At 38.1% G+C, this 576716-nt stretch overlaps 3 protein-coding genes, 2 non-coding genes and 1 pseudogene across 9 annotated transcripts; 3 read left to right on the forward strand and 3 right to left on the reverse strand.

The window, feature by feature from the left end:
* Positions 1-3001: 3001 nt before the first annotated feature.
* Positions 3002-56374, forward strand: SMPX (small muscle protein X-linked). The gene is made up of 5 exons (XM_005897736.2): positions 3002-3201; positions 6793-6849; positions 18156-18242; positions 24812-24960; positions 55946-56374. The coding sequence occupies exons 2-4, from the start codon at positions 6811-6813 to the stop codon at positions 24944-24946; spliced, it is 261 nt and encodes an 86-aa protein (XP_005897798.1). The 5' UTR covers positions 3002-3201; positions 6793-6810; the 3' UTR covers positions 24947-24960; positions 55946-56374.
* A 58120-nt stretch (positions 56375-114494) lies between these two features.
* Positions 114495-118644, forward strand: KLHL34 (kelch like family member 34). The gene has a single exon (XM_070365344.1). It carries the CDS (start codon positions 115087-115089, stop codon positions 117052-117054), a length of 1968 nt encoding a protein of 655 aa, XP_070221445.1. The 5' UTR covers positions 114495-115086; the 3' UTR covers positions 117055-118644.
* Positions 118645-119937: 1293 nt separating this feature from the next.
* CNKSR2 (connector enhancer of kinase suppressor of Ras 2) lies at positions 119938-404710 on the reverse strand. 5 transcript variants are annotated; one of them, XM_005897733.3, is made up of 22 exons: positions 403865-404710; positions 343299-343462; positions 331894-332096; positions 315393-315480; positions 290420-290461; positions 275273-275392; positions 266198-266257; positions 261549-261617; positions 244476-244622; positions 234350-234483; positions 228968-229179; positions 212231-212320; positions 210423-210637; positions 185249-185297; positions 184665-184837; positions 181719-181792; positions 181350-181421; positions 174898-174965; positions 168655-168755; positions 165641-166193; positions 123993-124189; positions 119938-120975 (listed from the first exon to the last, which is right to left on the reverse strand). In XM_005897733.3, exons 1-22 carry the CDS (start codon positions 403926-403928, stop codon positions 120760-120762), a joined length of 3111 nt encoding a protein of 1036 aa, XP_005897795.1. In that variant the 5' UTR covers positions 403929-404710; the 3' UTR covers positions 119938-120759. The 5 variants fall into 5 exon arrangements, with proteins under 5 accessions (XP_005897795.1, XP_070221443.1, XP_005897796.1 ...); XM_070365342.1 differs by lacking the exon at positions 244476-244622 and having other exon boundaries at positions 403865-404709; XM_005897734.3 differs by lacking the exon at positions 212231-212320 and having other exon boundaries at positions 403865-404709.
* Positions 151961-152032, reverse strand: TRNAC-GCA (transfer RNA cysteine (anticodon GCA)). Its single transcript has one exon. It is a non-coding gene; the product is annotated as a tRNA-Cys (tRNA).
* Positions 298279-298385, forward strand: LOC138986599 (U6 spliceosomal RNA). Its single transcript, XR_011463403.1, has one exon. It is a non-coding gene; the product is annotated as a U6 spliceosomal RNA (small nuclear RNA).
* Positions 404711-539900: 135190 nt separating the features above from the next.
* On the reverse strand, positions 539901-543803 carry LOC102282923 (large ribosomal subunit protein eL27-like; annotated as a pseudogene).
* Between the last annotated feature and the right edge of the window lie 32913 nt (positions 543804-576716).

Raw genomic sequence — 576716 nt, forward strand, 5'->3', positions numbered from 1 at the left:
AAACCAGCATACTGCAATGAAGACCCAGTGCAGCCAAAACAAAAACAAAAAGCCTTCCAAGGATTCCTACTACACTAAGAAAACCAGCACCTGTTGCCAAAATGGCCTACAAAGGCCCTGCTGGCCTCTGCCTCTTTCTCACCTCATGTCATGCCACCTTCTCCATGTTTAGGCGGCACTGTTTTACTGAGAGTTCTGGAAACATACTTTCCCACCTCAGGGCCTTTGCACCTTCAGCTTCCTCTGCCTAAAGTGTTCTTTTCTCACCCTATCAATCTCAGTTCTTATTACAGAGATGCCACTCACCCTCTGCCCCAGTTTCTCTTCTTCAGTCTTTTGTTTTCATATTACTTAACAGGGGTTATCTTGTTTACTCAGCTTTGTCCACCACCGACTCCCTCTTGTAAGCTCTGCAGGCAGGAACATATGCTTACTCAGTTTTCTCCCCAGGGATGGTGGGGATAGGACAGTGCTGGTGCTTAGTAGAAGCACAGGACATTCAACACAAACATTCCTTCTCCGTTATTTCTGAGGCCCACCTGCACCTCATGTGTTTCCCACATGTCACGGGGCAACTAAGCGTGAGCACCAAAGAGGCACTTTGCGCTTCCTGTCACAATATGAAGCTTTCCCAGTGACCCCCTTGTGGTGGTTTGGGTTGCCTCAAATCTAGACGTGGAGACAAAGACCTGGACTTGTCTATTTGGTGGTCTGTTTGGGTGGTGATCCCAGAGAACATAAGTGAGGGATTGAAGTGAGACAGGGAAAGGAAAAAACCAGTAAGGGTGTAATAATGAGCGAGTCACTTGCTGCTGTGGACAACGGGGGCTCAGTCCTGCTGGGGACCTCTGGAAACTAGACCACATTTCACCATCATTCCACCAGAGGATGGGGAGGTGGGGCATTTATCACCAACTGGCGTCTCCATTGGCTGAGGTTAGTCCCTAGGGGTGTCTGCTCCCCAGCAATTCTGGGTCATGGCTGTAGCACACCCAGGCAACCTGCCGTGGAGATGGAGAGAGCTCCAATGTAGAGAAGCAGAGAGATTCCGGCTTTTGAGGTGTGAAGCTGACAGTGTACTGAGGAATGTCTACAGCTGCAGAGCTCAGTGGGTACAGCAATATTGAGAAAGACATCAACGGTGTCTGCCACGCCTCCTCATGGCTTAAACTAGCTTACTTTGCGTTTCTGTCATTTCTGAATAAAGAAGCCCCGATTATGCAGCTTACCTCAGTTCTTTCCACAGAGGCAGCCACGTCCATGTTGGGTCAGCCTTGTGTACAAGGCACTGCTGCCAGGAGCACTTTCCTTCACATAAACAACAGGAGGAGCTACTGAGGGGTCACTGGGGGCAAAATTTATGGGATGACTGCAGGGCAAGGTGTCAAAAATGGCTCATTGTTGTTCATTCATGGAGTGACGCCACCTAGTGTCTGGGGAAGAGCTCTGAATGCAGAGGAACATCCAAACATCTGGGGAAATATTAAGGTGCCTACCCTAATCTCAGGAAGTATGGGCTTTCCTTGTGGCTCAGCTGGTAAAGAATCAGCCTGCAATGTGGGAGACCTGGGTTCGATCCCTGGGATGGGAAGAACCTCTGGAGAAGGGAAAGGCTACCCACTCCAGTATTCTGGCCTGGAGAATTCCATGGACTATTATAGTCCATGGGGTCACAAAGAGTTGGACATGACTGACTGACTTTCACCCTAATCTCTTTCCCAGTGTATAAAGAATTCACTTTTGGTGCCACAAAACCTCAAAGTATGATGTCTAAACTGACTTTTGAAGACACAGTTCTTTTAAACAGCACATGAACAGAAGTTAATTGGTGAGCCCCAAACTGAGATGATCCACAATGATCTGCTGACTTCCTTAGCTACTGGAAAGTTGATTTTCTCTTTACTGACCTGAAATCAAGTATTGGGAATACATTCAGCTGCAGAGAACAGACATGCTACTTTAGGGGCTCATACAGACTGGAGCTTCTTCATCTTATGTAATAAGAGGACAGGTAGTAGATGGTTGCAGCTTGACTGTGCTGCCATGGACTCAGACATCCCTCACTTATAACTGGATGAATGATGAGTGAGTCCACTGCTTAATCCTTCTACTGAAGGGGAGTTCTGTGTAAAGGTAATTTTATTTTGTATTACTATGTTTAAAATTTTTTGGCTGCACCCTGTGGCCTGTGGGACCTTAGTTTTCCAACCAGGGATTGAACTCACTCCCCCTTCACTGGAAGGTGGAGTCTTAACCACTGGACTGCCAGAGAAGTTCCAAGGTAATTTTAGAGACTAGAGAAGTAAAAAAAGAAAAGAAAAGTAGTGCTAAAACTAATGAGCATATTTTTTAGGATTTGGCAGTGTTCTCTTTAAAAAGTGTTTTGTCTGATACCTGGTCCTGGCCTTTGTCATACATAAAATAGATATTCTCTCTTTTGTTTTGTTCTCTTGCCTCACATATTGTAAGGCTATAGTCATTGCCATGAGTAGAGGCAATTGAGCAGAGAGAGACTCTGGGCCTTGGAAGCACACGAGTTTGTCAATCTGTGACCAGTTTTGACCTACAAAAAGGACGGTGTTTTATAGTTCATTGTAGTCAGACTGAGTGCTGATTCTGAAGTAACTTTCTCAGCTCCTCGGTGACCAAGCGAGGACTCAAACACTGCTTGGCGCTTGTGCTGCCTCTCTCCAATTTTTTATTCAACACTCCCGGTCTTCTGGCCTCTGGGTAATAAAGCTAAAGATAGAAGCTTTTCCTACTTTTCAAACTTGCCTGTGCCCCCTCAGAATTTGTGAGAAAACGCAGCCAGCATCTTCTGGAAGATGAGGAGGGCAGTAAGATTCCAGAGCCACCTTCCGGCTGACATTTGAGCCCTGCTTTCAGCACGGTCAAGCCTTTTGGAGGCAGCGTATGGCTTGTATCAAACTCTATATTTAGGAAGAACAACTGTGAACTATGACAGGAATTCTCTTTAACACTTATCCTTAAACCGAGTTCCCCTCCAGCCCCGAGCCGGGAGCAGCTCTCAGTACCGGGTGAAGCACAGATCGCTTGAGCTATTTCAGCCACATGAAAAGCATCGGAACCGAGATCACAGCTCAGAGGACACCCGGCGTCCCTTCCACTCACTGAGGAGCCTTGTTCTTGTACCTGGCTGCCTGGGACTTTCCTCAGGCAGGAAACAAGTGCATAAAGCAGGTAAGCAGGAGGACTCACCTTGGGCAACCGGGTTTTCTGAAAGAAATTCCCTGGCTACCTAACTTGAAGTGGCTACTTCTAACTTTGTAGGCTTGTAACTAGAGGGTGTAACTTCCTTGTAAATTCACTCTCCATTGGTTATGTTGCTGCTTCTGTTTTCTAAATTGTTCGGAGGGTGGGGAGGTTGAAAGAATATTGAACTAAAAGTAGTTTTCATTGATAGTGACTTGAAGAAAATTTTCACGGTCCAGCTAAGATGACTCTGACCCTGAACACTGTCATTTTGATTCTTATGGCCAGGGTTCCAGTTGATCAGCTGCAGACCCGACTCAAGCTGTAAGCCTAGAAATAATTAGGAGAACTAAGGGCAGAGAAAAGCTATGATGCTAGCTCTTTGGTTTACCTGAACACAAATCATTGCCAGAGCTGTTAACACATTACAAGTTTAAAACGCTTTTCTCTTCTCCCTAAGTGCCAGGCTTGACCTCAGTGATAAAGTTGTATCAACTTATAGAACTGTTAATACTGTCTTTTCGAAAGCCACCCTTCGATCACAGGGTTCTCCAGACCCAGCAGAGAGGGCAGCAACCCTGTCTCTCTGTGTGGGCACCAGAGGCTGATGCGTGGCACGCGGACTGCCTCTTCCTCTCGGCACATCTCATGCACAGTTGAATAAAGAGTTAGTTTGGACAGCTGAACATCTTTCTGCACCCTTCTTGGGAATTATTTTTAGCTGCAGGACAGAAGATAATTCCCTGTGAGACTGAGCTGTAGCCACTTAATTGACCTTTAAAAAGAACAAAGCCCCCTCTCTCCGTATATTGATTTATTTTCCTCTGACTCCCTTCTTCTTAAATTAGTGCTATTAATGTTGACAAATGTTTAGTACATGAAAGAGTCTTATTTAGAAGTCAGATATAGATGCTGTCCAATCAAATACCAGCTGAGGAATACTGTTCATGACTCAGCGTATAGACCATTAAAGATCCCCACAGACTTGCACAAGCGCCAGGAAAATTCAACAGTGCTAAACTGGCAAGCATTTCCATTATGATACAGGCTTTGTAAAAGTCCATACACTCCTGGTCAAACTGTCTGTGTTTTCCAACTGAAGCCAGAACTAGGAGACGCAGTAATAGAGGTACTCTAAAGAGTGTTTCCTTGGATGCAAAGCTGTGGTCCCGATGTGAGTGGAGTTGTACATCTAAGGCACAGCTCTCTTTTTGGGGGCCCGGGATGCAGCATGCAGAAACAGAAGGAAGGTGCATTCTACACCCTGCATCCCTAATGGAGGTGAATGCAGGGCCATGAAAGAGCCAGGGAACACTGTCTATTTTTATTCACCAGTGTGCTTTGCCCTGATTTCTCTGAGAATAATGAGGACAGCAGGATGGGCTGCAGAACTGATGAACACGAACGTTATCTGCCTGTTTGCAAGGAATTAGAGCTGGATCTGACCAACTTTCTAGAGGTGTCTCTCTCTCAGACTGACATATATGTTGAGAAGGAATCTGTATGCAAATAAGGTTATACCAAAGCTATATTGGAGACAAGGCCCGAGGAATAGCCATCCGTTAGGCTGAGGGGTCCACAACACACAACGAATCCAGTTTAGCAAAAAACAAAATCAGTCTAATTAAAAAAAAACCCATCCAGTACAAATGCAATCATTCATTGCCTTATTTTTGTCACATTTTAACTTGTTATTTTAACAACATAAATAAATTCCTAATCCCCACATTTCAAACTGACATACATTTTTTAAAGTTCTCAAGTGTTAATAGTTAAACTTTAATTGTACACCTATAGAGAATGCTATAGGATGAGATATTTAAAGTCCTGTGAGAATTATTGCTTTGCCTGACTTCTAATAGCTTTTGAGGAATAGAAACATTAAATATTAAACTACGAAGCTTTTCTTTTTGAAATTGAGCTTTGTGTCCTAGATCCAAAAATTTAAAATCCTTCATTGACTTTTTTACACTGCAGAAAAGATAGCAATCTATCTGAAACATATTACAGAGCAAAATGCATTCCTGATTGTTCGATTTGTGATAGCTCTTTAATTTTTTTAACCATATTGAAAATAATTCTACCTAGACCCTTATGCATGGTGGCTATATCTGTATATTACCAAAACATTCAGGTAGAACTTTAAAAAAAAAAAAAAACCCATTGTTTTCAGGTATGTGATTCCAAAGACCATATAGTTGCATGTACTATTTACGAGAGTTTAAAAAATAATGTAATGATTTAACTTCATATAATAGAGCCTAACACTTTGAAGATTTTTTTCAGAGTTCTCAGATCCTTTATTTCTAAAGTGTTGTGGGGCATCACTATCGCAATTCTTACTCTGTATTAAAACTGTATAGCAGTAAAGAACTAAAGGTCTCCAGCTAAAAGCAATGGCAATAAAACAATAAATACTTGCATCATGCCTTTATATACTTCACAAGGCATTTTCAGGGCCCTTATGTCATTTTGATTCTTACCACAACCTGTGAAGCAGGTAAAATTTAAAGAAGAGGAAATGGGCCCCAGGATGCTGACTGACATAGTTCAGGTGACATTGGACTTGTGGCAAATGCAGGCACTGCTGTGTTCAATTACTCACCAGTAACCCACACTCTTACATCAGTCAATTGAGGAAATGCTAATCAACCCAGTTTACAGTTTGGGGTTTAAAAAGCAGCATGTTTTTAATTCACTGAATTTCAAACTTTACCACTTTTCCCTGTCATATTTAATAGACCAAGCTAAGACAACACATGTACAGAGCTGGGCTGTTCCCTGCTCCCTGAACCCAGTAGACCACGACCACTAGTCACTGGGCTCAAAGTCAGGTCTTCAACTGAAAGAAAGCAAAGGTCCTTTCAGAAGGAAGCACTGCTTCACCTTGGGGATCTGACACCATCATGTAAGTCCTATGTGCTTCCAGAGAGTGTTTCATTAAAAGCAAAGAAGACAGAGGTGAAGCTTGCTTGCGAGCTGCTGGGTTTACAGAGCCCAGGCTCTGGACACACAGAGCAGGGAGATGCGGCCCCCAGGTCTCTGGTTGGAACAGATACGTGCCCAGCGAGCAGAGAGCATCTCAGTAATAGGAATGAAGTATGGGCCATTTCTCCTTGGGTGTTTGACGCAGGGGAGGCGCTCCCCATGGACTGGCTGCACAGCCCTGGCAACAACTCAGTTCAGATCAAAAGTTCAGTTTCAACCAGAAAGCTTCCGAGGCCCCAAACAAAGGTGTTTTATTCCCACAACCTCTTTGCTTTGCCGTTCTGGGCAGGAGGGCAGGAGGGCAGGGAAGGAGATGATAGCGCCTTTCAAGTTTCTGATTGCCTATCAGGAGCATCAGGGGCAAGGCATCTCAGCATTTCTCCTCCTGAATGATTTATCCAGTGCTCTAGTGTTCCCTGTCCCTGAGGCCTGAGGAAGGAGAGTCTCTAAGTAACCGGAAACTGAGACTGAAAGAATATATGGCCAGTGAAAGGGGTGACTGCCCAGCTGAATCATGAGTCAAATTCAAATTTATCACTCCTGAGAATCTGAACGCCACCACCTCTAACAGTTTCTTACTTGTTTTTTTAGGGATAAGACCGCGTCAGTATGTCGAAACAGCCAGTTTCCAATGTCAGAGCCATCCAGGTGAGTAGACACATTTGCGTGTTCGCATCAGCAACTTCCAGCCTGTTTGCTTAATAAATCAGACTTTCTGTGATCGTTCACCCACCTGATGATTAACTTCACAGAGAGAAGAAAGACTTGTATAAGGTACAATTCAGGAAGAAAAAAGGCTGGTAATATACAGCTGAGAAGGGAGAAGCTGTTTCTGTGTAAATATGCATAATTGTAAGGGACTCAAAGTTTATGAATGAGAATTAAACGGCCTTCTACAAAAATGTAGTGCACATGTTTTTGATATGTTTTTTGATGTGTAAGTTTTTGATATGCTCATTGATAGAAATTTTAAAATTCCATTTTCATTTTTAGATCCATTGTCAACCCATCTGTTTAGAATACATGGTTCTTGAAAAACATCCTTTTCTTGTCAAGTGTTCTTCCCAAGGCTTGGGCGTTTATCTTTTAAAGTCTGTATTCTATTATGTCTCCTCATGCCCTCCCAGCAAACAAATTCTTTGATTGCTTCAACAGACTTAAGTGTTACCTACAATAAGGGGAGGGGGAAGCAGGCATTTTGGAGCCCAAACACAATTACAGAGAAAGCTTTTAGTATTTGTTTTGACTCAATACTAAATTTGTTATTTGTCTTAAGAGCTCAGTGTTTAACTCTCAAATGGCTCCCACCCTGAGATGCTGGGCACAATGCTTTATTGTGCAAAATTCCATCTTTCCTTTCCATCAAAATGGAGTTATCTGTACTTTCTCTAATGGAACTTTTAAACTTTTTTTTTTTCCTGGACTTTCATGAATACTGCAGAGCATATGGCAGCTCCTGAATACTTGGGGTCTGATGCACAATCACACATACACCTGTTCATAAGCAACTTACTGTATGTTGAAGGGACATGTATGTGGTCAGGTTGTGAGGTGAAGGATCCTAGCACACACAGGTGGTGGAAGTGGGTGAAGGGATGTATCTTTACCTGTCATGATAATGCATAGCCTTACGTGGAGGGGGTCCTTAAGTGGTAAGATGTATAATAACCTCAGAAAAACTGTCACAGAACAAACCACCCAGGAAGGGCCTATCGGCCAGGAATCAACTTTGCATTGCCATGCTTGCCCTCCGGTGTACACCTGATGAGTCTCTGATGTACCCCACACTGGTAGTAGACTTCATTTTGCCTCCCAGGCACATAGGCATCCTTGAGCCTTTGAACTGTCAGTGTTACCCAGTGTGTGTAGCTGTTACTGGTACAAGCTGTGAAGCCAGAGATTACTGGAGCTTCAACCCTTAATCCATTTTGTACTGTTTCCACATCTGTAAACAGGTAACAGCACTCACCTGCTGCACCTGGTGATGCTTAAAACACCTTCTGGGCTGCACACAGAAGATGCTTAAAACAGTATAGTAAGCCCTCCTTAAGGGTCAAACTGTTATTATAATAATCATTCAGGAATGCTCTATGCTCTACATTAAAGTGACAAAAAAATAATACCATTTAATCACTGCACTTGAAGCTCTTGAAGTACTAAACAAAATTTCCTTTTTATTTTGCAGAACATAAAAACATAGTCTCTCAGTCTGCCTTTTCTTCTTTTCCTTTTACAGCTGAAAATGTGTTGATTTTTCTTCCTTAGTGCTTCCTAGCCTCCCTCAAATCTACAATGAAAACTCATCAGTATTCTATTAATTTTGACCTTGATATATTTTTAGGTCTGTAATATTTAAAAAAACTCTCATTGACTGTTCATAATAGCTGTTGTTATACTGCATTTTTAAAAAATCCATCTAGGATACGTGTATATGTATGGCTGAGTCCCTTCACTGTTCACCTGAAACTATCACAACACTGCTAATCAGCTATACTCCAATACAAAATGTTTTATGTGTTAAAAAATAAAAATAAAAATTAAAAAAATCCATCTACTCTACCAACAAAGGCAATACAGTACTTCCTTATGGATGTGGTATCACCTCTTTCAATGTATTTTATGCCAGACAGAAAGCCTAATTTAATGCCCCTTCAAATGAAATTTTATTTCTTGTGGTTAAATAGGATCTGCACTATCTGATATTTTCCTATCATCTCACATTAACCTAAAGTAGGGTCTATTAAATAAAATATGAAAATGTTTACACAGTACAAAATGCTTTATTGTAGGAACATTATCTAGGGTATGGTCTTATGCAGAACAAATAGAAACCTCAACTGATGAGGGAGTGCCCTCGTTGTATAAATACTAAAGATCTTAAATATTCTATTCAACACACTCTAGCCACTTCTTTTTATTAGGCTCTTATCTCTAATCCAGTTCAGCTGTCATATTCTGGGCGCATGCTTTGTTCCAGTCACTATACGAAGTGTCAGCTATGCAAAGATGAATTGAAACCTGATCCTGGAGTTTGAGGGGCTCATGGTCTCCAGGACTATGTGACTGGGCAACTTATTTCATCCTTTTTGTGCCTCGGTTTCCTCATCTGTCAAGTGGGGAATTCATCACATGTGAGCTCATAGGGTTGTTGTGAGGGTTAAATGAATCCATATGTGTAAATGCCTAGGTCAATCCATGGCTTATTGCAACTGCTCAATAAATATTAGCCATTATTATCAATCATCATCATTGTAATCATGTGGTTCCCAAAGTGTGTCTCTTGGAAGAGTTGTTTTGTGAGATGCTGTTAATTAAAAAGTTTCATGAAAAAGTGTTTGGAAACACTGCACTAAGCAAAGTTGAATAGGATCCTTACTGCAGGATTTCTCAGAGTCCATAACTTGCTAATAACTTTGCAATTTCCAAGAAGGCAGTGATACATGCAATACTTTTTAAACATATTGGACCTTTGAAATGAATATCTTGTAGGATAGTATTTTTCAGTGTAAACTTCTAGAAGTAATGGCTAGATCTCTATTTTGTCTGGATTGAGCAAGTTGAAGCCACTGTCAACCATACTTCTAGCAGTCAGGCATAGGTAATTGAATTACTGTACCTATGTGCTTTAGACAACATGAGGCCAAATGGTTACAGATCTCTACCTGGCCATTCACTCACTCTGTGAACTTAGTTATCCTTAGTTTATCCTTCTGTAAAATAAGGACAATCATACTACTGAATGGGATTGTTATAATGAATACACAAAATAATGTACGGCAAGTGCCTGGTTTACAGCGCACAAAGTCCTTAAGAGATGGTTCTTCCAATTATCCAAGTAATGCATGGAATGGCCTTGCTTTCTCCTCAGCTGCTTCCATCTCCTCCCATGAGACCCACCCTTAGAGGACATGGATAGTTGTCTTTCACATTCACATTGAAGAAGAGACTGTGTTTGAATTATAAGAAGATTCTATCTAAGTCTACATTTCTTTCAACTGTGTTAATGAAATCTCATTTATGCCAGGGGCATAAAAATATCCTGAATAAATCAGTTAATCCTTCCATAGCCTGGAGAGGGCCTTAGTCTTCCAAGCAGCTGATAAGGTTCTGGACTGGATGGTGGCCCACCTCTTCTGTAAAGAACCAAATAGTGAATACTTCAAGATTTACAGATCACTGGGTCTCTGTAGCACTACTCAACTCTACTGTGACAGCACAAAGGCAGCCATAGGCAATATACAAGTGAATGGGGGTGGCTATGTGTCAGTGAAAATTTCTTTGCAAAAACAGGTGGCAGGATGGATTTGGCCCATGGGCTGTCGTTGGCTGACCCTGGTTTTGTACTCTGTAGTCTGCTTCTTAAACCCCATTGTTGATGGGAATGGAGTTGCAACCAAGGTAACCTCAGCACACTAGGCACGGTGGATCTGACACTTTCAGATGAAAGAATGTGACGTGACAGGTGGTGGGGCAAGCTAGAGCTGCCGGGAAATCTAACCCCATCAGCGATCTGTTCACTAAGTCTAATGAGACCAAGTGACAATGACCACTGGCAGCACATGCCTGTCTTTCCCCTGCCTCCTGAACACACCCCCTTTGGAAGGTATCATGGGGCCTCCCTGGAGCCTCAGCCCACTGAGAGCCAATGTTCTCTGGGTCATCAATGGCCCTTTTTCTCCATTGATGATCAAAGTGAATAGAGTATTATTGTCCTTTCCCACGAGATCTGAGAGTTTCATGGTTGAACGGAAAAGAGTCCTGTATCCTAGTCATAGCTGGGCTCTGTGACTTCACGCCCCCATGGTCCTTGTGAGCTGCCAAGGGCATGGGAGCTGGGTGGGAGTGATGCTGCATTAAATGACCTGTAAGCCTCTGTCCAGCCTCTAACAGTCTACAAACTTTTTACTTTGGTCGAATTTACTTATATCCCTTTGTTGTATGCCAGTCTGCCTTAAATCTCTTTGGAAGTCACACTTACAGGTTAATCATTACTACACAAAAACACTGAAAAACCTATTAGCTTAAAATAGTAATAGCTATTACCTTTCACAATTTGATCTTGACCATTACAGACACCATAAAGGACAACATTACAGATATTTCAGATATTTCAACATTACAGATAGTTATTAAAAGGACAGTATGGAGGTTCCTCAAAAAACTAAAAATAGAACTACCATATGATCTATGAACTTCTTGAGACTAATTTCTAAGGTTTATTATTAGGATGATTATAATAGTCACAGTTTCTTCCGGGTTTACTATGTACTTGGCACAATGCAATGGGATTTCCATGGATTGTAATGAAAGGTTTGGAGAAGCAAAAGCACTCACTCAGGATCACACAGTACGTGAGTTGAAGAGTCAGGAGCTGAACCCAACTTGCTTAATCCCAAAGCCCATGTCAGGAACCACCCTGCAAAACTGTCCAGTCTCATTGCTTACCATCTCCACCTTGGCACACAGAATAAGGATGGAGGGGTGGGAGCAGACTATCTGAAAGGTAATCATACTGACCAAGGCTACTGGAGAGAGAATTACCGTTTTATAGATGCTGAATCCTCCCTTTTAAAGCCCTCAAACTGACATGCAGAACGCCTATCAGCATTTCAGCATAAGCAGCTAACAGTTTACACTGATTAAAGTCACCTTACATGTAAGTCGGCTAGGAGTGAAAAGTACAAAGTACAGTAACTCAGTGACAAACGTGGTCTGGAAATACAAATGACCATGGCCACTGAATCCTACCACTCTGCTTAATTGATTTAATCAAGCTGCTTGTGAAACTAGACCTAACTTCTTTATCATACATTTTAGAGGAATGATTGTATGAGCCTTGCATCATTAGTTGGTGTGTGGCCTCTTACCATGGGAAGTTTCCATTATCACCCAATCCATGTGTAGAACAGAATATCTTGATGCCCCTAGTTTTAGTACGTCTTTTCTTTCCCCATCCATTACCATTGCTCTTCCACGCTCCATTGCCCAGGGCATAAGGGCTCCATGGAAGAAGAAAACAGCCCGACAAAAAGAATTACAGACAGGTGTTAGGGACTCTAATCCCATTTACAATTTTCAGTTTAAAAAAAGATTTCAGGTATATGACAGTCCTTGGTACAAAGGAAGAGACTATCACCACCCATGGTTTGTCAGTTAATCAAATATATTTATGAAAGCTAAAAATAATAATGATGATACATACCTTTCTTTACTATTTTATTTAAATTTGTAAAAGAGAAAAAAACGAATTTTCATCTACCACGTTTTTCTTTTGACCTTGGATCTACTGTTCCTTTCTTAAGTAAACCACTGTAATCCATTGTTTATGATTTCCAATGCTGGTTTCTTTGAAGTGCAGCCAGAACTTAAAATGGAGCAATTTGACTCTAGAGCTACTTCCAGCTGGTGATCTTTGCTGCTCTGCCCAGGGCTCCATATTGGTGACATGAGGCAAACAGCCATATACTGACGAAAAGATGTCATTTTTTGAGGCTGACATTCACAAGTACATCAGAAACATAACCTACCTCCAACCAATTGTACACATTATCTTAATAGCTGTACAGTACATTCTTGATATCTGCTTTTCCCTGGATGACAAGACTATGGTTGAGTCACTCAGGAAATTATTGAAGAGAACAAAAAGTGTTGAGAACAGAGCGGGGAAAAAACCTTTCAATTTGAAACATCATGAGTGAAGAACTGGGGCTGAGTGGGAGTTTCTCAAAATGGTGTTGAGTGGGAAAGTTTTGTGTATTCTGAATCCATTTCACATTTCAAGAATCTCTACAGACAAAGAAGTTATGTATTCCAGTGATATAGAATTTTATTTTAAAATGGGTTGAATATATTTTAGATGGTGTATGTATGTGTGTGTGTGTGTGTGTGTCTGTCTGACTTCCTAATTTGGGCTAATACATTAAATAAGAAATCTTAGTTTTTAGTTAGATATAGGTAAAACACATCTCTTTCTGAAATTCTGTGAAGATGCTAGAAATCTCAAAATGCCATACCCTGCTCCATTCAGAGAAGGACTAGGATGTAAGAATAGGAAAGCTCAGGAAGAAATACTGCAAAATGCAACCCTGTAGGGGTTCTTCTACACGCGGGATGGGAGAAAGGCATGGGGGATGCTATAGATTCTGGCAGGAGCTGCTGGAAACTTCTGAAAATGAAAGCTAGAACCCACAGGGAGTCATCTGAAACAAATATGCAATGGGAGGAAACTCCCAAAGACTGAACACTAAAAAGAGAGATGGAGTGGGGACCAAAAGGAGGGGGAGATCAGAGGACAATGGCTCTGGAAAGCAAAGTGGAGTGGGATTGTCAGTACTCAGTGGCTGGCAGCGATCAGAACCCAGCCCACTGGGTAAAGATGTCACTGCATTGTAAGTCACACAGGAGTGGCTTTGGAGGGAATACTGTTTCCAGAATTCTCGGGCTCAAAGCCCGGAGCCAAGCAGGAGAACAATACAAATAATTAAGGGACTGGTGGAATTAACTTACAGGGAATTCTTTCAGCTTTACTTTACCTGGTGAGATCAAGTGTAGTATTCATTTCACATCAGATAGGTCTATTATCAGGGAACTGTATCCTGTTCTGGCAAAAGATGATCTAGTAGATTTTTTCCATTCCCGACTTTGAGGATGTAACAAATTATGTATAGCTTGGGAAAGTGATGCAGTGGGTCTGCTGTGTCAGAGGCATATTTAAAAATATCTAAGATGAATGCATCTCAAGGACGGAAAAAATGCTAGAGAATGTGTTACAAAAGAAAAATAAAAGCCCACTTCCTTTACATTTATGCAGAATCTATATAAAGAAGGAAGTCCAACCTTATATCAACCCAAGGTCATTGATTTCTATGTTTATTTACTCTTTCATAAAAATGTAGCTCATATTCCAAACCCATTTTGAGTAGTGAATATGATGCTCAATTTGCAGATGGAAAAATCAAGTCATTGAGAAGGTATTCTGTTTGTGTTCAAACAGAGCAGGACACGGAAAGAAACAAGAACATGACAATTCTCCCACTGATGGAATAAAAACAGAGCGCTATAGCTCTATACATTTCTGTGAGATTCAAATTATAAGGAATTTTCCTATGGCTCTAATTTAGTCTATAATTTGTCACTCAGATATCACCACCCTACAATTATATTAACGAATCATCTCTAATTATTTACAAAGTGCTCTGCCGGCATTCCCTTGGTGTGTATATTAACGACTGGATACTTGACATGTTCATAGGCTGCTGTAGATCCTGTCAAAAAACCCATTTAGGTTCCTGGTTTTTTGAGTGATGCCTTAAAGATGAAAAAGCATCAAGCCAGTTAATTAATGGCTCATTTTTCAGTGTTCCTTTGACACCTATTCTAGAATTATCCATTTTTGTGCCCCTTTTCCAAGGCCATTCTCAAGGTGTGAGTTTGCAATTTTAGAGCTGGTTTAGAGAATGTGAGAGTGGTTAGAGTTAACTTTGGTCAAGTGAAAAGAGCTCTTTGGAGAGGAGTTTGATAGAGTGAAAAAGTCTGTCCCTAAGGTCAGGGAATGTGGATCTGGAATCCTGGCTTTTTCTTGAACTGTTTGTGTGACATTGAGTATGTCATCTAACCTCTGTGAGGCTCAATTTCTTTGTGAATAAAATGAAGCTGACAGTCTGAACCTCAGAAGTTTGTGGTAAGGATGAAAGTGTGACAACAACCTAGGCTGAATCTTGGGGTCTGGGGTGAATATGGCAGTGGGTGGGGGTGGGGAAGAGGCAGTCACTGTTCCACAGTATCACCGCCAGGTTAAGGTGAAAGCTAGTCCCAACCCAACTCTGCCACTTTGTCAGCACACATTTGTTAGCGAACAAGCAGAAACCATCTGCACAGTCTGTCTGTGAGCTGGGTGAAGCCTCGCCTCTCGTCCCTTTAAGCGCTCTGAGTGACTGCCAGTTTGCAGAAAAGATTCCTGTGGGGATTCTGTTGCCCCAGGCTGGCAGCTGTAAGCTGGAATTCCTCATTATCAATGGCTGGAGACAGGCCCATCTAGGGATCACTCTTCTGAGCTCTGAATCTAAAGATGCAAACTATAGGCATCAGATCCTTACACTCTGTTCAGCAGTATGGGAAAGTTCTCTCAAATATTTTAACCACTCTACATATTTTAACCTCCTCCACCTTCACCAAGAGAAGCCATTTCTAACACTCATTTCATTATCTCACCTATTTTTGACATTTCTGCAAACATTAAAGTCTCAGGCATTGGTGGAGACGAGGCTAACAGAAAACACTTGAAGCACCATCTGGAGAATGCGGTCTTAGTAATATTTTATTACCTAACCACCCCAGGAAGATGAACTCCCAGTTAGAGCAATGGTGTTTCCTACAACTGCAGTTTAAACCAATCTGTGTATATAAAATATCACACTGTCTATGCTAAAGTGGCTAAAAGTAAATTACAGACATCTTAACCATGGGCAGAGTGAACATTTTAAATGTACATCAATACTCATCCACTTAGGGATGATCCCTTCCAATGGTTATCAGATTGGGCCCCGAGTTCCTTGGAACTGCTCATGGCCCAGGGCTTGGGGGAAGGAGGTGGGATCTGGGCACCCCATCACCTTGGCCAGAGCAGGTCCATCTCCACTGGGTCTGCATTTTAGATAGTCTCACCATGCTTTACTTAAAAGAAGGGTTCCATGGACAAGAGGTTTGAAAACCACTCATGAAGCCTAATATTCTTATTAAACAAATGGGGAAGATATGACTCAGAGCAGTTGTCACTTTTCCAAGCAGAGAGTAGCTGTAGCCACTCCTAGCAGTGGGCTCTTTTTTTCTACCATAGGCCACCCATGGACCATGGAGAGGCCACATGCATTGCTAAAATCAATCTTTGAGCAAGAAAAGGTGGTATTTCCTGACCATGTGCTTTACTAAATACATTATCCTGGATGATTTTTACATGTTCCATTACTGAAAACCACAACCTACCGTAAGGCATACACACTTGATTAAATGGGTTAGCTTACTAATCTTATATTTCAGAAACAATTATGCTAACTTGAACTTCCTATTAGGAAGATGCCCTCTGTAAATGCTTAATAAATGGGTAAGGATGGTGGTGATCTAATTAAACTTTTAGCCAGTTAACTTTTTTCCAAATAATCCCTATATCAACTTTTCCCCTCTTTCACCCAAACTGTAGTAATGGAAAGTTATTGGTTCAATATATATCATCCTCAGTGAGTCTTGTTTACATTGTTTTGATCTTATTTCAGGACCCTAATGATATTTCAACCAATCTAAGACACTGTCTATTGTAAAACACCAGTATTTTATGTCTAAGAAATAAAACCAACGCACCTATTAAAAATTAAGATACCATTGTCTGTAAGGCACTCTGATTTCAGAGATATTAAAAGAGGTGCATTTTGGAATTCATGAAGTATGCTACAGTATTTGCCACCATATAAGACATACTTTCCCCCTTGTCTTATGCTCCCCCTCCTCCCTTCTTAAGGTCACCTGACGCTTCCAGTAAGCAGAGAAATAGCATAGAAGGTTCAGCCTTAGTATTTGCAAAATGCTTCCCTCTAAAATTGTGTTGTGATTATATTTGAACATATATGATACATACTGACCCCAAAAACTTCTTGGCATGTTTTTGCCCTAGGAAAGGTGATGGACCTCCCTGGATATGTACTACAAACACTTTTTAATCTGTTTCTTTTCTGTGGGATCAGCCTTATTCTAGTAGGGAAAAAAGTTTTAAAGCCTCTGTGTGGAAAAAGTCACACAGAACAGGACATAGATCCTCCATGTTGCATGAACATGGACACTGGATACTTTCTGTGTCTTGAGTTAAACATTCCCCTGGCAACAGAACTCATATCAGGCAGTTTCAAATACACTTCCTAATGATTCCGTTTGCTGTGGTACCAAAATTGTCTAAATTGAGTCATAAGGTAACAAAATATTTTGCTCCCTTTGCTCAGGCATCATTTTCATTCATAACATCAAAGTGCAACTTCAATTTTTCAAGCCCACATATCCAATTACTCATAAGGCAACACTTTTATCTCAAGTGAGAAAGAATACATTCTGCCTTAAAGAAAAGTCTTAATGCTTGTTTTATATGAGTGATACTCCTGGGTGAAAATGTTTTTGGTCTGCATTAAACATTCTTGCCTTTTGATAACAGATGAAATATGCACAAAATTCAAATTTACATATTCTTTCCCAAGTCTGAATTACTGTGTCATTTATTTTCCTTACATAATTTAATGTTTAGCATATTTAGTGTGTTCTAGAAAGTTTTTTATTTTTACTAATGGATGGAAATTAGTATGTCATCTTGAAGGAGAAGAATCTATGAACTGTGGTACCAATGAACTTGACTTTCCAGCACTTTCCTCATGCACTGATCCACACAGTGGTGCGTCAGGGAGAAGGTAAAAGAGTGTCAATTACAGAGACCTAAGGAAGTGTGAGAATAGCCATAGGACGTTACGGGAAGGAAGAGGCGGTTTAGGAGGTATCATTGCCCTCCTCCTGTGGTAAATCTGAAGGAAGCTGAAGGAGGACTAAGGTGTGGGATGGTTTGTGCAAATGCCATTGCCTCCTCTCCTAGAATTATGTGTTCCTTCCTCATCCCAGAGAGCAGAAAATATTAAGCACCCCAGGAGGGCAACAGCCAGAACAAACTGTCTTCCAATTCTTTCAGCCAGTAGGGAGCTGTGAAATCACTGCACAGACCTAAGGATGAGTACCACAAATGTGGAATAAATGGAAGTCAAATTATCCTTTGCATAGTTTTGTACTGTCATTATAGCAATTTTCTTGAGGTGAAAAGCTTTAAAGATGTACTTTTCAGATTTGTTTTGCCTGACAATGATTACTGTCTCAGAATGTTATTGCCTTTTTTTACTTCTCTTAAGCTAAATCTTCCCTGCTTTCTCTTTTAGGCAAATATCAATATCCCAATGGGAGCCTTTCGGCCAGGAGCTGGGCAACCCCCTAGAAGAAAAGAATGTACTCCGGAGATAGAGGAGGTGAGGAAAACTGAGCTGGTAGAACTCGGCACCATCTTCCTCCTCCAATATCCTGACTAGACAGGGCCCAGAGGCAAGGCGAGGGCCAGCTTTCCAGGACGAGGAGGGCACAAGTGGATGTGGGTCAAGGAGTCATCACATAGAACACACATTTCTTTGGCTTTCTTGCTCAGTCAGCCATTGAAACATACTGCCTCTCACTTCCCTTCAGCTGACTCTAAGTGCCTGGCCCAGGTACTTGGAAGATGCTGAGTTTGGCATCTAGTTTATTTATTCATTGTCTATGTCAGCTTGTGTGTCTGCTATGTGTGTGTGTTTGTGTCTGTGTACGTGTATATGTAGGGGGAAGTGGAACCTCTCAGATGCTCTTGATTCAGTAGTAGTCACGAGCTTGGTAAGTTTTCACTCCAAGCTTTTATTGAATCGAGCAGGATACACTTAGTACAGCTTCTGATGAGCAATGAACCCCAGTGGGAACACAGGTAATAAGCACATTAAATTACTTGCAGATTCAAACAGAAAGCCCCAATCCCTGGATATTTCCTTTGAAAAGAGAAACTTGCAAGGGAGTCTATCAATTTCTGAATTTTCCCCCTCCCTCTAATTCTTTATGTTTCCTCCAAATTCAAATACCCAGTCTTCTAAAATGGGGGCTAAAATTCATCATGGGTACAAAAAATAGAGAATAGTTCCCCATCCAAATGTTTATATTTTTCCTCAATTGTGACTTTACTGATGAAACTTGGAAGGTCTGAGTCTGAAAAAAAAAAAGTTAAGGTCTTGGAGCAATAAATAAAGTCACAGGGCACTGCAAACTGTATTTTGTTTTTTAAAAGGTGAAGAGTTCTTTAAAGTTTTAGGTGACCTTTTTGGTATTTGGTCCAAAAGAATCAGCATTTCAAAATTTCATAATAAAACTTTGGTTGTCCTGCATCTAACCTTTTGCTTTCTCATAAATAATTACTGATGTGGTCCTAAGTTAGTGGTTCCAGCCCCCTATAAAGAGAAAGATAATTTTTGAAAGGAGATAGAATCTTTGAGTGACATCACCAAGTTCTGGAATTTCAGTCACCCTTGATGAGTAACATTTTAAACATAAAAGCTGAAAAGATCCAGCCCTACTCTGATTTAATGGTAGATAATTTCAAGTTCTGCTGCTGCTAATCTGGCCACCAGTTAGCTCATGATCATGAACTCTCCTTTTGAACCTCTGTTTGCAAAATACGATCCCCCCCCATTTCTCCAAGGGTCTCTGTAAGGAAAGAGTCAGTGATATAATGTACATGGCATAACCTAGCAGGTATTCAGTAAATTACTGTTCACTGACTGACTGAATTATCCAATTTTTATGAAGGACTCCTGGACCTATTATTTTGCATGTTGTAAGAAAATAGCCCAGGGAGGTGGAAGGGAAGGCAGAAAGGCATTCTTCCCACATCTCCATTCATCTGTTTTTCTTAATTTCTTAATTAGTTCGGTTTTCTTCCTGTGCTTCCTCCTAATCTGTGTCTGTCACTGTGTCTAGCAAACAGTTGCAAGGTAGCTTGACTCTCTTTTCTCACTAAACTGACTGATATGACAGTTGTTTTGGAGGCTTGCCCCTCATCTTCCTCTGTGGTAGACATGGCCCTCACTTCTTTACAGCTGGTACTCTCTCCACACGAGTGTCCCAGTTAGGAAATCTGCTTTTACTCTTGCCTTGTTTCCAGTCTGATGGTTCCAGCACATTCCAAAATAGCTAAAGCCTGATAACAGCCTGGGTTGTGAAAACCTATTTTATGACCAACCACATAAACAAATGGCCAACCGACATGCTTTGTGGGATAGAGGAAGCGAGGTATCCACAGAGATCTGGAGACCCCAGGAATGTTTCCTGAGTTGAGGTACATCTTTTTCGTGGGGCTCATGGATCAGGAGGCTGGCGAAGGGTGGTATCCCTTATTGTAAGAGCTCCTGGGATCTTCGGGAGGGGCGGTATCTGGGCTGAATGTTGGAGTAAGGTTCTCATGAAAACAGTATTGCAGGGGGAAAGTTAGGTGCTTGGCTTGGCTGCAAGGCCTGAGCCACCTCTTGTCACATAGTTTGAATGGGACAATGGAATCTGAATTCAACTAACCTGTACTGCCCCGCTTTTCTATTACTATCCAGTTTAAAACCTTGGAATTGCTCACTTTCTTAGATTTGGGATTCATTGCCTAGCTTTGCATTAAGATAACTACTGTCTAGAGTCGAGGACATAATATACTATCCCTGAACAGAACAGCCCATCTCTGTCACAGCCAGGAATTCCCCCATCTCAATCCTGCCACTACCTCAGATGTGAAGAAGAGGAGGGACCCTAGCAGGAAGCCAGGATGGCTCATGTGACAAGGCCTGTGAGCACTGGCTGGGCCTCCCATTCACCTAAGGTCTCTGTGAGCCCTTGCTCTGCTTGCAGAGCTGGAGCGTGCTCTCCATCTGCTCGGCCCAGCCAGAACTTGGCGTGTGCCCGACACAGAAGCCTTACAACCAGATCTTAAGAAGCTGGGCTGGTCTTTTGCCCAAAACAATGCAGTTGCTTGATTAAAGTGATTTGAAGGATACTGACAAGCCCCTACTCTGTCTCCCAAATCTTACTTTTGACTCAAATTCCATCATTATCAAGCCACAAAATAGCACATTGGGATTTTCTGTTCATTATTTCCCAATGCAAACACACTATTGAATTCTGGTCTCACTACTTTCTAGCTGTGAGGCCATGGGCAAGTTTCTTGCCCCTCCCCCTAGTTTTGTTCCTCAGTTTCCTCAACTGCAGAGCAGGGATAATAATGGTTGTGGATTGAAGATTGATGTGAGGATTGAATGTGTTAGTAGTGTGCTTGCTGTTATTTTTCAGTCTTCAGTGGTTGAGCATAATGAGCATATCAGGCTGTACTGTTGTACAAAAGAGAATTTAGGGGAAAACTCAGGGCACTTGGCAGTAAAAAGGAAGAGGAAGGTGAGATAGCTGGAAAATGGTTAATCATTTTGCTCAATTTTACAAATACTCTGTCACCCCCAAAAGGGACATTTCTGTTTGACAATAGCCATTCCTGAAACTGGGACTGGCCTGGGGGTTGATAAGCTGTCTCTTAAGTTTTATCTAAAACCAAAGAGTGTCCTCCATGTTCTTTCTCAATTCAAATATCTACTTAAAAAAGAAAAGAGAGCATACTCAGCCAAATGGCACCATCTGGACCCTGCTTGTTCATGCCTTAATGTATTATAATTCTTATGATAACAAATTCATAGAAAAAAATGGAATCTGATTCGCATTATTTTTTAAAAGATGAGAGAAGATTCAACTAAGAGTATGTACCACCACTAACCCCTTCCTGAGTCAATGTCTTAAAACCTACTTCTTAAATATATCCACTTATAACTTTCCATTATTTGTGACCCTACCAAATCAAGAGCTAAAAGTTTTACCTTGATAAATAAAAATCACAGTGCACTGAGGTTTTAATAAATTTCCAGGAAAATGCCTAATGTCCAATATTTTCATCCTTTAACTGTGTATGTTCACACAATAAATCTTTGCACACAGACACATAACTGCACACATCGGCTTTAGGTGTTAATTGTGGTAATATAGCACATTTTGAAATTATAAAGTGACTGTGACTTATCTGGGAACTTAACAGAAGGAATTAGAAATATTTTTTCTCCTTCATGTTTCTGTATTAAGCTCTATCCACCTAACAACCATGGGAATGTTTATAAGTGAGGAAACATTTTTCATCTCACCACTACACATATATTTTCTAAAAAGAACACCTTACAGCCTTGCTAAAAATTTCTTTTCAAAAGCCTAATGAACACAGTTTCAGAATACCTTGTCCTCTAGGTGGAGCTTTAACAGTTTTACCTACTGCTTCTAAATCTGCATTTATAAATGATGAATGTGTGCAAAGGATGCAAAGAAGCTGAGCCTATGGCTCTGTACAATGACTCAGGGAAACAACATTCTGTGGGTATTTACAAAGGTAGAGTTGACATTGCATGACTCTCATTTCGTGTGGGTGACATGTTAGCTATTTCATTAGCACTGTGCCAGAATCTAAGAAAATGACCAGAGGAAAAACCACTAGCCTATAGGAGAAGACAAGCACCTCACTATTTTATATTTCTATTCAGCCCTTTAAATAAACAATTTAAAAGCGTTTCTGTACATGCACCACGTAAGTGGTTGAAGTCTGGGAAACTTTCTTCCCTTTCCCTTTAGGGTTCAGACAACTCGAGAACTAGATGTAGGAGCCCGATGGGGGCTAAAGCACAGCCTGGGCTTTACTACCCGAGTTACAGGACTGGCTGGCACACGTACAGGACTGGCTGGCACACGTACGGCACAGGGCTTGAACCTGAGACAAGCGTGCTCTTTCTTATTCTTTTTCCCATAACTGAACCGGTTCACTCAGTTGCTGGCCCAGCAGGTGGAGCTCTGCCAGTCTCAGAGAGCCTATGTTAGTCTGGGCCTCCAAGAAGCAGACCCAAAGAGGAGATTCGACGGGCAAAGTATTTACTGGGGAAAACACCTGTCAGGAAACATGAGACCGTGATGCAGATGAAGGATCATGGAGCGGAGAGTGGGGCTGAAGTGACCTAGACAACAGTACTGTTCTCAGGAAAATTCTCGAGTCCTTCCCAGAGGAGGCCCAGGTCTCCCAGAAGCAAGCCCGCCTTCAGATCCTATGACGCTCAGCCATTGGCCACGAGCAGCCGTGGGAAGTGTGACCTCAGCATGGTGATGGGCGGATCTCAGGGCAAAGCAGCTGGGGCTGTCATTCAATTATCCTCCCTGCAGGAAACTGATCCGAGAGGCGTGCTCTTGTGGCTGCCACAGAGATCAAATGTTCCTCCAGCACCTCCAGTCCAGGGCCCCGGAGACTAGGCACCTCACCGCTAGCAAATAGGAGGAAGGAGCTATCCAGCAACCATCTGCAATACTTCGTTGGGGTCCTAGGAGTCACGAACAGCAATGGATCTTACTGTTTTACAGCCCCTGTAAATCTGTGTGTTTGGTGTATGTACACAGAGGCATAGATTTGTCACTATGGGAAATTTTCAGGATTAATCAGCAAAACAGCTATCCACAAGTGTGCTTGTGCGCTTCTGTACCAGTAACTGGTGAAAGTCGCTCTGTAGTGTCCGACTCTTCACGATCCCATGGACTATACAGTCCATGGAATTCTCTAGGCCAGAATACTGGAGTGGGTAGCTTTTCCCTTCTCCAGGGGATCTTCCCAATCGAGGAATCGAACCCAGGTCTCCCACATTGCAGGCTGATTCTTTACCAGCTGAGCCACAAGGGAAGCCCAAGAATACTGGAGTGGGTAGCCTATCCCTTCGCCAGCGGATCTTCCCGACCCAGGAATCGAACCGGGGTCTCCTGCATTGCTGGCGGATTCTTTACTAACTGAGCTATCAGGGAAGCCCCTACCAGTAGTTGGAGGAGCCACCAAAACAAGTATAGAATGTGCTCCTGCTCTAAAGCCACAACAGAAAAACAGAAAACGTAAAATACTTTCCAAAGTAGGAGGGGCAAGCCCTCCTCTGCCGCTGCATCCTCTCCCATCCAGATATAAAGAGGCTTTGTTTATGTCAGTTTGTTTCTGTACCCCAGAAACATCATTGGAACAAAGGCTGGCAGCCAATATGCCCCAAACGAAAAAACAGAAAACTCCTGGACCAAGTCATTGTTAGAGGTGGCTGTGTACTAATGGTCTACAAACTCTGCCTTTAAGGCATCTTATGATATTATGATGTGTGTGTGTGTATGTGTGTGTGTGTGTGTGTGTGGGCGTGCGTGCCTGCATGCTCAGTGGCTCGGTTGTATCTGACTCTTTGCGACCCTATGGATTGTAGCCCACCAGGCTCCTCTATCCATGAGATTCTCCAGGCAAGAATTCCAGAGTGGGTTGCCATTTCCTCCTCCAGGGGATCTTCCTGACCCAGTGATTGAACCTGAGTCTATTGTGTCTCCTGCACTGGCAGGTGGATTCTTTGTTGTTGTACAGTTGCTCAGTCATGTCTGACTCTTCGTGACCCCATGGACTGCAGCACACCAGGCTTCCCTGTCCCTCAGCATCTCCCAGAGTTTGCCCAAGTTCATGTACATTGAATTGGTGATGCCATCCAACCATCTCATCCTCTGTCACCCTCTTCTCCCTCTGCCTTCAATTTTCCCCAGCAAGGTGGTTTCTTTCCCACTAGATTAAATTTGGTTTTGTAAGACACTTCTCTTGAAAACATAAATCCTTTTCACTAGTGCTAATTTTTATGAATTATCAGACACTGTATCAGACACAGTACTCTTGTGTTTTCTAAGTCATGGGGAAATTACTTGTGTTTTTCTTCCAGCTTTATTCCTCCATAAATTGCACGAGATCTTCCTGAAACTCTGAGGGGATCACAACAGCACAAGAAGAAGTCAGTCTGCTAGAATTACACTGATGTTATTTTTGCTTTTTTTCGGCTTCATGTCCATGACCCAAAGAGACCATATGTCTTTTTCAGTGAGCTAAATTTTTCTCTTTTTATTTTTTCTTTAGGGTGCTCCTCCCACTTTGGACGAGGAGAAGAAGCCAATTCCAGGAGCTAAGAAACTTCCAGGACCTGCAGTCAACCTATCGGAGATCCAGAACATTAAAAGTGAACTGAAGTATGTCCCCAAAGCTGAACAGTAGTTGGAAGAAAAAAGGTGAGTGAAAAACTATTTCCTTTGTCTCAAAAAGACCACTATAAAAATGGTTTATGAAACCCTTCCACAGAAGAAGCCTGGAATTCCAGAAGTGTTTACTAAGTATTGGCGCTCTCACGTTAGACCAGAGCTTCTGGCACAAAGGTTTTCCAGTATGTAAACAAAGCTTTGGGGCCTGTCTTATTCCCAGACCAGTCAGATGGCCACTGAGGATGTTGGCCTGCCTTCCCCTTCCTAGTCACCTTCTTAGTGAGACAGTCCCACACATGACAATGGCCACGCTACTTGTGTCACACTGATGCAGACTTACCAGGGGATTTACAAGTAACTTCTGCTGATAAGGTTCCTTTATAGTGGAGAGAGAGGAGCTGTTTCAAGTCAAAAGAACAGAACAGTATCCAGTGTTTTGAGCATAGTTATATGAAAGAATAAAGAAGTGAGAACAAAACACAATAGATTCTATGACCATAGAGTGAATCCAGGAACCTGGATGAGGAGAAAGTGACAGAAGCAGGAACTGATCTGAAGCCATACACACTCGGTATCCGTTACGCCAGGATGAGATGAACTGATGACTGTGTGTCATTGTACTCAGTACTGCTTGCGTTGCCAAGCTGAGATGAAATATTCCAGTATGTCTGGGATGAGGCAGCAGAAGTTTCTTGTGAGAAAGCCCCCAGAAGTGAAATGAACTTTCGGTAATATTTATTATCATCACCCAACTAAGGCTGTTCAGTTAGACACATGAATTTTTAATGCAAACTTTAAAGGGTTTTTGCTTTTATGAAATTCTTATTGACCTAAATTTAACCCCAGTTCCAGTTGCAGAAGAATTTGGTTTTGAAGATTCAAAGGAATGTGTTTTAAAATTAGTTCAGAGAGGATCCTGTGGTGTTATTCAGCAGTGAGATTGATTCTGTAGACTTGAATCTGTGGTTATGGTAATGGAGAACAATAGCAACTCAATAAAATACCAAAATGGTACCACAATAGCCAGAATACATTTTTTGTTACTTCATTATCTCAGAGAAGACTTTAATGATTCTTCCCTCCTGAAAAAATTCTAATAATGCAAAATCACTCAGAGAAGCCCATTTGTCTTTACTCTACAGGGATATAAAAACTTAAATTGTCCAGGTAGTTGATCTGAACTCCTGATGAAGACAGTCACTGTTTTGAGCCAAGGAGTGATCTTTATTTTTGTAGGAGAGGTAGTAAGCTGTTTTGATTTTGATGCATCAATTCTTCTGCAAATCTGTCAGATTTTGAGACTTCCATGGCCATGGTTTATGGTCACGGTTTACGGTCACAGAGGGAGAGGATTTCTTAACATTGATTGATTAGCTGGAATCATAAACAGTAAATACCCTGGACCAGCCATCATCTAGCTCCTCACTGGTTGGATTTGATTTCCTCCTTTTTGGGCCACCCATTCATCACCTACCCTGTGTATTATTGTTCAGTGATTTAATCAAACAGGTCATTGTCTTAAAACTGAGTAACTCCACAGTACCAAACTATGAGGGCTTCCTAGGTGGCTCAGTGGTAAAGAATCTGCCTACCACTGCAGGAGATAAGCGTTTGATCATTGGGTCTGGAAGATTCCCTGGAGAAGGAAATGGCAACCCACACTAGTATTCTTGCCTGGGAAATCCCATGGACAGACGAGCCTGGTATGCTACAGTCCATGGGGTCGCAAAGAGTTGGACACGACTGAGTGACTAAAACAACAACAGCCAAGCTATGAAAACCACAAGGCTCAAAGTCTAGGGTATAACTATTATAATACTCTAGACATAAGATAGAGGAGCACCTCCTTCTAGCTAAGATCAGCACTTCTTTTAGTGAGATTTCAGACTCGTTCCATGTCCTGTGTCATGGCTAGAATTATTCATGAATATAGATAAAAAACACTTTGGATAAGAATCATAAAGGCCAGTGACTAGCCATTTAGAGATCAACACAAAGAAATAGAGGAAAACAACAGAATGGGAAAGACTAGAGATCTCTTCAAGAAAATCAGAGATACCAAGGGAACATTTCATGCAAAGATGGGCTCAATAAAGGACAGGAATGGTATGGACCTAACAGAAGCAGAAGATATTAAGAAGAGGTGGCAAGAATACACAGAAGAACTGCACTAAAAAGAGCTTCATGACCCAGATAATCACGATGGTGTGATCACTCACCTAGAGCCAGACATCCTGGAATGTGAAGTCAGGTGGGCCTTAGAAAGCATCACTACGAACAAAGCTAGTGGAGGTGATGGAATTCCAGTTGAGCTATTTCAAATCCTGAAAGATGATGCTGTGAAAGTGCTGCACTCAATATGCCAGCAAATTTGGAAAACTCAGCAGTGGCCACAGGACTGGAAAAGGTCAGTTTTCATTCCCATCCCAAAGAAAGGCAATGCCAAAGAATGCTCAAACTACCACACAGTTGCACTCATCTCACACGCTAGCAAAGTAATGCTCAAAATTCTCAAGCCAGGCTTCAGCAATACATGAACCGTGAACTTCCTGATGTTCAAGCTGGTTTTAGAAAAGGCAGAGGAACCAGAGATCAAATTGCCAACATCCGCTGGATCAAGGAAAAAGCAAGAGAGTTACAGAAAAACATCTATTTCTGCTTTATTGACTATGCCAAAGCCTTTGACTGTGTGGACCACAATAAACTGTGGAAAATTCTTCGAGAGATGGGAATACCAGACCACCTGACCTGCCTCCTGAGAAACCTGTGTGCAGGTCAGGAAGCAACAGTTAGAACTGGACTTGGAACAACAGACTGGTTCCAAATAGGAAAAGGAGTACGTCAAGGCTGTATATTGTCACCCTGCTTATTTAACTTATATGCAGAATACATCATGAGAAACGCTGGGCTGGAAGAAGCACAAGCTGGAGTCAAGATTGTTGGGAGAAATATCAATAACCTCAGATATGCAGATGACACCACCCTTATTGCAGAAAGTGAAGAGGAACTAAAAAGCCTCTTGATGAAAGTGAAAGTGGAGAGTGAAAGAGTTGGCTTAAAGCTCAACATTCAGAAAACGAAGATCATGGCATCTGGTCCCATCACTTCATGGGAAATAGATGGGGAAACAGTAAAAACAGTGTCAGACTTTATTTTTCTGGGCTCCAAAATCACTGCAGATGTTGACTGCAGCCATGAAATTAAAAGACGCTTACTCCTTGGAAGGAAAGTTATGTCCAACCTAGACAGCATATTCAAAAGCAGAGACATTACTTTGCCAACAAAGGTTCGTCTAGTCAAGGCTATGGTTTTTCCTGTGGTTATGTATGGATTTGAGAGTTGGACTGTGAAGAAAACTGAGCGCCAAAGAATTGATGCTTTTGAACTGTGGTGTTGGAGAAGACTCTTGAGAGTCCCTTGGACTGCAAGGAGATCCAACCAGTCCATTCTGAAGGAGATCAGCCCTGGGATTTCTTTGGAAGGAATGATGCTAAAGCTGAAACTTCAGTCCTTTGGCCACCTCATGTGAAGAGCTGACTCATTGGAAAAGACTCTGATACTGGGAGGGATTGTGGGCAGGAGGAAAAGGGGACAACAGAGGATGAGATGGCTGGATGGCATCACTGACTCGATGGACGTGAGTCTGAGTGAACTCCGGGAGTTGGTGACAGGCAGGGAGGCCTGGCGTGCTGCAATTCATGGGGTCGCAAAGAGTTGGACACAACTGAGTGACTGAACTGAACTGAACTGAACTGAATCACAGCTTATGGCAAAGGACTTAGCCTTTAACCTCCTCAGAAACCAGAACCAGGCAACAAAGGGACAGCACATACTGAGTCAAGACCACGAAAGACAGGAGAATCCCAAATGGGGCCCTAAGCCACGCTGGGGCAGGGGAAGGCAGGTATTCATTCCTGTATCTCTCAGGAGTCTCCTGGCTGCTATTCAAAGTGGCCAGAGGGTGATTTAAGCAAGCCTAGGAGTTAGATGAAGAGAAAGGAGCAGCAGCAATGCCTGAAAACCAAGGGCCCTCTTATGCTCACATACCTACTTGTTTGTTGCATGATCAGGAATCTCCAACCCCACGTCCCCTGTCAAAAGCCACTGTTAGCCTGTCTGTTTGTAGCTGAAGCAGATGCCACTTCAGAGTTCACGAATAGGGGTCTGGAAACCTGGAGGATTGCTAAGGGCTGTTGTCCAATAGACTCTGTGTCCACTTCTGCTCCCTCCCAACCCTCAGATCAGACCACAGGAGCCCAGTAAAGAACCTCTGTAACTAGCTTCTGTACTGTGGGCACTTCATTCTGCTCTACAAGATGAATAAATGTCAAACTTGGTCAGTGCTCTCAGGATACTTTTATTTTAATGGAAACATAAATACAAAACACTTCAAAAGATAGGTAACATTCAAGAATTAGATAGCCTCTCAGTGATTCAAGATATCCTGTGGCTTTATGACCCCCTATGACTAGTAGTCAGTAGAATAAAGTGAGGTTATGACTCACGAGAGGGGGAGACTCACAATGATTTGGCATCAGGGACAACTTCAAGGAGGTGGTAGGAATGGAATGATTTAAACAGAGGCTCAGAGATAATTTCTGAGTGTAGGGGTTGTCCAGAGCATCATTAGCGGACCAGCCTGCTGAGACCAAAGAGTTCTTCTAGGGCAATACTTCTTAGACTTTCAGGGCAGAGCAAAACAAGATCCTACAGCCCACCCACATCATCTCTTCTCTTTTTCCAGCAGTTAAAGAACTCAGTGATAATAAAGAATTAGAGAGGAACAAAATAAGTATCAAAGTAGTGGCAATGTAGCAATTAGGAGAAGAATGATTAACAAAGATAAACCCTAAGAAGAGTTCTACAATTATGTTAATGAACACAAAGATAGCAGCAATTGAAAGCCCTGGGAGCCATGAAGCACTAGAAAGAAATTGTCCTTCTGAAGTGGCAGGAACTCCTCCTCTCTGTGTTGGACATTGCAGCGTGGCCATGTGGTGTGTGACAGCCAGATCTGATGACAGCAGACAAAACCAGGGATTTAGAAAAATGCAAAATTTTAGTGATTCTTAATAACCCACTTAGCTTTTGGCCATGCATTTTCCTGACCCAGGGATAGAACCCCAGTCTCCCGCACTGCAGGCAGACTCTTTACCATCTGAGCCACCATGGAAGTTGGCCTGAACTGAGGGAAGCACTTGCATTTGGGAATCAGAGAGTCTTTTAAAGTCACCCAGCGGGCATTGGACCATACTTTAAGCAACATTGCTGTAGGGCAGTAAGTGAGAGTGAATTGGAATGATCCAGCCCCATGGTGTCAAGTTAGTCTCTATCCTGTACCCAATATTGACCAACCAGCCTTGATTCTAGAGTTTGTAGTTTTGAAAAGAGCCATTATCATGTGCCCTATTGGGGAGGCATGCCTTCTCCATCAAGTACTTTGTGGCAACTCTGGCATCACCTGTTTATGCTGTCACAATGCTTATCAGACTATTCATTTTATTTTTTTAATCTTCTTATTATGCTAGGATATAGCTTTTCAAAGGCCGGGGCACACTGGATACATCTTGAGCATACATGCCTCATTACTGGTGCCCTGACCACAGCAAGTCTGTAGAAATGTGTTCTTACAGACTTTCCAGGTCCATGCACTCTCTGGGAGATTACTACTTAAAAGCAAGACTAGCTTTTCTGTCAAGGACTGAAGGTAACATTGTTGGCCACAATCAGTAAAGGTATCAGAAATTTGACTTTAATTTATTGATTATAATTTTATTCCTCTGGGAAACTGGAAACAATTAGGAAAAATGTCAAGATTGGCTCATTTTCCTCAAAGGGGGAGAAAAATATGTAAATCCAGAAGAAAATCATTTAATTTTCAAGAGTTCTTTGGATTTATTTTTCAAAGAACATCTATGTCCAGATAAGACATATTCACCAACCAGTCATCCGGAAAGATGCCATCTCTGCTCGAGGAGAACATAAGGCGTTCATTACTCCTAAATGTTAAGCACTACATACCACAGTTATTCTTGCTGATTCAAAGGCCCATTCTGAGAATGCTGGCAGAAGGGCAAATTGATGTACTCAGACACTTGATGAAGTGTGTTTATCACTTAACAACAGACCCACAAAATACGTGAAACAAAAACTAACAGAATTGAAGGGAGAAACAGACAACAGAACAATAACAGCAGGCAACTTCAGTACTCCACTTTCAACAATGGATAGAACAACTAGACAGAAGATCAACAAGGAAATTGTCTCAGGAAATTTGTTTGGGCTGGTATATAAGAAGACCATAGACTGGGTGCTTTATAAACAAGAGAAATTCATTTCTCACAGTTCTAGAGAGTGGGAAGTCCAAGATCAAGGCACTAGCAGATTTGGTATCTGGTGAGAACCTGCTTTCTGTTTCATAGATGGCCACCTCCCTGCGTTCTCACACAGCTGAAGGGGCAAGGAAGCTTTCTGTGGTTTCTTTCATAAGGGTGCTAATTCCATTCATGAGGGCTCCACCCTCATGACTTTTTCACCTCCCAAAGTTCCCACCTCCTAATATCATACAGTGGATTACTCTTCAAAATATGAATTTGGGGCAAGAGGACACAGACATTCAGTCTATAGCAGAAACAGAAAATGTGAGTAATGCTGTAAACTAACTAGGGAAACACTCCCCTCAACAACATCAGAGTACATATTCTTCTTAGGCACACATGTGACATAATGTCCAAGACTTGTTTCATGTTAGGCCTTAAAACAACTCTTAATAAATTTGAAAGGACTGAGATCATGGCAAATATGTTCTCAGACTACAGTGGAATGAAATTAGAAGTCAATAACAGAAGGAAATTTGGGACATTCACAAGGTGTACAACTTAAACAACACACTCTTAAATAACCAATGAGTCAAAGAAGAAATCACAAGAGAAATTAGAAAACACTTTGAGACAATTGAAAATGAAAATAACAGACACCAAACTGTGGCATGCAGCAAAAGCAGTGTTTAGAGGAAATTAATAGCTGTTCAGATCAGTTCAGTCACTCAGTCGTGTCCGACTCTTTGCAACCGCATGAACCGCAGCACGCCAGGCCTCCCTGTCCATCACCAACTCCCGGAGTTTACCCAAACTCATGTCCATTGAGTCGGTGATGCCATCTAACCATCTTATCCTCTGTCATCCCCTTCTCCTCTTGCCTTCAATCTTTCCCAACATCAGGGTCTTTTCAAATGAGTCAGCTCTTCGCATCAGAGCTATTACATTTAATAGCTGTAAAGATCTATATTAAGAAAAGAGTAAAGATCTGAAATTAATGACCAGCCAGTCAAATCAATACTAGCAGCTCCATATTTGGGAACCATGCCCTTTATCATCTTAGAGTAAGCTTACCCCATTTCTACATAAATGGCAGATGATTCAACTGATGTCTGAATGGATATATCAGCCATTTCAAATGATAAAATGTAATACGTTTAAAAAATCTATTTGTATAAACACTGTCACAACATAATAGATGCTTGGAAATAAAAGTACTCACCGATAAAATTATCATTCAGTATAGTACTCACGTTGATATCTTCCCTTCCAGTTTTCCCCCTGGGTTTACATAGGAGAAGCAATATAACTAAAGCTGCTAACAATATGGGATTTGCAGTAACTACCTTCTACCTTTGCAACTTTGAGCTCTGTGTCTCTATTTTCCTGGTTTCATAAAAAGCAGAAAATGGCATCTTCCTCATAGGGTTTAGGATTAGGGAGACATGAAGGATTAGGAAGATGTATTTTAAAAAGCATATCTAGGCACAGCAACTGGGATGGGGTAATTATACACAAATGGGAACTACTTTTCCTTCTTTTTTTTTTCTCAAATAGCATCATTCATAGCACATGTATGGTTTTGAATCTTTTTCCACTTCACATTTTCTCATAAGAATGTTTTTCCAGTTTTACTGAGAAAAAATTGACATACATCACTGGCCAAGTTTAAGGCATACAGCTTGATGGTTTGATTTACATATATTGCAAAATGACTATAGAAATAGGCTCAGCTCACATTATCTCATACAGATATAATGAAAAGAAAGAAGACAAGAACAAAAGATAAACATTTTTTTCTCGTGATGAGACCTCACAATTTACTCTCTTAACAACTTTCCTAAATACCATACAGCACTGTTAATTATCGTTATCATGTTGTACGTTATATCTCTAGTATTTACTGGGTTTGCCAAAAAGGTTGTCTGGGTATTTTCATAAGATGTTACAGAAAAATCCGAATGAAAATTTTGGCCAGCCCAATATTTATCTTATAGCTGATAATTTGTACCTTTGGCCACCTTCCTCTAATTATTCTTCCCACCTTCTGCCTCTGGTAACAACATGTCTGACCTCTTTTTCTATGAGAGTGTATGTTTTAGGTTCTACATATAAGTGAGATTGTATAATATCTATCTTTCTCTATCATAAAAATGTTTTATGCTGCTTGTAGCTTTTGGAATTAAGAGGATTTATTTTTCATAGTCTGACTTAATCATGTTTTCATAACCTTTTCCCTCTGCCAGAAGACAGAGGACTGATTTATTGTTTTACATAGAATGAAACTTAAAACAAAAACAAAAAACAAACCTAACAACTTCTCCAAATGTCTTCTCTGTGGTTTGCTTGAAATTTTTTGTCCTCAATTTTGACATGTCCCCTGCTTTGACCCAATTACAGATGCTCTATTCACTTTGTTTGAAGAAAATGGTTTTATGCTGAGATTTTTCACTCTCTAGTGGAGCCACATTTCTTTTGATTTGTGATGCTCTTTTTTTTTTCCTGCTCCCCAATTGCTGAGGATAAAGATGAGTTTGCAATGGTTTCGAACTGCAAGGTTTTATTCATTTGTTAACCTCCCTGGTAAAGCTTTTGTTCTAGGCCCTGGTTACAGCCTGTGTGGGTGTAAAGTACTCTTGAAGGTGAATGTGAGGAGCCTTTGAGCTGATGGTGACAGTTGCTTTAAGAGCCTCTCTACAGCAAACACACAGAAGCTATCTGGATGGTTTCTATTAAAACAGAGATCTGGAAGGCCTAATGTGTGGATTCTCTGGAGGGATTTGGAACTGGTGAAAGCAGATCTGAGCCCTGAGAAGGGCATATCTGCTCTGGCCAGCTCACTAGAAGGCAGAGGTGACTCAGGATGTAGACGCTTGTAATCTGGGATGTAGATTTCCTTGGGCTAAAGGATGGTTACCACTGGCACTTGCCCTACTCCCAGTGCAACGGAACTCATTACTCTATCTCCAGTGGTTCTGAGGATAGAGGGCAGTGTCTAGAGATAGTAATCGGTCACAACTTCAGAGAGGTATGGGCTGCCACTGGGGGACACGCCAGGGATGTTGGTCAATGTCCCACAATGCTCAGGACAGTCCCGCTCCCCAACAAAGAATTATCCAATCTTAAACGTTAGTTGTGCTGAGTGTAAGTAACCCTGATTGATCTACCTCAAAGACTGACATCAGGACCATCTTGCAAACATTCTTTTCCAAGCAGTCAATGCAATGCATTTTACAGAAATGAAAACATTAATAAAAAGAGAATAGTAATTAATGGCCCAATATTTATAATCAATTCATATTGATCAGAGACTTAGGAATCAAGCACTCTTAAATATTCTTTTGTTAATTGATAAACTAAGTATATTTATGGTATACATGGCATATTCCTGAATTACAGTATTTGGCCTTAAACATGACCAGTTTGGGTAGGTTACTTTTTCCTCTCAGATGTATCAGAAAGCAGTAGGTTATCTCAGTAGCTCATCAAGTCTTTTAAAATATGAATGTTAGGCATTAAGCATTAGTAATCATCAGCACTAATATCAATGTCATCATTTTTGTCATCATTACATTTATTATATACTTGTGATATGCCTGACACTGTGTCCTGTACTTCACATAATTTCATTTACTCCTTGTGCTGACTATACAGAGTATATGCTGTGATGCCCGTTTCATTTATGTGGGGGGAAGAAGGCTGTGATAGTTTGCCTAACTTGACCAAAGTCATACAGCTTGTAAGTCACAGAGGTCAGATATTACACTCCATAGCCAGTTCTTTTAATCACTAGCACCCACTGCATTCTTTAAAAATGTTCTTTTAGTTATAGTCTTCTGGGTTTTGCCAATATTTCACTGTGTTAGCTTGCAGGAAAAACAAGCAAAGGCTTAAAAAGGCTGCAGAAACTGTCATCTACACAAAGAGGTGACATCACAACTTTGACATGTTGGTTTATTTATTCATTCGTTTGCTTGTTCATCCATCCATTCATGTATGAATTCAGTCAGTCAACAAGCATTTATTGAGCATAAAGCCTGCACCAGGCTCTGAGGATACCAGCTCTGGGGATTCAAATACGGATCAGGGAGTCTAGCCGGGGTCAGGTGAATGGGCAGAATACCGCCTAGAAGCATGAATCATTTGCTCTCTTTAAGGGTCATGGAAAACAGGAAGGGTTCCTTAATGTCTGTAAATATCAGAGCAAGCATGAGAGAAAGGCCAAGGAGGTGAAAGGCAAGGAAGGAAGGAGGGGAGGAAGAAGGAGAGGGGCAGTAGGGGCCGAGCCTGGGAGGCTGTGGCCCTGGCCTGGTGCTGACAAAGCTGCGGCTGGTCCGAGGAAGGCCAGGCCTCTGCAGAGCCCGCCTTTGCTCCTGGGCTGAGCAAGGGCTTGGCAGGATCTGTGTGTCATCAAGAGGCAGTCTCCTACCCATGAGGCCTTTTCTCTTTCATTCCTTCTCATGCTGTGTGCAGCCCACGCAGAAAACTGGGGAAGTGAATTCTGGGCTGTCTCAGCAGGCTCGGCTGCATCGTGACAACGCTGCTCGCTCTAACTCCCCCGACACATTGTGGCATTTGAGGAGGAGAAGGAGTCACACGAGACCTGCACATTTAACTTGTACTTCGCTCCACCTCTCCCTGCCCGGGGACTGATCAGTCCACACCCTCTGGTTTAGGGCTTTATGTGTAGGGTGAGGTGGTGGCTGCTTTAATCCCAGGCAGGTCAGGCAATTGGCTTCTCACCGAGGGACATTTTTATTAAGCTGCAGACAGATTGGAGTCGCTTTTGACCAGGCAGGTGGCACAAAGGCAGCTCAGAACAATTTTATCTTGACTGCTGGGAAAACAGGAGAAAGCAAGCCTGTCTTATCACCCAGAAGTCACTGGAAGCCTCTAGAAAGGACAGTGGCACTTCTTTCCACCCCAGAAGACCTGCCGTGAGTGTCAGAGGCACAACTGAATCCTGAACACATAATATACATTTTTCTGCCTTGCTTTTGCCTGACCCCTGATTTTAGATACAAGTGATAGGAATCATGGCTGCCCTTTTGTTCCAGAGGCAACAGATCCTGAAACCTTACCAAACAGGGTTATTCAATTCTGCATGTTCAAACATCCATTTATTCAGAATAGATTGAAGTTGATTTTCATTTCTGAATCATCTATATATGGGTTACCTGGAATTTACTTTAGCCAAATTAACCTTTTTCTTCATAAAGCAAGTTAATACCATGAGCTGGATTTGAATGGGAGGGAAGGATTAAAGGACTGGAATGAATTCACTCCTTTAGTAAGTGAACATCTGAGCATCTACTATATGCCAGGCACTGTGACACTAATGGTAGGTGATGCAAGACAGTGTCCCCTGAGAGACTCCCAGTCTAGTTGGGGACGAATGTAAAAGTGGACTTTAGCACATAATGGCTGCAGCAGGAAGAAAGAAACAAGTCGTGGCCTTTGAATACAAGTGACAGAGATTCCAGACAGGATGTTAGAAAACAGATATTCTATTGAAAGGAGGTTGAAGAGCAGATGCTTTAGAGGTGCTGCAGGCACAGGTTCATGCCCTGGCTTTGCTATTCTCTTGGTCTGTGATTTGGCTCATCATGGTTTCTTTTTCTGAAAAATGAGAGTAATACCTATCTCATGGGGGCAAGTTTTTTCACCATCCTAAAGGTCACTGAGCAATGTTTGGAGACTTTTTTGGATGTCACAATACAGGGTGGGTGCCATTGCTATCTAGTCGGTAGGGACCAGGGATGCCACCAAACATCCCCCCACAAGAAACTTCAGGAGTGTCGAGGCTGAAAGACACCAAGCTGCATACATAGTGTGTACACAGTAACAGCTATTATTATGATAGTATGCTACCATGAGAGGGAACTTAAGACACTGAGCACTGGACGTGCTGGATAGAGTGGGACACATTTGCGCTTCACTTCCGGCTGTGTCACGTAGTAAGTCTGTGACCTTGGGCAAGTTCCCGACCATTCCGAGCCACGTCTATAAATAGGAATGATTATCTCGATCATGAGAGGCAAACATAAAGAGAGTGAGTTGACTCAGATGGGGCACCGGGCACAAATCAGCATCCAGAAAACGTCATTCCCTTTTTTGTCCCCTCAAATTGCCCATGCCCTTTGCTCCCCATCCCTTTCTTCCAAGGCCAAGTGTCAGTTGGTTGGTTTTTACATGAAATTATCTCTAAAGAGGAGTTCTGCATATTTCCCCAGGGAATATGAAAAAGCTCACTGAAAAAGAAACCCCATTAATTGTTTGTGACTAATCTGAGCTCACCGAGGCCCTTGTAAGCCCCTGGGAGGACTTGTGTCTCAGTGACCTCCTGAAATGATCTCTAATCTGCAAGTACCATCTTTCTCCAGAAGGAGGCACTGCAGTCCCATTTTTCAAAACCAGCAGCAGCTACTGTTTCCAAAGCCAGTAAAATTACCCACATTTTACTTGAGCACTTTCATTTGATTTTTGGAGACCTCAAGGGATTTCCACACCCTCCTTGGCCACTTTTTTTTTTTAATTTTATTTTATTTTTAAACTTTACAATATTGTATTAGTTTTGCCAAATATCGAAATGAATCCGCCACAGGTATACCCGCGTTCCCCATCCTGAACCCTCCTCCCTCCTCCCTCCTCCCTCCCCTACCCTCCCTCTGGGTCGTCCCAGTGCACCAGCCCCAAGCATCCAGTACCGTGCATCGAACCTGGACTGGCGACTCGTTTCGGTACATGATATTATACATGTTTCAATGCTATTCTCCCAAATCTCCCACCCTCTCCCTCTCCCACAGAGTCCATAAGACTGATCTATACATCGGTGTCTCTTTTGCTGTCTCGTACACAGGGTTATTGTTACCATCTTTCTAAATTCCATATATATGCGTTAGTATACTGTATTGGTGTTTTTCTTTCTGGCTTACTTCACTCTGTATAATAGGTTCCAGTTTCATCCATCTCATTAGAACTGATTCAAACCAAATATGTCCAGTTTGCATTTCTGATCTTTCTCTGAAGAAAATCAGTTTAAGAAATATTTAGAGTCAACCTGCCATTCTCTTACTATCAAGGGAAAGGGAAACAATGCATTTCAGACACCATTTTACTGAGCATTTTGAATGGGCTTAATGGCCAAAAACAGGCATCTCATCTTTTTAGTAATCTTTTGTACACAGACTGTATACTATTGAAGTCTGGTCCAGAAACTAAAACAAGATCCATGTTGATCTAAACATCCAGAAGCAGCCCTGTGTCTTCTCTAGGACGTCCTCTCCTGGCTTATGCCCCATTCACATCCAGTCTCCTCCTCTTAGTATTCTCCAGGGGCGTTTTCTCCCTCTTTCTGATGATACTAAATTTGACAACTGAATCATTTCTGCTTTGCAACAAGAGTGAAACAGGTAGGCAGTCAGTACTAAATATAACTGCCACATAACATGGCAGTTTGGAGACTATGAAATGGCTACTTTAGGGGGTGTCAAGAACCAGGCAATGAGGAAATAAAGGCTCATTTGGAGTTTTATGGCAAGTTTTAAATCCCATGTTTTAACTGGAACCTACTTGCAGTAATAATATTAACAAGTTCTTGCACTTGATTTTTAAAAGTCCAGCCTACTTCTGTGTTTATTTTCTTCTGAGGCTCACAACAGTTCCATGAGACAGGCAGGACAGGAATTGAATTTGCAGTTCACTCTTATGTGACTTTCAGCTTCACTCAGGGTAGAAGACTGTGGGATGTATCATCAAGAGAGTTTGTTTTAAGACTAATTTTTGATTAAGTGTAGTTAAGTCCATCTGTATCAATAGATATAAGTGGGTAACTTAATCCTAGCTCTCTTTCTCTGCCAGTGAGAAAAGCTCTGGGTATAGGCAGAACCAACATCTGTCCTGTTCTGGTCCATTGCATGGGTTGAGATAGTACTTTTCATTTCAAATATATCAAAAAGGTAGGACCACCGTTCAGGGTGCAGCAGGTGCCGGGGGTGGGTGGGGTTAGTTACAACCCATGCAATGGGCCAGAACAGGACAGATGATGGTTTTGCCTATACCCAGAGGGACTTTTCTCACAGAGAAAAAGAGCTAGGATTAAGTTACCCACTTATATCTATAGATATATTTCAAAGGAAAAGTACTATCTCAATTTCCATCTCTGTTTACTGTTTTATTGCTGCCTAATTAAAAAAATACTGTATCATTTCTATATGTGTATATATATACACACACACACACACACACACAATGCACACACACATATTTGATTCTGGAATTTGAAAATCAGGTTGGGATGTCTTAATTTAAGAAAGACCAGGTGGCAAATAAATGGACCTGGGGAAAACTTCTCTTTAAGATACTCCCAGATCATCATCCTGAAGGTCAACTCTTCTGGAAAGCTCTCCATTGTCAGCAACAGCCAAGAAATGGCATCCGAGATCCCTTACAGGATTATATACAACATTCACTGCTGGTTATCTGTCAGGGGACAGACAGCCTGGGAGTCATTCTGAGCCAAATCCAATCCAATTAAGGGCCAATTATAGACCTGCTTCCATCGCCAGGACTAGGCTATACCACCAACTGAGCTGGTCTTAGAGCCCCTGGTTGGCAGGGAATCCCAGTGCACGGGAAGAGCACATGGCCTGGATAAGACAAAACAGCTGATAATGCCCAGAGACCAAAACAGATGGCATATGAAGCTGCATCAGAATGACCCCTGAGTCACCTCACCATCTCACTGCAACTCCATAACTAACTGCAGACTCTGTTTTCTCCTGGGTGGTACCCTTCCTCACTAGGTGATGAAATCATAAAATGCCAAGAGGTGATGGGCAAGGCTTCAGTCCTGTACTCAGGGGCAACCTGCTGCAATCGTGCAATCTTGGCCACAGTGCTAACTAGAAATACAGTGCCTGGATACCCACATCACTGCTGACAACCTCACTGAACATGTAGGAGTTCAAATGCCAAGAAACTTGAGTTAGAAATTTGTGTTAGGTAAAAATAAAACTCTGTTAAAAATCAAAACAACTGCAAATTTTGGCTGGCACTTCCAACCGACTGAGACAATTTCAGGTCCACATTCCAGCATCCACTAGTGTAGTTGTTTCTCCAGGCTGACTTTGTGTGTCTGATCTGCCAATCTGAGAAGCAAGCTCGTCTCTATATTTAACTGAGATCTTGAGGAGAGTGGGGACAAGGCAGCACCAAGGACAGCATCCTGTGGGCTATGGCTACAGAAACTCTTCAGTCTGGCCTAAAGCAGTGGTTCTCAAACTTTCTCAAACATCCGCACCATCTGGAGGGCTTCCTGAAACTTAGAATGCTGGGCCCCACCTCCAGACTTTCTGATTCTATAGGTCTGGGGTGGGCCTGAGAATTTGTATTTCTAACACGCTGGTGGTCTGGGGGCCACACTTTGAGAACCACTGACCTAGAGCCCTCAGTCTAGATTGTTTAGGTCTGGACATTCCAAATCCCCTAACTATTCCAGTATCTGGTCCACAGTTTTATAGCTAGTATCCAAAGGTATAGAAAGCAACTTGGCCACATTTCATTGCTGAAATTCAGATAACATGATGCGTTGATGAAGCAACAGTCATTAGTCCTTACAATAGTGCTTCCAAGGGTCAGGCACTGTCCCAAGTACTCTACCTCATAATTCTTAAATAAGTTACTATACATAAGAGCTGCATTTTACAGGTGAGAAAACCGAGGCACAGAGAAGCTACATAACTTGCTCAAGGTTGCACAGGATGCACTGTGTAAATTATGAGAGATAATCATAATATAATGCATGAGGAATAAGGCATCAACTTACCTACCAGTCACTTAATCTCACTGATACAATACTCATTTCTGTAACTGTTAAGTTTTAACCCTGATATAGTCCAAGGGTTGGCAAACCAGGGTCCAGGGAACAAATATAGCCCATTATCTGATTTTCAATTAAAACTTTTAATTAATTTTGAGATAATTTTATTTTTTTAAATTTTATTTTATTTTTAAACTTTACATAATTGTATTAGTTAATTTTGAGATAATTTTAGACTCGCATGCAGTTGTAACAAATAATACAGAGATCTCTGGATGCAGTGATTGGCAAGAAATAAGAGCAGTCACTTTTCCAATCTCTATAGAAATATTTCTAAGGAAGGCCTTGCCAAATTTCAGGTATATGCAGAGACCAAAAAGCCAGGTATGATCATCTTCATTCAAGCATACTGTTATGGATGTCCAGGCAGTGGGAATAAAACACAGAAGATGTTCTAAATTTGAACATCTTTCAAGTCCAATACAAAACAGGGCCAGGATCCCAGCTACCTGGCTGATTGATGGGCAGTTGTATAGCTTTTCTCAAATATTATGACATAAGAACTGAAGCCAGTTTCTGAACAACTGACTTATTTTTATTCTAGTTCCTTTAGTTTTGGGGTCAGGCAGCAGCAGGTTGCTGGGTACAGTTAGACCATCCTCAGTGCTGACTACACACTAGGATCACCTGGACTTGCCTGAGCCCCTCCCAAAAAATAAGGGAGGGTATGCTTCACAAGACCCCCAGCTGAGTCCAATGTGCAACTTGTGTCAGAGGGACTGGGTTAGAGAATGTTTCTCAGATCCTCCATGGACAAATCAAACTGAAATATTTCTTGTTTGGAAAAGTATCTCTTTCATTGAATGTGAAGATGGTTGCAATGAAAGTCTCTTAAATGTGGAAAACAGCCACACATTCTTTGAACGCCAGGCAGCATCTATATCCATTTATTCAGAGGGTGATCCCTGGTGAGCCACAACCTCTGTTTGGGATAGGACATGGGGAAGAGATACTGAAGTATCCAGACTACCACATGAGTTCAGAACAATAGCCATGTTGGGTTTAGAAGGGGCTGAAGATATGGTGGTTCCCACTAGTGAGTGTGCTATATGCCTTGTTAGTGCTGTGTGTCTATTCCAAGATACACAGAGTCATATCATCACAGGTAAGGGTGCCATCAATGTCTCTCAGTCTAACCAAGGTCCAGGCCGATGCAAAGGGCCTGCTTTCCAGATATCTCCCACGCCCTGGAGAGTCACTTGAGTTTAACCATTAACTCAGCAACTTTGAACCCCTCTCCCAATTCATCTCAGACTAAAAACTGCTAGGGGTGCTGTTTCCTCCAGTTGCACCCTTTGGAATGACTCATTAAGAGCAGAGCCCAAGTAAGTCCCCATTCCACTGAAGTTTGCTTTAACAAGTTGAGTGTCTAGATGTAAACACAATGTAAGTGGGGTTTGTATGATATGCTAAGGACTAATTGCTGCTTGCTGAACTATGGCACTGTAAGCTTTGGTTCAAGGCCAGCCAGCTGTGTCGGTCTGCTTCCACAAAGGGGAATCCATGAGTTCTTAGGATGGCAAGTCTCTAGAGACTGGCTACTTGCCTTTTTAGAAATGCCCAAAGCAATATGGTCTTATCCTGCAGCTAGGATCTGGTTTTTGAGATAAACAAAATGCCAACTTTGAGATTCCCATTAATAACCTCTACTCACTGACATATAAAATATAAGAGCTGGACTTGGCCCAAGGCAACTGTATTAGTTATATATTGCTGTATAACATGGAGAAGGAAATTTCAGCCTACTCCAATATTCTTGCCTGGAGAATCCCAGGGACAGAGGAGCCTGGTGGGCTGCCATCTATGGGGTCGCAGAGTCGGACACGACTGAAGCGACTTAGCAGCAGCAGCTGTATAACAAAATTACCCCAAACCTAGCAGCTTAAAGCAAGAATACTATCTCAGAGTTTCTGTGGGTCAGGAGTTCACAAGTAGCTGAGCTGTGTGGTTCTGGCATCCCTGATGATGTTGCAGTCAAGATATTGGCTGGGACTGTAGTCATCTGAACCCTTGAGTAAGATTAGAAGATCCTCTTTTAAGATGGTGTACTCTCACCACTGGCTGATTGATGATGACAGTTATCAGGAGGTCTTGGTACCACTGGGCTGCTTGAGTGCCCTTACAACATGGCAGCTGGCTTCCCTCAGACCCAATGATCTAAAAGAGAGCAAGGTGGAAGCTGCAATGATTTTTAAGACCCAGTCTTGGAAGTCACACCCTGTCATTTCTGTAATATGCTACTGATTACACAAGTCAGCCCTACTCAATGTTGAATACTCAATATGAATAGCAGGTGGCAAGACTCACTGGGGTTCACCTGGGAGGATGCCTACCTCAGAAACCTAACCCCTACCCCTCTTTTCTTTTTTTTTTACATTTGACAGAACTGAGGTCTGGAGAAGTGAGGTTTTGCCCAGCGTCACATAGCGTTAACATCTCAGTGTTTGCTTTTCTTTCAACCCTACTGATCCCCATCATTCACAATTTCTTATATTTATTTAAAACACCAAATGTTGTTTATCTTTGGGGAGATTAGAAAGATTACTTCCAAATGTGAAGCCAGTTTCCCTGATGTTTTTAACAGCAGACGCTTTCATAAACCAGACAACATACAAGCAAAGCACAAACTCTGAGCACTAGGGAAAGGTCTCTCTTCACTTCCCTGAGTCATTAGGCAGCAGGCGCTCCAAAGGGAGGGAGGAGAAAGCAGAAACTCTTAGGTAGGGCAAATTCAGAAGTAAGCTAAAAAGTCAAGGTTGAAGGGATAAATCAGCTTGTGTACTGCTCCCTCTCCTCGGTTTGTTCTCATATTGTGATCGTGTTCCTATTCTCTTTCGATTTGGGAGGGTGAAAACAAAAACAGGAAAAAAGCAGAGAGTAACACCAGAAATCAGACTGATGGAAGGGTGATCCTCCTTAGAAGTTACTGTCTCATTAGTCCAAGAAGAAAGGCAGTGATCAACCAGAGAAGACTCCCTAGAAGAAACACAGAATTTTTCTTCTATAAAAATTTGTTTCTGAAAACACACACACACACATTTTTAAGCACAAAACTCGAAACTGCGATAAATACCATCAGCTCCTTTGTTTTCAGGGTCCTCTTTGAAACAGCCATCTTCTAAAAAGGACAGCAACCAGAAAGAAACCACTTCTATAATCTCTCTCCCTTTTCTAACAGTTAAAAAACAACAAGACCTGTCATCTCTGATCAACATAACTAGTCAGGAGACAGGACGACTTTCTCTCTGCCTGACCTATTTTGTCTAATGGGGTCCACTCTTTCACCCTCTGACAAGCCACCTTTTCTTCTGAGTTCCATTTATAGCAGGGCTGTATTAATGGTTAAATCATTAGGAACAAGTCCGTTTCCCTCCCAAGGCTTATTTCCTGTTCAATAAATTAAGCCATGAGATCGGAAGACTGTCCATTTCTGCTTTATTGAAGCTCAGATTCTTCCTAGCCCACAAACTACTGGGCACTGACAGGTGAGAGCCTGGCCGGCAGTCTGTGGTCATTTGTGATTTGTCTCATACTTTGTTCTCTGAGTAAAGTGGGAGGCCCTTGGGAACCTTCCTAAGCCCCTGCTGGAGTCTGAGACTGGAGTGGAGATGTTTCAGCACTTGGACAAGTGCTGTGAGTTTCTTAGATGTCTGACCCTTGTTGTTACCTTGAAAGAAGGTTTGTGAACTCCATTCACCCACCATGCTTGTTGCTGCCATGCACGTGACCTCTCTGAGCAATCAGAGCATTAGTGGCCCACAGCTCTCAGAGTGACCTGTGCCTTTCATTCCCTAAAGCCTTTTCTCCCTGGTTTTTCATCACCAGAGCCCTGCAGCAAACAGGATTTTTTTTAAAAAGTAAAAACACAAAGCGATAAACAGGCCGTCCTGACAAACAGCCCTTAGTGGCTCCTCACTGCTCCCAGGGCCTGCACTAACTGACTCAGGCTCACCAGGTTCTCCCAACAGGCATTTCTGCCCACCCAGGGCATCCCTTGCTCCAAGCCAGCTCATGGAGGTGCCAAGCTGAATCTAGGCTTTTATACATGCTCAGAGTATTATTTTCCAATTTCTCTCTCTTTCCCTTCCCATGAGCAGGCTAACTCTTACCCATCATTCAGGTCTCAGTTTAAATACGATTTGGGAAAAGCCTTTCCATAGCCCCTCAAACTGATAAAGCATCCACAGTTTTCTGTGTTGGTCCCCTCATGGCTGCACCCGTCACCATGGAGGAATGGATTGCCATCACTTACTTTATTGTCTGATTTTCCTTCTAGATGATCAGTGCCATGAAGGGGTATAACCTACCCATTGGTGTGTCCACAGTGCCAACCTAAAACATTTTCTGGCATACAATATAACCAAAATAAAACCAGGCATCTGGTTTCCACCTTTAAGACTGTTTAAGTACAGTCTCCTCCAAAAGAAACATCAATTGATCACTGAAAGTGGTCTCAAAAAGGAATGCAAACCTTCACCTAAGATTAACATTGTAAAGTGACCTAAAAATTCTTGACCCATTATTAGTCTATGATTTCTTCTCATTCATTCTTTCCCCAGAGTCCAGTTATCCACTGATTGCCCCGGTCCTTCTTTTTTCTGTAATTTCAACTCAGTTCATTGCTTCCAATACTCCTCTCCACCCATTTAGTCCCCCAGGGGCAAAATGCCATCCCTTTCACTGAGAACTACTTCCTAAGACCCTTGATTCTCAAAGTGTGCTCCATGGACCAACAGCAACAGCATCCCCTGTGAGGTTTGCTAGAAATGGACAGCCCTTGGCCCCCACCCCAGGTTTCCTGAGTCAGAATCTGCAGCTTAACAGGATCCTCAAGTGCTTCCTCTGGACATTAAAGTCTGAGAAGTGCTTCTAGGCCAGCGGTTCTCAACCTTGGCTGCACATCAGAGGCCCAGGAGATCCCACCCCCAGAGATGCTGGTGTCATAGTTGTGGGGCAGCCTGGACCTTGGAATTTTTAATAATTCCCCAGGTGATTCCGATGTGCAGCCAAATTTGAGCTCCTGTTCTGGGGGATTTAAAGAAACTCACCCCTCCGCAACTTAGGGAGTGATTTTCCAAAACTTCTAAATAAAACCCCATATCTCCAAAGCAATGCTTTTCTTTTCATGAACATCTGTTTTTGACCTCTTGTCACTTTTAAGGTGATAAAATTAAGGACCTTTGATAATGGCTTCAAAAGGTAGGATTTGGCAAGGTCTGATGCTGTAAAGAGCAATATTGCATAGGAACCTGGAATGTCAAGTCCACGAATCAAGGCAAATTGGAAGTGGTCAAACAAGAGATGGTAAGAGTGAATGTCGACATTCTAGGAATCAGTGAACTAAAATGGACTGGAATGGTTGAATTTAACTCAGATGACCATTATATCTACTACTGCGGGCAGGAATCCCTCAGAAGAATTGGAGTAGCCATCATGGTCAACAAAAGAGTCCAAAATGCAGTACTTGGATGCAATCTCAAAAATGACAGAATGATCTCTGTTTGTTTCCAAGGCAAACCATTCAATATCACAGTAATCCAAGTCTATGCCCCAACCAGTAACGCTGAAGAAGCTGAAGTTGAATGGTTCTACAAAGACCTACAAGACCTTTTAGAACTAACACCCGAAAAGGATGTCCTTTTCATTATAGGGGACTGGAATGCAAAAGTAGGAAGTCAAGAAACACCTGGAGTAACAGGTAAATTTGGCCTTGGAATACAGAATGAAGCAGGGCAAAGACTAATAAAGTTTTGCCAAGAAAATGCACTGGTTATAACAAACACCCTCTTCCAACAACACAAGAGAAGACTCTATACATGGACATCACCAGATGGTCAACACTGAAATCAGATTGATTATATTCTTTGCAGCCAAAGATGGAGAAGCTCTATACAGTCAGCAAAAACAAGACCAGGAGCTGACTGTGGCTCAGATCAGAAGCTCTATACAGTCAGCAAAAACAAGACCAGGAGCTGACTGTGGCTCAGATCATGAACTCCTTATTGCCAAATTCAGACTTAAATTGAAGAAAGTAGGGAAAACCACTAGACCATTCAGGTATGACCTAAATCAAATCCTTTATGATTATACAGTGGAAGTGAGAAATAGATTTAAGAGCCTAGATCTGACAGATAGAGTGCCTGATGAACTATGAAATGAGGTTCGTGACATTGTACAGGAGACAGGGATCAAGACCATCCCCATGGAAAAGAAATGCAAAAAGGCAAAATGGCTGCCTGGGGAGGCCTTACAAATAGCTGTGAAAAGAAGAGAAGTGAAAAGCAAAGGAGAAAAGGAAAGATATAAACATCTGAATGCAGAGTTCCAAAGAATAGCAAGAAGAGATAAGAAAGCCTTCCTCAGCGATCAGTGCAAAGAAATAGAGGAAAACAACAGAATGGGAAAGACTAGAGATCTCTTCAAGAAAATTAGAGATACCAAGGGAACATTTCATGCAAAGATGGGCTCGATAAAGGACAGAAATGGTATGGACCTAACAGAAGCAGAAGACATTAAGAAGAGGTGGCAAGAATACACAGAAGAGCTGTACAAGAAAGATCTTCACGACCCAGATAATCACGATGGTGTGATCACTGACCTAGAGCCAGACGTCCTGGAATGTGAAGTCAAATGGGCCTTAGAAAGCATCATTATGAACAAAGCTAGTGGAGGTGATGGAATTCCAGTTGAGCTGTTTCAAATCCTGAAAGATGATGCTGTGAAAGTGCTGCACTCAATATGCCAGCAAATTTGGAAAACTCAGCAGTGGCCACAGGACTGGAAAAGGTCAGTTTTCATTCCCATCCCAAAGAAAGGCAATGCCAAAGAATGCTCAAACTACCGCACAATTGCACTCATCTCACATGCTAGTAAAGTAATGCTCAAAATTCTGCAAGCCAGGCTTCAGCAATATGTGAACCGTGAACTTCCTGATGTTCAAGCAGGTTTTAGAAAAGGCAGAGGAACCAGAGATCAAATTGCCAACATCCGCTGGATCATGGAAAAAGCAAGAGAGTTCCAGAAAAACATCTATTTCTGCCTTATTGACTATGCCAAAGCCTTTGACTGTGTGGATCACAATAAACTGTGGAAAATTCTGAAAGAGATGGGAATACCAGACCACCTGACCTGCCTCTTGAGAAATTGGTATGCAGGTCAGGAAGCAACAGTTAGAACTGGACATGGAACAACAGACTGGTTCCAAATAGAAAAAGGAGTATGTCAAGGCTGTATATTGTCACCCTGCTTATTTAACTTATATGCAGAGTACATCATGAGAAACACTGGCTGGAAGAAACACAAGCTGGAATCAAGATTGCCGGGAGAAATATCAATAACCTCAGATATGCAGATGACACCACCCTTATGGCAGAAAGTGAAGAGGAATTCAAAAGCCTCTTGATGATAGTGAAAGTGGAGAGTGAAAAAGTTGGCTTAAAGCTCAGCACTCAGAAAACGAAGATCATGGCATCCAGTCCCATCATTTCATGGGAAATAGATGGGGAAACAGTGGAAACAGTGTCAGACTTTATTTTTTGGGGCTCCAAAATCACTGCAGATGTTGACTTCAGCCATGAAATTAAAAGACACTTACTCCTTGGAAGGAAAGTTATGACCAACCTAGATAGCATATTCAAAAGCAGAGACATGACTTTGCCAACAAAGGTTCGTCTAGTCAAGGCTATGGTTTTTCCTGTGGTCATGTATGGATGTGAGAGTTGGACTGTGAAGAAGGCTGAGCACTAAAGAATTGATGCTTTTGAACTGTGGTGTTGGAGAAGACTCTTGAGAGTCCCTTGGACTGCAAGGAGATCCAACCAGTCCATTCTGAAGGCGACCAGCCCTGGGATTTCTTTGGAAGGAATGATGCTAAAGCTGAAACTCCAGTCCTTTGGCCACCTCATGCAAAGAGTTGACTCATTGGAAAAGACTCTGATGCTGGAAGGGATTGGGGGCAAGAGGAGAAGGGGACGACAGAGGATGAGATGGCTGGATGGCATCACTGACTCAATGGACCTGAATCTCAGTGAACTCCGGGAGTTGGTGATGGACAGGGAGGCCTGGCGTGCTGCGATTCATGGGGTCGCAAAGAGTCGGGCATGATTGAGCGACTGATCTGATCTGATCTCATTAAAAATAATGATTGGAATGATTTGGGGTGGGGGGGGGAGGGAATGAAGGCATTAATTTAAGCTTGCTCGGAGAGCTTTTTAAAGAAGAGTCACCAAAACATCCCTCAAAATCTTGCTAATTATAAAACAATTCTGTACTTGAAAAAGAAAACCCAAATAAATGGCAAACACTATTAAGAAAACTGTTTCCCATGAAACAGTACAATTGTATAAAGAGCCCATGCAAATTGGGAAGCAAAATATTAATACCTTAATAAATAAATAAAGGAACTGAACTCACAATTCACAAAAGCAGATGCAGAATTAATAGAGAAGCCATGAGAAAATGAGAACCTCATTAGTAATTAAACGGATATTCAATGAAAAAAGTTACTTGTAATATTCACAATAAGTAATGGGAAAATGATCATGAAACAGGGGCTTGTTCATATCCTCGACAGATAGTCTTCCGTAGAGCAAGTGCTATGCCAGCCTAAGTGACGAGGGTGTGGGCCTTAGTAAATGAAGAAAGTTCCAGCCATTGTGGATTATTATGTCCTCCAACCCAATTAGACCTTGATGGAAGCCATCCTAAAGAGAATATGTGGCAAAAGTTTTGCTTACTTAAGATAGCAAAATTCATTAAGAACCTAAGTGTCCAATAATAGGATTATGGTTAAGTCAGCTCTTGTATACCCACCTGATGGAATAGTACACATACTATCTGTGATGTGAAAGTGAAAGTGTCAGTTGCTCAGTTGTGTCAGACTCTTTGTAACCCCATGGACTGTATCCCGCCAGGCTCCTCTGTTCATGGGATTCTCCAGGCAAGAATATTGGAGTGGGTTGCCATTCCCTTCTCCAGGGGATCTTCCCAATCCAGTGATCAAACCTGCATTGCAGGCAGATTCTTTATTGTCTAAGCCACAGGGAAGCCACCAGCTGTGACATAATGAATGATAAATAAAAAAAGAATACAAACAGTAGAAAACTGGACAAATGATTCAGTAATCAAATTCTGAAATGCTACACGATATCATCTTCATACCGAATAATATGCAATATATATTTGTACATTTAAAGCTCCAAGGTGCCCTAACACTAAGAAAATGGTTTATCTGTGTTTGATCCAGTAATCTCAATTTTTCTGACCATGGGAAGTTTTTTTCCCCCTTCCTTCCCTTTCTTTCAAAGGTGAAACTTGCTTTATTGTCTCTTGGAACTAATATTTCTCAAACAAATGAACAAAACCTTAATGATATACAAGCATATATGGTAGTACTTAAGAGCTACGCAAAAATAACAGCCATACATGGGTATATACATATGGAAAAAATTCATTAAGTTGTTCACTTATGATTTGTGCATTTTACTCAATGAAAATATTAACACTACTAAATTCAGAGAAGGCAAAAATATTTTTTAAAATGAAAATTAGGTATTCATTAGGACAAGTACTAGAATGTTAAGTCAAATTATTTTTACACTACAGGTACACTTATACATATCAGCTATTCATTTGAGGTGCCTCTAATACCATCAACATGTACAGACTGATTGTAGGGGCTAGGAGCTCCGGACAAGCATTTAATCTTGGACCAGCCATTAACTAGCTACATGACCTTGGACAAGTGATTCAAGCCCTCTGGAGTTCAATTTCCTAATTTCTAAAATGAGGAGGAATAAGAAAACTCAAGTTTCATCCATCTTTGAAAATAGGTTTACTATTTTGGAAGATTGCAAAGCTTTATAGCTATACTTTTGCTTGATGGTATACCAATATCCAGGTTTTCAAATTTAATACTGAGACTATGGACCACTCACTACCATCGTTACTATGAAAACAAACAAAACAAAATGTCAGTGAGCTTTAAGGGGATCTCTACCCTCTTCCCAGGATACTTTACTGGAGAGAGGGAGGGAGGCCTACATTTATTTCATATGTTCTGTTAACTTTATGTTAAGAAATTGCTTTTCCATTTGGATGTCCCAGGACCTCTGCCTGCCAGAGACCATGCCAGACAGTTCAAAGAGGATACTGGGCATTTCTGATGGAAGTGCCATTGTCCCTAAGTCTCAAATGCTCAGGCCTAAACAACATAGAAGGTTTGCCATCTTTGGAAACTTGAGAACCTCTTAAGACAGCAGTCTACTCGACTTTTTCACCACTTGGTCTGCCTCTGTGCGTTACTGATCCCTGCTTTACTCAGAAGTCTTGGGCCAGTATTTTTCCAGTAAAATCTGTGGCCCCTTTAGAAACAGGGGGGTCTGTGCTCTGACAGATGGAGACACTGACTGCAAAGCCAAGAGCCACCAATGGTAACTAGTCCTGGATTATGCCCCTGATTCCACAAAGATCTCTACCAACAAGTTCAATATCATCTCAGCTGCCAGTTCCTGACTTGATATCGAAGCCAACAAACTCTCAGTATAATAGGATTAAAAAAAAAAACACACCTTTTTGAACTTATTTTTAATGAATTTCACCTGGACATGTACTTTGCCTTCTTAGCATCACTCAAATTCTTCACACCCAGCATGTACACTGCTTGACTGGATTTTAGGTGTAGAATCACACCCCCCAAATCCCCAAATGTCCTGCTCTTTGTGTCTTTCTCATCTCCCTTGTTTTTTTTTTTTTTTTAACTAGTAATTAGTAGAAACATTTCAGTTTTTACTTTAGCCACCAAAGGCTTCGTGATGTACCAAAGCCAATTGGCGTGGCTATTTTGCAGTTTAAGGAAAAAGTTTTTACCGAGAGTTTTGTTTCTTTTACTTTATGAGTGGCTGGTGGAGATAAAGTTCTGGGTTTGGAGTGGCCTTGGTGCAGTTTCACACAGTGTGCTTCCTTTGTCCTTGACCTTGGTGTGGAGGGGCACTAAGAGTCGTGCTTGTAGCCGGCACCGCCTTCATCTCTGTGTGGTCACGATGGTCACGTGGGGCAACGCACATGAATGTGCTTTGTAAACTCGAGAGGACTCCACCAATGCCCTCTAACAAACTCCAAAGCTTCAACCAGTGTGCTCCGGGAGCCTGGTCGGCCACTCCATATGGAACTGGGTGGAACATGAGGCACGGCCTTTCTCTTGACGACATTTGAGTGTCACTGTGTTTATGGCTCTATGATTTAGCACCACGCAGGAGGAAGTTATCATTGCACCGCCCCCAGGTGTCTGGGTAAAGGACCAAATGCAGAGTGGTGTTGAGTGGACTCCATTTCCTAAATGATGTATGTGGGGCCGTGGCAAGTATGAGTAACACAGCTATAAATGGGTCATGGCAAGGCGTAAACATCACATGCCCTCAGCCTGGACTTAAGAGTGACACATGGGAGCTGTCTGGGGTATCACCCCTGCCACAGCCAAGGTGTGCTTTTCTCAGTGTGAACTTTTTTGCTTAGGGTAGAAAAGGGATGCCGGGTATCTGGAGAGTGACGTTTCCCACAGGGGGCCTTGCATTCCCCATCGTTCTCACCCATGTCCCCGGCAGGAGAACAGGACACAGGAGAATAGCTGACAGCTGTGGTCTAGGCAGCAAAGCAGTGTGGCCCGGGATACCGCCCAACACCCTTGCATTCCAGCACCCCGACAAACAAGTGTGCTTTACAGAAGGGGCAATTTTAGCTCTGGATCCCTTCCCATTGTTCTCAATTTTAAATGTGAGCCCTGACCCAGGTCTCTGAATTCTTGGATTCTGGTCACATAAAGGCATTCTGAGAACACTCGGAGTCCCACCAGGCCAAGGATGGAGACACTGGTCCTCTGGGGGCCCTGCACTCCTGGAAGGACCATTGTGACCTTGGCCATCAGCAATGTCCTGTGTCCAGGGCCGCTGGGCCCTCTCAGATTCTACTGGGGCCGGGGAAGGAGAGGAGAAGCTGAGGGAGGGCAGGGTGGTCTGTAGAATGACAACTCCAGTGACTCTTCTGCTCTGTCTGCTGCCTCCTGCCAGCTCCTTCTACAAGGAAGACCCAGGCTCACTTTGTAGATGAGACGAGGTGACTATGTCAAGTCATTGATTCCTGCATCCCCTTATGAAGCACAGTTAGCTTTTCTTAAATCTCAGTGGCCATGGTAGTCTGGGCAAACTACGTCAAGGTTTCCTTATGTTTCCAAAACTGTCTTAAAGTCAGAGATGTCCACAAGCTGAACCCAGTCATGAGGGGCATCTTAGGGCTTTTAAGAAAACAGTTGCTGAAGGGTTGCTGCAAAAGGCTCATCCTCTATTTCTCAGGATAGCTATAATTCTAGCCCCATGAGACAGATATGTGAGGGTCAAAGTCCATCTTAAGCCTGTCTCAGAAACGGCTGCAGATGAGGCTTTATAGTCTGGACACTTGTTGGAGAGAAATGTCTCCTCATAGAACAAGCTTTGGTGACAATTTGCTATGAACCACCACCCTTTCCATGCTGTTCAGAGAAGCTCAAGGAATGAATGCCTCGGTTTCAAGGGCAGCTTGTGACGGGCCTCTCCCTTGGCCAGAGAGACTGGCCATATGTCACCGAGCACAGAGACCACAGCAGTAAAATGGCTTGGGCACACACTGGCCCTGATGGAACTATGACTGGGGCCCAGGACAGGTGTGACAGCACAGTGGGGATGCAATGCTGTGTCCTGCCTCTGTGGCCCCTCGCCCACTCCTGCGGCCTCACAAGTATTCCAGTGCCACTTCTTCTCCTGCTCTCAGCCCTCCAGTGCTCCAACTTGCTGGTCCCTAGGCTTCTGCTTTGTGTCAGGTGCCAGGATAGGCAAGGGTGTGGAAAGACATGTCCTTCAGAAGGTCACAGCCTACAGGACGGCTATGGTGGGAATGAGATGAGGGGAGAGAGAGGATGTATAGGCAGCTCACTACAATGCAACCGATGATGTGGAGAGCCATGCGGGAGTGGGGGGACTTCAGTTAAGAGTTATCAGCCACTTAACTTCAGTTAAGAGGGAGAGGCCTGAAGGCTTGAATCATGTTATGTGAGCAGTAAGTGGCAACAAACTCAGTGCAGGGTGTGCAAGGGAGACCCAGACTGGCATGGGGGACCCCAGGTGACCCTGGGAAGCTGCTGGTCAACAAAGTGCATTTCAGCCAGGAAATCATGGACTGGGAAAGAGGAAGCATTTTGCTTTTTTCTGGTGAATGACCTACACTGAAAACTGAGTTGCTATGAAAAGGAAATAAATGCTATAAAAATACAGGAGCCAGTGGGGGTACCGTTTTCAGTTCTGTAGTCAATGACACATTCCTACCTTCCCCTCCAGTTCTAGAACCATCCAAACCTTCCCTTTAAGGGAGTGCAAGGGGCCCAGAGCGAGGACACTGGAATTCAAATCCCTTTAACAGCTTTGAGACTTTGAGCTACTTGGTGCTTTGAACTTCTAGGTGTTTCATCCCAACAATGAGTATAATACAACCTGCATCATGGCTACACTACATAAATGTTAAAGTGATGCCACGGGCTCTGTCATCTCTATAGAAATACACAGGAAAGCAAAGCTTTCTAAAAGACCTCTGCTGCAGAATTCTCCTTGGGGTTCACTGGCCACAGCTGGGTCCCACAGCTGCCCCAGGCTATAAGAGAGACCGAGAAAGGGAGTATTTGGCCACAAGTCTTCGTAGCAGAGAAAAGCAAAGGAGAAGGGGATTGTGAATGGACACAGAGAGAGCCAAGCCATAGTGACTGCCACAGCAGGTGTAGTAGGGGCGGGGTGACCCTCCTACAGCTACTGGCAAAAAAAAAAACACAGAACAAAACTATAAAGATTCTATTTCTTAGAAAAGATTCAGCCTATCCACGTAAGTGAAACATGCAAGAAATGGCAGCAAAGAATAATGGAAAACAAAGCGGTGAATAATGTTCAACCATCCTGGCACTGCAACTGCCTTTAAGAGAAAGGGCATTGTATCAGTTAGCTATGGCTGCATCACCAACCATCTCTGAATCTAATGGCCTAAACCAGAGGTCCCCCACCTTTCTGGCACCATGGACCAGTTTCGTGGAAGAGAATTTTTCCACAGATCAGGGGTGCGGGGGAAGGTTTGGGGATGATTCAAGTGCATTACATTGATTGTGCACTTTATTTCAATTATTATTACATCAGCTCCACCTCAGGCTCATCAGGCATTAAATCCTGGGGGCTGGGGACCCCTGGCCTAAAACAAAAGCATTTATTACTCTGGCTCATCTGTTTGTGGCTCAACTGACCTAGGCTGGGTATCGGTGTGAGCTGGGGGCTGTGCTCATGTTGCCCATCCTTCACTGGGGACCAGTAGGGGGCCTGGGCACACCCTCCTGGTGGCAATGGCAGATGTGCAAGAGAGCAAATCAAAACATGTGATCCCTCTCAAGGCGCAGGCTCAGAACCAGCGCACTTTTGTGTCATTCTCTTGACTGAAGCAAGTCACATGGCCAAGCTCAGGCATGAGGAATCCCATCCTCCTCACGGTGATATGAGGATGGATCTAATGTCGACTTTATACTCTAGAGCTTCAGAAGGAAGTCATCCTCATTTAGTTTGGAATCACTCAGATCCCTAGAGCCAGAACTGATGGTCACAGCTTCTATTCATAGTTCACTTTACCTTCACGGACTCAAGAGGTAAAGTTTTCAAGTGAAAATGAGGTTTTCAATTTCGACCTGTCCCTATCATATTGATTTACAAGCTGTCCCTAAAATATCTCACGGGCACTAACAGGTCCTTTGCTTTTTCCTTTGCAGGCTTGATGTGAAGAATTGAAGAGTAAGAGAATGGATTCAAACAAAAATGGCTCAATAAAAAGTTTTATATATTTGTATGAAGATTATGTACCTCCTGAATGCCTAAGACTCTAGCAGAAATGTCCTGTTTGTACATTTATATCTCTTCCTTCTAGTTGGCTGCACTACTTACTTTATTTTCACATTTGGCAACTTGCAGAGCAAATCGGTTCCAGAATTTACCACTTGGAAGGTGTGGTTTTGAGAAGGGATATGATTTTATAGAGAAGGATACAATGATATGCATAACAATGATTTTGATGGAAAGTTCTCTAAGCTACTTCCCACACTATTTTGGTCAATATTTGCAATGTATTTGAGTTCTTCACCTTCTAAATTATGTCAATAAACTTTTTATGAGTTCAAATAAATATTTGAGTAAATGTAAAATGTGACTCTAGACTACATTAATTTTCCTATGTTCAGATAGCTACATATTCCCCCACATGGAGAGAAACCAGATGTGAGCACCAACTGAATCCCACACCACCTAAATGGGAGCTTCTTATTCTGAATTATTGGGTACCACAGGTAAAGCTATGGCTGACTGATCATTGCAAAAGAAGTTAAATATTGCCCGAGGAACTGGGCATCGCTGACATTCCTCCTTCAAGGACAACTTTTATGGTGAGTATATTTTACCTCCATAGAAGCTAAGAAACTCTCTTGGCCCAGATGGAGTAGAGTCCATTATAAGGCACAATAAAGTAAAGCTGAGAGATGAGAATGAAAGCAAGAGACTGCTCATAACTTAGCTGTCCAAAGAACATGAAATGAGTCTCCTACTGCTAAGATGGAGTCTCTATGAAACAATCACAAACCAAGAAGAATTGGTCATGCCCTGCTAGCATCTGCTGAGCTCCTCAGCTATCCCTGTAACTTCACAGTACAAATGAGGACCACAGGGACCACGTCCTTGAGCTCACACTGTTTCAGAGATAAGTGTGTCATTTACTTGGTATGCAGACACCCCAACACCATGACTTTTTTCATCGCTTCACTTCCTGCCATTTAAAAAATGTTGGATGTCCTTTTAAACATTCCAACTGTAAACTGGTCCTTAGCTTTTCTGTCTCATCAAGATTGGTTTCCAAAAGCAGGACTACCATTGCACCTATGTGACTGGCTGTAGATTAAGGCAGTGCATGATGAGTTTAGGTTTTCCTGAAGGGGCGCCCATCTATCTGGTCGTGGGTCCCAGATATCTCACTGGCCTGTGGGTTAGGCTGATGATCTAAATCTACTGTAGTCATACAGGGCGGGGAATATCAAGCAGAACAAAATACACCAGTTCATCATCTGCAGAACATTCCGCCCCTTCCTAATCAGGATAGTTGGGTAGAGTGACAAACTGTATCTCAGTTTTTCCTTTGTTTATCAGTTAGTTCAGTTGCTCAGTCATGTCCGACTTTTTGCAACCCCATGGACTGCAGCACACTAGGCTTCCCTGTCCATCACCAACTCCCCGAGTTGGTGATGCCATCCAACCATCTCATCCTCTGTTGTCCCCTCCTCCTCCTGCCTTCAATCTTTCCCAGCCTCAGGGTCTTTTCCAGTGAGTCAGTTCTTCTCATCAGGTGGCTAAAGTATTAAAGTTTCAGCTTCAGCATCAGCCCTTCCAATGAATATTCAGGACTGATTTCCTTTAGGATGGACTGGTTGGATCTCCTTGCAGTCCAAGGGACTCTCAAGAGTCTTCTTCAATACCACAGTTCAAAAGCATCAATTCTTCAGTGCTCAGCTTACTTTATAGTCCAACTCTCACATCCATACATGACTACTGGAAAACCATAGCTTTAACTAGACAGACATTTGTTGGCAAAATAATATCTCTGCTTTTTAATATGCTTTCTAGGTTGGTCATAACTCTTCTTCCAAGGAGCAAGCGTCTTTTAATTTCATGGCTGCAGTCACCGTCTGCAGTGATTTTGGAGCCCAAGGAAATAAAGTCTGTCACTGTTTCCATTGTTATCCCATCTATTTGCCATGAAGTGATGGGACCAGATGCCATGATCTTAATTTTTTGAATGTTGAGCTTTAAGCCAACTTTTTCACTCTCCTCTTTCACTTTCATTAAGAGGCTCTTCAGTTCTTCTTTGCTTTCTGCCATAAGGGTGGTGTCATCTGCATATCAGGTTATTGATATTTCTCCCAGCAATCTTGATTCCAGCTTGTGCTTCATCCAGCCCAGCATTTCTCATGATGTACTCTGCATAGAAGTTAAATAAGCAGGGTGACAATATACAGCCTTGACATACTCCTTTCCCAATTTGGAACCAGTTTGCTGTTCCATGTCCAGTTCTAACTGTTGCTTCTTGCCCTGCATACAGATTTCTCAGGAGGCAGGTAAGGTGGTCTGGTATTTCCATCTCTATAAGAACTTTCCACAGTTTGTTGTGATCCACGTAGTCAAAGGCTTTGGCGTAGTCAATAAAGCAGAAATAGATGTTTTTATGGAACTCTCTCGCTTTTTCTATGATCCAACAGATGTTGGCAATTTGGTCTCTGGTTCCTCTGCCTTTTCTAAATCCAGCTTAAACATCTGGAAATTCATGGTTCACATACTGTTGAAGCCTGGCTTGGAGAATTTTGCGCATTACTTTACTAGCGTGTGAGATGAGTGCAACTGTGTGGTAGTTTGCACATTCTTTGGCATTGCCTTTCTTTAGAATTGGAATGATAACTGACCTTTTCCAGTCCTGTGGCCACTGATGAGTTTTCCAAATTTGCTGGCATATTGAGTGCAGCATTTTCACAGCATCATCTTTTAGGATTTGAAATAGTTTGTTTATATATATTAATAAATGATCCATGTTCAGTTTCAAAATTAAATTCAGGTTTAATGTGATAAAAGCCATCTTCATTATTTTAATGAGGTTTCCCAACTCAAATCTGCAGCATAACACAGATCTGAGTCATTAGGCATATTCAATGTATTTGTTTAATTTTTCACTTAATGGGTATTTTATTTTGTTAAGACTCAAATTCACTCTATGGGATCTAGCAAGTTCCATAGTCTATCAGTCATTGGACAGTACATATAATCTAGGGAAAGACAGATTTTATTTTCAGTGAAGTTATAATTTAAAAAAACTCACATGTATCATGCTAAATGGCTCTTTAAAAACTCATACATCACATTGAAACAGTATGATTATTTATCTTACAGGTTTGTAAACAACTGCTTATTATGCAACTTATCCACGGGGGTGGAACAAGGTATTGATACAAGCAGTTGAAGATTTATTAGAAGAGAGAGAAACAATGCTGTTTTGAGGAATTAAGAGCAAGCATAGGGGCTTCCCTGGTGGCTCAGAAGCTAAAAAATCTGCCTGCCATGCAGGAGACCCAGGTTCAATTCCTGGGTTAGGAAGATCCCCATGAGAAGGAAATGGCAACACACTCCACTGTTCTTGCCTGGAAAATTCCATGGACACAGGAGCCTGGCGGGTTACAGTCCACGGGGTTGCACACAGTTGGACATGACTGAGGAACTGACACGTTCACTTTCTTTCATAGGGACAGTGGTGATTTTAGTGCCCGTGCTCTAAATGGTCCAACAGTGAGCGATTCTGTTGACAGGTGAGGATATCTGAGGGGAAAATACAGTCCCTTCATCCATCTCAGCTGACTGCCCACTGTGGGTGAGGCGGGGGGACACACATCTTCATCTAGAACATCCCCTTGCGTCTCGCCCCATGGCCCCTCCACTCCCCAATGGGATATTTGTGTTCTGTCCTCAAGACTGAGTGAGAGGAGAAGGCCCCTGCAGGGTCTGGGACCACGTGGGACACCTGAAAAGCTCCTCTGTCTGGAGCAGAAGGCATCTGGAACAAGTGAGGCTCTCTGGAATCATCTCAAGCCCTCACTTCTTATGATTTCTACATTTTGAGAGCACAGATTGGAGGATAAATAGCTTAGCTTCCAAGGTTACTTCCTGAGTAGCTGAACGACACACCAGAATTTTTGAAGTGAGGTCCAGGGCATGGAGAAGGAAATGGCAACCCACTCCAGTGTTCTTGCCTGGAGAATCCCAGGGATGGGGGAGCCTGGTGGGCTGCCGTCTATGGGGTCGCACAGAGTCAGACACAACTGACGCGACTTAGCAGCAGCAGCAGCAGCAGCCAGAGCATGGGGCATGATAATTACCCAAACAAATCCCTCATTTTGAACTAGAGTAGTTAGAGGATTTACACGAAGCCTCTTGTTAGCATTAGGTCCCTAGAAGGAGTGCCACTGATGTGGCCATGCCATTCTATGACATGCCCTCTCTTACATTCTTGGGCTCATGTAGAATTAGGTTCCCCGCTGCAAGATAAGATGTGGAAAAGTTCAGGCAGAATGAGAACAGAGCTTATTTGGTTTCAAGGACCACAGGTTGATCAATTAACACCAGTTTCCTTCGAAGGCGTGTGGCATTATCCCACTGCTTTGCAATCTTCAGCTTTGAAAAGAAACTTCATTTAACTTGGTAATTGATGCTCCCTTGGGATTTTAACCTGCTGCTGAATATATGCATCAATGGGGCCCACTGCTAGTTCCTTGCCTCACACAACATTACTGAAATTGCTGTGCTCCTCCAAAGGAGATGATATATTGCCCCAACGTTTGGATGCAATTGTGTATTCAGTCAACAAGCTACGCACGGTGCGACCTACTCAGGGTAACACCAGTTGCCAGCAGGTTGCTGGGCAAAGAAAACCCTTTGAGGTCATATACTGAGTTCATTTATTTCTCTAAGCGAATGACCAAACTTGTCAAAAAAAAATGTATGTGCTGATTATAAAAGATGGGATTCAGTTGCAAAATAAGATCACAGCCATAACAACACCTTCACCTTTTTTTCAAAAAAAGAAAAACAACCTTGATTAACTAATCGTTTTCAGATTCTGGGCTGCACTTGGCCTCATATCCCTCAACCCTATGCCTGTTTATTGCAGGAGAAAAGAACTCCCATAACATCTGACTTCGGTGCAAAATAATTCAGTGCCACACCAGACTAAGAGTGTGCACACTAGGAGATAACAGGGCTCTTTTTCTTATGACCTGCTTTTCCCCTCGTTCAGTGAGAATACTGTCAAGAAGCAGATTCCAGGGGGAATGAGGACTCTCCCCTTGGGCTTCAGATGCCTGCAGCTGAGCTGCAAAGCAAAAGGTGGTCTGCGCTCTAAAAATGTCATTTTGAACCTGATCATGAGTTGGGCAGAGTGATGGGGAGAGGAGGCACAAGTGGAATTTCACCCCGGTGGGCAGGCTGCTCTCAACAAACAGAAGAAGCTCTAGGCTTCTCTGCAAACCTTTCCTGCTCCCTAATATTGCTTAGGACTCTATGGTGCACTAGATGAGGGAGGGTCCTGGAGGAATTTCACATATGACATTCAATCCACCAGCCCACACAAGTCCTGCTGCCTCACAGCTGATGGCAGGCTTTAGGCAAAAACGAAACAAAACCCCACAAAAACAACCAAAAAAACAAAAACAGGGAAGGTTTTGAGGTTTATTTATAGCTTTGTTTTGCTCTGCTTTCTACTGTGTCTTCTGGCTCCAGCCACACACACACACACAAAGATCTTGGGGCTCAGCAGTTCTCACCCTCCTCGACCCACTTCTATGGGGCTGGACACCCACCAGGTCCTGGACATTTCTGCTCGGTATTGGCAATTAGGCCTTTGCCTAGTGTTCTAAAATCATCTGGGGGAACCCAACTTTATTATAATTTCTTGAAAATGGTATGTTGCATTTATTTAAACTTGCAGGCAAGGAAACAGGCATAGCCGTCTCTAGTGATTAATAACAACTGTGCATAGACCACGATTCTTTAAATCTCAAAACACTCCCCAAACACTCCATCCCCAACCTAGTATTTTCCAAATCTCAAAGTCATTGCCAGGCAGGCATCATGGTTGATGATAATGGTTGAGGAGGGAGAGGCAAGGTGCTCCACTTGGAATCCAGGCAAACCACACACACACCCACACCCACAGTGGGGAATTCACAAGGAGGAAATAAGAGATGTCCCTAAATGGCAGACCCAGTTCGTACGTGGGTACTTAGTCTCAGTCATGTCTGATTCTTTGCAACCCCATAGACTGTAGCCCACCAGGCTTCTCTGTCCATGGGGTTTCCAAGACAAGGATACTGGAGTGGGTTATTTCATTTTCTAGGGGATCTTCGTGACCCAAGGATCAAACCTGCATCTCCTGCATTAGTAGGCGGATTCTTTACCTCTGAGCCACCTGGGAAGCCTGACAGGCCCAGTGGTAGACTCCAGACTCCGTAGTTAGATCCAGGTGAACTTCCGGGACCACTGACCTATAGATTCAACATTGTGACTCTACTTCACTCCTTGCTTATTTCCCTAGACTTCTCCCAACATATTTTCTTCACCAGTTTGGGAAAGGAACTCTCCCCTTTCTGTGGCTCTGGAATCTTCCCATCTGGATAACTGGACTCCAGCTGCAGATTCTAAACCAAAATGACTGTGGCATTAATTTCCTTGGAGAGCATGCTTCCACCAGAAGCTTTACAGTATCTGCCACCCTGGAGTCTTTCATTTCATTTAGCTCTGGATCTAAACAATAATGCCTATTGCTGGCTGGAAAATAAACCGTGGGAACTGGCATGTTTGTTTATGAGAGGTCACTGGGCACAGCACTGGCAGTGGCCTGGTATCCCCCAGACATTCCGTTTAGGGGCCGAGTGGAGGCAATGGTCTCTAATAGATGCACCATTAGGCCAGACCTACATCTGAAAGCTTTGTTGATTCAGATATTCAGTAATTAAGTTGTGGGCCAGCGAGCACATTATCTGCAATCAAACATGTCCCTGATCAGTGATTAGATGGGCAAACATGTGACCTCATTGTCTCCGCCAAAGGATGGTTATGTAACAGTCTCTCATCCTCGGAACCATGGTTATGTGCCAACTTTTCATCCCAGTCAATAAGCAGAAATCACTAGCTGTGGTTCTGGGATTCAGATTTTCAAAAGGACTGCCTTCTCCTTTGGAAGCTTGATTGCCTTCGACCTGATTGTTGATGTACTAGGAACTCAACAGAGACCCAGACCCAAGGTCAGTGGGTCCAAGAAAGGTGGGAGCTGGGAAGAATGACTGGGAGGCCGGGGGGCATGGCCCTAGTATCATATGACCTCACTCAAACAAAGACAGAGCACGTCTGCTTTTAAACTTCAGACTTCTCTTGCTGCATAAGAGGCAGTAAAGAGAAAGGTGTGTAGGAGGTAAAGGGCGAGAGAGAAAGAGAGCAAACATGAGAAAGGGAGAGAGGGGAAAGGAGGGGAGATTGAGTGTACTTGCTTTAGAGCCAAGGTCATGGAATAAGATTCCATGGCTTCTCTGTGGTCTGGCTGAGCAGCAGAAGCCGATCTCTTTCATGCACAATCGAACACTCATCATCTATTTTCTTCTGAAGGGTATTAAGGAGGATGTGTGAGACCTTCCAAGTGTATGTGGCAAAGCCAAGCAAGGACTAAAAGATAATCTGGCTTGAGGTGACCTGAGACATCTAAATGTCACATAGTCTCAAATGCACATGTGATCTGGAACTGCCCTGAGGTGACTCAGGCCTCAGTCCTTTCTTAATCCCTTATTTGCTCTCCTTACTCTAGCAAGATTAACTCAGCCCTAGCCCGCTGAGTGGCTCCCAAGCAGGCTTTTCTCCTGCTTTTAGCTTTCAGGGGCAAGTATCGAGGCTTTTGCACTGTTAAGAGCTTAGTCTCTGAACTCAGGCTGATTGGCATTTCAATCCTGGATGCTCTATCAGAAAGAGAAACAGTCACTTAAAATGCTGCATATGTTTTCAAAATAAAACCTACAACCCAATTAATAGGCAACGAGCCTCCATCCAGTACAGGGCTGGGCCCTGTGGGAGGAAACAGTACTGCAGTGTGGAGTCCCTTCCTTCACTCAGACACTTCCACAGTTTTGATGAGTATGGTTTAAGGATGACATTGACAAGGGCCATATTTGATGAGTATACGGAGAGAGAAAGTATAGGGAAAAAATTACCAACAATGACTTAAAATGAATCTACCTATCTAGTGATTTAAGTCATGCTTCAAGTCATTTTGATTTAATTTAAATCCCCCACAATCCAGATTCCTCAAGGGCAATAAGCACAGCAAGAAACATTTTTTTGTTTGCTTCTGTGTTTTTTTTTTTTTTTCCCCAGAAGCAGACTCTGAGGCAAGGATTTAAGTAAAGGTAGCTTTTTTTGGTGGGCTTCCCTGGAAGCTCAGTGGTAAAGAATCCACCTGCCAACACAAGAGACGCAGGTTTGATCCCTGAGTGGGGAAGATCCCCTGGAAAAGGAAATGGCAGTCCACTCCAGTATTCTTGTCTGGGAAATCCCATAGACAGAGGAGCCTGAGGGGTTATGGTCCCTGGGGTGACAAAAGAGTTGCATGTGACTAAACAACAACAAGCTCATTTGGGTAGGGAAGGAAATATCAGCAGGGGCTGGGAAGATGAAATAAATAAGGCAGGAGAGGCAGCTGAAGAGACGTGGTGAAGCTAGTTCTAACAATGGGTAACTGGAGCTTACCCAGTGATGGGGAAGCTCTGGGAGTCTGAATAGAACACATGCTCCAGAGTGGTCTGAGCTCAAGGGAGAGAGCTGGGGTATTTATACACCACTTCCCATCCATCACTGATTGAGAGCTGCCTATTGGTGGCTGGATGGCATCATAGACACAATGGATGTGAGTTAGAGCAAACTCCAGGTGATAGTGAAAGACAGAGAAGCCTGGTGTACTGCAGCCCATGGGGTCACAAAGAGTTGGACATGACTTATGACTGATCAACAAAGAACAACTAACCACCAGCTGGCAAAGTACTGTTTGCAGATGGGGAAAGCACCCTCCCCACTACCAAGGAGCGTGGTGATTGGCAGCCTGGAAGCTGAGTCATGTAATGAGATGTGGGAGCCAGTAGGATATGGGTGAGGCACAGGTCCTGTTAGAGCTTCTATGTACAAAAGGACAAAAATGAAATCCTTACTGTAGACCACAAACATTTTCTATTGAAGATGTGACCAGCTAAATATACAAAATTGATTCAGGAAATGAATTATTCCTGGTATTTTCTCGTAACAAATGAAGGGGAAAATATCTTCTGGATAGCTAAGTCGCATCCTTGTTTCTTTTCCTACAAGGGTAACCATTTTGAAACAATATTGATGATGAAAATAAATTAACAACTAGAAATTCTACAGGGCATCCTATATAAATTTCACAAATACCCCCACTCCCCTATATTTTTCAAACTACATTTTCATCATAATGTTATAGCCATAAAGCCAGGGAAGTATCTATCTATAGTAATATCAGTTCAGTTGCTAAGTTGTGTCCGACTCTTTGCGACCCCATGAATCGCAGCACGCCAGGCCTCCCTGTCCATCACCAACTTCTGGAGTTCACTCAAACTCAGTCCATCGAGTCAGTGATGCCATCCAGCCATCTCATCCTCTGTCATCCCCTTCTCCTCCTGCCTCCAATCCCTCCCAGCATCAGAGTCTTTTCTAATGAGTCAACTCTTCACATGAGGTGGTCAAAGTATTGGAGTTTCAGCTTTAGCATCAGTCCTTCCAAAGAACACCCAGGACTGATCTCCTTTAGAATGGACTGGGACCTCCTTGCAGTCCAAGGGACTCTCAAGAATCTTCTCCAACACCACAGTTCAAAAGCATCAATTCTTCAGCACTCAGCTTTCTTCACAGTCCAACTCTCACATCCATACATGACCACTGGAAAAACCATAACCTTGACTAGATGGACGTTTGTTGGCAAAGTAATGCCTCTGCTTTTTAGTATGCTATCTAGGTTCATCATAACTTTCTGTCCAAGGAGTGAGTGTCTTTTAATTTCATGGCTGCAATCACCATCTGCAGTGATTTTGGAGCCCCAAAAATACAGTCTGACAGCATTTCCACTGTTTACCCATCTATTACCCATGAAATGATGGGACCAGATGCCATGATCTTAGTTTTTTGAATGTTGAGCTTTAAGCCAACATTTTCACTCTCCTCTTTCACTTTTATCAAGAGGCTGGCTTGGAGAATTTTGAATATTACTTTCATCCAAGCATGGCTTGGAGAATTTTGAGCATTACTTTACTAGTGTGTGAGATGAGTGCAATTGTGCAGTAGTTTGAGCATTCTTTGGCATTGTCTTTATTTGGGATTGGAATGAAAACTGACCTTTTCCAGTCCTGTGGCCACTGCTGAGTTGTCCAAATTTGCTGACATATTGACTGCAGCACTTTCATAGCATCAACTTCCAGGATTTGAAATAGCTCAACTGGAATTCCATCACCTTCACTAACTTTGTTCATAATGATGTTTTCTAAGGCCCACTTGACTTCACATTCCAGGATGTCTGGCTCTAGGTCAGTGATCACACCATCGTGATTATCTGGGTCGTGAAGATCTTTTTTGTACAGTTCTTCTGTGTATTTTTGCCATCTCTTCTTAATATCTTCTGCTTCTGTTAGGTCCACATCATTTCTGTCCTTTATCGAACCCATCTTTGTATGAAATGTTCCCTTGGTATCTCTAATTTTCTTGAAGAGACCTCTAGTCTTTCCCATTCTGTTGTTTTCCTCTATTTCTTTGCATTGATCGTTGAGGAAGGCTTTGTTATCTCTCCTTGGTATTCTTTGGAACTCTGCATTCAGATGCTTATATCTTTCCTTTTCTCCTTTGCTTTTCGCTTCTCTTCTTTTCACAGCTATTTGTAAGGCCTCCCCAGACAGCCATTTTGCCTTTTTGCATTTCTTTTCCATGGGGATGGTCTTGATCCCTGTCTCCTGTACAATGTCACGAACCTCCGTCCATAGTTCATCAGGTACTCTGTCTATCAGATCTAGTCCCTTAAATCTATTTCTCACTTCCACTGTATAATCATAAGGGATTTGATTTAGGTTATACCTGAATGGTCTAGTGGTTTTCCCTATTTTCTTCAATTTAAGTCTGAATTTGGCAATAAGGAGTTCATGATCTGAGCCACAGTCACCTCCCGGTCTTGTTTTTGTTGACTATATAAGCTTCTCCATCTTTGGCTGCAAAGAATATAATCAATCTGATTTCGGTGTTGACCATCTGGTGATGTCCATGTGTAGAGTCTTCTCTTGTGTTGTTGGAAGAGGGTGTTTGCTATGACCAGTGCATTTTCTTGGCAAAACACTATTAGCCTTTGCCCTGCTTCATTCCTTTCCAAGGCCAAATTTGCCTGTTACTCCAGGTGTTTCCTGACTTCCTACTTTTGCATTCCAGTCCCCTATAATGAAAAGGCCATCTTTTTTGGGTGTTAGTTCTAAAAGGTCTTGGAGGTCTTCATAGAACTGTTCAATTTCAGCTTCTTCAGTGTTACTGGTTGGGGCATAGACTTGGATTACTGTGATATTGAATGGTTTGCCCTGGAAACAAACAGAGATCAGTCGTTTTTGAGATTGCATCCAAGTACTGCATTTCGCACTCCTGTTGACCATGATGGCTACTCCATTTCTTCTAAGGGATTCCTGCCCACAGTAGTAGATATAATGGTAATCTGAGTTAAATTCACCCATTCCAGTCCATTTTAGTTCGCTGATTCCTAGAATGTCGACGTTCACTCTTGCCATCTCCTATTTGACCACTTCCAATTTGCCTTGATTCATGGACCTGACATTCCAGGTTCCTATGCAATATTGCTCTTTACAGCATTGGACCTTGCTTCTATCACCAGTCACATCCACAACTGGGTATTCTTTTTGCATTGGCTCCATCCCTTCATTCTTTCTGGAGTTATTTCTCCACTGATCTCCAGTAGCATATTGGGCATCTACCGACCTGGGGAATTCCTCTTTCAGTATCCTATCATTTTGCCTTTTCATACTGTTCATGGGGTTCTCAAGGCAAGAATACTAAAGTGGTTTGCCATTCCCTTCTCCAGTGGACCACATTCTGTTAGACTTCTCCACCATGACCCGCCTATCTTGGGTGGCCCCACAGGTATGGCTTAGTTTCACCGAGTTAGACAAGGCTGTGGTCCGTGTGATTAGATTGACTAGTTTTCTGTGATTATGGTTTGTGTGTCTGTCTCTGATGCCTCTCGAAAGACCTACTGTCTTACTTGGGTTTCTCTTACCTTGGACGTGGGGTATCTCTTCAGGACTGCTCCAGCAACGTGTAGCCGCTGCTCCTTACCTTGGAGGAGGGGTATCTCCTCACAGCTACCCCTCCTGACCTTGAACTTGGAGTAGCTCCTCTTGGCCCTCCTGCGCCCGCACAGCCGCCGCTCCTCGGGCGTGGGGTAGCTCCTCCCGGCCGCTGCCCCTGACCTCGGACGAGGGGTAGTTCCTCCTGGCCGCCGCCCCTGGCCTCGGGCGTGGGGTAGCTCCTCCCGGCAGCCGCCCCTGGCCTCGGGCGTGGGGTAGCTCCTCCCGGCCGCCGCCCCTGGCCTCGAGCGTGGGGTAGCTCCTCCCGGCCACCGCCCCTGGCCTCGGGGTTGCAGTAGCTCCTCCCGGCCGCTGCCCCTGGCCCTCGGGCATGGGGTAGCTCCTCCCGGCTGCCGCCCCTGACCTCGGACGTGGGGTAGCTCCTCCTGGCCGATGCCCCTAGTCTCGGGGTTGCAGTAGCTCCTCCCGGCCACCGCCCCTGGCCTCGCAATTGGGGTAGCTCCTCCCGGCCGCCGCCCCTGACCTCGGACGTGGGGTAGCTCCTCCCGGCCGCCGCCCCTGGCCTCGGGCATGGGGTAGCTCCTCCTGGCCGCCGCCCCTGACCTCGGACGTGGGGTAGCTCCTCCTGGCAGCCGCCCCTGGTCTCGGGGTTGCAGTAGCTCCTCCCGGCAACCGCCCCTGGCCTCGGGCGTGGGGTAGCTCCTCCCGGCCGCTGCCCCTGACCACGGACGTGGGGTAGCTCCTCCTGGCAGCCGCCCCTGGTCTCGGGGTTGCAGTAGCTCCTCCCAGCAACCGCCCCTGACCTCGGATGTGGGGTAGCTCCTCCTGGCCTCCGCCCCTGGTCTCGGGGTTTCAGTAGCTCCTCCTGGCCACCGCCCCGACCTCGGACGTGGGGTAGCTCCTCTCGGCCACGCTTATGCATGGTCTGTTGCAAGCCAGCTTATACAGTTATATATAAATAAATATACCTATACAAATATAAATATTACACGATTAATGAATCTTGTGCTCCATATACAATTAATATACAAGATTACTATCACTATGAGGGCTTGTTTTTTATTTCTAAAATAGATATGTTCCTAGAAAAAACTGTTGATCAGACCCAGATTTCCCTTTTCTATAAAAGCAGCATGTTTTCATCTATTAGGAGTTTTTGAAAGCTCCAATAAAATATCCTCATGGTTAAACCCCACGTCTCCAGAGCACCCGAGACTGTCAGTCTTGTTTATGTAAGCCATTGCAAACTGAACACAACTTGGGGCTTAAGTATCAGTTCAATAAGAAAGTACTCTTGAATGAATTGATAAAAAGAGCAAAAGAGAAAGAGAACTTGAACTTAAGGTGTAATCGATACCAATGATTTGGTAGCCTGCTAGGCTCTGCAGTGAAAATGGCAAATAGGGTAACAGCATCAAGAAGGAAGAGGAAATGAAAGCACCAGCAACAGAAATGCGGCTGAGTAAGTCACTATATGATGTCCTGAGATGCCCTGAGGTTGAAGGGTGGCAAACAAGTCTCTCCCATTGGGTGGATTCCCTGCCACGGTGAGTTGGGGGTGATTGCTGCTACTGCTAAGTCGCTTCAGTCATGTCCGACTCTGTGCAACCCCATAGACAGCAGCCCACCAGGCTTCCCCGTCCCTGGGATTCTCCAGGCAAGAACACTGGAGAGGGTTGCCATTTCCTTCTGCAATGCATGAAAGTGAAAAGTGAAAGTGAAGTCGCTCAGTCGTGTCCGACTGTAGCGATCCCATGGACTGCAGCCTACCAGGCTCCTCCATCCATGGGATTTTCTAGGCAAAAGTACTGGAGTGGGGTGCCGATTGGAGCATAGAAAAGGGCAAAAGTAGTTTCACCACTATAAATGTAAAAATGTCTTGAAAGTGGCAGAGAGATCTAGGTGTCCACTGATATTCACTTTCCCTCCGCTTCCTCAGTAATAAAACCTCTGAATTATAACTAGCTGCACAACTACTCCTCTTTCAGCTCACAGTAGCCCTGTGACTAAATTCTGGCTAAAGGTCATTAAGCAAAACAGTGTATATAATTTGTGATGAGCGACCCTGAAGGTAGAGGTCAGCTACTTCTTTCTTTCCCTTTTCCTCTTTCTTCTAGCTGCAATGCAGATGTAATAGTTGGAGCGGGAGTGGCCACCTTGGACCATGAGGTGGAAGCTGTGTGTTATTAGGAAACTAGGTCCACAGAGCCACCACAGTAGACTTGGTTTGCTGACATTTCTGAGGGGAGAAAACAAAACCACTTCTTGTCCTTTGGGGGTTTTGTTACCCATCAGTACAGTTCAGTTCAGTCGCTCAGTCATGTCCCACTCTTTGCGACCCCATGAATTGCAGCACGCCAGGCCTCCCTGTCCATCACCAACTCCTGGAGTCCACCCAAACCAATGTCCATTGAGTCGGTGATGCCATCCAGCCATCTCATCCTCTGTCATCCCCTTCTCCTACTGCCCTCAATCTTTCCCAGCATCAGGGTCTTTTCAAATGAATCAGCTCTTTGCATCAGGTGGCCAAAGTATTGGAGTTTCAGCTTCAACATCAGTCCTTCCAAAGAACACCCAGGACTGATTTCCTTTAGGATGGACTGGTTGGATCTCCTTGCAGTTCAAGAGACTCTCAGGAGTCTTCTCCAACACCACAGTTCAAAAGCATCAATCCTTCAGCGCTCAGCTCTCTTTATAGTCCAATTCTCACATCCATACATGACTACTGGAAAAAAAAACATAACCTTGACTAGACAGACCTTTGTTGGCAAAGTACTGTCTCTGCTTTTTAGTATGCTGTCTAGGTTGGTCATAACTTGCCTTCCAAGGAGTAAGCATCTTTTAATTTCATGGCTGCAATCACCATCTGCAGTTATTTTGGAGCTCCAAAAAATAAAGTCTGACACTGTTTCCACTGTTTCCCCATCTATTTGCCATGAAGTGATGGGACCATATGCCATGATCTTAGTTTTTTGAATGTTGAGTTTTTTTCACTCTCCTCTTTCACTTTCATCAAGAGGCTCTTTAGTTCTTCACTTTCTGCCATAAGGGTGGTGTCATATGCATATCTGAGGTTATTGATATTTCTCCTGGCAATCTTGATTCTAGCTTGTGCTTTCTCTAGCTCAGCATTTCTCATGATGTACTCTGCATATAAGTTAAATAAGCACAGTGACAATATACAACCTTGACGTACTCCTTTCCCAATTTGGAACCAGTCTGTTGTTCCATGTCCAGTTCTAACTATTGCTTCCTGACCTGCATACAGATTTCTCAAGAGGCAGGTCAGGTGGTCTGGTATTCCCATCTCTTTCAGCATGTTCCACAGTTTATTGTGATCCACATAGTCAAAGGCTTTGGCATAGTCAATACAGCAGAAAGAGATGTTTTTCTGGAACTCTCTTGCTTTTTCGATGATCCAGCGGATGTTGGCAATTTGAATTGGTTCCTCTGCCTTTCCTAAAACCAGCTTGAACATCTGGAAGTTCATGATTCATGTATTGCTGAATCCTGGCTTGGAGAATTTTAAGCATTACTTTACTAGCGTGTGAGATGAGTGCAATTGTGCAGTAGTTTGAGCATTCTTTGGCATTGCCTTTCTTTGGGATTGGAATGAAAATTGACCTTTTCCAGTCCTGTGGCCACTGCTGAGTTTTCCAAATCTGCTGGCATATTGAGTGCAGCACTTTCACAGCATCATGTTTTAGGATTTAAAATCGCTCAACTGGAATTCCACCACCTCCACTAGCTTTGTTCGTAGTGATGCTTCCCAAACCCTCAACCTTTGACAATCAATTGGCTATGTGGAATTTATAATAAAGAACACTGTAGATTTTATTATTAAAGTATGTGCTAAACATCCTTTACATCAGTAAAATTTGTAATGAATATCTTTCTTTTTATAGATCTAGTTAAACCTTACCAGCACACCACTGCAGTCAGCCCAGGTGGGGCAGAAGATAATGGGACCATGAAGGAGGAATGGCCAGGGGTAGTCATAAATACCGCCTCATCAGGTGCACAAACAAGGACCATACATTCTCTACAAAGATTCTCTTCCTCACTGTGCCACATGCTTATTTACACATCTTATTTTATTATTATTTTTTTACTTTTTGGCCGAACCCCATGGCATGTGGGATCTTAGTTCCCCAACCAGGGATAGAACCTGTACCCCCCGACCCTGCCATCTCCACCCACAGTGGAAGGTGGAGTCCCTATTTACATATTTTAAACTGATTGCCTTTTGTTTCCTTTTCCTTTACTTCACCATTGCACTGAGTGTGATGGTGGTTGAGAAGGAATTATGAGAGAAACAGATATCCCTCAGATGCCCTGGGTGAGGGCTAGAAGAAGTGACTGATGAAATAGCTAGGATATTTTCTTTGGGAATAGAATATGTTGGATTATTTGAAGTGGCAACACTTAAAAAAACAGATGTATGAGAAGATGAGTCTTCTGAGATATTAGACAGCCAGAGGGGTAGACAGCTCCATCTACTTGGCACCCTTTTCTGTGTCAAGGAAACTACCCACAGTGTAAGTCTTGGAGGGAAGAACAGTCCTGCCTCCTACTGAGGAAACTCTATTATGTGCTTTTTCTGACCCTTGGTGGCTGGAATTTTTTGCATGTTATCTGAGCTGAGAAAAATGAAATTCCTCTACTTGGGATTTTGGATCTGGAGATACTAGGGAATAGTTCAGAAGTCTTGACATCTGCAACCATAGTAACTGGCCTCCACAGGTGAAAGTCAGGGGGTGGGTGGGCAACATCAGTGGTTCAGAGGTGACTTCTTTAATCAACTCTTCCTATGATGTAATCTTAGCAGTGGATCCAACTGCTTGGCTTCCCTAGTTAAGTACCCATTGTCAGAGCTGATTCTCCAATCATTGTTGTTGTTTAGTTGCCAAGTTGTGTCTGACTCTTTTGTGATCCCATGGACTATAGCCTGCCAGGCTCCTCTGTCCATGGGATTTCCCAGGCAAGAATACTGGAGCGGGTTGCCATTTCTTTCTCCAGGGGATATGCCCAACCCAGGGATCGAACCTGGATACCCTGCATTGGCAGGTGGATCTGAGCCATCAGAGAAGATCCAATTCTCCAAACCTTCCTGTTAATTCTGTGAGCTATTCAATAAATAACTGCAATAAGTGTTTAAGGTGAACACAGTTGGTTTCTGTTGTTGGAGTTAATAAAATATGCCCAGAGGGGAGCCTTTTAAAGGATGTTGCCATGATTCTAAAATGCAGGCATTTCCTAATGAGACTCCTGGCTAGAAGTCTGTTGCTGGGAAATTGGAAGAGCATTAAGACTGTGGATATGCCTGGCTGTTTAGCATAACATACACGGGAAATGACTGAGATAAATTGCTCAAAAGTCCCAACTGCCCTCACATCTATGACAGGAAAAAATGTCTTGATGATTGTCTTGATGATAGTTAAACTTCTCTTTTTCCAAGTATGCATTTCATTTTGAACATTTTTGGCAATAGTCATAGCTCTGTGTCATTTTTTTACAACAGGGCTGGCCAGGCATAATAATTTCTGATGCCCATTGGGATTCCCTTTATTATGTTTAGGAACTTTGTAGAAAGGAACATCATCTAAGTTGCCACCATCACAACTCATCTTTGGCAACTCAACAGTCAGGCTAAATCTTCCACAAGTAAATTGACCACCTAACTTGATAGGTTTCTCATCTTTCAACTTGTGGTTTGTGTTAAGCAATTTTAGTAACATTGACTTTGATTGTTGCCCTGCCTGAGTTCTCTTCCAGAGGTTCTGGAGGAGAAACCACTTCTAGTCGTATTTAAGTCATTGGCAGAAGCCAGTTTATTACAGTTATAGGGTTGAGGTCTCCATGTCCTCGCTGACTGTCAACCAGCAACCTCTCTCAGCTTCTTGAGGCCATTTGCTTCCCTCACCATGCTGCTTTCTCCATCTTCATTCTGGTGATGGTGCAGCGTCTTTCTGCCTCAAGTCTAAGAAGCTTCTTTGTTTTTAAGGATTCATGTGTTTAGATTGGACCCATCAAGAAAAGGGAAAGCTCCTACACTGTTGGTGTGAATGTAAGTTGGTACAGTCACTACGGAAAAAAAATATACAAGTTTCTTAAAAAACTAAAAATAGAGCTATGATATGACCCTATAATCCCATTCCCAAGCATATATCTGGAGAAAAACATGATCTGAAAGGATACATGCACCCCAAGTTTCTTTGCAGCACTGTTTATCATAGTGAAAACATGGAAGCAACCTAAATGTCCATCATCAGAGAAATGGATAAGGAAGATATGATACTGATACACACACACACACACACACACACACAGTGGAATACTACTAAGTCATTGAAAAGAATGAAATAATGTCATTTGCAGCAACATGGATGGACCTATAGACTGTCATACTGAATGAACTAAGTTAGACTGAAAAGGAGCGATATCATATGACATCCCTTATATGCAGAATCTAAAAAGAAATGATACAAATGAACTTACAAAACAGGGACTCATAGATTTAGAGAAGGAATTTTTGATTGCCAGGGGGAAGGATCAGGGGAAGGGATAGTTAGGGAGTTTGGGATGGAAATATACAAACTGCTATATTAAATGGATAACCAACAAGGACCTACAGTATAGCACATGGAACTCTGCTCAATGTTATATGCAGCCTGGATGGGAGGGGAGTTTGGTGGAGAATGGATACATGTATATGTATGGTTGAGTCCCTTTGCTGTTCACCTAAAACTATCACAACACTGTTAAATGGCTATACCTCAATACAAAATATAAAGTTTTAAAAAATATTAAAAAATAAATAAATGGGTCCTAATCAAAGTCAGAGTCTTTTGCAGAGGAAAGAAAACCATCAATGAAAGGAAAAGACAGCATATGGAATGGGAGAAAATATTTGCAAATGACACAGCTGACAAGAAGTTAATATCCGAAATACATAAACAGCTCATACAACTCAACATCAGAAAATCAAACAACCAAATCAGAAAATAGGCAGAAACAGACACCCAAATAGACACTTCTTCAAAGAATACATACAGATGGCCAACAGGCATGTGAAAAAAAATGCTCCCTGTCACTTATTAGAGAAACGCAGTTCAAAATCATGATGAGGTATTATCTCACACCAGTCAAAATGGATATCATCACAAAGTCTACATATACTAAATGCTGGAGAGGATGTGGAGGAAAGGGAACCCTCCTACACTGTTGGTAGGAATGTAAATTGGTACAGCCACTATGGAAAAAAGTGTGCTCAGTTAAGTTCAGTCACTCAGTCATATCTGACTCTTTGTGACCCCATGGACTGCAGCATGTCAGGCTTCCCTGTCCATCACCAACTCCTGGAGTTTACTCAAACTCATGTCTATTGAGTCGGTGATGCCATCCAACCATCTCATTCTCTGTTGTCCCCTTCTCCTCCCACCTTCAATCTTTCCCATCATCAGGGTCTTTTCCAATGAGTCAATTCTTTGCATCAGGTGGCCAAAGTATTGGAGCTTCAGCATCAAAAAAGTGTGCAGGTTTCTTAAAAACTAAAAATAGAGCTACCATATGATCCAGCAATTCCACTTCTGGGTATCCCATTTCAGAAAAAGTGAAAACTCTATTTCGAAAATGTACATGCATCCCAATGTTCATAGTAGGACTATTCACAATAGCCAAGACATGGAAACAACCCAAGTACCCATCAACAAACAACTGGCTTAAGAAGATGTAGTGTATATATACACAATGAAATATTACTGAGGTACAAAAAGGATGACATATTGTCATTTGTAACAACATGGCTGGACCCAGAGAATATTATACCTAATGAAGTCAGTCAGAGAAAGACAAACAAAATATGATATCGCTTATATGTGGAATCCAAGAAATACAAAAGAATCTGTGTACAGAACAGAAGCAGACTCAAAAACATAGAAAATAAACTTATGGCTACCAAAGGGGAGAGGGAAGGTGACACAGACCTATTAGAAGGATGGAATTAACAGATGCAAATTACTTATACAAAAATAGATAAGCAACAAGGATTTACTGTATAGCAAAGGGAATTATACTCAGTATCTTGTAATAACTGAATCACTTTGCTGTATACCCGAAACTAACACAATATTGTAAATCAACTATACTTCAATAAAAAAAATCTTTAGTTATTTGGGCTCCACGGGGTATTCGTAGGACAATGATCAACTTACAGAGTCCAAGAAAGTTGTATGGTGCTATGGACTAAATGTGTTCCTCCACAGTTCACGTGTTGAAGTCCCTACTCCCCAGTGTGATGGTATTTGGAGGTGATTAGGTTAAGATGTCATGAGGGTAGAGCCCCATGATGAGATTAGTGCCCCCAAAAGAAGAGACCTCAGAGCTTCCTTTCTTCAGTTCAGTTCAGTTCAGTCACTCAGTCATGTCCGACTCTGCGACCCCATGAATTGCAGCACGCCAGACCTCCCTGTCCATCACTAACTCCCAGAGTTCAATCAAATTCACGTCCATCGAGTCAGTGATGCCATCCAGCCATCTCATCCTCTGTTGTCCCCTTCTCCTCCTGCCGCCAATCCCTCCCAGCATGAGTCTTTTCCAATGAGTCAACTCTTTGCATGAGGTGGCCAAAGTACTGGTGTTTCAGCTTTAGCATCATTCCTTCCAAAGAACACCCAGGGCTGATCTCCTTTAGAATTGACTGGTTGGTTATCCTTGCAGTCCAAGGGACTCTCAAGAGTCTTCTTCAACACCACAGTTCAAAAGCCTCAGTTCTTCGGCACTCAGCTTTCTTCACAGTCCAACTCTCGCATCCATACATGACCACTGGAAAAACCATAGCCTTGACTAGATGGACCTTTGTTGGCAAAGTACTGTCTCTGCTTTTGAATATGCTATCTAGGTTGGACATAACTTTCCTTCCAAGGAGTAAGCATCTATTAATTTCATGGCTGCAATCACCATCTGCAGTGATTTTGGAGCTCCAAAAAATAAAGTCTGACACTGTTTCCACTGTTTCCCCATCTATTTGCCATGAAGTGAAGGGACCAGATGCCATGATCTTCATTTTCTGAATGTTGAGCTTTAAGCCAACTTTTTCACTCTCCTCTTTCACTTTCATCAAGAGGCTTTTTAGTTCCTCTTCACTTTCTGCCATAAGGGTGGTGTCATCTGCATATCTGAGGTGATTGATATTTCTCCCAGCAATCTTGATTCCAGCTTGTGCTTCATCCAGCTCAGCATTTCTCATGATGTACTCTGCATATAAGTTAAATAAGCAGGGTGACAATATACAGCCTTAAAGTACTCCTTTTCCTATTTGAAATCAGTTTGTTGTTCCATGTCCAGTTCTAACTGTTGCTTCCTGACCTGGATATAGGTTTCTCAAGAGGCAGGTCAGGTGGTCTGGTATTCCCATCTCTTTCAGCATGTTCCACAGTTTATTGTGATCCACATAGTCAAAGGCTTTGGCATAGTCAATACAGCAGAAAGAGATGTTTTTCTGGAACTCTCTGGAACTCTGGAACTCTCTCTGGAGCATTACTTTACTAGCATGTGAGATGAGTGCAACTGTGCAGTAGTTTGAGCATTCTTTGGCATTGCCTTTCTTTGGGATGGGAATGAAAACTGACCTTTTCCAGTCCTGTGGCCACTGCTGAGTTTTCCAAATTTGCTGGCATATTGAGTGCAGCACTTTCACAGCATCATCTTTCAGGATTTGAAACAGCTCAACTGGAATTCCATCACCTCCACTAGCTTTGTTCGTAATGATGCTTTCTAAGGCCCATTTGACTTCACATTCCAGGACGTCTGGCTCTAGGTCAGTGATCACACCATCGTGATTATCTGGGTCATGAAGATCTTTCTTGTACAGCTCTTCTGTGTATTCTTGCCACCTCTTCTTAATGTCTTCTGCTTCTGTTAGGTCCATACCATTTCTGTCCTTTATCGAGCCCATCTTTGCATGAAATGTTCCCTTGGTATCTCTAATTTTCTTGAAGAGATCTCTAGTCTTTCCCATTCTGTTGTTTTCCTCTATTTCTTTGCACTGATCGCTGAGGAAGGCTTTCTTATCTCTTCTTGCTATTCTTTGGAAGTCTGCATTCAGATGCTTATATCTTTCCTTTTCTCCTTGCTTTTTGCTTCTCTTCTTTTCACAGCTATTTGTAAGGCCTCCCCAGGCAGCCATTTTGCCTTTTTGCATTTCTTTTCCATGGGGATGGTCTTGATCCCTGTGTCCTGTACAATGTCACGAACCTCCGTCCATAGTTCATCAGGCACTCTGTCTATCAGATCTAGTCCCTTAAATCTATTTCTCACTTCCACTGTATAATCATAAGGGATTTGATTTAGGTCATACCTGAATGGTCTAGTGGTTTTCCCTACTTTCTTCAATTTAAGTCTGAATTTGGCAATAAGGAGTTCATGATCTGAGCTTGTTTTTGCTGACTGTATAAGTTTCTCCATCTTTGGCTGCAAGGAATATAATCAATCTGATTTCGGTGTTGACCATCTGGTGATATCCATGTGTAGAGTCTTCTCTTGTGTTGTTGGAAGAGGGTGTTTGCTATTACCAGTGTGTTCTCTTGGCAAAACTCTATTCGCCTTTGCCCTGCTTCATTCTGTATTCCAAGGCCAAATTTGCCTGTTACCCCAGGTGCTTCTTGACTTCCTACTTTTGCATTCCAGTCCCCTATAATGAAAAGGACATATTTTTCGGGTGTTAGTTCTAAAAGGTCTTGGAGGTCTTCATAGAACCATTCAACTTCAGCTTCTTCAGCACTACTGGTTGGGGCATAGACTTGGATTACTGTGATATTGAATGGTTTGCCTTGGAAACGAACAGAGATCGTTCTGTCGTTTTTGAGATTGCATCCAAGTACTGCATTTCGGACTCTTTTGTTGACCATGATGGCCACTCCATTTCTTCTAAGGGATTCCTGCCTGCAGTAGTAGATACAATGGTCATCTGAGTTAAATTCACCCATTCCAGTCCATTTTAGTTCGCTGATTCCTAGAATGTCGACATTCACTCTTGTCATCTCCTGTTTGACCACTTCCAGTTTGTGTTGATTCATGGACCTAACATTCCAGGTTCCTATGCAGTATTGCTCTTTACAGCATTGGACCTAGCTTCTACCACCAGTCACATCCACAACTGGGAATTGTTTTTGCTTTGGCTCCATCCCTTCATTCTTTCTGGAGTTATTTCTCCACTGATCTCCAGTAGCATATTGGGCATCTACCGACCTGGGGAATTCCTCTTTCAGTATCCTATCATTTTGCCTTTTCATACTGTTTGTGGGGTTCTCAAGGCAAGAATACTGAAGTGGTTTGCCATTCCCTTCTCCAGTGGACCACATTCTGTCAGACCTCTCAACCATGACCCGCCTATCTTGGGTGGCCCCACATGGCATGGGTTAGTTTCACTGAGTTAGACAAGGCCGTGGTCCGTGTGATTAGATTGACTAGTTTTCTGTGATTATGGTTTCAGTGTGTCTGTCCTCTGATGCCCTGTCGCAACACCTACCATCTTACTTCCTTTCTTAGCCACCTGAAAATTCAGCAAGACAGCCGTCTGTAAGCTAGGAAGAGAGTTCTCATCAGGAACCACGTTGGCTGGCACCTGATCTTGGACCTTCCACTCTCCTGAACTGTAAAAAATAAATGTCTGTAGTTTAAGCTACCCGGTCCACATTATTTTGTTACAGCAACTCCAGCTGACTAAGATAGCTGGGTAGCATTCTGCGTGCCACATTGTGAGGAGACAGTCAATGGTGTTTTCTTGCTTAGGTAAAACAATGAGCATCCTGAATAAAGCTTACGAAAGAATAAAATGTCTTTGCCTTACCAACTCTAGCCCCTTCCTGTCTCTCAGATGACCCAGAGCACAGAATCACCACTGAAGGTGGCTGCAGGGAAGACCGTCCCCACTTAGAGATGTTTGGATGTCTCTTCCCACATGTCTATGGCAGTGCTTTGCACTGTGGACGCTCTGTCCATTAGCTCTGCAAGGCTCAGACTTAAATAAACGTCCCTCTGGGTACAAAAGGGGGCCTCCCCCACCCTCAGCCATGAAAGGCAAAGTGCCCCAAGGCAGTGTTTCTCCAGCATCACTTCATTTTGGAATCACCCAGAGCACCTTTGAAAAGTGTCCATGCCCAAGCCCCATACTCAGAAGTCCAGGTTCAAATGATCAGAAGGGGACCTGACTATCAGTAGCTTTATAAAAATCTTCCCAGCTGCTTTTAATGTGCAGCCAGGTTTATGAAGCCCTGCTGTGAGGCAAAGGGCTGCAGGTTATCCCTGGGTGGCTCCGTCTAACAGATGAGTGAATCCCAGCTGTCAGGAATGATGACATTACCCATGTGGGGAGAACAGTGAGAAAGCAATAGTTGTCAAAGCCTGACATTTAGGCAGGGAGCACAAAATGTCTCAACATTTCCATTACTCTGCATGCAGCTCCTCTCTGAAGAGGAGGCATTAGCTGGAGATAGGAACTCTCGCGATGGTGTAAGGATGGCTTAGACATGAGTGATGTAATGAGACAGCAGCACACCATCACGCAGAGGGCATCCCTGAGCCATCAGCTGGGAACTGGGTCACCTGATTAATTAAAACAAGCTGACGTCATGGAAGAGACATTGACCACTGCCTCTGACACAGTCTGCTATGGGTAATTTGGTTAACTTTGTAAGGATTCACCCCAGTTACAAATAAGGACACCTACTGAAAGGGAATCATCACCTTCATGTCTCAAAAAAGGATAGCAATAATACCTGATATTCCTTAGGACTAACTGCCGTAACAATTTACTATAAACCATGAGGCTTAAAACAAGAAATTGTGTTCACTTACAGTTTTGTAGGTCAGGAGTCTACTACAGGTCTCAGCAGTCTAAAAAATCAAGGTGCTAGCAGGGCTCAGTTCCTTTCCAGAAGCTTTCAGGAAAAATCTGCTTGGAGCTCATTGAAGCCAGAGGCAGAATTCAGTTCCTGATGCTAGTAGGACTGAGGGTTCCATTTTCTCACTGGCTGTCAGTGGAGGGCTGTTGCCAGCGACTAGAGGCTGCCTGCATTCCTTGGCTGATGGGTCTCTTCCTCTGTCTTCAAAGCCAGTCATGTTGAATCAAGTCCTTCGACATGAGGGGTCCCCAACCTTCAGGATCTAATGCCTGATGATCTGAGGTGGAGCTGATGTAATAATAATAAAAGTAAAGGGCACAATCAATGTAATGTGCTTGAATCATCCCCAAACCATCCTCTCACCCCCAGTCAGTGTAAAAAACTGTCTTCCATGAAGCCGGTCTCTGGTGCCAAAAAGGTTGGGGACTGCTGCCCTACACTCTCTCTCTCCTGCCTTTTTTTCCATCAGTGTCTCTCTTTGACCTTCACTTCTGCCCCCCGTTCCACTTTTAAGGACCCATGTGACTACATCAGGCCCACCTGGGAATCTTTAATTCCATCTGCAAAGTTCCTTTGGCCACTTTAGGTAATGGAGTTGGGCAGGTTGCAGGGACTACGTTAAGATAGTCTGGGGCCACTGTTCTGCCCACCACACACCTCACTAGGCTCTTCTCCTACCCCTGTGGTAAGTTCAGTTCAGTTCAGTTGCTCAGTCATGTCCAACTCTTTGTGACCCCATGGACTGCAGCACACCAGGCCTCCCTATCCATCACCAACTCCCAGAGTTTACCTAAACTCATGTCCATTGAGTCGACGAAGCCATCCAACCATCTTATCCTCTGTCGTCCCCTTCTCCTCCTGCCTTCGATCTTTCCCAGCATCAGGGTCTTTTCAAATGAGTCAGCTCTTCACATCAGGTGGCCAAAGTATTAGAGTTTCAGCTTCAACATCAGTCCTTCCAATGAACACCCAGGACTGATCCCCTTTGCGATGGACTGGTTGGATCTCCTTGCAGTCCAAGGGACTCTCAAGAGTCTTCTCCAACACCACAGTTCAAAAGCATCAATCCTTTGGCGCTCAGCTTTCTTTATAGTCGAACTCTCACATCCATACATGACTACTGGAAAAACCATAGCCTTGGCTAGATGCACCTTTGTAGGCAAATTAATGTCTCTGCTTTTTAATATGCTGTCTAGGTTGGTCATGACCTTCCTTCCAAGGAGCGAGCGTCTTTTAATTTCATGGCTGCAGTCACCATCTGCAGTGATTTTGGAGCCCAAAAAAGTGGACCACTGTTTCCACTATTTCCCTATCTATTTGCCATGAAGTGATGGGACTGGATGCCATGATCTTAGTTTTCTGTGTGTTGAGCTTTAAGCCAACTTTTTCACTCTCCTCTTTCACTTTCATCAAGAGGCTCTTTAGTTCCTCTTCACTTTCTGCCATAAGGGTGGTGTCATCTGCATATCTGAGGTTATTGATATTTCTCCTGGCAATCTTGATTCCAGCTTGTGCTTCATCCAGTCCAGCGTTTCTCATGATGTATTCTGCATATAAATTAAATAAGCAGGGTGACAACATACAGCCTTGACGTACTCCTTTTCCTATTTGGAACCAGTCTGTTGTTCCATGTCCAGTTCTAACTGTTGCTTCCTGACCTGGACATAGGTTTCTCAAGAGGCAGGTCAGGTGGTCTGATACTCCCATCTTTTGAAGAATTTTCCAGTTTATTGTGATCAACACAGTCAAAAGCTTTGGCATAGTCAATATAGCAGAAATAGACGTTTTTCTGGAACTCTCTTGCCTTTTCGATGATCCAGCGGATGTGGGCAATTTGATCTGTGGTAAGAGGTAATTTTTACTCATTCAGCCCAGTTGCTCTTCCTTTAATTCATTTTCATGTTAACTGTACTTGGGTCTTAGCCCTGGCCCCCTTTCTTCTCTCTCTAAACGTCCTCTGCAGGTGATCTCTTCCAGGTCCCTGGTTTTAAATAGTATCTGTATGCAACATTTCAAATTAATATCCTCTATCTTCTGTGCCCCAGGATCTTTTCTCCAATGGTCTACTTGATAGCTAGGTGTTGCACATGAATCTTCAGAATTACCAAATTTTTGTTCTCCTGTCCCCACCTCCAACCTGTTTCACACACCTCTTCCTGTCTTCCTTATGACATTATCGCCTATTTGATCATGCCAAACACTTGGGATTCATCCTGTTTTCTTCCTTCTCCTTCGGCCACTTGCTCAATCATCCCCAAACCCTGTTGTATACCAGATCCTTTCTGTCACTTCCCCTTTACTCCACAGCACAGTAACTACTGAGCCAGGCAACCCTGATTTCACCATTAAACCTGCAGCTCCCTGCAGCAGCAAAATAGATCTTTTATAAGCTTTAATTGGAAGTAACAAAGCCAAAATACTAAGAGTTTATTTCTGGAGGGTGGAAATATGGGTGGATGTTATTTTCTTCCTGGTACTTTTTTGCACTTTAAACATTTCCATAGAAAACTCAAAACAAAATGTTCCGTAAAAACAAAAATAAGACATTACCTTCTCAGAAGGGTTCCCCTCCCCTTTCCCATCCCTACATTATTATCTCTAATAGCATCCTGTTATTTCCTCTCTTGGTCTTTATCACATTTTGCAGTGGTTTACATTTTGTTTTCTAGTTTTATTGTGTCTCTCTCTCACTAGCTGTAAGGCCATGAGGGCAGTACCATATTTATTGTGTTGATTACTCTAAACCTAGCGCCCAGGCCTGTGCCTGCCACATAGTAAAGGTTTAGTTCACCCAGGTGTCCTTCGTTATCTAAATTCTCACTATCCAGTTATCCACTAAAATGACTTGCAAAAATTCCAGATTTATTACAAACCAGCCAACAAACACCAGAAAGCCTGTTTAAGGTGTATGTGAGCCCAGGTAAGAGAATGTAGATTGTGTTGCAGTCCTATTTCAATGGCTGCATGATACAGATTATTGTTAAGCTGCAAAGTTGTGTCCAACTCTTTGTGACCCCATGGACTGTAGCCTGCCAGGCTCCTCTGTCCATGGGATTCTCCAGGCAAGAATACTGAAGTGGGTTGCCATTTCCTTCTCCAGGGGCTCTTCCTGACCCAGGGATCGAACCCTCATCTCCTGCGTCTCCTGCACTGCAGGCGGATTCTTTACCAGTAAGCCATCTGGGAAGCCCCCTGATATGGATACTTGTTTAAGTGTATACCAATGTCCAGATGTCTAGATGATCAGCATTCCTAGTTATTTAGTGAAAATGTCTTCTCAGAAAGTAGTACTCATTCAGCTTCATGTTCATCATCATTTGGAGGAAAGGAAAGAGGATCCGTGTACTGAATCTTTACAAGAAATCCCAGATCACATGCAGAAAACCATTGCTGCAGCCAAGGGAATGTGATTGTGACATCAAAGAAAGCACTGCACCCCAGAAATGCAGTGACACACCCTGTCTCATGCCATTGGGAGCTGTATAACCTTCAACAAAAACAATACAAACATGTTCATTTGTGAGCTTTCCCCACTACATGTTATCATCTATAGCTCCAAATGACGGCTCAGAGTCACAACCACTTCCAGAGTCTTACATGCCAATCAGACAGCCACCCCCCCATTTCCTTGTTTGGATGTGTAGGATGTGATGCATCTACCATCCCACTCAGTCTTTCCCTCAACCCCAACCCTCAAAGGAGACTGAAGTTCCACCTCCTTCCTCTGGCCCAGCAGACTCTGCTTGGGCAACTCTTACGTTGATCACTAACCAGAACCTGAAAACTGCTCTATTATTTCATTTTATTTTTCTAAGCATAACTTTCATTCCCTATTTAAAGTATTTTGAACATATTATTTCCATTACAGTTATTTATTACATTATTTGAAAAGACCCAGATGCTGAAAAAGATTGATGGCAGAAGGAGATGACAGAGGGTGAGATGGTAGGATGGTGTCACTGATTCAATGGACATGAGTTTGAGCAAATTCTGGGAGACAGAGAAGCCTGGTGTGCTGCAGTTCATGGGGTCACAAAGAATTAGACATGACTTAGCCAATGAACAACAATAGTTATTTATGTTTCAGTTATACTCACTGAGTGTGGGAAAGATGAACTTCGTCTACTCCATAGTGTTCCTCCTGTCAGTGTTGTCCTGGACCAGCTATGTCAGTATCACCAGGAAGCTTGTTAGAAATGCTAGTTCTGGGATCTCTCTGGTGGTTCCATGGCTAAGACTCCACGCTCCCAATGCAGGGGGCTTGGGTTCAATCCCTGGTCATATAACTAGATCCCCCATGCCACAAAGAAGGCTGAAGATCCTATGTGCTGCAGGTAAGATATGGCACAGTCAAATAAATAAATAAAAATAAATATTGAGAAAGAAATGCTAGCTCTTGGGTCCTAACCCAGACCTACTGAATCTGAAACTCTAGGTCCGAGGATCCCAGAGTCCTCAGATGATTCTGATGAGTGCCAAAGTTTGAAAAGCCCTGCTATACACTGGAGTATTATACACACAAAAAATCAGATAGTCGGTGTTTTGATGTTTTTACATTATGTAGGAATCCCTGGTGGATGCTTATAGAGGGCTTTAGGAGTATTTTAGTGATATTTAGGAAAATTGGTTGTAGATTTTGGATGGGCTGGGGATACATTTTTTTTTTTCATTTAAAATAACAGACTATCAGCTTCCTTTATCTGAAAAATTTGCTATCCAACATGCTTTCAGGGATGGATTAGATACAGATAGCAAGGGAGGTCTGCATTCAGAAAAGGAATATTGAGAGTTTGAGAGGCATATGCCAAGAATTCCTTCACAGCTTTTAGAGCCTGTCTGGGTGAAAGGCTGCCCCCTTCTTGCCTCCGCTAGTAAGTGCCTCGGGATAGAACATACACATGGGCCAAAATAGAGAACGCATAAGGCAGTGGTAATAAATACTTGTGGAAATACGTGACAATTGTTTTAGGATTTTAGGGAAAAAAGGAGTTCAAGGAAACACTGAGGGAAAACTCAAGGCTATATGGAATGTCAGCTTGAATTCTCACCCCAAAAAGTAATGATGGAGAGAGAAAGGCAGTTTGCAACCAGAAACGATGCGAACCAGATTCTTCAAATAACTCATTTCTGCCAGTCACTGTCAACCATAGCTAGTCAAGGTCAGGTCTAAGAGAAAACTCTCTTCCTAGTGGAGCACCACTTGTCAATTTTCCAATGGCAGATGACCTTAACCAAATCTACACTCAAGCCTTGCTATTTCTCCCAACAGACACACAGCCATTTACTGGTTATGTAAAGTTCAAAAGGAGCCAAACAGCAGAGTCTGATCCAAGAAGAGAGTTTTTTGTGGAGACAGGTGATCCGGAAAATCAGCTTTACCCTTCTGTTGCAAAGATACATAGTTCAACACATACAAATATTTCTCTTAACTCTGGGAAAATCTCTGTCAGAAAAACTTAAAAATGCCTATCCAGTCTAGGTAAACTACATCTGGTCTGAATACTCATGAAAGGACCCAGGAAATGAAACACCGAATGGAGGTATACAGAGAATTTCAGCAAGAATAATGCTTTTAATTGGGCATTTATAAACCATGGTCAGGGCATTTATTTCATGACCAAATGTGTGGCCTTAAATGGTTTTAGAATTCACTCAGCATAGACTGAGTTATTGGAGGAAATCAACAGGAACTTTAAAGCAAAGATTGTACTATTCAGCAAAGCTTGACTGCATCAATGCCTGTGAAGAATGAAGTGCAACACTCTTTGTGTATCTCTACCTGAAAAGTCTATCTGTTCTAGGGATTTTGGAAGTGGGTCGAGGTTAGTCCTGCCATAACAACAGAGATCATATGTCTTGATATTGACACCTTGCGATATTTCCACCAGATATTTACAATGGAGGCAACTGATTCTACAAAATTAATATGAAACTATATATTCTATAAAGCAGGCTTCCTTCGTGGTTTAATGGTAAAGAATCCTCCTGCCCATGCAGAAGACCCAGGTTTGATCCCTGGGTTGGGAAGACCCCCTGGAGAAGGAAATGGCAACCCACTCCAATATTCTTGCCTGGAGAATCCCATGGACAGAGGAGCCTGGCAGGCTACAGTTCATGGGGTTGCAAAAGATTCAGACACAACTTAGCAACTAAACAACAACAATTCTATAAAGCAACTTGTCCTTTCTTGACATAGTATACAATCATCATTTTGTTGTATTTAAACAAACATAACTCTATTCATAGGCACAGGATTTTTCTATCAGCACATTTACCCCTCAAATTATCACCCTTATTTGGATTATCTTCCATTTTCTTTCTGAAAACAAGTACATCTTCTCTTTCAAATTCCTTTAAAACTTTTTCTTAAAACCTTCCCACACTAAAGTTATCTGGCCTGGTCTTATCAGAAAATACTTATTGAATACAAGGGGAAGTTAGTCTCCGCAGCATGGAGGAAGGGAATGTGTATAAAGAGACTGTACTACTTTCTACTCCAAACCTGACTTGGGAGTAGAGGAATCAGATGAATTTTAAATTGACCTTGAGATGGAAATTTGAGAGTGAAGAGCACTGAGTATTTAAGCTGAATGAACACTGTTTTGATAAAAAAAAAAAAATGACTGGTCAAGATGTTTTAAAGGATCTGCTACCTAGTAGAGAAGGGGGAGGTAGTCATTGAACAAAACAAACAAACAGACTCCTCAACAAACCAGTGCCATCTATTTAGAGGGTAAGGGAAGGCTTCTTGTGGGAAGCGGTACCTTAGTGCAGCTGACTGATAATTATGGTGGGGTTGGGTGGTTTAGTGTCATTGCTGAGGCACCAGAAACCATAAATGACTTTGTCAGCCATATTTAAGAGTATGGGCAATTTTTAGATCATGATTTCTGTAAGAGCTAGGCTACAATTTATCCTCCTCAATGAACCCATTGTGGAGTTAAGTGCAGAACAAGCAGGTAGCAAATGTTAGAGATGTCTTTGCTCCCAAATTGAATCCTAACATTTAGTTTTTTCATGGGTGAAATTTTACTCCCCTTACTAATTTTTTTTAGGGTTCAAGGAAGGCTATCTGAGATCTTTGCAAACTGGACATTAATTTGAAAAATAAAGTGGATGGCTTACTAACAGAGACTTCATAAACATTTGTCATATGAATGAAAGCATGAATAAATAGAAGGCTGTTTTAATAGTGCCACTAAGCCAAATCCATCTCTTGGTTTTACAAACATGAGTGGAGAAATCTCCATTATTTTGATTTTGATTTATGCCTGCAACACTGTGCTTATCGAAGCATGGCTCACATGCTCCAATAATTCATGCAGTTCATAAGAGATTAATAAACTATAACATATCAATGTCACTATAAGTTTGCATAATTGTATTGAATTTCTTCTTCTCACTAGGCTTGATATTCATAATTTCATCAGATTTGATACACTATTGATCTTCACAGCCTGGTTTGTGAAATTACCTCATCCTCTAAACAAATATTAATGAGCAATCTTTATACCTTGAATCTGGAAGCATTGCTCAAACCCACAAAAACTAAAAATAGAGATCTGGCCTTTTAAGTACCATGAGCACCAGATGCAAGAAGGGAAGAAAACATTAGGCCCACGGCTGAGAAATTTTATATACATTTAAAAATAAAAACTGGAAAGGAGAAAATGTCAGAAGAGTGATTATTACACAAAGTTCCATTATGCGAGTTATTTATGGTGCTACCTCTAAAACTCCTGACCCTGGAATCAATTTCTAAATCAATTGGATACGAATCTCATCCCAGAGTGCAGTCCATACATTCTCATTCAGAACCAGCTGGTATCTTTCCATTGTTCTCCCATCATCCTCCTGTAGATTATATTTCTGGATGTGGAAAAAGGAAGAAGGGAATTGTCCTTTCTCATTTGCCTTCTGCTCAGGACAGTTTTTAAGAGACACTTATCAACCCCATGGTTCAAACCAGTTACCCATATAAATTATTTGTGATTTTTCTTTTTTAAAAACTGTCTACTATGGAGACACTTAAATTATGTACCAAGCAGAACACTATAATAAACTCCCATGTACCCAGCCACTTAGTGTACCACTCCCAACTTGTGGCTGATCTTATTTTATGTATATATCTATCAGATCTCCCCTCCCATAAGAATTTGAAGTAAATGCCACTTCATTTATAAATATTTCAGAATGTAAAGGGCTCTTATCCTTGGATACAAAATTCACCACCCTTCTTTTCAATTCTCTCAGATGGTGATAACAGAAAGTTACCTGGTGGTGCTATTTAGGGAGTCTTCTCTTTGCAAGCTGCTTTGAAGGCACATATCTTGTCGCGCTCCCCATGTATCCCATTTCAGGAACTCTACTCTGACTTGCAGGCAGGAAAAATGATGACCCACATGCATCATTCAACCAGCTTCCCCTCTTCTGGTGTGTGACACAAGCATAAAGGACCCAAATGTCTTTCATTAACTGTAAGTTTTTGCTTATTTTTTCCCCTAGGTATATTATTTCTATTATTGATTTCTGGTTTAAGTCACTGTAGTCAGAGAGTTTACTCTGTATGATTTCCACCCTTGATTTATTAAGACTTGTTTATGCCCTAGAATATAGATATATTTTGGTTAACATTCCATGAGATTTCCACAGATGTTCTGCAAATGTCAATTGGGTCATATTGGTTAATGGTGTGTTTAAATTATTTATATCTCTATTATTTTTTTCCTACTTGTTCTAGCAACTAATGTGAGAGAATTTTAAATTTATGCAACTAAGATTGTCCATCTATCTCTACTTTTAGTTCTGTTAAGTTTTCCTTTATATATTTTGGAACTATGTTATTAGAAGTTCATTCAGTTTTAAGGCCATTATGCTTTTCTGCTGAGTTGATTCTTACTAATATCATTATGGACCATCCTCTTTACTTCTGTTTATACTTTTTCCTTAGAGTCTACTTTGTCTGGAATTCATGTAGCCAGAGATTTTTCTTTTCAGTTATCTCTCATCCTTTTATTTTCAATTTTGCTGTGCCCTGATATTTAAAGTTTATCTTTTATAGAGCATATAATTGGGTGTTGGATTTTTCATCTGGGCTGTCCTTGTCTTTCATTCTAGTGTTTAGTCCATTTACATTTAATGTAATTACAATACAGTTGGGTTTATGTCTACCAAGTTGATTCTATTCCCCAGCCTCCTTCACTGCCCCTAAACTCAGCAAAAGGCCTGTTGGAGAAAACTGGATATATGTTTTGGGCTCCCTTTGATTCCAGTCAGTTGTGTGAGCCCACACAACTGTTAAAAGCTTCCCTCGTTGATTTTTATCCCTACACTGTCTCTCTGCATACAGTAGGCCTGATTCTCAGTCCTTGTCCATACTTGGCGAATGCCCCCTGGGAAGAAAGCAGGTGCTGATTTCTGCTCATTTAGGAATGGTTCTTCCCTCTTTGGAATTTTATTAAATGAAAAAAAGAAGGAACAGAAAATAAATGAAATGTGGGGCAATTTAAACTAGTCTAAATTTCCATATATTCTATACCTATATTCACTAATTGTTTGACATCCTGCCACATGTGCTTAATCTTTACCCCATCCCTTCTCAACACACAGAAGTTTTACTTTGTTTTCTTTTTGCAAACAATGAAATAATGTGCATATATCATGGCATGTTACCTGTAAATGCTTCAGAATGTATCTGCTAAAAACAGACATTCTCTTACATATCCACAAGACCACTGCCACACCCAAGAAATGCAATGTTGCTCCAGTAATATTATCTAATATACATTTCATATTCAAACTTCTCCAATTGTCCTTGAAACATAGTTGTATCTTTTTAAGAAAATCTAGGAACAAGTCTGCTGCTGCTGCTGCTGCTGCTGCTACTGAATCACTTCAGTCATGTCTGACTCTTTTGCAACCCTATGGACCACAGCCCGCCAGGCCTCTCTGTCCATGGGATTCTCCAGGCAAGAATACTGGAGTGGGTAGCCATTCCCTTCTCCAGGGAAACTTCCAAACCCAGAGATCAAACCTGTGTCTCTTAGGTCTCCTGCATTGTCAGGTAGGTTCTTTACCACTAGTGCCATGTGGGAAGCCCCAGGATCAAGTCTAGAATCACAAGTTACATGTGGCTATCATATTTTTTTTAGTCTCCTTTAATCAAGAACAATCTCTCCATCTTTATTTTTCATGACTATTGAAATTTTGGATTTGTCTAAATATTTCCTCACTATTAGATATTGGTTAAACATTTTTGACAAGAATTCTACATATTTCTACTGTGTCCTTCCACTGAATCATATCAGGAGGAAGATGGTATCAGTTTGTCCCATTACTGGAGATGCTAAGTTTGATCATTTGTTTAAGGGGTGGGGGTCCACCATATCTCTCTAGGGCAAATATATCTTTTTCCCCTTTGAAATTAATAAGTAATCTGGGAGGTGATACTTTGAGATTATATGAATATTCAGTTACCCACTAACCTTTCACCCATTGGTTTTAGTATTCATTGGTATTTTTTTTTTTTTTTTTTTGCCTGAACCAGTCATTATGTTGTTGGTTGTGAAATGGTGATTTTCAAATTCTATCATTCCTTCTATATGTCTAAACTGACATTATTTTGTAAAGAAGTTTTCCTCATCCCACCTTTATCCTTGACTGTGGACTCACTGATTTCCTTTTGTTGTAATTCATTACTATCATTACTCATTGTGATCCTCAAGTTATCCCAAATTCAGCCAGTGGGAGTCCCTTCCAGCCAGCCCCATTGTCCTTTGGATGTGTCTCCATTGCTTGATCACTTCCCTGCTTTCTGAACGAGAAGATGCTCCAGGCTCACTTTATACCTGCCCCATGCCTGGAATCAGTCATTTCTCCAAAGAGAGCAGTAGTCTTCATAGTGGTGTCCAGCAGTCAGCAGTACACAGGGTATCAAAGCCCAGGGGAAGCACTAATGGTGTCTCTGTGGTTCCAGCTCTGAGGTGTGATATGAAGCATTTTCCTGGCTGCACAGCCTCCCAAACCTTATTTTCTGGCCCTACGGAGGATTTTATGAGCCACATGACACCAGTTAATCATTCCTTGTGCATTTAAGTAAGCCAGAGTGTCTGCTGCTTGCAGCCAAAAACTTTGATTGATATAAGCACCAAATGATTCACATAATAAGCCTGAACTCCCTGTTCTCTGGGTGGCAGTAGATAATCCAGAGCCTGTGTAAAAGTGTGATGTGATAATGGCTCATAAGAGCAGACTCGATAAAAATGAATTTAATAGCACTTTTCAGTTCCATGGTACTTTAAGCATCATCTTTAATACCCTTGACATGTTTGAGAGATGTATTATTTTACTCACTTGAAAGATGGGAATTTGAAATAAATGTTATAAGAATACATATTATAACTGAACCATGTGAAGACAAAGATGTACTGAAAACAAGTTTAAAAAATATACCCAAATAAATTTTTTGGAAATCACTTCAAAAAGTCAAATCAATGAGAGCATCCAAACGTTAGTATCTAAAGCTAGAAGTATCTTAAATTCAAGACAAACATTCTATCTCAGTAATTTACAGTCATTTATCTCTGGAGTTTTACACTGAATTCATGAGGAAACTCCAATAATAATTATAAATGTTGTACTGAAAGAGGGATGGTATGGGGAGGGAGGTGGGAGGGGGGTTCAGGATGGGGAACATGTGTATACCCATGGCAGATTCATGTTGATGTATGGCAAAACCAATACAATATTGTAAAGTAATTAGCCTCCAATTAAAATAAATACATTTAAATTAAAAAAAGAAAATATAGTAAGAAGAGTCAGTAGTAAAAAGCAACTGTGTAAATTACTGAGACAGAATGTTAATTTTAAATAGCAGCGGTTTGTCATAGCCAATTGAACTAAAAATGTGATCCACATTAACTTCACTCTTGTTTTGTAAACTCCCCGTAACTACTCTTGACATTCTCACATGTTTGTCTTGGCTCAGTAATTCTCCATCAGGCTGAACTGCCCAGAGGTGGTATATATTAGTATATGTGAATTTAAGTGTATTAGTTATACTTGTGCTGTGTTATGTTGCTTCAGTCATGTCTGAATCTGTGACCCTATGGACTGTAGCTGTCCAGGCTCCTTTGTCCACAGGATTCTCCAGGAAAGAATACTGGAGTGGGTTGCCATGTCCTCCTCCAGGGGATCTTCCCAACCCAGGGATCAAACCTGCATCTCTCTCATGTCTCCTGCATTGGCAGGTGGATTCTTTACCTCTAGCGCCACCTGGGAAGCCCCATACTTGTTGGGGCTAACAAATTACTCCATGTCTTAGTGGCTTAAAACAACACATACTTCAGAGTGTGTGACCCCATTTCTGTGAGTCAGGAGCCCAGGATCTCTGCTTCAGGGATTTTCATGAGACTAATCAAGGTGCTGGTAGTCCGGGGTCTCAGTCTCATCTGAATGTTCAGCAGGGGAAGAACCTGGTTACAAGCTCACTCTGTGGTCATCAGAAGCATTCTGTTCCCTGCTGGCTGTTGGTTGGGACCTTTCTCAGCTTCTCCCACATGGTCACTTGCTACTTCAAAACATCCAAACTGAGATGTCAACAGAGTCTGTTAATAAGACAGAAGTCATAATCACTTGTCACCTAACCATCAAAGTGACATCCCATCACTTTTGTCATATTTTTCCAGTTGGAAACAATTTAGAGGCCCCACCCACATTCCAAGGGAGAGGACTGCACAAAGATATAAACACTAGGAGGTGGGGATCACTGAGAGCCATCTCAGAAAGCAGCCTAACAAACCAAAGACACAGTTCTGAACAGAGTGTCATAGTCCTTCAAAAGAGGCTATTCTTAGTTAGATGGGCTTGATGGTTTAGTTGCTAAGTCATGTCCAACTCTTGTGACCCCATTGATTGTAGCCTACCAGGCTCCTCTGTCCATGGAATTTTCCAGGCAAGAATACTGGAATGGGTTGCCATTTCCTTCTCCAGGAGATCTTCCCGACCCAGGGATTGAAGCTGCATCCGTGGCGTCTCCTGCATTGCAGGTGGATTCTTTACCAACTGAGCCACCAGGGCTTACTGTGATCCAAAGTTTCTCTGAGTCATTCTTTCTTGACTTTCTAAAAAGTGTGTGTTGTTGGACTGTGATTGATGGACATTTCTATTGTTTATTTTTGAGGGCAAATATTCTTAAAACACATTTTAATAAGGCAATCATCATCATTAGTTCAGGGACTAAATTTTATTCATCCCGGGACCATGTGTGCAGGGAGGCAGGGGGAAAAGATGTCCTCTATTTAGCTTGTGCTGCATGGTAAATATAAAATGTTCCTCAGTATTGTCACTGATGCCTCTGAGATTCCTTTCACCAACTCACCACCCCTGCTGTGCTTTTTATTTCCATATTTTTCTGTTACCTAGCACTTACTATAATTTATCCTGATGAAGGGCTTCGAACCTCATCAGAAACCTCCTTTATTAGGTAAACTGCTTGTGTTTACCCTTTGAAATATTCCACATACTTTCCCTAAGGTATGTTTTTTCTTATGATCCTATTTTTCTTTAAAGAGACAAGCCCCACAGCAGTGAGTTATGGAAAGTACCAGAAGGAAAAGGAGGCTTTGGCCGCCAAAATCTTGAATGATTCCTTATTCAGTTGGTTGAGAAACATTAAGAGATAGGGGGAAATGGTAGAGAAACAAGTTCCCATCACCTTAAGGGAGCTGTCCCCCCTCTACCGCTAGCATGTGAGGGGCTAGTGGGAGAGGTGCTGAGGCGGCTGGAGGCAGGGACTTCAGTGACACACTGGATGGAGCACGTGGAAAGCCTAGGACTCAGCACAGGACAAATGGAACATCAGAAACCCCTCCTAAGAGAAGTTCAGGGAGGAAAAGTCATTTGTAAGACTTTGCCCCTATTCAGCCATCAAAGAGTAGGATAAGGCTCTAAATTGCCAAGGAGAAAAGAATATACAACCATCAAACACTGGAAAGTGGGGAGAGGTGAGGGGTGGTGGGAAAGTATGAATTTCCTCATTGTTTGTAGCAAAGAGTCAGTACTGTCTAAACTGGGAGTTTCAACATTCCAACTCCAACCCCTTAACAACAGTTTAGAATCTTTTTTCCCCCTTAAACTCAAGAATGTCTTAGAAAATACTAGCCTGTGATGAAGAAAAATCATTAGGAGTTCTTCAGTTTCACATCAATTTCTTATTTTATGTGATATTCACATGAAATTAAAAACATTTAAAAGAAAATAGCACTTAGCTATTTTATTCTTACTTTAATTAAGAAATAGCATTTCTAAAAAGCTTCCCTCTCTGTATCTGTCATTATCTACTTATCTATCTTTTTGTATGAGCCCAGGTAGTTGGCTGGAACTCCCCTAATGTCAGCGATAAATGCTTCTGGATGGTGTTTGGTGGGTGACTGTTCACTTCTTTAACTTTGTACTTTTTTTTAAACTATTGGAATTCTTCAAAATAAGCATGCATTATGTTCACAGAAAGACTAATTTTTAAAATTAATTAATTTATTTTAATTGGGGGCTAATTACTCTAGCCCCAGCAAGACAGTAGGCACTGGAGTGGCGACTACACAGCACTGGAGTTAATTTGAGGAGATACCCCATGTCCAAGGGCAAAGAAGAAGCCCCAGCAAGATGGTAGGAGGGGCAAAATTGCATTTAGAATCAAACCCCATACCCACCAGGGATGCTCAGAGGGCTCAAACATACCTTGTGCACACCAGGACCCAGAGACCCCCCCAGAGACTGAAATAGAACTGTCTTTCAGTGTCTCCTGAGGAGGTATGGGTCAGCAATGGTCTGCTAAAGGGGCAAGGGCTCTGGGTGCAGCAGACCTGGGTACGGTATAAGCCCTCTTGAAGGAGGTTGCTATTAACCCCAACATAGAGCCACCAGAACTTACACAGGACTGGGGAAATAGAAACTTGGAGGGCACAAACAGAACCTTGAGTGCACCAGGACCCAGGAGAAAGGGGCAGTGACCCCACAAGAAACTGACCCAGACTTGCCCATGAGTGTCCAGGAGTCTCCCGTGGAGGTGTGGGTCGGTGGTGGCCTGCTGCAGGGTTGGGGGCACTGAGTATAGCAGTGTGTACATGGGACATTTTGAAGGAGGTCACCATTACCCTCATTACCTCCACCATAGTTTGGCCTCAGATCAAATAACAGGGAGGGAACACAGCCCTGCCCATCAACAGAAAATTGGATTAAAGATTTACTGAGCATGGCCCCGCCAATCAGAACAAGACCCAGTTTCTTCCTCAGTCTCTCCTGTCAGGAAGCTTCCATAAGCCCCTTGTCCTTATCCATCAGAGGGCAGACAGACTGAAAACCACAACCACAGAAAACCAACCAAAATGATCACATGGACCACAGCCTTGTCTACCTCAATGAAACTATGAGCCATGCCATGTAAGGCCACCCAAAACAGACGGGTCATGGTGGAGAGTTCTGACAAAACGTGGTCCACTGGAGAAGGGAATGGCAAACCACTTCAGTATTCTTGCCTTGATAACCCCATGAACAGTATGAAAAGGCAAAAAGATAGGACACTGAAAGATGAACTCCCCAGGTCCGCAGGTGCCCAATAAGCTACTGGAGATCAGGGGAGAAATAACTCCAGAAAGAATGAAGAGATGGAACCAAAGCAAAAACAAAACCAAGGTGTGGATGTGACTGGTGATGGAAATAAAGTCTTATGCTGTAAAGAGCAATACTGCATAGGAACCCGGAATGTTAGGTCCATGAATCAAGGCAAATTGGAAGTAGTCAAACAGGAGATGGCAAGAGTGAATATCAACATTTTAGGAATCAGTGAACTAAAATGGACTGGAATGGGGGAATTTAACTCAGATGACCATTATATCTACTACTGCGGGCAAGAATCACTTAGAAGAAATGGAGTAGCCATCATAGTCAACGAAAGAGTTTGAAATGCAGTACTTGGATGCAATCTCAAGAACAACAGAATGATCTCTGTTCATTTCCAAGGCAAACCATTCAATATCACAGTAATCCAAGTCTATGCCCCAACCAGTAATGCTGAAGAAGCTGAAGTTGAATGGTTCTATTAAGACCTACAAGACATTCTAGAACTAACACCCCAAAAAGATGTCCTTTTCATTATAGGGGACTGGAATGCAAAAGTAGGAAGTCAAGAGATACCTTGAGAAACAGGCAAATTTGGCTTTGGAGTACAGGATGAAACAGGGCAAAGGCTAATAGAGTTTTGCCAAGAAAACACACTGGTAATAGCAAACACCCTCTTCCAACAACACAAGACTCTACACATGGACATTACTAGGTGGTCAATACCAAAATCAAACTGATTATATTCCTTGCAACCAAAGATGGAGAAGCCCTATACAGTCAGCAAAAACAAGACTGGGAGCTGATTGTGGCTCAGATCATGAACTTCTTATTGTCAAATTCAGACTTAAATTGAAGAAAGTAGGGAAAACTACTAGACCATTCAGGTATGACCTAAATCAAATGCCTTACGATTATACAGTGGAAGTGAGAAATAGATTCAAGGGATTAGATCTGATAGACAGAGTGCCTGATGAACTATGGATGGAGGTTTGTGACATGTACAGGACGCACTGATCAAGACCATCCCAAAGAAAAAGAAATGCAACAAGGCAAAATGGTTGTCTGAGGAGGCCTTACAAATAGCTGAGAAAAGAAGAGACGTGAAAGGAAAAAGAGAAAAGGAAAGATATACCCATTTGAATGCAGAGTTCCAAAGAATAGCAAGGGGGGATAAGAAAGACTTCCTCAGTGATCAGTGCAAAGAAATAGAGGAAAAAATAGAATGGGAAAGACTAGAGATCTCTTCAAGAAAATTAGAGATACCAAGGGAACATTTCATGCAAAATGGGCACAATAAAGGACAGAAATGGTATGGACCTAACAGAAGCAGAAGATTTTAAGAAGAGGTGGCAAGAATACACAGAAGAACTATACAAAAAAGATCTTCACAACCCAGATAATCATGATGGTGTGATCACTCACCTAGAGCCAGGTATCCTGGAATGCAAACTCAAGGGGGCCTTAGGAAGCATCACTACAAACAAAGCTAGTTAAGGTGATGGAATTCTAGTTGAGCTATTTCACTTCCTAAAAGATGATGCTGTGAAAGTGCTGCATTCAATATGCCAGCAAATTTGGAAAACTCAGCAGTGGCCACAGGACTGGAAAAGGTCAGTTTTTGTTCCAATCCCAAAGAAAGGCAATGCCAAAGAATGCTCAAACTACCACACAATTGCACTCATCTCACACGCTAGCAAAGTGATGCTTAAACTTCTCCAAGCCAGGATTCAAAATTACGTGAACCATGAACTTCCAGATGTTCAAGCTGGATTTAGGAATGGCAGAGGAACCAGAGACTCAAATTGCCAACATTCATTGGATCATCAAAAAAGCAAGAGCATTCCAGAACATTTATTTCTGCTTTATTGACTACGCCAAAGCCTTTGACTCTGTAGATCACAACACTGTGGAAAATTCTTAAAAAGATGGGAATACCAGACTACCTGACCTGCCTCTTGAGAAATCTGTATACAGGTCAAGAAGCAACAGTAGAACTGGACATGGAACAAAAGACTGGTTCCAAATTGGGAAAGGAGTATGTCAAGGCCGTATAATGTCACTGTGCTTATTTACCTTATATGCAGAGTACATCATGAGAAATGCCAGGCTGGATGAAACATGCTGGAATCAAGACTGCCGGGAGAAATATCAATAACCTCAGATATGCAGGTAACACCACGCTTATGGCAGAAAGTGAAGAAGAACTAAAGAGCCTCTTGATGAAAGTGAAAGAGGACAGTGAAAAGGTTGGCTTAAAGCTCAAGATTCAGAAAACTAGATTATGGCATCTGGTCCCATCACTTCATGGCAAATAGAGGGGAAAAAGTGACAGACTTTATTTTTTTCTTATCCATTCGTCTGCTGATGGACATCTAGGTTGCTTCCATGTCCTGGTTATTATAAACAGTGCTGCAATGAACATTGGGGTACCCGTGTCTCTTTCGATTCTGGTTTCCTCAGTGTGTATGCCCAGCAGTGGGATTGCTGGGTCATATGGCAGTTCTATTTCCAGTTTTTTAAGGAATCTCCACACTGTTCTCCATAGTGGCTGTACTAGTTTGCATTCCCACCAACAGTGTAAGATGGTTCCCTTTTCTCCACACCCTCTCCAGCATGTATTGCTTGTAGACTTTTGGATCGCAGTCATTCTGATTGGCATGAAATGGTACCTCATTGTGGTTTTGATTTGCATTTCTCTGATAATGAGTGATGTTGAGCATCTTTTCATGTGTTTTTTAGCCTTCTGTATGTATTCTTTGGAGAAATGTCTGTTTAGTTCTTTGGCCCCTTTCTTGATTGACTGGGTTGTTTATTTTTCTAGTATTGAGCTGCATGAGCTGCTTGTATATTTTTGAGATTAATTCTTTGTCATTTGCTTCATTTGCTATTATTTTCTCCCATTCTGAAGGCTGTCTTTTCACACTGCTTATAGTTTCCTTCGTTGTGCAAGAGTTTTTAAGTTTAATTAGGTCCCATTTGTTTATTTTTGCTTTTATTTCCATTACTCTGGGAGGTGGGTCATAGAGGATCTTGCTGTGCTTTATGTCAGACAGTGTTTTGCCTATGTTTTCCTCTAGGAGTTTTATAGTTTCTGGTCTTACATTTAGATCTTTAATCCATTTTGAATTTATTTTTGTGTATGGTGTTAGAAAGTGTTCTAGTTTCATTCTTTTACAAGTGGTTGACCAGTTTTCTCAGCATCACTTATTAAAGAGATTGTCTTTTCTCCATTGTATATTCTTGCCTCCTTTGTCAAAGATAAGGTGTCCATAGGTGCATGGATTTATCTCTGGGCTTCCTATTTTGTTCCATTGATCTATATTTCTTTGTGCCAGTACCATACTGTCTTGATGACTGTGGCTTTGTAGTGGAGCCTGAAGTCAGGCAGGTTGATTCCTCCAATTCCATTCTTCTTTCTCAAAATGGCTTTGGGTATTCGAGGGTTTTTTTGGTATTTGCATAGTTCAGTTCAGTTCAGTCGCTCAGTCGTGTCCGACTCTTTGCAACCCCACGAACCACAGCATGCCAGGCCTCCCTGTCCATCACCAACTCCCAGAGTTCACCCAAACTCATGTCCATTGTGTTGGTGATGCCATCCAACTATCTCATCCTCTGTCATCCCCTTCTCCTCCTGCCCTCAATCTTTTCCAGAATCAGGGACTTTTCAAATGAATCAGCTCTCTGCATCAGGTGGCCAAAGTACTGGAGTTTCAGCTTCAATATCAGTCCCTCCAATGAACACCCAGGACTGATCTCCTTTAGTATGGACTGGTTGGATCTCCTTGCAGTCCAAGGGACTCTCAAGAGTCTTCTCCAACACCACAGTTCAAAAGCATCAATTCTTTGGTGCTCAGCTTTCTTTAGAGTCCAACTCTCACATCCATACATAGCAACTGGAAAAACCATAGCCTTGACTAGACGAACCTTCGTTGGCAAAGTAATAATGTCTCTGCTTTTTAATATGCTGTCTAGGTTGGTCATAACTTTCCTTCCAAGGAGTAAGCACCTTTTAATTTCATGGCTGCAATCAACATCTGCCGTGATTTTGGAGCCCAGAAAAATAAAGTCAGCCACCGTTTCTCAGTCTATTTGCCATGAAGTGATGGGACCGGATGCCATGATCTTAGTTTTCTGAATGTTGAGCTTTAAGCCAACTTTTTCACTCTCTTCTTTCACTTTCATCAAGAGGCTCTTTAGTTCTTCTTCACTTTCTGCTATAAGCGTGGTGTCATCTGCTTATCTGAGGTTATTGATATTTCTCCCGGCAATGTTGATTCCAGCTTGTGCTTCCTCCAGCCCAGCGTTTCTCATGATGTACTCTACATCATACAGACTGTGAAATTATTTGTTCTAGTTCTGTGAAAAATACCATTGGTAGCTTGATAGGGATTGCATTGAATCTATAGATTGCTTTGGGTAGTTTACTCATTTTTACTCTATTGATTCTTCCAATACATGAACATGGTATATTTCTCCATTTATTTGTGTCATCTTTGATTTCATTCATCAGTGTTTTATAATTTTCTACATATAGGTCTTTTGTTTCTTTAGGTAGATTTATTCCTAAGTATTTTATTCTTTTTATCTCAGTGGTGAATGGGATTGTTTCCTTAATTTCTTTCTGTTTTCTCATTGTTAGTGTATAGGAATGCAAGGGATTTCTGTGTGTTAATTTTATAGCCTGCAACTTTACTATATTCATTGATTAGCTCTAGTAATTTTCTGATGGTGGATTTAGGGTTTGAAAGACTATTTGAAAAAATATATATATAAAAAATCAGAAAGAAAGGAAGAAAACATACTGGTCAGAATGGCCATTATCAAAAAGCCTACAAACAATAAATGCTGGAGAGGGTATGGAGAAAAGGGGACTCTCCTACACTGTTGGTGGGAATGTAAATTGGTACAGCCACTATGGAAAACAGTATGGAGATCCCTTAAAAAGCTAAAAATAGAGCTGCCATATGATCCTATAATCCCACTCCTGGGCATATCCAATGAAAACCATACTTTGAAAGGATACATGCACCCCAATGTTCATAGCAGCACTATTTAGAATACCCAAGACATGAAAGCAAACATAAATGTCCATCAACAGAGGAATGGATAAAGAAGAAGTGGTACATATATACAATGGAATACTACCCAGCCATAAAAAATGAAATAATGCCATTTGCAGCAAAAAGGGTGTACCTAGAGATTATCATACTATGTGAAGTAATTCAGACAAATACAAATATATATGATATCACTTACATGTGCATCTGAAAAATGATACATATGAACTTATTTACAAAAACAGAAACAGACTCACAGACATAGAGAACAAACTTGTTGGTTACCAAAGGGGAAACGTGCAGGGGAGGGATAAATTAGTAGGTTGGGATTAACATACACATACTACTATGTATAAAAGAGATAACCAACAAGGACCTACTGTACAGCATAGGGAACTCTAGTCAATAATCTGTGATAACCTATATGAGAAAAGAATCTGAAAATGAATGAATATATATATAAATCACATTTTTGTATACCTGAAACTAACACAACATTGTAAATCAACCATACTCCAATAAAATTACAAAAAGCACCCCTCCTACACAAAACAAAAGAAAAAAGAAAGGAAGAGAGAGAAATAAGAAAAAGGAGAGAAGGAGGGAAGAAGGGGGAGACAGAAAGAAAAACCATGTAAATAAACAGGCCAAGATATCAATGGGAGTCTATTGTGGATGTGTAAACATGGACAATTTTTATTTTCTCCTTTATGAAACTTTGTTTTTTTTTTAGTGTTTCAAAAACAGCTTTTTGTGCTGCAGAGGGTATGGGAGCTTTGGTTTATTTTCTCCCAAAGGAGAAGAGTAGGATCACTGTTAATTGAGGGGTTGTAAAGGGCTTTATTTTACAAAACAAGCCTCATAATGAAAGGCTGGTAGTGAGTCCATGGCACAGCTGCCTTTACTGAGAGAATCTCTGGGTAAGTTTGAGGGGATAAGGAGGTAGATAATTCACTGCTCCCATGGGTTGCTTCACACAACCCATGTGTCGGTGAATCACACATTGGGAACATGGCTGGCCCAGTGCACTTCCCTGGCAAGCAGCTGGCCACCTGGGGTGAGAACCCAGTGAAGCTCCAAGGATTTAAGTGTATTGACTTAGAACTAGTCACATGGACGTGCTTCTATTTACCTGTGAAAATGTGGTAGCCTTAAGTTTTGTTTTTAGAGTTACCCTTTGAGGTACCTGCAAAACCTCAAGATGTTCAGATGTAAGCCATGTGTAAATTTTAAATATCCCTCTTGTAAAAACTAAGTAAATGCCAACTTAGAAGTTTGTGGTATTGTAACATTTTCTTTGGAGAAATGTTAAACTTATCATAAAAGGAATTCTTATGAGAAGAAAAAGCACAACTCCGTACTGTCTTTGGAAGGCCACTGAGAGCTGTGAGGGGGCTTTTGTCTTCAATAGATTTCAGGGCATAACAGTCTTGAGACAGGGCCCCTTCTGCATAGTTCCTGTTTCAACATGGAAGACATCACTTCACTATGGAAAAATACATCAGTTTAAAAAGTGACTGAAGTGCGTTACACAAATAGAAAATCCCAAGACTCACATCAAAGAAACAGCAGATTCATGACAGGAGATGAAGGACTGCATGTATGACTGAAATGGTTTGGGAGTTCAAAATGTCACCAGAAGAGAGACCACTGAGGAGCTAGAGTGAGTCTTGGAAGCCATCATTGGTGTCACCCCATCAGAATATTGGAGCTGGAAGAGCCTCCAGCAGAATGACAGAGGATAAGTCACTCCCAGTTGTACATGGAAGACCTTGAACAAAGGCAATGGCTATACTTTGGGCAAGGCCTTGTGGGAAATCTTGAGTTTCCATATAATGGATGACAAGTTTCCAAGTAGAAGAATAGCTCTCATTTCCTATTCTGTGGAAGAAACCTGTTGTGGTGATCCAGGTATCTGGCAGTTGTGAGAAACTCGGTCTCAGTTCTAAATGCACAAAAACCAGTGAAGCAAGACTTATTGGAATGGCTCTGAAGGCTGATGTCCTCTCTACTTTGAGGAGCTTAGGGACAGTCTGTCTCAAAAGGTCTAGTTAGCTCAAGAAAAGGACAGGCTGGTAGCAGCTACTGGGTCTGGAGGCTTCCCTTTTTAATAAAGCCACTCGTCCATCTAGGAGGTCTCCACTATGTTACACAGTTGCATCGATGTCTCCTGGCCTCCTGAACCTAGAACTACAGTATGTGGGGCATCTTGGTGGTGGGTCATTTGGTGGAACACTGGCCACGGTAAGCAGTGGGACAATGTGAGTTCTGGAGGATTGCACATTCTTTCCTTCTCCTCTTTTATACATTTTCCTTCAATAAATGCTATTTTTTTTTAACTTGCACCATGTGTCACTAATGGTGTGTGTCCTGACAGTCAGAAACTTGATTTTTATAATGAAGCTCATCTTATAGATACATGTATTCATATTATGAAGCAAATGGGGCTTGCTTATCTCAGTGTATAGTGATGTTCCATGTTGCCATCTAACAGCTTGCTTAAATTTACAACCAGACTGAAGTTTCATCTGATGAATAATCCAAGTAAAGCTGGTATATGATGACCTGGAGCAGGCACATAACTTGAAGCTTTCAAAGCTTTCTTTCTTTTATCAGAACATCTCCAGGCTGCTGCTGCTGCTACGTCGCTTCAGTGGTGTCCAACTCTGTGTGACCCCAAAGACGGCAGCCCATCAGGCTTCCCCATCCCTGGGATTCTCCAGGCAAGAATACTGGAGTGGGTTGCCATTTCCTTCTCCAATGCATGAAAGTGAAAAGTGAAAATGAAGTCGCTCAGTCGTGTCCAACTCTTAGCGACCCCATGGACTGCAGCCCACCAGGCTCCTCTGCCCATGGGATTTTCCAGGCAAGAGTACTGGAGTGGGTTGCCATTGCCTTCTCCAGGCTAGTTGCTCACAAATATGATCAACTGAGTTTTCCCAAAGCTTAGTGAAAGAAACTGTCCCCAAATCTCATAACTCCACACTTTCTGATCTGTTACACCAATATCAAGGCCAAAGCTTTTGTTATTATTGATAATATTTTTAACAAAATTGATCATTTTCTCCCCAATGTAAAAGTAATAGTTGTCATGGTAGAGAATTTGGAATATGCAGAAAGCTACAAAGAGAAAAAAAAATATCCCCTGTAATACTCCCCTGGATATAACTACTCTTCATTTGTTTTTTTTTTTTTAATCTTCATTTTAATGTATATCCTTACAGGGTTTTTTTTCGCTCTATATACATGTACAGATTTAGTTAGAATAATACTGCAGTTACTCTTTTGTAACCTTATTCTTTCACTTGATAATAATATATTCTGGGCATATTCCCATGTCATTAAATATTCTTCTAAAAATAATCTTAAAGGTGACCTAGTACTCTACCATTTGGATCTTTCTTGAATTTCAAATATTTGAAAAAACTAAATATAGAAGTGCCATATGATTCAGCAATCCCACGATTGGAAATATATCTGGAGAAAACTATAATTTGAAAAGATACCTGTACCTCAATATTCACAGCAGCACTATTTACAATATTACAAGACATGGAAGCAACCTAAATGTCTATTGACAGGAGTGGGTAAAGAATACGTGGTACATATATACAATGGAATAGTACTCAGCCTTAAAAAAGAACAAAATAATTCCATTTGCAGCAACATGGATGGATCTTGAGATTGTCATACTGAGTGAAGTCAGACAGAGAAAGATAAATATCATATATTTTTTATATGTGGAATCTAGAAAAATAGTACAAATAAACTTATTTATAAAACAGAAATAGAGTCACAGATGTAGAAAACAAACTCATGGTTCAGTTCAGTTCAGTCGCTCAGTCGTGTCCGACTCTTTGCGACCCCATGAATCGCAGCATGCCAGGCCTCCCTGTCCATCACCAACTCCCGGAGTTCACTGAGACTCACGTCCATCGAGTCAGTGATGCCATCCAGCCATCTCATCCTCTGTCGTCCCCTTCTCCTCCTGCCCCCAATTCCTCCCAGCATCAGAGTCTTTTCCAATGAGTCAACTCTTCGCATGAGGTGGCCAAAGTACTGGAGTTTCCAATGGGGAAAGAAGGGGATAAACTGGGAGACTGGGATTGACAATATATACACTACTATATGCAAAACAGATAGCTAATAAGGACGTACTTATAGCACAGGTAACTCTACTCAGTACTCTGTAATGACCTATAGGGAAAAAGAATCTAAAAAACAGTAACAGTGGCCATATGTATATACATTGCTGATTCACCTTGCTGTACACCTGAAACTAAAGCAACATTGTAAATCAACTACACTCCAATAAGAATAAAAAAATTTTAAAAAGAGTGAAAAGTTATCTGAATATCCATAGAACAAGACTTCTTAAACTTTGCTATATTCATCTAAATACTGTAAAATACTATATAAACATTATAAAGGATATTTATAGCCATATACATTTACTTGGGAATATCCTCAAAACATATAGTTAAGAAAAATTTTGACTTTAAAACAGCATTTGTGGCATGATCCCATCAGTGTTAGTGGTTACTTAATGGAAAGATTTTTGGCATTTTTGCTTTGTTTATTATTCTTTTCTGTTCTGGTCAAGATTTTAAAATTTCCGTCTTTGAAAAAAGGTGAGAAAAGTTAACAACATAGTTTATTTAAGGGGAAAAATGTATGTTATGTTAGAAAAATGCAAACAGTATTTATTATATATTATTATGCAAGGAGGCAATTGTAAGAAACGTGGTGACCTGGGTTCGATCCCTGGGTTGGGAAAATCCCCTGGAGAAGGGAAAGGCTACCCATGCCAGTATTCTGGCCTGGAGAATTCCATGGACTGTATAGTCCATGGGATCACAAAGAGTCAGACACAATTGACTGACTTTCACTTTTCATACCCATAAGGACAGGAAGATGGCTGATCTCCTGCATAACCCTTAGTCTGAACACCAACACAGAGCATCATTATCAGGCCACCATGGTATCAGGTACACCCTCCAATTAACAGTCACAGGCTTTTATGATGTGCTCTGCTTACAAGGCCAATTTGTAAAACTATTCAACATTTACTATTAAACATCTATACTACACAAACTTATTCATCATGGATTTTTGGCTGAAAGAATTGCTTTGCAAAAATCCCTTTCTGCTGTTTTCTTAAAATCCTAGAACACTACTGCAAGGATACCCTCGCTTGCCGCTATTTTTCAGAGTCCTATGATAGGGGCACTGGAAACCTGAATTCAGAGCCCTACTCTGCCCCTAAGTAAACATGAGTGCCTTTGAGCAAGTGTTATGGGAGGATCCAGAGTAAAATCCCATCATAGGTCATGAACCTACTGATTGATCTCCCATGTAATGATTTTTCCTTTCTATCAGAGTATAAATTACTAAAGAAAGGTGGCTTAAAAAGCCAATATATTGTACCAATCAATGCTTGCTATTAAATACCATAGTTCAAGGATTATTCTATGTTTTTCTGTAAAGTTCTTGAATATTTTCACAGAGGGAGAATTAACAATATATGTAAATTCTTCACTGAAAGTCATTTTCTCATGGTAGAGATGAACCTATTTGCAGGGCAGGAGTAGAAATGCAGACTTAAAAAGAATGGACTTGTGGACACAGGGGAGGAGGGGGACAAATTGGGAGAGCAGCACTGACATGTGTGACTACCATGTGTGAAATAGCTGGTGGGAAGCTGCGGTATAACTCAGGGAGCTCAGTTTGGTGCTCTGTGATGACCTAGATGGCACGCCACTCCAGTACTCTTGCCTGGAAAATCCCATGGACGGAGGAGCCTGGTGGGCTGCAGTCCATGGGGTCGCTACGAGTCGGACACGACTGAGCAACTTCACTTTCACTTTTCACTTTCACACAATGGAGAGGGCAATGGTAACCCACTCCAGTGTTCTTGCCTGGAGAATCCCAGGGATGGCGGAGCCTGGTGGGCTGCCGTCTATGGGGTCGCACAGAGTCGGACACGACTGAAGCGACTTAGCAGCAGCAGATGACCTAGAAGGGTGGGAAGGAGGCTCAAGAGGGAGTGGATATGATATGCATATTTACAGCTGGTTCACAGGTGCACAGCAGAAACTAACAAACACTGTAAAGCAATTATACTCCAATAATTTTTTTAATTAAAAAATAAAATAATTTTTCCAGGACTATGTATATTTCCCCAATGTATTTAGGGAGAATATCTATCTATGCTTATTATCTACAATGTAGTCAGTGCTATTAACACAGCCCTCAGTCCTGTCCTGTGTATTCCTACAATGAGAAAGCTGAAACCGGGAGCCACACAAATTGTTCCAAGTCAAACGGTTTGAGGATGGTAGAGCCAGGATTTGAACCTGGGCACGCTGGCCCCAGAGCCCACTCTTTTAACTGTGTACAAAACGTATTTCTTTCTGTAGGTAAAAGCACAAACAGATGAGATCCTGACAAAGTCACAACTGGTCACAAGGCTCAGAGGAATAAGAAGCCTCAATGAGAGGATAGGGACAGACTGGGATGAGAAACAAAGAGCAGGGCAAGGACCACACCCTCAGGAGTCTTACTGGGATAGGAATTGCCATCCTTCAGTTGGTCCACAGGGTCTACCTGGAGGGTGAGGGTTGGCAGATGCTAGATGACTGCTGGACTGCTGTCCTAGTGGACTGCACAGGAATGAAAGTGTGTTCCAACCTCCTTCAGCAGCAGTTAATTTGGTCCTCTGACCTGTCTGTTTATGGATCTTTGGGCACTGAGCAGCATGTTTGGGGTCACCAGTCTGTAGTTATGCAGCCCTGAGGACAAATCTATTCACTGCCTACTGGGCAATAGGCCTAGTCAGCATTTCGTGTCAAGCACTACTTGGGTAAGAGGTGTCTGATCCTCACAATACCATCGATAGCTGATGCTCCTGGGACCACGGATATACCCATCCAGTCTTCTGTTGAAGTGGGAATGCTGGGGCTTCAGGACCTCCCTAGATGTACACAGATGTTGCTGACTTTCTGTTAGTTCAATGTAGGCAGGGTAGATGTGGTTAGTACCCACCCCCTCCCTTGGCCCCCTTTATCATCCTTGTGCCTACTTTTTCTGGTAGAGGTGCCTTTTTTGAATTTTGAGTTTTAAGCCAGCCTTTTCACTCTTCTCTTTCACCTTCATCAAGAGGCTCTTTAGTTCCTCTTCATTTTCTGCCATAAGGGTGGTGTCACCTGCATTTCTGAGGTTATTGATATTTCTCCTGGTAGTCTTGATTCTGCCTGTGCTTCATCCAGCCCAGCATTTTGCATGATGTACTCTGTATATAAGTTAAATAATCAGGGTGACAATATACAGCCCTGACATATTCCTTTTCCACTTTCTGATTTGAGTATTCAATCAAGTGTTGTTTGGGAAAATGCATTGATTACTGAATCATCTCATGCCACAGAGATCACTGTTAATATTGTCATCTTCTCTGGGATAGGGAAGGGCAAACAATTTATTTTAGAGTCATATGATGTATGGCAGAGCTACTAATTTTTCTTGTCTAAGTCTCCAACCTCTGACCTTTTGGAGCCAGTGGGCTTTCTCTTGTTTGGGGGGAAAATACTGACATTGTGTTTAGAACAAGTTGTTACCAAGAATAGTGAATTTGGGATGTATGATTCCCAAAATCGAGAATAGAGAATTATCATCAATTCTCTATTACAGTGTTCTCACACTTTCTTGTGCATCAGAATCACTGGGAGGGCTTGCTGTGAAGCAGATTACTGGGCCCATTTCTAGGGTTTCTGATGTATTAGGCTTGAGGCGAGGCCAAGAATTTACACTTCTTAACAGGTTGCCAGGTGATGCTGCAGGAGGACCACTGAAAACCACTGCTATTACATTTCCTGGCTGCTTGGCCTCTGGTATTATGAATTTTCAGAAGGTTTTAAGTTAAGGGAGAGAGAAGGAAGAGAAACTCAGATATATTTTGTATACTCAGGCTAGGAATTGTCATAGATACATAACCTAATTTTATTTTGACAGTGCTATGAAAGTAGAAGCAGTATCTTAAAAATAATAAAATGAGGGAGTTCCCTGGTGGTCCAGCGTATAAGGTTCGATGCTTTCACTGCCGTAGCCCTGAGTTCAATCCCTGGTTGAGGAACTAAAAAGACATTCACAGAATTTAAGTCACTTGTTTAAAGTCTAATGGGGCAAATCTGGAATTGGAGCACAGATCTGTCTGACCCCAAAGCCCAGTTCTTTTCTACCCACCACATTGCTTCTTTAGCTGTCAGTTGGCCCAGAATGCCAAAATCACTCATGATTAAAACACACACACACACACACACACACACACACACACACACACACACACCCTTGAAATTCTTTCATTCAAGCTACACAAAGATAAAATATGTTTTACGTCCACAAAAAATGGTCTTGCTAATCTGAGTGACATTAATATGGGATTTTTTTCTCTACTGAATGTCTGTTATTTTTTTTTGTAATCATGTTTTCACAATTAGCTAAGTTAACGTGTCAATTTCTAATAATAGGCTCTCCATGGAAGTTTCCAGAAATCATGTGTTGGAAGGAAGCATATTGGGATTGAAAAGAGTCAGTAGTGATAGATGATAAAGAATTAACCTGCCAAGGGACTTCCCTGGCAGGTCAGTGGCTAAGACTCTATGCTCTCAATGCAGTGGGCAGAGGTTCCCTGATCAGGGAACTAGATCCCACATGCAGTAACTAAGACCCGTGTAGCCAAAAAAAAAAAAAAAAAAAAAACATAATAAAAAATTCTTGAAGAGAAGAGTTAACCTGACAAAACTATATCCTAAATATCAAACAGCACAGTTTAGAATGTTGTGGTTTTGAGAAAAAGTTCCCAATGTTATTACCACATAAATCCTTTTATTTTTTTCCCTCAAAAGTGCATTACAATGGATGGACCTTGAAAACATTATGCTAAGTCAAAGAAGTCAATCACCAGGAGACCATGTATTACATGATTCCATTTACATGAAATATCCAGAATCTATAGAGACACAAAATAGAGCAGTGGTTGCTTAGGGCTTGGGGGACAGGTGGTACAAGGAAGTGAGAATTAAAGAGCATGGGGTTTCTTTTCAAGGTTATGAAAATGTTCCAAAATGAGATTTTGGAGAATTTTGTACAACTCTGGAAATATGCTAAGAACCACTGAATTGTACATTCTGATCAGGTTAATTGTGTATTATATGGATAATATCTCAACAAAGCTGTTACCATTGCAGATTACATTTGCAAAAAAAGTGTAAGTGCCCATTATACATGGATGTTTTGTGGAATTTTTTCAACAAATACAATTAGTTTAGAGGTGGGAACTACGGAATTTACATTTAGCTAGGTAGGGCCCATTCAGGGAATAGTGCCATGGTTGACTAGCACTGCTACCTTGATGTGGGAAATGAGAAGGGTGCTAGGAGAACTTTAGTTGTAGGCTCTGTCACAGGAGGTGCAGATGTATGAAAGGGATGGTTGACAGCAGGTCACAGTCCTGACATGGGGTGAGGGGCTCAGAGAAAGGGCAGGGTCCCAACAGGCACACTGGAATGTGTAGCTGGGCCTTTAGTAGAAGCCTGGCCATACAAAGTGGGGTGTGGAGGAGCTGCTGGAGTACCTGGGGCCCTGTGTCCCAGGAGGAGGAGGAAGATTAGTGTGTCCAACTAGATGCCAAGAGCCATGTGGGGCTGGTCTTGGTAAAGGAATAGGGATATAGGACAGAGAGTTGGATGATATGGTCCAACCTTCTCTCAGTTGTGGGCCACCCATGGTGAGCCACTTGATTCCTAGGGATGTTAGTTCATGGCTGTATCAGGAGGTGTCTGCAACTGCAGCTGTGTGAAGGGAAGAAAGAGAAGCAGAAAGAAAGAAGTAATTGTCTTAAGTCAAGTCCCTCTTAACAACCCTTTACTCCTCCCACTGACAATGCCATTCCCTATATTTGTTCAACTCAACATTACTCATGCCAAAGACTATGACACGGAATGGACATAAAAAGATTAAGAAACAGTTCCCGGCCTCAAGAAGTCCATAGTCTAAAGGGGGAGGAAAACTTATAAGCTGATCATTTTCAACAGACCAATCACATCCTACTTAATATTGCCAAGAAATTAAAATATTGATACTTTCCATAAATGCTACTCAAAGGACAATAATGTTCTTGGATGGATTGACAGTTTTAATATATGTTCTAAAGAAGACCTTGTAGACACATCTAATAGGTAAATTTTCTCACTTAACACAGTTCATCATATCCTCAATGGCAAAATATGTTAAAGTGGCATGTTGGGCTGGCAATGAACAGGTACTTGTGTAAAACTGGATTTTTGATGTCAAGAGTTTAAAATCTTCCACACCATCTCTGTTCTCAAGTAAGTGTGACATTTTGCATTCAAACTGAATGCATGCTGATGGACAGAGCTGATGGGATGTGTGGTTCAATTTGGGGGTTGGAAATATGCTGTTTTAAAAACTGTGCTTAAACTTCATCACTCTGAAATTTGGTTTAAATCAACTGACTGTGCACTGCACTACTTTATTTTTATCATACACGAGGTCACATAATATAGGTCCAGACTCTGTAACTCAATATCCAAGTCACCCAGACAAACCGTACTCCCTCTGGGGCTCATCAGCCACATTTTTAAAAAGAAAAACAAGAAATTGGGGGAGGAAAGGGAAAGGGTTTGGCTAAATGATGTCAAATATCCCTTCTAGCAAAATTCTATCAGGTTGAGTAAAGCCCATTTAACTTCACCATACAGATCTGTGCATAGTGAACCAAGCTGGTATTTTATTTTTGAGCTAAGAATTTTAGTACTGAAGAAAAGAAAAGAAAAACCCAAACCAACCAGCATCCTCTCCTCCCCCAACCCATCTGTAGCTCTACATTAGGAATTCAAATTGCAGTATTTTTAGCCTCTGGAGTTTAAGCAAGCCCTTAACCTGAGCCCCTGCCTGCATTTTATAATTTGTCTAATTTAAGTCATACAACAGTTCCATCTTTGACAACAAAGCAAAATCATTTTACTTATTTTTATGTACTTCAAGAACTACTTCTAAGTGGAGACCTTGTAATACCAATGGCATACCAGGCAGAAAATGATAGAATTTTATCCTTCCTTGGCTTTTATTTTTTAATGAAATACAACCTCAACTGTAAGAAATGCAAGTCACTTCAAACGCATTCAAAAGGTTTGCTTAAAATAGATGACCAGAGAGGTTGTATTAGAAAACAGAAAAATCAATTCTAGATGAAAGCAAAACACACAGAATTTTCCAAATTGGCAAGAAAGGGCAGTTATATTAATCGTTTTAGTTCTTTAACAGCAGGGTGCTGGAGATGGAGAAAGGCTTTCCTAATGTTTCAAGATTAGGGTGGTTTTAGCCATCATTTCTGGAGAAGGAAATGGCAACCCACTCCAGTGTTCTTGCCTGGAGAATCCTAGGGACAGTGGAGCCTGGTGGGCTGCCGTCTATGGGGTCGCACAGAGTTGGACACGACTGAAGCGACTTAGCAGCAGCAGCAGCCATCATTTCTGTGCTTGGTGCACCTTATAAAAATAACTTCCTGAGGAGGGGCGCTTTGAAACTGCAGCCTCTGCCAGCTTTTCAACCTTACTGCCCATTATCACATCACTGAGGACGGGGTGGACCTTAATTAGATCATAGCCTGGAAAGCCTGGAGCTTCCCTGGCGGCTCAGATGGTAAAGAATCTGCCCGCAGTGAGGGAGACCTGGGTTCGATCCCTGAGTCAGGAAGATCCCCTGGAGAAAGGAATGGATACCCACTCCAGTATTCTTGCCTGGAGATTTCCATGGACGGAGGAACCCGGCGGGCTACAGTCCATGGGGTCACAAAGAGTCGGACACGACTGAGCGACTAATACACTGGAAAGTCGGGGAGAGAAACTGCAAAGCCTTATTTTCTTAAAGGAAGTGGTCATTCAAAAGCAGAAAACCCAAGTCACCTACAGTTTCTTCGTCCACTTTGCCAAGGGATGGGTGAGGCAGGGTTTAAGAACAGGAAGGGAGAACTCAGCCGGGGTCGGGGAGCGAGGTGGGCGCAAACTCCTGAAAGCGGAGTGTGAGACAAGCCAGGGAGACCTCGGGAAGGGCGCAGAGTAAGGCCCAGCATCACGCAAGGGTGAGTCCAGGTGAGGGGCGTGCTTCGGAGCGCCGCTGGCTGGGAGCCTGGATTCGCCCGGGCAAGATTCCGGCCAGCGGCTCCTCTGCGCGTAGCGGGCTCCTGGGTGTCAGCGCGCAAAATCGCCGCTTAATCCCCGCTCCCGAAGGATTAATTAGGGCCTCCTTAAGCAGAAAGCTGCGAGCCAGGGGCTTTTTTCCTAGCCACAGGAGCCCCGGGAAGGGGGTCGTCACTCCTCCAGCCCAGCCGGGCGCCCCTCCCCAGACACCACCAAGCACAGCGTCCCCGCGACTCGCGCCTCTCCGGTGAGCGCTCTTCGCACCCCCAGCCGGGTTACCGGGACCCCCTGGTGACCGGCGGCTTGACGGGTCACGAGAGTCATGTCCCAGGCCGGGCCGCTTCCTCCCGCGCCCTCGGTTCTCAGCCAGCAGCCGGGGAGCGGGGCGGGGCGCGCCAGGGAGGCCGAGGCCGCGCGCTATTCCTGTCACTGTGAGCTACTGGCATGTTATGTGTGGCGCCCAATCACGCCTGCGACCCGTCGCGCTGACCCGCGCCCCTCCTCCCTAATCCCCCAGGCTTTGATTTGATCCTCCGCGCGGAACAAGTTCACCCCCCCCCCCCCGCCCCTTAGTTAGTTGTCCCCAGCCCTCGCCGGTGCCCGCAGAACCCTCCTTGTCCACCCCCGGGAGGTCAGAGCCCTCGCCCCGCACTTCCCGGACAGCCCTCGTCCGGCCCCATCTGTGCATCTGGGCCGTCGGAGATCCAGCACGCCTCGGGAGTCAGTACATCCGCAGCTCCGCCCTTCCAGGTGATGGTGCGCGGCCACTGCGGCCCCAGGCGCGCAGGTGTGGGTTCCCCAAACAGGGCCGGGGAGGGGGTTTTGGGCAACGCGCTGGCAGTCTCGGCAGCCGCCGAAACCGAACCCTGCACCTCCCGGAAAACTCCAAACCCCGCGCTCTCCGCTACTAGGTGCTTCTGGAAATCGTTTCCCTACCACATTTGCCCTGAGAAGGGTACGGGCAGATCTGCGGACCTGTATGAAGGAGGCCTGGGCTTTAAGCTGAGCAGGCAAAAATGGACCCTTGCTAGGGGCTCTTCGGCTAGCGCGGGGGGCCCGGGGGCTCCGTGTCCCGGGATGCCTCCGGCCGCGCCTGGCTGGCCCCAGCCCCGGCCCGGCAGCTTCCCGCCCTGGGCATCATGAGTTACTTCCTGTCTTACTGCAAAGCTCATGGCGGCTCGCTGCTCACCGGCTACCAGGCGCTGCGCGCCGAGGGCTTCCTGTGCGACGTGACGCTGGAGGCGGAGGGCAGCGAGTTCCCGGCGCACAGGTCGCTCCTCGCGTGTTCCAGCGACTACTTCAGGGCTCTGTTCAAGAGTCACACCCGGGAATCCCAGGCGAGCGTGATCCACCTGCACGTGCCGTCGGCGGCGGGCCTGCAGCGCCTGCTGGACTTCATCTACACCGCCTGGCTGCCGCTCTCCATGGACACAGTGGAGGACACGCTGGAGGCCGCCAGCTACCTGCAGGTCACCGAGGCCCTGGGGCTTTGCGGCCGCTACCTGGAGCGCCAGCTGGCCCTGGAGAACTGCTGCTTCGCCGCCAACGTGGCGGCTCGCTTTGGCCTGGCGCACACGCTGAGCGCGGCCGAACGCTGCATCGTGACCCACCTGAGGGAGCTGCTGGCGCGGGGCGCAGGCCCGGCCGGCCTTCTGGAGCTCAACCCCGCGTCGCTGAGGGCCGTGCTGGGTGCCCCTGACGTGGCGCGGGTGCCTGAGGCCCGGCTGCTGGGCCTGGCGCTGGCCTGGCTGCGGCAGGAGCCTGAGGCCGAACGCCTGGCCCACTGCACCCAGCTACTCGAGCGGGTCCGCTTCGGCCTCGTGCCCGCCGACGTGCTGCGGCGCGTGTACTCGGGCTCCGGCCTCACCCTGCCCGCCCGGGTCAAGGGCCTCATCATCCAGGCCCTCAACTACCACACGTCGCCCTCCCGCCAGCCGCTCATGCAGGGCGAGCAGACCAGCGTCCGGAGCCCTCAAACACGCATCTTGTTGGTCGGGGGGCGCCGGGGGCGGGAGGTGGTGACTGAGGAAGTCGTGGTCCCCCCGCGGGCAGCCCGGGGCAGGGGCGCCGCGCCGGAGCCGGAGCCGGAGCCGGAGGAAGAGGAGGGAGAGGAGGAGGAGGAGGAAGAGGGGCAGGTGGAGGAGGAGGAGTGGGAGCTCACCCAGGACGTGGTGGCCTTTGACGTGTACAACCACCGCTGGCGCAGCCTCACGCGGCTGCCTGCTCAGCTGCTGGGGCACAGCGTGTGTGTCGCGGGCAACTTCCTGTTCGTCCTGGGCGGGGAGAGCCCGTCTGGCGGCGCCTGCTCGCCCCCAGCGGACGGCCCTATGGCTGTCGTGGCGCAAGTGCACCGTTACGACCCGCGCTTCCACGTGTGGACGACGGTGCCCCCTATGCGGGAAGCACGGGCCCATTTCTGGTGCGGCGCCGTGGGAGAGGGGCTCCTGGCCGTCGGGGGCCTGGGCGCGGGCGGCCAAGCGCTGGCTTCGGTGGAAATGTATGACCTGCGCCGGGACCGCTGGACGGCGGCCGGGGCGCTGCCGCGGGCTCTGCACGGCCACGCGGGCGCCGTCGGGGATCGCGGCGTCGTTTACATCTCCGGGGGCAAGGCGGGGAGAGGCGACGGCGGCGCGAGCAGCCTCCGGGACGTGTTCTCCCTGGCCCCCGGGGAGCAGACGTGGAGCAAGAGAGCGCCCATGGGCACAGCCCGCTTCGGGCACCACATGGCCGCCCTGCGCGGCGCGGTGTTCGCCTTTCTGGGGCGCTACGAGCCCTTCTCCGAGATCGAGCGCTACGACCCCGGCACCGACCAGTGGACTCGGCTGCGGCCGCTACCCTACGACCGCTTTTGCTATGGGCTGGCCTTGGTGGAGGAGACGGTGCTGCTACTGGGCGGCCTCAAGTGGCGAGACTCACGTCAGGTGCCCACCCGCAACGTGGTGGGCTATGACCTCGACCTGGACCGCTGGGAGGACATTGGCTGCGCGCTCCCCTGGGCCTGGAGCGGCCTGCAGTGCGCAGTGCTGCAGCTGGCAGAGGGTGGGGACGAGCAGAGGGAGGGAGAGCCGGGAGAGACACCGGATTTTGTTCTGGGCTTAATGGGTTAAGCAGCCTCGGGGCTAGGGAGGAGCAAGTCGTGGGCTTTTCCTAGACTTGGCCAAAGAGAAACATTTGCCCTTATTCTGAGAATGGGAGACAGGAGGGATCAAATTTAGGATATATGAATCATCTCCAGTGAGCTGGGCATTTCTAGAAATTCTCATGTTGGGCTAGAGATGGACTTTCAAAAATAAAATATGACCCCGTTTTCCCTCTTGTAGTTAAAAGTGTTTCCCAGGTTCTAAACAGTGATTATTTTTGTGCCAAACAGCCAAAAAACGTACAATAATAAGTTATATGCCAGACCAGAAAATTGTTAGGTATAATGACTGTAATGAATGGTTCTAGAAGATGGCATTATCTGAATAAATAGTGATGGGAAAGTGCCTTGGTTAAAAAACATGCAATCATTGTAAGGAGAACTATGATTTTATGATACAGAATCATGGTTATAGTTCTGCTTTGACGGTTTAATATACATACGGAACTGAGAAAAAAAAATCTACTAGAAAGCACTTTATTTTTGGAGAAAATAACCTAGGTTAAGTTTTTCTGTACTTCATCCTTACTTACCCTAGTCTGCTTTTGCTCTGACTTTTGGCAGCTTATTGGTTTTATTTGTGCAGCCCTTAACCACAATAACTTCCCTGGTGGCTCAGATGGTAAAGTGTCTGTTTACAATGCGGGAGACCCGCGTTCGATCCCTGGGTTGGGAAGATCCCCTGGAGAAGGAAATGGCAATCCACTCCAGGACTATTGCCTGGAAAATCCCATGGACAGAGGAGCCTAGTAGGCTACAGTCCATGGGTCGCAAAGAGTCAAACACGACTCAGCAACTTCACTTTCACTTCACTTTAGCCATAATAATCCGGCTTCTCTGATTTAGTGGAACATTTAACGGGGCTTCCCAGGTGGCTCTAGTGCCTGCCAATGCTGGAGACATAAGAGAAGTGGTTCTATCCCTTGGTCCGGAAGATCCTTTGGAGGAGGAAATGGCAATCCACTCCAGTATTCTTGCCTGGAGAATCCCATGGACAGAGGAGCCTGGTGGGTTCCAGTCCATAGGGTCGCACAGAGTTGGACATGACTTTAGTGACTTAGCAGCAGCAGCAGCAGCTAACAAAACCCCTATTTCTTTTATCCTCTTTAAACGTTCATTCGGCAGATACGCTGTAGGTAATACTTGTAAAAAAAATTTTTTTTAAGTTTATTTTTGATGGTACCCGGCCTCCTAGACCTTCTACCCCACCTTCCCAAAAGAATCACAGAGAAAGGAAAGAGCAGCAGGTGAAATTTTAAAGTTTGTGTCAGGTAAATGGGAAACCAACTTGATTTTGCAGGATTTCAGAGAAGATTCTTGTATATACTGGACATTGCCTCTTCTGGCTTATACCACAGTGGAGTGACAAAGTTAAAACTTGTAACTGGGGGTGGTGGGGTGGCGTGTGATTCGGTCACAAAGAAATGTGATGTGGATTGCATGAATAAAATAGGTGCTTTATAAGGATTCATTAAGAGCTGAATTTATTTGACTTCAGTTTACAGTGCCGCCTCTCTCCTAGATTTGAAACTAATGCAATAAAATGTACAGATATATAGCGTTAAAGGTCTCTTTCATGCTAAGCTAGCCACGAGTCTTTTAAAATTCATTAGTTTACTTTTTACCATTTAAAACAACAGAGCCAACTTCACCAAAGTAAAAGCCGCTTAGTAGCAACACAGCTAGTCTTTCCATCAACTGCTCGCTGTTGACAGGGGCACAATCTGGCCACTGTATCCACGACACATCCATCAGGTACAGATATTTTTAAGTAAATGTACACATTTGGCCTAGTAAACATCAACAAGTCTAAACACCTGTAACAAGCACAATTCATTTTAGGACAAGAGGTTTCTTTTTTTTTTTTTTTTTTTTTTTTTTTTTTTTTTTACATATACAAAATCCCACAAATTTAATGTGCGTCAATATCCATGCAGTAAATAAATGTTTTTACAAATAGGTTTTTTTAAATGATAAAAATATTACACTGGACCCCAAATTCCATACAAACATTAATACATGATTTCTCATCCACTTTGACTAAATATAGGATTACTGAAAATGTGCTGTAGAAAGGCCACTCTCCTGTACAGTTGTGCAAAGTCTGCAAAACGATAGTGATTCAATGGTGGTTTCAAAAGCAAAGAAAAAGATCCTCGCTGTGGAGTTTTTACTTTCTTCTCTACAGCAAAAATAGTCACTGGCAGATATCTGAACGCTTAGAGATGAAAGTACATTCACTGAGCTGTACAGGCAACAGTATAAAGCTGATTAGAAGTAGATTTCAGGATATAGAATAGTAAAGGAGGGTCTCTTCCTCCTTCTAAAGAAAAAAAACAAAACCAAACCAAAACCCAGCAAATTGTGACTTGTACGTTATGCAGCCAGACACTAAAAAGCAGCACAGTCATTATCATGCTGTGATCACTTTTCAAAAATGAGATGCTTATAAATGGAAATATATGAAGAGAATTTTTTTCATAGACTTTATCCACTCTATAGAACAAATCATGAAACTAGGAAAAACCTCTAAAAATTGTTTCTATCGTATAGTTCAATGTAATATCTCTCTGAATGACCATCATCTTCTTGCTCCTCAGGAGAGAGGTACATTTTTCGTATTCAACATTGTTTTCTATATTAGAACACACATCAGCCTGAAACCAAACATATTTTACTTCCCTGCCTGAAGTATAATTACATAAGTTTCACTAACGGACTAGGGGGAAAATTGGACACTAACTGGGAAGTTGATTCATTTCCGTTTATACCTTGTAGGTTTTTAGGAGTTGGAGTTTAAAAACATGAGTTTGGGCTGAAATTATATATATATATGTTAGCTGCCTTTCTGGGTGAGTTAAGTGTGTTTTAAAAAATTCACTCTCAAATTCCTCTGTACACAATCAGCATTTCATCACTACAAAAATAAAGGAAGATTTAAACCAAGAAAATAAAGCAGCTCTATCTTCAATTTTGGTCTCAGTTACAAAAACATCTTACAAAGCTTTGCCCTGATACACCATTGAGTGTCCCCATGGATATGGAATAGTATTTCCATTAACCAGCTTTCACAAGTTAATAGACTATTAAGACGAATATTTGATACCTGAACTTTTCTTATGTTGATGCTCTTCTATTTTGCTTAACTCTTGTATGTATGCGCATCTACATTTCACAAAAATAAAACTACAGCATTAAACTTTGTGCAATGTTTAAGAAAATCCTTAGAACATTTTAATAAATATAAAAAAGGTTTAAATTCTTTCCCACCCACAAGGATGTCTGCACCTGAAAAAATGTGATTTAGTTTTGAAGTCTTGTTTATATAAAATTAAAGGGAGAAAAGATGACCTTAGATAGAAAACCGCCTTTTTGTGTTTTTTTTTTTCTACTTGAAGACCACCTGTCTTCAGGGTTGTTTGCAAAAGTTAATTTTAAATCATTGAAGACAGTTGATTTTGCACATGGTAAACATAAGCTGAGCACTAACTGCATATAAAATATACAAATGCTCATTAAAGACAGTGGTATTATGACCATATAGGGTTTGTTTCATATAATGGTAACATTAAAGTATAGCTTGTCAACGTGTCCCACACGTTGATATAAAAACTACCTTATATACTTGTTCAAAGTACCAGAAGGTACCAAATGGCCAGACGGCACAATACACTTACACATGCGTTTCAATGTATGAATGAGTGTGTGTGAGAGAGGAAGTGATTACATCTACTTCAGAAGAAATGCTTAATGGGTCATTTGAGGTGGTATTTTGACAGATATCCAAGAAAAGATCGAGGTACATCTGCTTCCACTGCTGGAATTCTTTCGATGTCAAGTCTGGATTGTCTAGTACTTTATCGATAATGGCTACTTCCCCTTCTCTGGCCTGAAAAATAAAAGGATTCAAGAGTTACAAAAGGGACAATTTTCTTCAGATTTTAACTAAAGAGTTAACAGGCAAAAGCCCAGAAGAAACAGCTCTGTTATACTCAAACTCAGGCTTCCCTGGTAGCTCAGATGGTAAAGTGTCTGCCTGCAATGTGGGAGACCTGGGTTCGATCCCTGGGTCGGGAAGATCCCCTGGAGAAGGAAATGGCAACCCACTCCAGTACTCTTACCTGGAAAATTCCATGGATGGAGGAGACTGGTAGGCTACAGTCCATGGGATTGCAGAGTCGGACATGACTGAACAACTTCACTGGTTCACTGGATACTCAAACTCACTATTTAGACTCAAATCCTCAGGTACTTTTTTCTACATGTAGGCACCCTGGTTTATTTTTCCTTTGGACCCTATCCTGTTTCCCATCTCTGCCTATGGAAACTTTTCCTCATCCTTTAATGTCCAGTTCATACGCCTCTCATTTCTTCAAGCCTTCCTTAAACAACTGAAAAAATGTTTTCTCCTTCATTTCTATAAGTCCCCATAACATTTGATCACTGCTGTTGAGTGGGCTTACCCCATTGTGTCTTGGGTTACTTTTGCATTGTCCTATTTCCTCCTGCTAGATGCTCAGTTGGTAGTTTGGACCTGAATGAGAATGGGGGCTCGGTGAAGTGGGAGGTAGTAAGGATATCTCTGGACCTTAGCTGGGCACCAGAATTATTCTTATGTATATTAAAGCTCTTTAAAAATTCTGGTCTTAGTTATCAAAAGGTCATTACGTTGTCCCATGGATTTGCAACAGCATTCACATGAATATCAACTGAGAGCTAACTGACTATGAGAACTTGGCTGCTGGCTACCAGAAGTTTTTTCAAATCATGCATTTCCTATTTTGTTATCTCTTTGGTTGTTGTTTAGTTGCTAAGTCATATTCAACTCTTTTGTGACCCCATGAACTGTAGCCCACCAGGCTCTTTTTTCCATGGAATCTCCCAGGCAAGAATACTGGAGTGGTAGCCATTTCCTTTTCCAGGGTATCTTCTCGACCCAGGGATCGAACCTGTCTCCTGCACTGGAAGGTGGATTGTTTACCACTATGCCAAAGCCTTTGGCTGTGTGGATCACAATAAACTATGGAAAATTCTTCAAGAGATGGGAATACCAGACCACCTGATCTGTCTCTTGAGAAATCTGTATGCAGGTCAGGAGGCAACAGTTAGAACTGGACATAGAACAACAGACTGGTTCCAAATAGGAAAAGGAGTTCGTCAAGGCTGTATATTGTCACCCTGTTTATTTAACTTATATGCAGAGTACATCATGAGAAACGCTGGACTGGAAGAAACACAAGCTGGAATCAAGATTGCCGGGAGAAATATCAATAACCTCAGATATGCAGATGACACCACCCTTATGGCAGAAAGTGAAGAGGAACTAAAAAGCCTCTTGATGAAAGTGAAACTGGAGAGTGAAAAGGTTGGCTTAAAGCTCAACATTCAGAAAACGAAGATCATGGCATCCGGTCCCATCACTTCATGGGAAATAGAAGGGGAAACAGTGGAAACAGTGTCAGACTTTATTTTTCTGGGCTCCAAAATCACGGCAGATGGTGACTGCAGCCATGAAATTAAAAGACGCTTACTCCTTGGAAGGAAAGTTATGACCAACCTAGATAGCATATTCAAAAGCAGAGACATTACTTTGCCAACAAAGGTCCGTCTAGTCAAGGCTATGGTTTTTCCTGTGGTCATGTATGGATGTGAGAGTTGGACTGTGAAGAAGGCTGAGCGCCAAAGAATTGATGCTTCTGAACTGTGGTGTTGGAGAAGACTCTTGAGAGTCCCTTGGACTGCAAGGAGGTCCAACCCGTCCATTCTGAAGGAGATCAGCCCTGGGTGTTCTTTGGAAGGAATGATGCTAAAACTGAAACTCCAGTACTTTGGCCACCTCATGCGAAGAGTTGACTCATTGGAAAAGACTCTGATGCTGGGAGGGATTAGGGGCAAGAGAAAGGGGACGACAGAGGATGAGATGGCTGGATGGCATCACTGACTCGATGGACGTGAGTCTCAGTGAACTCCGGGAGTTGGTGATGGACAGGGAGGCCTGGCGTGCTGTGATTCATGGGGTCGCAAAGAGTCGGACACGACTGAGCGACTGATCTGATCTGAACCACTAGAGAAGTCCAGGATCTCTTTGGTACTCTGTCTCAAAATTATGAAACCTCAGCAGTAGACTATGGATCTGAAATATTTTCCAAACGAACTCTCTGACCTTTTATTTCTCGAAATGACTGCATCACAAACTTGGTATGACAGTTCTTTTCTGGTTTTGAGTTTTTCAGGGTGCATGGTCTGATTAGGGAGAGTATGTATGGCAGGCCCTCTCTACTGAGACACACAGTGAGGGGGCTGACTTTTCTGGCTCCTTCTTCAACTTCCTGCCTGTTTCCCTTTCCTCACCACCTCCTCCCCAATCTGGGGGTGGCATAAGAAGACTGGAGACAATGTAAGTGCTTATGGAAATGTGTAAGAAAAAAGTAACACGTGAGTTGGGAACTGCTAATGTATACAGCACAATTATAAAATTTCCACACGGGATATGAAACAATGTGGCTTCACTCCAAATGTGCTACAAGAGATATTCATAAAATATCTCAAACCCTTTTAGCACCCACCCCTGCATGAATGCTGTGCTCTTTTAATAACTGTATCAATTCTACAACATGGCATATTTATCTTAGGAAAACAAAAGACTGAGGAATAACACTAGCCCTACATTTTTGGGAAAAAAAAAATTACATCCTGTTTTCTGCTAGAACTAAGTCACATAATGTGTAGTCTGTGCATGCTCTGAGATGTTAATATAAAGCTAAGATTATTTCCTTTTGGCCAAATACACTTATTACATTTGTTCTATTTATCCCCCTCCCATTTTGTCCCTTAGAGTATCTGATAATCGATTTTTTCAGGAATGAATCTCTTAAAACGAATGTCTCCTTCCATTTCATATCTTACCTTTAAAGTGCTTTTGAGAATTCTCAGCCTGTGTAGTTTTTCATTCATCACAGGATCATTACATCTCTTTATAAAGGATAGTTTGTATTCCATCTTGGTTGAAATGCGATGTTCTCCCAGAGGCGACAGACTGGCTTGTTCCAATGCCCTGTATAAATCTTGCAAAGAGTCTCCTAACTTTTCTTCCCTACTTTCACCTGCAATGTCCAAAAAAAAAAAAAAAACCAGAGAAATATGAATCCAGTGTAATACAGTGATTTGACACTCCAAAAATCTACTAAACAAACAAACAAAAAAAATCTGAGAAACGGAATAATGAATGATAGGGAAAACACTATTACATTAAAAAAAAGAAAAACAACCCATCAAACCCACAGTTGCTAGTTATACTGGGTAAGACTAGCTACAGGCAGCCAATTGTTTTAGAATAATAGGATGCTTTAATAAAATACTCTTAATAAATAGCAAATCACTGTACATATCTTGAGTCCATTAAATTCAAAGAATTACAGTACAAAAGGTACACAACACAGAAACAATTCTGAACATAATTTAACATTTTAAAACAGTAATGAATATCCCTTATCATTATACTGATAAGCATAGATGTGCTAAGTAACAGAGCTCTCCTGGTTTAACAACACTGAATGAACTGATGTTTACATTTTTCTAGAATTCATAAGATGGAATGGCATTCGCTGGAGTATATATGATTGTAAAAATCTTCCAAAAGTATGCTGTAGAGGATTATTAGGTTTCATGTGACTGCCATAGTAATGCCTGCCACACTGTAAATACAGTAAATGATCATCAATAATAATGCTTTAATTAGAATGACATGTGGGAATGTTTATATGCAAATATAAGTAAAAATATGGCATGTATTGAAGGAAGCTACTTAACATTTGAAAGACCAAGGAAGAAAACACTCCAATTAAATATTTTTGAGGAAAAAAAAAAAGGTCTGGTTCAGGAAAGCATCTTGAATCTATTTGAGCAAATCAAACTACCATATTATTCTTGAATTGTCTGACTACTGATGTATTTTTCTCAATGATAAACAAAGATTAACTTGGATTTTGCTTGGATTGGCAGATAGGATTAGGGTTATATTACATTTCCTTTAATAGAGAGCCAAAGAGTCCTATTTGAGGAATGCTAATTACATTGGCCCAAAAAGCAAATATGGAATATCATTCATTCCACCATGGTCCATGTGAATATTTTAGGCTTTCTGACACATTTTTTTTTTTAAAGACACCCTAATTGGTAATAATGTAAACATTTATATGTGTCAGGAACTAGGGTAAATGCTTAACATGCATGATCTCATTTAATCCTCATAGCAGTACTAGGAGTAGATCTATTTGATTTTCATTTTCTAGCAGGGAAGTACCTTGCTCAAGGTCACATTTACTAAGTGGTGGAGTTGGAACTCCAACTGAGCAGTGTGGCTCCAGAATTCATGATTTTAGTAAGAATTCTAGACTGCCAGTTTTGTCAGGAATCATTTGAACTGTGTATTAAACAGGAGGTGTTAATGAATTTGTGAGATGCTTGAAATACAGCATTGAAAAAAACTTTTTTAGAGTGTACCTAAAACTTCCCCCAAAGCCCACAAACACAGTACCTTAACTTGAAGGGATCACCTTTAGGATGAAAAAGTGACTTCATTTAAGTTTCATATTCAATTTTTACTTTCCTGCTAAGGTTAGCAACTATTGGTAAGTGTGATTATTGAGTTCTCTCATTAGAAAGTCCTTTGTTATCAGCACCTGCTACCACTATTCCTCTACAACAAACTTTAACTTTCTAATCATATATCTAAGTTAGAGCTATAATCTAAAAGTACAAAAAAAGAAAACAGCTTTTTAATTTTCTGTTGCCTCATCCTTCAATGTTTGCAGCACCTAGAGGATTCTGAGGGGTGGGTGGGGGTACAGAGGACTGTAAAAAGAGCAACTAGCTGCCTTGTAGGCTAAGGTTGAAATGAGATAAGGAATTTTAAACAGAATGGTTTGGAGCCAGGAAGGCAAAAAATCATAAGGTTATTCAGTGTAAAACTAAATGGAGTTGTAAAAACAAGGATACATTTGAACAGCATAATTCCATTTCATAAAATCATAGGCCAGGAAAGAACCCTGAGGAATTATTTAGTAGTTATCATTATTTTTGCTTCAAGGCAAGACTGCATCTTAAACCAGAAAAATTTCATAAAGCAGAGGGTGGGGGAGAAATCGGAGCCCTAACAGATGTGAATTATAGTAGTCTAGGTATCATGAAGCCTAATGTATTATTTGCTTTTCAGTTCTTAAAGGAAGGTAAAGAAAAAAGGAATTCAAATAATAGTTTTAGGATTCAAGGGAGGCAGAAACATTTCCACATAGTAAATTTTTAAGATAACCTTCTTCCATATTACCTAACACTGTAAGGAGTATATATTTTGTTGAAAAAACATTCTTACCCAGTTTTCTTTCTCCTCAATTCTTACAGTTTGTGGAATACTGAGTCACATGCTGGATTATAAAATAAAATTTCAATGTAGTTTTATTTCAAGAATGGTAAAGATTTAATATAAAAAATGACAAACATGACTTAACACTGAAAGCTTTTTTTTTCTTCTTCTTGCCATTAAGGGAGGGGGGAGGTGGAACACGTTCAACCAAAGTACAACATATAATTCTACAAAGAATCTGGTTTGACAGCTGTAAGGAGAATCAAGCATGGATTTATCTTTGGGCAGCACATATGAACAGGGAATCACAAGGAGACAGAACACAGAAACATTTCCAAGCTATGAATGGAATAGAGATATTAAAGATAAGTCAGGCCTCCTTCCCCCACCCCTACACACCACACACATATGTGACACAAGACACAGTCGTGGGGTGCGGAGGATGAAGGATTGAGATGCCAGGCTCCTACAAAATGCCACCAAGTACTAAACATTTTAAGACTAGACAAAGAGTCCCTTTATTTTCAGAGGAAGGGGGTGAGGGCCGGAGTCACATTTGAAATCTGATTCACTGTGCTCAACAGTCAAAACAACACAGAACTCAACATTCAAGACAAAAACAGACCTTTATTTTCTTTTATAATTTTCAAACTGGTTTCCTTGATTTTTTTTTTTTCTTAGATGAATACCAATTAACTCAATCGGGGCTACCGCTGCAACTGAAAATGTGAAAGCACCTTTACTTCTTCTTTTTGCCCTCTTCTTCTTTGTCTCCTTCTCTTCTGGTTTCTCTTTTAAACCCTTGCTTTTCTTCTCCTAGAAGAGGCTTGCTTTGGAAGAGGAGGCAAGCACTTGGTGAGGTCTGCTTCCTGATTGACTTTCTTTCAATGTGCCAATTCAGTCATGGGAACACTGGCCCCAAGCCCAGCTCTTTCGGAATTTGAATGGATGGTTTCTGAAAGTTGGTAAAGTGTAGAAAACCACATGCAAACCACAGGACATATAGAGGAACCTTCTGTGATTCCTCAAGAGGAAGTGTATCCCTGGTACAATGAAATTTAAATTTGTATCAAATTGATTCGGAAATTCTGGGCCTATGCAGGAATAAATTTGCCATCAAATCACATTTACATTTACAACATGTAAATCAGTCCTGTGTCAGATGACACACTTTTCTATTTCAATTTTATTAAAGTGAAGAGAACATATAAAGTTCTCTTTCCTATATAAAATTTCATTGATAGATTTGAGGATCCCAATGAAGTTATGGATAACTTGTATTCTGAGCCAAGGGAGGACTCGTTTCTGGCTGTGTCATAGTGGCAGGGCTAGAAGAAGATCCTCTTTATCGTTTCATTTATACTCTAGCTACACCATGAAACACTGTGACTCTAAGAAATGCACTGAGCATCAATATAGTTGTGTCTGGCTCCTTCAGGTTGAATATGACCTCCAGGCAGTAATAAAAGCTCAAAGAAAAGATTAGCCAATAGAAAATAATAGTTGGTTGGAACTTTCTTGAAAAGGCTTATTAGCAGATGATAACGCATTCCTCAAACACCGCAGGATGTTTGGTTGACCTATTTCCTTACATTCATGCCCAGTGTTTTTAAACCTGTTCGATTGTATACCCTTTTCAGTTAAAACACTTTTGTTGATAAATATTCAATATATGTATTACTCTATATTAATAGATAGATAGAAGAGATATTCGAGAAAATGAGATGTGAAACCTGAGGAGAAATCCCAATGTTTTTTCGTTCTGTACCTCACTCCATGTGCACCTCTAGAGACCTAGACTGCGACTTTCCCTGAGTGCTTATGCCTTGCTCTCTTTGCATTTCCCAATCTTCTACAGGACATGGTGTCTGATGAACCCAATGTTTAAACTGAGTGATGATTTTCTTCACTTTAGACACCAAGTACTCCAAAGAGGACTCTGTATCAGTCTGAGTAATTTTTTTATACCAGTCTCTTGTGTAATGTCGTTCATGTTTCTTCGGTGAAAATTAAGAGCAGAGTTTACAAGTGTGGCGACCTAAAATGTTATTCTGGTGTCCTCGCTGTTTCCCTGCCTCTGCAATGACAATGTGGAAGGAGAGTAAAAAATGAAAACAAAACAAAACAAAACGAGTATACGAACTAGGCTCTTAAAGAATCAAGTCAGCAATGAATAATCAGTTCTTGTACATGTTTTGGAAGGGAACTGTGCTCTTTTAAAATAGGATAATGATGTCCTCATGGAAACAGTTGTTCCTTCCACAACACAACTGGGTAATGAGCATAGAAAGCTGGAAAAGACTAAGTCACAAGTGGGGGAGAAGGCTGGACATAGTAGCATTAGTCACCAGTCAAATGTGAGAGGTATTCGTTCTTGTACGGTCGCGGAGTGCTCTAAGGCTTCCAGGCGAATGGCATCAAGTATGTGGAGCACTATTCTCACCATGAAAGGCAATTAGCATTTGCATTTAGACACAGGACTGTTTTCTGTGAATACTAATTTACCAGTGCACCATAATGAACAACTTATTTCTATGTAAGGTGCCAAAGTTTTAATGGGTTTAATGGAGATAGGTTCAATATCTGTAGGTTTTTTTGCTAAAGATGATTATGCATTCAGGAGTTTACACTATAATCTGAATTGTTTTATAATGAAAGATTAGTTCTTTTAATTCATGTTTTTATATAAGTCAACTAGCTATGCCTTGTAAAACTGGGGGGAGGACAGTTTGTTATAAAGCATACGATTTTACAACTTGGCTTTTACTTGTTACTCTGTAATCAACTACCCTTCTTAGAATTAATTGGTTTGTTTTATTTTAGGCAAAATAACAATAATTTGTCTGATGAAAAAAATTGAGGGGAAAAAAAAGTCCTTTTTTTGAAAGGACAGCTTGAGTGAGTCCACCAATATTGCTAAGTGAATTTTTAAGGAATATGTGAAACCCATCCCTGTACGAATGACCTTGTGCTTCACCAAAATTAAGTACAGCCGTATCAGTGTTTGTAAATCCCTTCTGCACAAAAGTAAAGCTGACTTCCACAAAGAGGTGACACCACAGACAGAGCTGAAGCTTATTCTACATTTCATTCTCGAAGCAGGTAATTTCTGCCGAATTATGTGGTTTAATGCCACAACTATGAAAGTGGTTGTATTTTCAGGGTATTACGGTTGTTTTTATGACAAATAGTTCAGATGGCAAAATCTTGGTGTCCTTGGCATTGATTTATTGACCCAAAGGGAAGGTTCTTTGAAGGAGAATTGCAAACATAAATAACAGATTCTATATTTACCCAGCGAATTTAGAAAATTTATATAAAGATATGGAGGTCAAGGTACCTGGTTCTTAGGAAAGAATTCATAAAGGATACAGTTTAAAAACAAAGCTAAAAGATGATTATTAAAAAATTAATGTGGAGTCATCATATTCCTTAATGAGAAAAAACTAAAATTCTTCATATCATAAAATTTTACTATGACTTAAACAGGGAGAATGACTCAAGACAATCCCACGAATATTTAAAACCAACATAATGCTTTTTGATGCATTTCTATATACCAGAACCATCATTTTTATATATACTTAAAAAAACACATTAAAATGGTTAGAGCACAGAGGCAACTGTAAGGCATATCAATGTGATTTTATTCACAACACAAATTCCATTTGTGAGAAAGAAGCATAGATTACTCCTCTTTAGAAAGATATTTACTATCAAGCATACTTAGCAAATTATTTAGCTATCTAAAAAGATCTGATACCAATTGGTCATATTTTTATTTTTATGTAATTTATATTTTTTACAAGTATTCACATTATGCAATACCACACACTGCAAGCGAGAGGAAGAAAAAAAAACATTTCCAAATACAATGTTAAATTATCTGTTCATTGCACAGTATGAAATATCCATTAATTAGCATTAAAATTATTACAGAGTATCTTATCCAACTAAATAAAGGAAATTTCACATCCACTACAGAAGAAAAATAAGCAATATTGAGCCATAAGGGACCCAGTTACATAGTATTAAATAATATCTGAAACTATTTTGAAAGACAACCAGACAAAATACTTTTTCCAAAGTGAAAACCACAGCCTATAGATTTGGAAAATTTTACAGAAAAGAATAGCTCATGCCTGTCCTATGAGGCAACACCATTTGTATACAAGTGCCAAGAAGTAAGGAGAAAGTTAGGATTTTAGCTGAGGAATCTACTAAAGCCTGGCATGTGGCATTTTCTTCATTAGTGCCACTGAAAGCAGTCTCTGTGTTGCACCTGAATACACTTTATAATAGAATAAACATAGTAAGTTTCAGAGCAGGTTGTAGATACCTTGCCTTAATAGATTACACTTAATGTAGTACAATACAGCACGTCAAATTTTAAAAATGCAAAAATACACTTAACACACAGAATTCGCTTTCTCTGCTTTGCCTTCAAGAGGCCACTTAAGAGTCCATTGAACAGCCAGGGTTTTCTAGTTATTGGAGCTGATCCCTCTCCTTTCCTGTGACAGGAGAACACAACTGAGCCCTTCCCCAGTCAGTACCCTTTGCCTCTGTTCACCCACAGAAACAGCAGTTTTCTGTCACTGTGCTCCATCTTGACTGGCTTTGATCTTATGCTAGTCCCAGTGAAGAAAGCTTGCATTCTTCTTAAGAGTGGCCTGCCCCTCTTAATATCCCTTTAGGGAGGCCCCCAATCCAAAACACTTGATGATCTAAGCTTTTAAAAGTCTGTTTTCTGTTATAAACAGCAAGGTCGAGGCCATTTTAGTTGCTTGCAAGAGGTTGATGTTAAGTCTGCGTCGTGCCGACTCTCTCCGATCTAAATTCTCTAAACATTAGCTTATCAATCTGTGAGTCCAATGGGTTGAGTGCCAACAGAAGTGGATCCGATTTGGCATGGAGAGGTTCTACCAACTCTCGCAGTGTATTAGCCTAATATGATAAAGCAGTGATACAATATGATGAAAGACCTGCGAGTGCCATTATTTCCAAAGCATATTAGTATTTGTATTAGAAATACCATCATGCAATACCCATGAAGAGAAAAGAGAAAAATATGGCTAGAATTGCATATGGTTTTAATACCATAATGTCTTTGTGTTGGCATGCAAGTCTACTTGGCCAAAAATGGGACTTTATTTTAAGCTTGGTTATCTCGAATTGCCAATCTTATGTATATAAAATAATACATAGCACAGATATATCTTTTCTCACCTCTATATTTGTACATGCGTATCTGTAATTTTAATCAGAAAGTTTATGTTAAAAGTATTCTCCATACACATATAAAATGATTAATCTTCTAAAAAAATAAACTGTAGTTCTATACAAGATCTTTCCTCAAATTCATCCAATCAAGAAGTATGAGGAAAACTTTTCTGGTCCACCTTCTAACTAACTAACCCGACTCACATGCTACCACGTGCTGAGTGGTGAGAGAAAAGCCCAGCTAGTGTGGCTCCAAGGAAGTGGTCGAATGCAGACCAATACAAAGTGAACAGAGGTGAAAAGCTCTCACACGGTCAACGTGATGAAAGGGTGACTTGACACCCGAGCACAAGCCACATTCTTAGGAATTAAGAAACTAGAAGAGACTAAAGTTTCTGAATGACTTGGAAAACTCAGAACAAGTGGGCTAAAAATAAACTGTAGTCTCTTTTAGTTCATTTTATTTTGGATTTTGAGGAGTTCAAATATTGCCACTAGGCACCAATCAGCAGTTTTTTTTTTTTTCTTTATAACCTAGGGCAGATCTTTATTTGCTACATCCTTTAGTACCTTTTGAGTTATATCAAGAAGAAGGAACAAACTGGGAGAGGGAACAGAGACAGCATGTTGTTCACTACTAGCTCCTTTATAAAATGGGAAGGGAGTGCGTTGCCCACAGCACAGTATTTAGAAAATAGGATGCAGTATGGTTCAGAAATCAGCAGATCTAATTTTTGTTTATCATATCATAACCTTCTTTTGCAGAAAAGGGGCTGGGAACTAAATAATCTTCATAGGTAGGTCAAATGAAAGAAAAGACAACACCTTATTTTTTTTTAAGAAAATTATAATACTGTAATGCGAACTCTGGATTCTACCACTGTTTCATAAGGTCATAGAACTTCAAACGGTAAAGTCAGAGGCAATCTAATGCTTGGCACAAGGTCATCCTTAAATTTAAACTGTTTCTAATTTATCTATGCAACTCAAATATTTCCCCTCAAAAACAACTTACACGAATGCTTTAATTTCTAGTGAACTCAACCCATCCTAAATCTGAACTAGAGCCTTGGTAATCAAGTCACATCTTAGTTACATTTAAGACACCATTTAATTAGGATTGGGAAATTCTACTTCAAGAGACTGGAAATACCTCCTCAGTTGAGGCCTTGCCAACATGCAGGATGGTGGTGGGTGGATCACTATTTCAAAGTGACTACAGCTATTTCCAGGGCTTCCCAGGTAGCTCAGTGGTAAAGAATCTGCCTGCAGTGCAGGAGACACAGGAGATGTGGGTTTGATCCCTGGGTGGGGAAGATTCCCTGGAGGAGGAAATGGCAACCTACTCCAGTATTCTTGCCTGGAAAATTCTGTGGACAGAGGAGCCCAGCAGTCTACAGTCCATGGGGTTGCAAAGGGTCAGACACGACTGAAGCGACTTAGCATGCTCAGCTATTTCCAAGTCTGTATATACTAACATAAGAGAAGGTAACTCTCTGGCAAGGTGTCTCTTCAACTAGTAGTGGTCAGCTTACCAAATCTCAGGGTAGAGGTCTGTTAAATACAGATTACTGGGCCCTTCCCTTACTCTACTCAATCAAAATTTCTGGGTATGGAACTCTGGAATCTGCATTTTAAGCATGCAACCCAGGTGATTCTTGTTGCCCACTGCAGTTTGAGACCTCGTGCACTGGGCCAGTCACACTGTGATGGGCTACACTGTGGGGAGGGCTGGTTGAGTGATGCCAACTTTTGTACTGCACATATAAGGAGTTTTTACGTCACAAGCTTTGTAGTTGGACACATCACACAGAGTTTTATTTTCAGTCCTGTCACCAGTATAACACTGTATTATGTAACTCAAATAATCTCAAGATTTTTGCCAAGAAATCTGATGGAAATACCCTGGTCTACTGAGAATATGGCAAAATGAGAGATTGTGGTATATTGCTTGAATAAATTCTTTAAAGATATACTTTTAGGTAAGCATTAAATAGCTCCTCTTTATTTTTGAGGCAAACAGAACAAATAAACAGATACTTCCAGACTCAAGCCTGCTGAATCTATGTCTTGGGGTGTGCATTCTGAATCTCAAGTATGAACAGCATTGGCAGGCGAGGAGGGTCAGATATGATGGACTGGTATACGGCTAATTTACATGAAACCTCTAAAACATAAAAACATATTTCATAAAGATACTGTTCTATGAAAGCCTAACTTCTGCAAATCTCATATCTATGTGTCTTCAACTTTTGCAAGTCCCTTTCTGGGTCTCAATATTCCTTTTCCCCTCCCTTTGTATTTTCATCAGGCATTCTCACTCTGCCTATTTCTGTGCTGTGCTTAGTCACTCAGTTGTGTCCGACTCTGTGAGACCCTATGGACTTGTAGCCCGCCAGGCTCCTCTGTCTATGGGATTCTCCAGGCAAGAATACTGGAGCAGATAGCCATTTCTGACATCTCCAAACTGACAATTTTACCCCTACTCAAATCCCATGGACAGAGGAGCCTGGCGGGCTACAGTCCATGGGGTTGCAAAAGAGTCAGACACAAACTTAGGGACTAAACAACAACAAAATTTTGTGCCTGTTTATTTATTTTTTTTAAGGACAAGTGGAAATTGCGTGTTTCTAAACAAACAAACAAACAAAAAAAAAACCCCAAAACTTAAATTGTATGGCTCTTGATTGTTTTTATTCTTTTGGTCAATATCCCAACTATAAAAAATATTCCATTCCCTACTTCCTGCTCTTAAAATATACTTCACTATTTAACAAGCTTTTAATCAAGTACATTTTGAAACAACAGCAATATTTCTATCCTAGCCCAAGAAAATCAGTAATGTTTCTGTTTGGCATATTACTTAAATAATTATTGAGCTGCCATTCATCACTGAAACCTTTGATTGTGAGGCCACCAGCCCAGCTGGGTAGAAAGAGAAAGATCCTACTTCCCTGTTACTAAACCCCTCGAGATATGAATGGTGTACCCAGATGTAATGCCATGTTGTGTATAGGATGACTTATTCCAGTGTGGATCCACTTCTCATGCCAGCTCTTTACAGACTGAATCTATGTAGGATATGGTGAGAAAAATATTTCTTTCCCTTTTTGTTTTATGAATTTAAAACTCTTTCCATGCAAATTATAAGCAGAAATAGAAATTCTAGAAGTAACTTTTAGAAATGTAATCAGGCTAATAGATTATAAGGTAAGGATAGAGGTACAAACATTTGCAAGAGAATGATTCAGTTTGAATACAAAATAGGTAAAAAATAAGTCTTTTACTTAATGAATGAAACAGAAGGAAATACATAAAAATGGAAATAAGAAGTGCTTAAGCCAGAACAGCACTTTCAAAGATTTTTACTTCTGAGTTATGAGAGAAAACTGGTTCCACATACTCACTTCCATTATCGGTGAGCCTGAGGGCAAATTTAAGGGCAAAGCCACTGACAACTGGTCTTAAGCTGCTTGCAGATAACAAGGCAGGCATCCAAGCCTATCAATAGTAACACATGTGGAGCTCCTGGGAGAGTACAGATTGCTGTGAGCTTTTGAAAAAGATCTGATTTATTACGATTATCAGGATCTCTCTCTTCTTCTAAATGTATATGTTCACATTTAAGTTTTTCTTTTTGTAAAACAGGAATATCTAACACCATGAGTTGATAGTCAGTGATAATTTTTCTCAATGAAAGTCTTGGAAAAAGTGGGCTGAAACCTTGATTCAGAATGTTCAAACCAAGAGAGAGACTTATTTGTGGCTTGAGTAGTAGCTGTTCAAATTTTGAGGGTCTATTTCCTTGTAAAGATAAAGCTCAAACAGACATAATATCAGATTTTAAAAAATTTGTTTGTTTGCTTATTTTTAATACCATGGGGGAGGGACTAGGAAGTCTTTTATTTTATGAATGATGAAGTATTCTTTTTCAAAATAAAGTGATAAATAGCAAAAAGTAATATAGTTTGTGCTTATACGTCTAATACTTATGGATATCTTTAATTAGAAATTTCAGGTATAATAAAAATATTTGATGAACCTAGCCACAAGCAAAACAGATAAGGAAATACTGTTTCCAGATTAGAATGTTACTCTAACAATTCCATTCTCTGTGTATAATTCACAAGAGACAGAATATTTCCTTATGAAGTGGTATTTCATCTTAAACTATTTACCACTATACTATGACCTTAAAGTGCATTTAGGACTTATGGGTATATCACATATTACTTTTCCTGTCTGCATTAAAACCACTACCTGAAATAAAGGTACACCTGAAGTATCCTTTAAATTAAGCTTATATATTAGTAACAACTGAAAAGGTCTTTTATATTTAATAGTCACAGAAGTACTTATTATGTTAATTCAATTTAGCCTGAGTTTATATTCAATGAAGAGCCTATAGATATATTAGAAAAATGTACTATGGAATTCGGCCACATTATATTGTCATTCCAAATGTCATATTTCAGATTTTAAAACAGAAAATGGGAGGAATTCATTTTTATAGACATGCATTGTTCAATAAGGATTTAATGGGTGCCTATGTATATATATATATGTGTATACTACATCAAATGTTAGGGGTAAATATACAAAGATGATAGTCTGACCTCAAAGAGTTAATGGCATAGCTGTATAACCCCTTCCCCATTTTTGTCTTATAATTTTATAATTAAGGATTATCAGTAAAATAAAGCTCTACTTTACTAGTATAAATATATATATACATATACACAGATACAACTATATGACTATAATGTAATTATAAAATTACCCTAACAATGTATATTATATGAATATATTAATTTAAATGGATTAATATATTTGGAATACATAGAAAATAATAAATTTTAGGGCAAATTTAAAGAATACCACTAAAATATTAATATATGTGTGTATATACATGTATATATATATATGATATAAAACAGCTGAGTTCTGGTGCTTAGAATAGACTTGAAAACTGAAGGGGACTGGAACAGAATAGAGAACCCAGAAATAAACCCATGCGCCTATGGTCTATTATCCAAAGGAATTAAGAATATATAAGAGAAAAGATAGTCTCTTCAATAAGCAGTACTGGGAAAACTGGACAGCTAAATGTAAAAGAATGAAATTAGAACATTCTTTAACACCATATACAAAAATAAACTCAAGGTGGATTAAAGACCTGAATATAATACTGGAATCCATAAAACTCCAAAGAAAACACAGGCAGAACACTCTTAGATATAAATAAGAGCAATTTTTTGGAGATCAGTAAAGCGAAGGAAACAAAAGCAAAAATAAACAAACGGGACCTAATTAAACTTAAAAGTATTTGCATAGCAAATGAAACCATTGACAAAATGAAAAGAACCTATGGAATGGGAGAAAATATTGGATTGGTTCATTTGGGTTTTTCATATGTAGTTACTGAAAAAAACAGAATGAACTTTTTGGCCAGACCAATATTTGCAAAGGGTTTACCTGTGATAAGGTGTAAATATCAAAAATACATAAGCAGCTCATACAACTCAACATCAAACAAACAAACTGAGTAAAAAATGGGGAGAATATCTGAATAGACATTTCTCCAGTGAGGACATGCAGATGGCCAACAGGCACATGAATAGATGCTCAATACCGCTAACCACCAGGGAAATACAAATCAATACCACAATAAAATATCACCTCATACCAGACAGAATGGCTATCATCATAGAGAAAACAAATAACAAATGTTGGTGAGAATGTGGAGGAAAGGGAAGCTTTGTTAGTGGGAATGTAAATTGACACAGCCACTATGGAAAACACTATGGTAGTTTCTCAAAAAACTAAAATTAGAACTATTATACGACCCAGCAATTCCACTCCTGGGTATATATCCAAAGAAAACAAAAAATACTATTTCAAAACGATACATGCACCCCAGTGTTCATAGCAGCTTTATTTACAAGTGCCAAGATATGGAAGCAAGTGTCTATCAACAGATGAATGGATACGAAGATGTGGCATATAATGGAATGAATGGACTTGGAGGCATTATGCTAAGTCAAATAAGTCAGACAGAGTATGACAAATAGTTTAAAATATCATTTATATGTGCAATCCAAAAAATACAAAATATATATTTTGTATATAATATAACAACAAAGAAACATAGTCACAGATACAGAGAACAAACTAGTGATTACCAGTAGGGAGAGAAGGAAGAAGGGGCAATATAGGGGTGGGGGATTAACAGGTACAAACTACTATGTATAAAATAAATGAGGATATATTGTACCACACAGGGAATATAGCCAATATTTTATAATAACTATAAATAGAGTATAACCTTTAAAATTGTGAATCACTATACTGTGTACATCTGTAACATATAATATTGTACATCAACTACACTCCAATGAAAAATAAACAACAACAAAAAACCTTTAAAAAAAAAACTTGAAAGGAATCACAATATGCCACCTTAAAATATACCACTCTGGCCTAAGGATTATTTTGAACTGAAGGTAATTAAGAAACAGTAGACACAGAAAGACCTTTGGCCATCCCTCTAACTGCCATAAAGCAGGACGTATGTTTCCCACTCAGAAACTGTTCATCCTCTCCTCTTGCATTCCGGGAGAACAATGCTTAACACTGAAGACAGAAAGTTGGCATCAAGATGGGTCTGCACGAACAAAATCTTACTAAAATAGCCCTTATCTTCTGTTAGTTTCCCCATATATAAACTTTTCCAAAATTTACCACTTTAGAAATCCAAACCCCCTTTCTGTTTTTTTGTCACTTCTCCGTAATTTACCATGCTTTGTTAAAATGGTATATAAACCTCGGATCAAAGTGCTTCTTTGGGTCTTCATTTCTTTCCTTTGAAGGCCTCCATGCACATAAAAATTAAATTAACACAATAAAACTTGTATATCTTTTCTCTGGTTAATCTGTCATTTGTTAGTTTAATTCACAGGTTCCAGGTAAATAACCTAACAGAGCAGAGGAAATGTTTCTTTATTTCCCTATAAAACACTTAAATCAAGCCTTAAGCCATTCTATTCTAAGTCATATATATTTTAAAATATTTATACTAAAAATATTTAAATATGAAGTACATGTATTTCATCAAGTTATTTTGAGATAATTTTCAGCAACATGGATAGATGGCAGTTTATTGGCTCTTGCAACCTATTTTATGATTATTTATTTTAAAGTAATCTTTTTACAATTATCATTTCCAAAAGAGGTAAGAGAGCTAAAGACTTTTTTATTCTCCAATAATGCAGAGATGAATGATGTATATTTTTAATTTATGAAAACTTGAAATGGCAACCCACTCCAGTACTCTTGCCTGGAGAATCCCATGGAGGGAGCAGCCTGGTAGGCTACAGTCCATGGGGTCGCAAAGAGTCGGACATGACTGAGCGAGTTCACTTTCACTTTCAGCACCTTACATGGTTATATTGAGTTGGCTAAAAAGTTTGTTCTTATGGACTTCTGTAAGAGCTTACAGAAAACCCTAAATGAACTTTCTGGCCAACCCAATAATAAAAGGATGAAATTCAATAGATGATATTCAGTCTGGATGATAATCAGTGTGAACCGCAACTCAGTGCTGAGAACTGCCAACAGGTATATCCTATGTGACAGAACACTTCATCTGTGACTATGTCTAGTCTGCCAAAATGAAAAGGTAAATTGGGACTAGCTACATTTCAGTCATTTTCTTGACTATTTATTTCAATGAATTACTCTTTGGTCCTTCCAACCCTATTAGGACATTCTCTTTCCTAGTGATAAGCAATGAAAAAAGCAATTCCAATGTTATCTGAACCTTGAATCACTTATAAGACTAGATGGTAAAAAAGTCTTCAGAACACTGATTATACTTTCATGACTCAAATTATTTCATTTGCCTGTTGCACTTGACTTGAATTCTACAAACTGGACATTCTGATGGAATAACAGGTAAAGGTATCTCTACCTGGGGGGCTTGGAGTTGTAAAGACACATTTCATATGCTGAGTCCATCAGAACTTTCTCAAAGTAAACAAAGGTCTTTTTGCCTTATGTCCTCTTCTAAGGTGCTGAGCAGCAAACATGATCTAGGATCAGTAAATTTTGAGCTGATACAAACTGTGCTTTTATTGCCCAGCTTGCTATTAAGGTAGACTAAAAGTAGACAATGGCATAACTTCTTAATTCTTGAAAATTTTATCTAAAATAAAGACTTAATGTACATTTTTTTTCAAATTAACAGTAACATAGATCTTATTGAACTTCTGCTCTATAAAGTTCCAGCCTATTCTTATTCTCACACTAGAGTCATATACTACCCTCGAAGTATGGCCATACTGATTTTGGTGAGATTACTTAAAAAAAAAATATCATTCAGTATCAGCTCCAGTATCATGATACCATCCAGACTAAATGAGGGGGAAAATAGAGGGACTGATCTGTAGAAGTGAGTGAAATAATAAATTCTCTTCAATAAGAGTACCATAATGGGTGCATGTGTGTAGGTTGGGAATAGTAATAAAAGGAGTGATTCTTATGCTAAAAATTTTAAGATATTACTTTCTCTCATGCTATAACACTGTTTATGACTATAGAAACTTGAAATGGACTTCTGCTTACTTTTCCTGGCTGAACTTATATTACCAAAAATTTGCAATACTGATTTCCCCCTTCAATAACTTCTAAATGTTAATACCTTGTTACTAACCTCCTTGGCATACCAGCCTGACATTTGGGATCATTTGCTCATTAGCAACTTTGGCAAGAAGTTACTTTGGGGGCTCCGCCAACTGAATTTCTTAGCAATAAAGACAACCAAAAATACCTTTCCCAGCAAAGCAAGTGACAGAAAAAGTAAAAAGAAAATTCAAAAGGTGTTTGTAATAGTCTAAAATTTTATGTAAACAGTTACTTATCAGAATTCATATTTTTCTTACCTCAAACCAGTTATAAATCTAATCTCTCACCCTAATCAATAATATTTTCAGATTCTATTTTTCAATATATAATAATTACATCAGAGACTATTCTCATAAATCCCCATTGTTAGGGTTATCTGCATACAATGACATTTAAACTATTACATTTTCAGGTATTTAAAATATATTGTGTACATGATAAGAATGAAAACTATTTTGGTAAAAACCACAATAAAATCATGTCTATTAGAAAAATAGCATGGATGTAAACAAATTAGCATGAACATTCATCTTAGCAAAAAACTCAGAGGAGAATAACGAATGTTTATACTCGGTCTTAGTTGTTTTGAAATGATTAGTTATTACATTTTGAACCAATGAACTCATTTTACTTTTAGGATAGAAAACTATGGAATCTAAGAACATATTTTTAAATAAAATACCCTATTATATATGTTTCATTTTTTCCACCCCTGACAAAATTGTAGAGCATTGCCCTTTCAAAAACAGTAAGTTTTACTAAAGCGTTAGAGATATGCTGACTCTCAGTGTTTTTATGGAAAAATACAAATGACTTTATAGCTATTGCAAAAGGTTTCCAGCTATATCTGTGCTTAACATTTATCATCACATGTTGAATTTCACATTTTCAAATGTAATTATAGAAAACTAGAATCATACAAGGAGTTCATTAGGGTGGGAGCTTGTTTTGCAAAATTCAAACATTTGAAATGTCAAAAGATTCTCCATATTGTACAACTTAATTTATATTCAAATATAGCAATGAATCACTCACTTCCTGCTAGTGAAAACAAGAAATCCAATTATATTAACAAATTTGGTTTCCATTTGTAAATTAGTTAACTTATAGCAACTTTATGGTACTAGCTTATGCATAGTATCTTTTAAAAATTAAGGACAATTTCATATTTAATTGAAGTCAGGCTTTTTTGTAATTCCTATTTAGCATATTTATATTAAACAAGGGCCAAGCTGTCTTCTCTAAGGTGAAAAAAAAAAACAAAACACAACCATCAAACTAGATTTGTGAATTTGTAAGCATGTGCAAATCAAGGGGAGACTTTGGAATTCTCAAGTTCCACTTAAGACTTTCTTACTATCTCTTCTGACTGGCCCCATTTTTGAGGGAGGGTAAGGAGACACTGATAGCAGCTAGGGTGTAATTAGTATCTTCCTATTAAATGTGAGGGGCCTTCCCAGGTGGCACGGTGGGTAAAGAATCTGCTTGCAATGCAGGAGACACAACTTCTATCCCTGGGTCGGGAAGATCCCCTGGAGGAGGGCATGGCAACCCACTCTAGTATTCTTGCCTGGAGAATCCCATGGATAGAGGAGCCAGGTGGGTTACAGTCCATGGGGTTGCAAAGAGTCGGACATGACTGAAGTGATTGAGCATGCATGTATCAAATGTGATCACCAAAGAACTCTGCAGAACTTTGGCCCTTTTTGTGATATTAACATATATATTTGTGATATTAACATATGTATAAAAGAGTACATTCTTATTATAATAAAATTAAAAAAGAGAACACATTATAATAAGTTGTACTGGTGTGTATGATCTTTTATAGCTAGTTGATCTGCTCTATCCGGATATTCTAAAACTGGATTTACAGTGATACATTACACCAATCCTTTCTTTTAAACCCATGCATAGTTATGATCAAGGTTCTAGAATAAGTTTTCTCATACTGATTTTATTGCGAGCAAGTGCAGAACTAATCCAAATGACACCAATAATAGATTTAGAACAAAGTTAGACAACCCAAAACCAAAATTAAAAGCAGCACTTTAAGACCACTATGAACAGTACATTAAGTATGTATACTACCATTTAGGAAAACTATCACATAATTTGAAAGAAACATTACTTCATACTAATTGACTAAGTGGAGTATACATCATAAATATACACAAAACCAGAACTTGACCAAGGAAAATGTCATGATGACATTTTCTTTCTCCTTATTGTAAATCTTCAGCACAGCACTAGAAAGTCTGTTTTCTCTTTGCAGAAAATCAATAAATACTTCAAAAGCAGAAACAGGAACTCTTCTTTAACAAAACAATACTTTAATTATAGAAGGCCTTGGGAACCAAGGCCTTAGTTTTAGCCATACTAGGAATGGTTTCAGATCTTAGTCACGTGGGCAGATCTGGTCTCCATGGTGATGCGAAAGTCAGCCTGAGAAGTGGAAAGAACTGTGGTACATTGCTCCCCATAGAAACAGACAAGCTGAAATCAAATGCAGCTTCTGTATTTAGCATCGCCAAAGCCTGAAGCTCCAGTGAAATGGTACCTTACTTCGGGAGTTACCATGGCAATCTGCTAAGAAAGGCAGGTTACAGATATCCACATCGTTTACTACTAAAACATCAAACCAAATGCCAGAGCACATAGGTTAAAAGTAACAATTTATTCACTAGTTCTGAATTTGGTTTTCTTAAATTGGGTTTAGAAGTTTAATAGTGGCACTGTTGTTCTTACAAAATTCATATAATCTAATTCCTGCAATGATGAGACCTGGGTTCAATCCCTGGGTTGGGAAGATAGCCTGGAGAAGGGAATGGCTACCCACTCCAGTATTCTTACCTGGAGAATTTCATGGACAGAAGAGACTGGCGGGCTACAGTCCATGGGGTCGCAAAGAGTTGGACATGACTGGGTGACTAACACTTTTCTTTTTCAAGAAGCATTTTTTTTAAAAGATTTTTTAATCTTAAGAAATAGCCTGAACAACTTCTACTCTCCTTCACTTTCGTGTAAACATTCTGAAGGCAAATTAATTATGATACTAACATTTGTGTTCTACTTTCTACTTTCTAAAGTGCTTTTTAAAAATGCAATATCTCAAAAAATGTGGAAAATAGAGAATTTCACTAGAGTTCACTTTGGTAATGAATTTTTCATGCTACCGACTGCAAAGTACAAGTGAGAAATCTGAAGTTGGAAACACATGGAAGTGCAAATGTTGTACTCTCTCATAGTGCCTTTCAGGGCACATGAATCAACTTTTCAGGTGTGCAAGAGGTGATACGAAGATACGTTTTATCATGAAAGAAAACATAGTCATCTACAGTACATCAGATTTGGTACCTGGAAATATGAGTGGCATCTTCCCATTTTACTTCTAAATCTGTTGCTTCTCTATCCCCTGTACCAATCAAAAGATTAAAAAAAATAAACAAAAAGATCTTTAGCTGACACCAAAAAAAAAAAGGGCAGAAAGATTTGGATTATTTCAAAGAAGATGAATAAAGCAGAACTTGGAAGGGAAAACTGAAGTAACTTTGTCCACCACGTGAAATACTTTTCAAATTCATCTCAACATAATTCTTCGGAAGTAGTTCTTTTTTTTTAAATATACCAATACTAACTTGATACAAATTAGCTATGAAAGGAATCATGTCAAAGTTTAAAATACTAGGAGTTTTGACTCAACTGGGGGAATTGTTTCACTATTTATACATATCAAGGTACATGATTTTTGGATACTGATTAGTTAAAATTGGAAAGTGCACCAATTACAATTTTTAGTAATAAAGAGCCAAGTGGTGTGCAGGGCTTTGATTTATTCTTTTGAAAGAGGGTATTAATGGTGATACTGACTTGCTATATTAAAACTTAAACATTTTAGTTTCTTTTATATGGGTCTAATATACATACAGATAAAGGAAACATCTTGCTAAATTTTAACCTCAATTACAATGATAGATCTGAGGGGCAATATGTGGTTGTGAGCATTCATTCTGCTGTTAGAAAGTTTTAGACTGAATCTCAGATGTGCTATTAACTACCAAGGAGTCCTGATCATGCTATTAAATCAGTTTCCTCATCTAGAGGATGAGGGTAGTAACAGTATTTATCTCCCAGGATTGTTGTGACGATTAAATAGGTTATATATTGTGCAAGAACCTTAGAATAGTTAGCACTCATTAAAAGTCTTAGCAATTATTTGTGATAAGATAATGTGTTCAACAAGCATACAAGATTTAAACAAAATACACCCTATTATAAATGTGTTGGTTTTACCTTAGGGAAGGCAACTCCATTACAGTATTTTTTCCATGTGGAAAAATATCTCTTCTCTCTACATGAGAGAAGAATGAAAAATTCAGATTTATGGACATGCCTAACTTTGCAGATTGCACTTCAAGTCCAGACTATGTAGCATACCTTTACAGAAAAGATAAACCACTGAAATGCCTTTCATTCAACAGACAGGTATAGTCCATAGGAAAGGTGAAGAGAGTTTTCCTAAGACAGTAGTGAAAGTAAAAGACCAAGTACGGAAACGGCACCCCACTCCCGTGTTCTTGACTGCAGAATCCCAGGGACGGGGGAGCCTGGTGGGCTGCCGTCTGTGGGGTTGCACAGTGTCGGACACGACTGAAGTGACTTAGCAGCAGCAGCAACACATAATTCAGTCATTCTATTCAGAATGTCTTTGATAACATTATTCAAAGACTGACCATTAAAGATGTTGTAAACCTGATTGAAATGAATTAAGATTTACTTAGAATGGAGGTAGCAAGTTAGAACATCTTCAGTTTTCACTTCCTTACAGTTCAAGTTATGCTCATTAAATATATTTCATTACACAACTGAAATATATAATAAATCATATTAATACAAATGGGATTTTTATTTCCCTTATCAATGTGTGTCTCCCACTTGCCATTTGACAGCTTATTTGACACACTAATGTGGCTAAATGTCCAAAATTAATTTTTTTCTTTAAGATACAAACATAAAAGAGGGATATTGAAGAGTTATTTTGAAATCAGTGCCCTCTGTGTGGGATTTTTACTGTCAAATCCAAAAGCATCACATATTTCAGCTTGCCATTATGGTGAACCATATCACCTCTGATGTATTATACAGCTCTCCATGACTACAGCTTCCTCTCCTATTTCTTCTACTATGTCTAATCTTTGAGCTAATTAAGAACACAACTTCCTCCTGCATTCACTTCCTCATCCAGCGTGAACCACTCTAACTAGAACTCTCAATCTCCTTACCCTCTTGGATAGGTACTAACCATACACTTTCAAGTATTCAACTTCTGCTTTCTTATTCCTACCTAGCCACTGGGCATTACTAGAAGACACTGTATGTCCATGCTGAGTTGGCACCATTCTAAATTCGGGTATTCTGACTTTTCATCATCAAGGATCACTTGGCAGATCTCTTATTAGTGCCTGGTTAGTTCAATTTCCAGTTCCCCATTGAGATGCTCCAAGTTTCCATTAGATTCTTCAAGTCCTACTCTCTACCTATGGATCTTCCTTTGAACAGATAACTACTTGCTTCCGCATTTGTAGAGGGGATAAAGTAACTCTCATTTGGACTGTTCAGTTTCCTAACTTGTCTCCCCATCACTTGTATGCTCTCACACCAATACATCTTCTGTACTTTTATACAGGAGAGTGACCTTTCTGAAACATGTCTGATTACAAGCACTTTCCTACTGAGATCTCCAAATGCTCTCCATCATGCTTTTTTGGGATACAATCCAAACTTCTGGGCATGGAATACCAAGACTTATAATTTAGTTCTTCAACAATTTTTGTCTCATCTCTACTCTTCCATATTATATGCTGTATTTTCTTAATTGTCATTTTTCTTCATTTCTACCATTGCTGATGCTATTTTTTTTTAATCACAAAGAACCACTTTTCTTTTCCTCCTGGTGAAATTAAGCTTAAAAGTCACATCCTCTGTGACCTCTTGTCTAATTTCACAAGGTAGAAATAATCAAGACCTCTTAACTACTTTCATGAAACTTAACATGCTCCATCTTTTAAAAGACTTAATATACTGTAATGTTACATGTGGATGCTTTTCTCTCCTATTTGATGGCAAACTTACTGATTGATTTTTAAAAATCTTTGTTTTTCCCACACTTAGGAGAGTACATATTCAAGACATTGTGGTTGCTCCATAGATATTACTTAAATTGAATTAAGTCACTAAAATAATTTTATTTTAACATCTAAATATATGAGGTGCAGGGCTTCCCAGGTGGCTCAGTGGTAAAGAATCCACCTGTCAATGCTGAGAGGTGAGTTTGATCCCTGGGTTGGGAATATCCTTTGGAGAAGGAAATGGCAATTCATTCCGGTATTCTTGCCTGTGAAATCTAACAGACAGGAGCCTGGATGGCTACATACAGTCCATTAGGTTGCAAAAGAATTGGACATGACTTAGTGATTAAACAATAACAAACATGAGGTACAAGCTGAATAAAGTATTCTATTATACAACTGGATAAAGTGCTTTACTTCACTAGACCTTCCATTTTACTAAGAAGATCTACTTCAAGTCTTTAATGTGAACTATGTGGCAGAGGGGAAAACCTTAGGAAGATAGGTCGCTGAGGTCAAAGAATGCTATTTATGGCACTGCTATGTCAAAAAAGAATGATCTAGACCTTATATGAAGTGATAGCCTAACCACTGCTAAAGGGTGTTTCCTTGAATGACCTAGATTGTCAAGTTATTCACATGTCATTCACATTCAGAGTAGATGAGGTGAGTCAAAATTTTACTAAGATTCAGGACAAGCTTTTAATTATAAATATAGTATATAAATACATTCTCGAAAGGTCCTCTGTTGACAGAGGCTGATTAGAAGGAACTACTGCAAAAAAATCTTATTAACACCTTGCTAACTTGGAGAGTTGACTCATTGGAAAAGACTCTGATGCTGGGAGGGATTGGGGGCAGGAGAAGGGGACGACAGAGGATGAGATGGTTGGATGGCATCACTGACTCGATGGACGTGAGTCTGAGTGAACTCCGGGAGTTGGTGATGGATAGGGAGGCCTGGCGTGCTGCAATTCATGGGATCGCAAAGAGTCGGACACGACTGAGCGACTGATGTGATCTGAACTTGGAGAGATGCTGGAAGGCGTTGCAGCCTTGAGGTTTATTGCTATGTGCAAAACAGTCATTTCAGACGATTTTGAACGATTAGGTTTCTATACCACGTTGCTAAGGCAAAATAAGACACCATTACAACATATCCATTTCTGTCCTTTATTGTGCCCTTCTTTGCAAGAGATGTTCCCTTGATATCTCTAATTTTCTTGAAGAGATCTCTAGTCTTTTCCATTCTAGTGTTTCCCTCTATTTCTTTGCATTGATCATGGAGGAAAGCTTTCTTATCCCTTCTTGCTATTCTCTGGAACTCTGCATTCAGATGGGTATATCCTTCCTTTTCTCCTTTGCCTTTTGCTTCTCTCCTTTTCTCAGCTATTTGTAAGGCCTCCCCAGACAACTATTTTGCCTTTTTTTTTTCCCCTTGGGGATGGTCTTAATCACTGCCTCCTGTACAATGTCATGAACCTCCATCCATAGTTCTTCAGGCACTTTATCAGATCGAATCCCTTGAATCTGTCATTTCCACTGTATGATCGTAAGGGATTTGACTTAGGTCATACCTGATCTAGTGGTTTCCCCTACTTTCTTCAATTTAAGTCTGAATTTGGCAATAAGGAGTTCATGATCTGAGCCACAGTCAGTTCCTGGTCTTGTTTTTGCTGACTGTATAGAGCTTCTCCATCTTCGGCTGCAAAGAATATAATCAATCTGATTTCAGTGTTGACCATCTGGTGATGTCCATGTGTAGAGTAGTCTCTTGTGTTGGAAGAGTGTTTGCTATGATCAGTGTGTTTTCTTTGCAAAACTGTTAGCCTTTGCCCTGCTTCATTTTGTATCCCAAGGCCAAACTTGCCTGCTACTCCAGGCAAGTATCTCTTGACTTCCTACTTTTGCATTCTAGTATCTATGTTCAAGAGTTTGCTCACATTCGAGTCCATTGAGTCGGTGATGCTATATGACCATCTCATTCTCTGCTGCCCCGTTCTCCTTGTGCCTTCAATCTTTTCCAGCATCAGGGTCTTTTCTAATGAGTTGGCTCTTCTCATTAGGTATCCAAAGTATTGGAACTTCAGCTTCAGCATCAGTCCTTCTAATTAATACTCAGGGTTGATTTCCTTTTGGATTGACTAGTTTGATCTTCTTGCTGTCCAAGGGACTCTGAAGAGTCTTTTCCAACACCACAGTTTGAAGGCATCAATTCTTCGGCACTCAGCCTTCTTTAAGGTCCAACTCTCACATCTGTACATGACTACTGGAAAAATCATAGCTTTGACTATATGGACCTTTGTTGGCAAAGTACAATCTCTGCTTTTTAATATGCTGTCTAGGTTTGTCATAGCTTTTCTTCAAAGGACGAAGTGTCTTTTAATTTCAAGACTGCAGTCACCGTGGGCAGTCATTTTGGAGCTCAAGGAAATAAAATGTCACTGTTTCCACTTTTTCCCCTTCTACTTGCCATGAAGTGATGGCAACAGATGCCATGATCTTGGTTCTTTTAATGTTGAGTTTCAAGCCAGCTTTTCCACTCTCCTCTTTCACTTTCGTCAAGAGGCTCTTTAGTTCCTCTTCACTTTCTGCCATTAGAGTGGTATCATTTGCATATCTGAGGTTATTGATATTTCTCCTGGCAATCTTGATTCCAACTTGTGATTCATCCAACCCAGCATTTCACAAGATGGACTCTGCACAGAAGTTGAATAAGCAGGGTGACAATATACAGCCTTTTCATACTCCATTTCTAATTTTGAACCAGTCCATTGTTTCATGTCTGGTTCTAACTGTTGCTTCTTGACCTGCATACAGATTTCTCAGTAAACAGGTAAGGTGGTCTGCTATTCCCATCTCTTCAAGTATTTCCCAAAGTTTGATGTAATTCACACAGTGAAAGGCTTTAGTGTAGTCAATGAAGCAGATGTTTTCCTGGAATTCCCTTGCTTTCTCTGATCCAACGTATTTTGGTAATTTGATTTCTGGTTCCTCTGCCTTTTCTAAACCCAGCTTGTACATCTGGAAGTTCTTGGTTCACATACTGTTGAAGCCTAGCTTGAAGGATTTTGCACATTACCTTACTAGCTTGTGAAATGAGCACAACTGTATGGTAGTTTGCAGTCTTTGGTATTGCCCTTCTTTGCGACTGGAATAAAAATTGACCTTTTCCAGTCCTGTGGCCATTACTGAAGTTTTCCAAATTTGCTGACATATTGAGTACAGCACTTTAACAGCATCATCTTTTAGGATTTGAAATAGCTCAGCTGGAATTCCATCACCTACATTAGCTTTTTTTGTAGTAATACTTCCTTAGGCTCACTTGCCTTCACACTCCACGTTGTCTGCCTCTAGGTGAGTGACCATACCATTGTGGTTATCCAGATCATTAAGATCTTTTTTTGTATAGTTCGTCTGTGTATTCTTACCACCTCTTCTTAATCTCTTCTACTTCTGTTAGGTCCTTACTATTTCATCTTGACTATCTTTACATGAAATGTTCCCTTGATATCTCCAATTTTCTTGAAGAGATCTCCCGTCTTTCCCATTCTATTGTTTTCCTCTATTTCTTTGCATTGTTCATTGAAGAAGGCCTTCTTATCTCTCCTTGTTATTCTCTGAAACTCTGCATTCAGTTGGATATATCTTCCCTTTTCTCTGTTGCCTTTTGCTTCTCTTCTTTCTTCAGCTATTTGTAAAATTTCCTCAGATGACCACTTTGCCTTCTTGCATTTCTTTTTCTTGGGATAGTTTTGGTCACTGCCTCCTGGACATAAGTTCTTCAGGCACTTTGTCTACCAGATCTAATCCCTTGAATTTGTTTGTTACCTGCACTGTATAATCATCAGGGATCTGATTTAGGTATTCTTTAGCCATAAGAATTATAACTTCATAGACACAATTTTTATCATTTCAACTCCACTAAACTCAATTGCAGATACAATAAAATATTCTTGAGCTTTTAGTCACTGGTCAAATGTATGACCTGTAAAGACATCATTTATGACTGCTTTTATGGTTTACCTTTCAGATGATAATTAAGTGCTGCTTAACTTGGTAGTAGTGAAGTCGCTCAGTCGTGTCTGACTCTTTGCAACCCCATGGACTGTAGCCTACCAGGCTCCTCAGTCCATGGAGTTTTCCAGGCAAGAGTACTGAAGTGGGTTGCCATTTCCTTCTCCAGGGGATCTTCCCAACTCAGGGATCGAACCCAGGTCTCCTGCACTGCAGGCAGACGCTTTATTGTCTGAGCCACCAAAAACTAAGTAAAACAAACTGCATTATATCCCTTTTCCTTCTTTTTCTTTTTAAAACTTAAGAGTGTGAAATAGGATAGCTCTGCATTTCATGAAAATAGTTTAACTGGCTTAAAGTCTCTAGTTTGATGTCAATCATCTCAATATACTAAAAAGATAGCTCTGAATGTCAGTAATGCACAGGACTTCCCTATACATTTCAGAAACTGAAGACTGATTTGAATTCACCAGTGGAAATATTACTGATGCTTAAACAGTGTGTCATTCATAGTCTGGTTTTCTCATTATTATTTTTGGGGTATATTTATTAAACTCTGAAAGCCTGAAAGTCACTGATAAATTGCTCAAAATAGTAAGTGGAATTGCTAAATTTTAGCTGGAATTATAGAACAGTTATTCCTTTTTTTATTCTCCATATTATATTAATCGGAAACCAATTTGGGGACACCCATGTCTCTTCTTCTAACAGCATGCAGTATTTTGTAAGCTATTATATAAATCCCCCCAAAAGTTTTATTTACTATCTGTATAGTCTTGGTTCTATGACAGTGAAGCATATGTTGTTAATATAAACCTTATTTAATACACATATGCTCAGTGAACTATTAGCAAAGTAATTTTTGAAGGGCTAAATCTAGTGTGTGTGTTTGTTCATTTATTTTTACCATCAGTTGTATTAACTATTCAGATAGGAGAGAGAGATCACTAACTATGTATGACAGTATCAAAGTACATAGACAGTGTAGCTCAACTCTACTTTTCATTAAACCACACATGAGATCTTACCATATATTCTCTAAAAACCATAATAAAAGAGACGATCGCCAAGAAATATCCTTGTCTTTTATAGATAGGCAGCATATATCTTATTATAGCAAGTTAATTCAATAAACAGAAGTATGAAAGTGTCACCCATAAATTATTTAGACCAGAAATTGGTAGTATAGTTTTTTTTATTACCAAGATATCATTTTATATAAAAGGTCTTAACATGAAGAGATTTGAATGCAGCTTGTTTCTACAATTTGAAGCTACAGTTGATAGAAAATGTGACGTAGATTACAGTGAAGAAATGCTAATTCTTGAAAGTGAAAGTGAAGTCGCTCAGTCGTGTCTGACTCTTTGTGACCCCATGGACTGTAGCCTATCAGGCTCCTCCGTCCATGGGATTTTCCAGGCAAGAGTGCTGGAGTGGATTGCCATTTCCTTCTCCAGGGGACCTTCCCGACCCAGGAATCGAACCTGGGTCTCCTGCATTGCAGGCAGACGCTTTACCGTCTGAGCCACCAGGGAAGCCAAGAAATGCTAAGTCTTAGGAACCACTGAATGAGGCTGACCAAGGAATATGGCTGATCAGGGATAGCACTCTGGGTTAAAAAAAAAGTTACCAGAAATCTCTGGTATTCTTATTTCCTTACTCTTGCTAGATTCTATTAATGGCCAAGGTCTGTGTGGTTCTAATACTGTATCTTGGCACATTCTGGTATTGAGAGATGTAAGAATAAAAGATCTTACAAACTGTCCTAATGAAGTAATCTAGTTTTTATAACTCCAGTTGTGCAATTTGCAGAATACAAAAAAGCTTGTGATCAGCTTCTATGAAACCTTTTGAAGATGAACAAATATGAAACAATATAACCTGAGTTCCAATATTTTTTGCTTATCACCAATATACTATGGGGCTTAATTAATTAAAAATGAGATTAATACTTGTAAGTAATTGCTGAGTCCATTAAAGCCCTGACAATTTCATGTCACAAAAATATAAAGAAATGACTATGACTAAAATCTATTTGGAATCTAACACTGAACAACGGGGGATAACTAAGTGGCACTTTAGACATGTAGGGAATTAAAAGTAGCTTAATTGTTTTCTATTTTTTCTAGTGGCAAGGAGAGAAAACACATAGTTGGGTATGAACATGAGATGATAAGGAATATGATTTTAAAACTTCAGAGAGTAAAACAGAAATTTTGAATGATCATTTTTTTTTTTTTGATCAGTAGTTTTAAAAAATGAAATTCTAGTAGTACAAACATAAACAGTCTCAATGAGAGAAGGAAAGGAGATGTAGTTCCAGTCAAGATAGTTACAGGAAATTCCTTAGTAAAAGCTTTTAAGGAAGAGGGTACTAGAAATGAACAAGTGGAAAATAATACCAATTGCTTGCAAGAAGAATACCAGGAAGGCAAATGTTCAGCTGAGGATTGTTAAGAAGCTGAAGACAGAACTTAAAAAAAAAAATTTTTTTTTTTTAAATCCAAATGGGAAGGTGGTAGGTAGTATATGACTTCAATGGTATTTTAGGTGTTTCCTGCAAGGAGAGAAGTCTTTACACTAGGAAATTTAAAAGACATGTGTCTTGAGATAAGGGCCTATCTTATCAAAAGAACTACATTATGGTCTCTTTGAACTAGAAGAATAATCTTAGGAACTGAATGAATTTTTGGAATTTATTTTAGGGTCACCATCAGAATGCCTGAGACATTGTTTAAAGAGAGAGTTCTCTTATACAAATAAACCAAACTTTGCATGGGTTCTTCAGAGAACACAGTGATAAACCTGACATAGATACATGATAAAGTTTTAGAACAGACTATTAGTGGGAGGAGTTTCATTTTTTAATTTCAGTTGAATGACCAACATGCATTCAATAGATATGAAACATTTTTAACTGGCTTCCCCCACCTGCCCTGGACAGTATCTCTAGGTTGGGAGACAAGTGGAAAGCCAAGGGCAGTGAGCCTTGCATTTGATAAAATTTTGCATGATATCCTTATGAATAAACTGGTGTAATATGGACTGAGTGATATTACTATTAATTAGTTGGAGCCAGATAAGGATACTGAATGACTGAATGAAATTAACATATATAAAATTTCAGTTTGAATGCCCCACAGCTATGTCCTTGCTCCTTTCTTCTTTAAAATGTTTTGTGTGTTTCCTTATTCAGTGAAGCAGTTAAAAACATAGAAAGGATACTTGGAACCTTGGAGGATTATTCAACAACAGGAGGAATGATTAGTACCATAGAATAAAACTGAGAGTCCAAACTTTCTTAACAGGATTGAATATTGCTAGGTGAAAAGCTGAAAAGTTAAAACTTTAACAGCAAGAAAAATAAATAGTTGCATTTAGGTTAAAAATAAAGTAAATAAGTGTGGGGATGCTACTTGACATAAAAGCATCATATGAATCGACAGTGAGTAGGTTAAACTAATATAATCATGTCCACAAAAATATCATGTCTAGATTGCTGCAACAGTTCCAGTACACATGGCATGGAGACACTGAAAAGAAACAAGGCAGACAGATGCGGGTAACCAGGATTGTGTAGAACTTATGTCACAGGTTATAAAGTTAAGGTGATTATATGCATTCAGCTCGGAGATAAGGCAACACAAATAATGTCTGATAACACAATTCCACTGTACACTTTTGGACATGTACAATGTGCAGATACACAAGAGAGCAAAGGTGAGGCCATTATGCTGAAGAGAACCATAAAATCTTAGAGTTAGAAGAAGCAATCACATTCAGTTGTCCCACTGACTCTGGAAGCCCTGATTGGTAGCTGGTTTTTGGTTCCTTCTTAAACACAGGGTAAGGAGGAATCCTCTAAACTGACAAAAACCAGTTATCCCACTCTTGGGCAAATGCAATCATTGGAACGTTTTCCCTCATATCAATCTAAAATCACCCTCCATGCATCTATTATGTCCTCTGGAATCTTAAAGATCATTCATCCATCTTCCACATGTCAGCCTTTCAGTATTTTTCTGATTTTCAATGTCAAGACCCACAATGAGTAGAAAATTTATAAGAAGTCAGCTTTTATATCACTACCAGGAAGACCTTTTAAACTAGAGCTGTCCAACATGGAATGCCCTGTCTTTGGGGGCAGTAAGCTCTAGGTCCCTAAAATATTCAAGCAGAGACTCAGTAAAATTCATCAAGTGTATAAAGATATTTCCATATTGGGTGTGAGGATGATATTTAAAACTCTAATTTCTATGGTGAGATAGCTAATCATTATGCATATTTACACATAGCATGGCACTTGTTATATGCCTCCTCCAATAAAAAACAATTTATCTATTATTAAATTAATTCTTCACCTTAATATAAAACATTTAAAATGGGTTCTATAGCATTTACCAGAGAGACACTATTCACAGCAACACACACAAAAAGTGTTACATATCTAAAGAAGATTTCAAAGTTATGGCTAACTTTTCACTTAATTATTCAGCAAAGATATTCAACATTTGTACAGAATTATTTTTAAAATTGTAAACATCTTTCGACCTCCAGAGCTGAGGCACACTCCTTCTAATTAGGTTAATAAAAGATGATCATGAGTCTTAGAACCCAGGATGCTAAATCAAGAGATGGCTCCCCAGCAAACTCATAGGGTATCAGAGAATAGAATACAAAGTGAGGGGTGGGGCTTACTGTCAGAGTTGGCAGTGGGTTGTGTTGAAGCCAAACAGATTCCAAGCTGTCCCTGCTCCCTGTTCTTTATAGAAAAGGCATGAAAACCCCTGCCTGTTGACATTGGTAAAGAACAAGGAGAAAATAGCAGAGATGCTAGAGGAAAAAAGGTAAAGTTTAAGTTTAGTAATGCTGAAGTTATGGGCTATTTTCTCTCACTAAGAATCCTAAAGTGAGTGCTTCAAAATACCCATTTCATAAGGTTATAGAATAGACTCAAAATTAGGGCAACAACAATTTAAGGAAAATATTAAAAGAAAGGAAGCAATAAAGTCATGGATGAGAAAATTCAGGTCTTAAATGAATAAATCTTAGGTATTAAGTCAAGAAAGCCTACAGATCATTTATCAGAAGAGAAAAAGCACAATAAATATACCAGATTCAAAATCATGGAAGATATGGGGTTATAAAGGTGGAAGAAAGAGAAAAATTCTGTTTAAAAAGGTTAAGATTTCCCTAAAATGGACATTCAAAATACAGTATAATTTTCTGTATTTGGTACTCTGTCAATAGTAGGCTTTTCTGATGATCAAATTCCATTTTAGTTGTACTATAAAACTGGGAAGCATCTTCTCAATCATCAAATATTTACCTTGTGGTCAGTATAGTATCATGGCCTATGTATCATACTGACCATAGATTAATATTTCTTCGATTGAGAAAAAATTCCTAATTTTATAGAAATAAATGAGACGTTTTAGACATCTGGTTTCAGTTAATCAGCATATGAGATTAACCAAGAAGTATTTTCCCCAACCATAATGTTTAAGGAATGAGCCAAATCAGAAATAGCTCAAGAGTGATATTATTTGATCCTAACCAGCTTTATAAATTTTGCATAAGTGATAAGTACCTTAAAATGAACAAAGAATATCTTGCAGTATCTCTCAAAGGATCATTTTTATATTATCAATTGGTTATTAGGGGAATTATTGGCATAGTGTAAAAAGGAGGCTGAATACTTTGAGTTATTTGCTCTGTTTCATGCTATCAGAAAGATTTTTCTTATTTTTCAAAGATAATTTACAAACTTTTGTTGTAAGTAGACTTACAAAAGAGTTAGATATACTCTTAACATAGTGCCTGGCTTGTAATAAACAAACAGTAAATGTTTGTTGAATGAATGAATAAATACACACTTAGAACTCAATAGACTATATATTGATACAGCAAAGCAAAAATACAATACAGAGGTTTATTTTACATTTTAGTAGGCTGAATTTAGATATTGAAATATTAGGGAATCCAGGATTAAGAATGTTAAAGAATTTATATCTGTAAAATGAATCTTAATAACTATCGCTCTTATTTTCAAACATTCTATAATTTCTGTGAGATAACCTAGAAAATTGATCTTATTGGAAATTTTTATTTGTAATAGAAACAAATATATATGAAATTTTCAAATTACATATCAGAGACAATAACCTAGAATTCTCAAGGATGAGGTTTAAATATTAAAATATTTTTAATGACCAATTGCCACTTTTGCATTTAAGATATATAATGATAGGTACTTTTTCCTTATTGGATGTCATATTAGTGAGTATTTTCACATTAAAGACAAAATTTCAGAGTGTAAAAGATCGAGCTATTAGGACCAACTATTAGGGCTAAAGTGCATATGACTAAACATAAGAAAGTTTGAGAGGCCAGAGGAAGGAATTTGTGAGAACACTGGAAAAAAGAAGTAAGGGAGATGGTTTAGTAAAAAGATTAAAGCCAAAGTCACAGGTGAAAAAAACTGACCACCAGACACAGTAGTTCTGAAGTCCATCTCTGAGTTCTACGTTCTAGCTTTGAAGGCTAGACTTGCTATGTTTTTTAGCTACTTGTCTCTGGCTTAGCTGTTTTCATCACAGATATTTGGGATAAGCTGACATTACAGGAAGACCCCCGTAAAGAAGGGTGGGAAAAAGTCACAGCATTAAGGCATTGGGCAGGCAGGCAAGGAGCGACATACCACTCTGAGTGTGTATGTGTGTGAGGTGTAAGCATGAATGTACAGCCATTGTCATTTCTTCCAGCTCCTTCCATCATTTTTGAAATAGTCAACAGGTAACTGCTGCATTTTCTAGGGTGATATATGCTGGGATTGGGGCTGGGTTCTGAGGTGGTATGTAAGTAATTACACAAGACTACCGCTTATATTATAAACAATTATATTATATTATAAATCACATCAAAAAATTTGAGGAAATACACTAACTTGAAACCAACTAAACCATATCATCCCTCCCTACTCACACTGAGTTACAGGAAAAAGATATATGAGAAAAACAAATTCATACAAGAATTTTTAAAGCTTTAACTTTTAAAAGAAGTTACCTCTGGAGAGTAAGAATGAGGGTTGCTTTTACTTTATCATTTATCATTTGATACATTTGTATCATAATATATACTTTATACATATACAAATGTATCATAATGATACATTTATCATTGTATTTTAATTAATTTGTTTATCTAGCAACAAGTAAGTTACTACTTTTCAATAAAACAATAAAAGAAAAACATGTAGGAAAGTTTAAAAACTTCAAATGCATGTTTTATAGTGTATCCCTATTATGTCTTAATCTACTATCTTCCACTAGTTGGTAACCATAGCAGGTAGACTTCATATACAGAGGGGAAAAAAAGCAGCATTTGTGACCTTCAGCTTTGGCAAGGGCGACCCAGATAAAAGGAGTTTAAACTTAGAACAGCTTCTCATAAAATAAGCTAGAACAAATTTTACTGAGAAACTGACTATATGCTACCACTGATCTGAAGAAAGGGGATTGCCTTTTGGTGTGTGAAAATAGTAACAACTAGCAGTGTGGCTGAACTGCATCATCTTTCCTGGGAAAACAAACTGTAAATCATAACTAGTCTTAGCTATACAGGTGAGGGGTTGTCATTCTTGTATGTGAGTTTTAACTCTTCTCTGTCCACACCTTCTGCTGGTATGACTCTGCAGCATCTAGAATTCATTCTTTAGCCAACTGAATCTGGCTTCATTACTTATTATGAAACTTCTGAGAATATTTTCCTGGCTGATGCAGGCTATTGGCTATTTGCTAAAGTACAAGTTGCAATTTCAACACATTTTACGAATGAATCAGGACAAAGTTAGGTGTTGGGTGACTTCTGAGGAAGGCAGCAGATTTTGGTAGGAAAATCAACTACCAATGGGTGCTGAAAGATCTGGTTTCTAACAATAAGTTGCTTATCTAATATGTCATCTTCTTGTGGCCTTCATCTTTGAAATGGGAGTATAACAGGAAGAAAATGGTTTCAACATAGAGAAAGTGACTATAAATTAGCTATAATATCAATACAAAGAGCAGTAATTCTAGTTATTAGTATCCTAGCTTTGTGGTGCCCAGCATGGAGAAGGTATGCTGAACACATGCAGTCCTGCCCTTCCCTTTACAAGATACCCAAAATAAAGAATTTTGTAATGTTTTTTTTATTTTATTTTATTTTTAAACTTTACATAATTGTATTAGTTTTGCCAAATATCAAAATGAATCCGCCACAGGTATACATGTGTTCCCCATTCTGAACCCTCCTCCCTCCCCTTAGCTTTAACTACTATATAATAAAGTGGGAAAGAATTAGTGATAAAAGGGTTACAATTATTCATTCCTTCACTTACTCATTTATCCAATACTGCCTGGCCTACTATGGGCCATATACTGTTTTGGGCACTGGGTATACAAGACAAGAATAAAATCCCTGTTCTTTAGAAATTTATACACTGGTGGGTAGAGATGGAAAATAAACCAGCTAACAGTATTGATATTATACTCAAAGTGATAAAACTGTGAAGAATATAAAACAGGGTAGCACAACCAAGGATGAATGGTGGGGGTGGGGCAGGGAAGGGACATCTGGGTCAGACTGGGCTGTTAGGGTAGATCTCTCTTAGGGGAAAATATCTGAACCTGAATGGCAAGATCTATAAACAAATATTTCAGTAAATATATGAAAAAAAAAGTGAAAGTGGTGCTCAGTTGTGTCCAACCCTTTGTGACCTCGTGGAATATATCCTACTGGAGTAGGTAGCCACTGGAGTAGGTAGCCATTCCCTTCTCCAGGGGGTCTTCCTGACCCAGGGATCGAACCCAGGTCTTCCCGCATTGCAGGCAGATTCTTTTCCATCTGAGTCACCAGAAAAGCCCAAATATATATGAAGTAACTTCTATTTGGAATACAAAGTTTCTTTTGAGTTCCCAAATGTCCAAAGTCAAAAAGGAAAGGAAGAGTGACTGATAAGAATGTGAAATGAGGGACATTTCTATTTTAGCTCCTAGAGCACAGCTAACATATTATGTTGAAATATACAAAATTGCTGATACTTCATCATTTTGACCTACAAAAACAGCAATTCATATGATTCAACTCAATAGCTGGCACTGAACAAAGTTAGGTCATGTAGTCAGGTAAATGTTATTCAGTGAGGTTTGCCAGGACTAATTCACTATTTAAGTATTGTAATTGCCCTCTTTGCTTAAATCCAAATCTGCATGAAATCTACATAAATTACATAATTATAAAACATTTATTGGATAGACTTACAGTGTGTCAAAAATGGAAACTAAGTGCTTTCTGGCATTACCTCATTCAATCCTCATATAACCTCAAAAGGTAGGAACTGTTACCACATCATCTAACAATTGAGGTCTAGAGGTGTTAAGTAACTTGATCAGTCATACCACTTGGAAGTGGTAAAGTGACAAAGCAAAGATATGAACTGAGGAATGTCTCCAGAAACTGTATTCTAGCCGTTGGTCACTCAGTGTTCATAGGAAAACATGCTTATTTATTTCAAAGGTCAACTACATATCTAACTTGTTACATTTTCAAGGTTTATGTAATATACATCCTCTTTCTGATATTTAACATTTTATTAGGGTCAAGAGTTTCAAATGATGTGATGTGATCTGGGGTGTGTGTTTGTATATATACACTGAAAGGGTGAAACACTACTGGAACAAATATATTTGATGATACACATAATAGTACCGAGGCTCATGTATCAATAGATAGTAATGGTAGACAGTTTGCTACACTCCTGTTCTTTATGATCTTACAAATCAAGGTTAGTCTAAACTCATAATCATTTCATTTCCTTTGATATTTAGGCAGGGGCATGTGATGCAGCCCTGGCCTGTGAAATCTAGGGCTAAGTCTGCTGGAAGGATCTAGGAAGTTTTGATTTTACAAAAAATACCAAGAATAGGGTCTGGTCTTTGGGTTTTGGATGCTATCTTATGAAAAGTGATGCTCAGAGCTGTTGGCATTACAGAAAAGTTAGCTGAGTCCTGACATTACAGAGCCATGACATTTATTCCAGAACAACTCCATCTCTGAACTTTCAGTAAGTTAAGATAATTAGCTTTTCCCCATTATCCAAACAAAAAAAGGAGGAGGTGTGATTAAAAATCCAACCTATAACTAATACCAGAATCATAGCTACATTCTACTTTATATCCAATCTTTAGTGTTTATGTCTCCCTAATAGTCTTTCTTCAAAATCAGGTAGTACAGTATTAAGAGAGTATTTGTTTTTGCTTTCTAGAGTTTTTTTTTTTTTTTTAATTGTTAATATTTATTTATTTATGGCTGTGTCAGATCTTCATTGGAACACATGGGATCTTAGTTCCCTGATCAGGGATGGAACCCACATCCCCTGTGTTGGAAGGCAGATTCTTAACCACTGGACCACCAGGGAAGTCCTGTTTCTTTTTTTTCAATATCTATGTCTTACATAAGCAGCCAAGAATGGTGCCCTTGAACTTCACAAAAGTGACATTTTTAAGGTTCTCTACTATTCTTTCTCTTTTTGGTACCTGTCTTTTTATTCACATTGCTTGTATATCTTTTCCATCTATTCCCTTTAGACCTGAACTGTAATTTAAGATATTATTGATGATTATGCTCTTCCAAACTCTTTGTGCTTGAGCATAATTTATCTTGACAATAAATAAAATAGTAAAAAGTACTGCAATATTTTTATTTTCAACTTGCTCCTTTTTTTCCTTTAACACAATTTCATATTCTGAGAATATCTTCCCCTTGCCCATATACTTCTTACCTGAATGTTCTTAAAAATAAAATTCATAGCATTTAGAAACTCTTCAGGAAATTACTTCAGGACTCTCAAAATGATTGAAGAGGATTAATCTATCTTCTTCTGCATGATATTAGTAGTCATTATCTAGCCTCTCTGCCTAGATTATTTAAGATATTAAGGCACTGAGCTGCACATTTTGTATAGCTCTTAAATTAGCAATGGTGTGCAATGGCTGTTAGAAACAACAATAACAACAACAACTTTAAAGCATACTTCTTGGCAGATCTCATTTTGAAAGCATCAATAAATATCCTAGCCAGATAACCTGATAGGTATTGTAGCTAGTAGGTAACATTTTATCCATCACCAACTCTCATCCCTGCTAACAAAAAACCCCAGGATTTGCTTTAGATTCCTAAGACCAAACTAATAAATGTGTAAATTGAATGCTGATAGATTAGGACAATGAAAAAGAGCACATTGTAACTTCATTGAGTACCCGGAGGCACCAAAAATGTATGGCTGATAAAGAGTGCTCTTTTAATTGCCAAGAGGGAAATCAGCAGGATTAAGGGATAAAGCTTTCAAAAATCTCACCTAAACCGCATAGTATGGCAAGGGAAAGACAGCTATTAGAAGCAGACTTCAAGCTGTATTAACCAAAACTGTATTTTAGTGTTACAGCAGATGATTTCTGAATAAAGAATATTATATCTTTATATTTTGTCCCATAACTTTATGATTAATACTCCTTGAAAGCTGCATAGGCTGACATAATTTATAATTTAATTTCACTGAGGTATTATAAGGCTTACACCTCAGTAAGATTCCAAAGTGCTAATTGGGATAATAGGAAATTAGTTGTCTTCTCCCAAATGCCAGTGAAGTAGGTCAGGATAATTAATATGCAAGCTGACTTTTCAGTCAAAGGAAAACAAGACAGGTCTCATCTGTGTACTTTTAGTACTATCCATTTAGATTAAAATGAGTTCAGCCTGAGAAAAATCACAATATGACTCAGTTAAAGAACTGAATTTCAAAATAAGACAAAAGGTAGTTCAACTATGAGAACATTGATTGAAGTATGCTCTAAGAAGTATGCTCCAAAGAAGACTAAATTTACACCTCCCAAGCAGGGCCAAATTCTACATGTACAAAGAAAATGAAAAAACCATTCAGGTAACAGATGTAGGTATATCTTGCTTCTTAAATTGCTCTGTAAACTCATAAGCACTACATGATACAGATCATGAAATGGGTTTGGTTGATGACATAATTCTTTTGTAAAAGTTTATTTACTTTTAATTGAAGGATAGTTCCATTACAATGTGTTGGTTTCTGCCATACATCAACACGAATCAGCTATAGGTATACGTATGTCACCTCCCTCCCACTTCCCACCTCATCCCACCCATCTAGGTTGTGGTGACATAGTTCCTAATCCTTAAAACTGAAGATAGGCTGTATTTTAACATTTTCTCCCATGGCTCCTTCTGTTCACTTGCCTGATATTTCCTATCTTTACTTTCTTGGCAAACTGAGAAAAAAGTTTGGAGCTAGAGACATGAAACTTATTTCCTCTGCAGGTCTGTACTTGGTTAGTGCAAATTCACTTTAGTAGGTCACAACGCATGCTGGCCTTCAGCAGGACAGTTAGTAATACACTGCTGCTAGTCTTTGATTCTAACAAGCATGGTAGCCTGCTGACCTGAGTGGTAGCATAGTGAGCACTCCGTGTGGAGGGCTATAAGTCTGAGGCTGATGGGATGGCCACAGCTTCTTTCCTGTGTATAATTTTGACTCTGCTGACATAACACCAAGCAGCCTGATTTGAATAAGCAGCCTAAAATACTTACTCCTAATGGCCAACTCAGAGCAGTCATGAATAAGACACTTGCCTTAACTAGACATTAAAGATTCTGTTGAAAACACTGATTTTTTATAGCTGATGTTTCCCAAATGAAGTGTTCATCAAATTGTATGCTTCTCAATATTAGAAACAATAATGCAGAAAAACCATCATTAATCTTCTAGGCAAGCATGAAACGTACTGCCCTGATGAGAATGGTTTAAAGGACACTGAGACATCAAGTGGCAAGATTTATAGAAAAATACCCAGAAATAGATGGGGCTGTGTAAGACAGTGCACGGCCACCTTTGGTGAAACAGACTCGACTGCAATAGCCCAAGCTGCACCACCATATCAAAGTGTAAAGGCAAAATACACAATACCAAGTTTACCTACACATTTCCTAGGGCTGTTCTCCCTTATTGCAATCATTCCACAAAGAGAAAGCCTGCTGAAAAAGATGGAAAGTACTGAGTAACTGCCTACTTGACCCACTTGGGAACCTGAAGGAAAAATCCATCCACTTGGAGTGCATCTGTAAGCTAAAAATACATTCGATCAACAAAACAGCAAAAAACTGACAATAGAAGAGAAAATAATCCAATGCCATCTAACTAGAGATGCTCTGTAGCCTAGTGGAGCCTGAAGGAAGGGCAAGCAAAGGCCTAGCTTTGCCTTTCAGGTCCTAGGACATATTCTCCATTCTAGTCCTCCCTACACAATGACCAGGAGGAAGTGCTAAGTATCTAGCTTAACAGAAAAAGACAGCTTCAAAGACTTCTACGTATGGCAATGAAGGAATGTGTTGTGAACAGGATTCTCTATTTCAGAGGGCTGTGCCTAATTTCAACACAATTCATTTGAAAATGGCAGAGATGAAGTATTTTCCCTAATGCATTTGTAAAATACTGAATAAACCTCCCATACTTAGTTGCAGCAGTTATGCAGTACCCGGACAACAGTCAAAATGAGGTTTCTAACTTATCTTTAGTTAAGTTTTAGAAAACAACTCATTAATCATCCTAACATTAAAAATGTATGATCGTGCTTCCCAGAACTCCTACAGAGGCCTGATATGGTTCCTAGATCTTTCTTCTACAAGATTCTTTTATAATTTCTAATAGATGTGAATGTTATGAGAGCTTGGCAGGTAATCAACTTTCCTGAACCAACAGTACACCTTTTATAATGGTCCTCATGGAGATTATGACTACAACATACTTTATATGGAAACTGCTTCAACATGTGAATTTTATTGTAAGCAATTCATATTTTGATAGTAGAAGAGGTCCACTAAATTTTCTTGTCAATAATCTCCAAAGTAACCCTCATTTTAAATAAGCCAAACCTGAAATCGATATGAGGTTCCTGACTTGTTGGTAACCTGTGAGCTTTGACTTGTTTTTCCAGTTGTGATGATCTTACACTAATATATCCTTTAATCAAAGTCTCATATACTTTGTGAAATGAGCTGAAGGACACAGTCTGTTGGTATCCTTTAAAAAGAGAAGTCTAATGCCCTCATGGGACCAGACCAGTAACTGTGGTTTCATCAACACTGGCTTGGGTCATCTGTACTAACTGGCCCATATTTCATTTATTTATTTAATATTTCATTTTGAATAAAGAGATTTTATATTATTTCTTCGGTATTTTACATTCAAGTCTTGGTAAGTAGTAAACATATTGTTTTACCTACTTTTTTTTGGCGGGGGGGCACATAAAGCGACTTGTAGGATCTCATTTCCCAGACCAGGGACTGAATCTGGTTGTGGAATTTTTAATGCCAATAAGACAGAGGGTTGCTTAAATGACTTCTCTCTCTCAGGAGTTGATTCACATAAATTGAGCTTTGCAATCAACATACATACCAGGCAAGTACATGGATGCTTTTGGCAAACTGGTTTCTAGAAACAGATTCTGCTATTTGGAGTTGATAGAAATGCTATATAAAATTTCTGCTTCAAACAACTCTTTTGGATTTTTCCTTTCAATCTTCTAATAGTGAAAAGGGAAGTTACATATGTATGTATGTATGTATGTATGTATATGTATGAGTGTGTGTATTTTTTGTGTATTTACTTACTTATTCAACCAAGGTCCTGCTAACACCTGCTTGAAGCATTTATAGCTTCTTAACCCAAACTCAGAGGTCAACAACTGTGGACCAAAGGGATGATGTGTGTGAGTGAGAAGAAAGTAAGTAGATAAGAGGAGGAAGAAAAACGAATGCCATCGACCTGAAAAGGCAAGTGAGTAACTGGAGAAAATAAATTATTTCTTCTAGCTGTGAGTGTCCTGAGATATAGGCTTCACTACTCATCCTTTTTCCCCCCAAGTTATGAAAGTAGGACACCAAGGGATACCTAACTTCCTATGCAGCAAGACCATTATTTTAAGAAAAAGGGGAAACAAAATTCTGTTTTCTTAAAATAAGAAGTTTGAAAGGTTAGGAATCTGTGTGTACAGGCTAAGAATCTCCATCGACATACTTACTTTTGTCTCCTATGTTTTCCCCTGCTGCCTCCCCTTCCTCCTCCTCCTCCTCCTCCTCCTCCTCTTCCTCCACCTCTGTGGGCTGCACGTCATCCTGCGGGTCACAGGCACTAACTGGCGCATTCAGACAGCAGTGGTTGAACCCGCTATCTCGTGGCAGAGTGAAACTTCGAGGCTTGCCCCCGTTTCCATTTAACACTTGCATCCGCTCGCTCTCAGCTAAGGGGTACGGCCCATAGTGATCCTGAAGGTGGCACTTCTGCGTTGGCAGGGTAGACTGCCGCCTGTGCTCGGGGGAGATGGCCGCCGAGTCAGAGAAGACAGAATCCTCCAGGGGCAGAGTCTGAAGATAGTGTAATCCCGAGCTTGTCAGGGGCGTCTCGATTAAATCCTGCCAGGAGCGCCGCTGACTGGCTGTCTTGCGAATGGGGGACACCACACTGCTCCCAGTCACTTCCTGGCGAAATTCCTCATGGGAGGATTGCGACTGGGAGGTCTCTGTGGAGGACAGCCGGCTGTGTTTCGCTTCCACATAAGGACTGGCACAGCTCATCTGTGGAAAGGAGACTCTGATCAGTCTCCCAGAAGTAACAGACCACTCCTATCACCAAGGGACACCTTTGATTCCCAGCAGGTAATATTTATTCTTTGAGTGAATGACTACTCACCTTTTCACGTATCTCAAAGGTAGGCCCCAGCTTAAATTTTCAGAGACTGAGACATGGATGTATTGAAATACAGCTATGCTGGGCTCTCATGTAAAATGTGACATATTCGTGCAAAGTTTCACCACAATCAAAGTATAAGGGAATGTGAGTGCCTATATAAGAAATATTCAGCAACTAAAAAACAAACCCCAAGTTTTAAAATCTCTATGTGTTAAAAATCCTGAAGAACTGTTGTCAAATTCATATTTCCAGATTTTACAGAGTCTGGGGATGAGAGCAAGAATGGCTTTTGGATGTAAAAATAAGGTGATTCTCTCTAATGAGACACAACCCTTCCTCTTCTTCAAAGGTGGACTGTCTGCTCCTATGGAGCCAAGGAAAAGTTTTCTTATGGTCTTGTCAGTTCTGTGGCACACTCTAGAGTTAAAATGTAGGAAGGATAAGATTATACCCTGATGGGGATTAGCATTTGCCTTGAGCACAGCCTTCAGAATACATAAACACAAAAGAGAAATGGAATGTTTTTATCAGTGGAATTTAAAGTTTGGTAACATGTGTTACAGCACAAAGCACAACCAAGAAGGACTGGCATCAAGTGAATGTTGTTAAAGACTTGGAGGCACCCCTACTGGGAGGAGCCAGGTGTGTTCAATGTGGTCATTACGACTGAGGCTGAAGTTGTGGCCAGGAAAAGCCTAAGGTGAAAGTACATCTACCCCTTTGGGTAAAGGAGTTCAGTGGCATCTTCTGTGGGCAGTTTATCCACCCACGTGTTAATAACAATGTGGGTAGTTTCCTTCTTGAAATTCACAAGTTGCTATCATTAAAGAGCAGTTTGGTCAAGCAGTTTCCCTTTCTTTCATGTTTACAAATATTTTATTTTTAAAGGTTTATTTATTTGTATCTTTTGGCTGTGCCATGCAGCATGTAGGATCTTAGTTCCCCGAGCAGGGATGGAACCCATGCCTCCTACATTGGAAGCGTGGAGGTTTAACCATTGGACCCCCAGGGAGTCCCTACAAATATTTTAAAAGAATATTCAGATCCTGACTTTTTAGGGAAAGAGGGAAAATATGATACAAACTATATCTTGTTACTGACTTCATTATTTCATTTGTTTAGTTCATCCTGGCATTCTGTTGCACTGCAGCATTTATTAAGGAAGTGTGTATATGGACATGTGTATACAACTCTGCATTTTTTTCTACTTTTCTTCTTTTTCCCTTAGGTAAGAGACACTATCATCAAACATTTCAATTAAAAATGTGACTTCCCTTTCAGTCATTAGCCAAAATATTTATCCATTTATTCCATTTATTTATTTCAGAAATATTCACTGAGCACTGAATAAATAAGTATCAGTGCTGTGCTAGGCCACAGGGATGAACAGATGAATTGAATGGAGTCCCTGTTCTCAAAAAGTTCACAGTCCAGTTCAGTGAGCTGTTTGCAGTCCCAAATATGCCGATTTAGTATCTCTGGATTAGGCCTGAGTATCTGCATTTCTAAAACATTCCAGAGCTGATCCTTATGCATAGCCAAGGTTGAGAAGTGGCCTCGAATTATATCAACATCTTGCATAGCACCTTTCTTGTTAAAAATCCCCTGGAGTAACACAGAAGTGGAATCAGGTTGGTTGCTATTGTTACCTAAATCCAGTTTCCATTACCTATGTGGAAGATTCAGTCCCAAGATAGGCAGAATGGACTCTTACGTACCATGACCATGCACTGTACAGTCTTTAAAATGGGACAGTATTGAGACTCTTTCAATAATTCTGATGAGCATAAAACAAATAGGGACAGTTAAAAAAATCAAGGTACAGTCTATACACAGAATGATTTAAACACGTTTAAGAAGTCTTAAGAAGGGTACCACATAAACACATATACATTAAACCAGATCCCATAGCTATCTGAAAAGCTACCTACCAAAACATGTTCAATACAGATATAATATCAATTTTTACTACTGTTTCTAAAGAACATAGGAATGAACTTTGTTAGCGTAGAATAGATAAGGTCAATTTACATATCTTTTTCCACAAAACTTTTTTTTTGTTGATAGTTCATGAAGGCTACTCTGATACAAATGGTATGTTTTCTTAATAAAACTGGTAAGATATTTCTAAGTGTGGAATCTGTGGTGACTGTTTCTCCTGATTAAATATTCTTTGTATACTTAAAGTTTCTCCCTTATTTCTTTTAGGCTCCCTGTTTTCTTTCCCCCTGAAAAACCCAAGGTCTGACAAGTAATTCACCACACAATGTTTCTTAACATAAAAAAAGGATGTTTCAGATCCAAGAATCCAATACTATATTGAGTACATTACTATTGGCAACTTACAGAGGGAGGCCGTGGGTATGTATCGTAGGGGGGAGGAGGGCTGTCCTGTTTAGGTGTTGATGGAGTATCTGCTTCTTCCTTGTCACTCTCACTCCAGTAATCTGAAAGTTCACACATATGGATACATCAATATTCCATTAAAAGTGTCTAGCCATATTTTCAGTAACACACACTACCAGCTAACAAAAGGAAGTTTAAATTCCATTTCTAGACACTGATCCCCAGCACTGGCTACTCTAGGTCCAACAACTTTTATTTTCAGCTGGGATTTGAGGAGAAAGAAAGAGTACAATCACCCAATTCCCACCTCATTTTAAAGCAAGCAATTACACATAGCTGCAGTTTTAAGGAGTTACGAAAAAGATAATGCATAAGTCAAATCAGCTTTAGGGTATAATTCCAGACCAAACTACTTGAAACTTCAAAGAATGAATGCTGTTACATGACGTTTCTTAAAGGGGTATCATTTTATCTTAAAGATGAACACTCAAAGAAGAAATGCATACATTGCTGGAGATCTCTACAGATATAAACAGCTCCCAAAATAATGTTCTCAATTCTCTTCTCTGGCTTCAGTTCACTGGTTATCTAACAATCGCTGTTTCCAGAGTCATGCTGACACGAGTCTCTATAACACCATACTCCCACCTCTACTTGGAAACACATGGCAAACCTTGATTCTTGCCAAACGCAAAAGGGCAAATCTGCTGAATGTGGGCTGTAAGCTCCAAACTTCTAGAATTACTTAAAAGGGTAGAAAATGTAAGCCGCTAGACAAAATGACTTGGCAGACCTCAGGCAAGAGGGAAGAGGAAAAACTGAGGTACACTGGTTGAATAAAATACAGCACAAAGGCCAATCATCAGATCTGTTCTACCAATATTTCAACCACCCTATAACTGCTGGGTTAATTTTTTGTGTTTACAAGGAAAAATCTAGAAGTATCACCCATATGAATTTCAAATGATAAAAGAAAAGGTAGCCAAACAAAAGGTTTCTTATTCTTATGAAAAGCTCCACCACAAAAGAACCACTAGAAGGCTTAACTAATACTTAGATGTAGGTGAAAAATCATGGCACATATTTTTATAGGTACCTTTTTCCATCTAGGAATTCCCATATTGTAATATTTTTATACATTTTCCTTGTGGTGCTGATTAATAAGTACAATTAACATTTACTGAGTACTTATTATATGCCAAATAGAAAGTAGTAAAACTGGGGTTTGAACTAAGAAATTGCCTTGTTCTAAACCTTGAAGGGTTAAATTACTGGGACACTTTCGTATGACTTAGTTTAATGTGACATTAAAGAGAGAGTTTAATGTGACATATATTCATGATTTTTCAAGCCTCTGTCCTCCCTGCTAAAGAATTTGGTCAAAATTCTTTAGCAATGGAGAGAAAGTCTCTGAAAATCCTATTCCTGCTTTAATTATCCCCTTTGAGTAAAAGAAAAGCAAAGACTATAGTTAACCTAAATTTGATATCTGGTTTTTACACTGGGTCACACTGGTGATGGGAAGCGTACTAAGTTTCCTCCCAAATATGAATTGATGTAGCTACCTAGAAACGGACCCAGTAAATGCTAGTCAGAAAAGCATGGACTATATATTCGTGCAGATGCAGCTTCAATGTTTGGCTGTACCAACTGCCATTTCCGTGCTCTTGTGAAGGTGACTTAATCTCTCTGAGTCTGTTTTGTTATCTGTAAAACGGGGCTAATAAACACCACCTTTCAGAGTTGTATGAGTGGGGTACTATGGTAGCACATATTTAAGTGCCTTACACCTTGAAAGCACTAAAAAATATTAGGATTCCTAATACTGGTGGATTGGCAGGTAGCACACTAGGACAGTCTGTCCCAGATCACACAGGAAATAAATGCCTGGTGTTCCCATCTTCTTAGCCATCAATTTTTTCTTGTAGCAAGTTCCAGCAATGAAAAGTGAATTCTGGATCTCTGGGGCCTCAGTTGGGTAGTTGTGTGGGAGCTTGAATACTACTGGGAAATTATTGCTGGAGGGAGAGGTACTAAGCACCCCTCCTCCTTCTCCCAAGCAGTAGGCCTGCCAAGATCACTCTGCTCTTACCCTTCCTACTATTTCTAGAAACTATGACACCTGTGCTGAGTTTTCCCTTCACCTTTGCAGTGAGACTTTGGGTCTCAAGGAGTTAGCACCTGAAATGGTCCAATCAGCACATTGAGAAGGAGAGGATAACTATTTTCTTAAGATCTCTATGACTAATACTACAAGTGACAGATTCAGGAGATTCTCTCTACTTCCCGCCCTAATCCCTCCTTCCTTGATAAATGAGGAAAAATTCTAGTTTGAAATTTGATGTAATTCTTGGTTTGCTAAAAAAGAAGCACCATCAAACCAAATTTTTCGTGGGTTGTCTAAGAAGAGGTTGAAATACCACTTTGTAAATTAACTTCATTTCATACACTAAGCCACGTGTCCCTGAGAGAGTAATGCCAGGGAAGAGCCTACAGAAAATTCAGGCCTTTTTGGGTTTGTGTGGAAAATTACCAGCACACTGCTGCCCAGAGGCTGAAACCAGTCTGATTTTCATTCTAAGAGCAAATTAATTTATTTTTCTTAGCTCTCTTATTTAGCACGGAATGAATGGATACTTTTTAAAGTCTCTCGCAGTGATATTCAATTTAACAAGTAACTAATCATGAATAAACAGTGCCATCAATAGAAGAGGAAAATTTCCACTTCTCATGTTGATACAAAGAATAATCTGAAAAAAATTGACTTTTTCATTTAGAACTATCAAAGAAACACAATGAACTTTATTCATTTTTATGTAATTAAAGCTTTACAAAGACCTTACGTGTGATTGAAAATAATGTGTCATGAATGTCTGATCTGAAGCTGGAAAGATACAAAAAAGGATTCGCAGACATTAGCCAAATTATGATCTTGGCAAAATTCAATGTAACCCTGTTTTCTCTACATAAAATAATGCATAATGAAAAAGATCCTCATATCCTTTATACTGCTGTAGTTAAAGACAGCAAGTCACTAAACTTTTAAGTCAATGAAAGAGTCACTTCTAAGCTATACTCAGTATTTAAATAGAAACAGTGTTTGGCAGTTATTCCTTTGCATCTTTCTGAAATATTCCCAATTCTCAAAGAGCTTTATTTTGTTTCAGGTTTAACTTCAGTGCTGAGAATGGTACTCAGATGTCAAACAATTCTATAGAACTGTGGTGTAGACACGTGCATCCAGCAATTGACTATATAGGATATCGTGAGACCTAACCCCATATAAGGTAGGAAGTCTAATATGCTTCTGATCCATGTCAGAGTGTCTGATGAATGTATACTCTAAGGGGAAATCTAAATTATCTCAGAGATTCTGGTTGTAGAGAATTGAACTGTAACTTTAAGCTTCTACTTATGATTATCTACCATTTTCTAGTAGGCACTAAAATAAATGCTCACATGACAGACTATGGCAGCATGAATCCATGGAATAAGTATTTTTTGGAACCTGCATGTGCAATGTGACTTACCAGTTCTTTCATCCATAATGAATTTTGGTTATATAATACCAAGTACAAAGGAAATCCACTAAAATCAAGGTCATGCTCAGCTTCAAAGCAATGTCGAGTGACAAAATACAGAAGTTAAGCCTGAAAATCCAAGTTTCCTTATTCATGCAAATTGACTTTTTAAAGATTCATTTCCCTATCAGCACATTGCCCACACTTCTAATTCTTGCATCTTAAAAAACAGAGAAACAAATCTACAAGCACTTTTAAAGAACAGCTTTCATGCCTTTTAAAAGTAATTTGAAAAGGGGCTGGTGTGTGTGTGTGTGTGTGTGTGTGTGTGTATTTAGTTGTCTTACTATAACTGTAGGCCCATACATTAAGTAGAAGAATTAAGCAGGGAATAAACCTTTAACAATGAAGAAATGTGACTTAATTACTGGCCTGACACTTCATAGTCCTTGCTGGGTTTGCCTGTGCACAGTGATTTGATGGAGATGGCTTCCATGTTATTTGTGGATGTACCCATGCTGCTTCTACTCTCAGAAATGTTTTATTTTATTACTTCTCATCCTGTGAGAACCAGTTCAGATTATGTCCACATAATGTCTTTCCCATTTCCTTCCTGGAAGAAATCTCTCCAGACTCATTCCCATGGAATTCGGTTTGTACTTTTCCATGTCTCACTTTCTCTATTTTACTAAGAGTATCTTTTCTGCTACAATTCAATGTAATTTCAGGCAGGATGAGTGCCTGCTGCTGCTAAGTTGCTTCAGTCGTGTCTGACTCTGTGTGATCCCGTAGACGGCAGCCCACCAGGCTCCCCTGTCCCTGGGATTCTCCAGGCAAGAACACTGGAGTGGGTTGCCATTTCCTTTTCCAATGCGTGAAAGTGAAATGTGAAAGTGAAGTCACTCAGTCGTGTCCGACTCTTAGTGACTCCATGGACTCCAGCCTACCAGGCTCCTCCATCCATGAGATTTTCCAGGCAAGAGTACTGGAGTGGGGTGCCATTGCCTTCTCCAAAAATTTCACCATAATACAATTAGAGTGCTAGATGAAGGCCTCACTCAGAAACACTTTGTTGTTGTTCAGTCACTCAGTCATGTCCGACTCTTTGCGACCCCATGGACTGCAGCATGTCAGGTTCCCTGTCCTTCACTGTCTCCCAGAGTTTGCTCAAACTCATGTCCATTGAGTCGATGATGCCAGAAACACCTCAATATTTAATAAAGTCTTCTCTTTCTCTTCAGTGCTAATATTTTACATCAGGCTCACTGATTACTTTCTCCAAGTATATCCTCGTTAATCCTGCCCCCTCTTCAGGATTTTTTTTTTTTAATTTTGTATCCACTTAGCAATTTTTAAAATCAGTTGCATGTTGTGCAAAAATTAGTACTCATTTACTTTATGTCGCTCTTTAATTTTTCTTAGGTAATTTCAAGTGTATATTTTTGAAATTCTCAACAAGATGATAAATTCCCATCGGCAAAAATCATGTTATGTTATTTCTTGGACATGTTCCTGCCCTATCTCCCCACTCTTCACTGCTCTAGGCACCTCCATTCTCTTATCCTATGGCTCTAAACCAGGGGTTGGTAAGCTACAGTCTGCAGGCCAAATGAGGCACTTGGCCTGTTTTTATACAGCCTGTGGATCAAGAATGGCTTTTACATTTTAAGTGGATTAAAAAAAATCAAAAGAAGTTTCAAAATGTGAAAATGTTATGAAATTCAATCTCATTGTCCATAAATAAAGCTTTATGGAAGTACAGTCACTTCTTTTCATGTGTCTGTAGCAGAGTTGAATAGCTTCAAAGAAACCTTAAGGCCTTCAAAGCCTAAGATATTTACTGTTTGGCTCTTTACTCAGAAAGTTTCCTGACCCCTGACCTAAAACTTTGCTGACAGATTGGTTTTGGGATCTGGTTATCTTTTTTAGATATCTCTAACCTTTAGTTTTTAGATGCTTTAAAAAGTTTTCTCTGTGAGGAAACAAAGTTTTCCGAATCTTCACATCAACACACAGACTATACATACTGGAGACACAACTAGAAGTATGTTTGTGTATCATTCTATAGAATTCCTTTAGCTTTAGGATGTCTCAAAGTTTTCAAAAAACGAGTTATGCTTCCAAGGGATGTACAGCAAACATTCTTTGGGAAAAGTAAAGCCACTTTTAGAATGGTAACCACAACTTTTGTTGAGATTTCAATTCTGCATCAGGATATTGTGTTTCATAAATATGAGGTCAATACTAAGGCAAGTTCCATATGATCACAGAGCTAACACACTAACAGAACTGAAGAACACAACCAAATGAGATATTTGATGAAAGAATGAATCATTCATCCGAGCTCTCTGCATGAAAAAGCACTTAAATGTCTGTGAAACCACTAAGTAGAAAAAACCACTAAGGACCTAGAATTGGGTCAATATAGGACCAATTCTAGGCTTTTTAATTTTTAAGAAATAGTCTAAAGGAGATGGCAACAAACAGGAACAAACTCCATATTAGCCGCTCTAAAAATCTGAGTTTATTTCCTGTTTGATTTACTAAATCCTACCCATAAGATGCTATGGTTTGGATTCCTTTGAAGTGCACAAAAGAGAGAAAAAAAACACCACAGATTGACATTTGCATTTTCTTTCAAGTGATAGCAATGAAACACTGTAGAGGAAAATAGCAAGGGAAAAAAACATAACAATAGTTAAAAAAAAAAGTATTCCTTTACCTTGTTCTTGCTTAATCCTCTCTCTTTCTGCATATCCTGCAGTCAGCATGTTAATTCTGTTAAGCCACCTGAAATAACAAATATCAGTAACATTGCAACTGAATTTCTTATAATTTACCTTTTTGGAAATATTTATTTTCAAATGCATATGAGTATATGGAATAACCTCAGATAAAAGATGTGTTGTTTTTTGTTACTCTTAACACATGGAGTTGTCAATAAGTTATAATTTGCTGTAGTACAAACTGTTCCCACAGTAAAGATGCTATTTCACAAGAAAAGTCTTGGACAAGCCTGTATATATCTGCAATATAAAGGGGTCTGAGATGACCAAAGTCCTATAATTAGTTTTGATGAATCTCTTTTATATTTAATGATCCAAGGGGAAACACATCTGAGTAGTACTATGGAAATCTGTCTCTAAATACAAGGGTATTTGGTTTTTCCAAAACAAAAATTACATATACAATTTTAACCTACATTTTGGATCCTGAAAATTTATTTCCACAAACAATAGTAATTTAAAATTAAATCTTAGTTCTCTCCTCTTTCAGGAGAATTGCTATTGCCAACATAGGGGACTACCTGAAGCAAAGCACTGCTTCAATCTCCATCTTATGTTCCATTACTCTGGTAACTGTTTACACTGCATCAGTTTATCGAATCACAAAGTCTTTAAACTAACTTGACAATTTTTCACTGGTTAATCCTGAACTATGATTCATATATTTTCCCAAATAAGAAAGTAAGGGAGAATCAGCCTTCTAAACCAGCTAATAGAGTTAATATTAAATTGTGGAATAATCTGATCTTAACTATTTAAAAAATTGTTTTTGAGAACTTCTTCTCCTAAGAGATTATTTCCCCTGTCAACTGGAAGATGAATATCTCTGAAGTGACTCATATACTTCATCATTGTGCCAAGTGCTGTTGACTGTGCATCAGATACTGAGAATATCTTGAAGAGAGAGGGAGGAAAGTTGTTTCTCTAATGGACAAAATCACACCCATGGAAATTTAAGGCTTAATTTTAGGAACAAGTCACTTAAAGCTCAACTTTGACAAAACCTACAGTGCAATGATTACCTCAAGTATGTCTGGGAAGTAAAAAAGGGAGCAGAAATGAAAACAAAAAGTAATCAAATGAATTCAGTACGATGGTATATACACACATAATGCAGAAAATTATAAACTGTAAGAAGCTAACCTCATAACAAATAACCTTTTAAAAATGACTAATCATTAGTAAAAGGTCAACATGAAAATCTAGTCTATAGGTGACTTGTAGTAAGAAAGGAGTTGAATTTGTATTACAAGGCAAGTCTTAGCACCCTTAGGAAAGACTGCGTTGGTGCTTTTTGGGTAGAAATGATGTTGATGTTCCACCAGAGGAACATTTATTGCTGAATTTTAATTCAGTACCTCCTATTTACTACTTCTTAATATATCATTGAAATTTAATTTTGTTATTAGCTAAAGAGCAATGAGGACTTGTATAAGATGAATAAAGAAACTAAAAAGAGGCTTCTTAATTTTTCAGCTCAACAACATTTATTAAATGTCTGTTATATGATGAACAATGAGCTATGCTTTAGGGGTCCAAAAATGAATAAGACATAATTTCTGCCTTTGATGAGCTCCAGGATTCTTAAATTTCACAAGACAGTGAAAACATTAAACTACTTTTAGGAAGACAAATTCTGCCCACAATAAAAACTCTTTAGAAAGTATGTGTATAAACTTGGGCCAGGGTATACAAATACAAAAGGCTGAATGCTACACAGCTGTTGTTGCTGTCTTGGATAAGTCTCCTTAGGCCCTGGTTAGAAAATGCTTAACTAAACACTTGTTGCAGTTACGATTTGGTGTTTATATGCTATTATGAATAGCAGATATGACTGAACTGAACTGAACTGATGCATTAATTGAGGTAAGAAATATTTAGGTGTGCCAGGTACTGTCCTAGGCATGAAGGATAGAGAGATAAATGAAATAAAGTATCTGTTTCCATGATGCCTATATTTTCAGTGAGGGAGACAGACAACATGCAGGAATAAGATTGGGCCTACGGTGAACATTCCAGTGAAGCTGCCAAGAACACACAGAATAACGTACTGAGAGGGAAATAAGAGTAAGAATTATGGAAGAAATGTACAAATAATAACTACTAAACAGAAACTGGTGAGTCCTGACAATTACAATGACATATGTGCTGACATGAAAAGGAATACACAGGCCAAGTAAATTCAGTAAATAAGTCTCAGAATACTTGAGAAACATGATGTTTTATTTTCTTCCCACAGATTTCACACAGACTGGCAAAAAAGATTTTTTTAAGGTTTCAATGCTCATTTCTGAGGAGGGAACAGATGGATTGGTGGTAGGGTGCTCAAAAGTGTTTTTTGCAAATTACCTCACATTCCAACTTAAAGCTACTCAAAAAACAGAAGGTGAGGTTTTAATATTCTAACATTTATATTTGGGTATATGTATATTTGGGTATATGTATGAATAAGTGTATGAATGTGTATACATACATGAAGATTTTATAGAAGTAAATTAAATCTAAGGATTGCCTTTTCATTCCAATTACTAGGTCCTGTCAAAACTGCTGCTGCTGCTGCTAAGTCGCTTCAGTCATGTCTGACTCTGTGCGACCCCATAGACGGCCTCCTACCAGGCTCCTCTGTCCCTGGGATTCTCCAGGCAAGAACACTGGAGTGGGTTGCCATTTCTTTCTCCAATGCATTAAAGTGAAAAGAGAAAGTGAAGTCGCTCAGTCGTGTCCGACTCTTAGCGACCTCATGGACTGCAGCATACCAGGCTCCTCCGTCCATGGGATTTTCCAGGCAAGAGTACTGGAGTGGGGTGCCATTGCCTTCTCCGAAACTAGCACTACATTTTAAAAATACATATGATAATACTTTAGAAATTATGAAATAACCAGATAAGGTATTTATTTATAATTATTATAATTATTTATCATTTCTTGAAGGCTTAGGTACACGCCTTCAAAGGACTACATATAGAATGAACCAATACCCAGGACATCTTGCTGTTATGTAATAATTAGGATATTAAATAAAGTTGTTGAAGGGTGTCTTTCCCTATTACCAATCCTCTGTGAACATTGCCATTCACTCTCTGTCCTACTGACAAGTAATTTTTTAAACAACTTGTTTGTTGAAAATAGATACTGGGAATATGGTTATTAAAGAAAGAAAAAGCAAGGCAAAACAGTAATAGTCTATTATACTTAAATTTTTAAAAAACTTTCAGGACAATTCAAGAAGGTTGTAGTACACTATGGAAAGGCTAATATAAAACAGCACTCTGAAATGTATGATATGGAGATGATGACATACTTGATCAGATTTATTTATTTTTTCTTTGATTCGCTGCTTAGAAAAGGCAACAAAGTGAAACTTATGGGTTTGGCTTAGTTTTTTTCTAATATCCTGAACCAGATACATCCAAAGGAGTATCAGGGAAGAGTAGTGGCATCATATACTTCTAAAGTTATTCCTAATACAGGGTAGAAAATGGAGACCAAGAATGGTGTTACAGCTAATAAAAATGCATTTTTGAGCAGGCTATTTTCTAAACCTAAAAAGACCCTGATTAGCAAGTATCCCAAATGATTAAATTATGTTAATTCTTAGATGGGAGTTAAACTGTGTTCTAGTGGATTTATCTTGTAGAAGAGGACAGGCTCATATATACCACTTATTTTCTGTTTGGTTATGATGTTATAATCCTTCATGTTTATCCCAAGGGTACTGAGCTCAACTGTGAAAAAATGAATAGAAACTACAAGAGCAGATTATAAAATAGTTAAAACACAAAATAGAGTAGCACCACTCCCCAGCAACTACATAATTTTCATTTTGAGAACAAACTCAGCAAATTCTGATTGCCTCATGTGAAATTTCAAGAATGGCAACATACAAAGCAAGAGAAGATTGTAGAAACCAAATGCAAGGCTCAGTTCACAGAAATACAACCAATAACCCTAAAATTTATGTGGAACTATACAATACCCAGAATTGACAAAGAATTCCTGAGGAAAAAGAACAAAGCTGTAGGCATACCCCACCCCCACAACACACACTAACTTCAGACAATACTACAAAGCAACAGTCATCAAAACAGTATGCTATCAGCACAAAAACAGACATATGGATCAATGGAACAGAATAGAGTCCAGAAATAAATTCATACATCTACGCTTAATTAATCTTTAACAAAGGAGGCAAGAATACACAATGGAGAACAGGTAGTCTCTTCAAGCAAGTGATGTTAGGAAAGCTGGACAGACTCATACATACCAATGAAGTAAGAACATAACCTCTCACCATACACAAAAAAACTCAAACTCAAAATGGCTTAAAGACATACATAAGACATAACACCATAAAACTCTCAGAAAAGAACATAGGCAAAACATTATCTGACATAAACTATAGCAGTATTTTCTTAGGTCAGTCTCCCAAGGCAGTAGAAATAAAAGCAAAAATAAACAAATGGGACCTAATAAAACTTACAAGCTTTTGCACAGCAAAGGAAATCATAAACAAAACAAAGAGACAATGTAAGGAATGTGAGAAAATATCTGCAAACCATGGATTTTTCTGTAAGATGGTATGGAAAACCCTGAACAAACTTTTTGGCCAACCCAATATGTGAAAATGAATCACTTCACTGTACACCAGATACTAACACAACATTGTTAATAACTTCAAAAAAGAAAGGCTCAATTTTCCTATTAAATATAAAAAGAGTTTATCAAGTTTTTCAATACCTTTCTTTGCCCTTTCCTTATATTCATATCCTTGCTTTGGAAAAATCGTGCCTATATTCCAAAGTGTCAAAGAACAAGATTATTTATGACAGCATATTAAGTGTTCATTGAGTGCATTCAAGCACATTTATGAAGATGTAGTTTTGTGCTTAAAAATATCTGAACACAAATTCCTTAGAGATATACAAAGAAAGGTATATGGTGTAAAAGCCCAAAGTATATATTGTGTTGGCCAAAAAGTTCATTGGGGTTTTTGGTCACATTGTATGGAAAACCCCAACGAACTTTTTGGCTAACCCAATAAAAAGAATATATACTGAAAGGAAACACTTATATAGCACTTACAATTTACTATTCTAAGCCTTTCATGTGTGCTTATTTGCTCCTCATAAAAGTTCTATGGATGAAGATGGTTATTATCACCACTTTTACAAGAGCTTAATATCTGACATAGAGAGGTTAAGTTCTGCATCCATGGTCATACAGCTAGTAAGTGGGATAGCTGGAATTTGGACAGCTTGGTTCCAAAGTTCATACTCTAAACCACTATGCTATTTTGTATCTCCCTATGCTATTCTGTAACTCCCTATTCTGTACCTCTGTATAATGTGTTGGCACATTATATATGTAACATGCACTGCCTGGTGAAGATCTATAAAAGGAAATATTTTCAATCTTAAACTCAATTTCTACAAATCTAGAAAAAGGAAAGGGGAAAGGAAAGAAAAAGGAAGAAAGGATCAATAAGAGCCAAAATGGAAACAAGAAGCTGTATGTTGTAGATGATAAAAAAAATATATGTGTGTGTATGTGTATGTGTATATATATATATATATATATATATATATATATATATGGAGAAGGCAATGGCACCCTACTCCAGTACTCTTGCTTGGAAATCCCATGGATGGAGGAGGCTGTTAGGCTGCAATCCATGGGGTCGCTAAGAGTCGGACAAGACTGAGCAACTTCACTTTCACTTTTCACTTTCATGCATTGGAGAAGGAAATGGCAACCCACTCCAGTGTTCTTGCCTGGAGAATCCCAGGGACGGGGGAGCCTGGTGGGCTGACGTCTATGGGGTCGCACAGAGTCGGACACGACTGAAGTGACTTAGCATAGCATATATATATACAGATTTTCCCAGAGGCATCACATAACCATGTGCCATCTAATCACTTGGTTGCACAATCCTGTCTAGCAACAGAAGAAAGGTGACAGAAAGATATACCAACTAAGCTTAGGCTTGAATTATTGAGATGGCTATTCTGTCATAAATACTCTGCACTTGGAAAAGTCAGCTTTTTTTGTGGGGATCTTTATTTTCCTCACTTGGGAATAAATTTGGAGACATATTCCTGAAATGGACTTAAAATTTTTTTTTCTGCAGTGGGTATTTTTTGGCCTTTATGTATATATATTTGGCCTATATATGGATTTTGGAACATTTTTGGTAAACTTAAAAAGTCAGTGAGTTTATTTTGACATTTTAAAATGCTATTCTTTAAAATTAGGTATGGAGTTATGGCTAGGTCCATTTTATTTTAAATCTGATGTAGAAACTTCAGTGATATTTTTCTCTAAGCATTAATGGGGAAAACTGAGAATTCTAAGCCTAACAGACTATTTTGAAATATAAGTAACATTTTACCTGTTCATATCATCAAGATGCTCAGCAGCAAAATAAAAGCTTTTGATTTTAGGATGACAGGCTTTGAATGCACTGCAAAAGGAAACAGAGTACATTCATTTCAGATTGGGAAATAAGTTAGAACCAGATAATTTTTATGGATAAAATTGCCTCAAATCTAACCTGAGTATGAATATATAATACTTCTACCATGATGACAGAAATCAGTTAAAAATTCAATTTTCTGCCCACAAAACTGCTTTCTTATTACCTCAATTTGAAAGCATTAGCCAAGCAATCTATAATTTAAAAGCTAGAAATTAAAAATCAAAACAAAATCCCCAAAAAACCCTTCCTTTTTCTCCCTTGGCCCAAATAAAGTCAACTTACTATTTCTTGCGGCATTCACTGGCTCTATCAATTTTAAATTCAGGCAGGCTGATGAATCCTTCTGCTTTTTCATCCTGAAGAGGCAACACTCTTGTTTAGGATATTATATACAAAGGTTTAAAGCTGACGCTACTATATAACTATGTCTTAAACATCTATACTAATAAAACAGTTCATTTAATCCCTTAAATTAGACATTTGAGAGATTAGAATTTCACTTTTACCTGTTATAGTCCATTAAACTGAATGTATATTTTGAACATTTAGAATAGTAAATATTAAAATATATATACAGAATGTTTAAAAATTCTTTCTATATTAAAATAAAGACAGAAAAAATAATTTAATTCTCAATGTAAAACCTGTTTTCTAAGTATTTTTCCCAGAATGTATACAGACTTTTATAACATATAAAATAACTTTAGTCCACATTTACAATTAAATTTCCTCCCATTTTAAATGTCCAGATGTAAAATATAGGGATATCTATTAATTTAGTTCCTTTTCTACCTCCAGAAGAATCTCTTATCAAACACAAATTAAATAATTATTTTGTTTACTCAACATTTTACAAGTGGATAGGGTAAGTTGATTTTCAAAATATCTGACTTGGTTTACATGCTATACATATATATATATATATATATATATATATTTTTATATATATATAAAATGTTATTTTTCACTTGGAAAATTGAATGAAATCCATAAAGTCCCCCTCTCTAATGTGGGATAGAAATACAAGATAGGAGAATTATCTAAAATCTCATGTTAGATATAAGTTATTTCAACTAGTCTAAGCTTCCCTCATTGCTCATTTGGTAAAGAATCTACCTGCAATGCAGGAGACCCATGTTGGATTCGTGGGTTGGGAAGATCCCCTGGAGAAAGGGAATGGCAACCCACTCCAGTATCCTTGCCCGGAGAATCCCATGGACAGAGGAGCCTGGCAGGCTACCATCTATGGGGTCACATGAGTCGGACACGACTTAATGACTAAATCAACCAAGTATTTTTGGCTAAACCCTTTAATCATTGTTGTTTCTTTCATGTACATAAGCCAATTCTCAGACATTTACTCCCAAACATTGATGTGTGCTATAACCAGTTCATGGCTTCTTATATATCAAGTTCAAGAGACATTACACATTCCCACCTGCTATCTCAAAGAAAAAGAATAGAGATTCTCAATTCTTTTAGTGTGTGTATGTATGTTTATATGTAAAACTTAGTAAAATTTGATGCTAATGATAGTGACTAAAATGTATATTATATACAAAAGTAGTGTTGTAACTTCCAATATTTTTTAATGAAGAAAAGGTGAAGTGAAGTCACTCAGTCGTGTCTGACTCTTTGTGACCCTGTGGATTGAAGCCTACCAGGCTGCTCTGTCCATGGGATTCTCCAGGCAAGAATACTGGAGTGGGTTGCCATTTCCTTCTCCAGGGGATCTTCCTAACCCAGGGATCGAACCCGGGTCTCCCACATTGCAGGAAGATGCTTTACCCTCTGAGCCACCAGGGAAGTCCATTTTTATTTTCTTCCAATCTTGGGGTAAATACAATAGTCTCAAATCTCTTTCTTAACTTTGATTTCTCTTATGTTACCCTTGATGTTTTTAATGTTAAAATTTAAAATTTTGAAAAATTTAAAAAACTTTTGGGGTAGTTATGATCTCCCCATTATACTAAAAAAAAATAGTGGTCAGTAGACAATCTATAAGTGATCTAAAATAAAAAGAAACATAAAGAAGCTATGTTTTTATACTATTTCATTGACATATAAAAAGTACTTAGCCAGCACACTATTTAAAACCATGTATATTTTTTTAATGATAAAACAAGTTAACAAAAGAAATTTTTGTTTAAAAATGAATAAATTTATATTAAAAAAAAAAACCAAAAACAAACTTGAGGACTTCACTGCCAGTCCAGTGGTTAAGACGCCACCTTCCAATGCAGGGAGCACGGGTTCAATCCCACATACCACGCAGTGTGGCCAAAAATAAATAAATAAATAAAAACTTAAAGTGAACTGATAGATGGCTATAGCAATGGAAGCAAATGTAGAGTTAAGAGAATATAAAAAAAATAAGGTATACTGTATATTTGTTGTGATATTTGACAGGTTATATAATTACTCTGAATATAAATCTAATTACCACAAATGAAATAGGAAATCATAAGAACAATTGGCATTTGTTATATACTCTCCCCTTCCTTCCCCTATTGGGTCAAATGAAATGAATACTTGCAGATTTTTAAAGCTAGTCTACTAGTTCATTTATTCTTTAAGAAAAACTGAAGCAAATGCAGATATTAATTAACTTGCTGCTTCTCCATCCATGGGATTCTCCAGGCAAGAACACTGGAGTGGGTTGCCATTTCCTTCTCCAATGCATGAAAGTGAAAAGTGAAAGTGAAGTCGCTCAGTCGTGTCCAACTCTTAGCGACCCCATGGACTGCAGCCCACCAGGCCCCTCCGTCCATGGGATTTTCCAGGCAACAGTATTGGAGTGGGGTGCCATTGCCTTCTCCAATTAATTAACTTAACTTACTATAAAAGACTTCCTTTCAAAAAAGCAAACATAAAAAAATGTAAAACATTGAACAAAAGCAAGACATTTAAAAATCTTTATCAAATCTCTCTCTCTATATATAATCCTTTTAAGTAAGCTATTGCTTGAATTAGCTTCATATTTTTAACTAGATATACAGAATTTTACTATATATTACCTATGTTTCAGACATGTTTCATTAGAGTAATTGAGACAACTGCCTTCACAGAATCCCACAATGCAACCATTTTAAGAGGGCAGACTGAAAAATTACTAGAAGTCTCGTGAATTAGCCTTAAGTTGATTATATTTTAAAATATAAATCTTAAAACAGTGATTCTTTTGGTTAAAAACAAAATGAATAAGAAAACAAAATGTGCTTGTCTTACCTCCTCATTAATATACCAATAGAGGGATGCATCCTTTAGGACAAACCAGTATTTCTTCCATTTCTGTGAAAAATAACTCTTTGCATCTTTCTTTTTCCAAAGCCAGCCCTCACAGTCACCACGGCCAAGATCTTTGCAAGAAATTCGTCTTTTGCTCTTGCCAGCTATAGGACCTAAAAATAATAGTGGGTAAATGTGCTCTTTAAGTTAATCTATAGATCATAAAAGGTAGAAGATTAATCTATAGATCATAAAAAATAAGTCTGTATATTAAACCTTAAAAATATTTTTCTCATTGTATTAAAATAAAAAAAACTGGAAAATTTTAATACTTTTTCATCTACATAGACATAAAATTTAATTCGAAATGCATGGTCCCAGTCTGAAAACCTGTTGAGACCACTTGTAAAGGGTACCTTGTACCATAATTGACCTGAAGGAGAAGCTGATCTTTGTAGCTCTTGTGCTAGGGGGTGGTTCTCTTCCACACCACACTGGGCTCAGGCAAGAGAGGATGGGTGAAGTGGGCTGGTGATTGTTTCAGTGTAGACTAAGCAGCTAACTGTTTCATTTACTTTTCTTACCTTTGTTTTTCTTCTTTGATTTGTGCTGCAGAGAAGACTGCTGAAATGTCTGAAATCAAAGATGGGGAAGAATGTTATTTGATACACAGAGTGCCACTGAAGTACTAACAGTCGCAGAAAACACTGAAAAGCTGAATGGAACAGTGACTCTGAACCCCAGTGAATAAAAGTACTTTCTTTTTCCAAAGACTCAAAACAAATTCAAAAATCATGCCACTAAACTTTCTTATCTCTTGTGAAGCAGGAGAGAATAATATTATCTTTGTCCTTATTCTGTAGGCAGAGAAATAGGGATACAAAGCAGTGGTGAAACTCAGGGCTCTTAAACATGCAGAGTACTACTGCGTACCTTTTTTAGGGGTTTAGAGTGCCTTCTCAGGCAGTCTCACTTGATTTTCACAAAATTTTACGAAGGAGTCAAGCAAATATGACTATCACTTGTTCCTTTGAAGTTCATTCTACTCCATAAGCCACCACTAGCTACTGATCTCCTAGGCAACACTCCCAGGTGTTAAATATTGGGGTGGCTGAAAGTTCATCAGGGTTTTTCTGTAACAGCTCAAAGAAAACTTAAATAAACTTTTTGGCCAACCTAGTATTTCAGTACTTGAATCAATATTTTCTTCTCACACCTACTTTTGCCTCTATTACACAGAACTAATCTTCATGTCGGAGAAGGCAATGGCACCCCACTCCAGTACTCTTGCCTGGAAAATTCCATGGACGGAGGAGCCTGGTAGGCTGCAGTCCATGGGGTCGCTAAGAGTCGGACACGACTGAGCGACTTCACTTTGACTTTTCACTTTCATGCATTGGAGAAGGCAATGGCACCCCACTCCAGTACTCTTGCCTGGAGAATCCCAGGGACGGGGGAGCCCGGTGGGCTGCCGTCTATGGGGTTGCACAGAGTCGGACACGACTGAAGCGACGCAGCAGCAGCAGCAGCACCAGCAATCTTCATGTAGGTGATGTCAGTACATTGGCTCCTCAGTCCCTTAGCTCCAATGCTCTTTACTTCTCCATTCTCCAGCTATCCACCCCCATGGCCCTATGTTTGTTATTCTTAAGCACACTCCAACAACTGCCTCTATTATCTCCATTCTACATGGTACACTACCTCCAACCCAGCAATTTTTTAAAAGAAAATCTCCACTCAAGTATCCAATTTATTGACATTACCACTGTTTTGTGCCTTTATTTCTCTTATTCCACTTGATTTCCACAGAACACCTTTATAACCATTCCCTGGAGCTATACTTCCTGCATCATGCTTGCCGAGCTAAACAGCCATCCATTAAACCCACCTATCAGTCCATTCCATGCTAAGGACCAGAAGAGTGTAATGTCTTAACAGAGAAACCCACAACTGGTTTAGCTTTCAATTAATGACTACAAATCACTGGTTCTAGTCAGTCTACTAAACTAGATTGTTCACTAGTCTAAATAAGGTTAAATTCATATGAGTAGCTAGTTAGGGTAGAGAGAACAGTATACATAGTTTTAATTCACAGATAATCCCTCAAAACGAATTTTAGGTAACAGATTCTTCTTTTTCTTTACAAAGGTATATCTGTAAGGAACAACTGGATTTTGTCCACACAAAATCTGCTGGTCTTGGGTTTATACAGAAAATTCATATTACGTGACATACTTTATTTAATATCTTTGCTTATAAAATAACATTCTTTGTTGTTTAATTGCAAGTCATGTTTAACTCTTTTGTGACCCCATAGACTGTAATAATTTTCACAATTTGTATATGGTTTACATAATTCTTAGGAATATAATATTATGGATGGATATTAGTCCTAAAGATAAGGATCAAATAATTTGCTGACATTCAGTGTAACCCAGAAATAACCACCCAATATGTATGTGGGATGTGTGTGTGTATAAATCAGTTGCAGGATCCATGGCTATAGAAATTCACAATTAATTTTAGAGAGAAAGCATAAAAGATAAAACCCATCATGTTATGCTAATTTTCTTGAGTGCACTTTGCTTCAGAATAATAACTCAAATAATAACTCAGGCTAGTATGTTTAAGTATAGTTAATTTACATATAGTTATTTTCCCTAAATTGTTTGGCTGTAAAATTACTGATTAGGTTTTTTTCGTTTAGTGTTACCACAAGTAATCACTGTAATTTAACAGCTCATTATTTTTAAAAATGACAAAGATGGGGGTGGTTTGTTTTTTAGGAAGCTACATGGATAACAGACAGCTTTAAAGAACTGAGTTATATAATGTACTTCCTATGCTTTTTGCACATTACTTCTTAGAACCTGAAGGTCTAGTTTAAAATCTACACAAAATGTATTTTATGCTCTCTAGGTTTTCTTTTTCAACAAGATTATCTTTTCTTTCCCTATAGAAATATATTCTCATACTTATCATTATCATGAGTGCAGAGTATAATCAGTATACATATTGTTGGAACCTAAGAACTCCGAGGCACACAGTACAGATTTATCCATCATTCAAAGAAGCAAAGCTTTAGCTATCTTTTTAAAATGTTGTAAATACTACGGCATTCCCTTAAAAGAGACTTCATTATTTTTTCAAGTGATGTGATATTTTCTAAAATGAAAGTTAATTGAACTATATTCTTTTGAAAGTAATGGAAAAAAAACAATGAAAACTACAGTTAAGGAAATAGGTCCCTTGTGTAGAAAAGTGTTAATATAGCAGGCCTGAGGTTGCTATCATAGAAGGGCCTGCTTGCAAGGCTGGCCCTCTGCTGACATCTGGGAACTTGGCTAGTAAAACAATTCTCTGTATTGACATGCAGCCTCCCTAAGCAATAAGACTACTTTGCCCACCTGGGGACTAAACACTTGCTTTAATTTCAGGAAAGGAAAAGTAGCTGCTAGGCAGAGGATGCCTATGTAACTAATTCAATAAAGTCCTTGGGTACTGAGTCTTTAACAGGCTCCCCTGGGCAGAGACACTACACACGTGTGATTGCATTTTTGCTGCTAAGTGAAGTGTACTCTGCATGATCTATAATGAGGAGAGAGCACAGGAAGCCTGTAGGTGGATTTCTTCAGATTCCATGGTCTCTTTTTTCCATACCAATCTGGCTGGATACCCTTGCTGTACCACTGTAATAAAATCTTAGCTGTGGATAGAACACAGAGTCTTCTGAGGCCTAGTCAATCACTGGACATGTGGGTGATATGGGATCTTGACATAGACTCATTTTCAAAAGATTACTTAAAAACTTATATCAGAAACTGTTTAATATTCACACACATAAATAAGCTCCTGATAGTGAAGGTTTCCTCATGTTATCAGCAGGTATGATTAAATACCCTGAGGTGCAAATTTACAATCCTGTGTAGTCTTTCTTAGTAAAAAAGATGGAATTATTCATTCTGACAGGTATTTGATATCATATCCCCAGTTTCTGACAACATCACGAAATATTTAATAAAAGAAGGACACTAAGAATAGACACATGACTACAATGGATAACAGCAAATCATATAAAGTGTTATGACCAATGTAGAAAAACAAGGGGCTTGGAATCCTTGCTTTCATGATAAATGCTTTTCTCACAATAGAGAAAATTCGTAATATATTTTATTTCTGTATTTTTCTTAATAGTTTCAGATCACCCTTCTTCCAGGTTCATGTTTAATAAGCATGCTCTTTAGAAGTTCTTTCATAGCAGTCTGTGAGTAGCAAACACGTCTAGGTATTTATGTTTGAAAATATAAAAACCTTTCACTCTTAAATAATATTTAGATGGGTATAGAATTCTGAGTTGAAAATAATTTTCCCTTTGCAATCTGAATATATCACTTTATTTTCTTTTAGCATCACTGCCCTTAAAACATCTGTAGCTACTCTCATTCATTATAATTTGTCTTTAGTCTCTCTGTTAAGTTTTTAAATATTTTCCTCTTTATCCCTGATATTCTGCAATTGCTCTCTGATGTGTCTAGGTTACAAATGATATTAATGAACCCCATTTCAAATTCATTGTGTTGTACTTGAAGGCGTTTTTCAATCCTGAAAATTCTTAGGCATTCTCTCTCCAAATGGCCTTCTTTACTTACTTTCTCTTTTTTGTCTCTAGATGTATGTTGGTATCTCTTAATTTACCATCTATCTTTAATACTGCTATCCTTTCATATTTCCTCAATGCTTTTTAGGTGAATTTACTGTTTTCCAATTTTCTAATTCTCTGATTTTACATACCTGTATAAAGTTTATTTTACCTATAGAGTGTTTATTTCACTGACTATATTTTACATATCCAGGATGACTAGTTGGTGCTAGCACTTCTGAACGTCCAGTGTCTTAGTCATCCTGTTATTACTTCAAATTTTAAGGGCTTTTTGGATTTCCCAAAATTTCCATCTATTAAGGAAAGAATCACCTTTAACAAGTTATTGCTCTGGTCAATGGCTGTATCTTTCTTCAACCTTCTTATACTCATGGGTGAAGAAGCTCTGTTTGCCCTCCCAGCTGGTTTCACCCCATGAGTCAATCTTCAGTTTCCTGACATGGCTGGGGTCCATTTGTTCTCTCACACCCATTAGAGTAGACTTCTGGTCATCTCTAGCCCTTTCTGGACTCAGAGCCTAACAGGTATATGGCTTTAGTTCCCATTTATTGTTGTGCAATTTTGTTCTTTTTTCTAGTCCCTGGAGACTAGATATCATTTTTGACCATGACTATCTTTTTATGTTTGGGGTAGGGGTGTGTGAGAATTTAAAGTATGAGCTCATAATGCTTACTGACCACCAAAAATAGATTCCTTCTGTAAACATTTTTGAAGGTCCTTTCTCTTAAAAAATATTTTTATATTATTTCCTGAATTATCATTCAATAAAATCTTTCTAACACCATCATTTGCACTTTATGTTTATTGTACTGAGCATTTGGGTGAAAGTTCTTTGAACTTTCTCCCTAAGAGTGTTTATAAGCTCTGATCTTCAGCAACTTATAAATTTATATAATCAATGGGGACTTCTTGACTGAGCTACAGGCTGCCTAACTCAACAGATTCAATGTGTTCAAAACTAAGCTTCTCATACCCACCACCCATCAACCAATTCTGCTCCTCTTCTATACCTTAGTAAATGGCAATTCCATTTCTCCCCACAACTGTGCAAACCATGAATATTAGAGTCAATGTTAACTCTTTCCTTTCTCTTACAGCCCATAATCAATCCACCAGTAAGTTATATCAGCTCTGCACTCAAAATATGTTTAAAATAAGACTGTTTCTTACCATCTCTATTACTATCACCTCAGTCGAAGCCACCATCATCCCTCACCTGGATTACTGAAATATCTTATTGTTTGCCCTTCCTCTGTCCTCACTTATTCTGTTTTTAACATAAGAGGCAGAGTGATCCTGTTAAAACATGATTTGATCATGAAAACTCTCCAATGGCTTCTCACCTCACTTTGAATAAATACTCAAATTCTTCCACTGACCCTGAAGGCCCTGTATGACCTGGGCTGTTCCCTTTGCTTCTTGCCCCTTATTAACTTTGCTCCAGCCACACTTGCTGTTTCTGGATTGTGTGGAATAGAGTCCCACCTTAGGGTCTATACCCCTGCTGTTCCCTCTGTCTGAAATATTTGTTCAGATATTGAAAGTAGCTCTTTTGCCACCTTCCTGGTTGCCCATTTCTGTTCCCCACTAGCTTTAAAAGAATCTAATTCAAAGAATGAGACCACTAAGCAATTGAAACTAATTTGTGATTATGCTCTTCTGAATGCACACCATGCCTTCTCTAAACTGTTGATTTTTTTTTTCCTAGATAAAAGGAGGAAAGAATGAAGAATTAAACAGTTAAAAAATGACTAGCTCTCTACTCTCAACAGCCGTCTTAGCAATCCTGAGGCAGATCATGCAGGCAAGAGAACATCTGAAGTCAGCCAGTCTGCATGCAATGGAGGATGATGCAGAATCCAACTTCCTGCTTCAATGATTCACTAAGATTCTTGATCCCCATTTTCAGTTCAGTTCAGTTCAGTTCACTCAGTCGCATCTGACTCTGCGACCCCATGGAGTGCAGCATGCCAGGCCTCCCTGTACATCACCAACTTCCAGAGTTTACTCAAACTCATGTCCATTGAGTTGGTGATGTCATCCAACCATCTCATCCTCTGTCATCCCCTTCTCCTCCTGCCTTCAATCTTTCCCAGCATCAGGGTCTTTTCAAGTGAGTCAGCTCTTGGCATCAGGTGGCCAAAGTACTGGAGTTTCAGCTTCAGCAGCAGTCCTTCCAATGAATATTCAGGACTGATCTCCTTTAGGATGGACTGGTTGGATCTCCTTGCAGTCCAAGGGACTCTCAAGAGTCTTCTCCAACACCACAGTTTAAAAGCATCAATTCTTCAGCACTCAGCTTTCTTTATAGTCCAACTCTCATATCCATACATGACTAATGGAAAAACCATAGCTTTGACTAGATGGACCTTTGTTGGCAAAGTAATGTCTCTGCTTTTTAATATGCTGTCTAGGTTGGTCATTAGCTTTTCTTCCAAGGAGCAAGCATCTTTTAATTTCATGGCTGCAGTCACCATCTGCAGTGATTTCGGAGCCCCCCAAAATAAAGTCCGTCACTATTTCCATTGTCTCCCCATCTATTTGCCATGAAGTGATGGGACCAGATGCCATAATCTTAGTTTTCTGAATGTTGAGTTTTACCATCCCCATTTTATGCCCCTTTAAAAACTGTCATGGCTGAGCAGAATCTTCGGAGTTGGTGTCTGGACGTCCACATTTTCCCCAGATTGCTGGCTTTTCTGATTAAAGCACCTTTCCTTTCTACTGACACTTGCCTCTCGAATTATTGGCTTATGAGCAGCAAGCAGCCAAACCTGAGTTTGGTAACAATACCGTTATGGCTTACTCCCTTACCTCCTTTAGATCATTCTTCCCAGGCTTCCCTATAGAAAATGGTTTTCATTATTGCCTGCAACACTTCCTGTTTTCCTCCCCTGCTTTATTTCTCTCCTTAGAACTTAGCATTACCAAAAATACTTATACTTCTTGTTTATTACTCAGCCCTCCCTCCAAATATAAGCTATATGAAACAAAAATTCTACTTTATGCATTGTTTTATCCTTTGACTAGAACAGGGATTATTTAGTACTAAATAAATATTGATTGAGTGCATAAAAGTTGAACAGACCACCAGCAAAGAACACAGGATGTAGTCTTAATTAATTGATTGCTTTTTAACCTGAAGTCCTTCAGCAGGAAATAAGTAAGCCAGGTATCTTTTCTCTAGCAATCCATGTACAGCATATTACTGAAAGTTTGGTTCTTTAGTAGACTCCTTTTGTTAAATAAAAAAGTTTTTTTTTTATCTAATTTTCCAAAACATTACTGGAAATGAGATCTGTCTTAATGCACTTAGTTTGAATTAAATTTGAATTCAAGATGTGGCCGGCAAAAGTGCCTTAATGTGTCAAAAGATATTTATGCATACAATTATATGATGAATTATGAATGGATGTGTTGAAATCACAATTCAACTCATAAAAATAGAATGTGCTAAAATAAAAGGCCATTATGAAAGCATTGTTGATCCTCTTCTTAACCATGGTGATGCATGCAACAGTATTCTATTTGGCTATAAAAGATCGCTTTTTCAGACATTTGCCTGAAAAGACCATTTGTCTTTCATTTTGTCCACAGATGTTCTGTTCAAACATTCTCCCCATTCTCCCCTATTCTAGATGAGGAAATGTGGGGGAGGGTAATTTGGGTCATTCTTATCCTGAAACTTTCAGAAGCACTTATTTTAATTGTGGAAGAAAATGACAGTTTCTGTGTTACATTTTGAAAGCTCAGCTACTATTAAATTCTTCTCAAGTTGCAAATTGCCATACTTATGGAAAAATTTGCAATCAAAATACTCTCTTGTTGCAATATAGCAACTTCCTCTTACTGTAATTTTCTGCAAAGTTCCAAGATTTCTCCAGTCAAACCAAAAGCTTATTTCTTATACATAAGGTGCTTAGCAATTTGAAACTCTTGGGACAACTGATAACTATCTCCACATATTTAATCTTTTTTAATAAACAAAAGGCTTTGAGATTTAAATATTTCACAGAGAAATGTATTTTCACTTACTTTCTCATTATTGTGTGTCAGCAGAAAAAGTCTAAATATGAGTAAGTGTGATATGGTAATGAGAGTAAATATTATCTTAAGAAATCTTCAATTTACATGAAATAACAGCATAGAACTGAACAAGCTTGTTGCCCATTCTGGTACAGGAGAGAAACTGCTGAATGGGGTGGGGACAAGATACTGCATGCACACTGGTTCTCTGAAGACAGTGGGGTGAGCTTGCTCTGGATTCTGTCAATAAAGTTAATCTGACTTTATATTGACTGAAAATGGCTCTACATATACTTACAAATAAGTGTATTTTAAAAAATAGGCATGCTAATAAATTATGAGTCAAATAAGAACAAAAAGGCAATGACTGGGGGAATTTAGAGAAGGTTAAATTCATTAGGAAGGGCAGAGTCAGTGTTTCATCAGAAGAATACCATGCACATCAGATTCAGAAGGAAGTACGTAAGGGAAACTTACACAGTATTTTATAAGGTGATTTCCCTTTTCCTATCGAGTAGTAAGTGGTAAGATGGGAAGAAGAGTGAAGAGTAATGACTGGTTAGGAAGAGTAACAAAAGTCACTACCCTTGGGAAATAGGAACTGTCATTCTTGGATCTAAATAATTATCTTTACTGAGGGCTCATGTGTGAGGCTGAGTGACTGAACTGACTGAATGACACGTGTGAGGCACAGCATTAGGGACCTTGTATCAGTTATCAATCTTAATGCTTATAATACATTTGCTCAGTGGTGAATGCCATTTCAAAGAGGAGAAAACTGAGAGTAGATAACTTATTCAGGAGCACACAGGTAGTGGCAGAGTCAAAATTCAAACCCAGGTCTACCTATTCACAAACCCGTTCTAACCACTCCATGCAATATCGCCTCTCAGGCAAGTATTGTGTAGTCATGGTAACCATTTTAGAGAAAAGAACTGCTTTCTGTATCTGACACAAAGATATCCATTTATGAAAACCTCCCATAACATGTGATATAAGTGCATTGTTATGTGGAAAGGTTCTGTAAAACAGAAAGATACTAGGATTATACTTTTATATTCATGGAGATAATTTAAACAGGTAACACCTTGTGTAGCTTAGTAGCTCTGTTGTGTCCGATTCTTTGCGATCCAACGGACTGTAGCCTGCCAGGCTCCTCTGTCCATGGTATTCTCCAGGCAAGAATACTGGAGTGGGTTGCCATGCCCTTCTCCAGGGGATCTTCCCAACCCAGAGATAGAACCCAGGTCTCTCGCATTGCAGGCAGATTCTTTACTGTCTGAGCCACCAGAGAAGCTCATCTCTAAATTTACCAATCTTACCAGTCTAAGACTTTACTAGTCTTAGCAATCTTACCAATCTAACATCCTACCAATCTCTGATTCTCATGCTTTTGTCGATTTTCTTTGAATTAGCAAGTTATACTGCTCTGTGGGATTTTAAAAAAAGATTTGCAGCTGTTTGGGGGAGGTAACCATTAATCATATTTTCATGAGAGGAAGGCTCATGTTAACATTTTAATTTTGCAAATGAGATAGAAAATAAGGTACAGAAAGGTAATAAGTCTCAGCCAAGTTATACAAGGATGAGACTGCATTCATATTTTATTCCAAACATATTAACAGTGTTAACTGAATTCAATGCAATTAAAAAACCCTATGTCAATACTGATGAGGAAATCAGTGATCCAAATAAGGCAAGCCTGCCTCTCCACTAAATTCTTTACACAGGAGAAATCTCTTGGAGCTGATTCATTGTGTTATGCAATTTTTCACTTGATACATTGCTGATTATTATGCCTTAAAATTACTTGGTTCAATTTCTCAAAATGCAGTTTTTAACTACTGCATTAGTTTCTACAAAGGCAGAAACCATCTGCTTAGCTTGCCACTCTCTACTCAACTCCTAACACTGGACCTGACATATAATCTTCTATTGAAAGCATGAATCAAATACTACCTATGTGTGTGGAAAGTGAGGGTATGAGTTATGACATCTCATATGCAATCTGTCAGCATATCCAGTCCACTCATATCCAGAGTCCAAGGCCTTCTCACTTCTTCCAATTAGCACCCAGGGCTAAGCCCCTATCATCTCTCACCTGAATTGACTAAATCCTAGTCAACTGACTAGACTGTCTTGTTTTCATGGTTCCATACTACACAAAGCCCCTGCAGCCTATTCTCAACACACCAGCTGGAGTGATATACTTTGAAGGGTGCTGTCTCAGCAAGAATGGAATGCACAGCACCAGGAGAACAATACCATAGTAGAGATCAAGAGACCTGACTTCTAGTTCTCCATATTCCAGCTCTATGGCTGTGGATAAGTCACTGAAAGTAATCTTCATCTCAATTTCTTCATCGGCAGGATCAGAGAGCTGGACCAGATGCTTTTAGGATATCTTATAAGCACTAACTGTACATGATTCTGACTTACAAATGAAGGGAGAAAATGGCTAGTTACCAATGCACATCCAATTATTGATGTGTCAGGAATTAATTACATATACCTGTAATCAGTGTTAATTTGAACACAATGCTAGATTATTCACTGAAAGGTACTTGGTTTATGCTTAAGTTGCACCATGTATGAAAATCATTTATTTCCAGCCATTTTAGATATAGCTATTGTGGGGTGTTTGATTAATGTGTACAACATGGGACAGAGGCAGAAACTTTGAATAGGTGAAAAGCAGAACTAGGACAGTGCCTGCTCCTGAATCTTCTGTTTGACAAACTGTCGACATTTATGTGTCAGAGAGATCAGGATAGGCTTGCCCATATTTTGTGACAAAGAAATGTTTATGATCAGAAAAAATTGAGAGAACCAGATTTGCCTTTGGAAGGCTATTCAATGACATAAAAATAAACTATCTGCAAAAGAAAAGAGAGAAAAATAATACAAATGAATCACCTCTAATGAAGAATGTACAAAAAGTTAAAACTCTCAAATAAATGGATATGGCATATTTTGTCAGCAATTTTATGACAATCATAAATATTGGGAAAATTTCTGGTTATTGATTTAATGAAAGTGAAAGTGAAAGTCACTCAGTCATGTCTGACTCTTTGTGACCCCATGGACTATACAGTCCATGGAATTCTCCAGGCCAGAATATTGGAGTGGGTAGCCTTTCCCTTCGCCAGGGGATCTTCCCAACCCAGGGATCAAACCTAGGTCTCCTGCATTGCAGACAGAGTCTCTACCAGCTGAGCCACAAGAATCTGAAACTAAATGGTTTGGGGTTACCTTTATTTTTAGTTTTGTTGCTCTGATAAATTGTACATATTTTCTCACCATGGGATGCTTGCCATGTCAGTGTAATTTGTTCCAAGAATTCTAGCTTTTATCTAAATACCTTTATGGGTATGAGGATGTTTATATCAGGCTCTTATTCTCGGATTTTTGCTTAGAGAATAGACGAGCCCTCAAAGACACTCACTCAAAATGTTTCTATATCTGTTAGTTTAGTTGCAGTCTTCTTGATCCAGAGATTGTTTTTCTTTACCAGAAAATCTCTCAAAGGTAATACTGGATAAAAATAAAAGTTAAGTTTAGAAAGTTTCAAAAGTTCCTATACACAAATTATTTTATAGTAAAATAAGATAAATCACACACTGCCTTCTTTTCTATACACAACCACCTACTAGGACATGATTTTAAGACTGAAAAAGTAAAACTGGTTTTATCTAACAGAAAGGAAAAAAGAGCTCGATGGGGATATTTTAAAAAAAATTATGTTTGCAACAGGAATCAAATCATCATTATGCTGTCAATTTAGATGGCATTTTCCATAGTCCTCTTTCCAGTGCTATGCTCATTTTGTAAATGAGAAAACTGAGTAAGAGAAAGAAAGCAATTTATGCAAGCTCAGATATGAAAAATTAGATTTCTGCAGGGCCTGATGTTTGCTGCCACTTTTCCAGAACTCGTTGCCTCAAATGCACCAAGATTAGGGTTTGGCTTGTTCTCAGCCCACTGCTGAGGACATTTGGTAGTATGGTTAGAGGAAGGACGCTAAGAATATATGTGCACTATCCAAGTGCCAGATACTGTATCAGACACTTTATATGTTTTTTAATTACAGGGAGTCAAAGTCCTTATCCAATTATAAAATATATACGAGAGAGACACAAAGGAAGAATATAATACCCTCAAAAATATTTTACTAGCAAACAAAGAAGTGAACTTCATATGCTTCTTTCTTACACCAGGCATCTGATAAAAATGGAGGACATAATGGAAAATGCAATTAAGTGAAGAAGATTCAACAAGTGACTAAAATAACATGGTAGAGGGACATGGCTTTCTGGTACTCTTCCTAAAACAGATTATACAAAGAAATTCTTTAAAGAGTTGCCTTATGTGTTTTATTAAGTAGAAACCTCTTTAAGTAAATCAGGCATTTTATCCTAATTGTTACTTACAGCAGTCACTGTTTTCACTGAAGATGGATGAAAGACAATTTGAAGTTATAGTTTCCTATATGCTCTGGGAAGTTAAATAAGTAGGCTACACCTTGCATCCACTCCAAATTTATGGTCGTTTAGAATTTTTCACTTTACAGTGATACACACACTGTCTCTAGAATTTTCAAAGCAGGTTTTACCTGGTATGTACCTATGGTGACAACAGAAAAGGAAAACTCAGTGTGGTGGTTATCAACAAACTGAGAAGAGCTATGTCAACTGGGGAAAGGTGGAACTATGTATCTCAGAATACCTCTTCCTGTATGGTGTTAGTTAGGGTCAATCAATGTAAATCTGTGGGAGTTTTGGAGAATAAAATGAGGCAGCAGCCTTGCTCTGGAGGTCAGTGTAGGGCGCCAGTCACTACCACCGTGCACACATATGCCACTCTTGTTGGTTTGGGTCAGTAGCCAGGCCAGCAACTCCTTCAGGTCCTCTAAATCCTGGACCAGGAGCCTGTGAATCTCCATGGCAGAGGGCATCAGCTTCGTTGATGAAGTTGGAGACAGGCTTCCAGTTTGTGCTGATGAATTCTACTTCATCTTGCTCTCCCTGGCTTTACATCCAGATTTTCTTCATGACCACTGGCTCTGCTGAGGTGTCTTCACCTCAGCTCCTTGATTGAGTAAGATCTAGTCCTTTATTCCATGCCACTTCGTGCTTCTGGCTCCCCGACTGAACCCTAACTGATACATTCATTAAAATGCCCAATGAAGACAGATGTTCTGGTCCTAGAAGCCTTTCTGATTTGTTCATCAGGAAGCAATCCCCTTCCATGTAAATGAACCCATTTCCTTTCTATATGGTGTTAAGAATAGTCACTATCTGCCCAGCACAGTGGAATAAACTTTATATACAGTATATGATTTACTTCTGTAATAGCTGAGCAAATTAAGTATTATTAGCCTCTCTATTCTGATGAGAAAATGAGGTTCAGAAATGTCTAAGTTCAAACAGCTCATGTTCTATTAAATAGAGCATTATTCTTAGCTATCTGAATCTTTAATGTTGGGCCCTTTCACTTGAAACTGGTTGTCCTTGAGGCCACTTTGAATTTATGATAATAAAAGAAAACACGAGAAGGTAACTTATTCTCCTATTTGAGATTTCAGGAAAGTTTGCATCTAGTTATAATCTAAAATTATTTGCATAGAAAGAATAGGAATTGAAATACGGATCCATTTCTCAACACTGCAGATTGTTTTGGGTTCAAGTCTATTAGGATACTGTTTTGGCTTAACCTGATACCTGTAGAGATGCTAAGAAACAGATTTAACAATATCATTTAGAACCAAGACTCCAGGTTGAGCTCATGCACTCTGGCCTGCTGCCAGTTGCTGTCTGAGCCAAAAGCCAAAGATGAATATGTGAAGGGTGCAAACAATTTAACACTGTTCTTAGAAGCTATCCTCAAGAAACTAGAACGTAACAGCAGTCAATAACTGGGCCTTAAACTTCATTCTCACATAAGACTTGGGCCAAGAGATTCAGATATGCAGTCTATTAAGAGAAATCTTTGGATGAGATTTTGGTATATACAGCAAATGATTAGGTCTACAATTTTGTAGAGTTGGAGGGTGCTGAAATCATCAAGGAAGTAATGTATTTTACAAGTTGAGTGAAGAAAATCATTTCATTATCAGTTATGGTCCTTTAATCAGAAGAGGCTTTAAATAGTTCTAGGGGTAAAATGATTTTACCTGGAGTTTCATTAAACTTGAAATGCTTGATTAAATGAGTTATGGTGGTGAGGTAATATGGGTAATGTGATAATGGGAGCAAAAAATGTCTATTGCTAACAAAACTTGAGGAAATTTTCTCAGGCTATGAAGCTGGGAGAGATAGGCCTACAATATAAAAAAGAATGGGGTTCTTTAACCTCTCTGATAAAAACAGGTATGTATCCAAACAGTCTGTAATTATTGACCACAGCAACCAAGTGAAGGGGCTCTCATCAGAATTTATGTTTTATTTTATTTTTAAAAGGCAACAAGGAATTCATAGTAAGATTTAAATTTAATAAATTTAAAATTAATAAATTCCTAATCCAATTCTTCTGTGTCCTGTTCTGCATGATGCCTTGCTAATTAAGCCAGATTTTGTGTTTTGCTTCCTGGCAGCCATTATCTAGCCAAGAACTAGCAGAATGAGGACCGGACCTTGTTTGGTTCAAACATGAAACTGATGGGGCTGACTTTAAATAATTTGTTTTATACAGTGTAAGCAGAAACCTCTCTAAAGCGTGAGGGCGTATTAGTGAATCTTTTTTGTTTGTTTGCATAACTGATTAAACTTAAAACATTTATAAAATAAAAATTTTTTCCAAATGTTTAAACAATATTTTCACCATTAATAAAATTTATGAATTTAATCAGTTTCCTAGGAATTCCACTAAGTCACAAGCCCTATACATCAAATATTTTAAAGGCTTCCAGCACTTTAAAGGCACCACAGAACATAATAGTAAAAGCAAAATGGATTACTCTTGCACTTCAGCAATATAAAAGTGCAATATGTTTAGCCCTTTTGTTCAGTATTTCTGTCGTTATTTTTTGGAAGTCTTTTAATGATTAATTTCCTTTAATAGTTATGACTGTTCAGATCATCTACTTCATCTTGGGAGAGTTATGTAGCTAGTGGGCTTTGAGGATTTGGTTCATTTCATCTAAACTGTTAAACTTCAGTGCAGAGTTGTTCATAGCATTTCCTTATTATTCTTTAAATGTCTATGAGGTTTGTAGTGATAACTCCTCTTTCATTCTTGACACTGATAACTTGAGTCTTCTCTCCTTTTGCCCTTTGTCAGTCTCGCTAGACACTTTATCAATTTCTTTTTTGATTTTCTAAAAAGAGCTTTTCTTTTAAAATATTTTTAAATAAAGCTTTTAATTTGATTTTCTCTATTATGGCTTTTTTTCTGTTTTCAAATTTCATTTCTTCTCTCTATTGTCTTCCTTATGCCTGCTTATTTCTTGTTATTCTTTTTCTAATTTCTTGAGGTGGGAGCTTAGTTTTTAGATTTGACAACTTTCTCCTTTTCTTTCATTCATTGTTTCGACCTTGATGTGCAGCTTGTGAGATCTTAGTTCCATGACCAGGGATTGAACCTGCTTCCCAGTAGTGGAAGTGCTTAGTCCTAACCACTAGATCTCCAGGGAATCCACTCCCCTTTTCTGATATAAGCATTTATTGCTATAATTTTCCCCTAAACATACGTTGTGTTTACATCTTCATTCAATTTTCCTTGAGATTTCCTCTTTTATCTATGGATTTATTATTCAAAAAGGTGTTCCTTAATTTCCGAGAGGTTGGAGACTTACTTGTTAATTGTTGTTAATTTCCAGTGTGATTCCATTGTGGTTAGATAACATACATTGTATGATCACAGTTCTTTTATAATTAAAGTTTATCTTATGACCCAAGGTATGGTCTATCCTGATGACTGTCCCACTCATACTTGAAAAGAATATGTATTCTGCTATTTTGGGGAGACCATTGGTGGGTGGATAGTCATTCAGCACTCTGTACTTTTGCAGAATTTTTGTTTAGTGGTGCTATAAATTACTGAGAGGGGTGCTGAAGATTTCAACTATGGTTATAGATTTGTCAATTTCTCTTTTTCAGTTCTGTTGGACTTTGCTTCTAGTATTTTGAATCTCTGTTGCTTGATGCACATACATTTAAGATTTTTCTGTCTTCTTAGTGAAGAGACACTTTCGAGGCCTGTTGTGGTAGAGAAGGAGCATGATTTTTTTCAAATGGTCTTCACAAAAATAACTACTAGTACAAATTGGTCAGGAAACACAAGTGTATTTTCCTCCTAGACTTCTTTATGGATTTGCATTCTATAAAATGGTTTAATATTTACAGACAAGAAAAGTCAAGATTTCATTTCTTCAACTTCTTAAAAACCACATAACTGTATTTAAGACAGTGGGTTTCAGCAGTTTTTGACTGTGACTCTATTTTAGGCCAGCAGATCCTGTGATCCATTTGTCCCCAGTTTCTAGTGGGAAATTAATTAGGTTATACTAATAGAATATGACTGTAAAAGTACTGTAGGGTGTGGATAATTCATAGTTCAGTTCAGTTCAGTCGCTCAGTCATGTCCGACTCTTTGCGACCCCATGAATCGCAGCACGCCAGGCCTCCCTGTCCATCACAAACTCCCGGAGTTCACTCAGACTCACCTCCATCAAGTCAGTGATGCCATCCAGCCATCTCGTCCTCTGTCGTCCCCTTCTCCTCCTGCCCCCAATCCCTCCCAGCATCAGAGTCTTTTCCAATGAGTCAACTCTTCGCATGAGGTGGCCAAAGTACTGGAGCTTCAGCTTTAGCATCATTCCTTCCAAAGAAATCCCAGGGCTGATCTCCTTCAGAATGGACTGGTTGGATCTCCTTGCAGTCCAAGGGACTCTCAAGAGTCTCCTCCAACACCACAGTTCAAAAGCATCAATTTTTCGACACTTAGCTTTCTTCACAGTCCAACTCTCTCATCCACATATGACCACAGGAAAAACCATAGCCTTGACTAGATGGACCTTTGTTGGCAAAGTAATGTCTCTGCTTTTGAATATGCTATCTAGGTTGGTCATAACTTTCCTTCTAAGGAGTAAGCATCTTTTAATTTCATGGCTGCAGTCACCATCTGCAGTGATTTTGGAGCCCCAAAAAATAAAGTCTGACACTGTTTCCCCATCTATTTCCCATGAAGTGATGTACCATTAAAAAAAATTATGGGTAATATGAATTACAACATGCTAGAAGGTAAAGCCTGGGCTTCCCTGGTGGCTCAGATGAGAAAGAATCCACCTGCACTGCAGGAGACTTGGGTTCGATCCCTGGGTTAGGAAGATCCCCTGGAGAAGGGAATGGCTACCCACTCCAGTATTCTTGCCTGGAGAATTCCATGCACAGAGGAGCCTGGCAGGCTACAGTCTATGGGGTTGCCCATGCAACCCACAACTGAGTGACTAACACACACACACAGAAGGTAAAGCAAGCGACCTAAAGCAAACTAAAATCAATAGTCTAACAATAATTTATAATAAAAAGGCAACTGAAAACTATAGGTAACTTAAAATCTGATGAGGTACCAACATAGTATTCCTCCTGAAAGCTGTGGGAACCTGAACCACCTACACTTGGGTTTGTATGAGAAGAGCAAAACTGCATTGTTGGTTGCATGAATATCAGGCTTTTAGGAAAAATAGTGAATTGTAATATTCAGTGAACTCTACTAATGCATCATTTTATGGCTATTCAATGTATAACCTTTTAAAGTCATTTAGTAAGTTACTAGGAAGCAATATATAATCACGAGGGAAAATTAAAGTCTCTGAAATTATGTGGTATTTGCCTGTAAGAATCAAAGGAAGGTCTATCATTTCTACATCAAGCCTCAGTTACTAAGAGCCATTTACTAAATTTGAGAATGACTGCTCTAGTGAAGTGTTCCAGTGGGAAACACTTGTCGCAGTCCAGGCTGTTCCCATGTAGGGCTTTGCCAGCGCTACCATGAATTTGGCATTAACACTCTAGAAATAATGAAGTCATCCATGGGAACCAGGAAATACATATGATATGAATAGAATCACATTTAGAATGGATATCTAACACATCTGCACGCACCCTGGTGAGGAGAAGATTCACATCACACTGTACCACGGCTGTCATCTAGGTGAGTAAAGTCAAAGTGTGGAGAAAGTGGTTGTTATAAACCGTTAGCTCAGAGATGGTTATTTAGCCACTGAAAATAACTGCTCTCTTATTTTAATTACATTGATCCTGAAACAATGCAGCTAAGTCAGGCCTATACTAGACAAACCAACCTTTATAACTGCAGGCAAATTATAAATGTTTATAGGCTGACAATACAGCATATTTTTCATCTTTGTGATAATACTAGCTCTGGCTTCTCTAACAGATGGTAAAATCCTTATGAGCAGATATGGCTTTATTCATCTAAAAATGTGAGTTTTGGAGCCAGACTGCTTGCACTTACATTTCAAGTCTGCTACTTTCTGCCCGTATGACCATGGGCAAGGTAAACTCTGTGTTTCAGTTCTTCACAACTGAAGAATGGAAGAACTTCTGAGTAGCAACCTCAGAAGGTCAATTTGAGGATTCAATGAGATATAAGTTCAATGAGTATATAAGTACTTAGCATAGGAACTTAGTAAGCAATAGGTAAATGTTAGCTATTATTAGTAACAGCAGTGACAGTATTATTACTTATATATATTCCACAATACTTATTGTGCCTTAAAGATAGTTTGGCACACTAGAATTGCTGTTGAGTCTCTGCTAAATTATGTTGTTTTAGAGGGGCAATTTGAAACAGTTGGGACAAGGATAAATACTTCTACATATTTAATTTTCAAATAAACAAATAAAAGCCTTTGAGATTTAAATATTTCAAAGAAAAATATTTTCCCCTTACTTTCTCATTAGTGTGTGTCTGCAGAAAAAAGTCTAAACGTGAGCAAGTGGGGTAAGGTGGTAATGGGAGTAAATATTAAATCAAGAAATCTTCCATTTACATGAAATAACAGCATAGAATTGAACACATTTACTGTTGGTGGTAGTCCTGCCCATTCTACCAATGTTCAAATCCCAGCTCTACCATTTTACTTATTAATCCAATGTGCCCCAGCTTCCTAATCTATAAAATGGGGATAATACTAGCACCTTCCTTCTAAGTTTTTTTATGAGTATTGAGTTAAATATTACAAATTACTTAGAATAGTGTCTGTTTCATAATGTTTATTTAATTGCTAAATTAAAAAAAAAAAAAGATGTCTTTTAACAGATTTCCACCACCTTCCCCCAGAAGCTCAACCAAAAATCCTGCCACAGTTTGATGGAAATAGCTAAAAGGACTTATCATAAGTAAAACAGTAACTGAATGTTTGCAGTTATACCCTAAATAGCTAAGACAAGCCACACAAATGTTGGACTGTTAGGAAACGAATCATCCAGACTTTTTAACACCTACTCAAAGTCTGTTTTAAGTCACCTAAAATCACATTATTCAGTTTATGAAAGTACACTTGCAGGTTGTCTAGATCCATTATCAGATTTTACTTTTCTGGCATCTCAGTGTGTAGATTTAAAACAAACTATCACTTTGTTTATGGATTTACTTCATCAGCTTTAATGTGAGAGTTAAGATGTCATATGTATATCATATTAAGGATTTAAAAAAGCTCTGAATCTAATCATTCCTTATCTAAAGCCTTTACCACTACATCTGGATTTCACACACACACACGTACACATACACACACACCAGATACTGCTGTCTGCCCTTCCTTCATGGGCTAGCAGGTCAGAAGAGGGTTTCCACAGCTAACAACTCCCACATTTTCAGGCAGAGGATCAGTGAGTAGGCAAACTAACGTTATACTCTTTTGAAAAATACCATCACATGCTTAGCAGACAGCCATACTGTGACCTCTATAATGAGAGGTCAGGGATAAGAAGAGAGCAAAAACTAGTTGGAGTGGAAGAGGCAAGGCTAGGCTGAGGGGGTTACCCTGGTGGCACCTGTGGAGCAGGGCAGTGCTGTAAATCGGTCCCATAAAAGGTGCAAACTGGGACCTGCTTTGACAGGGAGCCCAATGTGGTGAGTATAAATTTCTAGGTGCTTCCAATACTCTTATAGGTGGATGGATGGTAAGAGTTAGGCTCCACATGGTCTGTTGCCTGTACTGGTAAACCAGCCAAATCCTTCTTGGAGGAGGTGCCGATAAGGGCAGAGTCCCAGTCTTTGGAGTAAAATGGTAATTGATAAAACAAAGTAGAATTTAGTCATGTGGACTAGACAAACATGACAGAAGACATTCAGAGTCCTACATCTCTGCCCAGGCATATGGGACACTGAACCTATGGTAATAAGTTCCTGGTGATTCCCACTATGAATACACCCCAACTGAAGGCCTGCTTGTGCTGGACGGGACTAGCCAAGGACGTGGAGGTGGCTGTTTTTGCAGACTGAGGACTGCAGACTGTTTTGCAATTGAGAGATACTGAGAAAGGCATTAAAGTTCCTGTCACATTCACTCACTCGTTCATTCATTTACTCATCACAGTTTTACTGAGCACTTATAAGGTACTAGACCTAGACTAGGTACTAAAATATAGTGCTGAACAAAATGGAGAAACTATCCTTTCCTGCCATGGACTTGGACATGCTCTCCCTACCATGTATAGTGAAGAAAGACACTAAGCTGATAATCATGCAAATGAACCATAAAGTTTTCCAAGAAGTTATATAGGGTACTAAGAGACTATAATAGGAGAAACTGATTTAATTTAGGGAGTAGGGATCAGATAAAAATCTCTCTGCAATCTCAGCTTTAGATAGGAGCCAGCCAGAGGTAAAGACCGAATAGAAGCATTCTCAGTAGAGGGAAAGAGAAAGTGTTAGTTGCTTAGTTGTGTCCGACTCTTTGAGACCCCATGGACAAAGAATATGCCAAAAATGAAAGAGGTGGCAAAGACTGGTGGATGATTAGGGTAGTTAAGGCAAAGAGAATGATTTCCTTTCAGATAAGTTTAAGAAAAATACATAAACTAGAATAACAAACATGGAATTAATAAAAATAAAATTATGTATTTTCCAATACCATAAACTTCTAAATTGTCTTTACTATTATATAAACATTTCTGCTATAATTGCTAAGAGGAATGAGTCACACTGAAGTCAAACTGTATTTGCCTGGCTTTGTGTATTTTTATTAGGCTAATTTCCAGAATACAGTAATGAGGATTTTAATCTAGGAGCTTAAAAAGAAACACCCTACACCCCGCCCCCCAACACACACAGCTTTAGTAAATTTTTTAAGGGTATTTATTGCTGATATGATCCTGCTACAAAATTCAACTAAATTTTTCTCTAAATTTCAACTCAGACCACATAGAACTAGTATTATAGCAGAGACAGCAGCCTACGAAACTCCGTATTCTATCTTTATAGTCCTCTTCCACTTAAGTTCTATTTCATTAAAAAGAGCTGTATCATCCAAAGGAATAATTGGTAAGAATGAAGATAATGGTTCATTATGAAGGTAAGTGAATTATATATTGATACTGATCTTGTGTTTAAAAAAATTAACATAAGGAAACGTCCTTTTATTTTAAATAAGTACATATATACAGACTAAAAAAAAACCCAAAAAATTCTGTGAAATGTAAAAAGCAATCATTTACGTATATGTTATTTTGCCTCCCAAATCCAGGCAATTTAACTATAATACCCTGTAGTCTTTGTAATAGATAACGCTGAATAACTGCTTGAGTTTTATAACAGCAGCGGCTCTGTATGTTTTTTTGAACTTAATAAAAAATAGTAACAAAGAGCAAAAGAGAAACCTGGGTAGAAATCAATCCCGTTACTAAAAATGCTACTAATATCAGCATATGAGCACACACAGTTCTTTAAGTAAAACCTTTCCAAAACTCACTCATTAGTTATTAAAGCTCAAATTCCTATGTGTATGCAATACCTACGGAGGACCAAGGCAGAGTGTGGAAAGATCCCTAGTGGTTTGGATCCTAGTCCTTACTCTTGCACTTTTTTGCAACATGGCTTTGGGTTAATCAATTAACCATTTCGAGCTGTCATTTGCAAATACAGTTGTCAGATCAGATCAGATCAGTCGCTCAGTCGTGTCCGACTCTTTGAGACCCCATGAATCGCAGCACACCAGGCCTCCCTGTCCATCACTAACTCCCGGAGTTCACTCAGACTCACGTCCATCGAGTCAGTGATGCCATCCAGCCATCTTATCCTCTGTCGTCCCCTTCTCCTCCTGCCCCCAATCCCTCCCAGCATCAGAGTCTTTTCCAATGAGTCAACTCTTTGCATGAGGTGGCCAAAGTACTGGAGTTTCAGCTTTAGCATCATTCCTTCCAAAGAAATCCCAGGGCTGATCTCCTTCAGAATGGACTGGTTGGATCTCCTTGCAGTCCAAGGGACTCTCAAGAGTCTTCTCCAACACCAGTGAGGTTTAAAAATATGTAAATGTGGAAACTCCCTTGATAACTGCAAAAGTCCTAAATTAATCAACTAAGGTCCTCAAAGGAACTTAAGTCTAATAAACAACTCATCAATAAATGTTCTTTCTTTCTGAACACCGGTCATAGGCATTTAACATACTCTTTGGGATTAACAATTATTTAGCTTTTTTAAAAACAAGAGACCAGAGTTAGAAACTGTTCAGCCTTTCACTCTGAAATTAGTGGGTCAGTGTTACATGGGAGGATTTCCTCCATGATTAACAATATTCTTTACCCTGTACTGTCTCTCTGTCAAAAATTAGCTGGGATAAATATCTATCTGGGAAATATCATGTTACAAACTCAGGATATAGAATAAAAATAGGAGGCAAAAGTAGGCTCTTCCCTTTTTCTTGGAATAAATTTCTAGAAATGAAGTTACTAGACCAGGTTCTTCATGTGCTCATGCTCAATCGCTTAGTCGTGTCCAACTCTTTGCGACCCTATGGACCGTAGCCTACCAGGCTCCTCTGTCCATGGGATTCCCCAGGCAAGAAGACTGGAGTGGGTTGCCATTTCCTCCTCCACGGGATCTTCCTGACCCAGGGATCGAATCTGCATCTCTTGTATCTCTTGCATTGACAGGTAGATTCTTTACCACTGTGCCACCTAAACAATGCCTTTCAGAAAGGTGCTAACAATATACCAGTTTTACCTTTTGCTATCTTCCATAATTTATTTAGTCAAAATCCATAAGACTCACAGCTATTTTTCCTTCCTCACACAGTATATTCCTGTCCCAGTGTGCATGACAGGATGGCACAGGCTGAGTGTTTGAATGAACCTTCAATTGCTTACCATTCCTCTTAGGATAAATCCAAACCCTTTAATAGTTAACAAGCTCTGGGTGAAGTGGCCTCTTCTTCCCTCTCTAGCCTCATCTCTCACTACCAACTCCCCTCTCGAATAGGCCAGCTGTCTCTTATGTTTCGATCTTTGTTCAGGCTATTACTTCTGACTGGAATGCCAGATTCTAGAAGGAGCTGAGTGTTAAGAGAGCATTTCTGACAAGTAAGAACAAAAGTGTCTCCTGTCACACAGTTCTGAGTATTGATTTCAGAACAACTTCAAATGTTTGTGGAAAAAATAATAACCTGATTACTCAGTTATTCAGAGTAGCAGGTTTTGATAAGGGCACTATTCTTGTGGAGGAAGATGCCAGGGGTATATAACTGGGGACAAGAGACAATAGAGAACAATTGCCATAGAGAACTGCACTCCTACATCAACCCAAATAAATGAAAATATTTTCCTACACTTCAGTTTTAGGAGAGAATAACAAGTAATAAGATATTTAAAAGATATACTCAGGAAAGCAACTCAAATTTAAGTTGTTAAATCTTTCACATCTTGTACATCTAGATGGTCTATCTTCCACAACAGTAACATCAATTTTTTTTGATGCTGTGAACATGAAGCACTGTTGCTCAAATTACTTAAAAACCTGTAGCCATGTTTTTCATGGTCTTCTAACAAGAAGCACAATAAACTTCCTTCTAACCAAAATGTCATAAAATGGGTCGATTTTGTGAATTGAATGTTTGGGTCAGTAAGATTATCAGCCTCCACGCTACCATTGTCCTAATCTCTCATCATCCATCTGGTCTGAGCTTAATGGCCCTGCCTTTGGCCTCACATCTCTTGATGGATGCTCTCAGCACTAGAGAGATCCTATAGGCCAATCTCATCATGCAAGTCCCCAGGACGAAATTCTTCACTAGCTCTTCATTACTGCAGCAAAAAGCCTAAGTATTTTATCATACAATTCCCCACTTAGCTCTCTAGGGGCCCATCTACTGCCCTTTCTCACATGCTTTCCCTCAATTTTTAGTGAACCGGTAACTCCGAGCCACATAAAATTGCTGGAACATACCGTTCACACACATTGGTAGCACACCTTCATATGTCTCACCACAAAAATACTGCTGCTCATCTTTCACTCTTTACCCATATGCTCCTCATTCTGAAGCCTCTTCTCACTCCCCAAGTAAAGGCCCTTCTTCTCCTACACTCTTACACTGCCTTACTACAAATTGTATTAGAACTCTTGGTGTGTCTTTCTTTCCATATAATGGGGTGCTATCTATGTCTTTTCACATCTTTACTTCAAGAATCATGGTCCAAGTCTACTGTACAACAGATGTTCATTTTTAAATGAAATCATAAATATATTAAAAATCCTATTTTTAATGTTGAACTTTACAGCTATTCATTTACTGTATATTATCACAATAATAACTGATCAGCTAATTAATTATTATTCTCCATCAGTTCTGTGCATAGGAAGTTATGAAGTTATATCCTTAAAAATATAAGCTGCTACAACATATGCACTCACTGAATATATGAATTGAGGGACAAATCAATAAGTCATCAATTTTTTAAAAATGTTTTTTCAGGGTATAAAATCTAAATTTAGGATTTTTTGTGAAAATCTGACAAGAGGATAAAAATAAATAATCTGGAATTTACCAAAAAGAGTCAATTGCCAGTCTGCCAATAAAACTGTCATCACAGAGTCTTTAAAAGTGTACTTACATGGTACAGTGTGGCTTCTGGCACAGGTGTGCCCATGATGTCTTGTCTCAGTGCATCCATTTGCAAACTAGGTAGCAACGAATAGTGAGTCGGGCTACTACTCTTATCACCCTTCTTTTTAGACTTCTTCCCTGTGTCTTTTTTGCTGTTTCTCTGAAACATGTATTCTTCTTGAGCAATTTTTTCATTGCTCATGTATCGGAGTAGAGAGTTTTCTAAATAAAAAAAGATAAATACACCAATGTAGATATGCAAATATTCCAAACTTACCATCCTTAAAGTGTACTATTAGATTTCATTTCAGAAATGTAACTTGATTTCCTTTATGAAACACCTTTGTAGTAAAAATATGGAGAATCTTAATTATTTGGGATCACAGGACAACAGGAAGTTGATACCCTATAGAGTATTTCTCCAAGTTTAGCTCTGAACCAACCATATCAGAATTACCTGCAGAACCTGAATCATAAGTTTCAGATGTGTGGCTCATAAAATTTTTAACAAGTTCTCGCAAGGAGATTCTGCTAAAATCTGACAACAAACATCCTAGGGAGCATCCTTGGAGAAGTTAAAAGCCCACATTATGGACCAATAGTGAGGAAACTTAGTCCAAAAAATTTATGCTTAAATCGATAGCCAGAACTCTACTTCATAAAGACTTTATTCCCCAAGATGTTACTATCATATCAAGTCCCAAAAGGGTGACTCAGAAAAGGCATACAAGTGTTTCTTTCCTAAAATATTTTTCTTGATTAACTCTATAAAACAGAAGAGGTTAGAAACTGAAGTTTGGAAAATGGAGTGAATACATAGATGTAAAGTAATCTCAATGCTCCTATATTTACCAACATTTTCAGAAATGCTCGCTCCATAAAACAAGTGTTAAGACTAATGAAGCAGATATTCATGCTTGCTTATTTCTGTGTGGTCTGTGGATCTGTGCATTAATGAAATAAATTTTGCACACAGGCTAGAAATAACAGGCAAATGGGTTAAACATGTTTTAAAGGAAGCTTTGTGAAGTCATGTTCTATGAAGAGTTTTTTTTTTTTTGCTTTGTTTCTTTTTGTTTTTCATCTATAACTTCACGGATCTTATTTCAGAAAATGGAAGTAGCAGCATGACCCACTGGGCCCACCATATCCATCCACACTTGGTTCAATCCCATTTAGTAGTGAAATTTCCCGTTGCCTTCTTTACTGCTCACCTCAATAGCAGGAATAAGTGAACATAAAAACTTACTTTTAGTAGATACTTCAAGTGTAGCCCACCCCCAAGTAAGAAGATAACCCTGAACAGCAAACAGGAGAGAAAAAAGCAAAGCAGGTTTTTTTTTCTTCCATTTTTATATGGTTTTCTTTTAGAGACACTGGCCCAGTTTCTACTAGCTTTTACCCATGTACTTCAAAACTCATTTTAAGGTTATATTAATACAAAAATAGTGAGGGTGGCATTGCGGACCAATGGGGACTGATCACAAACACTTCCTATTCATTGAATTTAATTATTTTATGCAGTTTCACACTTCTGACCTTGTTTTCCAAGTATTAAATTTCAAATAACAGATATTAATTTTTTACACTGTACTTATCTACCCTAAATCCCTTAGGAGGCATTCGGAGAAGATATTTATTTAATAATCGATCAAGACAGTTAAAGGTTGGTCTGAGTCGGTTTGGATATATCATAAAAATCAATAAGAGAATGAATAGTTTTTCACTGAAGCCATAACATCCTATGTAAAAAAACATTTAAATCTGCTTTTTGTTTCAACAACCCAGCCTACACTGAAATTCTAGAACACTTACCTCTTCTACTATCTCTCTTCATCTTATTTGGATCTTCATAGTCCCCCACCCAATTATATTCCACTGGCATAGATATAGGTCGTAGCTTGCCTAAACACAGAGAACAAAATTCACATCACATTGTTTTTCTTCCCCATGAATGCTCAAACTTAAACTGACTTTTAGCTACAGTCTGCAAAACACACTCACTCATATGCAACATTATGGTTGGCATTTGTGAAGATGAAAAATATGTGTGTTTTGAGCCAGAAGGTGAAACTGCCTGTGGCAATTGGCCAGGTGATAATGCAAACTTAAGGCACTTTTTATAAGTAATACAGAACAGCCTAGGTTTGCTCTCTCAGGAGCCCTAGACTTTAAGAATGTGGTCCTTTACAAAGAGGACCATTATTTTAGTGTCTTCATTTTCTATAACTGGATCTGTCTTATTCCTCAATGTCCAAGTATCTTTATCTTGATAGGCAATCTTCAAGACAGTAGCCCCTTGTATTTAATGTTGGAACACAGTATTAACTTCCCATCTTCACTGCTTCCTAATTCCTATCTGCTTTTTAGATACTACCATGCTTCAGCAATGCGGCTAGATTCTTTTCTACGGCCTAAAGCTGGGTCTGCCCTTGAGCATCTCTTTTGCTATTATGAACTCTAGTTTCCAGATTCAAGTAATCACTGCTTTGGTCTGTCCCATTTTCCTCTGGGTCTGTGTTCTTACTAAACAGCATTTTATTTTAGCAAGCAGAACTCATGACATAGACTTTAAGGATAGCTTTTTGGTGAGGATGATCAATTGATTTCTGATCAATTCAGAATTTATGAAGCACAAAATAGCCAAAAGAAAAATCACTCACAAGTTTAAAAAGGACACCTAGCACAACACCTAATTCTCAAAATTACAAGAAATAAACCATTACCCTCATTTTGCCAGATGAAGGGTCTGGGACAGCATATGCAATTTACCCAAGAACACACAGTAAGTGTGTACTACCAGGGCTCAAATCTAGGCATTCAAATCGTACTTCTGCAATAACTTTTGGTAACTTCAATATTCACCCACTCATATTCTGGGCTCTCAGTTTTTTGAGATTCTCTCCTCCACCCATTCTAGTGGTCATATGCTTAATCTTGTCACCTGAAAAGGCAGTAATTCTTCCCAGTATCCCACTTTTCAACTAAAACCTGTATTTTTAGCATATCGTCCACAGCACTCTAACAATTCCTCCTTTAATCTACCAATCTTCCCACCTTTCAACACCTCTTGGTCACAATATGTTCTCATCACTCTCCCCCTTGGCTAGATAAATTTCACAATCAAATTGTTACAGACATTCCACATATTTCGTTAAAAAATCCATTAAGATACTTCTTCCTCATTATGTTGTTAAGGGAAAATGTGACAACTTAATGGCATTTTGCCAATACAGTTTATTCAGTATATTTTACTAAGCTCTTTGAAATTTGAGATGAACTAGACATGATAAAATTATTAATGACCCACAAATGAAGTATTTACTTAATGACTTCCTTACAAGGTGTGCAAATGACTTCATAAATGATCACTTCAGTTTCCAAATTTTCATGGGGTAGATCTCTGTAATTTTACAGAGAGAATCTGGGTGAGCTGATGTAGGTGACACACGATCATAAGCCTTGCAATATCTCTCTGCTACTGTCTCATAGTTAAATTATTCTGTTACTTGGCTTTTCATATCTGTTGCACATCTGGAGTATTTTAACCAGGATCTCTATAGAGGTGCCAATTGTGCACTGTATTTCTTACTGTAGAATACTAAATGTAGAAGAGGTCAAAGATAGATACTTTTGGATTTTGTTTGAATTTTATTCTGAAATTAATGGCAAGTAGCTTTTTAAAAAATATGAACTATATTTAGCTGCAACTAAACACAAACAGAACACAAAATACAATTTAAAGAATATTTAGCACTGGGAACTATAATTCAATATCTTGTAATAATCTATAATATATATAGATGAATCACTTTGATGTACACCTAAACCTAACAAAACATTGTAAATTACACTTGATTTTAAAAATGATTAAAAATAAAATAAAGATATACTAAATTAAATTAAAAACACTGAGTGTCAGCAGATAGAAGTTTTAGAAAGTCCAAGAACAAGCCAAACTGAACAGCATATTGTAAGGGACATGTATAAATTGATAAGAAATATTCTAAAAAAGCAAAGAAACAATAAATAGACAATTCAGGAGAAGAGTAGCACCAGCGAGATACAGTAGGACAGGGATCTACTGTTGGAAGCAAAGACATGGGGTAATATTCCAATTACTGGCAGGTTACCCGAAGAATCAACCATGTGATTAGAGGCTTGGAAATTCCAGTCCTAGTCCCAGCCTCTAGAGACTGGAGCGGGCTGGGGAATGAGTTTAATTACCAAGGATCAATTATTTAGTCAACTGTGTCTACACGATGAAACCTCCATACAAATCAAAAGGACAGGGTTTGAAGAGTTCCCAGGCAATGAACAGAAGGAGAGTTCAGGAGAGTGGCACCCTAGGGAGGGCACAGAAGCTCCAAGCTCTTGCCCCATGTCTTTCACTATGCATCTATCCCATCCAGCTATTCCCATGTTATATGCTTTATAATAAACTGGTGATCTATTAAAAAAAAAAGAATATTGACAACGATGGAATGCCTTACAATGATCAAATACTATTTCAGTATGAAACTATGCTTTAATAGCAGTGTACAGAACTGTCTGAAAATAAACTGACTTTTTCCTTAGCCAATAAAGTATTTTCAATGCAATTACACATGCTATGGTGCTCTGTGGCAGAGTTAACTGCTTGCTCTACTGGGCTCCCTTAGCTCCTTGGTATACACGATCCTTAATTATACTGTATTCTATCTTTCTGTTTATAGGTTTTTCCTACTTTTTGGCAGGAACTGGGTCTTATATATCTTTGTTATGAAAGTTCCTGGCAAGGATTCTGACCCAGTGTGGGTATTCACTAAATTTCTTTTGAACGCTTGAATGAAAGGATGCTAGACATTAGGAGATTACTGGGCTGTTCACTGGATCCTACTCCTTTTTTTCTCACTCAAGGGCATCTCTTGAACAATTCTACCTTACTTTCTCTTGTAGCATCAATTTCCCTTTTCTACCCGTGATTCCCATTAGCATACAAACATGCTGTAATGTCTACAGTCTTAAAAAATAAACAAACCTCTCTTCGCTAACAGCCACCCCATTACCCCTTTCTCTGGCCCCCTTTACAGAAAAACTCCTAGAAGTCTCATTTTGATTTTCAGTCTCCAATTTCTCTCCTCTTTTTTCCCCTAGCTTTATTGAAGTATTATTGACAAATTAAAATGTTACACATTAAGGCTGTACAGAATGACTTTTTGAGGTGTGAAATGTGATTGTATGTATACACACGAACACATTGTGAAATGATTACAGCAAGCAGGTTATGATATCCTTCACCTCATACAGTTACTATCTGTGTGTGCATGTATGACTGTGTCGACTGTGTGGTAAGAACACTTAAGATCTAATCTACTCTCTTAGCAAAATTCAAGTGTATATAATGGAAAACATCACAGCGGTTCTTCAAATAATTACAAATAGAACTTCTGTAGGATCCAGCAACCCTACTTCTGGGCATATTTTGAAAGGAAATGAAATCAGTATCTCCAAGAGTTCACATTCATTTTAACACTGATCACAATAGCTAAGATATGTAAACAATCCAAGTGTTCATCAATAGATGAATGAATACAGAAAACGTGGTGCATGAGCACACACACACACACAGGAATATTACTCTGCCATAAAAAGGAAATCTTGCCATCTATGATGGCATGGATGAAGCTGAAGGACATATGCTACATGAAATTAGCCAGGCACAAAACACAAATGCTGTATGATCTCACTTACATGTAGAATTTCCTCTTTTCTTTGAATCTTCTCCAATTAAGATCTTGCCCCTTAACTCCCCTAAAACTACTATTGTCAAGGTTACTAGTGCTTCCATGTTGCTAAATCCAAAAGACAATTCTCAGAACCCTTGACTTTTCTTATCTGCAACATTTGACACAGAGGATTATTCTTTTCTTGAAATACATTCTTCACTTGGCACCCAGGATACTATCTTTCTCTGGTTTTTGTCCCCTCTTCTCTTACTAAACTCAAATGCATACTTTAGAGCTCAGCAAAAATGTCATTTCCTCAGGGATATTCTTGTTGAACTTGTTCTAGGTTGGGTATCTCTGTATTTGTTTTTCTTTCATAATTTTTTTCATAGTGTGTCACTTATAGTCAAGTAAGTATTTATTAAATTAGTTGCTTGAATTCTGTCACCATTCTATAATGTAAATTTCACAAGGGAACAGAAATTTCTCTGTTGTTCACCATGGTATCTCTATCATTTACCACAGTGACTTAAACATAGTTAACAGCTCAATATTTGTTAACTGATGACCTGTTAAGAAAGTAAATAGGGGACCTTCCTCATACGTTGGAGTTAAAAATGGTCCAAGCTATACAGTTAGTTTCTATTTTCAAAGTTTCCTTTCCCTTTCTTCCTGTCAGCTTTCCATTCCCCCTCCCCCTCACTTTCCCTCCCTTTCTGACCAACCACTTTCATTATTCTAACAAACTGAGCCTGACAAAGCTGTGTGCTAATCAAGCAGAACTAGAAATCCTGCCTCCTGATTTCTTATCTAGAAACATCTCCATATTAAACTACCCATGGTGCATGTTGAAATACTACTGAATTGCTGCCTTTTTCAGTCGTATCCCTCCCCTACATTTTTAAAACTCTGGCCCCAACATGCTAAAATCATTACGTTTCAGGATGATATACAGCATCTGAGAAGTAATCTTCTCTATTACAGTTGCCAAAGAACTGGGGGAAAAAAGGCTGCAGAGAAATTTCTCTTTATGTCTGATGTACCTTTTAATTGCTCACAAAAGAAGCTTTCTCTAGAAAAATACACGCACACACAAATACACATCTGTTCTGAATATTTTAGCCAATATTTTGATGAAAATGAGTATAGTAAGGAATGTTAAGTTATAAGCATGTCACATACACCCATCAAACTCCCCACATACCAGACAGAAAAATTACTTTCAGATGGTTGACTGCATTTCTAGGAAAACATCCCGAGGTTATTTAAGGTAGAGAATCACACATTTAAAGAGGAGTAAAACTGAATTAAATGGAAAGTCAGTGCTTTTTAAAGGATAAAGGCAACATATCTGGATCTAATAAAATAAGTAAGAATGGGCACTTTGATCTCTAGGGCCATATTTTAAAATGTTCACTTCTAGATAAAAGAGTTTGGGAGAAAAACTGGCTTGTAAACATCACAATGTGATGATTATTTAAGTACTGGATTTAACACCTTATAACAATATAAATCAAATACAAACCTGATGATTATTAACTTGAAATCTTTTTGGTTGCATTAATAGAGAAGCAAAACAAAATATAATTTCAAAGAATAAGCTATATCTTGTTTGTGAATTTTCTTACTGCTCCCTAAAAGTGATCTAGACTTTAAATGGGGAGTCACATAAAAATTGTTGAAGGAGAAAATTTTGAACCGCATCAAAAATTATAGGGAATTTTGAACACTTGATTCCAAGGCGAATTACATTTTGAACCAAATTACATTCTGCCAAGAAAGCAAATGTGCTGTACACACTGGAGTACAGAAAGGCAGGCTATTTCAGCTGAAATGTTGCCACTGTGCATAGAGACTATTCCTCTACATTAGAGGCATGTGGGAGGTCTGGGAAGAATTCAGTGGTTTAAATACTAAGTGGCAAAACAGTTCTGGGTTCTCTTCTGAAGGCTCTGGTGGGTAAAAAAGCAATGAGCTATGCTAAATACTTTTGCCTCCTGCTGTGCTCAGCAATACAGCTGTGGGAAAGAAGGATGATGTGGGGTAAATATTATTTGGTTAAAAACATCCCATTTTCCAGTTAAATATGACAATAGAGCAAAATATTTTTTAAAACAGTAGAGATGAAAAACTTGACACACACCCCAGTTAATTTCTTAGGATTTCATTGATAATCAATGTTGGAGTCAGCCTGTGAACGTAGACTTTGTAACTTCATTATATTAAAACTTGACACACACCCCAGTTAATTTCTTAGGATTTCATTGATAATCAATGTTGGAGTCAGCCTGTGAACGTAGACTTTGTAACTTCATTATATTAAGTTGCCTCAGTGATGAGTTGAAGACCATTGCATTATACAAAGATTCAATTCATTTTTCTTCAAAAATAATTCACTGACATGTATGATTACTGCTTTTTAAACAACTATACTCCCAGCCAGTTTGCAACTCTTGCAAAAAGTTCTTAAAGGCTAGGTAAAGAACTTGTAGAGGATTGGAACATAAACTGTAGCTGTAACTGTGTTTGTTATCCATCCCTGAACAAAGATGGAAAATAAACTGGCTTGACATGATGTGTCATTTATAAAGTAATGTTAGGTTGTCATATGTATACTTTTAAATGGCTGTCTATTGTTTTAATTATTTGCTTTAATGTTTCCAGTCATTAAGATATTCAGTGTATAATTTTTAGTCTTTGCTTTTAACAAGATTGGATCTCACACTTGACATTTTCTATCCCCAGGGATCTATTTCTTCCAAGATTCCAGCAAATTGTCTTGCTGTGATAAAAGTAATTCTATGAGGAGCCATGCACTGATCATTCCAGTTAGTATTTATTACTTTAGTTTGGACTTTCATCACAAATAAGATTTACTCTAGAGAATGGCTTTTCGGCATGATAAGAATGAAGACGACATTCAACAAGCTGTCTGCTGGGGCAGACTTCAAGTTAAGGATAGAGGATTTCTGTTAAGTTAGCAGTTTGCAACTTAAATTTTATCATTAGTATATGGGTCTTTAAGAGGAGCTGCAAGTCTGTATCAGTTTTTGTCAAAATATATGCCATCAAACATCAGTTACATTGGGAGGTATTTTGTGACCAAAACCAAAGAAGATGCAATGTACAAATACATTTGGGAAACCAAGATTTTCAAAGCCTTTAGTATGCTAATGTACACGTAATAATCTCCAAGACGGGGATAAAATATGCAGAGCTTCCCAATCTTAATTAACCACATAATCTCTTTCTTTTACAAAGAATCTCTTTCAGAAGTAGTGATCTGAAGAACACACATAAGAAAATGCTGGATTATTTAAGCCACATTGTGATTTGAAAGCAGACATCAACCACTCTATTTAAATTTCACCTGGCTGCTATTCAGTACATCATTTTCCCATGGAGGGAAAATGCATTCTGATTTCAATTAGGGACAGTGAGTTCCCTCCTGCTCCAAGGGATGCCATGATTAGGTTTTCTACTGTAGAGCTGGGTAAGTCATCTCAGACACTCACAAGCTTGTATTATTTCTTCCCAGAGAATATGCTGCTGCTGCTGCTGCTGCTGCTGCTGCTAAGTTGCTTCAGTCGTGTCTGACTCTGTGCGATCCCATAGACGGTAGCCCACCAGGCTCCCCCGTCCCTGGGATTCTCCAAGCAAGAATACTAGAGCGGGTTGCCATTTCCTTCTCCAATGCATGAAAGTGAAAAGTGAAAGTGAAGTTGCTCAGTCATGTCTGACTCTTAGCCCACCAAGCTCCTCCGTCCATGGGATTTTCCAGGCAAGAATACTGGAGTGGGGTGCCATTGCCTTCTCCCGAGAATATGCTAAGTGCGAGTAAATGTAGGTTTATCATTTCAGAGCAGTAAGTTCCCAGATTGTATGAATGAAAGAAAAAGGCAATTGGCCCTATGTCATACAATGGTTCTTTGATTTTCGAGTCGTAAATATCTGACTCTGTGACAACCGATTCTTCTTAATTTAGCTAGGGTATCTCAACAGTAGCACTCATGATGTTTTGGACTGGATCATTCTTTATTGTTGGGGGGAGGGGTGTCCTCCCCCCATCATAAAACAACATTTTATGATGTTTAGTAGCATCCTGGGCTTCAACTCACCGGATGCCTGTAGCACCTCCACGTCCATTTATGACAACTACCAGGGTTCCCAGAAATTGCCAAATGTCCCCTAGGGGACAATACTGACCCAGTTACAAATCTCCTGAGTTGGTTTATTTCTATTTTTGGCTTTCCCATTTTGTCTTTAAGGGAAGCACTAATTCACTTAGTTCCTATCTTTCTGTTAATTCATTTAAAGATGTTTTTCTTTTTCTCTAATAGTTGCGTCAACTTTGTTGGTTTGCTAATTCTTCCTTTTTATCTATATATTAATATGCTAGAATTTTATTAAAAGTTTTTTTCCCCTTAATCTTACTATTATCTGTTACTTGGTTTCCTCTTGCCAGATTTCACTTTTTTGAAAGTCTCCAGCTATTCAATTTACTTAGCATATTATTTTCTCTATTCTTTTTTAAAAAGCGACTAATCTTATACTTTAAAAATATGTGGAGTCTAAATTGTTTTAAACATACCTAACATATGAAGTGATGATTTCAGTAACAGAACTTAAAAAGAAAACTTGTATCACAGAGATTTCTAGTGTTATGAGCTATTTGATGTTCTTCCTTTTACTTTTCAAAACCAAATGAAAAAAACAAGCAAACTATTTCTTTTCATAGGCATGATTTAAATGGTTGGTTATTGGGAATACTTCCATTCCTTTAGTTCGTCACTGATCCCCTCCACAGTAAAGGAGGAAGTATTAATTTGATCCATCAGCACTTCACAATCTTTGAGACACTTTTATTTATGAGCAGCAGTGATTTACTATGCCATTTAATGCACCATTACTTGAGTACTTTCTATGAGGCAAAATCAGTGCTAAGTACTTGGCATATATTTAATCCTCATAAAATTCATTTGATCCTCATCAAAATACTTTGAGTAGTATTGCTATCCCATTTTACAGATAAGGAAACAAAAGTACAGTGAGGGTAACTCTCAAGTACAAGGTCAATCAGTTATTAAAGGCCAAGCCTTGGCACCAAATTCAGTTCTATCCGACCTCAAAACTTATGCTCCATTTTTAATCAGTAAAATTATAGAGATTAAGGAAGAGCACCTTCCCTAGGTGATTACTCTAAATTTTACCTTAGACTATTTTCTATTTCCATGCCAAAATATTGCTGAACTACTTTTCCATCAGTTACACGGTCCCTTATCACCATCAGCTTGATAGTCAAAATTATTTTGTGAAGCTAACCAACATGCAGTCTTTATGAAATGTATTAAGTCAGTCCTAAATAAGAATTCCTATGAGTACAGTACTTGTCTCATATATCTGCATTTTTTATTTACTAATTTGTACTTTGTTTAGTTCTGCTTTGGAAGTAGTACATTTTACTTGAGCACAAATTTCTTGTGGTTAGAATCTCATTTTCTTTTGTCTCTAATAGCTGATGAATAACAGTTGGGCTATTGTTTGATAAAGACAATTTATACTAAAAAAACACAGGAGAGGGAACAAGCTTTCATTTGGAAATGTATTTGTGAATGTATTCTGCATATCTTTAAGAAATGTTTGAAATAATGCTATTAATTGTAATTCAACTGCCCAAAAGATAGAATGAAGTTGTACGACAGAGAAAGGTGATTTTGAAGTAAGATGAGAGACCCTAAAACCTTCAGACCATATCCTGACCTCACAATGATAAAGCTCAGTTCCCAGTATCACTGCCCATAGGTCCTTCATCATGCTATTACAGGTCATTTCAAGCCATGTAGTATTTATGTAGCTAAAAAGGACATGGTATTTGGTTTTCTCTTGTTCCAACTACTCCAGTGGAAAATGATCAGGTATAATATAGAAATTAATTTTCCTCAGTGCACACTGTGGACAAATAACATTTATGAGAAGCACTTGTAAAATACCAACCTTGCATTCACTTGTGTGCTTTCTATGAGGTCCTGGATTTTCAATAAATCAGAAAAGGTCTGAATTTCTTCAAACGAATACTATTCTACAATATTATTGTCAAAAATATGTTTTTATCCTATTTTTAGAAAACATGACCACTCACAACCACAAAGGGACTCAGCCAACTGTGTCTACCTTTTAGCAGGTTTATATGCACAGAAATGTGCTGTGATGGAGCAACAAGAGCAAGGAGTCTGTGAACAGTGAAAAAAGAAAGTTGATGGGAAATACTATCATTCTGAAAAGTTGCCAAGCAACTAATCTCATCCAACTTGAACCTTTGCCTTTGAAGCATGAGCAGATGAGACCAAATAGTTAAAGTAATTTAATGCTATCCTTTTTTCCTTTTTATTTTCACATTACAATTTCTTTTCTTCCTTGAACTTTCTGTTTATTCATCCCATCTTATTCTTCAAAGAATTTTAAATAGCTCTTATTATTATTAATATTATTTACATGTTGAAGTATTTCAGTTCTTTGATTGTTTTTCCTCCAGTTTTACTGAGGGATAATTGACAAATAAAAATTGCATTCATTTCAGGTATACAAAATGATGATTTGATATGCATATATACTGTGAAATGATAACCACAATCAAGCTACTTAACACATCTATCAGCTCAAATACTTATCCTTTATTGTGTATGTGGTGAAAACACTTAAGATCTATTCTCTCAGCAGCACTAAAGTTTCTATGTAATAACGAAGCAGTGAAAATAAATATCTAGGACATACTGGGCACTTTCTAGTCAATTTACAGTCTGTTGTCATTAAATTCTCACAAAATGTCTATGAGACAGATATTATCATCTTCATTTAACAAATGAGAAACTGAGCCCTAGAGTGGAGTAATTAGATGGCAGACAGGATTAACAAGTATAGCTGATTATAAAGCCAATACCAGCAATCACTAATCTAGGTTGTTTACCCTACTGTATCTGTGTTTCCAGGAATCATTCTTGTTTATCTTTTTAGGAAAGTAAAACCCAATTACAGTTTCTCATTTAAAAACAGCCTAACACACTGTTGCTAACTTTACCCCTCATTTCAGCTGTCTTTTCCTAAAGTGTGTTAGGGCCATGTCTATGTGAATGCATGTTTACTGTACCATCAGGAAATACAAAACATATAGAAGAACATACATAATTAGACCTAGTTCTGCTTGATTGAAATCAGATGCTTGAATTTTGAAGGAGTAATGAAATTTTGACAAACTACTTTCCTCACTTCAGTTCAGTCACTCAGTTGTGTCCGACTCTTTGTGACCCCATGGACTGCAGCACACCAGGCTTCCCTGTCCATCACCAACTCCCGGAGCTTACTCAAACTCATGTGATGCCATGCAACCGTCTCATCCTCTGTTGTCCCCTTCTCCTCCTGCCTTCAATCTTTCCCAGCATCAGGGTCTTTTCCAATGAGTCAGTTCTTCGTATGAGGTGGCCAAAGTATCAAAGCTTCAGCTTCAGCATCAGTCCTTGCAATGAACATTCAGGACTGATTTCCTTTAGGATTGATTGGTTTGATCTCTGTGCAGTCCAAGGGACTCTCAAGAGTCTTCTCCAACATCACAGTTCAAAAGCATCAATTCTTTGGCACTCAGCCTTCTTTACAGTCCAATTCTCTCATCCATACATGACAACTGGAAAAATCATAGCTTTGACTAGATGGACCTTTGTTGGCAAAGTAATGTCTCTGCTTTTTAATATGCTGTCTAAGTTGGTCATAACTTTTCTTCTAAGGAGCAAGCATCTTTTAATTTCATGACTGCAGTCACCATCTGCACTGATTTTGGAGCCCCCCAAAATAAAGCCTCTCACTGTTTCCATTGTTTCCCCATCTACTGGCCATGAGGTGATGGGACCAGATGCCATGATCTTAGTTTTCTGAATGTTGCATTTTAAGCCAACTTTTTCACTCTCCTCTTTCACTTTCATCAAGAAGCTCTTTAGTTCTTTTTCACTTTCTGCCATAATGGTGGTGTCATCTGCATATCTGAGTTTATGGATATTTCTCCCAGCAATCTTGATTCCAGCTTGTGCTTCATCCAGTCCAACATTTCACATGATGTACTCTGCATAGAAGTTAAACAAGCAGGGTGACAATATACAGCCTTGATGTACTCCTTTCCCAGTCTGGAACCAGTCTGTTTTTCCATGTCCAGTTCTAACTGTTGCTTCTTGCCCTGCATACAGATTTCTCAGGAGGCAGGTAAGGTGGTCTGGTATTTCCATCTCTATAAGAACTTTCCACAGTTTGTTGTGATCCACGTAGTCAAAGGCTTTGGCGTAGTCAATAAAGCAGAAGTAGATGTTTTTCTGGTATTCTCTTGCTTTTCTGATGACCCAACAGATGTTGGCAATTTGATCTCTGGTTCCTCTGCCTTTTCTAAATCCAGCTTGAACATCTGGAAGTTCACGATTCGCATACTGTTGAAGCCTGGCTTGGAGGATTTTGAGCATTAGTTTGCTAGCGTGTGAGATACGTGCAATTGTGCAATAGTTTGAGCATTCTTTGGCATTGCCTTTCTTTGGGATTGGAATGAAAACTGACCTTTTCAAGTCCTGTGGCCACTGCTGAGTTTTCCAAATTTGCTGGCATATTGAGTGCAGCACTTTCACAGCATCATCTTTTAGGATTTGAAATAGCTCAACTGGAATTCCATCACCTCTACTAGCTTTGTTCGTAGTGATGCTTCCTAAGGCCCACTTGACTTCGCATTCCAGGATGTCTGGCTCTAGATGAGTGATCAAACCATCATGGTTATCATGGTTATCTTTTTTATATAGTTCTTCTGTGTATTCTTGCCACCTCTTCTTAATATCTTCTGCTTCTGTTAGGTCCCTACCATTTCTGTCCTTTATTGTGCCCATCTTTGCATGAAATGTTCCCTTGGTATCAGATTTTCTTGAGATCTCTAGTCTTTCCCATTCTATTGTTTTCCTGTATTTCTTTGCATTATCACTGAGGAAGGTTTTCTTATCTCTCCTTGCTATTCTTTGGAATTCTGCATTCAAATGGGTATACCTTTCCTTTTTTCCTTTGCATTTAGCTTCTCTTCTTTTCTCAGCTATTTGTAAGGCCTCCTCAGGCAACCATTTTGCCTTTTTGAACTACTTTTCTACACTTTAGCAAAATATTTTCATATTATTTAGTTAGCTAGTAACACTGATAGAGTCAACAAATATCAAGGTTCTACCACTTACTAGCTGGGTAAGATATTTAACCCATTTATAAAGTAAGGATTCTATTAGTTATCTACCTCTTGGGGTTGTGAGGATTAAATGGGTTAATGCTTTTTAGAATGAAAGTAAAAGTAGTTCAATCATGTCCAACTCTTTGCGACCCCATGGACTATACAGTCCATGGAATTCTCCAGGCCAGAATATGGGAGTGGGTAGCCTTTCCCTTCTCCAGGGGATCTTCCCAACCCAGGGACTGAACCCAGGTCTCCCTCATTGGAGGTGAATTCTTTACCAGCTGAGCCACAAAGGAAAGCCCAAGAATACTGGAGTAGGTAGCCTATCCTTTCTCCAGCGGATCTTCCCAACCCAGGAATTGAAACAGGGTCTCCTGCCTTGCAGGTGGATTCTTTACCAACTGACCTATGAGGTAAGCCCAATGCTTTTTAAAGGCATACATAAAAGCTCAACAAGTACTTACTTATTTTCTAGATAGGCCATCCACTGTCTATCCATACTGTATTTATCTTATGGCTTAGGGCAAATAACTGATCTTTTAATTCACTCTTACCCACGAATAGTGGGTCCATGATATAAACTGAGAAGTTGGTTAACAAATATGATAAAGCATTTAATAAACCTCCAGTCTTAAATAAAGTTCATGATTAGGATATTTTCAAGTATTTTTCTTTATATCTGTTTCTTTGTCACTGAGTCTAATAACAGAGTGTCTGTAAATTTTAATTTTTGTTTTATATATCTAACTTTAAAATATGAATGAAGACAAAAGCACATAGTAAAAACTGTATTATGTTTCTCCTTTGCTTCTCAAAACACTATCTAGATTCTTAAAATCTTAACTCTGAACCTCTTTGAGTAAATAGGTAACTGGGAAGTTAATAGGTAGCGATGGTGGCTAAGTCCACACACTGGAAGATAAGGATATTTGCAATGAAGAACTAAGTTGAACTGTAAGGCTAAAGGACTTATACAATGCTTTTAAGGTATTTCACAAGTGGTAACAAGTTAAATTACTCTCATTTTCAGAAAATATAAATTGTGAACTTTTTTTTTGGTAATCAGGGGTTTTTTTTTGTTATATACTTCAGCAGGATCAAGCATTTCATTATCATTATTTTTAAACCCAAGAGAATATTGTCATACTTGGGGATCCATATAATGGGACCATTTTATAGGTTAAATGAAGTTGTCATCAATTAGTACTTATTAAGGGTTGAAGTTACTAATACTTGGGGCCTTTAGGGGATGGGCTGGGAGATTTATATGAACTCTCAGATCTCAGTACTAGGTTTGAGAGGGTGTCAAGTATTTGGTAGGGATAGCTAGCATTGAGAAACCCTGAATGATGACTATTCATCATTTAAAACTCAGCATAAACGTCACTTATATTTCTGTGACTTCCCAGGAAGACACTGGGACTTCAACTCCCATGCTACTGCAGCACTTTGTTCACTTTCCTCCTTACCTAAAGTTGCTGCTGCACTGCATCTCTTTGTTCTTTCCCTTTGGGTTATGACTGCCTTCCAGGCAAGATTTATGTTTTATTCATCTTTGCATCCCCAGTGCCTGGCTGACTTTATACACACAACAAATATCAGCTGAATGCATTAACAGATAAATTACTCTTTGGGAATGTTATGGCCAGAAATTCATGTATGTGACAAGTAGGTTTTATTACTTAAGATCTGATTTTAAAAAGGTAAATATACATTAAACTGCTAGTTACATGGAACAATTTTCCAGTCGTGCCAGGGAATCTCTACTGTAGTATCTCTAAAGTATCTCTAAGTGAAAGTTCAGGCTATATTTCAGGTTCAAAATTAAAAAAACAAAAAACAAAAAACAAAGGAAAAAAAACACTTTCAAATCCAAAAGTAAAAGAACTTTTGTTTTTACTTCCTTATTCCTCTTTTAAGTATATATACATTTATTTTCTCCTAAGTTGTTTGTAAAAACACTTTAGGTATCTATAGGATATCTACATTTTCTAAAATTTAAATGGTATTCTATTTTATTGGAAGAGGTATGATTTGTGGAACATGATAGCACTAGGTGCTTTAAACCATAGTCTGAAGGAACTAACAGTTCACAGCTATTTAAGTAAGGCCTTGGTAAACTATGTTTCATAAAGCTATCAATAATCAACTTTATCTAGTGACTATACTTTCCCCTTATATATTCTTATCTACTTTAATACAAGTAGAAAACAGCCAGAAAATTCTGGGACATAAAAAAAAGAAGAGTTGATATACATTTGTTTGAGCAGGCTCCAGGAGTTGGTGAGGGACAGGGAAGCCTGACGTGCTGTAGTCCATGGAGACACAATGATTCGGACACGACAGAGCAACTGAACTGAATGCTTATCTAATAATATGTAGTCAATAAGTACTTGTGGAATGAATGCAGAAAAATAAAAATCTCGTGATGAGGCAGGGGCGGGGATAACGAAGATGGCAGGCAGAAGTTTACTGCAGAAGTTTACAATGTAATAGTAGAGAAAAGCAAAGGTGCAAATACCTTCAATTTATGACAGTTCAAAATAAGTGCCACCAGGGTAGTATAAATGAGGAGCACATGAAAAAACAGCACATGTACAGAGAATAATATAAAGCATGATAGGTAGGGTTCTATTACTTAGGATCGTTTTGGGCAAAATTTTCCACACTTAATTATTACTCATTATTACCAAAAAGCTGTAATGAAATAGGGTGTCAGTTATAAAGTATGTGATGACCAATCTTTTGGGACCACAGGAGGGAGGCATATGGCCATGGTGAACAAGTAAGGCAAGTAAGTGGAAAGAGAAAGTTAAAAACAACTTTCTTTCTCTTCAGCTTCCACTGATCAAATCTGTACTTATCAGCAAGGATCCTGCCCTTCTCCTAAAACTGGAAAGCAAGGAGTACAGAATTCCAATTAAATCTATTCATTCTTGTAAGAGGACCATAGACTTTACTACTCTAACACTAGGCAAATTTATCTGCAAATGGTTCAGCTAAACTATATCAATTCTGGGTTACTTTCTTGGTCATGCATGGAAAAATAGGAGTCAGATAAAAAAAAAATATCCTGGGACATGGTAACTCTAGGCCCATCTTTGCTTTAAATATGTTATGTCCTTTCTATTTAAAATCCACTCAAAATTTACCACTTCTTATAAAAAAACAAAGCAAAAATTGAGATGAAATTTTACCCAGAAAAGTCCATCTAAGATTTTTTTAATATCTGAGAAATACAGAAATTTGATTTTAAGTAAGTTAACAGTTAAGTATTGATTAAAAAAAGAAAAAAAACCCTCTTGAACTACTTCAGTTTGGCAACCTGTGATACACAAAAATTACATGTGATTCAAAAAGGGGTCTATGTATCGTTAAGTTAAAACACTGCCTTTGGAAGGCAATTATTCTTGCTTACCTTTGGAAAATTTAGAGTAAATTTTAATGTCATGCCTTATATTGTTGAGATTCCACTTGGAAGCACACAACAGAAATAGATCAAAGATTCAAAAGCTCTCAGGTAATTTTCACAACCAAAAAGCCTAGGAAAAAAAACTGAGATTCCCATACCAGACATAAACTCCTTCATCAACGTAAGAGAAGACTTCTTACCATAAGTTGGGGTGCTTTCTCGTCTTCCTTGACTACTTGATCTTCCCTTTTCATATTCATAACAATACAAGACAGTGTCTTCCTCGACAATATTAAACCTCTTTCGATATTCTTGATCCAGAAATGAGTTTGGTGATTCAGATCCCTTATGCACTGGCTTGCCCACCATGTGTCCTCTGAGGTCTTCACAAGGGAGGTTTCCTTTTTCATCCCTAAAGAAAGGGTAAAGGAGAAGGATGTCGGGAAGTGTTAGGGAGGTAAAATGGCAAAGGGTTTAAAGTAGTAATAATATCCTTCCTGTATATCTTCTGATCTTTCCAAGCTTTCTTTGATGTTTATAGGGCAATTTTTAATCATTCCTATTTTGCAGGGAAAAAAAAATGCCAAGACTCAGAGAGGTTGAATGACTAGCCTAAAGGTTACACAGGTAATAAATGACACAGCTAGACATGGACTATGGATAATCTAACTCCTGCTCTAGTTCATGTTCACCATACTATGGCATATAAAAGAAATCATCTCAGCACATAAATTGCTTTTACTGCTTAAGAAAATAGGTATAATATTAACAATGCTAACAATATAGGCTGCTTCTGCCAGTTCATCTAACTGATTCATGGTAATATTTGCACTGCTTAAAAACATAGATGTATTTAAGAACTACCACCTCTGTGAGGGTACTGTGACCTTAAGAACCAAGTTAGCACTATATAAAGTGGTATTTTAAGAATTTCAAACAGTTTGTTATTAATAAAATAACCTTAGTGAAAAGAATTACACTCTGTATTTAAACGGTATATATCTAGTTTACTAGTAAAAAAGATATGTTCCTGGAACTCATTCTAAATGGATATATCAAAATTTCACTACATATTAGCAACATTTCTTGTGGAGAGAGGGTGGAGAAACTTGATCATATACAGAATTTAAGAATGGGATTTAAGATGATGACAAGATGATTTTTTCTTCTATAGGATTCTGAAAAGAAAAATCTCTAATAATTTATGAGATCCCTAAAACTCTTACTCACACAAAGTATTAATCACACAGCCCAGGTGATTGGACCCATAATGAGTGGTGTTTCAGTAGAAATATTCCATTTAGGATTAGTTAAAATGAACTTTGTTTATCTTATGATAATTTCACTAACCAGCTATGAAATTTTTATTAGAGAAGCTCACATTCTAGAACATGACTATAAATGCAAATGCAGTATTTCTTTCTTCATGGATCATTAATTTTATTTCTTCCAATTTCTATTTCCAGTTCTACCCTAAACAGAACCATGAATCGTATCAAACCAAATAAAATTTAACTTTATGTTAAATGCCAAGGGTGAAATCTTAACTCTACAGAATAAACTGAATTAAAACAAAACAGAGAAAAATACCAAATTTTAATTGATCTACTAAGTCTTATGAGATGGTGATGAGCTTATAAATGCCAATTCTAAAATATGAGTTTCAGTTCAGCAAAAATACTATACTTTTATACTACAGTATACTATATCTCAGGTATACGTTGGGTTTGTCCAAATGAAGAGAACTATATTCTTATTATTTGAACTATGTAGAAAGTAGTAAATAATATTCAAGAAGGAATCAGCAAGCTGGCACTCCTTAATTTTTTTTAAATAAAAGTGTTGCTACTTACCAAATTGTAACTATGAAAGTTAGTTCTTAAACAAGAAGAAAGAAATATAAAACCCAGGAACATATATTTTCGGCTAGCTAAAAACTTTTCCTGAACAAATTGCCTGGCACTTCTTGTTAAGTCAGACCTCTAGCAAAAAGAAACTGACACTGCAATTAGCTTGGAAACAGCCCTAATGAACCTGGGGCACTGGAGAAGGTTATGCCTCTTTATAAGTGGGCAGATGTTTCTATCAGTCCTGTGACATTAATATTAATGCAGCTGAGATCAGAGGGTGATTCAATTCTCACCACACTCTTTATAGGGATACACCCTGTGGTAGAAAATGGGAAGGGCTGGTATTCCTGATTCTATCATGATATGAAAGAGGGGCCTTATGCCAACAAAGAAGATTTATTAGACATGTCTATATGGAATGCATTTAATAAAGCTAAATTAAGAAAAGTATAAACCAAAACCAAACTTTACAGTATAATTAATTGATACATGACTTGCATATACAAGTGTGTGTGCCTATGTGTATATGTACTCATATTCTGCATTCTGTCTTTTCGTTCAGTCGTATCCAACTCTTCATGACTCCAGGGACTATACAGTCCATGAAATTCTCTGGGCCGGAATACTGGAGTGGGTAGCCCTTCCCTTCTCCAGGGGACCTTCCCTATCCCGGGATCGAACGCCTGTCTCCTGCATTGGCAGATGGACTCTTTACCATTTGAGCCACTAGGGAAGCCCTATACAGCTACCAGTTCAGTTCAGTCACTCAGTCGTGTCTGACTCTTTGTGACTCATGAACCGCAGCACGCCAGGCCTCCCTGTCCATCACCAACTTCCAGAGTTTACCCAAACTCATGTCCATTGAGTCAGTGATGCCATCTAACCATCTCATCCTCTGTCGTCCCCTTCTCCTCCTGCCTTCAATCTTTCCCAACATCAGGGTCTTTTCAAATGAGTCAGCTCTTCGCGTCAGGTGGCCAAAATATAAAAAACCTACGCTTTTGCTCTAAAAAGTGTTTAAGGGAATCGATGAAAAGCTAGAGCACTGCTTCACTGTACTATCTTTATATTTAATGGCTCATAGTAAAATTAATGAGATAAATTAGTACTTAAACTTCATAGTTGTGCAAGATTTATAAATCCTTAGTTTTCAAGATAAAATAAAGAATTTTGGTTAAGTATGAAAGTTCACTATCTACTTTGATACTGAAATTGTATATAGTCATATAATAAAAAATGGACTAAACTTCACTCACATCATATATATGAGTGTTTTCTCTCTCAGTGAAAAAGTCATTTTTGTGATCACATTCTTTTACTGGAATAAATGTGTTTGAAGAATGATAATCACATGAAGAAAAGTCTATTCCTAGCATTTTTAAGGTTTTTTGGTTTTAAGATGAGAAAGCTCTTATTATTCACAATTCAAATTATCACCGAAATGCCTATCCTATAAAGACAAATGTTTTAAATGTAGGAAAAAAAGAAATGCTTAGATGAGTTTAATTAGATGAATCTTTCATCATGAAAATAAGGGGGAAAATGCCATGGCCGTTACTATAAAAGAATGACAAATGCAAAAAGTTTTATGACTATAACTTCAAGTGAAATTAGAAAATGCTGATAATTTATATGAGGCTGTGGTACAAAGGGACTCTGATGTATGTATTTTCTAACTGATATATCAAATGACTGTGTGACTAGGTAACTAATAATTTGACTCAGAATACAGTTAGAACATTCTGTTAAATTACATGCTAGACTAAGAATCAATTAAAGTGAGAGATAAGACTCTAATTATGAATTTTCCTGAAAAGTATGGAGCATTCAAGCAATACTACCAAAACAAGTACTATGGTGTTGATACTTTAGTCTCTTGCATTCTGTTTTTGTAAATAGCACATTTAAAGCTTTTTATTGACTTCAATTTATTGCCTTCATATCTGCACCACACTTGGAGGACAGAACTAAATTCTTTAAAACTCTTGTCTTCTGAAGTACATTTTAAATATGTTGTCTAGGAAATACTGTCTTTATTACAAGTTCCTCCCTATCCAAGAGGCAAGGAAAGAACATAAAAAAACTGCAGAGATTTGCTAAAAAATAGTTTTCTGATGCTTATCTGGACATGTGGCACTCTGACAAATAAGGTCTTTTAAATAATCATTTGTCCTGAATAAAATCTTTCCAATGAAAACAAACCAAAAGAGGCATTTCCTATGTGAAATACACATGCTTTTATTGTTCCTTTTACAGGAATATTTAAAAAGTCCAACACTACCTTAATTAAAATTCAACTTACATTTGACTAGGATATCAAATCAATTTGTACAACTGATTGTAAATCTAACATAAGAGTATAAATTATATATTAGTAAGATTTTTGAAATGCCAGCTTAGCAAATTATATCTTCTCACAAACCATGTTCTCACAACATTTAATTTTAAAAAAAGACCTTAAATGTTTTTAGAATTGGCTGTAGTTTTATTACTAGACGACAACACAGGATTTGCAGACATGCCATGTTGTCATGTAGCATTTAGACTGTTAAATGTCTGTAGCATCATAGCCAATAGAATGAAGCATTAGATGTATTAAAGTAAAGAACAATGAAAAGTAATTAAAAAGAGGAATTTCCGTGCTTTGATTTACTAAAGAATTTTAATATTAAGTATAGCTTGAAAACATGAGACATTAAATTATTGTTTTTGAATGACTGCACAACTAATTTAAAAACTGAATCAAATACTTTGTGATTGGTATTAATTATCTCCATTTAGTGCTGGCCTTTTCCCATAATTTTTGTATTCCACAGGCTGGAAACCAGAATGCTTTTGGACAGAATGCATGATGGCACAGAATTATATTCTTCCACCTGCCAGGAATTTCAAATAGGAATGTGGAACATGAAATAGAGATACAGCCTCCAGAAACCTGAAAATAGACTTTAAAAGCAACTCATTCTCTTTGCAAACTCTTTCTACTTTCTGAAAGAAAACATTAATGAACTAACCAAGTGGAAACTGTAGATACAGAGGTATTGGGGGAAAATACACTCTCTCTCATTATCATCCAAGAAAAAAAAAATTCTTCCTAATTACATACATTTAAGAAGGCATAAAAGTTACCTGTAACTTTCTCATTTAGAGAAAAAGTATAGAATGCTGCAAAGTAACCTGAGATTTCTTTTCTTTGTCAAAGAGCCTCAATAATTTTTTTTCACTTACTAAAAAAACCCTAAATTGTTACTTTTATATTAGTTTCCTATTATTTCCTATTATATGAGATAATGTTTATAAGACATTTAATGTAGAGTGTTTAATACAAATCATGGTTATTGATATTAACTAGAATACAAGTCTCTAAGTTGTTGTTTAGTTGCTAAGTCATGTCCAGCTCTTTTGTGACCCTGTGGACTGCCAAGCTCCTCTGTCCATGGGATTTTCCAGGCAAGAATACTGGAGTGGGTTGCCACTTCCTCCTCTGGGGGATAATCTCAACTGAGGGATTGAACCTGCATCTCCTGCATTGGCAGGCGGATTCTTTACCACTGAGCCACCTGGGAAGCCCACAGTCTCTATAATGTAATGTTTTTTTCCAGAATGTGCTCAGAATTCTTAACTGAGAAAATATTCAAGGTGTTCCATGAGAATTTACTTCACAGTTTTCATGTACTGAGGTCAGTCTTTAGCTGGAAGCTACACAGAACAAAACGATGGTTAGTTTGATACCTGGGAATATATGGTTCTGCAGGAGGAGGGGGGATGTAGAGATCCTGAAGGGCAGAACTGTCTCTTTTGGTGGGTGTACTGATGGTGCTGGAAGGCGTGGCAACGCTGCTTGTGGGACTTCTAGGTATAAGAGGCTGGTTAAAATGAAAAAGAAAATACATACGCACACAAACAACACACAAACAACAACAACAACAACAACGACACATAGTTATCAATTTTAAGTGATCTATTTCTACAAAGTTTTTAAACTTGGCTGAAATCAAGAAGTATGTTATTTAGCACATGGATATTCCTTTGAATCTTCAAAAACAAACAGATTTCCATTTAGTTCCTAACTCACCTTATTGTGTGGCATAATCAGTTAAAGCTATTTGTAAGGTAATAATATCACGCAGTGTTTCATAATGGAGAGATCTATCTCACAGTTAGAAACGTATTTGAATTTGCTTTGTTAGAATTCCACTTTTGAAAGAAAGATAATAAAGACTAACTTCCAAAAGAATGAGCTCACTTATATCCTGACTGATTATACAAGAAAGATTATTTCAAATCTTTTCCCAAAAGAGATACATTATACTCCTAAGTCAGTAGAAAGTCACAGATTCTCAGAAAATGTTACAAAAATAGAGTATGAAAGGCTAATATGAGAATATTTCCTAGGAAAATGTACTTCTTCCATAAATATAAACAATACTGTCTTCTCAAAGTCATTTTATGGTACATCTTCAAAAGTATGGTGATTAGTGTGACACAATCATTTCACTTGTCATAGGCACACACATTTACCATTGCTTAAAACAACTTTTAATTGTATACCTACAGATCTTATTTTCATGCCTGTATTTACCTATTAAGTAAGTTTTTAAAAAATTAAGATATTCTATTTACTGAATTAAGCAATACATCAGGATGCATTAACTTATGAACACTCCCAATTCTAAGCATCATAGCATTTGGAAATGATACTGTCGTTTGAGAAATTACTCTAAAGTGAAACTAAAATTCACACATGTTCATGTTTATCTTACAGATATCTGACTTATTAGCTACATATACAATAACATTGAGAAATAAGAACTTCAATGTAATCGCAAACAAAAATGATGATCACAAAATGAACTGCATCTTCACATGACAAGATGTTGCCATTTTAGCCAGTATGAAAACACTTTTAGGATAGCTGTATATAGACCCATAGTTCTATTACTTTAACATGTATTGCTGGACACTTAAAAAATGGCATAGTACAACTATTTTATATTATGACAATATTTTTTTACAGATAAACAAAATTTGTTCAAAAATCCAAGCATAAATACAATGTACAATGTAGGTCCCTGGGGTAGGCTACATAGTTTATGGCTTAGTTCATGGTTTTTGACCTTCCTTTTTACACAGCTCACCTTAATAGCTTGAAATCACACATCCTGCCAAAATGACGGTTAAGTTTTAATCTATGTGAAATAGAAATTAAAGAAAGAGAGAGAGAAGGGAAAAATAATTGATAATTTATTTTGGGATTCTAGAATATTGTATCTTATATGATATTTAAAAAGTCTGGAAGTTTACATGTCGAAGAATTTTGATATATTTTGAAAGCATATGGTAAAGACTATGTTGTTTATGTTTAAATATGCTGACTTTGGAATAGCACTAAGTTAAATTATGTGTGTCTTTTAGAAACAAAAATTTTGGCAATGGGAAATTCTGAAATTTATATAGGTAATCAGGAGTAGCCTGTACAGATGAACACCATGAAGCCTGAGGAAATAAAGAATTATATCATTTCTAAGAATGTATTACAAGTCTCTCCAATATATCTTTGAATGATAGGATCTTTAGGTTAAGTGTGATCTGTAATGTGACTGTTTACAAATTTTTCCTGTCAGGATATCTTATTATTAAATACAAATGACACTAAACAACAAATCTAAACAAAATTTCATAATTATAGAAATGTAAAGAAAACATTAATTACACAGTACATTACTTGCCAACATTTTCTATAACTGATGCACTGTGAGAGAAAAACGTATATTCAGTATGCTTTTTAAATGCTCTAATATGCTCTTATTTTAAATTATCTTTAACACTATGAGTGAACTTAAAAACAAGTTCTAAAAACATAACATTAAAAAAATAATCTAAACATTTTTTATTCTCTTTCTTCTTTTCTAGGATTACTAAATTCTGAAGACTTTTCTCCTTTTATTTTACCATCGTAGAACTAAAGATAATTTCTCTTGGTATCTATTCCTGTCCTCCCCAAAGAGGTAGGAAGGAAGGAAAAAAGGAGTAGTAATAGTCAGTGATTACAAGTGAAGTGTGAGGTAAGGACCAATAAAAGTATTTTCTTCTGCCTGGACTGTTACAAGGATTGTCTATTTAGGGTACTTGATCCTTCTCCTTCCAGGAACTTTAAATATTAGTCGTGTCAACTTCCTTCAAATTGATATTTTCTATAGGTTTCTATTTTCAGCACAGATTTGCTATTAATGTTCTCAGCATAGTTAAATTAGCAGCAAAAATGTAGAAGAAAAAGACAGATATACTTAAATAACAGGTTTGATTGTCTCAGCTGGTTCAATTAATTCAAGTGGTTGGAAAAAACAACTTATTCTTTCAGAGAAAGAAGAAATTAGTCGATTCTGTTAACTCTACTTACTAGTTATTTTATTAACTGGTAAATCATAGAAAACATTTAAATTGGTTTATCATGCAGATGTCTGGCTGGTTAAATCAGTATGCCTTGTACTAAGTATAAGACACATGACAAATAATAAATTTATTCAGTATATTTTTATCAAGCTAATTCAAACTAAAAAGTAAAAATTATTCTTGAGAATATTTTAAAGAAGACATTAAGCAATGGAAAAATAAAGTATGGCAAAATAGAATCTTCATGGGAAAATGGAAATAGCTACTTAACCCCAAAGGAAATTTGTGATCATTTATAACGCCTTTAAAAAGCTCTAAGTTAGGACAAGAATTGAAACGTTACAAAATATAAATGACAAAAGAATGAAAATGGCATTAAAGAACATTAGAAAGATAGGCAAAATGTGACTAAATAAAGCACAGAATAAATGATGCTATTAGTTGAAATTATCAGTGAGAAATTCCTAGGTGTAACAAATGCCATTAAAATTACACTTACCACCAATAACTATCTAATACACACAAAAAGTGGAAAACACAGCTTTCCTCAAATCAAAAAGTTCTCATGTATACCTGTGATGGATTCATTTTGATATTGGGCAAAACTAATACAATTATGTAAAGTTTAAAAATAAAATGATATTAAAAAAAAAAGTTCTCTATTTAATTCAAAATTTAACAGACATATGCCTGAGTTCAGACAAAAACCTAAATATGTGAGTATAATAATGCAGAAGGATAGTTTTTCCTACCTTGGTAACATTTACTTTAAAAATTTCTTCATAAAATAGTATAAGGAAAGTACTTTACCATTGTGCTATTAAGAATTTCCAATTTAAGGAAAAAGAGTAGAAATAAAGGATACTTTTTTTTTAATTGTACCACTTTGCTATTTTGACTCTCTCTCTTATAACGGGAAAATCTGCATAGGAAGAGAATTAAGAACTATTATCACTTATGGATAAAATACAAGGGTATTTTAAGACCGCATCTTGTAACTCAAATAAGCATGAAGCTTCAGTATAACTTGATCCACTTCGGTATGCAATCAAGCATGACATGGATCCATCTTGGATTCTATCCAAGTGGGTTTATTTTCTGAAAGGACCTTTCCACAAAATTTATTTTTCATATCCCAACAGTTCTAATGACAAAGTTTTCCTTCCAGATTCAATGAGGCTCCAACAGGAAGGACATATTTTGCATACATACTGTTACTCTTCTAAAAGAAATCTATGACAGATTTTTTGGGGCACAGGCATGCATATGTTGAAATATCCAAATCGTAAATAAAATGATCATATATGCATCTCTTCAAGTATACAGTTATAACCTTAGTCAATTAATGATAAGTTACTACTATGAACAGGACTCAGAAGTATATTATGTACACATACATTTCTCATATTGTCGGTTTGAACTCTATAAATACCTTTAAACTGTATCCCAAAATATGGCATGGCACAAATCTTCCTCTGAATCATCAGTGATGAATTTAGTAAAAAGATCCTACTCCTCCAGTTTGAACATCATTGGGAGGCTGTCATTAGTATAAACTAAAATTTTCAGCTTTTGTAAGGGATCACTGAAATCTCACTTTAAGTCCTCTGATGGCTCAAGCCCTTTCCTCGTGTCCCGGATTCTAACATCTCTAAGGTAACTGAGCACATCTGGAAGGCATTAATGTACTTCTGAAAACCATACGGCCTTAAAGACTATGAAAGAAGAGTAGCTATACTTAAAAAACTACAGTTAATGTTAAAGGTTTTATTGGAAACATTTTACATATTAACAACTCCTGGCAAGCATATCTTAATTTGGTTGTCCCTCTATCTGGTAAGTGACCCAGCTTTCATAGAGCTACATAAAGTCTTGAATGGAATCAATGACATAAAGACTGCCCCAATGTTAAAAGATGAAAATGGTGCATTACACATTATGCAGTTATCTGTAGAACTCACTAGTGCAAATATCACAAAGAGTTTGCTTTGTCTTCCAGAGGGAAAATACTCATTGAAATATGAATGATTACATCAAGTAGAAAACCTGGCCATTAATTTTATTCACTCTTGGGAATAAGTACAGACTCAACTGGAACACAATACCCCATTATTTTAGCACAGAACATTCACACAAGTCCTTATTCAGTTCAAACACATTTTTATTATAATTCCAATACAAGTACCAGAATATTGTTTTATGTTAGCAATTCTGAGACATCTGAAGAAATGCTCCAGATAAAATGTATTCTGGATTTTGGGAGGCAAGAAGTTGCATACAATCTTGTAAATTTCTTGATCATATAAAGAATATTAGATCTAATTTGGAAAATTATTGGGCATAATTTTTCCTGGGTAAGATTTTCTTAAGTATTCAATGACTTGAAAAGAGTCTAAGTAAGAGAAATACCTGTATCCTAAATTCTCCCACTCTCAGTTTTTTCTCAGCTTTTTCTAAAACACAAATTTATAAATACAAAAGACTTAAGTCGTCTTCTTAAAGCATGTAATCTTCCTTTTCTTATCAGACTACAAAGAAAAAAACATTTTTTTTCAACCACAGATTTGATCAGGAAGCTGTATCTGTATAAGTTAAAAACAAATCTATGGGCATAAAATTATGTACATGATTATATAATACACAAATAATATACACTTTAGAGTCACATCAAAAAATGGCTTTTTCCAATTAATCATCAAAATTTGCACACTGTACTGAAACTACCACTGGGATATTTATGCTGTCCACTCTTACGGGCATAGTTAATACTGCAACATTAAAACGGAGCTTCTACTTTTTTCACCTTACACTACACATTATTTTTAGAATATTAACTAAAGAAAGATTAGGAAGCTAAAGAATAGAAAAACTAAATAATTTTTTATATTAGGTGATTATTTGTAGTCTGTGTTAACATTTTGAAAGCATTTGGTTGAAAACCACAAATGTGATTTAGATCCTTTAATTAATTTGCTTAAGCATTGGTGAACAAAAATCTGATGTGACAATTGCTTGCAGCTATTTACTAACTTGAGCATGTGAAACATGTAATTGTTTCTGCCTCCCAGTCAGCACAACTACATTTTTAGTTAAAACTTATTTTCTTCTCTAGTGTCATATTAATATTAGTTACCTTCCTTCCTTCCTCCAAAACATGTTTTTAAAGCAAAATTCTCAGAAACATATAAACTTTGCTTCTAATGTTTTTTTGGCCACCCCATCCTATAACTTTGATATTAAAATAAATTTTATTATTCCTTATGTTTTTATTTTTACAGTGACTTCAACCATTCATATTTCTATGTATCTGAAATGTAACATTATCAGTGTTCTTCAGTCGTTACACCAGTTGATAAACAAAACTGACTACTACGACTATTTGCTTTCCATTTCTTTTTCCATTTCTTTCTCTGCTCAAATGTATTTAATTTAAATATCCTGTAAAAATGGCATCAAGGTAATGCTAAGCAATAACATTTAAAGTGAAAAGCACAAAAACCACACAAAAAACTACCACTTCGATATAAAAGACTTATGGATTAGAACAGCCTAGGAGCAATTCTAATGATACAGCTTGATATCATTTTACATTAAAAATGTCTAATGAAACCTGTATCAGTAAATCAAATTCCAGCATTGATTTTAGTGATTATTTTTGAGATGCATTTTCACCAAAAAAAAAAAAAAAAAAAAGTTGGGTTCCTAAATGTTTTTTAAAATTGTTGATTCCCAGTGATGATTTCAATCAATATTCTCACCAGTGTCCAGCTAATTCTCCCATACATCTCTTGTAAGAAGAAAACACCACCACTCGTGCAAGCTGGTGACCTATGCACGCTAATTTAAGACGACAAACATCAAAAAATATACACTGAGGTTTATCCACAATTCCCCAGGATTTTTTCATTGAATTTCAAGGACTTGACCATAAGCAACCACCATGCTTACCAAAATCCAGGACATTAGTAGAGGGTGCTACTAAGGACATGTTTTAAAAACAGCTCTCAGAAAGCAAGGAATTGCTAGTTTGCTTTCTCAGAACAAAAGATTCTACCTCAGGTAGAACATCTCTACTGTATATATATAAATGGGTGCAGATGACAACAAATTCAATTCCAGATTAAATCTGCTTGTAGTATTTGACTAAAATATCTTTAAGTCTTTCAGTTCTATTGCAAAACATTTGAGAAATCAGGAATTTAACAAGAGTTGCCAAATTTCATGAAATGTACTAATGAAATTGCTCTGTGAGCATGAAGTTCAATTGTATGCTTTTGCTTATTTGGCTATAATTCCACGAATGATTTTAAAAAGAAAATCCAGATTAAAATTTGTCATTGTAGTTAATTATTTTTTTTTTTGCAGTTAATTAATAATAGAAGCTACTATTCGTTTTAGAACTAAAATGACTTTTATTAAAACGTGTATTCCTCAAAAATCAACCTTAAGGTAGATAAGGCTATATTTTAGTTGTGCAGGTACAAATTATTTCCTTATTAGTTTAAAAAATAATTATTCCTTTGTTAGAATGAAGTTGTTCTCTTCATTAGAGGCATGTATTAGCATCTACCTCCAAACTACACAAATTTTGCTATACTTTATCTGAAAACGCTAAGCCTGGTATCATAAAAGAAAAAGATGAAATATACATATTGAGGTTAAATATATGCCACAGATTGTTTCTTTTTGTAAACTCTATTTGAAATAATTCTTAGTAGACTATTGGTATACCCTATGAAGAAATAACCTAATGTCCAATTCTTCAGGTTGAACATGAAAATTTGTATTCAGGTGAGTTAATGGGCATTTTGGCTCCAACACACCAGAAGCAGGACTACAATAAGAATGGTACTTATGTCTGCACAGAGGATTGTTGCTACATTAAGCACTTAAGTTTCACATATGAGGTCCTTTCTTGGCCACTAGGAAAAATATGTAGTCTCAGGCAAAGTTACAAAGAATCCAGAACTGCCTGTAAGACTTTCTCATCCCACTATTTCTTTGATTTTTCCCCTTCTGGAAGCAGTCTACTTACAACCTCCAGATCCTGGAATCTTCAAGCTTTATCCATCTTTGGTTGTATTCATTCTCTTAAAATTCTGGCCAGATAGTTTCCATTATGCTTCTGGTATCTTTTTACATTTTAGCACAAGCCAAAGCCTTAATACCAAAATGAAACTCTGTAACGGTACAATTTCAGGTCTTCAAAATAGACTTTAGGGAGATTTGGCGGTGGGAGATTTGGTAGTGGCGTGCGATGTTACAGGACTAATCCATTGCCCTTACTCCTAAGACTTTGTTTTACCACCACCTGTAAATATTTACTTAAAACTACTACTCTTTCTTCTGCTTCTTAAAGTCAATTTTCAAAGTTGAAAGCAGGGTCCCTCCTTGCCTCCTCCAACCCATTAATAGTATTGTTTATCTATAAAGAGTCGAGCTTGGACAATACATTTTAGGTGAACTAAATGCAGGCGAAGTAACAAATTTATAAAAATGTCAACACATATAAGCACTTACGTAAATACTGATTTTATTTTTTTCTGAATTCAGCATTCTGAAAAAGTAAATTTACAAGTATACTCAAAGTAACTGAATAGGCAATAAGGAATAAATATAATTAGTGATCTGATGAGGCACATTTCTTGGCATTTAGGAATGAACCTAGAAACAGTGTCTTAAGTATCTATTATAATTAAGGAATGATGTAGAACAATTTAAAAAATTAAAGTCTTTGTTCTCTAGGTTTAAACACACACACCAAATGTATGTGTAGCAAAGAAAAAAGGTCTTTCGATTATTTCAGAATTTTCTATAAAAGTGATTCTTAACTATATATTGTCATTAGCTTAATTCTCCAGTTTGTGCTTGTGGAAAAGAATCTAAAAGGGGACCAAATCATCAATTTATCTTCTAGAGATATTCCCTCAAATAGAGTTCATGGATCAACAAGAAATTAGCTTCTTTTTGGTGTTCACTGTGAAGCAGAAGGGGCTAGAGAGAAGCTGTTAAATTTAACCACACATATAGAGACGAAAACTTAATGGCTGAAAGGGTCTCTTCTTCAGGGTTCCCACCTTTCAGGCTCTGAAGAAGGATCTTTGGGGAAGACATGTCAATAGAAAACTACAGAGTGGAACAACAAAGTAACTTACAATGCAGTGAGAAAATAAAATGATGTGATGGGAAGGTCTGATTTGCTAATCTATGAATTAATGAGTCAAATACTGGTCTCTAAACTTTAATGATCATCAAAAATCTTTGATAATAAACATACACTGCAAGTCAAGTGCATTTGGACATATTAATATAGTTTTAAAATATAGTTTTATACATCTTTATTTGAAAAAAATAGATTCACATTAAAAATTTAAAGATCTTAATGTTCTTTTTATATTTTTATCTTATTTAAGTATAATGCAACTTTGAGGCCAAGAAGTAGGAAAGTTTTAAACAATGAGAAATCATTGTAATCTATAAGGCCATTCATGTGTAATGAAGAATTGAGAATTTCAGGGGAAAAAAAATCAAGACTGGTGTAAGGTACTAATACAGAACTTAATAGTAGCGATAACAATGGCATTTTCATTTATCGCTTTTCTTTTTAATCTGAACAACAGGAAATGTTCTATTTCAATGGGCGACTTTAATTTTTAAAAATTAAACTTCTATGAAAGGTAATGGTCTTCTATTTTAAAAGTGCAGGTCTTGTGAAGAGTAAAATTTTCTTCTATGATGTGTTTAAACATTATAGCCTGACTGAAAAGGAAGAAAATGTATTATTTCCTTGTCTTTATCAATCAGAATATTTTTATCACTTCCTAGATACCTCTGGTTCTTAATGAACCTAATTTATCAACACCCAGAGTAACATTTTAGAGTGATGTTTCATGTTGAAGAAAAATGCAGAATTTCTAACGTAACAATTTCCCTGTTTTTGCCTTTATACATGGTGGAAATGAAAGAAATGATCCATCAGGAAGAATGTAATAGGTACATTTTAATTACTATCTAAAACTTTCTCTACCTACTGTTCAAAAACAACTATTCTTATCTCATGAGCTGATTTAAAAGAATTCTATAAACTATTATCTAGTTTCTTCAAGAAGTATATATGGATATAACTTTTAAATGGAAGATTATATCACAAAATGAAACCTCTCACTTTCATTTCTATCCACATTTTGGCTTCAAATAACTTGTGCTTTTCTTTGGAATTATGCTTTAAAATGTTTAAAAATTAAGGCAGGGTTCTTTATCATTTGATTTTAGTTATAGTGAGTTTGAAATTTCATCACAATTAAGCCTATTAGGATCAGCTGTGAAGAGATCATTTCACAAACAAATTTTCAAAAGCATACAAGATTAATCCATATGCTGCTGAGATGAGGCACAATAAAGAAGCATTACTGAGATAATCTATGGCTAAAATGATGGTGTATGACTTATGATTAAGCTTCATTACCTGCAGAGCAAGGGGCTTCCATCTCATATTTTTCAGTAAAGCTGGTGCTGAGGTAAGCATGCTCTGAGGTCGCTTTTTCAAAGTTAAGATAACACCACTCGGGTCCTCTCGTAGTGCATTCACCAAATTTTTCAACTGCCACCCCACCTGGTAACCAGCAAAATCATTACAATAAAATTGAGGTACAGTATTCAAAGATTTAATGTTCTCCCCCTTTAATAAGATTAGTAAGAAAAAAAAGAAAACCACATAATTGGTGTACCATCCTATCAATTTTCAGGAGATATAAACTCAAAAAGATATTTTATTTTTGAATTGACTAACCATGTTATTGCATTAGAGTCCATATCATTATGAGATAACAATGGACATTTACAAGTCAAAGCAGAGACTAAGATGGTATCCAACCAATAGAATAATTTAGAATTAAAAGAAATTATGGCACTATTAATGCTGCACAAGGTGTAGATCCAAGCTTTGTTCACAACTTACAATTTAAGAATCCGCATGCCTGAAACAAAGATTTGGCAATGTCCTGAACTCACAAATTAAACCACATGCTTGCTCATCACCATCTTTTAGAGATATGTGGTACTAGTGTCCCTAAGTGAGACTGACATTATACTACCAGTAGCTGGTACTGACACACCAAGGCGACATTCTGAGCGTGGAAGACAGGATTGATAAAATAAACCTTTAACCACAATATAGAGTAAGAAATGACAAGGTAATGCTACTCCAATGCAGCAGCTATTGAAAATGTGTTCCAAAAGACTCTATAAATTTAAAATGTAATAAACTAAATTTAATGAAGCCATTATGTGATATGTGAATATCACCCCAAACATATTGTATAATTATGTATAATTAAACAGAAGTACTTGATAAATGTCCAAAAACCTGGCTCAACTGTTATCCATGTTATATTACTTATCATTCTTTTACATTATTGAATATTTGTTAATTTGCTTTAAGACATACTGGTTATGCAGTTATTTGAAATCCTAGAAGTATTCTTTAAAGAAACACATTAAAAACATCTATTATTCCAAGGTTTAAAAAAATATATTTCACATTTAAAAGAGACAACCATTTATTCCAACTCTAATGGATTAGAAATTTATGCTACATAAATTATATAAATGTGTTATATAAATACAGTGGGTCAAAATTTATCCTGGATTGCAAGCAAGATTTAGCCAATGGTCTGAACATGATCTAGTTTCTTCCTAGGCACCTAAATGAAACGGAATGGTTGCCTGTACCTATTCACCATGTTTTTGCCTGGGAGATAATGCTCAAGCTGTAAAGAATGAGCACTTTCATCCAAATTAGCACAGATCCCAGAGACTATGATGAAAGAGGTACTCTGGACCACAGCCACTGAAGGATAATGGGAGACTTTAGTTTATATGACGGACCATTCATTTAAACTACAGCTTCTACTCTAGCTAAACTGAGCGAAGTTTAAGAGAAAGAGGACACAAAGGAAGCAAGACATTATAATGCCTAAAACCTCACGGTCTCAGATAGGAATCAAAATGATCATTATGATACTTGCCTAACATGAATAACAGGCTGTCAATTTTTTAAAAAATCACTTTAATGTGGATCAGCTACAGCAATGATATTGGTCAAATGTCTCCCATTATATATAAGTGGAGATTATTACATCCCCAAAGGTACACTGATTCTGATTCTTCTGATGGCTAAGAAGTGTCCCTACAGCCATTTCTATGAGCCAAGATCAAAGCAAAGTTAGTTCAAATTCAAGTATTCATTTTGCTTGCCAAAAAAATAAGTGAGCAGATTTTTGAATACCAGGTCTGGAGGGAAAAAATATACTGTTTACACAAAGAGTTTATGAACAACTTATTAATGATAACCACATTTTATCATTTATTTTAATTATTTAGATAACTGCTAATGATACTAAAGCAGTCAATATTACTGTAACCTTCTTTCAGCCTATCTACTCTAGACAACGAATTACACATTGATTTCTATGTACCAATTTCTCTTCATTTTATTCTATGACATAATCATGTCACTAGTTGAAAATTCTTAGGGCTTGACTGGGTTTTCCAGTGTAACATTTAGTGTAATTCGATTCATCCTACTCTTTCACAATTTCTCTATGCTCTTTTTGAGTACACAATTTCAAAAAACAGAATTGTTTCTCCATGAAAAAGTGAAATTGATTTTTGATGACAAAGTAATTATTTGGTTAGATTTAAATTTTGTATGCATGCTCAGTCGCTCAGTCATGTCCAACTCTTTGTGACCCCATGGACTGTAGCCCACCAGGCTCCTCTCTCCATGGGATATTCCAGGCCAGAACACTGGAGTGGGTTGCCATTTCCTTCTCCAGTCAATCTTCCTGACCTAGGGCTCGAACCTGTGTCTCTCACATCTCCCGCATTGGCAGGTGGAATGTTTACCACTATACCACCTGGGAAGCCTTAAATTTTAAGCTGAATGAATGTTATTTAATTGCAGAAAATTATATAACTTTATTACTTTTTAATTAGCCTTACCACGCTCACTGACATTCGATTAGCAGTCTTTTAAACAAAAGCAATCCATATATTTATCTTTGGCTCCCAAATTCTACTTCTACTGCCAAAAGGAAATGACTGGATAAAAGCATAGAGATAAATGTGCAACATGTATGTTGCAGTGCTGTTTAAACCAAACAAAAACTGTACGTTATGCAAATGTCCATTAGCATGGGACATAAAATTTGTGTAGGAAAAGTTTAAATGTAGCTGCTGCTGCTGCTGCATTGCTTCAGTCATGTCCGACTTTGTGTGACCCCATAGACAGCAGCCCACCAGGCTCCCCATCCCTGGGATTCTCCAGCCAAGAACACTGGAGTGGGTTGCCATTTCCTTCTCCAATGCATGAGAGTGAAAAGGGAAAGTGAAGTCACTCAGTCATGTCCGACTCGCTAATGTAATTCAATTTTACTTTTGTTAAAAATATGTATATAAATATAGAAAACACAGAAAGCTATATACCACTATTAACAATGGTTACATTAAAGTGTAATAAAGACTGTAATATATATTTTCCCATTTACTCTTTAATTTCCTAAACTTTTGGCAATAAACATGTGTTTTATAAACAATAAAGCCAACAAAATATTGATTAATGGACCTAGTCTAAGAGTAATATTCCAGTTAGAAAATTGTGAATTTTCTGAATTATCTCATTAGGACTGTTTGTTATCAACGGTAAATTCCCACAAAAACAACCAGAAAGGCAACACTATGTAGAACAGTAAAAGATGGTGATGGGGAAATGACATCCGCTCTGTACATTATCCTTTTAAATAATTGTCAAAAGAAAAATAAAATTATTACTCAACTATTCATAATAAGACCTACATTATCTGTTGATTTTTTATTCAATGAATGATTTCAATAGATTCCTCACGTAAGTATTAATTTAGGTTTTTGTGGAAACTGCTGAATAGTAATATAATGAAGTTGGCTGTGTAATTCCCAGTATACATGTAACATTTTTCTTAATAACAGATAGGTTTTAGCTATATCAGTCCAACCCCAGTATTTGTATACCTATAAATAGCAACCAGACTACATGCCTCTCATATGAATAATCTTTTTTCCTTAGTCCTTTCTCAAGCTCCTTGACTTGGATAATTTCTTCATTACTTTCTACCTTTTCTACTGCATATTATGCTTAACAACTGTACCCATTTATTGGATTGTACCATGTTCTATTCAAGGGCAGATGTGGTGTGGTCTTAGAGCTCTAGGAAAAATGATTCTCAGCTCTGGTTCTGTGTATCCTCACATATCTTCAAACATAAGTATAGTGAATTATTAAAATAAATTTATTTCTCTGTTACTAAGATACTTATGGTTGACAGATTATAGGGGGGACATGAATAGATGGTATTAATATGAAATGAGGCAAGTATATGGGTTACAACTTCAAGAAATTCAGGAGCCCCATTCCGGAGCTAAATATGGTACATAGACATCAAAATAAGTGAAATATATCAATGTGTATTAATCATTTTTCAAACTTATTTTTCTATTTCCTCATTTGAGTTTCTGGCTATGGTTTTAAAGTATTAAATTTGATAGACCTGAATTAAAAGCCATGTGAAGATGCAACAGTAATATGAAAAATAATTATATACTTTACATTGGCTGCAGTGAAAGTCTTTCTGTACTAGGAGATAGAAGGAGCTTTGAAAGAAGGAAAACCAGGGATTCTAGTGGTTGCTAATATAAAAGTATAATCCACTAATATGGGAAGGAATTAAATAAGGTACAAAACTTTAAGTGAGTCTGGGATACAAAGAAAAACATTCTAATAATCAAAGACATCCAAAAAGGAACTGATAGACTTGTGAAAAAGTGAACTCAATACCAAAAGAGATGTTTATGTATTACTGCACAGGCTAAATAATTAGACTTCAAAAATCACAATACGTTACAACTTTACTATGCAGAATGGGTAGAAAAGTACAAATAGATGACAACAGATGAGCTTTGTAGTAAATGGATGTGGTCCTGATACAACTCTGAATACTTGTCCTCCATCTTTCTTCCTCCTCACAACCAATACATGCAAGAGTTTCCTCCAGGCTAAGTGTTATTCCCCTAATATTTCATGCTGTCATCTTACAAAAAAACTCTTGTTTGCAGAACTTCCACTAACAACTTTCTGCATGACTCACAAATCCTCCTAACTGTCCCCAATCCCTATCAAGAAGTTGTGGCATATTTTCAACAGTTCATTCATCCATACTAATAGCTACTGAATAATCAAGCACCAGTAATTCACTGTGCTAGGTGCTTCATACTGCATTCCTTTTGTTTATATCTTCATTCTTACAACAGCCCTAGGAAGTAAACTATTAAACCCATTTTACATGTGAAGAAACTGAAGCAAAAAGAGATTAAGTTTTCTTGGTCAACATTATTAATAGAAACATGTAATTCTCCAAGCCAGAATACTGGAGTGGGTAGCTGTTCCCTTCTCCAGGGCATTTTCCCAAGCCAAGCATCGAACCTAGGGTTCCCACATTGCAGGCAGATTCTTTACCATCTGAGCCACCAGGGAAGCCCAATAGAAACATAGTAAGTTGCAAAGCCAGAATTCATTCAAGTCTGTTTGATTCTAAAGCACAAGGCATTATGACAGCAAACATCCTCCTCTAAATATTCCACTGGTAGTACAAACGAATGCAACACTTGATGCAACAGCAACAATAAAAAGTTCCCCATCATCCTCTCAAGTTTTGAGCATGGAGTCACCTACAACAGTTCCCCCTGTTTTTAATACACATCTACCCTGAAGAATGTGTGTGCTTACTCAGTCATGTCCAACCCTTTGCAACCACATGGACTGTAGCCCATCAGCCTCTTCTGTCCATGGGATTTCCCAGCCAAGAATACTAGAGTAGGTTGCCATTTCCTACTCCAGGGGATCTTCCCTACCCAGGGATCCAATCTGTGTTTCTTGCATGTCCTGCATTCAGGTGGATTCTTTACCACTATGTCACCTGGGAAGCCCATCCTAAAGAACAGATTCTGGCAATTAATACCTCTTCTCATTCCTTTATCTGTCTTGGATACCAGGTTGTTAGACTTAAGTCTTAACTGCTCTTTCTACTACTAGTTTTTTGCAGCTCCAATATACAGCTACAGCATAACAGTGTTCTTTTCCTCAAAACACTTGAAAAGCTCACCAAAGGCCTAACTAAAGAGTCAATTCCTATAATAGACCCTGTGCCAATATGGCCATCACTATCTCCTATAGTTTCTCTTTAATGTAGTTCTTAAACTTCAGAATGTGTTAGAACCATCTGGAAATACCAGTTTTTCATCCAGTAGGTATGAGGTGGGGCCCTAGAATCTACATGTTTTTCCCTCAAGTTACCAAATGATGCTGATGCAGCTGGTCAGGAAACATTGTTTGAGAACAGTGAGCTTCTTGAAGCCAGTGACTTGCCCATGTCTAGACTATTTTAATATGTTTTTAAGATTGGATATTATAACTTATAAAATCACTAAATATTGATGTGTGCCTTCCATGTATTATGGGCGCAATGGCGCTTGCAGCACAACCTGTGACTCTTTAAAAAGCATAATGAGCAGGGGAGAGATGAGCAGCTCAATAAGCATTTACAATAAATAAGACTCTGATGCTGGGAGAGATTGGGGGCAGGAGGAGAAGGGGACGACAGAGGATGAGATGGCTGGATGGCATCACTGACTCGATGGACAGGAGTTTGAGTGAACTCCAGGAGTTGGTGATGGACAGGGAGGCCTGGTGTGCTGCAATTCATGCGGTCACAAAGAGTCGGACACGACTGAGTGACTGAACTGAACTGAAGAGAAGTACCCCAATAGAATGGATAATGGGAGCCCCCCCAAGGGCAGCTAACCCATTTTTGAGGGTTCAGGAACGGTTTCCTATTAGCCTAAGCTGAATTTCTTAGGAAGTGGACACGTGAAGAGGATATGGAAGCTGAGGGACTGAAGAAAGCCCTGAGACAAGTTAAAACCAGTTTGAGCAATTCTCAGTAGTTCAGTATCAGAGAAGGCAATGGCACCCCACTCCAGTACTCTTGCCTGGAAAATCCTATGGATGGAGAAGTCTAGTGGGCTGCAGTCCATGGGGTCACTAAGATTCGGACACGACTCAGCGACTTCCCTTTCACTTTTCACTTTCATGCATTGGAGAAGGAAATGGCAACCCACTCCAGTGTTCTTGCCTGGAGAATCCCAGGGACTGCAGAGCCTGGTGGGCTGCCATCTCTGGGGTCACACAGAGTCAGACATGACTGAGCGACTTAGCAGCAACAGCAGCAGCAGTAGTTCAGTATGGGTGGAACAATTGGTTAAGTTAGTATTATGCTGCCCTTCAACACTGTGCTTTTCTTCTCAGCAAAAGTACCCTTTTATTATATAAATACTTGCATTTTTATTCTGCCACGTATAAAATCTCATGTATCCGTAATGGTGCTTATTAAATGCAACACCCATCATACAGCCTCTTATAGCTAGGACCTTATTTTCCTCATGTGACTTTACATCTCTCTTATGGCATTTTTCATGTACTGCTGCTTATTAAAGCTATATATTTTTCCTCATGTCCTTCATCTACCCTCACAAAACTGGATATTGAGGCTTTTATTTTGAGGATAAAAACTGAGTCTCATTTTTCTGGATATACCTGCAATCAATGTCTTAGAAATGGCAGAGACTTAATGAGTATTTGTTGATAACTAGTGAAATGACATGGTGACACGAGAATGTGAATGTTTCAGAGATAATGAAGTGCCTTAAAAGTCCAAAGGGAATTTTGTTTTGTATATAAAACTAAGATGTAATATTAAATTTTTCTCTAAATGTAATATACTTGATACTAAAGCTATAATAAACATTCTTTACCTCAAATTACCAAATAAACTTTCTTATAAACTAACATTTGGAAAAAAAATATAGAGTGGATACTTCAGACCTAAAGTCACAGTGATTTGATTATGACAAGAAAAATATTTTCCATAATAATATATAATATCCATAATATCTATAATATCCATAATAATATATACCCATAGTAACAATGGATATAGTTGCTATTTCTTGTAGAAATATTCTGTTTCATCATATACATTATAGAAACAGTTAGGAAGGTTTTCTAGAAAAATATAAAGTCCAGGTTTTCCTTTCTCAATATTTAATAGAATATTTTATTCACACTAAAGTTCATGGACCTTTAAAAATCCACCTATAACATCTGATACCAAGTATGTCATATTATTAAAGATAATATGTTTTTCACATATGCTGAACTACAAATAGTATCTTCCTGATTGTCCAGGTAGCAAAATTCAGTGTCTGTAAACAATGGCATGTCTTACTAGTTTAAATGCAATCCCCAACTTGGACACTGAAATGTATTTTTCAGCACAAACAGAATTAAAATGGTCCAACAGAGTTTTTAAGGTATCCCAAGAGTTTAAAGCCACATGCTCTGCTTTCTTGTAGACAGGGCTTGTGATTGCTTTGATCAGGTTGAAGCAGATACCAAGGGTTCTTGGGTAAATGGCAACATAAGTGGGCAGGTCCTTAGACAATGGGTTGCCCAGATTAGGTACACAAAGGGCTTTGGGGTTGGTGTTAAAGAAGTGACAGTCTTCCTTTCCTCTTTGTACATAGAGTGAAGAAGTCTCTGATCCCTTTAGGACATTCTCTAGCCTATCTGATTCCTAAACAATAGGTAGTGAATTATTTGACCAACAAATGAAAAGACTCTCTATGGTTCCAAGTAGCCAAAGTTACAAATAAGCATAAAAGAATGTAAGCCTATCAACTTAGACCTTTACCTCTGTTACAACTGTATTTGAAATTATAAAAAAGCATCTCTAGAAATACAAGTAGGAAGATAGGACATTCTTAAAATATTTTCAAAGTTATTATCCTTCAGAAGACAAAGTAACAGACCCATTCATTAACAATTACACACACTCCTGTGTAAACACTGGCTCTTACTCATGGTTGTAATGTTTAAATGATACCTATTCACAAAGTAAATTTCAAAGAGGCTTGAAGTGTGCCTATATGAATGTCTGACGATATGAGTCACACCATACCCAAATGTTCCTCTGCTCTTTTTAAAAGCACTAAAGAGACAATTCAATATACAACCCATCACATTCAGACTAATGACACTGTGTCTTTGCCAAATGTTTTGGTGCTGAGATATTACAGTGCTCTGTTCTCCTGCATTACCGAAACATTTCAAAACATTTCAGAATTAATGAATTTTGATACACAGTATCTTTCAAAGATCCTAGAATCACTAAATTTAAGTACCAATCTAAAAACTTCACCTAAACTTATTTTTTTCACACAATATATTTGTGTGATATATTTGGAGATATCCTAATTTTGCTTTTTCACAATCATTCATTTAGTGAGTAGAAATAGAGAATTACCCATGGTTCAAATAAAGAGGAATATAAGCTGAAAGGTATGCATTTGGTTAAGGAACTAAATGCAAAAAAAAAAAAATTACTTTAAATTCCAGCATAGAGGACTTCTCTGGTGGTCCAGTGGTTAAGAATTCCGCCTGTCAACGCAGGAGACATGGGTTTGATCCCTGGTCCAGGAAGATCCACATTCCATGGGGCAACTAAGCCCGTGTGTCACAACTACTGAGCCTGTGATCTAGAGTCCATACATGCTCCACAACAAGAGAAGCCACTGCAATGAGAAACCCGTGCACTGCAACTAGAGTAGCCCCTGTTTGCCACAACTAGAAAGCCCATGTGCAGCAACAAAGACCCAGCACAACCGAAAATAAATAAATAAGTAAAATTAAAAAAAAAAATTCCAGCATGGAGTAATTTAAATAGGTAATTCAGAGTATTAGAAATGACCCAAGGTTCTATCTATTATAAATGAAACCTTAGTACTGATTATTTTTTACAAACATGACTAGAAGAGATAATCTTGGGAAAAGATGAAGGGAACAAACATTCAAAAAGAAGGAATTAAAAAGTTTTATTTTCATTACAGGGAATACTCCACAATTTTATGTCTTTATTCACTGAGCCACTCTTCATCTCATGGCCTCCTTAAGTATTTATACAATGAAATAAGACTTTATTAAAGCATTTGTTTTTTAAAGGCAAGTTTTTTATGTGGTTTAATTTTACTGTAAAACTTGGACCATGTTGAGCTCCTCACAACTTGAATTTACACATATGTTTTGGTAGCTAATATTTTCATGTTTATTTCACAGTCACATATATAATATACGTGTGTGTGTGTGTGTGTGTGTGTGTGTGTGTGTGTGTTTTATTTAAGAGAAAGCACAGAGAACAGTTTCTCACCGCTGAAGATGGATAGGGAGTCCAAGAGAGAAAACCAACTTGAAGACTACAAGAAGTACTTTGTTTTCACCTATTGTACACCACCTTCTTGGAGTCTTTCTCTATAACCAAGAAGTTCTGAGAGTTACATCAGAATTTCTTGATTGACTCATGAGGAAGCTCATGGGAGGAAGAAAATAATACGCATGATTTTTTTCCATTTAGTTCTACAGATCACCCACATTGTTTTTACCAAAGGTGATAGATACATTTCCACATCCTGTTACTTGCATTATCTTCTATTACCTATCCTGTTACCTATATAAACTGCACCTTTGTATCATTGGTATCTCTGCTTCTGGTATAGTTTAGCATTTTGAGCAACTCAATATACCAACTCAGTATGGTATTTGGTAATATTTTGGTCTCTGAAGGTCAAAAGTTTATTTTGAGGGGCTTCATGGTTCACATTTGTATATGCTATAGGAAACTAAATCAAAGCCCATTTTATTCTTATTTCATTATCATTCATGGTATTCTTTAACTTCTCCAAAACATAAAATTCAGTGAGTATAAAAGCCTCTGCTAGGGAGACACTGAGAAGGAAGACAATCATGTAACAGTAAAAGAATGTGGGGATGAATCTTTGGTCATATCACAGAGCTTCATTACCCCCAAAATCAATGGGATATTTTCAAAGAACCATAATAATACAAGTTTTTAACTAGAATTTTTATAAAGATACTTGCATGGGTTAAATTTTAACTTAATTTTATGTTTGCATATATATGGAAATTTTACATCTCAGCCATTTCTTCCTATGTTTCATTTCTGTTCTCCTTGCAAAGACATTGAAAATGTGTATTTTAAAATAAAGAGTCTTAGTCACCAAAGCTAAGGGATGAAACACTGTTATCTAAAAATCTATACATCCTATTTGTAAGAATTCTGAGAAAGAATAAGAAAACATCTATATTTATGAAAAATTCAACTTAATTTAGGAATCCAAACAAAAATGTAAAGTAACCAAAGGCAAGTATTCATAAAGAAACATGTTTAAAAATCTATAACTTTTCTATAAATAATTTTATAATGTCATTTACTGGTAGACATTTAACAGATATGTGTATTTGAAAATACTAGCAAGTACTGCAATAGATGTCTGCATTTATCAAAACAAAACCAAAGAATGTGCATATATGCATTTATATAGCTAAATAAACAGTAGTCTACATCTTTATTAACAAAAAGTTTTAGTTTAAGAACTTCCGTAATGGCTATAAATACTTATTACTGTAGATGTTATCTTCAGAAATCATTTTATCAGAAATGCAACAACTCAGACAAAAAAGCTAATTCCTTGTCAGTTCTAAATGGGGCCCCATGAACTCTCTCTGCCATTAGTCTCAATTTTAAAATACCCTTTATTGTCCAGTATTACAGTAATAAGATGAGAGGAAATATGAAAGTGATGAGTAGTTACATGACCTAAAATTTCAGCCACAATGTAGCTGAGAATGTTAATTTAGTGGCTGAAACCTATATTTGAATCCTAAGGCTAAATAACTTAAAAAGAACTTAACATTATTAAAATTATCTCTTGAATTTCCCATTTTATGACGCTCTAATGTATTTCCCTTTCATGCAATAATTTTTTATGTTTATCAGGCAGCTGTCATCTACTAATTGCCCACCTCTATCATAGACATAAAGTAAATCAGGGGACTGTAACTGACCGACTTCTGTCTTTTTGATACATGTAGGAAAAGGGATATAGTTATTGACACTGATTTACAAATGAGCTGCACACTTAAAATCCAGAGTAGGAAAGAACATCAGCCAAGAGATACATTTTAAACATATAAAATAAACACTTATGTGGATACATTTTAAAATTCCATGTAAAATAATCAACCTATTAATTGTATGTCAACACCGAAAGATGTTTCTAATAATAAAAAAAAATTAGAGCTAACCACATTTAGAACCAATTAGTCTTTTCCTGGTGGAGCTAGGAAGAATTATATAAATTAGAAATAAGTCAGGATGCAGTGATTCGCAGAAAAAATAAATTGGTTCACAGGAAGTTACCAATATTAAGGTATCATACAACTTATCTTCTTTATATAAAGACTTAAGATAATTTTAGTTTGATAACAGAAAAATCATAAAATATTAGATAATAAAGTAATAAATTTATTTCTCTAGGGATAATAAAACATAATTTATATAAATATGTGGCCGTTCAAAACCAGTTTCCACACATTCTCATCAAATCCACAATATTCAATGTAAAATAAAAGAAACTATATCCTATACAAAGTAGAATCTGAAATAAAATTTTACTATGAGGAACTGAAATCTTGGATGTATTATTTCTTCTAATTTTTGGTAAGTGTCTTTTCATGTTATTTTCCCCTTCCAAAAGAAAACAATTAACTTGCTCTGTTTTAGAATACCAATTTCTTAGAATCCTAACAGAATTATTTTAGGATATTATCATAACCATTTATTAAGCAATATGTTAAACACCATGCTAATATACTTAATCTCTATACCCCAGCAACATCTTGTGTTTACAGGGATAAGAAAGCAGGTGCACTGCAAATACTGCCATTTGAGTTTTCAATACTTTTTGTTGTAAGAAATTATAAGATAAATATTTTCTCTTTTGAGAAAGGAGAACAGAAGAAAATAGGCAAGAATAAAAAAAATACTGAAAACAGTGAAGAATGTAGGAGAAATAGTCAAGTGAGAAGAGATGAGGATGGTCAAGTAAAGAAAACTAAGTTAGAAGAAAAACTTAAAAAATAAAGACAACAATTATACATATTTAAAAAAGAGAGAAAGCACATTGGTGTTAGCCAATATTGTGGTACTGAATCCACTCAATAAACTACTCCTTCCAGGCAACAGGATAAGGGCAGGGCAGGGGTAAGGGATTTTTGAGTTTTAATGGGTCACCATACTCTCCATCCATTCTGATTACATTGGCTTCCCTTTCAAACAATACTCGCCTATTGTTGCGAACTCGCCTATTGTTGAAGGAACAAGAGGGTGAAGAAAGAGTCACAAATGAGAGACTAGAGTGAGAATAAGAAAATAAAGGAGACACTGCTGAGAATTACATAAATGAAGTCAGAATGACCTTTCCAGATAACTCAATAGTCCTTTATCTCCTTCTCCCTTCTCCCACCCCCTATGACATCACCTGCATTCTTGTTCAGTAATGTTTACCATTTAGGGGGTAACAAAACCCACTAGTTTATAGTGTTCGTCTTCCAGCTCTCACTGATCACTGTCAAGCATCCTGACTGTTTGTTGTAGGCTATCTTCTTCTTGACTATCCCAACCTGGTTATTTTCCATTCCAGAAGGCTTTATAGCCCCATCTATTGAACCCTTTCTTGCCATAATGTAGTCACCAGGTTCCAGAAGACTTTCCAAATAGTGAATATGTTTTAGTATACACAAAAAATAAAAGGAAAATTTTCCAACTGCTATTTTTTTTCAACCATCACATACCCCATTCTTTTCAACTGATATTTCTAAGAAGAAAGTATCTGTTTTTAGTATGGATAGACTTTTATAACACTTACACACCAAAAACAGCAAAGACATGAAATTTTAACAGATTCATTAGGAATATGCCCAAATAGATTGAATAACTATAAGTAGACTCATCAGCTAAAAAAAAAGTGTTAAAAGTGCATCATGAGGGCAGAGTTGCTGGTTCAAACTATGCCGAGGTATCTCCCAGAGAGGAATGTAGTGGCAGATGAAGTGGAAAAAATCTTGGGAGATTCCAGCAGCCTTTGAGGAGTTGGATCTTCACTGGCAGGGAAGACATGCAATAGGACTCAGTCTGCTTTGCTTGGATGTTCATGATTTTTTCTTCTTCCTACCTGGCAGCCAGTTTCTCAGCCACAGAAGTATGTTGATTAGAAAAGCTTAAAAGCCACTTATAATAAAGAATATAGCAACGTGAAAAAGGACATAAAATTTCCAGTTTCTTTTTAAATAAAAAAAATATATATATTTTAAAGAGAAAACTATAAATACACACACACACATCTAATAGAACATCTTGAAGATATACCATACTAGCAATTTCAAAAATAGTTTTTGAATTCATCTGTGATTATTCAACTTTCTCATACTCTTAGGGGAAAATTTCACATTGCTTTTCTAGGTATTTTATAATAAGAAAAGTAGTCAAATTTTATATTGTACATTACTACCTATAACAATAGGAAATTTTATAATTATAGAAAAATACTGAGCTAATAACATTCAAAACATAAAATTGAACATTACTCTTTTCATTCTTGAACCTATATTGGTATAGCATAATATTGGCAATATCTCACTATTCTGATTAGTTAAATACTGGATTAAAATATGTATTTTAAAAGCATTAGGCAATATTTTAATGTAAATATATCATAACAAACCCTTAATATCCCTGGTTATGATTGCAGGGACAGAAGGGATAACTGTAGACTACAAATAACTTACACTTGTTTCAACTAATTTATCGATCTATCAAACCTTTTATAATAACAACACTAAGATAATGTCCATTCCCTCACCTTTGTATATTGTCTCGTAAGAAGTAAAGGCCACTGCACAGACCACAATGGGGGCAATAGCAAGAGAGGACACAGTAGGGTGCATTTAATGAAAGATACCATTCATGCACAAAAATGGCTCAATTTGAACAAAAAGAAGGCAATCTGCTAATTGATCACATTATTAAGGAAGGTCACTTTGATGGAATTCAACATAATTTCCTGTCAGACAATGTCTCTATTATCATCCAAAATCAATTTGCAGGTTGCAGTAGCAGTCTGCTAAGGACTTGGACTCCAGTTGGCCCAACCATTGTAGTAGATAAAGGGAGGTTGGAAAGTTAATTTCTGTGGAACTTCTAACACCTGCCTGGCATTGTGTTTTATGTATCTTGTCTATCTGGAGGAAAGGAGTGAGTGAGGATGTAGCAGTAAAGTTAAATTTCAACCCCATTTCTAATTTCAATTAAGCTGAACCACTATCCAAGTTATGTAAATTCTCACTTCCTCTATTTTCTACCCTTGGCTCTGCGTAACCTCTCCCTGAATCTTAAGATTTACTTACAGGATTGTGGGAATTCCTCCCCTTTTGTTTGATAATCTTACAATTTGAGTTTGGGGAGGGAGTATAATAAAACTGAAGTAAGAGCATGGACCTTGGAGTCAGTGAGCTTTGAGCTGTGGGTGGGTTAAATAATCATTCAGTCTCCATATACACCTTCTTCACAGGATCATTGTGAGGAGTATATAACATAAAATATGTGAAGGACTTAACATGATGCTTGGCACACTGTAAGAACTCAGTAAGTGTTGGCTCTGGTTATTATTATTGAAAAGATAAATAGTTATCATGACTCACTTAAAACTATAGGTCAATTTCAGAGCAAAAACTGAAAGCAAGTTCCTCCAACCATCATTCTGTGTAGTTTCTAATATTTTAGAATATTCCTGCAATAGAAAGATGTGTTGACACATTCTCACAGTATTTAAATATCACCAATCCATATAAATTTTATTGGTTCACTTTAAGTCTTTTAAAGACTTTCATATTCAACAGGCATGAGAATCTTTGCTCCACAAAGAGTATCCTTTTAACAACTTTATTTCTCATTAGAGACTAATTTCTATCCTCTTAGTATTGACCAACTGGAAATAGGTCAAACTATCCAACAGACATCATATTTGCTAAGGTCACATTGTAGAAGTGGAGGCAGTGTGAACATCAGAAGGAGGAGCTGCCAATCTACTTAAGCAGCTCTTTTATCCCACTGCCCAAATCCTCATCCTAAAGGACAAGAAACTTTACTCAGGACAATCACTTTTTACTGTATAGTTTCTAGTCATGAGAACTTACTCATCATCAAAACTGTCACAGAGTGGAAAGGCTCTGTTGATTACCAATATTCTCCATTAATTAGCCTCAACTAGCTAACAATAATTAGTATTAACTTTATACCCCATACATAAAATTTTTCATACTTTCATTAACTTTTATTCACTTAGAAAATGAACTTATTGAAGAAATATCATAAATTTAATTATCAGTGTTCAGGAGCCTCTCCAAGATATTACAAACTTCTCATTCAAACCAAATTTAAAATAGCATCTGCCTTAATATCGGAATCACTGAGAAAGATCAGACTTTTCACATGAGTCTTCTTACTCTCCAAATATAGCCTTTCTTCTATGACTAGAATAGGCAAAACCAAATTTAGTTAAAAGGTACAGCAGGAAATAATTACTTACTCTGAAGAGTCAGTGAGTAACAAATAGAACATTTACCAGGAAAAAAAATGTTTTTCTTTTAAAATGTGGATTATAAATCAATAATCAGATTATTTTAATGTTAACTTCACTTTTTAAAAACCATATATTTTATTTTGGCAGAGACAGAGCAATTTAGATAGAAACTAGTCCAAAATGAAAATCATATGATGTTAATTTTAAAAATCTAAGATTAAAAAAAAAATCTAAGATTAAGAAAAATTGCCCTTGAAAATCTACCACAGGCACAGAATGTCACTGTCATTCTCAGCCTAGAAAGGGAATCATAAGGTTCAAAGAACAAAAAAAGAAAAAAAAAATTATGAACTTATTCAGTTAAGTGCAATAGTTTTAAAACTTAAACTATAGTTCTCTTTTGGGAAATGAACAGCCAATTCAGCTACTAAAATAAAAAAAAATGACATGAAAATAAACCAATCTGCCAGATACTTTAATGAACAAATCAATGTTAAAGTAGATAAATGAATGTATGGTGTTATAAAACATATCTACTAGGTAACCTGATAATTTTTTAAAATGAAACTTAAAAGTTATACTAAAAAATTTTAATTTGTATGCACTGTCACTGTAATTTCTATTCCAAAATGGTCATCCCAGTTCATGGGGTAATATTATCCATACAGAATTGTACATCTAACATCAGCCACCACCAATAAATCCTCATGTTATTTTAAAACAATGCCTTATGAAATTTCTTAAGATAATTAAGAAAAATAGTCATTCAATTATTTTTCAAAAGGCTATTTAAATATTTTGTACACAAACCGGCATTTAATTTCATTGTATTCTTTTAAAGACTTAAGCAATCTTTGTATTAGTTCCTCCCACTGACTTGTAAGGTAATTATACATACCACAGTCTGATGATTAACTTGAATCACTTCATCCCCAGCATGGATCTTCTTGCACCGATCTGCAGGTGACTAAATTAAACATAAAGGAAATGGTAAAGAACATAAGTTTTATCAATCATTTCCTCTCTATGGAAACACTACCATAAGTTCACCCCTTTAAATCAGATCAAGAGCTTAATTATAATCTTCATAAAATTAAACTAAAAAAATGTTACTAATATTTGATATTTAATTCAGATGACCATTTTATCTACTACTGTGGGCAAGAATCCCTTAGAAGAAATGGAGTAGCCCTCATAGTCAACAAAAGAGTCCAAAATGCAGTACTTGGATGCAATCTCAAAAATGACAGAATGATCTCTGTTTGTTTCCATGGCAAACCATTCAGTATCACAGTAATCTAAGCCTATGCCCCAACCAGTAATGCTGAAGAAGATGAAGTTGAACGGTTCTATGAAACTCCAATACTTTGGCCACCTGATGTGAAGAACCGACTCATTGGAAAAGACCCTGATGCTGGGAAAGATTGAAGGCATGAGTAGGGGACGACAGAGGATGAGATGGTTACATGGCATCACCAACTCAATGGACCTGAGTTTGAGCAAGCTGCAGGAGTTGGCGATGGACAGGGAAGCCTGGCGTGCTGCAGTCCATGGCGTAGCAGAGAGCAGGACATGACTGAGAGAGTGAACTGACTGAATACTTTGATCTACTATTTGTATTCTATGTAAAACTAATGACAGAAAGTAGGAATGTAAGACAATATATAGATATTTATGTTGTAAAAGACCATTATCTTTCTGAGACCATTAGGGAAAAATAATAATGGCAAACTGTAAACAGGCAACCCTCTCAGTAGTTCTACTGGGCATCTGGTTCAAAAATATATATGTCAAAACATATCTTTTAAAACTTTGGTCTTTTTCATTTAATACAAATAATTCACATTAACTTCAGCAAACAAATATTATCAAGTACATCTTTATGATCTGCACCAAAGCTTTGTCAACTAATGATTATATCGCTAATTTATTTCATCATTAATACCATCAATTCTGAATAAATGAGAAAAGCAAATTGAAAGGATAGCCATTAGCTCAAAGTTACATTAAATAACATTCTTTACAGTATCTAACTACAAGAGAATCCTATTTCTAATGTTTTATGCAGCATAATACATTGGCAAAACCACATTAAATAAACTAAAATGCCAATATTTCTACAGGATGTAACAATTTTATCATTTTTCCTCTTTATTCCCCAAAGAGATTAAAAACAAAAACAAACAAGAAAGAAAAAAACTAGTAAACTAATATTGCCAAGTTTTCTGAAGTTTTTAGGAAACTGAGATTTAAGATAGAAATTTCCTAATACTGTAAGAATTTAAAATACTCTACAATTCTTTATTTTTCCCTCTAATGACTATTATGTATATTAGACATTTTAATGATAATATGCATATGGGCTTTTGAATATACAGAAAAAGTATTTTATGAAAACAATGTATTTGTGTATTTATATGTGTGTTAATTTATCAAACACAACTATAAATACTGTAATACAATTCATTAATATCTATTGAAAGGAAGAGAAGGATGATATGGTGATAGAACTTGCAAAGTAAAATGCTACTTTTAAGACACTGGAATAGGATTTTCTTTAAAAAATATTTATAGTAGGCTAGAATTCAATTCCATTTATTGAAGGAGTAACACAGCCCCACAATTAAGAGGGTAGTTTACCTAGGATGTGAACCCAACTCTAAGAATAGTGTCACAACAAGAAAAAAACAAGCATTTATTTCACAGCACCTTCCAAATCAGACAAGACCATGTAACATTTCTGCAAAGTCTGTAAATAGAGCTGTAACTATAGAGTCTGTTCCTGTGCTATTTGGCTTACAACTGATCTTTTTAAACGAGTGTATGAAAAAAAAAATCAAGTCAGTGGCTCTAATTCATAATGTAAAAGAGCTTGATAGTTGCTACATAAAATTCAAAGAAACTGAAACAACTTTTTGCACAGGGAAGTGAAAAAGGAAACAATTCATACAAAGTATAGACTTTCAGTGTTAAAATGTATCCTAGAGAGAGTTTATCCAAACCCCTAATTTTACAAAGGAAAAACTAAGAAACTAGGGTACAGCAAAACAAAATAACTTACCCACTTAGTGAGCAGCTTTACTAAGACTCAACACAGATCTAATGATAAATGATTTAGGGTACCAAAAATAGTGAAATACTTTCAAGAAAAAAGAATTAAATGATGAACTAGTAACATATCATTTATATCTGAACTACTCATAGAATCAATCCTTCTTTGGTCATTTATCCATTTATAAAATATTACTAATTAATATAAACAATGCATAGTGCTCAACTTATTTTTTTTTACAGACTCCATACAATGTAGAGAGATATGTTTTGATCAATTCTTCAAGATACAGTTAGTTCAAAATAACCACTTCTGTGATTCCTTCCTTGTTTTTATTTGGCAGTATTTACTATTCTTTCCTTTGTCCATCTATGCAAATTTCAGTACCTGTTTACACAGATAAATCTGTACTTGTATGCCTTAGGGGCAGCAAGTTAGTTTAATTTAAAAATGTTTTCAATATCTAGTTTCAAGTCTGGAACACAACAGACATGAAGCAGAGTTCTGCTAAATGAACAAATGATCAAACAAATGATCAAAGGAATGTACACACGAATGAGAATGATCAATCAGTGACAAGAGTATAGTTTGTAAATATCTCACTGCATTTAAAAATGTTAAACAGTTGACAATATGCAAATAACATATTCTTGATCTCATTTAACTCTTATATTTAATAACAATGAGATGCCAGTACAAAACTGCAACTTCAATGTATTTCACCGTTCAAAAGAAACTAAGTGAAGTGGAGGGGGAAAAAATCAACAAATGGTTAAATAGGCGTATTAGATGAAATAATGTTGTCTTTTTAAAAAGAAAACGCTGGTAAAATGTTGAGAACAATAATAACTTGAGATTTAACTAATTTCACCTCAGTCTTCTTTGAAGGAACATGCTATAAACGTGATTTGTCAGAATTTCTAAAATAAAAATATTTGAAGCTCAAAACCTGCTTAAGAGAGTGGGATGGAAATCTGGGACAACCAAATGCAGAAATAATGACTTATTATGCAACTCAAATCTATTACAGTGATCATGTTAATGTTCAACACAATCATTTAACCTTTCTGTAGCTCTTTCTTTATAGTACAGTTCAATTCAGTCACTCAGTCGTGTCTGACTCTTTGCAACCCCATGAATCGCAGCATGCCAGGCCTCCCTGTCCATCAGAGACATTACTTTGCCAACAAAGGTCCGTCTAGTCAAGGCTATGGTTTTTCCAGTGTTCATGTATGGATGTGAGAGTTGGACTATGAAGAAAGCTGAGCACCAAAGAATTGATGCTTTTGAACTGTGGTGTTGGAGAAGACTCTTGAGAGTCCCTTGGACTGCAAGGAGATCCAACCAGTCCATTCTAAAGGAGATCAGCCCTGGGTGTTCTTTGGAAGGAATGATGCTAAAGCTGAAACTCCAGTACTTTGGCTACCTCATGTGAAGAGCTGACTCACTGGAAAAGACTGATGCTGGGAGGGGTTGGGGGCAGGAGGAAAAGGGGACGACAGAGGGTGAGATGGCTGGATGGCATCACCGACTCGATGGACGTGAGTTTGAGTGAACTCTGGGAGATGGTACAGTCTTTCATATTTATTATCTTATTTAATTTTCACAAAAACCTAGTGAGGTATGCAGTACAGATGATATATTATTCACGATTTATAGTTGAGGACGGAGAAGGAAATGGCAACCCATTCCAGTATTCTTGCCTGGAGAATCCTGTGGACAGAGGAGCCTGGTGGGTTGTTGTCCACAGGGTCGCACAGAGTTGGACACGACTGAAGCAACTTAGCATGCATACATGCATGGTTGAGGAAATTAAAGCAGTGAGAGTGTAAATGACTCGCCAGAAATTACACTGCCAACAAAATCAAAATTGGGTGTACAGCTTAGGCCTAACGACTCTGACCTACTGCTTGCAGTGGAGCATGTGTCAAAACCACCTGTTAAAGGAGAATCTCTTCTTAAAAAACAGACTGGTCTCCAGAGCTAATTCAGTAGGTCTGGGGTGGGACAGTCCCAAAGGAAGCTGATGCTGCTGGTCCAGGGATGGACTTCACTGTGAAAACGGGCTGATCTATACCATGCTACCCCTTCACTGAATAAAGTTCAATTATACTTCAAGTATTCAGGAAACCTGACTTATCTGATGTTTCTTTCTTACACAATTTAAGTTTCCTAATAAAACTACACTATTTGTCAGATGGAGGTGGATTCTTTTAGATGTCACAATAACTTGTCATGAATCAGAAAATACTTAACAAATCTCTGGCTTTGAACACAAAACATCTGATTTACTTCAGATAAATAGCTATTCTCAACCAAAAAAAATGACTGAAATTCTCCCCAAATCAGTGCTTACTAACTCAATATGTCTTTTTAGTTGTATATTTTAATCTGTTTATTTCCTCAAAAGTCAACCGGAATTATGTAAGTGCCATAAGTCAGTTAACAATAAAAGAAAAAACATACTCCAAAATTTGAAATGTTAGAATACTTACATTTTCTGTAGTTCCAGTAATTACATGGAGGCCATCATATGTTGATTTAATATACATACCCTAAAAAAAAAAAAGACAGCATAGGAAAAAAAATGAAAACTGAAATATTTTCAAGGATATTATAACCTCATTTACAAAACGAATTGCCCTATCAAGTTAAAATTGCCATTGCCCCAGGGATGAATCCATGATTCAATAAGGCTGTCTTTAAACTTTAAGAAATTCCTATCTGAATGTTCTGGCTTCTAAAGTTTGCCTGAAGAAGCCTGTACTCAGCTTAATCAAATGATTACTTGAAAAGTGAACTTAAAAAATGCATCATGGTAATTCAATATCCCGAAGAACACAGTTCACTCTCCTCAAAATCCATACTACATGTGCTGTGGCAAAATAAAAGTTACAATGGGAAGTTCAAATATTGGGATATTATTAGTTTATTATACTTGATACATATTACACAATAAAAAGTAGGTTTCTATAGAGCCACTACAGAACTACTGGAGACAGAAGAATGATAAAATATTGTTTATACAAAAAATTTTTTCTGTTCCTCTTTTGTGGTATCCTACACATTCTATCTTAATCTTATTGCTGAAGTTTTAATAATTACATCCAATGATCTATCAATAATTAAGAGGTGGAATTCCCTGGTAGTTCAGGGGTTAGGGCTCCACACTCTCACTGCTGCGGGCCCAGGTTCAATCCCTGGTTGGGGAATTAGATTCCACAAGCTGCACAGTGTGGCCAAAAATAAATAAATATTTAAAATTAAAATCATAATAATATTAATTTAGAGGTAATGTGTGGCACCCCCTTCTCCCAATAAAGAAGAAATTCTGTTTCAATTTAAACAAAGTGATTTCAGAAAAAGCTTCATTAAAGATAAAATATTATCTAGAAATCTTCAAATTATTCAAGTTTTAAGAACAAATGAAACCTTTCTTTAAGTTATGCACAGTGACAGGACCCTAAAAGAAAAAATATTACAAGAAAGGATTCACATTTTAAATACTGAAATATTTTTATTTAAATAAATCAGAAAAAAATAGATGATTCTCTGAATGGCCTTTTTTCCTAAGGAATATTCTGTTAGATAAAAAATTTACTGAGTTTTACTTTGAAACTACTTTGCATCTCAACTACTGACTTCAAAAATTATAAAGTACTAACTATAAAATAAACCTGAAGCCTGAAATATAAGGGACTTAATAACTAAGAACAATCATTTCAGAAAAAGCTGACATTTAAATAATTATGTGTAGAAAATTGCAGTGTTAATTTCCTATACCTGGATGTTAATATTTTGATATCTAAATGTACTTGTGTTTTCACTAAAAATAACTAAGAAATAAAAACAAGAAGCAATAAGTTCATGGCATGGAATTATTAAGAAGTCTTTGGGTAGGTTTTAATTCAGAAAATTCATTTCAGTAATGTCATATGTCTAAGATGTTGGTATCAGCAATACGTGAACCATGAACTTCCTGATGTTCAACCTGGTTTTAGAAAAGGCAGAGGAACCAGAGATCAGATTGCCAACATCCGCTGGATCATGGAAAAAGCAAGAGAGTTCCAGAAAAACATCTATTTCTGCTTTATTGACTATGCCAAAGCCTTTGACTGTGTGGATCACAATAAACTGTGGAAAATTCTGAAAGAGATGGGAATACGAGACCACCTGATCTGCCTCCTGAGAAATTGGTATGCAGGTCAGGAAGCAACAGTTAGAACTGGACATGGAACAATAGACTGGTTCCAAATAGGAAAAGGAGTATGTCAAGGCTGTATATTGTCACCCTGCTTATTTAACTTATATGCAGAGTACATCATGAAAAACGCTGGACTGGAAGAAACACAAGCTGGAATCAAGATTGCCGGGAGAAATATCAATAACCTCAGATAAGCAGATGACACCACCCTTATGGCAGAAAGTGAAGAGGAACTCAAAAGCCTCTTGATGAAAGTGAAAGTGGAGAGTGAAAAAGTTGGCTTAAAGCTCAACATTCAGAAAACGAAGATCATGGCATCCGGTCCCATCACTTCATGGAAAATAGATGGGGAAACAGTGGAAATAGTGTCAGACTTTATTTTTCTGGGCTCCAAAATCACTGCAGATGGTGACTGCAGCCATGAAATTAAAAGACGCTTACTCCTTGGAAGGAAAGTTATGACCAACCTAGACAGCATATTCAAAAGCAGAGACATGACTTTGCCAACAAAGGTCCGTCTAGTCAAGGCTATGGTTTTTCCTGTGGTCATGTATGGATGTGAGAATTGGACTGTGAAGAAGGCTGAGCGCCAAAGAATTGATGCTTTTGAACTGTGGTGTTGGAGAAGACTCTTGAGAGTCCCTTGGACTGCAAGGAGATCCAACCAGTCCATTCTGAAGGAGATTAGCCCTGGGATTTCTTTGGAAGGAATGATGCTAAAGCTGAAACTCCAGTACTTTGGCCACCTCATGCGAAGAGTTGACTCATTGGAAAAGACTCTGATGCTGGGAGGGATTGGGGGCAAGAGGAGAAGGGGACGACAGAGGATGAGATGGCTGGATGGCATCACTGACTCGATGGACGTGAGTCTCAGTGAACTCCGGGAGTTGGTGATGGACAGGGAGGCCTGGTGTGCTGCAATTCATGGGGTCGCAAAGAGTCGGACACGACTGAGCGACTGATCTGATCTGATCTGATCAGTTCAGAGACTGTTTAAGCCTGGATCTCCTCTTAATGTGAAACAAAATAAACGTAATTTTACAAGATGTTCATTTATCTGTGAATTCTAATGTCTTATATGAAAGTTCATCATTTTATATGAAATACATAACTAACCTCAACAAACATACAAATAGAAATTAAGAAATTGGTTAGTTTTTGGCTATAACCATATGGTAATATTCAAACTTATACAGGTGACAAGTATATAACATACTTTATTTATTTATCTTTTTAATTTAATTTTATTTAACTTTACAATATTGTATTGATTTTGCCATATATCAAAATGAATCCGCCACAGGTATACATGTGTTCCCCATCCTGAACCCTCCTCCCTCCTCCCTCCCCATACCATCCCTCTGGGTCGTCCCAGTGCACCAGCCCCAAGCATCCAGTATCGTGCAACGAACCTGGACTGGCGACTTGTTTCATATATGATATTATACATATTTCAATGCCATTCTCCCAAATCATCCCACCCTCTCCCTCTCCCACAGAGTCTAAAAGACTGTTTTATACATCAGTGTCTCTTTTGGTGTTTCATATACAGGGTTATTGTTACCATCTTTCTAAATTCAATATATATGCGTTAGTATACTGTATTGGTGTTTTTCCTTCTGGCTTACTTCACTCTGTATAATAGGCTCCAGTTTCATCCACCTCATTAGAACTGATTCAAATGTATTCTTTTTAATGGCTGAGTAATACTCCATTGTGTATATGTACCACTGCTTTCTTATCCATTCATCTGCTGATGGACATCTAGGTTGCTTCCATGTCCTGGTTATTATAAATAGTGCTGCGATGAACATTGGGGTACATGTGTCTCTTTCAATTCTGGTTTCCTCAGTGTGTATGCCCAGCAGTGGGATTGCTGGATCATAAGGCAGTTCTATTTCCAGTTTTTTAAGGAATCTCCACACTGTTCTCCATAGTGGCTGTACTAGTTTGCATTCCCACCAACAGTGTAAGAGGGTTCCCTTTTCTCCACACCCTCTCCAGCATGTATTGCTTGTAGACTTTTGGATCGCAGCCATTCTGACTGGCGTGAAATGGTACCTCATAGTGGCTTTGATTTGCATTTCTCTGATAATGAGTGATGTTGAGCATCTTTTCATGTGTTTGTTAGCCATCTGTATGTCTTCTTTGGAGAAATGTCTATTTAGTTCTTTGGCCCATTTTTTGATTGGGTCATTTATTTTTCTGGAATTGAGCTGAACATACTTTATTTAATCCCATTATTTATTGGAAGGTAATACAACAGCTGTAGTCCATGGGGTCGCTAAGAGTCGGACACGACTGAACGACTTCACTTTCTTTCACTTTAATACAACAGCACTACTTAGAACAGGACAAGATTCTTGCAATCATTATCCTCATGGGAGTTAACCAAATAACATCAAATTAATAAAGGATTTTTAAAGTACATTTGTAAGAGCTAAACACTAAATTTTGTTTTAGTTTTTTAACATAGAAGGATTGTGAGAGGATTAAGTGGAAAAAAAACAGTGAAATAAAACAATATATCAATATATAACTTGGACATACACAACAATCATCACTCATCATTATCTATCACTATCATCACTAACAGCTACTTGTTACAATCTGCTAAGAATTGTGTTAGTGTTTTGACATTTATTTACAATAGTCTGTGTGGTACACACTGTGATTATCTCTGTTTCAGAAATAAGGAAACTGAGTTACTGATAGACTGGGCAGGTCTGCCAAAGGAGGTGAAGCTGTGTTTCGAGCCCAGATGATACTCTCAACCATGAGGCTCCTAATTTACAGATTTATTAACAGAAGGGTTGTCCACCTTCACTTTCCTTATTAGAACAGGATATTTGGAAATTGTAGATACTGAGTCAAACATTCACTGTTTAACATCCATTCTAAAAAGACGAAGACCTCTCTAGCACATATATACTAAGTTCAATGTGGTTATAAAAGAATAACTGGGTTTGACCTTTTACAAATTTATTTTAATCACCCATCTCTTCTGACAACTGCAAGTAAAAGTTGATTATATTTCTCTCCACACTTCTTTCAACAGTGCATTACTGATTATGAATTAAGGTGTTTGACAAGAGCTCTATATAATTTAATTTCTTAAATGATTAGGTCATAGAGAAAGTCTAGTCTCCTAAAATAAATATTTAGAAAAGTCATTATATTCATCAGGATAATAAGAACTCATGGAGATAATCTAGTTATGACTCAGGAAATGAAATCTGTATGCAATTACTACACATACCAGGAACTTTTAAAATGGCAATTGTAAGCTAAAGCAAGTTATCAATTAGTTATAGGAAGAGAATTTCATCATTATACATAATTAAATGTATAATTTATATTAAAGCTAATTTTTTTAGATGGACAAAATAAATTTTTAAAATGCTTAAATAAATAAGGATCTAGCTATGTATACAGAGTTCAGTTTCAGCAACTTCATAGTTATGAGCAATAAAACAGAAATAAAACATATTTTTAAAATGCCACATAGAATGAAGATATTATGCTTTATGCAACAAACCATTCGTTGTAACTGCTTTTCATAATCAAGACTGACTTCTTCAGCTTTTTAATCTTTCTGGTGGTACTAACGAGGAAAATGGCCAAAAGTCAAGCACAAACAGAAAGTAAGAGAAGAAACGAGTTACTTGGATGAGTTTCAGACTAATCATCTGAATAATGAAGAGTTCATAGAAATACATCTGATCACCTGGTCACCTCTCAGAAAGGGTCAAACAGCAGGAGGACATGTAATTCAAATGGCTCTTTTTCTGGGACAAATCTGGTTTTCCTTTTTTTTTTTTTTCTATATTAAGAATATTTTATTATTTTTTTTAAGAATATTTTTATTTTTTTTTTTTTAAAATTAATTTTATTTTATGTTTAAACCTTACATAATTGTATTAGTTTTGCCAAACATCAAAATTTCATCAAAATCTTCATTCTTCCTTCCCTTTTTTTTTTTTTTTTAAAGCAATTAATTAATTCTGGAGCTGACTCCAACAGCTCCCTGTCTTCTGTTCAGCTTGCCAAAATGACATTTGCTTCACTGTCTTCAAATGGCGGTTAACCAATGGAGCCAAAGCAACCTCACAGTCAAGTCAATGGATTAAAGCATTTTAGGAGCGAGTCCAAGCACCTAAACAGCAAAAGAACTCTCTAACGCAAAGAGGCTTCCCCAAGGTTGCTCCCTAAGCCCTTTCCTCTCTGTTCTTTCCATCTCTTGGCTCTGATCTAGTTTTGATATATTCCAATAGTTCTCATTTTCCTTCCTTTAACTTTCTGCGAATTATTGTTATTTAAAAGCGTTTTAGAAGCTAGCTTGATATATTTTAACCATTACTAAGCACAATGCCCACTATTCCTTATAATGCTCAGGACTCTCAAAACTAAGAAACCCTAGGACATTTGACTACTTCGGTAGAAAGTTGATGAACAATCTATCTAGTTTATCAGTGCAAGAATAAAGCCCGTTACCTTTTACCTATGAGAGATGTTCTGCTTTGAAAGAGGCAGAAGACCATCTGCAGGTGTTTTAAACTGATTAAACTTCATTAAAGCTTGGTATTCTCCCATGTCTTTCTGTTCCTTTCCTTCATTTAAACACTTCTATGGCTAAGCTCTTCCTAAATGTCACCCAAATCCTCAAATCTATTTCAAACATGACTGACTAAACTTAAATCAAGTGATTCATTTTTAAAATGATACCTTGAGTAAAGTTATATAAGATTTTTATTTAGTCATCTCCCCTTTAACATGAATCATATGAAATGGTTTTACATATACTTTTATTAATATTCAACATGTTAGCTTTTTCTTTTTGTCCCTTGGAAATATTTTCCCAATGAAATACTGCTCATTACCCTTTTAAATGGATTCCTCTAAGTAGTTCTAATTTTAAAGTCATCCTCCTAAACTTCTCGTACTTCCTTTTAGCCACCCCAAGTTTAACTGTGGGATAAGGGAACAAACTGGTAAATTGCACCTCATTTAGATTTACCTGGATTTAATCTCTGCCTCTGTTGTATGTTACCTTAATGTCATACAGGGCAAACTGGTGAGGATCTGTGATACCATTTTCTAAAATGAGAAAATTAATACCTATTCTACAGAGTTGTGAGGATGATACCTGGTAAATGGTAGGTACTCACTTCTTCCTCTTCTCTACCAGCTCTCTTCCAGAATAACTGAACCTGGTTCTTGGCATTTTAAGTTCATGACTATTCCAAAGAGCACATCCAGCTCTACATACTTGAAATTTTAAAAGACCTGTCCAGGGTTATACCATCATTGAAAATAAAAATCAAGGTTTCATCAAGTCCATAAATGAGCAATGTGTTCACTCACTTCACATTGTTATTTTCACCTCATTATTTCAGTGGAAATTAGAGGGAAAAATCAGGCTTTTTACTCAGAACAATACTGTCCTCAGAACTGCAAATTCATAGAGCTACAGGGAGCTTTAAAGAGGATCTAGTCCATCCCTTCCTGCCCCTCACATTCTACAGATGAAAATATCACGGCCAAGGAGGTTTAATTTACTTCCTCACCCCTCCCATATCCCACGCACAGCTCTATTTTATGGAAGTGTTTTGTATTCAGGTTTTCTGTCTCCTAGTCTAATATTACATAGTAGCAGTTCATAATTTCTCACAGTGCAAATCATGCTTAAAGAACTTTCTTTCCTTTAGAACTACTAAAAGGGGAGATTTTAAAGAAAGGAAAATCTTTAATACTACAGGTAGAAAGATGCTTTAAATAAAACTGGACTTTGTAAAACATAACTAAAAGGAAAAGTAAGAATTAAAATCATAAATATTACTTCAAATAAGTTTATAAACATTAAAATAAATTCTAAAACTAATCAAAATATAACTAATAACACTTATAGGTTACAATGATGACATACTTTGGCTATATCTGAGATGCTGATTTCCATCTTTCTGGGAAAATACAGATACAAGCCACAAAAAGACAGGGAACTATGATTACCCAAAAGTAATTTGTTAAGTATCCAGAGAAAAGTTGCTCTATAGAAAACAGGACTTCAAGCCAAAAAAAATCACTGGTGACCAATGAAGGCACTGCTCCCAGAAACAGTTATATATATATATACACACATGCATACATCACACACACATATTCAATCGAAAAAGGAAGGTCACATAAAAAGTTAAACCTGCACAGGGATCTATAAGAATATATTATCTGAATTACACTGTTAACAGTAGTTTTTAAGATTTCTATTTTCTAAAATATCCTTATTAGTATTCTTGGAAAATTCACCTTTAGGAGAGTAGAAACACTGTAGCACCAAACTATCATGAAATAGTTGTGTAGTAGGCAAGATATTCTCCAGTTTCTTGTTTTTTTTGTTGTTGTTGTTTTGTTTTGTTTTTCATCTCTCACTTATTAATAGTAATATTATATGCTTTCTTTCTAGAGGCTCATTAAAAGACAAGGTATCCCTTGGGTTAAATTTAGAATCAATACAATTTTTAATCAGGTGAACAAAATATACAAGATTATCTTTATTATGACATAATAAAAAATATATCTCATAGATGTTAGCCTAGTTTTAGCGATATTTACCTGCTTACTCACCCTTAAAAGAAAGAAAAGATGTGAATTATAAAGAATATCAGGTTTATTTAGCATATATAACCTAAGGGAAGAGAGACCTATTAAAACAAACAAACAAAAGCAAAATAAACAAAACACCTATTTGCATCAGCAGATAACACTGTGGTTTTTATTACAAAATTCTTAAATTTCCTGTTATTCTAAGGAACTTTGATAAGGGTTAAAAATGTAACTAAAGCTAATTTATTTACCAAAGTAAACAGGCTAATTCAGAAATCACTATTTTAAATTTTCTTTCATTTTCTTTTATCTTTATAAAACTTTTTATCATGACTATCTCCCACCACTTCAATTCCTCTATGGAAAAAAAAAACAAAAAACTATTCACTCTGTTAAAATTAATGGATTCTCATATTTGGGAGCTGCCCACCCATACTATTAGCTGTCTGTTGATGGATGGTAGCTTTGATAAGGAGAAGGCAATGGCACCCCACTCCAGTACTCTTGCCTGGAAAATGCCATGGATGGAGGAGCCTGGTAGGCTGCAGTCCATGGGGTCGCCAAGAGTCAGACACAACTGAGCGACTTCACTTTCACTTTTCACTTTCATGCGTTGGAGAAGGAAATGGCAACCCACTCCAGTGTTCTTGCCTGGAGAACCCCAGGGACAGGGGAGCCTGGTGGGCTGCCGTCTATGGGGTCGCACAGAGTCGGACACGACTGAAGTGACAGCAGCAGCAGCTTTGATAAATATGGTTTCTCTTACCAGCCCTTCACTTGGTTTGATGTTTGCCAGCTGAATCACTTCAAGGTGGGCAGACTGTGAAACTAGAGGATCTGATGACAGGGATATGATGTGGTCACAGACTCCAGAAAGAGTTTTACACTGAAAACAAACAAACAAAAAATTATGGTCAACACATGTTGTAAATAACATATAAATTACTTTTTATTGTAATATCTTTTACAAGGAAAAAGAAAAAATAGAAGGAGGTCCTTGGCATTTTATTTTATAAAATCTGTATTAAAAAGATATTCATTCAGGTTAAGAAATACACACACACACAAAACACATCTATATCTAAATTATAAGAACCCACATCAAAATTGGAAGATCTCCTGGAGAAAGAAATGGCAACCCACTGCAGTATTCTTGCTTGGAGAATCCCATGGACAGGGGAGCCAGGGCTACAGTCCATGGGCTTGCAAAGAGTTGGACTCAACTGAAGCAACTTAGCATGAATGCATACATCAAAATATTCAAGAAAGTTATGGTTATGCTTTGTTTCTATTATTTGATTCATCAGATCTAAAATGAAATGATTGTTTCAAAACAATCTTAATAACCTGAACACTTCTTGATACCAGCCACTGGATGGAAGAGAATTCAACAACTTCAAAAACCTTCAAGATTTTCTACTTCATGATCAGAAAAGTTAAAAAAAAAATCCAGCCAAAATCCAGGGAAAATGAATCTCCCAAATCGGCTTGGTGAACTCCTCTAAAGTTACCTTTCTGTAAAGTACCCCCTTCCTCCAGGCAAAGTTTGGCACTCCCTCAAACCTGCTTTTTCAAAGTTCTATGAACTGTCTGAAATTGTGTAACTTCATTCAGAAGCCCTCTAAGGTTGGGACCATGTCCTACTCATCTCTGACTTCTCTTCCTCCCCTACCCCTGGGAGACAGATCCTAGAACATTTGTTGTTGTTGACTGAAGACACAAAATTATTGCTTAAATTAGGATAAATCTATTCATACCTTCTATCCATTTCCAACACGTTACATTTGTTCTGTGACTACTTCATTACTCTACTTAAGGGAGTCAGTTCCCTCAGGGCTCTTTATTTGCTGCATTCTATACATGGTCCATGACCTCCGTCTCTGCTTGGTTCAGCTTTCTCACCCCACAGAAACTGCATGGCTAAATTTCTCCCCCTTACTGCAGCCTTGCCCTTTGCATCTGCTTTTCATGGCTGCACGTTTACTGTGGCTATCAACCCCTAAGGACAGACCGTGGACAGCATGGAAAGCATCAGCTTGGTATGAAGAGATGTAGGCAATCACCACACTGCCAGTTACTTGCTGTGTGTCTGTGAGCAAGTTATCTTATATCCTTGAAGTTCAGTTTACACATGTAAAAAATTAGGTAATAAAAATTATTTATATATTTTACACGACAAATCAGGATAACGAATATATATTTTAGAAGTCTAATATGGTTTCTACGTTGGTCATAACTTTCCTTCCAAGGAGTAAGCGTCTTCTAATTTCATGGCTGCAGTCACCATCTGCAGTGATTTTGGAGCCCAGAAAAATAAAGTCTGACACTGTTTCCACTGTTTCCCCATCTATTTCCCATGAAGTGATGGGACCAGATGCCATGATCTTAGTTTTCTGAATGTTGAGCTTTAAGCAAACTTTTTCACTCTCCTCTTTCACTTTTATCAAGAGACTTTTTAGTTCCTCTTCACCTTCTGCCATAAGGGTGGTATCATTTGCATATCTGAGGTTATTGATATTTCTCCCGGCAATCTTGATTCCAGCTTGTGCTTCTTCCAGTCCAGCGTTTCTCATGATGTAATCTGCATATAAGTTACATAAGCAGGGTGACAATATACAGCCTTGACATACTCCTTTTCCTATTTGGAACCAGTCTGTTGTTCCATGTCCAGTTCTAACTGTTGCTTCCTGATCTGCATATAGGTTTCTAAAGAGGCAGGTCAGGTGGTCTGGTATTCCCATCTCTTCCAGAATTTTCCACAGTTTATTGTGATCCACACAAAGGCTTTGGCATAGACAATAAAGCAGAAATAGATGTTTTTCTGGAACTCTCTTGCTTTTTCCATTATGACCAACCTAGACAGCATATTCAGAAGCAGAGACACTACTTTGCCAACAGAGGTCCGTCTAGACAAGGCTATGGTTTTTCCAGCGGTCATGTATGGATGTGAAAGTTGGATTGTGAAGAAAGCTGAGCGCTGAAGAATTGATGCTTTTGAACTGTGGTGTTGGAGAAGACTCTTGAGAGTCCCTTGGACTGCAAGGAGATCCAACCTGTCCATTCTGAAGGAGATCAGCCCTGGGATTTCTTTGGAAGGACTGATGATAAACCTGAAACTCCAGTACTTTGGCCATCTCATGCGAAGAGTTGACTCATTGGAAAAGACTCTGATGCTGGGAGGGATTGGGGGCAGGAGGAGAAGGGGACGACAGAGGATGAGATGGCTGGATGGCATCACTGACTCAATGGACATGAGTTTGGGTGAACTCCGGGAGTTGGTGATGGACAGGGAAACCTGGCGTGCTGCAATTCATGAGGTCGCAAAGAGTCGGACATGACTGAGCAACTGAACTGAACTGAACTGAATATCGTTTCTATCCAAAGAAGACATCAAATAAATGTTTATTCTTCCTTTGTTGCTTTCTGTAAGCTCAAAGGGCTCGATTCTCACTCATGGGATGAATTATCTTATTATTCTTAACTCCATGGCCTTGCTAATGATATTACAATCACCAGTAATCACAGTGAATGGTCATAATGGGAAGTTCAAACCTCTTTACTCTCTCTGATATTCAAGTTTCAATGCTTTCAAGAGATACAGTGTAGGTATTTACCCTGAAGCTGCAAAGCAAAGTGCCAACAGGAAGACTATCTCTCAGAACTATAGGGAACTGCACAGGGCGAGCGTCATGGGCATATGACTTGTGCACAAGGACCTGCGTTTAGTATTACCCGCTGCTGGTGCCATTTTGGCATTCTTAATTCTTTTTGAACAAGGAGCTTCATATTTTCACTTTGCACTGGGTCTCACATATTATGTAGCCCATCCTGGGATGGTAGTTTCTGTGTTTTTTGTTTTTTAAATTTCTTTTGAAAATATTCATCAGCAGCCACAAGGAAAAAGACAGAATGGCAGCCCTTTACAAAAATGTCTATGGTTCAAATTGCTACTGTTCGATGGGAAGAAAAGCAACTAGGGCAGATTTAAATCTTTTAATTATTCCTTTCCTTCCTTAAGTGGTTTCATTTTCATTCTTATTTTTTCTCTATCTCAAGTGGCGGGGGGCAGGATGGATAACAATGTTAATATGAAGGGTTTCTATACAGAATACTTGAATTGCATTATAATCTGGAAATAAATAGGAAGGTAAAGAATATATAAAAATGGCTCAACATGTGTGTACTGCAACACTCAAGGCCTCATGTAACAGCAATGAGCAACAGTAGCTCTCCTATTCAAGCACTGGAAGCACTCAGAAGTGGGGTAGGAGGAAAAGAAGAAAAACTACATTGTAGGTGTTTTTACAAAAAAAAAAAAATACCAATTAAATCTACCATATTAAGTTGCAAATCATTTTTTTCAGATTTCTCTACTGAGTAATTTTATTTGTCAAATGCCTGCTATGTTCTAGGTCTGCTGGAAATATGAAAGATGAGTAAAACATTGACTTTACTAGCAAAGCTATCAGGATTTAACAGATTAAAAACTTTGGAAAAAATAACAGACTTAGAAAAGAAACTTGGCTAGAACCTTGCTCCCTGTTTGAGAGATAATGTACTAGAATCCTTATATTGTAGCATTTGGCACTTGGTTCAATAAGCCAATTAGAAAGGATACAGAATGGCTTGGTTTCATATGCTAATTCTACACTCATTACTGTCATACATCAAGCCACTGCAGGAAGCCACATTAAGGGTACTACAGTAAAGTTCCAAGGAAGTTATTTTTATTTGTTTACTTATTTACTGAATTTGAAGTAGGGTTTAGAACTTCTTTTTCTTTTTTAAAATAATTTTAAGGGTCATTTTCCACTTACAGTTATTATAAAATATTGGCTAGATTTCCCATGTTGTACCACAGGTCCTTGAGCCTAGTTTACACCTAACAGTTCGTATCTCCCACTCGCCACCCCTAGATTTCTCTTCCCTTCCCCAGTGGTAACCACTACTTTGTTCTCTATATATCTGTTATTTGGTTTCTTTTTTGTTATATTCAGTAGTGTGAATGAAAAAATACTGTCTGCCATATCCACAAACAAAGGATGCAGAGGCCACAAAGCCCTTAGCCACTGCAGCCACCCTCAAAGGTGCACCCCGAGGAGACTCAGGATGGGAAAGAAGAGGGTGCTGGCTAAGGTGTGTATCAAAAGAATTAATTTCAGTGAGCCCAGACTCCTGCATCTTCCCATACATGGGCAAGTACTAATTTCGTTAACTTGAGATGTTTGGTTTTCTTTAATTAACGGCGATCTTTTGATGTTCCCTAGTCCTTGTTGCAAAAACCCATATATACCCTGATTACTCCCTAACCTCTTGGGAGCTGTCCCTCAGAACTATTTGAGAGGCTGCCTATAGGACCTGAGTTCTCAGACAGTCCACCGAATAAAACAGAATTCTCAACTTTTAGGTTTTGCATTTTATTCAGTTGACACTAGTTTGTTGTAGATTTTAGATTCCACATGTAAGTGACATCTAAAGTATTTGTCTTTCTCCATCTGACTTATGTCACTTAGCATGATGCCCTACACGTTCTTGTAAAAAGTTAATTTTTCCCTTCAGTGAAATTGTAATATTATGCCATCATATTAACACACAGTATTATCTATTGCTACCTAATAGTGTATCCCAGAGAAAGAAAATTAACTATAATATACTAAGAAAATACATTCTTTATTATTGAAAGTTAACATCAACACTACAGAGCACCTACCATGTGTCCTGCACAATGCTAAATACCTCATTATTTCATGCATCTTTTTAACAACTTTCTGAAGTAGTTATTATTATAGTCAGTTTAGCAGATGAGAAAGCAAGGCTAAATAAAGTCACTGTCTTGGCAACAAAACAATCTGACTTCTTAATCATTATGCTTACCATCTCTTCAATCCTTAAATCTCCATTTGTTGCTGATTAGTTTCATTTTTTTATTGTTTAAAATCTATGTTAGTATTAAAGGGATATTATATAACATGTTTAAACTACATAGTATAATGAAATATAAGGTGTGCCTACAAGTGTTCTTGCAATTTATAATGCAGTTTAGCTAAGAACTAGTAGACTTGGGAGTATGAAAGCAGCAGCTCTCTGGGAAAACTTGCAATTTTAGCAACAAAAAAGACAACTCTATTCTAGTTAGAAGATAAGTGGTAGCCACTTGCATAAAGGAGATTCTTTCACTATTTTTGAAATATTTATATCAAAGAACTTTAAATTCTGTTATCTTTAGTTCTAAAAATAGAAACAATTTTTGAAATTTTAAATTAAAGCCTAGTAAAATAATATGTCTTTAGTATAAAGGAAACATAAAATGGCAATGAGTATTATAACTGATCCTCTGGATTCTGTTTATACTACCCAAAATGGCGAGAAAAGATTAGTGATTGAATAACAGTTAACAGACATGGCTAGCTAGGATTTAAGAAACTTTTAAAACAGAAGAGTGTCATGGGCTGGATTTAATGGTATTGTCATTTTTTTCCTCTCCAGTTATTTATATAAATTTCAAATCTGAATTAATATAATCATAGAGTATACTTTCAGGAAGAAATGGCACCTTTTCATCTTTTATCCTATACACATAGTATATTTTATATAGGTTTGCATATAGTGTATGGCTGGTTCACCCAAATCTAAAAGTTCCTAGGGGAAAAAATATCAGAACATAGCACATTTAGTATAAAATAGTGGTTTCTAAAAAGTCATAAAAGCAACATTTCAGTCACTGTGAAGATTCGAAAAACAGCAATCTTACAATAATATACTAACCAATAACAGAGCATTATTTCAGTTTCTCTGATGAGCATTCTTTCATTATCACTGAACCTGTCAGACACTTTTTAGATTAATACGTGTAATAAACTATAGAATTTTTAAAAGGAAATGGAGAAAGCATTCTAAGTGCAAACAACAGTGAATAGGGAAGGAGTAGGTAAAAAGTTTTAAGTCAGCCTCTTAGCCTGGGAGCACATTCAGCCAGACATACTTAAAGGATTTTTATTTATGTTTTTCTAAATAAGTAGAATACTGGATAGCTATTCTTCTGAGTATATTTGAGGAAATGAATGAAAATTATCTTTAGATTTAAAAATAAGAAATTCATTTGACATAGAAAAGAACCTCGGGTTCAGAAGTTTAACAAAAGGATTTATATAGGGAAATTTCTACTTTCAGGTATACACATATATAAAAGGGACAACAGTGTAAAACTAAGATAAAATGAGGAAACAATAAACAGATGAATATGCATTTTAAGATGGGAAAAATGATGTGAAAGCTACAATTTAAGGACAGCAAAAACAATTCAGGTTTCTTATCAATAATATGGAAAACAATAACAAAAGTTTAGTTTTGATAAATAATATATACATATTAAAATAGTTATTGATATATAAATAATATTTCAACTAAAATAGTCTAGAGGACAGAGCATATTTTTGTTTGGTTTATATATTTTTATACCTCAGTATTATAATGGAGAAGGCAATGGCACCCCACTCCAGTACTCTTGCCTGGAAAATCCCATGGACGGAGGGGCCTGGTGGGCTGCAGTCCATGGGGTCACTAAGAGTCGGATACGACTGAGCGACTTCACTTTCACTTTTCACTTTCATGCACTGGAGAAGGAAATGGCAACCCACTCCAGTGTTCTTGTCTGGAGAATCCCAGGGACGGGGAGCCTGGTAGGCTGCCGTCTATGAGGTCACACAGAGTCAGACATGACTGAAGCAACTTAGCAGCAGTATTATAAATCATGTAACTGCCAATTTAGGATATTTCCAATATAATTGGTAAACGAGAGGCTTTGTTTTTATAAAATAGTACAAATTTAGTCCAATATTAAATAGTGAAAACTCTAAATTATATAAGCTTCATTCAGAAATACAGTGTTTATAGTACTTGCCAGATCTATGCTGAGTTAACAACTGTGCACTTACAATGGCTCCCTAAACCTACTCTGGGCTTCCCAGATGGCATTAGTGGTCAAGATCCTGCCTGTCAATGCAGGAGACTTAAAAGATGCAGCTTTGATCCCTGGGTCAGGAAGATCCCTTGGAGGAGGGAATGGTAAACCACTCCAGTACTCTTGCTTGGAGAATCCCATGGACAGAGGAGCCTGGTAGGTCACAAAGTTCATAGGGTCGCAAAGAGTTGGATATGACCAAAGTGACTTAGCACACACCAACCTACTCTACAGCACAGGGAACTCTACTCAATATTTTATAATAACCTAAATAGAAAAAGAATCTGAAAAAGAATAGATATATGTATAACTGAATCACTTTGCTATACACCTGAAATTAATACACTGTAAATCAACTATGAAGTGAAGTGAAAGTTGCTCAGTCATGTCCGATTCTTTGCGACCCGATGGACTATACTGTTGATGGAATTCTCTAGGTATCCCGCACTGCAGGTGGATTCTTTACCAGTTGAGCCACAAGGGAAGCCCATAAATCAACTATACTCTAATATAGAATAAAAATTAAAACAGGAGAGAACAATTAAAATTGATATTAAAAGTATTAATTACATACACATTCCCCAACATTGGAAGAATTTCTTACTCATATGAGTAAAAAGAACTGCACGAGAAATCTTTTTTAAACTTTAAAAACGAATACAATAGAATAAAATTTCAATTTTAAACCAATATAAAATTATATTTGTATATAACAAAGATTAAGAGTCTCAAAGAGCTTCAGAAAGCAACTGTATTTGCAAATAAATAATAAAGATCATATGAACTTTGTTCCAAAAAGACCTAGAAAACTCTCCAATCCCTTTAGGTTTCAAACTCTGATGGTGGGGGAAAAGCACAACAAACTATTGGCAAAATGTAAAGAAATCACCACCACCACTGCTTTATTAAGCCATTCATTCATTCAAAAAGCACTGAGTATCTGTTACATGATTTAAATGTCACTGCTACGCTTAAGGATTTCTCAAACTGAGACAGTGTTTCTGGTGATGTATTTGGCTTGTTCTTAGTATCACTGACATTAACCATGCTGTCCTTGTGTTCCTGATGACAGAGAAGGAATAACACTTTAAAATAATAATCATCGAAGAATGATGAGGTCAGTACCAAACAGTGAGAAAACATCAGTCCCAAACGTACACCTACTTTGATGAACAAGAAGTGGATCCATGATACTTCCAACTTATTTCCAACTACTTTCATGAGACATCCTGTTGTTATTCAGTCATTAAGTCGTCTGTCTGATTCTTTGCAACCTCATGAATTGCAGCATGAGAGGCTTCCTTGTCCTCCACTGTCTCCTGGAGTTTGCTCAAAGTCATATTCATTGAATCGATGATGCCATCCAATCATCTCATCCTCTGTTTCCCACTTCTCATCCTGCCCTCAATCTTTCCAGCATTAGGGGCTTTTCTAATGAGTTGGCCCTTTGCATCAGGTGGCCAAAGTATAGCAGCTTCAGCATCAGTACAACTACTTTCTTGAGGCATCCTGGTCTGAATTAAAGCTGGGACATGAACCTCCATTGCTCTTTTGTTTTCTGATAGGGAAACAGTCAGATGGAAACCAGAACTGAATCTGGGAAAATCTCTATCCTATTTACCTCCTCTCTCAGAGGCAGGAAGTAGAGCCAATAGGCTTATAGGGAGTTCCCAGGCAGATGAGAGGGGTACTCATTAGAATGCACACTACTTTCCAGGCTAAAGATCAACAAGAGTCTGGAAATACCAGTGGTTCAAGCAAGATGTAGGTTATTAGGAAGATGATTTCATTTTATTTCAGAGTCAAAAAGCAAGAGTGAAACAGTTCATTATGTTTGGATGAGCTTCTGGAAAATACAGGTACTATATATACAGTTTATGGACAAATGGGGAACAAATAGCAGAGACCTGGGAGCAATGTCTTTACTTTTAGTAGAGAAGTTCAAAGTTGCCATATGTGATTTTATGGAGAAAAGAGTTAATCACATTGTACCAGTTATTAGTTCACGGGCTCTCAGCTCCAATTCACCCTTCAGTGTTTTCTCTAGGAATAGGCAGGACCTTTGTGCTCTACAGTAAGGACAATGTTAAGTTTGTATCAGTAGAGGGTGCTGGAGGGATAGGGAAAGGAGAGGGAGGCTTTTCTTCTTTCCTTTGTGCAGTGTTTTGTTTTATTTGCTTCTGGTACAAGGTCCATTAGCAGAAGTGTGAGGGGACATCCATGATGCCCAGACTATGTAGTCCCTCAGTGACCTCATAGCCTCACTGTGGGCTCACTGACCACCATGCTGTAGCCCTGTCAGCGTCACACGCACAGCAGCAGCTTCCCACTCCCTCTGTGAGGACTCCTACCAGCGTCGCTTGCCTGTGTCCTGGAAGGTTGTTTCCTGCTTGTCTGGACCAGCTCTAGTTAGGCAACGCAGTGAAGCTGCAACGTGATTGTTCTAACGAGCTCTGACCCTCAGCGTGGAGGAACGGTGTCCATTTAGAAGCTGTCCTTCCTTGGGTACTCTGTCTTAGTCCTAGGGCATGCTTTAGCGGTATTCTTCCACCACAGTTTAATAATTATTTAGATTAAATTTCCCTTGTTTAAGCTACTGTGTAATTTCTGTCTCCAGATGGATTCAATTATCTTTTTGAAAAAATCTTTACATTTACAGTGACAATAACTATAGTTTTTTTAAAAAACATAGTGTCTTTGATCACATAAAGAATGATCTTAGATTAAGACAGTCCTTCAATCATCTCTTTATGTGGCCATATTGTTTTTTACTGAGTTTGTGAGTCACCAAAGATTTATGGCATTTAGATCTTTGAAATCAAACACACTCCACTACCCCAACTTAATCTGAAAGGCTAATTTAGTTTGTTCATAGCTAGTAAGTGCCAGGATGGGGTCAGGACATAAAATCTTTTTAACTCTCAAATTGCTGCTCTTTCTACTACATTATTTGGCCTCACTTGACTTAACAACTGAAACAAATACTCTTTGATAAAGAGGAATGTACATTCAGAGTCAATCTGAATATGAAAGGATTTTACAATGCATAATGCATTCAGCAAATGTGACATTAGCAAAAACATCCATAAATATACCAACTTACATACTGTGTATCCAAATCATAAAGACAAACTAAAAAGACACTGAATACAAATAATTTTAATTTTTTATGTGTGGTCACATTCCCATTAGTATATACACATTTTTTTCCCCCATAAAAGACTAACAACATCTTCTAACTCCATCATATTCTAACTAGATTTCTTCATTCCTACATGGGACATCAGCTGTGGAGAATTTAATTTTATAGTTAAAATAATTTATAAAGCACCAAAGTGCCAAAAGCTGAAGATAATCTAATACAACACTCAAGAAATCAATGCCTATTTCAGTAATAGAGTTAATGTGCTTTTTTAGGGTGACCACAAAGATAGTGAAGTGGGCCAAAATGGAAGGGTCACATTAACTTTCAAAATAAAGAAGGATCTTAATGCTTTCTATCTACAAAACCAGTATTAGAATTCATGTTTTAATGAGATTGACCATAAATTGTATGTTTAAATGCTCCAGTTACAACCACAATGTCAACCATACAAAAACATTCAGTTTGCAATGGCTCAGGATCACAGATTTAAGAGAAGAATCTATAATTGGGAAAGCTGCCATTTTACAGCATCAGGGACCCAATATAAAACTATTTTTATAAAGTCATTAGACTGTCACTGTTTTGAAGAAATCTCTAAAAATAAAATATTAATACGATGACTTTTATTTTATTATGGAGCATGCTGCTGCACTAGTACTGACATCTGCAAGGTTTGGGGAGATTAGGAGGAAACCATGCTTAGATAAATGACATGCTATAGATGGTAGGGCAAAGTCTAAAATGAGCTTTTAATTTTCTCTTCCAGGCTCTCCTCTTAACCTAACTTTTGGTTCTATTCAGTTTTAGCCATTTCTAGTCTAGATAGCAGAGAAGGGACAGTAATATCACTTCAAATGGAGTTTAGGGGTAAACAATGCATAAATTTAAAGGAAGGAATAAAATATACATGAAATATTTGTGAAATAAAACAAATAGTTAACAGGCCAAAATAAGCCTAATTCATGATCAAACTTAAATAAGAAATGAAAAAAAAAATTTAGCTTGGAGAGAAAAGAGAGGAGAGAGAAGAGACAGCATTCATAACAATGCCCTGTAAACTGTAAAGTACTATACAATGAAGAGACAGTGTTAACATTAAAATGATAAATAGGCATTTACTTTATTTATTCCTCCCATCTTTATAAAAAAGATGGGTGCAATAAAATGCTAGTGCAAAGCAAGTGCAATATGTAAGACCACACTTCTGGTTAATGTAAAAGGTGTATTTGAGCTCAGTACAATCTGATTTAAACAATGTGACTTTAACAATCAATGCCTGGCCTGGGATTTTCATGAGTTTATCAAAGCTGACATGTATTCCCAGCTCACCAAGGAGAGCAGCAGAGCTGTGACAAGCAAAATAGGTCTGCTAAAGCACAGTGGCTGAAATGGCTTCTCAGGAATACTCTCCAGTTTTATAGATTGTAGTGAAAGGTGGGAGTGAGGAGAAAGTAGGGCACACAACTGAAGAGATTTCCAGATTCCCTGCAACTGATTTACTGTATGAAACAAGGATTTGTGCAGAGAAAAACAGATGGGCTCCAACATACCAGGGAATGTGTGCCTAGGGACTAAGCCTCACTGAGAGGTAAAGATCAAATCAAGAGAGTGAAATAAATTACTCTTTATCATCAGGTGACAATCACTCAGATATATAGTACACCAATACCTGCATTTCCTTTTGTCCTTTATGGTTGCACTCTGCTATCTATATCACTATATTTAATGGCAAAATTCCAAGGAAATCCAAGCTGTCCCATCTCCAAGATAGCTCTGTCTACCACTGAAACCAACCAATGTTCTTTTCTACCCAGCTTTTTGGTCTTCAGAGTCTATTACTTTATCATTTTAAATAGAAACAACTCTCTCCAATTTTAAGGATAAAAAGGTGAATAGGAAATCTAGGCGAAGGGTTGTCCAAATCACTTTTGACAATCTCACAACATAGAGAATAAAATTATCCATTAAAGGCCATCTGGATTATAAACATAATAAATATTTACTTAATTATAAAAGTAACACTAACTGAAGAAACTTGGGATGACATTTGAAAGAAAAAACAAACAAAAATCAGCTATTATTTTATCAAATAAATAAGCAAATATTAATAAAGAATATTTTCTATTTCAAATAAAGAATTTTTTTATTTCAATTTTTAATGGTAATCTATTCTGTGTGTATAATGCTTTTAGTCTGGATTTTAGTTAACATTATCATTTAGAATCTTTCCATGAATATTGTCAAAAGATATTTTTGATATATTCATAAAATTTAAGGAAAATTTATTCATAAATCATATATTCACAAATACAACTTCAAATAGTATGAATAAATATTTCATCCTTTGAATGCACCATAGTGTACTGAAGCATTAACCTACTATTGCCCATTTTTCATTATTACGTATAACGCTGCTACTTTCCATAGAAAATGCTATTGTGTTTTAGAATTTATTTTTAGACTAGACTCCGTATAGGAATACAGACTCTGGGGCCAGAATGCCTGAGTTAAAATTCTGTCTTAAATCCATTCCAACTATGTCACTTGGGGAAAGCTGTCTAACCTCTTAGTGCTTCAGTTTCCTCAACTGTAAAATAGAGATGACACTAATAATAACCATCTCATAAGGTTGCTATGAGGATTAAAGGAGTTAGTTTATACAGAGCATTTAAAATAGTGCCTGAGGCATATTTTAAACACTACATAAATGTTAGTATTAATGTTTTTGAGTCTTAAAATTAACTAAAAAAGGTTTTATGAACTTACATGCCTAGAGGCAAGGTATATCCATTCTTATTACATCAGATTCTAAGTACCATTTGGATATTTTTAGTGTGTTACTATATAAATTTGTGTGTTCATGTTTACGAATCTACAGATGAAAATTTGTATTTCATTAGTTTTACAGGAAATCCTTGTTTTCTGAGGATAACTGCCACTGGAAAGTAATGGTAGTCTTTGTGGTTTAATTCAGAAAGAACAGAGCTTGTCTCTTTAAAACGTAAGTTCAATGATATTTGTATTATTTTTTGATTTATCATTAAAAATTTTGATTTAAAAATAGTAGTTAGAACTCATATACTTTTTTATTCCTCACCATCTGTTACAGACTTAAAGTATGTATTCCTCCCAAATTCACGTACTGAAACCTAATCCCCAATATGATGGTATCTGGACGTGGAGGCTTTGAGAGGTAATTAGATCATTGGTTTGGCCCCTCTTGAATGGGACTAGAGTCCTTACAAAAGAAACTCCAGAGAATTCCCTTGCCTCTACCACTATGTGAGGATCCTCTATGAATCAGGAAACAGATCCTCACTAGATACTAAATCTGCTGGTACCCTGATCCTGGATTGCCCAGTCTCCAGAAGAGTGAGAAATGTTTGATGTCTTTCTATATTACAGGAAACCCAGAAAGAGACTTCTCTGAAATTTTAGTTTTTAAGAAAGTATTCCATTGTAAAGTTAACTTTGTGTCAAAAAAAAAAAAAGATAAAAATAAAGTATTTCCGCATCATATACCAAGTAGTACACTACACATTTTGTTATTTTCTTAAAAAAATAATTCTTATTGTGAGAAAAGCAATATACAAGTATCCAACCTTCTAGTGAAGGCTGGGCCATTCTTGCATAAAAAGGCCAAGACAGGAGGTAGAATAGTAACATGAAAATACAAGTGCTTTCTGAGGTGAATTGATTGGTTAATGCCAATCTCCGTCTCAAACATTATCAGCATACATTCTCAGTCACTCAGCTGTGGCCATGGGACTTTCTAGGTAAGAATACTGAAGTGGGTTGCCATTTCCTACTTCAGGAAATCTTCCTGAACCAGGGATCGAACCCGCGTCTCTTGTGTCTCCTGCATTGGCAGATGGATTCTTTACCACTGTGCCACCTGGGTTGGATCCCTGGGTGGGGAAGATTCCCTGGAGAAGGGAATGGCTATCCACTCTAGTATCCTTATCTGGAGAATTCCATGGACAGAAGAGCCTGGCAGGCTACAGTCAATGGGGCTGCAAAAAGTCGGACACGACTGAGCAACTAACACTACTACTACTACCTGGGAAGCCCCAATCATTATCAGACAAAATCTTTAAATTCTCACTAGCTGAAATGGAAAATAATCAAAGTAAATATTATACTACATTCATTTCTAAACTTCTTCAATGTTATTTATGTTGTCACTCATTTCTAATAGAGGTGAAGTTATTAGGGCAGATGAGCATCAACCAAGAAATGGATTTACAAAGAAAAACAGCAAACTTCATTAAGATGCCTTTTTACCAAGTATAATGTACTCATACTCAATATTTTTAGTAATAAGATAAAACACATGCAAAGTCATTAGCTGATACAATAAATATGGCCAAATTAAAATTTAGAAGGTTGGTGAATACAGAATCAGAGTAAAGGCAGTTTGATCATTTTATGAAGTATTTCATCCAAATGACAACAGAGGTGGATCATCTCTATTACAAAACCAAATATTTTCCTCTGATCTCCTTTTGTCACAGATCAAGAATGAAAAATTCTTATTTCAAATTTCCTTTTCTCTAGATTCTTTATTTTATGGCATTTTAACCTTGTTACATACTATAGTCTTAAAATTCTGTATCATATTTTTCTATTAAGTTAAAAAAGAATGATTATAACTAATACAATTTATTATCTTTTGATTCTTTTGTACTTTCCCTATAAAATATACAGGGCTCACTTTTTCACAGGCTGTAGCTTTTTACTTAATAACTAGTTAAGCAAAGGAATACATACTTTGCAACGAAGATGAAAATAAATCCAAGTATACTTACCACATGAAGAATTTTATTCTCTGTTTCATAGACAGTACAATCCTGAAAAAAGAAACACATATATTAATTTAAAAAATTAAACATTCCTTTTAAAATACTTTCTTAGGAACTGTACTACAATTCGAAAAAGTCTTGAAAACTCCTGGAATACTGTATACTAAAACATTCACACTGATTTGCTCTCATGGTCAGGGATAGGGATATTTTCATTTTTGTTTAACTGTGTTTTCTAATTTTACTAATTTTAAACACACATAATAAAGGACAATATACATTAAATAGATGTAAAAGCAACTAATGGAAAATTACTATAATCATTTCCTGTCCAAACTTATACATGTAATAAATGTATTTTGCTGAAATATGTCCAACATTTCAAACACTTATTTATTATATATTGGAACATTAAGAAAAATACTAACATTAATTTCAATAGTCATATAAAGAATCTCAAAAATACATTATAATATATTAAACATATTTGCATTATGCAATTAAAATTGGTGTATGCTACCAATGAATATTAACTTTATAGTTCTTCCCTAAATTTGTCTCTGAAATTACAAAAAATTATTTAAAACAATTCTCCATTGTCTTTTTATCTGCAATTGCTAGACTTATAATAAACAGTAATATAGCAAAGTGATCTTTGCTTAGAAACTCTGTGTTTCTATGGTACAGTTTACTCAAGGAATTTATAAAATGGGCATGATAATAGCAGTAAACCAATAGCAATGTGTGAGAATCAAATGAGGAAACGAAATAAATTTCCTATATGTCAGCACTATCTGACATATAGTAAATGATAAGTACATTTTAACTATGAATTATTGTGCTCTGCATGATTTAAGAACTTTAAACTAATTACTTTTACCTCAAAATATAAAGTTAACTGATTATTATTTGGCTAGATAATTTTGAAAAAATATATATATCCCAAAGTATTGCATATTTCAAGGAATGAGAATCCATTTCACTTTTCCCCCTGAATTTAATTTTGACAAAAAGGAATCTTGTTCAACATAGCTTTTGGTAACACCATTTCACCATAATACCTTGCCAGAAGAAGCACATATTCTTTTGGGGGCTAATTTTTTTAACATTAAATTTGGTCTAATTCATTTCACAAACTAATAGAAATACTTAAGGACTGGGTTTTGCCATTCGGCAGGGCTCCTGTGCCAAAGGAGGAGTCTGTTACAAACAATCACGTCTATGTCTATATAATCATATAAAGTCAATTCTTTATTAAGTATGAATGAATTATGTGTACAGAGGAGGCAAGGTGTAGATAAAACATTTATATTGGGAAAGTGCATGTGTACTTACATCTGAATTTGGAAGAGTCCAATTTTACAGAATTAACATCAAACATAATTACACTGGGAAGAGAGAGATAACTTGGGAAAAGCTGGAAGTTGCCCAGTTTCCCCATGCTGCCTCTACAGCTAGCTTCAGCTGTAATGGATGCAAGTTTCATTAATTACCTACCTTCCTAGAATCAAATGATATGGATTAAATGTTCACAATTCAAAAGGATGCTTATCAAGGAAAAAAGTAAATATGATCTAAATGTATATTCTGTTGTGAGAGAATAATCACACGGAGAATAACTATTTCAAGGTTCTTTATAATATAGTTTATTTGTACATCCCTGCTGCTGCTGCTGCTGCTAAGTCGCTTCAGTCCTGTCCGACTCTGTGCAACCCCACAGACGGCAGCCCACCAGGCTCCCCCATCCCTGGGATTCTCCAGGCAAGAATACTGGAGGGGGCTGCCATTTCCTTCTCCAATGCATAAAAGTGAAAAGTGAAAGTGAAGTTGCTCAGTCGTGTCCAACTCTTAGCAACCCCATGGACTGAAGCCTACCAGGCTCCTCCATCCATGGGATTTTCCAGGCAAGAGTACTGGAGTGGGGTGCCATTGCCTTCTCCATTGTACATCCCTAGTATGATATAAAAAAAGAATTGTTAAAGAAAATCTTATACTATTTTCAGGCTTGGACAGTAATATGTGGTCAGTAAGTAACATGGGGTCACAAAGAGTCAGACACGACTGAACGATTTTTACTATTTTCACTTATACTATTTTCAGTAACCACATTGTTGGTAGTAGTGTTGTTAGTTTGTTACTGTTTTATTGAAACTGCTATGTGTGAATCCTTACAGGATGAAGCAAGTGAACAATTACATGACAGTAGTCAAGTGGGCCTTAGGAAGCATCACTATGAACAAAGCTAGTGGAGGTGATGGAATTCCAGTTGAGCTATTTCAAATCCTGAAAGATGATGCTGTGAAAGTGCTGCATTCAGTATGTCAGCAAATTTGGAAAACTCAGCAGTGGCCACAGGACTGGAAAAGGTTAGTTTTCATTCCAATCCCAAAGGAAATGACAAAGAATGCTCAAACTACTGCACAATTGCACTCATCTCACATGCCAGTAAAGTAATGCTCAAAATTCATGAACTGTGAAATTCCAGATATTCAAGCTGGTTTTAGAAAAGGCAGAGGAACCAGAGATCAAATTGCCAACATCCGCTGGATCACTGAAAAAGCAAGAGAGTTCCAGAAAAACACCTATTTCTGCTTTGTTGACTATGCCAAAGCCTTTGACTGTGTGGATCACAACAAACTGTGGAAAATTCTGAAAGACATGGGAATACCAGATCACCTGACCTGGCTTTTGAGAAACCTGTATGCAAGTCAGGAAGCAACAGTTAGAACTGGACATGGAAAAACAGACTGGTTCCAAATAGGAAAAGGAGTACATCAAGGCTGTATATTGTCACCCTGCTTATTCAACTTATATGCAGAGTACATCATGAGAAACGCTGAGCTGAAAGAAGCACAAGCTGGAGTTAAGATTGCCAGGAGAAACATCAATAACCTCAGATACGCAGATAACACCACCCTTATGGCAGAAAGTGAAGAAGAACTAAAGAGCCTCTTGATGAAAGTGAAAGAGGAGAGTGAAAAAGTTGGCTTAAAGCTCAACAAACAGAAAACTAAGATCATGGCATCTGGTCCCATCAGTTCAGTTCAGTTCAGTTCAATCGCTCAGTCGTGTCCGACTCTTTGCGACCCCATGAATTGCACTTCATGCCAAATAGATGGGTAAACAGTGGAAACAATGGCTGACTTTATTTTGGGGGGCTCCAAAATCACTGCACATGGTGGCTGCAGCCATGAAATTAAAAGACGCTTACTCCTTGGAAGAAAAGCTATGACTAACCTAGACAACATATTAAAATCAGAGACATTACTTTGCCAACAAAGGGCAGTCCAGTCAAGACTATGGTTTTTCCAGTAGTCACATATGGATGTGAGAGTTGGACTATAAAGAAAGCTGAGTGTCGAAGAATTGATGTTTATGAACTGTGGTGTTGGAGAAGACTCTTGAGAGTCCCTTGGACTCCAAGGAGATTCAACCAGTCCATCCTAAAGGAGATCAGTCCTGGGTATTCATTGGAAGGACTGATGTTGAAGCTGAAACTCCAATTCTTTAGCCCTCTGATGCAAAGAGCTAACTCATTTGTAAAGACCCTTATGCTGGGAAAGATTGAGGGCAGGAGGAGAAGGGGACAACAGTGGATGAGATGGTTGGATGGCATCACTGACTCAATGGACATGAGTTTGGGTAGGCTCCCGGAGTTGGTGATGGACAGGGAGGCCTGGTGTGCTGTAGTTCACGGGGTCGCAAGGAGTCAGACACAACTGAGTGACTGAACTGAACATTTTATCACTCTTGGTGACACTGGTAAGTAATTTTAGCATGGGAGAAAGCAGACACATACATAAGAAGAACAGTAAAAACCTTAGAGTCTCTTGATGTATTATGTATGTATATATGTTTCTCTTAGCTCTGTCCACTGAAAAAGCATAGAAACAATGACCAATTTAGTAGTAAATGAACCCTCCACAATTGGTGGTATTCAAACACCATTTCACAGGCTTTCTTGGAAAATGGCTAATACCAAACTGGGATAGGAATTGTCAAGAGGAGCATGAATTATATTGTGACACAAAATAGAAAGAAGCTATTAAAGATTACAAGGATTGTGTCAGTAGGATTCAGAAGTCAATATGAAGAGAATTCTCCCTGGGTAGAGATGGAGCAATTTGAGTATCTAAGAGGATAACTATAATGGACAGAAATAGTAAATATTACTAAATATTAAATATATTAATATATTTGAAGCTAAAATTTAAATATACTAAATATAGCCAAATATATTTAGTAAGTTTAATACTATTGAATATATTAAACTAATTGGATAATATTTGATAGATGTATACAGCTATTTATCTGTATAGCTCTTGATTCAGCAAATATTAATCATCTGTTTTAAGGATATAAAGATGAATAAAACATGGCTTAGAGAAGTACAGTTTAAGAAGATAGGCATTCACCTAAATAAGTTACAATATGTAAAATTCTACAGTCTTCAAGAAGTTTTATATTTTAATAACTTTAGGACTATAAATGCCACAAAATCACACAAATCAACATATAAAAGGTCAATTAATTAAAAATTAAAATATTAATATAGTTCTTAATAAAATTCAACAAAACCACTGTGTTGTGCTATGAGGCATCCCAAGTGGTGCTATGGTAAAGAACTGGCCTGCCGATGTAGGAGACGCAAAAGACATGGAATCAATACCTGGGTGGGGAAGATCCCCTGGAGGAGGAAATGGAAACCCACTCCAGTATTCTTGCCTGGAGAATCCCATGGACAGAGGAGCCTGGTGGGCTACAGTCCATGGGGTCGCAAAGAGTAGGACACAACTGAGCACACACACATAGCATACATACAGCAGGTACTTCGGGGGGATTCATCTCATCCGTAAGTCATTTTATTTCCATCAAATGTGATTTTAAAATATTTGCTTCTGAAGTGGGAGTTTTATTAACACTTAAGGCCAAATCCTTTCCTAAAAGATTATACCCCAAGTTTTAAAAATAAAATTGCACTGGATATGAAGAAATCTCCATTTTCTGAACTTATGCACACTATGGAAAGGTACACCTCTGACGTTCTAGTTATTTTTAGGTTAGGATTAAATTTAGATTTTTAAAATTGGATTTAGAGCTGTGCCACTATACACTCCCAGGAATTCTCTTTAGTAGCTCATGCTGTCTTTTACTGTACATGTAAAATAACACTTGAATTTCTTTATCCTTTTTATGTATAACACTTTTTCAAATGATGTGATGCACATTTAAATGTATCAAATTCTTAATAAGACAATATTTATAAAATGAGGAGTGTTTCTTCAGTTTTGATCACTTTTTCCTTAGGAGAGTAAGATCACCCTAGAGAATCATAATCAGTTAATCTTTTAGTGAAACCATGATCCAATTGCTAAACTGAGCAGAATACATAAAAAATTTCTATCCTGTATTTTACCATAAATGCTAAATACTTTGTCATCTGGGGATTAGAATATTCAGTACAGATAATACATCTCATCAACTGTGTATTATAGATAGTCACAAGAACAGTACATAGGTCATTAATTGCTTTACTTTCAACTAATATTTAAATAAGCCAGCCATGCAAACCTTTGATAAGGGTACTTACATACAAATACCTCACATATTCTATTATCAAGATATCAAAATTTCTACACTATGTTGCTTCACTGATTAATTCATGTAATGAGTTAGTATTATACTCTTACTCATTCATTCATTCACTCAAGTCACAATGTTGTTGCTTAGTCGCTAAGTCGTGTCTGACTCTTGCTACTCCATGGACTGTAGCCTGCCAGGTTCCTCTCTCCATGGGATTTCCCAGGCAAGAGTACGTTTCTTCCTCCAGGGGATCTTCCTGACCCATGCCTCCTGCATTGGGAGTTGGATTCTTTACTACTGAGCCATGAGGGAAGCGCCCCAAGTCACAATACCATTCACCAGAATTTTTTTTTTTTTTTTGGCATCTTCTAAATGCAATTCACTGTAAGGCACTATTGGGTGATCAAAGATAAATTAAACTTGATCCTTGGCCATCATTATTTCATTATTTAGTAAAGAAATAGGTGAAACTATTCAAATAATAATACAAGGTAAACAAGATAAATGCTAATAGGTGATCCTATAAAAAAGGAGATAAGTTCTGACTTCTTAACTCTGGAATGATCTTCTGAAGGAGATGGTATTTTAACTGAGCTTAAATAGCTTTTAAGTCTGGAAATTGGGGGTTCAGGGGGAAAGATCATGCCAAATTATATGAACACACTGAACAAAGGCACACAATCAGGATAAGGAAATCAATTTGGCTAGAGCCTAAGATACATGAGGTGAGTGCAATGAGAAAGAAAGTCTAAAAAATAAAGAGTCATATTGTAGACAGTTACCAATGATAGGCTGGGGGAATTTTGTTGTTTTAAAGGGAATAAAAGCTTTATTTTTGTAAAGCAATCTATTTTGAAGCTCCCTCTTCCCTGGTACCTCAGTTGGTAAAGAACTGCCTGCAATGCAGGAGACCCTGGTTTGATTTCTGGGTCAGGAAGATCTGCTGAAGAAGGGACAGGCTACCCACTCCAGTATTCTTGGGCTACCCTGGTGGCTCAACTGGTAAAAAAAAACTGCCCGCAATGTGGGAGACCTGGGTTCGATCCCTGGGTTGGGAAGATTCCCTAGTGAAGGGAAAGGCTACCCATACCAGTATTCTGGCCTGGAGAATTTCATGGACTATACAGTCCATGGGGTCACAAAGAGTCAGACACAATGAGCGACTTTCACTTTCCATTGGGGTAGCAAAGACTTAATTCAGTCACTTGACAATTTATTGTGACTTTCTTTTGGAAGAGGCTGAAATCAGGATAGCTTACGCTTAGTGCCATGGTTGGTATTAAACAGCAAAGTGAATGGTAAGCATGAGTGTGTGTGTATTTTAACAAAATACGGGGGTGGTGGGATGAGACTATAGTTCAAATTCTTTGGTCTAGCTTAACAACTCAAACAGACATCTCTCTTTTCTCATAGTTCTTTTTCTCTTGTTCCTTTCCTTTAGTTACAAGAATAACTTTGGTGCCATGTCTCAGAGGGAAGAATCTCTTCAAAGTTGTGTTATCTTCCAAAATATACCAGTAGACATTTCATCTCTGGGGAAGATGAAATATGCAATTTACTCTGCTAAAGGAAGTGCTCACAAATGTTTGAGTATGGGAAGACTGTGATCAAATGTTTCATGAAAACGATGAAGAAGTAGTCATGGATTTGGAAGGGAGCAAAACTGGAGGCAAGGAGGTCAGCTGGAATACTTTTTCAATAGAAAATATGATATGTAATCAGGGCTTGAACTGAGGTGATGATGGTGGAAGGGGAGATGAAAAAAGGTAGATGAGATACACGTAGCCAGCAATGAGCTAACTCGGTAATTAATTGATAGATACAGAGAATAATGGGGAGGGGAAAGTTAAACATTACCCTGGGGTTCAACTCTAAGCAGTTGGATGATTAACACTGTAGAGATGATAGGAGGAGAGAATTTAGAGAAAATAAAATAATTCTACTTTGGGCATGTAAAATTAGAAGTGGCTGAAAGGCCATATATTGGGCTGGCCAAAAGTTCATTTGGGTTTTTCTGTAAGATGTTATGTAACATCTTATAGAAAAACAACTTACAGAAACCCAAACAAACTTTTTGGCCAGTCCTATACAAAGCTGCTCAGCAAGTAGCTAAGAAAAAAGCTGAATTGGATCAAGAATAGAATCCAAGCTGGGAAATATTTACATTAAAGAGAGAATTAAAGGTACAAGAAAAATGAAACAACAATGAATTCATCAACAAAGAATATGTGTAGTGAGAAGACAGCTATGGACAAGGTCAGAGACTGTTTAGGAGTCAGATGATGCTTGCTTCGGCAGCACATATACTAAAATTGGAACAATACAGAGAAGATTAGCATGGCCCCTGAGCAAAGATGACATGCAAATATTTGAAGCGTTCCGTATTTTTTGGGTAACTCATGTTGAGTTTTGACAGAAAACAACAAAATTCTGTAAAGCAATTATCCTTCAATAAAAAATAAATTAATTTAAAAAAAGAGATGGAGGAAGTTAGTTATGTGGTCAGGAGTAACTGGAGAAAGTGTTACAGAGACATCTAATAAAAGTTATAGTGATAACAGAGTTACAGTAAAACATATCTGTGCTGTCTAATTCAAGTCATTAGACATGTGTGGCTATTAAGCACTTTAAATGCCTTAAGTGCAAATGAGGAACTGAATTTGTAATTTTCTTTAATTTTAACTAATTTACATTTCAATTGCCACATTCAGGGAATACCCAGGTTGTCCAGTGGTTAGGTTTCCATGCTTTCACTGCTTTGGCCTGGGTTCAGTCCCTGGTAGTGGAACTAAGATCCTGCAAGCCATACAATGTGGCCAAAAAAAACACCTGCCACATGCAGCTAGTGGTTACCATATTAGACAACAGCACAAGTCTAGAGAAATATACTTAGTCCATCCAACAGCTGGAATAGCCATTTGTTGTTTAGTTGCTAAGATGTGCCAGACTCTTTGCGATCCCATGGACTGTGGCCAGTCAGGCTCCTCTATCCATGGGATTTCCCAGACAAGAACATTGGAGTGCGTTGTCATTTCCTTCTAAAGGGGATCTTTCTGACCCAAGGATCAAACCTGCATCTCCTGCATCGGCAGGTGAAGCAGGTGAACTCTTTACTGCTGAGCCACCAGGGAAGCCTGGAAAAGCCATTTACCAAGAAACAAAAAACAGAAAAAGCAATATCTAGGAAGAAACCATGAAGGTATTTCCCAGTCATTAACCAGATCCTTCATTTTTTTTCCCCTTCAGCAAAGGGCAGAGTCCAGTCTACTATGACATCTACAGTAGCCACACAGTACAATAACACCAGTTCTCTCTGTAAGATAAAATACAGAAGAGCATGAAAAATGAATTCCAAGAACCCATCACATAGTTTTGTGGGCACTGAGAAAGCAGTGCCAATGATAAATGATTTGCAATGGATGAAAGATAAAAGTTCAAACTAAATTAAGGTTCATCAGAGACTGAAACTGACTGAGTACTTCAAGTGAAAAGAAGAATGTCCACGGTGAATGGACAGGCATTAACATCCTTCCTGAATATGTTATCAACATGCCATAGTTTAATTTTCATTTCAGATAAATGTCCTTGGCAAATAAGGCAGAAGTATAATAGCCCAACAATTACTTCCTTGGCAGTCCCTTCACCATTGTGACTGACTCAATGATCACAAACTTGTTAGTTTTCCTGATGTTATTTCAGAAATGAGAAGAATGTTCATGGCATTGAAACATGTATAATATCATATATGAAACGAGTCGCCAGTCCAGGTTCGATGCACGATACTGGATGCTTGGGGCTGGTGCATTGGGATGACCCAGAGGGATGGTATGGGGAGGGAGGAGGGAGAAGGGTTCAGGATGGGGAACACATGTATACCTGTGGCAGATTCATTTTGATATATGGCAAAACCAATACAATATTGTAAAGTTAAAAAATAAAAACAAAAAGAAAAAAATTAAAAAAATTAAAAAAAAAACAGAAATTTTAAAATGACCCACTTAAAAAATTGGCTAAGGTTTTCATTAGGTTAAATACGGTTATGAATTATAACAAAAAATGCAATAAACCAAGAATAGGAGGAGAATGTGGGTGGGCATGACCTTAGAGACCATCTTAGTCTTTCTGTCGGTGAACATAATTACATTCTTTTGCACCCTGGATCATATTCCTCTCCAAAGTTCTGTTCCAGCTCTCCCACAGGAGCTCATCTAAAACGAAAGCACACTTGACTCTAATCACTCATCTTTTACTTGACAACGAAATACTAATGCTCCAGCAGTTGGATGAATGTGGAAACTAATTTTTTTAGCTATACAGACTTGGAGGTAGAAGCAGAAGTGAGTTTTTTTTCCAGCATCTAAGTGGCTCTCCAACAAATCCAAAAAGCACTGAGGTAAATCCAACAAATCCAAAATGGTCTTGAATGGCCAGATAACTCTAACTGTATGCATTTTATGTTTCTATCAGTGATCTAATTGTTGGTCTTTCCCATTAGACTGTCAATATTTTCAAAAAAGGAACCCTATATTCAACTGCACTATCTCTGTAATATCTCCAGAGGCCCTGTATATGCTATAAATGTGAATTCATCACTTATGATTATTTTATTCCATTGAGTCTCTATTTTCATATTCCATAGTAAGTATTTAACATTGGGTTTATAGGTTAGTTATAAAAACGAAACTTTAAAGCCATATGTTAAAAACAAAACTAACTGCTAAACAAACTAGCACAGTATATTTAGTTTCCTCACACTCCTATTTTGTACAAAAAGACTGAGTTTCACAGTTTTAAAATCATTTTAAATATGAATTTGGTATTAGATTTCAATTTGCATGATCTCAGCAGATATTTTCAACAAAAATAATTGGGGCTTTCTCAGCACAAAGATTAGCATTATGTAAAAGATATCAAGAATTTTATATTTATTCAATGAAGCTAAAATTTCTTTGTAATAATAAGTCTCTCTAGCTTCCACATGTTCAAGTTACTTACTATAATGACCATCTAATATATCACAAGGGCTTTGTGGTAGCTCAGCTGGTAAAGAATCTGCTTGTAGTGCAGGTAGACCCTGGTTCAATTCCTGGGTAGGGAAGATCTGCTGGAGAAGGGATAAGCTACCCACTCCAGTCTTCTTGGGCTTTCCTGGTGGCTCAGACGGTAAAGAATCTGTCTGCAATGAGCAAGTTCAGTTCAGTCGCTCAGTGGTGTCCGACTCTTCGCAACCCATGAATTACAGCATGCCAGGCCTCCCAGTCCATTACCAACTCCCGGAGTTTACCCAAATTCATGTGCATCGAGTTGGTGATGCCATCCAGCCATCTCATCCTTTGTTGTCCCCTTCTCCCCCTGCCCCCAATCCCTCTCGGCATCACAGTCTTTTCCAATGAGTCAACTCTTCACATGAGGTAGCCAAAGTATTAGGAGTTTCAGCCTCAGCATCAGTCCTTCCAATGAACACCCAGGACTGATCTCCTTTAGCATAGACTGGTTGGATCTCCTTGCAGTCCAAGGGACTCTCAAGAGTCTTCTCCAACACCACAGTTCAAAAGCATCAATTCTTTGCTGCTCACCTTTCTTCACAGTCCAACTCTCACATCCATACATGACCACTGGAAAAACCACAGCCTTGACTAAGACAGACCTTTGTTGGCAAAGTAATCTCTGCTTTTTAATATGCTATCTAGGTTGGTCATAACTTTCTTTCCAAGGAGTAAGCGTCTTTTAATTTCATGGTTGCAATCACCATCTGCAGTGATTTTGGAGCTCCAAAAAATAAAGTCTGACACTGTTTCCACTGTTTCCCCATCTATTTCTCATGAAGTGATGGGACCAGATGCCATGCAAGACCTGGGTTTAATCTCTGGGTTGGGAAAACCCCCTGGAGGAGGGCATGGTAACCCACTCTGGTATTCTTGCCTGGAGAATGGAAAGAAAATCTATAGTGTCTAAAATTGGGAGAGAATTTTTCCCTTGTGATAAATCCAACTGAAGAGTTCAAGCAAAGATTAATACCACACCCCATTGGAAATAAAGATATCAATTAAACATTAATTCTTTAATTCAAGACCATACATCTGACTGCCAGAAAATAAATGGAAGATATAAGATATATGAAAACATATTCCAAGTATTAGTTTAAAAAATTCCTTAAGCTCATGCATCTTTGCCCTATTCATCTGCTTAGATTGCACTTTCATAGACAAAATGGAACCGTTTCTTTTAGTAACTATGTCCAACATTTGAAAAAGTAACATCTACCCGAGCATTCAACAAATATTTTTAGATCAATGATGATGATATTCAAATCATAACAAATACTAAATTGTTAAAGTAATAATACTAGCTTATATCTAGGCTGAACATTGTACACCCTCAAAATAGATATTACATGGAATCAGTATCCATTTGGCATTTCCTAGTCATAACACTGAGAGATTATCAGGTAGAATTTTATGCTTTGAAAAATTTCAAAGTCTCCCCCTCTCACCAAAGTCTCCCCTTCCCACCAAACTTCCCACCCTATATTCCAGTAGACTATACTTCAAATACCAAGAAACACACACACGCATATAAATACAGCATTGAGGGAAAAGAAGAAATTCTTCAAATTCAACCTTTACCAAGCTGTTTTCTTGATATTTGAAATTTTAGCACCTAATTTTATTGCCCCTTTCCTTATATTCAAATAAACATTGTTGTCCTTAAAATTCTAGTAAATGCTATAATGAAATTGTTTATAGGTTCAATATTGTAGCAGATTTGTGTTATGATTTCTAAATATATACTTTCTTTTCTTAAGGGAAAAGTAAATTTCCTGGAGCCACCAATGTTGGCCATGGACCTATGATTTACTTTGTTCAACAAAATGTGAGTTGAAGTGCTATGTCTTATTTCCATGCAGAAACTTTAAGTACCAGTTCATAGTTCACCAGGCTCTCTTTTCCCTGTGCAAGCAGTATTCAAGAAGAAGCTAGTCTGAGCTGTGAAATGAAGAGGATGTGGAGAAGAGCTAAAGCAACCCAGGATGGACATGGAACATGAGCACTGGACATGAGCATTATTAAAAGCCACTAACATTTTCAGGTTGTTACCACAGCATAATCAACTTTATCTTGACTGATAAAATCCTCCATCAAATAAAAAGGGGAAAAAACAGAACACTCACTCAAATGAAGATCTAACCAGCACAGAGTTTAATACAATAACTATTTCATCAATTTTACAGGTTGTACTTCTTCATTTCAGGAAATATGAGGTGCCATGTCACTCCTCACAGAATGTAATTCACAATTAACCTCAGATTACATTCTACTACCTTCATGCAAATCTAGTCTTTTCCCATCTTGTACTTTAGAGAATTTTTACCTCATTTTTACTCAGTTTGATTTATGCTCACTTGTCCTAATTACTTAATTCTGACCAGTTCTTCAACCTGCCCCTGTTGATTACAATTTCAATCCGTTATTTTACTTGTGTCAGAGTCTAATATCTTATGAATTACCTATCTCACATCAGTGGTTATTCTGAGCCAACCCAAGAGGCCATGGTTATTAAAAACTACATCAGCAGTTGGGCAAAATATCTCAGAAAACCAGTGGCTTTAAAAAGCAGTTCTATATTTTCTTTGATTTCTTGCTTTCATCTAAGGTAGGTATGAAATCTATGTCACAGATTTTGTGTAATGATTCAACTATATAATCCAAATAAGGCATAATATGGTTTATAAAAATGCTAAAATATTACTATTCCTTCTTGTTTTAGTAAGTCTAGTTCTACCTCTGTCTGTTGATACCACATTAGTTTCTAGAATGGGTTCTCTTGCTATTATGAATACACAAGGACCATTTTTGTTAATAACATATATATTTGGTGTTTCGAAGAACAAGTCTAACCCTTTTGGAAATACATTTATGACCCAAATAGACTATGAACTGATAGCAACAGTTGTATATTCGAAACTTCAGCCTGTTTTATAAAAGTGTGGGCTCTGGGCTGATATAACCTATAAATAGTTGGACCTCCTGATCCATTGCTCTCAACCATTCATACTGTAGTGAAGTCCAAGAAATCTACATTTTTAACAAGCTTCCCTGGGTAAATCATAGTCCTTGGACCAACCATTGGGAAGCACTGTTCTTGATCACATACATTTTCTTACTACCTCACGTTCATCTCATTAAAGCAGTGTGACTACATCACAGTGGTTATCAACTTTGGCTCTATGTTAGAATCAACTGAGGCATCATTTAAAAAAACTGATTACAACCCTACCAAGAGAGTCTAATTTAATAGGTCTTGGATGGGACCCAATATCTATGTTTTTAAATAAAAAGCTCTTTACTCCATTCCAAGGTGAAGCCAAACTTGAGAAACAATGAGCAGGAAGTATTACAAACCATGTCAAAGCAGCTGGATCTGAGTCCTGGTCATGTCACTAACTGACCATGTCACTGTCCCTCTCTAAAATTCCATTTATCCATTTACAAAATTGAGATAATGACATTTAGTCTACCTATTTCACCTGATTATTGTGGGGGATAAATCTGATAAGTTCTAAAAGCATTTTGCCAACCTCAAAATAGAAATAATACCATTGCCTGCCTATTATACTTTATACAGCCCTTTTTTCTTGCTAATAATTTTTAAATGTCATAAGATATAGGATTTATCCAGATGACGTGGCTTGAGGGAGGGGTTATAAAGGTGAACTGAAGAGCCAAGGGTAGAATACATTTCAATTTTAAAAAGCAGGTAGGAAGACGGGACAGGAAAGCATTCATGCAGATACTTTAAATGGGAAGAACCACTATAATTCTTAATTCACCAGCTTATTACCAGTTTCACAAGGAGACAAGTACCATTAACACTGTCCCCCTCCTGCCCCCACCCAACTCATCTCCCCGGAGTTACAAGCATTAAAAGGAGAAGAAACAGAAGCAGCCTCAAACTATTCTTTAATTTATTTTTAATTGGATAATTGCTTTACAATGTTATGTTGGTTTCTGCCATACAATGATGTGAATCAGCCATAAACATACATATGCATACCTCCGCAGGCCAGCCATAAGCATACCTCCCTCTTAAACCTTCCTCTCACCCCCACTCCCATCCCATTCCGTAGGTTGTCACAGAACACCAGCTAAGCTCCCTGTGTTATATAGCAACTTCCCACTAGCTATCTATTTTACACATGGTAATATATATGTTTCAATGCTACTTTCTCAATTAGTCCCACCCTTTCCTTCCCCCATTGTGTCCACAAGCCTGTTCTCTATGTCTGCATCTCTATTCCTGCCATATAAATAGGTTCATCAGTACCATTTCTCTAGATTCCACATATATGCATTAATATACTATATTTGCTTTTCTCTTTCTGACTTACTTCACTCTGTTTAACAGGTTCATGCACCTCACTACAACTGACTCAAATCCATTCCTTTATATGGCTGAGTAATATTCCAGTGTGTGTGTGTGTGTGTGTGTATATATATATATATATATATATATATATCTGTCAATGGACATATAGGTTGCTTCCATGTCCTGGTCATTGTAAATAGTGCTGCTATGAACACTGGGGTACGTGTATCTTTTTGAATTATGGTTTTCTCAGGGTATATGCCCAGTGGTAGGGCTGTGGGGTCATATGGTAGTATTATTCTTAGATTTTTAAGTAATCTCCATACTGTTCACCACAGCCTTAAAATATTAAGGACTATATCTGTAATAATCATGATATACCTGGATTTTATCAACTTTGAAAAAAGAAATCAGTATTTTGTTTAGTTCTCTCTCAGGTTTTCATCAGCCTCAGAACTAGTTACATTGATTACATTTAAAATCCTGTAACCCCTTTTTAGGTGAAATTTTAAAGAGAAAATGAATCCTTTCCTTTTTTCAACATTTATTTGCCTGGCACTGGAGACACTCAGGTGCAAAAAGCAGAAAAGTTGCCTTTACCAAGTCTCCTACAGCAAATCTTTTCTTAAATGGATTAGTATTACATTTGGCTTGATTCTTTAAAAGGAATCACCACAGTAGATTACAAATGGAAGCACATCAAGGATTCTCTTCTGAAAACCTGACCACCTAAAAGGGTTAAGAATCGTGTAATCCATCTTTCTATTTCCTTATATATAATAGAGCAATAATGCTAAATGTTCTATCTTCTTTGGGAGAATATTTTAAAAGCCTCTTGGAAAGTGAACTGTATAATAAGACAGTATGACAAAATGTAGTAATTCAGAAAATAGGAAGGCAATGAAAGTATATTACATAAATAAGCAATAAAACTTTGAGAAAAGGATGTGGTACATTTCTAAAGATGAGCATGTGTATACTGTATAATCCAGCAATTATCCTCCTACATACATAGTTAAATGTAAGTATATATTTCAAATATTCATGGTCAGGAGAATGAATAAACACTGAAGTATATACATATAATTAAGTAATCTATGTATTGAAAGTGAAAGAACTACAGTGACTAAACAAAACATGAATTAGTTCAGAATACACTATCAAATAAAAAAGTAATATGCAAAGTGATACTATGTGTACAAAGCTCAAAGTCAAGCTTAACTAAATGAAATGTTTAGAAAATGTATGAAATTACTTTAAAGGAAAAAAAATGAAATAATAAACACCTTTAGAAGAGGCAGGGTAATGAGAAGAAAGAGCACAATTATAACTAAGACAATATTGGTAATGTTATAGCTATTAAATGGCCAATTTAAGAGTATTTATTTTTATGCCTCACAACGTATATATGACATGAATTATTTTGTGTGTGTATATATAACATAATTTTTAAAATATAATAGTGAGAAAACAGATGTCTGAAAAATAGTATTCTGTTATTTATTACCTAAAAGAATTTGATTAGTATACTAAATGGCACCACGCATCCAGTTCTTCTGTTATTATTAATGATGATACTATTGAATATCTACATCTTTAAAAGTGTCTTGGTAAGACGCTCAGATAATATGCAACACAGTCTAAGTTTGTAAAAGAATGAACCTATAAAAACAAGCTATTTCATTTTATATAAGTTTTAAAGTTTTTTTTCCCATAAAAAAGTGTCATAAAGCTGGAAGAATAAAAAATTATTATGTCCAATATTCTAAATAGTGCTTTCCTAAAGTCTTATTAGCATGTAATAATTTCATCACTTATTTAGTTTTGTTCTGAGCCTTCAGAAAATTTGCAGCTATCAATAATCATTTTTTAAACATCAAGAATGAGGATTTCTTTTTTTCTCTGTGTATTTATATCTATTCTGATTATAATGCTATATTCCAGGCCTTAAAGGGATATAGGCACATACACACAACATAATCTCAGCTTTGTAAATTCTATAAATTTTTGGTTTCATACTTGTCTTCAGAAAAAAACATTCCTTGAGCTACCTGGGTACTATGCTTAATAGTTGTATATCTACTATCTGATTCATTATATATTAGGATCATAAAGAAAAGTTTAAAAAGATAATGGTTTTGCTTCTCATTGTCAGCTAAAACAACTGAAGAAAACTTAAAGGAGTGAGTATTGAACTAAAATATATTGCTTAAATATAAAATAAAAAAGAATCATCTTTCATATTGCCTTCAACAGGTATGCTAAGTAATGCAATTCATATTGTTTAAAAATTACATATAAAGTTTGTCCTGGTTTTTGGTCTGAAATGTCCCAGTTTCAAATCCCAAGAGCCCAAGTCCATTTTTCAGGTCACCTAGAATGTCTGTTTCAGGAAGGCTTAACCACTAGCCCTGAGAATACAGCAAAAATAATACTGAAAGTCATGTTTGAGATGAATGATAGACTATCTTGGCTGAGCTTTCATATGGTTTAATACTTACTACATGAACCATAAAATATGTAGCCTGCCTACCCCAGTATACATGTATCTCACTACTACTTGAATCTTAATATCCCTTTTAGAACACAAACTCTGTGTAACTTACTATTATACACTAGCCTTTTACCTTTACCTGTTTTGAATTTTCCATTTTCAACTCTAGGTTACTTGAATATGTGGATAGGGAGGGCAAATTCACAAGTAATCAAAATTAATTTCTGTATTCCATTTGAACATGGACATTTCAAAATATCATTCAGAATATGAAGCATAGTTATCAATTGCCTTAAATGCTAAAAAATATCTGAAATTAAACCAAAATCCTTTTTAAAAAAAAGTCACTCATTTCAGAACTAGGTCTTTCTTCATTGCTACTCAATACCAAAAGTAAGCAGAGAAACAGTCCTTTAAATTTTGTATGAAACGAGAAACTGACTTAAGGGTTTCCAAAGATCTTTTGCTATACAAGATAACTAAAACTGCCATTTATTAAGCTCCCACTAAAATGACAGATCATGAACTAGATCAATTTCCAATATTCACAGAAATTCACCTATAATAATCCAATAAAGTGATGTACCTTATAGATGAAGACAAAATTATGATATGAAGTAATTTGCTAAAGTTCATACTGTTTGTAAAAAGCAGAGCCATGATGAATTCACATCTACTTTATGTCAAAGCCCACTATACTATTTTGCCATAAAATAAAAGAGTAAATAACATAAAAGGTCAACTAGGAAGGTAAAGGAGGTAATACTCATATGGATAAAGTATAATGAAGTTAAAATATGATAGCTATTGTCAATAAACTTACAGGCCAAATTTTTTTGTATAAGTCCTTAATAAAACATTAAAAATCACTTCTAAGCCTATTTTTACAAAATTCTATAATCTTTTAAGTTTTTTTAGTATTTATAAATACATGCCCTAACAATTTAAACCATAAATACCAATTCAATTAAGTCCTTAAAAAGCTCTTATTTTCTCCTGGGAATTTACCTTGAGTAAATAGCAACTGGATTAAGATAAAACAGGTTAGATTAAATTCAAGCAGGCATTCTTTTCAGAAAGGATTATATACTCAATATGTTCACAGACATCTTTATTTAAAAATGTATACTTAAGAACAACTCATAAATAGTTTACTTTTACTGATTTGTATTTAAAACAATGTAAAGGTAACAAAATTGATTAGAGAGTACACACGCATAATTTAGAGGAAGATGTCCATCAAAAAGAAATATTACTAATATTGACTTCTGAAGATGATTTTTCCATTTTCTTGAATGAAGATTTAGAAAAAAAAGAAAATGCATTAGATAGGTAAATATGAGGGAAAATATCAAACAAATGAACAGGCAGAAAGTCAGAATAACAACTTAATTAAAGACACTTATTATAGGAAAGACCATAGCAGTGGCACAGTTGCTTCTGGTACTTAAATTAACATGACAGTAACTATTCTTTAAGGTTTTCTGTATTTTTTAAACTAACAAGTATTATTATCTTATAAACATTTTTAAAGAACAGAAAACCTAATAACTGTGCATAAAATTTTTAAAAAATTATGGCACAATAGTAAATGAAAAAGACCATTTTCAAAATACGTATGCATATGTATATGCATGAAACAATGGGGCTAAGCCTCAAGTCTCCCAGGACTCATCATTCCCACCTTCTGTCCCTTGCCCCAAGTATTCTAAATTCCACCAAAGTAGAACCTTGCAAACTGATACTTTTATGACCATTTCTTAACTATATGACAATCTAATTAATCATTTTTTGTGTGTTTGAACTGGAAAAAATTTTAGAATAATTTTAGGTTAAGCTGATACCCATTAGAGTAGGCATCATGGCAAGTATTTCAATGCTGAGAAGTGCGTGGGTACCTGTCTCACTTTTCTGTTTCAGGTGCTGACAGTGCTCTAAATACTGCAGCTTCAGTTCTTTGTAAGAATTCTTTCCATTTAAGATTTTAAAACCAGTTTCCCTTTTTTCTCAAATGTGTTATTATAATCAATCTTATGTGGGAAAGAGGTGCTGGGGGAAGAATCTCTTTTAAAGACTTTAACAGTCTAAACCCATCACAACTGGAAATAAGAAAAACAGATACAGAAATACTAAATAAATTCTTCCAAACAGAACTTGTTAAAAGAAAAGTATCTTTCTCCTCTATTGTTTGCATTACTTAAAATATAAGTAGCTAATATCAAAAGGCACTTTCCACTTACTTCACAGTAACACCCCTTTGTGTTAAGAAGGGAAAAAAATCTATTTGTGACAGTTTATTTTTAGATATTGATCATCTCATCTTGCTGCAAAGGGAATAAAAATAATTAAAGTTGAGTGAAAAATAATTTGAAGTACAGCATATTTCAAAGCATAACTATCATCATAACTGTTCAGATGAGGTTTCTTGAAAGCCTAGTAATAAATGCATGCCCTAGATATTTTTTTTTAATCTACACTTTGCTTATTCAAATTGGCCTCTTTTACTGGCAGCTTAAGTTTAATTCAGTCTTTAGATACTGCATACAAGTCCAAGTGAATGCAATGATTACTGTGTATTTAATGGCTGAATGAAACCATTAGATGGACACTGACTGTTTGTAAACTACATAATTTATTTCAAAATATAATAAGTATTCATCTATGCTGTGCTCTTCCATCAAACTTAAGCAGTATTTCTTCAATGTACATAGCATTCTTTTCATATTTTTCTAACTCAAATTTGTTTTAGAAAATTTGAAAAACACAAAAAAGTAGTCTAAATAAATTAAAATTACCCATATTTTCATCATCAACAAGCAAACAGTTAACTGTTTTATTTCATTATTTTAATTATCATCCTCACTCCTATTGCAAAGATAGGAGTCAACAGACAAGAGAGCCCAGAAAGACCTTGTATCAAAGATAAGTCATCACATAAGAGTAAAAAACAGTGGATTATTTAAGAGATGATTTATATACATTCATTTCATGACTATAATTAAGTTTCCTCTAAAAATATGTTTTGCTAGCATTATATAAAAGCATATGGTGTTTCTGAAGTTTTGTTCACTTTCATTCTAGCATTGGAAAATTGTTATGAGGATCAGTAATTTTAATTAATGAATAAACTGAGATGCAAAGTGATGGGTATCTCTGGATATCTCTGGGGTTCTTAATATGAGTAGCAGAGATAGAACTGTGGCTTTTACACAGGAGGTGAAATAAAAATGAGTAACAATTCAAGCATTTAATTCTGGACTTTTCTGGAAGAGCATAAATGAGCATATGCTAAACCATATAAGATAACTGGGGCTCAGGTCAATTTATTTTAACAAGTAAGTAACAAGCACACATTGTTCCTGTCTTCAAGGAGATAACAATCTAATGGAAGAAAGATAAGTATGATTCACAGCAGACTATAACTGACAAGATAGAAAATGCATGTAAAATAAGAGCTTTCTATCTTTGCCCACACAACAAAGAATTAGATCTGAGAAGTTAATAAAAAGGACAAAATGGAATCATATAAGATAATCAATGCAGAAAAAAGAACAAAGACCAGACTGGAGACAAAGAAGACAAACAGCAGGGTGATATATTTAATTTATTCCCAATCACATTAGTAATTATATTAAATATAAATGGTCAAAGTAGGGGGAATATAAACAATTATGAGAATGGTAAAAAATTTCACAACTGAGGTGGCATTCCCTAGAAGCCTTAAAGGATGGGACATGATTTTGGCAGGCAGAGATAAAAAGATATACGGGGAATGTTCTGAGGCAGCCTCAAAACATAAAAAGATGAAACTACAAGATCTATTTTACCAACAATAACTCATCCACATGAACTAGAGTACAATTAAGATACAAAGGAGAATTAGAGAATAAAATCAAAATTATGTTAGAACCATACTAGGAGTCCTTTGAATTCCAAAGAGAGGAATTTGTAATCAGTTTGGAGATTAGGGGAAAATTGCTGAAAGCGACAGAATCAGAGCAGGGCTTTAGGATAACTAGTCTGAAAGTGATCCATTCTATACTTGTAAGTAGATTAAACCAGAATGTCATGAAGATGTGCTTTATTAAGAAAAATTTACATCTAATATTTCCTTTAAGGTACAACAGAAAAGAATTAAAGTAGATGAATTACGACATCAAGTCAGGTACATACTGGGATGGGGTAGGCAAGGCAAGAACCAAGAACATTCATGTACAGAGAACTTTCTGTTTGGAAATCTTAAAAGTGACATGTGGAACAGGACATGTGATCAGGAAATGAGGGTGAGATAGAATGAACAATGACAAATGTTATGAGCTACTGAACTTTAAAAAATAAATAAATAAATGGGTTATATCAGGGCAAAACGTCCTAAGAAGGGCAAGGCATCCTCTTCAAAACAGAATGTACAGTGGGTGGAGGGTACAGCAAGTCCTTCTATGTCCTCAGTATACTTGGAGTATTTCAATTATTTGGGGATAATTTCAGTAATTCTGCATTTGTTCAAGACAAAATGTACTTAAAGTTCAAGCTGTAAAAACATCTCTCTCTATTCTACCTAATGTTTCCTGATCTGTAAATTACCAAAACTCAAACCCATTATGCCTTGAAGTAAGCTTCCTAAAGAGAACGTTGAGCCAAACAGTGTAGCTGTTAAAAGGTCCTATTGTGAGCATGAACAAGCCTCTGAGGGCAATATCAGAATGGCATATGTTTTCTATGAAGTAGATGTCTATAGCAGGTGTTCATACATTCTGGAAATGAAAACTGCATCACTTGTTACTTAGATGGTAGGTTCTTAAAATAGCGGAATGGGTGGGTTAGTCATATTCTACACAAACTGCATTTTCACCCCTGCACATGCCTCTACAGGAAATTTAAAGTCACTGAAAATCATTTCAGCCGTTCCGAATGTAACGTCTGAAGGTTATCGTGACAAAATTATGTTCTAGAACCTGTGAATTATAAACATAGAAAATTGTCCATTTTTTACTTTATAGGTAATGTTAAAAGAAATGTAACTTTTTAAAAGATGAGTTTGTTTAAATCTAATAAGATTATTTTTATATAGGAAAAAATTAGGTATGAATGAATTCAGTGAAAATGATTACACCTGATTCTCCTTCAATATTTTTCAAGAAAACTTTTCAAAGTTGCCATTTAGAAGAACTGCAGTCTTTGTTTACAAGGCAACAATGGGCCAGTTACTCAAAAGTTAACCTTAAACTGGCTATCTAGATTCAGATGTTTAAAAGAGATATAAGAAATTAAAAACACCCACTTTCTGTCATAATTATGCATGGAAATTACATTATTTTAGAAGGTGACATCAGATGGACTGCATTCTCAAAGAACTGACAATAAGCATGAGTTTCTCATGTATAAAAGTTAAAAAAAATAAACTTAATTCTCCCATTTAATTCCACAGTATTTGAATTGTCTTGGGTCTCATGCATAAATGAAAACATTAAGAAATACATAAATATGATTATCACAGATCTTGTCATGTAGCAGACAATAACCATTTGCAAATTATATATGTATATAATTATATACATAAAATGCAAAACAAGGATTATTTGCATATAGATTACTCCTGAACACATATCCAATATACTATAAACGATTATCATACAAATACTGTACAACAGGTACCCTTAAAGCAGAGAAAATTTTTTTCATAGTAAAAGAGAAGAAACTAATAGTCTGCTATCCACATCTCAAGTCTCTGGTCAAGTTTAATGGCTTTTAAAAGTCGCTTTAGAAAACATTTTTTTGAAGCAATGTCACTGATAATACAGAACTACAGGAAAAATTACCCATAGACTATATTACTGCTTTTTCATTCCTATGCCCTAGAACAGTGTATGAGAACCAGAATCACCTGAAAAACTAGTAAACATTCAGATTCCTGGGCATTCCCCACAGTAAATTTGGCAGTGTGTGCCAAGAATCTGAATTTCTAACAAGTTTCTTTGTGATAATAATGCCACTAGTCCATGAACCACACTGGACACACTGGATTAGCATTAGAACACGTCAGCAAACTGTGGCCCAGGGTTGAATTCAACCTGTTGCATGTTTTCATAACACAAGTTTTACTGGCACACAGCTATGCCCATTCATTTCACATACACACTGTCCGTGGCTGCTTTTGCAGAGTAACAGCAGAATTGAGCAGTTGGATCAAACACCATATAGCCTATATCATAAAGCCTCCAAAACCTTAAATACTATTTGGCCTTTCACAGAAAACATTTGCTGACCCTCACCCTCAAATGCCTCTCCTCCCTATTATCCAGAAATCTTTGACATTCAGAAATAAAATTTACTGATATCAAATACGAAGACATGTACTGAGACAAGAGTATTTCAAATATTTATCATCTTCATCAATGTCTGTGACTAACAGCACTGAGTTACTGACTTTCTTACTGCTATGACAGAATGATGAATGTCTCTTATATTCCACAATTAAAAGTCACAAACTTAACTCTCCTTTCTATACACCTGCAGTTTCAGAGAAATGGTGCTAATAAAATCTACATAGTACAACAGAAAATACACTTGAAACATTAAAATTTGTACTGATAAAATTTCTTATTTGAGAAAATATAGGCAATATAGTAAATTCTTAATTATCCTTGGTAATAAAGACAGGGAGTAGAAGGATAAGTTAAATCATTAATTTCCTCAATAATTTTCTGTATCATCACATTTTATCCTCTGCTTTTCCTATTTCTGCATCACTGGATAGGTTAACAAATAATGAGAAAGTAGCACCAGCACTATGTTGACATCTGGCTTCTACAGAGTGGTGCTTGCTGGCCTTACACCTCTCAGCTATGTTTTGCTAGATTTAAACAAATTTTTGCAGTATATGTACTAGTCAATTCCTTCCTCTACCATTTCTTCATATCTTATGACAGGACATTTTAGTTGCTGCACTCCTGGACACATTTGATTTGGCAGTCCCTGGTTTAAATAATATTCAAAGTAAAAAAACTGGGTCATGTAAATAGATCACTTAAATGGTAAGTATAATTAAAGGCTATTATATATATTTATTATGTATACCTATATAAATAAAACTGTAGTTAGTTGTATTAATAAGGAACTAATGGCATCTTAGAGCAAAAGTCTCAGATTGCTATCCAAATGGGGCAATTTAATTTTGTGAAAGTCAATATAGTTTATTCATCCCCACTAAAAGTTTAAGACTAACAGCCTTACTTATTATTGATATAATACTGTCTCTAGAGGTTCAGGTTAATTTACATCTACTGATAAATAAAACCCTTGTTTATTGGGCTATTATATGCACAGTTTTCCAATGAATTATGTATTTGATTGCTAATGAACCATTTATCTTTGAATGAGAAAAATCCCAAACCAGTATTTTATAAATGCTTGCTAAATAGGCAAAACCAGTACAATATTGTAAAGTAATTAGCCTCCAATTAAAATAAATAAATTTATATTAAACAAGAATATGATACTAATAAATTAACAGAAGGAAATTTTGCCAGCTAATACCTGTTGCACGATTGTTGTTAATTCCAAGCAGAGCTGTATGACATTATTCCTTGTAACTGAATAGTCTGTGACAGCAGCAAATGGTGATCTATAAAGGGAAAAGGAAAACTGTGATTAATCGGAACAGCTTTTGAAAGGTCCCCAAAGACAACAACATAAAATAAGGTTTTGAATAATGTGAAATGAATTGTTCTTAAGATTACATAGTGATAAAAATATTCAGAACGTACTTAAGGAAAAAAATTTAAGAGAAATGCTTGGAAAAGAATTAAATACAAGAAACAATGCTTGCTTTCCATCATACTACTTTCTCTTTTTTTAGTTCTTAATACTTAAAAGTTCTCTGGTACTCACAAAGTCTCTTTACTACATCTAAAATAAAATAAAAAATGGCATACTTAAGCAAAGACATTTTGGGTTCTTTTCAAATGAAGCTAACATTGTTGAGTCCAGTATCAGCTAGAAAGAGTCACAATCTAGAGCTTAGTCTCATGACAGCTATCACTTACTGAGGACTTACTATGTGCCAGTTATTCTTCTAACTGCTTTACATGTACTAAATTTCACAACTCTTATAGGCACTATTATTGTTGTTTGCTTAGTCACTAAGTCATGTTCGTCTCTTTGGGACCCCATGGACTGTAGCCCACTGGACTCCTCTGTTCATGGGATTTCCCAAGAATACTGGAGTCGGTTGCTATTCCCTTTTCCAAGACACTATTATTTACTCCCATTTTACATATGAGACAATTGAGGTACAGCAAGCTTAAGTGAAAACTAGTAAGTGGTGGAGCTAATATTCAAACAGAGGAAGGCTGACTCCCAGATTCCACAGCCCAGAGTTAAACACTGATATACCAATTGCTGTGAGTTTAAGTAGCTTTTCACTTGTACTAAACTAATGGCTTTATGTCACTTCAGATCCTTTATCAAACAATTTGGCATACAAATAATATATATTGGTACAAGGTTTTTATTTTCAAGAATGTTACAGACAGCAGCAGTCTTCCCAAGCAAGTGTTTTGCCACCAAATGAATTTACAGTGGCCTTCCCTTGTGGCTCAGCTGGTAAAGAATCCACCTGCAATGCGGGAGACCTGGGTTCAATCCCTGGGTTGGGAAGATCCTCTGGAGAAGGGAAAGGCTACCCACTTCAGTATTCTGGCCTGGAGAATTCCATGGACTTTATAGTCCATGGGGTCGCAAAGAGTTGGACACAACTGAGTGACTTTTACTTCCATTATTCTTTATCCTCTTTGTCTATGAATGCCAATTACGTTTTTATGGGACCAGAGATTATATGGGAAGCCCAGTTTAAAGATAACAAGAACACAAAAAGAAAAGATATGGGGCTAAAAATCTAGTCAGATAACTAGAACTTCAGTGCTTCGGATAACTCTTAAGGCAATTTATATAAAACTGCTTCTTGGTTACAATCTGAATGTCTCTCTTACAGAAAAACTCTAGAACTCAAGCACCTCCCATCTCCATAGGTGTCCATATGAGAGGGTCTTTATTAGTTATAGTTTTAAAAATCATATTTTTCACTTACCTATTTTGGCCATTCTAATAGCTATAGAGGGGCATATCACAGATTTAATTGGTATTTTCCCAAAGTTATATGTATTTTCCCTATGTATTTATTATCTATATTTAAGAGCTATTTAATTTCCCTGATAGTTTTCCAACTGGTTTAAGTAGTTTGTGATATTGAAGGAATTGAGTCATATCACCGAAGCTGTCAAACGTATTTATAAAGAGTTATTTGTAGTATTTCTTGTTATCCTTTTAATTTTGATTGACTTCTCAACATACTGTGCTTCCATTTTCATTCATTTAGTTCTTTGATCATTATTATTTGCTCCCTTCTGCTGCTTTGGGCTTATTTTCTATTTTAATTCTTTTAAGCATACTTAACATGAGATCTAACCTCTTAAAAATTTAACTGTAAAAGACAGTGTGGGGAAATTAAGAAGATGGCACCAGTCAGTCTCTCTCATCCCCTCGCCCCATGTTCTGTAAACAATGGCTTCACACAGTTATGTAACAGCTGAGATCACTTACAGTACTGCACACACACGTCACAAGGTACTCACTTGGTCAACAGGCTACCTTGTACAGTACGCCTGTATGAGCTTCACCATGAAAGCCCTGGCTACTACAGCACTGGGGGTACACGGGAGTGACATCATGGGTATGTTACATGAAGTTATCTCATGACTACGTTGTGGCTACATTATGGTTATGCTATGGCTATTGCTATGGCTGCTGTGTCAGGCAGGAGAGAGGCTGTGTTATGGCTGTCATGCCAGCCAGGAGAGAATAAACACATCTGCAATTCCTGTGGCTCCTCGAGTCTTCTTCCAGTCTCTTAGTGCATACGTTATCTCTGCTAAGTTCAGTGAACAGTACAGTGTGAACAGCAAGACAACTGGCATCACAAAAGGACCAGCTAAAGACAGTATTGTTATCTATAGGTACAATGTTCTACACCAGGTATCTATAACTTTTTCATCTTGCTTAACTGAAACCTTATGCCCATGCCTGTTGATTTATTTTCTTGAGAAGAGAGCTTAGATAGCAATTTGAGATCTTTTTTCTCATATAAGCAGTTTTTACAAATTTCCCTTTCAGAACTGCTTTAGCTGTGTCCCACAAAAATTGCATTATTATATTGTCATATATAAAAATTGTATTATTATATTATAATTGAATTTTAATATTGTGACCCTTCTTATTTAACCTTATATGCAGAGCATATCATGAGAAATGCTGGGCTGGATGAAGCACAAGCTGGAATCAAGATTGCCGGGAGAAATAAGAATAACCTTAGATATGCAGATGATACCACCTTTATGGCAGAAAGTGAGGGAAGAACTAAAGAGCCTCTTGATGAAAGTGAAAGAGAGAAAAAGTTGGCTTAAAACTCAATCTTCAGAAAACTAAGATCATGGCATCTGGCAAATAGAAGGGGAAACAGTGGAAACAGTGACAGACTTTATTTTTTGGGGCTCCAAAATCACTGCAGATAGTGATTGCAGCCATGAAATTAAAAGACATTTGCTCCTTGGAAGAAAAGTTATGACCAACCTAGACAACATATTAAAAAGCACAGACATTACTTTACCTACTTTACCAACAAAGGTCCATCTAGTCAAGGCTACGGTTTTTCCAGTAGTCATATATGGATGTGAGAGTTAGACTATAAAGAAAGCTGAGCACCGAAGAATTGATGCTTTTGAACTGTGGTGTTGGAGAAGACTCTTGAGAGTCCCTTGGACTGCAAGGAGATCCAACCAGTCCATTCTGAAGGAGATCAGTCCTGTGTGTTCTTTGGAAGGAATGATGCTAAAGCTGAAACTCCAATACTTGGGCCACCTCATGCGAAGAGTTGACTCATTGGAAAAGACCCTGATACTGGGAAAGATTGAAGGCAGGAGAAGGGGATGAGAGAGGATTAGATGGTTGGATGGCATCACTGACTCAATGGACATGAGTTTGAGTAAACTCTGGGAGTTGGTGATGGACAGGGAGGCCCGGTGTACTGCAGTCCATGGGGTCAGAGAGTCGGACACAACTGAGTGACTGAACTGAACTGACAAAAATTGTGACTTATCATAATTTTCATTCTGTTCAATGTATTTCTTTTTATTTCCCTTGAGATTTCCTCCTTTTATCCATAGATTACTAGAAGTGTGTTGTTTGATTTCTAATTTGACTGCATTATGGTTAAAGAAGACAGTCTGATTTAAATTATTTTGAATGTATTGAAGTTTGTTTTATAATGCAGATGTGGTATACCTTCCTGAATGTTCCATGGACACTTGAAAAGAAATTGTATTATATATTTGTTGAATGAAATGCTCTAAAAATGTCAATTATATCTTGTTATGTGGTGGTGCTCAGCTCTTCTAATCATTATGTTCTGTTTTGAGAGAGGAGATGAAGTATCCAATTGTAATTGTGGATTTATCTATTTCTTCTTTTAGTTCTGACAGTTTTTGCTTCAGGTACTTTGAAATTGTTGCTTGATATTATACAACTTAGAAGTTTGTTTCTTTCTCTTCTTTTTTAATGTGGACTACTTTTAATGTCTCGATTTGTTGCAATATTTCTTCTGTTTTATGTTTTGATTTTTTGGCTCCAAGACATGCGGGAATCTTAGCTCTCTGATCAGGGATAGAACCCTCACCCCCTGCATTAGAAGGCAAAATCTTAATCACTGGACCATCAAGGAATCCCTGTCTCTTCTTTTTTAAATTGTTTACTAGAAGAAAAAGCAAAGGAGAAAAGGAAAGATATAAACATGTGAATGTAGAGTTCCAAAGAATAGCAAGAAGAGATAAGAAAGCCTTCTTCAGCGATCAATGCAAACAAATAGAGGGAAACAACAGAATGGGAAAGACTAGGGATCTCTTCAAGAAAATCAGAGATACCAAAGGAACATTTCATGCAAAGATGGGCTCGATAAAGGAAAGAAATGGTATGGACCTAACAGAAGCAGAAGATACTAAGAAGAGATGGCAAGAATACACAGAAGAACTGTACAAAATAGATCTTCACGACCCAGATAATCACGATGGTGTGATCACTGACCTAGAGCCAGACATCCTGGAATGTGAAGTCAAGTGGGCCTTAGAAAGCATCACTACGAACAAAGCTAGTGGAGGTGACAGAATTCCAGTTGAGCTATTTCAAATCCTGAAAGATGATGCTGTGAAAGTGCTGCACTCAATATGTCAGCAAATGTGGAAAACTCAGCAGTGGCCACAGGACTGGAAAAGGTCAGTTTTCATTCCAATCCCAAAGAAAGGCAATGCCAAAGAATGCTCAAACTACCACACAGTTGCACTCATCTCACACGCTAGTAAAGTAATGCTCAAAATTCTCTAAGCCAGGCTTCAGCAATAGGTGAACCGTGAACTTCCTGATGTTCAAGCTGGTTTTAGAAAAGGCAGAGGAACCAGAGATCAAATTGCCAACGTCCGCTGGATCATGGAAAAAGCAAGAGAGTTCCAGAAAAACATCTATTTCTGCTTTATTGACTATGCCAAAGCCTTTGACTGTGTGGATCACAATAAACTGTGGAAAATCCTGAAAGAGATGGGAATACCAGACCACTTGACCTGACTCTTGAGAAATTTGTATGCAGGTCAGGAAGCAACAGTTAGAACTGGACATGGAACAACAGACTGGTTCCAAATAGGAAAAGGAGTACGTCAAGGCTATATATTGTCACCCTGCTTATTTAACTTATATGCAGAGGACATCATGAGAAACGCTGGACTGGAAGAAACACAAGCTGGAATCAAGATTGCCAGGAGAAATATCAATAACTTCAGATACGCAGATGACACCACCCTTATGGCAGAAAGTGAAGAGGAACTCAAAAGCCTCTTGATGAAAGTGAAAGTGGAGAGTGAAAAGGTTGGCTTAAAGCTCAACATTCAGAAAACAAAGATCATGGCATCTGGTCCCATCACTTCATGGGAAATAGATGGGGAAACAGTGGAAACAGTGTCAGACTTTACTTTTGGGGGCTCCAAAATCACTGCAGATGGTGACTGCAGCCATGAAATTAAAAGACGCTTACTCCTTGGAAGGAAAGTTATGACCAACCTAGATATCATATTCAAAAGCAGAGACATTACTTTGCCAACAAAGGTCCATCTAGTCAAGGCTATGGTTTTTCCAGTGGTCACGTATGGATGTGAGAGTTGGACTGTGAAGAAGGCTGAGTGCTGAAGAATTGATGCTTTTGAACTGTGGTGTTGGAGAAGACTCTTGAGAGTCCCTTGGACTGCAAGGAGATCCAACCAGTCCATTCTGAAGGAGATCAGCCCTGGGATTTCTTTGGAAGGAATGATGCTAAAGCTGAAACTCCAGTAGTTTGGCCACCTCATGCGAAGAGTTGACTCATTGGAAAAGACTCTGATGCTGAGAGGGATTGGGGGCAAGAGGAGAAGGGGACGACAGAGGATGAGATTGCTGGATGGCATCACTGACTCGATGGACATGAGTCTCAGAGAACTCTGGGAGTTGGTGATGGACAGGGAGGCCTGGAGTGCTGCGATTCACGGGGTGGGAAAGAGTCGGACACGACTGAGCGACTGATGTGATCTGTTCTGATAGGCTCATCTACTGCACTTTGGTGCTTTATATTTTAATTTAAATGTAATATTCACATAGTACACATTAACCCTACATTTCTCAAAACTGTTTGCTACAAGTATTTTTCCAGTTTGTCTTCTATCTTATACTAATCATTTTTTTCGATATTATATAATCAAACAATATATTTCTTTGTATTTTATTGCACATTTTAAAACAATAAGTCTACATCTGGAAATCATTTTGTCTATATTTTCTCCAGTTTCCTTATGAACTAATGCTTCTCGCTTAAATAAATAATATACCTAAAATTACTTTAGTGAACAGGTAGTGCTCCATCATAATTTATTTTAGAAAGGCTTAATCAAGTGCCCCAATTCCATTTATTTAATGACCCTTTTTCCAGTGAAAGTGAAGTTACTCAGTCATGTCCGACTCTTTGTACTTCATGGACTATACAGTCTATGGAATTCTCCAGGCCAGAACACTGGAGTGGGTAGCCTTTCCCTTCTCCAGGGGATCTCCCCAACCCAGGGATTGAACCCAGGTTTCCCGCATTGCAGGTGGATTCTCTACCAAATGAGCCACAGGGGAAGCCTTCTTTCTCCAGGAGTTTTAACATATTGCTTTCTAAATGATTCTATATATCACAGTCTATTTTGTGCTGTGTTCCACTACTGCTTATTACTATTTCAAAACAGTATATTTTTCCAACAAAATTTACCAAAACTTAAGGAATCATTAAGAATTCAAATAATGTTAATTAGAGCAAAATATATGCAATTAATTAATCTGTGTTCTCTGTTAAAAAAAAATTAACCTCTTTAATTGTAAGCAGGATCCAGTTTTAAACAAATCTATACTGATGGAAATTTTCTAAAATGTGATTGTAGAAATCATTGCATAGCTACATCTAAATTTATTAAAACTCATTAAAGGGGATAAATTTTATAGAATGTAAATTAGGCCTCAATAAAACTATTTTTTAATGATGTAAGATAAAAGTACTTCTAGGAAAACATCATTTAAAAATACCACCCAAGACCATTTTTGCTGCACTGAAGCATAAAAATTGGCATTTTAATTAAGAATTCAAAATGCTTCTGGCATGATTAGAAAGAGCTTGGGTTCCTAGTTTTACAAAGGTCAAAGACTGTTAATAAAATCTAAAACTTCATTCAGAAGTGATGAAGTACAGCATGATTTTCCCTATAAATTCTTAAAAAAAAATACTCATTTGATCTTTAAAATGTACCAAAAGAAAAATCTATTTGATAACTGAATGCCTGTAGCAAACTGAACTCTAAGGTGTGTTTTCCACTTTCCTGATCCTTCACATTTCAAGTAGGACCAGTTTCTCACTCAAGATTAAGTGTCCAAAAAAAATGGGAAAAAAATCTAAACATATAGCAAGGAAAACATAAATTTTATCTTGTAGTGAATCCCCCTAACGTTTTCATTTTAAAGGTAAATCACATACAACTATACTGACAACCATTCTTAGCTAGCATATATTAATATTTGGTATTATGATCTTGGCTATACACATACATAAATAAAAGAAGGCTGACAGGTTCCAATCTTCGTGAGTTACCAAAGATGACTTATGAGATAAGTCATCAAGATGAGATAAGCTCATCATGACTTAATGAGATAAAGAAATGTATCATTACAGAATCGCTGAACACGATCAGTTTGAAAACAAAATTATGAGAGGAATTTGTTTCTCAGTCTCAAAAAACCCCAAGTTAGAGCTCAGGCTACTTAGAAAAAAATAAGTGGCTGACTTAAAGGAAATTAAGTTCATGGCATGAAAACTTTTTGATGCCAAAAGTTAAAAGTTTTTTAAAAAAGATAAAATCCTTGACTCATTAATAAATGGCCATTACAGAAACTATCCTACATAGATCTTAAAATACGCAACTATCCTCAAATCTAATGGATAATATAATGCTTATACTTCTAACAAAAAAGTTATTGATACTATAAAAAACTTACTTGTTGTACATTCTTCTCAAACAAAAGCATTTATGGAAAGGTTATTAATGTTTCAGAAATCCTAAACAAATTAGAAGCTAATAAGAAAAGCTAAGAGTTAATCAAGAAATCTGAAAGGCCTTAATATTTCTCAGGTTGACATTGCTGAGCCTGAGGGGCAGTGTGTGAACAGCAGCCTTGCTAACATCACTGCTCATTTCTGGAACAAGAGGTGCCAAGTGGGAGCAGTGAGCACACAAGAGGAAATAAGACCAAACAACAAGCATCTGGTAGTGTTTGGGGTAGTTTTCTCTGCCTCTATAATTTTTCCCTAGTATAGAAATAACTTTTGTCCTATATTTCCTTATCATGAAAGAAGAAATTAGTTCAACCACTTTCTTAGATAAAGGAAAAGATTTCAAAGAATACATTTCTTTCCTTAGCATCCCAACCTTTATGCCTTAAATATTTAAAAGGTTTTCAATGATATAAAGATATCGCATTGATCCCTTCAAAACAGAATGGTCCTAAAATGTAGAAACAATTAGAAATAGGTATTAATGCTAAAAATGAGAGAAAAGATTAAACTTTCACTATAAATAGTAAAATAAACTTTTTCTATAAATAATACTTTTGAACATTTTTAATAAGGTTATGGCACAACATAGAACATAAATTGATCTGTAAACCTCAAAGTATAGATTCATTTTGGCAAAGCCATATAAAACTGCAAGAAAGATGAGGTGTGAAAAATAGCAGGACGTACGTTAAAAATAGACAAGTAAACCATGAATTGAAAATAAACAATAAAAATATTAACCAACTGTGATTCCTATCTGAGGTTTTTCCTCTGGGAAAGTCTGTTGTTTTATTCGTTGCTATTTAAAATAAGAAGGAAAAAAAAGGATTTTGTTAGCCTTAGATTTTATTTAAGAAATGTTAGGAGCTGTTTTTTTAAAATAAGTGTTGTTTATTTCAAACATTTTAAATATTATTTAAATAGAAGCTCCACTGAAATTGCGGGTTTTGTGATTTGTAAACATCTCCCCTAGCATTCTTTCAGTGATATTAAAATATCTCATTGATGTCTTCAAAGTAGAATGAGAAATAAACTTTCTAGAAACAAAATTTTACATAGCACTTTGAAGTATCAAGGCCAGAAACAGAAAAGTGGTATTCTTCTTTAGCATTTGAAGAGAAACACCCAAGTACAAATATATGTTTATATATGCTGCATTCCAAAGAATTACTTCCTCAAAATTCTGAAGAATCAGTCCACATTCAAAAGGAAATGTAGTATAACAAAGGAACAAGATAAAAGTGAAACCAGAAGGGCTTTTGTATTACAACAAACATAGATTCAAATGATAATTTTCACACTCGTGAATAACTTTAGGCAAGTTACTTCATGTTTCATATGTAAAATGGTGATAATGATATCTGTTCTGTGAGAACTCAGTGAGTCAATACATGCAAAGCATCTAGTTCAGTATGGAACTAAAGATTTTTTTCCTATTTTTTCTTTTCCTTTCTTCTCCTTCAAGTGACATAAAATAAAAATTGCAATAATGTCATCATATTGCTGTGCATGAAAGTTCACCTCAAAATGTAAAACAGGTGTAATGCCAAAAGTCAAATTTTAAAAATTAAGCCAGTTGCTTAGCATCAAAATAACCATACTCAACTGAGAGAATTTATTTTTCAACCAGAGCATTATATATATCAGAGGAATAAACCAAGTTTAAAGTCCAATGCTTGGCAGTATTTGATTGCAGTGACCATTTCAAACCCTCCAAATTAATCTACAATGACAAGTCAATATAATTTCTATGGAACTTTTATAATTAAGTACTTAAGCTCTAAATTCTTCAAAACGAAAATAAAAAAGACAAGATACATTCTTACCTTATATAAACAAAGCACAAAAACAGATCAGTTTGGGTCTAGAACTTAATATGAACTAAATCAGAGAAGAGATAGTTAAATCATGATTTTACAAATCACTAACAAATTTTGTTAGTATTTTGTTCTTTCAAATTATGTAAAGGGAAATAAGATGAATATATTTTTCATATCACTTTGGTGAACAAGGTCAATGATTTACAGACTATTAGTGCTTATAAGAGAACTTCAAATTCTCCAGATCTTACATCCTTATTCTAGAAAGAAAAACATAGGTTAAGGTTCAATATTAGGCAGAACTGAAACTCATCTCTTTCTTATTAGCCCCTCGGTCTTTTATACTATTTCATGATGAGTTTTGGCAGGGATTCACAACAGCAGTCATGGAGAATACGGCTCTTTTGGCTTTTCTAGTGTTGATTAATGTGTCTAGCTTTTGGTGTAGTTTGTAGGATACCCTGAAACAAGAGGACATGTGGAGTGTTGTGTTGTGCTCTAGCTACTACCTAGAAGACATTTTTTCTTTGAAAGGAATAAAAATATAACCTAAATACACATCTGTTAACAATCTCTAATAAAAGTCAGGAAAACTTTCCCGGGCTACTTGTCAGGAAAACAAACAGTGTAAATATTTTACCTGGCACAGTTACAGATAAAATCCTATTACATTTATATTTGACTTTGGAACCTTTCGAAATTTGTATTGGGCTTCCCTGGTGGCTCAGATGGTGAAGAATCTACCTACAATGCGGGAGACCTGGGTTTGATCCCTGGATTGGGAAGATCCCATGAAGAAGGGAAATGCTATCCACTCCAGTGTTCTTGCCTGAAGAATTCCATAGACAGAGGAGTCTGGCAGGCTATTATTCATGGGGTCGCGAAGAGTTGGACGTGACTGAGCGACTTTCACTTTTCACTTTACTTTTATGGCAGTGGAGAAGCAAAGTCAAGTTCCCAAATACAGAAGTTGTTTAGTTGCTACATCATGTCTGACTCTTTTGTGACCCCAAGGATTACAGACCACCAGGCTCCTCTATCCACAGGACTTCCCAGCCAAGAATACTGGAGTGGGTTGGCATTTCCTTCTTGCACTCATCATTTGCCGTTTCTCCTTGCCAATACCTCTAAAAGACTTGAGTCTATGAAAAGTCAAAGTCTGATATTATGCAAAACTATCCTGAACTACTAACCATTTCGCAGAAAAATTTCTTCAGAGTTATCACTTACATTTAACTCACAATCAACCCATGAATTCCAGCTTTCATTAATTCTAAATAAAAAGACTAAACTGTTGCTTGTAAGATTATATATATCCTGATTCCCTAATTTACCACATACTTTCAGTCTTACCCTGCCTAAACTGTCAGCAGCATTTGACCTTATCAACCACTTCACTTTTTCCCTAAAACTCTTTATTCCCATCTTAAACGTTCTCACCACATACACAAAAAAGGTAATTATGTGAGCTTATAAATTATATTAACTAATCTTATTGTGGTAAGCATTTTGCAACATGTATGTGTATCAAATCATCACATTGTACAGCTTAAACTTATACAATGTTATACATCACTTGTATCTCAATAAAGTTAGGAAAAATACAAAAATATCAACACTCCCTCTCCCCAAATATACCAAAAAAACTCTTTCCTCCTTTTGCTCCCATGACACCACTCTCAACAAATTCTAGCCTATGGAGTCTCTGGTTATACCTTCTTATTTTTTCCCCATAAGCTGAACTTCTAATCATCCTTCAATTGGTGGTGGTCTGCAGCAGTCATTCCTTATCTCAGTTCGCTTCGTTCACTCAAAAAACTTCATTGAGTACCTACTATAGGCCAAGAACTCTTCCAGATAACTGTGACTGCAGTGAACAAAGCAGATGAAAATCCCTGCTCTCTTGAAGCATACATCATGTGTAGAGTTGTCAGATAAAAACAAGACTAACACATAGGCAAATTATATAGAATGTTAGAAGGGTTTAAGTGTTATGGAAAACAAATATAACAGAAAAAGAGGAATTCATTCTAAAAATCACCTTCAGTTCAGTTCAGTCGCTCAGTTGTGTCCGACTCTGTGACCCCATGAATCATACCATGCTAGGCCTCCCTGTCCATCACCAACTCCCGGAGTTCACTCAAACTCACCTCCATCGAGTCGGTGATGCTATCCAGCTCATCCTCTGTCATCCCCTTCTCCTCCTGCCCCCAATCCCTCCCAGCATCAGAGTCTTTCCCAATGAGTCAACTCTTCACATGAGGTGGCCAAAGTACTAGAGTTTCAGCTTTTGCATCATTTTTTCCAAAGAACACCCAGGACTGATCTCCTTCAGAATGGACTGGTTGGATCTCCTTGCAGTCCAAGGGACTCTCAAGAGTCTTCTCCAACACCACAGTTCAAAAGCATCAATTCTTCGGTGCTCAGCTTTCTTCACAGTCCAACTCACATCCATACATGACTACTGGAAAAACCATAGCCTTGACTAGATGGACCTTTGTCAGCAAAGTAACGTCTCTGCTTTTGAATATGCTATCTAGGTTGGTCATAACTTTCCTTCCAAGGAGTGAGTGTCTTTTAATTTCATGGCTGCAATCACCATCTGCAGTGATTTTGGAGCCCCAAATAAAGTCTGACACTGTTTCCACTGTTTCCCCATCTATTACCTATGAAATGATGGGACCAGATGCCGTGATCTTAGTTTTCTGAATGTTGAGCTTTAAGCCAACTTTTTCACTCTCCTCTTTCACTTTCATCAAGAGGCTTTTTAGTTCCTCTTCACTTTCTGCCATAAGGGTGGTGTCATCTGCATATCTGAGGTTATTGATATTTTTCCCGGCAATCTTGATTCCAGCTTGTGCAAAAATCTCCTTACACCACCATATTAATATATTTAGGACTATCACCCATAGTTTAATGATTCCCAAATCTCTATCCACCATGTATCTTTTCTGAGTAGCAATATTCTAAAGAACTTTTCACAATCATGGCCAACACTCAGCACTTGTCCTCCACCATAACTCGTTCCTCCTATTTTGATAATGGCTTCACCATCCACTGGATGAGCCAAGTCAGATACCTTTATTCACCCTAGATGTCTCCCTTTTCCTTAGTCTCTATATCTGTCTCTAATATTCTTCTATCCCCATTCCTGCTTCTCCAATTAAATATCTCAGTCAATAGCAAGCAGTGCAGAGAATCAACTCTGTGGTCAGATGACTGGAATGAATCCTGGCTCCACCACTTACTTCCTATTTGGTTTTTAACTTAACTTTTGCCTCTGAATGTTGTATTTTTCCTATCTGCAAAATGAAGACAACTCTCCTAGGTTTGCTTTAAGTGAATGTGGCTGGTAGTATCAGAATCACTAATAGTAGCAATAGCATGATTAGAGTTGGCACTCCATATTGGCAAGTTCCATATCTATGGGTGCAGCCAAACTTGATTCAAAATATTTGGGAAAAAAAGATTGCAGAGAGCTCCAAAGAGTAAAATTTGAGTTTGTTGCACAAGGGCAGTTATGTACATAGCATGTATTAGGTATTATAAGTAATCTACCAATGATTTAAAACATAAAGGAGGATGTGCATAGGTTTTATACAAATACTATGTCATTTTATATAAGGGACTTGAGAATCCTCGAATTTTGGTATCTGAGGGGTCCTGGAACTAACTCCTGGGCAGATAACAAGGGACAAATACTCCTAAAACAACCTCTTAACTGGTTTCACTTCTTTTAGCCTTATTCTTCACCTAATATTTCCCAACACTATAGCCCAAGTCATCATCCAAATTCACAGGTCTGAAAACAACAGTGATTCTAAACAGCTAACTATATGCCTTCAGCATAAAGACCAAATACCTTAAAATGACAAAGAATTATTTTTGTTCTTCTTCTTTCCCTTTTAAAACTTAATCTGTTAAAGCATAATCATTATAGGCAAGCCAGCCTGGAGCTAAACTTTCCTCAGAAAAATCTTCAAAATATAAACTTAAGTTTCTTTTTTCAATTTATAGTCTAGTCAGAAGATTTTTGAGGTTATCACAAAGTTGTCTGTTTCTTCAAAGTATATATTTCATTTTTATGGCCAAAATGTTAAATGGCCTTTGATTTAATTATCACTGTAGTATTATATAATTCAAAATAAGGATTATGAGAACCTTTGCAGCAATGGAAGACTAACAGATGAATTAATTTATTTCCTTCAAGCTTTTTCTCACATTTTTTTTTCCTATGAAACAACACAAAACACCACTGATTGTATAAATTACTATGTATGTGTGTGTGTATGCTCATGTATGTTTGCAGATAAACTAGCATTTACTAAGGATGTGGTCTTAGATGATACAAATAATGCAACCATAATAAATTATATAATACAATGGAATTTCAGAAATTATTATATAATGTTCTAGAAGCCATTATGTGACTTTATAAACATTACCTGCCATTAAGAAGTAAACACATTCTCTAATCATTCTATTTATTTATTTCATAAGTACTAATGTAAAAAGAAAATAATGAAATTTACTGAATAAAATATAAAGGCTTCACAAATTTATAATATAGGATAGGTGATATAAGAAGATATAACTAAAAATCAAATATATTTTCTGTAAGTTTCCCAATTACTGAGAAGCTTCTTGAAACAAGTATATTACATTACTTAAGGATAAGCTATAGTTTAAATATATTTACTTATTGATCATTATACAACTTATAGAATCTATGTTTAAATGACAATTCATACAATTGATAAATGTGGGTTAAACAATTTAAAGAATTTAATGGTGTCATAAGAGAAATATGCTGTCTACCAATTAATTATCCAAAAAGCTAACAATATACAGCCTACTGTTCAGATCTGGATTTAGTATTATCATGTTATATGTTTGGAGAAGGGAATGGCAACCCACTCCAATATTCTTGCCTAGAGAATTCCATGCACAGAGAAGCCTGGTGGGCTCCAGTCCATGGGGCTTCAAAGAGTCGGACACGACTAAGAGACTAACACTTTCAACTTCGTGATATATTATTAGTAATATATATATATAAACTTAGACATTATAGAAATAAGTAAAATTATCTTAACTTTTACATTAGACATAAAAACACTTTATTTTTAATATAAAGTATTATAGTTTAAAAAAAGGAAAAAAATATAATACAGTTGAACTTCAAACAACAAGAGGGTTAGGAGTCTCAACCCTGCACAGTTGAAAATTCATGTGTAACTTTATACTCAGCCCATATTCACAGACTCATTCAACGGACGATTATGACGTGTAGTACTGTAATGAATATTGATTGAAACAAACAAACAACTATATTTAAGTAGACCCATGCACTCCAAACTCATGCTATTCAAGGGTCACTGTGTATATATGTATATACATATGTGCATGCGTGATCAGTCACTAAGTCATGTCTGACTCTTTATGACCCCATGGACTGTAGCTAGCTGGGCTCCTCTATCCATGGAATCTTCCAGGCAAGAACACTGGAGTGGGTTACCATTTCCTTCTTTAAGGGATCTTCCCAAACCCAGGATCAAACCCACGTCTCTTGCATCTCCTGCATTGGCAGGTGGAATCTTTACCACTGAGCCACCAGGAAAGCTCATATATATCTGTACATGTATGGAAATCCTACTGACATTTATTCAAGAAAAAATTCTAGTAAACTTCTATATATCAGAGTTTCTCAGACAAAATATTTTTTTGATTATTTAACCATTATAACATAGTATACATCCTGGTGGATTATAGTCCATGGGGTCACTAAGAGTTTGAGCAACTAACATTCTTATGTCCCTCAGAAAAAATTTTCAAAAACGAAAACTTTAGTTTTAATACTTGTAATGTTTCACAATTAAAATGTTTAATCACATATATAATTTTAACAACCTTTTTCATTTTATATTATGAAAACTTTTATGTTATTTTATGTGTTCAAAACAAATGAAATTAACTAAACTAGCAAAAAAAGGACCAAAATTGTGTCTGTAATATCCAAAATTGACTGTGCAATGTGAATAATAATATAGAATGGATAAAGCAAACGTAATGAGACATACAATGCACACTATGAAAATGTCAGTGTCTAATTACCTGTTTAAAACAATAAATAGAATGTTGATGTTTGCTTCTTTAAATATGACCAATGAATGAAAAGCACATAGAAAATCAGGAGACAAAGCAAGGCAGTATTACAAATCTTGTGATAGCCAAAAATGATTTTGCTTATAAAGCAGAAAATGTATTTTAAAACTGTCAGGAACTAATGACTGATTAGCTAGTCAGTTGAATATAAAATCTTGCAAATATAAAATTTTGCAAATAATTAGTATCACAATGCCTATATTGTGGTAAATCATAATTAGATATTTTTTACTTAATATTCTTCTACTTATCAATTTATCAATAAGCAATCTTTTCACAAGAAAATGAAATAATGTTATATTCAAACTGATGTCTGAAGAGGATAACTTATGAAACATGTAAAAGGTTTTACCTGTCCAACCAAGCAAGCAGACTCTTGGCTGCTCCAATCAGATCCACAACTGAAGTCAGAAAGTCATTTGGCAATTTTCTACTGGTTCTCCCATCATAATGGCCACTCCTTCTCCTCCCTGTTATAAAGTTCTGTAGATTTTTGGCAGATGCATTCAACTTGTGAGAAAGAGTTTTTAGATTTTCTGTTTCCAAGCCATAATTCTGAATTATAAAAAGAGAGAAAACAAATATACTTACAATCAATATTTTATTCAGTCAACATTTACTGAGTACTTTACTATATGTACAGGCAATGGAACGAGTATTAAGAGTTAAACATGAATAAGATAGGATTCCTGGCCTAGCAGAATTCATAGTCAAATGAGGATTTGAGGAAACATCAGATAAACAAATTACAATAAAATGTGTAAGTACTAACATGAACATGGAGAGATGAGGGCATAGTATCTTGGAACTAAGGCACCCAAGACAGAAAAATTATAAGAACTCATAAGCAGTTTCTTTTTTAAGCAAACCTAAGTTCATTTACTTGTGAAATTCATAATTATCAACAATTATTTTTGATTATCTATTCTATTAGCATATGTATAGTCATGAAGACTCTTGAGAGTCCCTTGGACTGCAAGGAGATCCAACCAGTCCATTCTAAAGGAGATCAGCCCTGGGTGTTGTTTGGAAGGACTGATGCTGAAGCTGAAACTCCAGTACTTTGGCCACCTCATGAGAAGTGTTGACTCACTGGAAAAGACCCTGATGCTGGGAGGGATTGGGGGCAGGAAGAGAAGGGGACGACAGAGGATGAGATGGCTGGATGGCATCACTGACTCGATGGACGTGAGTCTGAGTGAACTCCGGGAGTTTGTGATGGACAGGGAGGCCTGGCGTGCTGCGATTCATGGGGTCGCAAGGAGTCGGACACAACTAAGCGACTGAACTGAACTGAACTGATAGTCATGAAAGTAGACAGTAGGAAAAATTATGTTTCCCCAAAACGAGCAAAGTAAGTACAACCCAACAATAAAATACATCATATACAATATAACTTTCCTTCTGTGTCCTCTTCATAATGACTCACATAGGAAGTTTCTTTTATGATATGGTGGTATACATAGTAAACCTCTGCATCCTTAGGGAACCAATACACTTTCTCCTTTTTATAATACAAAATTTAAAACTAAACTTTTAATTTTGTCATGGTTGCATTAGCTCAGTCAAGTATGAATCACATCTAAAGAAATCATAATGACTTTTTTGTAAGTATAATTGTTCTTCTTTTCCTTGGTCTCAGTTTTCAATTTCTAGTAATATACAGTGCATGTGTGCTAAGTCACTTCAGTCGTGTCAGATTCTTTGCAACCCTATGGACTGCAGCCTGCCAGGCTGCTCTGTCCATGGGATTCTCCAGGCAGGCAAGACTACTGGAGTGAGTTGCCATGCCCTCTTCCAGGGAATCTTCCCAACCCAGGGATCAAACGAGCATCTCTTATGTCTCCTGCATTGTCAGGTGGGTTCTTTACCACTAGCACCACCTGGTGAGCCCACAGTAATATATAGTATCTCACCCCAAATATTCCAAGAAGGATTTCTATGAATAAATACAAATAATTTTTTTAAACCATATTCAATGGGGACATATTGTAGGATCCTCTCAAATAAACTTCAGCGAAAGATTTCCCAAGTTACAACTAAATTTTAAAACAGGTAATTGTGAGTTGTAAAACACTTCTAGGAAAGGCCGGTTAACCTGATCAGAGGATGACCTTGATCAAACTACTTGGCAACATGTACACTATTTTCATGTGTAAAATTAAAAGTATTATTAACATAGAAAATCATGAAAGTTGAAGAATGTTAGATAGTCTCTGAGGCACAAACAAATTCTAACTTTGATTTAGCCTTTCCTTTTACAGTTAAGTAAAGTGAGGGAGACTTTTTGATTTGCTTTAAAGAGCTCAGAGCTTAGAGCAGACAGAAATCAGAATGGGACTGTAAGTTACCAGGCCACCTATGAGAGAATACCTCTACACTCACTCCTTTGCACTACTAATCTGTTCCTGTTCATGCAGGGTAGGAGAAACAAATGAAGCAAAATGGAAGAAAGTAATAGGGAAAATGAAAAAGGGAAGCAAATATAACAACAGATTTAGCTCTATTATCAAGTCAACAATTATTGCGTACCTAAGTTTACATGCAATTTAGGTTTATTTTTTTCTATGGTAATTTAAGGAAAGAAATAAAAAAGGGAGTGGGAAGAGGATTTGGACGCATAAACATTAATACCAACTTATGTATGTTACCACTAAAGATTTAATAATGATAAAAATCTGACTGTTCTTTGCTGAAAATTTATAGTTTTACTAAAAGAAAAGTTTTAGAGCCATAGATTCAAAACACACACACACATAATATATTAAATATTCACTGTTAAATTTGAACTGCAATAGTCTTGTCAAGTTAAAAGGTTTGGTTTACACAAATAAAACAACATTCTATTCAAATTCTATTGCATCTGAGCATGAATTATTTGTGAGACATTTAGGAGATTTTATCCAGCATGTCTGTATGTTATGAAGAAAATCCTCTTAGAACAGATACTCTAATGACTAAAAAAAAAATTATATCAACTAAACTTAAAATGAAACTTCTGAAGTACTTGAAAATATTATCAGAAGTTTTTCTCTGTGTTAAAGCATTTTCCCTGAAGTACAACAGTGTCTGCTTTTTTCATTTCTGTATATTAATCATTTTAATGAGAAAATATTTGCATTTGCTCAGAGAAGCTCAAATTTAAGTAGTTTAAAAATGAGGAACCTAATCGATCTGGTAACATAACTTGAACTCTATAGCCATTAGTGCCCACAAAAGATCCATTTAAACTATCTCCTTATATACAATCATCTCAAATATTTTATTAGAAATGGTAAAAGTGATTTTAAAAGAATACAGATTCTCTCATAAATAAAAATCTGTAGGCAAAGTACAACTACTTTGAAGCTTTCAAACTTTAAGATAGTATTACATTAAAAAAAAATACAGCTCAAGAATTAAGATAATCCAAAAATCTTCTGGACAAAATCTGGTAAGATACAGAGGTCTTCTAAGTTGGAAGCCTACTAAAGAAATACCCTTTATGAAGGAAATTCAGATAAAAAATGTGGGAAACAGAGTAACCCAGTAGCAAGAACAGACAAAATATGCATAGTAGAAGATGGAGAAGGAAATTCTTAAAAGTTATTTTAGTTAACAAATATAACTAGTTGAACTATTACTAGTTAAACCAATAATTCAAAAGCATTTAAGAAATTCTAGAGGACTATAAAAATAGTTTAGCAGCTTATCTGTATATAACACTGTCTATCATCCTCTGTCGTCCCCTTCTCCATCTGCCCCCAATCCCTCCCAGCATCAGAGTCTTTTCCAATGAGTCAACTCTTCTCATGAGGTGGCCAAAGTACTAGAGTTTCAGCTTTAGCATCATTCCTTCCAAAGAAATCCCAGGGCTGATCTCCTTCAGAATGGACTGGTTGGATCTCCTTGCAGTCCAAGGGACTCTCAAGAGTCTTCTCCAACACCACAGTTCAAAAGCATCAATTCTTTGGAAAGATATAAACATCTGAATGCAGAGTTCCAAAGAATAGCAAGAAGAGATAAGAAAGCCTTCTTCAGCGATCAATGCAAAGAAATAGAGGAAAACAACAGAATGGGAAAGACTAGGGATCTCTTCAAGAAAATCAGAGATACCAAAGGAACATTTCATGCAAAGATGAGCTCGATAAAGGACAGAAATGGTATGGACCTAACAGAAGCAGAAGATACTAAGAAGAGATGGCAAGAATACACAGAAGAACTGTACAAAATAGATCTTCACGACCCAGATAATCACGATGGTGTGATCACTGACCTAGAGCCAGACATCCTGGAATGTGAAGTCAAGTGGGCCTTAGAAAGCATCACTACGAACAAAGCTAGTGGAGGTGATGGAATTTCAGTGGAGCTATTCCAAATCCTGAAAGATGATGCTGTGAAAGTGCTGCACTCAATATGCCAGCAAATTTGGAAAACTCTGCAGTGGCCACAGGACTGGAAAAGGTCAGTTTTCATTCCAATCCCAAAGAAAGGCAATGCCAAAGAATGCTCAAACTACCGCACAATTGCACTCATCTCACACGCTAGTAAAGTAATGCTCAAAATTCTCCAACCCAGGCTTCAGCAATAGGTGAACCGTGAACTTCCTGATGTTCAAGCTGGTTTTAGAAAAGGCAGAGGAACCAGAGATCAAAATGCCAACGTCCGCTGGATCATGGAAAAAGCAAGAGAGTTCCAGAAAAACATCTATTTCTGCTTTATTGACTATGCCAAAGCTTTTGACTGTGTGGATCACAATAAACTATGGAAAATTCTGAAAGAGATGGGAATACCAGACCACCTGATCTGCCTCTTGAGAAATTTGTATGCAGGTCAGGAAGCAACAGTTAGAACTGGACATGGAACAACAGACTGGTTCCAAATAGGAAAAGGAGTACGTCAAGGCTGCATATTGTCACCCTGCTTATTTAACTTATATGCAGAGTACATCATGAGAAACGCTGGACTGGAAGAAACACAAGCTGGAATCAAGATTGCCGGGAGAAATATCAATAACCTCAGATACGCAGATGACACCACCCTTATGGCAGAAAGTAAAGAGGAACTCAAAAGCCTCTTGATGAAAGTGAAAGTGGAGAGTGAAAAAGTTGGCTTAAAGCTCAACATTCAGAAAATGAAGATCATGGCATCCAGTCCCACCACTTCATGGTAAATAGATGGGGAAACAGTGGAAACAGTGTCAGACTTTATTTTTCTGGGCTCCAAAATCACTACAGATGGTGACTGCAGCCATGAAATTAAAAGACGCTTACTCCTTGGAAGGAAAGTTATGACCAACCTAGATAGCATGTTCAAAAGCAGAGACATTACTTTGCCAACAAAGGTTCGTCTAGTCAAGGCTATGGTTTTTCCTGTGGTTATGTATGCATGTGAGAGTTGGACTGTGAAGAAGGCTGAGTGCTGAAGAATTGATGCTTTTGAACTGTGGTGTTGGAGAAGACTCTTGAGAGTCCCTTGGACTGCAAGGAGATCCAACCAGTCCATTCTGAAGGAGATCAGCCCTGGGATTTCTTTGGAAGGAATGATGCTAAAGCTGAAACTCCAGTACTCTGGCCACCTCATGCGAAGGGTTGACTCATTGGAAAAGACTCTGATTCTTGGATGGATTGGGGGCAGGAGGAGAAGGGGACGACAGAGGATGAGATGGCTGGATGGCATCACTGACTCAATGGACATGAGTCTCAGTGAACTCTGGGAGTTGGTGATGGACAGGGAGGCCTGGCATGCTGTGATTCATGGGGTCACAAAGAGTTGGACACGACTGAGCGACTGATCTGATCTGATGTGATACTACTTTAACAAAAGAGGTGGGTTAGTTGATCCTGCAAGTTAATTTTTATCATATTAGAACTCAATTCTAAGTAGCTCAAAATCAATTACTGACAACACAGATACCATTTTGCCTTTTCCTTCATGAAAATGGATGGTTTGTTCTGACTCACTATGTCACCAGTAAATCACACTCCCCAGCCTACCATGTAAAGAAGCAACAAGTAAATGAACTGCCTCTTTGTTTTGGCCAAAGGTATGCAGGTGAGAGTTACTGTCCTGACATTTTTAAAATGCAGGTTTATTCACTGCAGGCTTGCTTTTACTGGATACGCATGGGACAACTAGGCATTACTATTGGTATAGAAAGGACTAAATCAATTAAACAAAAGCTTGGACATGAAATGTACTTTGCTATTTTCTGTATCCTATGTTACCTATGTGGCCAACAACATTCATGCCAGGAATCAGGTGTGACTCCACAAGGATTCAACATAGCCAGTCTAGTCTTAAAGAACTGGTGCTAAGTTTCTACTGTTCTCTCAACTATATGCATGGAAAAGCACATGAAAGAAAGAAACAACATTTTAGAAAGTCAAGTTGGCTATACCCTCACTAGTGGCAAATTCTCACTACACACTTAACTGAAAATATTAGTACAATGCATTTTACAATGTCAATGCTATTTTCTTCAGAGCTCTTAATCTGAATGCATCATGTAATACATGTTTAAGTTTTATAATACTTTATAAATACAAGTGAGTCCTAAAAGGATTGCTTTAACAAATAGTTTCAGAAATAAATTATTTTGAGATGAATGAACCAAGCAATTATGCTGCAAAGAAACAAATCCTAGCAAGTGACATCAAATTTTTCATGCAAAATACCTATTACATTAAAAGTACATGAATGAAATAAAAACTGTTCTTATCCTGTCATAAATGATTCACTTGTACTTCTCAATACAAGTTGTATTGTCAGAACATAAATTGAGGACTATACATTAAACTATATATATATGCTCTATTATTTTAGTTAATAGAAGGTGCTCTCTATTGAAGCACATCAAATGATAGCATAACAGCTTGAAAGAGTTAATATAATTCCAAATCATGAAAAGCTTCTTTCTTTCTAAGATAACATTGTACAAACAGTATATTAAAGTGAAAGTGAAGTCGCTCAGTCATATCCAACTCTTTGCGACCCCATGGACTGTAGCCTACCAGGCTCCTCTGTCCATGGGATTTTCCAGGCAATAGTACTGGAGTGGGTTGCCATTTCCTTCTCCAGGGGATCTTCCCAACCCAGTGATCGAACCCGGGTCTCCCGCATTGTAGACAGACGCTTTATCATCTGAGCCACCAGGGAAGTCCTTACAAACAGTATATAGATGGAGCTTAATAAATCTATGTTACATAAATGAACAAGTCACTGAATATACTTTTGATTTTCATTAGCTTCCATGACATTTATTTCCCATCAGGACTAATTTTAAAACAAGGCAGAAAAATATTCCATTGCTTAAATGAAACAATGAAATTTGGTAACTTCTCTGTGTCTTCCTTATATTTCAGAGTCAGAGGCTGTATTGGCAAGAGAAAAAAATTATACAGTTCTCTGGAGAAAGGTAGAGAACTTCATTCAGTAAGCTAGCATCCATTTAATATCCTCTGTGTGTCCAGCACCAGGCAGAAAGCACACTGAGGACCAAAAAACCAAAGCAAAGATTTATAATGTGACACAAAGTGCAAAGTGCCGTTCTTGCCATCACTTCCCACTCTTCAGCAGCTAAATCAAAATTCTTCCTTTTCTCTGAACATCTCAAACTCTTTCACAATTCTGTCTTTACACATATTTTTCTGCCTAGATAACTTTTCTCCAGCTTTTTTATCTGGCAAACACCTACTTATCCTGCAAGTCCCAATACAGATCCCACTTACATTTCCTGGATCCCTCAGTAGTGTTTATCATCTAATTCTGCTTTCCCCTGGGATTTTTTTTGTTTTAAATCTATATTATCTTTTAACTACTCTTGTCCTCTTTACTGGACTATAGACATTTTAAGAGCACAGACTATGCCTTTTTCATCTTTGTATTCTCTGTGGTAGCACTGTATGAGCATGAATATATAATTGTTAAAAGAAGAAATAAATACAATAGATGTAGGAAAAAGTAGAAGTGTCAGTAGAGACATTACAGATTTGAAGAGACAAAACATAGTTTCCCGTTCCCAACAGCACAACTGCTGTTGCAATCAACTCAGCTTGCTGGGGAGGGCTCTCACCTTCTGATTTTATAATGTCATAGAGAAATACATCCGGATTCATTGCTCAAATATTTGCTTTATATTTACTGGAAAACATCTACTGCATAAAGTGTAAGCTATGTCCACTTTTAAGCTGCTGATGTATAGCCATTAGGAAGCAGTGAAAATGAAGTTTAACATTTGACCTCTTTGAGGAAGAAACATAGAAAGAATGAATTTAATGTTTTCATTTTCCCCCCCAAGAAAATGATGCAACACTAGAGTGCTTAAACCCAGAACTGCATGGCAGTGGTTTATATCTCTCATACCATCATTTTAAGTAAGTTGAGGTCAGCAGAGTTTATCATGGGCCAAACTCCAAAGTCTATAGGTCTAGATGCTTTCTAGGTAGTACCATAATGACCAATCTCATTCTCTTATTCAAAGTGACAGACTGGAGCTCAGCATGTGAATGGTTCATTTATGAGAAGACCTGCTTATGACACATTCACTCTAGATTTCAAGCTCTAACATGCTCAACTTTACTGTTATAACGATAGGGTACTGCTAGGTCAGATTCCCGTCTCTGAGTCACTTAGATGATACCTTTATGATGACCATTTTGACTCAGATATGGAAACCAATATGCAAAAACACTGTGGACTCTTACCTTACCCTGAGTACTAGCTTTTATTTCAGGCATGATTTCTGCGATCTGATTAGTGCAAGTGTGTGTTCTGGTCTGAATTAATTTTCTTATCTCAGGAATAAGGAAACAAGAGGATCTCTAAATTATCATGTGAAAAATATGTCAAGTCTCTTTCATTGCCACTTTCAAAAAAATGTTTATTCAGCATTTACTGCTGCCAGGCATTTGTGCTACATATTAGGTGTTCAATAAGCAATGGCACTTTTCCCATATAGCTAATAGTCTAGCAGAAGAAACAGATACTAAACTAAAAAAAAAAAATATATATATATATATAAATAAATATGTAATTACAAAATAAGATGAGGATTAAGAAAGAGAAGAACAGTGAGGGGATGATTTTAGACCCGGTCAGGGTGAGGAAGTGAGTGATCAGGGCATGTCTCTGACAAAAGGACAATTAATGTTAAGATTGAAATGTGTAAGTAGGAGGTACTATTCAACCAATCTGGTTTCAGATTCTTTAAAAAATATTTTCAGTCAGTTCTCTTTTCTTTGCTTATTCTATTGGCTTTTTGTGAAATTTGATGACATTATTAATGTTCCTTAATGGAAATAATAGTTCCCACTGCTTTTGTGACCATTCTTTCATAGTTGTCTTCATGCTTCTCTGACAACTCCTCTGCAGCCTCCTCTCCCCTTCCCTCCCCTCCTTCCTTCCCAGATGGAGTGTCAAGGTTTTGAAGTCTATAAACCCTCCCTGAATGATCTCTCTCTCTCTATGGATTCAATCCCTATGTCCTTGAGACTCCCAAATCTCTGTCCTCAGTCACTTCTCAGCTCCAAATTCATAAATTCAATTGTCTGATGGAGTCTCTCTTTCTGGATAAACCAGAGATGTCTCAAATTCAACAAATATAAAACTCAATTTATATTCCCACCTAAATCTATTTTTGCTGCTATTGCCTATCTTCATTATTGTAAAATCTACTCTATCTCTGCAGCTAAAAGGATGGAATCTTTCTCAGCTTCTTTTATGTCACTCACTCCTATTTACCAGTATACTCTATTCCTGTTGCACATCCACAGTTCAAGCCATACTCATAGCCTAAGTGGATTATTTTAAACATTTCCTAATTGTTCCCCTATCTTCAGTCCAGGCCAGTCCACCCTTTTCACTACCATCAGTTACCTTTTTAAAGCAAGTAATTGATCATTCTTGCATGGATCTCTAGTGCCCAGACTAAGAACTACAAATCTCTTACCAGGATATTAAGGTACTCTACAGTCTGATCTATCTTCTAAAGTCTAATTTTATGCCCACTGCTTTCCGCTTACTTGTGGAGGGAAAATAACTTACCATTTTCCATACGTACCAGGCATGCTCTTTATTCTGTGTGCCTGTGTATGTGCCGTTTTATCTACCTGGAAATTACTTCCCTCTGTTTCTCTACCTCTTAAACACAAGCTCATATTCCAGTAGGCTGTTAAAGATGACATCTTTTGCAATATGAACCCATTTATCTTAGTCAAAATTTCTGTGTCCCCTAATACTTAGCTCATGCTTTTATTTTAGTAATTTTATTATTTATGCTTATTTGTGTGTCACTCTCCCTCCACTAGACTTTTCAAGATGGCAGGAACTAGATTTTACACTTGACACATACAGTGCTGAGTATATGGATGCTTGAATCATGTTTAATTATCTACACATTTATTATTAATCATCATCTTAATAATAGCGACAACTTATTGAATGTCGACTGGGTGCCAGGCAGTGAATTAGGAGCTATTCAAACACTATCTCATTTTCACACCACCACCAAGAGGTAGTTGATATTGCGCTAAGTTGCTTCAGTCATGTCCAACTCTGTGTGATCCCATGGACTGTATGTAGCCCGCCAGGCTCCTCTGTCCATGGGATTCTCCAGGCAAGAATACTGGAGTTGTTTGCCATGCTGTCCTCCAGGGGATCTACCCAACTCAGGGATCAAACCTGAGTCTCTTACATCTCCTGCATTGGCAGGGAGGTTCTTTATCACTAGCACCACCTAGGAAGCCCATAAAGTGTTAGTTGCTCCGTCGAGTCTGACTCTTTGCAACCCCATGGACTGTAGCCCACCAGGCTCCTTTGTCCATGGAATTCTCCAGGCAAGAATACTGGAATGGGTAGTTATTCCATTCTCTAGGGAATCTTCCCAACTCAGGGTTACAACCCAGGTCTCCCACATTGCAGGTAGATTCTTTAGTGGCTGAGCCACCAAGGAAGCACTTTTTTTTTTTTAAATAAAATATCTCTTGTTTAAATAAAATATCTCTATTTTAAATAAAAGAACTAAGGCAATGGTGAAATGATTTGCCCACAAATGTCATTAACTGACTGAGTCAAATTTCAGTCCCATATTATTACAAGACTCATGTTCTTTCTCATTGTAGTTCTAGCCCCAATCATGCTAGTGTCATTTTAGCTAACACGGGCGGGGGGGTGGGGGGAATCTATATTCCTCTCAGAATATCTAATGTACTATCAAAATCTTGCAGGATTATTTTGATATTGATTTCTCTTGCCTTGACTAGGCACTGCTCTTATAACAATACATAAGCAGACATAAATACAATATTCAATATTCATTGATATATATGCAAACAACACTAAAATAATTGATTATTTTAAGGATGATTTTTTCTAAAATAGGATTACTTTAACATTTGGGATACTAAATCAAGCTTTTAGAAGGAAATGAACTTTATAAATGATTGTATACAACTGTACATCCCAAGTGCTGCTGTGAAAACTCCCTTGGTGAGCTCTTAGTTTTTCAAGTAGCTAGATAAAATGCCACAAATTGAGTTAATAAGCCTCCTTAATTTGTAATTTGGCATGGCATAACACATCATATACAATGAAGGAGGAAAATACCACATCCAGTTGACTGATAATTAGGGGATTTTTTTTTCTTCTTGCATTGAAATTATTTTTGTAAAGGGGAGGAGAAGAAGAAACAAAAAAAATTATAGGAAAAAATTTTAAAAGGAAAGAAAACAGGGAGAAAAAGCAAAGTTTCCCTTCCCACCAGTTCTATGATGCACTTACCAGTGCACAAAGAAGGTCAACCGCTTCCAAAATCAGCTCCTGATGGCCGATGCGGCTGACTCCCAGATCCTCTAGCTCCTGATGTGTGATGCGCAGCAGCTGGTCCCCACTGATCTTCTCCCTCTCGAAATTCTTGATATACTGTTGCAAACAGTCATCAAGACCTGCAGAAGAAACATATTGAAGACCAGAATGAAAAACAACAACAAAAAAAACCCAGTGGAACCAAACAAATTTTTACAATAAAGCAAGCATTAACTCCTACCAAGTCACAAATTGAGTCCATTTCAGCTCTGGACTAGTTCAGTCATCCACCTTTTCTCAACCTATATATGGGCTTCACTGGGGGTGGCGGAGGGGGGAGGATAATCACTTCCTCCTATCCTTAGCTGTTAGGTTCCTATTTGAATTTTCCTCAGCAATTACTGGAAATCTTTACCTCTCTTCTTAGCATTCTCTTTGTGGCCTGTTTCACAAAATGTGTTAATGGGCATATTCCCCTACTTCCAAATTTATCTCTGCCCCCTCCTCCTTTCTTCTTTAACTCCATCGCAGAGGGAGAGGTATCATTGTTTCAATACAAGGCTATTCAATCTTCCTCTGCCACCTTAACACAACTTCAACAATTAAAAAATTAAATGTTGAAGTAACCCATTTCTTTTTTATTGACTTCTATGTTCAAACCTCTGTCACCTTAAAAAACAAAATAAAACAAAATTCTTTCCTTGATTTCCTTGATGCTGTGTTTCCCACTAGTCTGTTATTCCCTTCCAAACCCCTTACACATTTATTTCCTCACCTATAATGCACTCTTTAATCTACAATCATTTGCAATTTACAGATCCAAAAGCAGAAATCCACAATTAATATGGTTTTCAAGATTACTCAGGGCACTTCAATAAGTGATTGGCCAGGCTACAGATTGAGTGGCTTCAATAACCTATGAAACGACTTGATATAAATGTTGAACTGGACTAATAAGATTTTTAAGTAAGAAATACCAAGAAAGTGAGGTAATTCTCAATATCTAAAAGGTCTTGATTATATGTCAAGGCGGGAAATGAAAGGTAATAATGGGCTACAACTCAGCTGAAATTATGATGGAACAGATATTATAAGAGAAAGCAGAGACAAGATTAGAAAAACTTTGCAAAGGGAAGCAAAGTTCCATAACAGAAATTACGTAGCCACTGAAAGAAGAACAGATAATCCTAAAAACTGCCTGGTTCCTGGTACGGTAGTCTAGTATACCAGGTCACACAGTCTTCACTAAATTTCAAACTTCCTTAAAGTAACTTGAGTTAACCTGCAGTCTCTCTATATTATCTACTCTTTCTTTCACCCTCTACTGGTGTGTGTACATTGCTCTTTCTTGGTTCTCTTTGCCTATTTGTTGTCAGTTCCCTTTCAGGATGCTTTGTTCAACTGTCCTAAAATATTGTTGCCCTACACTCCAGAGGGGAGAAGGCAATGGCACCCCACTCCAGTACTCTTGCCTGGAAAATCCCATGGACGGAGGAGCCTAGTAGGCTGCAGTCCACGGGGTTGCTAAGAGTCGGACACGACTGAGCGACTTCACTTTGACTTTTCATTTTCATGCATTGGAGAAGGAAATGGCAATCCACTCCAGTGTTCTTGCTTGGAGAATCCCAGGGACCACGGGGCCTGGTGGGCTGCCGTCTATGGGGTCGCACAGAGTCAGACACGACTGAAGTGACTTAGCAGCAGCACGCTCCAAAGACCCCTTTCTACTTGCCTTACCTCTCACTCATTACATTCTAACTGAAGAAGCTCATCCACATCCATGTCTTCCACTTCCATCTGAGATCTTAAACATCCATTTCAGATTTCCCTCATGAATGCCAAACTTACATTATCTATATATTGTAACACGTCCACAACACAACTTCTCATTTTCCCCTCCAGAGGAGTCTCCTGTAATTACCGTCTCAGTGAAAGGTATCACCACCTATCCCAGTATAAAAACTAAATACTGTATTCTAATCACCGGAAAACTGACCAAACTACATCAATATATACGGTACTTTACAGATACCTAGACTATCTAATAAATCTAGACACATGATTTTGCTCTAGAACCCATGCAGTTAAATTTTGTTTTGACAACTCTCATATAGTTGCGAGATGATATAGCCATGTTAAATTCTTGATTTAATTCAGAGATAAGCTGGCCATCACTCTTAGTTTGTAAGTAAAAGCGTTATTTACTCTTTGCTCTGTTTTTTCCTCTTTTCAAATTTAATTTTATTCAACCAAAAAAATAAGAAAGTTTTCTTCAAAACCCTTTATGCCACTAAATAATTCTAAATTGCAATAAAAGTTAGGCAATATCTGATTTAACAAAGGGGAAATAATGTGAACAAGAATAACAAATAGTGGAGCATCCATGCCATGGAATACTACTTAGCAATTAAAAAGCCACAACTGACATACACAATAACTTGAATGGAGCTCAAAGAGTATTATGCTGAGTGAAAATGACTGATATGAAAGAGCTTACTGCAAGATTCCATTTATATTACATAATGAAAATGATGAAACTATTGCAGTAGAAAAGATATCAGTAGTTGCCAGATACTGAGTATATGAAGAGGCTATCACCATAAAGCAGCAAGAGGGAGATTTTGGAGGTGATTAAACTGTTTTGTGCTCCAACTGTGATATGGTAATGCAAATCTATACACATATTAAAACTTATACAATTGTAATGCCACCAATATCAATTTTATTCTGCAAATTGAAAAAAAATAAAAATTACAAATATTATAAATGAACTACAGGCAATACAATATTTGGAAAATATTAATTTTGGAATATAATTTAATTTCTTACATGGAAAATACTAAAATTTTTACTGAAAAAAATTTCCTTCTCATATCATTTTATCATAGTGACTGATATAAAAGACCGAGACCAGACAATAATGTTTCCAGCATTCCTTTTAGCAACTATATACTAAGTACCTATGGACTAGAAAAGGTCAGTTGTCATTCCAATCGCAAAGAAAGGCAATGCCAAAGAATGCTCAAACTACCGCACAATTGCACTCATCTCACACGCTAGTAAAGTAATGCTCAAAATTCTCCAAGCCAGGCTGCAGCAGTATGTGAACCATGAACTTCCAGATGTTCAAGCTGGTTTTAGAAAAGGCAGAGGAACCAGAGATCAAATTGCCAACATCTGCTAGATCAATGAAAAAGCAAGAGAGTTCCAGAAAAACATCTATTTCTGCTTTACTGACTATGCCAAAGCCTTTGACTAGGTGGATCACAATAAACTGTAGAAAATGCTGAAAGAGATGGAAATACAAGACCACCTGACTGGCTTCTTGAGAAACCTATATGCAGGTCAGGAAGCAACAGTTACAACTGGACATGGAACAACAGACTGGTTCCAAATAGGAAAAGGAGTACGTCAAGGCTGTATATTGTCACCCTGCTTATTCAACTTATATGCAGAGTACAGCATGAGAAACGCTGGACTGGAAGAAGCACAAGCTGGAATCAAGATTGCCGGGAGAAATATCAATAACCTCAGATATGCAGATGACACCACCCTTATGGCAGAAAGTGAAGACAAACTAAAAAGCCTCTTGATGAAAGTGAAAGAGGAGAGTGAAAAAGTTGGCTTAAAGCTCAACATTCAGAAAACTAAGATCATGGCATCTGGTCCCATCACTTCATGGGAAATAGATGGGGAAACAGTGGAAACAGTGTCAGACTATTTTTGGGGGCACCAAAATCACTGCAGATGGTGACTGCAGCCATGAAATTAAAAGACCCTTACTCCTTGGAAGGAAAGTTATGACCAACCTAGATAGCATATTCAAAAGCAGAGACATTACTTTGCCAACAAAGGTCTGTCTAGTCAAGGCTATGGTTTTTCCAGTGGTCATGTATGGATGTGAGAGTTGGACTGTGAAGAAAGCTGAGTGCCAAAGAATTGATGCTTTTGATCTGTGGTGTTGGAAAAGACTCTTGAGAGTCCCTTGGAGTGCAAGGAGATCTAACCAATCCATCCTAAAGGAGATAAGTCATGGGTGTTCATTGGAAGGAATGATAATAAAGCTGAAACTCCAATACTTTGGCTACCTCATGTGAAGAGCTGACACATTGGAAAAGACCCTGATGCTGGGAGGGATTGGGGGCAGGAGGAGAAGGGGACGACAGAGGATGAGATGGCTGGGTGGCATCACTGAGTCGATGGACGTGAGTTTGAGTGAACTCCGGGAGTTGGTGATGGACAGGGAGGCCTGGCATGCTGTGATTCATGGGGTCGCAAAGAGTCAGACACGACTGAGCCACTGAACTGAACTAACTTTGGGGCAGTGTGCATTCATGCATTTAACTACCTTTGAAAAGTCTCCTTCACCCTGCTAATTGGCAGAGCTGAGAGACTATAACCAGAATTCTAAGAAGCTGATATAATATAGGATGTATAGAGTGATGCAGTAGAAAACCACTCAGGGACTGTGGTCTTTAGAAGACTTCTTAGACGGCCAAGATCCACCATAGGGACCACCAGCATTTCTACTTTTCTCCCCAAAGCCAAGTTCTTTCTCTAAAAATTTAATGTTGTCTTCAGTTCAGTTGCATCCGACTCTTTGCAACCCCATCCTCTGTAGCACATCAGGCTTCCCTATCCATCACCAACTTCGGGAGCTTGCTCAAACTCATGTCCACCGAGTCAATGATGCCATCCAACTATCTCATTCTCTGTTGTTCCCTTCTCCTTCTGCCTTCAAGCTTTCCCAGCATCAGGGTCTTTTCAAATAAGTTAGTTCTTCACATCAGGTTGCCAAAGTACTGGAGCTTCAGCATCAGTCCTTCCAATGAATACTCAGGACTGATTTCCTTTCAAATGGACTGGTTGGATCTCCTTGCAGTCCAAGGGACTCTCAAGAGTCTTCTCCAACACCACAGTTCAAAAGCATAAATTCTTTGGTGCTCAGTTTTCTTTATTGTCCAACTCTCACATCCATACATGACTACTGGAAAAAAAAAACATAACCTTGACTAGAGGACCTTTGTTGGCAAAGTAATGTCTCTGCTTTTGAATATGCTATCTAGGTTGGTCATAACTTTCCTTCCAAGGAGTAAGCGTCTTTTAATTTCATGGCTGCAGTCACCATCTGCAGTGATTTTGGAGCCCAGAAAAATAAAAGTCTGACACTGTTTCCACTGTTCCCCCATCTATTTCCCATGAAGTGATGGGGCCAGATGCCATGATCTTAGTTTTCTGAATGTTGAGTTTTAAGCCAACTTTTTCACTCGCCTCCTTCACTTTCATCAAGAGGCTCTTTCGTTCTTCTTCACTTTCTGCCATAAGGGTGGTGTCATCTGCATATCCGAGGTTATTGATATTTCTCCCGGAAATCTTGATTCCCGCTTGTGCTTCATCCAGCCCAGCATTTCTCATGATGTACTCTGCATATAAGTTAAATAAGCAGGGTGACAATATACAGCCTTGTCGTACTCCTTTATTGATTTGGAACCAGTCTGTTGTTTCATGTCCTGCTCTAACTGTTGCTTCTTGACCTGCATACAGGTTTCTCAGAAGGCAAGTCAGGTGGTCTAGTATTTCCATCTCTTTAAGAATTTTCTTTAAAAAATTTAGGTTTGTTGTGATCCACAGTTAAAGGCTATAGTGTAGTCAATGAAGCAGAAGTAGATGATTTTCTGTAAATTCTCTTGTTTTTTCTATGATCCAACAGATGATGGCAATTTGATCTCTGGTTACTCTGCCTTTTCTAAATCTAGCTTGAAATCTGTAAGTTCACAGTTTATGTACTGTTGAAGCCTAACTTGGAGAATTCTGAGCATTACTTTGCTAGAGCCAAATTGCGCAAGTACAGCAAAGGAGGGATAGGAAAAAAAAAAAGAGAGAGAGAGAGAGAAACGGGTGGTATCCTGAAGATGAAGCAAAAAAAAAAAAAAAAATTCAAGACTTTGTCCTAATTTCTTCTAGAAAATGTTAAGCTGGCAATACTTAAATTATTTCCAAGTAGAAAAGATGATTCTGATTAACAGTAATACCTTCAATTTATTTATTTAGTGCTGTGTGCCAAGCACTGTTTTAAGAACTTCACAAACATTTTCTCATTTAATCTGTAGGACACTCTTATGGATTACATATAATTATCTTGACTTTACAGATAAGAAAATGGACATTTAGAGATCATGCCCTGGATCCCATAGCTTAATAGTAAAGTCAAATCTAAAACCAAGTCCATCTGACATCAAATCTCTACCTTTAAAACCTATGCTAAATTAGAAGGAATTAGAATTCTTCCCAAAGTGATCATCTGTAACATACAAGAAAGACATTATACCAAAAATATTTTTTCTATTTTCCATTTGAAACTTTAAAGACATTGTCTTAAAATCCCTTTATTTAAATTTTACTTTATATCAAAAGGGGTTTAGTATGTCATCTACATGCACACAAGCACGCACAACTCAGCTGCTGCTGCTGCTAAGTCACTTCAGTCGTGTCTGACTCTGTGCGACCCCGTAGACTGCAGCCCACCAGGCTCCCCCGTCCCTGGGATTCTCCAGGCAAGAACACTGGAGTGGGTTGCCATTTCCTTCTCCAATGCATGAAAGTGAAAAGCAAAAGTGAAGCCGCTCAGTCATGTCTGACTCTTAGCGACCCCATGGACTGCAGCCTACCAGGCTCCTCCATCCATGGGATTTTCCAGGCAAGAGTACTGGAGTGGGGTGCTATTGCCTTCTCCCCACAACTCAGCAGGAGAACACAAATTTAAAAGTCGATGAGAAAAATACAGTTGAGAGAAAATATCATTAAATGGGATCCAGAAATAATGGTGGTTAAAAATATCAATGATATTAATTAAATAATATTAATTAAAATATCATTAAATGGGATCCAGAAATAATGGTAATACACAGTCATTAAATGGGATCCAGAAATAATGGTAATACACAAACTTCGTAACAATGAAAAATACTAGGCTTGCTAAAGTATGGGAAAAGATAGAACACTGCTTGTAAATTGCCTAGAAGATAATAAAGAAGAAAACTGGATCAGGTATACAGTTAAAAATACTCATTAGAAAAGCAAACCAATTTCTAAGAGAAGTTCACCTATTCCTGATTTGTTGTTGTTCAGTTCCTAGGTTGTGTGCGACTCTTTGTGACCTCATGGACTGCAGCATGCAAGGCTTCCTGTCTTTCATTATCTCCCAGAGTTTGCTCAGATTCATGTCCATTGAGTTGGTGATGCCATCCAACCATCTCATCCTCTGCTGCCCCTTTTTCCTTTTGCCTTTGATCTTTCCCAGCAACAGGATCATTTCCAATGAGTTGGCTCTTTGCATCAGGTGGCCAAAGTACTAGAGTTTCAGCTATAGCATCAGTTCTTCCAATCATGTAGGACTGACTGGCTTGATCTGCTTATAATTCAAGGGACTCTGAAGAGTCTTCTCCAGCACCACAGTTCAAAAGTATCTAATACTGAAGCCAAAAAGAGATTTCCCATTGGAAGAAATTCTTGTGTGATGTAATGAATACCGCCTTCAATAAACCCCTTTAATAAACACAACTATAGGTTCTAATTGGAATCTCTTACAGAAATGTTGAAATACATTTTTCCTAAAATTTTATTGTCTTGTTTGCCAAATAGTAACTGATTATCACAAAGACAAAAAATACTCATATTTACTGGCTTTAAAAATGTTACAATTTCTCAACAGAGGTTCTAATTCTAAGGAGAAAATAGCTAGTAGAGTCTCACTTTTATAATAATAAAAATAAATGTGTGAGTTGGAGTTGAATCATCTTTGGAAAATCGGTAGTTTGTCAACAGGTGTTTAAAATGTTTTGAGGATACATACTGTATATTCATTCAATGACAACTGAAAATAAAAGACTCCTACTGTCATACTTCTAATATTGAAAAGCACACTTACAGATTTTGACTTAAAAAAGTACAAGTCACAGGCAATAAAAGGAAAAAAAACAAATAAATCGGACTTCATCAAAATTAAGTAATTTTGTTCATTATAGCACACTAAACTATTAAAAGGCACTCATGGAATTGGAGAAAATATTTGCAAGTGAGAATTCTGGCAAGGGACAGAAAAGATTAAGAACTCCAGAGTAAAGAACTCACCTGTAACTCAACAACAACAACAAAAGGTTGATTAATAAATGCCAAAAGCCTTAAATAGACATTTCTCCAAAGAATGATTGTATATAGATGTCCAATAAGCACATTAAAAGATGTTCAACATCACAAGTCACTAGGGAATACAAGCCAAAATTATAATGAAATACTACCTCATATCCATTCAGTTCAGTTCAGTCGCTCAGTCATGTCCGACTCTTTGCGACCCCATGAACTGCAGCACACCAGGCCTCCCTGTCCATCACCAACTCCCGGAGTTCACTCAAACTCAAGTCCATCAAGTCAGTGATGCCATCCAACCATCTCATCCTCTGTCGTCCCCTTCTCCTGCCCTCAATCCCTCCCAGCATCAGAGTCTTTTCCAATGAGTCAACTCTTCACATGAGGTGGCCAAAGTACTGGAGTTTCAGCTTTAGTATCATTCCTTCCAAAGAACACCCAGGACTGATCTCCCTTAGAATGGACTGGTTGGATCTCCTTGCAGTCCAGGGGACTCTCAAGAGTCTTCTCCAACACCACAGTTCAAAATCATCAATTCTTTGGTGCTCAGCTTTCTTCACAGTCCAACTCTCACATCCATACATGACCACTGGAAAAACCATAGCCTTGACTAGACGGACCTTTGTTGGCAAAGTACTGTCTCTGCTTTTGAATATGCTGTCTAGGTTGGTCATAACTTTCCTTCCAAGGAGTAAGGGTCTTTTAATTTCATGGCTGCAATCACCATCTGCAGTGATTTTGGAGCCCCCAAAAATAAAGTCTGACACTGTTTCCACTGTTTCCCCATCTATTTCCCATGAATTGATGGGACCAGATGCCATGATCTTAGTTTTCTGAATGTTGAGCTTTAAGCCAACTTTTTCACTCTGCTCTTTCACTTTCATCAAGAGGCTTTTTAGTTCCTCTTCACTTTCTGCCATAAGGTTGGTGTCATCTGCATATCTGAGATTATTGATATTTCTCCCAGCAATCTTGATTCCAGCTTGTGCTTCTTCCAGCCCAGCGTTTCTCATGATGTACTCTGCATATAAGTTGAATAATCAGGGTGACAATATACAGCCTTGACGTACTCCTTTTCCTATTTGCAATCAGGATAGCAATGATCCAACAAAACAAAATAAACAAGATACAAAACAACAAGTTTTGTCACGGATGTGGATAAAGACCATTAAATGAATATAAAATGGTACAACCACTATGGAAAAGAGTACAACAGTTACTCTAAAAAATGGAAAAAAACAACTACCATGTAATCCAGTAATTTCACTTCTCAACCCAAAAGAAGTGAAAGCAATGTCTCAAAAAGGTATCTGTCAATCACAAATTCCTGAAATATCTCTCCCCCTATCTTTCCCCTGGTAACCAAAAATTCATTCTTCAAGTCTGTGAGTCAGTTTCTGTTTCACAAATAAGTTCATTTGTTTAATTTTTTGTATATACTGCTATATTTAAAATGGATAACCAATAAGGATTTAATGTATATCACAGGGAACTCTGCTCAATATTATTTAACAGCCTAACTGGGAAAATAATTTGAAAAAGAATAGATATTTGTATAAATGAATCACTTTGTTGTACACCTGAAATTAACAAAACATTGTTAATAAACTATACTCCAATATAAAAAGTTAAAAAAATCTGTATATCCATGTTCATAGCAGCATAATTTACAATAAACAAAAAGTGGAAACACCCAAGTGTCCATCAACAGATGAACAAACTTTGTTCATATTTTTTAAGTCTTAAAAAAAAAAGGAAAGAAATGCTGACACATGCTATAAAATGGATGACCCCTGAGCACAGAGTGAAATAGACCATTCACAAAAGGACAAATACTATATGACTGAAATTATATGAGGTACCTAGAATACCTAGAATTCATAGACATAAAGTAGAATGCTGGTTGCCAAGGGCTGAGAGAGGGAGTTAGTGTTTAATAGGTACAGAGTTTTGGTTTTACCAGATGAACTGTTTCATGGATAGATATTAGTGATGGTAGCTTAACAATGTGAATGGACATAACATCACTGACTTGTACATTTTAATATGTCTAAAATAGTAAATTTGATGTCATGTGTATTTTATAATTTAAAAAATTTTAATGATTAAAAATGGTAAATTTTACATTATGTATATATTAAAAAGTACAAGCTATCTAAAAAATTCAGTTCAGTTCAGTTGCTCAGTCATGTCTAACTCTTTGCGACCCCATGAACTGCAGCACACCAGGCCTCCCTGTCCATCACCAACTCCTGGAGTTCACCCAAACCCATGTCCATTGAGTCAGTGATGCCATCCAACCATCTCATCCTCTGTCATCCCCTTCTCCTTCCCGCCTTCAATCTTTCTCAGCATCAGGGTCTTTTCAAATGAGTCAGCTCTTCACATCAGGTGGCCAAAGTATTAACTTTAGCCTAAATTAACTACTTTCAAATTTTAAATATACTTAAGCATTTGGGGAAGTATATGTGTTTATGAAAGCCACGCCTGTAATTTACTATTTTATGTTTGATTACAAATGGTATGTTCCTGTGTAATTAAGTTTCTCTAACAGAAACACAACTCTTCTTTTTGTTGACTTCAAAGAAACCATCAAAAGCAATGATTTACTACATTCAGGGAATCTCACATGAAACTCATCAAAATACCTCAAGCAAGCTAATACATCATAAAAAATAATTAGCTATCTTTTGTTTTTAATATTTTAATGTCTAAACAGTATTGTTGAATGTGAAGACACGCCAAAAGTTTCAGCAATATGTGGATTTTGAATTTTATAAAAAATTGTACATTAGCTTTACCAAGGGAGGAAAGCAATTTTGTATCCAAACACCATCCATATAAATGTTGAAGGAACAGTAGCAGAAAGGATTAATCAGTCATCTTTGAGTGCTGGGAGAGATCTCCTTCTCTAGGGAGGAAGGGGGAGGGTAGACAGTGGTTGCCCAATGTTGATGTGGGGACAACCTGGGTCATGCCACTGTAAAGGGCAAAACCTGTTGATCCAACTTTACTTCTGGAGAGTCATCTAATCTTGCTTTATCTCAGCCCCAGGCTTCCCTTAATATTCTTGATTTTCTTCAGATTTAAATCAGATTCCTAAATCAATAACTATTCCTTAGCACAGAACTGTATATGATTTTCCTCTGACCAACTAGCTTGCTGAGCTAGGAATATCTGCCTTTCTGGCTCAATATCAGGATCCCTCCCAAGTGCTTTTCCATTTCCTGATATCAACTTTCATTTATTCATTCAACAAGTATTTATCAAATGCCTAGTTATGATCTAGGTATTATTCTAGGGAATATGAATAAAAGGTAAGCAGAAATAGACATGGTCCCTTCCTTCACAGAGCCAACAGTTTAATGGGAAAGAAGACCATTACATAAAGAATCACACAAGCAACTCTGACATGTAAATCAAAGGAAAGGTATCTTTGAATGGTGCTTCAAAAGCCTGTAATAGGGGGATATGACCAAATTCAACAGTTCAAGGGTAGGTTTTCTGTGAGAAGTATGACAAGAGGAGTGTGAGCCAGTTACGTGAAGGGGGAGGGAAGAGCATTAGATTCTGGAAACAGCAAAGATCCAAAGGTGGGACAGAGGATGGAGAGTATGAAGCACTGAAAGAAGGCCAGTATTACTGAAGGCTGCATTCAGATTTGTGCTCACAAAAGCTCCTGCTGGCTTCAATGTGTAGCACAGTGACTTGTGACCAGTTTACATTTTGCCAAGAAAAGATCGTCTTTGGCAGGAACTCATCTTCCTGCTCAGTACCTTCACTTCTCAAGTTATTCCAGTCATGGGAGTTGAATAAGCTTTCCCAAACATGGCTTTTCTTGGGCTATTTCCTTCCTCCACGCTACCTATACCACACCTTCCTCCCCCCGTACCACCACCTAGTCTCCTCCTGGTAACAAAAAGTAAGGGGAAAAAACCTAGAAGTACAACCTATCCTATGTTATTTATACCTGAACAACAAACCAAAAATCAATGGGAAAAAATGCAATAAAAGTAGAAACATCTTTTAAAATGGTGATTCAAAAAAAAACAAAAAAAAAACACAACACTATAGTAATAGAAAGTAAAAAACTGTCTTTAGAAGTTACAGCTGATCATTTTAATCTAAATTTGTGCAAATCATTAATTCTGAGTGAAATAACTTTCCCAAAAGAAAACTCTAGCATTAAAGTAATAACTGTAGAAACAAAGGGTACCATCCACTAGTAAACCTAATCTCAATACATCTCGTATGATGCTTCCCTAATTACAAATCTTATACAGCATTCCAAATTCACTGTGTGCACCCTCTGCGTCTGGTACACACACACACACACACACACACACACACTGACACACTTATTGCCATGATAAATGTCTATAATAGACAATAACTAGTCAAGAATTTGACAGGTTCAAGCCAAAAAGAAATCTTTGGTGTTTTAAAACATTTTGTTAAATTTACTTATTTTTAATTGCAGGGTAATTGCTTTACAGAATTCTGTTGTTTTTTGTCAAACATCAACATGAATCAGCCATAGGTATACACATATCCCCTCCCTCTTGAACCTCACTCCCATTTCCCTCCCTATCCCACCCCTCTAGGTTGATACAGAGACTGTTTAAGTTCTCTGATTCATAGGGCAAATTCCCATTGGCTATCTGTTTTACATATGGTATGACTCCTAAAACAGGTTATAAAATATTATATTCAATTTAATTTTCAGTCCCCTTCATGGGTCACAGCCTTGTCCTGGAGAAGGGGCTTGTGTAAATCAATGAAGATATGAGCCAAGCCATGCAAGGCCACCCAAGACAGACGGTTCATAGTAGAGAGTTCCAACAAAACATGGTCCACTGGAGGAAGGGCTACGCTAAAGCCTTAGGCTGTGTAGATCACAACAAATGGTGGAAAATTCTTAAAGAGATGTGAATACCCGACTACCTTACCTGTCTCCAAAGAAAACTGTGTGTGCACCAAGAAACAACAGTTACAACCTTACATGGAACAAATGTCTGGTTCAAAATTGGGTAAGGAGTACAACAAGGCTGTATACTATCACCCTATTTATTTAACTTATATGCAGAGAACATCGTGCAAAATGCTGGGTTGAATCATAAGCTGGGATCAAGATTGACAGAAGAAGTATCAACAACCTCAGAAATACAGGTGATGTCACACTAATGGCAGAAAGTGAAGAGTATATAAAGAGCCTCTTGATGAGGATGAAAGAGAACAGTGAAAAAGCTGACTTAAAACTCAACGAAAAACTAAGATCATGGCATCTGGTCCTATCACGTCAAGACAAACAGACAGGGAAAAAGTGTAAGCAGTGACAGATTTTATTTTCTTGGGCTCCACAATCACTGTGGATGGTGACTGCAGTCATGAAATTAAAAGACACTTCCTCCTTGGAAGGAAAGCTATGACAAACCTAAACAGCATATAAAAAGCAGAGACATCACTTTGCAGACAAAGGTCTGTCTAGTCAAAGCTATGTTTTTTCCAGTAGTCATGTACAAATGTGAAAGTTGGACCATAAAGAAAGCTGAGGGCTGAAGAATTGATGCTTTTGAATCTTGGTGCTAGAGAAGACTCTTGAGAGTCCCTTGGACAGCGAGGAAATCAAACCAGTCAATCCTAAAGTAAATCAACGAAGCTCCACCTGATGTGAAGAGTCGACTCACTGGAAAAGGCCCTGATGCTAGGAAAGATTGAAGGCAAGAGGAAAAGGGAGCGAGAGAATGAGATACTTAGATAGCATCACAGACTCAATGGACATGAATCTGAGCAAACTCTGGGAGATAGTGAAGGACAGGGAAGCCTGGCTTGATGCAGTCCATGGGGTTATGAAGAGTAGGACACCACTTAGCAACTGAACAAAGACAGGCTGTATTCTGCCCTGATTGGCTGATTCCAAGCCTGTACTTTGCCCTGATTCACTGCCATCTAGTCTGTACTTTGCTCTGATTGGCTGATTAACAGCCTGTACATTGCCATGACTGGCTGAATTCTAGTCTGTACTGTGCTCTGATTGGCTAACTCCGAACCTATATGTTGACCTGATTGGCTGACTCCTAGCCTATACATTGCCCTGATTGGCCGGCTACTAGCCTGTACTTTAATTAAGGAAAGTAAGGAAAACCACTAGGCCATTCACATATGGTCTAAATCATTATACAGTGAAGGTGACACATGGATTCAAGGGATTAGACCTGGTAGAAAGAGTGCCTGAAGAACTATGGACAGAAATTTGTAACACTGTAGACGAGGCAGTGACCAAAACCATCCCAAAGAAACAGAAAGTGCAAGAAGGCAAAGTGGTGCCTGCAGGCTTTACAAATAGCTGAGGAAAGAAGATAAGCAAAAAGCAATGGAGAAAGGGAAAGATAGACGCAACCAAATGCAGAGTTCCAGAGAACAGCAAGGATCAATAAGAAGGCTTTCTTAAATGAACAATGCCAAGTAGAGGAAAACAACAGAATGGGAAAGACAGGAGATCTCTTCAAGAAAATTGGAGGTATCAAAGGAACATTTCATGCAAGGATGGGCATGATAAAGGAGAGAAATAGTAATGACCTAAGAGAAGCAGAAGAGATTAAGAATGGTGGCAAGAATACACAGAACTGTACAAAAAAGGTCTTAAAGACCTGGATAACCATGATGGTGTGGTCATTCCCCTAGATGCAGAGATTCCGGAGTGTGAATTCAAGTGGGCCTTAGGAAACATTACTAGAAACAAAGCTCAAGTGGAGGTGATGGAATTCCAGATGAGCTATTTCAAATGCTAAAAGATGATGCTGCTAAAATGCTGCATTCAATATGCCAGCAAATTTGGAAAACTCAACAGTGGCCACAAGACTGGAAAAGGTCAGTTTTCATTCCAATCCCAAAGAAGGGCAGTGCCAAAGAATGTTCAAACTACCAGACATTTGCACTCATTTTGCATGCTATTAAGGTTATGCTCAAAATCCTTCAAGCTAGGCTTCAGCAGTACATGAACCGAAAACTTCCAGATGTACAAGAAAAGGCAGAGGAACCAGATATCAAATTGCTAAAATATGTTGGATCATAGAAAAATCTAGGGACTTCCAAAAACCATCTGCTTCATTGACCATGCTAAAGCCTTTGACTGTGTGGATCACAACAAACTGTGGAAAATTCTTAAAGAGATGGGAATACCAGACCACCTTGCCTGTTGCCTGAGAAACCTGTATGCAAGCCAAGAAGCAACAGTTACAACCTTACATGGAACAACTGACAGGTTCTAAATTGGGAAAGGAGTATGATAAGGTCATACACTGTCACCCTGTTTATTTAACTTATATGCAGAGTACATCATGTGAAATGCTGGGCTGGATGAATCATAAGTGGGGATTAAGATTGTTAGGAAAAATATCAACAACATAAGATATACATATGATTCCACTCTAATGGCATAAATTGAAGAGGAACTAAAAAGCCTTTTGATGAGGCTGAAAGAGAAGCAGCCCTGAAACTCAACATTCAAAAAACTAAGATGATGGCATCCAGTCCCATCACTTCATGGCAAATAGATGGGGAAAAGTGAAAGCAGTGATAGATTTTATTTTCTTGGGCTCCAAAATCACTGCAGATGGTGACTGCAGTCATGAAATTAAAAGACACTTCCTCCTTGGAAGGAAAGCTATGACAAACCTACAGTGTATAAAAAGCAGAGACATCACTTTGTCAACAAAGGTCCATATAATCAAAACTATTGTTTTTCCAATCGTCATGTATTGATATGAGAGTTGGAACCTAAAGAAGGCTGAGTGCCTTAGAATTGTGGTACTGGAAAAGACTCTTGAGAGTCCCTTAAACTACAAGGAGACCAAACCAGTCAATCCTAAAGGAAATCAACCCTGATTATTCATTGGAAGGACTGATGCTGAAGTTGACGCTCCAATACTTTGGCCACCTGATGCGAAGAGCCAACTCATTGGAAAAGGTCCTGATGCTGGGAAAGACTAAAAGCAAAAGGAGAAGAGGCTGGCAGAGGATGAGACGGTTAGATAGCATCACTGCCTCAAGGGACATGAATCTGAACAAACTCTGGAAGATAGTGAAGGACAGGGAAGTCACAAAGAGTCAGACACAACTTAGTGACTGAGCAACGACAAATTTTCAGTCAACATTTACCTTCCATTTAATGTTTGTATCATTTAGTTTTACTGAATATTGAAATTTTAAAAGCTATGAATTTTGACCTTTAACACAAAGCTAAAATGTATTCATAAGGATTTATTTCCAAGATTAAAAGAATCTAGTCATTTCTGGGTTGTCTGTTAAAAACATAAATTCTGATATTGAATTTTATATATGTGTTCCTTTATGTAGCAGAATCAATACATAATATCATACAATTTTACTAAAAGCTCGATATTTTTATTTGCCTATATGTAAATTTTACTTTACCTAGGACAACAGGCTATTTGGAGGGGCTGACTTTTTTCCCCTAAAATTCATAAGACCTTCTCAAGATAATTCTATAATTATAACGCAAAACAATGTCAGTTTTTCATTGCTTCTCAAACTTCATGTGCATATAAAAGATCTAGGGAGCTGATTAAACTCAAGATTCTGATTCAGTTGCTGTAGGGTGGGGGCCGAGATTGTGTATTTTTAACAAGGTCCCAAATAACAATAGCCATTACTACAGCCAAGCTTGTCAGATGCAAAAAGAGAAGACTTTTTCAATAAGTGATGAGGTCATTATCAAATAGGACAATAAGGATGACTGGCAATACACATAAACAGACACAAGTGGGCTGCTGTGCTGTGCTGTGCTTAGTCACTCAGTCATGACTTTTTGCAACGTCATGGACTGTAGCCCACCAGGCTCCTTTGTCCATGGAATTATCCAGGCAAGAACACTGGAGTGAGTAGCCATTCCCTTCTCCAGGGGATCTTCCCAACCCAGGGTCTCCTGCAGCGCAGGCAGATTCTTTACCATCTGAGCCACCAGGGAAGCATTTATAGGCTTACCAGTCCTAATTAGGAAATATATTTATTATGATACTCACAGATCAACAAATATTCACCATAAACTTATAAACCACACGGTAACAAATTCTCATACTGTAACCTAGACAAATTATTTTAACCAAGTGGAAAGAAAAAAAGGTATTCAAAACTAATCGAAATTATGTTTATTCAAATAAATCCCTAACTGCATCTTTTAAGATTGGTATTTAGAAAACGTCCTAATTTTCCAAAATATGAAATCCAGGGAGAAACTCACCAGCTTAAATTATTCTCATCCTTCACAGTATTATCATCAATTATAAAAGAATGCAGTGCAAGTTTTGTTTTTTTTAATAAAGAAACAACAAACAATACAAACTTTTATTCCCTATTGGTATCCAATCCAAGTTTGTGTTTTGGGGTTTGGAGCAGAGAGGTTTATTGTAGGGCTAAGTAAGGAGAACAGGTGTTAAAAAACTGGAACTCCCAGATGGTTTTCAGGGGGAAGTTTTTTTTTTGGATCAATCTTATTTGCAATTAGTATTAACCAGGTACAGCTGTTGTTGTTCAGTTGCCATGTCCTGTCCCACTCTTTGCGACCCCAGGGACTGCAGCGTGTCCAGCTTCCCTGTCCCTCAACACCTCAGGGACAAGTTTTTATAGGCAAAATTGGGGGTGAAGGCTGCAGGGTGTGTGACTTTCTTCTGATTATTTGGTGGTAACATAAAGGGTGGTGCTCCAGGAAAAGTCATGTGCTCAGTCTGGTTTCCATTCTCCACCCGGGGGGTGGGGGGGTGGGGGGTGGGCTTTAGCTTCCGTAGAAGAACTCAAGAGATATATGGCTGTGTATATCCTTTGAGAAGGAACCAGGACCCATCTTTCATTGCTGTGCTATAATTTCTTGAGGGCTCCCCCTTTGTCTCTGCATTCCCTCACTTCACTGATTAGCAACTCTTTGAAACTACCCTTTGGAACTCAAGGAAAGTCTAGGGGGCTGAATGAAGCTCATTTCCTACAAATAAGAAAGGGAAGACACAAAGGATTTGTACTGGAGAGGGCCCCACAGGGTCCTGCTTGGTTTCATTATCATTAAGCATTTCTCAAAGAGCTCCAAGGATATGAGAATCTTCTAATATTTCTCATAATTCCTCTCTGCTTATTAAAATTAAAATTCTCTCTCACTGTGATAACATTCTACTGCAATCACCATTGGTTAGGGAAGTGTGGTTCCTCCTTTTAACAAACTGGAAAAAAAAACAGTGTTAGTGAGCACTTTGTTCCCTCCAGATGCCAAATTCCTAACTGGGGACCAGAATCAGAAATACTAATAAATTAGAAAGGAAGGAAGATAAAGTTCTACAGAGATGCATATGAATGAGAGAAAAGAGGGGAGCCAGGAGACAGGGAGGGAGAGAAGAGAACAGAGAGAGAAGGGAGAAGGGAGAAGGGAGATGGAGGGAGCATGTCAGGGACTTGGCTAAATATTGAGTAAAGGAAATAATTTGATAGACCTGCTTTTTTTTAATCTTACCCTCACTCCTTACCGCAGAGACAACATTGCTTCTTTAGTCACAAATTAACCTCCACCACATCTGTTTCTTAGCAGATGGCAAGCGCCTGCCAGGAATTTAAGAATTAACTTTTAGATGACATTTGCAAAGTTCCAAGTCATAATTTAATCCTAGATCCATATTGTTGGCAACCCAATAGTTAATGGAGCTTAATGTTCTCTGATTCCTTTGATTAAATTACTACTCAAAACCCTAGTTTCATAGACAGCAATTTATAAGATAAAGATGCATGGACATCATTTCATTCAGTTCTCACGATTTAAAAATTGTCTAACATGAAATTTAACTTTAGATCACTATACACTGATGTCACACGAGACCATAATTTTTTTTAAAAAATTACCTCCACAGGACACAAAGAATAAACAATCAGCTCTTCTAAGGAAAGGAGACTAAGGAAAAGGCGGGGCAGGATGGGGGGAATGTGAGGGCTGGGGGAGGTTAGAGCAAGGGCAAAGATTCAACATATTAATGACTTTATATTATGCAAAGCACAACTCAAAAACTTCTGAGTTTGCTCCAACAGGAGTGTATTCACTCACTCTCCTGAGAGACTTTGGTCACTGCCTAAAAGCAGCTGTGCAAACAATCCTTTTAGCAAGCTTTTATTTCAATTCAATCCCAAATCTCTCCATTGGTTAATTTCAGTAAAAAGACCCTGAGGGAAGCAAGATTTGCATATATATAAATATGCTACCACTGACTGCAGCACAGGCCTATACTCCAGACAGCTGTAAATCAACCTGTGAAAAGAACCAAGTGCTTACCAAGGATCATCTTGAGCAGCCACAAACTAAGCTATTTCCTGAACTCTTTTGCAAATGCTATAAATATACAAAATAAAACTAACTGTGATAAGCATTACAAACAACCCTGGTGAAAGCTACAGAAATACTGGCAGACATGCGTCAAAACTGTTCCTTTCTCAAAGGCAATAATTCACTACTCATAACTTTTAACAGCCAACTGGAATTCAAGGTATTTTTCCAGAAATGGAAAAAGTCTTGAAGGAACCTATGGTGAATATGAATTTTTCATTTCAAGAAAGGAAATATGAATTATACTAAGATATGTAACAATGCAGGAAAAGCTATAATTACATCTTTTATTGTCAGCAACTTCCCAAGAAATGTATTCTTTGGCTATAGCATCACAGATTAAAGTCATTTAGGAAGAGTGTGATTCATGGAATAATGATAAAGGCAACTTTAAGTTCCTGTTAAAGTTTTGGACACTTCTGGTAATGAAAAAGCATTTTGATCCTGACGTCCAGTGCTGTTAAATATTAAATAATATTTAAAACAATAATATTTAATATTAATATTAAATAATATTAAACCAAAAAACGGTAAAGAGTTCAAAATAAAACTGTGCATTCCTATCTGAAACTGAATCATGCCAAAAGCTGATTTTATTACTTTTCATAGCAACCCCAAACCTAAAATCCCAAAAAGGAGGAGAAAAAATTATTTCTGCTTGAACAGGAGGGGCATGCAGCTGGTGATTATCTTGTAAGGATACAACAAGAAAAAGAAATTAACAAATGACTTAAAAGACTACCATAGGAAAGAGAATACAGCTAATCTGAAGAAACTGGTCCTCTCTGCAAGGAAACATGGCCCACATGCTTTACTATGGCATTTTCTCTTCAATACATACAGTACATTCCAGCCCTGAGGTAAACTTTAACGAGTTCAATCTGGTGCAAGCTAATGAATACCTAAATTAGGGGCATTTCTTCTGAAATAAGATTTATTTATTTATCCTTCATTTAAATCTTCATATAATTTTTTAAGACTACAATATGAACTACAGGTTTACATGTGCTTCAAAATATCTTATGGCTCTTAGATTTATTTTAAAAATAATAAACTTGTACTAATGTTCCACAATTAAAAGCTCTCATAGTCTGTCAAATAGGAAGAGGAGTGTTACTCTGTGACTATGACCTGGTAAAGCCACAAAAGTGAAAGTATTACCAAGAGGAGCAAAACCAATGAAACTTTTCAATTTAGACTTCTTACACATTTTGATCTTTAAGAAAAGAAAAGGAGGATTACACAGACAACACTTATCTTCTGTTTTTTAAAAATACACCTTATATTAGCAACAGATTAATATTCCTTGGATATGTGGAAGACCTCAAGACTGTACACTTGTATTTTAAATCACTACCTCTATAAACTAAAGAGACACATGACACTTAAGCTCCTACTCCCATTTCTTCTTGTCTTGACAGGAAGGAATGAAGATGAAGATCAGAAACAATGGAATACTCTTTGGTCCAACAGGGAGTGGTTCAATGGTTTCATGTCTTCACTTCTTCATTCACAGAGGCTTGCTTGAGACAGGCAGATTCTTTACCAACTGAGCTACCAGGCAAGCCCTTCATGCATTTCAGAGAAACACAACAAAGCTTTCAGGAAATGTATAAACAATAATGGGTGCAGATGCCCTAATGGTTCAATAATTAAAATGTTAATGACATCATCAGTACATAAAAATAAACTGAAATAGACTTAAAAGAGAATTTTTACATTCTCTAAAATTATATTTTTATTATAAAATATGAAAGCAAGTTACTTGATAAACTAAGTTACATAAGTAAAAATCTTCCTCAACATACATTTGCTTCCTAGAAGACAGGTAGCTAAATCCATAAGCCTCAGTTCAGTTCAGTTCAGTTGCTCAGTCATGTCCGACTCTTTGTGACACCATGAATCGCACCATGCCAGGCCTCCCTGTCTATCACCAACTCCTGGAGTTCACTCAAACTCACGTCCATCGAGTCGGTGATGCCATACAGCCATCTCATCCTCTGTTGTCCCCTTCTTCTCCTGCCCCCAATCCCTCCCAGCAGCAGAGTCTTTTCCAATGAGTCAACTCTTCGCATGAGGTGGCCAAAGTATTGGAGTTTCAGCTTTAGCATCATTCCTTCCAAAGAACACCCAGGGCTGATCTCCTTCAGAATGGACTGGTTGGATCTCCTTGCAGTCCAAGGGACTCTCAAGAGTCTTCTCCAACACCACAGTTCAAAAACATCAATTCTTTGGTGCTCAGCTTTCTTCACAGTCCAACTCTCACATCCACACATGACCACAGGAAAAACCATAGCCTTGACTAGACGGACCTTTGTTGGCAAAGCAATGTCTCTGCTTTTCAATATGCTATCTAGGTTGGTCATAACTTTTCTTCCAAGGAGTAAGTGTCTTTTAATTTCATGGCTGCAGTCAACATGTGCAGTGATTTTGGAGCCCCCCCAAAATAAAGTCTGACATTGTTTCCCCATCTATTTCCCATGAAGGGATGGGGCCAGATGCCATGATCTTCGTTTTCTGAATGTTGAGCTTTAACCCAACTTTTTCACTTTCCACTTTCACTTTCATCAAGAGGCTTTTTAGTTCCTCTTCACTTTCTGCCATAAGGGTGGTGTCGTCTGCATATCTGAGGTTATTGATATTTCTCCCAGCAATCTTGATTCCAGCTTGTGCTTCTTCCAGCCCAGCATTTCTCATGATGTACTCTGCATATAAGTTAAATAAGCAGGGTGACAATACATAGCCTTGACATACTCGTTTTCCTAATTGCAACCAGTCTGTTGTTCCATGTCCAGTTGTAACTGTTGCTTCCTGACCTGCATATAGGTTTCTCTAGAGGCAGGTTAGGTGGTCTGGTATTCCCATCTCTTTCAAAATTTTCCGCAGTTTATTGTGATCCACCTAGTCAAAGGCTTTGGTATTGTCAATAAAGCAGAAATAGATGTTTTTCTGGAACTCTCTTGCTTTTTCTATGATCCAGCGGATGTTGGCAATTTGATCTCTGGTTCCTCTGCCTTTTCTAAAACCAGCTTGAACATCAGGAAGTTCACGGTTCACCTATTGCTGAAGCCTGGGTTGGAGAATTTTGAGCATTACTTTTCTAGCGTGTGAGATGAGTGCAATTGTGCTGTAGTTTGAGCATTCTTTGGCATTGCCTTTATTTGGGATTGGAATGACAACTGACCTTTTCCAGTCCTGTGGACACTGCCGAGTTTTCCAAATTTGCTGGCATATTGAGTGCAGCACTTTCACAGCATCATCTTTCAGGATTTGGAATAGCTCAACTGGAATTCCATCACCTCCACTAGCTTTGTTCGTAGTGATGCTTTCTAAGGCCTACTTGACTTCATATTCCAGGATGTCTGGCTCTAGGTGAGGGATCACACCACTGTGATTATCTTGGTCGTGAAGATCTTTTTTGTACAGTTCTTCTGTGTATTCTTGCCACCTCTTTTTAATATCTTCTGCTTCTGTTAGGTCCATACCATTTCTGTCCTTTATCGAGCCCATCTTTGCATGAAATGTTCCCTTGGTAACTAATTTTCTTGAGGAGAGCTCTAGTCTTCCCCAGAGACCACTAATAATCATTTCCTTAAACTAACTTTTCTAAGCCAATTGTTATGATTTACATAAATATGGGGTATTTATTTAATTAAAACTTTTAAGTATAAGTATAAAGGTGAATGTATTGGTTTACCAGACCTTATTAAATAAAGAGACACATTTAGAACAATTCAGAATCATATGATCAACATAAAAGTTAAACATTCTCTTTAAGGATAAGAATAATCAACAGTGAGCAGTAGCCCGAGCCAACACAAAAAGGTAACAAAAAGTAGAAGAAAAACCATCAAAATATATATTTAGAATATATATTATATATGTCTACTTAGAAAATTCAAGAAAATCAATCGAAAAACTATTAGAATAAGCAAATTGGTTAAAGTGGCCAAAAATAAGATGAGTATACAATAACTTCCCTGGAACATTTCATGAAAAGATGGGCTCAATAAAGGAGAGAAATGGTATGGACCTAACAGAAGCAGTAGATATTAAGAAGAGGTGGCAAGAATACACAGAAGAACTGTACAAAATAGATCTTCACGACCCAGATAATCACGATGGAGTGATCACTGACCTAGAGCCAGACATCCTGGAATGTGAAGTCAAGCGGGCCTTAGGAAGCATCACTACGAACAAAGCTAGTGGAGGTGATAGAATTCCAGTTGAGCTATTTCAAATCCTGGAAGATGATGTTGTGAAAGTGCTGCACTCAATATGCCAGCAAATTTGGAAAACTCTGCAGTGGCCACAGGACTGGAAAAGGTCACTTGTCATTCTAATCCCAAAGAAAGGCAATGCCAAAGAATGCTCAAACTACCACACAATTGCACTCATCTCACACGCTAGTAAAGTAATGCTCAAAATTCTCCAAGCCAGGCTTCAGCAGTATGTGAACTGTGAACTTCCAGATGTTCAAGCTAGATTTAGCAAAGGCAGAGGAACCAGAGATCAAATTGCCAACATCCGCTGGATCATGGAAAAAGCAAGAGAGTTCCAGAAAAACATCAATTTCTGCTTTATTGACAATGCCAAAGCCTTTGACTAGGTGGATCACCACAAACTATGGAAAATTCTGAAAGAGATGGGAATACCAGACCACCTGACCTGCCTCTTGAGAAATCTGTATGCAGCTCAGGAAGCAACAGTTAGAAATCGACATGGAACAACAGACTGGTTCCAATTAGGAAAAGACATGGAACAACAGACTGGTTCCAATTAGGAAAAGGAGTACGTCAAGGCTGCATATTGTCACCCTGCTTATTTAACTTATATGCAGAGTACATCATGAGAAACTCTGGGCTGGATGAAGCACAAGCTAGAATCAAAATTGCAGGGAGAAATATCAATAACCTCAGATATGCAGATGATACCACCCTTATGGCAGAAAGCAAAGAAGAACTAAAGAGCCTCTTGATGAAAGTGAAAGAGGAGAGTGAAAAAGTTGGGTTAAAGCTCAGCATTCAGAAAACAAAGATCATGGCATCTGGTTCCATCATTTCATGGCAAATAGATGGGGAAACAGTGGAAACAGTGGGTGACTTTATTTTTTCAGTTCCAAAATCACTGCAGATGGTGACTGCAGCCATGACACTGAAGACGCTTACTCCTTGGAAGAAAAGCTATGACCAACATAGACAGCGTATTAAAAAGCAGAGACATTACTTTGCCAATAAAGGGCCATCTAGTCAAGGCTATGGTTTTTCTAGTAGTCATGTATGGATGGGAGAGTTGGACTGTGAAGAAAGCTGAGCGCCGAAGACTGATGCTTTTTTTTTTTGCTTTGCATGTTTTTATTTATTTATTTATATTTATTTATTAGTATTTTTTTCACTTTATAATATTGTATTGGTTTTGCCATACATCAACATGCCTCCGCCATGGGTGTACACGTCGGAGGGGGGTTCAGGATTGGGAATTGATGTTTTTGAACCGTGGTGTTGGAGAAGACTCTTGAGAGTCCCTTGGACTGCAAGGAGATCCAACCAGTCCATCCTAAAGGAAATCAGTCCTGAATATTCATTGGAAGGACTGATGTTGAAGCTGAAACTCCAATACTTTGGTGTCCTGATGCAAAGAACTAACTCATTTGAAAAGACTCTGATGCTGGGAAATATTGAAGGTGAGAGGAGAAGGGGACGACAGAGGATGAGACGGTTGGATGGCATCACAGGCTCAATGAACATGGGTTTGGGTGGACTCCAGGAGTTGGTGATGGACAGGGAGGCCTGGCGTGCTGCAGTCCATGGAGTCGTAAATAGCCGGACACGACTTAGTGACTGAACTGAACTGAACTGATACAGAGGAAAACCAATTAGAAAATATAATGAAAAAAATTCCATTCACATAGGAATAAACACAAAGTAGCTAAGAAAAAACCTAACAAAAAATGTAGCCAACACTCATTTTTTTTAAAGCTTACAAATTTCATGGAAGGATATAAAAGAATATCCAAGCAAATAAAGAAGGACACACACACATTCCAGGATGAAAATACCCAAGAGTGAGTAGATATAAATTTTCCACAAATTAACCTATTCAATTCAATCTCAGTCAAAATCCTAATAGGATGTTGTTTTGTTTGACCTGACAAACTGAACCCAAATTTCATATAAAAAGAAAAGTGAGCAATAAGCAAGAAATATCTGAAACAGCATAACATGGTGCTGGGGGAGGACTTGTCATTCAGATAGTAAACATTCTATAAAGCAACATTAATTCAAAACTGCACTGAATAGGAAATACATGAACCCAAAAAACAGAATCCAGAAACAAACCTATCCATGTGAATTATTTACATGATTGAGGATTTATCAACTGATTCTTTCAACTAATTAAGCTCTTCTTGAAATCTAGTTTGCATTATGTACATATTGTTGCATGTTTCTATTTATGAATATAGAAGCTACTATGGAAGATTTTATGAGGAATAGTATGTTTTTTTGTTTGTGTGTTCTTGCTCAGTCACTAAGTCATGTCCAAATCTTTGCGATCCCATGGACTGTATGTAGCCCACTAGGCTCCTCGGTTCATGGGATTTCCCAGGCAAGAATACTGGAGTGGGTTGCCATTTCCTTCTCCAGGAGGAATAGTATGTTACATAATGCTATTTTCTGGAAGCAGTTTTTCTTTAATGTACCAGTTTACCATTTGTTCTGACAAGTAGCATGTGGTTTAAGTGAAATATATAGCAGCTGTATATAGCATGGAAACTCATACACTGGAGTCAATATAATAACCTTTATTTAGAATTAAGATTATACATTTAACTCCATATACTTAGCAGGACCAGCTTTGGTATTATATGCTATTTTTATACTTCCAGAACAGAAAGTATTTAATACATGTTTACCTAATAAATATCTTTTGTTTCAAAATTCAACAGATTTAAAATTCGTTTTGTGAGTTTTTTAAAAATTTTATGAGATTTTCTCCTTCTAAAATCCTTATGTAATGAACCACTTAACTCATTTTTCTCTATAACTGAAATTTACACTCATCAGTCATAGTCACAAGTAGAGTTTAAAATACTTTCCCTGTCTCACCATCACAAAATCTGAATTGCCACTGATATTTTATAGTTAGATAAATTCATACTAAGGTTCACAGGAAAAAATTGAGGAGAGAATTGATAATGTATATAAACATATTATGGTCACTGAGAGTGAATCTATTCTTACATAATATCAGTATGAATTGACAGTGATTTTTTTAATAAAAGAATCCATATACTGGATGATAAGATTGAGAGCACAGGAGAACAGATATTCCCTATGACTGTTATCTGCAACTGATCATATTTGCAAAATGAGAAGAAGGTATCATTTTAAAAGGAAATTTTTCTATTGTGTGGAAATTTTCTTTAAAAAATGGAGACCGCTATTAAAATCGGGTTTTTCTAGTACTCTTGCAGTTTCATTTTTTACATTTAGATCTCAAAACCATCTTGGGTATGGTAGGAGGTTAAGGACCTAAGTTTACCTTTATCATACAGTAAATTTCTGTATGTGCTGACATCTAGTTCTGGGCTTTATATTCTATTCCACTGGTATATTTGTCTGTCTATGGGTCAACATCAAGTTGTTTTTATTAGAGAAGCTTTATAATGTTTTCATATCTAGTAAAGTTAATCCCACTTTATTGATTTTCTTTTTCCAGGTTTTCCCAGCTCTTCCTTTTTTTATATGTTTACAAGTTTGATGATTGAAATACTCAGTTGTGAGCTGGATTCAAGAGATTAATTTAAAAATTATGTCCTAAACATAATCAAGATGGTAAATCAAGCACAAAAAAATTAAATTATGTCAAATAAGTATAAAAATTTAAATGCCTATAATTTTAATATGATCTCTTGTTTTTGTATAAATATTTTGGAGCTAACTACATGTCAAATATTTGCATGTTCCAGAATAGTAAAAAAATGGATTTTTATTTGTAAGATAGAGTAATTTATAGTAAATTTATTTGTAGTCATTTGCCATTTAAATTTCAGATTAGTTACTAGATTAGAAATAAATTAGAAAAATCATAAACATAAGTTTTCTTTATAATTATTAAGCCTGTTAAGTATCATCATAAGTCCAAACATAGTCTTTGGCATAAGCATTCAATTACCCAAACTGAAAATGAACATAAACTAAACCATTCTAAAATATTAATGATTTATTCTAATATTCTCAATTTTAGATAAGCAAAACCAGAAAGTTTATGAAATTTCCCTTTATTTGCTCTAGGTTTCAACTCCATATCCTTACTTATCCAAGGACACCACATAGATCCGTGCAGGTTGGGTAATACATACCTGTACAGTCATATATAGGATAGTAAAAAGTTACACAAGTGAATGAATGTGGCAGCCTTCTTTTTGAGCTTTTTGCTATAAGAGTAGAAATCTACTCCTTTAAAACCAGGAGGGTGTCTGATAATTCAAGTCAACTCTGACACTATCAGAAAGCCCAGGTTATTTGTGCTTATGACCCACCAGTTACAAACTGGAGGGTCCAAGGATCCCCTCTAACTCAGGAGGCCAACCACAAGCCCAGATTGTTACTGAAATAGAGCAAGACCCTGAAGGTCCCTCCCAGGCACAAAAACCCCTCTGGGTTTCTTGTTTGTAGAAAAAGGCTTTAGTCTCTTGGGCCTTTCTGATTCTCAAAGAACAGGCTCAAACAGTTACTAATTAGGGAAGTGAGTAAATGCAGAAACATAGGAAAAGCTGTCAAGCAAGAAAATAATAGCTTAAACAAAAGTTCAGGGATATAACAGGGTACTAGTTCCTCCTCAAGGGATATACATAACAATCAGACACAAATCTTTGAGTTGTTCTGCAGAAACAAAGACATCCACATGCCAGGTAGAGGATGGGGACTACATGCTAAACAAGCACACAGATCCCAAACTGGTTGGAACTAGGCTGAATTTACTAGGCTGGAATTAAGATTCCCAAAATATCACCACCAACCCATCAGAAGAAAGTCATACACCCTATAACCCTCACCTTAAATGTTGCCTTTAAAACCCTTTCCTGAAGGTCATAAGGGAGTACAATCTTTTGAGCATGAGTTGCTCATTCTCCTTGCTTGGTACCCTTTCAATAAATGCTGTATGCTCAGTCACCACAACCAGGTGCCAGTAGACTGCCTTTGCTGCATGGTGGGAGAGTGGACCCAAGTGCGTTTCAGTACCATTACCTCTACTTCTGATCAACTGGCTATGAATCAAAGGTTCCCACAAACCCATACTCAGGTTTCATTAATTTGCTAGAACAGCTCACATAAAAGAAACATTTCACTAATCAGACTACCATTATTATAAAAGGATATAACTCGAGAACAGCCAAACAGAAGATATGAACAAGGCAAGGTACCAGCAAAGGGCAAAGGCACTTCCAAGCTCTCTCCTCAGAGAGAGAAATTTAGGCTCATCAGTCACACATTCTTGGGTGTAGTCCAAAAATCACCTCATTAAAATAACAAGACACCTTTATTAATCCCCTCACTTAGGAAATTCCAAGACTTTTCAGTGCTTCCAGTCAGAAACTAAGGAAAAGGAAATAGGTATTTATTATATATCAGAGTCTGTGAACCCACAAGTGGTATTTTTCTGGCTTTGAAAAAGGTCAAAATGAATTATCTCTAAGCCAGATCTTAGGAGTTTGTGCTATCACCTTAAGTGCTTATAGAGTTAGATAATTATCGAGAAATATGAGCATGTTATTTCCAATTTTAAAACCCTCTATTTTTGACCTTAATATAAAAAGTCAAACTGTTGCTATCTACACTTAAGACTATGCCAAAGCCTTTAACTGTGTGGATCACAATAAACTGGAAAATTCTGAAAGAGATGGGAATACCAGACCTGACCTGCCTCTTGAGAAACCTGTATGCAGGTCAGGAAGCAACAGTTAGAACTGGACATGGAACAACAAACTGGTTCCAAATAGGAAAAGGAGTATGTCAAGGCTGTATATTGTCACCCTGCTTATTTAACTTATATGCAGAGTACATCATAAGAAATGCTGGGCTGGAGAAAGCACAAGCTGGAATCAAGATTGCCAGGAGAAATATCAATAACCTCAGATATGCAGATGATACCACCCTTATGGCAGAAAGCGAAGAAGAACTAAAGAGCCTCTTGATGAAAGTGAAAGGAGAGTGAAAAAGTTGGCTTAAAGCTCAGTTCAGTTCAGTTGCTCAGTCGTGTCCGACTCTTTGCGACCCAATGAACCGCAGTACGCCAGGCCTCCCTGTCCATCACCAACTCCCGGAGTCTACCCAAACCCATGTCCATTGAGCCGGTGATGCCATCCAACCATCTCATCCTCTGTCATCCCCTTCTCCTCCTGCCCTCAATCCTTCCCAGCATCAGGGTCTTTTCAAATGAGTCAGCTCTTCGCATCAGGCAGCCAAAGTACTGGAGTTTCAGCTTCAACATCAGCCCTACCAATGAACACCCAGGACCGATCTCCTTTAGGATGGACTGGTTGGATCTCCTTGCAGTCCAAGGGACTCTCAAGAGTCTTCTCCAACACCACAGTTCAAAAGCATCAATTCTTTGGCGCTCAGCTTTCTTCACAGTCCAACTCTCACATCCATACATGACCACAGGAAAAACCATAGCCTTGACTAGACGGACCTTTGTTGGCAAAGTAATGTCTCTGCTTTTTAATATGCTGTCTAGGTTGGTCATAACTTTCCTTCCAAGGAGTAAGCGTCTTTTAATTTCATGGCTGCAATCACCATTCGCAGTGATTTGGGAGCGCAGAAAAATAAAGTCAGCCACTGTTTCCACTGTTTCCCCATCTATTTGCCATGAAGTGATGAGACTGGACGCCATGATCTTAGTTTTCTGAATGTTGAGCTTTAAGCCAACTTTTTCACTCTCCTCTTTCACTTTCATCAAGAGGCTCATCAAGAGGCTTTCGTCAAGAGCTGACTCATTTGAAAAGACCCTGATGCTGGAAAAGATTGAGGGCAGGAGGAGAAGGGGACGACAGAGGATGAGATGGTTGGATGGCATCACCAGCTCAAAGGACATGGGTTTGGGTAGAGTCCGACAGTTGGTGATGGACAGGGACGCCTGGTGTGCTGCAGTCCATGGGGTCGCAAAGAGTCAGACATGACTGAATAACTGAACTGAACTGAACACTTAAGATTCCTGCTACTGGACTATCCTTTTAGTGGACAATTCTTAACCTACTTTTCTAAGCTCATCATTCTGTTAGTATTACTAACATCCTGGCTTATTAGAGAACCCCTAATTCAGCAAATCACTGCTTAGAAAAGATACATCTTGGCCAAAAGACACTAGCTTGAACAAGGTATAGCTGTAGGTTTAAATTCCAGAGTGTTCTTAAAAAGAAGCACTAAAAGATTTTAAAATGTATTTGCATGCTTCTACTACTATAAAAACACTTGTAAAGACCTAAGGAAGAAAGAAGTGACTAAAACACCTAAAAGTTTAAGTCTTTCATCTACTCTTTCTTATCATTCATAATGACCCCCCCAAATTTAAGTAAGGTTGCCCCAAAACAATTAAGAACATTTATTCATTTTAAAATATTTTCTTTATATATTTTGACTTGGGTTTTATTCACATAACATTTGAACTCTAGTTCATAAAAGAAAAGCTTTCGATAAAATACTTAATTTACACAAACCAATAAAAAGAAAGTCTCTGCCCTGAGATTAAATAAAAATTTATCTTTCTTAATCTTTAAAAGGGTGGAAGAAAAATATTCTTTGCGCTGTAGCTAAATTGACATATGAAACAGAAGTTAAGAGCAGTATTTATCTTAGATCACTTTTTATTTATTGAGGTGATTTTACTCATTAGTTCATTCAAAAATAGTTATTGTATAAATGTGCCAGATACAACTCTGAAAGTCTTTTGAAACTCAGACATTGCTAAGTCTGACTTAAATACTATATTTTCGCCATATGAAAATATGTGAAGCTCTACATTTCAGAAGTATGGCTTTAAATTCAAGTATATTAAAGCATGAGGCATATAAACAGAAATTTTTGTATGAGTAAGCCATGTTGAACTGAATGGTCCGTTCCTGGCAGAGTCTCGATTCTGACTCAAATGTAAACTGTTTACTGAATCTTTATTTTTATCTTCTCAGTAATCTTGTTTTCCAGCTTCATTATACTTAAAATTCATTTATTATTTCAGTAAAATTAAATTTAAGTAGCTCAAAAAATACTTGATGATTTACATTCAGCATCAATTACAGTAATAAATTATTTGTAGGCTAGCGTGGTGACTTTGTGTTGTTAGTGGTAACAATAATAACCAATACTTTTCCAGTTTCTACTATGACCTTTGCATATATTAGCACTCTCAGACTACAACCCTCTTTTATAGGTGGTATTAGTGGTGGTAGTAATAACAGCCAATGTTAGAACCTAGTAAGTACCAATAATCAGTATATCATTTGCATAGATTACTTCATTTAAATCTCAATGGTCTTTAGGGGAGGTGTTGTTATGTCCTCATTTTAAAAAGGAGAAAATGGTTATTATATGCTCAAATCCAAACAATCAATAAGTAGCAAAACTAGAATTTAAATCTAGGTATATTTAGCTTCAAAGTCTACATTTTTGCCACTGTAATAAAGTGACTACTGGAATAGACTGTGTAATACAGTGACCACTGAGTAGATTACTGGAGGTGGTTATACAATGGTGATGGTGGACAGGCCTTACAGGAGTTTAAGTTAATGGGATTAAATGGTAAAAAAAATATTCTGTCAAAACTTTAATTTAGAATGGGGACATTCTGATTACCTGAGGGGAAAAATAACTGAACTATCCCAAAAGGTTTTCATGTTAGATTCCAATGTTCTCAGAGCAACTTTTAAAAATACCTAATTATGTAGGCAACATATGTTGTATTTTACTATTAAAAAACTCAACGGCCCACGGACAAATAAAAATACTACCCAACCATACAGAATTAGCTCTGATATACTTAGCTAATTACATGTTTCAAGTAAAACTACAAAAAGAGAAAAATGTCTCTAAAACAAACTTCCTTTCATTTGAAGGATATACATACAATTAACTTCTGCATAAAAAATGTAAGGTGCCTTGAAGATGTACATTAACAAAGAGATTCAATTAAAGGTTTTATTTTAATAAGGTGCTTATTTTAATTGTACTAACACATAATATTAGTAAAATACTCTAAAGTAGAATTTATGCTTTAAGGTTGTTTATTTGAGTAGGTGGAAGTGGGCAGTTTTTGGTACCAAACTTTATTGGTATTTATGAGGGTAATCAATTAAGTTTTCTATTATTCTACTACTGTTGTACATAACTGCATAAATACTTTTATGTAAGTCCAAAAATTTCTAGGTTAATTTAATAGCTGTGTATCTATGACCAACATATAGTAAAAAAACATTTACGGTCATATTCCAGTGTTATCTGAGTTGCTGAGATGGGTTAACAGACAAAAAAAATATAGGAACAAGATCTAATTCTTTAGCTCTTCACTATACAAGGTGCTTTAGTTTTACCATTTCAAGTTATAATATAAATTTAGTTAAAACACAATTATAGATTTGTGAAACAAGCATAACTAAATTAATAACTCAAAACTGCTGGTTCAAAAGCAGTCACAGAATTAAGTTTTACACTCCTTAACATTAATTTTCCTGGGACTTAGACATTTGAGAAACACTTCAGTTACACTATGTGCCCGTTTGCCATTTGTCATGGAACATGAAGAGCCCGGGTGGCTGCCAATGATGTGAACTTTTCCTACTGGTCCCAGAAGTATGACTCAGTGCTTGTCCTGAGGTGACCACATTTCTTATGGTGGCAGGAAAAGCATTATCATTCCATCTTTAACAGCAGCTATCAGAAAATGTGCATAACGCCACAGTTCATTCTCAAGCAATTAACTTACAAATTTTTGCCATTCTTAAAAGGATGACAAAGCTCGAAAAATACAGTATCTAGATTAACATGTAAAAAAAAGTAATTCCTAAAGGACAGTAAATGCCATTAGAAGGAAATTTAGAATAGAAAACACAATGGTATTTCAGTGGTGAAAGAAAAAATACTTTGTTTTCATCTAGTTATTGAATACGTGACAGCACACCTAATACAAGAGACCCACACGTTTCAAACTTTAAAAAAATCCATTTATATGTTTGTTTCCATTTTGTTAAGTATTTTTATTTACTCACGTCTCCCTATTTGGCATTAATATACTTATCAGAGACTCCAACTGTGTGGCTTTAACACTGAGATATAGGAATGTCAGAAAGAGAAAGCAATGAGAACAGTATAAGTGATGCAATATCTACTACACAGAAGAAGAAAGCACTGTTTAAAATAGGTATCAAGGAGGACATCACAATAAGTCAACTCAACGAACAAATCTTAAAATAATTCAGTGGTCCTGATCTTTCAAATGTACTTTTCTGATGTATCAAAGGCAGCTATTTGTGTTTGGTTGGGACCAATTTATTCTATTATATTAATTCTAGCAGAATGCTGAGGTTACTTAAATTATATAGTTAAAGAATATAAAGCCAAAACTTATTCTACATGTAGAGATTCAGGAACATGTATATCATTCATAATTAAAATGGCAAATAATTAAAAATAAGTGAATTGTAATAGACAATTCAGCAAAGTAAACCATTTACAGCTCTAAACAGACCACAAAATCCACTGTGTGTTCAGATTTGGATTTAATCCTGTTGCCCTGGACTATACTAACAAACAGCATTGCCTTAGAAAATGATATTTAAAAATCACTGAATCACAGCACACAGAGATTTGAAGACTATCAGAAGTGTTTCTAGCAGTTAATAGCATTTTTAACTCCTTACAAATGGGGTCTGGCATTCTCTGAATCTTATATTCGATTTATGATAAATGAAATCTAAAGCAAACATTCTTAATGAGGGGATTTTTTATGAAGTAGGCTTGTTGCATGTGTTAATCAAGACGTGTTCTAGCTTTGACACCAGTGATCAAAATAATTAATTTTGTTCCTAACAGAGATGTCCTTATAACAATGAAAAGATGTATGCCTCACACTTTTTCTGAGCTGTCTTTTTGTAATTTTGTTACTAAAAAGATATGTGAATCTAGACAAGTCCTTAACCAATCTGAGTTCAGTTGGTTACATGTAATAAGAGATTTCTATAAGTTCTTTCTTATCAATTTATTTCACAGAGAACAAGTGTGTCAGTGTACACACAAATAAGCATGTTCTTATGAAAGAAGTGTTACAAACTGTTTTAACTGATATGTTTCAATAAAGGGACCTAAGTAAGAATTTCCCTGTCAAATATAATTAATACCATAAATGTTAAAGGTTTATAAAAATATCTGTAACATTTGCTAAGAATTTAAGGGACATATTTGCACTACATCCATTAATACAAATCTGTTTGATTAATTTGCACATATCTAGAAATAACTTGAAAGAACATTACACAGACCCTGATTTTAAAGGGATGATTTAAAAATGAACACCAAGAACAAAAAGCATTGGGGTTTTTGTCAAGATAGTCTGTATCAACTTGCATATACCACATACTCTAATCTATGCTTTCCTTGTCTTGTGAGAGCATTTGTAATTCATATTTTTATTTTTATATAGTATGACTTTTCAGCTACCTGAAATTTTTTTTTTAATATTACCAAGAAGTAGGCAGAGAAAGAGTGTGAGGAGTTAGTCTATCCAAGGGATCAGAAGGTATTTGCTCAATGACCTTCTTGCAAAACTTGTTACAGTTTTTAGTAGTGAAAGATTATAGAAAAAGGGAGAAAAGGGAGAAAGAGGAGAGATTTGTAACCTACCATCTGAGCAATCTGCTAACCAGAATTTGTAAAAGTAATCTGGCAATGATGGCACAGACCTGAAGGATTCAGATCCACCTACAACATCAAAAATACAGCTTCTGCTTTTGTTACATAACAACTCTTTATGTAAAGTACATGAAGTTTTATGCCTGACATTCAATTTATAGGATGGAAAAAAATTAAACCTTCTAAAAATTCAGAAGTCCCAACTGTCACTAAAGTAGATATAAAGAAAATCAAGAATGCTCATCATTCATTGCTTCTAAACCAAATATAAGAAGGAATTTAAAATTTATAATCCAGTTTTAAAGGAGAACATGTCACCCAATATTCTTTTAAGGCAAAGAAAACCAGAAGTTCAAATTATTTCCCTCGGTAACTCTGATAGCTATCTTAACTACATGATCTCATTTTTCAAAAGTCATTTGTTTAATTTAAAATTTAAATGGTTTTAAAAAATGAGCTATAAATGGCTCAGGGGTGACCAAAAAAGTCCAAATGATCTTCAAAGTTTGAATGAAAAGAATAAAATATGGCATATTATTGCCTTTTGTCATTTATCACACAAAATCAAAAAGATGGAGGAAAAGTAGTAATAACAAAATCATGAAGAAAAATATTTCTCAAAGGTTTTAAAGGCAACATTGTTACACTGTTACACTGATTAAAAGGAAGCTCTTAATTGCAGTATTTAAAAAATTCTTCTACACTAAATTTTATATGTGAGCTGACATCATTTACACGAGTATACCAATTTGGATATATGGGGCATTTTTCCAAGGGAAACACAGATGTGAAACATAAGGAGAAAAACAAAACTGCTGGTAATTAAAAAAATATATAGCATACTAGCATTGGGAAAGTACACTTTCCAACAACCATTCCATAATACAAAACATGGGAACTAATTTGTAGTTTTAATGCTTCTCAATTGTCCTCCATCCAAATACCACTTGTGATACACGAATGAGAAAAGGCATTGTTTTGTCAGTGATTCTCTCTTGTTTTCATTGATCCAAGCTCAACTGAATTGGTACATTTGTTTCTTACAATTGACTGTTTCCCCATGAAAAGTCAATACATTCTTAATACTTAAATAGAGCTCTAGTGTTCATAAGTGCCTGTTATTTTCATTGTACAGTTCCAGTGTTTAATGATTTTGATCAGCATGTATATGCCTGTGTTGATAAAACTTATATTCCAATCTTCTGACAATGTCTGAAAAATGAAATTTCTGTGATCATAAACCTTTTGGTAAAATAAAGCTGAGAAGTGTGAGGAATCATGATATGCAAGGATTCCTACTGAGATGAGGCTCATACCAGTTGAGACATAGACACGGATGGTAAGGCATCAACAGCAATGCCTTTTGGACCTTAGTATTTGGTTTCCCGGCAGGGAGAACAAGATATACCATTCTAATAATTAGGCTGAATTACTTAAGTGATCATTTGACTCACATAAGGAAAAAATTGTTTGGAAAGGAAGATACCAATAAAGCTGTTAGAGAGAAGTGGCTACACACAAGGCAGAAAGAAGCTAATAATAGGAAAAGTTTCCAAGAGAGAACCAGCCACTTCATATTCCAAATATATTTTAAAATCAGTATAATCTTTGTCTTAGCTTCTTCGTATATGTGAGCTATATACAGCAATTTATTTCTAAATTGGAATACTTAAAATTCTTTTTCATAAATATCATTTTAAAATATTGTTCAATAATTAATAAACTACTTTTGCCAGTGTAAAAATGTTACTCAATTTCTACTCAGACTACATGTTGACTGTTCTTCAGAAGTCTCTATAAAGCACATTTTCCTTACCCTCATTTTTAGAAAAAGAAATTGAAGGCTTGAGAAATGAGGAGGTGAGTTAAAAACACACAATGGAACAGAATTTAAATTGGACCAAAACTGGAGATTTTCAGTTCCAACTCAGTCCTACAGATAACTTGTATTGTTTTCACTATACAGTGCTTCCTACTAGATATTTTTCCCTTTGATTATCTTTTTATTCATATTTTTATACATTTATGACATGTAGAGATGGGGGAAGAGTGGGGTACAAAAGGTGAGTAAGTCTTTTGGTATGCCTACAGGTGATAAAGATGCTTTCAGCAGCCTTAAATACATCATCTGGCATTTTTATTGGGGAAGGTAGAATATTAAATTCATGGCAGCCTACAAGACAGTAGTTACTATACAATGATTACTCTTAATTAACTTCTCTGAAGAACTCATGTCCATCTGCACTCTGAAAAAGCTTCCAAGTCTTCTTCTTACCATCTGTATTTCATAAGTCATGAAAATCACACTATTTGCTTCTAACATTCTGTTTTTAATTATTATGAGACTGTATTACTGTAATAGCTAGTCATCCTAAATCTGTGTACTTCTGTTATGAAAAGTATCATTGGAAAGTTATGAAAACAATTTCAATCTAAATGTTGCCCACCTACCTTGGGACAGATTCTATCCTGTCTATGATATAGGAGAATCTTGGAAAGCCAACCCATCATTTCTAATCACATATTCAAAGATGGCTTCAAAGCTTTGATATTTAACTTACAATCTACACAGATTGTTTTTTTTAAGTTTTCTTAAAATGCAAAACATTGTTACCTTACTAAAACAAAAAAAATAAAGCAGAAAAAACAAAATAAACTTTCCTTCATTCATGTGAGCATAGTTTAAGAAACACTTTGCACAAAAAACAAAAGTATTTCATAGATAATACATTAATGTATATCTAGGCTGGTAGTCAGAGCATGAAGTCAGGAAAAGAGAAGGACATTTAGCAGCAAGACAGGGAGACAATTCTCAGATATTCACATTAACATCAGCAGAACTTCACACTTTCATAGATGTGGATTAATAGCAAAGAATCAAATAAGCTGAAATTGTGATCAATATAACATTTCAATTTATTGTGGCAAGAAAAAAACAAGTTAATGCATCAAATTCCTGGTCACAGTTTTACCTACTTATTACCAGAGCCTACTCCTTTCAGAAAATTTTCATGCCAGTAAAATAGAAAACAAGGATAATATTAATTAAAAAAAAAGATACAGGAATAAAATGCAAGTGTTAAAGTAATTCTATTTTGAAATCAAATATAATTTCTCAGAGATGTGACCAAAGGAGGTATTAAGTTACAAACACTCTCATACCCAAAACTCAGCTGCTAAACACACTGTGCTGTGCTTTGCTTAGTTGCTCAGTCATGTCCTACTCTCTGCAATCCCATGGACTATTGCCCACCAGGCTCCTCTGTCCATGTGGATTCACCAGACAAGAATACCTGAGTGGGTTGCCATGCCCTTCTCCAGGGAATCTTCCCAACCCAGAGATGGAAACCAGGCCTCCCAAATTGCAGGCAGAGTCTACCATCTGAGACACCAGGGAAGCCCACTAAACACAGGACATGACCCCATAATACAATGAAAATAGTGTTACCTTTAGTGACAAAAAGAAAAATGGTGATTTCCTTGTAGAAAAGCAATGATGAAAGTTCATTTGGTTATATTCAATTTCAGCAAATCTACCCTAGGCAAATATCTCCCCTAAGTAAACATGAATGCATATTTATATACACATTTATATATTCGCTTCACTTATATATTCAGGTTAAAATCAATTATTATAAACCACATTTATTTGCTAAAAAATGTTCATGCCTTGTTTAACATTCCTACACAATGTCTGCAGGAAACAGAAACTACAATTAGAAAGTGTTGGTAATCAGGCTTTGTTAACAAGGTTTAGAATAGCACACTCTTCTGTCGAACAGTTTAACTGCAAATCTGTTATAACTGAGGTAATATACATAAGGAGGTGGAGCTAAATTTTGGTGGTTTCCACCCTATTCCATGCACATTCAGTTTCTTTCTCTCAAATACATTTACTCATTAGCAAAACATTAAAAACAAAAGCTAATCAAGTAAAAGATTAATTTCAGTTGAAGGGAAACCAGGTGTAACATTCATTCAAAAAATTATTTCTTCACAAGTGGAAGAGCATGAGATTTACACTGGAGCAAAGAGATAGGCAGAGGTTCTTGTAGCCAGGTCAGGGCCAATATTGGCCCTTGGGTGCACTTGTAAGTATTGTGAGGAGTTTGGGGTTATCACAATGATTGGGTTACTGAATGATTGCTAGATCGATGAATGCAACAGTCCCACACTGTACAACTGCCTGTAAACCACATGACTTTTTCCCTTACATTGAAAGAGTTTATCATTAACACAAAATGGTAAACCAAAGCTTTTTCATATGAGATATTGTTTATATTTTGACATAACCAAATTTCAAAAGAAATTTAACTCTAATTTTTTAAACTATTTCAGAATAATTTTAGGTCTGCAGAAAAGTTGGAAAAATAGTACAGAGTTTCTGCATAGCCCTCACTCATATTCTGCTGGTAAAGAACCCGCCTGCAATGACAGAGACCTGGGATCAATCCCTGGGTTGGGAAGATCCCCTGGAGAAGGGAAAGGCTACCCACTCCAGTATTCTGGCCTGAAGAAATCCACGGACTGTATAGTCCATGGGGCCAAAAAAACTCGGATACGACAGCGACTTTCACTTTAAGGGCTTCCCTGATAGCTAGGTTTGTAAAGAATCCACCTGCAAAGCAAGAGACCCTGCTTCGATTCCTGGGTCAGGAGGATCCCCTGGAGAAGGAATAGGTTACCCACTCCAGTATTCTTGGGATTCCCTTGTGGCTCAGCAGGTAAAGAATCCACCTGCAATATGGGAGACCTGGGTTCGATCCCTGGGTTGGGAAGATCCCCTGGAGAAGGGAAAGGCTACCCACTCGAGTATTCTGGTCTGGAGAATTCCATGGACTGTACAGTCCATGGGGTTGCAAAGAGCTGGACATGACTGAGCAACTTTCACTTCACTTCATTTTATATTCTATTATTAACAGCTCACATTGCTGTGACACATTTCTCACAACTAAGGAACAGCACTGTTATACCACTATTAACTAAACTTCACAATTCATTTTTATTTCAAATACTTTTTTCCTATCAGGCTGTTTATGTCCTAGGATCTAAATAATCCTCATGTCTCCTTATCTTATGGTATGTGAGTTTCTCATATTTTCCCTGTTTTTGATTACTTTGACAGTTCTGAAGGAATATTGGTCAGTTATTTTGTAAAAATGTCCATAGATTTAGATTTGTTTAATGTTTTTCTCCTGTTTACACCTTAATGACCCAGATAACCACAATGGTGTGATCACTCGCCTAGAGCCAGACATCCTGGAATTCAAAGTCAAGTGGGCCTTAGGAAGCTTCACTAGGACCAAAGCTAGTGGAGGTGATGGAATTTAAGCTGAGCTTTTTCAAATTCTAACAGATGATGCTGTGAAAGTGCTGTACTCAATATGTCAGCAAATTTGGAAAATTTTCAGCAGTGGCCACAGGACTGGAAAAGGTCAGTTTTCATTCCAATCACAAAGAAAGGCAATGCCAAAGAATGTTCAAACAATCGCACAATTGCACTCATCTCACACGCTAGCAAAGTAATGCTCAAAATTCTCCAAGCCAGGTTTCAGCAGTACGTGAACTAGAATTTCCAGATGTTCAAGCTGGATTTAGAAAAGGCAGAGGAACCAGAGATCAAACTGCTAACATCTGTTGGATCATCGAAAAAGCAAAAGAGTTCTAGAAAAACATCTACTTCTGCTTTATTGACTATGCCAAAGCCTTTGACTGTGTGGATCACAACAAACTGTGGAAAATTCTTCAAGAGATGGGAATACCAGACCACCTTACTTGCCTCCTAAGAAATCTGCAGCAGCTTAAGAAGCAACAGTTAGAACCAGACATGGAACAACAGACTGGTTCAAAATTGGGAAAGGAGTATAACAAGGCTGTTTATTGTCACTTATATGCAGAGTACATCATGTGAAATGCCAGGCTGGATGAAGTACTAGCTGGAATCAAGATTGCCGGGAGAAATATCAATAACCTCAGATATGCAGATGATATCACTCTTATGGCAGAAAGCGAAGAACTGAAGAGCCTCTTGATGAAAGCGAAAGTTGAGAGTGAAAAAGTTGGCTTAAAACTCAACATTCCAAAAATTAAGATCATGGCATCCGATCCCATCACTTCATGGCAAATAGATGGGGAAACAATGGAAATAGTGACAGACTTTATTTTCTTGGGCTACAAAATCACTGTAGATGGTGATTGCAGCCATGAAATTAAAAGACGCTTGCTGCTTGGAAGAAAAGCTATGACCAACCTAGACAGCATATTAAAAAGCAGACATAACTTTACCAACAAAGGTCTCATCAAAGCTATGGTTTTCCAGTCATTATGTATGGATGTGAGAGTTGGACCATAAAGAAAGCTGAGTGCTGAAGAATTGATGCTTTTGAACTGTGGTGTTGGAGAAGACTCTTGAGAGTCCCTTGGACTTCAAGGAGATCCAACCAGTCAATCCTAAAGGAAATGAGTCCTGAATATTCATTGGAAAGACTGATGCAGAAGCTAAAATGCGAATAAACTTTGGCCACCTGATGTGAAGAACTGAGTCATTGGAAAAGACCCTGATGCTAGGAAAGACTGAAGGTGGGAGAAGAAGGGGACGTGAGAGGATGAAATGGTTGGATGGCATCACTGACGCAATGGACATGAGCTTGAGCAAGCTGCTGGAGTTGGTGATGGACAGGGAGGCCTAGCGTGCTGCCGTCCATTGGGTCGCAAAGAGTCAGACATGACTGAGCAACTGAACTGAACTGAGACTGGAATTGTGGGTTTTGGGGAAGAAGACCACATTGGTCAGGTGCCATTCTCACCACATCATATCATATCAAAAGTACTTGCGATGAACATCACTTATTACTGATGATGCAAACGGTGATCGGGTGGCGAACAGAGAGTTCACTCGGTTCGTCCACTGAAATTGTACTTTCCCTTCCCACACATTAGTCTTCAGAACAGGTCACCAAGTGAGCTCAGGATCATAAAGTGTGGAGTTATGTGTCACTTCCTTGAGAGGGATGTTTCTACATAAATTATTTGAAATTATCTGTATGGGAGATTTTTTTCTTTCCTCCCTCATTTGTTTATCCAGATATTTATTTACATCAGTATAGACTCAATACTTACATTATACATTGAGTTAAAATTCAAAACTGCTTGCATTGCTCAAATTGTTCCAGCTTCAGCCACTGACAGCTCTTTCAGAAGGGCTCCAAGTCTTTGACATGCTCTTATCATTGTGTTTTTTAAGCACTTCCTTACCTTCTGGCAAAAGATGCTCCACACTCATCTTAAATTTTCCCTCCTCAGCTCTAGATTCTACCATTTCTCCAAAAAGCTGAGGTTCCTTTCAATAAATGTTGAACAGAAAGTATTAGAGTGACATATCAAGTACATCTATCCTGATACTTCTTCTAATACTTATTTTTATTCCATTGTTTATCAATTCATCTGCTCTTCCATTTTCTTGTACTTACGGAATAACTTCTGAATTTACTGCTTGCTTAGCTTAAATCCAGGCATTCTTATTATAAATAGGCACACATTGGTTTTTTCTAGTAGAGTCATTAGAAGCACTTATATATAAAAGCCTATCTTATTTTATTTAAAAAAATTGTTTTTAAATTATCTTAAAGGCATTACAGTGAATTTTTTAATAGTAGGAGAGGTAGGTTTTATTATCTATGAATTTTACTTCAAGAGACATTAAATAATGCCTGCCATATAAAGGGATTACTGAATCCAAAAGGATTGATGTAGGAAAAAAATAAGGTAGACTACAATGTGTGAGCTTTATTTGGATCCTGATTTATGGGGAAAAAATTATAAAAATGTTAATGATGTTTATGAAACTAGAAATTTGAACTAGATCCTTAATACTAAGAAATGAATTTTGGTGTAATAATAGTGTTGTAGGGGTATGTATCATGTATATATATTTAAGCCCTTATTTTTTAGAAACACAGCAGCCTTTAATTTTTTGTGATCTTATTACTGGTAAATCAGTAAAAAGAAAAATGTTAGTAGATCCCTAGGTATTATTTTGCTGTATTTATTATTTCTGTGTGTGATGATCGCAATTGTAAAAACACGCTGACAGAACAGCCTCATTTGCAAAAAGATACCTCAAAATTAGAAACCATGTTGTTTAAACATTAGACATATCTTAAAGTTAATGGAGATGGAGACTCATTGTGTTTCCGTATTTAAAAGTTTATCTTTTACCACTTATCAACACAAATGTCAACTTTTTCAAAGAAAGTGATGGAATTCTCAAAAACATACCCAAACAAAATTAATTTTAATTTGTATGGATTTTCAAAGATAATGAGCACATTAGGAGAGAAAAAATGCTTTACAAAATCAAATGGACATTAAGCCGACTTGAAAATAGTTGATAATTACCACAGTTCACAGTTGACGTTAATTTTTAAATATCTATTGTCCTGACTATTGTAGCTTTCATAAAAACTGAGAGACTTCAAATCATTCTCTCCACAATCAAAGGACAATTTAAGTTGTTTTCACTTATTTTAAAACTTCCAGCCTAAAGCAAACTCACCTCAACTCTATTAAAGGAAAACAAAAAAGAAATAGAAAATATTATGTTTCTGTTTCTACGCTGGACAAAGTTTAAAGTTTCAAAAATACATGCTAGAACATATATTTTACATACACATGCAAAACCACATGTATCATTTAAAAACATAATATGGGTGCAACTTTAGCTATCATTCAGTTCAGTTCAGTTCAGCCGCTCGGTCGGGTCTGACTCTTTGTGACCCCATGAACCGCAGCACGCCAGGCCTCCCTGTCCATCACCAACTCCCGGAGTCCACCCAAACCCACGTCCATTGAGTCGGTGATGCCATCCAACCATCTCATCCTCTGTCATCCCCTTCTCTTCCTGCCCTCAGTCTTTCCAGCATCAGGGTCTTTTCCAAGAGGTCAGTTCTTCACATTAGGTGGCCAAAGCATTGGAATTTCAGCTTCAGCATCAGTCCTTCCAATGAACACCCTGGACTGATTTCCTTTAGGATGGACTGGTTGATCTCCTTGCAGTCCAAGGGACTCTCAAGAGTCTTCTCCAATACCACAGTTCAAAGGCATCAATTCTTTGGCGCTCAGCTTTCTTTATAGTCCAACTCTCACATCCATATATGACGACTGGAAAACCCATAGCTTTGACTAGACAGACCTTTGTTGGTAAAGTAATGTCTCTGCTTTTTAGTATGCTGTCTAGGTTTGTCAGAGCTTTTCTTCAAAGGAGCAAGCGTCTTTTAATTTCATGGCTGCAATCATCATCTGCAGTGATTTTAGAGCTCCCCCAAAATAAAGTCTGTCACTGTTTCCATTGTCTCACCATCTATTTGCCATGAAGTGATGGGACCGGAGGCCATGATCTTAGTTTTCTGAATGTTGCATTTTAAACCAACTTTTTTACTCTCCTCTTTCACTTTCCTCAAGAGGCTTTTTAGTTCTTCTTCACTTTCTCCCATAAGGGTGGTGTCATCTGCATATCTGAGGTAATGGTACCTATCAGTACCATTGTATAATACAAGTATTCAATTGATGAAACATCTTTAGCTCAACTTCACCACTCTGTATTTAACAGTGATTTCACAATAGATTTTTTGATACATAACAATTAAATTTTCTCCAGCATGTAAGGTTTTTTTTTGGGATTCACTATGCCTAGTGGCTCAGACAGTAAAGAATCTGCCTGCAATGAAGGAGACCAGGGTTTGATCCCTGGGTCGGGAAGATCCCTTGGAGGAGGAAATGGCAACCCACTCCAGTACTCTGGCCTGGAGAATTCCACAAACAGAGGAGCCTGGTAGGCTACATACATTCCAGGGGGTTGCAAAGAGTCAGACACAACTGAGCACAGGAAACCAAAAAATTCATGTGACTCAATTTATTGCAATATTTGCTGTATTCCTATGGTCTAGAACCAAACCCACATTATCTCCAAGGTATGTCTGTATTTGTAGTAAAATGTAATACTCCTTAGGAACATCTACTATAGGCACCATTACTTCTAGGGGAGGGGTGATTTTTTTCTTTAATTTATAACAACATATTAAATATATTTAAAAATACTCTAGATGTTTATCCATACTACTCAAAGTATAAGTAAGTTAAAGTCACTCATTTGTGTCCTACTCTTTCAACCCATGGACTATACAGTCCATGGAATTCTCCAGGCCAGAATACTGGAATGGATGGCCTTTCCCTTCTCCAGAGTATCTTCCCAACCCAGGGATCGAACCCAGGTCTCCCACATTGCAGGCGGATTCTTTACCAGCTGAGCCACCAGGGTAGCCCTAGTACAAGTAAAATTTATTATTATTATTTTTTTATTAAAGTATAGTTGATTTACAATGCTATATTAATTTCAGGTGTACAACATAGTGATTCAGTATTTTTACAGATTATATTCCATTTAGAGGAATTATAAAATAATGGCTATATTCTCTGTGTCATATATTACATCCTTGTAGCTTATTTTATCTCATACATCCCTTTCCCCTATCAGTCCTTCCTCTGACTCCTCTCCCCACTGGTAACCCACTAGTTTGTTCTATGTATCTGAGTTTGTTCCTGCTTTTGTTATATTCATTTATTTTATTTTTTAAATTCCATACATAAGTGAAAACATGCACTTTCAAGTGAGTCTTTCTCTGTCTGACTTACTTTATTAAGCACAATACCCTCTAGATCCATTCATATTGTTGCAAATGGCAAAATTTCATTCCTTTTTATGGCTGAGTAATATTCCATTGTGTGTGTATATGTGTGTGTATACTGTATCTTCTTTATCCACTCACCTGTTGATGGACACATAATTGCTTCCATATCTTAGCTATTGTGAATAATGCTGTTATGAATGCTGGGGCACACGTATATTTTTAATTAGTATTTTCATTTCTTTCAGATATATATCCAAGAGTAAAATTGCTGGGTCATATAATAGTTCTATCAATTTAATTTTTTGAGGAATCTCCATATTGTTTTACACAGTGCTGTGCCAATTTACATTCCTACCAAGAGTGATCTAGGATTCCCCTTTCTCCACATCCTCGCTAATATTTATTATTTGTGGTATTTTTGATAACAGCCATTTTGAAAGGTGTGAGGTGATAACTCATTGAGGTTTTGATTTGCATTTCCCTGATGCTTAGTGATGTTGAGCATCCTTTTTCATGAGGTACCATGCACTTTCATTAGCAATTCTTTCAGAATAAAACATCTCAGCACTGGGTTGTTAATCAGTGTTGAAAATGTTAGTTGCTCAGTTGTATCTGACTCTTTGTGGCCTTATGGACTGCAGCCCGCCAGGCTCCACTGTCCATGGAATTCTCCAGGAAAGAATACTGGAGTGGGTTGCCAATTCCTTCTCCAGGGCTGGTGATAGTAGTATCCTAAAGCAGATCTTTAGCCTAGGTCACTTCCCTCATAGCTCAGTCAGTAAAGAATCTGCCTGCAATGCAGGAGACCTGGGTTCAATTCCTGGGTAAGGAAGATCCCCTGGAGAAGGAAATGGCAATCCACTCCAGTATTCTTGCCTGGAAAATCCCATGGACAGAGGGGCTATAGCCCATGGGGTCTTAAGAGTCGGACATGACTTAGTGACTAAACCACCACCACCACCACACTCAGAAGAGGAGAATATCAAACTCCTGGAGTACACTTAAAAATAACAAAGATGAAGGACTTCTCTGGTGGTCCAGTAGTTAAGACTCTGCACTTCCACTGCAGGGGGCACAAGTTCAATCCCTGGTCAGGGAGTAAGGTCCCACATGCTACACAGTGCAGCCAAAAAGAAACAACAGATGTCACCAATACTATAGTCATATATGTGGCATTTTTGTCACTGGCTAAAGTCTTGAGTAAAAACTACCACCACCAAACAAACGACACACATACACTCCTACAGAGGTCAAGAGAACTCAATAACCACAGCCCACCTTATCACACACTAAAGAAAGTAGGTCTGATGGAGAGGACATCCACCTTTTTGCAAGGATTCCCAGGATTCCTCTCATGTCACATCTACCTCTGGTAGAAAGGCAAGGTAAACATATTATGTTTCAGAACCAGTTAGAAATTCATTCAAACTCTGCTTCTTGCACTTAATGTTTATTCATTCCTCAAAATATTTATTGAAAACTTGCTGGATAAACATTTGGATATATAGGGCAAAGTGACTCAGTTTCTAAAAAAAAGTTTCTTCATCCGTAAAACAGGGATAATTCCAACCTTTCAGGGTTAGGATAAGCATAAGATGATGCAGGAAAAGCACCTAGCACAGGACATGCTATATAGTACACAGTCAATAAATATTATCTATTAACAGTTCTGCCTCTAAAGATTACCAATAGAATTAAACTTCCTCCTTAATTAAAAAAAAAAAAACTGACATTTATCATGCACTCGGTATATACTAAGTATTGTTTTAAGCATACCACAACCCTATGAGGTGCATAATATTTTCGCCCCTATTTAACAAAAATGAGAAAATCTGGCAAGTCACTTAAACTCTCCCTAAGATCACATAGCTAGGAAGTAATGGAGCCTCAATATAACTAAGCCAGGCATCTGATTTCAAAGTACTCTTTATAATATATACTGCTGCTGCTGCTAAGTCGCTTCAGTCGTGTCTGACTCTGAGCGACCCCATAGACGGCAGCCCACCAGGCTCCCCCATCCCTGGGATTCTGCAGGCAAGAACACTTGAATGGGTTTCCATTTCCTTCTCCAATGCATGAAAGTGAAAAGTGAAAGTGAAGTTGCTCAGTCATGTCCGACTCTTAGCAACCTAGTTGTGCCAATTTTTAAAAGGTAGAAAATTCAGGCAACTTTAAAAAGTTAAGCCTGAAGATAATTATGTATAAACTTGAACTCTGTTCTTCATTCACAAAAGTATAAGTCCAATCCAGTAGGCAGAAAAAAGAGTTAATGTTCAATCTAATTACAGCTGCACATCTTTTTTTAAATTAATTAATTAATTTTAATTGGAGGCTAATTACTTTACAATATTGTAGTGGCTTTTGCCATACATTGACATGAATCAGTCACGGGTACACATGTGTCCCCCATCCTGAACCCCCCTCCCACCTCCCTCCCCATCCCACCCCTCAGGGTCATCCCAGTGCACCAACCCTGAGGACCCTGTCTCATGCATCGAACCTGGACTGGCGATCTATTTCACATATGGTAATATACACATTTCAATGCTAGTCTCTCAAATCATCCCATCCTTGCCTTCTCCCACAGAGTCCAAAAGTCTGTTCTTTACATCTGTGTCTCTTTTGCTGTCTTGCATACAGGGTCATCGTTACCATCTTCCTAAATTCCATATATATGTGTTAATATACTGTATTGGTGCTTTTCTTTCTGACTTAATTCACTCTGTATAATAGGCTCCAGTTTCATCTACCTCATTCTTTTTAATAGCTGAGTAATATTCCATTGTGTATATGTACCACAGCTTTCTTATCCATTTGTCTGCCAATGGACATCTAGGTTCCTTCCATGTCCTAGCTATTGACAGCTGCACATCTTTGTTGAGCTACTTAACTTTTCTGTAACTTATCAGGAAAAAGGGTGTTAACAACTGTCCTTTATTTCACTTTTAATACTACTACTACTAATAGATGTGAAATGCATGAGACCTTCCTAACATGTCCGAATGAGGGGAAGAACCAAGCTGTACTATAGGATGTTTGCAAAAATATACCAAAAAAGTAAAAAACCATGACTCCAGCCAATCATGCTAAATTCTAACTAAAAATATAACTCATTTCTAGCTTGAATATCTTCAGTATAGAAACGGCTCCTGGCAAAGTACGATACTTGAAAACACCGCATCCTCCAAGGTCAAACAATTTCTTTCCAATCTTGATTACATTATTAGATTGATCAGCAAGCCCTTTCTTCACAGGTCAAAAGTAAATTTCAGTGGGAACCTACTCAAATTGATCACAAACATCACATAAATGGAATCTGAGTTAACAAGTTTTTATCATGCTGCTGCTAAGTAGCTTCAGTCGTGTCCGACTCTGTGCGACCCCAGAGACGGCAGCCCACCAGGCTCTCCCGTCCCTGGGATTCTCCAGGCAAGAACACTGGAGTGGGTTGCCATTTCCTTCTCCAGTGCATGAAAGTGAAAAGTGAAAGTGAAGTCGCTCAGTCGTGTCTGACTCTTAGCGACCCCATGGACTGCAGCCTACCAGGCTCCTCCATCCACGGGATTTTTCAGGCAAGAGTATTGGAGTGGGGTGCCATTTCCTTCTCCGAGTTTTTATCATAAATAGACTTAAAACATTATATCCAGGGACAGATTAGAAAGACAAATTCAGTTCAGTTCAGTCACTCAGTTGTGTCCAACTCTTTACAACCCCATGGACTGTAGCATGCCAGGCTTCCCGGTCCATCACCAACTCCCAGAGCTTGCTCAAACTCATGTCTCATCAAGTTGGTGATGCCATCCAATCATCTCATCCTCTGTCATACCCTTCTCCTCCTGCCTTCAACCTTTCCCAGGATCAGAGTCTTTTCCAATGAAGAGTCAGTTCTTCGCATCCGTTGGCCAAAGTATTGGAGTTTCAGCTTCAACATCAGTCCTTTCAATGAATATTTAGGACTGATTTCCTTTAGGATTGACTGGTTGGATCTCCTTGCTATCCAAGGGACTCTCAAGAGTCTTCTCCAACACCACAGTTGAAAAGCATCAATTCTTCAGCACACAGCTTTCTCTATAGTCCAACTCTCACATCCATACGTGACGACTGGAAAAACCATAGCTTTGACTAGATGGACCTTTGTTGGCAAAGTAATGTCTCTGCTTTTTAATATGCTGTCTAAGCTGGTCATAGCTTTTCTTCCAAGGAGCAAGCTTGGAGAAGAAGCAAGCTTCCAAGGAGCAAGCTTGGAAGAAGTTTCTTGCAAGGAGCAACCAAGGAGAAAGACAAATTATCTAGCTCTAAATATTCCATAGAAATAAGCTTCTCTCTGCTTTGACAATTCAACATCCCAATGAAAGCCTCTAGAAGGGAGTAGCTTTCTAGATAAGGAAAGCTGCCATTAATTTAATGCACAGCTGGTGCCAACAGAGACTGTCGCAAAACTCACAATATCACCAATACAGAGGGAAGCGGGGAAGAAGCACCTAGCCTTGCCATCCATGTGTTGTCTTCCACCAAACTGAACTTGGTTTTTCCATATAGGCTCTGGAAAGCAGGGAGGAAAACTAGAAACTGGACTATAATGTCTATTTTGAGCACCAGCAATTCTGTAACACTTTCTCTTGTTTTATATATTTTAATAGCTTAGTAGCTCGTTTGCATAGTCAAAATATAAGTGAATTACACAAAATTAAAATATGAACTTTCTGCACAGTCAAGTGGAAAAAACCCACAAGTCCCCAGAACTATCAAACATTTTGAAAATAATATGGATAGTTGGGGGAAAATGTATATGAAATAAACTCCCACATACACATATAAAACATACCAAAATTATAATGAGAATTCACCTAATGTTGAAATTACTCATTCAGCATAATTATTTAAAACCAGTACTTAAAAGGTTTTTAATTAATAAACTTAGTACACGTCTAAAACCACCTTATCTGCCTCTTGAGAAACCTATATGCAGGTCAGGAAGCAACAGTTAGAACTGGACACAGAACAACAGACTGGTTTCAAATAGGAAAAGGAGTACGTCAAGGCTGTATATTGTCACCCTGCTTATTTAACTTATATGCAGAGTACATCATGAGAAACGCTGGGCTGGAAGAAGCACAAGCTGGAATCAAGATTGCCGGGAGAAATATCAATAACTTCAGATGTGCATATGACACCACCCTTATGGCAGAAAGTGAAGAGGAACTAAAAAGCTTCTTGATGAAAGAGGAGAGTGAAAAAGTTGGCTTAAAGCTAAGATCATGGCATCCGGTCCTATCACTTCATGGCAAATAGATGGGGAAACAGTGTCAGACTTTATTTTTTGGAGCTCCAAAATAACTGCAGATGGTGACTGCAGCCATGAAATTAAAAGACGCTTACTCCTTGGAAGGAAAGTTATGACCAACCTAGACAGCATATTAAAAAGCAGAGACATTACTTTGCCAACGAAGGTTCGCCTAGTCAAGGCTATGGTTTTTCCAGTTGCTATGTATGGATGTGAGAGTTGGACTCTATAAAGAAAGCTGAGCACCGAAGAATTGATGCTTTTGAACTGTGGTGTTGGAGAAGACTCTTGAGAGTACCTTGGACTGCAAGGAGATCCAAGCAGTCCATCTAAAGATCAGTCCTGGGTGTTCATTGGAAGGACTGATGCTGAAGCTGAAACTCCAATACTTTGGCCACCTCATGCGAAGAGTTGACTCATTGGAAAAGACTGATGCTGGGAGGAATTGGGGCAGGAAGAGAAGGGGACGACAGAGGATGAGATGGCTGGATGGCATCACCAACTCGATGGACATGAGTTTGGGTAAACTCCGGGACTTGGTGATGGGCAGGGAGGCCTGGCGTGCTGCAATTCATGGGGTCGCAAAGAGTCGGACGTGACTGAGCGACTGAACTGAACTGAACATCTTGCTAAAAAACAGATTCTTTGGTAATCTTTGGTAAACAAGTTGGAAAAAAGTAAAATTCAGGATCTAAGTCTGCCTTCTATTGATTTTTTGTAGATATTACTTCAGAAACCATGTTCCCAGCCCATTTTAAAAATAGCAGATATAGCTAAAACAAAATAAATAGTTCAAACACACAAAAGGATACTGGTTAACACTTTAAAAGCAAGTAACAAATTTTCCTCTTCTCTATCATCTTATTAGAAGATGATTCAACCTACCTAATAAGACTAATTTCCAAGAACATTAACATTAAATAAATATAAAACAGACAAGTATGCTACATTTGATATTAGTTATGTAACAATGTTTTTACTGTGGCAAACTAGGATACATTAATGCCATTGTGAGTTTTGGTTTATTTAATAAATCTTGGTTTTTAAAACAATTTTATGTTGTGACTAATTATTCAATAGATGAATGCAGACAACTAAAACAGTAGTTATTGTACTTTAGTAAAATTTAAAATTCAATGAATTTATGCAAATACCCACAACCCTTTCTTTCCTGAAATTGCAAGAGTAAGATTAAGATAATGAAACTTCTATTAGAATTAATGATTGTAATTTAAATTGAAATTGAACAAGAAATTAAATACATCTTTCAAGTTAAAAAAAATTCTAGCATGTTTAATGGTTATTTGTAATTCAAATCAGGGCACAATTGCAATCCTTGGTTTGCAGTACTAACTAGGACATTGAAGCCTGAAGGTGTTGTTTTATTAAGAGTTAACAGGCAAAGTTATGTTAAAGTCTTAAAAATTTCACTTATTCTGACTTATGCTTTAACAATCCTAAATCTGGGTGGAGGGACACATTTCATTAGAAAAATCTCTGTAACTTGCCTACTAGTGATTATCCAGTAGCATGTAATTCACAAAAAGTCCACGAGGCACCTGTATTCAACAAGTTATGCTTTACAGTAACTTCCTATATAGATTCTTAATGAACACTCTTCAAAAAAATTAGTCCAAATATGATATTATACATGTTTCAATGCCATTCTCCCAAATCATCCCGTCCAAATAAATTTATATTTGGCTTAAAAAATTAAAATTCATTTTTCAAAATCAAAGTGAGAGATGAAAAAATATAGAGAAATGCTAAACTTAAGATGCAAGTATAAATATCTTAATTTTATTCCTATTAATAAAAATGTAAATTCAATATTAAATATAATAGAGAAGATAATGGTTCTCATTAAGCTAAAGGGCTTTTTTTCATTTTATCCTCCAAATTAACAAATACAATGCATTTTCTTCTCACAACAGAAAAATAAATTTTAATTTCTTATTTGAACTTTTTAAAAAATTTTTAAGAGGACAAATTTAAGGCATTTTCTTTCAATTTCATTCTATCAACATTCCAAAATATATAGAGTTCCTTTAGAAACACCAAAATGAAGAAACAATTAGAAAATTTGTATGAAAGAAAAAAAATGCTTAAGAAAAGGGGTATGTTTTCATTTTTTAAGCAGAAGTTTGCCTACTCTGTTGGCCTATTAAATGATTATCAGCAAATAATATTTAGAGCATAAACACAGAAGTGTTATAGATTCATTAAAATTATTAATTCTTAACAAAATAAATCTAAACCATGATTTGGAATACTGAATTGACTAGACAGCAACACAACTATGAAAAATAGACAAAGCAACTCTATTTCCACTGTATTCTGGCACACAGTATACACTTTGTCTCTGAAGTATCCATTAGAGCGTTGTATTAATAAGAGCCTTTACGTGAACTGCCATTTAGGAAAGCAGATTTGCCCACAGATCAGTAATCTGTGAATAAATTTATTTATTCGTTTACTCAGCAAATATTTCCTGAGTGCCTACTTTTCACCAGATATTTTCTTATGCACTGTAATGCAAAAAGATGGGTTCCCTGCCCTCATCAAATAACCACACAAATCAACGTAAAAATGGCAAATGGAACAAAGAAGATATACAAGGCAATAAGATAACAGGTAACTGAGGATCTGCTGTGATCTGGGGATTCAGGAAGGCTTTTCTAAGGTGGAGGATGGGAGGCCTGAGATCTGAAAGATGAGCAGGACTTAACTGGGTGAAGAAAAAGTGCAAAGGCTCAAGGGCAGGGTAAACAGGACTGAAAGAAGGCCAGTGGAGCTGGTGCTAGCAATGAGGTTTAACCGCATAGGCAACAGCCAAACTTTCAAAGGTCTTATAGGCTATTTTGAGGACTTTTTCCTCAAAACAGTGAGAAATCATTAAAATTTTTAAATTGGGGCGGGGTGAGTGAGAAGTGAAAGGGTAGGATCAGAAGAGAATCATTCTTAAGAAGTTCATTCTGACTACAGTTTTATGAATACAACAAAGATGCTATAATTATCATGACCTTGACTGAAAATTTATTTTGACCCTTGACATAGGAGAAAAAGAAGAAGCAGAGTACATAAATTTTACCTTTTCTAAACCCAACCACCACTTCTCAAACTTTTCCACTGATGTATCCATAATTGCTAAATGGAGTACACTCATAACCCTGGGAGGTTTGGGAAATGCAGCTTTAAACAGCCTGCTGCAAGCTTAAGATTCCTGTTAAGCCTCTGGTCTCATCTTTAAAATCCTGCCAATTTTGCTTTCTATAGCATGAATATAATATATGTTTGTTTTAATGTAAAAATAATGTTCTACAATACTTAGCAAAAATCAACTCTTTGGCTTTTTTTGATCATTTGACTTCCACAACCATAGAAACATACCATTTTGGGGAGCACGGGCCTATGCTATGTATGAAAACTGAATTCACTCACTGAATGCTAAGACTACACTGGCTGTTCTTCAGCCAGACACTAAAATATGACAAACTTATAAAACATAAAACTTTAGATTCCATTTTTTTCCCCAAATTACTTACCCTTCCTCGCCCCCACCTTTAAATCATTACAGATGATCCATCCTTCTAGGACTCTTTGTAGAAGTTAGTACTTCAGCTTTCACAATAAACCTTAAACATGAGGGAAGTCACAGAGAAAGCTAAAAGTAGTCCTAATCAGAGGTCACTCTGCTATAAATGAAAATGATAATTTATCATTGTTTTAAGAACAATGTCAACATTTAAAAGCCCATCTTCATTCTTCATGTAAGAATTTGGATCAGTAAATTTCTAAATATCCAACAACATAATGTTAATGATGTAATTAATCTTCAAAATAACTCATTTTAACATTATTTCCAAATTATTCCTGAGAAACAGATTTGAAACAGCTGTACCAATTCAATACACATTCTTTGTGGGCTTATTTTTGGCAGCCAAAGTTTTATAATGTGGTATTTATTTAAACTCAGGACACGATGAGAGTTTTATTGTCTTTGTGAAATGCAGATTTGTTCTTGTACTTTTGTGCCACCTACTCATGCTCCTCCCTCACTTTCCCTCTACTGCCCACCTTTCTCCTTCAACCAGACAAACCTAGACACAACCCCTCTGGTTAATCACCCTATCTCAACTCTACAGTCTGCTGATGTGCTTCTACATTTAGAATACATCCCTCTTAGAATATACCTTAATTAAATAAACTGCTTAAACAGTTGCGAAAACCCCAGCTACCTCATAGATTCTTTCCTGACTTACTAAAATCATCATCTTCTCTTTCCACTCGTGCTTGTATGCACATTCAAACTCTTAAAATTTACCAAATGTACTAATTGGGACCTATCTCTGTCTTGGCAAAGGTTTGTCAATGTCACTGCCATCCCTTACAGAGACTAATTTCTTCAAAGCAGGGAATTATTTAAATCCATCCATTAAAGAACCTTCCACGCTGAAAGACTATGTAAATAATATATAAGTACTAGAATATATCTACATAAATATACTATTTTTCCTACTGTGCACTATGAGTGTTACCTTAAGGAGCGAATGTTAATGACACTATAAATAAAATGTTTCTTGTGAACTCAACTCTATATATCTATATATCTTATATCTATATAAGGTAAACTTCCTCTTTGTATAAAATGACAAGAATTTCTGTTCCCAAAATGCCAAATCCAAAGCAGGTAACTGTTGGTTACTACCTAGTCACATTGCAATTGGGGAAAAAAAATTAATTTTTCAAATAGAGGTGATAGCACCAATTTGGTCATTGAACATATTTTTTCCCCTTATGGTGTATACTTTTCAAATTCCTGTCAGAAAATTATTTCCGATCTCTCTCTCAAGACAGTTAACTCAAAATTTTGACATTTTCCTGATTAAGATAAATTTCAACTTCAGGTCTGGTCCTATGAGGGGGAAAAGAAATTACTAAAGAGCGTTGTACCTGTCGAAACTGCTTTCTGTTACCAGGCACATTTTCCCTTAGAGCATTTACACTTTTATACTAAATAGAGCTTATTTCATCACTGTATTTTCCTCTTTTTTAGAGCTGTATACAAAACGGCTTTATCTATGTTTTAAGACCTAAAATAATGTATTTCATTTTCTATCCTCAAGAAGGCTGAGTCATCAGACAGAAATTAGAAGTCAGTGAATGCTTCTTAAAGAAAATGGTTTATAGTAAACAGGAAAGACCAGAGCAGTTAATTGTGGGATGGTTTAAGAGGCTATCTTAAAAATATAGACTATTTTAGGAATCACAATAACACAAGAGTGGATGAAACTAAGTCACAGAGACCATAAGAGAAGATCAGCAAAGTGGGGCCTGTTGGTTGACTCTGAAAACAATAATCCATTTTATTTGATCCAGAAAAGGATTAAAGATCACTGGGAAAATGTCATAAAGGGAGCTGGTCCAGGAAAATAACTTTATCTTAGTCATACGGATATTATGAAAGAATTTCAAAAGTCAGAAAAGGTGTGATAAAAAAACTGGAATCATTGGGTGTGACATGGATAAGGAAAATGAGTAATAAAACTAGTAATAGGGGTCCTAACTTGTTTAGGGGTTTTTGTTATATTTCAGAGGGCAAAAAAAGTAGACTCAAGCAACTGCAGATTATGAAATATTTCCAGGCACTGCAAGTGAACAGACAGGAGCTGAGAAATAATGTACTTTAGAGTAATAGACTAAGCAAAAATTAGAAACAGTTACTGTACTGACCTACTTTTGTACCTTTTTCCAATAACTGCTTTGTTTTTATTTACTGTAAAAAAGGATTTGGTTTTAAAATTTTGTCAAAACTACAAGAGGACTGAATGCAATTTCCAACTGAAAAAGGTTAGTTTCAAACAATGTGTATTTGATTTTCTCAAAAAATATTTTTATAAAATTCATTTTTTAAATTAATTTTGAAGGCTATGAGACATTTCCAGATTGTGTGAAGTACTATCAGGATAATATGGGACATAAATGCTTATTTTACTGACTCATGAGGAGTTCATATATTTACTGGAACTAACATTGACACTGTCTCATACCAAATTTTCATTGTCAGCAGAAAATCCAATGAGTATTGGATTTTACAAATAGTGAAGCTGGGAGTGAGCAAAAAATATGGAAGTATTTCCTCATAGCACTCAATTAACACAGATTAATACTTAGGTGTCCTGAAATATATTTTAATAAAAAGAAATAAATCAAAGTAAATTGCAATGTATATATGGTCCTTCATAATTAAACTTGAATTATTCTATCAAAGCTTAATAATCTTGTCAGCCAGGAGTTTTTCCTTTCATTTCCCGCTCTGCTGACTGAGTTTCTATAGCACTTCTATAATTGTCTGGAAGCATTAAATACATGGCCATGCTATTTTTATATGCTTAGTGGTTCATTTCCTGTTTAGTGAAGAAAAAAAATAGCCTAGAAAGAACATAAAGCATATACCTTACTAAAGAGAGTTATAACTATCTACAATTGTGACCACGTGAAACCATATGCTATATATATGCTTTAAATGTTAAGGATGATGAAACTGTCACATTAGAAGCATGTTTTTAAAGAACTCCCACAATGCTACAGTTGTTCGAAAGTCCTATTCATGCTTTGGTCCTGCCTATATAACACTACATACAACACTAAATGAGATTTAGCCATTCCAAAGCTACAGCCTAAATTGAGTTTTAAACATTAGTGCATCTGAAGAAAGGGTGAAAAGTATTTTTAAAGTGTATTTTATAAAGTTTATTTGGGGAAAAGAGTGGGAGGGATTAATTAAGGTAACAGTGTAAGTTACCTTAATTAATTTGAGGAAATGTTCATTTCATCCAACTACTTTTTTAAACCTTATTTTCCAATGGTATTTGCAATCAAATTTATATGAAGATTATGGGAATTTCAGCAATAAGCAGTTTGGGACTTGAAATATACAGATACATCAGTGATTCTCTTCCGCTTTAATGTATACAAAGATACATGAATTCTGTTTTGTCAAATAGCGCTAAAATGTGTCACCAACAGGTAGGAAAATAAATTATTCAACTTAAATATAACAATCACTTAAAAGCACAGCAACTGATGTCAGTTCAACCTCAAAGAAGCTGCATTTTAGGCTGGAGAGATTTTTAAAGGACTAGTGTACTGAGAAACTAATGATGTGTGTCAGAATATGTACATCATATGTTCTGTATGCTTCAGTGGACCTAAAGTGTAGAGAGAGGGGAAACCTCAGAAATGTACTGGGAAGGTGGGAGGTGAAGAAGATGGAGTATGCAGCACTCACTACAAGCATCATGGGAATTTGTGAGAGGTAGTCTCTGAAGGTAATCTGACTCCCATGGAGCCAAGACAGCTTTTCTTTGAGTACTTCAGTAACAAGACGGAAACTAAAGTAATCTTATAGGCAAATTCAAAGAAAGGATTTTAATTAAGCATTCTTGCTTCTTGCATGTACTCTGGCTCTTTCTTCCATGACTGAGAAACAGAGAAGACAGATGTTTGTCTGCATCTGACACTCCAAAGGGGATTAAAATTGATGGGAATCTGGGAGAGTGGAATTTCAATAGCAAATATGAGAAGACAAGAAGCTGCAGGAAAAAAAAAAAAAGAGCCACTGCAGGACTTTGTCTTAGTCATGGCACCCATGGCACCTTAGCACAATTCACCGAACACAGGGGGGCAGTCGATAAATAATAAACTCGATTTAAGTCAATACACTCATTTGTACTGTGCTTTGCAGTTACAAAGCACTTTCCACATATTAGAAAAGAAAAACGAAGTAAATGAAGAATAAAGGAGCCAAGTAAAGGCATAACAGGAAAGCAAATGGATAAAGGAAAATCCACAAGAACAAGAGGCAGAAAAGGCTCAGGGAAAAAAGAAAAAAAAAATTTGAGTTTCCCCCTGTCGTTCTCTATCCCTTCCAATCACCCTACCTTTCGTTCTAAAGTACCTTAAGCTTAGAAAGTCTGAGTGCTAAGCAAGCCCTAAGAAGGGGCTCCCCCATCTTCGGAACGGGCATTTTCAAATGATAAGCCTTGGTCCCTGACTAATCTACCCAGAGCTTGTGCCTAAGAATAACCACGGGCAAAGCTCTAACATCTCCCAAGTGTAGCGCGGAATCGTTTTTTTTTTCCCATCCCGTCCATCCCCCGTCAGCATTCCCCAAATCTTAGGAATCTTGAGGATGGGAGGCGGTGCAGTGGTCGTGAGGAGGGGGTCCTCTACAGGCCCCTTAACTCAGACAACAGAGGGAGATAGTGAGGCAGGAAAGACCAGGGACTAGAGAAAAAGCCCACGTTTGAGATTAGGAGGGCGAATAAATTAAGTATGGTTATTAGAAACTGCAGGGGAAAAAAGGGGAGCGTCTTCAAGATGGAAGAAATGAGGGGGCACTTGAATGTGCATCATCTCTTGGGTCGAGCCCCCAGTAAAAAGCCTTAAGATGCAAAGCCTCAAGCGGTCAGAAGAGGAGGAGGCAGAGGATGCGGGGTGAGGGTGGAGGGGGGATGCACAGGAGGGAGCCACAGACACCAGCGCAAATGCTGTCCCGGGGGAAGCATGTTTTCCTCTCCTCCAAAGTAAAGCATCCCTCGAGCATCCTCAGCCCAACCTGGGGAAGAGGGTGAGCTTCACGGATCCAAACCCCTGCGGCCGAGTCCTGACCCCATTATGTGGGCTTAAAAGTTGCCGGGAGAGTTGGCGCAAGAAAAGGCAGTTGGCAGGGGCGGCCGCCAAGGGGGTGTCAGGATTCCCAGGAACAAAGGGGCCGGAGGAAGGGGCGACAGTCCCTGGGGCCTCCTCCCTGAGGGGGGAAAACCAGGGTCGCTACATCCTCCCGGCCTGAGGGTAGCGAGGGTAGCCAGGAGGCGGAGACAGGGATTCCGCCGCCGTGTTTCCAGCTTCCCATCGGGTTGCGCCGGCCACCTCCACGCTCTCCGCGCCCCTCTCCAGCTGGGAAGCCACTGGCTGGAGACAATAGGAGACCGGGATCCCGAGCCCCAATCAGTCCCGGCGGTCCCCCGCCGCCCTCGGCGCCCCAAGATCAGCCCCAATGGCGGGCTCGGCCGCGGCGGGCGACCCTTCCCTCCCGCGCGCCGGGACCCCGCGCCCCAGGGCCGCCTCGCCGTCCGCACAGCGGGCATTACCTTTCATCCAGTCCACGACTTGACTCGGAGACCATTTGCTCACCGGTTCCATGATCAGAGCCATGGGCACGGGGTCGGTTCCGCGCGGGGCGCGGAGCTCGGAGCTCAGACACAAAACGAACTCAGCAGCCTGAGCCGCCCTCAGGTGGGGTCCCCTCGCTGGTCGCTGCCTCGCTGGACGGGCGGCGCGGAGGAGGAGGCTTTTGTGTATCGAGTCTCGCGGCTGCAATGTCTCGCAGGAAACGGCGGGCAGCAGCGGTGGGAGAGGCGACGGGGAGGGAAAGGCGCCGGGGTCGCGGCTCCGCGCCGGCTCTGCTCGCTCCCCGCTGAGGTGGCGGCTGCAGCCGTGGCTCGGACACTCCGCTCGGGTCTCGGTCCCTTCGGGGCTTCAGTTCATGGCTTGCACTGCCGAGGGTCGCGCTGCTAAGGCAAGGCGCTGCCGCCGCACTCCCGAAGCCAACTTGCCCGTTCGCCTCGTGCGCGGGAGTGAAGCCCCGGGCACGACCAGCTACCCGGCGGAAATGACGAGGGGCCTCCTGCCACCCAAAATATCTCTCCGCAGCCCTCGGGTGCGGGGCGCGCGCGCCACGAGCCCCCCGCCCGCTCGCTGCCGCGCGGTCCCGCCCCCGGGGCCGACGGCAGGAGCGCGATGCGCGTGCGCGTGCGCGCCCGCACGAGGCCCGATCCCGGGGTCTGCCTGTCAGTCAGGCAGGTGCGGGCGGCTTCCAGCGTCGCGTTCCCGCCCAGCGGGCAGCCCCGGGACGGAGGCGGACTTGGAGCGCGTGCGCGGCGGCAGTGGCGGCGGCGGCGGCGGCTTTGGGTCGCTCGGTCAGTCAGTCTGTTAGTCAGGTGCCGGGGCGGCGGGAGCGCGGCTCTGAAGGGCCTCTGAGCGGACGCGGCGGCGGTGGCGGGACGCCCTGCCCACCAGTTGAGCGCCAACTGCTGAGGCGGCTGAGGAGGTACCTGTGGCCCCGCCGCCGAGGGGAGGGGGATGCCGCTGAGCGCGGGGGTTAAAGCGGGAGCCCGGGCTTTCCTCGCTCCCGCCCTCCCGCTGCTGAGTGGGCTCCCGAGGTGATTCCCGAGCCCCGCGCACGCCCGCGGAGACGGAGGCGTGGAGTGCCGCGGACGGGGACCGGGCCCCGCCGGCCAAAGACGCAGCGATGACGAGGCAGGAGGGCCGGCGCTGTGGGACCGTCCCCGGTGCTGCACCCGCCGGGGAAATCGCGCCCAGCCTGGAGCCTGCGAGCGCCGGCCGCGGCGATTCAGAGGAAGGTTCGGCCCCACGTGCCTTTTGAAGGGCTCGGTATGGGGTTTTCGGTCAACTCCACCGAAGCTCAGAGCGCCCAGTGCCCATTTCAGGGGATGCCCTTTTGTTTAAAGATATTCTTGTGTAAGAACTGAAGGGTAACACTGGGCTTGCAAATGAGTGACAAAGTGTGGAAAACGATTCTTCAAAACTCCCGTTCTTCAGAAATGTTACACAGGCTCCCGTGCAATCCTTAGTAAAAAGCTTGCCTAATGAGGCTCGATTTAAACGACAAATAATTCATCCTAGAATGTTTGGGCACAAGCAGTCTGCCACCATTGTAGATGTTTTATCTTTGTCATTCTTAAATAGCTCCACTGAGTAAAAGAGAAACTCATCTTACTTGTATAGCCATTTCAATTTTACTTGTATAACCATTTCAATAACGGCAGTAGGTTTTGCCAGCCCCTGCAGTAACCCATTTTCTCTAGTTCAACTGCATGAGATGCAGAACTGCCACTTTTCTCAACCAACAGGAGTTGACATCTCCCCACCCCCACCCCGCCCCTCAAACACACAAAGAGCTGAAACCACAGTAAAAATATTTTTGATTTTTTTCAGGCTAGTGATACACAAGAAGTAAAACTTAAGATGACCTGTCTGTAGGCTTGGTTTATTTATTTTTTTTTAATAATACAAACTTAAAAGTATATGGAAGATTTTAGAAAGAAATGTAGATTATCTAGATAAGTCTACACTCAGGTAAGACAGACATAGCACCTTCCTTTCATAATCCAGATCGTGGTGTGATTTACAGTTTTTTTTCTTGGCTTAACCAGGCGTGAAAAATTTTGAAGTGCCTCCATTCCCGTGTTCTCAGAAGGCTGCATCAATATTTCTATAAAAGATCATTTCCAAGCATCAGTAATTTATGGAGTAGCTTTATATTCAGAAATGGAATGGATGCATTGTGAATCATTAGAGGTTACAGTCACAGATGTTGAAAGTAATTTGATCAAAATAATAGTGCTAATAATAACAATGAACATTTATTGAGCCCTGTGCTAAGTATTTTACTTATATTTTATCCTCAAAACAGCTCTATCATTAGCAACATTTTATAGATGAGAAACTAGTGGCTATCACATTCACTTCCTATCCCCAGAGCCTATGACACATAGTTCAATAAATGTTGAATAAATTAATGAATAAGGCTTAAAGAGGTTAAGTAATTTGTCTGAGATAATGATGCATGATTGTAATACCAAGTTAAGGTGATTCCACAATATGAGCTTTTAAAACTAGTACAAAGATAGGTATCAGTGTCACAAAATGAACAATACTTTGGAAGGGGAAGGTCTATTCATTGTTAACTGACCATGTCTCAGAAAGTTAACAACAAAGGAGGCTGAGAGTCACCATCAGTGTTCCTGAGCAGTACCAACTGAGAATATAGGAAATGAAGAAATTTGGCTGAAACACCCAAACAGTGTATCCTGGCTGTGTTTTTATGACAAGCAACCAGACTATACATCATAGTGCAAGCAAGCTTAAAGTGAGATATTACTTGCATAATGAATGTAATATCAATCAAAACAAATGCTAAAGACCAGGGTGCAGTAAAAATAAAAGACATGCATTTCATGAAAAGACAAGTGCCAGAGAAAATGGGGAAAAAAGGCCCTAGAAAAAGAGGATATTGAGAATTAATCACAGAATTAGGTTGTACACATTCTCCTATTTATGTTACATTAAGGAATTTATTTAATCTAGTCACCTGAGATAACTTTCTACCTGTGGGATCTAGTTCCCTGACCAGGGATGGAACCCTGGCCCCTGGATTGAGGGCATGGAGCCTGAGCCACTGTATTCCTGAGGAAGTCTCTCTACAACTTTTCAAATAAACTACCTTTTATATTCTTTTACCTCTTATTCAAAATGTTAATCTCTTGCCCCATTTTCGTTAGTATAACGTTATTACATAAAGCTTCAACCTCTTTAATTTTGCCTTCTCAATGAACAAATCTCAAGGATTAGGGGAAAGGTATGTTGTCATAAACTACATATCACAACAGTGCACTAAGTGATATGTGACACAGACTTCAACAGTCCAGATATAAAAGCCAAACTGATTATTTGGAAGCAGCCTTGGATTATTTTTGGAAGCAGGTAAAGGAGAAACATTAAATTGATTCAATTAATTGGAGACAGAACTTGTTAGATGTCTGCAACTATATCAAAATAAACCACTTTAAATCATCTTTTAATCCAATTATTATAGTTTTCTATTTTTGTCTTTTAGACCCTCTCGATTTCCATAAAAAATTAAAATGTCTTGACCAAAATATTTTCAGTTAAGATTTTGTAGTATATGTAACGAGTCTAAGTACTTCAGATACAAAATTTACAAAGGTCCTCTGACTAGAATCTAGGTGCTAGATGGGGAGGGAACCTTAAGCCTTTGTCTCTTTGGGGCCAAAGACAGGAGTAAATAATACGTGAACATTTCTTCTGGAGCTGCAAGTTGAAGATCTCTAACCTCCACATGTTCTAACCTAGATTATTTCATAGGGGCCTTAATCTTCACTTCCCATTTCTTCTGCTGAGAAGCTTTCTCTGCACAGACCTCAGACTTGAAATGCAAGACTTATTTTAATGGTTTTTAGTTATTTAATATTTACAGAATGTCTTGCAGAGCCCTTTCTGATATATTCCCAATTTGTTTAGATTGTGTTTCTGCTATAGCTCTCTGTTTAACATTTAGATTTCTTGCTTTTTAAATGAGTAATATATTATCAGAAATTTTTTTCTCTTTTATCTTTCATTTTTGAATAATTAGTGAGGAGTGACCACACAGAACATCTGTGTGGGTAAATCCATGTTCTGAAAGACAGGAAAGGATGAGAGCCCTCTCTTTTCCACTTAGTTGTGCCCAAACCTTTTCTATAATTCCAAAAGCAGGTATTCTATGCTGGCCCAAGTTGTATACCTTGATCAGAAAAATTAGCTAGCCAATTCGGATAAGACTAGTAGTGATAAAACTAAATACAAATTATTCTCAAGAAGAGTATATAAAACCTGCTCCAGAGAAAGTAAAGGAAAATTTCTGAAACAGTGTTTTTATTTTCTTGCTGTATAATTCAACTAACAGCTATGAGTAAAGAACCAAAGCCTCTGAAAAAAAGCAAATCTGTCTATGCCTCCAGTAGTCAGAGAGGTAAGTAGGAAGAGTAGTCTTTAACCATAAACGGACCTTGAAGTGTGCTTCTCTGGGCCAAACTTCCCTTTAGATTATCAGGGAGAAAGACCCTGAGACTATAATTAAATTAATAGAATCCTTTCTTTGCTGTTCTGCCTCAGGGGTAAACTGTATTAAATCAAGCCATGTCCTTTCCAGACCAAGACTCACAGCAATCATCTCTGATTGAAGAAAAATTGGCTGAAGTTGAGATTATCCCAATAGAGTGTTTTTAGGGCTCTTTCCAGGTATTAATCACAGTTTAATAAAAATCCCAGAGCCCACCTAAGATTAGGAGACCTAGTCTTCTTGACTAGCCCTAGCCCATCAGGGAAGTTTCTGGTACATTTAGCAGCCATTAATGAAAAGAATATAAACATTATTAAACAAACATTTTTTTGAACACTACCAATGTGGTGGCCCAAGTTGTATCCTTAATCAGAAAAAAATGAGCTTTATTTTGTAGATGCAAAGATGACCAAGATACTCATTGACTAGTAATGAAAACATTCACAATTAATTTGATAGGATAATGTGATAAATACAGTGATAGATGTGTCTAGTACTATGCACTGAGGAGAACCTAACAACTGGGGGGAAGATAATGTGTGAGTAGCTACAAAGCAACTGCCTAGAAGTGCCTGAATGGCTGGAGTTGAAAAGCAAAGCAAGAGGCAACAGGAGATGAGGTGGGAGGGGTGGATAATAGCCAGATCAGGGGAAAAAATTAAAACTGAAAGGTAACCTAAAAGATAGCCTTTCAAGAATTTTAAGCAACTAAGTGATTTGGTCATATTTATGTGTTTATGTTTTTATATTGACTGGCAGCCATGGAGAAGCACAGATGTGAGAGGGACAGGATGGAGGGAGAAGTCAATCTGGAGGACGTGGCAATAGACCAATGAAGACATGACTTGGGTCAGATGAATTTAATAAATATTCAGCAGAACCTGGTAATTGATTGGATATGAGAGGTTAGGAAAACAGCAATATCAAGAATGATTTGCATGATTCTAGCTTTGGTGAATGGGTGAATTATTTCTTCTCCATCTAAAATAAAAAAAAAAAAAAGGATTTGGGAAAAGAAAATGACCTGAGATATTCTTTTGTGGACATTCTAAACATGAGGTACCCATGGGACAAGTGAGAAGGGCTTCTCAGTAGGCAGTTTCTGCATTCACATATAGGAATGTGAAGCTCAGTATGGACTGAAAATGTAGACTTGAAAGTTACTCCTAAAACATAAATGAGGACCAGAAGAGTATGAGATGTCCATGGAGGACACCCACAGAAGAGAAAGAGAAAATAAAATTGTAAGAACAAGAGAATGAAGTGTCATGGCAGCCCAATGAAAAAAGAGTTTCAGATAGAAAAGAGTGAAAAATGGCGTGCAGTGCAAAAATGATGTTGTTCCAGTAAGAATTCAGAAGAAAAATCTGGTAGTTTTGTCAGTTTAGATATCTTCACCTGCCTTACTGATATCTTCACCTGCCTTACTGATATCTGTGGAAGAACTGGATGTCAAAATGGGAAAACTTGGTATATATAGGCTATCAGCTTTTTCATAAGTTGATTTTTTTCTTCTTCCTCATAACCCATCTATGTGTATATCTTATTCAGATGGCTTGACGATGAATGGTAACAGTTCTTCAATTTACCACCACCACTTTCAGTACTATTTTCTGATGAACTCTCATCCATTAATAATGATCCCTACTCTTACCCGATTATACTTTCACCACTTATAGAATGATGTGTATGTACTTAGTCACTCAGTCATGTTCAACTCTTTACGACCCCATGGACTGTAGCTCACTGGCTCTTCTGTCCATGGGATTCTCCAGGCAAGAATATTGGAGTGGTTTGCCATGCCTTCCTCTAGGAGATCTATCGAACCCAGGTCTCCCACATTTCAGGCCATCTGATTCTTTACCATCTGAGCCACCAGGGAAGCCCATGATGGCACCTTTTAACTAGGCTGACTTTGAAATCTTCCCCTCCTCATCAGATTATAGGAGAACAACTTTACCATGGCATTCTGGTCATCTTGCACATCTCTGCATAGGCAAGGCTGTACCACAGTCTGACACATGCCATGGCAAAACGACCTGTGATCTTCCCTGGAACATGGCAAATCAATACTGTGAGGAGCTATCTCAAGTCCATTTCTCATCTGCCACCTTGGTTCCAGTGAGGAATGGGACTTGCCATCTCATAGGAGCTTCAGATACAACTTCAAACTAAAGAACTGTTGAGCAGTAGTTTAGAGTTGGCTCTTCAGGGACAGAGAGACTTACCATTGTATCATCTATCATCTGGCCTCTCCAATTTGGTATCATCCTTTGGGACTTGGGACGTGGGGAGTTGACACCATGCTGATGTTGTGTTGCTGTCTGTGTAAATAATAAACTTTCAGAATTCATTTGGACTTGTTTTTGCCTTACTGACTGAATCTATGGAGGTGTGATAAACCAACCTAGCAGCTGCCACCACGCTGCTGCTTAGGTATTGCTTGACCACTTGGCACAGATTTGATCTTGGAAGTCCATAAATACTCCCCAAAAAAGTGAGCTCTGCCGAACCTCTGCCTGAATAAACTAGGCCAGTCCAGCCCTGGCCTAGTAAATTAGCAGCAAGAGCAGCAGCAGGAGCTGGATTTCAAATTCAAAAAGGATGTATTGCTTCAATCACTGGGGCTGCCTAAGATAACTCCATAACTAATAAAAGAAAAATCCAATGTTAATATTGCAGGGTAAGAATAAAAACCTGATCTAAACCTTTTCTTCCGAGCTTTAACATTATTTATTTACAAAACATCTCACTCTTAGGGTATTCCCTCATATTCAAAATGTCAGGTCCATTTTCATGTGAACATTTATTATTCTTATTAATAGTGGCAAATGTGAACTGGCAAAATTGATGCTAGATAAGTTCAGACATTTTATTTATAAATTAGCTCAACAAATCAAAAATTTTAAACATAAAAAGTACTTAAGACATAAATTGTTTGATCTTTGGCTAATAATTCACAGAGTATAGAAGAATAAAGATGGGGAGTGGAAAAGGAAGATTGCTTTCTTTCTCCATAGTTAATTGTCATTTTTCTCAAATGGGTCTTATTTACTTCTAGGAAGATTGGAAAATTAAAGATGGTCATACCAAGTGGAACAAATCATTTATTCCCACTGACCAAGAGCTGTATCCAGAAAGAGAGAGAGGCATGTAAGTTTGTCCCTGCTTTGACATTTTCTTGATTTTGAAAGGAAACTTAGTTATTTGGATCATCTAAGTTATGAAAATATTTTGGTTTGTTTAGTTCCTCTTAGGAACTATTTCAAATACTTTGTAGCACATTGCAAAAGCTATCATTTATTGATTTTTCATCATGAGCATCTACTTGGTATAGGCCCTGTACTAAGCACTATACATACAAAAATGTAAAACGTAGTTGCTGTCCTTGAATCCTTTAAACAAAACAAAGCGTACAAATAGATACTTTTGACATATGGTAGCAAGTAAAATGAAAGAGACATACAAAGGTATTTTGGGTGTATTTCAAAATATGAAAATATGAATGCAAAGCAAATAAATACATATATTTCTAGATTATAAAATGGCAATGTAATTTGTACATTGTATAATGTTTTGTCTCCATTCATTCATTCAATGGGCATTTATTAAATGGTTACTGTGTACCAGGGACAAGGCTAAGCATCATGGATAAACCAGTGGATATAATGAATATGGCTCCTGAGCCTATGGAGTTTACAGTCTAGTGAAAAGCATACAATACACTAGTAAGCAAACAAAATATGTGTATAAAAATGTAAATTATGAAAAACACTGGCATGAAATGTACAAAGTGTAATGATAGAGAACAACTATAGCAAGAGAGAGAGAATTCCTTACAGTAATCAAAGAACACTCCGAGTAGGTGACTTTCAGGCACCGTTGAAATACACACAAAGAATACAGGCAGGCAAAGATCAGAGATATCTCATTCAAGGGAGAAGTAAAGCATGTGTGAAGTCCCTGGGGCAATAAAGAATTTGACGTGATTGAGGAACAGAAAGGAAGTCCATGTGACTGAAATATAGAGAATGGGTGAGGGCATGAAAGGGGCTAGAGAAATAGGCTTGAGTTAGAAAAAAAAAGTCTTCTAAGTCCATGTAGTAACTAGCTTGGAGTATAGTGCAAAACCTTTAAGACTTGGAAGCAGGTCAGAAACATGATGTGATTTATATTTGTAATTTAAGGAGTTGAGCTTTCACTTCCAGAAAGACCAAGGAGAGGTACTTTCCCTAGTCCTCCCACTACATAACAGTTTAAAACCCTGGACATTATATATAAAACAACATAAGAAGGCTTTGAAATATGGAAGAAAGCAGACAAGCAAGGGAACTCAGACCCAAGGAATGACACAGTGATAAGTTCCCAGGTTGTTTATTTTTTGTTCATCACTTAGAGCTGAAGAAGCTAGCAACCTAGAAAAATGAAGAGAATGAAAGGCACAGACAAAAGTGTCCTAAGAAAAGCCTGAGCTCTCTAGTTAAGTGACCAGGAAAGAGGCAGCTTCAGTTCAGTTCAGTTCAGTCGCTCAGTCATATCCGACTCTTTGTGACCCCATGAATCGCAGCACGCCAGGCCTCCCTGTCCATCACCACCTCCCAGAGTTAACCCAAACTCATGTGCATCAAGTCGGTGATGCCATCCAGCCATCTCATCCTCTGTCGTCCCCTTCTCCTCCTGCCCCCAATCCCTCCCAGCATCAGGGTCTTTTCCAATGAGTCAACTCTTTGCATGAGGTGGCCAAAGTATTGGAGTTTCAGCCTCAGCATCAGTCCTTCCAATGAACACCCAGGACTGGTCTCCTTTAGGATGGACTGGTTGGATCTCCTTGAAGTCCAAGGGACTCACAAGAGCCTTCTCCAGCACCATAGTTCAAAAGCATCAATTCTTCAGCACTCAGCTTTCTTCACAGTCCAACTCTCACATCCATTCATGACCTCTGGAAAAACCATAGCCTTGACTAAATGGACCTTTGTTGGCAAAGTAATATCTCTGCTTTTTAATATGCTATCTAGGTTGGTCATAACTTTTCTTCCAAGGAGTAAGTGTCTTTTAATTTCATGGCTGCAGTCACCATCTGCAGTGATTTTGGAGCCCCCAAATATGAAGTCTGACACTGTTTGCACTGTTTCCCCATCTATTTCCCATGAAGTGATGGGACCAGATGCCATAATCTTAGTTTTCTGAATGTCAAGCTTTAAGCCAACTTTTTCACTCTCCTCTTTCACTTTCATCAAGAGGCTCTTTAGTTCCTCTTCCCTTTCTGCCATAAGGGTGGTGTCATCTGCATATCTGAGGTTATTGATATTTTTCCCGGCAATCTTGATTCCAGCAGCTTAGGAAGGCAGAAAACATTGAAACACTAACCATTCTACTCCAGCCAAACACCACTCAGAAAACTAAACCCCACCCCACCTTAGCCAGCAAAAGGCAAAGTAGGGCACTTAGACTTCTTTAACTTCCCAAGGCTATAGCAAGGCACTTCAACACCCCTGCCATGGTGGTTTCAGAGAATGCCAAATTGGAATTAGGTCTTTCATCCTTGCCAGGTAGTATGACCTCCTCCATCCCACTTCCAGTGAGGGAGAAACCTGGATTCCTTCCTCTGCTCAGCAGTAACAGAGTGTCCCCCTCTCTGCTCTAGTGGTGTCAGAGGAGTCCTTGTGGAAAGTAAAGAGTTTGACCACTGCCCAGCAGTAATGATACCACCTCCCATCCCACGATGTCAGCAGAGACCAAATGGTGAGCTTAAGTGATGAAACACTTCTACCCTTCTCAGCCTGGAAAATATTAGTGGAAGTCTGTAAGAAAGTCAGAAATTCCAAATATTGCCAAACAATAATGAGAAGCCTCACCTTCAGGTGTCAATGAAGTCTGAGTGGGAAACCTGGACTTTATGACACCTGGCTGAAAAAGGGCCACACCTCTGCTTCCTCTTTTGGAGTGGTGTCACAACTAAACACAAAGATTTATTTAAAATCCAAAGGCTCATAATACCCAAAATGTCCAGATTTCAGTTGAAATTCATCTGTCATACCAAGACCCACTAAGATCTCAAACTGAATAGACAAAGACAATTAATGCCAACAAGATAACATAAATGTTAGAATTATCTGACAAAGATTTTAAAGCAGCCCTAATTAAAAACCTTCAATGAACAATTAAGAACACACTTGAAATATATGAAAAAATTTTTTAAAGATCAGCAAAGAAATAGAAGACATAAAAAGAAACAAAATTTAAGAACCTAAGAATAAAACAACTGAAATAAAAATTCAATGTAGAGGTCAAACAGCAAGGATGGAAGTGACTCAGGAAAGAATCAAAGATAGAATAGAGACTTTCCTAGTGGCTCAGTGGTTAAGAATCCACCTACCAATGCAGGAGACATGTGTTCAATTCCTGGTCTGGAAGATCCACATGCTGTGGGGCAGCTAAGGCCATGTGCCACAACTACTGAGCCTGCTGTCTAGAGCCCAAGAGCCATAACTGCTGAGCCCATGTGCTGCAACTATTGAAGCCCTTGAGCCTAGAGCCTGTGCTCCACAGTAAGAGAAGCCACTGCAATGAGAAGCCCAAGCACTGCAAGGAAGAGTAGCACCCGTTTGCTGCAACTAGACAAAGCCTGTGCACAGCAACAAAGACCCAGCACAGTCAAAAATAAATAAATTTTTTAAAATAAAATATAATAGAAATTACCAAATCTGAACAACAAAGAGGAAGCAGACTTAAACAAAAAAGAACAGAGCCTCAGAGACCTGTAACACAAAAACAAAAGACCTAACATTCATGTCATTGGAGTCCTGTAGGAAAAGAGAAAAAGGGAAGTGCTGAAAAACAACTCAAATAAATAATGGCTGAAAACTTCCCCAAAATGGCAAAAGATACAAACCTACAGATTCAAGAGACTGAATGAATTCCAAATAGGATAACCAAACAAATTCAAACTAAGACACGTCACAGTCAAATTTCTGAAAACTAAAAGCAAAACAAAAATCTTGAAAGCAGCCAGACATAAACAAGACTTAACCTATGGGGAAAAAATAATGTGAAAGATAGTTGATTTCTCATCAGAAACCATGGAATCCAGGATGACAGCAAGATTGCAAACTAGGAAGCTTCATGTTCTTGTTCCTCAAAGAAACATTTTTTGAAAAAAGCAAAATGAAACAAAAAACAAAAGTCAGAAATTTACATGCAAGAAAATGAATTTGGACCCTTGCTTTATATACAAAAACTAACTCAAAATGGATGCAACATATAAATGTAAGCACTAAAACTATAAAACTCTTTGAAGAAAACACTGAAGACAATTTCCATGACATTGAATTTGGCAGTAAGACCCTGATGCTGGGAAAGATTGAAGGCAGGAGGAGAAGGGGATGACAGGATGAGATGGTTGGATGGCATCACCAATTCAATGGACATGAGTTTGCACAAGCTCCGGGAGATGGTGAAGCCTGGTGTGCTGCAGTCTTTGGGGTCACAAAGAGCTGGACATGACTGAGCGACTGCACAACAACAACTGTGGAAAATGGTTTGGCAGTTCCTCAAAAAATCAAAAACAAGCACCATATGATTTAGCAATACTACTTGTAGGTATATATCTAAATGAATTTAAAAATAGGGACTAAAAAAAAAAATAGGGACTCAAACAAACTTTTACAGCAATGTTCATAGCAACATTATTCACAATAGCTAAAATGTGGAAAACACTCCAAATGTCCATCAACAGATGAATTTATAAACAAATGTGGTATATACATACAATGAAATATTATCCTTAAAAAGGATTGGAGTTCTGATACATGCTACAACATGGATAAACCTTAAGGACACTATGTTAAGTGAAATAAGCCAGACACAAAAGAACCACTGTTGTATAATTCCACTTACACAAAGTACCTAGAATAAGCAAATTCACAGAGACAGAAAGGAGAATAGTGATTACTAGGGGCTGGGTGAGGGGAGAATGGGGAGTTATTGTCTAAGTGGTAAATTTTGAAAATGAATAGAGGTTGGTTGTGAAACACTGTGAATTTACTTAATACCACTGAATTTTACAATTAAAAATGCTTAAAGTGGTAAGTTTTATGTATATTTTATCACAATAAAAATACTTAAAAAAAAGGAAAACCATAGAATCCAAAAAGAAGTGGCACAACATCTTTCAAGCACTGAAAGGAAAGAACTCAGAATTTTATATTCAGCAGAGATATCCTCCAAGAATGATGTGTAAATCAACATATTCTCAGATGAAAGAAAATTAAGAAATTTTGCCAGCAGATCTACCCTAAAAGAATGGCTAAAGGAAGTTCTCTAAACAGAAAGAAAATGATAAGAAAGGAATGGTAGAACATCCAGAAGGAAGAAAGAACATGGGTAAATACAATATAATATAGACTTTCCTTCGAGTATTCTAAATTATGGCTGATGATTGAAGCACAAATATAACAATGCCCGATACAGTATAAAGAGGACATATATAAGATCATTATAGTATAAATGAGGGAGAATAAAACCATACAGAGAATGGTACTGTTTCTAAACTTCAATTGAACTGGTAAAATGATGACACCAGTAGACTGTAATAAGTTAATGTATATATAATGTACTGCCTAGAGCAATCACTAAAAGGCTATATAACAGATATACTCAAAAACTATCTGTAAAATAAAATTCTAAAAATATTCAAGTAACCTACAGGAAGACAGAAACAAGAAAAAAGAAGTGAAAAACAGAACAAACAGAAAACAAGAATTAAAATGGCAGACTTAAGAGTGGATTTGAAAAACATGATGCACATATATTATTGGATATATATGGAATCTAAAAGGATGGCACTGATGAACCTATTTGCAGGGCAGCAGTGGAGATGCAGCAGTGGAGATGCAGCCACAGAGAACAGACTTGTGGACACAGTGGGGGGAGGAGATGGAGGGATTAACTGAGCAAGTAGCATTGAAACATATACATTACCATATATAAACCAGAGAGCCAGTGGGACTTTGCTGTATGACACAGGGAGCTTAACCTGGTGCTCTCTGACAACCCAAAGGGGTGGGAGGTGGGAGGGAGGTTCAAGAAGGAGTGGGTGTATGTATACCTATGGCTGATTCATGTGATGTATGGTAGAAACCAATACAATATTTTAAAGCAATTATCCTCCAATGAAAAAGAAAACATGATGCAGCTAACAATAATGTCCTACTGTATAGCACAGGGAACTATATTCAATATCCTATAATAAACCAAAATGGAAAAGAATATGAAAAAGAATGTATATCTGTGTATAACTATAGTGGTAAATAACACAATATTTTAATTCAACTATATTTCAAGTAAAACAAAATCCTATTCATTATCCTTTTTGCTGAACCCTCATTAGCACAATAGAATAAAATATATCACAACCTGATTCTCCAGGTCATAAAGCATATTATTCCACTTAATATTCTGTGTACTATTGAAGAAATAAAACTTTGTGGGGAAAGAAACATGATATAACTATATGCTGTCTACAATAAACTCCAAATATAGCAATATAGGCAGGTTGAAGGTAAAAGGTTGGAAAAAGATATATTGAGCAAATATTAATTAAAAATAAGCAGAAGTGCCTATATTAATGTCAGATAAAGTGATTTCAAAGAGGGAAGAAAAGTAAAAGAGAAAAAATAGAAGTACTGGGAAACTCATTTTACATGGTAGAGAGTAAAGATTTACTTTATACTGTTGATGAAAAAGAAATAAACATTAAATATATTCCTTGAACTTACAATAGTAAGAAATATAGGAGCTGAAAATAATCACATTGGGGAGAATTAATGAAGCAGTAGATATGGTATGAGTTAGCTAAGTACTCTTCTGCCTTGGCAGAAAATCCATGGTAGTGTCTTGAATTAATAAGTCTATTAATAGTGACAATTGGCTTACAAGAGTTAAAATGGGAGTACTTAAGAGTAGGGCAGAGGACTATGGTTTGCTCATTTGAGTCCTTCTGTACCATTAGATTATTAAGTCCTGTGCGTGTATTACTTTGGTAAACATTTAAAAATATTTTAATTAAAACCAGAAGTCTCTACTGGACTGACAAGAGCATAATGACTGAAATCACTTACATGGTGTTTGAAATCATTTACAGGCTGGCTCCAGTTTAGCTTTACTTCTATTTCTATCCATTGCCTAGAATACTTTGCTTTAGCCACATCAGAAAATGAAGTCTTACTTCTCTTGTTAACTCTTCCTCAGGTACCCTTCTCACCCAAAAAGGCTCTACTGAAATCTAAATTCCTCTGTAGAGCCTTTCTCAAATCAAGCAGCCTCCACTCTCAAAAGTAGAATTATCTCCTTTATAGCATGCATTTTTTTAAATTCCATTTTTATATGCAATTGGTAATATAATATACCTTTTAAGTTCTAATAAGTAAATATTTAGAAACATGAATTCTGGAAATTCAATAGAGAAAGTATTTCACATATTCACAGGGAAAAAGTGAAAGAATTGGAAAGAATTGTGCATGTAATAAGAAAATATAGGGACAGTCACATTAAAAAAGGGACATTTGTTAGTGGGAAAGTACAGTCTGTCCCCCTGGCAATTCTAATGGAGCACATTTCATGACAACTCCTCCTCTCTCACTGACTTCATGAAGATTCACCATATGTCTTCTAAGTCAGAAACCTTATTTTTAGAACAATATATTACTTCTAAACTTGACTGAAGCCACGTATCTTTTCTACTTAGAAGAGACGTACAGTTTCCAATGTCATATAGTTACGTTAACCCACTTATTATGGGATTTGGAATGTGATAGAAGAAACAGAAATCAGTTGATAATGAGAATTTGACAGCATTTTCTTGCTTCCTAAGCAAATAACTTTCTGCAAAAGTCCTGTTTGAAGGCATAATTACCAAGCTTTTTTCCATTGGCATGTGGCTACTTTTAATATTCTATGAAAACAGTTTTATTTTGTGGTTTATTTCATGGCAGATTATAGCCATCCAGTGAAAGGTGTACATTATTATTTATTTTCCTTTGCATGTGTCCAGATTTTTTAATTATTATCAAGGATTGGTTGTTCTGATGCAATGACTCTTATGGTACCAGATGTCCAGAAATTTTGAAATAATGATTTGAGGCTTTACATATGCTTATGTATTAACCTAAATGTATAAATTCAAAAGGCAAAGTTAAGGATGTTTTTAGCAGCAAACCTTAATTTTCATTGAAGTGTATGTCTTCATCAAAATTATAGAGCAACTATAAATTATATTATTATAACTTATATGAAAATAAATTTCATATAAAATTATAAGAAAAATAAACTTCCCAGAACATGTAGAATTGCAAAATGATATGATATACTTAGAAAGGGTGCTAAATTAGGAGTGAGAAGAGTTGGGCCTGCTGTCTAAACTTCTAAGTTCAAGGCTCTGTAATATTGGGCAAATCACATGACCCCACTAATCCTCAGTATTTTCTTCTGCAATATAGGAATTCACATTCTTAGAATTGTCATGAGGCTCAAATTAAAAAATGTGTTCACAATCACTGTAAACTTACAAATGTAAGCTAATGTTATCATTCAAATTGCATAGAATTTGTAGCACAGTTTTCTAAATACCTTCAAAACTGACAAACTTTTTTTCTACAAGAATAATTTTGATAGTAAAAATTCATTTAAAACTATGTCAAACCAGTAAATTTGATGCCCCAATTAACTAATACTGTTTTTGATTAAGGAAAAATAAGCTATAAAATATACATTTTTATAAACATGCCACATAAAATTACTGAAAGCAATGTTTTAAAAGCTCCCAGAGTGTTTGAATTATATCAACATCCCAAAGATGACTACTTGAAGCCTTAACACTAATTGTTTGCATTTCTTTGCTTATGTTTCTTAAAAGAATACATTTATCTGTACTTTAGGTTATTCTATTAGTATCATGGGTCTACATATTTGGTTTAAGATACTACTCTATAGAAGTTTAAAGTAGAGCACAAGATAAGTAAGTAAATTTGTTTGTAAAATGAGATATATGAAATATTCTGTTATTCTTGTGTGGCTATAGAAAGGTAAATAAAATGTCAGCTCCTATAAACTATTCCTTTTTTGTCAGGATTGTGAATAAAGATAGGAAAGGGAAGGGAGAGGAGTAGGGAGAAAAATGTTTGCACTACGAAAGTACCACTTCACTATCAACATATTTAAATGAGTACCTGAAGAAAACAAAATTGGTTTAAAAAATTAAACCTTGCCTTTGTTCTCTATTTACAGAAATACCTTTTCTGTAGGCTAGAAAGTAAACTGCAGTTCAGGGTTCTCTCTCCCAAACCACATATCTGTGTTCCTATGTAACATTGTTGAAATCCTCACATGGCAGGCAGAAGAAAAGGTCATAGAATTATTATATGTCTTTTTCTAAAAAAATAATAATTCTATGCCATGGGGAATTTCCTAGCGGTCCAGTGCTTAGAACTCTGCACTTGCACTACAAGGGGCATCTCCCTGGTTGGGGAGATAAGATCCCACAAGCTGTGTGGTGTAGTATGGTGTGGTGTGCCCCCCCAAAAAACTGCCATACTTAGAAAATATAGAACTTTATTTCCTTAATGGCACAGCTTCTGATATGCATAATCTCATGGAAAGAGACTGACCACATGCGAAATTTATACCTGAACAAAGAAAATGAAGTTGTAGCTAATTGGGAAAGAGATTAGAAAGATGATGAAATTAACTAAATACAACATTTAGTTTAAAAACACTATTCATAAATTATATTAGGTACCCAAAGTGATCTTGCTTTGGGGGAAGTGATATTGTTTTTGGATATGCAGTGTGTTTCTCTTTTTTCATGGCTTTTTAATATTATATTGATTACTCAATTTTTCTTGGCCCATTAGAACATAAATATGTAAAAAATAGCAAGATATCAAATCTCTTTCAAAGGCTGTTAGTATAATCAGAAGTGTTCTGTTACCATGCGGTGTACCTCATTTTTAGTATGAAAAATATACTTGGACTCTCATGGGATCTTATGGTTCAACAGTGATAGCAAACTGAAAAATCTATTGATAGTAATTTATCTGTTTTAGTAAGTTACACAGAAGAAGCAACCTCAAGCAAACATTAATACAAAGACTTCCCGTACGCATTTGGTAAAGATGACTTCAGCTGATACCTGCCATTTATACAGTTATATTTTGCATTTATTTTGAATACCTCAAAGAAATAATTTGCTAACATTTTAGTTGTGCTTCTTAGATATCAGTTTCTGTAGTATTAACACAGCTGCCATTATTACTGTGGTGGTGGTGGTGGTGGTGGTGGTGGCGGTGGTTTAGTTGCTAAATTGCATCCAACTCTCATGACCTCATGGACTGTAGCCCACTAGGCTCCTCAGTCCATGGGATTTCCAGGCAAGAATACTGGAGTGTTGCCATTTCCTCCTCCAGGGAATCTTCCCAACCCAGGGATTGAACCCAGGTCTCCTGCATTGCAGGTGGTCTCCTGCATTGCAGGTGGATTCTTTACTGATTGTAGGGAAGACAAAATAATTTTCTCTCTACCCTTCTAAATTCTTAGCTGAGAATCCAATAATCAAAGATGGGTTAACAAAAGAGGTGGCTTTAAAATTCAGGATCAAAAACCACCTTACTAGGGAAAGGGGATGGCGACGGTAGGCTTCTTAGGGGAGATAAAATAATTTTTAGGGATGATGAATGGGGCCTTAAAAGAATATGTGTGAAATATGATAGTGTGTGACAAAGTTTGTCTGGGTGTGGTATGGACTTTTAGTTTCTCCTTGGAGAAAAGTCAGTCCTCTCTAGTTGATGAAACTCCTAGGGAGGGGATTTATGATAATTGAAATCCTTTAGAAGAATTTTAGGTAGATAAGGGGAGTTCAAAGAAAGCCTCTCCCTGCAATTGCTGTTTTTAAGTGCCTTCAGCTCAAAATAATCAATATACCAAGCAGCATATGATAGCATGTTTTGCTACCTTTCATTACCTTAGATATTATCATATAGTCAAGGCCTGGAAGAAGTATAGTAAGAGTGTTAGAGAGAATCAAAAGCTCAAGATAAGTGGAACTTATGCCACCTTCTCCATAAACTGGTTAGAAAAACATTTTCAAGGAGAAAATTTATGACAATTTGACTGTGATGTTCTGTTTTAATGATCTTTCGTTCCCCAAATGAGTGTAGTCACAACATGTTTCCAAATTCACTAATATCTAAATGACTGTCTCAGTTTCCCTGGTAGCTCAGACAGTAAAGAATATGCCTGCAATGGGGTTTGATCCCTGGGTTGGGAAGATCCCCTGAAGGAAATGGCTACACACTCCAGTGTTCTTGCCTGGAGAATTCCATGGACAGAGGAGCCTGATGGGCTACAGTCTGTGGGATGGCAAAGAGTTGGAGACAACTGACTAACACTTTCACTTTCACACTTTAACTAGTGACTTCCTCAGACATAGACATCAGCTAAGCTCTACCATCAAATAGTTCAGAAGGAGGATTAATATGATTAATGGTAATTTGAATAGGGATGGGGTGATTTAGCAGGTCAAAACACTTTTTGTTGCACAGATTTGTAATCAAATGCAGTGAATTCTCATGCCTCAGGAGAAGGCAATGGCACCCCACTCCAGTACTCTTGCCTGGAAAATCCCATGGACGGAGGAGCCTGATAGGCTGCAGTCCATGGGGTCGCTAAGAGTCGGACACGACTGAGCGACTTCACTTTCACTTTTCACTTTCATGCATTGGAGAAGGAAATGGCAACCTGCTCCAGTGTTCTTGCCTGGAGAATCCCAGGGATGGTGGAACCTGATGGGCTGCCGTCTATGGAGTCGCACAGAGTCGGACACGAATGAAGTGACTTAGCAGCAGCAGCAGCAGCAGATCTAAGCAACATATATGGCCAAAACATTTTGCAATTCAGGAGAAATGAGTTAGTGCAGTGACATATCAGCATCATGAGCAAAATAAGGTTTGATTGTTTCAAAAGAAAAACTTGTTGCCATAGCATCAAAAAATTTGTAACTACCTATAGAAATACATAGAAGACTTTTCAAGAAAAAAATAAACAAATCATTGAAGTAGAAGGTATGCCTTCTAGAGAGTTTGCTACAGTGAAACCAAATGCAAGGTTTCATTGAAACAGAAGAAATCACCATGCAATCTGCTCCTCCCCTAGTATTTATCACATAAAGACTTTGGGAGGCATTTGTACACATATAATGATCAGTGAAAATGTTCATAACAGGCAGCCCAAATTTTCAATTCAGTTTAAAGGTGTTGGAGAAATGAAGAATGTCTGTAGTTACCTAATGAGTAAAATTTAACATTGATACAATATTATTAACTAAACGACAGACTTTATTCAAAATTCACTGATTTTTTTCCCACTAATGTCTTTTTTCTGTTCCAGGATCCTATCCAGGATCCCACATTGCCATCACAACTTAGTGGGAAAAAAATCAGTGACTTTTGAATAGATTCTGTCGTTTAGTTAATAATATTGTATCAATATTAAATTTTTGTTCTTTATAATCAAACTATGGTTATAACAACAGGGGAAGCAAGGTGAGCTATAGAAGAGAACTCTCTCTGTACTACTTTTGCAAATTTTCTCTAAGTTTAAAACAAGTACATACAGTAAAAGAAGATTTGCTTTTTATTTGACTAAATGTATTCTCTGTCTCAAGTGCCCAGAAAATTTTATCTAGTAACAGAAAAATTATCTATGTCCTAGAAAGTTTTATTTGGTCACAACCAGTAAAGTTTGTTACCTTTAAGATTTTTCTTAAGAAATTCATAGGTTTTACCTTCTCCCCCTCCTCAAGGTAGATGTAAAGCTGGAAGGAAGCTTAAACAAATATTTAAAAGTTTCCATAAAGTAGGTGTATCTACTTGTTATGTTTAATTTGGTTATATCCTAAACTGACATCCTCTGTAATGTGACTTCTCCTGTCTAGTCCTCAGGCCTATGCCTGGCATGTTGAGATCTGCTAAAATCAAACTATATAGCTGTACATTCCTCTTATTTAGTGATCATTAGTATCACCTGTAGATCTTTCACAAGTTCATTAACTATTTCTCTTCATGGCTCCTCTCTAACTCTCTAGGACTTTCAGATGCCATCCTACAGGAAATTCAGTGGATTTTGTCTATTGTTGTTCAGTCACCAAGTCGTGTCTGACTCTTCGCAACTCCATGGGTTGGAGTATGCCAGGACTCCCTGGCCCTCTCCAGTATAGGCACACAATAACAACTGCACTTTTAATGGTTTGAAGAGCTTTTCCAAAAGGCTTGCCTTCTCCCTCGTCTTTACCCAGGATTCGTTATACTGTCTCACATACTCACAGCAGGATTCTGTATAGCATCTGAAGGGAAGGACACAGCCCTCCCTTCCTCCACTACATCTGGTTCTCTTGTTTTCTCTCTTCACATTTTCCTCCCTGCTTTGCCCTATATTGCTAAGATTTTTATTTAATTTGGGAGAGTATAAAACTTATTTAGCCAGTATACTTTCTAAGTCTTTTAATCATATATATAGAGAGAGATAGATATAGATAGATAGATAGATAGATCTTGACTTTTTGGAATACAGTTTAAATACAGCTAAATACTCTGGGTGTACTGTTCAGTTTTGACAAATGCATAAACTTGTATTAACCCATACCATTATTAAGACCCAGAACAGCCTCATCACCACAGAAATCTCCCTTATGTCCCATCTCAGTGAATGTCCCCACAACTATGATCTGTTTTCTATCACCATGGATTATTAGTTTTGTCCATTCTAGAATTTCATGTAAATGAAATTATACAATGTATACTTCTTGTGTCTTGCTTCTCTTTACTTGGGATACTATTTTTGAGATTCATCCATACCGACACACGGATCTATACTTAATTCTTTTGTTTCTGAAAAATCCCTGAAAAGTAATATTAGAAATCAAGTTTTCATACCGTCTGTTTAATTTTAATTACTTAATACATGATTTTAAAGGCATAGTTTTACTCCATGTATATAGCCGATCACTTTTGGTCTGTCTATGGTACATAATTTATATCCAAGAATTAAATTCTGTCTTGTAATTTTGCACATATAGGACATTAGGATAAGCTTTTGATGCTTCAACATATGACCATTGTCTAGGAACCGATTAAAGGTTGAATACTGCCTTGATCATAATATTTAAATATTTCTGGAACACTGAGAAATATAGAAGGCTTTAAGCAGTTGTCAAATGACATATAGAGGAACAGCATGTTGATGTCAGCTGAAACAAAATATTGGGAGCCACTTGGCTGAGCAGCTGCTCTTATACTAATATATCACACATATAAGTATTAAAATGGTTACCAGTAAAGTTTTATATACTTCTTTTTGAGAAGACTGCAGCTTCACTGGAAGACTCAGTACCTTCTAGCCTTCAGTTACATACCTTAATAACATCAAATATCAAAGCCTTTAGTACTCACTTCAGGTTCTCAACAAAACTGGTAAATTTCAAAGTCTGTTTTTAAATTTAAAAGGTTGGTGATCAATAAACTGTCTTGCCTTCTGCATAGGGAAAAAAATGTTTGGGCCATCATGTGAAGTTTTCCTAAATGTCCATCCTAACCCTAATCAGTAGATTAAAGGTCAAAACACAAATCAATCTCCATAATACATGAAGGAAAAAATTTTGGTAAAATATTCAATTCCTATTTTAAATAAAATTCTAGTAAGGAACAAACAGAAAATATTGTCTCCTTTAAATTATTTTTGGGGAGACTTCTGGTTCTACCCCATTCCTTCCAGGTTCTCCCTCTTACAAGTACAAAGTCATGGCTTAAAATAGCAAATGATCGTAGACTTTGAAAGGTTAAAAAAAAAAAGACTGACAGTATAGGTAACTTGACTTGAGAGGAGACACAGTGATGTGTTCCCTGGGTTTCCTTGTCTCCCATATATTCTTGACAGGGTATGGCAGAGGCCTCCAACCCAAAACTACCAACAGGCAAAGACAAAACAAATTCCCACTGTCTAGCCAAAGTACTAGAAACAGGATTTCCTAAGAACAAAAAACCTTTCTGGCAAGACCCATCGTATACCAGACAAACATCAAGGGAAAAAAGTATGCCTTATCCCCCATGTTTCAGTGGTAGTCCTCTTGGCGCAAGTAAGTGGCACTCTGATTTCTCCACTAGGTGGTGTTAGCAAGCTAAGTGGGGATCTGAAGTAGACACCAGTTATCTGATTTCTCCTATAGAGATAGTAATGACTGGACCAAGTGGGGAGCTGATTGTCCATCCCCTGCCAGATGGAAGTAGGTGGTGCTCTGATTCCCTTACCAAGGTTCTATTGGTGGAGATGAGTGGGGAGCCAGTCTTTTATTCCCCATCTGACAGAATTAAGCAGTGTTCAGGTTCCTTCAACAGGGTAGTTTCAGTGGGGTTCAGAGGTGAGCTGAGCCTCTAGTTGTACCTAGCAGAAATGAGATTTAATGAAGTGATGGGAGGTGGGCCTATACCTGCTGTCCAGTGTCAAAGGGCTCAGTGAGAAACTAAGCCTCCACCTTTTCTGAGATCAATGAGACTAAGTATTAATAAATAGTGTGAGTCAAGCCTAGTAAGCACCCAGCTTTCCAGCTACCTCTGGTGTCAACAAGGCCAGTGCCAAGTTGAGCTTACATACTTACCCAGTAACAGTGAGACTGAATGATGTGGTACAAAGAAAGGCTAGATAGCATTTCTGTTCTCTCACTGGAAGTTGAGTCTCTATTCCTACCTGCCAGAATCCTAGTTTCACCAGGAAGGGGTCAGCAGGACTGAAGGAGGAGATTACGTTCCATCCCACCTATCTTCAATGAGATAGTGTGAGTCATTGCCCTACTTTTGCTGAGGTAGTGTTTGCAGAACCCAGCAGGAAACATAACATATACTCCACCTGGTATGGGAGCTACACCTCAACAGGTGGACTGCCTGATAAAATAAAGATTAAATAGGATCTCTAGTCTCATAATACCATTTCCAAAATGTTGAAGGTATAATAAAAAGTCATTCAGCATAGTAAGAACCAGAAAAATAAAACCTGAATGAGAAAAGAAAATTAATAAATGTCAGCATCAAAAGGAATCAGATATTGGAATTATCTGGCAAAAATTTTAAAGCACCATCACAAAGATGATTTAATGAATTTTCATAAAAAAACTCACCACAGAAAAATGAGCTATAACAAAAAATAAATGGTGATGATAGAGCTAAAAACACAATAATCAAAATGAAGAATTCACTCAATGGCCCAATAGTAGAGAAAATAGATAGAATAAGTAAACCAGAGTACAAATCAGTAGAATTTACCCAATCGGAACATCAAAGAGAAAATAGATTGAAAAAAAAAAAAATTGAGTAGAGTCTCAGGGGCCTATGGGACAATAGCAAAAGAGAACATTTGTATCATCAGACTTCCAAAAGGAGAGGAGAGAGACAGTTAGACTGAAATATTATTCCAAGGATTAATAGCTAAAAACAAACCAAATTTGCAAAAAGAAACAAACCTACAGATACAAGAAACTAAACAAGTCTAAGATAAGCCCAAAGAAGTCTATGCCATGACATATCATAATTAAACTTCTGAACACAAAAGACAAGAAATGTACCTTGAAAGCAGCCAGAGAGAAATGCTGCATTTCTTATAGGGAAGCACTGATCAGGATAACAGCAGATTTCTCATCTGAAAATATGGGGTTAAAGAGTGGCAGAATATTTTTTGAGCACTGAATTAAATTGTTAACAGCAAGTTTTATATCTGAAAGAAATATCCTTTGGCGATGGAGGATCAATAAAGACATTCTGGGACAAAAGGGAAACTAAGATAATTATTTGCTAGTAAACCTCCTATTAAAGAATGGTCTGCTGCTGCTGCTGCTGCTAAGTCGCTTCGTGTCCGACTCTGTGCAACCCCATAGATGGCAGCCACCAGGCTCCAGTGTCCCTGGGATTCTCCAGGCAAGAACACTGGAGTGGGTTGCCATTTCCTTCTCCAATGCATGAAAGTGAAAAGTGAAAGTGAAGTCACTCAGTCGCATCTGACTCTTAGTGACCCCATGGACTGCAGCCTACCAGGCTCCTCTGTCCATGGGATTTTCCAGGCAAGAGTACTGGAGTGGGGTGCCATTGCCTTCTCTGAAAGAATGGTCTAAGTCCTATCAAATTACCAATGGCATTTTTCACAGAACTAGAGCAAAAATTTCACAATTCATATAGAAACACAAAAGACCCCAAATAGCCAAAGCAGTCTTGAGTAAGAAGAATGGAGGTGGAGGAATCAACCTTCCTGACTTTAGATTATACTGCAAAACTACAGTCATCAAGAGAGTGTGGTACTGGCACAAAAACAGAAATATAGACCAATGGAACAAGATAGAAAGCCCAGAAAAAAGCCCATGCACCTATGGGTACCTTATTTTTGACAAAGGCGGCAAGAATATACAAAGGGGCAAAGACAGCCTCTTCAATAAGTGGTGCTGGGAAAACTGGACAGCTACATGTAAAAGAATGAAATTAGAACACTTCCTAACACCATACACAAAGACAAAATCAAACTGGATTAAAGACCTAAATGTAAGACCAGAAACTATAAAACTCTTACAGGAAAACATAGGCAGAACACTCAATGACTAAATCAAAGCAAGATCCTCTATGACCCAACTCCTATAGTAATGGAAATAAAAGCAAAAGTAAACAAGTGGGACCTGATTAAACTTAAAAGTTTTGCACAGCAAAGGAAATACAAACAAGGTGAAAAGACAATGCTCAGAATGGCAGAAAAAAATAACAAATGAAACAACTGACAAAGGATTAATTTCCAAAATATACAAGCAGCTCATACAATTCAATACCAGAAAAACAAACAACCCAATTGAAAAGTGGGAAAAGGACATAAACAGATATTTCTTCAAAGAAGACATACAGATGGCTAACAAACACATGAAAAGATGCTAAACATCGCTCATTATTCAGTTCAGTTCAGTTAAGTCGCTCAGTCGTGTCCTACTCTTTGTGACCCCATGAATCGCAGCACGCCAGGCCTCCCTGTCCATCACCAACTCCCGGAGTTCACCCAGACTCTCGTCCATCGAGTCAGTGGTGCCATCTAACCATCTCATCCTCTGTTGTCCCCTTCTTCTCCTGCCCCTAATCCCTCCCACCATCAGAGTCTTTTCCAATGAGTCAACTCTTCACATGAGGTGGCCAAAGTACTGGAGTTTCAGCTTTAGCATCATTCCTTCCAAAGAAATCCCAGGGCTGATCTCCTTCAGAATGGACTGCTTGGATCTCCTTGCAGTCCAAGGGACTCTCAAGAGTCTTCTCCAACACCACAGTTCAAAAGCATCAATTCTTTGGCGCTCAGCCTTCTTCACAGTCCAACTCTCACATCCATACATGACCACAGGAAAAACCATAGCCTTGACTAGACGGACCTTTGTTGGCAAAGTAATGTCTCTGCTTTTCAATATGCTATCTAGGTTGGACATAACTTTCCTTCCAAGGAGTAAGCGTCTTTTAATTTCATGGCTGCAGTCACCATCTGCAGTGATTTTGGAGCCCCAAAAAATGAAGTCTGACACTGTTTCCACTGTTTCCCCATCTATTTCCCATGAAGTGATGGGACCAGATGCTGTGATATTAGTTTTCTGAATGTTGAGCTTTAAGCCAACTTTTTCACTCTCCTCTTTCACTTTCATCAAGAGGCTCTTTAGTTCTTCTTCACTTTCTGCCATAAGGGTGGTGTCATCTGCATATCTGAGGTTATTGATATTTCTCCCGGCAATCTTCATTCCAGCTTGTGCTTCATCCAGCCCAGTATTTCTCATGATATACTCTGCATATAAGTTAAATAAGCAGGGTAACAATATACAGCCTTGATGTACTCCTTTCCCGATTTAGAACCAGTCCATTGTTCCATGTCCAGTTCTAACTGTTGCTTCTGTTGCTTCTTGACCTGCATACAGATTTCTCAGGAGGCAGGTCAGGTGGTCTGGTATTCCCATCTCTTGAAGAATTTTCCACAGTTTGTTGTGATCTACACAGTCAAAGGCTTTGGCATAGTCAGTGAAGCAGAATGGCCAGTCAGAATGGCCCTCATCAAAAAGTCTACAAACAATAAATGCTGGAGAGGGTGTAGAGAAAATGGAACTCTCTTGCACTGTTTGTGGGAATATAAATTGATACAGCCACTATGGAAGATGATATGGAGATTCCTTAAAAAATGAGAAGTAAAACCAGCATATGACCCATAAATCCCACTCCTAGGCATATACCCTAAGGAAACCAAAATTGAAAAAGACACATGTATCCCACTGTTAATTGCAGCACTATTTACCATAGCTGGAACATGGAAGCAACCTAGATGTCCATGGACAGATGAATGGATAAAGACTTTGTGGTACATATACACAAGGGAATATCACTCAGCCATTAAAAGGAATGCATTTGAGTCAGTTCTGATGAGGTGGATGAACCTAAACCTATTATACAGAGTGAAGTGAGTCAGAAAGAGAAAGAGAAATGTCATATTCTAACACACATGTACAGAATCTTGAAAGATAGTACTGAAGAATTTATTTACAGGGCAGTGGTGTGGAAATAGACATAGAGAATAGACTTACAGACATGGAGAGAGGGTGAGATGTATGAAAAAAGTAACATGGAAACTTATATTACCATATGTAAAATAGATAGCTAACGGGAATTTGCCGTATGGCTCAGGAAACTCAAACAGGGGCTCTGTATCAACCTAGAGGGGTGGGATGGGGAGGGAGATGGGAGGGAGTTTCAAAAGGGAGGGGATATATGTATACCTATGGTTGATTCATGCTGAGATTTGACAGAAAACAGCAAAATTCTGTAAAGCAATTATCCTTCAATTAAAAAAAAAAAAGAATGAAGTAACTTCTCTAATCAGAATAAGTAATGATAACAGAAGGAGACTTGGAATTTCAGAAAGGAAAGGAAATTAGAATGTGTAAATATAGAGGTAAATATAACAGATTTCCTACTTCTCATGAGTTTCTTAAATCATATTTGAAGCTGAAGCAAAAATTGTAACACCAGCTGCTTGATGCTAAACAGAAGTAGAGGACACACTTTGAAAAAATGCTTTTTTAATGGTGAGGATCAAGGAACCTAAGTGGAAGTCATGTTCCATACTTAACTCAAATTGGATAAATGTTTAAACCAGTTCATTGTGATGTATGTGTGTGCATGTGTGTGTGTTATGTGTGTGTGTATATATGTATATATATATATAGTATCTAGGACACTGCTAAGAAAAACCATACAGAAAATATATTTAAAAACACTACACATTTATCAGGAGAGAATTCTTAAGAATGTTCAAATACCTCACTGAGAAGTAAGAAAAAATGAGGAATGAAGAATGGAGAAAACAGAAAGAAAAAAGTCATTAAATGGCCAAGTTAAGCCAAAATATATTGAGTCTGTGAGATACCCTGGAGGAGGAAATGACAACCCACTCCAGTATTCTTTGCCTGGGAAATCTCATGGACAGAGGAGCTTGGCAGGCTGCAGTCCATGGGGTCGCAGAGTTGGACATGACTGAAGCAACTTAGCATGCACTCATGAAGATCTTCTGATGAGAAAGATCTTTGAATGTCAGGAGCTGTGTTAGGCATTACTGACAAAATAGAAGCATGGCCCCAACCCCCTCTCCTCATCCTGCAGGCATGGTCCCAGGATGAAGGAGTTAGGTCTTGTGATTCTGACTTGTTCTTTCCTTTCTTCGGTTGAGTTGGCTGAAAAGAATGTTAAGGTGCTTATTGTTCTTGAGAAAAACCCGAGAAAACACAAAGCCTTCTGCAGTTGTGCCCAGAAAATAATCTATAAAGTAACCATTGACATTTGTTCAAAGATCTTTAAAAATAATGTTCCAGGATGAACACGTAGGCTGCAGCCTGAGGCCATGAAAAGGATTGTTATCTGAGACCTGTTTGTGAGGGGAATGTTTATGGCAAAGAAAGTTTGCTGAGCTTAGGGTTTAGGAATAATTAAGAATAGCTAGAAGCCTTTTTAGGAGATAGTGAGCTTAAAGATACTAGGGACAAACAAAATTTAAAAAGATAAAAAGTAAACTGAGGAATGTGGTATGCAGCCCAGACATAAACATGAGTTACAATGTAATTACAAATAAACATGATTCTGAGAGAATCACTGAAACAGGAACTCTGTTTAAAAGACAACAAAGAGACAATAAATCTGAGTGAGGGGGAGCTAAAAATGTAAAACCTCTGACCTAATGCTTTTGTCAAAGTATAAAAGAAGACCTGATGCTTGAAATAAACATGCAGTCCCGCACCTTGAGTCAGAGGCTACATCATTCTCTGCTGACACCACTCATCTCTTCAGGCTGATTCCCTGGTTGCTAGAGCTGGACTCTGACATTTGAACCCACGGACTGCAGCCTGCCAGGCTCCTCTTCCTTCCATGTCTTTCCACAATATCAACAGGGCTGCTGCTAAGTCACTTCAGTCATGTCCGATTCTGTGCGACCCCATAGATGGCAGCCCACGAGGCTCCACCATCCCTGGGATTCTCCAGGCAAGAACATTGGAGTGGGTTGCCATTTCCTTCTCCAATGCATGAAAGTGAAAGTGAAGTTGCTCATCTGTGTCCGACTTTTAGCAACCCCATGAACTGCAGCCTACTAAGCTCCTCCGTCCATGGGATTTTCCAGGCAAGAGTACTGGAGTGGGGTGCCATTGCCTTCTCCTCAACAGGGCTTCTGTATGTAAATAGGGAATTACATCTGAAAGAACTGCAAGACTTTTGCTATAGTTAAGAAGGAGCTTCTAGGGAAACTCAAAAATAACAGGGAAAACAGGGAAAGAAAAGGACTTTAGAACAAATCTTAGCCTCCCATACCTATAGTTACAGCAAACAGTAAACACAGCCTAACTCCTAGCCAGATAAACACAAAAACCTCATACTAAACGCCTGTTTACCTTATTTCCTTTCCTGATACATCATGTTTGACATTCAACAACAACAAGAAGATAATTACAAGCTATGCTAAAAGGCAAAACAAATCAAAAAAACTGTCTGAAGAATCAGTCCAAGCATCAGAACCAGACACAGATATGGCAGAGATTTTGAAATTATCAGTGCTAATTTAAAATAATGATAATTAACATTCTAAGGACTGTAATAGAAAATTGGGTAAATGCAGAAACCAGTTGGCAATGTAAGCAGAGAGATGGAAACTCTAAGAAAGACACAAAAGGAAATGCTAGAAATTGCAAACACTTTACCAAAAATGAGGAATGCCTTTAGTGAATTCATCACTAGACTAGACATAGCTAAGGAAGGAATTAGTGATTTTGAACATATGTCAATAAAACCTTTCCAAATGAATATATTGGGTGATTATAGCTTATGGGTAAGTACAGTAATAAGAGACATCATAAGGGATGAGAGGGAAGAACTGGTAATATAAGGTACCCACACTACCTGAGAAGTGTATAATATTATTTGATGAAAGTGTACTTGAATTAATTGTAGATGTATATTTCAAACTCTAAAGCAACCACTAACAATGAAAGGATGAGATTATCAAAGTGAATAAGACCCATCTGTACAAACGGAGAAGGCAATGGCAATCCACTCCAGTACTCTTGCCTGGAAAATCCCATGGATGGATGAGCCTGGTAGGCTGCAGTCCATGGGGTCACTAAGAGTTGGACATGACTGAGTGACTTCACTTTCACTTTTCACTTTCATGCATTGGAGAAGGAAATGGCAACCCACTCCAGTGTTCTTGCCTGGAGAATCCCAGGGATGGCGGAGCCTGGTGGCTACCATCTACAGGGTTACACAGAGTTGGACAAGACTGAAGTGACTTAGCAGCAGCAGCAGCAGCAGTACAATACAAAAGGCAGAAAAGTAATGGAAGACAAACAGAGAAACTAAGAACAAGGACAACAAATGGAAAACAGTAACAAAGATGCTAGATATTATTCCAACTCTCATAGAAAACTGTGGAAAATTCTTAAAGAGATGAGAATACTAGACCACCTTACCTGCCTCCTGAGAAACCTGTATGCAGGTCAAGAAGCAACAGTTAGAACCGGACATGGGACAATGAACTGGTTTCAAATCAGGAAAGTATGTCAAGACTGTATATTGTCACCCTGCTTATTTAACTTATATGCAGGGTACAACATGTGAAATGCCAGCCTGGATGAATCACAAGCTGAAATCAAGGTTGCCAGGAGAAATACCAATAACCTCAGATATACAAATGACACCACCCTTATGGAAGAAAGAGAAGAGGAACTAAAGAGCCTCTTGATGAAAGTGAAAGAGGAGAGTGAAAAAGCTGATTTAAAACTCAACATTCAAATAACTAAGATCATGGCATACAGTCTCATCACTTCATGGCAAATAGATGGGGAAAAATGGAAACAGTGACAGATTTTATTTTCTTGGGCTCCAAAATTAGTGCAGATGGTGACTGCACTCATGAAATTAAAAGACGCTTGCTACTTGGAAGGAAAGCTATGACATACCTAGAAAGTGTATCAAAAAGCAGAGACATCCAGAGAGTCCCTTACAGGTTAAACCAAAGAAGAAGTACATTGAGACACACATTAATCAAGCAGAGACACAATTAATCTAACAGAGATAAAGCACAAAGAAAGGATATTAAAAGCAGCAAGGGAAAAGCAACAGGTAACATACAATAGAAAACCCATACAATTAACAGCAGATCTTTCAGCAGAAACTCTATAGGCCAGAAGGGAATGGCAGGATATATTTAACATACTGAAAGAGAAAAACCTACAACCATGATTGCTATACCTGGCAAAGATTTCATTCAGAATTGATGGAGAAATCAAAAGCTTTATTGACAAGCAGAAATTAACAGAATTCAGCCCCACCAAATCAGCCTTGCAACAAATACTAGAGACTTACATAGCCAGTAAACACAAGAGAAAGGAAAGACCTACAAAAACAACTCAAAACAATCAAGAAAATGCCAATAGGAACATATGTATCAATAATTACCTTAAATGTAAATAGATTAATGCACCAACCAAAAGATACAGACTGACTGAATGTATACAAAAACAGGACCCATATATGTGCTGCCTACAGGAGGCCCACTTCAGACCTAGAGACACATAGAGACTGAAAGTAAAAGGATGGAAAAAGATATTCCATGTGAATAGAAACCAAAAGAAAGCTGGGGTGGCAATCCTTATTTCAGACAAAATAGACTTTAAAATAAAGAATATCATAAGAAACACAGAAGGACACTACAAATCCAAGAAGACTTAACAACTGTGAATGTCTATGAACCCAACATAGGAGCACCTCAATACATAAGACAAACACTAACAGGCATAAAAGGAGAAATCAACAGCAACACAATAATAGCAGGGGACTTTAACACCCCATTGTCATCAATGGACAAATCATCAAAACAGAGAATCAATAAGGAAACACAAACCTTAAATGAATCATTAGACCAAATGGAACTAATTGATATCTTTAGGACTTTCCATCCAAATGCAGAAGAATACACTTTCTTCTCAAGTGCACGTTGAACATTCTCCAGGATAGACCACATCTTGGGCTACAAATCAAGCCTCAGTAAATTTAAGAAATTGAAATTGTATCAAGTATCTTCTCTGACCACAAAGCTATGAGACTAGATATCAACTATAGGGAAAAAATAGCAAAAAACACAAACTCCTGGATATTAAACAATACATTACTAAATAACAAAGAGGTTACTGAAGAAAAAAAAAAAGAAATCAAAAGATTCCTAGAAACAAATGACAATGAAAACACGATGACCTAAAACCTATGGGACTCAGCAAAAGCAGTTCCAAGAGGGAGGTTTATAGTGGTACATTCATACCTCAAGAAGCAAGAAAAACATTGAATAGACAGCCTAACTCTACATCCAAAGCAGCTGGAAAAAGAAGAACAAAAAACCCCCCAAAGTCAGCAGAAGGAAGGAGATCATAAAAGTCAGAGCAGAAATAAAGGAAAAGAAATGAAATAAACAATAGCAAAGGTGAATAAAACTAAAAGCTGGTTCTTTGAGAAGATTAACAAAGTTGACAAACCACTAGCCAGACTCATCAAGAAAAATAGGGAGAAAAATCAAATCAATAAAATTAGAAATGAAAAAGGAGAGGTTACAACAGATAACACAGAAATACAAAGGATCATAAGAGAATATTATGAGCAACTATATGCTAATAAAACGGACAACCTAGAGGAAATGGACAAATACTCAGAAAAGATCAGCCTCCCAAGACTGAACCAGGAAGAAATAGAAATTATGAACAACCCAATTACAAACACTGAAATTGAAACAGTAATCAAAAATCTCCTCAAAAACAAAAGCCCAGGGCCAGATGGCATCACAGAAGAATTCTATCAAACATTCAGAGAAGAAACCCTTCCAAAAAATTGCAGAGGAAGGAACACTTTCAAACTCAATCTACGAGGCCACAATCACCCTGATACCAAAACCAGAAAAAGACAACACGAAAAAGAAAATTACAGGCCAATATCACTGATGAACATAGATGAAAAAATCCTCAACAAAATTCTAGCAAACAGAATCCAACAACACATTAAAAAGCTCATACACCATGATCAAGTCAAGTTTATTCCAGGGACGCAAAGATTCTTCAATATACACAAATCAATCAATGTGATACACCATATCAACAAATTGAAAGATAAAAACCATATCATCTCAATAGATGCCGAAAAAGCCTTTGACAAAATCCAGCATTCATTTATTATAAAAACGCTTCAAAATATGGGCATAGAAGGAACCTACCTCAACATAATAAAGGCCATATATGAAAAGCCCACAGCAAACATTATTCTCAATGGCAAAAAACTGAAAGCATTCCCCCTAAGATCAGGAACAAGACAAGGATGTCCACTTTCACCATTATTATTCCACAAAGTTCACAAAGTCCTGGCTACAGCAATCAGAGAAGAAAAAGAAATAAAAGGAATCCAGACTGGAAAAGAAGATGTAAAGCTCTCACTGTTTGCAGATGACATAATACTGTACATAGAAAACCCTAACGATAGTATCAGAAAATGACTACAGCTAATCAGTGAATTTAGCAAAGTTGCAGGATACAAAATCAATACACAAAAATCACTTGCATTCTATATACTAACAATGAAAAATCAGAAAGAGAAATTAAGGAATCAATCCCATTCACCATTACAATAAAAAGAATTAAATATCTAGGAATAAGCTTACCTAAGGAGACCAAAGAACTGTACACAGAAAATTATAAGACACTAATGAAAGAAATCAAAGATGACATAAAGAAATGGAGAGATATGCCATGTTCCTGGGTGGGACAAATCAATATTGTGAAAATGACTATACTACCAAAATGCAATCTTCAGATTCAATGCAATCTCTATCAAATTGTCAATGGTTTTCTTTTTCACAGAACTAGAACAAAAGCTTTCACAATTCATATGGAAACACAAAAGACCCCGAATAGCCAAAGCAGTCTTGAGAAAGAAGAATGGAGCTGGAGGAATCAACCTTCCTGACTTCAGCCTATACTACAAATCTGCAGTCATCAAGACAGTATAGTACTGGCACAAAAACAGAAATATAGACCAATGAAACAAGATAGAGAATCCAGAGATAAACCCACACACCTATGGGTACGTTATTTTTGACAAAGGAGCAAGAATATACAATGGGGCAAAGACAGCCTCTTCAATAAGTGGTGCTGGGAAAACTGGACAGCTATGTGTAAAAAAAATGAATTAGATGACTACCTAATGCCATACAAAAAGATAAGCTCAAAATGGATTAAAGGCCTAAATGTAAGACCAGAAATTATTAAACTCTTAGAGGAGAACGTGGGCAGAACACTTGATGACATAAATCAAAGTAAGATCTATGACCCACCCCTAGAGTAATGGAAATAAAAACAAAAGTAAACAAGTGGGACCTGATTAAACTGAAAAGCTTTTGTTCAGCAAAGGAAACTACAAACAAGGTGAAAAGACAACCCTCAGAATGGGAGAAAATAATAGCAAAGGAAACAACTAATAAAGAATTAATTTCCAAAATATACAAGCAGCTTATACAACTCAATATGAGACAAGCAAACAACCCAATCAAAAAGTGGGAAAGGGACCTGAAGAGACATTTCTCCAAAGAAGACATACAGATGGCTAACAAGAACATGAAAAGAAAATGCAAATCAAAGCTACAGTGAGATACCACCTCACACCAGTCAGAATGGCCATCATCAAAAAGTCTACAAACAATAAATGCTGGAGAGGTTGTGGAGAAAAGGGAACACTGTTGCATTGCTGGTGGGAATGTAAACTGATACAGCCACTATGGGAGATGGTATGGAGACTCCTTAAAAAGCTAGGAATAAAACCATCATATGACCCAGCAACCCCACTCCTAGGCATATACCCTGAGGAAATCAAAACTGAAAAATACACATGTACCCCAATGTTCACTGCAGCTCTCTTTAGCATAGCTAGAACATGGAAGCAACCCAGATGTCCATCAACAGATGAATGGATACAGAAGTTGTGGTACATATATACAATGAAATACTACTCAGCCATAAAAAGGAACACATTTGAATCTGTTCTAATGAGGTGGACAAAACTAGAGCCCATTATACAGAGTGAAGTAAGTCAGAAATATAAATATCATATACTGACACATATATATGGAATCTGAAGAGATGGCACTGATGAATTTATTTTTAGGGTGGCAGTGGAGAAACAGACATATAAAACAGACCTATGGAAAAGGTGGGAGGAGGGAAGGGAGAAGGGGAGATGTATGGAGAGAGTAACACAGAAATTTACAATACCATATATAAAATAGATAGCCAATGGGAATTTGCTGTATGCCTCAGGGAACTCAAACAGGGGCTCTGCAACAGGCTGAAGGGTGGAGTGGGAAAGGAGATGGGAGAGAGGTCTGGGAGGGAGGTGACATGGGTATATCTATTTCTGATTCTTGTTGATGTGACAGGAAACCACAAAATTCTATAAAGCAATTATCCTTCAATTTAAAAATAAATTTAAAAAAAGCAGAGACATTACTTTGCAGACAAAGGTACATCTAGTCAAAGCTATGGTTTTTCCAGTAGTCAGGTACAGATGTGAGAATTGGACCCTAAATAAGTCTGAGTGCTAAATTTTGAATTGTAGTGCTGGATAAGACTCTTGAGAGTCCCTTGGACTACAAGGAAATCAAACCAGTCAATCCTAAAGAAAATCAACCCTGAATATTCATTGGAAGGACTGACGCTGAAGCTGACGCTCCAAAACTTTGGCCACCTAATGTGAAGAGCCAACTCATTGGAAAAGACCCTGATGCTGGGAAAGATTGAAGGCAGGAGAAGGGGATGACAGAGGATGAGATGGTTGGATGGCATCACCAACTCAATGGACATGAATTTAAGCAAACTTTAGGAGATGGTGAAGGACAGGGAAGCCTGGCATGCTGTAGTCCATGGGGTCGCAAAGAGTTAGATATGACTGAGTGACTGAACAAAATATGTATACATATTGTATATAAGCTTCCCTGCTGGCTCAGATGGTAAAGAATCCACCTGCAATGCAACAGACCCGAGTTCAATCCATGGATTGGGAAGATCCACTGGAGAAGGGAATGGCTACCCACTCCAGTATTCTTGCCTGGAGAATTCTATAAACAGAAGCATGGCAGGCTACAGTCAACAGGGTTACAAAGAGTTGGATACAACTGAGCAACTAATGCACACCCACACAAACAAATATTATATTATATTTGTGTGTATGTGTGTTTGATTGTAATGTAAAATGTAATTTTTAGATCAAAAAAGCTTGCAGGCCACTATAATTAATTATGCTGGCAAATAAAATCACGAATTAACCTCAAAAAAGGAATACACTAATAAAACAACACATGAATTGTTAATGGACATATATTCACACAAAGCTGGATGGTGTGAGATTTCATCATGCTATTCAAACTTATGAATTATTTATTTCTGGAATTTTCCATTTTTAATTTTCAGACTGTGGTAGACTAAGAGCAACGGAAACCTCAGAAAGTGAAACCTCAGATAAGGGGGGACAACTGTGTTAGTCATTAAAATTTTTTCTCAGCACACAGGGAATAAAAGGCAAATCCCTTTATTTGAGGGAGTTACTCACACCACAGCTAGCATTATACTTAGTAATGAAAGACTAATGCTTCTTCATCAGATGGAGCAAGACAAGGGTACTTTTAATCAACAGCATACTGGAAGTTCTATTAAGTGTAGTAAATCAAGAAAAAGATAAAAGATCTCCAGATTGTAAGGAAAGAAACAAAACTATATCTGTGCACAAATGGCATGGTTTCTATATAGAAAGTCTCAAGGGCTTTACAAAAAAGCTCTGAGACCTAATAAATGAGTTTACAAAGGTTGCAAGGTAAAAAGTCAATATAAAAAATCACTTGTATTTCTATATGCTAGCAATGAACATTTAGAGTACAAAACTGAAAAGACAGTACCACAATGTTGAAATACTTAGGTTCAAGTCTAACAAAATGTGTGCGGAATCTGTATGGTGAAAACTAAAACGATGATGAAAGAAATCAAGAACACCCAATAATTGAGTTCTGAACCCAATTCCAATATATGGAGGAGGGTTTTCCTTTACACTATCAAACAATTCTTGGGACACCAGATGATTGTCCTACAATTCAACTCGTTCCTGACACTATCTACCTGGAGATAGCATTAGATCCCACAGGTTAAGGGTTTGGTCCCATTAGATTGCCCCCTCCAGTTAAGATGCCAGTCTGTCACCTGTGCTTCTGACTAACCAGCTATAGATCTTCAGCTCCAACAACCTCCTCCATGGGTTCAAGTAATTTTCTAGACAAAGTCACAGAGCTCAGAGAAACATTTTACTCACTAGATTACAAGTTCATTATTAAAGGATATAATTCAGGAACAACCAGATGGAAGAGATGCCTAGGGAAGGGAATGGAGAGGGGATGTGGAGCTTTCAATGCCCTTTCTGAGCATGCCACTTTCCCCAAATCTCCACGTGTTCACCAACCCAGAAGCTCTCTGAGCTCTGTCCTTTTGAGTTTTTATGGAGGCTTCATTACATAGGCAGGATTGTTGGCCATTGGTGATTGAACTCAGTTTCTAGTCCCTCTCCCCTCTTTGTAGTTGGAGGTGGGGTGAGGGGTGGAAGGGACTGAAAGCTTCAATCACATGATTGGTTCCTCTGGTGACCAACCCCTATCCTGATGTGACGTAGGGGCATTACAAAATCACCTCCTTATTAACATTGAAAGAAACTCCTTTTACCTATCTCATTTAGGAAATTACAAGCGTTTTAGGAGCGATATGCCAGAAATTGGGGATGGAAACCAAATACATATTTTTATTATAAATCAATATATCACACCTAAATAAATGGAGATGTTCACCATGTTTATGGATTGGAAAGTTTGATAGTGCTAAGATGCTGTTTCTCTTCCAATTCATCTTAAGATTCAACAAAATTCCAATCAAAATACCAGCAGTAATTTTGTAGAAATCAACAAGCTGATTCTAAAATTTATACTGAAAGGCAAAGTAACTAGTCTAAGCCAAAAGAGTTTTGGGGAGAGAAAAAAAAAAAACATTGTTAGAGGAATCACCACTACCTAATTTCAAGACATAAGATAAAAGCATATTGATGTATGGCAAAACCAATACAATATTGTAAAGTAAAAAAAAATAATAAAAAAAATTTTTAAATGATAGTATGGTATTAGTGAAAGGTTAGACACAGTCTACAAATGGTAAATACTAGAGAGGTTGTGAAGAAAAGGGAATTCTCTTACACTGTTGGTGGGAATGTAAATTGGTGCAGCCACTATGGAGAACAGAATGGAGGTTCCTTAAAAAACTAAAAGCTACCATATGATCCAGCAATCCCACTCCTGGGCATCTGTCTGGAGAAAACCATATTTCAGAAGGATGCATGTACCCCAATGTTCATTGCAGCACTATTTACAATAGCCAAGAAATGGAAGCAACCTAAATGTCCATCAATAGATGAATGGACAAAGAAGATGTAGTACATATATACAATGGAATATTACTCAGCCATTAAAAAGAATGAAGTAATGCCATTTGCAGCAACATGGATGGATCTAGAGATTATCATACTTAGTGAAGTAAGTCTGACAGAGAAAGACAAATATCATAATATCACTTATATGTGAAATCTAAAAAATGATACAAATGCACTTATTTACAAAAAAAGAAACAGATTCACAGACTTAGAAAACAAACTTATGGTTACCAAAGGGGAAGGGTAGTGGAAGGGGTAAATTTGGAGTTTGGGATTAACATATACACACTACAATGTATAAAATAGATAACTAACAAGGACCTACTGTATAGCACAAGGAACCCTACTCAATACTCTGTAATAACCTATATGAGAAAAGAATATGAAAGAGAATGGATATAAATGTATGTATAACTAAATCACTTTACTGTATATATGAAACTAACACAACATTGTAAATCAACTTAGCTCGATTATAAAATAAAAAAAAATTAAATAAATCAATGGAAGAGAATAGAGTCCAGAAATTAGCCCTCACAAGTGCAACCAACTGATTTTTGCAAAGTTGCAAAAGCAGTCAGTTGAGGTTCTTTCAACTAATAGTGTTGGAACAATTGTACATCAATTATGCTAAAAAATAAACCTTGACTTAATCTTCATACCTTATGGAAAGAGTAATTCAAACTGGATCATAGACTAATGGTAACACTTAGAGCTATACAATTTCTAGAAGAAAACATAAAAATATCTTTGTAACTTTGGATTAAGCAAAGAGTTCTTAGATATGGCACTAAAAGAGCAACTCATATAAAAGAACAAATTGAGCCACCATCATTTCTCTTTTCTCATATAAACTCTTAAAACGTCTGAACTCATCTCTACTTCTTCACTCATCGTTTACAATGAAGCCAATACAGTCAGCTTTCTGGCTTTATTCTCTACTGAAAATTCTCTCATTATGTTCTATAAAACCTACTAATTATCAAATATAGCTGGACATTTTCAGTTCTTATCCAGTTGGGCTTTTTTGCTGATTTGATTGTTGATAATTCCCTCCTTGAAATTCCTTTCTTTTTGTTGATACTATTCCTCTTAGCAGTTTCTCTGTTCTCCCCTCAGATCTACTCTCATGGTTTCAACTGCCAAAATGTGATGGAGGGATTCTTACATATCTAACTTTCTGATATATAGTTCCAATCTGATGCCCCAACGTTATGTCAGATTCATTATGTCTGTTTACATCCTTCTTATCCTTTCCTCAAACCACTTCCCCCTTTTTTTTCCCATTCCGTAACTCCTTTGCAAGTAGTACGATCACTTATTTGTGCCAGTTAGGATCCTGGGAGTCTCTTCCTCACAGCTCACATTCCATCAATCACCAAGCTCTGCTAAATATTTTTGGAACTCACCCCTATTTTCCAAGTCAAGGCCTCACAATCTTTCACCTTAGATCAGATCAAATCAGTCGCTCAGTCATGTCGGACTCTTTGCGACCCCATGAATCGCAGCATGCCAGGCCTCCCTGTCCATCACCAACTCCCGGAGTTCACCAAAACCCATGTCCATGGAGTCAGTGATGCTATCCAGCCATCTCATTCTCTGTCGTCCCCTTCTCCTCCTGCCCCCAATCCCTCCCAGCATCAGAGTCTTTTCCAATGAGTCAACTCTTCGCATGAGGTGGCCAAAGGACTGGAGTTTCAGCTTTAGCATCATTCCTTCCAAAGAACATCCAGGGCTGATCTCCTTCAGAATGGACTGGTTGGATCTCCTTGCAGTCCAAGGGACTCTCAAGAGTCTTCTCCAACACCACAGTTCAAAAGCATCAATTCTTCGGCGCTCAGCCTTCTTCACAGTCCAACTCTCACATGCATACATGACCACAGGAAAAACCATAGCCTTGAATAGATGAATCTTTGTTGGCAAAGTAATGTCTCTGCTTTTGAATATGCTATCTAGGTTGGTCATAACTTTCCTTCCAAGGAGTAAGCGTCTTTTAATTTCATGGCTGCAGTCACCATCTGTAGTGATTTTGGAGCCCAGAAAAATAAAGTCTGACACTGTTTCCACTGTTTCCCCATCTATTTCCCATGAAGTGATGGGACCAGATGCCATGATCTTCATTTTCTGAATGTTGAGCTTTAAGCCAACTTTTTCACTCTCCACTTTCACTTTCATCAAGAGGCTTTTGAGTTCCTCTTCACTTTCTGCCATAAGGGTGGTGTCATCTGCATATCTGAGGTTATTGATATTTCTCTCGGCAATCTTGATTCCAGCTTGTGTTTCTTCCAGTGCAGCGTTTCTCATGATGTACTCTGCATATAAGTTAAATAAACAGGGTGACAATATACAGCCTTGACGAGCTCCTTTTCCTATTTGGAACCAGTCTGTTGTTCCATGTCTAGTTCTAACTGTTGCTTCCTGAACTGCATACAAATTTCTCAAGAGGCAGATCAGGTGGTCTGGTATTCCCATCTCTTTCAGAATTTTCCACAGTTTATTGTGATCCACACAGTCAAAGGCTTTTGCATAGTCAATAAAGCAGAAACAGATGTTTTTCTGGAACTCTCTTGCTTTTTCTATGATCCAGCAGATGTTGGCAATTTGATCTCTGGTTCCTCTGCCTTTTCTAAAACCAGCTTGAACATCAGGAAGTTCACGGTTCACCTATTGCTGAAGCCTGGCTTGGAGAATTTTGAGCATTACTTTACTAGCGTGTGAGATGAGTGCAATTGTGCAGTAGTTTGAGCATTCTTTGGCATTGCCTTTCTTTGGGATTGGAATGGCAACTGACCTTTTCCAGTCCTGTGGCCACTGCTGAGTTTTCCAAATTTGCTGGCATATTGAGTGCAGCACTTTCACAACACCATCTTTCAGGATTTGGAATAGCTCAACTGGAATTCCATCACCTCCACTAGCTTTGTTCGTAGTGATGCTTTCTAAGGCCCACTTGACTTCACATTCCAGGATGTCTGGCTCTAGGTCAGTGGTCACACCATCGTGATTATCTGGGTCGTGAAGATCTATTTTGTACAGTTCTTCTGTGTACTCTTGCCATCTCTTCTTAATATCTTCTGCTTCTGTTAGGTCCATACCATTTCTGTCCTTTATCGAGCTCATCTTTGCATGAAATGTTCCTTTGGTATCTCTGATTTTCTTGAAGAGATCCCTAGTCTTTCCCATTCTGTTGTTTTCCTCTATTTCTTTGCATTGATCGCTGAAGAAGGCTTTCTTATCTCTTCTTGCTATTCTTTGGAATTCTGCATTCAGATGTTTATATCTTTCCTTTTCTCCTTTGCTTTTTGCTTCTCTTATTTTCACAGCTATTTGTAAGGCCTCCCCAGACAGCCATTTTGCTTTTTTACATTTCTTTTCTATGGGAATGATCTTGATCCCTGTCTCCTGTACAATGTCACGAACCTCATTCCATAGTTCATCAGGCACTCTATCTATCAGATCTAGGGCCTTAAATCTATTTCTCACTTCCACTGTATAATCATAAGGGATTTGATTTCGGTCATACCTGATTGGTCTAGTGGTTTTCCCTACTTTCTTCAATTTAAGTCTGAATTTGGCAATAAGGAGTTCATGGTCTGAGCCACAGTCAGCTTCTGGTCTTGTTTTTGCTGACTGTATAGAGCTTCTCCATCTTTGGCTGTAAAGAATATAATCAATCTGATTTCAGTGTTGACCATCTGGTGATGTCCATGTATAGAGTCTTCTCTTGTGTTGTTGGAAGAGGGTGTTTGTTATAACCAGTGCATTTTCTTGGCAAAACTCTATTAGTCTTTGCCCTGCTTCATTCCGTATTCCAAGGCCAAATTTTCCTGTTACTCCAGGTGTTTCTTGACTTCCTACTTTTGCATTCCAGTCCCCTATAATGAAAAGGACATCTTTTTTGGGTGTTAGTTCTAAAAGGTCTTGTAGGTCTTCATAGAACCGTTCAACTTCAGCTTCTTCAGCGTTACTGGTTGGGGCATAGACTTGGATTACTCTGATATTGAATGGCTGTGTGGGCGCAGGAGGGCCTAGAGGAGCTATCCCACATTGAAGGTCAGGAAGGGCGGTGGTGAGGAGATACCCCTCGTCCAAGGTAAGGAGCAATGGCTGTGCTTTGCTGGAGCAGCCGTGAAGAGATACCCCACGCCCAAGGTAAAGAAACCCAAGTAAGACAGTAGGTGTTTCAAGAGGGCATCAGAGGGCAAACACACTGAAACCATACTCACAGAAAACTAGTCAGTCTAATCACACTACGACCACAGCCTTGTCTAACTCAATGAAACTAAGCCATGCCTGTGGGGCAACCCAAGACAGGCGGGTCATGGTGGAGAGATTTGACAGAATGTGGTCCACTGGAGAAGGGAATGGCAAACCTCTTCAGTATTCTTGCCTTGCGAACCCCATGAACAGTATGAAAAGGCAAAATGATAGGATACTGAGAGAGAAACTCCCCAGGTCAATAGGTGCCCAATATGCTACTGGAGATCAGTGGAGAAATAACTCCAGAAAGAATGAAGGGATGGAGCCAAAGCAAAAACAATACCCAGCTGTGAATGTGACTGGTGATAGAAGCAAGGTCCGATGCTGTGAAGAGCAATATTGCATAGGAACCTGGAATGTCAGGTCCATGAATCAAGGCAAATTGGAAGTGGTCAAACAAGACATGGCAAGAGTGAATGTCAACATTCTAGGAATCAGCGAACTAAAATGGACAGGAATGGGTGAATTTAATTCAGATGACCATTATATCTACGACTGTGGGCAGGAATCTCTCAGAAGAAATGGAGTGGCCATCATGGTCAACAAAAGAGTCCAAAATGCAGTACTTGGATGCAATCTCAAAAATGACAGAATGATCTCTGTTCGTTTCCAAGGCAAACCATTCAATATCTTTCACCTTGGTTATTATAATACTGCTTCCCTACAATACTGTGCTCCTCAAATCCATCCTCATTCTAATTCAGATGATCTATCTAAAGTGCATATCCAACCCTGTCATTGCTTTTCTTAAAACTCCCTAAGGGCTCCCTTTACTTCTAAATTCCATATACTACTTCCCTTTTCAGCCATCTTCTGCCCTCCTATTATGCTTCAGTGACATCTAAATGTTTACATTTCCTCCTACATGCCATGGTTTTTTCTATTCTTTTTTTTTTTTTTTTTTAATGTCTTTGCTCAAACTATCCTTTCTGCCTGACTGCTTCCTACTCATTCTTTAAGATTCAGTTTAGGAAACTTTCCCTGAACCCTCTGGCCTGGAATTTTAGGTATCCTCCCCCTACTGTTCCGTAATACCCCATGGTTTGACTCTTTCATTCTTGTTTGGTCAACAAGATTGTGTAGTATTTAAAAACTTGGGTGTGTCTTTTGTTCATCTTTGTATCCATGTGTTCATCAAATGAATTGAATGAGTGGTTGTTGAGTTTTCTTCTGCACAGATGTAGTATCAAAGTAACTGACCCCTTAACAACTTTAATTATTTATGATAGTTCTCATGTTTTGAACATTAAGGAGCATAAAGCATGGAGTTCTGGTTTTGAAATTGAGCTTGTGAAAAACTACCATTCCACATAACAATAAGGGTAAGAATGCAAATTAAGGAAGTATTTTCACCTTATACATTTTTCCACAGACTTCCTATAGCAGCTTCAAATAACTGATATTGTTCCATTGTTAATAGCACTGTTCTGAAGTGTAGGTGATCTCCTATACACATCAGAATTTACTGAGTGCATTATCTAGGAACTGAGAATAAAAGATAAGCAGGATTAATTTCCAAAGGAGCTCACACTTTGCTGGAAACTAAAGGGAAATGAGCAAATAATTGGGAAGAGTAGCTTATTTTGGCGATGGAATACGGAGGCAGAGTTGATGGATTTTTTTTTTTCCTTCTGTATGTCTGTTTAGCATCAATCTATTTCTAGTTACAGATACACCATAACAAATCAATGCATTGATCAGGAGGAAAACAGCAAGGGATTGTACATGGATAAGAAAAAACTTTAAACTGCTGCTGGGAAAACAAAAGCAAAGCAAACAAATAAAAAAAAACCCACAAAACAAAAACACAAGACAAAAATAAAAACAAATAACCAAACCCCTGAACAATCTTAGTGCTCGTCTTATAGACAAAGAATCAGAAGGACAGTTCTTGATTCATCAGTGATTGTAGTAGTAAAGAAGTAGTTGTTTTACTAATAAAGGCCCTGAATCAAACTACTATTAAAGTCAAACTAATAGTAATATTATTACTATTAGTAATAATAGTCAAACTAATATTAGAGTCTCTGGTTTGGATTTTGGGAGGCATGAGTTATTTTGCAGGGTTGAAGTAGTCATCATAAACCCTATGTGAAAGAAATACAGAAGATGGATAATTATTTACTCTCTTTTTCTAAAAGACAATTATCCAGCTCTGTCACCAGGCATCACATTGCTCTTTCAGTTAGGTCACGTCATCTCTGCAGAGCAACCAAAATACAGGTTCATTCATTTTGCCAATAAACTTGCAGAATAATTGCAGAACTTTTCATTTTCTATTCCTCTGTTTTAATTTGAAGAAAACAAAATTATTGTATAGCAGACAGTTGTTTTCTGTTAAAAAGTATTTCTTTAAACAGTATCATTTATGCAAAGTCTAGCAATCTGGCTTCATCAAACAGGCAATTTGGTTTGCTATGTGATATTATTTTATTAGGTTGAGCAACCAATTTGGACTTTTTCCTTAGTTAATTCCAAATTAAACTACCAGGATTCTTTAAAAACCTACCTCTTTTCTACATATGCAGTGCATAATGAAATTTTTATGAAAGAGTATTTTTAGGAAAAAGAAGAAAGCTTAGATCTGGTAACCACTAGCTCCCCTACCTCCTATGTGTAAAGGTTAGCATTTAAATCCCTGATTGATGCCTAAGTCCAAATACCAATAGGCGAGTGTGACATATTTTCCCCTCGCCTACCCTGCAAATTAACTGTGTCTCCTCACCACTCATCTGTGGTGATGAACTGTGCCATCATTCACAGTTCTTCAATATTTATTTATTTATTTTTGGCTGCTCTGGGTCTTCATTGCTGTATTCAGGCTTTCTCTAGTTGCAAAGAGTGGGGGCCTACTCTCTAGTTGTGGTGTGTGAGATTCTCATTTCTGTGGCTTCTTTTGTTGCAGAGCACAGGCTCTAGGTGTGCGGGCTCAGTAATTGTGGTTCACAGGCTTAGTTGCTCCCTGACATGTGGGATCTTCCCAGACCAGAGATTGAACTGGTGTTCCCTGTATTGCAAGGCAGATTCTTAGCCACTGAACTACCAGGGAAGCTCCATTCACAGTTCTTGAAGCATCACTGAATTCTCTGAATTTAGAAGTGTAACTACTAAATTCAGTTCTAGACATCACCACATGAAAGTCAACATATAATATGTATGGTGACTTGTTTATTATAGAAATAAACAGAATTGATATATAACTTGAAAGGAGGGGAAAGTATAATACAAAGCTATAGTCACAACAACTGAGGCCTGTGAAAGATAAGTGAGAATGAAGTGTTAGTTAGGGTCCTATGGGGAAAACAGAAACAATTTTAGGTGTTCATCAGGATTTAATATAGAGAAATGGCTCCAGGATGGCTCAGTGGTAAAGAATCCAGCTACCAATGAGGGAGACCTGGGTTCGAGCCCTGGGTCAAGAAGATCCCCTGGAGAAGGAAATGGCAACCCACTCCAGTATTCTTGCCTGGGAAATCCCATGGATAGAGAAGCCTGGTGTGCTACAGTCCATGGGTTGCAACTGAGCAACTGAAAAACAACAACAATAGTAACCTAGACATTGGAAGGCTGAAAGAGCATAAGGGGTTGTGCATAAGTTGAAATAACCAATCAGATAATGGTAACTCTTTTTAATTAAAATAATAGATGAAAGAAAAAAAATAAAATGGTTAATATATTCATAACAACCAATGAAGCTACTAAATTTTAACTTCTGTAACTAGTCAGAAGGTCATAGTTGAAATTTATAACTTGTTTCTTCCACTACTCTTTCCAAGTTTGCTTTACTGTCAGAAAATAAGTTGATTGGATCTTTACATGGTAAGATAATCCCTAACTTCATTCCTGAAAGGTCTGAGTCATTATTGCTGCTGCTGCTAAGTCGCTTCAGTCCTGTCCGACTCTGTGTGACCCCATAGACAACAGCCCACCAGGCTCCCCCATTCTTGGGATTCTCCAGGCAAGAACACTGGAGTGGGTTGCCATTTCCTTCTCCAATGCATGAAAGTGAAAAGTGAAAGTGAAGTTGCTCAGTCGTGTCTGACTCTTAGCAACCCCACGGACTGCAGCCCACCAGGCTCCTCCGTCCATGAGATTTTCCAGGCAAGAGTACTGGAGTGGGATGCTATTGCCTTCTCTGGAGTTGTTATTTGTCCTTTCTTAATTGAGTTGCTTTAGTTTTCCATTAGCTTTTACTATTGGATGTGGAAATATGAAGTGGTACCACAAAGAATCCCTTGAACTATAGTCATTTTCTCTTGTTTTGTAGAAATGTCTTTAGGTAATACAGATCTCTTCAAGAAAATTAGAGATACCAAGGGAAGATTTCATGCAAAGATGAGCACAGTAAAGGACAAAAATGGTATAGACCTAACAGAAGCAGAAGAGATTAAGAAAAGGTAGGCAAGAATATACAGAGGAACTCTACAAAAAAGATCTTCATGACCCAAATAACCACGATGGTGTGATCACTCACCTAGAGCCAGACATCCTGGAATGTGAAGTCAAGTGGGCCTTAGGAAGCATCACTATGAACAAAGCTAGTGGAGGTGATAGAATTCCAGTTGAGCCACTTCAAATCCTAAAAGATGATGCTATGAAAGTCTTGCACTCAGTATGCCAGCAAATTTGGAAAGCTCAGCAGTTGCCACAGAGCTGGAAAATGTCAGTTTTCACTCCAATGCCCAAAAAAGGCAATGGCAAATAATGTTCAAACTACCACACAGTTGCATTCATCTCACACGCTAGCAAAGTAATGCTCAAAATTCTCCAAACCAGGCTTCAACAGTACATGAACTGTGAACTTCCAGATGTTCAAGCTGGATTTAGGAATGGCAGAGGAGCCAGACATCTGTTGGATCAAGATGCCAACATCTACTGGATCATAGAAAAAACAAGAGAGTTCCAGGAAAACATCTACTTCAGCTTTATTGACTATGCCACAGCCTTTGACTGTGTGGATCACAACAAACTGTGGAAAATTCTTCAAGAGATAGGAGTACCAGACCACCTGACCTGCCTCCTGAGAAATCTGTATGCAGACAAAAAGCAACAGTTAGAACCGGACATGGAACAACAGACTGGTCCCAAATCGGGAAAGGAGTACATCAAGGCTATATATTGTCACCCTGCTTATTTAACTTATATGCAGAGTACATCACGTGAAATGCCAGGCTGGATGAAGCACAAGCTGGAATGAAGATTGCCGGGAGAAACAGCAATAACCTCGGATATGCAGATGTTACCACCCTTATGGCAGAAAGCAAAGAAGCACTAAAGAGCCTGTTGATGAAAGTGAAACAGGAGAGTGAAAAAGTTGGCTTAAAACTCAACATTCCAAAAACTAAGATCATGGCATCTGGTCCCATCACTTCATGGCAAATAGACGGTGAAACAATGGAAACAGTGAGAGACCTTATTTTGGGGGTCTCCAAAATCACTGCAGATGGTGACTGCAGCCATGAAATTAAAGGACTCTTGCTCCTTGGAAGAAAAGCTATGACCAACCTAGACAATGTACTAAAAAGCAGAGACATTACTTTGCCAACAGAAGTCCGTCTAGTCAAAGCTATGCTTTTTCCAGTAGTCACGTATGGATGTGAGAGTTGGACTATAAAGAAAGCACCAAAGGATTGATGCTTTTGTACTGTGGTGTTGGAGAAGACTCTTGGGAGTCCCTTGGAATGCAAGGAGATCCAACCAGTCAATCCTAAAGGAAATCAGTTCCGAATATTCATTGGAAAGACTGATACTGAAGCTGAAACTCCTATACTTTGGCCATGTGATGCGAAGAGCTGACTCATTGGAAAAGGCCCTGATGCTGGGAAAGACTGAAGGCAGGAGGAGAAGGTGATGACAGAGCATGAGACACTTGGATGGCATTACCTACTCGATGGGCAAGAGTTTGAGTAAACATCGGGAGTTGGTGATGGACAGGGAAGCCTGGCATGCTGCAGTCCATGGGGTCACAAAAAGCTGGACACGACTGAGCAACTAAACTGAACTGAATACATGTTGATCACGCTTAGCCCTCATTTGCCTTTTGGTTCAGTCTTATGAGGAGCCACAAATGAGTAGGTGATGGTCTCAGCTTCCTATTAAATTGAAACATTGTCCTCTCAGGTAGACATTGCTGCTGCTCCTGCTGCTAAGTCGCTTCAGTCATGTCTGACTCTGTGAGACCCCGTAGATGGCAGCCCACCAGACTCCCCTGTCCCTGGGATTCTCCAGGCAAGAACACTGGAGTGGGTTGCCATTTCCTTCTCCAATGCATGAAAGTGAAAAGTGAAAGTGAAGTCGCTCAGTCGTGTCCAACTCTTAGCGACCCCATGGACTGCAGCCTACCAGGCTCCTCCGTCCATGGGATTTTCCAGGCAAGAGTACTGGAGTGGGGTGCTATCACCTTCTCCATGAGGGCAGAGATTGTACCTTTTTTCCTGTTTCCCTGGTTCCCAATAACAACATCATTCTGGTGGGGAAAGCAGACCAGGTAGACATTAGGACCCCAAATTGTATAGTTCTACTATAAAAGAAGCAGGAATCAGTCTTATTTGTCACCTCCTGTAACTTCAGGATTCCTGTATTCTGAATCTGTGGGTGAAAGAGCAACATGTATTTGTGGTTGGTTCAAAGCATATTCCACGCTCTAGAATACTATACCAATCTCACCAGATTTTTTTTAACTGCAATTTTAACTCCCAACTGCTGCTGTAGTCTTCAGTTGGCCTTTGCAGACAGGTGGACTGGAAGAAGCACAACCTGGAATCAAGATTGCCCTGAGAAATATCAATAACCTCAGATATGCAGATGACACCACCCTTATGGCAGAAAGTGAAGAGAAACTCAAAAGCCTCTTGTTGAAAGTGAAAGAGGAGAGTGAAAAAGTTGGCTTAAAGCTCAACATTCAGAAAACGAAGATCATGGCATCTGGTCCCATCACTTCATGGGAAATAGATGGGGAAACAGTGGAAACAGTGTCAGACTTTATTTTTGGGCTCCAATTTCACTGCAGATGGTGACTGCAGCCATGAAATAAAAAGACGCTTACTCCTTGGAAGGCAAGTTATGACCAACCTAGATAGCATATTCAAAAGCAGAGACATTACTTTGCCAACAAAGGTCCATCTAGTCAAGGCTATGGTTTTTCCTGTGGTCATGTATGGATGTGAGAGTTGGACTGTGAAGAAGGCTGAGCGCCGAACAATTGATGCTTTTGAACTGTGGTGTTGGAGAAGATTCTTGAGAGTCCCTTGGACTGCAAGGAGATCCAACCAGTCCATTCTGAAGGAGATCAGCCCTGGGATTTCTTTGGAAGGAATGATGCTAAAGCTGAAACTCCAGTCCTTTGGCCACCTCATGCGACAAGTTGACTCATTGGAAAAGACCCTGATGCTGGGAGGGATTGAGGAGGAGAAGGGGACGACAGAGGATGAGATGGCTGGATGGCATCACTGACTCGATGGACGTGAGTCTGAGTGAACTCCAGGATTTGGTGATGGACAGGGAGGCCTGGCGTGCTGCGATTCATGGGGTCGCAAAGAGTTGGACATGACTGAGTGACTGAACTGAACTGAAGGTGTATTAATTAGTTTGCTTTTGCTGCATAAGAAATAACTACATACTTAGTGGCTTAAAACAATACTCATCGGTTAGCTCACAGTTTTGTAAGTCAGAAAGCAGGCATGATTGTGACTGAATTCACTGCTAATAGTATCACAAGCTGAAGTCAAGGTGTTGCTGAATTGAGTTCTCATCTGGAGACTCTGGGTGAAATTCTTCTTCCAAGTCCATTCTTGCTGTTTACAGAGTTCACTTCTTCACAGCTATAGAATGGATACCTCTGTTTATTTGCTGACTATCAGTCAGAGGCTGTTTTCAGCTCCTGAAGGCCACCTGCATTCCTTGCCATGTGGTTCCCTGCATCTTTAAGTCAGTTAGGACACGTTGAATTCTTCTCATGCTTTGAACCTCTGACTGATTTCCTCTCTTGGGGCTAGTGGTAGAAAGCTCTCTGTTTTATTTATTTATTTTTTTTGCCATGCCACACAACATAGGGGATCTTAGCTCCCCAAAGAGCAATGGAACTTCTGCTCCTTGCAAGGGAAGCACGGAGTCTTAACCACTGGACTGCTGGGGAAGTCCCCAAAACCCTCTATTTTAAAGGGCTCTTGTATTTAGGTCAGGCCCACTCTGATAGTATCTTTTTCTAAAACCAAGTGTGCCATAAAACATAATCTAATCACAGGAGTAAAACTCACTATGTTCACAGTCCTGGAGATTTTACAGCGTATATATACCAGGAGTTGGAGGATATTGGGAATGTTCCTAAAATCCTACCTACCACAGAAGCAAATCCATATACAGAATGTCTATTCCTTTGAGAAAAAAATTGCTGCTGTTTTCATGATGGAAAGTGTCTCATATAATCAATCTCTTGGTGGTCCAACTGAGGAATGGTGTCATATTGGGGAGTTCCTGTTGTTCAGACTTCTGGTTGGGGTGACCTATGAATGATGTTCGAACTTCTGGTAACAATTGCCCCAGAGTTAGTGCTCAGGTGGCCTGGGGAATCTGGAAAATGTAGTTTATAGGTTCTGTGACCCACCATCACAAAAGAAAGTGTAAAAGAATAAATTTGGAACTGAAAGCCAAGAGTTAAATGACTGTCATGAATATGGATGTATCCTGTTAGTAAGGGAACAAAAGCATAGACTTTTCTCCATATTTTCCAGAGAGGGTTTATAATGCAGCATAATGCCCCTCCAGCATCACTCAACCATTTCATACCATCTACTATGTTACTTTATTTTGAAGCTTCTGCTCTTATTCTTTCTTCCTGGTTCAACTTAAATTCTCCTTAGCTGTTTTCCTCTAACTTTTCCCTAAGACTTCAACGTGGTAAACAGGTTTCACCTTTCCTTTATAAATGATCACCTTCTTCCTATAAGTTGGTGTTCATACCTAAAAGATGATGTGATTACAAATGAGTGATAGTTCCAAGTAAGTCAGTATACAAATGGGTGATGTGTGCTGTGCTTAGTTGCTCAGTCGCGCCCAACTCTTTGTGACCCCATGTACTGTAGCCCACCAGGTTCCACTGTCCATGAGGATTCTCCAGGCAAGTGTACTGGAGTGGGTTGCCATGCCCTCCTCAAGGGGATCTTCCCAAGCCAGGGGTTGAACCCAGGTCTCCCTCACTGCAGACAAATTCTTTACGGTCTGAGCCACCAGGGAAGCCCATTTCCAAATAACTCAATTTTCCCCCTAATTTCTTTTCCTCCATGGCTCTCCAAATTAAATCAGCAATATTTATATATTATCAGTAGAGGTTTTCATACAGCTAAATTAAAGTTCCAGACTGATTTATCATTCAGGATAGTCTAGACTATGCTACAGTAACAAAAAACCCCTCAAACCTCAGTGGCTTGATCCAAAATAGCTTCATTTCTTGTTCATACTAGTTGTCAAACATTGTGAACATGTGAGGAAAGGGAGTTCTGTTTATTGAAATCAGTGACCCAGGTTAATGAAGGCTCCATTTCAACACATCCTTCTATAATTAGGGCTGTTGAAATGGGATACAGTAAAATGTATACTGTACAGGTGAAAGAGGAGAGTGAAAAAGTTGGCTTAAAGCTCAAAGCTCAACATTCAGAAAACTAAGATCATGGCATCCAGTCCCATCACTTCATGGCAAATAGATGGGCAAACAGTGGAAACAGTGACAGACTTTATTTTGGGGGGCTCCAAAATCGCTGCAGATGGTGACTGCAGCTGTGAAATTAAAAGATGCTTACTCCTTGGAAGAAAAGTTATGACCAACCTAGACAGCATATTAAAAAGCAGAGACATTACTTTGTCTGGAACATACCTTTGTCCAAACATACCTTTGTTGGATAGGTCCATCTAGTCAAGGCTATGGTTTTTCCAGTAGTCATGTATAGATATGAGAGTTTGACTATAAAGAAAGCTGAGCACTGAAGAATTGATGCTTTTGAACAGTGCTGTTGGAGAAGACTCTTGAGAGTCCCCTGGACTGCAAGGAGATCCAACCAGTCCATCCTAAAAGAATTCAGTCCTGAATATTCATCGAAAGGACTGATGTTGAAGCTGAAACTCTAATACTCTGGCCACCTGATGCAAAAAACTGACTCATTGGAAAAGACCCTGATACTTTGAAAGATTGAAGGTGGGAAGAGAAGGGGACGACAGAGGATGAGATGGTTGGATGGCATCACTGACTAGATAGACATGAGTTTGAGTAAACTCCAGGAGTTGGTGATGGACAGGGAGGGCTAGCGTGCTGCAGTCCATGGGGTCGCAAGGAGTTAGACACGACTGAGCGACTGAACTGAACTGAAGTGAAAATGTACACTGGATTTTACTTCTGGCTAGAAGTGACATGTTGCTTCCTCTTGCACTTCTTTTCTTTTTTAAATTTAACATCTGTTGGAGTATAGTTGGTTTACAATATCATGTTAGTTTCTGCTATACAGCACAGAGAATCAGTTATACATATACATATATCCACATTTTACAAGATTCTATTCCCATATAGGTCATTACAGAGTATTGAGTACTATATAGTAGGTTCTTGTTAGTTATCTATTTTATATATAGTAGTGTATATATGTCAATACCAATCTCTCAATTTATCCCTTCCCACTTTCCTTCTTGGTAATCACAAGTTTGTTTCTACATCTGTGACTCTATTTCTGTTTAGAAATATGTTCATGTGTACCTTTTTTTAAGATTCTACATATAAGCATTATCATATGATATTTGTCTTTCTCTGTCTGACTTACTTCATTCAGTATGATAACCTCTGGGTCCATCCATGTAACTGCAAATGATATTATTTCCTTCTTTTTTTATGGCTGAGTAATATTTCACTGTATATATGTACCATCCTCTTGCATTTCATTGACCAAAGCAGATATCATGCTAATTCTAACTTCAAAATAAGTGGGAAAGTTCATCCTACCATATTTCTCAAAGGAAAAATGGAATTTGTGTAGAACCTTAATGATGACTTACATTTTCTTTTTTTGACTTATGGCAATAATCTTGAAAGCCAAGGCAAGTACCTGAGTTTCTTTATGGAAAAAGAATAGAGATGGAAAAAATAGAGATTGAATATCAAAAGTCTAAAAGACTGAGAACCCAGAGCATGAAACTTTTAGGATAAGAGCTGGTTACCACTGAGAGAAATTGATGTTGAGGATAAGGAGATGAAAAATAAGAGTCTTTGATGTGTACTCTTAATACATATCCTGAATGTGGGAATTCCATATCTTGCCCTCTGTAAGTTTAAAGGATTGATAAAAACATGAGATAAGTTTGGTTGAGCCCAGAATAGACGGAACCTGAATCATGATTCTCCGGCAATTCTTCTGGAGAAGATCAGTGTCTAGCTTGATGCTGATAGGCGGTAGTATTGGCTAAGTTTGGAGGGATGAGCAGTCTTATTGAGCTGCAAGCACCCCAGTGTGGTGTAGGAAAGCTACCTAGCATTCCTCTTCACTTCAGGGTGATTGGAACACTAAATTACTGAGAGGAGTCTGAGGCTAGAATTGGCATAGAATACATGTATGGACCTGGTAGTCAAGGACTATAGCAAGCTAGCAGACATCGATAGATACCAGCCTATCTTGTAGAAAGCCAAATGACATGAGTTATAGCTCAGCAGAGGCTAAAGATGGGATGGTTTGGGAATCTGATATCCCATACCTCCCTGATATAAATACATATTCATATCTATATATGACCCTTTCTTCACCCTCTCAGAGAACTTAGATCTACCCCTTTCACCAGCTTTTCCAATCATCCTGAACCAGATGTAAGAAGATGGGGAAAGGGGAGAATAAAGAATTGACTAACGCATAGAGGTTAAGAAAGGAAAATATGAAAGTGATTGAATTAAAATTAAGTTTTATGCTATCAGTGAAACTAGAGGACCAGAAACCTAGGTTATGTTTAGTTTTGGAAAGGTAAATAAAGTTTCATGTACACCTACCTGATTTCTGTGATTGTGTACATTTCTTAGCCATTTTATACACTTTACTATGTATTACTATGTATATTATCACACATGATATTATAAAATACACAGGGTAAGTGTTATTTCCTCTGTTTTATACAATTTATAGAAAGGTCAGTCTGAGACTCAGAGTGTTTAAAAGACTATGCCATGGGCATAAAGCTATAAGTGCTGGAACCTAGATCAACTCTTAGACATTGTGATTATTAGAATTTACCCTAGTCTCCTTATTTTGGTAATTTTTGATAAAATATATCCTAAAGTTGAGAATAACTTCAAAATCTGGGCAAACTTACTTTGTTTCTCAACTTTGCCTTTCTTTGTCTTTCTCTTGAGCTCAGAGACCCAAGTTTAGGCTCTGCCTTGCTATTGAGTTACTCTACTCATCACTTTGACTGTCTGAGCATTACTGCCTTTATCACTATAATAAAATATTTAAACAGAATAATAACTGTGATCTTTTCCAGTTTTATATTTTGAGATTATAAAAAGGTCAGTCCCTTCATAGTCCTTCAATGGCTTTCTACTCCACTAACAATAAAATCGAAACCTCTTTCTATGGTCTCTAAGGCCTTGTATGATCAGCACTGCCTCCGTCTCTTACTTGCATTTCATGCTGCAATCCCGTGCTCACTATTCGCCAGCTGCATCAACTTGCTATCCCTTTAGGGAATCAGTTCAAATAGTACCTTTTCAGAAAGATTCTTCTTGGCTCATTTATTCAACTTAAGACACCTCATAGAAGTTAGTCAGGTATTATTATGTTAACATTTTATCTTCCCTCAAACTCTTTATCAAGACCAGTTATTATCTTTCTTTCTTCTTATGCCAGATTAGGATATTAGCTTCATGGGGATGGTAGCTGGTTTATTTTGTTTATCTCTGTATCTTCACTGCCAGCACAGCTCCTGGCACACAAAATACTTGTCAAATACTTACTGTTGGATAGAGACTGATGGGTTAGAAATGATATATGAACCAAGAAGCAGGGACCAAAAGAAGTCCTATGGTATATTGTGGAGTTTACAATTGTGAATGAAACCCTGTAGTCTCCTTATAACAACCACACAGCCAAACAGTCAATCTAAATTGATGTGCCAAGTAGCTCTGGTATAAGCCTTAGGAGAAATTGCAACTTTTGATGGCTTTTTCTCAGTAAGATAGCCCTGTTGAGAGGACTGAGAGTGCCTTTGTGCACTTACAGGTCCCCATTGTTCTCTAACCAGGGCTTTCTTCTTTACCCCTTCTCAAAATGGGCTCCAGAGAGGATAATGTTAGAAAATCTAAGCTAAAACGCACCTTAGAACAATTTCAGGGATGAAGGAGTCAGGGTGAGGTTTGGAAGATATAAAATATTTTATTACTTAGCTTTTGTTGTTGTTGTTGTTACAATAGTGCAAGTGTATAAGGTAGAGAAAACATACAGAAAAAAATCCAGAATTTAGGATTTAATCAAGTGTCTGAGTTAACCAAAATCCTAGAAACAGCTTAAAAACTTTTTTCCACATGTAATAAAAGCAACTTAATTCATAGAAAACATGTATATTAGGATCTCAGAAGTCCAAGTTTAGGTTTTGCTCTGCTGTTGACTCACTCTATGAGTCCTTTAAAATCTTTAGGCCTTAGTGTCCATATATATAAATAATAAAACAAATAAAATGATTACTATGGTCTCTTCTAGGTTAATGTTTTGTGATTTTATTATATGGACCAAGTAATAATATGTGAATCATGATCTTTACCTTTCAGAAATTTATCCCATGAAGCTCTGTTTTGGAATCAGAAATTGTACTGTCAGAGTCAGAATGGGACTAAGTATTCAGAAAAAAATTAGAGGCAATACTGTGTACACATTCACTGTAGTACTTAACAAGTAGCAGGAACCAAGTCTTTGGGTGCTGTAATTAGTTCAGGCTCAAGTTAAGGCTTATTTGACCATATCCAACCTATCCAGATAGAACAACTTTGGATAAGTAGATTTTCTCCCAAAAGCGTACCTAACCACATTTTTAATATGTAACTTTAATAAAAATGGCAAATCACTTCAGTATTCTTGCCTTGAGAACCCCATAAAAGGTATGGAAAGGCAAAAAGATAGGACACTGAAAGATGAGCTCCCCAGGTCAGTAGGTGTCCAGTATGCTACTGGAGAACAGTGGAGAAATAACTCCAGAAAGAATGAAGGGATGGAGCCAAAGCAAAAACAACACCCAGTTGCAGATGTGACTAGTGATGGAAGTAAAGTCCAATGCTGTAAAGAACAATATCGCACAGGAACCTGGAATGTTAGGTCCACGAATCAAGGTAAATTGGAAGTGGTCAAACACGATATGGCAAGAGTGAACATCGATATTTTAGAAATCAGTTAACTAAAATGGACTGGAATGGGTGAATTTAACTCAGATGACCATTATATCTACTATTGTGGACAAGAATCCCTTAGAAGAAATGAAATAGCCCTCATAGTCAACAAGGGTGCAAAATGCAGTACTTGGATGCAATCTCAAAAACAACAGAATGATCTCTGTTCATTTCCAAGGCAAACCATTCAGTATCACAGTAATCCAAGTCTATGCCCCAACCAGTAATGCTGAACAAGCTGAAGTTGAATGGTACTATGAAGATATTACAAGACCTTCTAGAACTAACACCCAGAAGAGATGTTCTTTTCGTTATAGGGGACCGGAATGCAAAAGAAGGAAGTGAAGAGATACCTGGAGTAACAGTCAAATTTGGCCTTGGAGTACAAAATGAAGCAGGGCAAAGGCTAACAGAGTTTTTCCAGGAGAATGCACTGGTAAAAGCAAACACCATCTTCCAACAACACAAGAAAAGACTACACATGGACATCACCAGAGGGTAAATAACGAAATCAGATTTTGCAGCCAAAGAGGGAGATGCTCTATACAGTCAGCAAAAACAAGACTGGGAGCTAACTATGGCATAGATCATGAACTCTTTATAGCAAAATTCAGACTTAAATTGAAGAAAGTAGGGAAAACCACTAGGCCATTCAGGTATGACCTAAATCAAATCCCTTACGATTATACAGTGGAAGTGACAAACAGATTCAAGGGATTAGATCTGATAGACAGAGTGCCTGAAGAACTATGGACAGAGGTTCATGATATTGTACAGAAGGCAGTGATCAAGACCATCCCCAAGAAAAAGAAATATAAAAGGGCAAAATGGTTGTCTGAGGAGGCCTTAAAATGGTTGAGAAAAGAACAGAAGCTAAAGGCAAAGGAGAAAAGGAAAGATATACCCATTTGAATGCAAAGTTCCAAAGAATAGCAAGGAGACATAAGAAAGCCTTCCTCAGTGATCAGTACAAAGAAATAGAGGAAAACAATAGAATGGGACAGACTAGAGATCTCTTCAAGAAAGGTAGAGATACCAAGGGAACACTTCATGCAAAGATGGGCACAATAAAGGACAGAAATGGTATGGACCTAACAGAAGCAGAAGATATTAAGAAGAGGTGGCAACAATACACAGAAGAACTCTACAAAAAAGATCTTCATGACGCACATAACCACAATGGTGTGATCACTCACCTAGAACCAGACATCCTGGAATGTGAAGTCAAGTGGGCCTTAGGAAGCATCACTATGAACAAAGCTAGTGGAGGTGATGGAATTCCAACTGAGCTATTTCAAATCCTAAAGGATGATGCTGTGAAAGTGCTGTATGCAATATGCCAGCAAATTTGGAAAACTTTCAGCAGTGGCCACAGGACTGTTTTCATTCCAACCCCAAAGAGAGGTAATGCCAAATAATGTTCAAACTACCACAAAATTACACTGATGTCACATGCTAGCAAAGTAATGCTCAAAATTCTCCAAGCTAGGCTTCAACAGTATGTGAACTGTGAACTTCCAGATGTTCAAGCTGGATTTAAAAACGGCAGAGGAGCCAGGGATCAAAATGCCAACATCTATTGGATCATATAAGAGCAAGAGAGTTCCAGGAAAACATCTACTTCTGCTTTACTGACTACGCCAAAGCCTTTGACTGTGTGGGTCACAATAAACTGGAAAATTCTGAAAGAGATGGGAATACCAGACCACCTGACCTGCCTCCTGAGAAATCTGTATGCAGGTCAAGAAGCAACAGTTAGAACCAGACATGGAACAACAGACTGGTTCCAAATCTGGAAAGGAGTACATCAAGGCTGTATATTGTCACCCTGCTTATTTAACTTATATGCAGAGTACATCATGAGAAATGCCAGGCTGAATGAAGCACAAGCTGGAATGAAGATTGCCGGGAGAAATAGCAATAACCTCAGATATGCAGATGACACCACCCTTATGGCAGAAAGCAAAGAAGCACTAAAGAGCCTGTTGATAAAAGTGAAAGAAGGGAGTGAAAAAGTTGGCTTAAAACTTGACATTCCAAAAACTAAGATCATGGCATCCGGTCCCATCATTTCATGGCAAATAGATGGGGAAACAATGGAAACAGTGAGAGACCTTATTTTGGGGGTCTCCAAAATCACTGCAGATGGTGACTGCAGCCATGAAATTAAAGGACTCTTGCTCCTTGGAAGAAAAGCTATGACCAACCTAGACAGTATATTAAAAAGCAGAGACATTACTTTGCCAACAAAAGTCCGTCTAGTCAAAGCTATGCTTTTTCCAGTAGTCACGTATGGATGTGATAGTATAAAGAAAGCTGAGCACCGAAGAATTAATGCTTCTGAACTGTGATGTTGAAGAAAATTCTTGAGTGTCCCTAGGACTGCAAGGAGATCCAGCCAGTCAATCCTAAAGGAAATCAGTCCTGAATATTCATTGGAAGGACTGATGTTAAAGCTAAAACTTCAGTACTTTGGCCATGTGATATGAAGAACCAACTCACTGGAAAAGACCCTGATGCTGGGAAAGATTGAAGGCAGGAGGAGAAGGTGATGACAGAGGATGAGATGGTTGGATGGCATCACTGACTCGATGGAGATGAGTTTGAGTAAACACCGGGAGTTGGTGATGGACAGGGAAGCCTGGCGTGCTGCAGTCCATGAAGTCACAAAGAGTCAGACATGACTGAGTGACTGAACTGAATGGAAGTAAAATAAGGTTAGTATCTCATTTATTGGAATGAGAACTAAACGGTCACTGGAAATGGCTGGATGGATTCCCAGAATGGAGCTCTTTTACTCTCTCCTAGATATCCAATAGGAAGTGTTTCATTTTATTATTGACTTTGTCACTATCTACGTTTATGTGGATAAATATGATTGACAGTTATGAAAATCACATCACAGCTATTTTCCTACTTTGAACAAAGTGACCTTTCTCATTCACATTCACCTGCTGTCTTCCATGTGTCACAAAGGAATCAACCACTGTGTGACAAATGAGTCATCTATCTAAGAAAATGCAGCCTGCTAAGATCCATTCTTCTTTTACTTAATTCACATTATATAGGAAGTTCAATTGTAATGACTAGGTGGGATTGTTTACTTAGGCAACATAGGCAGATGAATCTTATTATAAAGTGCTATGTAAATAACAGTCATGTGAATCAACCAGCACCACAAAATCTAAGTAGCTTTGTGTTATGCCTATGATGGATATTATACTCACCACATGCTTGTTCACAGCATGAGAAATCATGCTATAGTAGCAGTTGGAAGACAGAGGCAGCATAGTTCAAAAAATAATCCCTAGACTACAAGGAGGAAGCAATTGCTTGAGAAGAGATTCCAGATGAGCCCCAGAACTAAATCAGTCCTGATAATAGAAGATATGCAAATATGATATAGTTATACCATAATTTGTAGATTTTAAAGTTTTTTCATCTTCATTATCTCATTTGTATCTTATTAGCTGGTGAGTTAACAGGGCAGGCGTTATGGTTATTTTTAAGAGATTGAACAAGTGTCTTGCTCTTGGTAAACAGTGGTTATTAAAATCAAGTGCAGATTTCACTTGGGCATTTACTGATATGTTTACATTATACTATAATTTAAAAGATCTCTACTGATTTATTTTCTGTATGTTTGCAAATGTAGAATGATGACCAAAAGCAAATAAATTTCAACACTGAATTGCCAGGTGACATGTCATTATAAATGTAGATTCTGTTCTTTTGATATTCTAATTGACTACACATATTAGGATTTTATATTGACTATATAAAAGCTTTATTGTAAGAAAACATGATAGCTTCATGAAAGTTGTTTAATGATATATTTTATTGGTTTTCAAGCACTGATTTGACATCTATATACCTTGCTTTAAAATTTTGTTTTATTTTTTATTCATCTCATACCCAATTAAATTTAAAATGAATGCAAGCATAATATAGGGCATAAGTTATTTAAAAGTAAACCTTTTGTCATTGAAGTAAAATCAGGTCGTGGAATTTATGGTAGCTGACAGCTCAATGAAATGGTGCCTCTTATTGTATTTTTGACTCATTCCATCTCTCTTCATTTGTATCTCCATTATCCATGTGCTTCCCATGTGCGAGTTCTCTTTATATTATGCAATAAAAGGCATAGTTTTAAACTTCCTCTACTTTTAGAAGGCACACATTTCTTGCCATTCAGTTTATGAACCAAAATGATCAATACTTATTATTGTAGTGAAATCAATACAATGATTTATTTGCCCAAAGTTAACTAGGACCAGTTTTTTTGTATTTTGCTAATAAAAAATTCATTTTTTTTTAATGCCGGAGAAACATTAGCACCTTCTTTTTTTTAAAATCATTTTTAAACATCTCTCTGGCATAATAATGATATATTAAATTGGATCAAAAGCTCATAGGGTATTAAGACACATTTATCAGTATTTCTTGTATTTTAATGAAATAGTGACTGACAACCTTCCACATTTCTTTTAACTTTCATTAGGTCAGTTATGCCTTATATTGTGTGAAGAAATAATCATCATCAAAACATTGTCTCTTACTCAATATGAAAAACATTCTAATTCAAATTTAATCAGACAAAGAATGCTAAAGGAATGAGATCTCTTTTGAGAAGACAGTCAAATTTCTTTGCTGTGGCCAGGAATACTCTATTCAGAGATGGTCAAAGAGATTCAAGAGAACACTCAAGAAAACTTATGGTTTTAGCAGCTTAATGGAAGAGTAGAGCCTTTACTTGAGGAACTATAATTATAAAGACCTATAATCATTGTGCTAAATCAGGATGGGGAATTCTCAGTACCTCACAGTAATTATCTAGGGATATGAAAGAAGTAAGAACACCTGGAGGCTCTGAAAAGGTATATGACCTGAGGCAGGGTCAGCTTCATGAGAATGTGATATATGCAGTTGCACAGGGCCAAGGGCTCAGAAAGGCCCTGCACTTAGTTTAATGCTCTGCTTTTGCTTTCTTAAAATACCTAATAATTTTTGAACAATGGGCTTGTGTTTTCTTTTTGCTCTGGGCCCCACAAATATGTAGCCAGTACTAACCTGAGGCCCTCTGAGAGAGCAACTTTTGGATGAGGTAGCTGGTTAGTGAGAAAGACCCACACTAGCAGCTTTGCCAGTGGGGTACCTTGAGCAAAACTATAGAGTGGGAAATGGCCCAGACTGGGTCCTACACACAGGGGTGTATTGATTTAGAAAATAATGACTATTTTTTGAGGACTTGTGAGGAGAAAAGGCAACATAATGGAGATGGATGCTTTTTTCCTTTTGGTACATTGTATTCTACATAATTTAAAATGGATTTCCCAAATGAATTTCTAGATTAGTGTTCTCCAAACATTTCTAATCGCCCACTCCTATTATTATAAAAATGTGTAAACATGCATCTCCCAATATAGGCGTATTAGTTTGAAACTTACAGTCATATTACTATAAAACTGTATTGTATATCAACATTATCAAATAAAAATATAGTTTGAACAACAAATGAAAACCACATATATAATTTAAAATATTCTAGGAGGCAAATTATTATGGTTCCAAATTGGGAAAGGAGTACGTCAAGGCTGTATATTGTCACCCTGCTTATTTAACTTATATGCAGAGTACATCATGCGAAATCCTGGGCTGGATGAAGCACAAGCTGGAATCAATTCTTTGCCCATTGCTTCATTTGCTATTATTTTCTCCTATTCTGAAGGCTGTCTTTTCACCTTGTTTATAGTTTCCTTTGTTGGGCAGAGGCTTTTAATTTTAATAAGGTCCCATTTGTTTATTTTTGCTTTTTCCAATATTTTGGGAGGTAGGTCATAGAGGATCCTGCTGTGGTTTATGCCAGAGAGTGTTTTGCCTATGTTTTCCTCTAAGAGTTTTATAGTTTCTGGTCTTAAGGTTAGATCTTTAGTCCATTTTGAGTTTATTTTTGTGTATGGTGTTAGAAAGTGTTCTAGTTTCATTCTTTTACAAATGGTTGACCAGTTTTCCCAGCACCACTTGTTAAAGAGATTGTCTTTAATCCATTGTATATTCTTGCCTCCTTTGTCAAAGATAAGGTGTCCATAAGTGCATGGATTTATCTTTGGGCTTTCTATTTTGTTCCATTGATCTGTATTTCTGTCTTTGTGCCAGTACCATACTGTCTTGATGACTGTGGCTTTGTAGTATAGCTTAAAGTCAGGCAGGTTGATTCCTCCAGTTCCATTCTTCTTTCTCAAGATTGCTTTGGCTATTCGAGGTTTTTTGTATTTCCATACAAATTGTGAAATTATTTGTTCTAGTTCTCTGAAAAATACCTTTGGTAGCTTGATAGGGATTGCATTGAACCTATAGATTGCTTTGGGCAGTATACTCATTTTCACTATATTGTTCTTCCAATCCATGAACATGGTATATTTCTCCATCTATTTGTGTACTCTTTGATTTCTTTCACCAGTGTTTTACAAGCAATTCCTGCAGCTCAATTCCAGAAAAATAAACGACCCAATCAAAAAATGGGCCAAAGAACTAAACGGACATTTCTCCATAGAAGACATACAGATGGCTAACAAACACATGAAAAGATGCTCAACATCACTCATTATCAGAGAAATGCAAATTAAAACCACAATGAAGTACCATTTCACTGCAGTCAGAATGGCTGTGATCCAAAAGTCTACAAGCAATAATTGCTGGAGAGGGTGTGGCGAAAAGGGAATCCTCTTACACTGTTGGTAGGAATGCAAACTAGTACAGCCACTATGGAGAACAGTGTGGAGATTCCTTAAAAAACTGGAAATAGAACTGCCATATGACCCAGCAATCCCACTGCTGGGCATACACACCAAGGAAACCAGAACTGAAAGAGACACGTGTACCCCAATGTTCATCGCAGCACTGTTTATAAAAGCCAGGACATGGAAGCAACCTAGATGTCCATCAGCAGATGAATGGATAAGAAAGCTGTGGTACATATACACAATGGAGTATTACTCAGCCATTAAAAAGAATACATTTGAATCAGTTCTAATGAGGTGGATGAAACTGGAGCCTATTATACAGAGTGAAGTAAGCCAGAAAGAAAAACACCAATACAGTATACTAACACATACATATGGAATTTAGAAAGATGGTAACGATAACCCTGTATGCAAGACAGCAAATGAGACACAGATGTATAGAACAGTGTTTTGGACTCTGTGGGAGAGGGCGAGGGTGGGATGATATGGGACAATGGCACTGAAACATGTAAATTATCACATGTGAAACGAATCGCCAGTCCAGGTTTGATGCATGATACAGGGTGCTAGGGACTGGTGCCCTGGGATGACCCAGAGGGATGGGATGGGGAGGGAGGTGGGAAAGGGATTCAGGATGGGGAACACATGTACACCCATGGTGGATTCATGTCAATGTATGGCAAAACCAATACAATATTGTAAAGTAAAAATAAATAAATAAATAAATAAAACTTAGATGAAAAAAAAGATGGAATCAAGATTGCTGGAAGAAATATCAATAACCTCAGATATACAGATGACACCACCCTTATGGCAGAAAGTGAAGAGGAACTAAAAAGCCTCTTGATGAACGTGAAAAAAGAGTGAAAAAGTTGCCTTAAAACTCAACATTCAAAAAGCTAAGATCATGGCATCTGGTCCCATCACTTGATGACAAATAGATGGCGAAACAATGGAAACAGTGACAGACTTCATTTTCTTCGGCTCCAAAATCACTGCAGATGGTGACTGCAGCCATGAAATAAAAAGACACTTGCTCCTTGAAAGAAAAGCTATAACCAACCTAGATAGCATATTAAAAAGCAGAGACATTACTTTGCTGACAAAGGTCCGTCTAGTCAAAGCTATGGTTTTTCCAGTAGTCATGTATAGATATGAGAATTGGACTATAAAGAAAGCTGAGCACTGAGGAATTGATGCTTTTGCACTGTGGTGTTGGAGAAGACTCTTTGTTGAAGATCCCTTACACTCCAAGGAGATCCAACCAGTCTATCCTAAAGGAAATCAGTCCTGAATATTCATTGAATGGACTGATGCTGAAGCTGAAACTTCAGTACTTTGGCCATGTGATGCGAAGAACTGACTCATTTGAAAAGACCCTGATGCTGGGAAAGATTGAAGGCAGGAGGAGAAGGTGATGACAGAGGATGAGATGGTTGGATGGCATCACTGACTCGATGGAGATGAGTTTGAGTAAACACCAGGAGTTGGTGATGGACGGGGAAGCCTGGCGTGCTGCAGTCCATGGGGTCACAAAGAGTTGGACATGACTGAGTGACTGAACTAACTTGGACGCAAACCAAAAAATATAAAGAAACAAGAAATTAATTTTAATAATATAGTTCAATTAAGTCATCATATCAAAAATATTATAATTTCAACATGACATCAATATAAAAATGTGAGATATTTTACGTTTTTAATACTAAGTCTATGAAATTTGGTGTATATTTGAAACTTTTAGTTTGTCAATTCAGGTGCCACATTTCAAGTGTTCAATAAACACATGTGGCTAGTGACTTACAGTATCTGATATTCACTTTTTGGCCTTTTGGCTAAAATCAAATACAGTATATGATAGTGTAGTTTTATATATTTTAAAACCTCAAAAGTGTAAATCAAAGAAGTATGAGAATAAAAAGGAAGTTCAGGTTCTATAATCTTTTCTCATATCTTAGTGATGGCCTTGCAAATCCCCTGGTGTGTGTGAATCCCACATTGAAAACAGATGGTCTGGAATCATGATTGGATTCACCAAGTTTCTAGGACTTTTATGTTACAGTTGGCATTGATGCAAATATTGTCATACACCCACATGGATGCATGTGTGCACACACACACACACACACACACACATACATACACATACATTTTTTGGAAGAGAAGGGAGCATACAGCCTCTTGATGATTAGTCAACTTTCACATTTAAGAAAGTGTGTGGGATGAGATGTATTTCGGCAACTATCTTTGGAAAATACACCCTGCCACAATTCCTTCAGTTCAGTTCAATTCAGTCGCTCAGTCGTGTCCGACCCTTTGCGACCCCATGAATCGCAGCACGCTAGGCCTCCCTGTCCATCACCAACTCCCGGAGTTCACTGAGACTCACGTCCATCGAGTCAGTGATGCCATCCAGCCATCTCATCCTCTGTCGTTCCCTTCTCCTGCCCCCAATCCCTCTCAGCATCAGAGTCTTTTCCAATGAGTCAACTCTTCGCATGAGGTGGCCAAAGTACTGGAGTTTCAGCTTTAGCATCATTCCTTCCAAAGAAATCCCAGGGCTGATCTCCTTCAGAATGGACTGGTTGGATCTCCTTGCAGTCCAAGGGACTCTCAAGAGTCTTCTCCAACACCACAGTTCAAAAGCATCAATTGTTCGGTGCTCAGCCTTCTTCACAGTCCAACTCTCACATGCATACATGACCACAGGAAAAACCATAGCCTTGACTAGACGGACTTTTGTAGGCAAAGTCATGTCTCTGCTTTTCAATATGTTATCTAGGTTGGTCATAACTTTCCTTCCAAGGAGTAAGCGTCTTTTAATTTCATGGCTGCAGTCACCATCTGCAGTGATTTTGGAGCCCCAAAAAATAAAGTCTGACACTGTTTCCACTGTTTCCCCTTCTATTTCCCATGAAGTGATGGGACCAGATGCCATGATCTTAGTTTTCTGAATGTTGAGCTTTAAGCCAACTTTTTCACTCTCCTCTTTCACTTTCATCAAGAGGCTTTTGAGTTCCTCTTCACTTTCTGCCATAAGGGTGGTGTCATCTGCATATCTGAGGTTATTGATATTTCGCCTGGCAATCTTGATTCCAGCTTGTGTTTCTTCCAGTCCAGCGTTTCTCATGATGTACTCTACATATAAGTTAAATAAGCAGGGTGACAATATACAGCCTTGACGTACTGCTTTTCCTATTTGGAACCAGTCTGTTGTTCCATGTCCAGTTCTAACTGTTGCTTCCTGACCTGCATACAAATTTCTCAAGAGGCAGATCAGGTTGTCTGGTATTCCCATCTCTTTCAGAATTTTCCACAATTTCTTACCATTGTATAAAGTTGAAGCTTTAGGAAACTGCACCATACTGATCCTTCCAGCATATTGTTCCATACCTCTGGGCACATACATATTCCTCTTTGAGAAGGTCAGAAAGAAATATGAGAAACTGGAGCAATAGCTAGGATATATCAAGTCATGGAAGACTTTTTGCGTCATGCTATGGATCTTGAACTTTATCTCACTGGTGACTTTCAGCAGAGGAATAACATGGGCAGAGTTGTGTTTTTAAATAGGTTCCTCTGACTGCAGTGGGAGGATGGATTTAAGAGGCCAAGATAGGGCCTAGGGCAAGTAGAAAGCAAACTAGTATGTTACAGCAACAGTCTCAGCTTGCTCAGGAAATCTCATCAGATACACATGCTTGCTTATTAAGATGTTCTACTTGGAGCACTTGTCAAGTGAAGTTATAAAAATAGTAACAGAAAGAAGCAATTGAAAAAGCTTGTAATGAAAATGTTAAGTGTTTGAATCTTAATGACTTTAAGCCTATACTTAAGAGTGTCCACTCTGATTTCCTTCCCCACATTGCCTTTCACTTCCCCACAAATCCAAATACTTTTATCTTAAAGAGAGATTCTAAGTGAACACAACTTCAGCTGTCTGTTTGGCATCCACAAAAGAAGTCAAAGGCCTACAGAGTAGCGATAGAGATGGTTGATACTGGGGCTATATTAAGACAACTGAAAAATATTCCACAGACAAATTGATATATTTTCAAAATATCAGTTTTGTAAAAAATAAAATAGACTAAGGAATCATTTCAGATTAAAGGATATTAAAGATATATGATAACTAAATGCAATCTTGAATTGGATCCCAGATTGAAATTATTTACTATAAAGGGCATTGTTGGGATCAGCAGAGAAATTTGATTATGTATTAAACGATAGTATTGTGTTATAAGGAAGGAAAACTTTTATTTTCTTCCCCTGCAAGTTTTTTGGCTGGTCGAATAATTACATTGACATACATCAAATTAACTGGAAAAAAAACCAAATAATTTCGTATGTATGGGAGCTCATAAAAACATGAGACTCAAAGAAGTGACCAAAGCAGGAAGCTTTTATATCTTTTAGAGAAAGAAATAATAAATTTGTGAAGAATTGACAAGTTTGGGCTTGGGGTAGTATGTTAGTGAGGGACAAGGTTTGTACATACAGCCTTAAATTCCATATTTCTGGTGATATGAATACCTTCTACCCTCCTGGTACAGGAAGGACACCTTTCACATGGGAGGTTTATTTTCTGCTTTCAGGGGGGAAAGGGAGGGTCAGAGTGTCCTTCTTGTACCAGCTATTTCTTAAGTAACTTTAATTCAGAATATTTTGAGGTGGCATATTTAGCTTCCCTTCAGTATCAGTGTTACATTTCCCGAATTGATAGTTGTAATATGGTTATATAAGAGGATATCCTTATTCTTGAGAGATACATGACGAAATATTTCAAGGTGGAGGGTCATAATATCTGCAACCTAAACTTACATGTGTCACAAAAAAATTGGAATATGTGTGCATATATATTTATATACTATACAGAAAAAGATAAAGTGAACATAGCAAAAATGTTAGCAGTTGGTAATCTCTGTGAAGAAAGTAATCTTCATTTTTAAAGAAGTATGAATTTTCTTTGAGCTATTTTTATCATTTTTGAATTTTTTCAAACAGACCTGTTTTAGATATGCACAGGTAAATACTCAGAAAAATAATGATATAATATCAGATTTGCTGCAGAATAATGATGGGTGGGGACTGAGAATGGATAGAAGTATTAATTAAGTAATTATCAAGATTTATAGGTTGTTGAAGCTAGGTGATCAGTATGTGAGGGTTCATTACATTATTCTGTCTACTTTGGTGTATGTTTGAAAATTTCTATAATGAAATGTTAAAAAGAAGACAATTAGAAGTCATAAACAAAGAAGAGTATGGTATCCTGATAAAAAAGTAAAAAGAAACAATGCTAATACTAAAGAAAGGAATTCCATCTAAATTTTAACTTTGCCAATTCTGCTTTAACGCTGGGGTGGAGAGGTGCAGATATAAAATGTTACATTCTTTCATAAAGAATTTTTGTATACTGCTGTGGTATTGTTTTCCTAGCATATACAGTTGAGCTTGAACATTGCATACAGTTGTGCTTGAACAATGCAAAGGTTCGGGGTGCTAACACCTGTGCAGTGGAAAAATTCCATTATAGCTTTACAGTCAGGTCTCTATTCATGATTCTGCATCTGTGGATTCAAACAAATGTGGATTGTGTAGTACCATAGTACCTATTCACTAAAAAAAAAAAAATCCAGGTATAAGTAGACCTGCACATTTCAAATACATGTTACTTAAAGTGTCAACTGTATGTAATTTGTTTATTGGTTATTTCAGGATTGGTTGAGGTGGAAAGAGAAATGAAAATAGAGGAACTATATAAATTTAATTTGGTTGAAAAATGTATATGATTAAAATAAAAATTTCCAAAGGAAAAGAGTCTCCATTTTTTTTCAGACTCTAGACTGTACAAGTGTTGATCTTTAGAAAGCTGTGAAGTGAACTGCTAAAAGTCTAAACATGCCTATGTTTTCCCAGTGGTTTGGAGACTAAGAGGTTTATAACACAGCTGTTTTTCTTTTATGACCCCTCCTAACCCTCGCATATAAATGTTTGTATGGCAAACATTTGTCAGAGACAATTCATATAAAAATCCCAAATTCTTGATAAGATGCAAATTCTTGTTTCACACTTGTGCTGTTTTTCAGAATTCTCTGGGTGACTCTCCAGAACACAGATCTACAGCACATTGAAAATAATGCTGCTAGAAGTATGAGTTCTCTTATGAGTTCAGTTATGAGGCTCTTTTAATAGTACACCAAAACAAAGCCTACTTTGTGTTACCTAATGGATTATGAAGGAATTAACACTGGGAAAGAAATTTAATAGGGGCAAAATCTTGTGAGACCCACCACAGTGAACAAATAAGTCTTTTGTTCATTCCATTGCTTAGGAGAAGATTTACACCCACCTTCAAAAGTAAAGTATCTAGACACTAGTATACATTCTCTGTTCACATTAGAGAATTTTATGTGATATTAACAAACCAGGAACACTGCAAAGACTGTTGGTATTAGAATAAAATGCTTTTTGGGACATGCACTCAAGCCTTACCTATAATACACAAAATATCCACTAAAGTTCAAAAGCGACTTAAAAAAGCATTGATTACAATCAGTGAGAAGTTGAGTAGTTACAGTGTACATATAGATAAAGTACATAAAACCTGCTCAGCTAGGTTTACAGGTATTTTACAGATTTTCATTCAATAGTTAAAATATAGGAGCAGTTGAAATCTTTAGAGAAAAAAAGAATCTCCCCAGAAATATTCTTTTAAAATTTTAGCATAGACATATAAACATAAATGCAAAACTATCAGATAATATGATAAACTGAAATGCATTGTGAAATTTCTTCCATTATTCAAATAAACAATTAAATTTTCTTAAATTTTCTCTTATTGTTAATTGTGAATACAAAGGTAATTGCCAAAATGTAGGGAAAATATATCAACAATTTTATGTTTCATTAGAAAAGGGAAATTCTATAAGTGTATTGATAAAATCTTTATTTTTAGATGTAGAGTTGAATTAATAAATTAGGTATTATAGTATCATTCTAACCTATAAAATTGTAATAGGTGCCTATTTAGTGTGGTAAGTAGTAAAGTAAGTTAAGTTGAGCATGTAACAGTGGATTGAAATAAATAAATAATGATGTGACATCTCTATCTATCTCTCTAGAAAGCAGTTATAAATAACTGGAATGAACAATTCCAAATACTTTTATGTTAGTTTTGATAGAGATTTTTTTAAGTTATTCTACTCTTTTGGATCACTCTTGTTTTAGATATAGCAGTTTCTGTTTCCTGTCTATTCTTTTGATTCCACATAGTTATTATGACTGAATCAATTTATAGCTAAAACATACTGAGATATTTAGTGGCAGAGTATCCCAAACATTCTCAACTGAAGGATCAGCTCTTCTCAGCTGTGACTTATTTCCCAGTACTGCCTGGTCATTGTATAGATTCTTTATAATAAAATAGAAAAAAAAAACCCAGTAAGTTGAAGGCTATTTTTTTTTCTACTGAATTTCCCATTGTGCATTATTATATGGAATAGTATTCTGGGAGTTTGGCATGTATTTCAAAATACATTAATGAAATTACTCATGCTTACAGTATGAATTTTGTTGTATTACTTTTGGTCAATGAAAGCATCATTTGTGTCTATATATAAATACAAATTTTAGAGCTGTATCTGATTTTAGAATTCATGAAAAGCTTTGCAGTTGAAGGAAGTGAATCCTCAAGAAGGCCTTGGGGATGCAAGTCTGAGATGCTTTCTACATATTTCTTGGCAAGGGTCCCAGTGGATTTGAGCCCCAATTACCCACAGCACTACCTTGCTCACTAAGGCACTCTTTGTTTTTATTCCTTCCATATTTCAGCCTTTCCATAACCTCAAAATAAACCACCTGCATGTAAGCCCTTGTGTCAGACTCTGCTTTTTTTGAGGAACTCAAGCTAGAATATACAGGTTTCAGAATATCACTAATATAAATAAAGTTTGATGTATAGTATTAAGCAAAATAAATTTTAAAGGAAAAGTGCTTCCTAAAATTTTTATCATTCAATAAATAATACAGTAATTTTTACTCATATTTTAGAAGTAGTAACTCTTCATCTTTTAAAATTTACATTTTTATTATGATTTTTGTTACATGATATCTGAATCTCAGGGATTTGTCTTGATTTAATCTTATTCCTATGAAAAGAAACAATAAAGAATTCAAGTAAAATTAATTCTCCATTCTTTCCCTTAGAATTCCTTTCTCTGGAAAGCTTCTGTGGCTATATAATATAAAAATATCCCATAAATTTCTTTTTAGTCATCATGTCACTGATTTAAAGTTGTGCTGATAACCCAGCTGTTATGGTTAGAATTTTCTGGCTAAGTAGCAAAAGACTCAAATGGAAGGGATTTAAACAATAGGATGTTTACTATTCCACATAACCAGAAGTTTGAAGGTGAGATTTTTCCAGACTATAGTGGCTCAATAATGTATCTGTTTTTGATTTGATTTTCCCGAGATTATCTCTGTCATCCCTCCATGAAGACAAGATAGCTGTTGCAGTTCTGAACAACTCAATGACTTATACATATGCATCTATATAGCATACAGCATTCACTGGTGCATAAAGTGCATATAAGTAGGTACAATTTAAATATTTCACGGACTGCTTTCCATATTAGTAAATTTAGCTATCTTCATTCTTTTTTTCCCCTAAGGAGAGCTTTAGTTTCTGATCAGAGATTGGAGACATAAGAGCTTGCATTCTAGAGTACATGCTCTCCCTCATTCTTTAATAGTAATACAGTATTTCATTTCATAGTTGTTTCATAATTTATTTACTCCTTCCCATTAATGGACATTGTAATTTATCACTATTACAACGGTGCTGCAGTGTGTATTATACATGTTCTTGTGCACTTGCACAAGAGTTTTTTATAGAATGAATTTCTGAAAGTGGAATTACTGGGTCATGAGCAATACATTTATAGTTTAATAGAAAATGCTAAATTACTGCCTAAATACTTGTACCAATTATAGTCCTAATGACAGTGTCTGAGAGTGTCTGATTCTCTGTACACTTGTCATAACTGGAAATTATTACGCATTTCAGTTTTTGCTAATCTGGTAAATAAAAGAAAATTCTTACTTTCAGTTCAGTTCAGTTACTCAGTCGTGTCCAACTTTTTGTGACCCCATAGACTGCAGCACTCCAGGCTTCCCTGTCCATCACCAACTCCTGGAGCTTACTCAAACTCATGTTTCTTTATGATCCAACTCTCACATCCATATATGACTATTGGAAAAACCATAGCTTTGACTGTGTTGTGCTGTGCTTAGTCACTCAGTCATGTCTGACTCTTTGCAAACCCATGGCCTGTAGCCCACCAGGCTCCTCTATGCACAGGGATTCTCCAGGCAAGAGTACTGGAGTGGGTTGCCATGCCCTCCTCCAGGGGATCTTCCCAACCCAGGGATCGAACCCAGGATTCCCGCACTGCAGGCGGATTCTTTACCATCTGAGCCAACAGGGAAGCCCATAGCTTTGACTAGATGGACCTTTGTCGGCAAAGTAATGTCTCTGCTTTCTAATATGCTGTCTAGGTTGCTCATAGCTTTTCTTCCAAGGAGCAGTTCAGTTCAGTTCAGTGTAGTCACTTAGTTGTGTCTGACTCTTTCTGACCCCATGGACTGCAGCACATCAGGTTTCCCTGTCCATCACCAACTCCCAGAACCTACTTAAACTCATGCCAATCGTGTCGGTGATGCCATCCAACCATCTTATCCTCTGTCATCCCCTCACCTTCAATCTTTCTCAGCATCAGGGTCTTTTCCAATGAGTTGGTTCTTCACATCAGGTGGCCAAAGTATTGGAGTTTCAGCTTTAGCATCAGTCCTTCCAATGAATATTCAGGACTGATATTTTTTAGGTTTGAGTGGTTGGATCTCCTTGTATTCCAAGGGACTCCCAAGAATCTTCTCCAACACCACAGTTCAGAAGCATCAATTCTTCAGTGCTCAGCTTTCTTTATACTCTCACATCTATACATGACTACTGGAAAAACCATAGCTTTGACTAGATGGACTTTTGTTGGCAAAGTAATGTCTCTGCTTTTTAATATGCTTTCTAGGTTGGTCATAGCTTTTCTTCCAAGGAGCAAGAGTCCTTTAATTTCATGGCTGCGGTCACCATCTGCAGTGATTTTGGAGCCCCCAAAAGTAAGGTCCCTCACTGTTTCCATTGTTTCCCCATCTATTTGCCATGAAGTGATGGGACCGGATGCCATGATCTTAGTTTTTGGAATGTTGAGTTTTAAGCCAACTTTTTCACTTTCATCAAGAGGCTCTTTAGTTCTTCACTTTCTGCCATAATGGTAGTTCATCTGCGTATCTGAGGTTATTGATATTTCTCCCAGCAATCTTGATTCCAGCTTGTGCTTCATCCAGCCCAGCGTTTCTCATGATGTACTCTGCATATAAGTTAAATAAGCAAGGTGACAGTATACAGCCCTGACGTACTCCTTCCCCAATTTGGAACCAGTCTGTTGTTCCATGTCTGGTTCTAACTGTTGCTTCTTGACCTGCATACAGATTTCTCAGGAGGCAGATCAGGTGGTCTGGTATTCCCATCTCTTGAAGAATTTTCCACAGTTTGTTGTGATCCACACAGTCAAATGCTTTAGCATAGTCAATAAAGCAGAAGTAGATGTTTTTCCTGGAATTCTCTTGCTTTTTCTATGATCCATTGGATGTTGGCCATTTGATCTCTGGTTCCTCTGCCTTTTCTAAATCAAGCTTGATCATCTCGAAGTTCTTGATTCATGTACTGTTGAAGCCTGGCTTGAAGAATTTTGAGCATTACTTTACTAGCATGTGATATGAGTGCAGTTGTGCGGTAGTTTGAAATTTCTTTGATATTGCCTTTCTTTGGGTACATCTGGTATATGAGAGAAAACTCTTACTTTATTTTATTGCTTATTGTTGGTATGGTTTTATTATTCACTTCAAATTTTTCTTTATGAATTACCTGGTCTTATCTTTTGCCCAATTTATTACTGGCCATCATTCTTGTTTTCTTTTTTGAAAGTCTTTTTCTTTACACATGTTACAGATTTTTTGCTCTGTTTCTTGTTTCTCTTTTAAATCCATAATCACATTTTCAGGTAGTCACAGCATCAGTGTTTTTTAAAAGCGTTTGTGGCTTTTGTGTCAAATTAGCACCACCTCAAGATTTAAAAAGTCTTCTCCTATAATTTCTTCTACTTGTATGTTTATATTTTATATTTTACATCTAAATATTTTATTTAGATTATGTTTATTACGATGGAAGCACTGTTTTTAACATGCAGTTTCCTCTTCCACTTGGCTGGCCAGTTCTCAACTCTATTCATTGAGCAATTCATGTTTTCTCTCCAGGCTTGACATTTTTATGTGCTAAATTCTTATAGATGTTAGACTTAACAAAATTTATTTATTTTCTTTCTTGGTCTCTTCCTAAATCAGTAGCATACTACTTTAACTACCAAAGTATATATTTTACATTTTGACAGAATAAGTGCATCATTGTGTATTTTATTATTATTCTTAAATTTAGAAAATTCCTGGTTTTCTCACATATTTCTTTTCTAGATGTACTTAATAATTGTTTGAGGTTTGGTATTGAGTTTCATTAAATGCTTATATTTGTGTGGTCAGAATTGATATTTTTTATTATTGAAACTTTCTATCTAGGAAAAAGTCTTACTTTCAGAAAACTAAGATCATGGCATCTGGTCCCATCACTTTATGGCAAATAGTTGGGAAAACAGTGACAGACTTTATTTTTGGGGGCTTCAAAATCACTGCAGATGGTGACTGCAGCCATGAAGTTAAAAGACCCTTGCTCCTTGGAAGAAAAGTTATGACCAGCCTAGACAGCATATTGCAAAGCAGAGACTTTACTCTGCCAACAAAGGTCCATCTAGTCAAAGCTATGGTTTTTCCAGTGGTCATGTATAGATGTGAGAGTTGGACCATAAAGAAAGCTGAGCGCCGAAGAGTTCATGCTTTTGAACTGTGGTGTTGGAGAAGACTTTTGAGAGTCCTTTGGACTGCAAGGAGATCCAACCAGTCCATCTTTTTTTTTTTTTTTTTCACCAGTCCATCTTAAAGGAAATCAGTCCTGAATATTCATTGGAAGGACTGATGTTGAAGCTGAAACTCCAATACTTTGGCCATGTGATGAGAAGAACTGACTCCTTGGAAAAGATCCTGATGCTGGGAAAGATTGAAGGTGGGAGGGAAAGGGGATGACAGAGGATGAGATGGTTGGATGGCATCACCGACTCAATGGACATGAGGTTGAGCAAACTCCGGGAGTTGGTGATGGACAGGGAGGCCTGGTGTGCTGCAGTCCATGGGGTCACAAAGAGTCGGACACGATGGAGCGACTGAACTATGTTACTCTGCACTTTCATAGTTTTCTTATATAGATCCTGCACAGTCTTTATTAAATTTATTTCTAATTAACTCAGATTTTAAAAATATACCTTTATCATAAAACATATTATAATAAAAGAATTTGTACATTTTATATATGTCCTAAAGACATAATATAATGGACACCAATGTATTACCCTCCCAACTTAAGAAATAGTAGTACCAGTACTTAGAGCCTATCTGTACCTTATTCTGAATACAACCCCTGTTTGCCTGAATACAATCCCAGAAATAACCACTGCCAGAAATTTTGAATTTCTCACTCCTCTACTTTTCTTTATAATTTTACTATATGTATAGGACCTCCTGAAAAATATGTGTTTACTTTTACTGGTTTTGGAACTTTGAATGAGTAATAACTTACTTTGTGTCCTTTCATATTTTGCTTTTCTTCATTCAATGACATGGCTTATATTTGTATTTTCTTGAGAAGGAGCTGTTTTTCACATGTTTTTCATATTTATTCTTATGGCCAAATGTCTCTTTATGACTTTTGCCTATTTTATATTGAGTTGTTGATTTTTTAAGGGTCATTTGTATACACAGGTGTACATTGGAAATATTGCAATTTGTTTCCAGACCATTGCAATAAAGTGAATATCACAATAAAGTGAGTCACATAAATTTCTTTTGTTTCCCAGTGCATGTAAAAGATATGTTTAATATGTTTATGTTATGCTGTAGTCTATTAAGTGTGCAATAGCATTATGTCTGAAAAAGTAATATACATACCTTAATATAAAAATAAAATGCCAACCATCATCTGAGCCTTCAGGAAGTCTTAATCTTTTTTGGTAGTGGAGTGTCATGCCTTAGTGTTGATGGCTGCTGGCTGATCATAGTGGTGGTTGCTAAATGTTGGGGTGGCTGTGAAAATTTCTTAAAATAAGACAACAATGGAGTTTGCAGCATCAATTTATTCTTCCTTTCATGAACTATTTCTCAGTAGTGTGCAATGATGTTTGATAGCATTTGACCCATGGTAGAACTTCTTTTGAAATTGAAGTCTGACCTCTCAAACCCTGCCACAGCTTTATCAACTAAATTTATGTAATATTCTAAATCCTTTGTTGTCATTTCAGTAGTCTTCATAGTATCTTCACCAGAAATAGTTTTCATTTAAAGAAAGCACTTTCTTTACTCGTCCATGGGAAGCAACTGCTTAGCCATTAAAGTTTTCTCATGAGATTGCAGCAATTCAGTCACATCTTCAGGCTCTATTTCTAATTCTAGTCCTTTTGATATTTTCACCACATTTCCAGTTACTTCCTCCACTGAAGTCTTGAACTCCTCAAAGTCATTCATGAGGGCTGGAATCAACTTTTTTCAAACTCCTGTTAATGTTTTAATTTTGACCTCTTTCTGTGAATCATGAGTGTTCTTGATAGAATCTAGAATGGTGGGTCTTTTCCAAAATGTTTTCAATTACTTTGCCTGGATGCATCAGAAGAACTGCTTTCTATGGCAGCTATAACCTTATGAAATGTATTTCTTAAATAATAAGACTTGAAAGTCAAAATTGCTCCTTGTTCCATGAATGGCAGAATGAATGTTGTATTAGCAGGCATGAAAGCAACATTAAACTCACTGTACATTTCCATCAGAGCTCTTGGGTGGCAAGGTGTTGGGTTGGCCAAAAGAATTTTTTGTGTTTTCCAACGTATGGAAAACCCGAATGAACTTTTTGGCCAACCCAATACATTGTCTGTGAGCAGTCATATTTTGAAAGAAATCTTTTTCTGAGCAGTAGATCTCAACACTGGGCTTAAAATATTTAGTAAACATATATACTGTCATTCAGTATGTCATGTTGTTGTTTCATTTATAGAGCACAGGCAGAGTAGATTTAGCATAATTCTTAAGGGCCCTAGGATTTTCAGAATGGTAAATGAGCTTTAACTTCAGTTTAAAGTCACCAACTGCATTGGCCCCTAACAGAGACTCAGCCTGTCATTTGAGGCTTTGAAGCCTTATTGATCTTTCTGTAGCTATTAAAAGCCTAGATGGTATCTTCTTCCAATGTAAGACTATTTTGTCTACATTGAAAATATGTTGTTTATTGTAGTCACCTTCATGAAATATCTGTGCTAGATATTCTGGATAATTTGCTGCAGCTTCTACATCAGCACTTGCTGCTTCATTTGCACTTTTATGTTATGGAGACAGTTTCTTTCCTTAAACCTATGAACCAGCCTCTGCTAGCTATACTTTTTCTTCTACACCCACCTCACCTCTCCCAGCCTTCACAGAACTGAAGAGAGGTAGGACCTTATTCTGGATTAGGCTTTGTTTTACAAGAATGTTGTGGTTGGTTTGATCTTCCAACCAGACCACTAAAACTTTTTCCATATCAGCAATAAGGCTATTTTGCTTTCTTATGATTCATGTGTTCACTGAGGGAATACTTTTAATTTCCTTCAGGAACTTTTCGTTTGCATTTACAACTTGGCTATGTGGCTCAAGAGGCCTAGCTTTTTGGCTTATCTCAACTTTAAACTTGCCTTCCTCACTAAACTTAACCATTTCTAGCTTTTGATTTAAAGTGAGAGTTCTGCAGTTCTTTCTTTCACTTAAATGCTTAGAGTACATTGTAGCATTATTAACTGGCCTAATTTCAATATTATTGTGTCTCAAAGAACAGAGATGCCTGAAGATAGGGAGAGAGATGGGAAACAGCTGGTTCAGTGGAACAGTCAGAACACACTCAACATGTATTGATTAAGTTTGTGGTCATATATGGGCGAGGTTCACAGTGCCCCCAAACAAATAAAAGGTAACATCAAATATCACTAATCACAGATCACCTTAACAAATGCAATAGTAATGAAAAAGCTTGAAATATTGTAAGAATTAACAAAATGTAACAAAACGTGAGCAAATGCTGTTGGAAAAATTGTGTTGATAGATTTGCTTGATGCAGGATTGCCACAAATCTCAATTTGTAGAAAATTCAGTATCTTTCACACTACTATTCAACATAGTTTTGGAAGTTTTAGCCACAGCAATCAGAGAAGAAAAAGAAATAAAAGGAATCCAGATTGGAAAAGAAGTAAAATACTCACTGTTTCCAGATGACATGATCCTCTACGTAGAAAACCCTAAAGACTCCACCAGAAAATTACTAGAGCTAATCAATGAATATAGTAAAGTTGCAGGATATAAAATTAACACACAGAAATTCCTTACATTCCCATACACTAACAATGAGAAAACATAAATTAAAGAAACAATTCCATTTACCATTGCAATGAAAAGAATAAAATACTTAGGAATAAATCTACCTAAAGAAACAAAAGACCTATATATATAAAACTATAAAACACCAATTTAAGAAATCAAAGATGACACAAATAGATGGAGAAATATACCATGTTCATGGATTGGAAGAATCAACATAGTGAAAATGAGTATACTACCCAAAGCAATCAATGCAATTCCTATCAAGCTACCAACGGTATTTTTCAGAAAACTAGAACAAATAATTTTACAATTTGTATGGAAATACAAAAAAAACCTCAAATAGCCAAAGCAATCTTGAGAAAGAAAAATGGAACTGGAGGAATCAACCTGCCTGACTTCAGGCTCTACTACAAAGCAACAGTCATCAAGACAGTACGGTACTGGCACAAAGACAGAAATATGGATCAATGGAACAAAATAGAAAGCCCAGAGATAAATCCATGCACCCATGGACCCCTTATCTTTGACAAAGGAGGCAAGACTATACAATGGAGAAAAGACAATCTGTTTAACAAGTGGTGCTGGGAGAACTGGTCAACCACTTGTAAAAGAATGAAACTAGAACACTTTCTAGGAGAAGGCAATGGCACCCCACTCCAGTACTCTTGTCTGGAGAATCCCAGGGATGGCGGAGCCTGGTGGGCTGCCATCTATGGGGTCGCATAGATTTGGACACGCCTGAAGTGACTTAGAAGCAGCAGCAGCAGAACACTTTCTAACGCCATACTCAAAAATAAACTCAAAATGGATGAAAAATCTAAACATAAGACCAGGAACTCTAAAACTCCTAGAGGAAAACATAGGCAAAACACTCTCTGACATAAATCACAGCAGGATCCTCTATGACCCACCTCCCAGAATAATGGAAATAAAAACAAAAATAAATAAATGAGACCTAATTAAAAGCTTTTGCACAATGAAAAAAAAATAAGCAAGGTGAAAAGACAGCCTTCAGAATGGGAGAAAATAATAGCAAACAAAGCAACTGACAGAGAATTAATCTCAAAAATATACAAGCAGCTCATGCAGCTCAATTCCAGAAAAATAAACGACCCAATAAAAAAATGGGCTAAAGAACTAAACAGACATTTTTCCAAAGAAGACATACAGAAGGCTAACAAACACATGAAAAGATGCTCAACATCACTCATTATCAGAGAAATGCAAATCCAAACCACAATGAGGTACCATCTCACGCTGGTCAGAATGGCTGCTATCCAAAAGTCTACAAACAATAAATGCTGTAGAGAGTGTGGAGAAAAGGGAACCCTATTACACTATTGGTGGGAATGCAAACTAGTACAGCCACTATGGAGAACAGTGTGGAGATTCCTTAAAAAACTGGAAATAGAACTGCCTTATGATCCAGCAATCCCACTGCTGGGCATACACACTGAGGAAACCAGAATTGAAAGAGACACGTGTACCCCAATGTTCATCACAGCAGTGTTTATAATAGCCAGGACATGGAAGCAACCTAAATGTCCATCAGCAAATGAATGGATAAGAAAGCAGTGGTACATATACACAATGGACTATTACTCAGCCATTGAAAATAATACATTTGAATCAGTTCTAATGAGGTGGATGAAACTGGAGCCTATTATACAGAGTGAAGTAAGCCAGAAAGAAAAACACCAACACAGTATACTAACGCACATATTAGGAATTTAGAAAGATGGTAACAATAACCCTGTATACGAGACAGCAAAAGAGACACAGATGTATAAAGTCTTTTGGACTCTGTGGGAGAAGGGCAAGGATGGGATGATTTGAGAGAATAGCATTGAAACATGTATATTATCATATGTGAAACAGATCACCAGTCCAGGTTCGATGCATGAGACAGGGTGATCAGGGCTGGTGCACCGGAATGACCCTGAGGGATGGGATGGAGAGGGAGGTAGGAGGGGTGTTCAGGATGAGGAACATATGTACACCCATGGCTGATTCATTTCAATGTATGGCAAAGACCACGACAATATTGTAAAGTAATTAGCCTCCAATTAAAATAAATAATATAATTAAGAAAAAGAAAATGCACTATCTACAAAGCACAATACAGTGAAACACAATAAAATGAGATGAGACTGAATTTTTATCACCTAGTTTATTTTTTAACCTATTGAGGTATGATTGACATGTTAAGAACTGTACATATTTAATGTATATAACTCAATGAGACTATAGATAAATATAAACTTGTGAAACCATTGTCATTGTCAAGGCCATAGGCATATCTATATTTCCCCAAAGTTTCCTCCATTCCATTTATTAATAAAGAAATAGAGGAAAATAATAGAATGGGAAAGACTAGAGATCTCTTCAAGAAAATTTGAGATACCATGGGAACATTTCATGCAAAGATGGGCACAATAAAGGACAGAAATGATATGGACTTAACACAGGCAGATGAGATTAAGAAGAGGTGGCAACAATACATAGAAGAACTATACAAAAAAGACCTTCATGACCTAGATAACCATGATGGTGTGATCACTCACCTAGAGCCAGACATCCTGGAATTCAAAGTCAAGTTGGCTTTGGGAAGCATCACTATGAACAAAGCTAGTGGAGGTGATGGAATTCCAGCTGAGCTATTTCAAATCCTAAAAGATGATGCTGTGAAAGTGCTGCACTCAATATGCCAGCAAATTAGGAAAACTCAGCTGTGGCCACAGGACTGGAAAGGGTCAGTTTTCATTCTAATCCCAAAGAAAGGCAGTGTCAAAGAATGCTCAAACTACCATACAATTGCACTCATCTCACACGCTAGTAAAGTAATGCTCAAAATTCTCCAAGCCAGGCTTCAACAGTACATGAACTGTGAATTTCCAGATGTTCAAGCTGGATTTAAAAAAGGCAGAGGAACCAGACATCAAATTGCCAACATCTGTTGGATCATTGAAAAAGCAAGAGAATTCTAGAAAAGCATATACTTCTGCTTTATTGACTGCCAAAGCCTTTGACTGTGTGGATCACAACAAACTGTGGAAAATTTTTCAAGAGATGGGAATACCAAACCACCTTATCTGCATCTTGAGAAATCTGTATGCGGGTCAAGAAGCACCAGTTAGAACTGGACATGGATTGGTTCCAAATTGGGGAAGGAATACATCAAGGCTGTATATTGTCACCCTGCTTATTCAACTTCTATGCAGAGTCAGTCAGTCAGTTCAGTCGTCCATTCATGTCTGACTCTTTGCGACCCCATGACTGCTGCATGCCAGGCTTCCCTTTCCATGACCAACTCCCAGAGTTTACTCAAACTCATGTCCATAGAGTCGGTGATGCCATACAACCACCTCATCCTCTGTTATCCCCTTCTACTCTCGCCTTCAATCTTTCTCAGCATCAGGGTCTTTTCTAATGAGTCGGTTCTTCGTATCAGGTGGCCAAAGTATTGGAGTTTCAGCTTTAGCATCAGGCCTTCCAATGAATATTCAGGACTGATTTCCTTCAGGATTGACTGGTTGAATCTCCTTGCAGTCCAAGGGGCTCTCAAGATCTTCTTCAACACCAGAGTTCAGAAGCATCAATTCTTCGGTGCTCAGCTTTCTTTATGGTCTAACTCTCACATCCATACATGATACTGGAAAAACCATTGCTTTGACTAGACAGACCTTTGTTGGCAAAGTAATGTCTCTGCTTTTTAATGTGCTTTCTAGTTTGGTCATACCTTTTCTCCCAAAGGGCAAGCGTCCTTTAATTTCATGGCTGCTGTCACCATCTGCAGTGATTTTGAAAGTGAAGTCGCTCAGTCGTGTCCGACTCTTTGCGACCCCGTGGACTGTAGCCTACCAGGCTTCTCCATCCATCGGATTTTCTAGGCAAGGGCACTGGAGTGGGTTGCCATTTCCTTCTCCAGGAGATCTTCCCGACCCAGGGATCAAACCCGGGTCTCCCGCATTGTAGGCAGATGCTTTGCCGTCTGTTTTTGGACTCCCCCCCTCCAAATAAAGGCTCTCACCGTTTCCATTGTTTCTCCAGCTATTTGCCATCAAGTGATGGGACCAGATGCCATGATCTTAGTCTTCTGAACGTTGAGTTTTAAGTCAGCTTTTTCACTCGCCTCCTTCACTTTCATCAAGAGGCTCTTTAGTTGTTCTTCACTTTCTGCCATTAGGGTGGTGTCATCTGCATATCCAAGGTTATTGATATTTCTCCTGGCAATCTTGATTCCAGCTTGTGCTTCATCCAGCCCGGCATTTCTCATGATGTACTCTGCATATAAGTTAAATAAGCAGGGTGACAATATACAGCTTTGATGTACTCCTTTCCCTATTTGGAACCAGTCTGTTGTTCCACCTCCAGTTCTAACTGTTGCTTCTTAACCTTCACACAGATTTCTCAGGAGGCAGGTCAGGTGGTCTGGTATTCCCATCTCTTGAAGAATTTTCCACAGTTTGTTGTGATCCACACAATCAAATGCTTTGGCATAGTCAATAAAGTAGAAGTAGACGTTTTTCTGGAACTCTCTTGCTTTTCTGATGATCCAATGGATGTTGGCAATTTGATCTCTGGTTCCTCTTTCTTTTGTAAATCCAACTTGAACATCTGGAAGTTCACGGTTCATGTACTGTTGAAGCCTGGCTTGGAGAATTTTGAGCATTACTTTGCTAGTGTGTGAGGTGAGTTCAATTGTGCGGTAGTTTGAACATTCTTTGGCATTGCCTTTTTATGGGATTGGAATGAAAAGTAACCTTTTCCAGTGCTGTGGCCACTGCTGAGTTTTCCAAATTTGCTGGCATACTGAGTATAGCACTTTCACAGCATAATCTTTTAGGACTTGAAATAACTCAAATGAAATTCCATCACCTTCACCAGCTTTATTCATAGTGATGCTTCCTAAGGCCAACTTGACTTCAAATTCCAGGATATCTGGCGAGTGATCACACCATTGTGGTTATCTGGATCATGAAGATCTTTTTTTTAGAGTTCTTCTGTGTATTGTTGGTACCTCTTCTTAATCTCTCCTGCTTGTCTTAAGTCCATACCACTTCTTTCCTTTTGTGCCCATCTTTGGATGAAATGTTCCCTTGGTATCTCTAATTTTCTTGAAGAGATATCAGAAACCCCTTATACAACTGATACTGAGGGACAGATCTCAGGCTACTTTCACCTTTTTTATGTGTTAAGGCTGTAATTAGTTCCAAGATATATTTGGTCTGTATAATCTGTCATATACATAGTAAAATAATTTGCTTTTAAAAATAATAGAAAACATTCTTATTTTGTTATCATTTTTTTGCCCTGATTTCTAGTAAATCTATAATTCTTCTTTAAAAAAAAACTCAAATGGAAAAAGAAATTAAAGATTACTTCTTATCTAAATGATTATCATCCACTTATAGTAATGAGGCTATAATGCAAAATTAAATCTAAGAGTAATACTTTATTAAACATTACTATCATTTGTTGTAGCATTTTGTTGCTTGTTTTAGTATTACATCCCAAGAAGAAAAAAATATCCCATTTAAAATACATTATCTTTAATATTATTACTTTGATTCTCTCCTGTTTAGATCCAAAGCTTTCATAAATTGAACTTCTATAAATTTCATAAAATTTCTGTTCCAAATTTCTTGAGAGTCAAAGGGAAAATAAATGTAGGACTAGCAGTGTTTTTTTCCTATAACCTTAAGCATCATAGATTAGTAAGATCAGTAATATTCATATGGCATCTTCAATTTTAAAGGTTAATATTGTGAGTCTTAAAAAGAAACTCAGCACTGTTTTTTTTTTCATTTTTTATTCCATAAAATATACTAGGTAGCTATAAGTTATTAAAGTACACATAGACCTCTTTTTTAAAAGATATGGAGAAGCACTAAAATCTGTAAATTACAACACTATCTTTAATGAAAGTATATTTGAAATGCTGTATATTTGCTGTCTACATCCAAAAGGCTTCCCAGGTGGCACTAGTGGTAAAGAACCTGCCTACCAATGCAGGAGACGTAAGAGGTGCATGTTTGAACCCTGGGCTGGGAAGTTCACCTGGAGGAGGGCATGGCAACCCACTCCAGTATTCTTGCCTGGAGAATCCCATGGACAGAGGAGTTTGCTGGGCTACAGTCCATGAGATCGCAAAGAGTCAGACACGACTGAAGCGACTTAGCATGCACACACAGGTAAAATGTTTTAAACTAACAATGAAGTCTTTCTATAGCAGACAAATGAATTACTAGAAAGCTCATGAGTAATAAAAAGTATGTTCAACCATTTTTTCACTAAATTGCTTAGAAATAATGTTTTTGAGAGGTGACAAAAATAAATAGATTAACAATCAGGGCAATTTTTATAAACAAACACTGTGTTTGGGGGATTTAAATCAAACTGCATTTACATGTTCCACTGATGTCCTCTATTTCTCAGCATGAAATTATTCTCCAGGTTGGGTCAAATGCAAAGCCATAGAAAGTCAGTCCCCATCACAGCATTGCCAAGTGTGGCCTAAAAGTTGAAAGGCCGTGATAAAATAAATTGTGCCAGAGAAATAATCAAGCAGCTAAGGAAATACATTTTGGGTTGAACTGGCAGTTTTTGCCTTAGAAAAGTACAGCACTTGAGTACAATCACAATACTTCCTAGTAAGATAAGGGAAGTGCTTGCAGAAATTCTGGATAACTTGCAACACATCCAGAAATTAAAACAAAACAACAACAACAGAAAAGCCCTTGCCAAAGAAGTATTCTCCATGGGTGATATTTACCTGGTTTGTCTCCTCTAAGACTCAAAGAGAGTTGTTGACCCAATATAAATAGCGATCTACAATTTTGGAATTGCTTTGTAATTCAAGACTTTATGGAAATAACAAAAGAGTTGTTGAAAATGATTGAACCCCTCAGAGTTGCATGAAATTTATGTATAGTTCTTCACTATGATAAATTTCAACATAAACAATAAACTCTAACAGCTATGTGGGACTAAAAGAAGTTTTAGAATAAAATTGTAACTCCTCCTGGTTAACTGGTGAAAATTACTTGCCAGGGTTACTGGAGAATTTTGTGATTTTTGGACTGGCATAGATTCCCAGGACATAGCGCACTGTTTATTGCTTTTGAAGCTTAGCTCATGCTGTCAACTCTTTCTAGAATGCTCTCAACCCTGCCACCCTAACCAACATATGCATTTACTTGGATAATTACTTTCCATTTATTAAAATTTCCTCTTTGGTGTTGTATAAGTACTTGTGTATACTTGTCCATACTTAAAATTGTAGGTATCTGTTTAAATATCTTATTCATCTTTTGTAATTCTAATATATAGACGTAATAGTGTTCAACAGAATATACCTACTTTATTTGTAGAAAATTTCCAACTTGCTACTAGTTTACTTACCTGTTTAATCATTTCATCTTAAGGCAGAACATTTTGTCAGAAATTATTGATTATAAAGTTATTAAATAAAACCTATTTCTTGCCATTTGAAAACCACTAAGGTGGTATATGCCTTCTTTTTGCCTTTTTAATGTTTATTTGTACATTTATCTGCCCTACTCCTCATCCTCTCATCCTCACTGTTAGTTCCTTAGGATCTTGAAATCTATAGTATATTATTTTGTGTTTTATATCATCACTGAGTGTAATACTGACACATAGAAATGCTTAAGAACTATTCGTTGAATGAATGAATGCATGAATAATTTTTCATGCTTTTGTTTCTTTTTATTACACGTACAATTTTAAGTTATGTCTACTTTGTTTACATCTAGTGAATATATTAGCTAAAGGCCCAAGATGAGGTAGCCTATGCATGAACACTTTCATTTTTGGAGTCCTTTTCTTAAAGGTGAGTCATTTTCTTTTGTTTGATTTTGAAATAACTGTATATTGAAGGGATTAAATAATCTAGTAGCCAGGTCTGAGTTCTGTAGCTAGAGGCTGTTACTGACTATGTCCATATCTGATTCTTAAGTGGCTGAAACCAGGATTAGAGAAATTCCAAAGTTATTCAACAAGCCTTTCCTCATTATTGTTAAAAATCAAGCTAACATTGAAGAACCATGCATTTAAAATTCCCTCAAAAAAGAATTTCCAAAATATCACAAGAACGCCTATCTTTTTGCCACATAGTGATAGACAACATAAAGATAGTTGGTATGTAAGACTTGCAATTACTCTACTTACTACTCTGCTTTCTAGCCTCTTAGATTTCTTTTTCAGCAATATTTGATTTTTTTTTTTTTTTTGCCATTGTGAAAATGCTTAGTGCTTCATCAGGATGTCTTTGAGAAAAAAATGAGCGTAGGGTTCAGGATGGGGAGCATGTGATTTTTTTTTTTTTTTAAATAAAAAAAAAAAAAAAAAAAATGAGCGTCATTATTACTGATGCTCAAAGGTTGTAATAACACAAACCAAAGTCACTGAAATTTAAGATGGCATAAAAGAGCACTGCTTTAATCTGTATTTTAGGCAAAAGGGCTCACAAATTCATGTTTTAGAAATTTTTTGTATCAAATTTAGGCTCTTTTTCATGCATTTACATAAAACTCCTATACTCCCTATGAAAATAGTGATGGTAATTTAAATCCAGATAGTCAATCACTGTCAACATTTATATCACTATCTGCCAAAAATACCTGTGATGTACATATTTTCTTCATTTTAAGAATAGAAGAGGGGTTTGGGACAAATTTAAACAGAAAAAATATTACTGAAGCCTTGAATATTAGTTATATTTTGCTTCCTAATAAATCACTCCAAAAATTAATGCCTTAAAACAGTATTTATTATATCACAGTTTTTATGGGTCAGAAATCCAGGCATGACTTGGTTTGGTTTTCTGGCTCCTAGCCCCTCATAAGACTGTAATCAAGGTGTTGGCAGGGGCTGCAGTCATCTCAAGGCTCGACTAGGGGAACTACCTGTTTTCCAAGTTCACTAATTTTTCCTAATTTCCTTCTCAATAGAGCATTTCACAGCATGGCAGTAGTCTTCTCTCAGAGCAAGTGAGATGAGAAAGGAAGACAGAAGCAAGAATTTTTATGAAATTTTGTCTCAAAAGTGACATCCCATTCCTTTTTCTATATTCTGGGGAGAGGATTACAGAAGTTTGCAGGCTATGAGAAGGCACGGATAATTTGGCCCATCTTAGAAGTTGCTTACCACGCTTCTTTTATGGAAAGGCTTATTCCTTTAGGCTAGCTGGTTTGGAGTAGGATGGCAACTAGTTCTAGTTTTTAGTTATTAAATATTCAGGACTTTGTTTTTAAAGCCAGAATTAGAGCTAGCAGCTGGCATTCAGCCAAGGGACCACGTCAGGCCAAAATATACTGTTAACATTTTTTAAAATTAAAATAAAGGATAAGTAAAACATGGCAACAAGTATCTGAGACTGTTAAGAATTGAGAAGGTAGATTAACTAAACAAAGATAGTCTTCCTCGTGCCTTTTCCACAGTTATGTAAAAATTTCCTTTTTAAATTTTACATGGCAAATAAGAAAAAGTAAAGGTAGAAAAGACACAAAATTAATGACATCTGCTCATTGAGAAGGGTGGGGGGAATTAGTTTCTCATCGAAAGACACAGAATTGGGAATATGGGGCCTGAGGGAGAGAAATCAAATCACAATCTTAGTTTAAAAAAAAAAAAAGACTTTGAAGATACAATATAAACCAGGGATTGTAAATACTAGCCCTCATTCCAGAAATAAAGTCTGTTAGGAAAAAACAAAAACAAAACACCTTTGCTCTTACAACTTGGTTACGGTAAAAGGGATCTCAAAGCATGCACGCTCGCTCAGTCGCTTCAGACTCTTCTCCAGGCTCTTCTGCCCATGGGATTCTCCAGATAAGAACACTGGAGTAGGTTACCATGCCCTCCTCCAGGAGATCTTCCCCACCAGGGGACTGAACCCACATCTCCTGCATCGCAGGTGAAACCCACTGAGCCACCTGGGAAGCCCATCTCAAGGCATACTCATATACTTATTGAGCTTTCCTCTGATAGGGCTTATGGCAAGTAATTGTTAAGATTATGCCTGTGGGATTGCAGTTAGGGACCTCTTCTATAGCATGAGCTGTAGGGGGTTGGTTAATAGGAAAATGCCATATTATATACTATAGCTCCTATAATTTGGTCAGAAATGTTTCCCTATAAGGATTCAAATAAGAGTCCTGGAAATTAGGTAGCAGCACTATTCCAAAAGAATTCCTGTGATGAGGCTGTCCTTGCTGCTCTAGACCCTGAGCCCCATCTAGCTGTTTGGTATTAAAGGGGCTGTGGTGGGTGCTGCCTCACTCAGATCCTCTTTACTGAACTGATGCATCCATTTGCCAGCTGCTGTGAATGTTGCCTGCTAAAGGCTCACAGCTGTACACTTCTCTAGAAGGGACTGATGTTGGCAGAGGAGAACTGCCTTGCCTGGGAGATCAGCATACCTTCCTGTGGGGTAGGGGACAGCCTGAGGGCAATGACCCACTGAAACTGAGGTATCAAAGCCTGACTGTCTTGTTATGAGGTGAAATTCAAGCCTTAGAACTGCCCAGGGGATCAAGAAGAAGTTAATCTCCTGTTGCCACCGCATCTTTGGTTAGCTTTTCCTCGCTGTTTCTTGATTCCTTCACTCCTTTACAGGACCCTTCTGAGAGCACTCCCTCTACAAATCACTTGCACAAAATCTCTGCCTCAGGCTCTGCTTCTATGAACCTGATCTGAGACATGCATCAACTGGAAATCAAATAGGGGACTGGACATTTATTTTTAACATTAGAGCATAAGATCCTAATTTCCTTTTTTGGTTTAGGGTGCTATTTATCGTTGAAATTATTCCTTTGTGTGGAACTTCTTCCTCCCATTTAAATTATTGGATTGAAAAACAGGTAAAATGGTTAACCTATAATACCCTAGCCTTCCTTCTTCCTGTGATCACACCTCCCTTCCTTCTTTCCTTTCTCTTTCCTCTCTTCCTCCCTTTTCCCTTTCCTTCCTTCCTTTTTTCCTCCCTTCCTCCTTCATTCCCTTCCTCGATTCCTCCCTTCTCTGGTTTGCTCCAGAAAAGATTTAAGGTATCTAAATTAAAACACGGATAAAAATGACATATGGTAAAAAGTGTTCTTGGAATGCCCTTCTCACAAGGCTCTCTAGGCCAATATCCCCCTTCAGTTCAGTTCAGTTGCTCAGTCGTGTCCGACTCTTTGCGACCCCATGAATCACAGCATGCCAGGCCTCCCTGTCCATCACCAACTCCCGGAGTTCACTCAAACTCATGTCCATCGAGTCGGTGATGCCATCCAGCCATCTCATCCTCTGTTGTCCCCTTCTCCTCTTGCCCCCAATCCCTCCCAGCAGCAGAGTCTTTTCCAATGAGTCAACCCTTTACATGAGGTGGCCAAAGTACTAGAGTTTCAGCTTTAGCATCATTCCTTCCAAAGAACACCCAGGGCTGATCTCCTTCAGAATGGACTGGTTGGATCTCCTTGCAGTCTAAGGGACTCTCAAGAGTCTTCTCCAACACCACAGTTCAAAAGCATCAATTCTGCAGCACTCAGCTTTCTTCACAGTCCAACTCTCGCATCCATACATGACCACTGGAAAAACCATAGCCTTGACTAGACGGACCTTTGTTGGCAAAGTAATGTCTCTGCTTTTCAATATGCTATCTAGGTTGGTCATAACTTTTCTTCCAAGGAGTAAGCGTCTTTTAATTTCATGGCTGAAGTCACCATCTGCAGTGATTTTGGAGCCCCCCCAAAATAATCCCCCTTAGTGACTAATATTAAATTCCCACTCTACATGGAACAAAGAAATGGTCTAAATTTCTTACTAGCATTCTTAGTTCAAGATGACTGAAAAACAATTAACAGAAAAACTATAGAGCTATAATTTCCATATGTTTCACAAGTTCTCTACCCTTACTTGAAATACACCTGGTAAAACTCATATCTTTGGAAAGGAAAGCAAAGGGGAGGTGGTCACTGTGGAGGACCTTCTGTTCTGGAGGCCAGAAGCTCTGTGCTACTGACAATTGAGCTACTAGGTCCTCACTCACTTTCAGTCGGTGGCATTTAAATCAATGCCTTAACAATTGTTGACCTGCTCCCCAATATAAGAGATATTCTGCAAAACTCATATTTTCATGACCTGTGGATTTTTTGTTTCTTAAAAAAGATAGTCACATTTAAACGGTGCATTTCTGACTGCCCTTTCCTTGTCACCCTTCATACTTTTCCCCATAATACTTTTCCTAGCACAGCTTCTTGTGTTGTTTTGCCAGTGTGGCCATGGTTAATATAAGTCACTTTATGTTTCACTTATAATAGAAAACTACTCAAAACCAAGCACACAAAACAAAGCTTTCTGTAAGAATCAAACAACACCCTTTAGGTGAGTTTAAAGTAACTTTAATCAGCTGACAAATACCCTTTGTCTTTAAGGATGTATCAGAGTCCTCTGTGGGAAGAACTTTTTAAGGTAGGCACTGAATCTGATGTCCCTTTCATGGTTTCCATTGGTATATCCCTGAAAACTGCTGACAGAGAGCCCCAAGGCTTTCTCGAGAGCAAGAAGCATTTACTTTGTGCCCTTGAATGACAGCAGAAAATAGACTTCTACTGCCAAAGGACATCCTCATTTCTTCTTCCAAAACAGCAGCTATGCCATTTTACTTGCCATCTCTCTTCTGAACAAACGGCTCCCTTAGGTACCTTCATAACCATATTGTAATATAATGATGAGTTATTAATTCTGCATCTCATATGTAAAAATTAGAAAGGCCAGAGTTTTCAAATGAGGCAGTTTAAATTTTAAAAAATATGCAAAGCAAAATATAGTGATATAGATGCATCCAAACAGAATTGCCAGTGCTTCTCTAAGGCAAAATTTGAAATATAGACATAGTTCATCTCCATCTTCCTTCTTTCCCTCGTTTCATGCCTCTTTTTTTGGCACTGGGATCATAGGTCCTCATGCTTTCCCTTGTCTGCCAGAGTATCTCCATTAAATTACATATCCTGTTTTGGCTTGCAGCATTTGAACTCGGCCTCAAACCTTGTTTGTCCTTCTCTTGTCAAAATTTACCTGTTTTATGTTCTATGTCTTACTTTAAATTTGACATATTAATTTATTTGAGTTTATGGACTAAAGATTATTAATAATTAAAATGATATTTTAACCCTTTGGAGTTATGTTAATAGGCACTCTATGGAAGATCAATTCTTTTAACTCAAAGGGCAAACTGGTGCAATCCAAGCCCTTTCACTAGGTTGGTGGGAGCAATGTTTTGGAAAGGGAGGCCACGGTCTTTAATGGAGAACTTGCCCACTTTGTTTAGGTATTAAGCTGGCCCTGTACATATGGCCATTATTTTGGTAAACAACAAAGGATAAACATGTTTAAGGTCTGAAAGTCCACACTATGGGCCTTTTCTGTTGAAGAGAAATACATAGTTTTGTTAAAAGAAACTTCTCTACATTATGTCCTACTTTTCATGAGTTGTTTTTTCCAATGGAAATAAAGTAAAAATCTGTTTCAGCTGTCTCACAGCCAAACTATGCATTTTTGTTATACTCAACTCTAATCATTACTTTGAAAACCTGAAATTTGTTAGTCTAGGTACACAGCTCATCCTGCTGACTCCATGAGTAGCAATGTGCAGCATTTAATGTGTCCTACAATGTACAATGTTCAATGCTATTTTAGTTGTTATGTGCAACTCATTTTTTTTTCCTTTTTGGCAGAAACTGGCTGACTGCTGTTACATCAAGGGAATGTGGTGGCAGCTTCAAGCTTTAAATATTTTGACATAATACAAGAGTGGCTCTTTTCTTTTGACTCCAAGGCTGTCTGTTCCTTAGACATGAGTTTACTCAGGGCTGTAGTTTTTTGGGTTCAGCTGAACAGGGATTAAGTCAATTATTAATGTTTTTATATATCACTGGCAAAATGCATATATTAAATACATGAACATTTTACAGTTGAATCAGAAGACAATTGTCAAAGGAGGTAAAGAACTGCTGAATAGATATATCATTTGTCATCATAATACAGCTAATACTTCTGCCTTGACTTGGCACTGAACAAGTCAGAATCTGCTGCACATTTTAAGACTGTAATATTTTCTACCTTCTGTATCTTATTACCTTTTCAAATTCCTGTACTGAATCAATATCTATAAAATAGTACAAAAAGCATTTGATGGATAAGACTTAAAATGACATGATGAACACAAAACATTTTCCACCAAAGAGACCTTGAATAAATGTTAGTTATTGATATTATTATTATTACTATTATTATTCTGAGTAGAAATCTCAGCTTCATTAGTACCATAAGATTAATAAGCAACCCAACTTCTCATAACTAGCTCTTTGTGTACTTGGTCATAACTAGCTCTTTGTGTACTTGGTAGCTACAGATTAAGGATAGATTCCATCTATTTTGGCATTTTCCCAAACATTTAAAAAACATCCTTTGACCACAGATGTTATCCATATGTACACAAATAGGAAAACAACCTGGGCATTTAATAAATACAATTGTTAAACTCATTTTTAAATAAATTAATGAATTTTTAAACAAACGAATGAATCAGTGATTAAATAAATGAATAAGACATGTATTCCATGTACGAGGTTACTTAATGTAACATTCTTTTAGAAGTGCCAGAATACCTTAAAGATCTTATAATCTAGTTCTTAATTTTGTAGATGAGGAAATACAGGTAAAATAATTTACTTGATCACAATTTTATCTGGTGGTGGTCCAAAACTCTTAATGATTTCCCTTGTTTCCATGACAAATCAGATAGGCTTTCTCCAATATACCTTAGGCCCTGAGAGGTGCATGTTGTTTAGTTGCTAAAAAGTGAAAGTGAAAGTTGCTCGGTTATGTCTGACTCTTTGTGACCCCATGGATTATACAGTCCATGGAATTCTCCAGGCCAGAATACTGGAGTGGGTACCCTTTCCCTTCTTCAGGGGATCTTCTCAACCCAGGGATCGAACTCAGGTCTCCCACATTGCAGGCGGATTCTTTACCAGCTGAGCGACCAGGGAAGCCCAAGAATACTGGAGTGGGTAGCCTATCCCTTCTCCAGCAGGTCTTCCCAACCCAGGAATCAAATCAGGGTCTCCTGCATTGCAGGAGGATTCTTTACCAACTGACCTATCAGGGAATCCTTAGTTGATGAGTCATGTCCAACTCTTTGTGACCCTATGGACTCTTCTGCCCATGGGATTTCCCAGACAAGAATACTATAGTGGGTTGCCATTTCCTTCTCCAGGGGATCTTCCTGACCCAGGGACTGAACCTGCATCTCCTGCATTGGCAGACAGATTCCTTACTGCTGAGCCACCAGGGAACCCCTATTGCTGCATAGGGCATTACAAAGAGCATGGACTTCAGAGGCAGAGAAACCCGGGTTTGCAGCTCAGTTTTTTCTGGTTGTGTGTTCCTTGGCAAGTCATTTAGCCCAAACCTTAATTTCTCATCAGTAACATACATCTGTCTCACAAGGCCGTTGTAAATGATGTGACTTGTGTAATGTACTCAGCAAAGAGTAAACATGAATTGGTAATCCCTCCTCTGCCTTTGATGTAGTATATTGTAAAATATATATATATATATATATATATGAACAGGGGGTATCAGTTCACTGAGCCTACATAATTTACTTTTAATTTAAAAGAAGCACCAGTGCTGATCTTACCATATTATTGGCTATCTGAAGGTAAAAATTTTGTTTCCCCATGATAGGAAATTTAATTTCACTGTTTTCCCATCTGTACAGTCAGGCCATTCAAGATGGCTGTTCTCTTGCTGTCTGTACATCCCCTGCTCAACTAGTCCCTGTTTCACTCTGATGACTATCCAATCCTCTCAATTATAGGGCTTAATCAGTAACTGCCTCCATGCTTGCTCCCTATCCCAGCTACTGGTTTCCCTGATAATTAATGAGTGAACTTGACATCAATTCTCCCTATAAATGGTAGCCTCTTCCCCTTCCCCAGACCCTGGACTTCCCTGGTGGCTCAGACAGTAAAGCGTCTGCCTACAATGTAGGAGATCCAGGTTCAATCCCTGGGTCGGGAAGATCTCCTGGAGAAGGAAATGGCAACCCACTTCAGTATTCTTGCCTGGAGAATCCCATGGACAGAGGAACCTGGCAGGCTTACAGTCCATGGGGTCACAGAGTCGGACATGACTGAGCGACTTCACTTTCTTTCTTTCTTTCTTTCTTTCTGTTCCCATCAGTAGCAAAGAGTGCTGTCATGTCTTGCTAGCTATGTTCCACAGTGGGATGTTGCTTCAGGACCTTTTGTTTCTGACTTTCCAGATTTCCTATCCCATAAACCACTGATGTCTTTGTCACTGTCTGTAGGGTTTTTCTTCTGTCTTGAGGCTGGGCCTACAAGGCTTGCAGGCCTTCCAGGTGCAGCCCAACACCATCTAAGAAAACATAGGTAATAGATAATGAATTGGTTATAGTATAGATTGTTATGGATAATTTGAGTTGTCTTACCTACTTGAATTCTTTCCTATTAAAATACACGAGAGGTGGCAAAGTTAACACTTTGAAACTTTCTGAGATTTTTTGGTACTCCAGTCATACCTAAGTCACACCATTGGCTTTAAACCCATTTATTCATTTGGCCCATTCTCTGGTTTGCTAAGATTCTGTAGAAAATTTTGTCATTGGGTACTGAGAGTGCTTAAAGCAAACAGCACTATCCTCTGTGCCCTAGAATGACTGACAGTCTCCTAGAAATGATATTATATCTGGAGCAGGCATTCATAGATACAAACCAGGGAAATTAAAAACAAGATAAAAGACCCAGGTCATCAACCATCTTCGCAGTATTTTTTTTTTTCTGAAGAATTGGATTAAATCATTTCTCTATGTTAGAAATAAAATGGAGTAGCAGCATGACTCTTGCTCATTTTATTTTCTTCATCTTTAAAACAAATAAAAATCAAGATAGACTGACTAAAAGAAGGATTAGTGCATGATTAATATGTACTAGGGACTTGTATATTATTATCACAATAGCCCTATGAACTAGGAAACATTCTTAGAGAGTTAAATAATTTAATGAAGATCATATAGGTAGTGACTCTAGTACTCAAACCCATGTCTGCTTTTAACCCTACTTAATGTTGCCTGAATATTAATCAGCTTATTTCTGAGGTTTTAAAACCACAGTGAGAAAAGTAAAGTATAGCCAAAATACGGATATATTTGCCATGCGGGGTTTTACCCATTGGAAGCAGGCTGATCCCTGAAAATCAATTTACCAAATGCCATTTGAGCTAAAGCTAATTTGTCAAATGACTATTTCCTCAAATGGCCAATTTGTCAATTTTACCAAATTTATAAGTTTATAAAAAATACAATTTGTATTCAAATACTAAGAATATGCATTAGAATGTACTTATATATCTATATATCCTTTATTAATATATTTACACTTGAGAATTTTAAAAATTACTCCATATTATTCACAATTTCATTATAAATATGTTGATAAAAAGGATAGATTCATAGAAGACTATGCTATTCTCTAACCCTTAGCTTTTGACCAACTGAACGTTCCTTAAAATGCTACTAATCAGTTTATATATTACTGATAAATTCCAGACTACTCCTTAAAACTTTCTTTCACAACTTGATAAATTTGGAAAATTTGGTGAAGTGGTCATGTCACTGGTTATGTGAACCTTAATGTGCATTATTTGCAAATCTGTTAAAAAGCAGATTCTGAGTTTGTAGGTTTGGCTGGGGCCTGAGAGTCTGCATTTCTAACAAACACCCAAGTGATGCCTGCATTGCTTGCTTTAGAGCACATTATGAGTATCATAGATTAACAGGGAATTAGCTTTCAGTGAGTCGATACAGGATGAACTGAAATAGAATTGTATACATCACACCTATTTCACTGTCTCAACTTCACTGACTTTTGTGCAAGACTTCCTGTATAAAGAATATTTTGTTTAGCTATTAACATGACTTATCTTTAAACTGATACAGATTTGGGTAATGAAAGAAATACACAGATGACACCACCCTTATGGCAGAAAGCAAGAACTAAAGAACTTCCTGATGAAAGTGAAAGAGGAGAGTGAAAATGTTGGCTTAAAATATAACATTCAGAAAACTAAGATCATGGCATCCGGTCCCATCACTTCATGAAAAATAGATGGGGAAACAATGGTAACGGTGGCAGACTTTATTTTGGGGGGCTCCAAAATTACTGCAGATGGTGACTGCAGCCATGACAAAAAAAAAAAAAAAAAAGACGCTTGCTCCTTGGAAGAAAAGCTATGACCAACCTAGACAGCATATTAAAAAGCAGAGACATTACTTTGCCAACAAGGTCCATCTAGTCAAAGTTTTGGTTTTTCCAGTAGTTATGATGGACATGAGAGTTGGACTATACAAAAGCTGAGTGCTGAATTGATACTTTTGAGCTGTGGTGTTGGAGAAGACTCTTGAGAGTCCCTTGGACTGCAAGGAGATCCAACCAGTCAATCCTAAAAGAAATCAGTCCTGATTATTCATTGGAAGGACTGATGGTGAAGCTGAAACTCCAGTACTTTGCCACATGATGCAACAAGGTGACTCCTTGGGAAAGACCCTGATTTGGGAAAGATTGAAAGCAGGAGGAGGAGGGGACGACAGAGGATGAGATGGTTGGATGATGCCATCCGACTGACTCAATGGACATGAGTTTGAGCAAGCTCCGGGAGTTGGTGATGGACAGGGAAGCCTGGCATGCTGCAGTCCATGGGGTCACAAAGAGTCAGACACAACTGAGTGACTGAACTGAACTGAATGAAAGAAAAGCAAAAAATTGCTTTACTATTTTGTCAGTAATCTAAACAATTTGAGGAAAGCCATGATACCATCTGCTATCCTGTTTAATTTCTCCTAAACTCTCAACATGAAATATGTCCATAAAATTTTTAGCAGTTAGAAACATGCATACTTAGAGTTATTGCATAATAATAGAGTTTTAGCAACTCACAGACAATTTGAAGTACCTATTTTTATTGCATTTAATTAAATATGTCCATGTCAGGTATTTTGAAAACTAAGATAGAAATATGTTATACATCATAGTTCTCTGATCTGAATTATCTTGGTAAAATGGTAAAATTATCTTGGAAAAACTATCAAAAAATACTGTTGCTCAAAAGAAAATGTATATTATCATCTACAGCTGTGAAGAATATTTTATTATGCTGACAGAATTGCATTTTGCTTTGAGAAAACTATCATATAATTATTTTAAATATCTAGTAAAATATGATTGGCAACAGAGCTGAGTTGTAGGTTTTATTTAGAGCTGCGGCTGCTGCTAAGTCGCTTCAGTCGTGTCTGACTCTGTGCGACCCCATAGACGGCAGCCCACCAGGCTCCCCCATCCCTGGGATTCTCCAGGCAAGAACACTGGAGTGGGTTGCCATTCCTTCTCCAATGCATGAAAGTGAAAAGTGAAAGTGAAGTCGCTCAGTCGTGTCCAACTCTTAGCGATCCCATGGACTGCAGCCTCCCAGGCTCCTCTGTCCATGGGATTTTTCAGGCAAGAGTACTGGAGTGGGGTGCCATTGCCTTCTCCACTATTTAGAGCAGTAGGTCTCAACCTTGGCTTTATCTTAGAATCACCTGGTGAGCTTTCAAGAAATCTCAATACTCAGGTCACTCCCCAGATTAGCTAAATTTGAATCACTGTACAGAATTTTTAAACTCCCCAGGTGATCCCAATGTACATTCAGGGTAATGATGCTTTTCTCATTCTCTGTTTTACATAATTGTTTCTTTTTCTTTCTGAGCATGCCATTATCACTCTTCCATTCTTCCTGTTCGTTTGGTTATTTACATGTACAACCATCTGTTAAAATGGCATAATTCTTGCTTATAAATTGGACTAAGGCAAAAATTCCAGACAAAGACATACAAATACATGGGTAGTCTTTATAAACCCATTGTTTATTATATGACAGAACTGAGATCCTTTAGGAAATAATTATTATTTGAACCTTATGTCTTTGGCCTGAATTCATATATAATCACAGAACAGCAAGTAAGCAGAAAAACAAAGCAATTGCAATTTGACAATGAAAGCAGTTCAACTCTTTAACTGTATCTTTATGGAATATAGTTTCATGTTCAAAGTGCTGGGCTTAAACACTTATAGATACTATTTAGTCCTACATATTTTTTAAAGGTTCTACTTAGTTTCTGAAAATGTAATACCGTGGTACTAAGAACTGAAAAAAGTGTGTGAGAAACTGATGTGTTGGTGTGTGGGCTTTTAATGACATTGCTATGTGTACATATATTGTCTTCTTTCTGCTTCTGGTTAAGAAATGGAGCTGACTGATGTAACTGGAGGGTAAGCTCCTGAAAACCCAAGTGGAAATTATTAAGTTTTTCATTCCCTTCTCACCCAGTGCTTACCATGACCTAACACATAGTAATAAATTTGGCTAATGTAGAAGAACATAATTTGAGTAGAGATCTATATGGTGAATCAGATAGAGTGCTTTATTTCCAAATATATTTTCTTAATTCAGAGAATCAGAAAACTTTAACATTTAGTAAGATAGAAATAAGATCACTTCAAAGACAAAGGAAATAAATCAGATATAATGTTCAATAACAGATTAATACTCAATTGCTCAGTCGTGTCTGACTCTTTGTGACCCCATTGATGGTAGCCCATCAGGCTCCTCTGTCCATGAGAGTTTCCAGGCAAGAATACTGGAGTGGGTTGCCATTTCCTACTCCAAACAGATTAATAGAAGGAATAAAATAAGAAACCAGAAAGTCTGACTCTGTTAAACACTCATACTTTTATAGAATGAGTTCTCTATTGGTCTGTGTGCATGTAGGTGCATTTTCAGTTGTGTCCAACTCTTTGCAATGCTCTGGACTGTAGCCTGCCAGGTTCCTATGTCCATGGGATTCTCCAGGAAAGAATACTGGAGTGGGTTGCCATTTCCTTCTCTAGGGGATCTTCCTGGTCCAGGGATCAAACCCATGTGTCTTATGTCTCTTGCATTGACAGACAGTTTCTTTACCACTAGCACCACCCGGGAAGCTCCTCTCTATTGGTTTAGTTCTTGTTTTTCTGAAAGATCTTCATAACATATGATTAGGGCTAAGAAGTGAGTAAGATAATAATGGAATAGAGAAGGGAAAGCATAGAGAAAAGGAATGGGGTCAAACAGCATTTGTAAAAAACAATTTAAGAGAAAAAATGATTGACATTTAATTTGTGGTAAACTAGACATTTATCAGGGTTGCTTCACTGAATTTGATTTCACTAATTCACAGTTCTAAATTATTTATCAAGAATTAAGGAGGTGGGGGAAAAGAAACAGCAGGATGACATAGAGGGGGTTATCAAATCTATCTAGTTCAGTGTTCCCTTTTTATAACATAATTTTGTAGGTCCTCTTTATTACCATCTTTAATTTTCTTGAAGAGACCTCTAGTCTTTCCCATTCTATTGTTTTCCTCTATTTCTTTGCATTGATTACTGAAGACTTTCTTATCTCTCCTTGCTATTCTTTGAAACTCTGCATTCAAATGGGTATATCTTTCCTTTTCTCCTTTGCCTTTTGCTTCTCTTCTTTTGTCAGCTATTTGTAAGGCCTCCTCAGACAACCATTTTGCCTTTTTACATTTCTTTTTCTTGGGGATGTTCTTGATCTTTGCCTCCTGTACAATGTCACGAGCCTCCATCCATAGCTCCTCAGGCACTCTGTCTATCAGATCTAGTCCCTTGAATCTGTTTGTCACGTCTACTGTATCCTAAGGGATTTCATTTAGGTCATACCTCCATGGTCTAGCGGTTTTCCCTACTTTCTTCAATTTAAGTCTGAATTTGGCAATAAGCAGTTCATGATCTGAGCCACATTAAGCTCTCGGTCTTGTTTTTGCTGACTGTATAGAGCTTCTCCATCTTTGGCTTCAAAGAATATAATCAGTCTGATTTTGATACTGACCATCTGATGATGTCCATGTGTAGAGTCTTCTCTTGTGTTGTTGAAAGAGAGTATTTGCCATGACCAATGGATTCTCTTGGCAAAACTCATTAGCCTTTGCCCTGCTTCATTCTGTACTCCAAGGCCAAATTTGCCTGTTACTCCAGGTGTTTCTTTGCTTCCTACTTTTGCATTCCAGTCCCCTATAAGAGATACCAAGGGAACATTTCATGTCAAGATGGGCACAATAAATTACAGAAATGGCATGGACCTTACAGAAGCAGAAATATTAAAAAGAAGTGGCAACAATACACAGAAGAACTGTACAAAAAAGATCGTCATGACCCCGATAATCTTCATGACCCAGATAATCATGATCACTCACCTAGAGCCAGACATCTTGGAATGCAAAGTTAAGTGGGCCTTAGGAAGCAATACTATGAACAAAGCTAGTGGAGGTAATGGAATTCCAGTTAAGCTATTTCAAATCCTAAAAGATGATGCTGTTAAAAGTGCTGCACTCAATATGCCAGCAAATTAGGAAAACTCATTCATGGCCACAGAACTGGAAAAGGTCAGTTTTCATTCCAATCCCAAAGAAAGGCAATGTCAAAGAATGTTCAAACTACCACACAATTGCACTCATCTTACACCCTAACAAACTAATGCTCAAGATTCTCCAAGCCAGGCTTCAACAGTACATGAACTGTGAACTTCCAGATGTTCAAGCTGGATTTACAAAAGGAAGAGGAACCAGAGATCAAATTGCCATCATCTGCTGGATCATCAAAAAAGCAAGAGAGTTCCAGAAAAACATCTACTTCTGCTTTATTGACTATGCCAAAGCCTCTGACTGTGTGGATCACAACAAACTGTGGAAAATTCTTCAAGAGATGGGAATAACAGACCACCTGACCTGCCTCCTGAGAAATCTGTATGCAGATCAGGAAGCACCAGTTAGAACTGGAGATGGAACAATAGACTGGTTCCAAATCGGGAAAGGAGAACATCAAGGCTGTATATTGTCACTCTGCTTATTTAACTTATATGCATAGTACATCATGAGAAACACTGGGCTGGATGAAGCACAAGCTGGAATCAAGATTGCCCAAAGAAATATCAATAACCTCAGATATGCAGATGACACCACCTTTATGGCAGAAAGCAAAGAAGAACCTAAAGAGCCTCTTGATGAAAGTGAAAGAGGAGAGTGAAAAAGTTGGTTTAAAATGCAACATTCAGAAAGCTAATATCATGGCATCTGGTCCCATCACTTCATAGCAAATAGATGGGGAAACAACGGAAACAGTGAGAGACCTTTTTTTGGGGGTCTCCAAAATCACTGCAGATGATAACTGCAGCCTTGAAATTAAAAGATGCTTGCTCCTTGGAAGAAAAATTATGATCCACCTAGACAGCATATTAAAAGGAAGACATTACTTTACCAACAAAGGTCCCTCTTGTCAAAGCTAAGATTTTACCAGTAGTCATATATGAATGTGAACGTTGGACTGTAAAGTAAGCTGAGTGCCAAAGAATTGATGCTTTTGAGTTGTGGTGTTGGAGGAGACTCTTGAGAGTCCCTTGGACTGCAAGGAGATCCAACCAGTCCATCCTAAAGGAAATCAGTCCTGAATATTCACTGGAACAACTATTGCTGAAGCTGAATCTCCAATACTTTGGCCACCTGATGCAAAGAACTGACTCATTTGAAAAGACCCTGATGCTGGGAAATATTGAAGTTGGGAGGAGAAGGGGATGACAGAGGATGAGATGATTGGTTGGCATCACCGACTCAATGGACATGAGTTTGCATAAACTCCAGGAGGTGGTGATGGACAAGGAGGCCTGGCGTGCTGCAGTCCATGGGGTTGCGAAGAGTCGGACACAACAGAGCGACTGAACTATACTTTATTACCATGAGATGAAATTCATATATAATATAACCCACTTTTGCTGATGACTTTTTATAAGAATTAGAAGTTTATTATTAGTTATTTCAACACTAACTCAGGCAAAAGACTATAACTGAGTATCACAACTGTCAGAATCAGTTATTACAGAGAAAGAATATGATTCTCTTCATTTTTGCTTTTAGTGAAGTAGAGTTGATCTGCAATATATTAGTTTCTGGTATACAACATAGTGATTTAATATTTTTATAGATTATACTCCATTTAAAGTTATTTTAAAATATCGACTATATTCTGATTGCTGTACAATATATCCGTGGACGATTTCCAAGCCTGTGTAATCCTTCTCTTCTTCTGTATCCCCTCCTGAGGGCACAGGTCCTTGCCTGATTGCTTCTCTTCCCTTCCTACCTCATTCTGTGTGGATCTTTCCCACAGCATTTGTTCTATAAGAGTCTTCCTGTGAGTCTTCAGTTTGTTTTTGGGGAGAATTGCTCCCTATGTAAGTTTTTGTTTTGTTTTTTTAATGTGTTCATAGAGGGAGGTGAACCCTGTGTTCTCCTACTCTGTTATCTTAATCTTGTCCTCAAACAAATAAGCTTTTAGAAAGCAGTAGACATACCAATTGTAATATAAAGAGAAATGAAAGTAATTTATAACAAATGTGTTTCAATATGTGTTTTATAACATGTAATCTGTTTCAACTGTATTTTATTACATATAATACATCACACAAAAATATGTAGTTTATAATATGTTTCAGTATGTGTTTGCTGCTGCTGCTGCTGCTGCTAAGTCGCTTCAGTCGTGTCCGACTCTGTGCGACCCCATAGACGGCAGCCCACCAGGCTCCCCTGTCCTTGGGATTCTCCAGGCAAGAACACTGGAGTGGGTTGCCATTTTAGGCATCTATTATTCCATGTATTATTATAATAAGTGTGAATGCAACAGCTACAGCTGCAGACCAATCTAGGTATGTTGTGCTGGTAACTCAAATACATACACAGCATTGCCTCAGGGATATGATTTTCCTGAAAAATAAATGAAGAAAACCTGGTAAAATTCCAAAGAAAACTCATGAAACAAAATATAGTCTTCCTTTGATTTATACAGTGGCTGCATTTCTAGAAAATTCAGCAAATTAATGCTTTGCAAAAAAAATATTTTATGTGACAGGAGTTAGGTTCTAAGTGTAGATACTTATAAATGGGATTTTCATCTGTGTGACCATCTGGTAAGACATTAGAAACTCGTGTAGAGTGTAATCCAGTCATTTGTTGTATGTCTGTGTCCTGCTCATTGTAAGATATCTCTCGTCCCAGGCCCACCAAATGCCAGTGGGAAAATTAAAAATTCTCCCTCAAGCTTCCAAGATGCTCATTATTGGCAGTTCTTATTGGGGATCAGCCACATACTTCCAGAGAAGGCAATGGCACCCCACTCCAGTACTCTTGCCTGGAAAATCCATGGACGGAGGAGCCTGGTGGGCTGCAGTCCATGGGGTTGCTAAGAGTCGGACACAACTGAACGACTTCACTTTCGCTTTTCACTTTCATGCATTGGAGAAGGAAATGGCAACCCACTCCAGTGTTCTTGCCTGGAGAATCCCAGGGACGGGGGAGCCTGGTAGGCTGCCGTCTATGGGGTCGCACAGAGTCAGACACGACTGAAGTGACTTAGCAGCAGCAGCAGCAGCAGCAGCATTCTCTGCCCTTAGGCAAGTCACATCTCTTCAAATCTCAGTTAAGAGAATAGGGCAAGGAGTGGAAATAAAACTAGGGGTGCAGAAAGGCTATTTTGCATTTTAAAGTGGAGACTCCTTCTCCAACCATGTAGTTCAAGCTCTTAGCTGTAGGTGATTTGGGGGGATCCTGTCGAATAATTTTCTGGGGCTCAGACCTCACTGTTCTTAAGATAAAAGTTACCCTTGATATATTGTTCAATAGTTCAGAATTTTCTTTGCTGTTTTTGTTGACTCTTGCTTTATTAGACCACTCAGTCTTTTGAGAAAATCAAGACTAGGAAAACACTCACACTACTTGATTCACAAACTCTGCCCCAAACCTTAAGGATTCTTACTCCAAATCAGAGCCTGTTTCCCACCTTATTCCTTGTAAGCACCGTTGATGCCAGCACAGGCCCTCAGTCTAGTCAAGTAGAAATAATGTAGACATCATTGGAGTTGACAGCACATTTCCAAAACCCAGATTCTCACTCTCCAATAGGAAGGTGAAAAAGTAAAATGCCTTCAACTTATTGGAGTAGTGCTAGCTGCATGTTCTTATTTCTCTTTGTAGTAGTAAGCAGCAGAATTGATAGATGGTATTATTTGTTTACAAGTCTTTCCCTACCCGCCCTTGCCATGGATTCACCATGTATAGACTGTATCAGGTTGGCCAAAAAGTTCGTTCAGGTTTCCTGTTAGATGTTACAGAAAAATCCAGACAAACTTTTTGGCCAATCCAGTGCTCCCTCAACCCACTAATGTTTGACTTAGTCATATCATTTGCTTTAGTCAATTTAACTTGGGTAGAATTAAGAGTATGTCAGTTTTCAGTTACAGGCCTCAGAGAAACATGGAAAGTTTCTGTTAGCTGCCTTGCAAACCTATCCATTGCCATGAAAAGTATTTTTGAAAAGCTGCTGGTTCTAGAGTGAAGAAATGTATAAAATAGACATGAAGTCATTCTTAGCCAGGAGCCAGGCCATGTAAGCTCAGTCAAGTCCATTTGACCAACAGCTGACTTTACTGTAGAACTGCACTATAGAAATACATATTTGTGGTTGTAAACCACTGAGAACTGGAGAGGGGACAGGCAGGGAGAAGTCTTTGTTAAGCAGCATTAATGTAAAAAGCCTGAATAATATAGCAGTCTAGTTTCATGGTATTATGTTTTTCAGTTGTAAGTGGTGTCCAACTCCTTGTGACCCCACAAACTGCAGCATGCCAGACTTCCCCGTCCTTCACTGTCTCCCAGAGTTGGCTCAGATTCATGTTCATTGAGGTGGTGATGCTATCTAACCATCTCATAGTCTGCCTCCCCCTTCTCTTTTTGCCTTCAGTCTTTTCCAGCATCAGGGTCTTTTCCAATGAGTCGGCTATTCACATTAGGTGGCCAAACTATTAGAGCTTCACCTTCAGCAACAGTCTTTCCAATGAATATTCAGTCCTTTAGGATTGACTTGTTTGATCTCCTTGCTGTCCAAGGGAATCTCAAGTGTCTTCTCCAGCACCACAATTTGAAAGCATCAGTTCTTTGGTGCTCAGCCTTCTTTATGGTCTAACTCTCACATCCATATATGACTACTGGAAAAACCATATTTTTGACTATATGGATCTTTGTTGGTAAAGTGATATATCTGTGTTTTAATAAGCTGCCTAGGTTTATCATAGCTTTCCTTCCAAGGAGGAAGTATCTTTTAATTTCATGGCTGCAGTCACCATCTGCAGTGATTTTGGAGCCCAAGAAAATAAAATCTGTCACTGTTTCCACTTCTATTGGCCATGAAGTGATGGGATTGGATTCCATGATCTTAATTTTTTTATTTTTATTTATTTTATTTTTTAACTTTACAATATTGTATTGGTTTTGCCATATATCAACATGAATCCACCACAGGTATACACGTGTTCCCCATCTTGAACCCCTTATTTTTTATTGAAGGATAATTGCTTTATAGAATTTTGTTGTTTTCTGTCAAACCTCAACATGAATCAGCCATAGGTATACATATATCCCCTCCCTTTTGAACCTCCCTCCCATCTCCCTCCCCATCCCACCCCTCTAGATTGATACAGAGCCCCTGTTTGAGTTTCCTGAGCCATACAGAAATTCCCGTTGACTATCTATTTTACATATGGTAATGTAAATTTCCATGTTACTCTTTCCATACGTCTCACCCTCTCCTCCCCTCTCCCCATGTCCATAAGTCTATTCTCTATGTCTGTTTCTCCATTGCTGCCCTGTAGATAAATTCTTCAGCACCATTCTTCTAGATTCCATATATATTTTAGAATAAAATATTTATCTTTCTCTTTCTGATTCACTTCACTCTGTATAATAGGTTCTAGGTTCATCTACCTCATCAGAACTGACTTAAATGCATTCCTTTTTATGGCTGAGTAATTGTGTATATGTACCACAAATTCTTTATCCAGTCATCTGTCAATGGACATCTAGGTTGCTAGATATTCTAGCTATTGCAAATAGTGCTGCAATGAACAATGGACCATGATCTTAATTTTTGAATGTTGAGTTTTAAGCCAGCTTTATCACTCTCTTCTTTCATCCTCATCAAGGGGCTCTTTAATTCCTCTTCACTTTCTGCTGCTAGAGTGGTATCATTTGCATATCTAAGGTTGTTGATATTTCTCCTGGAAATCTTGATTCCAGCTTGTGATTCATCCAATGCAGCATTTCACATAATGTACTCTGCATGTAAGTGAAATAAACAGAGTGACAATATACAGCCTTGTCCTACTCCTTTCCACAAGAACCCCATCAACAGTATGAAAAGGCAAAAGTTTCACAGTAGGCACTTCACAACATCATGAAGGAAGACACCATACATTAAGTTGTGGTCAACAGCCACGTTTGCCCTTCAAAAAGCAGCTCTGATGTGAAGATTCAATAAGATATTTAAGGTTTTTGGTAGGGAGTGAGGATCAGCTAATAAGAGGAGATGAGTACTACAGATAGTTTTCCTACCCAGGATTTTCTTGAGGGACTGGACGATCTGATAAAGCAATAGTCGAGTGAAAAAAGAAAAATTTGCACTGTATCAAGGGTAGCTCTTATTTTGAGAAATGGTGATATCTGAGCCCCAGAAGCCTATTGGGCAAGATTCCCCCAAAGCATTAGAAATCTTAAAGCTGCTATGTGATTGATGTCCTCTTCAGTCTCTTCATACTTTAACATTATTTCACTCAAAGGAATGAATGAAAAAGAGGAACTTCAAAAGGAAGTGGTTTAGAATAGCAGTAAATGACACACTCCATGTGTCTGAAAAAAATTTGAGGAGAAAATTCAGAAGCAGATAGAAGCAGTTTGGTGTGAATTGTAATGGAGCCGATATTGGAGAGCTGCTTCAAAGTTAATTAGCACTTAGAGACTTGATAATGAAACCTGAACAGTTATGCTGGAATGAGGGGCATCATTTACACAGCTGAAATGAATACTTGGATTGCCAATTGAAGTTACTGTGGAGAACTTTATTAAATTAAGCCTAATGAAGGAATGGGATAAAACATCATCAAACATATTTGCATCCACATTTTAAATTTCATAGGATCATAGAATATTTTCAAGCTGGAAGGGATCTTGGGGCTTCGTCTAATGCTTTTATCTTTACCGGGAAATTGAGATGCAAAAAAATAGAGTAGTTTTGCCTAAACTCACACAGATAGATAGTAGCAAATTTGGCACTAGAGTCCAGGATCCTGAGTCTACTGCTTCTTTCTATCTTTTGTTCTTTGTCTTTTTTATTCTAAATTTTAATCATAGAATCAAATTATCCTAGGAAACAAGGAGAAATAAGAAGAAAAAAATTCTCTGAAAACTGCTGCCTAGTCTGTTTCTTGAAAGTTTGATATTATGCTGAGAGAGTATATATGTGTAATTGGTTTAGATCTTTACTTTCTACTCTGACAAGGTATTTGAAAGTATTTTCCTTTCTGCTACTATTACTTGCAAATTCTAGTACTTCAAAGCCTTATGTAAATTCACTTCATAGAGGAGGAGCTCGCAAGACAGGTGGCAACATGAGAGGTTTTTAAAGTCCTAAAGACATATCCCAACAGAAATATAGGTCTCTGTTTAAGGGAAGATAAAGAATGCCTAGATTATGTCCTGATTGCTCTCAATAAGTTCTGTGTAACCTGTTTTTAAATTGAAAACTTTTGAGATAATTGTAGATCATGTGCAGTTCTAAGACTAGCAGAGAGATCCTAATTTCCCCAAGTGGTGTGCAACTATCTGTAATTTCTTTTTCAGTAGATTTTAAATTATAGATTCAATTTCCTGAATAGGACAATTCAGATGATCTATTTCATTTTGGTTGAATTTGGTAGAAATTGGTCCATTTCTTTTAAGTTGTCATATTTATGAGCATCAGTTCAGTTCAGTTCAGTCACTCAATTGTGTCCGACTCTTTCCAATCCCATGGACTGCAGCACACCAGGCTTTCCTGTCCATCACCAATCCCGGAGCTTGCTCAAACTCATGTCCATTGAGTCGGTGATGCCATCTCATCCTCTGTCGTCCCCTTCTCCTCCCACATTCACTCTTTCCCAGCATCAGGGTCTTTTCCAAGGAGTCAGTTCTTCATATCAGGTGGCCAAAGTATTGGAGTTTCATTTTCAGCATCAGTCCTTCCAATGAATATTCAGGACTCATTTCCTTTAGGAGGGACTGGTTGGATCTCCTTGCTGTCCAAGGGACTCTCAAGAGTCTCCTCCAACACCACAGTAAAAAAGCATCAATTCTATGGCACTCAGCTTTCTTTATAGTCCAACTCTCACATCCATACATGACTACTGGAAAAACTATAGCTTTGACTAGATGGACCTTTGTTGGCATAGTAATGTCTCTGCTTTTTAAAATTTATTTTATTTTTTTTTAATGGTGAAGTTTTATTTTTAAAATATGAATTTATTTATTTTAATTGGAGGTTAATTACTTTACAATATTGTATTGGTTTTGCCATACATCAACATGAATCCACCACAGGTATACACGAGTTCCCCATCCCAAACCCCCTCCCTCCTCCCTCCTGGTACCATCCCTCTGGGTAGTTCTGCTTTTAATATGCTGTCTAGGTTGGTCATAGCTTTTCTTCCAGGGAGCAAGCGTCTTTTAATTTCATGGTTGCAGTCACCATCTGCAGTGATTTTGGAGACCCCCAAAATAAGGTCTCTCACTGTTTCCATTGTTTCCCCATATATTTGTCATGAAATGATGGGACCAGATGCCATGATATTAGTTTTCTGAATGTTGAGTTTTAAGCCAGCTTTTTCACTCTCCTCTTTCACTTTCATCAAGAGGCTCTTTATTTCTTCTTCGCTTTCTGCCATAAGGGTGGTGTCATTTGCATATCCAAGGTTATTGATATTTCTCCTGGCAATCTTGATTCCAGCTTGTGCTTCATCCAGCCCAGCATTTCTCATGATGTACTATGCATATAAGTTAAATAAGCAGAGTGACAATATACAGCCTTGATGTTCTCCTTTTCCTATTGGAACCAGTCTGTTGTTCCATCTCCAGTTCTAACTGTTGCTTCTTGACGTGCATACAGATTTCTCAGGAGGCAGGTCAGGTGGTCTGGTATTCCCATCTCTTGAAGAATTTTCCTCAGTTTGTTGTGATCCACACAGTCAGAGGCTTTGGCATAGTTAATAAAGCAGAAGTAGATGTTTTTCTGGAACTCTCTCGCTTTTTTGATGATCCAATGGGAGCTGTCTGTGTCTCAGATCATGAACTCCTTATTGCAAAGTTCAGAATTAAATTGGAGAAAGTAGGGAAAAACACTAGACCATTAAGATATGACCTAAATCAAATCCCTCACAATTTATGAGCATATAGTTGTTCATATTTGTATTTGTTTCCTAACAGCTGCCATAACAAAATCTCACAAACTGAATGACTTAGAACAATAGAAATTTATTGTCTCTTATTGGAGGCTCAAGATGTTGTCAGGGCCATGATCCCTCTGAGACCTACAGGGGAAGGATCTTTCCTTGACTCTTCCAGTTTCTAGCAGCCCCAGTTATTCCTTGGTCTGTGTCAGCATAATTCCAATCTTTGCTTCCATCTCCACATGGTTTTCTCCTTGTATCCCTTCACATAATTCTCCCTCCATACATGTCTAACACAGTGTCCAAATTTATTCTTTTGAAAATGACACCAGTGATATTGGATTAGTATGTTAGTTGTTCAGCATGTCTGACTCTTTGTGACCCCATGGACTATAGCCTGTCAGGCTCCTCTGTCCATGGGGTTCTTCAGGAAAGAAGTGGACTGGGTTGCCATTTCCTTCTCCAGGGAATCTTCCTAATCCAGGGATCTAACCTGGGCCTCCCATATTGCAATCAGAATTGAACCACCAGGAAAGTCCAAAATTAGATTAGAATCCACCTTAATCTGTCTATCTAGGATATCTACTGATATTAACATTTTACCACTTCTAATCCAAGTCTATGCCAATGAGTAATACTGAAGAAGCTGAACGGTTCTATGAAAACCTACAAGACCTTCAAGAACTAACATTCAAAAAAGATGTCCTTTTCATTAAAAGGGATTGGACTGCAAAAGAAGGAAGTCAAGAGATACCTGGAAAAACAGGCAAATTTGGCTTTGGAGTACAAAATGAGGCAGGGCAAAGGCTAACAGAGTTTTTCCAAGAGAATGCACTCATAGCAAAAATACTCTTCCAACAACACAAGAGAAGACTCTACACATGGACATCACCAGATGGTAAATAATAAGATTTTGCAGGCAAAGTTGGAGATGCTCTGTACAGTCAGCAAAAACAAGACCAGGAGCTGACTGTGGCACAAATCATGAACTCCTTATTGCAAAATTCGGACTTAAATTGAAGAAGTAGGAAAAACCACTAGACCAATCAGGTATGACCTAAATCATATCCCTTATGATTTTACAGAGGAAGTGAGAAGTTGATTCAAGGGTTTAGATCTGATAGACAGAGTGCCTGAAGAACTATGGACGGAGGTTCATGATATTGTACAGAAGACAGTGATCAAGACCATTCCCAAGAAAAAGAAATGTGAAAAGGCAAAATGGTTGTCTGAGGAGGCCTTACAAATAGCTGGGAAAAGCAGAGAAGCGATAGGCAAAGGAGAAAAGGCAATATATACCCATTTGATGCAGAGTTCCAAAGAATAGCAAGGAGAGATAAGAAAGCCTGTCTCAGTGATCAGTGCAAGAAAATAGAGGAATACAATAGAATGGGAAAGACTAGTGATCTCTTCAAGAAAATTAGAGATACCAAGGGAATATTTCATGAAAAGATGGGCACAATAAAGGACAGAAATGATATGGGCCTAACAGAAGCAGAAGATATTAAGAAGAGGTGACAACAATACACAGAAGAACTATACAAAAAAGACCTTCATGACCCAGATAACCACGATGGTGTGATCACTGACCTAGACCTAGACATCCTGGATGTGAAGTCAAGTGGGCCTTAGGAAGCATCACTACGAACAAAGCTAGTGCAGGTGATGGCATTTCAGCAGAGCTATTTCAATCCTGAAAGATGATGCTGTGAAAGTAGTGCAGCAAAATTGGAAAACTCATTTGTGGCCACACAACTGGAAAAGGTCAGTTTTCATTCCAATCCCAAAGAAAGGCAGTACCAAAGAGTGTTCAAACTACTACACAATTGCACTCATCTCACATGCTAGCAAAGTAATGCTCAAAATTCTCCAAGCCAGGCTTCAGCAGTACGTGAACCATGAACTTCCAGATGTTCAAGCTGGATTTACAAAAGGAAGAGGAACCAGAGATCAAATTGCCAACACCCATTGGATCATCAAAAAAGCAAGAGAGTTCCAGAAAAATATTTACTTCTGCTTTATTGACTATGCCAAAGCCTCTGACTGTGTGGATCACAACAAACTGAGGAAAATTCTTCAAGAGATGGGAATACCAGACCACCTGACCTGCCTCCTGAGAAATCTGTATGCACGTCAAGAAGCAACAGTTAGAACTGGGGATTGAACAGACTGGTTCCAAATCAGGAAAGGAGTACATCAAGGCTGTATATTGTCACCCTGCTTATTTAACTTATATGCAGAGTACATCATGAGAAATGCTGGGCTGGATGAAGCACAAGCTGGAATCAAGATTGCCAGGAGAAATATCAATAACCTCAGATATGCAGATGACACCACCCTAATGGCAGAAAGTGAAAAGGAACTCAAAAGCCTCTTGATGAAAGTGAAAGTGGAGAGTGAAAAAGTTGGCTTAGAGCTCAACATTCAGAAAATGAAGATCATGGCATCCGGTCCCACCACTTCATGGGAAATAGATGGGGAAACAGTGGAAACAGTGTCAGGCTTTATTTTTCTGGGCTCCAAAATCACTGCAGATGGTGACTGCAGCCTTGAAATTAAAAGACGCTTACTCCTTGGAAGGAAAGTTATGACCAACCTAGATAGCATATTAAAAAGCAGAGACATTACTTTGCCAACAAAGGTCCATCTAGTCAAGGCTATGGTTTTTCCTATGGTCATGTATGCATGTGACAGTTGGACTGTGAAGAACGCTGAGTGCCGAAGAATTGATGCTTTTGAACTGTGGTGTTGGAGAAGACTCTTGAGAGTCCCTTGGACTTCAAGGAGATCCAACCAGTCCATTCTGAAGGAGATCAGCCCTGGGATTTCTTTGGAAGGAATGATGCTAAAGCTGAAACTCCAGTACTTTGGCCACCTCATGCGAAGTGTTGACTCATTGGAAAAGACTCCGATGCTGGGAGGGATTGGGGGCAAGAGGAGAAAGGGATGACAGAGGATGAGATGGCTGGATGGCATCACTGACTCGATGGATGTGAGTCTCAGTGAACTCTGGGAGTTGGTGATGGACAGGGAGGCTTGGCGTGCTGTGATTCATGGGGTCGCAAAGAGTCAGACATGACTGAGCGACTGATCTTATTTGACTACCATTATTATTCCATTTACCATTTCATTTACACTCCCCACCTTTAAATATCATTGTCTTTAGTATCAGATAGTATTATAATTTTTGTTTTAATTATCAAGTATTGCTTGGACAATTCATGCAGATGATAATCTATTTTATATACCAATATTTTTTGTTCTTTCCATTATTCTTTCTTTCTTCCTGATGATCTGAGATTCCTTCTTTTATTATTTCATTTTCATCTGAAGATATTTCTTTAAGCAATCTTTAAGGCTGTATTTGCTAGTGAGAAATCCTTTTAGTTTTCCTTAATTTGAAAATTTTTTTATTTCCCCTTCATTATATATTGAAAGATAGTTTCACTAGATATAGAATTTGAAGTTCATAGTTCTTTTCTTTCAGTGCCTGAAAAAGTTTTCCACTTCCTTCTGGCTTTCATGGTTTCAGATATCATTTTAATAGTTGTTCCTCTGTAGGTAATTTGATGTTTCTCTTGCTGAGTTTTAAAGAAACTTTTCCTTTTTCTTTGATTTCCAGACATTTAAATCTGAGGTGTCTTCGTGTGAATATTTTTGGATTTGTCCTACTTGAGTATCAATCAGCTTCTGAAGTCTGTAGGTTTGTGTCTTGCCAAATTTCGTGATTTTTCAGCTATTATTTCTTCTTATAGTTTTCAGCCCCATTCTTTACTTCCTTTTTTTTTTTTTAATAACTTTGATGATAGGAAACTTCAATCCTTTGCCATTCTCTCACAAGTCTTTAAGGTTCTGTTTGTTTTTCTTTTCAGTCTGTTTTTCTGTTTTCAGGTTAGGTAAATCTGTTAATATATCCTGAAGTTCTCTGCTTCTATTTCATATCATCTTAACTTTACTATTGAACCCATTCAGCAAGGTATTTTGTTAACCTCTTATTGTATTTTTAAGTTTTATATTTCCATTTGGTTCTTTTATAACTTTTGGTTCTTTGCTGAAATTTTCTATTTTTTCATTTGTTAAAAGAGAATTTGTAATTGGTTGCTGAAACATTTTCTTTTTTTATGATGGCTGCTTTAAAATCTTTCTCTGATAATTCCAACGTCTGACTTGTCCTGATGTTGGTATTGGATGATTGTTTTTTCTCAGTGAAGTTGTGATTTTCTCACTTCTTGGAATTAGGGAAGATTTTTAAATAAGGTAGCAAAATATTTTGCTATTATGTTAGGAGACTCAGAGTCTTACTTAAATCTTTTCTTTAAGTAGGCTGTCACCCATTTTAGGTTTAGCAAAAAGGCCTTAGTCTACTTTTGTGGGCTCTAGTTCCAATGGCAGTTCAATTTTCAGCGTTCTTATATTAATTTGGTCTGCTCAGTTTATCTGGTGCCACTGGAATTCCCACTGGTCTCTGCTGGTGTTGTCTGAGGATATGGAAAGAGTTTCTCCAGGTTGGGATGTCCAGTTTCTTTTGATGGGAGAAGAGAATCTGTCTCAAGCTTGTGGGGATAAATAGGCTTCTCAGATTGGACTGCTTTGTGTGGCAGCACTTCTCTTGGTACTACCTGGCTTTTTTTTTTTAAGCCAATCTTTTAAAAATTAATAAATTTATTTTAATTGGAGGATAATTACTTTATAATATTGTGATGTTTTTTGCCACACATCAATATGAATTGGCCATCAGTATACATGTGTCCCTTCCATCCTGAACCTCCCTCCCAACATCCCTCTCCACCCTATCTCTCCAGGTTGTCACAGAGCACAAGTTTTGGGTGCCCAGCATCATACATCACACAGGCTATCTGTTTTGCATATGATAATGTATACGTTTCAATGCCATTCTCTCAAATCATCCCAGTCTTTTAAAGTTACTTTATTCATCCTTTCATTTACTCATTTATTAATTTATTCACCAAAGAAATACTTATGGAGCACTTATTATAGGCTAGTTTCTGGAATTTTTGTGATTCTCTGGTTGTCGGCAGATAAGAGTTCTTAAGTATTCTTAAACATTATAATCCCACAATTGAAGTGGTTGTAGGAGTGTAAGATCTTAATTAACTTTAATCAGAGTTTAAATTTAGCTAGCTCAGAAAAAAGGTCTTACTTTACTTTTCAGAGGTATAGCTAAGTGAGAAACATAGCAACGGGACACATTTCTCCAGGGTATTACTCAATTATATGTTTTGGACTCTGTTTTATACTGTCAATTTAAGTATTTATTTATCCTTTAAAGTGTATCATTATGGAAAATTCTACTCATCTTTCAAGACTGTATTCAACCTTTTCTGATTCTCACTCAGTTGATTACTATACATTTGATACTATTGTTGTTGTTTAATTGCTAAGTTGTGTCCTCTTTTGTGACCATGAATTTTAGCCTGCCAGGCTCCTCTTTTCGTGGGATTTCCCTTGCAAGAATACTGGAGTGGGTTGCCATTTCCTCCTCTAGGGGATCGTCCCAATCCAGGGATGAAACCCATGTTTCCTTCACTGGCAGGCAGATTCTTTACCACTGAGCCCCCAGGGAAGCCCATATTTGGTGCTATAGAGATTGCAAAAATGGCCCCAGTCCTCCGTGCCTCCCTGCATCCACTCCTTTTGCACTGATACTTTGCTGCTTCTTCTATCTGGAGATAGTGAAAGTGAAGTCACTCAGTCATGTCTGACTTTGCGACCCCATGGACTGTAGCCCACCAGGCTCCTCCATCCATGGAATTTTCAAGGCAAGAGTACTGGAGTGGATTGCCATTTCCTTCTCCAGGGGATCTTCCTGACCCAGAGATCCAACCCGGGTCTCCTGCATTGCAGGCAGACACTTTACCGTCTGAGCCAGCAGGGAATCGTAGAGCCCATATAATTACCCGATAAATCTGGGTTGGCCTTGTGACTTTACTTGACCAATAGGATAAAGTTGGAGTGACAGTGGTCCAGTTTCAAGCCTAGGACTCAGGAGCCCTTATGCACTTCTTGTCATTTTTTCCCTTCCCTTTTCCATGAGAACTATCTTGGGCTAGGCTTCTGGAGGATGAACATGCTCAGGAAGCAGAGATAAGTGGTTCCCACTAAGATTTTCGTAGACCATAAATAGTTGTGTCTATCTCTTCCAGTAGATATAAGCTCTTGGAGAGTTATAACTATTCATTTCAGTATCCTCTGAGTCTGGGAAAATGTCAAGTACATAATAAGTATTTGGCAAAATGCTAATAGAAGGGATAAATAAACAAATGATCAACATTGATGAGTTGAAGACCAAAAAGAGGCAAAACAAATGTGTTACTGCATAATAATTTATTGCCAATGTAAGATTATTTTTATTGGAAAAAAGGAATGCTAAATTATGTGATTAAACTTTGAGACTATTTAAAATAAATAGAAAATTTTCAACTAGATTGAGTTGGCATATGGTTCTTCTTTGGAGTATCTTAATTAGAATTAAGGAAAGACCATCTCTTATTTCTCCAAAGAATGTGTTATCTTCCTTAAGCAATATCTGAAAAGTAGGGAGAAAGAAAGAAAAAATATTATTTACCCCTGATTTAATGAGAAACCTTTGGAAAATTCTTTTTAACCTTTACATTATACCTTTTGGTTTATTTATTTTTTAGTATGCAGTAATTAGCTAATCTTGGCAATATCCTTGTGAATGGCAAGAGCTATTACCCACAATGCACAGCCAAGCAAGGTATTTAAACACAAATAAGAATTCTTAATAATACAAAGAAGGGAAGCCTTGATACTTGGCCATGATATCAGAAAAGATGGAAGGTAGTGTCAGTTTTCTTAGAAAATTGGCACTGGACAATTTTATTCCACTGTATTTTTGTTATGACAGGACTTAATTTCCTACTGACATTTTTTTTCAGGAAAAGTTCTGGATCATTTCAGGAACAGAGGATTATAATTTGTTGGGTGTCTGCAGAGGCCTTTTTACTACAGTGAAAGAAAAGGGTAATAGGGAGTCAGAACATATTAATAAAGGGTTTGGGAATAACCAAGAGATAGGAAAGCAAATCTCTTTTCATCATATCTCTTTTCTATGCTCTCCATGACCTCCGTATTTATTGTGTTCTCTGAAATGTAGTGCTATACTTGTAATTAAGAATGGGTTCTACATGTGCTCTTTACTTGCAAACATGTAGTTGCTACCATGGCAACAGCAAAGGAACCAACAGAAGAGACACTCTCTGATTAATGTAATTACACAGCAAGCTCTATAATACCCTTAAACACCGTTTATTTCTGCATGAAGAAGACATTAAAATGGGTATTATGTTCAGCAAGTTAACATCCCCAAATTCTTTAGGATCATGTGACTTTTTATATAATGATTAAAATAATATTTATCTTGTTCATTCAAGATCAGCATCTAGGAATAGCTGTTGTATTTCAGTTAAACTCAATTCCTCAGAATAATTGTTGACTGCCAGCTATGGTCAGGAGCTATTTAGGCCTGCAAATGTTACAACCATGTATATGATATGATCCTTGCCGAAGGATCTGTTGAAGACCTCACAGTCTAACAGACCCAGATTATTACCAAGCAAATATAATTTTTTAAAACATGGAAAGTTACAGTAGACTAGAAAAACACTATTGATCCTTATAAGCTGTTAAGACATATTGTATCAGTCAGAGTTTCTGCTGGAAACAGATGGCACACTCAAATTGAGTATTCTGAGAAGACTTTAATAAAGGTACTATTAACAAGAAGTGAGCAGGGTTCAGGGAAACCAGAGTTACAGAAGACAGTAACAGCAAGGTACCATCAACCCTGAAGGGACGAGAGAAGGAGAAACAAGGGAACCTGTAAAGAAAAATAGATTACATGATAGAAACTGTGATTTTCAGTTCAGGAGGTGGCCAGCCATAGTGACCCTACAAAGAGAATCAGGGGAATAAGGAGAGTCAGAGGAATAAATATTAGGACCTTCCTTTTTTACTGCCTTCTAATCTTCAGCTATTGCTCCTCCCATAGTCTGAACAGGAGGCCAGAGGGTGAGTAAACCTATTGACATAATTTACATAGCTCAGGCTCCCAGAATACAAAGTAGATAGAGAAGAGTGGAGAGTAGATCTGGGGAGGGATATGAGAAGGGAAATGGAGGATATTCAGTATACATATACAGATGTGTGCATACTTACCAAAAGCACACACACAGAGACATCTACACAATATACCCCAGATACATATATCTGTATAGGCAAACATTTATTTTTGCTTATAGCATCTATATCCCCTCTTCTTTTTTCTGAGAATGTCTCCAGGTACTTTTATATTTGCACAAGATCCATGAGGTCTGAGATAATTTCTGTCTCTAGCACCATATAGTTTCTGAATTAATTTTTAGATGAAGATGAAATTTCGATAAATGTGACCCTGTGCATCATTTTTGTCTCCAAGTGGCATATGGGCTAAATTACTTACAGGTGTGTGTCATCACTATTCCTAGACTATGTCCCCATGAAACTATGCTGCTATGGGAAGAGATCTGAAATGGGAGTTAGGAGACAAGCACTTATGAGCTTGTACTGAGTTTCTGAGTTTACTTCATTGACTCAGCTAAATGGAGGCACCAGCATGAGACCACAGAACAAGAAGATAGAAAAGTTGGGATATCTCTTCCCTATTTCACTCATCTCTGTGCCTTGGTTCGGGCTGTGGTCAAATCTCTCCATGAGTATAGCTTCTGCTCCGTGTCTCCTCCACGGTTTCAGCTCTCAGTAGTTTATGTGATACTATTTCCTCCCATTACCTCTTCAATCCTAGGGTTGGTAATGGCTTCCAGTTATGACTCATCCTTGGATGCCTCAACCGTCCTTGTTGTTTTCCTAAACCCCATTCACATATCTGAATGTAGTCCTTTATTAAAATCTCCTCATTGAGTCACCCAGTAGAATTCTATTTCCTGCCAGAACCCTGACTGATATACTTCTCTATTAGAAATTGCTAAAAACTATAGTGCAGTTGAAGGGTAGATATGAATTCCTTGTATAGAGATAGGAATAGTAGGACAGGAAATGAGCCTTCTTTCCTGTCCATAGTCCTGAATCTTAGTGCCAAGATAAAGAGTTTTCCCTCTTTTGTAAAATTTATAATGAAACACAAACACAGCTGACTCTCTGGTTCCTGGGGTATCAAGGATGCTGTAAGCTATTCATACACACTATAAAGACTTATACTGTGAGCAATATGTGACCAATTAATTTTGCTCCTATGTATTACTTAGTAACAAAACAAAATAATGAAAAAGAAACTGTGATACTTAATTCCAGGTAATATACTGATATTTCATAGAAGCCAAAGCCAAAACAACTCTTGGAGGGTAATTCCTCTCAAGTTGATTCTTCTTGAACATGAGATTTTGGTCAACACCAAAATCAGATTGATTATATTCTTTGCAGCCAAAGATGGAGAAACTCTATGCAGTCAGCAAAAACATGACTGGGAGCTGACTGTGGCTCAGATCATGAACTCCTTATTGCAAAATTCAGACTTAAATTGAAGAAAGTGGGGAAAACCATTAGACCATTCAGGTATGACCTAAATCAAATCCCTTATGATTATAGAGTGGAAGTGACAAATACATTTAAGGGACTAGATCTGATAGACAGAGTGCCTGATGAACTATGGACAAAGGTTTGTGACATTGTACAGGAGGCAGGAATTAAGACCATCCTCAAGAAAAAGAAATGCAAAAAAGCAAAATGGCTGTCTGAGGAGGCCTTACAAGTAGCTGTGAAAAGAAGAGAAGGGAAAAGCAAAGGAAAAAAGGAAAGATATACCCGTTTGAATGCAGAGTTCCAAAGAATAGCAAGGACACATAAGAAGACCTTCCTCAGCGATCAGTGCAAAGAAATAGAGGAAAACAATAGGATGGGAAAGACTAGAGATCTCTTTAAGAAAATTAGAGATACTAAGGGAACATTTCATGAAAAGATGGGCACAATAAAGGACAGAAATGGTATGGACCTAGCAGAAGCAGAAAATATTAAGAAGAGGTGGCAAGAATACAGAGAACTGTACAAAAAAAGATCTTCATGAACCAGATAATCATGACAGTGTGATCACTGACCTAGAGCCAGACATGCTGGATGTGAAGTCAGGTGGGCCTTAGGAAGCATCACTATGAACAAAGCTAGTGGAGGTGATGGAATTCCAGTTGAGCTATTTCAAATCCTGAAAGATGATGCTGTGAAAGTGTTGCACTCAATATGCCAGCAAATTTGGAAAACTCAGCAGTGGCCACAGGACTGGAAAAGGTCAGCTTTCATTCCAATCCCAAAGAAAGGCAATGCCAAAGAATGCTCAAACTACCACACAATTGCACACATCTCACATGCTAGTAAAGTAATGCTCAAAATTGTCCAAGCCAGGCTTCAGTAATACATGAACTGTGAACTTCTGATGTTCAAGCTGGTTTTAGAAAAGGCAGAGGAACCAGAGATCAAATTGCCAACATCCGCTGGATCATAGCAAAAGCAAAAGAGTTCTAGAAAAACATCTATTTCTGCTTTATTGACTATGCCAAAGCCTTTGACTGTGTGGATCACTATAAACTGTGGAAAATTCTGAAAGAGAGGGGAATACCAGACCATCTGACTTGCCTCTTGAGAAACCTGTATGCAGGTCAGGAAGCAACAGTTAGAACTGGACATGGAACAACAGACTGGTTCCAAATAGGAAAAGGAGTATGGCAAGGCTGTATATTGTCACCCTGTTTATTTAACTTATATGCAGAGTACATCATGAGAAACACTGGGCTGGAAGAAGCACAAGCTGGAATCTAGATTGCGGGGAGAAATATCAACCTAAGATATGCAGATGACACCACCCTTATGGCAAAAAGTGAAGAGGAACTAAAAAGCCTCTTGATGAAAGTGAAAGAGGAGAGTGAAAAAGTTGGCTTAAAGCTCAACATTCAGAAAACTAAGATCATGGCATCCAGTCCCATCACTTCATGGGAAATAGATGGGGAGTGGAAACAGTGTCAGACTTTATTTTTCTGGGCTCCAAAATCACTGCAGAAGGTGATTGCAGTCATGAAATTAAAAGACACTTACTCCTTGGGAGGAAAGTTATGACCCAGACAGTATATTAAAAAGCAGAGACATTACTTTGCCAACAAAGGTCCATCTAGTCAAAGCTATGGTTTTACCAGTAGTCATGTATGGATGTGAGAGTTGGACTATAAAGAAAGCTGAGCACTGAAGAATTGATGCTTTTAGCTGTGGTGTTGGAGAAGACTCTTGAGAGTCCCTTGGACTGCAAGGAGATTCAGCCAGTCCATCCTAAAGGAGATCAGTCCTGGTGTTCATTGGAGGGACTGATGTTGAAGCTGAAACTCCAATATTTTGGCCACCTGATGTGAAGAGCTTACTCATTGGAAAAGACCCTGATGATGGGAAAGATTGAGGGCAGGAGAAGAAGGGGATGACAGAGGGTGAGATGGTTGGATGGCATCACCAACTTGATGGACATGGGTTTGGGTGAACTCTGGGAGCTCGTGATGGACAGGGAGGCCTGGTGTGCAGCGGTTCATGGGATCAGAAAGAGTCAGACATGACTGAGCGACTGAACTGAACTTCAGTGCAATGACTCTGGACTCTTAACTGCTAGTTCAGCATCCTCTTTCATACCTGGAAACTGCACAGAACCTAGAAACTTAGAACCCTAAAAAATTAATTATTTTACCCTTCAGTCCTATGCCATTACTTGGTTAGCCTCTTTCATAATGCTTCTTGAAATATGCAATTCACTTCCCTATGGTGCTATCATATTTCTTCATGGCTCTCCCTTATGTTGATTCAGATCAATCTTCCTGAAGCTTTCACCCATTGATCCAAGTTCTGTCCCTTGAGGTCATGAAGAACAAATCACATCCAGCTTGCATGTGACACTTCTTTAGATACCTGAATTCAGTTATCAAAAGTGTTTCCCTTGCCCCCATATTCTTCTCCAGAGCTTAATAATCAAATTCTTTAAAATGTTTACCATGCCGTATGGCTTTGGGTATCTAAATCTCCAGTCTATTTATCTCTATCCCCAAGCTCAAAGTGTGTCTCCAAGCATTATTAATGGCTGTGTTAGCTGTGACTATGAGTAGACTTCCATTTCTGTCCTTTTCTAGGGGAGGTGCTATTTTGAGAAGAAATGGTAGATATTTTACATTGTAAAATATCATTGTAACCTCACAATGATAGAAGAAAAGGAAGTGGCACTTAATGGAGAAGATGAATGGAAAAAGGACTAAGGATCCTAGGAACAAATTTCTAATATAATATCCTTTTTCCAGTGCTGAGATAAAAAAAATACATATAGATAGCGATAAATAGATTTATGGCAGGCATCTCAACATGATAGTTTGTGGTTTCTCTGTCACCAGCCTCTTTCATGAATTATGATACTCATTAGAATGACTGTAAATATGAAACAAACAAACAGAAACCCTCAACTGAGCTCCCACAGGTGATGAGACCACAGTTTTTGAAGCTTCCTGAGCACAGTCCCATAGAGTTAATAAAACCAGGAGGGTGAAGGGGAGCGGGAGAAGAGCACAACTAGTAAAGGGCAGCAAGGTATTCAATACAAATAAAGCTATTATTTTTTTTCAGATGATAAATGGTTTTATAATAATGTCTTTTTACCCTTGATTATCTTAGACTTTTACCTTATAGTTATCTTTACTTTTGCCTGATTTTGAACTTTAAATAAATGGAGTCATGCAGCATGATGTCTTTTCCAACTTCATTCTCTGATTTTTATGTTTTAGAAATTCACCCATGTTGTGCTGTGTAACTCTAGCTGATTCATTTTACTGCTCTGTAGTATTACATTGTATACATATACTGTAATTTATTTACCCATGATTAGTGAATAACTGTAGGGTTGTTTAACTTTTTGATGATATGAGCGTGCATGTGCTGCTATAAACTTATACATGTCTCCTGATACACATGTACAAGAGTTTCTCTAGTCCCTTTATTTATTTTTATCATTTTTATTTTTTATGTTAGAATTCTTCAAAAATTGTAAGAATAAATTAATCTGTATTCATAGTTGTTATTTTTCACAGAATCATTTGGCAAGAAGTTACAGACATGATATCTCTTGACCTAAAAATACTTCAACATGTGTTTCCCAGGAATAATGCATTCTTTTAAATAACCATAATAAAATTATTCAATTTGGGACATTTATCACTGATATGATAGCATTATCTTATATAACATAATCATTCAAATTTCTTGAATTGTTTTATTTATGTCCTTTAATGCTTTTTATTTTTATCCAAGGTCACTTGTTGCATTTATTTGCCAAATTTTTTTAGTCTTCTTTAATTAAGAACAATTTTTTGGACTGAATTTTACCATTACTATGTTGATCTTTTGGAAGAATAGAGGTCAATTGGTTTGTAGTGCTTGCATGCATGCTCAGTCACTCAGCTGTGTCAGACTCTTTGCGACCCTATGGACTGTAGCCATTGGTTTGTAGATTATTCCTTTGTTTTAATTTGCCAACTATCTCATCATGATTAGATTCACGTTAACTCCTTTCTTTTTAAATTCTCTTCTTCCAAGTTTTAAATTTTATATGTGAAATGTTTCTAACAATGAGTCGTCTCAATGCCTTATTGAGTTATATAAAAATCCAAATCTGCTGTAGATGTCTAATTAAAAAAGTGTGAGTAGTTTTTGGTTACTTGAACTATTCTTGTTGACATGCTAGTTTTAGAGAATAAAGAGGAGTAACATGGATTTTTTTCTGCAAGTGTGGATCAAGTTGCTTCAATTATGTCCAACTCCTGGTGACCCTAAGGACTATAGCCTGCCAGGCTCCTCTATCCATGGGATTCTCCAGGCAAGAATACTGGAGTGGGTTGCCATTTCCTTCTCCAGGGGATCTTCCTGATCCAGGGATCAAACCCATGTCTCTTACATCTCTTGCATTGGCAGGCAGATTCTTTACCACTAGCATCACTAGGAAGCCTCCTTTTAAATTTAGATTTTAGAGTTTTATATGTGCTGAGTGATGTAATTTTCTGGTGACCCTGATTAAGAATTTATTCCTACAATATTTATAATACAAAATGATGCTAACCTAGTGGTCACCTCCCAGCAAAGGACCAGAAATGAAAGCACATATAATAATTTTCTAGTGCAAATGCCTATTTGATCTTTTATCAAGCCCAAGAGCATTTCTTCTTCATCCCTAATCATTATCCTGAGAGTTGGAATTTACTCACATTTACTAATTTGAACTGCAATTCTATTTCAGAGAGTTTATTTCAGAGAGTTTTGTTTTTAGTTTGTTATGTATTGTTGGAAAAACTATTCATCTCAGTTTAATTCAACAGATACATATTTAGTATCTAATGTGTGGCAGACAATATGTTAGGCACTAAGGCAAAGATGGTGAAAATGCAGCATTTTTCCCTTTAGGTGTTCATGTATATTGAGGTAAGCACCTTAACAGCATTACGAATGAAGTGTGGTGGGAGATCAGAATAGGAAGCAAGTAACTGTTCTTGAGGAGCATGACGGTTGACTTCTGAGCTAAGCCTTTGGATGCTTGGGGCTAGTGCACTGGGACGACCCAGAGGGATGGTATGGGGAGGGAGGAGGGAGGAGGGTTCAGGATGGGGAACACATGTATACCTGTGGCGGATTCATTTTGATATTTGGCAAAACTAATACAATTATGTAAAGTTTAAAAATAAAATAAAATTTAAAAAAAAAAAAGAAAAGAAAAAAAAAGATCAGTAAGGGATTCCTACACAGAAAAGACAGAGACTGCATGCTGGGCACAATTCTAGATACTTTGGGGGAAGTCTTAATCTAACAAAAGAAATAGACATAGATGTAAACTGTATTATGCAGTCCTACTGTTCTAGAAGCACAGAGTGCAATGAGAGGACTGAAATGTAGAGATATAGTCTGTCCTGGAGGAGTGCATGTAGAGGGGAGTTCATGTCTGCAAACAAAATTCCTATACAAAAATCTCTTTTTGTGTGGTTTAGAATATAATACAGGTCAGTAAATTCCCTCAAAGAAAGTTGAACAGGCAGCAAAATTCTGTGTGGATGAAAAATGCATGAGTTCTACATTTTGGTGTGAGGGGAACACTCACTGAATATGTCCCTCCATTAAGCTGGCATAGATGTCATCAATCCTAAGAATTAGATGAAGGGTCCAGCTAGGCAGTTTTATTTCCAGCCCACTAAAATAACAACATGTTATTATGTCCTTGTCAGGTTTAATATAGACAATTATAGGATTTGCTTTGCTTTGAAAATCATTCAGTCCCAATAATTACCCTCTATTTATTAAATAAATCAGATTGCTCGCTTCATGCTCACCTTTCTCATTTTTCCTCTTATAAATGCCTTATCATAATCTAATCTATGAATACATTTTAAGCTCTAAAATATTATTTTGATATGTTTTTAAGTTTCTGTCCTGAAAGTAACCTTCTTCCTAGTTAATAATGCCTTATTTCTATTAAAGTTTGGTAGTATAGGCAAATGTACCTACACATCATCCACTCATCCACTTATCTTATCAGCCCATCTATTCATATCATCATTAATCTTTGTCAATTGCACATGTACATGGAAAACTTTCCTCAGGCTGTAGCAAATCTAGGAGAACAACCTGACATTTTTGGGGGGACCCCCATTTTTTAGGATAGATCAAGGAGAGAGCCTTCCTGGTCTGTGCTAAAAATCACATTTGTTCTCATAAACAAACTACCTTCAATCCACCAGCCTTTTTTATCATCAAAGCAAACTGGGCTAAGCCAGTTTCTTCCCTTCCCTTTCATATGCATTCTTGAAATCACATGTCACCATTTTTGACATGTTATCCCCTTAATGATTTCCCTTGATGTTCATTGTAAACTGATTTGATCTGAATAAAAATGCAAGAAAATGGAGGCACAAGGCAGGGTTTACCTTCACATTTCCAGTGGGATTATCGAAAAAACAAGTGAGTTCCAGAAAAATGTCTAATTCTGCTTTACTGACTATGCCAAAGCCTTTGACTATGTGGATCACAACACACTGTGGGAAATTCTTCAAGAGATGGGATTCCCAGACCACCTAACCTGCCTCTTGAGAAATCTGTATGCAGGTGAACAAGCAACAGTTAGAACTGGATGTGGAACAACAGACGTTCCAAATAGGGAAAGGAGTATGTCAAGTATTGTCACCCTGCTTATTTAACTTATATGCAGAGTAACTTATATGCAGAGTACATCATGAGAAACACTGGACTGGAGGAAGCACAAGTTGGAATCAATATTGCCAGGAGAAATATCAATAATCTCAGATATGCAGATGACACCACCCTTATGGCAGAAAGCGAAGAAGAACTAAAGGCTCTTGATGGAAGTGAAAGAGGAGAGTGAAAATGTTGGCTTAAAGCTCAACATTCAGAAAACTAAGATCATGGCATCTGGTCCACTTCATGGCAAATAGATGGGAAACAGGGGGAACAGTGAGAGACCTTATTTTGGGGGCTTCAAAATCACTGTGGATGGTGACTGCAGCCATGAAATTAAAAGATGCTTACTCTTTGGAAGAAAAGTTATGACCAACCTAGACAGCGTATTAAAATGCAGAGACATTACTTTGCCAACAAAGGTCCATCTAGTCAAGGCTATGGTTTTCCCAGTAGTCATGTATGGATGTGAGAGTTGGACTATAAAGAAAGCTGAGTGCCAAGGAGTTGATGCTTTTGGACTGTGGTGAGGAAACGACTCTTGAGATTCCCTTGGACTGCAAGGAAATCGATCCAACCAGTCCATCCTAAAAGAAATCAGTCCTGAATATTCATTGGAAGGACTGATATTGAAGCTGAAACTCCAATATTTTGGCCCCCTGATGCGAAGAGCTAACTCATTGGAAAAGTCCCTGATGCTGGGAAAGATTAAAGGTGGGAAGAGAAAGGGACGACATCGGATGAGATGTCATAGGATGAGATGATTAGATTTCATCACCAACTCAGTGGACATGAGTTTGGTAAACTCCTGGAGTTGATGATGGACAGGGAGACCTGGCGTGCTACAGTCCATGGGGTCACGAAGAGTGGGACACAACTGAGCAACTGAACTGAACTGAACCAAATGACCTGTCCACTTCATCTATTCTTTCATGTGTGTATGCTTATTTTCTCAGTCATGTCTGACTCTTTGCAACCCCATGGACTATAGGCCACCAGGCTCCTCTGTCCATGGGATTCTCCAGGCAAGAATATTGGAGTGCGTAGTGATTCCCATTCCCTTCTCCAGGTATCTTCACACCCCAGGGACCGAATCTGGGTCTCCTGCATTGTAGGTGGATTCTTTATCATCTGAGCCACCAGGGAAGCCCATTCTTTCATAAGCATTCACAGAACATTTGGACATGTGTATACTGAAAAGAGGAGAAGGCAATGGCACCCCACTCCAGTACTCTTGCCTGGAAAATCCATGGGCAGAGGAACCTGGTAGGCTGCAGTCCATGGGTTCGCTGAGGGTCGGACATCACTGAGCGACTTCACTTTCACTTTTCACTTTCATGCATTGGAGAAGGAAATGGCAACCCACTCCAGTGTTCTTGCCTGGAGAATCCCATGAACGGAGAAGCCTGGTGGACTGCCGTCTATGGGGTCGCACAGAGTCGGACACGACTGAAGTGACTTAGCAGCAGCAGCAGCAGCAGCATACTGAAAAGAACAAGCTGGTCTCTGCTCTTAAGGACTAGAAATTCTAATAGGGGGAACCCAACGTTGACAGACTTATTCTCAGAGGATATAATGAGAGCAGAGAGAAAGAGAGCTTGTGACTGGGGAGACTAAGGTTTGCATAAAGAGCAATTGACCTGAAGGAAAAGGAGAGTACGCAAAACTTAATATCCTCCTATAAAATTCATGGTGATGCAAGAGGGCACAGGAGTTAAATCTACCAAATATGCAGGGTATGATTATATTCTGAAACATTATCCTGTGTTTCTTTCCCTATTATTTCTTGTTTCTCAAACTGATCATTCATTCAGATAATGGTAAACATAGTCCTAACAGATACTGACAGAGCAGAATTTGCAGACTGGGATTTTATGCCAGTCTCCACATTCTCTCCCTTCTTTTCTCCTCTCCCAGAAGGCAACTCTTAACCAGTTACTGATAGGATGAGAGGATAAATATTCCAACTCATGTCCCATGAGGGGGATCACTTTGGGAAGTGACCTCCACTGTCTCTGGGGATAGACTCGGATAAAGTCAAAGTTACCCTCTTATAAGACTTAGCTTAATATTACACACTTGCTTGGCCTCCTTCCTTTCTGTATTCCAATTTTATATCCCTCTACTGTCTTTTTAGGAGAACATGTCCTAATAAATTACTTACACACAAATCTTCATCTCATGATCTGCTCCTGGAGACCCAACATGAGAGAATATTCTATGCTTATTGCTTATCAGGGTAGAGTTATTTCAAAAGAAATACAAAGGGCAAAGAAAGGAGTCAGTGTTCAGCTTTTTAGGCTCAAAACAGCCCTTTGAATCTCCCCAAAGAGATGATAATGTTGAGAGTAAAAAATTTTGAGTTGAAGAGTCAGAGCCTCAAGGGTTCAGTAGACAATGTTAATGACATAAATAGAAGACATGAAAAAATACAAAATAAGTCATGTCAGTTTTCCCCACCTGTTTAAATTAGATAGGGTTCTCACAGACTGGTGTAAAGGATTACAGGGTTAGGAAACACAGTTTTTAAAAATTCATTTTAATTGGAGGCTAATTACTTTACAATATTGTGGTGGTTTTTGCCATACATTCACATGAATCAGCCATGGGTGTACATGTGTTCCCCATCCTGACCCTCCCACCCACCTCCCTCCCCATCCCATCCCTCAGGATCATCCCAGTGCACCAGCCCTGAGCACCCTGTCTCATGCATCGCAACTTGACTGGCAATCTATTTCATATATGATAATATACATGTTTCAATGCTATTCTCTCAGATCATCCCACGCTTGCCTTCTCCCACAGAGCCCAAAAGTCTGTTCTTTACATCTGTGTCTCTTTTGCTGTCTTTCATACAGGGTCATTGTTACCATCTTTCTAAATTCCATACATATGCATTAATGTACTGTATTGGTGTTTTTCTTTCTGACTTACTTCACTCTGTATAATAGGCTCCAGTTTCATCCACCTCATTAGAACTGATTCAAATGCATTCTTTTGAATAGCTGAGTAATATTCCATTGTGGGTATGTACCACAGCTTTCTTATCCATTTGTCTGCTGATGGACATCTAGGTTGCTTCCATGTCCTGGCTATTATAAACAGTGCTGCAATGAACATTGGGGTACACGTGTGTCTTTCAATTCTGGTTTCCTCAGTGTGTATGCCCAGCAGTGGGACTGCTGGGTCGTATGGCAGTTCTATTTCCAGTTTTTAAAGGAATCTCCACACTGTTCTCCATAGTGGCTATACTAGTTTGCATCCCCACCAACAGTGTAATAGGGTTCCCTTTTCTCCACACCCTCTACAGCATTTATTGTTTGTAGACTCTTTTTCTAATATAAATTTATTTATTTTAATTGGAGGCTAATTACTTTACAGTATTGTATTGGTTTTGCCATACATCAACATGTATCTGCCATGGGTATACACATGTTCCCCATCCTGAACCCCCTTCCCACCTCCCTCCCTGTCCCATCCCTCTGGGTCATCCCAGTGCACCAGCCCCAAGCATCCTGTATCATGCATCAAACCTGGACTGGCGATTCGTCTCATATATGATATTATACATGTTTCAATGCCATTCTCCCAAATCATCCCACCCTCTCCCTCTCCCACAGAGTTCAAAAGACTGTTCTATACATCTGTGTCTCTTTTGCTATCTCGCATACAGGGTTATTGTTACCATCTTTCTAAATTCCATATATATGCATTAGTATACTGTATTGGTGTTTTTCTTTCTGGCTTACTTCACTCTATATAATACACTCCAGTTTCATCCACCTCATTAGAACTGATTCAAATGTATTATTTTCAATGGCTGAGTAATACTCTATTGTGTATATGTACCACTGCTTTCTTATCCATTCATCTGCTGATGGACATCTAGGTTGCTTCCATGTCCTGGCTATTATAAACAGTGCTGCGATGAACATTGGGGTACATGTGTCTATTTCAATTCTTGTTTCCTCAGTGTGTATGCTGAGCAATGGGATTGCTGGGTCGTATGGCAGTTCTATTTCCAGTTTTTAAAGGAATCTCCACACTGTTCTCCATAGTGGCTGTACTAGTTTGCATTCCCACCAACAATGTAAGAGGATTCCCTTTTCTCCACACCCTCTCCAGCATTTATTGTTTGTAGACTTTTGGATACCAGCCATTCTGACCGGTGTGATATGGTACATCATTGTGGTTTTGATTTGCATTTCTCTACTTTGCCAACAAAGGTCTGTCTAGTCAAGGGTATGGTTTTTCCTGTGATCATGTATGGATGTGAGAGTTGGACTGTGAAGAAGGCTGAGCACTGAAGAATTGATGCTTTTGAACTGTGGTGTTGGAGAAGACTCTTGAGAGTCCCTTGGACTGCAAGGAGATCCAACCAGTCCATTCTGAAGGAGATCAGCCCTGGGATTTCTTTGGAAGGAATGATGCTAAAGCTGAAACTCCAGTACTTTGGCCACCTCATGCGAAGAGTTGACTCATTGGAAAAGACTCTGATGCTGGGAGGGATTGGGGGCAGGAGGAGAAGGGGACAACAGAGGATGAGATGGCTGGATGGCATCACTGACTCGTTGGACTTGAGTCTGGGTGAACTCCAGGAGTTGGTGATGGACAGGGAGGCCTGGCGTGCTGCAATTCATGGGGTCGCAAAGAGTCGGACACGACTGAGTGACTGAACTGAACTGAACTGAACTGATAATGAGTGATGTGGAGCATCTTTTCATCTGTTTGTTAGCCATCTGTATGTCTTCTTTGGAGAAGTGTCTGTTTAGTTCTTTGGCCCATTTTTTTGATTGGGTCGTTTGTTTTTCTGGAACTGAGCTGCAGGAGTTGTTTGTATATTTTTGAGATTAATTCTCTGTCATTTGCTTCATTTGCTATTATTTTCTCCCATTCTGAAGGCTGTCTTTTCACCTTGCTTATAGATTCCTTCATTGTGAAAAAGCTTTTAAGTTTAATTAGGTCCCATTTGTTTATTTTTGCTTTCATATCCATTATTCTGGGAGGTGGGTCATAGAGGATCCTACTATGATTTACATCAGAGAGTGTTTTGCCTATGTTTTCCTCTAGGAGTTTTATAGTTTCTGGTCTTACATTTATATCTTTAATCTATTTTGAGTTTATTTTTGTGTCTGGTGTTAGGAAGTGTTCTAGTTTCATCCTTTTACAAGTGGTTGAACAGTTTTCCCATCACCACTTGTTAAAGAGATTGTCTTTTCTCCATTGTATATTCTTGCCTCCTTTGTCAAAGATAAGGTGTCCATAGGTGTGTGGATTTATCTCTGTGCTTTCTATTTTGTTCCATTTATCTATATTTCTGTCTTTGTGCCAGTACTATACTGTCTTGATGACAGTAGCTTTGTAGTATAGTCTGAAGTCAGGCAGGGTGATTCCTCCAGTTCCATTCTTCTTTATCAAGATTGCTTTGGCTATTTGAGTTTTTTTGTATTTCCATACAAATTGTGAAATTATTTGTACTAGCTCTCTCAAAAATATTGTTGGTAGCTTGATAGGGATTGCATTGAATCTATAGATTGCTTTGGGTAGTATACTCATTTTCCCTATATTGATTCTTCCAATCCATGAACATGGTATATTTCTCCATCTATTTGTGTCATCTTTGATTTCTTTCATCAGTGTTTTATAGTTTTCTATATATAGGTCTTTTGTTTCTTTAGGTAAATTTATTCCTAAGTATTTTATTCTTTTCGTTGCAGTGGTGAATGGAATTGTTTCCTTAATTTCTCTTTCTGTTTTCTCATTGTTAGTGTATAGGAATGCAAGGGATTTCTGTGTGTTAATTTTATATCCTGAAACTTTACTATACTCATTGATTAGCTCTAGTAATTTTCTGGTGGAGTCTTTAGGGTTTTCTATGTAGAGGATCATGTCATCTGCAAACAGTGAGAGTTTACTTCTTCTTTTCCAATCTAGATTCCTTTTATTTCTTTTTCTTCTCTGATTGCTGTGGCTAAAACTTCCAAAACTATGTTGAATATTAGTGGTGAGAGTGGGCATCTTTGTCTTGTTCCTGACTTTAGGGGAAATGCTTTCAATTTTTCACCATTGAGGTTAATGTTTGCTGTTAGTTAGTGTTAGTGTTAGTTGCTCAGTCATGCCAGACTCTTTGCGACCCCTGGACTGCAGTCCACCAGGCTCCTCTGTCCATAAGATTTTCCAGGCAAGGATACTGGAGTGGGTTGCCATTTCCTTCTCCATGTTTGCTGTAGGTTTATCATATATGGCTTTTATTATGTTGAGGTACATTCCTTCTATGCCTGCTTTCTGGAGGGGTTTTTTTTTTTTTATCATAAGTGGATGTTGAATTTTGTCAAAGGCTTTCTCTGCATCTACTGAGATAATCATATGGTTTTTATCTTTCAATTTGTTAATATGGTGTATTGCATTGATTGATTTGTGAATACTGAAGAATCCTTGCATCCCTGGGATAAAGCCTACTCGGTCATGATGTATGATCTCTTTAATATGTTGTTGGATTCTGTTTGCTAGAATTGTGTTAAGGATTTTTGCATCCGTGTTCATCAGTGATATTGGCCTATAGTTTTCCTTTTTTGTGTGGCATCTTTGTCTGGTTTTGGTATTAGGGTGATGGTGGCCTCATAGAATGAGTTTGGAAGTCTACCTTCCTCTGCAATTTTCTGGAAGAGTTTGAGTAGGATAGGTGTTAGCTCTTCTCTAAACTTTTGGTAGAATTCAGCTGTGAAGCCATCTGGTCCTGGGCTTCTGTTTGTTGGAAGATTTCTGATTACAGTTTCAACTTCTGTGCTTGTTGTGGGTCTGTTAAGATTTTCTATTTCTCCTTGGTTCAGTTTTTGAAAGTTATACTTTTCTAAGAATTTGTCCATTTCTTCCAAGTTGTCCATTTCATTGGCATATAGTTGCTGATAGTAGTCTCTTATGATCCTTTGTATTTCTGTACTGTGTTGTGATTTCCTCATTTTCATTTCAATTTTGTTGATGTGATTCTTCTCCCTTTTCTTCTTGATGAGTCTGGCTGCTGGTTTGTCTATTTTATTTATCTTCTCAAAGAACCAGCTTTTGGCTTTGCTGATTTTGGTTATGGTCTCCTTTGTTTCTTTTGCATTTTTTTCTGCCCTAATTTTTATGATTTCTTTCCTTCTACTAACCCTGGGGTGCTTCGTTTCTTCTTTTCCTAGTTGCTTTAGGTGTAGAGTTAGGTTATTTATTGATTTCTCTCCTGTTTCTTGAGATAACCTTGTATTGCTCTGAGCCGTCCCCTTAGTACTGCTTTTACTGAATCCCATGGGTTTGGGGTTGTTGTGTTTTAATTTTTTGTTTCTATGCATATTTTGATTTCATTTTTGATTTCTCCTGTGATTTGTTGGTTATTCAGAAGGAGACACAATTATTGATATATATTTTGATGTGCGTCCCTGACAATGGGTCCTCAGGTCTCATTTCTGAAAACCACTCCTTGAGTCCCCATCCCAGACCTCTCTCTGCGAGGAAAGAAGAAGGAGCTGAGGGTAGAGATGGTAAAGGATGTATGGGGCTGTATGGTCATAGGAAGGAGGGCACAGATTTCCCTGCATTTCTTTGACAATTGGAGACTAGAAGGAAATGAGGATGCATCAGAATCTGAGCAGAGCTAGAAGATAAAGACTAGATAAATGGAGCCTTAATTGTCACAGTAGATTCCATCGTGGATAGATTCTGACATCTGGATATCAGTCACACAGTGGTCACCATGTCTTTTCTCCTGGACTGTGGTAGAACATTTTGGTGTCCCATATCACATTCTTTTGGCAATCTTCAGATTAATTGCAACTCCAGCGGATCGTTCTTGTATGCTCAGCAAAACTACCCCAAGCATGCACACAAGATTTATACTTTATTGTCTTTTTTTAATTGACATTTTCTGAAGATATAGGGGTTTTTTCAACCTGCATGCAAGGTAGTGCAGAAGTACATGGCAATTAATACCTCCAGGAAAAATTTTAAACCAATGAGGAGTGAGCATTGAAAGATAAGTGTTCAACACCCTATTTTCCAGAGGCAATTATGGGTTGCATTCTAACCACCTATTAAGGGGTCACAGTGGGATAGAACCCCAATTGCCAACAGCTCAATAAAAAAATTCTGTACTGATTTTTCTTCTTCCATGTCTCAGTCTTTTTGCTCTCTCATTGTTAGTTTCCAAAGATACACCTCATATAAACTATTGGAATCCAATTCTTCATCTCCGATGTTGCTTTTATGGCACCCAAACTAAGAAATGTGAAAAAGTGGTAAGGGAGAACTCTTTTTTGACCTAGAAAATCCTGAATTGAGTGACTTACCTTAAATTAACAAACTCTGACTTTTTGCTATCACCAGAATAAAGTTTCAAAATAGGGATTTAGTTCAGTTATAGAGAAATAAAATGTATATTTTTGCCTACCTCAATTCATAGTCTGTAACTATTTTATCCACTGTATGTGCTAGTTGTCGCAGACAAGCCCACTATCTCTCTCTCTCCTTTATTTATTTATTTTTGTATTTTTAATGACTGAAATAAAACTAAAACCACAGCTTCTGGAAGAACCATTTATTCTTGCCAGTCTTGTATCTCTCCTTGAACTTGACCTTGGCCTCTCATTGAGCCTTGCCATTTGAAAGCAGAGTCTCTGAAGACATCCCTGTTGACAACAGTTTTGTCCAAGGGGCTATTGATAGAAAACCTTTTGGGCATGAGGTGATGATACAGTTTCACAAAAGACTTGATCTTTGATCTCTTTGAGATTTTCTTCTTGCCCATGGAACTTTGTAGGGATAGCTACAATTCTAGCTACCAGAGCATGGCTGTAGGGTCAATCTGAAATGCCATCATCAATGTTCTTCACGATGATCACTTTGTGTCCAGAATAGCAACTGGCCAGGAAGAGCCTCACCAGCATCACCTGGGGTCAGAGAAACCGCAGTAAGATGGTAGGTGCTGGAGTGGCTTTGAAGAGATACCCCTTGTCCAAGGGCAAAGGAGAAGCCCCAGCAAGATGGTAGGAGGGGCGAATTCATGTTTAGAATCAAATCCCATTCCCGCCAGAGATACTCAGAGGGCTCAAACAAACCTTGTTCACACCAGGACCCAGGGACCCCACAGAGACTGAGACAGAACTGTGTTTGAGCATCTCCTGTGAAGGTATGGGTCAGCAGTGGACTGCCGCAGGGACGGTGCGCTTGGTGCAGCAGACTTGGGTATGGCATAAGCCCTCTTAGAGGAGGTCACCATTAACCCCAACATAGAGCTGCCAGAACTTACTCAGGACTGGGAAATAGACTCTTGAAGGGTACAAATAGAACCTTGTGCACCAAGACCCAGGAGAAAGGAGCCGTGGCCCCACAATAGACTGACCCAGACTTGCCTGTGAGTGTCCAGGACTCCAGCAGAGGTGTGGGTTGGTGGTGGCCTGCTGCAGGGTTGGGGGCACTAGTGCAGCAGTACATGCATGGGATCTTTTGAAGGAGGTCATGATTATCTTCATTATCTCCACCATAGTTTGGCCCCAGGTAAATAGCAGGGAGGGAACACAGCTCCACCCATCAACAGAAAATTGAATTAAAGATTTACTGAACATGCACCCCTCCCCCCCAATAAGAACAAGACTCAGTTTCCCCCTCAGTCAGTCTCTCCCATCAGGAAGCTTCCATAAGCCTCTTATCCTTCTCCATCAGAGGGTAGACAGACTGAAAACCATAATCACAGAAAACTAACCAATCTAATCACATGGACCACAGCCTTGTCTAACTCAGTGAAACTATGAGCCATGTCATGTAGGGCCACCCAAGACAGACGAGTCATGGTGGTGAGTCCTGATGAAATGTGGTCCACTAGAGAAGGGAATGGCAAACCACTTCAGTATTCTTGCCTTGAGAACCCCATGAACAGTATGAAAAGGCAAAAAGATAGGACACTGAAAGATGAACTTCCCAGGTCAGTAGGTGCCCAGTATGCTACTGGAGATCAGTGGAGAAATAACTCCAGAAAGAATGAAACGACGGACCCAAAGCAAAAACAACACCAGCTGTGGATGTGACTGGTGATGAAAGCAAGGTCCGATGCTGTAAAGAGCAGTATTACATAGGAACCTGGAATGTTAGGTCCATGAATCAAAGCAAATTGGAAGGGGTCAAACAGGAGATTGCAAGAAAGAATGTCAACATTTTAGAAATCAATGAACTAAAATGGACAGGAATGGGTGAATTTAACTCAGATGACCATTACATCTACTACTGTGGGCAAGAATCCCTTAGAAGAAATGGAGTAGCCATCATAGTCAACAAGAGAGTCTGAAATGCAGTACTTGGATTCAATCTCAAAAATGACAGAATGATCTCTGTTCGTTTCCAAGGCAAACCATTCAGTGTCACAGTAATCCAAGTCTATGCTCTGACCAGTAATGCTGAAAAGCTGAAGGCAAAGAAGAAAAGGAAAGATATACCCATCTGAATGCAGAGTTCCAAAGAATAGCAAGGAGAGATAACAAAGACTTCCTCAGTGATGAGTGCAAAGAAATAGAGGAAAACAATAGAATGGGAAAGACTAGAGATCTCTTCAAGAAAATCAGAGCTACTAGGGGAATATTTCATGCAAAGATGGGCACAATAAAGGACAGAAATGGTATGGACCTAACAGAAGCAGAAGATATTAAGAAGTGGCAACAATACGCAGAAAGTGAAAGTGAAAATGAAGTCGCTCAGTCGTGTCCGACTCTTTGCGACCCCATGGACAGTAGCCTGCACAGGCTCCTCCATCCATGGGATGTTCTAGGCAAGAATACTGGAGTGAGTTGCCATTTCCTTCTCCAGAAGAACTATACAAAAAAGATCTTCACCATCCAGATAATCACAATGGTGTGATTACTCACCTAGAGCCAGACATCCTGGAATGCAAATTCAAGTGGCCTTAGGAAGCATCACTATGAAAAAAACTAATGGAGGTGATGGAATTCCAGTTGAGCTATTTCAAATCCTGAAAGATGATGCCATGAAAGTGCTGTACTCAATATGCCAGCAAATTTGGAAAACTCAGTAGTGGCCACAGGACTATGGAAAAGTTAAGTTTTCATTCCAATCACAAAGAAAGTCAATGCCAAAGAATGCTCAAACTACTGCACAATTGCACTGATCTCACATGCTAGTAAAGTAATGCTCAAAATTCTCCAAGCCAGGCTTCAATAATATGTGAACTTCCAGATGTTCAACCTGGATTTACAAAAGGCAGAGGAACCAGAGATCAAATTGCCAACATCCGCTGGATCATCGAAAAAGCAAGAGAGTTCCAGAAAAACATCTACTTCTACATTATTGATTATGCCAAAGCCTTTGACTGTGTGGATCACAACAAACTGTGGTAAATTCTTCAAGTGATGGGAATACCAGACCACCTGACCCGCCTCCCAGGAAATTTGTATGCAGGTCAGGAAGAAACAGTTAGAACTGGACATGGAACAACAGACTGGTTCCAAATAGGAAAAGGAGTATGTCAAGGCTGTATATTGTCACCCTGCTTATTTAACTTCTATGCAGAGTACAGCATGAGAAACGCTGGACTGGAAGAAGCACAAGCTGGAATCAAGATTTCCGGGAGAAATATCAATAACCTCAGAAACACAGATGACACCACCCTTATGGCAGAAAGCGAAGAAGAACTAAAGAGCCTTTTGATGAAAGTGAAAGAGGAGAGTAAAATGTTGGCTTAAAGCTCAACATTCAGAAAACTAAGATCATGGCATCTCGTCCCATCATTTCCTGGAAAATAGATGGGAAAACAGTGGAAACATTGGCAGGCTTTAATTTGGGGGGCTCCAAAATCACTGTGGTTGGTGACTGCAGTCATGAAATTAAAAGATGCTTACTTTTTGGAAGAAAAGTTATGACCAACTTCGACAGCATATTAAAAAGGAGAGACATTACTTTGCCAGTGATAGTCCATCTAGTCAAGGCTATGGTTTTTCCAGTGGTCATGTATGAATGTGAGAGTTGGACTATAAAGAAAGCTGAGTGCCAAAGTGTTGATGCTTTTGAACTCTGGTGTTGGAGAAGACTCTTGAGAGTCCCTTTGACTGCAAGGAGATCTAACGAGTCCATCCTAAAGGAAATCAGTCCTGAATATTCACTGGAAGGACTGATGTTGAAGCTAAAAGTCCAATGCTTTGGCCACCTGATGTGAAGAGCTGACTCATTGGAAAAGACCCTGAACCTGGGAAATACTGAATGCAGGAGGAGAAGAGGAGAACATAGGATGAGATGGTTAGATGTCATCACCAACTCAATGGACATGAGTTTGAGTAAGCTCCGGGAGTTGGTGATGGACAGAGTGGCCTGGTGTACTGCAGTCCACAGGGTTGCAAAGAGTCGGACACAACTGAGTGACTGAACTGTCTGACTGAGTATCACCTTCCCAAGTTTTGTGAACTTGTCCATTTTGACAGCGACCACTCGGGCCTACAGCAGAAAGCCCATTATCTCTTTTTGAGGAGAATCGCCTAACTCAATCCTCCAGCCTGAGGAAAGGCATCTTGGTGAACATTAGCCACTTAATGGCTAGAAATGCCTCAAGAACTGACAACCCTGGTTGGCTGGCTAGTAATATATGAGGAAATTTGTGGCCCAAAACTGTGCCTAGAAAAGTAGTGACAATTAATTGTGTCAATCATCGACTGTACCTTTGGCATCTCAACAAAGTATGGAAAGTATCAAATAATTGCTAGTAGAAAGAGATGTAATACAGAAAGATAAAGATAGCATGGAGTGAAAAGAATAGTGTTAGAACACTATTGCAAAGTTCCATAGAATCTTGTTGCTTGATTCTATGGGTTGACCAAGTGTCTTGATGCCTTAGGTCCTGAGTGGCAGCTATTCCTAGTTTTGTGTGAGATTCTTTTCTGCTACAATAAAAGTTTTGCAACAACTCCAAATACCTTAGGTGGACAGAATTAGTCTCCGTTTCCTGTAATCTAAAGGGTCTAATTTTACCTGTGTCCAAGAAATTGCAAGTAGTTCAGTAAGGGACTGAAGTGAGAGATAAGAATTAAGACTGGAGACCTAGGCAGTTAGAATAACAGTCTTGAAAATAATAGGGAGGTAATGAAGAATTTTAAACAATTGAATGATTCCCTCCAAATTCCCAAGTGCTGAATTGAATGTTTGAAAGTTGCACAACTGGACGTGGAGAGGGTAGTTTGGATTTTTTTTCTATAATCAAAAGAGAAAATGAAGGCCTGATGCTGAAGTTATGCCATGTTTGGTTGGGAAAATCATGAGATCAGTTTTAGACTCTGTGAGTTTGAAGTCCTTCTGGTACTTTCAGATGAGGTGTCTAGAAGTTGTTGGATTTATGGGTCTGAAACACAGAAGAGATATTCTGATTGGTGACATAGATGTTAGTCATTTGTCATTAGTATTGGTGGAAGCCTTGGGTGAAGGTAGAACCTCCCCAAAAGATTATCCAGTGTAAAAAGAAAAGAGGACAGAATGTGAATTTGTGGCAGCAGCAAAATCAAAAAGGGAGGGGAGAGGAGGAGGTACTCGTAAGGTAGAGTGAAGAGTTGCCAGATAGGTAGAAGGAAAACCAAGAGGTACTCTCTCTATGAGTTATAGCAAATGCGTAATATGATGATTGAATAAATGTCCCCCACATATCCTTGGAAATTATCCTTTGTAATTTATAAGTATTTGCATTTATTTGGTTAAAATATATCAATTTACCTTTGTAATACTTGGTAAACCTGTTAAATGAATGCAATGCAAGACAGGAATGAAACACAAGGATTATTTTTCTACTCACACATAGCAGTAGATGTGCTATACTTTGACTCACAGCTCAAATGGTTGATTCATCATTACAGTTCATGGGCCCATTGTACTGTCTGTTGCCACATATTCACAGCATCCACTTATTCTTCCAGTATTTATTTTTTAAATAAAAACTAATTGTAAGCTTTCACATATTGATAAATTATAAAATGCTGCTTCTGTCTCCTCCGTTCTTATGTTTGCTCCCTCTTCTCTATTCATATTGGCGTGTGACATTGTTGCTCTCACCAAATGAGTCATTTGAAGTGGGAATGTGAATTTAAAAGGTTAAGCCATCTCAAAAAGAACTCCATTCCACTCTCTTATATTGATGACAAATATAACTGTAGAATCAAGTGTAAATTCACAACTCTTAGTAGTTTAGACTGGTAATACAGTTCCGCCATTATAATTTTACAAGTAGAATTTGTTGATAACACTTTGCTTTGTGTTTCTCTTGTAAGTATCATCATGTTTCAACGAGATCTATCCAGGTAGTATAACTGTCAATTGAAATGTACCTCTCAAAAGATATGAAGTGGAAGGTACTCTACTTTTCAGGATTGGTTAAATGGTTGGATGCACAGCAATATAATGAAAATTAGGTAAATTAAGGATGTATACAAACCTCATCAGGGATGGTGTTGAGGATTTTTTTCTCTTCCTATTTTCTTTTGACCTTGCTTTTAAATGTATAAACTTTTAGTTTTAAGTTAAAATCCTAATACATGTTCACTGTAGAAAACTTGGAAAATATAAAATAGCGTAAAGAAGCAAATGAAATTATCTATAATCTCACTACCCTCTTGCCATTTTCTTCATATACACACATGTAATTGAAACAACAGATATTGCAATGTATATACATACAGCTTTTATATTAAAATTAATATATTATGCACATTTCCCCTTACAATATATATTCTTAGATACTGTTTTAGTGGCCTTGTGATTTGCCATGACATTGATTTACCATCTTTTATCTTCTCAGGCTGTACTGTGCAAATGAGTATTTTAAATGACAATACAAAGTTGTTACTTAATTGTTCTAGTTGCATTACAAATGACTGACAGCACTACAGGGGATCAAATGGGGGTAATACACATGGAACACTTTGAAAAGGCATGAAAGCAATTCTGAAAATATTCTTATAATTGATTCAGGAAAGTAAACATATCAAAGGTAAGAAAGGCAAAGTGGAATAAAGCTCCAAATTAAGTGAAGTTTTAAAAAGGAATAGTTCTCTATAACATTCTGTAAGTGGAATAAACATCCACTGAGGTTTCTGAGAGGACTTTGTCTTTATATACTTTATCTTTCTGACCCCCCATTAATCATCAAATGTTCAAAATTTTCAGTATTTAAGCAATCAAACTATCTCTCAGACTGCTTTTTATATCTGGAAGCAGCACAAACACCAAAGAATCTTAACACTGGGATTAGAAAATATGATTTTCATATAGGTATGGAACACCCCAAAGTTTACTGTGCTTCTATTTTCCTTATCAGATTATAAGTCCTGTTTAACGTTAAAAAAGAATTTCTACCTATATGTATTCAAAATTTTCAGCACTGAGTATATTATTTGTGCAATTTAAAAAATGTATATTGTTGGAGACTATTTTCTAATGATGGCCATAACAATATCTCTCATTCTACATTCTCTTCTTAAAATGTACTTTGCCATTCTCTCATAGAGAGGTGGTCTATATTCCCTCCTCCTGAAACCAGGTGAATTTCTATGGCTATTTGGATCAGTAGAATATAGCAGAAGTTAAGCCATGTTACTTCCAAGATTAGGTTATAAAAGGTGGTAGAGCTTTCATCTGGCTTTTTCTCTCTGGGATGCTTGCTCTTGGAACCTAACTGCCATGCTGTGATGGAGTCTAGGCAACACAGAGGGGTCATATGTTCATGTTCTGGCAAACAATTCCAGCCAACTGAGGTCTTAGTCAACTGCCAGCACCACCGTGAGACATGGGAGTGAGGAAAACTTTGAGATGAGTCCAACTTCCTGCATGTAGCTGAACAAGACACCATGAGCAAGAAGTACCTAGGTGAATCCAGTCAACCTCAGAAATGTGAAATAATAATAGTAATAATAATAGGTGATTGTTGCTGGTTTATACCACTAAGTGTGGAGTTGTTGTTATGCAGTAATGGACAACCAGAACGTATATCAACAATTAAATTAGACAGAGGGCTATAAAACATTATCAGTTTGCTTGCATTGATGAAATGCTTGGACTAATCTAGTCCTACTATACAATGGTAGGCAATAAACACTCAAACCCCTATCAAATGGAGAACTGAAGTAACCATAAACTGAGAAAGCAAAAAAGGAACCTTTTAAAAACCACTTTTATCACAGCTATAAGAGAGGACAACATTGCTGGGCATGGCTGGGAAACACTAGCAGCTGTTGGACAGGGCTGGCAAACATCTGAAGGATGCAGGAGAGCCCAGTTAGAACAATAGCTTGAGGACAACAGTGTCTATGAGAGGCAGGGTAGAGAACCAAGTGACTCTGCATACAGTGGTCACAGCTGCAAATCAAAGAGCCATTTCACATTTGGATTTTGGCAATATAATGGTGATTTTTTTTTCAATACTCATGCATATGAGCATAAAGAGACAGATATCACTGCTTGAACCAGTACTTCGACTGTTAACATTCCATCATGCATATTTCAGTAGTAGAGTGGTTCTCTCTATAACTTTGTTGTTGTTTAGTCACTCAGTCGTGTCTGACTCTTTGCGACCCCATGGACTGTAGCCCCACAGGCTGCTCTGTCTCTGGGATTCTCCAGGCAAGAATATTTGACTGGGTTGCCATTTCCTTCTCCTCTATAACTTTATCCACACTTTATTTTTTCTTTGTAACTGATTAAACAAGAGCACAACCTAAAACAAGTCAAAACTACTCTTGAAGGATCATACAAGTATGAGGGAGATTATGAGAATTGGGTCACAAAGCATCTGTCACAGGAATACTAGTTTCCAGTGACAGTAGGCTATGAGGAGGAACTTAAGGGTCTGTGAAATCAAGGGCCACAGTTGAGAGTTGGGAAAGTAGATGGATCTGGAGAGTGAATAGGGTTGGGCCACAAACTACAGAGAGAAAACAAACAAGGGGAATTTGGAAACTACTTGAACATTTGTCCATCGCTTCATCCTCTTAAATTTGGCACTAAGTGTTTTGTAACGCTAGGGATTAAATCTTAAAGGGCAAGTCTTGCCCTCCTGGCTCTCAGAGTCATGCTAGGCTTTCTTTGAGCTCATCCAGTGCTAGATTGCACACACTTAAAAGTTTGTTTGAGGCAGAATGAATAATCAGGTTGATTCTTCTGTCCACACTTTTCCATCTCATGCTTTGTTAGTCTGGGGAACTGTCCCAGGAAATTCACTGTGTGCTTATCCTAGTTCTAGGACATTGTAGAGGACTATTTCTTTCTAAAACTTCCCTTAATTCAGAACTTTATGCCACTATGGCTTTCTTTTCTTTGATTTGTTTGCTTCCCTGATCAACTTACAAGAACATTTTCAAGTTTCTTTCATGCCTTTTCAAAGTGTTTCACATGCATTACCCCCTGCACTGAATATTATTAGCTACCTTTTTAATTGCTGGGAACCAAGTGAGAGGTGGGCTTCCATGAGGTCTGGCAACATAGAGAATGTTGAAATGCAAAGTGTGTGCATACATGTGGTGGTGATAAGCTGGACATAGTGAATAATCAGGTTGACTGCCTATGTGACTCAGAGTAACAGGTTGGGCTCACTGGGAAGCAGACTCTGAGAGAGAAATTAGCTTCCAGAAGGTTTATTGGGGAGTGCTTTACAGACCAAAACCTGGAGGAGAAGGGAAGGAAGTGTACTGGGCAGAGGGAGAACTTGGGCGTTAATAGTCTTAAAAGAGACTTTAACCAATCCCACAGGCAAAGCTGCATCCTGAAGGATTGACCCACATTACAACAAAGGGGCTATGTGTATATAATTCTCCATTATGTTCATGGGATGCAAGTTGCCCCTGGGAAAGACACATGACTTTAAGCGTAGCAGCTCTTTCTAGCTGCAGTTTTTGGAGAGGGTTGACAACTGAAGACTGCCTCTTGGTTGCATTACCAGAAGCTGAGAGAATGAAAAAGGATCTAGATGGCACAACACAGTATCTACTATACTCAGAATGGAACCAAGGACATATCTTAAAATTTGTGCCAAATCTGACTGATACATTTGGACTGTGAGCAAATGCTTGAGAGGAAAGAGGAAGCAAAGAAATTTTTGCTGCACCTGACTACATTCTCTCAAAGTGGAATCTTTAAATGCTTCTCAAGACATAGCTATAAGTTGAAAAAATATTAGAAGAACTAGTTGGAAATACCTTAGGGAAAGACTAGTGTTCAGACCATGAAATGAGTAGAGATGGTAATCAAAGTGTGGTGCCTTGTATATGAATGGTCTGTAAAAGTAATTCATTTGAAATGCAAGAGGAGAACCACTAAAGAATTATGTCACAAAAGCCAAGGTAAGAGATAGTTTTAGGAAGGAAAGAATGTTCAGCAGTATCAAATTTCAAGTAAGAACCATGCCCACCCCCCCACCCCCCGATTAAAGGGCTCAGAAAGTAGGCTGGTACTGGTCACTTTGTACAAAATCATTTCAGATGAACGACTGGAGCAAAAATCAGACTGCAATAGATTAAAGTGTGAGAGTAAAACTAGGAAGAAATATGAGAGCTAATCACTTTTTTTTTTCCCCCTGAATTGCGGAGGAAGAAACTACAAGCTCATCACTTGTATTGAGATTTTGGTCTGAGGAAAGTTTTCTTTTGAAGATGGCAACGAAGTGAACATGGGTATAGACTGAGAGGAAGGAGCTAGGGGAAAAGAAAAGTTGAAGATAAAGACAGTTAAGGATAATCCATAAGTTCTGTTCCCGAAGCTTATGGGAAGCAATGCAATCCATGGCACATATGTAGGAGTTAGGTTTTAATGGTGACCCCCTTCTTCAAAAACAAAATAAAAAAGTGAAATATAATTGTTTTAAATATTCATGAATGATACCACAATAACCTTGTATTTTTTAAGGAATAAGTAAGGATGACCTTAAGCTAATAAGGTCATCCATACATCATACATCCACATGTCAAGGATGATCTTAAGCTAATAAGAAACCAATATGGCTGCTTCATGGTTCCTTAAGCTCATTTAAGAAGTAGGTGACTTATTTAGGATTATAATACTGCATCAAGCATACACTTGTCATTGTCCACATGCTTGGCTCGGATATTAATAAAATTATACAATTTTAAAGAGGAAAGGGACTATTTTAGGCAACTATCACTTCAAGTGTAAGGTTTACTAAGGAAAATGGTCTAGGCAGTTTCAGATGCTCAGATGACCTTGTTGTGTGCCATATGCTTGGCCTCAGCTGCCTGGAATGGGGAGACCATCCAACTCTAAAGCAGCCAAACTATAGGCTATCGAGTGATTTACTGGCCTAGAGGTCCTAGTAGTTCCAGTGGCCTGTGAGAAAATTGTCTATCAGGGATGATGGTGATGGATTGAATCAATTTAATCTCCTTCAGTTAGTTGGAGTAAGAAACAAAAGGGAAGAGCAAGGAAATTGTTAGTAGCAGCAGAAGCTGAAAGAAATACAAAGAGAAGCTGGTGAGAGAGGCCCTGAGACAACTTGGACTGTGAGAAATTCATGGATGAGAGGAAGCTAGGAATGAGGAGGAACTAGAAAACATACAGAGGAGAGTGTGAAGTCAGTGTAATTTTAAATGCTTGGCCCAAGGTCACAAACTCAGTGATTAGCAACATCTGAATCAGAATTCTATTTAGCCATTTTCTTTCTGCTTCTATAACAAACAGATACCTTTGACTGTCCCACAGTGCCTTCCAAATGTGGCTGTGAATCAGAATCACTGGAATTCTGATTTTGAAAAAATACATTGCTGATCCCTAGGCATTACTTCTGGTAATTCTTCTCCACTAAGTCTGGCTGTAACATATGGGTCTGTACATTTGACAAGCTCCACAGGTGATTCTGATGTGAGAGATCAACTGACCTGAGTCTAGGAATCACTTTCCCAGGACATAGCTCTGTGCCCAAGTGCTCTTAGGTACTTATTTTAAATTCAGGTCCAGGAAGACTTCATTGTTACTATGGTGATGGAATAGGCGTTAATAGGAATATTTATATTACTAAGATAGGAAATGAAGGGAATTACATTACTGGCATAACAATTACTCTTTCTTGGACTGGCATAAAACTTAGAAGCTCCTGCTTAGAAAGCAGATCATATATTCTTTCCCCTGACTCTATAGCAAAATGACTAAGCCTGAGTTTCCACTGAAGTTTTGTGAATTTTCACATCCTTGTAAGCATACCTGTACATAGGAAAGTATTTTTAAAGAGTGCCTTCCACAGAGTAAAGTCTTAATACAATTATGCTTGAAATTTATGGCACAAACTTGGGGCACATCAGAAGAGGGCCTGTGCATATGAAATGGATATTTATAGAATGGAGCCATTTTTTATTTTAAACACTGTACTCTATATCTTTTGTATCTGCGTGCCTACACAGCACAGTCAGAAAGCAGTAACTCACTTGTTGATTGATTGATTAGGACCTCAGTTCAAAGTCACGGTAGTGTTATTTTTATCTCATTTCTGCCATTACCCTTCACTCTTCTTCCTTCTCCTCCAGATAAAATGGAAATTAAGTGAACCAGTATCCTGTAATTTTCAAGGCCTCCAAGTAGTCCTTCAATTCCTCCAAGTAAGACATGCCTTCTCAATGGAGGTGATATCACCTCCAAGGGAGCAAACTGATTCTTGGTAGAGCCAAAAATATCTTAGGTATTATAATGCTTTGTGGCCCTACATAGTACATAAACAGGTGCAAAGTGACCTGGTATTAAAAATTTCACGGTGTTGAGAAATTACTTGGGCAAATATGTCTTAAAAAGTCTCCTTAGGTGGGGAGTAATAATCAAAAAAGTTTGAGAGGAGTGAGACACCAAGGTGTTTCATGGATTCCACACACACGGGGGTCTGCTGAGGTCTCCTGTGGGGCGGTGCCCATATGCAGGTTGATTATAATTAGCCACTGGAGGACCATATCAGAGCTAGCAGTTCAGCACCAAATCAAGAAAGATAAAAGTAATCAGAAGATATGCAAACAATTAGGATGCTGAATTTCAGGGTGAAGAGAGTCCCCAGTAAGATGCAGAAGCTGTCTGCCCCTCAACCACAAACTTCACCACAGACCTGGAAGAAACCTCGGTCCTCAGAGACTTGGAAAAGGCTGTCTTAGAACCTGTGTGGAGGTTACAAAAACCATCCCTCTGGTGGTGGCCTGAGCAGATTATCTCAACCCCAATGTTGCTCTGAACATTGCATTCAAGATTTGAGAAGATTAGGAGTGCTAAGAGATCAAGCCCAGAGCCTTTGGAGTGGGAACACTGACTCCAAGACCTAGACTACCAGAGAAGTAACCTGAGGGAGTATCAAATAGTGAGAACTCACACAAGGTAACCACTTGAATACAAGACCTGGTATCACCTAACAACCAGTAGCACCCTGTGCAGGATGCCTCATCTAAACAACAAACAAAACAAAAATACAGACCCAGTCATCAGCAAACAGGATTACCACCTCACTCAGCCTTGCCCATCAGAGAAAAAACAAACAAACAAAAAACTCAGCAAAAATCTCACCCTATATGAAGCTTATACAAACCACTGGACCAACCTTAGGAGGGCAGAAATGAAAATGAAGAAAGAATTCAACCTTGAAGCCTGGGAAAAGGAGACCTCAAACACAATAAGTTAAAAAAAAATAATGAAAAGGCAGAGAAATACTACACAAATGAAGGAACAAACTAGAAACCCAGAAGTCCAAATAAATTAAGAGGAAATAGGCAAACTACCTGAAGAAGAATTCAGATAATGATAGTAAGGATACTCAAAACCCTTCAAAACAAAATGGAGAACACGCAAGAATCAATTAACAAACACCTAGAAGAATTAAAGGATAAACATACAAATACAAACAACACAATTACTGAAATTAAAAATATGCTAGAAAGAATCAGTAGCAGAATATCTGAAGCAGAGGAATGAATCAGTGAGCTGGAAGATAAAATGGTAGAAATAACTTCTGAAGAGCAGAATAAAGTAAAAAGAATGAAAAGAACTGAGGATAGTTTCAGAGACCTCTGGGACAATATCAAATGCACCAGCATTCAAATTATAAGGGTCCCAGAAGAAGAAGAGAAAAAGAAATGGTATGAGAAAAAATTTTGAAGAGGTTATAGTTGAAAATTTTCCCAACATGGAAAAGGAAATCGACAATCAAGTCCAAGAGGCACAAAGAGTCCCATACAAGATAAACCCAAGGAGAAACATGCCAAGACATATACTAATCAAACTAACAAAGACTAAACACAAAGAAATAATATTAAAAGCAGCAAGGGAAAAGCAACAGCTGATCTTTCAGCAGAAACTCTTCAGGGCAGAAGGGAATGGCAGGATATATTTAAAGTACTGAAAGGGAAAAATCTACAACCCACGTTACTGTACCCGGCAAGGATCTCATTCAAAATTGATGGAGAAATAAAAAGCTTTTCAGACAAGCGAAAGTTAAGAGAATTCAGTACCACCAAACCAGCTTTACAACAAATGTTAAAGGGACTTATGTAGTCAAGAAATACAAGAGAAGAAAAAAAGATCTACAAAATCAACTCCAAATAATTAAGAAAATGACAATAGGAACATATATATCAATAATTACTTTAAATGTAAATGGATTAAATGCTCCAACCAAAAGACACAGACTGGCTGAATGGATACAAAAACAAGACCCATATATATGCTGTCCACAAGAAACCCACTTCAGACCTAAAGACACAGATAGACTGAAAGTGAGAGGATGGAAAAATATATTGCATGCAAATGGAAAGCAAAAGAAAGCTGGAGTAGCAATCCTCATATCAGACAAAATAGACCTTAAAATAAAGAAGATTACAAGAGATAAGGACGCTACACAATGATCAAGGGATCAATCCAAGAAGAAGACATAACAATTGTAAGTATCTATGCACCCAACATAGGAGCACCTCAATACATAAGACAAACACTAACAGACATAAAAAGAGAACACAGTAATAGTAGGAGACTTCAACACTCCCACTCACAACAATGGACAGATCATCAAAACAGAAAATTAATAAGGAAACACAAGTCTTAGATGATACATTAGATGAGATGGATCTCATTGATATTTTCAGGACATTCCATCCAAATGCAGAAGAATACACCTTCTTCTCAAGTGCACATGGAACATTCTCCAGGATAGACCACATCTTGGGACACAAATCAAACCTCAGTAAATTTAAGAAAATTGAAATCATATCAAGCAACTTCTCCTAACAGATCACTATGAGACTAGATATCAATTACAAGAAAAAGCTGTAAGAAACACAAACACATGGAGATTAAACAACACATTCCTAAATAACCAACAGGTTCCAGAAGAAATCAAAAGGGAACTCAAAAAATTTCTAGAAACAAATGACAATGAAAACACAACTGAAAACCTATGGGATGAAGCAAAAGCAGTTCTAAGAGGGAAGTTTAACAATATAATCTGTAGCTAGGACTTCGAGAACTATGTTGAATAATAGTGGTGAAAGTGGACACCCTAAAGAAAGAAGAAACACATTGAATAGACAACCTAACATTACACCTAAAACAATTGGAAAGAGAAGAACCAAAAAACCCCAAAATTAGTAGAAGAAAAGGAAAAAGAAAAGAAAGTCACTCAGTTGTGTCTGACTCTTTGTGATCCCATGGACTGTAGCCTACCAGGCTCCTCCGTCCATGGGATTTTCTAGGCAAGAGTACAGGAGTGGGCTGCCATTTCCTTCTCCAGGGGATCTTCTCGACCCAGGGATCGAACCTGGGTCTCCCACACTGTGGACAGACGCTTTACATTTTAAGCCACCAGGGAAGCCAAGAAGTAGAAGGAAAGAAATCATAAAGATCTGAACAGAAATAAATGAAAAAGAAATGAAAGAAACAATAGTAAAGATTAATGAAACTAAAAGCTGGTTCTTTGAGAAGATAGACGCAATTGATAAACCTTTAGCAAGACTCATCAAGAAAAAAAGAGAGAAGAATTAAATCAACAAAATTAGAAAGAAAAAGGAGAGGTTACAACAGACAATGCAGAAATACAAAGGGTTATAAGAGACTATTATGAACAACTATATGGCAATAAAATGGATAACCTGAAAGAAATGGACAGATTCTTAGAAAAGTTCAATCTTCCAAGACTAAACCAGGAAGAAATAGAAACTATGAACAACCCAATTACAAGCACTGAAACTGAAGCTGTGATAAAAAATTTCCCAAAAAACAAAAGCCCAGGATCAGATGGCTTCACAGGAGAATTATATCAAACATTTAGAGAAGAGCTAATGCCTATCTTTCTAAAACTCTTTCAAAAAATTGCAGAGGAAAGAACACTTCCAAACTCATTCTATGAGGCCACCATCACCCTGATACCAAAACAAGACAAAGGCAACACAGAAAAATAAAACTACAAGCCAATATCACTGATGAACATAGATGCAAAAATCCTCAACAAAATTTTAGCAAACAGAATTCAGCAAATATATTAAAAAGCTCATACACTATGATCAAGTTGGGTTTATTCCAGGGATGCAAGAATTCTTCAATATATGCAAATCAATCAATGTGATACACCACATTAACAAATTGAAAGATAAAAACCATATGATAATCTCAATAGATGATGAAAAAGCCTTTGACAAAACTCAGCACCCATTTATGATTAAAACTCTTCAAAAAATGGGCATAGAAGAAACCTACCTCAACACAGTAACGGCCTGATAAGCTCACAGCAAACATTATTCTCAATGGTGGAAAATCTGAAAGCATTCCCCCTAAGATCAGGAACAAGACAAGGGTGTCCAGTTTCACCACTATTATTCAACAAAGTTCTCAAAGTCCTGTCTACAGCAATCAGAGAAGAAAAAGAAATTAAAGGAATCCAGACTGGAAAAGAAGATGTAAAGCTTTCACTGTTTGCAGATGACATGATACTGTACACAGAAAACCCTAACAATAGTATCAGAAAATTACTACAGTTAATCAGTGAATTTAGCAAAGTTGCAGGATACAAAGTCAATACACAGAAATCACTTGTATTTCTACATACTAACAATGAAAAATCAGAAAGAGAAATTAAGGAATCAATCCCATTCACCATTGCAATAAAAAGAATTAAATATCTAGGAATAAGCTTACCTAAGGAGACAAAAGAACTGTACACAGAAAATTATAAGACACTAATGAAAGAAATCAGATGACATAAACAGATGGAGAGATATTGCATGTTCCTGGGTAGGAAGAATCAATATTGTGAAAATGACTATACTACCAAATGCAATCTACAGATTCAATGTGATCCCTATCAAATTACCAATGACATTTTTCACAGAACTAGAACAAAAACGTTCACAATTCGTATAGAAACACAAAAGACCCCGAATAGCCAAAGCAGTCTTGAGTAAGAAGAATGGAGCTGGAGGAATCAACCTTCCTGACTTCAGCCTATACTACAAAGCTACAGTCATCAAGACAGTATAGTACTGGCACAAAAACAGAAATATAGATCAATGGAACAGCATAGAAAACCCAGAAATAAACCCATGCACTTATGGGTACCTTATTTTTTGACAAAGGAGGCAAAAATATACAAAGGGTCAAAGACAGCCTCTTCAGTACATGGTGCTGGGCAAACTGGACAGCTACATGTAAAATAATGTAATTAGAACACTTCCTAACACCATATACAAAGATAAACTCAAAATGGATTAAATACCTAAATGTAAGACCAGAAACTATTAAACTCTTAGAAGAAAACATAGGCAGAACACTTGATGACATAAATCAAAGCAAGATCCTCTATGTCCCACCTCCTAGAGTAACAGAAATAAAAACAAAAGTAAACAAGTGGGACCTGATTAAACTTAAAAGTTTTGCACAGCAAAGGAAACTATAAGCAAGGTGAAAAGACAACCCTCAGAATGGGAGAAAATAATAACAAATGAAACAACTGACACAGGATTAATTTCCAAAATATACAAGCAGCTCATACAACTCAGTACTGGAAAAACAAACAACCCAATCAAAAAGTGGGAAAAGGACTTAAACAGATATTTCTCCAAAGAAGACATACAGATAGCTAACAAACACATGAAAAGATGCTCAACACCGCTCATTATTAGAGAAATGCAAATCAAAACTACAATGAGATATCACCTCATACCGGTCAGAATGGCCATCATCAAAAAGTCTACAAACAACAAATGCCAGAGAGGGTGTGGAGAAAAGGGAACACTCTTGCACTATTGATGGGAATGTAAATTGATACAGCCACTGTGGAAGACGGTATAGAGATACTTTTAAAAACTAGGAATAAAACCACCATATGACCCAGAAATCCCATTCCTAGGCATATACCCTGAGAAAACCAAAATTGAAAAAGACACATGTATTCCATTGTTTGTTGCAGCACTATTCACAATAGCTAGAAGCAACTTAGATGTCCATCGGCAGGTGAATGGATAAAGAATTTGTGGTGCATATACATAATGGAATATTCAGTTCAGTTCAGTTCAGTCGCTCAGTCGTGTCCGACTCTTTGCGACCCCATGAATCGCAGCACGCCAGGCCTCCCTGTCCATCACCAACTCCCGGAGTTCACTCAGACTCACGTCCATGGAGTCAGTGATGCCATCCAGCCATCTCATCCTCTGTCGTCCCCTTCTCCTCCTGCCCCCAATCCCTCCCAGCATCAGAGTCTTTTCCAATGAGTCAACTCTTCGCATGAGGTGGCCAAAGTACTGGAGTTTCAGCTTTAGCATCATTCCTTCCAAAGAAATCCCAGGGCTGATCTCCTTCAGAACGGACTGGTTGGATCTCCTTGCAGTCCAAGGGACTCTCAAGAGTCTTCTCCAACACTACAGTTCAAAAGCATCAATTCTTCGGTGCTCAGCTTTCTTCACAATCCAACTCTCACATGCATACATGACCACTGGAAAAACCATAGCCTTGACTAGATGGACCTTTGTTGGGAAAGTAATATCTCTGCTATTACTCAGCCATAAAAAGGAATGCATTTGAGTCAGTTCTAATGAAGTGGATGAATCTAGAACCAATTATACAGAGTGAAGTAAGTCATAAAGAGAAAGATAAACATCATATTTAATGCATATATATGGAATCTAGAAGAATGGTACTAAGGAACTTATTTACAGGACAGCAATGGAGAAAGAGACATAGAGAATAGACTTATGGACATGAGAGGGGAGGAGAGGGTGAGATGTATGGAAAGAGTAACATGGAAACTTACATTACCATATGTAAAATAGATAGCCAATGGGACTTTGCTGTATGGCCCAGGAAACTCAAACAGGGGCTCTGTATCAACCTAGAGGTTTGCGACGAGGAGGGAAATGGGAGGGAGGTTCAACAGGAAGGGGATATATGTATACCTATGGCTGATTCATGTTGAGATTTGACAGAAAACAACAAAATTCTGTAAAGCAATTATCCTTCAATAAAAAGATGAATTTAAAAGTTCAGTTGACCTACCAAAAGGGTTAAAAGAAAGTTGAGAAACACTTTTAAGGACCCTACAAAACCCTGGCCACCTAGCACCTAGGCTTTGTCTCAATACACAAACAGATTACTATGAGGAATTTCAGTGGTGGATAGGCAGAATGAGTCATTTAGGAGGGCCAGCTCCCTGCCTGGCCATTAAAGACTCCTTGAGTAGTGTCACAGTATCAGCCAAGCAGCCAAATATTCTGTTTGAGGAGTACTTGAAGAGTTAGCACTCTTTAGAGGAGCCTGAAGGATTTAATATAATGAACCGGATTTCAAGGGATGACTTAGCTTTTATAGATGGAGTCCCCTAATTCAGTTCTACGAGAGGAAATGAGAATCAACTGATACTAATGGAAGAATTACAGTAGTAGAATAGCCAACTGGTGAATGAGTTATTCAAAATATTATTCATCCAGAAATGCTTCAAGCAATGGAAGAGACAAAAGTCCAGAAGTAGATTAACCCAAACATCACGACATGGTTGAATATGTTGAGTCCAAAAGTCATTAATGCAGCAGAAATAATGTGTCTGGATAGTGTTTGGAAGCATTTCTACTCAAGACTCCAATGGAGTATTTATTTGATTATTCAAGTAACTTCATGATCTAGAGTTAAGTGCACATTTTTTGTCAAATTATTGACAGTTTGTATTCAAGACTAAACCAGTTGTGTTAACATGAACAATCCATTAAATTAAAGGCATAATTACTATATATACAGTGACATTTGGGAAAACATAAAAAGAAATGAAAGATTAAGTTACAAATATTGTAAAGTTTTTCAAAATGTGTTAATGCAGACTCAGAACTGCACATTAATCTCCTGCAACAGATTATTTCACTTCATGAAGTTCTGATATGTTATTGATAAATACCTATAATCTATTAAACCAGTATAGCTCTGGGATGCTGAATTTTCAGAAAACAGTTTATCAGTGCATCATAACTATAGGCCACCACAATTACAATACAATGTACTATTTCTTATATAGTTTACTTAAATTATTATATTTATGGTTCAGCCGTTATCTCCAACTCTCTGTGACCCTGTGGACTGTAACACTCCAAGTTCCTCTGTCCATGGAATTTTCCATGCAAGAATGCTGAAGTGGTTTGCCATTTCCTACTCCAAGGGATCTCACTGACCGAGGGATCGAACCTGCATGTCTTGAGTCTCCTGTGTTGGCAGGTGAATTCTTTACCATGGTGCCACCTGGGAAGACTACCACATTTACAATACAGTGTACTATTTATTATAACTTATTAAGCCAAATTTATTATATAGTTTATTAAATTAATATATTTATGGTACAGTACATGCTGTATTAATCTTGCCTTTCACCCTGTGACATGAAGAGGTCTTGGCATTATCATTAGAGTAACGTCCAAAAACACCCAATGATAAGGCAGGGCTTCTTGGCTGAATGTCTTACATGTGCCCTTTTATGTCCCATATCCTTGTATTACTCTGCTTGCTACTCTGTGCCCAGAGACATTGACCTCTGCAGACTGCTTCAGTAAGTTCCCTTTGCCATTTGACTTCCCATTTGGCCAATATGAGGCACCTGCAAGAAATAGGAAAGTGAAAAGAATGAAAATATTTACCCCTGGTTCCATCTCTGCCTAGTCACCAGAAGCTCACTGCTTCCCTCTTAATGAAGGTCATAACTGTCTCCTTATAGATACTCTCTCCAGCTTCTAGTAATGACACCCTCCCCTTGTTTCTTCAGGCTTCAGATTCCCACACCTTTGTAAATGGTCCAGTCCTTAAATCCTCCTCAGTTATCCGGTTGAGTGTGCCATCTCTTTCTGCAGAAACCTAGGACACTATACCATAGTAGACTATAAGATTATGTCAAATCATTGACCTTTTACTCTATTATGCTCTCTGTAAGCTAAATTGATAGAAAAGGACATTTGACTTTCTAAGCCCCAGATATCAGTAAATGAATTAGTTATAGCCCAAGTGTGAAACCTGGAGTATTATGCAAAGGTGGGCATTGCTGCAGTGTAGAATATTGTTGCATGTCATTTAAGACAAATTGAGGTGCCCATTAGTTGTGAAGAAGATCTGTTGATAATGCAAACATTTTAAAACCTTCAATTTAAAACAAGCAGAATAAACAATGGACATTTTTGAAGGTACTAGTGAAACACTGGATCCAGAGAGCTTTGCCTTTATTACCAAGAAAGGTAACAAAATTAATTTCCTGTGGAAACAGAATAATTTTCATTACTCCCCTTAAGCCAGAATCAATAATTTAGAATGGTTCAAAATAATCTTAAAAAATGCCTCAACCTTGGTGTGGACTTGTATAAAAATATTCATGTCTACCTATCAATGTGCAAGTTTTCAAATATAGGAAATACAGGTAAGAGTTTATTTGCATTTATAGGTAGCTCTAAAGCTAATAGACTAGGCAAATTCAGGTTTGCTCTTTATCCTGAAAAGAATACAGAGGACTGCCACTGACTGTGCCTGCCACTGAGAAATATTAAGCAATAAATTTCAGAGCAAAGGAAACTTAGAAAATTGTCATCATTTCACACTTGGAAATCTTGTAACTCAGTTTTGTTTCATAGAGAGCTGAGAGAACACTAGGTTATCTCTTTATGCTTTCTCTTTTGTAACCAGATTCATCTGAAACTAGTTGCCAAATACATTCTAAGTGTCAACATTATTACTCTCCATTTTGTTTTTTGCAGAGAAAAATAAATGTGCATATTTTTCTATAGTTGGAATTGTGGTTTGTTGACATCCTCTAAACATCTTATTACAGGGAGTTGTATAAAAAGGTCCTTGGCACAGGCAAAGGCAGATCTATCAGACAGATGTACCTCTTACTTGCACTGGAATTCCTCTAGGGTCATATATGTCTACATAAGGCAGATGGCTTAATAATTACTTCTGAAGAGTTCATGTAGACCAGCAATTCAAGGTCAGTGGGGGTGCTGGAAATTTCCATATTGATGAATACATTCCACACTAGTAATATGGGCAGAGAGTGTGACTGTCCTTATTTGGTCCCCTACCCCCAGCTGGGCCTAACTTACTGTGGACACTTGATGAATATTAATTAAGGTAGAAATTAATTGAAGCAATGAACTCCCAATGAGGGAGAAGGACAAAGACTGACAAAGACATGTTATCAATTGACATGTGACGGATTTTCCTTTTTCCCTCAAACCTGGAAGAAATATAGATTCAAGACCTAGTCATTTTCTCCTACTGGCAGCTCCATCTGGCATCCACGTAAAGAGGTGTATAAAGCAGCCTTGTGTTTTGTAGTGATACAAAATCCGGCACTAGATTTCCATGGGGGTTAGTCAGTGGAGAAGCCCTCCAAGTGGACTCCCGCAGCTAGAGTGGCAAAGAGCTTTTGCTAATCTTTTTCATCTCTATGGGCTTAGCCCTTAGAATTATGGGACCAGGCCATAACACGGCATGCAAAAGCCATAATAATGATGATTTCATCTCAGGTTGTTTGTAGAACTCTGACTTCCCTGTGGAGTATGAGAGTTAGGGGAAAGACAGGTTACATAATAGGGAGAAGTAAACACATATTGGCTGGCTGTTTAGTATCTGGGGTTTTCATTGGTATGAGTAGAAAAATATTTGTTCTGTGAAGGATAGCAAGAGAGCCTTTTTCATTTATGTCATTTTGGCATTTTGTGCTCGGGTCTTTTCTAACACTCAAACTATTGTACAGCCAGAGTCTTTTTCCTCCAAAGGCAAAAAGCACTGTGTACACATTCTCTCTGTGTGTCTCTCTCCCTTTCTCTCTTGAAATACTTGGGTATATTTGTGATATACAGGTTTCCATAACGTTTTTTTTTTATATATTTTATTTTTTTTCTCCTGTTTTCCTATATTTCACATGATAATATTTTGGACAATCCTTAAGCATACTTTATAGCCATTTATTATTGAATTATATTATCTCAGCTGACCTTGACTGAATGTGTTAAAATATGTAGACTCACCAAACTTCCTGTTTTGTGATGGTACCAAGTGAGGCATTTATCTTGTACCAATATCACACAATTAATAATGAAACAAAGTTTGACACATAAAAGGTTCAGAAAATCTTAATTTAAGTGTTATTATATGGGTTTATTAATAATGAAGATACATACTTTATTATTTTCTTGAAGGTAAAAAAAGATGGAACTATTTAAATTTATCCAGTCACCTGGATCATTCAAGTGAAAAACCTGTCTTATAGGTGACAAGACACTCTCAGGCCCCAAGATAATCATCAAAAACACTGAAGTCTTGTTGACTTACCAAGTGAGCTTAACAACACTCAGATTTGTCTTAATGGCTGGTTTACAGACAGTGAGAAGATGGTACCTTAGAATTTGAGAGTTGATTTCATGTTGAAGCAATTTACTTTGAGAGAATCAGAACTGAAGTGAGCCTACTCTCAAAGCATCAGATACTTTAACAGCTCCTTTTCAGCTTCCTCAAGTGCATAGAGCTTATTTTTAAAAGGAGATCTCTGAAAAATAAACAAGCAAAGAATCCCACCTCTGCCAGTCCCATGATTTGAAATTAAGCACAGCCATGCCAGGATAATGCTCACAGTCTCTTTCGATTGTGGATGGCTGTGCACTGTGTAATAATTCTGTTTTGAATAGAACATATCGTTTAGCTTTCGTGGGAAATCAATTTGCTTCCTGCTTTGGAATAATATTAAGTTGTATTTTTCCCATCTGTGCCTGTGAGTACAGACCAGTGGAGGATTCAATGGAAAAGTTTTCAGAGATTTGATTCAAATAAATCTTCTGCATGTTGCATACACATTTAAAGCTTATACAAGATTTAGTGCATGTGTGCTCAGTCGTGTCCAATTCTTTGCAATCCCATGGTCTGTAGCCCACTAGGCTCCTCTGTCCATGAGATTGTCCAGGCAAGAATACTGGAGTGAGTTGCCATTTCCTCCTCCACGGTATCTTCCCAACTCAGGGATCAAACCCACATCTCCTGCATCTCCTGCTTTGGCAGGCAAATTCATTACCACTGAGCCACCCAGGAAGCTCCAGGGGAACATAATAGCCAAAGTTGTATGTCTATAATCCTTAAAGATGTGCATAGACTGATATAGTGGATATTTCCCACAGGTAGATTGGTGCAAATGTAATTGCAGTTTCAGACCTTGAATTTTAAATCATTATAACTAGGAGATCAAACCAGTCAATCTTAAAGGAAATCAACCCTGAATACACATTGGAAGGACTGATGCTGAAACTGAAACTCAAATATTTTGGCCACCTGATGTGAACAGCTGACTCATTGGCAAAGGCCCTGATGCTGGGAAAGACTGAGGGCAGAACGAGGAGAGGGCAACAGAGGATGAGATGGTTGGATGGCATCACCAATGCAATGGACATGAACTTGACCAAACTCTGGGAGATAGTGAGGGACATGAAAGCCTGGTGTACTTGAGTTCATGGGATCATGAAGAGTTGGACACAACTTGGTGACTGAACAGTAGCAACAACAACAACAAACAACTAGACTCAAATATATCTTTATTAATCAAAATAAGAACCATTGTAATTAACACATTTCTGCCAATGAGAAATAAGTTAGTTTTTTCCTGTAGCATAAAAATCTGTGCTTCGATATTTGACAAACTCTTGGAAAACATTTTCTGCATCCTGCAGGTTGTAGAAGTGTTTTCTCTGCAAAATGTTGTCAAGATGCTTGAAGAAGTGGTTGTCAGTTGGCGAGAGGTCAGGTGAATATGGCAGATGAGGCCAAACTTTGTAGCCCAATTCGTTCAACTTCTGAAGCATTGGTTGGGCAACATGCAGTTGGGTGTAGTCACGGAGAAGAATTGGGCCCTTTCTGTTGACCAGTGTAGGCTGCTGGCACTGCAGTTTTCAGTGCATCCTGTTGATTTGCTGAGCATACTCCTCAGATGTAATGGTTTCCCTGGGATTCAGAAAGCTGTAGTGAATCAGACGGGCAGCAGACCACCAAACAGTGACAGTGACCTTTTCTTGGTGCAAGTTTGGCTTTAGAAAGTAATTTGGAGCTTCTTCTAGGACCAGCCACTTTAGCTGGTCATCACCAGCTGTCATATAAAATCCGCTTTCCATCACAGGTCACAGTCCAATAGAGAAATGGTTCGTTATTGTTGCATAGAATAAGAGACAACAACACTTCAAAACGACAATTTTTTTGATTTGCATTCAGCTCATGAGGCACCCACTTATCAAGCTTTTTCACCTTTCCAATTTGCTTCAAGCACTGAATGACTGTAGAATGGTCGACGTTGAGTTCTTCAGCAACTTCTCATGCAGTTGTAAGAGGATCAGCTTCAATGATGGTTCTCAATTGTTGTCAACTTCCGATGGCTGGCCACATGCTCCTTATTGTCAAGGCCCTCATCTCCTTTGTAAAACTTATTGAACCACCACTGCTCTGTACATTCATTAGCAGTTCCTGGGCCAAATGGATTGTTGATGTTGCAAGTTGTCTCTGCTGCCTTATGACCCATTTTGAACTCAAATAAGAAAATCGCTCAAATTTGCTTTTTGTCTAGCATAATTCCCAAAGTCTAAAATATGTAAGTCATTAGCAAAAAAATAATAAATTGAGAAATGCTCATTAAAATGATGTATAACATAACCACATTTATTTAAGAATGTTTTTCTATATCAAAGGCAAATTTCAACAATGTAAAAACCGCAATTACTGTTGCACCAACCTAATAATTCATGAGCATCTCTAACTCAGTAATGTTTCAGACTGAACTCATTATCCTGCCTCTCTCCAATCAAACCTGTATTCCAGTCATCTAGTTATTTAATCTGAATTCTGGGAGTTACTCTAAGATCTGTTCTTTCCCTCAGTGATCATGTTGAGAATTCTAGATGTTTTCCAAAATCCATTTTTCATTCTTTGTGGGCATGCAGCTAGACTACATTTCTCAAACTTCAGTAAGATATGGCCATGGTACTAAGTACTAGTGAGTGGAATGTGTGTGGAAATGTTGTGAGCCATTTCTTGGCCAGTTTTTCAAATGAGGGTGTGCCCCCTTCACATTCTCCCTCCCCTTTTGCTGACTATCATGAAGATTCTAATGGATATTGGAATCAGAAGATGGAAGGAGACTGGATTCTTGAATCATCAAATGAAGGAGAGTCTCCAGCTGACAAGGAACATCTTTCTTGGAGAATAAACAAGAAATAAACTTTTATATTGTTTATACCATTGTATATATTTAGGTGTATTTTTTTACTGCAGCTTAGCCTACCTTACTAGTACAATGCTGTTCCTAAGTTCATCAGTTCTATCTTATTGATAGTTATCGAATTTTTCCCATCACCTCCAGGCCAGCTGTCCTTTTTTTATCTATGTTCTCATCCTCCTTAGGCCGAGACTGTACAATAGTCCTAAATTAGTTTTCTGGCCTGCCTTTGGTCTTACTTCTCTACAAAGCATTATCTCAAACTCTCAATAATTACCTATTAAATGGGAATACATACCCGGCTTGAAAAATGTTCAATGATCCTTATCATCTATATTAAAAATTATATGCCCTTGGCTCAGCACTGAAGGCTCTCCCCTGCCTTTTCTGGTCAAACGTCTTGCCTCATTACCACCCAGTACTCTGGTATGTATCGTCATTGATCTGCTTTCATTTCCAAGAAGATGCTCCACGTTGCTCCTTCTCTCCAGAAGGCCCTTCTTTTCTCCATTCAGTCCTTTAGTTGGAGGGGCAGTTCATAGAATATCTCACTGCTCCCGCTCTCAAGGGGGAGGAGTATTGGTATTGTCACTCGGGTCTTTTTTATTTCTCTGGCTGTGTGTTGAGCATTGTGGGATCTTAGTTCCCCAACCAGGGATTGAACCTGCACCCTCAGCAGTGAAAGAGTGGCATCCCAACCACTGGACCACCAGGGAATTCCATGTCACTCAGGTCTTTTTGGGCTCCTCCAAACTGAAACTCCATTCACTTAAAATGATTAGTGAATAGTGAAAGTTGTATCAAGGATTTCAAAGGGGACTTACAGGAGAGAAGCTTTAGTTCACAACACACAGCAGTATTGAAATGTCTCCATTCAACACTTTGATTCTTCCTCTAAATCTTTCTTCAGGCACTCCAACAGTTAGGGGCCTCATCTCCTTGATCCTTCCCCGAGGAAACTCCCAAACATGTTCTTATTTAATAGGCTGTGACCCTCTCTCATTTCTGATGAAACTTCAGCAATCTGAAAATTATTTCTACCCCATAGTGAGCTTATCAAACCCTTTTTAATAAAACTGTTCTTTCCCTACAAAAATGTTCTTATACCACCTGCTAATAAAATGAAATGTTTTCTCACATAATTCATATATGTTGTTCAAGTATGCAAACTGAGACATGTTCAGAGAATGGGACTTTAGTGAGAGTAATAGAAATGGAACACTGTTGGGACACTCTTGTTGTTCTTCCTTTCAGGAACACCAAGAGTAGTCCTATCAATTTTTCACTCTTTTTCTTTCAATACTGCACCTACATCTATGATTTCTGTTACTATCATCTCATTATTAGCAAATGACAGCATTTAATAAGCTCTCATAGGGTGCTAGGCATTTTTCTAAGATATTTACATCTTATAATTTTATTGATTTTGTTTAGTCTTTCTTTAGTCTTAACATTTATATTTGTGGGGAAATGGATAATATGGTAAATTAAACTGAAAACTCTCCTACAATGTAATAGTTAGAAAATACAGAAATAGTTAGAAAATACAACTATTATGAAAATTATTAGAGTCATAGCTGAGCTTGCAAGAAATTAGGAAACCTTTAGGCAAAAAAATGAAAGGAAAAGAAAAACTGGTGGGCAGGCACTATGAAGTATATAGTATATAACTCTACAGGATAACTTATGTGATCTCCTAGAAATTGCCAGCAGGATTCTGTCCCAGTCATCCACCGTGGTCATTTGCTCAATAATGTACTCTTCATTAGCCTACTTCTGTTTCTTGTTTCCCCTCTCTCTTCCTGGAGCTTCCTAGAGTCAGTTCTCAAATAAACTGCTGCTGCTGCTGCTGCTGCTAAGTCACTTCAGTCATGTCCGACTCTGTGTGACCCCATAAATGGCAGCCCACCAGGCTCCTCTGTCCCTGGGATTCTCCAGGCAAGAACACTGGAGTGGGTTGCCATTGCCTTCTCCGTCTCAAATAAACTACTTACACTCAAATCCTCTACTCAGGCTCTGCTTCTGAGGGAACCAAAACTAAGACTTTCACTCATCTGTTCATTTTCAGTATATTGTGTTATCTTGTACTTTAAATGTGGCTCTAATCATAATTGCTTTAAATGTGCTCTAATCATAATTTTTCCAGTGGTCATGTATGGATGTGAGAGTTGGACTATAAAGAAAGCTGAGCACTGAAGAATTGATGCTTTTGAACTGTGGTGTTGGGGAAGACTCTTGAGAGTCCCTTGGACTGCAAGGAGATCCAACCAGTCCATCCTAAAGGAGATCAGTCCTGAATATTCATTGGAAGGACTGATGCTGACGCTGAAACTCCAATACTTTGGCCATCTGATGCAAAGAGCTGACTCATTTGAAAAGAGCAGACCCTGATGCTGGGAAAGATTGAGGGCAGGAGGAGAAGGGGACAACAGAGGATGAGATGATTGGATGGCATCACCAACTCAATGGACATGGGTTTGGGTGAACTCCGGAAATTGTTGATGGACAGGGAGGCCTGGGATGCTGTGGTTCATGGGGTCACAAAGAGTCGTACATGACTGAGCGACTGAACTGAACTGAATTATAGTCAAGATGATTGACTCTTTGTCACAAAATTGACAAATAGCCTAAAAGATTTCTGTGAAGAATAACAACAACAACAACAATAATTCAAGCACAAATGAATAAAAAGAAAATTGAAGTGCTCTTTAAGAATTAAATACAGGGAGTTCCATGGTGGTCCAGAGGTTAGGACTCTATGCTTCCACTGCAGGAGTATGGGTTCAGTCCCTGGCTGGGGAACAAAGATACCGCATGCCCCGTGGTGCAGTCAAAGGAAAAAAAAAAAAAGAATTGAATACAATGATAATTAGTTTCAGCCAAAGCCAACCCTTAAAATTCTTTGATAAACTATTTCAAATACAGATTTAGGTACATCCTATCTGATGATGAAGCATGACTTAGCTATATTGTATGCCTTGAGATATTATCTAATGGTAGCTGGGAATGTATAGTGTGTATAAGGAGGTTTGGTAAGGCAAAGGTTGTTTGCAGCCATCCTGCCTGAATGCTACTTTGCTTCTGTTACTTAAAGGGGGGCTGCCATTTAATGGTGTCCTGCTGCTGCTGCTGCTGCTGCTGCTGCTGCTGCTGCTGCTGCTAAGTCGCTTCAGTCGTGTCCGACTCTGTGCGACCCCATAGACGGCAGCCCACCAGGCTCCCCTGTCCCTGGGATTCTCCAGGCAAGAACACTGGAGTGGGTTGCCATTTCCTTCTCCAATGCATGAAAATGAAAAGTGAAAGTGAAGTCGCTCAGTCGTGTCGGACTCCTAGCAACCCCATGGACTGCAGCCCACCAGGCTCCTCCGTCCATGGGATTTTCCAGGCAAGAGTACTGGAGTGGGGTGCCATTGCCTTCTCCAATGGTGTCCTAGTCACAGCTAAATGTTGTTAGGTAGCTATTTGATTATTCAGAAAAGTGACTTTAGAGAACAATAAAGGGACAACTAAGGACCATCCTACATTTGAGAAAAGCCAACCAGCACAAAAGTCAATAAACAGAGCAGATAAGTCTATAGTGGAATCAGATAATTCAGAGAAGAAAAGTTTAAAAAAAATTTAATGAGTATCATCAGAGACATTTGAGCTTGTATATAAAACAAAATTAATCTGCTAAGAAAAAAGAATTATCAGAGTACAAATAAGAACAACATTATTGCCAAAATATAAACTGAATAAAAAGACATGAATAAAGTAATCAAAGAAATCTGTGACAGAAGAAAAAGATGAAGAATGTAAAAATATGAGAAGAGAGATTAAGAAGGTGGATCCATGCTAAATTCTTAAAAATAAGACAGTGGTAATTGAGTGACTGAACTGAACTGAACTGAATGAGGGGATAAAATTATGGAAAATAATATAATATTTCTAGGAACTGAAGAAAAGTTGTAATGTTCAGATTGAAAGAAACCTTTCTAATGTCCAGCAAGACAAATTAGACATATTCTTATGAAATTTCAGAATGTCAAAGATGAAGAGAAGAACATAAAGTATTTTAGAGAGGAAAAAACATCTTAGCTACAAAAGAATCACAATAAAATTGTATTAGTCAATTATCAGGAGGGAATACAACAATACTTTCATATTTCTAATGGAAAATTATTATTATTATTTTCAGCATTAAAAAATTCAAATTGTATAAAATGCACATAGCACAAAATTTACCATCTTAAAAACTTACCATTTTTAAGTGTATGAATTAGTGATGTTAAGTTCACATTGTTATCCAACAAATTTCCAGAACTTTTTCATCCTGAAGCACTGAAACTCTATACCCATTAAACAATAACTCCCCATTCCCCTACCTTAGCTCCTGGCAAAGACTACTCTACTTTCTGTCTCTATGGATCCAACTCATTTAGGCACTGAATATAAAAGGAATCATACAGTCTTGTCTTTTAAAAAAAATGTTTATTTATTTGTTTGACTGTGTGGGGTCTTAGTTGTGGCACCCGAAGTCATTGCAGCATATGGACTCTCTAGTTGTGGCATGCAGCCTTAGCCGCCCTGCAGCATGTGCAATCTCAGTTCCCCAACCAGGGATCAAACCCTCATTCCCTGCACTGCAAGGAGGATTCTTATCCACTGGACCACCAGGGAAGTCCCTAGCATTTATCTTCATGACTGACTTGTTTCACTTAATAAAATATCTTCAAGTTTCATCCACATTGAAGCCTGTATCAGAATTTCCTTCCTTTTAAAGGCTAAATAATATTCCATTGTATGTAATACATATGACATTTTGTTTACTGATTTGTCCATTGATGAACAGTTGGGTTGCTTCCACCATCTGGCTATTGTGAACAATGCTCGTACGAACATGGGTGAATAGAGAGACCTTGCTTTCAGTTCTTTTGGTGATATATCCGGAAGTGAAATTACTAGATCATGTGGCAGTTTTGTTTTTAACTTTTTGAGGAACCACCATACTGTTTTCCATGGTGGCTGCACCATTTTATTACATTCCCAACAGTGTACAAAGATTCCAATTTATCTGCATCTTCACCAACAATTGTTATTTTCTTTCTTTTTTTTATATTAGTCATTCTAACAGGTACATGGTGATTTCTCATTGTGGTTTTGATTTGCATTTCCCTAATGACTAGTGGTGTTGAATCTTTTCATATGCTTATAGACCATTTATGTATCTTCTTTGGATAAAAGTCTATTCAAGTCTTTTGTTCATCTTTTTTCCCCCATTTTGGCTTGTGGGATCTAGTTCCCTGACCAGGGATTGAGCCTGGGCCATGGCAGTGAAACTGTTGAATCCTAACCACTAGACCACTAGGAAAACTCCCTCCCTACTCATCTTTTAATTGAGTTATTTTGTTGTTGTTGAGTTGTAGGAGCTCTTTATATATTCTAGATATCAACTCTCTGTCATGTATATGATTTGAAAATATTTTCTCCTGTTCCATAGGTTGCCTTTACACTTGGCTGATTGTGTCCTTTGATGCAGAGAAGTTTTAAATTTTCAAATAGTCCTAGAAAATTATTTTCAACCAAGAATTCTACACACACCTAAAATAGCAATCATTTATGAAGGCAAAATAAAGATATTTTCAGATGTGCTAAGATTCAGATAATTTTCCATTTTGGAAATGTGAGTTCACTTTTAACTAACATGAAGTTGAGGAGAGGGTGCTTCTAAGAAGCAATAGAATAATATAGTCTTATACTAAAAAGAAGCTCCCAGGATTCAGCCAACCCAGAAAGTAGTGGTGTGACTAAGAAATTGTATGATCTTAGTGATATAGTAATAAAAGTATATATTTTCTGATCATTAGGATAAAATAAGTTCTCCAGAAAGAAAAATATATACAAGAAAGTCACAACTCAAATATGGAGGAAACTGATTTGATTTTAAGCAATTGATACAGTGTAAGAAAAACTGGAGCAGTAGCACAGATTCTTAGTGCTTAAGGTTTTGTGACATATATTTATATGTCTTTATAAGGAAAGTTATGACCAACCTAGATAGCATATTCAAAAGCAGAGACATTACTTTGCCAACAAAGGTTCGTCTAGTCAAGGCTATGGTTTTTCCTGTGGTCATGTATGGATGTGAGAGTTGGACTGTGAAGAAGGCTGAGCGCCAAAGAATTGATGTTGGAGAAGACTCTTGAGAGTCCCTTGGACTACAAGGAGATCCAACCAGTCCATTCTGAAGGAGATCAGCCCTGGGATTTCTTTGGAAGGAATGATGCTAAAGCTGAAACTCCAGTACTTTGGCCACCTCATGCGAAGAGTTGACTCATTGGAAAAGACTCTGATACTGGGAGGGATTGGGGGCAGGAGGAGAAGGGGACGACAGAGGATGAGATGGCTGGATGGCATCACTGACTCGATGGACATGAGTCTGGGTGAACTCCGGGAGTTGGTGATGGACAGGGAGGCCTGGCGTGCTGTGATTCATGGGGTCGCAAAGAGTCGACAGACTGAGCGACTGATCTGATCTGATCTGATTGTACAAAAATGCACCTTGATTCAGAAGGAAATAAGGTTTACATTAATCATATCAATATAGATATGTTTATGCCTTTTGGTTGTAGAATCATTTCATAGTAAATTTGATTATAGTAAAGGTAAAGCTGGGCTTCTCCAATAGTTCAGCAATAAAGAATTCCCCAGCAATGCAGGAGACACAGGAGACTCAGGTTTGATCCATAGGTCAGGAAGATCCCTTGGAGGAGGGCATGGCAACCCACTCCAGTATTCTTGCCTGGGAAATCCCATGGACAGAGGAGTCTTATGGGCTACAGTCCAAAGGGTCACAAAGAGTTGGACACGACTGAGTGACAGAGCACAGAGCACAAAGTTGACAGATGTCTGGGAGGTGGAGGAAGGATGAAAGGTAGATAAGTGTAAGAAAGATTAAATTTCTTACTCTATACTGTGAAAGTCAATATATACCACATAAAGTTATGAACAACCTAGACAGCATATTAAAAAGCAGAGACATTACTTTGCCAACAAAGGTCCATCTAGACAAAGCTGTGGTTTTTCCAGTAGTCATGTATGGATGTGAGAGTTGGACTATAAAGAAAGCTGAGCACCGAAGAATTGATGCTTTTGAACTGTGGCGTTGGATAAGACTCTTGAGAGTCCCTTGGACTGCAAGGAGATCCAACCAGTCTATTCCGAAGGAGATCAGCCCTGGGATTTCTTTGGAAGGAATGATGCTAAAGCTGAAACTCCAGTACTTTGGCCACCTCATGCGAAGAACTGACTCATTTGAAAAGACTCTGATGCTGGGAAAGATTGAGGGCAGGAGGAGAAGGGGACGACATAGGATTAGATGATTGGATGGCATCACCGACTCAATGGACATGAATTTGAGTAAACTCCGGGAGTTGGTGATGGACAGGGAAGCCTGGCGTGCTGCAGTCCATGAGGTTGTAAAGAGTTGGACAAGACTGAGTGACTGAACTGAACTGAACCACATGATGTGTCAATAAGTGAAAGTTTAGTTGCATTATAAAATTAAAATGGCAATCAATAGAGAACTAAAGACTAAAATAATGTTACAAAATGTTGAAAGGGAGAGCAAATTGTGTGCTAAAATTTCCCATCTTCAATATTGAAAAGTCACTGCTAATAAGTTGTTTGGTTAAAATATAGAGATATAAATGCATAATTTATAATTTATAATAGTGTCTTTCAAAGTTCATCCCACAAACTACTTGAGTCTAAATTACCCACTGTAGTTTTAAAAAATTCAGATTCCTTGGCTATACCCCATATGTTTTTGGAGTGATGCCCAGTAATCTGCTTTCTAAGCAAGCAGCAAGCTTTTCAGGTAATTCTTATGTACACAGATATTTGAGAACCACTAATTTATAGTAATGGAAGTAACCACAAGAAAAATTAAATATAAAAACTGCCTGTTACAATTGGAAATTAAGATTAGAGGTGGAACAAAGGTGGGAAGGAGAAGCATTTTAGGCTTTCCTTTTATTTACCTCTGTATGGTTTAATTTTTATTCCCACATGTAAATATTATATTTATAATTTTAAAAAGTGAGGCAGAATGGGAGTCTTTACTGAACCCTTTCATTTCATCCTCAGATTATTAGGAGACAAGAGAACCACTTGAGGAGGACCCAATATACATTGTTTAGTACTAAATCTGAGTCATCTGTGGAATCTGGGCTCTCCCTACTATTAATGGTAACAATATTTGTAACCTCTTACTTATCTCTTAGTTATGTATGTAATGTCTGAGATGGCATCTACATAAAGTTCATTGCTTAAAAGAGAGAGGAAGGGAGAGGGATAGTTATAAAATTATCTTCAATATACACTGAGTGTAGAGGCTGGGATAAAATAATTTTGTACTGATTCCATAAAGTCCTAAGAGTCCACAGAAAGTTAACTCTGCCCTTTTTCTCCTCCCCCAAGTCCCTTCAGATTCACCCAGCCCTGTATATCTCTGGAGAAGATGTTTAATTTCCTTCTGCTGTTGAGAGAAAAACACAGGACAAACACAGTTGTTTTTTTCCCTAATATTGAACTCACCTCGTCTTGTGATTTCTGTATCTTACCTCACTAGTACAGTTTCTGCCTCTTTACTCAATTTTGCTAAAGTTACCATCCAGTTCTACACTGTAGCAATAAAAGGTGCCATGCATTGAGTGTTGAATCTATGCCAGGAACTGTTCCAGATGCTTTACAAGCATTATTGCCCTTAATCCTCACATCAGACTTATTTAGTAAAGGCATTAGTTTCATCTTATAGATGAGATAAGTGGGTTTTAGAGAGATTTAGTGACTTGCACAAAATGACACAGAGAGAAAGTGGAAGATTGATTGAAATTCAAGTTGATCTGTCAACAGAGACCAAGTTCTTAATTCAACAACTTTCTGTCTCCCTAATTAGTCCCTATCTGGCTGCCATACTTTTAGTCATCATATCTTTTATTCCAACTCAGACTTTATCTCATAGAGGTATATGTGGCTCAAGACTAGCATCGTTTTGGAACTTGAGATGCTCACATGAAGGCATTAGATTTCTTTTATTAAAGTGAAAGAGTAGGACTCCTCCTTTCTCCCTTACCCCAAATGGAGTTATAGGCTCGCACTTCAACAAATACTCCAAATTTCAAGGGATATGGTCTAGAGAGGTAGTTTGAGCATTCGTTTTGGATTCAGACACACTTCAGTTCACCATTGATTAGTTCTGTGATCCTACACAAATAACATGAGCTACCTGAGCTCCTTGCACCTCATGGAAAAGTGAGACAATACAGTTATGTTTAACTTAAGGAATTATTGTGAGGTAAATCTGTGTAAAGCTCCTAGCATGATGCTTGCCAAATGGTAGCTGTTGCTTTTGTTAGAATGATTGTCTTTCATCATCATCATCAAATTTACTGTTGCTAGTTCAGCAGCAATATTGTTTTTCTTCTATAACAGCTTTAAAAGATATAATTCACACACTGTACAATTTACCCATTCAATTTTTTTTTGTATTTTACATTATTAATACTTTTAAACTGTGGTAAAGGTATACATAACATAAAAATTTTACATTTTCATCATTTCTGAGTGTACAGATTCAGTAGTATTAGTTATGTTTATGTTTTGCAACCTTCACTACTATTTCCAAAATTTTTCATCACTCCAAAACAGAAACTTTGAAACCATTAAGCAATAACTCTCTGTTCTCACTTTCTCCCACCCCCTGTAAACCTTTAGTATACTTTCTCCTTCTATGAATTTGATAATTCTAGATAACTCAAATAAGTGGAATCATGCAATATTTGTCTTTTTGTGACTGGCTTATTTCACTTAGCATAATGTTTTAAAGGTTCATAAATGTAGTAGCATATGTCAGTACCACATTCTCTGTTTTTTTTCCATTGAAGTATAGTTGATTTACAATGTTGTGTTAATTTCTGGTATACAGCAAAGTGATTCATTTATATATATACATAGTTTGTATTATTTTTCAGATTCTTTTCCATGATAGGTTATTACAAAGTACTGAATATAGCTTTCTGTGCTATACAGTAGGATTTTGTTGTTTATCTGGTTTATGTGTAGTAGTATATATCTGTTAATTCCAAGTACTTTATTCCTTTTAAAGGCTGTATAAGAGTCCATTGTATGATTATAGTACATTTTGTTTATTCATCCATCTGTTGATACACATTTAGGTTATTTTACCTTTTGGCTATCATTGTTAATGCTGCAATGAACATTATTGTTTAAGTATCTCTTTGAGCCTCTGCTTTCAATTTCTTTGGGTAAATATACTTAGGAGTGGAATTGTTGGGTCATATGATAATCCTATGTTTAACTTTTGAGGAACCACCAAATTGCTTTCCCATAGCATCTGCACCATTTTACATTTCCACTAGCAATGCACAATGGTTCCAATTTCTCCACTTCTTTTCACACACTTGTTTCTTTATTGTTTTTTTTTTTAATTATAGCTATCACCATGGGTGTGAAGTGGTTCAGCAGTAACTTTGTCATCCAAGATTCCCCATGAATGTGATATGTGACTAAGACAATAGGTAATGAAGATGGACTACACTTTTGTATACTGTACTCAATACTTAGCTCAG

Source organism: Bos mutus, chromosome X (genome assembly GCF_027580195.1).
Source record: "Bos mutus isolate GX-2022 chromosome X, NWIPB_WYAK_1.1, whole genome shotgun sequence".
NCBI classification, from domain to species: domain Eukaryota; kingdom Metazoa; phylum Chordata; class Mammalia; order Artiodactyla; family Bovidae; genus Bos; species Bos mutus.

Bases quoted from the DNA above. Each gene is read 5' to 3' on its own strand.
- KLHL34 (XM_070365344.1), top strand. From the start codon at position 115,087: ATGAGTTACTTCCTGTCTTACTGCAAAGCTCATGGCGGCTCGCTGCTC.
- CNKSR2 (XM_005897733.3), bottom strand. From the start codon at position 403,928: ATGGCTCTGATCATGGAACCGGTGAGCAAATGGTCTCCGAGTCAAGTC. The intron at 266,258-275,272 runs GTAAGAGAAACC...TTTTTTTTTTAG, and splicing joins TCAAACCAAGTGAAGGGCTG to GGTATGTATATTAAATCAAC. The intron at 181,422-181,718 runs GTAAGTTGACTT...TTCCTTTTGCAG, and splicing joins AGTGAATGCCGCAAGAAATA to TGCATTCAAAGCCTGTCATC.
- SMPX (XM_005897736.2), top strand. From the start codon at position 6,811: ATGTCGAAACAGCCAGTTTCCAATGTCAGAGCCATCCAG. The intron at 6,850-18,155 runs GTGAGTAGACAC...TTTCTCTTTTAG, and splicing joins CCAATGTCAGAGCCATCCAG to GCAAATATCAATATCCCAAT. The intron at 18,243-24,811 runs GTGAGGAAAACT...TTTTTTCTTTAG, and splicing joins GTACTCCGGAGATAGAGGAG to GGTGCTCCTCCCACTTTGGA.